The following is a 536498-nucleotide window of genomic DNA, read 5'->3' as shown; positions in this document are numbered from 1 at the left end:
TTCAAGTTATTTGTTGTGAGTGAAATTCAGTTTAGTACTAACCAGTAACCCCTTCAGCAGGCAAGCTCTGAGCCAGCTCCAGTTTCTCACTGATCTGCAGGTACTTAATAGCAGATGTTTGTGTGACAGAGGACAGAGAACCTCCTGAGACTGAAGCACCTGAGGAGTGAGTATCTTCCAGGCTTGCTTCCATGATGGGGCTGTAAATAAAGCCATCAAGTACTCAGACTAAGCAAAGATACAAGTTGTAGATAACATCAACCTGGGGATTGGAGAGGATACTGTGCATGCCCAGATTTAATTAACATGAAGAAATGCTTTCCCATCCCTAGCAGAAAGTCAGAAGTCATGTCAGAGCTTCATTTCAGGTTTGATGATTGATTATACCCAGAATCTTAGTCTAGAGATGATTTCATTAATCTTCTCTTCAACCAAATTTAACTGCTACAACAGAAGACATCCTGAATATTTATCACTACCTTTGCTACAAAATTTCAGTGCTTTCAAAGCAGTGAAGGGTTGAGTGGGAAATATTTCTTCCTAATTATAATCAGCAAGGTTTCCAAGGAACCTCCCAAGTAAAAAACACATTCAGCAGGGTATACATGTTTACATGCTAAGAGCCAGCAAATCAACTCAGCTCTAGATTAGGAAACTCGCATATACCAGATGACTTTTCTTCACAATGATAGAGCTTTTTCTTCTCTCCAGCATTTTTACTCTGTAGAAGAACTAAAGTACAAAAACGAAAATAATTTTCTATAGTCAAAATAAGTACAGGAGCCAATAGTATAAAAGGAACTGATGATTCCGCTCTTGATGCTGGATAATGAAGATAGAAAGCATTTATTAACCTCCCTGCGAGTTATTTGGTTAAAAAAACCTTGTATTAAAGTCCCACAGCACTAAAGCAAAAAGCCAAGTGGGCTTGCTATTACCTCTTCAATCTGCTCAAGGCAAAGTGGACCCACAGCTAAAGAAATGGCTCTCTCCACGATATTCTGGTCTTTTTAAAAAAATCCTTCCTTAGCAACACTAAAACCACAACATGAAAGGCATGCAGGAGAAGGGGCTGTAGGTCCTTTACTGTTATTTACCTGAGTTTCTTTACACTGAGAGCTTCAGTGTATGCCTCTTCACCCACTGGTGTCTCCTGATTCAGAGGTGCACCCTTGGATTCTGGACTATCTTCCTTCAGTTCACTCTGAGAGAAAGCAGGAGCTGGGACTCTCTGAGCTACCACCCCGTGAAAGGGCGTTGAGGCCAGGTGGGCAGCCCTGTTAAAGTCACACGTGTCCTCGGGGTTGGCACAAAGGGTCTTGTTCTTGTAGGAGCCGGTCACAATTGCTCCTCACTCAAACGTTCAATTCCATTCAGCTCATCCTGGGAAAAAACAAAAAGACAGTGAAAGCCTGCAGATTTTATGACAAATCTTTCTTTTATGTAAAAGCTGAACATTTCCCTTTCTTCCACTCCACCACCTTCCAACATGAATAGGACTTTCAGCCTTCAGGAACTCTACTTAGCACAGAATCCCAGAATGGCCCAGGTCAGAAGGGACCTTAAAGACCATCGACTTCCACCCATGGGCAGGGACACCTTCCACAAGTGCAGGTAGCTCCAAGCCCCATCCAACCGGGCCTGGAACACTTCCTGGGACAAGGCAGCCACAGCCACAATATGAGATTTCCAGTACAATCCCATCATCACCCACTTCAATTACTGCCATGCCAGGCAGCAGTTTAGAATCCTTGTTGTTCACATGTGATGCCAGTCCAGCCAAGCTGACTCAGTGTGACAGCAGCAGCACAGGCTGCCTTGGTGTCTCCTGGGCAGGAAATCTGCCATGGCTCAAGTGTTTCCTTACACAGGCTCCTGCTGCTGCTGCTGTGCTTTCCTTGGCACTCAGAGCATCCACAGGATTACGAACAGCGAGAGGCTGACGGCCACTTTTCTGACGGGCACGATCTGCTGAACAACTAAGAAAAAGTTACAATCAGTTACATATTTATTAGAGCAGCTGCCCATCTCCAACAAATTCCTCTCAAGAGTTTAAGTCTATTGATCCTTCCAATCAACCAATTTCTACTACAGAACTAGCAGTAAGCAATAGATACATCTCTCCAGAATGAAGCAAGTTTATAAAGCAGCTTAAATAGTTCGAGTTTGAGGATGAAGAACAGAAGACTATTTCCTCATCAGGGACTCTGACTAATCAAATAAAAAATACCAAGATAAACAAAACAAAACACACACCCCCACACACCCCTACAAGAAACAGTTATTTCAGCTGCTACAGCAAGGGTTTGATGCTTCTGTTTTCCTTCCCTCTGAAATCCAGGTCTTCAATAATTCTACCTTATATTGTGATTTGTCAGAGTAGAGGATTCATCAAATATAGAGAAAAATGGAACAGCAGCCGGTGGGGGAAGCAGATCTACACCTGTAAAGAAAAACCAAGAGGCTCTACCACATCCACAGTTCTTCCAAAATAGCATACCCAACACTACTTAAAATAGTGAATATGCAGTTCTAAAAGTACTGCTCCTAACAGAAGTTATAGAGCTGGCAAATAAAGAAACCCATTTAAAAAGTTTTGGTTTTGCCACATTAATGAACCACCCTTTACCACCATATTATGTGAGCTAACTTGCTGTGTTTAAACTATGCTTCAGAATTTGTACATTTTTCTGCAAGACTGTCTTATTCCTCTGTTTCGCCTTAGAGTTTAAAAATGTATTTCCACTGTGGGTTCCTGGGGATACATCAGGAGTCTGGATAACCACTGTCAACAACAAAAGTCAACTCTGATCAGAAGTAAAGTTCTTTAGGATTTGACCTTCCCAACAAAACTCACCAAAATCAACAATATACAATTTTGGGATGTATTCCCCTAGCCAAACCTCTGAGGAAAAAGGACTGAAGGTAGTTATCAATCTCATGATAGCATTAAACTCTTCTGAAATGTTACCGAGACTGCAAACATAAAGATGGAAGAAAACTTTCCAGCTACTGAAAGAAAAATGCTCTTCTTCTTGAAAGTCCTTTCAAATAGTGACAGTTCTCAGATGCTCCATGATTTGCTCAATAAGGTAAAAGGCACTACTAGCACACACACTGTCATGTTTCTAATCCACCTAAGCTTTGGGTTTTACTTTGCTGCCTTCTTGGTATTCATGGAACACTTCCCTTTAACCAGACCTTCTTGTTAATGGTAAAAAACTTGACTACTTACCCTCAGAACAAGATGGTTTATGTAGCTGAGTATCTTCGTAGACCTGGAACTCACTGTGAAAAAGATAAAATAAACAAGTTTGTATTCTATAGACCTTCAGAAAACCTAAGTAAACTCTGTAAAAAAGGCAAGCCAAGATGACAAATGCTTCTTGCAAGAAATTAAGATCCCTCAGACAAATAATCAAACAAATGGAGAAAGAGCACAGATCCTGGTTACAGGCTGATGCCAAGGCTATATTCCATTCTAGCTGAGAAAACAGGCTGCTAGTGATCCATGTTAGTAATTGTACCTTCATAGCCTAACAAGTGTTCTCCCTCCTGGCTCAAAAACCCCTCTATTACCTTTGTGACTGAGGCTGTTTCTGCCCACATTCTTTTGCACTGGAAAAAGTAAATCCTTGCATTCCCAAAGGTGTGGAAGCTGCCATTACCTCTGCTGCCTGCAGAAACAAAGCCACATTTCGGTTCTACAGTGGTAAAATCGCAAGCCAGGCAAAAAGGTTCAAAAACATGAAGATAATCCCATGTAGCCATTAAAACTCTGATAGAAAATGGCTGCCTTTAGCCAGTTTTATTTGTACTTAGCTTACCTGCATGAAGAAAGTAAAGTCCACTTTTATTGCATAGTGAAGTTAAAAGGCATCATGTACTCTTTGCAACCATATTTATACTTTCAAACGAGATTTTAGTTACCCTGCAACTATTAAGGACATATGCAAGCAGTTCAGTAGCTTACAAAGTCACAACTCTGTTTCATTATTTAAAGTACTTACTGTGAAGGCATTGTTTTGGAAACAGAGAAGGAAGAGATAGAGAATATAACTTACTAGTGAAGAATCCTTTCAAAAGAAGTTTAAAATGTGTTAGAATAATATCATAAATTCTTCCTTTTGGCTTTCTTGGGTACTTTTATTTAAAATTGCAGCTATTTGCAGTTAAATGAGGACAATACCTGTTCATGTGGTTGTTGCAGCTTGTTATCTTCTTTCTTCTTTAATTTCTTTTCCAGCTCCTCAATTTTCCTTTGTATTTCTTCCTTCTTCCGTTCTATGGCTTGTATTTCATCTAAGAAAAAAACACCTCTAAGGCCCAATGCCTATTTCACATAAAATTGGTGGCTGCAGCCTAAATTGTCAAGGGGCTGAAACTTCTGGTGGTCTTTCCCTGTCCCACAGCTCCCACAAAAGCTGTTGAATGTGTTACTGTCTCTGCACCTCGCAGCAGTTAAACAAATACTCCAGTAGAAATAGAGAAGCAGCTGCAATAACAGACAGAAGCAAATACAATTTTATGATTCCATCTGGAATGCCTTACTTGCTCCAGCCCACTTTGGAACATACCCTCATCTTTCTTTCTTGCTTTCTTCCTGTAGATTTCAGCTCGGATCTCTTCAAAAGAGAATTCATCCACTCCAGCATAAACTTTCTCTTTGCAGTACATCACCATCTCTTTCTTTGCCTGAGCATCCTGCTGCTGATGCTGCACTCGCTGCAGGGGGTCCTCCCGCTCCTCAGGTTTGCGAGTACTTAACACACGGTTTATGCTGGGCTCAATTTTGCAGGGAGTCCTGAAAAAGTAGGAATTTATTACTTGGGCTTTGTGAACTTCACTGTAGCACAGAAAAGGAGACATGGGAGACAACAGGACTAATTTCAGAACCTAGTTTTGGAGTAAAGACATTCTGTTCTGTGCTTAGAAAAAATACATGAGAAAATTGGAATGAGTAACACCAAAGTACTCAGAATTGTGTGATAACTAAAACAAAACAACAACAAACAACAAAAGACAAATCCAACGTAAAGTGTATATAAGGTACAGTCAAAACTAAATAAAATTCTTATGATGTCTGAACTGCCCAGCATCCTCAAGCAGGATCTGTTCAAATTAGTTCCACTGAACTGTGTGACCACAAGCACGACAAGTCCCTAAACTCTGGTTTGTAGGATGATTATCTGGGAGAAAAAGCGGCTCAAAAATGGACATTATTGGGCTAGATGAAACCTACATGCTAATATCAGGAGAGAAGAAGCAATGCCGGTACAAACACCAGCAGTCCAGCTGAATTCAGCTGGATAAACTCAAATCTGGCAGTGATCATGAGGCAAACAGGTGCTCCTAATATTTGGAGCTATAAAGCTTTATTGGAGGAGTGTGGGGATCAATAGCAAGATCCCAAAAGGGTCCTTCTGCCAAGAATCCTGGATGACAGCTGATGGCATGATTTGCATCACATTTAAACAATTTTAGCATAACACTTCCACATTTGGCAGTAACAATGGTATCATAAGAAAATGGATTCAAAGACAGAAAAATACCCCCAAAATCTACTTTTAAGATTACAACTACATAATCTAAACCTACAGTCCAAGTCTCTGCCTAAGTCCCTTAGAGATAACTTAGCCTGGTGCTCAGTTCTACCCACTCTGTCCCTCTCCCTGCTATGAAAAGCTGCTGCCTTGGCAAGTGACAAATCTCCATCCCAGAGAAATGGGCATGCCTAGAGATTTACCCTGTGATGTGGCATCACTGACTTTCAGGAGAAAGAAATAGTCTTACAGTTTACACAGGAATGCAGATTTTACACATTTGACAACTAAACCATGGCACAGCCATGGGCAGAGCCACTCTGCAGTCCACATGCAATCCCTGCTGCTCACCACCTCCCAGCATTCCTTGGTTCCATGCAGTTCCAACCTCTGGGAACTGTCTGTAATACCAAACAGTCTTTGCCACTCCTCTCTCAGAAGGAGCCTGTCTGTTCCCTGGCCATCATTAGCCACAGAAAGGTAGAGCAACCTTGCAAAAGAATGTGTTTTCCTCTGCTCTAACTAAACCCCCCCATCTGGTGCTGGGATTTATCAGCATTTCAGGGAGCACTGTACAAGCAGCACACTCACTCCTCCACGACCTAAGCAACACTGTTGGCATGGCAACTCTGATAGCTTATTTCAGAATAGAACTCCAGATATGCTGAGCACAGAGTTCCCAAGACAGAAAAAACCAGCCACAAATCTGCCTCTGTTCGCGCTCTTTCACAGCAAACAGCACCCTAAGACACAGAGCTTGTGCTTTTGTGTAAACACACTGAGCTAAACTATTAAACACATTAGCATATATGAATATCATATAGGCCCCCACATCATGAGCAGCACTGAACACTCCCCATGTCCTTATGCAACCCCTGCTGAAGCCTCTGTCTTCAAGCTGCAGCACTAATTGCTTCCAGGCCGACAGATTTTTAAATTCGTCCAGCTCGAGAGGCTTAAGTACTCAGCAAAACAAGTCCCACTTTTAGGAAGCAGCTTTGAGAATTCCAGATGCAATCCCCCCATCTCAAACTCAAGACTCACATCATTTGTGGCTGAGCTGACTCGTCCACATAGGGGGTGAAACTGGGCACTGGGTGGGGCACTTCCAAGCCAGAGCTCACAGCGCTGCGAGGACGCTGCGGAAGGAAAGGCAACATCAACAACACAGGGATTCATTTCAGTCTCCACATCCCTCTGCATTCTGCATCTCCCTTTGCCTCATCTTCTCCTCATTTGGACATTTTCTTACATAGAAAATTAACTTGGAGACTTTTCCAAAAATTAATTCCCTTCTGACACAGTCACAGCCCACCAGCTGAACATTGGCACCTAAAAGGCTCCTCCTGCACGTCCTCACCAGCCCCAGCTCCTCTTATTCTGAGGGAATGTTTATATACATTGAGGCAGATATATATATATATACACACACACATTATCCTGGTCAGTCTGGGCATTCCTTATTTTCCACAGATACCACAGTTGTCATTTTACAGCCAAGATTGTCCCAATTCTATGATAATATTCACTCCCTGTTCACCAACAACCTCCAGACCTGGAGTTTGGTTTTTTCTCAGTTTTCCCATCAGAGGCCATTGCAGCACCACAAAAATCCTTTAAGAGTTTCTGAGGTCCATTAGTAAAGAGAAGAGGTGGAATTTGGTCTGGCAACACACTACTCTTATCTGCCTATTTCATTTCCCTGAGTCTCTTCAGAACAAAAAAAATTACATGGTGGGAATACTTCACAAACTCACACCTCTTTTCCGTCATTTCCCAAACTGCTTCCTGAGGCATCTTGAAACCAGCAGTAAGAGAAATCCCTCCTTCCCTGGGCAGGTTTTAATACGTCAGAGCATTCACCAAAGGTTATTCTTGCACTGCCTTTCAATGGAGTGGAATTAAACATCCTTGCCTCTTCTGCCAGAAACAGGATATTTTATTTAATTAAATCTAAGAAATTTCATTAAGAGGGGAGCAAAGACTACTCTAACGGCAGACATTAAAAGAAATATGGAACCATTCGGAGACCAGAATGAATGTTTTAAGCAGCGCAAAGAGACTGGCAAAATAAATTTTATATTAATAATTCTTCCTCACTCTTCTCAGCTATATTAAATCTACGATTTACTGAACTTTTCCATTCATGTAACCAAACTGCTTTCTATCTGAGAAGAATGTTCCTGGAGTTCCCAAGAATTTTAGCCTGGTTGCATCCCTCCCTCATTTGAGTTTTTCTTACCAAGCTTCACTTATAACAATGTCCATATTGCAAAGATGAAAATACTTTTATTATCTAAATGCCTGAAGATTTTAGCTTTTATGTGTTCTTCATGTATTTGGAGTTCTGTAGACTGTTAAATGCTTCAGAGTAACTTCCAGTACTTTCCCACAGGGAACAGGCCCTTATTGACACATTCCTAAAATTTTGTTATCTCTTGCCTGGTACTTCTCCAAGGACATTTTATTTTGCAGTCTCTGCCATAATAAAGGCAGTTGAGGAGGGCGGAAGCCAGGGAGGAGATTACCTAACCAACTGCTTCTCTCATTGGAGAACATTTGCCGGATATTTCAATTGCCCAATCCTATCAATTGTAAGGACCAAATTCTGAGCAATGGGTTTTGCCATATTGTGGACCTGAAGGCTTTCAAGGAAAGCTTTGTTTTTACATTATCATTCTAACGTGGTCTGGAAAAGTTTGTGTTCCAGCATGTGACAAGCAGAACAGACCACTGGGGACACAAGCATCATAAAGTCACCCTAGGACATCCAGTCATTAGCCTTGTGACTTTCTAGTCTCCTTTTCTCAGCTACAAAGAACATGGCGACATTGGGGCTTATCCGAGCACCTATGAAACAAACCTGACCTCACAGGATTGATTCCCTTCACACAAGCTCTTCCATCACTTCTCTACAACAGCCTGAACACCTGTAGCACAGCTGTTCCTTTTGATGTCTAGTTTAAGCCATTGGAAGCTACTCTCTGTCATCCTATTGCCAGGATAAATATTCCATTGATACTGTACTTGAATTCTTTTGATCTGCGCTCTTCTCTTTTCCTCACAAGCACTTCAAAACAAGACTTGCAGAATGCTGCACAGGCCTTCTCTGCACAAGACAGCCAACAAGTCCTTCCTTCAGGTTCTTGTTTCCAAAATAATTCAACTCTTCCACTTCTATCTTACAGATTTCACTAATGCCTGGCTTCTCCCCTTCCCTCATGTTTTGCCTCTTACATTCCTTTTCTGCCCTCCAAACATTTCAGCAGGCCACCTCTACCAATTCTTCTGCTTAGCAAGAATTTCCTGTTCTTGAGTTTAAAATTCCACAGAGAGTTTTTCAACCTTGTTCAAGTAATATCGGCCTGCTAATCTTGAACAGAGTGCACATGGCCAGGGACTCTTTAGGAGAGCAACCATTCACAAGGGCATGCAGTGACAGGACAACAGGGAATGGCCTTAAGCCAAAGGAGAGTGGATTTGGATGAGATATTGGGAAGAAATTCTTCCCTGGGAGGATGCTGAGGCCCTGGCACAGGTTGCCTACAGGAGCTCTGGCTGATCCATCCTTGGGAGTGTCCAAGGCCAGGTTGTGTGGGGCTTGGAGCAACCTGGGCTAGTGGAAAGTGAAACCAGATATCTATAAGGTTCCCCCTAATCCAAACAATTTCACAATTCTATTATTAAATCTGTATTAACAATAGACATAAACCACAGGCAAGGGAGAAAGAGACAACCTCTGTTTCAGCAATCTGAAGTCATCAACTTCCACACACGTTCCTCTCTTTTCCCTGTCCATTTTGAGCCTCCTTACCCTGCCAGAGTTCCATGGTCCTGCGCTGAGTTCATTCTCCTTGGCCCTGGGCACTGGAGGTGCTGGCCATGACTGTGCTGTAAGTGTGGGAATCTCAGGTCCAGACACAGAATTTTCATCAAATACAGCAAAACTTGGAGCATTTGGAAGCTGTAGAGAAGCCTGTGGCTGGGAGCTTCTGTTTGGGTTCATGACTACAAGCAAGAAGATTGATGTCAATTAACCTTCAACTGCCACATTCAATTGCAAATCTCTCAATAAAGCGATTAAGCTCCTTCAATAACAGTTTTTTTAGCTCTTTAATGTACCTTTAACTGCATCTCCCACACGACTAATGGGGGCTCTCACTTTCTTCTTTCCTCTGCCTTTGAGATCTGCCAGGGAACTTCTCTGAGGCTCTGCAATTTCCAGCAATCCCATATTGTCTCCATCAGGACTTTCCTCAAGTGCCAGTAGTGTCTGCCGAGAAACACGGGCCTGAAACTGCCTAGAAAAAAAACATTGGAGAAGTCAGCATAACCTTCCCTCTCCCAGGAACCCAGGTGAGCACCTAAGCTCTTCCCTTACTTGTGATGAGCCTGGAGTTTGTCCAAAGGCTCAGCCTTGCGCTGGAGTCCTTCCTGGAATATCAGATCTGCTTTCCTGAAGCTGCCTCTGGCCTCGAGTGCCTCTGCCCAGGTGATGTAGAGTAGGGCCAGCGTGGTGCCAATCTCCTGGCTGTGCAGGTAACTGTACAGATCCAAGGGCTCATTGCAGCAATCGCCCTGCAATGACCCAAGAATGTCTGTAATCACACGGCACTGCAGGGGGTCCCAGTCAAAATCTGCATTTCAATGCCTCCAGCAAGACCCCCATGATTTCAATGCAAGTCTGACAGGAACAGTTCTAAGGCCAATACACAGAATTTTATCATTTCTTATTTGAATGTGAGATAATTCAATGATTGAATTGCACCATATTAGTATTGCTGAGAATTAACAGATATTTTAGCTTCAGATGAAATACAGCATATTCCTTGCTACTTTTGGAACTGGTAGATTACCTCAGTAAGCTAAAGCTGGGGAAAAAGCTGCTTTGTAAAAAAATGAACAACAAAATTACAGCAATGGAGAGACAGGACAGGACCAGAACACACTTGGTTTGCTTTAGAGTTTAAAAAGATGGGGATAGAATACAGCTAGAAGCTAAAATATCTGGTAGGACAGATATATTTTAGATGTTGTATCTTTAAATCACGCCTCTTTCTCCTTAAATAAATATTTGAACTCTATTCAAGGCAGCTTTTTCAAAACAAAAGCTTCTGGAGTTTGTAGCTGTCCAAAGTGAACAACCCTAAAAAATAGTCTGGAAATAAAAAGGAGAATTCAAGAGTAACATTTGCAGAAAAATACATCTAATATTGCACTCGTTGTACAACACTGTTTGATCCTTGTCACCAGAATCAACTTAGCTATGTGCAGACAACAGGAAAAGGTCCCGAGGAAAAGCAGCACCCAAGAGATGTTCCCAAAACACTCACAAACTTGAGCCAGAGATTAAGATAGCGAGGATCTTTGTAGTATCGCTGCTGCCCATGGAGGGTTTGCACTGCCCTTTCCAGAACTGCTGCCAGGTTGCCATCCTTGCCACCCCCAGGGAAGGCCTGCTCTGTCCACTTGATGTACCTAGAGACAGAATGTGTTCATAGCAAGTCAGTTCTTAATAAGCGTCTGTAAAATATAAGAAAAAAATAGGCATAACATTGAAACACAATATAATAATTAAAAACAATTATAAAACTTAGCTTTCAATTAGTTTCTTATTAAATTACAATGTGTTTCCCTTGCTTTTACAAGGATATGTGACCACTTAACCCTTTTTTCTGAAATAAAGAAAAACTTACCGCTCCCACACATCCAGAGGATCATCTCCAGAGTAAAATCGTATTTCTGCTTCAAACTCCCTAAAACATAACATTATTCATCCAATAAATACATTTGTATCACTCTAAGTTGATCTTGTATACTACAAATTAAGAGTTAATTATCAATTAAAAAGCACAGCCAAATCTCTCTAGTGTTTGCTGTTTAAATGCTCCATTGCAAAATGAAAAAGTTGAAGTCTGTACTACACAACACCTGCACTGAGTAGTTCTAAAATCCTAGAGCACGGTAATAGCACCGTCATCAATTACTAAACTTCTTTTATGCCTTTTTAACACCTATGAGATTGGTACAGTTAAAGAACATATAAATAAAATGAGGAGGGAGGAAGATAAGGGGAAAGGAGCTGTTATAACTTACTGCTTTTTAAGCTGCACAGCAGTGTGGCTGGAAGAGTCCTGCTGAGACAGTGCCTCTTGCAAGCTGGACATCACCCGTCCCTGCCTGAGAGGCTGCACATTCTCCTTGCTCAGCTCCCACTCGTGGCTGTCCTCCTGGGACATGACCACCTCTCCTCCAATCCTGAACAATTCTCCTTTTATCCTGCACTTAAAAAGAAATCGACACCTGTACAGCTGGGTACTGACCTGAAACTTGACAGCTTTCCTAAGCCCATTCACCCTGAATTTCTGAGCAGCCAAAACACACCGCTTAGACATCCAAATTTTAGGGCGTTTGTAGACTTGGGGGTTTAATGCCCCCCCCTGCGGGAAATATATGAAAAAAGCGCCCATCTTTACAGTGAAGAACCGCAAGCAGGCAATATTAGCAGCAAAAGCCACTAAGATTAAGCCATCTCCCTCCCCGGTGATTGCTCCTTTCCCTGCGCCGAGATCCCCCTCATTCTCCGCACAGGGTCTGCCGACGGCTGCGCCCCGGCCAGGGAGAGCCCCAGCCAGGCTTAGTCGGGACCCTCTGGTCCTTCACCAGTTCGACGAGCGGCTGCAGCAGGTGTGGGCACAGCCCAGCCTCGACCCCTGCCTGGGGTGGGCCGGGCAGAAAAATACGTCTCAGAGCGCCACAGCCGCGAGCGCCAAGTACCTCATACCCTAAAGCCGCTCACGGATCCCACGCAGACATAGCCCCTACGCACCTCACAGCCCCTCACGGACCCCCAGAGACACCCACAAGCCCACACACCTCACAGACCACAGCCCCTCACAGATCTCCCCGTGCCCCTCAGCCCCGCGAACCCCACAGCCCTCAGCTGAGCTCCCCTCACAAATCCCGCAGCCGCCAGTCCCGCGCACCTCAGTACTTAGAGCCCCTGAGCCCCACAGGAATGCCACAGATCCCCACAGCTCCTCAAACCCTATACATACCTCACGGCTCCTCAACTCCACAGGGATCCCACAGCCCCTCTCAGCCCCTCATGGACCCCCGAGCGCCCCTCAAGGACCCCACAGCTCCAAGCTCCTCACAGCACCGAAGGCCGCCTCATTCCCTTATAGACCCCACAACCATGAGCCCCGAGCACCTTGCAGCTCCTCACGGACTCCACAGCCCTCCCAGGTCCTCGAGGGCCGCTCACGGCCCACCGCCCTTCAGAAGCCCTCGGACTCCACAAGCCCTCAGACTCCACAAGCTCTCAGCCCACCCCAGCTCCACAGGCGCGCGCGCCCCTCACGGACCAAACAATTCTCAGCCCCGGCACTTCACAGCCCCTGAGGCCGCCTTGGTCCCTCAGGGACACCACAACCCTCAACCGCCGCGCGCGTCTCACCCCACACGGCCTCATCTGTCACGAACCCCAATGCACCTCCGGCCGCCTCACCCTCTAGCACCGCAGGCCGCCCCAAGTCCCGCGAATCCCTCCCAGCCGGACGCACCGCACACAACTCCCAGCGGCGCGGGCCGCCCGGACCGACACAGGACTCCACCAGCGCTAAAGCCGTAACGACGGCGCCGCCTCAGAATTCAAACCTCTCCCACTTCCCCATTGGCCGCGCCCCGCCCCGCCTGACTGGCGCCGTCTTGCGTCGCCCCGGGGCACCACGGGAATTGTAGTTCCCGCCGCACCCGCGGCACCGGCGGGAACTAATAAAAAAATTTATAAATACTGCGCTCGCAGCGGATCTAATCTGAAAGGCATACTCCTGTTCCTGCTCCCGTATGTTCCCGCCCTTTCCCTCTGCTAAACGCTGGCACTCACTGATTCTCCACATAATTTCTCTGTCTTAAATTCATCCTGTCATTTTTTCTGATGCACCCACCTCATGCAACTGGAGATGTATTCCCCTGTAGTGTCACAGAAAACATCACTTTTGGGGTATCCCTGAAAAATAAAGGGTTTGACAGTCCCAAGAGTGGCTCCCAGAAGGCTGTGTTAATAAGATGCTTACTCCCATCAATCATCTTCTCTCTACAAGTATAAAAGGAACCGGTGATTCTGCTTTTTATGCTTGAAAATGAGGACATAACACATTTATTAATTTCTCTGCAAGTTATTTGGTTAAAAAAACTTGTAATTAAGTCCCACCGCACTAATGCAAAAAGACAAGTGGGCTTGCTATTACCTCTTCAATCTGCTCAAGGCAAAGTGGACCCACAGCTAAAGAAATGGCTCTCTCCACGATATTCTGGTCTTTTTAAAAAAATCCTTCCTTAGCAACACTAAAACCACAACATGAAAGGCATGCAGGAGAAGGGGCTGCAGGTCCTTTATTGTTAATTGCCTGAGTTCCTTTACACTGAGAGCTTCAGTGTATGCCTCTTCACCCACTGGTGTCTCCTGATTCAGAGGTGCACCCTTGGATTCTGGACTATCTTCCTTCAGTTCACTCTGAGAGAAAGCAGGAGCTGGGACTCTCTGAGCTACCACCCCGTGAAAGGGCGTTGAGGCCAGGTGGGCAGCCCTGTTAAAGTCACACGTGTCCTCGGGGTTGGCACAAAGGGTCTTGTTCTTGTAGGAGCCGGTCACAATTGCATCCTCACTCAAACGTTCAATTCCATTCAGCTCATCCTGGGAAAAACAAAAAGACAGTGAAAGCCTGCAGATTTTATGACAAATCTTTCTTTTATGTAAAAGCTGAACATTTCTCTTCCCTTTCTTCCACTCCACCACCTTCCAACACGAATAGGACTTTCAGCCTTCAGCAATTCTACTTAGCACAGAATCCCAGAATGGCCCAGGTCAGAAGGGTCCTTAAAGACCATCGACTTCCACCCATGGGCAGGGACACCTTCCACAAGTGCAGGTAGCTCCAAGCCCCATCCAACCGGGCCTGGAACACTTCCTGGGACAAGGCAGCCACAGCCACAACATGAGACTTCCAGTACAATCCCATCATCACCCACTTCAATTACTGCCATGCCAGGCAGCAGTTTAGAATCCTTGTTGTTCACACGTGATGCCAGTCCAGCCAAGCTGACTCAGTGTGACAGCAGCAGCACAGGCTGCCTTGGTGTCTCCTGGGCAGGAAATCTGCCATGGCTCAAGTGTTTCCTTACACAGGCTCCTGCTGCTGCTGCTGTGCTTTCCTTGGCACTCAGAGCATCCATAGGATTACGAACAGCAAGAGGTTGATGGGCACTTTCTGGCTACGATCTGCTGAACAACTAAGCGGAAGTTACAGTCAGTTTTATATTTATTAGAGCAGCTGCCCATCTCCAACAAACTCCACTCAAGAGTTTAAGTCTATTGATCATTCCAATCAACCAATTTCTACTACAGAACTAGCAGTAAGCAATAGAACAGTAGTATACTACAGCTCTCCAGAATAAATGAGAGCAGCTTAAATTGTTCTAGGTTGAAGATGAAGAACAGAAGACTATTTCCTCATCAGGGACTCTGACTAATCAAATGAAAAATACCAATATAAACAAAACAAAACAAACCCCCCTCCCCATCCATGCAGCTAAGTTATTTCAGCTGCTACAGCAAGGGCTTGATGCTTCTGTTTTCCTTCCCTTTGAAATCCAGGTCTTCAATAATTCTACCTTATATTCTGATTTGTCAAAGTAGAGGATTCATCAAATATAAAGGAAAATGGAACAGGAGCCAGTGGGGGAAACAGATCTACACCTGTAAAGAAAAACTAAGAGGCTCTATCATATCTACAGTTCTTCCAAAACAGCATATCCAACATTACTTAAAATAATTAATACACAGTGTTAAAACTACTGTTCCTAGCAGGCGTCCATCGTATCATGAGGAAATGGATTCAAAGACAGGAAAACAAAATCTACTTTTAAGAGTTCAACTACATAATCTAAACCTACAGTTCAAGTCTCTGCCTAAGTCCCTTAGAGCTAACTTAGCCTGGTGCTCAGTTCTACCCACTCTGTCCCTCTCCCTGCTATGAAAAGCTGCTGCCTTGGCAAGTAACAAATCTTCATCCCAGAGAAATGGGCATGCCTAGAGATTTACCCTGTGATGTGGCATCACTGACTTTCAGGAGAAAGAAATAGTCTTACAGTTTACACAGGAATGCAGATTTTACACATTTGACAACTAAACCATGGCACAGCCATGGGCAGAGCCACTCTGCAGTCCACATGCAATCCCTGCTGCTCACCACCTCCCAGCATTCCTTGGTTCCATGCAGTTCCAACCTCTGGGAACTGTCTGTAATACCAAACAGTCTTTGCCACTCCTCTCTCAGAAGGAGCCTGTCTGTTCCCTGGCCATCATTAGCCACAGAAAGGTAGAGCAACCTTGCAAAAGAATGTGTTTTCCTCTGCTCTAACTAAACCCCCCCATCTGGTGCTGGGATTTATCAGCATTTCAGGGAGCACTGTATGAGGAGGACACTTGCTCCTCCACTGTGGGATCATATTTACAGGAAAATGGACATGTGTTTAATGAACCAGCCTAACCTTCTGGAACTAAAGAACAAGGGCATCTTTGTGGATAGAAAAGCTGATGTTGCAAGAAGAAAGAAGCAGCAGCAGCAAAGTTACTGACAAACATAGGGCTGTCCACCCAAGTAAAATGACGCTTACCAGCATCTAGCAATTAGATTAAGAAAAAGATGCGTGCCTGCCTGGTGGACAAAGTAGAACTACCAATCAAGAGATGCAAGGACAAAGCAGAGCTACCAATTAAACAATGTGTGACTGTGTAGACCAAGTTAAGAAGTAAATATAAACAACTTTTGGAAGCACAATAAACAGCTTTTTCTTGATTCACATTTTATCTGCAGAGTCCTTTCTCATCTCACTCCACAACCTGAGCAGCACTATTGGCACAGCAACTCCGACAGCTTATTTCAGAATAAAACTCCAGATATGCTGAGCACAGAGTTCCCTAGCCAGAAAAAAAACCAGCCACAAGTCTGCCTCCATTTGGGGCTGCTTCACAGCAAACAGCACCCTAAGACAGGTAGCTTGTATTTTTGTGTAAACACAAGGAGCTATGCTATTAAGCTAATCAGTAGATATAAATATGATATAGGCTCCCACATCATGAGCAGCACTGAACACTTCCCATATGCTTTTGCACCACAGCAGAGACGGACAAGACATTCCAAGGTTCAAGCAGGAATAGTGATCTTTATTGTTCACAGCTCATATTTATATGGTTTTCAAAAGCAGCACATTCAATCCCAATTGGCTGGTCACTTGTTGCCACCCAGCTCACTGGCCAATAGCTACCTCCATATGTGCTGGCCAAAGATTGGCCAGCATCCATTCCTTGCAGTTAAGTCCTTCAGCTTTTCATTGTTTTCTTCCTTAAAGAAGAAAAAGCCTTCCTTAAAGACTTCCTTTTCTCACAGGTACTGGCTGATCAAGTCAAGGTCAAGGTTACTTTGTGTCTGTGAGGCCTTCAGGCCAGCTGTTTGCCATCATAGTTCCCCCTTTTTGTATTTCAGCTACAAAGGTGATCTTTATCATCCTCTCAGAGCTCTTTGCAGACAGGAAAACAAACATGGCACAATGTACAAAATAATTATGGTAATACAAAAAACGATAAGCCCAGTTTGAATGAGGCTCTTCGCCCAGCCTGATAAACCTAACTCTTCCAGCCAGTGATCCATCCCAGAAACTCCTCCAAATAACACATGCCATCAAACTCTTCATAACTATGTCCATGAGCTAACAAAAGAAAATCAACAGCATGCTGCATGCTACCTACATCTATAGCCATAGCACTCAAAATTGAGGAAGTTTCATTTACTCTTTCGGCTACATAGCAAGCCAATCTATTTAATCCAGAAACTCTTGGGAGTAACATTTTGCTTTCCTGTTCCAATTCTGTCCCACATACCATGTTCCAGTGTGTAATTACAAAATATACATCCTTCTGCTGATAATGTCCCTAAAATGTCTGACTCTTGGGATTCAAGTGAAGCAACAGGTAAATTGTCATCCCAAACATCCCACAGTTCCCTAAGGGGATTTAGTATTACAATTGTTCTGGGAGAGCATCACATTTTGACAACATTTTGTGTTACTTGTATACTTTGTGTGCCATTCAAGGGTACCCCCACTAAGCAGGTGTGAAAAGGTTGTTCTGGTTGTGCCACAGACACACAAAATTGCATCTGACTCAATGCACGGAGCAACTGATACCCAAACACTGTTTCTGTTCCACAGCGTCAGCTGAGGGGCCCTCAGGGGGGCGCTGCTGGTTGGGATCCAGAGCAGAGCCTAGAGCAGGGCACTGGGCAGGTACCCATCGAATTCCTGCATCTGTAGGAACACAAGCACACCTGTGCATCAAGTGACAAGGTCCCACAGACCTTCCCACTTGTTGGTAATGAGGTCCCATACCCATACCTTAGGCTTGGGCAACTGGACGTCACTAGAGGACTGCAATGACAAAAAAATATTTAAAATAAGAGGGTTTTGGAAGTTTGGCAATATCATAAAGCAATTCAGTGTATACAGAGCTTTGGCCACCCTACTTTGTGGGGTTTCTCTAGACATTGTCCCTTTTTGTTTTTCAAGAATGCACTTCAAAGTGCCATGGGCAAGCTCAACAATGGCTTGGCCTGTAGGGCAATGAGGAATGCCAGTGAGATGTGACACGCCCCACAATTGCAAGAATTGATGAGTTTTCTCTGAGATACAGGCAGGGCCATTATCAATTTAATGGTGTGGCTAGCACTGCAGCAGAGCAGGGCCTGGCCCAGCCCTGCCAGGTCATGTGGGCCATGTGGTGAAGTGCAGCCTGGCCTCACCAGCATCCAGTTACCTTCTCAAAAGTTGGAAGCAAGACAGCTTTTCCTGGGTTTTGTTTCTTTTTAAATGTGATTACACAGGGACGTGTTCAGCTTCCTTAAGTGTTTTAACGCGGTGTCAATATTCAAAACTAGCCAGATGATTGGTTCTGATGGGCCCAGAGAAAGCTTTTAGCAGTCCTCACAGAGAATCACTTCCATAACTGATGGATTTTGTCTTTACCTAAAAACCAAGCTATGTTAAACCACAACATTCTCCACCCCTTGTCTCTGTGAATACACATTTAAAATCTATCAAAGCTACATTCAACATACAACTTCTACTTAGAACAATAAAAATTATTAAACTAAACAGAAGGAAAAAATTTCTTACACTAACCTCCATCCCTAAACATTTCACTATAACTACAATATAAATTTTCCACTATCATTCTATTTAAACTTATTGCTGAATACTTGCTTTGCCCTTTATTTCTCCTAATTATCTCACAGCTTTCACCAATTGTGTGTATTCTCCACCAAAAGATGCAGTGGTTTCAGTAACCAGGCAGAAACACCAATTAAGTGTAATGGTTTTGGTTTGCCAATCCAAGTTTTCTGGCCAATGCACCAATTAATGAAATGGGTCTAGCACTGGCCAAATGCCAGTGCACCCACTAGAATTATTTACTCATTTTCTGTTGTGAGATAAGGATTAGGAGGAGGGCAAAACAGGTTTTAACTAAAAAATAAGCTATGCTAAACCAGAACACTAGGGAAGTTAACTCAGGGTCACCTTCAAGAATATTAAACAAGGGTGATAAATGTGGGGTAGTTAACCTTAAATAGGGTCATACCCAGCTGATGATACCTAAAAGTTTTTGTGCATCATTTAATGTTTGGATCTTGGTTGAAAATTTAATTGTTTGTGGTTGTATTGTCTGATCTAACATTTTAACTCCTATATATTTCCATGGGGGTTGTTGTTGCACCTCTGCAGGTGCAATGTGCAACCGGAACTCTTGCAGTGCTGCATCAGTTTTGGCTGAATCTGTAAAAGGCCTTCTTTGCTGCATGATTGTCAGAGAGCACTGTAAATACAAATTTGGGATATCATCAAGATGTAAAGGAATGGTAAAGAAACAGTCTTTTAAATTGACAATCAAAATGTCCCAAGTAGCAGGTATCATAGCAGAGGATGGCATTCCAGGCTGTAAAGCACCCATACTTTCCATAACTGTATTAATTTTTCTTAAGTCATGGAATAACTTCGATTTGCCTGATTTCTTTTTAATCACAAACACGTGGATTTGTTGATGGCTCAATATGTCCTTGATTTAATTGCTCTTTAACCAACAATTAAAGAGTGTTCAGTTTTTCTTTTTCAAGGTGCCACTGATCGACCCACACAGGTCCTTCAGTGAGTCATTTCAAGGCTAATGTAGGATGCTTTATGCCCTTCAGCACAGTGGCCCCTGTTAAAAATCTGTTCCCAGCTAAACACCCCATGCTGACAGGACATCATCCCTTCCCCATAGGTGAGCAACACAGTTGTAACACAGGGATGGATCGTGCCTGTCTGTTCTTCTGGATTTTTAACTAACACAGGCTTACTACTCAAGTAACTTTGTGTAGTACCTCCAAGGCCAGCAACAACAGACTCTACAGCGATGGTGGGCCATGACTGAGGTCATGTGTTAGCAGATATGATCATAATATCTGCTCCAGTATCTATCATCCCACTGACCTTGATGTGGGATGCATTTGCCTGAGGCATTGTAAGAGTACAAACCACGTCTGGTCTTCGATCAGATATGACCTGAGTCCAGCACACTTCAGGTTCCCCTGTCAATGCAAAGTTTCAGTTTCCTCACAGCTTTGAGTCTGTTTAAGGAACACAAGACTTAAAAGGTACAAGTTGAACAATACAACTTTTAGCTAGAATGGGTACAGGAGGAGTAGGTGTTGATACCATAGCACAGATTTGTCCAGTATAGTCTGTATCTATAACTCCAGGGTGGACAAAAAAAAACCCCTGTAACATTGCTCTTGATCATCCTCATAATAATGTACTTAATCCTTCCCCAGTAGGCCCATGGACCTCAAGGGGGATTTTATATACCTTCAATGAGTCTGTAAGTTATAACGCCAGTGACAGAAACATCCATGTCAGCTGATCCTCTTGCTGTTCCTGTGAGCTGGTGGCATAGGCCTGCACTGCAAGACGGGAAGGTGCTCGTGTCTGCAAGCATTTCCCTTTGGCACTCTTGTTCCTGTTTCCCTGTCCACTAAGAGGCTGTCCGTTAGCGTGGAATTTAGACTTGCATTGCTTGGCAAAATGACCGGGTTTTCCGCATCGGTAACAGTTTCCCACTACAGGCACAGCTCTCCGTTTCTGGCACGTTCCCCATGAGTTGTACCTACGGGGACAATTTGCTTTCATGTGGCCTAGTTGCCCGCATCCATAGCATTCACACGACCTTAGAGCAGCTGCCAAGGAATCAGCTAACACAGTCATTTTATAAGATACAGTTTCAACTTTAGCACATGCATCAATCATTTCATCTAAGGATGGATTTGTTCTTGGTAATAGGTCTATAGCTTTCTTGCAGTCTTCATTTGCATTACTTCGTGCCAATTCCAGTATCAACAGATTTTTTACATCATCATATGCTATTTGCTTTTCAATTGCATCTTTTAATCGTTCTATAAATTGCACATAAGGCTCTTTGGGGCCCTGCTTAATTTTTATGTAACTCTGAGTTGGTGTTACCAATGCCATTTTTCCAACTTCCATCAGGGCCTGTATTCCTAAATCTCTTGCCTGTGCCAATATCCAAGGATTTAGGCGTGCTTGCAACTGAGGGTTATTTATGGGAGGCCATCCCAGAAGCTGAGAGACCCCTGCCCCAAAGCATGGATCTTGCTGCGGCACCGCTAAACTACGCAGTGCTTGCTTTTCCACGTATCGCTGCCAGGTGGACTCAAACATCGTGTATTCCATCGGGGTACAGAGCAACCTCGCTATCTGCTTGATATCAAAGGGTGTCATTTCACATTCACCTAGAAGCCGTAACATCCTTGTTACTACCGGAGACCCCAGTCCATGTTGGGTAGCTAGTTGACGTAACTGGGAGAGAATTTTAAAGATGACTTTTATATAGGACACAGTCCCATTGTTTTGTCCCTCTTGGTCATCCAAGGACCGCAGGAATGTAGGTACAGAAATTCGTTCAGCAACTTCATAATCTTCACTAGCAAGTGCCATTAATTTCATAAGTTGCCAAAAGCTAACCGGATTGTATGCTGAGATAGTAGCCCCAGTTGTCCCACTTACAAGCTCTTGGCCATCCAAGAACAGACGGGGATTTGGTTCAGAAAGTCGTTCAGCGAGTTCAAGATCCCCACTAGCAATGGCCTCTAATTTAACATATTGCCAAAATCTAACCCGGTCATATACTGAGATAGTAGCTGAGACTGGCTGCGTGGTAAAAACATCCTCCTGAGGGCCAGCAGGGGGGCAACAACTTGGGCCTCCCCTGTTAGGATCCTGCAAATCTACTAGTAGAGGGGGGTCCTTGGGCCTCTCAGGCTTTGGCTGTGGACATGATGGGGTGCAGTGTCCTGCCACTCCGTGTGCTGGCAGCTCCTGGCTGGAACTCTCAGCACCAAGTGCCGCTTGGCTCCTGGCTCCTATTTCCATGCCATGGTTGCGATTGGACCTATCAAGCACTGGAGGGGCTGTTGGCAGAAGTTTATCATCACTCCGGTCATCCGTAGGCAGAGGAGGAGAGAATGGCTTTGTGGTAACTGGGGATGCAGGACGTGGGGGTGCAGGTGCACACGGTGCGGGCGGAGTTGCAGGGATGGTAGGCGCGGATGACAGCTGCTTCCCTTCTAGTTTTTCGTCCGTCCTTTCCACTTGTGAACTCGATGTGGCACCTACTCCCCCAGGCGCCCCCTCCTGACTTCCACTATCACTGGGTGTCTTGGCAGGTGGAGCCTGTGGTGCTTCAGCTGCTGTTTTTGCATTTTGCTCAAGTTCCAGCAGTTTCAAGGTATCCAGCACCAGCCTCCAGGTAGTCATAATATTTTTAGCAGTCTCATCGCCTCGAGAGGCTGATTCAAAAATCAATTCACCAGCCTGTTCCCAGTTTTTAACAATAAATGCAGCTTCTATGGTGGCATCTACCCCATGGTTCCTACACCACTGCAATAACGTATGCAGAGCCTTTTTATCACATTTCATCCCTCGGCGGTCCAACATAAGGGTCCATACATCCACTATAGCTTTTTCTTCTGCTGACACTTTAGCTTTTCCCTTGGTTGATACTTGAGATCCCATCGTCCCCAGTGGCTCACTTCCTTAATTTTAAGTCTCGACCTTTGCAGCTCTGCACGCCGCTTACAGCTCTCAACGCTTCACTGTATGCTCCTTCACCCACTGGTGTCTCCTGATTCAGAGGTGCACCCTTGGATTCTGGACTATCTTCCTTCAGTTCACTCTGAGAGAAAGCAGGAGCTGGGACTCTCTGAGCTACCACCCCGTGAAAGGGCGTTGAGGCCAGGTGGGCAGCCCTGTTAAAGTCACACGTGTCCTCTGGGTTGGCACAAAGGGTCTTGTTCTTGTAGGAGCCGGTCACAATTGCATCCTCACTCAAACGTTCAATTCCATTCAGCTCATCCTGGGGAAAACCAGAAAAGACAGTGAAAGCCTGCAGATTTTATGACAAATCTTTCTTTTATGTAAAAGCTGAACATTTCTCTTCCCTTTCTTCCACTCCACCACCTTCCAACACGAATAGGACTTTCAGCCTTCAGCAATTCTACTTAGCACAGAATCCCAGAATGGCCCAGGTCAGAAGGGTCCTTAAAGACCATCGACTTCCACCCATGGGCAGGGACACCTTCCACAAGTGCAGGTAGCTCCAAGCCCCATCCAACCGGGCCTGGAACACTTCCTGGGACAAGGCAGCCACAGCCACAACATGAGACTTCCAGTACAATCCCATCATCACCCACTTCAATTACTGCCATGCCAGGCAGCAGTTTAGAATCCTTGTTGTTCACACGTGATGCCAGTCCAGCCAAGCTGACTCAGTGTGACAGCAGCAGCACAGGCTGCCTTGGTGTCTCCTGGGCAGGAAATCTGCCATGGCTCAAGTGTTTCCTTACACAGGCTCCTGCTGCTGCTGCTGTGCTTTCCTTGGCACTCAGAGCATCCACAGGATTACGAACAGCAAGAGGTTGATGGGCACTTTCTGGCTACGATCTGCTGAACAACTAAGAAAAAGTTACAATCAGTTACATATTTATTAGAGCAGCTGCCCATCTCCAACAAATTCCACTCAAGACTTTAAGTCTATTGATCCTTTCAATCAATCAATTTCTACTACAGAACTAGCAGTAAGCAATAGATACATCTCTCCAGAATGAAGCAAGTTTATAAAGCAGCTGAAATAGTTCTAGTTTGAGGATGAAGAACAGAAGATTATTTCCTCATCAGGGACTCTGACTAATTAAATAAAAATTACCACAAAGCACATCCCCCTCCCCATCCATGCAGCTAAGTTATTTCAGCTGCTACAGCAAGGGCTTGATGCTTCCGTTTTCCTTCCCTCTGAAATCCAGGTCTTCAATAATTCTACCTTATATTCTGATTTGTCAAAGTAGAGGATTCATCAAATATAAAGGAAAATGGAACAGGAGCCCGTTGGGGAAACAGATCTACACCTGTAAAGAAAAACTAAGAGGCTCTATCACATCCACAGTTCTGACAAAACAGCATATCCAACACTACTTAAAATAATTAATACCCAGTCTTAAAACTACTGTTCCTAGCAGGTGTCCATCGTATCATGAGGAAATGGATTCAAAGACAGGGAAAAAAAAAGTACTTGTAAGATTTCAACTACATAAACTAAACCTACAGTTCAAGTCTCTGCCTAAGTCCCTTAGAGCTAACTTAGCCTGGTGCTCAGTTCTACCCACTCTGTCCCTCTCCCTGCTATGAAAAGCTGCTGCCTTGGCAAGTAACAAATCTTCATCCCAGAGAAATGGGCATGCCTAGAGATTTACCCTGTGATGTGGCATCACTGACTTTCAGGAGAAAGAAATAGTCTTACAGTTTACACAGGAATGCAGATTTTACACATTTGACAACTAAACCATGGCACAGCCATGGGCAGAGCCACTCTGCAGTCCACATGCAATCCCTGCTGCTCACCACCTCCCAGCATTCCTTGGTTCCATGCAGTTCCAACCTCTGGGAACTGTCTGTAATACCAAACAGTCTTTGCCACTCCTCTCTCAGAAGGAGCCTGTCTGTTCCCTGGCCATCATTAGCCACAGAAAGGTAGAGCAACCTTGCAAAAGAATGTGTTTTCCTCTGCTCTAACTAAACCCCCCCATCTGGTGCTGGGATTTATCAGCATTTCAGGGAGCACTGTACAAGCAGCACACTCACTCCTCCACGACCTAAGCAACACTGTTGGCATGGCAACTCTGATAGCTTATTTCAGAATAGAACTCCAGATATGCTGAGCACAGAGTTCCCAAGACAGAAAAAAACCAGCCACAAATCTGCCTCTGTTCGCGGCTCTTTCACAGCAAACAGCACCCTAAGACACAGAGCTTGTGCTTTTGTGTAAACACACTGAGCTAAACTATTAAACTCATTAGCATATATGAATATCATATAGGCCCCCACATCATGAGCAGCACTGAACACTCCCCATGTCCTTATGCAACCCCTGCTGAAGCCTCTGTCTTCAAGCTGCAGCACTAATTGCTTCCAGGCCGACAGATTTTTAAATTCGTCCAGCTCGAGAGGCTTAAGTACTCAGCAAAACAAGTCCCACTTTTAGGAAGCAGCTTTGAGAATTCCAGATGCAATCCCCCCATCTCAAACTCAAGACTCACATCATTTGTGGCTGAGCTGACTCGTCCACATAGGGGGTGAAACTGGGCACTGGGTGGGGCACTTCCAAGCCAGAGCTCACAGCGCTGCGAGGACGCTGCGGAAGGAAAGGCAACATCAACAACACAGGGATTCATTTCAGTCTCCACATCCCTCTGCATTCTGCATCTCCCTTTGCCTCATCTTCTCCTCATTTGGACATTTTCTTACATAGAAAATTAAACTTGGAGACTTTTCCAAAAATGAATTCCCTTCTGACACAGTCACAGCCCACCAGCTGAACATTGGCACCTAAAAGGCTCCTCCTGCACGTCCTCACCAGCCCTCTTATTCTAAGGGAATGTTTATATATATTGAGGGAGATATATATATATCTACACACACATTATCCTGGTCAGTCTGGGCATTCCTTATTTTCCACAGATGCCACAGTTGTCATTTTACAGCCAAGATTGTCCCAATTCTATGATAATATTCACTCCCTGTTCACCAGCATCCTCCAGACTTGGAGTTTGGTTTTTTCTCAGTTTTCCCATCAGAGGCCATTGCAGCACCACAAAAATCCCTTAACAGTGTTATGAAAGAAGTTCTGTATGTCTAATTAATAAACAGCAAAATTTAATTTAGCAGCAATTTTAATTGAACTGCAATTTTATATAAATGAATACAATTGTTATAAATAATAAATTATAAAGGCAAATCAGTAGTCTATAAAAAAATTTTACTTTGCAACCAGGATTCGGTCTCCGAGAGCCATAATCAAAGAGGGAGCGTCGAGCCCGGGATCAGCACTGGGTGAACACAGATCTGAACTCGAGGGCTTTGGATCCCCTCTGTTCACCAATGCTGTCTGTGAAATACAAAGCTGTGTTTCATGTCAGGTACACAGGCAATGTGTTATTTGTGATTGCGATATGTGTGGAGACCGACAAGAGGACAGTTGCAAATTCTAATAATAACTGAGGAAAGTACATCAGAGAAGAAGGCCTTTGAACCTATCTTTTGTTTACAATTAACCTTGGTTGATTTAGGAGCAATGGAATTAAAGCGTTAAGGATGTTGCTTTTTGCTTGTAGTTAATCCTTAAAGAGTTCTGCAATAATAACCTTTTGAAGTATAATTTTAGAATATTGCTTGTATCCTTGAAACTATAGCTTTGGAATATATATAAAGGAAATATGCGTATCTCACGCCTTAATAAAGCAGAGAAAAACAGCTTGAGAAAGGAAAATGAACATCAACACAAGGATCAATAGTTTCGACCAAGGGAAGCTGGACATCACTATTATGAGATTTATAGTCTTTGCAATTAAAAGGTGGACCTACATCTGGGGAGCTGGACTTCACCAGATGGGATTCGTCTTTCTTCTTTCGGAAACCGGACCCCCACCATCTGGGGATACTCCTTTTGGGATACATCCTAAGAAAAACTAAATCACAATAGTGTATAGAATTGTGACATAAAAATTAGGACTAGGAACTGCTGATGAGTAAAAATTGGAATAGAAGCTGCTGAGAAAGTTTATGAGTACCCCTATAAATAACTGTAAACTCAACCATCGGTGTTGTGAAAAATGCATGTATTTTATGATTGGCTTTCCGCAAATATTAAAATGAATGTTATATCTGTTGTGTTAGAAAGTAATGCTGTATTAATTCTCTTTAGTACTGTGTTAAATATAGTTTTAGGTTATAAAAATTGTTAAAATAGAAACTATGCTATGTAAGATGCTTTGTTTAAAGGAAAGGACTTGCAGCAAGATAGCAGCCACAGGACGCCTAAATCTTTCAGAGAAAAAGAATTTATTGCCCTCTTATCAGAAGGAACTAACTTCTTCCCACCTCAAAGGCGCTGTTAGGATTCAGAGGAAGAAGCTGACGATGACCAGACAAAATCCTGTATTTGAATGGAATTTATGCATCATGTATGAAGTGTATGAATATGCAACAGGCTACTGTTTTTAAGGGTTAATCCTTTGTTAACGTGCGTCCTTTTTCGGGCTTGTGATACCCAGAAAAAGGTACCCGGACATCCGTAACTCTTTGTTTTTATTGTCTCATATTGTCCTAATTCAATTTGTCCAAATTGCTATTACTCTAATTGTGTTACTATTTTTTAACTCTTTTATTACTATTAAACTTCTAAAAATTTTAAAAACAAGTGATTGGCATTTTTCACAGGTGTGCAGTTGGAGGGAAAACTTCCCCCACTGTACCCAACGCTGTATTGCTCATACTTTACCATATTAATTAATAAATTGATTGCTGCTTGAATATTGGCCTAGTCAAGCTTCTTATTTATAACATGTCTCTGCCGGGCTAATTTTATATGGGATTTTTTTTGCCTGAGGCAGAGTTTCTCCTATTCCTCCTGCTTCACATATTCATGTAGTTTCATTTTCTCTGTGCTGGGCTGGACAAAACTGTTTCTGGGAAGTGATGAATGCTGATTGTCCTGGTATTGGGATGCACACCTTCGACTACTCTGACTATCTTGATTGTAGATACTTATCGGGTATTCATCGCTTGGGTGTCTCCGGACTGTCCTGGGAAAGGGCCCATCTCGGCACAGAGTCACGTCTTTTCATTTGCTAATTAGGTTTTTTTCTCTTGGCTGCAGTCTGTGATTTCACAATTTGTGAAGAAGCAATCTCTTTCTCTGGCTGCGGCTTGTGGTTTTAAATCTTTAAGAATTTTTCGTACAAGCACAACCTATTTAGTGTATATTTTACACAGGCACGGATTAATCCATAACATATATCACACAATCAAGTATATGAAATATAATCAAGAAAATAAAAAATGTGGCTGTGATTAATTAAGTATGATTAAGGTTTGAATAGAGCATAAGCAAAATTGACCGGGGTACAGGGAGGGCTTCTCACCCTGACCCCCGTACAAAAAGTAATCCAAACGACACCTCTATACTGTATGCTAATACATATTCATCAGTATTTTTCCATAAATCTCCTCCTATTTTCAATTCTTGAAATCTATGTCACTACACACATGCATAGCACATGCTCCACTTGTTGCTAGGGGGTCTCCTGGCTTTCAATGTCTTTTCAGATGCAGGCTCGCTATCTTCCTCGCTGTCCTCTGAATAACCTTTACAGGCTGCACATGCACACTAAGCTTTGGGTTATGTAAGTAAGTATTATGTTCCAAATAAGCCTTATTATTTCATAGATAAAACCACAACTTGGATTCCTCACCTGGAATCGTCCCAACTTTGCTCTGTTTTGGGATCTTGCTTATCTCAATATTACATCCTGTATCCTGTTTTTCACATGTAACAAAGAAGTCTCTTCACGCCAAGGCCGATTCTGTTTTGGGATCTTGCTTATCTCAATCCTACCTTATTACTTTATAACAATTATTTTCTAAAGTATTGATATAGTTACAATTTAGTTAGCACAAATCATATCCATTTATCACACACAGTTCTCATTTTACAGCCAAGATTGGCCCAGTTCTATAATATTCATTATCTTGTCCACCAACAGCCTCCAGACTTGGAGTTTGGTTTTTTCTCAATTTTTTCATCAGAGGCCATTGCAGCACCACAAAAATCCCTTAGCAGTTTCTGAGGTCTGACAGTGACTGAGAGAGGGGCTCTGCTTGGTGCAAGCAAGAACCCAATTTATTGTTTCTACAGCTCAATTTACGTACTCTTACAGCTTTAGGTAGAATTTTCCACTGCCAAAGTGATAACCACAAGATTTATGTTTCCTGGTAACACTGCTTAACCACAGACTTGCATGATTTGCTTTAAACAAAGCACAACATTATTTCTGGTTTCACATTTACATTTCTGTTTGCTGTTCCCAGGGCTTTGGGCCCACCAGGTGCAAGATGTCCACACCATTCTGTGTAATATTTTGTGCTCAGCTGTCCCCCCAGAGGTCCATTAGTAAAGAGAACAGGTGGAATTTAGTCTGGCAACACACTCCTCTCATCTGCCTATTAAATTCCCTGAGACTCTGCAGCACAAAATAAGTTATGTGGTGGGAATACTCACTCCTCTTTTTCCATCATTTTCCAAACTGCTTCCTGAGGCATCTTGAAACCAGCAGTAAGAGAAATCCCTCCTTCCCTGGGCAGGTTTTAATATGTCAGAGCATTCACCAAAGGTTATTCTTGCACTGCCTTCCAATTGAGTGGAATTAAACATCCTTGCCTCTTCTGCCAGAAACAGGATATTTTATTTAATTAAATCTAAGAAATTTCATTAAGAGGGGGGCAAAGACTACTCTAAGGGCAGACATTAAAAGAAATATGGAACCATTCGGAGACCAGAATGAATGTTTTAAACAGCACAAAGAGACAGGTAAAAGAAATTTATATTATAATTCCTCCTCACTCTTCTCAGCTATATTAAGCCTGTGATTTACTGAACTTTTCCATTATTTTAATGCTATAAATGGCTATGCAGTAGTTGGCTCTCGCTACTATTTATATGTTTTAATTATAGAATTGCAACTCCTTGCAAATAATTATTTCAAGTTTTAAACTGTTTTTAAGTATGGAAAAATTAGTAATAGCTTATGGGCAAGGCAAACGGAGAAGCAAGGCTTTCACAAGATGTAAGCGGGCTTGCAAAAGATTTATTTTAAGATATGCTTGCTGCTGCAAAACACACATTTAAAATAGCATAAGTAGAGAAACGAAAACCACAAAAGAAGCACCAAGCTTAAAGTGCCATCACGAGACCTTCAGAAGAACCCTGTAGAGTGCTGAAGTCTGAAATCACTGAATTGTGCAAATGCAACGGAAACCTGAAGTAAGAAGTGTGGTCAAGGAGCCCAAAACAGATCTACAACATAAACTGAGGAAGTAATGCAACTGCAACACTATAAACGACCCTGGGCTGAAGAAGGGGGTGTGTACAGGCGCCTGTGTGAAAAATGCATGTATTTTATGATTGGCTTTCCGCAAATATTACAATGAATATTATATCTGTTGTGTTAGAAAGTAATGCTGTATTAATTCTCTTTAGTACTGTGTTAAATATAGTTTAAGGTTATAAAATTGTTAAAATAGAAACTATGCTATGTAAGATGCTTTGTTTAAAAGAAAGGACTTGCAGCAAGATAGCAGCCACAGGACGCCTAAATCTTTCAGAGAAAAAGAATTTATTGCCCTCTTATCAGAAGAAACTAACTCCTTCCTGCCTCCAAGGCGCTGTTAGGATTCAGAGGAAGAAGTTGAGGATGACCAGACAGAATCCTGTGTTTGAATGGAATTTATGCATCATGTATGAAGTGTATGAATATGCAACAGGCTATTGTTTTTAAGGGTTAATCCTTTGTTAACGTGCGTCCTTTTTCGGGCTTGTGATACCCAGAAAAAGATACCCGGACGTCTGTAACTCTTTGTTTTTATTGTCTCATATTGTCCTAATTCAATTTGTCCAAATTGTTATTACTCTAATTGTGTTACTAATTTTTTTAACCATTTTATTACTATTAAATTTCTAAAAATTTTAAAAACAAGTGATTAGCGTTTTTCACACCTGTATCTTTTGCTTTATGTTTTATCCTTTCTAAATAATTTATTAAACTCTTAAAATTAAAGAGTGGGCTTAGTTTCTCACATTTAACCAAACTGCTTTCTATCTGAAAAGAATGTTCCTGGAGTTTCCAAGAATTTTAGCCTGGTTGCATCCCTCCCTCATTCGAGTTTTTCTTTCCAAGCTTCATTTATAACAATGTCCATATTGAGAAGATGAAAATACTTTTATTATCTCAATGCCTGAAGTTTTTAGCTTCTATATATTCTTCATGTGTGTGGAGTTCTGTAGACTGTTAAATGCCTCAGTGTAACTTCCAGGACTTCCCCAGCTTGCTTTCCCACAGAGAACAGGCCCTTATTGACACATTCCTAAAATTTTATCTCTTGCCTGGTACTTCTCCAAGGACATTTGATTTTGCACCACATAATCACTGGCATAATAAAGGCAGTTGAGGAGGGCAGAAGCCAGGGAGATTACCTAACCAACTGCTTCTCTCACTGGACAACACTGGCCAGATATTCCAATTGCCCGATCCTATCAATTGTAAGGACCGAATTCTGAGCAATGGGTTTTGCCATATTGTGGACCTGAAGGCTTTCAAGGAAAGCTTTGTTCTTACATTATCATTCTAACGTGGTCTGGAAAAGTTTGTGTTCCAGCACGTGAGCAACACAACAAACCACAGGGGACACAACTGTGATATATGTTATGGAATAATTCGTGCCTGTGTAAAATATACACTAAATAAGTTGTGCTTGTACGAAAATTCTTAAAGATTTAAAACCACCAGCCGCAGCCTGAGAGAGATTGCTTTACCAATTGTGAAATCACAGACTGCAGCCAAGAGAAAAAACCTAATTAGCAAACGAAAAGACGTGACTCTGTGCAGAGATGGGCCCTTTCCCAGGACAGTCCAGACACTCAAGATAGTCAGAGGTGTGCATCCCAATACCAGGTTCCCTTAAATGGACAATCAGCATTGATCATTTCCCAGAAACAGTTTTGTCCAGCCCAGCACAGAGAAAAGGAAACTACATGAATATGTGAAACTGACAAGAATAGAATAAACTCTGCCCCAGGCGGAAAAACCCGTGTATAAAACTAGCCCAGCAGAGAAAGCATTGGCGAACAGAGGAGATCTGAAGCCGTGGAGTTCAGATCTGTGTTCACCCAGTGCTGATCCCGGGCTCGACACTGACCCTTTGATTGAGGCTATCAGAGACCGAATCCTGGTCGTGAAATAAAATTTTTTATACATTATTGATTTGGCTTTATCATTTATTATTTAAAACACAAGCATCATAAAGTCACCCTAGGACATCCAGGCATCAGTCTCGTGACTTTCTAGTCTCCTTTTCTCAGCTGCAAAGAACATGGCAACACTGGGGTTTATCTGAGCACCTATGAAACAAACCTGACCTCACAGGATTGATTCCCTTCACACAAGCTCTTCCATCACTTCTCTACAACAGCCTGAACACCTGTAGCACAGCTGTTCCTTTTGATGTCTAGTTTAAGCCATTGGAAGCTACTCTCTGTCATCCTATTGCTAGGATAAATATTCCATTGATACTGTACTTGAATTCTTTTGATCTGCGCTCTTCTCTTTTCCTCACAAGCACTTCAAAACAAGACTTGCAGAATGCTGCACAGGCCTTCTCTGCACAAGACAGCCAACAAGTCCTTCCTTCAGGTTCTAGTTTCCAAAATAATTCAGCAGTTGGTTAGGTAATCTCCTCTTCCACTTCTATCTTACAGATTTCACTAATGCCTGGCTTCTCTCCCCTTCTCTTGCTCATGTTTTGCCTTTTACATTCCTTTTCTGCCCTCCAAACATTTCAGCAGGCCACCTCTGCCAATTCTTCTTCTTAGCAAGAATTTCCTGTTCTTGAGTTTAAAACTCCACAGTTTTCAACCTTATTCAAGTAATATCAGCCTGCTAATCTTGAACAGAGTGCACATGGCCAGGGACTCTTTAAGAGAGCAACCATTCACAAGGGCATGCAGTGACAGGACAACAGGGAATGACCTTAAGCCAAAGGAGGGTGGATTTGGATGAGATATTGGGAAGAAATTCTTCCCTGGGGGGATGCTGAGGCCCTGGCACAGCTTGCCTACAGGAGCTGTGGCTGATCCATCGTTGGGAACGCCCAAGGCCAGGTTGTGTGGGGCTTGGAGCAACCTGGGCTAGTGCAAGGTGAAACTAGGTATCTATAAGGTTCCCCCTAATCCAAACAATTTCACAATTCTATCATTAAATCTGTATTTGCAAGAGAGACAAACCACAGGCAAGGGGAAAAGGCGCAACCTCTGCTTCGAGGTTTAGAAGTCAACAGCTTACACACACCTTCCTCTCTTTTCCCCATCCATTTTCAGCCACCTTACCCTGCTGTATTTCTAAGGTCGTGCACCGATTTCTTTCTGCAGGCTGTCCCTGTCCGAGGAGCTGCACATTCTCCCTGGTCAGGAGAGAGTGGCTGTCCCCTGGGACATGACCACCTCTCCTTTAATCCTGCACTTAAAAAGGAATCGACACCTGTACAGCTGGGTACTGACCTGAAACCTGACAGAGAAAGCTTTCCTAAGCCCACTCACCCGGAATTCCTATACAGCCAAAACACACCGCTCAGATACCCAACTTCTGGAGGGGCTTGGGGGTTTAATGCCCCTCCTACGGGAAATATATGAAAAAAGCGCCCATCTTTACAGTGAAGAACCGCAAGCAGGCAATATTAGCAGCAAAAGCCACTAAGATTAAGCCATCTCCCTCCCCAGTGATTGCTCCTTTCCCTGCGCCGAGATTTCCCCCACTCTCCTCACAGGGGCTGCCGACGGCTGCGCCCCGGCCAGGGAGAGCCTCAGCCAGGCTTAGTCGGGACCCTCTGGTCCTTCACCAGTTCGACGAGCGGCTCCAGCAGGTGGGGGCACAGCCGAGCCTCGACCCCTGCCTGGGGCGGCGGGGCAGAGCGGCGGGGACTCGCCGCTGGCACCGACGGGAGGCGAGGCTGTTGGTCCCCCGCGACGCATCGCCCCGCGCCGGGACCGGGCACTCCGCGCTGGCCGGGCAGCCCCAGCGCCGGGCCGGGCAGAAAAATACGTCTCAGAGCGCCACAGACGCGAGCGCCAAGTACCTCATACCCTAAAGCCCGTCACGGATCCCACACAGACACAGCCCCTCCGCCCTACACACCTCACAGCCCCTCACGGACCCCCAGAGACTCCCACAGCCCCACACACCTCACAAACCACAGCCCCTCACAGATCTCCCTGTGCCCCTCAGCCCCGCGCGCCCCTCACGAGAACTCCGCAGCCCTCAGTCCCGCGCACGCTCAGCACTTAGAGCCCCTGAGCCCCACAGGAATGCCTCAGCCCCCCACAGCTCCTCAAACCCTAAACACACCTCACGGCCCCCCGAGGGCCTCTCAAGGGCACGGCAGCCATCAGTTCCGCGAACTTCACAGCCCCCCACAGACTCCACTGATACCCGAGGGCCCTTCACAGATTCCACAGCCCCTCAGCCCCCACCCCCCGACCCCACAGGCGCGCAACCCTCACGGATCCCACAGTCCTCAGCCCCGTGCATCTCACAGCCATTGAGACCGCCTCAGCCCTGCACACCTTTAACCCCACAGCACCTCAGCCCTCACGGACCCCACAGCTCCTCAGGCCGCCTTAGCCCAGAGCACCGCTGGCTCCGCCAACCCTTCCCGGACACCCCTCCCACCCAGCCGGACGTACCGCACACAGTTCCCGGCCGTGCGAACCCCCGAGCCGACACAGCACCTTCCGCCAGCAAAATAAAGTACCGCCGCGGCCTTAATATTCAAGCTTCTCCCGCCGCCCCATTGGCTGCGCCCCTCGCCCCGCCCCGCCTGATTGGGGACGCCGTCCTGCTTGCCCCAGAGCATCATGGGAAATGTAGTTTTCGCTTTACCAGCGCCAGCCGGCGAGGAAAAATAAGTAATTTTTAAATTAATGCGCTCACAGTTAGTCTCATCTGAAAGGCATACTCCTGTTCCTGCTCGCTTGTGTTCTCGCCCTTTCAATCTGCTAACCGCTGACACTTGCTGATTCTCCACGTTATTTCTCAGTCTTAAATTCATACCGTCATTTTTCCTGAAGTGCTCACTTCATGCAACTGGAAATGAGTTCTGCTTTGGTGTCACAAAAACCCCTCACTTTTTGGGTGAAAAATACATAGTTTGCCGTCCCCAGAAGTGTATGTGTTAATGTGATCCTCAGCCTCATCAATTACCTTCTCTCCAACAGCATTCCAAGAAACAACTCATTAGTCTGACAGGCTGCAGTAATACACAGGAGCCTGGAGTAACTGGAAGCGTCCAAGGCCAGGTTGGACGGGGCTTGGAGCAATCTGGGATAGTGGAAGGTGTCGCTGTTCATGGCAGGGGTGGAATGGAATGGGTTTTAACGTCCCTTTCTCCCCGGAACATTCCAGGATTTTATGAATATGTCATCACTGCTTCCAGTGCCAGAGCACGACCGGGGAGTGAGACAAGATTTTTCCTGCGCTCGTTGAAGGGGCTGAGGGAAGAGCTCAGGAGAAACAACGGGAGCAGAGGGCGAGCGCCGGAAGAGGCCACACGCTGACAGCCTGTCCTGCAGCACCCCCTCGTGTTCCCGCCGGGAACTGCAATGAGCCGGGACTGCGCGCTCGCCTCTCTTGAGTTGAGATCTTCATCAAATCCAACATCTGCAGGGTCTCAAGGCTACCGATGTCCTGTTCCCCTCTGCATTCAGGATCTGCAAACGCTGACGTGTGAGGCAGCTGCAAAAAGAAATTGTCATGGACTTGGACAGGTATATCCTGCCAGGAACATAGGTTAGCTGCCTGCTGTTATTGGAAATGTGATCAATAACAGAGATATTTGTCATAAAGAAAACTGCATGAGCAGAAAGCAGCGTTTTTTTCACAACTGCCCTTGACTCACAGACTCTGAAGGCCTTTGTGATGCTTGTGACTAATGATGCTTTTGTATGCAGAGAAGAGACGAACTGGGAGGTTGTTTCTGCATGACATGGGCAAGAAACTCATGAGAGACCTCGGACTGGGGACAGCGGGAGGGGCGGGGTGGTGCCGGAGGGGCTCGGTCGTTGTGAAAAATTCGTATTTTATGATTGGCTTTTGGCAAATATTAAAATGAATATTATATGTGTTGTGTTAGAAAGTTATGCTGTATTAATTCTCTTAAGTAGTGTGTTAGATATAGTTTTAGGTTATAACAAAATGTTAAGATAGAAACTATGCTATGTAGGATACTTTTTTCTAAAGAAAGGACTCGCACCGAGATAGCAGTCACAGGACACCTAAATCTTTCAGAGAAAGAGAATTTATTGCCCCATTATCAGGAGAAAGTAACTTCTTCCCGCCTCGCTCAATCGGGACGACGCCGTTAGGATTAAGAGAAAGAAGTTGATGATGACCAGACAGAATGTGTTTGAATGGAATGTATGCATCGTGTATGAGATGTATGAATATGCAACAGCCTATTGCTTTTAAGGTTTAATCCTCTGTTAACATGTGTCCCTTTTCGAGCTTATGCTGCCCAGAAAAAGGTACCCAGACATCCGTAACTCTTTGTCTCTATTGTCTCATACTTGTCCAAATTATTATTACTCTAGTTGTATTACTATTTTTATAACCATTTTATTACTATTAAACTTTTAAACATTTTAAAAACAAGTGATTGGCGTTTTTCACACTCGAGCTGCGCGGGGCTGCGATGGGAGTGCGTGTTTGCGTGTGTGTGACGGACAGGGACAAACACCGCCCCCAAGGGCCCGGAGGTGGCAGCATATCAAAGTCGGCCACGCCCAAGAGGGCGGCCCGGGCCGGAGGTGGCGGAACCACTCGGACCGGGCTGCTGCCAGCACACAAGATGGCGGGTCCGGGCAGAACTCACGTGATACCACACCTAAGATGGCGGCGCTAACCGGAAGTGACTTCTGCCAGAATTTAAGATGGCGGACTTCGGGCGGAACTCACATTACCACACCTAAGATGGCGGCTTAGGCGGATGGTGCCCTTTCCAATATGGCGGCGTCTGGCGCATGCGCTTTGAGTAGGGCGAAAACGGCGCCAAGAAGGGACCCCATGTGCAGAAAAACGTCCCGGTGGAGCCGGGGGTGTTGGTCAGAGGCGCCGCGGGAGAGCGGGAGGCGGCGGCGGCAGGCAGTGGCGGGGCAGCCTCTGTCCCGGTCGCTGAGGCGAGCGGCCCCCTAAGCGGGCTCTGAGGGGGCCCCCGCCGAACTCGAACCCCGAACCCCCGCCCGGCCCCGGTGAGTGGCGGGAGCGGCTGCTGCTTCAGGTCCTCGGGGAGATCCTTCATGGCCCCGGCCCGGGGAAGACATGAAACGGGAAAATGGTCGAGAAAATAACACAAACAGTCTCTTCTGGACATGGTGGTGTCGGTCACGGGCCCTGTGTCACCACAAGTCTGCAAAGCCCCTCTGAGGCAGACACCCCCCGAGGCCCCTGCTCTGGGCAGAGAAGGAGATTTTCCCCTGGCTGTTATTCTGGGTCAGTGGCAGTTTGTCCTGGTAATTGGTGGTGTGGAATGTCATTGCTGCAATATTCCTTCACACAGGGTGCCCCACAGCAGCACGTACAGCTCCTATGCTCAGGAGTGATAATTAAGGTCTTTTAGTCCTTGTTATTAATTCAAGTAAATAATTTCTGTGAGTTTTAGCAACATATCTGGTCTGCTGCCTTTAATCCTGACAGGGTTGTACAGAGGTTTGATCACACCTTTAATGCAGTTTTTCTCCCCCAAACCCTAGTTCAACTGACTAAGATCACACACAGACGATGCCCTCGAACTCCTGGGTTAATGTTAATTCTTGCCAAATTATGAGTATAAATTCCAGTGGATCTGTACCAAAAGATAGAAGCCCTGAAGTACAAACAGCTGTGCTGCAGGACCTGGTGGCTATGCTGTGCCCCTGCCAGGACCTGTTCAGGTGTTCCAGTGGACCATCGGGTCCAACTGCTACTTTTGTACAGCCTTGTCATGGTTTGCCCCTGTATTTGAAACACAGCTATCCAGGCCATAACACCCTTTCTGTTGATTGGCAGTCCCCAAACCTAAAAGGAAATGTGTGGTTTCAGACCTTTTGCTGAGTTTCTGAGACTGTCAGTAACAAACCATTATGAGAACCCAGTGAAACAGACAGAGATGGATTTATAAAACCCAGTGAAAGAGACAGAGATGGATTTATAAAACCCCGTGAAAGAGACAGAGATGGATTTATAAGTATAACTTAACTATTTTAATAACTCTTGTACAGTGCATGGTTATGTCATTGTCTCCTTCGCTCAGGTACATCAATGTACAGTACTTTATAGCAGTGTCTGCAGGCAGTACAAACAGAACAGATGCACAGCTCAGTCGCATGGAAATTTGTAAAAGTGACCTCTGCAGTAAGGTCTGCTGAGATATTTTGGGAAGTGCTCCTGTGGCTCCCAGCTTTACAGAGCTGTCGTGTACACTCCTGTTAAAATCTCAGATAACTGTAATTCCCTGTGATTTGCTTTCCTCTACACCCCAGGACTGGAAGGTGGGGTGTTTCCTAGCTCAACATTTGTTTTTATTTTCATTTTAGAAACTCTTTCACCTCATGTGCTTGCCATCCTGCTTCCCTTCACCCTCTTCCAGAGCCAGGGCTTCTCAGGAGGATTGTCCTCTTCATCCCTCCCTGACAAGGTGAGTGCCCTTCTCAGGTCCCAGCAGGGCTGTGACTAAACCCAGGATCCCCCCTGCCTGCACCCCAATTCTGCTGGTGCCAGCAGCGTCCTCTTTCAAATGAAGAAAACAGATTATCCATCGGAGACAGTCGGGAATAAAGCCAAAACTGAGGTGCTCTGGTGCTCTCAGATTGAGACACAAGTTCCCCAACGCTGTGTTAAAGCTTTTTCCATTAAGTGTGCAAGGACAGACACAAATTTGGGCAAAGACTGAGCAGTGCTGAGAGAGAAAAGCCAACTGTCCCTGGGCTGTGGGCAGCTCTGGAGCTGTGTTTGCTTCACTGCTTTGCAATCAGGTTGGTCTGTCAGTTAAACAGAGATAGAAATGCAGTGTGCCAAACTTGCTGTGGACAGGAACTATGCTGCTTGCTTGAGTTTTGAAATTGTGAGTAAATTTTTGGAAGCACAATCACTAATTCTGCCTCTAGGGAGAGAGATTTTCCTCACCCCCTATTTACAGATTGTTATATAGAAATGCACATAACTTTATGAAGGAAAACAGGAAGTCAAGAGCAACACCCTGTGCTAAATTAGATTTTTTTTTCCCTTGTGCCCATTTATTTGGAGCTAAACCTGCCTTTCCCAGTGTGCTTTGGGGTTTCAGCTATTTGGGAATCATTTCAGCTGACTTTCTACAGTGAAAAGGTGAAGATGGGGACGAGTGACCAACACCCTGGGAAGGGCTGTGGGTGTGCCTGGGACAGGAGCAAATGGTCAGGGCTTATCTTCTGATTTGAGGCCGAGTTTGGCAGCCCCACAACATTCCAGTGCAGGACCAGTGGCCCAGGGAAGGGCTGCACAGCTGCCCCGAGCCCAGGCCTGTGCATCAGCAGCAGTGGGCAGGTGGAGCTTACCTATGTCCACATTCAGATCCCTTTGTTGGTCACTCCTGCTCGTTTCTGGGCACTGAGAGCTCATTTCAGCTGCTCAGAGGCAGCACCAACTGGTCTGTGGATTTAGGGAAGCAGCCAGACTTTGGGAATGTGTGTTGCCATTCCAGCCTTGTCCAGTGAGGGGGCACAGGGGGCAGGAGGGGGACAGGGAGCTGTCACCAGGCCGTGCTCATGGGCTGCAGGGGACACCTGCACTGAGGAGGGAATGGAAATGGGGCTGCCTTAGGTTGCTCATCCCTGGAAGTGTCCAAGGCCAGGCTGGACAGGATTTGAACAACTTGGGCTTGGGAAAGGCTTCCCTGCCCATGATGGGGAGTGGAACAGGATGAGCTTTAATGTCCTTTCCTTAAAGCCAAAGCGCTGCAGGGTTGTTCCTGCAGCCTCATTCCTGTGGTGCAGGCTCCAGGCCCTGAGCTGTGTGCCAGGCCTGCTCTGCCAGCGAGGGCTGGGAGCAGGGACAGCCCTTGGAGAAAAGCTCTGGGGGTCTTTGTTTGAATCCAGCCCTTGTCGTACATCCAGCCCCGTGGGAATCCTGCTCCGATCGCATGCACGGAAAATTTCAGTATAAAATATATAGTTATAAAAAAAAATACTTCATGCAAAATTAAAACACCTTTCCCAGTGGGATGTGGTCTTATTGTGAACCCTTCCCAACAGTGTTTGAGGAATTGTCACTCTGATGGCAGCTGGAGCCCAAGGGGAGCTCTGCTGCCTCCGGCCTGGGCCGGGAATCATTGCTTTCATTCCCTTTTTTTCTGCACTACTTAGGGCTAAGAGCTGAAATAAAGCAGAGAGACTTTAATTAGCAGAATCAATCCTTTCCTGGCGGCGCTTCATGATTTCTTGGAGCTCTGACTCCCCTCTGCTTTTCTGGAATGGAAACAAAACAGGAAGTTTGGATTTGAACTTCAAGCTGTAGTTAAATTACAGTATTTAATGAATGCTGTGGGAGTAGGGCTAGTTTCAAAGGGATGGGTGGTATCAGTAAAAAATAAATTAATTAGTGGAAACAAGGGGATCTTATGGATTTGGGGGCTTTTAGCTTAAAAGACACTTCAGAATTTTTATGTATGTTTTATTGCTTGCTTGCATTTTTTTTCCCAATTGTGTTTCTTAAAATGCCTGTTTAGTGAGCTATCTGACACTGCTGGTACAGCCCCCCATTCCAGCAGGAATTATCCAGAAAAACACTCACCTCCAGCTGGTTTTTCTCCACTGTGATCTTGCTGTACACTCTGTTTCCCTCATCACCACACACCTTCTTCAGCTCCTCTCTGTTGAGGGAGAAGAGCTGAGCTCCGGTGAGGATGCCCAGGTGTTCCACGGTCCTGGGGAGACACAAAGTGGGAGATGATGGTTGTGCTGCATGTGGCCTCGTGCCAGAGGTGAGGAGTGGGAGATGGGAGGCTGGGAGCTGCTCTGGGGTCGTATCACAGGGCCCTGGGGCTGTGCCAGGCTGGCAGCTGTGATTCCAGTGGCATTTCAGGCCGTGGGTTTAGTTAGTTGATTATTTTTCTCCAAGAAAACGTTTCTAAGAAAGAAAGGGAGTGAGTTTGGGCTCTGAACATCCTGGTTATAGAGCCTGGATTTAATAGGGTTGAAATCTGATTTACAACACAGGCTCTGTAGGTAAATCCCAGTGACTTGTCCCAGGTGAGATGGTGCCAGCAGCCTCCCCAGCTCCTTCTCCAGGGAAGGACGAGCGTTTCATGTGGCAGTAGAGCAAATCTTACTCTTTGCTGAATGACTTGGCCTCCAGCCAGGCTTTGACTTCTTCAGTGCTGGATTCAAAGGTGAGGGGCACAAAAACTTGCTGAGGCTTTTCCACTTTGAAATTCCTGTGTGGAGGCTGAATTTTATTGTTTGTGATCTTCTTTAGCAGCTCGTCGTTCAGCTCATCCATTTGGTGAATAAGTTCTGCAGAAACAGGTAGGGAATGAAATCAAATCTTCAGTCAAAAATCCTGATTAAATGTGTTGGTGGGGAAATTGTAAGGAAAATGGGGGTGTAGCTCAGCAGTTTTATTTAAATTCAGCCCACAAAAGTGGTTCCCCTTTTCCTGAGCCCCTGTGTTGCCATTTATTTCCTTCCCATCACCCCTTGGCTGTTGCCCGATGTGGAAGGACAGATCTGTGAGGATCTACAATTGGAGAGTTGGGATTGAGACCTTTTCAGTCCTCTCTGCTACTTCTAGTCAGTGATTTGCTGATCCTAGAGCTCCAGGTTTTGCTCCACAGCAGAACAGAAGCGGCAGGAAGCACAAACTCTGAGTGAGGAACACACTCATGGTGAGATGAGCTTGAAGGTCCCTGTGATTCTGGGAAAACTCCAGTGACACTTCATCCAGTGTCACTTTCCCCATGAAACTCCTGAGGACTGTGGAGAATAACTCAGTGTTATGAACAGACTGATGTCCTTGTATTGAGGGGCTTTCCATCGTCCCAAAAGGGCTCCTGCTTCCAAGAGTGGACAGAGTGGGATAAGGGGTGAGGAGAGTGGGGCCCCTGGTCCCTCTCCAGCTCTGTGATCCCCACAACATGAGCAGGGTGAAGGAGGGATGTGGATCTCCTGTTTGGCTGGGAATTCTGTGGAACCACATAAAGGAACCAGCCAGGCAGGCACTGCGTGTGTGGCAGGATATGAACAAAAGGAAGGGAGAGAAAGGGATTGACTTGAGCTCTTCCTTAGGCACATTTAAATGTTTTGGAAGAGAAAGGAAACTCTCTCCTTGGGAGGAGGAGGAGGAGGAGGAAGGTCAAGCTGGAGGAAGGAGGAATGGGGTGATCACTTATTGCCCTGCTTGTCCCAGGCTGCCCGAGAGCCTGGGAGGTGTCACAAGCTCCAGGGCTGCTCTCTTGGCTCTTGTCCTACCTGCAATGGCCTCCAGACCTGGTGCTGTTCTATTTCTGATCACTGAAGGGTGCAGGGGAGCCCCTTGGGTAGGTCTGGTCCCCAGAGCACCCAAACCCAGGGGACCCCAGCGTGGGACACAGGGTGGGACACGCACGTACGTTCTTTGGCGTCCTGTGTAGAGTTGCGTGATAGCATCTCACTGCCCCACTTATCCCCGGCATAGCTGGCAGGCAGCTTGTGAGTTGGACTGGATGGGCCATAGCCCCTGGGGCTCAGGTCTCCTTTGTACCTCTGGTTAGACTGCTTAGAAAGGGAGGGACAAAAAAAAGTAAGACATTATTTTCTGCAATTTTTCATTTTCATTTAAGAGACAAACTGCTATGGTGTCCTTGTGCTGATGTGGGGCTGGTGAGACCTCAGGTGGAGCTGCATGGAAGAAGTTAATTTCTGGGAATGAAGAACCCAAAGCAAAGTCTGAAGTTTGCATGAGGGACTCCTAGACATGCCATAAACACGTTCCATCCCATTGGAAGGCAAAGCCTCACTGCTCCATAGCTGGGATGTGAAGCGTGACTATTGCCAAGGGCCTGGAGCAGACTGGGAAGTTTTTTGACATTTTGATTAAACTAGCAAGGATTTATCCAGAAGCCGGCTGGGCCCCCTTTGGCTTTGTCCAAACTCTGCAGTACCAAAATAGGGAAGCAATTCCATGCTTCCCTAGGGTGTTCAGAACACTCCAGCTCCACATTTCTGTAGTGCAAATTGCAGTATTCACTTAATTCTCACTTAAGTGGCATTTCCATCTGCCTCCACTGGAGTGATGTGTTCCTGCTGCTGAACTGAACTGGGTCAGGGAAGTGTCCATCTTTAATTTAATCCCCAGCAAAAAGCTTGACATGGAAAGATTTGGAAGACAGGATGCTGCTGCACAAATGGGAAGGATAGGCCTTATTTGGGAAGGTGATCATGGCAAAATGGGAGTTTTATCATAGGAGATTCAGGAATCACCTGACTTTGTCTACTTCTGAGGGTTCATCCTGACTTGTGCATAGTATCCCAAGAAATCCAGGGAGTCTAATGACAAGATTATTCCTAGAGGCAGATTGTGCCCTGCAGCTGGTACCAGCCAGGTACCACCTGACTACAGACCTGTTCAAGCTCTTCCAGTGTCACCACATCCAGGATATTGTATGGAACGTAACCAGCCTGCCCACTCCGGTTGAGCAACTTCCACCATTGCTTATTATCTTCCAACACCTGAGAGAGGGACAGAAATAAATCTGCCAGTGGGAACATGGGATTTCAGGCATACACAACCAGGATACAGTGGGGATGGACCACCCAGAAGGTGAAGTTGCCAGAAGGACATCACTGAGGCCAGGAGCTCTGATTAGATCTGCTGCTCTTAGATGTAATCCAGAATTGAAACTTTTCCTGGAAGGCATCAGAATTTATCATAAGGATGAAGAGCAGAGCACCTCTGGGTGCTGAAGAACTCATAGTTGCTATGTAATGTCCCTGTTTCTCCAGATCTTTTTTTCCAATGACTGAGCTTCTGTTGTCTTTTTGTGTTAAAATAAGTAAATTTTTTTAAATCTACGTTTTGCACAGAAACCTTTTCCCCAGGTCACAGATCAGTGTTAGCCCAAGTAATGTCCCACATTCTCCAACTGCAGGAAGAGAAAGGTTATGAAAAAGGTATTTTTCAGAGAAAACAGTTCCTCATGGAGGGGGAAGTGGTAATAAGGAGCACAGACCCAGCAGGGGATGAGCAGGGCAGGACAGGGAGTTGTTGTCCTCCCTCCTCACCGTGGTTAGGATGGGGCCGATGTCTTTGAGCTGAGGAGGTGACACAGCCCAGCACAGGCAGCCTGTGCCAGCTTTGGATTGGAGCAAAGCCCTGTGTCACTGCTCACACACCACCAGGGAAAAAGGAGTTGGTGCTGGCTGCTGTCCTGAGCTCTCTGCTGCCCCTGGGAAGGGGAGGGGACACACCTTTGCCAGGAGTGCTCACGTACCTCCAGGATCTCATCCTTCAGCACCGAGAGCTCGTTGGCGTTTCGCGCAGTGAAATCGTAGCGGATTTTGGCAAATCTCCTGGGCACAGCCACTCCCTGGGCCTCAAAATTCCTGCAGGAGAGAAAAACTGGGGTTTTAGTGGAGGCCCATCCAATTACAAGGCCAGAAAAATTGAAATTGGAGAAGAGAAATGATCCTTTCCCTGTTCCACACTGCATCTCTACCACCTGATGTTCCTACGAGGACCAGTGATAGGGTAAATGACAGAGAAACTTATTATTTTGCTGATATAATTTGATTTAAGGTCTTTTGCTGTGGATTTAAATTCTTGTAGTAAAGCTTATAAATCTTTTAGATTAGAACAGAAAATCATGGAAGAACAGTCTGGCTTGAGGGCTTTTTTTCCCCGACTAGAGCTAGTGACAGAAAAGTGGATGGTCAGCTGAAACCTTGACTCAAATCCCTGCAAAGTGATGTGTCAAGTCACAGCAGAGGATTCATGTGGAAGTCTGGAACAATTTGGTGACACTCAGAGATGTGACAGTTTTCAAGGTGTGAGCTCATGTAAACAAGGAAGTAGATGGAGCCTCTAAACTTTGAACTAAAAGTACTTTGATGAAGGTTTTGTACCAAGGAGTAACTGGTGATGGGAAATGAGCATTGAAGCTGTTGAAAGGTGGAAGAGCCATCTTTCCCTTGGGAAAAAGCCTGAGACAAAAGAGTGACCTGGTTGGTTCTGGGTTTGGAAGTGAACTTTCTGAGACTTCTGAAGAAAGGGGAGGGGTTTTTCTCTGTTTTCTAGAATTCTGTCTCATTAAGAAGAGTTACTTGTCTGAACCTGGCACCCTGTCAGTTCCCTGGGGGAGAGGTGGGCAAGACTGGAATATGTTCTTTTATTCAGCCTCTAATCAGTGGGTTTGCCTTTGGTTGTGTCTAAAGCCAAGGGGGAGCTGCTGTCTCCAATGAAACAAAGCTCCTTCTTCAGCTGAAATGTTTTCCAGCAGCGCTGGGAGCTTGGGCCGCTCTTCCCTGGCCCTGTGTTTCCAACAGGACAAGGTTTGTGTGCGCCCTTCCCTTAGGGCAGATTCCCCCTGTAGGCAGCTTCTGTCTGTGCAGCCTGTGTTGGCTTTGGGATGAATGGAGAGATCCTCAGGGGTGTCCAGAGGAGGCCAGGAAGGGCTAGGAAGTGCTCCAAGGGCTGGAGCATTACACAGACAGGCTGGGAGAGCTGGGAATGTTCAACCTGGAGAAGAGAAAGTTCCAGGGAACCCTTAGAGCCCTTTCCAGTGCCTAAAGGGGATCCAAGAGAGCTGGAGAGGGACTTTAGGAAGAGGCTGGAGTGACAGGACAAGGGGGAATGGCTTCCCACTGCCAGAGGGTGGGTTTAGACAGCATATTGGGAAGAAATTCTTCCCTGTGAATGTGGGGACACTCTGGCACAGGTTGCCCAGAAAAGATGGCTGCCCCATCCTAGGAAGTGTTCAGGGCCAGGCTGGACAGAGCCTGGAGCAACCTGGGATAGTGGAAGGTGTCCCTGGCCCAGGCAGGGGGTTGGAACTGGGTAATCTTTAAGGTTCTGTCCCACCCAATCCATTCTGTAATTCCATGATTCCAACATCTCTACACATGTGGAGAGCCAAAGCACAGTGCAGCATCTTTGGCACCTGATCCTGAAGGTCACTTTGGTGGGCTGTTGTTGCGAAACAAAACCTATGGATGGACTGATGAAGTCAGCCAATATTTTTGTCTCCTGTGGTGGAAAACACCTGGGATTCCTTTCCTTGCAGAGCTGCACGGGGTTAAACAGCAGACAATGCTCATAGGAATAATCCCTCAACTGATCTTTATCTTCTCTTGGTGGTTATTAATAGTAGCAGGGAGCTGTCTCCAGGATGCTCAAGCTTCCCAGTGTCACCATATGTGTCCATGTGTGTTCATGAGGTGCCAAGGTAGAGGCTGAAGCTCCAGGGGTGCAGATCCATTACCTATTTCCATGTGGAGTGACATTCTGTTTGAAGGCATCCCCAGGCTGTGTCTGCTCAGCTGTCTGGCCACGCTTGAGTGAGGAGTTCCGGTAAGGATATCCATTGGCTGAGGAGAGCTGGAAAGGCAGACATGGAGTCAGTGTTACCAGGAAAGGGGAAAGCTGATTGGAGAAAAGGAGAGGCCTAGTGGGAGATGAGTTGTGGCCTGGCAGCTTTTGGTCAAGATGTTCTTCAGGGAAGCCTGTGTCCCTGGAGCTCAGTGACATTGTAGGGTCCTGTTGTCTTGAGTCGGGAGAGGCTGATTATTGCTGCCCTTTTCCAGCCTCACAATTTGCTTTCCGTATTTAACACTCTGGTTGCTGGAGCGACCAGATCCAACTGAGTTTTGATCCAACTACTTGTTGTACACCACCACACCCCCCTCAGCTCCATCTCTCTGGAGAAAGGGGAGGGAGAGGGAAGAGAGGATCCCAAGGGACACAGGACTAACCTCCTCTTGCAAGTGTCCGATGTCTATTTCCCAGGGAGCTCCACGGAAGATTTCTGTGGGTGGTTCCCAGCCATTGCGGAATTTGGGGATGTAGGTGGGGATGTTCGCGTCTCGAGGCCACTCAGCTCTAGGATACAAAGTGGAAATATCAGATGACATTCACAGGAATGTGTCTTTGAGAGCATCCCCTCAAAGGAGAAGCAGGAGCATCAGGGCATCCAAGCATCCCCTCTGCCTAGGGAGCCTGTGGAGACGGCAGTTCTGTCCTCACCTGGATCTGGTCCATGTCTCCCCCAGGGAATCCCAGAGGTTTATCTCTTTGGGTGTCAGGTGTCCTCTCAGGAAATCGGTGGCATCTTTAGAAAGCAGTGGGCTGAGGACAGACCGGGCCAGCTCGGGGCCACCACAGCTATTGATGATCTGGGTCACACACAAACCACACAAAGAGGAGAGAACTTGCAGGAAACGGTCAAAATGTCAAACCAGGGACACACAAAGGAGCAGGAATCAAAGACAAAGCTGATCCTTGGATCAGCTCAGTCACCTCAAGAAACACCAGCCTAAGTCTTTGAAGGAGACTGGACAGTTCAGGGGAATATGAATTTTTTTTAGATTGGAGTCAAAGTAAGATTGATCTATAAATGAGCTGTTGCTACAGACAAGTGAAGTGTCACAAGCTGACACTTCAAAAAATGGAAAGTATCTTGCTATTCCTGTATCCTTTCTGGCTCCTTTTTCAAGTTGGGATTTCTGCTTCCAAGTATTTTCAGTGTAAATCCTGAGCTGTGTTTGCCTGAAGGTGACACCAGAAAGATTCCCAGTGGGAACCCCAGCTAACTGTCCCTTTTGCTCACAGTAATGCTTTATTGATTGGATGGAAAGATTAGCTGGGGTTCCTGTATTTACTTTAAGCTGCAAACCAGATCAGAGGCCAGGAACAACCAGCATCACTTCTGGAAGTTCCTGAGAAAGCTGTGGCCAGGAGTGAGCAGTTTTCTAACCCTTCTGCACAATCTGTCTGCTTGTAAGTGTGAAGTAAAAATAAAAAGGGAGTTCCCAGTGAGACCTGGGAATAAGATTTACCAGTTCCAGTGGCCCAAATAGGAAATGCACCAGCTCTGAAGCGCTGGGGTTCTGGATGTGCTTCCTCAGTTTGGCCTGGAAAGAGAAACACAGTTTAACCCTAACTTGAGTGTTCCTTCTCTTTTCTGTCACATGGGGGGAGTGTTGCTGGCTGATGAGAAGAGTAAGGGATGGAGGAATAGGAATCATTAATTTAAATTTTGTGTCCATTTCTAATTCCTGATGAATTTCTCTCTGTTAAATCAGTGCCTTGGAAGGTAATTTCAACAGACACACAAAACCTTGGCTTATTTTGAAAGTCCTAGGGAGGAAAGGCCAGGGTTATGGTTGCTTCTGCCTCTTGCAGGGTTGAGAATCCCACTAGTTCCATGAATGAAAACAAGATAGGGTGTTTTGAGGGTCCCTTTGCAATTGCTGACCGAGCTCTTGCCTGTGGCAGCTGGAGCTGCCCTAGCCACTGAAAGGCTCCAAATCCAGTTGTGTTTGAGGTGAACTGTGGCAGAATGGAGGAGCAAACACTTGGGATTAATTTCCTGTAAGAATGGGGTTTTGGTAGTAGCAGTCAGCAGAGCTGTGGTGAGAAACCTCTCCAGTTTGTGCTTCCATTCAAGATCCTTCTCCTGTCCTGGACTCCTGGCACTGCTGCCATGAGAGACAAGCTCCCTGCTCCTACTGAAATGCAAAGCATTTGAAATGCTGGAGATTAAACATTAATGTGGAGTGGGAAGTGAGAAACAACTGCTGGCAGCAGGGTGCCCCAGTGAATGGGCACTTCCCAGGGACTTAGCAGTCCTGTGGTGAGGAATGTGGCACAGATCCACCAGAGTCCCTGCTCTGCTCCACGCTCAACCCTGGGCTCTTGCCAGGAGATAAACTGTTCCTTCTGATCCTGAGCAGGCACAAATTATCCATATTTGCTTCTCAAGGAAAGGCTGGAGCTTGGTGTCCTGCAAAACCTGTCTCTGGGGTTTCGTTATTAATGACTGCCCAGGAAGGAGCTTGGATGATGTGTTTGCTGGACAAGTTTGGTCACAACTGATAGAATTCCTGCTGCCTTATTAGCTTCCTAGTCTCTTGTGTTTCACTGAGCAGAGCTGGTAGCAATGGGAACATCTTTATGCTCTTTCTTTCCATCCCCTTCACAATACAAAGGGTCTGGCAGGGGAGAGAGGGGTCAGGAATATTGGGGCAATGGGGGGCTTCAGTTACTGTCAAGCAGAGACTCCCCAGGCCTGGATCTGAAAAGATCTGGCTTCTGCAACCCTCTGGCTGCTCTGTCCCTTCCTGGACTTGATGCTTCTAGTTTTGGTTTAACAGGTTGTCCCAGAAAACCTGCACAAACCTGACACAATGTTTGTCCTGAGTTCTGAAGAACCTGGAATTCACACTGTTGTCCCTTGTCAGTGTTTTCCATTTAAATTTCACTCTAAACACTCACTGCTGGGATACACAGGGAAAAGCCCTGTCCCTGCTTGGGATGGAAACTCCTCTGTGTCTTACCAAGAGGTTAAAAGCCAGTTTGGTTTTCTGGAAGCAGTCGATGAACTCGGCCTCGCTCGGGGGTCTTGCTCGGAGGGTCAGCATTCCCTCTGCCAGGAGAAGGGGGCAGAGAAGGACATGTCAGTGAGAGCATCCCCTTTGGGAAGCTTCCATCTGCCTGCCATGCAAAAGGCACAGCAGAAATGGGTGTTGAGACCAGAACTACTGAAAATCAGGGGTTCAGGGAAAGGCAAGCTCCCTCTGTGTACCAGAGGCTCTGTGTGCTCTGCCAGAGAGAGCAGCACCTCCCAAACTTGTGTGCCTGGATCTGTGGCTGTTGCCATGGCATCGATCCAGCCTTGCTCAGCCAGGAGCTGAGGTGTCCCCCCCACCTTCATCCATGACACCCCTGTGCTCCCCATTTGTTGTGGCTGCTGCACTGCACCTGCTGGCCCTTTCTTCTTGTTCTTCTTCCCTTTCTTCCTTTGGTTGAGCTGCCGGAATGCCTCTGCAGCCTTCTGGAGCCGGGCAACAAACACTTCAATGTCATCCAGGGTGCAGTTCAGGATTTGCTGTAAGGACAGAAACCCAAGGGACCAACGTGAAAGTGAGCCTGGGCTGTGCACAGCTGGGAGCCTGAATCCCAGGGCCTGCTGCATTTCCTGGGAGAATGCACACAAGTGGGCAATCCAGGCATGAAATGCAGCTCAATGCTTCCCTTTGCAAGCACAGAGCTGCTGGGCCTGGTTGTGTGTTGTCCTTACCAAGGGGATAAGTGACCCCTCCTAATGGACAGCTGGAAAATACCCCAAGTGGGATGGGGAGGAGCAGAGCTGAAGAATCAGCAGAGCTGCCTCAGGTCGGAGGTCATTGTCACTGATGAGGTGATGGAGACTTGCTTTTGGCCACCTTATCTTTATGCACAGCAGGTATCAATTGGAAAAATGCCTAGATGATGCATTAAATGTCTGCTCCCTGCCTCTGCTCCCTCTCCCTTGCTCCCTGCCTCTGCTCCTGCCTATGGACTGTGCAGTGTCCCTGTCACCCACCGTTTCCTTCTCAATCTTCTGTGCTAACATGGCACGGGATTCCTCATGGTCATGAGAGCCAGAGCTTCGTCGGTCATAGTCTGCAAACCAGGGAGAGAAAAACAGATTTACTACCAGAGGTTGGAAATAGGCTCCATAAAAGCCAGGGGTCCATGGAATGGTAGCTCCGAGCTTGGGTGTTTGTTCTGGGTTGTGAGGGCACCTCAGGAATAATGTTTGTAACAGGTGCTAAATCCCAATCATCCTACAAAAAACCCAACCCCGAGGCACCTCCTGGCTTCCAGAAGCCACATGCCCAGTGTGGGGGGGATATTCCAGTGGGAGCAATCACTAGGTTGGCCCCTCATGCAAAGCAAACAGTGTCAGCTCAGGGCAGGGGCTTGGAAAGGGCCAGCACAGCAGGATCTGCCAAGTGGGAGAACTCAGGAGGCAGTTTTGGCAAAGGACCGTGACAAGTCCAGAGCATCTGTAAATGTGGGGATGAGGTGCCCCATCGGGACAGGTTTTGTAGGAAAAGCAGGAAGGTGTTTCATGGAGAAGGAATCTCAGCAAACAGGCATCACTCAAGACTTTCTCCTGTCATCTGCTCCCCTGCCAGGCTCTGTGCACTCAGAGCCAGAAATCTTGCCTAGAGGAATTCCCAGAACGGCTGATGTGAGGACCCTTGGAAGGGCACAGGTAAGAGTGGCTGCTTTTCATCAGAATAGAGATGTTTATTCATGGTCCAGCTGAGAGACAGAGATGTTCCTTTTATGATGCAGAACTGGGCGTGAAATAAGTTCTCCATTCAGCAGCCAGAGCAGTTGCTTGGCTTCAGAAGCCATCCCAGCAAATGAGTGTTTTGGATGTGTCATAGTATCCTATTACATGTTTTCCTTGAAACTAGAAATGAATGCTAAGATAAGGTGCTATGATAGACAGGGCTAAAAAATGCTTACAGTTTGTTCATCACTTTGATCTTTTGTAAGAGAAAGAGCTTGTTTCTGTTCCTAGGAACTTACTTCTGTTACTTCTTTCTCCAAAGGAAAATACCAGGTTTTTCCAAGCCAACTCAAATGGGCTGAAGTCAGGATGGTTTTGGAATCAGACTTTAGATGAGCACATAAGAGGGGTGAGTTTAGATCTGCATTTCCACTCTTGACTTTTACAAGAATTCATGAAAACAAGTTGATTTTCAAGGGTGAAATCTTGTCTCCTGTGAAGTCAGCAGAGCCAGGAATTTGCCTTTCTGACCAAATATTTTGTCTGTACATTTTAAGATCACCAATGCCTGGTTCAAATTTCATGTGATGGCTTATGAGGGGTTTTTGCTTTTTTGGCATTTCTGTATCCCCCAAATAAGGGTGTTGTTACAAGGAGTTTCTGGGAGCTTTTATGTGTGGAGCAGAAGATGCCCAGTGGGTACAATACTTATTTTCACCACAGAGCACTTCAGGAAAGTTGGCTGTCTGAGTTAATTAGTCTCCCATTCCCAGGACAGACTTCCTGAGTGCTCCCAGTACCTGGATCATGCTGGGAAGGAGGTGCCACTCTGTTCCTGTTCATCGCTGAGCCTCGCATGTCATGCTGGATCGGGATGGGAGCCGGTCCTTGAGGTGGGGGGAGGATGGATTGTCTCTGCTTGATCTTTTCCTGGTTTGCCCTGCAAAGAAAATGACACAGAACAAACCCAGCAGTGGTCACAGATCCCTTTTCCAAGACACTGGAGTGTGACTAAACCACTGGAAACAGAGGTTTATTGTTGTTGCTCCCAGCTGTATCCCACAGCACTTACTTGAGTGTCTGCGGCCGTATCTTCTTCCCGTGCTTGTGGTCTGCCAGGGCACTCTCTATGTCCTCATGAACCATCTCAGCCTTAAGGATAAAACAGGGATGTTTTTAAGGGCTTGGCTTTAGGAAGGATTGGAGGAAAGGGGAAAAGGCAGACAGCAAGAAGTGTGTTTTGTTCTGTTTCACAGCAAGCAGGAGGGCTCTGCTTACCTCCACCTCGTCACAGTTGAAGAAGTGGATGTCAGGTTTGTGCTGCTCAGAATCCTGACACACGAGGAGGAGGATGGAGGAATAGCGCATCTGATTGAGCACTGTCTGGCAGTGCTGCACTGTTGGCAGGGGAAAGTCCTCCAGCTCCTCCTGCAAGAGAAGGGGGAAGGTGTCAGGCAATGGGGAACTACTGAACTGAGAGGGAATGGTGCTGTGCAGGAACTCCTGGGATCCCTGGGCTGATCTTCCTTAATTTGTCATTGCTAAAACCATCCTGTTCCCATGCTGCAGGGCTGACTCTAATCCAGGAGAGAATTTTGGTAGTGATTCACCCTTGTTTGTGCTCCTTAGAACTTGCCCTCTCCCAGGCAGAATTGAAAGGGCACTCAGTGCACCCCACACTTCAGTCTGGGGTCAGTCCCACAGGGCTCCAGGGTACCTGTGTCTCACAGTCCAGCAGCCGGATGGACTTGTCATTCACTTGCAGCAGCATCTCCTGTGTCCAGATCTTCTCTTTGGAGTTGAGCAGGATGAGTTTCCGGATTGCATCATCCACTGTTGTGATGGACTCACTCTTGTCCATTATGAAAGTGGCCAAGTGCTGAAGTTGGGGAGAGAAAGGAGATAAAAACAGGTGGAAAATGTTTTTTGGGGTGTATAAATTGGTGATGAAAGCATCTCTAGAGACTTCAATTACTGTTTGTATTTTCTCAGAGCTCAGGCATGAAATTGTTGCTGCACAAAACAGTTTTGGTTGTTGGTACCAGCCTGGTCATGGCAGTGAAAGATTTGGGTTTCATAATGGGTTTTCATAACCAGTTTCACCACTTTTATATTACTCTCATCAATTCCAGCAGCTCTGATCCCTGTCCAGCAGGGCAAATGCTTCACACACATGAGTTACTCCCCAGGTCCCTGTGAACCTAGCCTGGAAGTAGAACTATGGCAGTCAAACTAATGCTTTGCTTGCCAAGCTACAAAAGCACTTGTGTTTTGCTTGTCTTGTGTAGCAAACCTGCCTGTGTGAGATTTGTGCCAGGCAAAGAGCTCACACAAGCCATGGGCAAGTGTTGGTCCTCTGTGCCAAGTGGGATCCATGCAATGTGTGGGGTCCCATGCTCTGGGAACAGCTACTCTGAAGAACTTCTATGCTGCAAAGCCTGCAGGAACTCCAAACCTGGCAGCTCACTCTACACCAGCCCTTTAAGCCCCCCTTAGGGTTGGAGTTACCTTCTTCCCAAAAATACCTAAATCAGCCCTCATAGTAGTGAAAATGGGTGTTGCTGACTGTAGGGAAGGATTTTTTGCTGCCTGCCTCTGTCCTGCCCTGTGCTTTTGCTTGGTTATCCTGGTACTCCTACCTCCCTTCACCTATCCTGTAAACCCAGCCCATGGTTTTCTCCCATCAGCCGGATTCCGTGCTGCTGTCCTCCCTTCCTTCCCCACCCTGTGTGAGCACTTGGGCCAGGAGCAGCTCAGCTACAGCACAGCCATCGAAGCTGCTTTCCCATACCTGCTCCAACTGCACCCTGAAGTGTGTGGGGATCCAAGCCTTGCACTTGGCACCTGTATGTGCAGAGTTTGTGAAATGAGGTAGCACTTGCAGCTTTGGTGGGCCCCTGGGACTCCGTGGGAAGGGAATGGTGGGCAGGGAGGCAGCTGGGGAAAGGAGAGGTGTGTCACATCCAAATGCTGTGTCCCCACCGGCAGTGGGTGAAGGCAACTCCGCATAGTCCAGGTGAGCAAGTGCTGCTCCCTGCGGATGGAAGAACTGGTTGTGTCTGCCAACAGAGGGCACTGCAAGGCAGGACAAGCTGGGACTCCGAGCAGCCAAGCTGTTTGCCCAGCTGTTGTCCCTGGGGCGCAGCCAGGCCGCATGTTCAGGTGATAGCAGAGAAGGGAAAAAAAAAAACAAAAACAACTCAGGAAGGAAAAAAAAACCTCAGGAAGGAACAAGGTTCTCTTTCACCTTGTTCTTTTGTTGCCCAGCTATGTTCTTGGTAAGAAGGGAAGGGGAATGTGCCTGACTGTCAAAAAGCAGCTGAAGTTTTCCCTGTCTGTACCAACTTTCTCCAGCAGTGAAAAGCAGGTTTTTGCATGGATAAGTTACAGGCCTGACCAAGGCATCTGTGCAGTCCAAGGGCCTGCAGCCCTTGGAGGCTTATAGGGCCAGATCTCACCTTTTTCTCTTGTGCCTAGAATATTGAAGGCCTATCCACCAGCACAACCCTCTCAACCTGGTTTCCTTGCTCAGGAGGGTACAGAACAGGCACTTCAGCAGCAGTGGCTAAGCTGGAGAGCCAGGAGCAGATTAACCCCTGGAGTAGGGAAATCACAAGGTGCTGCAGGTAGAGCTGCCTGGGGGGCCTGGGACAGCAGTGTGGCCACCCCAAAAATGGTCCTGCCAGGCATTCAGAGTTTGTGGGAAGGGCAGCAGTGAAATGCCTGCTTGTCTTTGATGCACACATCCTGGTTTCAAAGCAAGAGCTGGAAAAACAGGGGGTGTTTTAAAGCAAGTCCTAAACTGATGGGAAATTTGTAGTAACAGGATGAGTTTTGCCTGGCTTTTCTCCCCTTGATCCTGTATCTTCCTGCTTTCTCCCAGGGATCAGAAATAACCATTCTAGGGATCAAGTAGCTTCTTTCTGGTGCTGATGCACTCGTGAGCTGATTCAGTAACCCAGTGGGTTGTGTCCACAGTTGACATGTGCATCAGTGGGCCATGGAGGAGGATGACGAAGTTGTTGGGAAAGAATTCCTTTCTCCTTGTAAAAGTCCAAGTAAATGCAAAGTGGGAAGCAGATTAAGAGGCAGCAAAAGCTGATGCTGCTCCAGCATGTCCTACTGTGGGACTTGGAGAAGCTGTGGATGTTGGGCTCTGGCACAGACCAGATGGACCCGAGAGGGATGAGTGCACTTGGAGCACAGAGCCTTGGATGGTTGTGAGGAAGCACAGGCAAGAACTGTTGCTGCAGTTGGCTCCACACAAGGTGGATGCAGGGAAAGGCTTGGATTTAAAGCACTGGTAGACCTTGCAGAAAATCTTTAAACATGCTCTTGGGCATTAGGGCTGTATAGGGTTTGTGGTGACCCATTTGCTATTAGATGTTTTCCAAAGACTGGAGGAAGGAGCAGAGCCCAGGACAATCAATGCAAGGCCCATTCCTGTGTTCATCAAGCAAAGGTATGGGGTGAGGCACTGTCTAAATAGAACTCCTGGCAGGTGTGTGAGCTGAAAGCTGAGATTAGCAGTGCAATCACGAATGAAAAACATGCTGGGTGTATGTTACTGTAATTGTAAAATAGTGCATGGGAAGGTATTTGCCAAGTCAGTTTTATCTGTGCAGAGGTGACAAGCCCTTTTCTTTCAGAGCAGTGAGGGTATGGGTTTACTCAAGATGACAAGCATTTTTATCTCTTCTATTGTTTTATCCACCACCTTTACAAGCTTGATAAATTCCTTTGCTCTTTACTGTTCAGTCAGTTTTCATGGAGGGGAAGCTACTTGTCTGACTCAATCATTGAAATATTTTTCTGCTTTCCATTTTCTGTAAATATGAGTGGATTGAGAAGGAGAAGCTTGTTGCTGTCTTTGTTTTATCCCTTAAAACCCCTTTTCATCCAGACAGACGTTCAAATACAGCAACTTTTATTAGAATGGGCAATGACTCCACCGACCATTAAACTTTGATCTGATTACTTCAAAAGGTATAAAATGCCTCCTGTGAGGAAACCTCATTCTATCTCACTGCCTGCCACTGCAATCCTGTTTGCCTTGGTCAAAGTTCAGGGGAAAGACTGACAAACGGGTGGCTTATGGCATAATTAATAAAGAATTAATTTACATGTCACTGTTTAAAGTCCCTTCTCTGCATCCATGAGTGACTTCTGAGCCACTGAGTTGGTTTCTCCGATGGAAACCAGGACCTCTTTCCAAACAGGCACTTTACAAGTCTAAATGTAAGCTTTCAAAGGGCCCCATCTCCTAAATATGAACCTGAGGAAGTGTTCTTCTGTCTTGCCTTGCTCAGTTTTCACTGATGAATGGCCCCAGCTCCTCCATGGAGTCCTGCACCGCCACGCTGCGTTACAGGAATTGCCAAGCTCAGGATGGCCAGGCTGGCTTCTCTTTTTGGGTAGGTGTCTGTGGCAGTGGGAGATGGATTTGGCTTATTGCCTGTCTTGTGTGAAGGGGTTTATGTTACCTGAGAGGACACAGTAGCTGAGGAGAGCTGAAAACTGATAGTCCATGTGGTCTCTGTTGTTTGGAAAGCTGAGTTCCAGTAACCACCATGGGAACTCTGCTTTTAACCTGTCTGTGCTGATCGGAAGGGTTTAAAGCACAGGGTGACAGGACAGACAGCATTTCATGCTCTCCTTCAAACACAGAGGAGGGAGAAGACAACAGCTTCTCCGTTTCCTCTTTCCTTGTACAGAATTCCCCTTGTTTATTGAAATCTTCCCCCCCATTCTCCTTTACTCAGTGACTTGAGACTTTAATGATAAGGAGGTTCCCAACTCGCCCTTGGCCTCCTAAAGGTCCAGAACACATAGAACATGCTGCACTACAGGCACCCATCACTGACCTCAGCCTCTCAGCCCCCTAGCACATGTGTGTGCTCACCTGGACGTGGTACTGGGAAGTCTCGTGCATAATGATGTTGGAGTTGGAGTATTTTTTCCTTTGTTCTGTAAGAAAGAAGAAAAGAAGCATTGGTTGTTTTTCTTCGGATCTGAGAATTACAACTCAGTCTCTCTCACAGTTCCCGAGCTCCCAGCTCGGGCTCCGCGGGCGCTGCCAGCAGGGGTCTCTCGAGAACAAGGATTGCCTTTCCTTGAGCTTCGCCTTGGCGATTTCACCTTTCTCCTTGGCCAGCCAAGAGCTTTTAAATCGAGCTCCTCTTGGTGCACGGGGCTGAGCACAGTGCTGCCCACGGTTTAGGGAGGGTACTGAGCACCCGGAGATATCCCAGTGATAAGGATAATGCAAAGATGCCACTGCTCTTCTCTGGAACCTGGCAAGGGTGGGTAGAAGTTAATTCAAGCTGATTTCTAAAGCTTTTTAACACCTACCCTACCACTCTTTAGGCTATGCCATCACAAGAGTAGTTCACACTTGTAGCTCCGTGCCTGTGGCTGAAAACACAGCAGTGTTTTGCCTCTGTGCCTGACTGCTGACAGCCCTGGAGTGGTGGATGTTCCTCAGCAGAATTGATTTATTGATTAATTGGTGGGAATATTGGCAGAGGCATTAATGGAGACTGCAGGGCTCTGAGCCTGTGTCTCATACACCACCAGCAGCAGAGGTGGACTGAGGATGGTTCAGGGGAAAGACCTCAGACACCCAGCCCAGCTTCCTGCTCAGCCATTCCAGAGTGACCTTGAATAAACAAATTAATATTGCAGTGCAGCCCCTTCCCACCTCGGGCTGGCAGCAAAGGCTCAGTGGCACTTTCTGGTTGCTGGGGGCTTTAATTGCAGTCTGTCCTACTTGCAATGTGGGGCAAGGTCTGGGATAGGGCACAGGCAGCGCATCCCACAGGGATTTGGGGCTGATGTGAGGCACTTTTTTCCTCTCAGTAACCTCAATTTCCTCCCTGAGCATTTCTCATGTAAATAGATGACACTGATGGAAATGAGAACACCGCATTCATGTGGGATGGAGACAGATTTGGGTTTTAAGACATCCCATCCCCTCCTTTTCCAAAAGGAGTGGAAAAGGCTGAAGTGGGTGGTCTGGAAACAAAGGGAGTTTACATTCGGACAGGCAAATGTCTCCAGCCCTGAGAGGAAGGGTGAGGAGCTGTGTGGGGAACTGGTAGTCCCTGAGGGAGGGAAGGAATACCAGGGGGATGAGGTTTCCAGTGGGAGGTTAGCACAGGTCTGTGTTCCTGGTAGGAAAACAGCCCATGGAGCTGTAGCAGTGGTCAGGGCAGCAGCTGGTTGCCCTCAGACTCAGACTCTCTGGGATCCCTTCCAATGCCTTTTCCCCTTCCTCCAAGCTCAAAGAAACTGCGCGTGTCGCAGTCAGGGGGGATCTCAGTATGCACTGCTGAGAAAATCTTCAGAGAAGCCCTTGGAAGTTTTGGGGGCTGGCCAAAACCTCAGAACTCTGCATAGCCCAACTTCCCATCACCTGCATTCAGTGAGTGCAAGAGAGCAAAGGCCTCTTTAGCCCTTTGCAACCTTGTTCAGACAGCAGCAAGCCCTGGGACAGGGAGAAATGCAGATGTTTCCCCTCCCTCTGTTGATTTTTCCCTGGGGGAATTTCTGCATTACCTCCACAAGCCACAGAACTAGAACAAAGTGCCTCTATTTTGTCTCCCGATGTCATTCAAGTGATGTCCCAGAAGCTGCCCAGGGCAAGAAATGGGGTGTTTCTACATGTTCTTCTGAAATCCCTTCTGTCTCCTTGGCTTCTACCTGGCCCCCACACCCATGGAAACTTTTATTTTTGTGTTTCCTGCTGGCATCCACAAATAAGACCACGAGGTCTGGAACCAGCCAGAGTTTCTGGGGACAGCAGGGTGCCAGAACACTGAAATCTCCTTCTTTTCTAGCACTTAGTTTTGATTTAAACACAGGAAGAATTAAAGAACCAGGTTGCTGATCATGAAAGAGTCAGGTTTGGGCCACATCTATCCAAGGAGCGTGGGTGCTTTAAAGAAAATGAGTCTTTTTTGGTTTATTTACTCAAAACAACGTGGTGAAACACTGCAGGGTTTTCCAACATGCATCATTATTTATCTTTGATTAAATTTGGTTCTGGTTGGGCCGGGCTGATCCCAAAATGCTTTTAGGAAGAAGTTCTTCCCTGTGAGGGAGCTGAGGCCCTGGCACAGGTTGCCCAGAGAAACTGTGGCTGCCTGTTCCCTGGAAGTGTCCGTGGCCAGATTGGATCAGTCTTGGAGTGACCTGGGACAGTGGAAAGTGTCCCTGTCCATGGTAGGAGATGGAATGAGATGGGCTTTAAGGTCCCTTCCAACCCAAACCATTCTGGCATTCTGTGAATGATGCCTATAGCAAAATCTGTGGCTCTTTGACTCCTGGATCAAGGGGGATCCTTTGCCTTGCCCACGTGAACTCCCTTGCCAGCCATACCTCAGAAGGCAGGTCAGCTGTCCTGTGTGGCTGTCCCCTGCCCTTCTGCACAGCTTTGTCCCTGACCTGCTGAATTTTGTATGAGTGCATGCTGGCCTGTTAGCAGCAGCAGGAGGAGCTCATTTCCTCCTGCTTCATCTGACACCTCACACCGGGACACTTGGCATTTCTACAGTGTCCTGCAACAGGACCTGGGCACCTTCAGGTGTTATCTGACCCCTAACCTGGCCCCAGGATGTGGAGAATTTGCATAATCCCTTTGTGATAGATGAACATTGCAGAAATATAGTGATGATTTCCCCAAATTAGCTCAGACACCCATCTGCACTCCTGTTTGTCTCCTGCTATGACCTTCAGAGTCTGTGGCAGTGAAAGACTCTGGATATAACACAGGCAAAGGGCAGGGAGAGGCTCCAGGGCTGTGGCACCGGTACAGCAAACATCCAGAGGTGATAAAGCTGGCATGAACCCACAGTGACCGCTGTCCTTTTCCCCTTTTGTCTGCCAAGAGAGCCGAAGAGATGGGAAAACAATAGAGCTTTGTCCTGTCCTTTTTGTGTCTGGCAAGGAAAAAGCCCAACTTGTAGCATGGGTATCCTGGCAGGTGCTGGTGGGATCCCCTGTGGCCTGAGGAGCAGTTGTGCTGATCCCAGACACTGGCTGTATGAATGGGATGGGGAATCCAGAAAGCTTTGAATGCCCTGAGCTTGGATAACACATGGGACACACACAACCTCTGGTAAATTGTCTCATCTCTTGCCTCTCAGCGTCTGGCCCAGTGATCCCTAAGACAATCCTTTGAGGGGGAAAAACCCTATAAATGGTTCTTTAACAGAATTCACTTCAGTTCTCTACTAACCAGGAAGCTTTAAACTTGCCTCACGCCCAGAGGAGTGGGCAAAATGGCAACGAATATTATCTACCACTGGTATCTTACAGATAAACAGTGCTGTGGGAATGGTGTTTCCCACTGGCATCAGTGAGGAAATGGGCTGAGACCACTGCAGAGGTACAGGGTGGTACCTGAGGGCTCAAAATAGTGCTGGGCTGAAATCCCAGTAATGATACTAAAATCTTGGCTGGCAGGGAAAGAGTCCTGTTTGGCTTTATGTTAAGGAGTGGAAAGGATGAAAGAGAGTAATAAATCAGGAAAAAAAGCAGGATCGATGCACATCCTGGAGGGCTGGGGTTATCAGCTTGGTCCAGGAAGCCAAAGCGCATCTTTAGTGCCAAGTTCCCTCCCCATTTCCATGCAAAACCTTATTTAGCAGGGAGCTGGGATGTGGCTGTGAACGTTCAGTGAGCACAGGAGATCAACTAGTGGGATAAACTGCCCGTGGGCCCAGCTTACAGCTGGGATAATTGGTTAAGGTCTCTGGGAATGCTGAGCAGTGCCAAGGAGGGCAGGAGCAGGCTTGTCTTTCTCCATGCACAGCCTCTGCCAAGCCAGAGGGGCACAGCACCCCCAGTACAACCTGCCAGTGGCCTCTGCCTCCCCTCCAGGCACATCCTTCTCTGATTAATTAGTTTTACCACACAGGATCCTACCTGATCCTCCCTGTCCCTCCCCACATTTGTTTACAGCTGTTGCTGGGCAGAAGGCGCAGCTGAAGACAGGGGGATGTATGGACAAGTACGGAGCAGTCTCTGAGGAATGAGAGGCATTGGATTTGTTTTCCCTGCCAGTGCCATACCAAGGATCTCTCCTCCATTCCCTGAATCACACTGCTGACCTCCCCAGCCTCCACATCCATTACAGCAGCCTAAGGGAAGTCCTGGTGGTTACTTCTGGAGCTTGCCAGTTCATTATATAATCTTTACATTATCTATACATTATCTAGCAGTGCACACACTGTTTATAGGAACCTGCCAGCATAGCATGAGCTGCTCTGTGCCAAATGGCAGGTCAGGACCAGCCTGCTGAGGAGAAATGGGGCAGCAAATGCTCTGTGTGCTCGTGGCAGCCACAGAAACCTGCCAGGCTGGCTTACAGAGCAGCAGTATGGAATAACCTCCATTCCAGGATCCCAGCCTGGGGCCAGATGTGGCACTTGAACACAGCATCTGCCAGGTTCCTGCTTCCTGCTCCAGGTTACCCAGGGTTAGTCAAGGATCTGCTTTTGGGCCTTGCACTGACCTGCTGTGCCTGAGATACCTGACGGGGGAGAATCTGCAGGTCCTGCCTTGCTCCTTCCCTGCTCTCTATGGCCAGCACAGAGAGAGCTCCATTTTGGGATATCTTTGCAGTCTAGGGAGTATCGAGCTCCCTGGGTTTGCTGTTAGATCAGTGGTACTTGCTGAACTGCTGGAGCTGGTCTGTACTGGCGCCTGTGGCACTGGGAATGTCTCCCTGGTCAGCTCTCCCTCATGGCTGGTGTGTGCAGATGGATCTGGAAGCTCTTGGAGTGAATGAACAGCTCTCATTGAGGTGTGAATGGGCTGTGGCAGCAGGGAGCAGTGGCTCCGGGTTCCACACGGCTGAATTCCTGCTCGGCACGCTTCATATTTGCCACAGCTCAGCCCCAAGTGCTCACATTCCTGCTTTATTAGCTGAAGACACAACCCACTCTAGGAAAGCAAATAAAAACCTGGCACAGCTCCTGGGTTGTGCAAGGACTGAGTACATGGAGGAACAGTGTGTGTTTGTGTTCAGTGTGTCCAGCGGGCTGCTTGGAGCAGGATAATCAGGGCATTGAGAGCTATAGTTCACCAAGAGAGATATTCCCTTTTGCCTTTACAACCAGATAAATTATTTTTCACCAAAAGCCCAAAGTGGTGTTTTCTCAGTTTTCTGTAGCTGGTATTGACAATTTTTGAATGTCAGAACATACTAAGATTGGGGGAATCCTGATTTAATTAATTCGCTTTCTTTGAATCTTGAAAAAAATTCATAATGAAAAGTTCCTTCATTTTTTTGGTTGTTATTTTTATGAACTACAAAACCTTTAGTTCCCAAGCTACTTGGGCATATCCAAAACCCCATTTCCATTTAGGAAAGGTTCCTCTGTGTGAGCTCTAAGCAGTTACTCCGTGAAAGGTGAGAACTTGTGCTCAGCAGTTTCAAGGTGGCAAAGAAAAAGGGTCACTGGAGATGCTGAACAGCATCAGAGGTGGGAGATCCCTCTCCACAGCATCCCTGTCACTAACTGCCATCCCCAACTCCTGGCCAGCAGCACCTGGAGCAGTGTCTGCTCTTCCCAGTAGCTCCAGAGCTCCATGGCTGAACTAAGCCAATGTGTTCCCTGTCTCAGCCACCACTGGGGCTTGATCTGCAGGAACCAACAGGATTGTTGGCTTCCAGTTTTTCTTCCAGCCCTGTTTCCAGTTGGTGTATTAAGTGTCCAAGGCATTGAATGGAAGGGTCACCTACACACACAGTGTCAAAGGGGAGCAGGGTAATCTCAAGCTGGAATCTCAGGTGGGAAAGGGGATGTGAAGAAGGGAGCTGGAATGGCACCAAGGGAGCAGGGGGAAGGACAAGGGAGTTATTCAGGGCTGGCAGGAGGGGACAGGAGGAATTAATGACCTGGGCAAGAAGGCTGGATCTCTGCTGAGCCTCAGGCTTTTTCTCCAGTATGATGAAATCTTTAAAGACATGACAGTGAGTGGCACTGTTCTGAATCCCTGGGGATTTAGGTATGGACGTGGTCATCTTGATTCAGCAGTGTGGCTGAGCAGGCTTGGCAGGCCACTGCTTCTGCCATAGCTGTCTCTTGCAGACAATACCAGTGTGTGTTAAATCCTGCACAAATCCTCTCCTAAAGATTGTGGGGAAGGAATGATCCCTCCATGTTCCTGTCAATAACGATGTGACAGCCATGTGGCCTCCAGCTGGAATTGTGAACAAGCTCATGGTTTGGGCAGGGTATGGGGCAGCCAGCAGCAGGGAATTACAGTCTGGGCACTGTGCTCAGGGCTGGAGGGTCTCATCTCAGAGACCTCTCCATGTGGCTGGGGCTGGAGGCCCTGCTGGGATACAAGCAGATCTGTGAGACCCCCAGGAATTGGTTCATGACCATTAAAGGTAAGTTACTTCTTCTCCATTGGTGTGTTTTGCCTGGCCAGTGCCAAGCAGCTGCCTGTGGCTCAGGGATGTGATGCTGGCACCAGTGGAGCCTCTCTGCCCATGGCTCCCCAGGGAGATGATCCCTGTGCAGGGCCACACTGGGCAGGAAGTGGCTCCTCTCTTTGTGATAGTGCCTCGTGTCCTGTTACAGCACCGCAGCCTGGCTTGGGTTACGGGTGTGCAGTGTCAAGTGATTGGCATCAACACTGCGCTTCTCCAGCCTAACTCATTGCTCCCAAACCCCTTTTCCAGCCCTGTGCCCTAACAAGTCTGGTTCTTTCCCAGAAATGAGTGCATCAAGGATGGCTGGACAGGCTGGAACCAGCTGGCAGGGTCTCACAGACCCTGGAAGGAGGCTGAGCACCGCAGGGACAGACAGCAACCAAACAGAAATGAGCTGCTCCTCCCCACAGCCCTATGAGAAATCACTGCAATCATCAAACTGCCCTGAACTTCTCCTGCTACGCTGCCTAATCCATCAGGAGAGCCAGCCAGTGCTGTTTGACAGCTCTGGAAGCAGCTGAGGGGAACACCTACAGAAGCCCACTGGGAATCACCTCAGAAAGGGGTGGCAGCAGCTTTCCTGCTGTGGGAAATGCTGTGCAGAAAGAAATACTTCCTGCCAGTCCTTCCCATGGGTTCTGCTGGAGCTTGGTTTCCCCCCCCCAGGCTTTCATCTGGGCTCAGAACAGACGCCCGTAAGCAGAGAAGCAGCCTAATTTATTTATGGCGTGCATTAACATTTATTCAGCTGGTAGCTGTGTGGGGAGAGAGGTGGCAACCTGAGAGGGGCCAGCCATTCCCTGCTGCCAGCTGAGGTGGGACTGCTCCCTGCAGCCACAGACTCCTCCAGAATGTGGAGCTGAACGAATGTGGTGCTGTTTTACTAGGGGAGGAGGAAAGGATGAGTGTCCTGCTCCACAAGAGCCAGGAAACTCCACTGAGGATGGCAGAGCAGCTGGAAAGCATATCAAACTCTGCTAGGAACAGAGCCAGGGGAGAGTATCTTGGGGTTTTAAGTCAGTTTCTTTGTAGAATTCCCTTTGGTCATCTCTCCTCATCCCTCTGTGCTCCCCACAGTGAAGAATACACGGTGGTAGGCAACATATTTGGTGATCAAAGCAATTTCAGCAGGCCAAGTGTGATGCCAGAGCCTTCCCCACCCATCAACAGCTGTGTGATGAGGCTGTGTCCTGTGAGGACCTTCACACTATGCCCTGAAGGCCCCTCAGAGTGAACCTCCACCTTCACCATCCAGGTGCTTTCCTGTGCACAGCCTGAAGCTGCTGCTGTGTTCCAGCCTCACCACAACAATTTTAAATATCCCTCTTCAGGGTCTCTCCTGAGGTGGGTTTAATATTCCCAATAAATCCCTGTTGATACTGGGAACACCTTGGCCCTCAGGTAGCACTTTTGTACCCACAGTTGGCACCCCTGTCATGTTAAGCCAGTATTACTGTAGAAAAAGCATCTTTAGAAAGGTAAACCAAAGGCCTTGTTCACTTAGAAATAATATTTAGACACCTGTGTGCATTGGAGCCATCATAACCCAGAGAGCTTTAAATGAGTGGATGCCTGTGTGCTGGGAATTTGGGAGTCACTGCACTCACTTCTTGGAGGTCTGGCAGTGTACACAGGCTGAGGGTCCAGCATGATTGCATGGGAGGAAAATAGAAATATGAAAAGTCTTGTCAGCTCCAAGTGTCCCTCAGCAGTGGTGTAATCACATAATCAAGGCCAGCTCGGCTTGGTGTGATTTGTTTCATTATGAAACATAATTCTCCCTGGAATTTTAGTTCTTGTTTGCCCTCTACCCCCAAATGTGCCAGCTCACAGCAGAAATTAATGCTGGGGAGGGAGGATCCGAGTGGGAAAGGGACCAAGACATTTAAACATTGGTTTACACGTGCTGAGTGTCTTTTGCTGAATTAGAGGGTGGGTTTCAAGTGCTGCCAAGCAAAATCCCTCTGGATGTGCTCATGCCAGGGGCTGGGCTGGCCAAGAGGTACTAATTTGTGCAGGGAATCAGAGCTCAATCTGTATTTCAGTAGTGGCAGGGAAATAGCAGGCAGCTGCTTTACTCCTCCTGAGGATTTGGCCCGGGGACATACAGTCCTCATTTCAGGTTTGCTGGAATTTGGTCAGAGAGGTCCCAACCCTGGTGAATTTGTTTTTGAGGTGTGTTCATACAAAAAAATGTGGAAGATGAAATGCTGTGTTGAAAAGTGCTTATTTGAGAGCTATGTTTGTTTCTAAGGCACTCTGTCAGCCTTTCCCTGCACTGGTTTTTGTGGCACAGGATTGAGGGGTGCTCCCTGTGCCATGGCACCATTAGATCCCCCTCTGGAATTCTGGTGGCTGGAGCCCTGGATTGCCTGCACCCATGGGTGCCAGCCTGCAAATCTGCTTGGCTTTAATCCCATTGTGAACTCCCAGGTTCATTTTTACACATTTCTCTGTAGGGCTGTTTACCTGGAAACTGCAGCCCTCCTGCCCCTGACAGGATGTGCCAGTGTCAGTGCTCAGCCAAAGGAATGTGCACTGCCTTGGAGGCAGGAGGAGTTTGTCTATACTAGCAGCCCTGTGTGCACCCAAAATTCTCACATCTCATCCTCTTACTTCTTTATCATGTGTCCTTCCATCTCCAGAAGTGACAGACACAGTTCAAACCCCTGCTTGGCACCCACTCACCCTGCAGCATTCAGGCCACAAACAGCCAAATTTCTGGTCAGCCATTATCCTCATGTTTCATTTCTTGGGAGCTAATTGGCATTAACAATGGCTTTATTTAGCACTAAATACAGCCCCTGCCATCCCACTTCTCCCCAGGTGAGGTTGGTCTCTCTGGACACTGCTCCAGGCCACTCCACGTGGATAAACCTCCAGCCTTGGGCAAAGGGAGTCAGTTCTCAGGGACAAATAAACCACATTGGCAGTTCATAGCCGCCGAAGACAATCTCTGATCAAATAGAAAATATCCAAGGACAAGCACACACAGTCTGTTCCTTCACAATTAAACATCATCCAGGTAAATCCACAGCTCTCAGGTGGGAGAGCTGGCAGGCTTGGACGCCCCCAAAACTGCTTGTGTTACCCCAGACAACCCCCAGCTTCTTACCCAGGAAATAACTGGGGGAGGTGATTTCTCACACGATTTATGCTTGCTCTGCCCACCCCAGAGGCCACATTTTCACCTGGGGTACTTGGATCTGCTGAGATCAGGAATAACTGTTATTGATACCTAAATGTGGTGAACCCAAACAAGCTGCCTCTCAGACTGTGCACAAACACCCATCCTGTCCATTCCCTGCACTTCCAAAGAGCCAAAGGGCATGGAATTTTCATGGTTCACTAAGTAGTTAGAAGAGGATAATCATTAACCTGCTGAGGACAGTCTTTCTTTTGTGAGGCCCTTTATCAGGTGATCTTGCTAACAGACCTGGGAAGGATCCACTAAGGGAAGAACCGTTCTGTTCCCACAAAATCCCAACTGTCCCCAGCGTGGGAGGTGTCAGCACAGATGTGAGGTGTGTTTTTGTTGCCAGGTCAGGCCAGCCTGTTGTGTATGGAACTCTGGATTCATGTGGCTTTGATTGAGTTCCAGCCTAAAGCTCCCCAACATCCACATCCAGCTCTCCAGAGGTGCCTTTGCCATGGGAAACTTTGGATGTGTTTGCAGGCACGACTCACCATACAGGTCCTTTGCACTCAGCTTGGAGGCTCCCTCAGCTTTGCCCATGCTGCCACTGAAAAAGGAAGAAGGTGCAAATCAACCATCAGCTCCCAAATATTTTTAACATCAGTTTTCACACAGCAGCTCTGCAGTGCCCAGAGGGACCAGCCCTTCCCTTCCTTGCAAAGCATTTCCTTGTGGGCCGTGCCGGCGGCTCCTGTGCAACCCTACCCGTTATCCACACCACAGGCACATGTCACTGAACCCAGCGGTGGAAACAGGACACGGAGCAGCCCAGCCAGGCCTGTCCCCACTAGAGTTACCTTCACAGTGTCCCCTGGAAGGACAGCACTCCGGAGGGGCTGGGTTAAGGACAGCGGCTCCCAGTGTGCCGTAAGTGGGAGTTACAGGGAGACCCCCTGCATGTTATCCCTGAGTCCACCTGAACCTGAGGCAGTGGAAGAGCCAAGGTGATGATCCCTTCTCAATGGACATGCTGGAGATGAACCCCTTGAAGGCAGGTGCTTGGATATAGAACATATCCCATGTAAGGGAGGGTGGAATTGTGTGAAAACAGTTGAGTTTTGGGGTGTCAAGTCTCTAAGCACCACTGGCAGGGCCACCCCCCGTGCCTGGTCATGGGTAGGAATGAGCACCCAGGAGATAACAGAGTTTTCTCTGGCAGAGGAGGATCCAAGTGGGATCTGAGGTGCTGTGGCTGGGCTGTCCTGCACAGAGCAGTGAGTCCATGGGTGCCCAGGGGCTACTTTGTGCTCTTTGTGCACCATGTCCCCCTGAGGGCAGGCAGTGGATCAGGTGCTCATACCCGGTGCAGGAAGGAGGGAGAGAGCTGGTGGCTCTGGCTCCACTGGGAGGTTGCCATGGGCTGCTGGTGGAGAGGCTCCTGGTGTCCATCTGCTCTCTGCACCTAATGTGACATTATCAAACCCCAGTGCACAGGGCAGGTGATGTGTGAGGCAGTGCCAGGAGGGGTGAAACAAACACCAGGGACTTTGTGGATGAGTGGGACTGCTTGGAGTACCCCCGAACAGTAGGAAGGAGTGGTGCAGGGAGATCCTTACTTTGCTGAGCCGGGGTTGCTGTTGAGGGATCCCTTGTGACTCATGTTGCTTCACAGGCCAGGCAACTGCAGCAGAAGCACAAGAGACAGGGTCAGTGGTTATAGAACAGGCTCTCAGGTGATTTATCTGTGTGCATCCTGCCCTCCCTGCCTCCAAGCTGGGGTGTCCAAGCAGATGAAGCAGTCAGGTGAATATAAGGTTGTTACCTCCCTGTTCTCAGTCACCTCTCACTGCTCCGACCTAGGCTGAAGGTGACACATCCCAGGATGCTTTTTCAAAACCTATTTCCACCTCTCCCTCTTGCTCTTCCATTCCAGGCACACCCCAGCTTTGTGACATTCCAGCACATCTTTTTCCAGCAGCACTGTCCTGCCTAAGGTTAAACAGGGACTGAGGTGCCCTTTGCCTCCATGGTCTGTCCCAGATGCCTGTGCCCATGTGCTCATGGCTGTGTGTCCCAAGTCATTTTTCATGAGTGCCATTAGCTTTTGTTCTGTGGTAATTTTAAGCTCTACACCAGCTGTTAAAGTATCTTTACGAGGGGATTGACCACATAAAGAAAAATGGGATGACTGAATGCTGCTCCACTGGCAGCTCAGGGATGAAAGAAAATGTACTGCAGTGAGTGGTTAGTGAAAGGCAGACAGGATCAGCACAGATCATTTTCTTTCCAGTGAGAATTAGAATGTGGGAGAAGATGTGAGAGAGATCCAGGCACTGTTCTGACAGCAGAACTGCAAGGGAAGAGACAAATCTTGAAAACAAGATATAATAAGATCTCAGGGAATTATTTGTTTTGGTATCCAAGTTCTTCAACTCTGCTGCATGTGTGAGCTGAAGGGAAGCCAAGGCAATGTCCTAAAATATTTTTAAGTTTCTTTTGGAAAGTTCAGGGGCATGTCTGTGCCTGGGTCAGACCCTGCTTACCTCATGATAAGGTTGTCAGAATTCAAAGGTTTGGCTTTGAAATACTTGTTGCTGGCCTAAAGGAAAAAATTCCTCAGTGTCCTCAGTGGGATTTCCTGGAAAGGAACTGCTGAGTGTGCTTGGCATGTGCCAAGGGCTGCCATGACAGCCGTGGGCAGGCAGTGGAGCTTCCTCCAAGGGTTTGTCTTCACTGAATCTAGGCTAAAGTGTGTGTGTAATCCCCAGGGAATACTTTGGAGCCATCCCTGACACCTGGGATTTCCCCTCTGGAGGCTGACTATCTGCTGTAGGGCTAGTTGTATCATCAGCAGAGCTGCCCTAGATTCCTTACGTATCCACATGTATTCCTCATGTTGGAACACTTGCAGTATTTTGCTCTGTGTGTTTCACCCTGAGGTGAGGGCAGAGAGAGTTTTCTCACTGATCTTATCAGATCTGTCAGTGGGATGTCAGAGAGATGCATTTATGAGGATGCTGGTGGAGTACTTGGCTGTACACAGACTGCATGGAGAACCCCAGTATGTTTTGGACTCAGCCTTACAACTTTCAGCCTGTTTTCTGTCACAATAACACACTCAGCACGGAGACACTGCTAGAAAGGACCCTCAAGTGCATTTTAGTAGCTAGTATGTTAAACTCCCCCTTCTTTTGTGGTTGATGCTGAAATCTCTTTGCACACCTATAAGAGATATAAATTCATAATCACATTAGAATAGAAACTTGATGGTCTGCCAACCCCTCTGAGTGTAATAAAACCCATCCCTGTGCCCAAGCTTGGATACCTGTGAATTTTTCCTCTGTTAATAGCTGTCTGCTGGTTTCCTTTTACATTCCTCAAACTGTTCCTATCTCCTGGATCTCTTTGTGCATTAGCATAAGATACCTGGAAAAGAGAACTTGGGCTCTTAAAAACCCCCGCTCTGTTCTGTTTACTCTGCACCACCCATGCACTTGAGTCCCACATGTGATGATAGCTGGGGGTGTTTCTTCATATTAGTGTCATATTTCTGGCTCCCTTTTTCTTACTGGCCCAGGGCCATGTCCTAATGTACTGTTATCCAGGTTACTCCAGCAGGAATGTGTTACCAGGTTTGGCCCATGGAGCTCAGACCTGGCCCCAGCTGTGAAGCACCCAGAGGAACCAGGGATCCAGCTAAGGTCACCCTGGTTTTTATTTCTCCTTCCTATGCTGTGTCCAAAAAAATAAACCTCTGGGATCTGCTCTTTGAGGAGCCCAGCTGGGGCAACCCAGGGTGACTGCCAGAGGTGCAGACTCCATGGCAGTGGCAGAGGAGTCTGGCTTCATGGGTGAAGCAGGACCAGCCCTGAATTCTTCATCTCATGGTGATTAATAAAGTCCTGATGGGATCAGCTGGTGTTCCCAAATGATAAGCTAACCTGGAAGGCTTCCTCTCTTCCAGGGTGCCTGTGTCCCAAAGAGGCCATGAAACTGGAAGCAGTGCACACACCTGCCAAGTCAGCAGGTCCTTATCATGCTGGGCTCCCTTTTCTTTGTTTATTCCTGCTATTTTCCTATTTGCCCTTTGCTCAGCTCTCCCCACTGCATTCAGGCCGTGGCTGTGCTCAGCCTTGTGCTGGTCACAGCGAAGGCGTGGTGTGGTGCTGGCCAAGTGAAACCAGGATGGAGCCTCATGCCAAAGCTTTTAATTCAGCCTTAATTGCCGGATATTAATTGAATCTGAACTGGAAGACTGCAAGGGGGAAGGGCACATTCCTAAGGAGTTGGAGACTTTCTAATGAATCTGCTAAATCAAGAGGCAGCTGGGCTTGTGAAAGGTGAAGGAGGACTAAGAGCACTTCACCTGAAATGTGGACAGAACCAAGATGCAAGAGATGAAGCTGTGGGCTGGCCTTCTCTAGGTTCTCTCTCCCCTTGGGAGCTTCCTTAAGAGCTCCCACAGTCTGCAGCCTCAGCCAGATGTTGTCTTCTCCCTGGCCTGATTAGAGGGTTCTGGTCTCCCCCTTATCTCCCAGCAGGTGTGGCTGCTGCCTCCTCCTTCCCCAGCGGGAGCAGCGTAGGAAGGGAGGTGAGACACAAGTGTCACCATGCAGTGTGTGGCTGTGCAGGTATTAACTTTGACTCAGCCTAATCAAAGGCAATTTCAAGACCATCTCCCACCCTTTTGCTGGTGCAGGGCAGAGTCTCTGCTTGGGTCACCAAGCAAGGCAGCTGAGCCTCGCATATGAGCATGGTGTGGAATGAGGTACGGACTCCAGGAGCTAAGCCAGGCTCAAATTCAGTCTGCAGCCACTGGAGCAACTACAAGGAAGCTAAACTGCATGGCTAAAGCCTAGTACCTTGATCTAGCCCAGGTCAGGAGGTCCCAGAGGACTTAGGGAGGCCAGCACAAATCAGTGCTGAAGGCCATCAAGGTGGGTGAAGACCTGTAGTACTTTAAAGCACAGGAAACCCCACTCCCTGACTTTCCGGCCAGTCTTATCCTTAGAGGTCAAATATCCTCCCAAAGACTCATGGAGCCGTGACAGGAGCCTGGCATTGTCTGCGCCACATTTCTGTACTTTTATAGCAAATGGAAGCTGGCCATGCATTGTTTTGGCTTTCTCTGAGTCTCTTTGAAGAGGGAGCTGTGACATTGATCCCTCTTCTCCAAGGGTGGAGAAGCACTTTGTGAAGGGAAAAAGTAATATCTCTTTCTCCTCTCTGGGCTGATCTCTGCTATTGTTTTACTTTATTTTTATTAGGTATAGTTCTCCCTTATCTGCTGTGGTCAGACTTCTTATAGGGCATGGAAAGGACATGAAAAATTCTGGATTCTGGGTAAAGATTGGACAATGTGCAAATGTGAAATACTGGTGGGGTTTTTAGGGCTATTATTATTATTATCATCACTGTTAATAACAGCAGCATCTGGTGTTTGTGGGTTTTTCTCTTCATGGGTCTAAGACCTTTAAGACTGAGACTGGGTTTGTTGGTATCAGAGAATATTAGGATGTGATTGTAGTAGCAAGGATTTATGGTGGTCTGAACAGAACAGTTTTTGCTGGAACAGTAGAACAACATGGCAAAACCCTCAAAAACCTTAAACTAAGTGACCTAGGAGTAACAGCAAGTTTTTCCAAGCATATTCTAACCCTTGCCTGTGTTTCCATTAGTCATCCCACCGAAATCTGCCTGGGGCAGCAACAGGACTTCTGAATTCCCCATCAGCCATGCTGAGGGGAATCTCTGCAGCAAGAGGTAATGGGGCTTGGCCACTGGGGAGATCCCTGGGATGGAAATGCTCCCTGGGATCCTGCCTGGGGTGAGGGGTCCCTGCTGTCTGTGTGTGTATCCTGTGCCAGGGGGATGGGCCAGGCAGAACTGCTGGACTGGCAGCAGTCTTGGCAGTAACATAAAGCTCAGGAAGAAACATGAGCTGGCCACCACAGGATGTTATCTCTCAGACTTCTCAGGCCCACAAAAGCTGTCTGTTAGGGCTGCTGGGTGTTTTCCTACAGGAATGTCACGCTGGAGAAAGCTGTTTGATGGGCTGTGCAGTAAAGCTTGGGCTGCTTGGATTCACAGGAGAGCAAAGGAAGAAGCACAGGAACTGTGGTGTGTGCGTCCTGCACTGCTCCTGCTCCAGACTGCTCCCCCAGCCCCTGGGAGTATCCCACCAGTTGCCACAATCTCTCCCACCCTCTCTGATGGTATAGCAGGAGCTGGCAGGTAGGGAAGGCCACAATCCCACGTCAATCCACTAACAAAACAGCTTTTGGGCATTAGTGTGGCACTGGGATATGTGTGCTCAGGGCTCCTCATGAGACACCAAGAGTCCTAAATTCACACAAACTGGTTTAGATCTCTCAAAGTGGTTGTGAGAGAGACCCCAGGAGCTGTGGTTGACTTGAGAACTTCACATGGGTCTCTGGTCTGCTGGTCCAGCCTCTTGGAACCACCCTTCTCCTGCTTTTAGTTGCTTTTTTGAACCTGCCTGTAAGGATGGCTTCAGGGATCACCAGGAGAAACTCAGGGTATCTGCTAGGAACATGCACTCTTTAAAAAAATGATCTTTGGGTTAGTCAGAAAGCATCAGGAAATGCAAATCCAGAGCAGAGAGGCTGACAGCCAAACAGAGGAACAGGCTGTTGTTTCTCCTTGGAGAAGCAAGCCAAGATCATGTCCCATCCAAAATTTCCAAACCCTGTTTTTGCAAAATCAGGCCTTGGTTGTTTAGCAGGACCAAGTCAGAAGATCACTACTCTGTTTTAATGGTGGTGATTCCTGCTTTGGAAAGGGGAACACATCCAGATGACACTGCCTGGAGAGCCTGCTGGCTGCAGGAGTCCCTACTGTTATCTGTGTTGTTTGAGATGCCTTTACAGCACCCCAAGTTTGGGAAAGTGGCAAGTCTTCTGTTTTTTCCTTCTTCCACCCTTTCAAGTTACCTTTACTGTGATGGAGCCACTCAGGGTCATGGATCCCTTTGGAAAGACATAGGCCTATGGAAGGAGGGGGTGGAGCTCCGGTGTGTGTGTGGCACGTGCCACATTCCAACAGAGGCAGTCCCCAGGTACAACCTGCCAGGTGTCTGAAGGATACACTCCCTGCTCTGCACATCACATTGTTCACATTGTGGAGATTCTCCAGAAGACAAGCACCTGGATAAATATAATCCAGCCCAACAGGTCTGAGCAGAGAGGAAACAAGTGTTCTTCAGCCTCCACGGCAGAAGTGGCAGCTGCTCATTTGGACTGAGGCAGCTCAGACCTACAGCCACCCCTATATCAGCTTTGGTGGACCCTGACCCCCCCACCTTGAATCCCATCTGGATTTCCTGTTGGTCTCCAAGGGGCTGCAATGGAGCCTTGGGAGCTCAGGAACACAAACTGGCACTCAGAGCAAAAGTGCCAATATTTACATATTCCTGATGGGAGATTCAGCAACTGCCTACAGAGAGAATGTGTCCATGGTGATCCACAAGCAGACCTTAATTTAGGTCCCAGTTCAGAGTCCAGTGGCACTGCAGGCCATTGGTGCCCACAAGCTGGAGTGGGAAAGATCTGAACCAAGCAAATATTCCTGCCAGAAAGTAAAACCTTCCTCCCAGAGCTACAACCAAAAGCAAGTCTGGACAGCACCCTGCTCTATAAATACCCAGGGAAAATGCACAAATGGCCACAGTTTTCAAGATCTTGGGAAAAAACTGGAAGCTGGCTCCACTACCCCTCAGAAAGACTTGTTTGCAGAGTCCCAGTGCCGAGTCACAGCTCCTGGATTTACACCTTTCCTCTCTTTTGGAGAAATTCTGCAGGAGCTGGGTGGAAGGAAAACAGGGAGCAGGTTTGGGCTTGCTGTGTGTCTTGCCAGGGGTTCCAAGGTGAGCATTATCCATGCTTGGGCTGCAGTTTAGAAAGCTAGAGAGCCAGGCCCAGAAACAGCACATTAAATATTAATGGATGCCTTTGGAAAGATGGAGGAAGATGAATGAGCATTCCTTACATAAAACCTCATTAAATGGTTTAAATTAAAAGACCCCAGTTCAAAACTACCCAACTGGGAGAAAGTGTCATGTGAGTCACTTGTACTGCCCAGGAAGAAAAACCAGCATGACGCGTTCCCTTGGCTTCCTGGGAAGAGAGGAGTTTTGTGAGGAAATTTGTAGCTTTTTCCCCTCTATCCTGTTTTTGTTTTGTGCCCACACCTTCTGTGAGCTAATCCTGTCCCTAGCACCACCCAGCTCCTGGGAGGTGGGAGCCAAAGAGCTGTGGGAGGCTGGAACTGGCCGTGGGACTGTCTAGGCAGGATGCAAGGGAAAGGCTGGATGGCTCCAGAGCCGCCAGGACCTGTGGGTGTAGCATGCCTGGTATCCAAAAAGTTTGCTGAAGAAAGCACTGGTTGTTGTCATGCTGAAGGTTTCTCTGCTCTGCATCCTTATTCAACTCACAACTCCCAAAAATTATCCCCTTTTCCCAGCCTGGTGCTGTACTCTGGGCACTGGTTCACCAGCAGCAAGGGGTTTAAAGCTGTGATTTTCAGACGTGGGAAGGATTTCATACTTTTGATGAAAGGGAAGCTTTTTCTTTGCTCTGTCTAAAAATTGGGACTCAGAGATCAGGCCAGCAAAAATAGGGAGTGACTCTGCCTGTGTGTGTCATATTCCAGAGCAGGACGGATAACAGCCGAGCCCAGCCTGGAGGAGGGTATTAATCTGTGTTCAGGCAAAACACCAAAATCCTGAAACTGGCTGTGGGCTCGTGTTCCTGGCTGCAGGCACCAGCTCTCAGAGCTGTTCCTCATGTGCACCTCCTGCAGAGCTGGAATATTTCTCTGATGGCTTTTCCAAGCTCGAAGGCATCTGTGGAACAGCTGGGAGACTCAGTGAAAGGCTGGCACCAGTGGGGGTTGCAGACTGCCCAGCCCTGGAAGTGTCCAAGGCCAGGTTGGATGGGGCTTGGAGCAACCTGGTATAAAGGAAGGTGTCCCTGCCCATGGCAGGGGTGAAGCTGGGTGGGCTTTAAGGTCCCTTCCAACCCAAACCATCCCAGAATCTGTGAGGATGGGCTAAAGCTTGGATGGAGTTGTGAGGGTTCCTGTTGTGTCCCTACTGCTTCCCACAGTAATGATACAGCTCTGATGGACAGAAGCACAGTGGAGTGGTGTTTGTCATGGTGGGATCTCCAGGAACAAAGCTCAGGACTGTGACATCCATGCTGGAAGGTGGTGCTCTGTTTATTCAAAGCACAGACAACAAGACTGCTTCCAGAAGCTTCAAAGATGCCTGGTCCAACAGGGACCATGCTGATATCCCTTGGCTGGTCCTGGTTTGGCTGGTGGGGATCAATAATTTCTCACCAGGTGTGGGTGTATCAGGTTGACCTTGCTGTTTGAGCTAATCACTCAAGTGTCTTAATTTTCCATTATATGATTGCTGTAATGTGTAAGAACATGGTGCCCTCCTCACATCAATCCTGTGCAATCCTTAGAGCCAGCCTCAGCATTCCTGCCTCCTTACCCCTGACAGGACAGCTGTAAAGCCTAACAGATGCATTTGGCAGGCAGATTCATTTTCCACAGTAATTCCCAACCTTTAGCCCCAGGCAGAAGCATGATACACCAGACCATCCTTGCCTAGCTACTGCAGCCCAAACTGGGCTGGAAAGCACCAAGCAAAGCTGGGGGGTGTGGCTGGTTCCTCATCCCCTCAGGAGGAGCAAGAGGGAGTCTTGTTTGTCAGTGCACTCCCCATGCTGACTGGTTCATGAGCAAGACAGAGCAGCTGAGATCCAAGGGACCTTTCCACCACCTCCTCCTAAGGAAGGGCATTTTTGGTCACTCCCTGAAATGCTGATTCACTTCCCTGGCAGAAATTCAGGCATGTAGCAGGGCAGTTGGTGTGCCAAGAGCTTTTTCTCTGTTAAGAGAAAAGCTGTTATTAGGCTCAGAGCCACGTTGGGGCCAGGTTTAGCTTCAGTTTGTCTCCAGCAAAGTCAGCTCAAACTCTCTGGGGTTAGATGAAGATTGGTAAATCTGCAGAAGTAATTGGTCAATCTGAACTAAAAATCCTTTTCTGCCTATGTAGGAAGGTCACAGCATCCCATCTTTCCCCAAAGAAAGGGAGAGGGTTGCAGCCCATCTCCCTCTGCCTGTACTAGGGAGGAGCTATTCCACTCTGCTCCCGTTCCAAATCTTTGTCCATAGCAATAGGGGCTTGAGGCTTGGGAAGCATCAGTAATTTTCATTTCCTGCTCTAAAACTCATCCTGGGCTTTTTGTTGGGAGGGTGGGGCAGAAGAATTAAGGGAGGAGATTCATCTCTTAAAAATCTCATTTGATATTTAAGGCTTTTCCAGCCTTTTTAAGCTAATGATGACAACATTCACTGCTATCTCTTCCCATCCTATGTTGTGCTTCCTACTCATATCCTGCCTGGGTATTTTTGGCTATTTGTAACAATTCATTTGAGCTAAACTTGGCACATGGAAAATCGGCTCTGAGTGTCACTGCAGGAAAACATCCAGTTTAACCTGCTCAGTCGTGGCTCTTGGAGATGTGGTGGGGCTCAGGTCAGCTTTTGGTCTGAAAACATCACTTGAGCTTTTTTAGTAGTAGTCTAATGCAGTTTTTTCCTTCTGTAGTTGATAGTTTCATATATATTATCATGGTAGACAAAATTTTAAATGGAAAAATGGTGATTTATCCCTTCCCATTCACCTGTGAAAGGCAGAAATGGGAATTCATGCAACGGGACTTCTGTTGTCCATCACTGATTTGTTTTACATGCAAAATGCTGAGATTTTTGGATTTTCACAGAGTCCCTATAGGAACCATAACATTCATTGATGGTACAAAACACGTTCTGCTTCAAAATACTCAGACCCACCTGAAGGATGCCCTGCTCTGTTTCTGGGGTCAGAAGACAAGACGTACAGTCACAGGAAATTACTGGGTTGATTTCCAGTGTTTGGGCTTTCAGTGAAGCTGTGGATGAGACCACAGAAGGGTTTTTCAGCCTGAACATCCAGTTACCCAGTAACCAAAACAGTCCCAGGAGAGCTCATTCCAAAACCAAAATAAACCCCATTCCCTTTGCCCTTTGTTCTGTATAGAATAGAAGGATGTGTGAGGCTGAGTTTATCAAAATAATTCAAATGGCAGTTTCTAATCTTGCGGTGCAGAATTGTTTTAACAATCTTGCCACAAAAAAAAATTTAATCTCTTGCAAGGGCAAGGAGGAAAAAGCACAATTGGTCCATGCAGAGGCTGGGATGGGAGTTTGAGCTGGCCTAGAAGGAACCAGACTGACTCCAGGGCTGGGAAGGGGAGAGAAGAGTTTCCTGCAGTGCCTTAGAGAGGAGAGGCTTCCCTGGCCACTACTATGTGCCCACAGGGTCTTTGGCATGGAGATTTCCAGTTCCAAAGGCTAAAGCTGTGCAGGGCACATGAAGGACAGGGTTTCTGCTCTGGGAACCTCAACACTGGCAGGTTTGCCCAGGGAGGTTGTGCCATCTCATTCTTGGAGATTTTCAAGAACAGCAGGAGTGAACTGTGCAGCCTGTTCTGATTTCAGAGCTGACCCTGGTTGAGGTTGGACTGGAGGTCTCCTGAGATGCCTTCTGGCCTGGACAACCCTGTAATCCTCAGAAGAGGGGGTGAAAGATGCAAGAAATCCCTTTTATGCCAGGTGGGCAAGGTGTGTGTGGAAGGATCAGGGCAGCTGGCATGCAGTGCGGCCAACACAGGCCACGTGGATGCTCCTGCAGCCAAAGAGGAGCACCGTGGTGCTTACCATGACCTGGGGTTTAAAACCACTGAACTCTCCTTGCTGGCCTGTCACTGAGGTCTGATCCTTAAATGAGCCACAGGTTTATGCATCTCCTCTGGAGCAGAGAAAGGTTGGCAGAAGCAGAGTTGTGCCTAAACATGCACACTGGAGAACCTGGTATATTCTGGGAAGGTTGTTCTGAAGGGAGGGGCAGGTGTCCCTGAGAGCACAGGAATACCTGTGGTTTGGGAAGGACAAAGGGCTGTTCCTGGTGCTCCCCAGCCAGGGGCTCCTGAATCCTGTCCTGGGGGCCTACAGCTGAGCTCATGGATGCTCAGGGATGGCATGAGCTACCCAAGTGCTCCTTTAGCTTGAGTTGTCAGGAGGATTCCAAGAGAAGGAGCTATGTGTCCATCACCCATGTGGCACTGGAGCAGAGCATGGCTTCTGTGAGCAGCATCCTGGCAGCCACAGGCATCTGGCAAGGGCAGATCATGTTGGAAGCAGCTCTGGGAAAATACCAGGGACTGCTGAGGATGGTGGCAGCCCAGATCTCCCCCATAACCTTCTCCTGCTCCACATCATCCTTCTCACCTCTGACTGTTTTCTCACCAGCTGTTGGCAGGCAGGGAGAAGGGATCAGGGAGCAGGAGTGTCTCCAGGCTCGTGCCAGGTGTGGAGCAGATGTTCTGGGACCTGTCTGGTCTAGTTTGCACGTGGCTGTGGCAGGGCTTTGGCTGCTTGGCTGGTTTCAGGGCTCCCTTCCTGGGCTCTGACTAAACCTGTACAACATTTCCTTCCACTGAGCAGTCACTGAGGCCAGAGCTCCTCTCCTCCACTCTATCCTCCCCTTGGCTCAGAGGAGCCAGGAGCAGCTGCCTGAACATGGGGTGGTCTATTGCCTCTCCCATCACCTGCCCTCAGTTCTGCTTGGTGGCAGGTTGGAGGCACATACACTGCAGCACCTGGAGGAGAAGCCAGGAACAGGATGGAAACACAGGAAACCTCTCTGCATTTCCCACCCTCAGCAGTGTGAGCGACGAGCTCCTGGTACTCTTTTCCATCCCTGAATTTCTCCAACTGCATTTGCCCAAGCTCTGTAAACTCTGGACATCCTGAATGGCCTGTGGCAGGATGCTCCATGCTTGGCTCTGCACAGTGTTCTCAGCCACCTCCTTTTGTTCCTGCTGCACTCACCAGCTGCTGGTTTCATGGGATGCCCCCCAGCTCTGTCAGCAGGAAGCAGCTGGTGCCTCATTCCCTGTCTCCATGCCACAGGCTGTATCACAGATCTCAAGGAGAGCAGCATCTCAGTGTCCCTCTCCCAAGCTGAAGAGCACTGGAAGTTTCAGGGCTGAAGTCACAGATACAAGGGCTGCTCCTGGTTTGTTTTTAAGCTCAGAGCAGACACAGCAGCAGCAAAAGGTGCTTCCTTGTCAAGACATTGCTCGGGCAGCCGATGGCCCAACCACACCTTGGGTGTTACCTGCTCGTTCTGGCAGAAACCAGCAATGAGCACAGCTCTGGTACATTTGCTCTCAATTTATCCTGTTGAACCTGCTCCTGCCTCGCTCCATGCAGCAGCTTCTCTGACAGAGGCACAGCTTTTCTGGCTTTTTTAAAGCTTCTGAAACTTTATCAACCTATTTTCCAAGCAGTAGCAACTCACAGCAAACCTGACAGTTCTTGAAGTTATCCCTGAGAGTCTTTCATGCTACTTTTACACTCCTGCCCTGCACCTTCTGTTGCAAAACAAACAAGGGGGAAAAATCCAACCCAATATTTTCCTTGTGTTTTGACTCAGGTTTGAATGCCAGGTTGGAGTGTGCATGTACCTGGATGCTGGACTAGAGCCTTCCTTCACCAGTTGGGTTCCCTACTGTGGAAACTCTGCAGGGCAGCTGGAGATTCCTAAGTTACTCTCTTTAGGAATCATGGAAACATAGAATAAATAGATAGAATCACAGAATCAGCCCTTTGACTTCAGTGGGTCAGTGTCATTTCCATGGCTCAGCTGTACCACTCCCCTCCCACAGTTTGGCAGGGTTTCTGTTCTCCTGAACTGAAAAAGAAGTGAATCAGGAATGTACCTGCCTGCATGACCATCAGGAGATCAGGCAGAGATGCTGGTGTGCAGGTACCTGGTGGTGCAAGACTCCTTCCCCCACCAGCCTGAGGGCGTGGACTCTCCTCTCATGGGGAAGTGGATCATGCCTGTTAAAGTCCACGTAACTCCAACCAGAGGATTTCTTTGGGTGCAGTCTGGGGTACTCTCTCCATCTCAGAAATCCTGCCTGTGTCACATATCAGGGAATAGTGTGCAAAACCCTTTTGTGGTCTGTACCTGGACTGAGGAGCCACCCCTACTACCTAACCTTACCTCCATGCCTGCACAGGCTGCCTGGGTACATGTTATTGCTCTTCCTTTTTCAAGGACTTTTGAAAGTCCCATATCTCAGCCCAGAAGCCATGCTGAGAGCAGCAGGTACCAAAAACAGGACAAACTGCCTGGTTGTGTGAAAGTCAGAGTTACTGCTTAACCTGCGGGAATGGCCATAGACAAGGCCATTTGCTTCTGCCCCAGAGGAAGACATTAATATCTTCCCAGAGAAAAGAGGTTTTAATTAGCGCTCCCTTCTGCAAAGAGCCCAGCTCTCCTCCTCTGTCTCCTCAGCTGAACACAGCTATAATTAAGAGGCAGCAGTGTCAGGAATGAGAGTAGGCTCCAGCCTGTGATTTATTAAGGGATATCGTGGGTGCAAATTACCTTTCTCTCTTCTCCTCTCCCTGGTGTTTTTATAAAATGAATTTGCTGATAAAAGGATTGTCTCAGGCTCAGGCAAATGGACACCTCTGTGTTTATCTCAGCACAGACAGTGAAGTCACTGCTTTGCCTCCATAGAGTCGCCACTGAAAGCCTCAAACCTGATTTATCATGTCATAAATTGAATGGTTTGGGTTGGAAAAAAGTTCCATTTCCCTTTATGAGAAATGGACCATACCCTGTCCCTCCCTTCCACTAGGCCAGCTTGCTCCAAGCCCTGTCCAGCCTGGCCTTGAGCACTTCCAAGGATAGGGCAACCACAGCTTCTCTGGGCAACCTGTGCCAGGGCCTAAGCACTCTCACAGGGAAAAAATTCTTCCCAAAATTTAATATAAAGCCACCCTCCTTCAGCTTAAGGCCATTCCACCTTGTCCTGTCACTCCATGCCCTTGTGAAAAGGGCACAGAGGAGTTTGGAGTACTTGGAAGAGTTTGTATCCACAAGTCACAATTCTGGCTGGCAGCAGTGGTGGGACAAGGACTGACCCAAGAGAGTCCTGATGGTGGCAATGAGGCATGAGTGACAGACTAGGACAAGCCACTGGCATGTCCAGAGCAGTGAGGTGGGTCAGGTTTGGGATTCACCTTGTATTTGCTGGTGAGGGAATCTGGAGCAACCCTCAGCTCTAGTTCCAGCAGCCAACACTTGTAAGGCATTAAGAGATTCTCAGCTCCCAGATGATTCCCACTTCTGTCCATCCTGAGCGACAGGGAAGTTAGGTGTAAACAGTCTGGGGGAGGGTGGTGTTGACTCAGCCTGATCCCAATCACATCCCACCAGCAGCACTACTTCACTTTCTGAATCAGCTGTTGTGCCTGAACTTTGGTTTATTGCCATTTGGATGGGCTGCACTTTACCTTTGTAGGATATAGATCTGGACAAGTTGAGACTGATAAGACAGAGGAAGGGAAAAAAGAAAAAAGGAAGCAGGAAGGACTAAACTTAAATTCAAATCATGAAAGCTTTTGGGGCTCAGTGCCCAAACCAGAAACCAAAAATAAATAACCAAAAAGAATAACCAGAAAATTCTTTCTGTCCCACTCCAAGGCAGTGCCGAAAGACCTCAGACCACAAATGTGGAGTGTTCCTGTTCCACCAGCCATGGAAAGTTCTGCCTTCACCTGGGGCAAGGCTAGGTTGGAGGCCCATGAGCCATGAGGGCTCATTTGTGCCACACCTGCCCATCATGACAGCCAAGGCTGTTGCAAAATCCCATCCCGTCACCCTGAGGGTGCTCAGCTCCTCCATTACAGAGGTGAATAGGTGGGCTAATGCCTCAACAGGTGAAACCCCAAGTGTGGACTGAATGTGGGAATGTGACCCTGGCACCGGAGATGAGGATTTCTCACATGTGAGATGTGTTTGCCCATCTCAGCAGGACAAGGAGAACCTTTGTGGGAGATGCTGGTGAGAGGAGTTGATTTGGACCCTCCTCTGAAGGCAGGGATGCATGTAAGGGCACAGAGCATCCCAGGAAGGGTCGAGCTCTGTGCCAGACGGGCTGGAGCAGGCCAGCCTCTGCCACCAGCCTCTTTCCTTGTGAGGGTCCATGCATGCCACTGTGCCTGCAGGAACAGGCACCTCCAGGCCTCACTTGGTGCTTCCAACCAAATCAGGGCCCCAGCAGCTTGTCTGGGCACTTCAGTCCCTGTCCCAGGGCAGCTGAACAGGCAGAGCCTGTGACTCCCCACTTCTTCCCGGGGGTTGGAAGCTTTTGTTCTGTTCCTCGGCAGATCCTCAGTGGCACTGAGCACGTTGCAGAAACGCCCTTGGGAGCACTTGGGGAATGGGAACAAGGGCTGGGCTCTCCTGGGGAATTGCAGTTCAGGTGAATGGGAAACATCTCCAAACCGGTCCAGCTCAGCTACACACCCTTCCCTCCCTTCTTAATTGCAATTCTTCCTAATTTATCTGGATTACCAGGAAGTAAAATGCCAGGACTTTTTTGGTTACCCCCCTGGCATTGTGCATTTCAATTTTGGAGGCAGTACTGTCGCCAGCCCAGGAGAAAGGAAAACTCTCACTGCCTTGGGAAAAGACAAACCCTCACCTATGTGCAGCAGCAGCCATGTCCATGTGGGAGCAGCTCTCCCTGGATCCCCTTCCTTTCTCTCTTAACACCTAAATATTTTAGGGATGGGTAACAGTGTATTTTTCACTGACCCTGACATATTAAACCCACTGCAAGCAGACAGATATGCTGTTCACAGCCTCCCCACTCCATGAAAATCCTTCTGCTCTGCTGCATTCCTAACTATGGTCTTGTGGGCAGATGGAGATCCAGAGCTAAAATGTGCTCTCAGGCCTCCTGGACCTCCCTGGATCTCATCTCCTGCATCTCTCAGGTGTGGTACAGTGCCTGGCACCATTTCTGATGGTGCAAGGACTCTCCTACAATGCAGTCAGATGAGCAGGGAGGGTTTCCTTCCTTTCCACCCTTCCCCTCCCTTGCAGTGGGAAACATGAACACTTCCTGGGCAGGCAGATGGGTATGTTTCTGGGCACCTGTGGTGCCTTGGCTAAACACGTGGTTCAGGAATCCTTGCTGGCTGAGCCAAGTGCTGTTGGATCTGCTGCCACTCCATGGGAGCTGCCATGCCAGGCAGACACCGAGCTGCTGGTAAAGCTCTAGCAGAGTGCAGGAGGTCATCCCTGTCACTCCAGCAAGTTATAGCAGTGGAGTTTTACTTGGCACTTCTGCTTGGGGGTCACTAGGCTAGGCTGGAGAATTTTCCAAGGGTGATTGTTTTATTGCCAATGACACCAAACTCGCAGGCTAAAGGCCATGCATTCCTGTCCACCCTGGAGGGAAGGGCAGCGCTGCTGACTGCACTTGTGGAAAGGAGTCATGGGCCCTGATCAGCCCTGTTCAAGGACTAAAACACTGAGTCTTCTTCAAAACCACAAACCTGCCCTGGCCCAGCACTTCAGAGAGACCATGGCATGGAAGGGAGAAAGCCAAGAGTATGACAGAAAGTGCTCCAAAGCAGCAGTCCCGGATCCAGCCCTGTGGGAATAATACTCCAAGAGTCCCCCACGCACTCAGGACTTATTTCATATGGATGTTTCTCAAGCCCACACAAGCCAACGCATTTGTTCTCCCTGTTTCACTCCTTTCTTTTTTGCCACAAGGACTGAAACCTCCCGAGTCCTACAGTGCATTAGTGTCTCTTCTGAATCTTTCTTTTCCAGAATGATCCTGTGACCCTATGAAGAGCATTTTGTTTTCCAGCACATTCCAAGCCATCTCATCCAAGGGCAGATGCCAACAAACCTCTGGCAGGTTTGGCCCTGCAACCATGCCCCAGCAGGGTCTCCTCTCAGGATCCACAGCCTGGCTGAGTGACCAGAGCAGAGCAAGCAGGACAGGGTTCCTCCTGTGCAACCCTTCCCTGTCTCTTCATGCCCTTGGATGAATTCAGGCAGGCAGCCATGACAATTTGTCACAGCATGACAAAATGGTGGCTGCTGTGACATCGCCAAAGACAGCACCTGCTCTGCAGTGTCCTTCACAGAATCATCATGGTTGGAAGAGATCTTTGAGACCATCTAGTCCTACCCTTGACCCATCACACCATCCATGGGAGTTGGGCAGATGGAGACCCAGGAGCAACAACCTGCAGGGCTATTTCAGGCTCGAGGCTGGGCTTTGTCACTCTGACTGATGGGGAGTGGTTTGCAGTCAGCAAAGGCGGGCATTGAAGGCACATTCTGTCTGCCCCTGCGGTACCTGTCCTGTGGCTCAGAAGACATTTTCTGCTGGTGCTGAGCAGGATCCTGGCTGCCCTCCTCTCTCATGGTGTCTGTGCCCACCCTGCCATGGGGGGTGATGGCAGAGGGGCAGAAAGCCAAGGACTCAAAGCTTGTCTTGGCAAACTGCTCCATGGCCCCGCGCAAGCAGTGTGCGCACGTCACAGCCATTCTCCAGCGTCACTCGCAGCTGCTCCCTTCCCGGGACTTCACCAACGGCCAGTTCAACAATGCTGGTGCCGACTTTTCCTTGGGTGCCCAAAAACATCCCCTGTTCCTCTAAGCTCTATGATTACATGACAAAGCCACCCTGCCCTGATGAGTACAGCAGAGTAGATCCTGCACTAGACCAGGTGGAGAGCTAAGGCACAGTTGGGAGAACACGAGCTCCTTCCCAAGGCTTCAGCTGTGGAAACCAGCAGCAGGAACAATGCAGGCCTGACCACAGTGGATCTGACCTGTAGTGTTGTCCCAAACACCAGCTCAAGCCTTGGTTTTAAACATGGCCAACCAACGACCTTGCCTCTCACAGACACCTTCCCACAGTGGATCCCAAGTCCCTCTTCCCAGCCCTGTTTTAAAGGGTTCCTTGTTTCAGCACTGCTGCCTGCCCTTTCTGTCTGTGAAGGACTAATTTTCCTTCTTAATCAACTGAAAACTCACAGAGCAAAACAGAGCCAGGAATGCGTTGCTGCCTGTGGCATCTGTGAGCAAAACTGTGCGTGGATCCCTGCTGTATCAGCTGGGGGCTGAGCCTCTGTCTGTCACTTCTTTACTCAGCAAAAGGCCTTTTTTTGGGACACATGCCAGCCAAGTTCTGGCACTCCTGGATGAGCAACTACCAATGGATCTGATCCCTGCTTTTGGAGCAGCCCAGCAACACAAGTGTTAACTCCCCGTTGCTCTAATTACAGCAGGGCAATCACCGGATTTTACTACTGTGCTGTGTCACAGTTATTTCCAGTATTTGAAAATAATGTCAGTCACATCATTTGTCCCTGAGCCTTGTCCTCAGTGGAGTTTGCACCAGCATTTTCCAGGAAAATAAGAGAAAGGGGATGGGAGTGCTGTGACTCGTTAATGTAGATGAAATCTCATCAGGAGGCAGAGCTGTCAGGCGAGGGAACAGGGCAACTCCGAGCTTCCCTCAGTGCTGAAATCGGGTGGCAAATCCTGCCAGGATGAGAGATAGGGAGAACTGACCCACCAAGACCAGCAACTCTTTGAGGGGCCCAGCGGGGAACGGCCCGAAATTCTACACACTTCCCCAAAAGAGGAAACCCCGAGGTTTGCAAACAAACAGCTGCTCAAAACTACGTCTCCAGACTTCATTAGGAACAGAAAAAAATGCCTCGTTCTGTGCCAAATGGACATTTCGCTGCCAAGAAAGTGCCACCTACTGGATCTCACCCGGTGGGGAATCACCAGGACGGGGTAAAAAAACTCAGAAAACACAACGCTGGGAAAAGTACGTTTTTTCATATTTTTAAACTAAAACAACAGAAAACTACACTGATAGTTCTCCCAGCCACAACCCCTCTCCAGCCATTCTCCCTCCACAGCAGAATCAGACAGACTTTTGAAGTGGATAAAAGCTGGGGAGGGGGATGAAGTTTTAGGATTTGCAAAGAGAAACTCACCGGTGCTGAGAACCCGCTCTCGTCTCCCGCAGTTCGCTCAGCTCCCGTGAGTTCTCTCCCAGTTTCCGGTGCCTTCCTAGTTAAATCCTGCTGCCATTCTCCAGCAGTCAAGCTCCGTGTCCTGCCTGCACAGGCTGTGAGCCCGATGCCCCGAAGGCTGAAGGAGAGTGGGAGGCAGAGCCCACCCGGCACCCCGGCCCGGGGGTCCCCGTGCCGTGGCTCCCCGCTGCCCTTCCCTCCCGGTGCCGCTCGTCGCGGGTGTCTGAGAGCAGGTGACAGAGGTTCCTTGGCAGAGGAGAGAGGAGGGGAGGGATGTGGAGGCAGCGAGAGGTGGAGCTGGGACCCGGAGCAACAGGTTACTGTATAACCAGGAGCCGGTGGCTCCAGGAGCGGCGGGGGCTGCTGCAGCCTTCGCCCACTCCCCAGGCAAGGCGACCAAGAGCCCAAGAGGAGGGACGTGTTAAACTTCGGGTTTCTTGCTCCCGAGAACATTTTGTACCCAATGGGAAGGTTGAAGGTGGCGAGGGGAGGTGAAGGAGTGCTTGGAGCTCTGTTTTCCATCGCCGGTGAGGGAGGGGACGTGCTGCCCGACCGCCTCATGGGGGGAACAAGGCACCTTTTGTGCAGCCCGGGGCTCTCCTCAGCGCTGGCTCGCGGCTTGTTTTCCTCCAGCATCGCCCCTGCCTGCTCTCTGTCCCGACGTCTGCGGCAAGGAAAGGTGTTGGGAGACGGAGGGAAAAGGCAAAGCGTTCTTTCACATTCCCCAAAGCAGTCAGGGGTAAGGAGCAGAGTCCCCTTCGGGGTACCCCCTCTGTGGCAGTGCGCTCCTTGGGGTTATGTGGCCAAAAAACCCCTCGTTTTACCCCAGCTCTTCCATGAAAGACAGTAGGTTTAGATGGGATATTGGGAACAAATTCTTCCCTGTGGGGATGCTGAAGGCTCTGGCACAGAGAAGCTGTGGCTGCCCTATCCCTGGAATTGTTCAAAGCCAGGGCTTGGAACAACCTGGGATAGAGGAAGGTGTGCTTATCGGGGAAGTTACCAGCTGGGTCATACCGATGTATCCATGGCAGGGTGGGATCATTCTGGTTAGCCATTCCTCTCGCAAAACTGAGGCTTTTGAGAGTGTTTTTATGGAAGTGCAGGTGTCTGCAGGCTTCCCCACCATGCCCACGCTGTGTGTTGAACCCCTGCTATGTCCGTGTGAAGTAAGACCCCGTGTTGCTGGACCTGGGAGGAAATAGCTGTAACTGCGACACTATGGAAAGAAACAAGGAAAAGCTTCCCCCTCAGGACAGCGGTCTGGGAGAAGCCCAAACTCCTTAGCTTGACATTTGCTGAGTTCCCCGCTGCTGTGGGTTTCTTTGAGGGGCTTCTGCCCAGCGCAGGGCCTGGCCCGGGTCCAGGCTCCGCAGGCACGGAGGAGCCGCCCCGGGTGAGTTCCTGTGGGAGGAATGCGGCCGGGTGAGCCGGGCGGGCAAGGGGAGAGCAGCTCCCTCCCTGACAGTCGGCATTTCTGCAGCTCGGCTTTGACAGGACCACGACCTCTCCTGCTGGGGGAGAACACGAACCGATACTCGGTGTGACACTCCCACCCAGTGCCCCGTCATCCTCATCAGGATCCCCGGGGGTAGATTGGGAAAGCACGGCCAGCCCTAGGAAAGGCAGGATTTAGGGAATGCCTGCCGTACCAGGCAGGAGAAGGGATATCAGTCCAACACAACAGAAATGCAGTGGGAATGTCAGCTGTGCTGGAGCCTTGTGAGCCTCAGTAGCCAGAAGGTTTTGTGCAGGAGATCCTTGCTCCCTGAAATGCATCACTGGGGTATTTCAGCAGGACTGCTGGGCTGGGCTGACTTTCCTGGGATGCCAACAGGGAGTAGACAGGATGGTGTTTTAAGGCACTGCTTCCTATCCAGCTTCACATTCACAATGAGGACAGGGCTACTGTGAGCTGCTGTGCCCCACAGCAAATCTCTTAACTGCTCTGCAGAGGCAGCAACTTTTCCTCTGGGCAGGGAAGAAAACCACAGCAGAGCTTATTACACCTTCCCAGCTGTCCCACCTGACAGCTGGTGCCGGTGAGGGTGGGCCAGAGGCAACTGCAGAATCATGGAATGGTTTGGCAGGAGGGAATCACCCTGTGGTATGGTGGTGGTTCCTGGCATGGTTCCCAGGTGTGGAATCGACTGAGTGCATGTCCTTGGTCTCCCTCCTTCACTGGAGTGCCAGGCCACTCCAGAGGGACATCATAAAGTCATGGACCCATAACACCCCATCTCCCAGTATCTCCAATTTGGAAATCCCGGGAGGCTGACTTGCCTCTCGGGATCAGCCTTTTAATCAGGTTGGCGGCAGACACCCCTGTGATGGCTCGAGAACAAAGACTTGTCGAGTAAACACCACCCAAACCCAGCTCCTCAAAATATGCGTTCCTCTAAATTTTTAATGCTGTTTGCATCCAACTTGCTTGTCCTGTTTCAGAAGGGCTGGGCCTCGTCATTAAAAGCTCCAGTGATTGTATGTCTGGCAAATGTCATCAATGGCTTCACTATGTGTGCCCTGCTTCTCCAAGCAGTGGGAACAGTTTGGAAAGGAGCTCCTGGTTAGGGAAACTCTCTGAGGCTGATTCACTTTGGGTCTTTCTACCACCTCAGCATTGAGAGATGCCACCATGAAATCAGGGAGACCAACACAATGACAATTCCCATTGAAAGCTTGGAATTACTTGGGAGGAAGGAGTTGTCTGAAGCTTCCATGCTTCATTCTTCATCATAGAACACAGGACTGTCAACAGCAGCAGTACCCCTCAAAAGAGTTCATGGACAATTTTATCTGGAATTGGAAAACTGAAACCAGAGCTGTCCTGCCCTTGTGAGAATGCAAGTCCAGGTTGGTGCCAGTTGAGCCCAGCAGGCACTGACAGCCAGCCAGGGCTCTGAGCAGTTGCAACCATCAGGCCCTGCCCTGAAATGAGCAAAAAAATTAATGTTTGTTATCCTATGTGCATATTTACCCCATGCCTCACTATCACCAAGTACGGGCACTCTCTGCTGATCCTTGTTTTTCACCTGGGTGATGGGCAGGGACCAAAGGGTTCACCATGTTTTATAATTCATATTTTGTGTTTATTTTGTTTGTGGTGATCACTCAAGAAGGTGAAGCACAGGAGCTGTGACTCAACATTAACGTGTATGACCCTGTTTGCTGTATCACCTGCATTCAGGTAAAAATTCCGCTTTGCAATATTCCTTTTAGAACCTGTCAGTTGTTCTGTGGGCAGACCTTCGTGTAAGGCAGGTGCAAACACCAGGAAAAGTTTGTGCTTTTTTTTGTGCCCATCCAGGAAGAGTTTTGCTTGTGTGCTTTGATCGTTAATGGGGCAGGGACAGCTCGGTATGTTGGTCACTCCTTGGAACAAGCATGTGATGGCACATTCCATCATGCCAAGCAAATCTGGGAGGACAAATAGGTGGGGGCTCCATTCAGGCAGATTAAGCACAGAAACATTTGGTTGTTCCATTTCCTGGGTGCTCCTTAGCCCCAGTTTTGCTGCTGTGATGTTTCTGTGGGAGCAGCAAAGGGCTGGCTGTGCCCTGGCTTAGCAGGACCTGTCCAAGGGGATTTGTGCCAGTGAGTACTCTGACTGTGACTGTCAGGTGGTGTAATGTGGACAGAACTTGCTGTTACCTGGCCTGGGAGTAGAAAGGTTAGGGTTGGATGGGACTTTAAATCTTATCTCCTCCTATCCTCCTGCCAAGGGCAGGGACACCTTCCACTAGACCATATTGCTGCAAGTCCCATTCAACCTGGCCTTGGACACTTCCAGGGATCCAGGGGCAGCCACAGTTTCTCTGGGCAACCTGTGCCAGGGCCTCAGCACCCTCTGAGTCACAAATTTCTTGCTAGTATCTCATCAAAACCAATCCTCTTTTGGCTTGACACCACTCCCCCTTGTTCTGTCACTACATGTCCTTGTGAAGGTCCCTCTCTTTCTTGTAAGCCCCCTCTAGATACCGGAATCCTTAAGGTTGGAAAAGCCCTCTGTGATGATCAAGTCCAACCACTGAATGAGTGAGGGATGAAACTGGGCCCTTCCGCAGAACTTCTGTGTCTTTCATCCCTTTCTACCCCTACCAGAAAGCAAAGAGCAGCGTGGCTGAAGTTCCACAGGCCTGCACCCCACAATTTTCAGCCCCTGGTGATTGCAAATTAGCTCAGACCTTCCCAGGGCAGGAGAAGGGGCTACATACAGCAGCAGGATCAGGATCAGAAGAGGCTTCCACACACATCCAGGCTTGCCCAAGTCTTCCTTTGGATGACTTAGCTGGAGCCCAGGACCTGAACAAGATGCTCTGCATTTCAAACACTCCTTTGATCTAAACCATTATTTATTTGAATGAATAAATAAATACAAAAATAGGAAATTCTGAATAGAAAATAGGCTTCTTCAAAAGCCCAAGAACTCCCAAAGCTTTCCATTAACACATATTTTTGAGACAGTAAAAAACTGCACTCGAACCAGTCAGAAGTTAAGACAGACTTGAATATAGTAATTTTTGCAAAATAGAAGAAATAAGCACATTTAACACTGAATAGAAATAAAACTGCCAACATTCTGTTGGACTTTTAAACAGGACAGAAGGGAGAATGAATGGTGAATGGTTTTGTTCATTTTAAATCCATCCTAACCAAACATCCCCTCACGTAGTAAGAACTGGCTGCCAAATCTTGTGGCTTGGCTCTCCAGGTATGCACAAAACCCAGTTCCACTCTCCCCCGCTGAGATACATCAGGTTCTGCCCTACTAAAGTCAGGGAAATTACCACTGAGGTCTGGAAACACAAATGAGAGCAGCAGAGCAGCTGTGCCCTCAAACATGGATGTGTGCGTGGCAAGGCAAAAGTGAGCCCTGGCCTGATTCATTTCTGTGTCACTTGGGCTGCATGTTGCTCCTGTGCCATGAAAACTGCCACCATCCAGCAGCACTGCCTCCGGTCCTGTGTTGGGAATGGATATTTAGTACTGACCCCTGGTCACCAGTGGCAACTCGGGCTGGTTTGACAGTGCCAAGTTGCTCCTGCAATCTGCCATAAAGAACCAGGGCAGGTGAGTTTTCTTTGGAGGGGAAAAGGGCCTTTGTTTGTGTCTGGGGTCCTGTGGCCAGGAGTGGCCAGCTGGCTCCTGAAAGTCGGTGATTTTCAGGATGGTTCCCAGACCCAAGCTGGCACCAGTGGCAACTCGGGCTGCTTTCACAGTACCAAGGGACTCCTGCAATCTGCCATAAAGAACCAGGGCAGGTGAGTTTTCTTTGGAGGGGAAAAGGGCCTTTGTTTGTGTCAGGGGTCCCGTGGCCGGGAGTGGCCGGCTGGCTCCTGAAATGTGGTGATTTTCAGGATGGTTCCCAGACCCAAGCTGGCACCAGTGGCAACTCGGGCTGGTTTGACTGTGCCAACGGAGTCCTACAATCTGCCATCAGCAAAAGGGGCTGGTGACATTTGTTTCAGAGGGAAAGTGGCGCCCGTGGCCGTATAGCTGTTGGCTGCCCTGGGCCGGAGTGGTGCCTCCTAGGCCCAAGCTGGCCCAGTGCCAACTCGGGTGGTTTGATGTGCCAATGGAGTCACTGCAATCTGCCATCAGGAATCGGGGCTGGTGACTTTTCGTTCCCAGGGGAAGGACCGGTGTTTATATTTGCGGCCTGTGGCCCAGAGTGGCTAGCTGGCTCCTGAAACGAAAATACACACCCAGACAAGCTGGCACCAGTGCCAACTCGGGCTGGTTTGTTAGTGCCAACGGAGTCCTACAATCTGCCATCAGGAACCAGGGCTGGAGAGTTTTCTTTCCCAAAGGAAGGACCGGTGTTTATATTTGGGGCCTGTGGCCCGGAGTGGCAGGTTGGCACCTGAAAATCCGCGATACGCAGGATGCCTCCCAGACCCAAGCTGGCACCAGTGCCAACTCAGGCTGGTTTGATAGTGCCAAGGGAGTCCTACAATCTGCCATCAGGAACCTGGGGCTGGTGAGTTTTGTTTCAGACGGAAAGGGCTGGAGTTTGTGTTTGGGGCCTCAAGCCGGCTGGCTCCTGAAAATCCATGATACGCAGGATGCCTCCTAGACCCAAGCTGGCACCAGTGCCAACTCAGGCTGTTTTGATAGTGCCAACGGAGTCCTACAATCTGCCATCAGGAACCACGGCTGGTGACTTTGGTTTCCCAGGGAAAGGGCCGGAGATTATGTTTGGGGGCCTGTGGCCCGGAGTGGCCGGGTGGCTCCTGAAAATCCGCGATACGCAGGATGCCTCCCAGACCCAAGCTGGCACCAGTGCCAATTCAGGCTGGTTTGATAGTGCCAACGGAGTCCTACAATCTGCCATCAGGAACCAGGGCTGGTGACTTTTGTTTCAGAGGGAAACAGCTGCTGTTTATGTCTGGGGGCCTGTGGCCCGGAGTGGTGGGTTGGCTCCTGAAAATGCGCGATACGCAGGATGCCTCCCAGACCCAAGCTGGCACCAGTGCCAATTCAGGCTGGTTTGATAGTGCCAAGGGAGTCCTACAATCTGCCATCAGGAACCTGGGCTGGTGAGTTTTTTTTCAGAGGGAAAGGGCTGGAGTTGGTGTTTGGGGCCTCTAGCCAGCTGGCTCCTGAAAACTGGACCAGTGACGGGCGGAAGGATGCCTCCCAGAACCTTAGAGGGGGTTGTTTGGGGGCCATATGCGAGTGGCGGGGGGGGTTTGAAACCGGGGGCCCCCCCGCTGGCACCAGTGCCAACTCGGGCTGGTTTGATAGTGCCAACAGAGTCCTACAATCTGCCATTGGGAACTGGGGCTGGTGACTTTTTTTTCCCAGGGAATGGGGTTTACAGGGGTTTTTCTTTGGGCACCGGTCTTTACATTTGGGGCCTGTGGCCGGGGGGGGGGCGTTGGCTCCTGTAAATCCGCAATACGCAGGATGCCTCCCAGACCCAAGCTGGCACCAGTGCCAACTCGGGCTGCTTTGCTAGTGCCAACGGAGTCCTACAATCTGCCATCAGGAACCGGGGCTGGTGACTTTTCTTTCCCAGGGGAAGCATCGGTGTTTATATTTGGGACCTGTGGCCCGGAGTGGCAGGTTGGCTCCTCAAAATCCGCGATACGCAGGATGCCTCCCAGACCCAAGCTGGCACCAGTGCCAACTCGGGCTGGTTTGATAGTGCCAATGGAGTCCTACAATCTGCCATCAGGAACCAGGACTGGTTACTTTTCTTTCCCAGGGAAAGGGCCGGAGTTTATGTTTGGGGGCCTGTGGCCCAGAGTGGCTGGGTGGCTCCTGAAAATCCGCGATACGCAGGATGCCTCCCAGACCCAAGCTGGCACCAGTGCCAACTCGGGCTGGTTTGCTAGTGCCAACGGAGTCCTACAATCTGCCATCAGGAACTGGGGCTGATGACTTTTGTTTCAGAGGGAAAGGCCCGTTGTTTATGTTTGGGGGCCTGTGGCTCGGAGTGGCCTGGTGGCTCCTTAAAATCCGCAATACGCAGGATGCCTCCCAGACCCAAGCTGGCACCAGTGCCAACTCGGGCTGGTTTGCTAGTGCCAACGGAGTCCTACAATCTGCCATTGGGAACTGGGGCTGGTGACTTTTCTTTCCCAGGGGAAGCACCGGTCTTTACATTTGGGGCCTGTGGCCCGGAGTGGCCGGTTGGCTCCTGTAAATCCGCGATACGCAGGATGACTCTAAGACCCAAGCTGGCACCGGTGCAAATTCGGGCTGGTTTGATAGTGCCAAGGGAGTCCTACAATCTGCCATCAGGAACCAGGACTGGTGACATTTGTTTCCCAGGGGAAGCACAGGTGTTTATATTTGCGGCGTGTGGCCCAGAGTGGCCTGGTGGCTCCTTAAAATCCGCAATACGCAGGATGCCTCCCAGACCCAAGCTGGCACCAGTGCCAATTTGGGCTGGTTTGCCAGTGCCAACGGAGTCCTACAATCTGCCATCAGGAACCGGGGCTGGTGACTTTTCTTTCCCAGGGGAAGCACTGGTGTTTATATTTGCGGCCCGTGGCCCAGAGTGGTCGGTTTGCTCCTGTAAATCCGCGATAGGCAGGATGACTCTAAGACCCAAGCTCGCACCGGTGCAAACTCGGGCTGGTTTGATAGTGCCAACGGAGTCCTACAATCTGCCATCAGGAACCGGGGCTGGTGGGTTTTGTTTCAGACGGAAAGGGCTGGAGTTTGTGTTTGGGGCCTCTAGCCGGCTGGCTCGTGAACATCCGTGATACGCAGGATGCCTCCCAGACCCAAGCTGGCACCAGTGCCAACTCGGGCTGGTTTGATAGTGCCAACGGAGTCCTACAATCTGCCATCAGGAACCAGGACTGGTGACTTTTGTTTCACATGGAAAGGGCCGGTATATATGTTTGGGGGCCTGTGGCTTGGAGTGGCCGGGTGGCTCCTGAAAATCCGCGATACGCAGGATGCCTCCTAGACCCAAGCTGGCACCAGTGCCAACTCGGGCTGGTTTGCTAGTGCCAACGGAGTCCTACAATCTGCCATCAGGAACTGGGGCTGGTGACTTTTGTTTCCCAGTCCTGCAATCTGCCATAAAGAACCAGGGCAGGTGAGTTTTCTTTGGAGGGGAAAAGGGCCTTTGTTTGTGTCTGGGGTCCTGTGGCCGGGAGTGGCTGGCTGGCTCCTGAAATTCGGTGATTTTCAGGATGGTTCCCAGACCCAAGCTGGCACCAGTGGCAACTCGGGCTGGTTTGACTGTGCCAAGTTGCTCCTGCAATCTGCCATAAAGAACCAGTGATGGTGAGTTTTCTTTGGAGGGAATAGGGCCGATGTTTGTATCTGGGGTCCTGTGGCTGGGAGTGGCCGGCTGGCTCCTGAAATTCGGTGATTTTCAGGATGGTTCCCAGACTCAATGCCAGAGTGTTAAATGTTTTGCAATTCATCCCTTGCTTTTGCCCATAAATAAGCCAATGGTGGACAGCATCACACAGCTCCTGGGCAGGACATCTATGTCTCCAAAACTTCTCATTTAACCAGCAAGTAGCTTTACAGGGTTTTTCTATACAAGGAATTCAGCAGTGCAAATGAAGCCCCACTCTTTCAGAGAAGGAATGTGTGGCAGGTGTGTGGGAAGGGCCGGGCTCAGCTGACAAAGGCAGCGATGGCCGTGACCTTGAGCCCCGACTCGAGCCCGTAGGCTGCGAGCAGCACTGCGTTGAGGAGCACATCTGCCCACAGCACATAGCTCTGCCACAGCAGCAGGTACACACACAGCAGCACGCTGCCCACCGTGAGCCCCAGGCTCAGCCCCAGCGGCGCCTCTGCTTCAGTCAGGTTACCCTTGAAACCTGCAAGGAAACAGAAACCAAAAGTCCAGTTTGTTCTGACAACAGCTGAAGCTGTAACTCGAGAACATTCCTGCTCAAAAAAGGCCCCAGTTCTGACTTTGCTCTTACTGAGTCCTAAAAAAGCTCACAATACATTGAAATCAAACCTGAATCAAAGCTCTGCCAGCAATCAAACAACAAGCCCAACAAAAATGGACAATCCATTTCAAAACGGGAAAACTAACCAAAGTTAATCAAAATAAGTTCAGCCGGGGCACCTTTTCTTACCACAGAGAATCACTTCTGAAGCTGCATCCTTCTGAGCACTCAGCTCCAATCATCAAACTCCCCCTGAACCCCCCAGTCCCGCACTCAACACGGTGACCTCGGTGCACTCCTGGAGTCCAATCCGTTTTCAAGTCTTATTCCCTTCTAATCTATTCCTTTTCCAGATGACTGGCACCACCTCTCTTCCTTGCAGCTTATTTCCAAACTCAGCTCAGTAGATTTTGGTGTTTAACTACATTAGAGTTGAAACCCACCTCTTTATTCATGGATCAAGCTCCAAGCAAATACACAGAGAGATTTCAAGCAGCGGAATAAATCCAACTATAAAGCCACTCAGATTGATTCAAGGGCCCCACCCTGCATAAATGCCTTTGGAATATTAAGCAGATTTTAATAGTGATTTGGGTTTTTTAAAAATTGGACTTGAAGAAGTTTTAGCAAGCTCTGGACAAGGTCAGGAGGCCCTTCCCGCCCTTCTGTCTTAGTGAAAGGAAGGTGTTGGTGCTTGCAGGTGTCCTCAGGAGAGAAAGGAAAGGTGTAGGGGTCTCCAAATATCTGCTCAACTGACAGCCTCCATTTCCAAATGATTTGTGTTTGCAGATTACATTCCAGTTGCACTGATAACATAACCTACCCAAGTACAATCGAGGCACTTCCAGAATGGCCATAAGGAAAAGCACAGCAAGATCAGGAGCCAAAAATTCATCTGGATAACTGAAAACCTGACCTGGAGAATAAACCAGAGTAAATAAAGCAGGAAGACACAGCAGGACAAAGCCCAGCTGTGCATCAGCACAGCCTGCGCTGGGGACAATACCTGCAACTTACTTTTGTAAATAATCATTGCAAGAGTTGCCAAGAAGTAGAAGATGTAATAAACCATATTTACATAAAGCAGGATGTGTAAGGGAAGTGATGACAGCTGAGAACTGTTGTTAAGGATTTCTCATAGCAATGAGGTGGGATCTATTCCATAAAAACACCATTTCCCAGTAACCCCAAAATACACTAACACTCCCTCTTTATACTGAATGGTCCAGCTATGCCTGGCTGTGGGGAGGGTTCAGGAAGGAACTTGAGGCTGTGGACACCATGGCCTGGGATAAAAGCCTGCTGTTTCAGGCTTGGCTTTCGTTCACTTTTTAAGGAATTTTATTTGTACTGCAGTGGGGCATCCGTTAGCCTGAGGAAGCAGGGGGAATGCATGTGTACATTGCCCCAGACTACTTCTACACTTCTTAGTCAGCCTTAAGGAAGTTGGCAGAGTTGGCAAACTCCATCAAACTAGTGTTTGGAGAAGAGGTGGCTCTGTGCAGCAGCCAGGCCTTGCTGCTGCCCACAGCATGGAAATGTTCTGCTCCATACCTGTCTGAGCTCAGCTTTGAGATGCAAATTCCTAAGAAACAGCCTTAATTCACTCCCCTCTCTCCCCTAGCCTTTTTCAAATCCTACAAATATCTCCAAGCAGGGATTTCATCCCAGGCATCTTTTACAGGAACTGCCCATCCCGCTTCTAAACCCACCCACGTGCCATGGATGGATTCCAGTTCCCAGAGCAGCTCATTTTATTAACACAGAACCAGGTTTTGGGGTTTTTCTAGTTGAAGAAAGGTGGAGCAAAAAATTACTAGATAGGTTCTAAGCATGGAAATCTCAAGAGCCAAGGGTGTCTCCTCCTTGGAGGTTACTTGGATCTTGGCAGGAGTAAAGGTGGGGTAACTTACTGTAAGAGAGGAGGAAGTTACTACTGAGGGCTGCTTTTACTACCCCTTGTCAGCTGTCTGTAAGCTGTGATACAGGGGGTGTGTCCACCAGTCCATAAATGCCATTTTTAACCTCCTTTCTGAAGAAAATGGGTTAAATCATGACTGCAGGGGGGCTAAAGGGGTTTCTGCAGGAGCAGGAGCCCATCAGGAGCAAATCCCAGCTAAACCTGCACCAAACATCTTCCATTGGAAGTAACGTGGTCCCAGTTGTGCTTCCTGTGGATGACACTGACAGAAAATTCAGGAGCACAGACCCAGCACTGTGCAGTTACTGGACAGAAGACAGGAATCCACTTGAGGCAGTCTTCTCCAGGAGTCTTGCATGGAGGGAGCAGTGGTACAGAAAGGATACAATCTCTGACGTTCTTCCTTTCCATGGAGAAGGAGAAAATAAAGAGAAGAAAATATGTCTAAATCCAGAAACATTCTAACAATGGTATCTAAATTCTGGGAGGAATATCTTTTTTCATGTCCCAGGAACATTTATTTAGTGGACTTCAGGTTCTAAAAATAACCTTTTCAAGTAGATGAAGCCTCAAATAATTTGGGGAAAATCCCTACTGGGAAAAGCCACTTTCAGTGAGGAACTTTAGGCTCTTTCAAAGCCTGAAGGAGTGCACAGGCATTATCCAGAACTTGTTCATCCTGTCCTTTCCTAGCAGATGACACTTCATCCCCTCTAACTATGCAGGAAGGAGGTGAATATGGGATCCATTTGCTTGTAAATTGTGAGAAAGTTTTTGGAGAACACAGGGCTCCCGGGTTCCTCTAAATACCAACCCTCCAAATGTCATCCCTCCAAACCAGTTCCCTTCACAAAGTCATTCCACATCCAACCTCAGTGTGTTCTGAGAGCCCACAGAAATCAAACCAAGTATTCCAAATGATCCAACCATCACATTCCATTTTTTTCCTTATTATTATCTGCAAAAACCACATAAAATTCCCATGCAACATGATGGCACCAACCTACTAAAGCACTTCTTGAGTTCCTCATTAATATTCTTGGCCTCTCTCAGACACATGAGGAATTGCACAGTCGGGATTTCTACTCCAGGGAGAGTAAAACCTGTGAAAGGCCATTTCATCTGTCTCCTCAGGGAGAGCTCGTCCTTGTCACACCACCATCCTCATCCCTGGGTTCCTGAGCTCAATGTTCTCTTCACCTCAGAGTTTTACGCATTTAGGTCCAAATTAATTCCCCCTAACTCCAGGCAGCTAATTAAGGTGTCCAGTTTGGGAACACAGTGGGAACAGGCACATGATTTTAGGTGATTCATGTGTGCATGATCTGAAATGTCTCCTGGACGTGATCCTCTCCTCTCAGCTCTCTGTACAGGAACTGGAGGCTCCCAGCACTCATCTTGTCACTTGGGAGTGACAGGACAAGTGGGAATTGCTTTAATACTGGGAAGAAATCCTTCCCTGTGAGGGTGCTGAGCCCTGGCACGGGGTGCCCAGGGAAGCTGTGGCTGCCCCATCCCTGGCAGTGTCCAGGGCCAGGCTGGATGGGGCTTGGAGCAACCTGGGATAGTGGAAGGTGTCCCTGCCCATGGCAGGGGGTGGATGAGTTTTAAGGTCTCTTCCAACCCAAACCATTCCAGGATTCCATGATTCCATGTTCATTCAATATCCAGAACTGCAGCTACACCACTGATGCTGAATTGTACGATAGTCAAAGCCATGGAATTCCCACAGGGAACTGCGAGTGAATTCCCTCAGGGCAGTTCCCCAGCTTTATATGTGAACTCTTCTTTCCTTAATCCTTTCCCAGGAGAGGGCAGTGAGCCTGCTGCAGCTGTTCCAGGCCGGGATGGCAGCCACAGTTGCTGAGGATGTGCTGCCTCCCTCAGAGCGAGCGGGACATTTCACAGGGATAAACCCTGAACCCCCGGAGCACGCCAGAGCCAAGAGGGATCACTGAACTGCCTGAACAGATCATTTCAGTGCTTTACCCAACAAAGTCTTGGTTGTCTATCCAGGCTGGTGCTGATTTTAGAGGGAGTGACACTGAGAATGGGGATTTGAGGTGGAACATGGCCCATTTTCTAACAGAAAGGTTTAATTTTTAACATAAAACTTTATTAAAGGTAGCAGATGTAGTTAGCATCGCACAGAGCACCTCATTGCACAGTCTTGGGATTAGGATTTTTTTTTATTAATTCAGCACAAATTTTCTCAGCCGCCTTTATCTACTCCAGCCAAAAATTTACATTTTTGGGAATAAACTCTGACCTCGGTGAAAGACTTGGAAATTAATGATTCTGCCCACACTAAGGATGAAATTTTTCCCCTTTGAATCCCAGCAGTTCCTAAACTGAAGCAAAGATCTGGATTTTTACGAGGCGTCTCTCGGCCTCAGGAAAGCGTCTTTCCCGGGATCAAGGTGCTCCTCAGCCCGCACATGCGCCAAGCCCCGGCTCGCGGCGCCACCGGGATCTCCCCAGCGTGTCGAGATTGTCGCGATATGCCAACGGGGCTGGGCTCGACCTCGGCCCCGCCTCGCTCTAGTCGTGTCCCCCCGCGAGAGATCGCCTCTAGCTCGGTGGGAGACAGCCCCCCCGGTGCCCCGGAAAGGGCTGTCGTGTCGCTGTCGTGTTGCTATCGCGACACCGCTCACCTCGGCTCGGCACCGCCATCTTGATGCCCCCGCCCCGCCCGCCGGTCCTCCGCCGTCCCGGCAGCCCCCGCGCGGCCACTCGCCCCGCCCACCCGCCTTCGGGCGCGATCGGAGCGTTCGGCCCGGTTCGGTCGCTTTCGGGCGGATTCGGGCGCTGCCCGTTCGGGCGTCTCCGTTCGGGCCGGCGAGCGGAGCTCGGGCGCGATCGGAGAGGACTCGGCACACATCGGCCCTCCTCGCTACCGCCTTCGGCTGAGATCGGACACTGCTCGAGCGCGCTCGGGACTCTTCGCCTCGCCGGGCCGCACCGCTCGGGGACTCGGCCGCGTTCGGGCGGGCTCGGGTCTCACCCGATCCGTCAGGTACCGCTTCGGGCCGCGCCGCTCGGACTCGGCCGCGCCCCATTGGCCAGCCGGCAGGGAGCGCGCGCACCGCCCGCCTTCGCACGGGGCCCGAGCGGCTCGGGCTGGGGCTGCTTCGGGCCTCATCGGAACTCGGTCGAAAGGCCCCGAACACGCTCGTCAGCGGTCGGGCAGGCTCGGCGGCGCTCGGCTCGCCGGTCCCCCCTGCCCGCAGGACCCCCCTCAGGCGCGCCCGGGGGGGGAGGCGGAGCGGGCTCGGCCACCCCCGGCCCCGCGCATGGAGCACCGCGACGGCGACTCGGCCGCCGGACAGCTCGATTTGCCCGCGGGACCGAGGCAGCAGCGGGAGCCACCGCAGGCAGCCGTGGGGGAGGCGGAGCCCGAGGAGCAGGAGGAGGCGGTAACGGTGATGGCGGCAGACGCCGAGCACATCGAGATGGGAGCACCGCCAATGCCAAGCGCCGACGAGGCCGCCGCCGCCGCTGCCTTCGCAGGTCAGGGCGGGCAGCGCTCCCTCAGCCCGCCCGGGGCTCCCCCAACCCGGGCTCCGGCCCCCGCACAGCCCCCGGGGCTCAGCTGGGACAGCGAGCTCACTCAGGGAGCGCTCCCACCCCCTCGCCGAATCCCACACTCCGCCCCTTCACACGCAGTAAAGAGCGGGAGGCGCCCGCTGCGCCGGAGCCGCGGCCCCGTGTCTCCACAGCCAAGCGCCCCCAGTCCCACGGCAGGGTCGTGCAGCCGAGCTGCGGTGCCACAGAGGCCGGAGCTCTTCGCCTGCCCCAGCGGCTGTTGTTCTTTCACCCTCATGCCACGTGGGAACCCAGAGATTTGAGCCAGGCCAAGCGCTGAACACCACAGAAACGCTGGGCTGTGCGTTTGTCAGCTCTTAGCTGGGCGACGTGCACAGGTCATGGCACCATGGGAATTCATACATGACGGAGGCAGAGTCTGTTGTTCAATTTATCCTGATGTCTGCCGGTCACCCCTATTTAAATAAAAGCACCACAGCTCGGAGTATCCCTGGTACAGGTGCCGTACTTATTTTCCCCTTAGTTCATCACACGCTGATAGTGACTGCCTTGGTTTCATGAAGGTTAAAGCCTGTTGAACCCAAAGATTAATAGAAATCAGAAAGATTGTGTTCATAACAACTTACAGGTGCCATGAAAAATGAAATTAATTTAGAACAGGAAGGAAGAAGGAATTTTTCAGATGTTCATCAGGCTCTCTGCATGAAGTAGAAAATTAAATTAACCCTGTTTTACATTCCAGAAGTCACCACAGTGACAGTAGCCAACGTGGGGGCCTCTGCAGACAATGTTTTCACCACATCTGTGGCCAATGCAGCTTCAATTTCAGGACATGTGTTGGTAAGTCTGTGCTTTCATTTGAGGGCCTTGACAAAGTTTGTCAGTGTAAATGAAGAGCTGTAGTAAGGTGAAAGACTTGTTTTCATTGTAATATCCAGGCATTAAACTACAAACCCATGAGCTGGGGGACATACAGGGGTTTTATTCCTAACTTTTTTCCTTTTCCAACCCCACATATTCGTCTGGTAAGAGAACTGGTGACCTGGAACAGAAATCTTTGAATTTGCTTCAGGGACTCAAAAATTAACCTAATAACTGCCATACTGATTGGAGTTTTGGGGTGCCTGTGAAATATGTTTGTGTTGAAGTGTTTTAATCAATTTAAACTCTTTATTTCTTCTGCAGTCTGGGAGAACAGCCCTCCAAATTGGGGACAGCTTGAACCCTGAGAAGGCCACTCTGATAGTGGTGCACACGGATGGCAGCATCGTTGAAACCACTGGGATCAAGGGGCCTTCAACACCTCTCACACCAGGTATGGGTCACTCTCCCAGAGGGATGGCTTCTACTCCACTCATCTTTCTGGAATCTAAAAATATGTGCATAATTTTATAAGGATGCTTTTCCCTCTTTTAAAAATTATAAAGTTGTTCAGATTGGAAAAGACTTTTAAGATATCAAATCTTCACACAGTATTTTGTGTATTTCTTGGGAATGAAAGAATGCTTTTTTTTTCCCCTGTCAGAAATGTGTTTAATTTCCTCATTCTTTGCCCTAACCCTGGCAAAGAAGCTGCTTGAAAAATCTTACCCTGTAACCGGGCTTTCTACACCCATCCCACCCCAAGGGCACACATAATTTTAACATGGTTAATAAAAATCTGAGTCTTCCAGTTCTGCACGTGTTCTTTCCAAGGCTCCTGGAACACATTTTCATGTCCATTCAGGCTGATACTTTAGTGTCTCTGTCTCCGATGTTTTGTTCAGGGCTGCCTGGCAGTTTCCTTGCTGCCCACGAGATGGCGCAGCAAACCTTCAGTGCTCTAGAGCTTCCCACAGGATGGGCTCTGGGAAGGGGAATCTCCAGCCGGCTCCTTACACCATAGCTTACACGTGGTGTAAGGATCAGGTCACAATCTCAGTGTTTATTCCCTGTTAGAGCTTGTTTCCTCGGGTCCTCTTTGCTTAATTATCAGCCCTTCTCAGTTCATTCAGGCTGAGCTTTTTTGTGCTGCTTCATTGTGGGGGTGTTCCAGCTGCTGTAGAACATGGGATGAAACACCACTCTGCCTTTTGGTTGCTGACACCTTTCTTTTCTCTTTCCTGCAAGGACCGCAGTCTCCTCCTACTCCTTTGACAGCTGTCCAGGGGAAAAGCGGAACCAAGTACAACTGGGACCCGTCTGTGTACGAGAACGAGCTCCCGGTGCGGTGCCGGAATATCAGTGGCATTCTGTACAAGAACAGGCTGGGCTCAGGTAACTGCCACCGGGCTGAGGGGTGGCACAGCTCCTTCTCTTCCTTCTCTACTCTTCTTTTAATCAGGCTGATCATGACAGGAAAAAAAACCAAGAGAGTTTCCAAGACAGCCCAGTGCCTTTTGATTTTACTGTTCCCTTTTGTTTTGCTTTTTCTTCAGAGGCTTTTTAACTTTTTCCTAAACCTGCATATATCCAGGCTGCCATGCAGTGAGTCTCCTCAGTAATAGGCTGACTCCTTTAATGATTTTTTTGTCTCATGAGTAGACTTGTGTTTTTGCAAAACTCTGAAGAATCCCTGCTGGAATGCAAATAGTATTTTCTCTTCGTGGAGATCCTGAGCTCTTCCTCTTGTCTTTTATCCCTGTGGGGAAGCTGCAGCAGAAATTGCCAGCCAGCCTGGCTGCCCAGTGCAGTGCTTGCTTTGTGGATAGAAAGTTTTCTTCTAAACTCACCACAAACACAAAAAAGATCAGAAATTTCAGTGCACGTTGAGGAAATACTTAAATATGTGGTGTTTGTCCAATAAAGACTTTTCTTTCTTGTGGAGGAGTAATTTTTACAGCCTTTTGAGACCCAGAGTTGGAGCTCTGAACATGCCCAGTCATTGTCACAGCCATGATAATAAATGGATGTAGTTACCCAAGAGCAATGGGCATATCTAGTAGTTCTTACAGATTAACTGCTCTGTTGTCCAGCAATTTTCATATTTTCTTCTTTAGAGAAGTGGCAGAATTATCGTTAACCTGGACTAACAATGTATTTTGTTGCGTTACTTCAGGAGGCCGGGGCAGGTGCATTAAGCAAGGGGACAACTGGTACAGCCCCACGGAGTTCGAAGCCATGGCGGGGCGAGCCAGCAGCAAGGACTGGAAGAGGAGCATCCGCTACGCTGGGCGGCCCCTGCAGTGCCTTATCCACGTAAGGTTAAGTTTGCTCCCTCCTTTCTGCAGGAAGGGGCAGCTGGAGCCAGGTGCTGATGGCACCAGGAGCAGTGCTTGGTTTGGTTGAGGGGCAGTGATGTAGGGGAATTGGTTTTGATATGTCTCAAATAGCACACTGGGAAAGAGTTTCTGCAGGGTGAAGTCCAGCCTTGGGCTGTGCCACAGGAATTGAGTTCTCACCCATGATACCGTAATTCAGTAGCCTGATCTGCTTCAATGTATTTGCCTGCCACACGTTCTTCATTTTCACCATTCATTATTTGAGTCTCCTGGAGAACTTGGCATTGCCACTAGGCTGACAGCTGATTTCTGTTTGAGCAGAAATCAAGTCTCAGATTCATATATCCTGGCCTTTGGTGTGGAAAAGGTTTGGTTTTCCTTGTCTCTCCTCTGACCCTCTCATCCCATTGCACTGGTGTGGGGAACTGGCCTCTCTGTTACTGTACAGCATCCAGGAGGGAATGGGTACCACTCTGGGAGCCATCCACATTTTTTAGCAGGATCAAGGTGTGCTCTGGGTGATTTTTGTGACTCTCATGCTGAACTGGTGACCTCTGATTCCAGGATGGGATTTTAAATCCCCATGCTGCCTCATGTACTTGTGCCGCTTGCTGTGACGACATGACCCTGGTGAGTGGGAAGATTTACATCCATTAATTTACGAACTAATTATTTTTGTTGGACAAAATACCCAGTCAAGCTGCCACAGCCCTTGGGTGAGCAGGTCATGAATGTCCTGGAAATTGAGTGCCCTGACACATGAGTGTTCAGGGACAAGTGCTTTGTCCCTGCCCTGTGGGGAAAGGAGATAAGGAACTGCTGGCATTATTGCAGACCCTCAGTAAAACTAGATCATACTTAGTGCTTTTTTTCTTCTTTTTATAAATCATTTTCTAATTAATATATCTATGCAAAAACCTTTTGGGCATGTCAGTGCTATTCATGATTTTTTACTCGAATTTCACAATGTTTTGAGTTGGAAAAATATTTTTGTAAAGAACTAACATTATAATCTTATGATAGGTCAGTATTTTCATTTTAAAACTGCTTGGGGTTTTTGGCTAGTTGATTTGGGGTTTGATTTTTTGCTAGTTTGTTTCAAAAATGAGGTTTAAGTCCTGAAGCGGAAGACTTTAGCTTGACCTGGTGCTTTGTCTTTCTTTTCTGCTATGAACTGACTGATGTGCTTGTTTCCTAACCTAGAACTTCTTCCTCTCTTCTCCTCCCTCTTTGTCTCTTTCCTTCCACCACCTTGGCCAGCAGCTGATTATCTGCCTAGTTCTACTCCTTAAATAATAGTGAGAAGATGTTGAATTTGTGCCTCTTCAGCTGGAGGGAGCTGAGTTTAACTTTTCTTTCTTTTGTCAAAGTTCTTTTTGTTTGGAAAACCTTTAAGTGCTTTGGTCTGTTGTTGCAAACTACACATTATCTATGGGGATCCGTGCTGCTGTTCTGGAAAGATGAGAGCAAAACCAAAGAGAGGTGTCTCAGCTAATGTTTTGGTTTTTTTTCTTTTTTCTTTTCATTTTCTTTCTGGTGTTTTTCTACCCAGAGTGGCCCTATACGACTCTTTGTGCCATATAAAAGGCGGAAAAAAGAAAATGAAATACCGGCAACTCCAGTGAAGAAGAATTGTTCCAAAAACATCACTCTGCTTCCAGCCGCTGCTGCAACTACATGTAGGTTCTTTTCTCCTGGTAAAAATTGCTTGCTTTCTTTGGAGAGTTGCCCTGCTAGGTGTTTTATGTCTGTTAGTGGCTCCTTGGAACTGTCCAGCTGAGAAAAATGTCCTTTTTTTTTGGTCACATTCTTTTCATTGGATGATTTTATTGTCTTGTGTTACTTCCTGTTTTATAGGAAGTAGCGCGGTGTTGCCACATCTGAACACAAGTTGAATAGGAAAAAGCTCAGCTCTAGACTTCCAGGAGACTCAGATTTAAGCATTATGACATCCTTGTGCCTTGAACAGTAGGTTTCATATTTTGTGCTGAGAGAGGTATGGATTATGTCCTGTGCCTGGAATTGTTCAAGGCTAGGTTGGATGGGGCTTGGAGCAGCCTGGTTTAGTAGAAGGTGCCCCTGCCCATGGTAGGGCAGTGGAAGGAAATGACCTTAAGGTCCCTTCCAAGCCTAAGCATTTCAGGATTCTATGGTTATAGTCTAAGATTATATTGCCCCCTATACCCGCTCTCAGTGGGGGGAGAATTATGGGATCGTGGCCTGGATCCTTAGTGGATTTCAGGTTTATTTTTCACAAATAGCAACTGAGAAATTTCCTGTTGGAATTAGGTTTTGGGAGAGGGTGGTCCTTCTCTGCTCTGCTAGAAATCCCTATTCCATCTTCTGAGCTTCTTTGTGTCCCTTAGAAGCTGGAGTAAGACTTGTGCTATTCCTTGCAAAATAGCCTGGAAGCAGCTGGAATGAAACCCCCAGCCTGAAAGTCGTTAATGAAGGAGGCAGAAGGTGATGCTTTGATCTGCACATCCCTCTCCAACATTCAGCTTTGTCAGTTACTGGTTTGATTGGCAAATTATCTGTGTGAGAACAGGAATTAATTTGCAAGCTGATCCAGCTCACACATCCCCAGTCACATCCATATGTCCTCCTGCTCTCAGCACGCTGGCATCATCTGCAGGTAACAGTACAAAGTGAGTCAAGGAGGAAGCAACGGAAATCTAAAAAAAGAACAAAAAAGTAAGATTAGATCATCAGCAACAGTAGGAGGAGAAACACACAAGGATTCTTCAGAGTTGTTTTATGGCTTGGGTTTTTTTAGTCCCTAAATAAGTTTAATCTGTATTGGTTTGTTATGTGAGGTGCTGTGAGGCTGCTCGTTCTCTCATGCTGGCGCTGGAAAAGAGAACTTCTTGTTTTGGTGGCCAAATACTTCAGCCAGGAATTTAGTAGCTACAGTATTTTATAATTTAATTATTGTGTGCCACAGAATAAGACCATCAGCAATTAATGCTACCAGTTAAATAATCCTCTTTAAAATGGGTTTTAAACATTCAGAAGCCACTCAGGTATAATTATCCAGAAGGATTTTGTGCCTTGTTCCTTGCGTTGGCTGAACACGTTCTATCACTTTGTGTAGATAAACAGCTAAAATTACCCAGCTGTCAAGGAGTTAGCTGTAATCCACAAGTTGTTATGTTGATTTAAGTAACAACAACCACTCTTGCTAAAATTGTCATAAAGCAGCCAGAAATTGATGGGGTGTGTGGCCTCACTAAATCTTTATGGGAAGTGTTAATTTATGGTTCATAAAATAACTGAAAAGGTGATGATTTGGGAGGTATTAGGTTGTAAATTAATGTTTTGTGCCCCTAGAGCCTTGGAAGGACAGCAGAGCTTCAGAAACCCCTTGGGGCTTTTATTCCCATTTCCAACTGCACTGGTCACAGGTGTGATCCAAACTGGGTTATCCTAGGCTGATGATCTGTCAGTCCCCTGAGCTTGGGTGGTACAGCACAGGGATATCAACAAACAGCTGGACAGGCACATCCTCTGCACTGAGTGTTAATTATGAAAGTGCTTTAATGTTTCCAGTCACCGTGACTCCCTCTGGACAGATCACAACCTCCGGGGCGCTGACCTTCGACCGCGCGTCCACCGTGGAGGCCACGGCCATCATCTCAGAGAGCCCAGCACAGGGGGATGTTTTCACTGGAGCCACTGGTAAGAGCTCAGCTGTCTCCTAGACAGCCATGGGGAGGAGGAAAAGAGCTTTGGATGCCCACTGCTGTAGGAAGGAACATTTTGAATGCTACACAAAGGATTTATTTCTCAAGGGAGACTCTGCTTAAGGCACTGTCTTTCCTGTGAGATCATTTCAGCAGTTTGAAATCTTAGCAGTTGCACCAAAGGAGAAGCTTTGCCCAGGTGTGGCAGCTGCTAATGTTCACCTCTGCTGAATTCCTAGGATTTTTGTTCATCTCTGTAATTTTTTTTTTTTAATTCTCATTTAACCTAAAATACTATCAAAAAAACCCAAACTAGGTGAGGGTTGAAATGGAGTGAAAAATGCCAGGATAAGTCAAACAAAATATAAATGCATGGTAGACATTTCGGTTCTCTCAGTTTGAGTCATGCTTTGGGTTGTGAACTCTCCTGGGGGAATGATCTTGCTCCAAGAATGAGAGTTTGGAGCCCTGTGATGATCGTGGATATTTCAATATGTGAGATGGAGCCAAGGAACCTGTGGCTCTAAAGGTGAAAGCAGAGCATGGTGGAGCCAGGACCAGGATTCTTTGCTTGCTGACTGTGTGAGATCCCGCTGCTCTTTCACATTTTCAACCCTTGGGAATTACCACAGAGTGTAGGAACTTGTATAAAACATAAAAACATAGGGGCGAATGCAGCGTAAGGAACACCTGCCAGGTGTGTTAGTGATTCCAAGGCCCTTGTTCTCCTGCAGTTCAGGACACCAACGTCCAGCAGCCTTGCCGGGTGTCTCATCCAGAGCCTCACTATCCCAGTTACCAGGACAACTGCCAGATCTCGCCATTCCCTGAGGCTGCACTGCCAACGTCTCATCCCAAAATCGGTACGTTTGCTCTCCCTGCGCTTCAGTTTCCTCCCATCTTTCCCAACAAAGGTAAAGACTGGGGCAGAAAATTAAACTTTGCTCTGTTTTGCTTGTGAGTTTTACAGATACTAAGATTTGGACAAGCAGGTTTCCCCTTTGTGGGAAAATTTTCACTCTTTATTGAGAGCTTTGATTTATTGATTCTGCCAGAGGCAGCTGCTGTGATTCTGCATCATGAGTTGTCTTGCATTCCCTGACGTTCCTAAATTTTTGCTTCCAGACTTTTGTCCTCTTTGGGCACTGTGGCTGAACATTTATTTAGTGTTCAATCTGAGGAGAGCAAACCCAATTAAAATCATGCCACAGAAGCTTTTATAGACATCCTCACATGGCTTTACTCCAGTGATGCGTGCTGAGGGTACTTTTGACCAGGTTTAGTGTCAGTTTTCAATCCCCTCTGTATGACCCTTATTTATTTCTTTGGAGTGGCACAGGATGTTCCTGGTCTCCAAAGTCAGATCTTCTTGTGTTTAAGACTTAGTCAGATCTTGATGTTACTAATTAAACATTGATTGTTTATTCACCAGTGAATACTTTCTCTTGCCTGATGTACTTGTGCCAAAATGAGGAATTGGAAGTAATTCCTGTTTGATACGTTATCAAATGCCAGGCAAGGATAAATACTGTGCTGGAAATGGAGAGTGGGAAAGGCTCTTGTGCAAACAGACATTGATAAAAAAGACCGGTTTATCTGGTGCTCATATCTAAGTGCAAATAGTTCCACGCCACTCGTGTGCAAATTCATTAAAATTACTGTTTTAATTAAGGGTGTTTTGAGTTAAAAAGTCTGCACAAGCCTGAGGCTGGTGGTACCTTCTTTGTACCAGTAAAGAATTCAGTGAGGAATGTCGAGGTCAGTGTTGGTAGATGTGAATGTCTTGGATTGAATTTTATGGCAGATGGTGAGTATTTATTGCTAGAATTACATTTTGGAAAAGGAAAGCCAGATAACATTTCTTCCTGGAATGTTACCTAAGCCGAGTTTACGCTGTGTATAGTGGATTTCCTGGGTCTGGATTTAATTTTGTCATACTCTGATCTCCCAGTGTTCACACAAACCTAATGTGAAAAGTAGCTGGTTCAGTGACACAGTAACTGCTGGGTTATTAAAGGACTTCCCAACCCATGGTTTTGGGAAGTCCATATTTGGAATACACTCGCTTGGAGGTAATGGTGACTGTCTGGGGTTAAGTGCGGTGTCTGGCCAGGGTTATGTAAAGGTCAGATTTCAGGAAGCACAGAGAGTGTGATATGGATCAGTACTTGAGTTTTGTGGTTTGTACCCTGAGAATTGACATCTGGGCAGGATTGTCAGGATGTTTCTGTAAAGTATTGGGTCACTGAGTGACTTATTCTGACCTTACCTAGCCGTGGCTGAGGGAAATGTTCTTGGCAGTGGTGGAGGAGTTCCTGGGAATGCTGCTTTCACTGCATCATGGTGCTTCTCCACAGCAGTGCTGGGGGATGTTAAACTCTTCCCAGGGTCATCCAGGTCAAGAGGAAGTGTTCTTGTCCCATGGGTTTGGGAGTGCCCATGGGCCTGTTCTGCACAGACCTGCACTTGATGTTGCAGAAGGAACGATCTGTTTAACAAACACTTTCCTGGGCTGGAAATTCTGCAAACCACATTTTAAAAAGAAACCAAACACCACAGAAAAACCACAAAAACCAACACCCCACCACCACCACTTCATGGAAATGAAATACCCTAACTGTCTGTATATTTGCTTTTGTTCCTCATGTCCAGTGTTGACGTCTCTGCCTGCCCTGGCAGTGCCCCCCCCGACGCCCACCAAAGCCATGTCGCCGTCAGTGGTGAACGGGCTGGAGGTGACGGAGCAACGCAGCTGGCTCTACCTGGAGGAGATGGTCAATTCCCTGCTCAGCACAGCTCAGCAGCTGAAGACTCTGATTGAGCAGGCCAAGCAGGCCAGCTCCTCCTTCCGTGAGGCTGCTGTCACACAGGCCAAGATCCAGGCTGATGTGGAGAGGAAAGAGGTAACTGTACCACAGCGGCTCAGCCATGGGCACCTTTGGGGCTGAGTGGTGAGCAGAGTAGTTGCTGGCTGGAGCAATGATACTGGAAATTGTTTCTCCAAGCCTTGAAAGCAATGTTAGCAAGAGAAATCTTTCCAAGTTATTGTATCCTGGGGAAAGGAATAAAGTTCTCTGGGATCCCAGGAGCTGTGGGTAGCAGGCTGGTTGTACAGACTGTTTAGTGTCACGATCCTGAGCTCTCCCATCTGCTGTCCATAAAGTTATGGGATGTGGGCACTGAGTCCTGATCTGAGGAAGCTGGTGAGTGTTCAGCAGTGCAGTGGCTGCTGTCAGGTGAGCTGGGCTTTCAATAGGATATGTGGAACAGCTTAACACAGAGTTTATGGAGAGGCGTTCTGTCCCAAGGTAAAAGAGAGAGTCGGGGAGGATTCTTTTTGATAGATTTCTCAGATGAAAATAAAGCACAAATGCGGCAATATTATATCTGAATATAAAGAAGGGTAAGCGTCCTACTGAAGGGGGATAGAAAAGAGAGCAGAGAGGAGAAAAGAGAGACGGAGAAAGAAACAGAAGACAGGGACAGCGTTACCACAAGCACACCGGTGCTCTGTCAGCGCCAGCTCAGCAGGCGGAGCGTGCGTGTCGCAAGGCGCGGCGAGACCCCGCGGCTTTTTTGAGTGCTCGGGCGCAATTTTCACACGGCGGCAGCAGCAGCAGCAGCAGCAGCGTGTCCCTGGCGGCGGCAGCGAGCCGCCCTGCGCGGCTCCTGTGAGCACCTGGCGGCTGCGGGCTCTTGGTGGCTGCAGGCGGCAGCTGTGGGCTTGTCTGGGTGAAGGCGGTGACGCCGGGCTGGTGGCTACGGGCTGAGCGCTGTGGCGGGTCGATGGGGCGGGCAGCGCACAAACACCGCGGCGGCGGCGGCTGGGTGCAGGCGGCTGCAGCTGTGCCTGGGAAACGCGGTGGAGGCAGCTGCCTGCGGCGGCACCCGCTCCGTCGGGGGAGGCAGCAGAGCACAAGGTCGTCGCGGCAATGAGCTGGTTGGCAGAAGCAGGGCAAAGCAGGTAGGGACAGGGAAGCAGGACCACAGGGAGGAAAAGGTGAGGGGTCGGGGGGAAGAAGGGCCAAGGTGACCTTCCCAGCGAGCTCCTGATGCCTCCAAGAAACCCAAAGCAAAAGGTCTCATCATTTTGTCACAGTTAGCCACTTTGATATGCTAAGGCTCCTTCCACAGCCCGACTGTACAGACATTCTTCATGGGAATCCGAGCCTTTGCCCTACCGGGAGGTGGGGCGGGTTGCTGACAGCCTGATCATGGAGGTTTTTTCAGCCCTGATTGGCTGCCAGGCGAAGCTCTCAGAGGAACAAGGTTACCACTACATGTACAGACAGCCCTTACAGGAATTCTTCACCTCATGTGTAACATACGTCGACCCATAAAAACAAATCAGATTGATCCCTCTCGGGAAGATATGCAGTAAAGTTTAGAGGTGTTTTACTGAGAACCGTGCAAGCAAAGCTGACTCACACGAGTCCTGGTGGTAGGACTGGCAGGTTGCCTGGCCTCACAGGAACCCTGACTGGTTCCCATCTTCTCTCTGTTGTGGATTATCCACAAGGATTGCCCTCTTCTCCTCACTCTTCTTCTATGTAACTGCTGCATGGTAGGGATCTCAGATCCTTCTGACCACCAGCTCATGCATGCACCCAAGTATAGGTTCATCCTGAAGGTGCTCTCCCTTTCCCACAGATCCACAGCTGGTATGAACTAGGGAGAGAGAGGTGGGGGGCAGTGTTGGAACCATCAGTAGCTGCTGAACTCCCTTCCCAAACACCACTTTGCTGCTGGTGCCATCAGCATTGTGCTAACATCGGTTTTCCACTGAATCCATAGGCATGAGTGTGCAGCAACAGGCCTGGAAGAGAGGTGTGGGAAGATTTTGCTGGAAGCTGAGGACCCCTAGGACAGTCCTTGCAGCCTCTTTGATATTCTTTGCCATGTTGGCTCTGCTAAACTCCTATACGAAGCATCTTTGATGTGCAGGTGTGTGATATATTGGGAGTCTAATCCTTCCCTGCCTCCCTCCTGCAGAACAGGTGCTGGTGCTGCTGCCCAGGCTTGGGCTGGCTACTGCTGGAAAGCTGCACAGAGTGGGACACTGAAATATTGGAAGCTTTGGCGCAGTTGAGTGATAAACATCTGCTTTTGTTTAGCTTCACTCTGCTTGTTTTCCAGTCTATGTGCATCTTCCCTTCTGTTTATCCTCACAGTGGTTTCTGGAATGGTTATTCAGTCCCTTTTCCACACCCTCTGATCCAAAACCAGCTCTCTTTGATGTTCTTCTAGTTACTTCTTGTCCTGGGAATGGGAGTTAGAATCCCTCCTGTGTATGGATTAAAGCTGACTTGACATGAGAAGGATGAGCACATGATTTCCAGAGAAAACCCCTTTCCCAGGAACTACTGCATGCCCAGTTACACAACTTGTGTCTCACCATTCTCAGTGTGTAATGGGGATCTGCACACTTGTGCACTGTGGTGAAACCACAATACTCATGCTGATATTTTTTATCATCCAGACAATTCTAAGCTGTGTGGCTGCTGGAACCATCCAGGCAGTATCACAAGTACCACAAGTACCTATCTCTGAATTAATTCCTGCTTGTGAATTCCATATATGGATAAAACTCTGTGTTCCTGAATACAGGGAAGCAATTACACTAAAGGTCAAAGAATTGGCTCTCTGCTTTTGTGTTGGTCAGAGAGCCTTTCCCAATTTCCTAGTGGTTTGTAACTCAGTTTCCTTCCCTGAGTATGTGTGTGGTCCCATGGCTTTTTGGGCACTTAAGGTATATGAGAGGCAGACAGAGAGGCCTTCGTGCCCTTCAGGTAGGGGATTTTTTCTGGACCAGTTTAATACAAAGGAAATTGGTGCTTAATTAGCACTTAGTTCATTCCACTGATAGAACTTCCAAGGGTGAGCAAACAGGGGAAGCCTTTCCTGGTGGTGTCCTTGTGTCAGAGCTGCAGAGCGAGGCTGGGCCACAGATGGGATGATAACAGAGCTGCAGACTCGGCTCTTCCTGGAAAAGTGACTTAGTACAGAACAGTATTGTAGAGATCTGATAGAAACAGGCTGGTTCCCAACTGGATACACAAACTTAGGTGCCTCATTTTATGTTACACATCATTCACTATAGTGTGTTTTGGTATTATATTTATTGTTTATTGAGCTTTGGAGTCATTAAATAGCACAAATGAGCTGTCCTGCTCCCATAGAGCAGCAGTTAGGATGCCTTAGCTTTAAATAGCAGGAGCTGTGCTCTGTGTTGGGCAGTGTCAGTGGTGGTGGTGGGACTCACACAGCTCTGAAGTGTGTCTGATGTGAGGGGTTTGCACTCTGCCTCCCTCCTTGTACCATCTCAGCCCTGTGTTAGGGGCTGGGAACATCCTTATCCCTTTTGAAGGAACTGTTGCAAGTGCTGGAGATAAAGGCTTCACCAGCAGGGAAGTTTTTTAGCACATAATTCAGTATTTTGGCAGTTCTGACATGCACTCAGTTGCTTTCTTTGTACTTCTTAGTTTCTGTAAATTTGTTGAAGGGTCATGGTTTGTTGAGCAAATTTCAAGACTGAGGATCTCCTTCAAATTTTGTTTCCATCTTTCCCACAAGTCATTTTGATGTCCCTGGATAAGTCCTTGGCCTCACTGTGCCTCAGTTGAAAATAACACTTCCTTCCCAGAAAGCTCATGTGCAAGTTTGCAAAGTGTTAGGAGTCTCTGAGTAAGGTTACATTTGTGTTACTTAGAAGTCCTGGGGAATGATATCCCAAAAGAAAAGCAAAGCAGGAGCCCTCCAGCCCCCATGTTTATATGAACTTACAAAATGTGTCACGATATTGCAAAAAAATGGAAATATGGAGAGATTGATAAGGTTTTTCTGAATTGCAGCATTTTGTGTGGGATTAGTTAAATACAACTGCTCTGGCTGAATTTCATGTGGCTGTTAAGAAACAGTTCTGGAGTATCATTAGTAATTAGGTTGTGGTTGAGTATCTGATCCTCTGGTTAATATCTCCATGTTGGCTTTACTGCATTTTTTGCTAGGGGAAAGACATCTGGGAATTTAGGGTGAGTGGAGTAACAAAGGCTCAGTGTCTCTTGCAATAGATATTTGACATTTGCAGATCAGGCCCAAAATGAAGAGATTAAAGGCAGGACTGACATGTTGGTGTGCTTGGGCAATGTAATTTTTCTGAGTGTGCATTAATCCAATGTTTATATCAGATAAACTTTAGGATGGGGACATTACACATACTCACTAAATTCTGTGCCAGAGTTGCTGGGGGATAATAAAGAGATTCAGGAAATGCGTTAATTGTATTTTCTGTATAAGTTGAAGAGAATGAGTGTTGAAATCCCACAAATGTTTTAATTGGAATAGCCCTCTGTAAAGCAGAGATGCTTCTGGAGCCCTGCCCATTTGAAAGCAAGGTGGAAAATTAAATCAGCAAACAGCTGGGGCATCTGAATGCTTTTTAAGAAAGATTAGACCAATTCAGGGTTGGAGAGTATGAAATTAATCTAAAAAGGGTTGGACAGTTAAGAAATATGTCTCTGGTCAGCAAACAGTGCCTTGTGTACTCCAAACTAGTAGTGATACTCTTGGGAATTGGAGATTCTGCATTTTGTGGAGCTGTTTCTGTGAGATCTGAATGTGTCTGGCTTGTTCCTCTCTCTTATCACACCTTTTCCTTCTCCATGGTTTGTGCATGGCCGGAATTGCCTTGTCAAATAGGACAAAACCAAATCACACCCCTGGCAGGCCGCAGCAAGAGGCTTCTCTGCCTCCACCTCCATCTGCCCGGAGTTTTTTAATTTAATTTCTGTCACGGTAATATCAAGGTTTTGAAGGTTGTGGTTTCACAGGAGAATAAATACTGTGCTCTCAGGTCATACACTTGTAAATTAAGCCTTTAATCTCCTTATGTGTTGAGTCAACTCCTGGATGAACCTGCTTGGCCTGGAGGAAGGGATTCAGCTTTTTTGGACTTTTTAACTGTTCCAAATACATTTAAGCCAGGGTTAGCACATAATTAATTTGGGATTGGGTTTGGATGCCATTGGTTTGGGACTTCTGTCCCTCATTGCTGAGTGTGTTGCAGCTGTAACAGGTACAGCAGCAGCACCTGACTGGGCTTGAGTTGTTGTGAAGTGATTCTGCAGCCAGAGTGGGCTCTGATCACCTCCAGAGGACTGATGGAGTTACAGCTTGTTCTACAGCCCTCTCACTCTTCTGTTTCAAGAAGGAGTAATGATTATGGTTAGTGCTGCTCCTAAAGTCTAAGGTGTCTTAATTTTGTTCAGGTTTTTTTCCCCCTAATCCCTTTTGGTGGGCTATACCTTCCCTCCAGACTCCTTTGCCTCTTTGTGAATTAGGATCACTGGACTTGACCCAAAATTTGGCCCTGGAATGTGCCACTTGGCCCTGTTACCTTGGTGTTTTCCTCGTGTTTCCTGTGCTAATCTCCCAGTTCCCATGTGTGGGGGGTTGCAGTTAAACCCCCCAGTTTAAGGGCAAGTGTGTGGCTGGATGGGGCGGGGAAGCTGGGCTTGGAGGAAATGCTGTACTGAACTGGCAGTTTGTCACCTCAGGCCGTTTTCTCACAGGCTCCCTGCCCTGTCTCCACATCAGGTGACAGTGTCCCTCTCCTATAAGTGAGGAGTGAGGGGCCACCCTATCCTGTTGAAACTGCAGTGTGGGGCTGGGCAGACACAGTTCAGCATGGGGACCCTCCATCCCAGCACCCTTTCCAACCCCTCACGTCGTGCTCTGGCTGGGAAATGACATGTCTGCTGTGTTCTCCTTGCAGCAGTACCAGAGCCAGTTATTCCAACAAACAGAGGATGTGGATGGGAAGACAGAAATCATCATCAAGGTAGGCTGGGGATGTCTCATGTTGTGAAGAGCCTTTTGGTCTTTGTCTTATTCCATTTAAAGACTCAGAGGTTTTGTCATTGCTATGGAATCCTGTGCTCTGTGTCTGGCCTTCTGGCAAAGGAGCTGAGCCCTTCCTTCCCTCGGCCAGTGCTCCAAGCAGTGTCTCCCCTTTCCCAAGCATTCCAGTTTTCTATGCTCCTTTACCTGAACAGGTTCATCAGTCTCCCTCACCTCTGAGTGGTGGTGCTGCAGCTCTGGTGGGTGGCTGTCACAGAGCTGTGACAGGAAGAGAATTTGCTTCCTTTCTGTCCCATGAACTGGTTTTCATAATTCCACAGTTTCCTCTGGTATTTGGAATGGGAGTTAGTTCTGGACCCATGATTGAAGCCCTTAGAGCTGTGTTGCTCAGTTCTCTTTCATATCTACAGGTACAACCATGCCCCATGTATTTTCCACATTTTCCAGTTACAGCCCCAGTCAAGTGTCCCCTCAGGGCAGGTTTTGCAAGTCCCAAATCACAGCTTTAGACCATTTTTGGTGTCCCAAATCCACAGCTGCACATCAGGAGCACAAACACAGTTCAATGTCACCAGCTGTTCACTGCAGGTACATGGAAAGGTGTGAAAGAGGGTGTTAATCAGAGCACTGATTTTTGGGGTGGTTTTGCTGGAGGAACTGATGAGCCCACAATACTTTCACAGCCCAGCAACACTTCTTGTCACTGCTGCTGATGTGCTAATGATTTGTCAGGCATTTAATGAACTGGAAGTGGAATGCTCTGTGAAGTGCTTATTTTGGTGGCAGTTCAATGATGTTTCCACCTAAATATACAGGTTATGTTAATTGATGTCACCAAAATAAGATTAAAGCGATAGACACAAAAACATCACTTAAAAAGCAGGTGTGATTTTTCACCTGTGTATCCTATCTCGCCTTGCTTCTGGATTTAAATCCTGGGCTTCTGTTAGAGCCTTCTTAATTTGACTCCTGTTTCCATCTTGGTACACTCCTTATGTAGTCATGACTGGGAAAGGACCAAGGAATATATCCCATAGGAGCAGATCCCTTTTTCCTCTCTAAAACTAGGGGGAAATAGCTGAAGGGTCCCATCCGTATTCTTAGTCTGTTGTCCTTCCTCAGACCTTCTCTTAGACATACACAGGATTATAAACCCAACAAAACCACCAACGGAATCTGCCTTTAAACCTTTAAACTTGGGATCACCTCAGAGCTTGTGTGTCAACAGCCTGTGCACAGCCTGACATGTCTGGGTGGGATGCACCCGACTCCTGCAGTTACCTGACTGATGGATACCAGACCTATCTGGAGGGAGGTTTCCCTGGGGTGGTGGGGATGGATTTCCATGACCACTCAGTGTCCACACACAGTTTGGGAGGGCTTCCTGCCCAACAGAAAGAAAAACAGAGGTGCATTCCATTTTTCAAATGAAATTTCATTTCCTGCTAAAAGACCAAGGAGAGTGGATCTCTGAGGGTGTATCCAGAGGCTACTGGGCCTGTTTGTTGTGGGTTGTGTGCTGAGGCTATTTTGGGAAGTGGGAGCTTTCCCACTGCTCTGGCATTCCAGTCATCACAGCACTGCTGTTGCTCCTTGGTGATGCCCCTGGTTTGTCTCTGTGTGACTTGTCCCTCTCCATCCCTTCCCTCAGCAATCGTGCGTCAACTGCGGGCGGGAGGCCACCAACGAGTGCACAGGATGCCACAAAGTCAACTACTGCTCCACATTCTGCCAGCGGAAGGTATCAGCCTGCTTGGGACTTGGTATTCAGTTCCCCAGAGGGGACTGTGTGACCCTGGGGACAGCCAGGCTGCTTGGGCTGTCACCTGATAGGTGTCAGTATGGAGGGAGGAACGGACAGCAGAGCCAGGCAGTCAGAGCAGAGCCTTGCATGTGTTAAGCACTCCAAACCCATCCTGCCAGCAGGATCACCAACAAGGCTGTAGTCATGGGCAGGTCTGCAAGTCAGGACAGGGTTAAAAGAGTAGAGAAGGTCCCCAGGTTTGCGCACACCTTCCCAAAGGTGGCCCAAACAATCCAAGTAACACTAGAAATGAAGCATAGACACCTCACTGGGAGCTGTGGGGAGCTGGGAGCACTTTTACAACCCCTTCCTGCTGCTTCCTTCCTTCCCTGCTGCTTCTGCCATGGCACTGAGGACATAGTTCTCCTTTCCATTATTTGTGGTGCGGCAGGTGATACGGTGGGACAGACTCTACAGTTGTGAACTTGGGAGGTGGGAACAGTGGGAAGTACAGTGGAGGAAGCTGCTGTGTGTCATGTTTCATTCCAGTTCATTACAGTGATCTTTGGCCCTTGCTTGGAGAGAAGGATGGTTCAGTTTAGCCATTACAGCTCTGCTGGGTGGCCAGGTTCAGGCTGAGTCAAGCTGTCCTGAATTCAGTCAGTTCCAGAAGGAATCTGTTCCTGTCCTAGCTGAGCTAAGATCCAGCACAGCAATGTCCCTCAGAAGCACTCAGTGTTGAGAGCTGCCTTTCAGAAGAGGCTTTAAGTCAAGGTTCTGACTCAGTTTTAGTAAATTTTCCATCTGACTGGCACTGATTATCCTGGATTGTGATTTGTGTGGAGATGGCAGCATTCTGCTTAGTCCGATTCCGCCTCTTATATTGATCCAGTGCATGGCTCCTTTGTCCTCCATCATTGGTCTGGTTTGTGGAGAGAGAGTGCTTCTCACACAGAGAGGGCCCTTCTCCAAGGGCCTGTTCTGCTCACAGCCTTTCCCTCTGCTCTCCCCTGGCAGGACTGGAAGGACCACCAGCACATCTGTGGCCAGTCAGCCACGGTGACGGTGCAAGGGGACGAGGTGCACGTCCCGGACAATGTGATGGAGAAGGTCACCGTGTGAGGGCGCTACCTCCACAGCCGTTCCTGGACACGCAGGGCCGGCTGGATCGGCAACCAGCGGGAACGGTCTGTCCTGTGCCAACAGCACTCTTCTCACTAGCAGACTCATTTTTTATTGATTTTTTTGATACTGTGACAGCACTTGTCTATTCCCAATCCCCTTCCAAAGCTTTGGATAATACAGAGACTGTGAAAACCTCATCTGGAACCCTCCCCCTTCCATCCCAGCCCCAACTGGCTTTGGTAGGCTTTGCCTTTGCCTGACTGGTTCCTCCACCATGTGGATTACAGCAGTCTCCTCATCTCTCTTGAGATGGATCTGAAGCAGATGCTGCAAGGAGATCTGCCTGTGCTTCCTCCTACTGGGACTTCCCTACCTCTCATTAGAGAAGAGAAGCAAATCTTTGGTTTATTTAATTGCCTTGACAAAGTCGGTACAAGTTCTTAGTTTGGCACTGAAAAGATTTTTGGGTTTCCCATGTTCCCTCTGTGCTGGGCAAATCTGGAACACATTGGACTTCTCCACTTAAATATAGTTGAAAAATAACATGTTGTTAAATAAAATGTGCTGAAAGCACAAGTGTGCCCAGTGGTTCCCCTTCATTCCCCGGGCAGCACTTTGTGGTACAGGTAACTGCTCAGGTGAGTGCACTGACAGCTGCATGTGTGTCTGTACACCCTGTCTACCTGGGAGGGGTTTTCTCCACAGGGAAGCACAGCTTCATTCCACAGCGTGCCTGCAATGTCACTCATAGCATCCAGCTGGCCAGAATCAGATGGGATCAAGCCCAAGGTGAGCACAGGTGGATATGGGGCTGTCCTGTCTCTGTCCTGTAGGAGCTGCTAATTAGAGATGTGCTGATCATTAGGGAGTTACTTGCTTTGTTCACCGCAACAAAATAATTTTAATTATTAATCTGCTATTTTAATAGTCAATTAAATCCTTTATTTGTTAATTAAGTTAAACCTTTGTATGTGGTTGGAGGTTTCAGAGGAGTCTTGACAGGTGCACAAGCCTCTGGTTGTTTGGTTGGGTTTGTTCTTAGCTCCAGGCATAGCCCCCATTAGGGGTCACAACTGCCATGAAGGGTCACTGTTGTTTGCTCTGGTTGAGGGGTCACAGCTCCTGTGAGGGGTCATTTGTCCTGGCTCTTGTTTGCTCCAGTTTGGTGATGGTGGATGAGTATGGCTGTTCAGCTCCTGCTCCAGGCAGGGTCACCTGAACCACAGAGTGACCCAACCCAACATCACACACTGTCAAACAGAAAATTCTATCCTGACTTACAGGAAACTTAAAAAGAGAGGAAAATGCCATGGAAAAGACTCAAAGGTGAACTCCAGGGAAAAGACTAGAGGTTTCTGACAAATCTATTCCTTCCACTTTGCCTCTTAAGGGTCTGCTAGGTTGCATTCCATGTGTTCCAAGGCAGTAGGAGCTGGTTTTCCATCTCTCAGGGGCATCTCTCAGAAGTGCCCTTGGTGGTTTTGCCAGCGGCACCAGCTCCTGAGGGGCATCGGTCCTCATTCTCCCATGGAGGGAGGTGACAGGGCTCCCACAGTCGGTGGCAGGTGGTTAGTGTTACTTCCTGGCTGCTTCCTGGGAAAGTTATTCCTCTTAACACAGAGCTGAGCAGGCCCAGGGGGCAGCACTGCAGTGCCATAGAGGACGAGGAGCTGGTGGCCCCAGCGTGCAGCTCTTCCAGAAGGAACCATACTTCCCACGAAAGCCAAGCAGGAACTGAGGCAGGATGGGAACAGAAATTATATGTGATACTCCTGGGAAAGAAAGAACAGGCAACTCCTTCCATTCCCATACCAAAATGCTCACTCCTGCTTTCCAAAGTAATACTTGAGTGTTGGGAATGGTTTCTGCTCACACTTAAATGCTGATTGCCTGTTGTCTAGAACTTGGAGACAATTAGTTAATTGAGAAGACAGTCTTGATTGAGCCCACAACAACACAGCTCATTTACAGGGTTTCTTGCATCCTGCATTCAAATGCAGCAAAGACAGCTCTGAAACAGCACCTCTGGAGAGCCCACGATGCCCTGGTACCTGGGGCAGTTGTGCCCCAACCCATCATGTGCCAGCTCAGAAATGCACAATACAGTCGTGGGAATTGAGTCTGTTTGCTGGTGAGAAATTGAGCACTTGCTATTTTTAGTCAAAGGAACACTCTAGACATCCCCTTTCCGTTCTGCTTCCAAGCAAATTCCCTCATGGAAAGCAACAATCCTGTACAAAGTCATTACTTGGAAGACTGTAATTTTCTGCAATATTCTTTTTCTCCCCTCCGAGCCTCAGTGACGAGCATCACCTGTCCCACTGGCCACTGTGGCTGTCACTGCGTGCAGGTTCACCTAAAGGTATGAAGGATTTTTTCCTGAGGCTGGAAATGGTTCCTGGCAGGAATCATGTGGCTTCACAGGAAATTCTGGAGCACTAGCAATTACATTATGGTGCCTTTGTAAGACCCTTGTAAAACATGAGTGAAATCAGGTTTTGGGTTTAAAATTATCAAGGATAAGGGGAAAGCAGCTTGCATAGGTAGATTCACCCTCACCTGACATATGGACATCTGGAAATGAGCTTGGTACCCTTGTCTGGTATGTGGACATCTGGGAAATGAGCTTAACAGCCTTTTTTTCCCCCAGACTTGTGTCCATGTCACCTCACAGCCCTGTTTAATACCACCCCAAAAGCCAGAAGATTAGAAATTACAATTATTATCCCTGCTTACATCAAACAGCAACTGTTAAAGAAGAGGCTACACTTGGCAGTTCCACTGGGAAGAGGATTCAAGCTGCATCCACTGGCCCTCACCTGTAACACCTTACTACAAGGACCTGGGGAGCCCCTTCCTTCAGCTGCCAGCTCTCCTTATCCTCCCCTCATCCCCAACAAAGACAGCAGACCAGAGGCAGATCTTTAATGAACTATACAAAAAATGACCCAGTGGTTCCTCCTGCACAGAGGGCTCAGCAGAAGAGGTGCAAGACTTTGCGGAAGAAGTTCCTGAACTCGGCGTTGAACACGGTGTAAATGATGGGGTTGAGAGCACTGTTGACATAGCCCAGCCAAGTGACAGTGCTGGTGACTTGAGGGGGGATGGAGCAGGACTTGCAGAGTGCCCTGGTAATGTGCACCACAAAAAAAGGTGTCCAGCAGAAGAGGAAAGCACCTGCCAAGAGGACAATAAAGAGAGAAGGTGATGTGAATGTTCAAAAGGGTTTAATTTAACAAAGCCTGAGCCAAAAAAGACAGACACAGCTTGGGCACTCAGGGAAAAGGCAGCAGTTGTGCTGACATGTGGAGCTGTCCTTATGCCCAGACAAAAAACTGGGATGTTATTCCTGTCCTAAACATTGATGAAAAGTCTTAAGTTAGTCTTGCTTTGGCTTTGAATGTAAGATATTTGGAGTCACAGGTTTGCCTTGGAGGGAGGTTGTGTTATAGACACTGTATATGTTCTTTCCCAAGGGTGGTGAGTTTTGGCACTGCTCTGGATTCACCCAGGTCCTGCCAGTCTGAGTGCTGTGGTGTGACAAGGTGGCACATTTCCCAGCCTCCCCAGCCATCCCTGACAGCCACTTACCGACAACGACCGGCAGCACCCGCATGGCCTTGCGCTCCCGGCCGTTGATCTTGGCCCGCTTGTGCCCGTGCCCTGGGTGCAGGTACCTGAGGTGTGGGTAGGACACAGTCTGGATCCCACTGTTCATCCCATGCTCCCCAGGGAGGCAGGCACGGGCATAGGGGCTGCACTCCAGCAGCCCCAGCCGGGTCTGTTCTCTCTCCATCAAGGTTGGGGGGTGATACATCTTCCTGTTGGCTCCATAGATGCTACCTCTCAGCTTGGCCTTCCGGGCTTCTTCCCAGCGCTTGAGTCCTTGGAACATGCCACAGTACAGAACCAGCATGACAGGGCATGGGATGAAGAAGGAGCAGATGGAGGAATACACGATGTAGTTGTCATCCTCCAATTGGCACAAGCTGGGGTCCCGGTCTGGGACATTGTTGAGGCCAAATATGACTGGGGATGCCACAGCAAAGGCGAATATCCAGGTGGTGGATATAAGGATCAGCTGCCGCAGGTCGATCTGCCGCCGGTTGTAGTTGAGTGGGATTTGAACAGCGATGAACCTGCCAACACAGCCCCGGGTGAGTCAGTCCTGGTGTGGTGGTGGCACCGTGGTAATGTAACCAAGGGGCCCCAAACTCCTTGCCACTGTCCTTTCCCCCTTTACCAACAGCCGAGGCCTGGGCTACAACCAGAACAGCCAAGGGACAGCTCTGGATCATCACATAACAAGTTTCAGCTTGGCCACCACTGATGGGACACAAACCTGATGATGGAGGATGTTAGGGCAGAACAGCCTCCTTAGGGGAGGGCAGAATCCTCACTCCCTGGGACACTGGCAAGGGCCTATGTAAGCAGTGTGCTGCCCAGGCACAGCCAGAGCAGGAAGCCACTCACCGATCCACGCTGATAGCACACAGGTTGAAGATGGAGGCCGTGCACAGCATCACGTCCATGGTCATCAGGGCATCACACAGCACTGTGCTGAGGGACCACACTCCTCCCTGGAACTGAGAAGATCCCTGGGGTCAGTAGATGCTATGTCCTTTAAAATGACAGGAACACAGCCATGCCTCGGTGCTTCAGCCACTTATGTTTGCTCCAAACAAGCAGCCCAAAGCTGAATGCTCCTCCCATGGCACAATGCTCCCAGCGCAGCAGCAGCACATGGGAATCAGCTCCACACAGAGCCCACAGCCTGCTCAGGGCTTGTGGTTCTGGCCTGTCTGGAGAACTGAGGCCTCAGACCATCAGTACAGCCAAGTGAGTCATGCTGGGCAGAGAAATGGACACAGGACATTGCACTGCCTTGGGTGAGGTCATGTACCCCCAAACTCCTCAAACCCCCAGTTCAGGACCCCAAGATCTCCCCAACAAAGCAATATTGGCTGCACAGCATCCTGAGCTCAGTCCTCAAGCAAGCAGGAGACAGAGCACAAAGCTCCTCTTCCACTTCTGTGTCCCAGCCCCTGTGTGCAGATGATGTGAACAATTTCTCTGTATTACACAACTGTTCCATCCTGGCAGGCCAAACACAAGTCCAGCCTCTGGAGACCAGGTTCAGGCAGTGAGTAACACCCTCTGATTCTCTCCCCATGGTCACAGGCACCAGGGCAGAGCAGCAGGGACTGGTGTTGGTGCTCTGAACCACCTGAAAGTGTTGACTCTGCCATTCTTGGTGATTTTCAGCTTGGTCATGTCTCAGCCAGCCAGCACAAGCTCTGCACAGCCCATAGCACAGGACAGGCAGCAGGACAGACAGAAGGACAGCAATGGCTGATGCTCATACAACCAAAAACTACTTGCAACACTTTGTTCCAATCGAGTGCTTGTCTCAACCAGGTACAAACCCAGCTTGTTCTTTTAACATTAAAGCACTTTTTAGGTTGATACAGAAATAAGTCACCTTGATCCCATTCCTGTGCCATTATTCCCATGAGCTCCTTAAGCAGAGGCAGAGACCAACCTATCACCTGCACAGGTAAGCCAGATAGCTCAATAGGCTGTCACCACAAGGCAGCAGAGAATTTTTCCTCAGAGTTTGAGACTGTGAGGAAAATTCCTTTGAGTCCCTCTGCAGACAGGCTAAAAACCCAATAAAATGTACAAACAAGTATGATTTTAGCTTGAAAAAAAGTGTTCAGTAGCAATGGCCCCTTGTCATGTCTGATTCAAACACTTTATTTTGCTATTGCAAAATACCAAGCACTATCTGTACTTTCTATATGTTTTTATTAAAATATATATTATAGATATTACTATAGTATATATATTGCTGCAAGTAATATATTTAATTTTCTATGTATGTTTACCTACAGATAATGTGCATCACTGAATATATATAATTTATTATATATTTTTATCTATAGAAAATGTGCTGCATAAAAATTTATTTTTATATATATATATATATATATAAATCCCAGGGACCTTTTTCTCTATAGCAATAGTCAGCCAGTGCTCATAGAGTCTAATGTTGCTGCCCTTTAATGTTGCAGGTTTCAGGAAGCAGGTATGGATTTGTTCCTGTACTGGTGCTAAACAACAGGTTCTGGTTTCATTCATCCCAGCACAGAGTAGAGCCACGTGGGGAACACACTCCACAGAACGCCTGGAAGGTGCTGAACCCCCGGCCCTGCCAGCCACAGGGCAGGCAGCCCTGCAGGGATTAATATCAGCCAGTAATGATGTCAAGCACAGGATTATGATTAGAGGAGCTGTAAAGCCAAAGGAGTCTCTGAAGTAACTGTTTTGCTATTTTTGTACAGCATCTCCTTGAGATACCTCCGGGGAGCTCTGGAGTCAGACCTGAGTGCTTCAGTCAGTCTATTTTCTAGCACAATGCAGACACTCCAAACTGAATTTGGGACCTGAATCATCAAAAACCAAATTTCTGCCAAGCTCACTGGGATCTTGACAGGTTCAGTTCAGCTTATGAGAGAGAAAAATTTGATTTTGGGCTGCAGTTTTCCAAACCTATTTGTGATTTGGGGGAATGAATTGATTCTGAGAAGGACAAAGGCTCTTGGTCTGCAGCACCATTGGATCATGTGAGATTAAAGTTGGGCACATGAAAAATGCTAGTAAACCTTTCCCTTTCCCCACCAACCCCCAAGATTCGGCTTTGGAGGAGGTGCTAGGAGAGAACTTCCCATTCTGTGGTGTTTGTCACCTGCCCACCTTGGCAAAACGTGCCAAGGACCCCTCTGATGGGAGAGTAACTTTGGATAAGAGGCTTTGCTGGGCCATGTGATTAAGGAGTACCTAATTCCAGGAGGCTGCAGCAGATTAGCCCATCAAGGTACACAGTGTAAAGATTTAGGGATCACAAACAGCTCAAGCTTCCTTTAAGTGCTCCAGAGCAACTGAACCTCCAGCAGCTCTTTTGGTTCTCCACTTTTTAAGAATACAATGCAGAAGTTTTTATAGGATGCTGGATGGCAGGAGACAGATTCAGCTTCTCAAACACCCTTGCTGCCTTCCTAGTCAGCCCATTCTGGTATCCTTATTCCTAAGCACAGCTGGTTTGTAAGGAAAACTCTGCCTTCTAAACCAGCCTGATGCCAGAAGAGCTCCTGAGGGCAGGAGCCAGGACAAAGCCAAAGATTTTAGTTCTATTTCCTCTGATACCAGCCCTTGTCTCACTCCTGCCACAGGCAGGGAACAGCAGGAGCCTGAAAGGGAATTAGGAGATGCTCATCTGGACTTTGAACAAGTATCTGCCTCAGTGCAGCCATGGCTGCAAGACATGGCATGGAGCAAGAAGGCTGTGACACAAGCTGGAAGAGGAACAGTCCTTGCCAGTGGGCAAAGTCCAGCATCAGAGCCGAAGAATTGTCTCCATGTCCACCAGAAGCTGACTTGGGGCTTTTTGTCATGAGTTGTGACAACTGTCACAGTCCCCAGAATACACAACGCAGCCTGCAAGGGGAGAGGAAGAAGAGGGAGTGGGACATAAGACAGAGGTGCCTCATGTCTGCTCTGATGTTTCTTAAATCATTGAGGTCAAGGTTTTTCAGATATTATGAAAAAGCCTCATCATCCATCTGAGACATTATGGGGCCAAGAATTCCAGGACACCTCTCCCAATTACTGGTATCTGAAAAAAAACCCCTAAGCACTGGTTTGTAACTGCTGGCCTGTCTCACCTCCCTGATACTTTGTGTGGCTCAGACATCAGCCAAGACCAGAATAACATCTATTTCCACTAAAACTGTAGCATTCTAGGAAAGACTAATCCCAAATCCTGCTGCAAACAAGCTGATACGCATTCACAGAGAGCCAGGGGAAATTTGGAGAGGGTAGAGGTCTGGCCTTTTATTAGAAGAGCTCCATCACAGGCACACAGAAAAAACTGCAAAATAGATGTTTTGATACCAAGCCAGTGACACCCTGTACATTTTGGGCAGAACCCATCACCCTCAGCAAGGTAAGAAGATAGCTCATGAGGTTTTTACTGGCTGCTCCATCATCATGCCTGCTGGGAACACTCATCTTCACTGACCTGAGAAGGAGCCAGGTAAACATGCAAATCTGCTCAAACTGTTTCCTCTTTTCCGTAATCACTTACCCAGGTCTTAGTGGCAAAGATGTTTACATAACCAACACCCTCAGCTCCTGCCAGCAGCTTCCTGGCTCAGGCCTGTTCCACAGCTCTGCTGCTTGGCAGGGATTAGCAGAGAGCTGATCACAGGAGCAGCAGGTACAGGTTCAGGTACAGGTACAGGTGTGCTCCACAGCACAGTCCACGTGTGGAGCTTGTCCTGGTGCCTGCCATAATTGCTGGGATGCCTCCACTTGATGAGGACTGTATAAATTCCTGCAAGTACCCCAGGGTCTTTGGGACCCCTGCCATTGTCACAGTCTCTGGGAAGAGGAAGCTTGCCTCATAAGGCAAGCCTGTGGAGCCATGCAGCTCCCTCCCAAAGCCATCCAGAGCCAAGTGATATCCTGCAGTAACTCCATAGCTCTGCTTCCTCAGGTAACCCCTGTTTTGGTGCTACCAATGCTCCAGGGACTCTCTGGGATCTTCTCCCGGCCTCTCTTCACATGAAATCAGAACTCTGCTGTTCAGGAATAACAGTTAATGCCTAAGAGTGCTCCAGGTCATGTCCTTCCCCCTTGCTTCCCACCATCCCTGCCTTTCTGGTACTGGATTGATTGCTGGAAAGCACTTGACACACTCATCAGAAAGCCAAGGTTGGGAGAAGAGCAGTGCAACTTCCCCATGGAAGTTACCATTACCTCTCCCCATCACACTGCTAAGACCTCAGATTCCCAAGCAGGCAGGAAGGTAAGTGCATTCTGCCCACCAGGGCAGGCAGCTGTGTGGTAGTTACAACTGGAAACATTGGAACATGTCTTTGTTCCATATTTGGATGAGTCCAGTGGAAGGAGAGTGTGTGTCCATAATTGCTGCCAGTGTCTGAAATGAGCTTTCTTAACAACCAGAAATAAAAGCCAAGATCAAGGACTCTTGACTGTGCCCCAGCTTTGGTGAGCAGCAGCAAAGGATCACCCACATCCCACAGGAAGGAATCCCATCCCCAGTGGGGCTTGGAGGAGATCTTGTTTGTGAGGATGTCAGATGTCACCTCAAAAGTTCAATCCCTCCTGCTGTCTTCTAAAGCTCTGACTTGTAGGAATGTTTCCAGAACTGGAACACAAGATGCCACCTCGCAGGAAAACAGCACAAGGTGAGCAAATTTCTGCTGAATGAAAAAATGTTCCATTTATTGTTCTGTTCCTGCTAAAAAAGCAAAAACCCACTGCCTCAGCTGGTTTTTGAGTTTTCCAATAGGCCCTCAGAGTCCACCTTGCAGGAGTTGTACTAAAGTTTAAAACAACAAAACAAAAACCCCACACCAAGAAGGAAGATTGAGGTGAACATTCAGGACTGTCTAGGCCGTATTTTCAGTGCCTACCATGTTTGGTACAGAGTGCAAGCTGAAACCAAGCTAGTTTTAAAGAGCAATCACTACCCCCTGCGTCTTGCATCCCAACATCTAATTCTGAGTTTTGCCTCCAAGGAAGAAAAAAGAAAGAAAGAAAAGAAACCACAAAAATTCTGTCCTCTGGCATGGATTCAGTGGATCCTCTCCCTTTTCCTTATTTCAGAACAAAATGAACTGTAAATCCTGCACTGGTGTACAGGAGACAATTAAAATGAAAATGGGTACCTGCAGGCTCTGAGCCCATAGAGAAGCTTCCAGGCATGGAATGGGAACTGCTGCAACACTAGAGCTGGAGTTGTGCTATACACCAAAGTCCCATTGCCTGCCCGAGGCTCTCCCTCTCTCTCTGTCTCTCTGTACCTGTTCATCACTTCCCTCACCTGCTCCATGCATTCCCTCTGAGCGCTAGAAGCGCAAATCCTGGTGCCTGTGCTGTTTTGTGACTCTGAACGCCTGCCTGGCTGCAGGAGCTGCAGGGGATGGGAGGGAAAGACTTCTGTCATAGAGCACCTTCATTCCCCATGTTTAATATCCTGGGAGCAGAGACATGGAAGAATTCCCTCACAGAACTGATGTTTATCAACAGCCATGGAAGTGAATGTACCAAGTGTCACCACAAGCTGGACAGCATCAGTTTTTAAAGCTCATACAGGTATGAACACCTGTTACCTGAGAATCCAGAACTTGTGGAATGTCTGTGGTATTCAAGAAATACTCCTGCCCCAGTGGAAGCATTTTCAGAGGTACCCCAGAATACATTAACCTGTATTTTATATATTCCAGCAAAACTCCCACCTGCAGGCAAAAGCAAACCACTCTGGTGTTCATGACTGCCCATAGAGAGACCTGGGGACTGAAGGCATCGAGAGACAACAAAAAGAGGAAGGAAGAAAAGGGATCCCAATTAGCAAAAAGTATCTGAGAAGAATGATGAAGAATATGCCTTTCTAACCACAGCAAAAAAGAGGTAATGAGGGAAAAGCAAATCCATCAAAACCAAGAGCACAGTGGAAAAAGAGGGGTCCTAATGCTCCAGTTCTTCCTTGATTCTTCTCATGGGTCCCCAGATGAACCTTCTGCTCCACAATACCTGTCTCCAGAGAGGTCACAGTGTCCTGCAAAATCCTAGGACGAGGTAGAGACCATTCTAAGCTCTAATCTGCAGCCTGCCTTGCTTAGGGGAATACAGGCCTGCACAGTCAGGGCCTGCTGAGCCATGGGGTGCTCTGCATGACTTGTGAAAGAAGAGGGGAGATGCTATTCCACAGCTGGGAAGAAGATTCACACTACCAGCTACCACCAGCATGGGTAGAAAAACTTACTATTTGGCCCAGTGGATGCTTTCATCCTCTTGAGCAGGGAAGAGCCACTAGCTGGTACTAACAGATTCTAAAACATCCCTCTGCAAGCACAATGGTTTATTTGTCCCTGGCAGTAAATGTTACAGAGAGAATCACTCAGCCTCAGGAGTGCCCGTTGTTCTTTCCCTCAGCTGTCACAGTCTTGGGGGTGAACAGGTTTTGGGAGTGAACAGCAACTCTGCCCCATGTCCCTGAGCTGGCTCTCCACGACTGCCATCGCATGCTGGGTCAGGCCTGAGCCAAGCAACAACCTACCAACCAAAGCCACTTCTGTGCAGGGTGACCAAATCCCATCCAGCTCCCGGAAAAGACAGCTTCTCCTTCTCAGCCAACATGGAAAGTTGTTTCCTGGCTAAAGATGCTAAAGATCTCCCTTTATCACCAAGGCACACTTTATGCCAAACACAGCACAGCACTTGTCTCTTCCTATCTATTTCCTGACAGCAGCCTGGACAGCGTGCAAGCCGAGGGACAGCGTGCAAGCCGAGGGACAGCGTGCAAGCCGAGGGACAGCGTGCAAGCTGAGGGACAGCGTGCAAGCCAAGGGACAGCACCCCGGTGCGCCTCTGCTCGGGGCATCTCCACTCGGCGCGGTTCGGACGGGGATCCCAGGAACTCGCACGGAGCCGGCTCCGCTCCCCGCCGCCCGCGGTCCCGCAGCGCTGTGCGATGCCGTGACGCTCGCAGGTAAGAGCCGGGGGGTCTGACCGCCGCATCCCGGGGGGCAGGGCTGTCCCGGGTGGGGAGCACTCCCGGGCCGGCGGGGTGACGGTAGGGAGCAAACCCAGAGAGCTGCTTGGACTCTGGGTACTTGGTCTCTTGCCCCCGCGCTGCCTCGTAACCTGCTCACCCCAGCCCGCCGTCCCCCGGTGTCCCCGGGCTGTCTCACCTCGGAGTAGACGTAGAGGGGCAGGACGAGGAGGGCGAGCAGCAGATCGGCCACGGCGAGGCTGACGATGAAGTAGTTGGTGGTGGTCTTGAGCGCCCGCTCCGTGCAGACGCTCAGACAGACGAGCCCGTTGCCGCCGACGATGAGGAGGATGAGGAGGATGCCGAGCACCAGGGCGGCGATGCTGTGGCCGTGTACGGCGGGAGGGGGTCCGGCGGTGCCGTTGCCCATGGCCCCGCGGCGCTGCCCCCGCAGCCCCGCGCACGGAGCCGGGCCGGCCGCCGGGAGCTGCCCGCCGAGCCGCGGGAGGAGCCTCCTCCGCCGCCGCCCCGCCCGGCCCCGGTCCCGGCCTCGCGGGGACAACTGGGTCACCAAGCGGCTTAAGGGGTGGCGGGGGGGGGGCAGGCTCCCGGTGTCCCGGCTCCCGGTGTCCCGGTGTCCCGAGCGCTGCAGAGGTCTTGCTGTGCTCTCACATGGTCTTGCTGCGTTCTTCCATGGGGCTGTTCTCTTAAGCACTGTTAGAGGAAAGAATTGGAATTAGTACAGGTCAGGTGAATACTGGGAAATTTTATTCCGATGTGTGTGTAGAATCTGGTAATGTTTAGGAGTTTGTAATTAAACTGAGTGAAGATCCAGACAGTCCATAATGAAATTTAAAGATACTGCCAAGACAGGATGCTGAGGGCATCTTGGAGCGGAGAGTAGGGATTAAAAGTGCTCTTGATAAGTTGGCAAATGCAGGATGCACTTCAAAAGCAATTTTGCACCTTATCCATGCTTGGGCAGGAATAAACAACTGCAGAAATGTAGGATATAGGAAGAAACCAGATGGGCAGCAAGTGTGGGAGCAAAGATGGGGTGGCAGGTCATGAGCTGAACATGGGGGCTGGAGTGTTCTACTGCAGAAAATTAGAGAAAAATGCTGTTTGAGGGGTGCCTATGCACCTGCAAGATCAGGAGATATGGGGAGGTGTGACCTTCCATTTCTAGCCCAGATGACTTGGGAGATGTGGGAGCTGATACAGACTCTGTGGGCATCTCTGCAGCTGTGCCACCAAACCTCAGCCCAGATGTTAATGCCAGGTAAGCATTCAGGTCAGCCTGGTGTTTGTGGAAGGCAGTGGGAAGAGAAGGCATAGCAGTAAAGGGACACTTATACTGCATGGAAAGGAAAAATACATTATTGGAAGATTTTTATGAGACAAATTGCTTCTAAGATCTGTTAATAGGCTGCAGCTATCAGAGTTTCATCCAAACTATTGAGACTTGTGGAAGAAATCCTCTCTCCAAACTCTGCTCTTGCTGCCCCAAGTTCCCTTACACTTTTTTGGGAAGGGTCACAGTTACCCCCCAGCATGTGCATCATGGAAAGGCCACAGCCCTGGTGTCAGCCTTGGGACACAGATCCAAGCACTATCCTTCCCTTGGACTGGACTAACAGCAGCTGATCCACACAGTCTGTTTTGCCCAGCTGCTGTGGCTCTGCAATTTCATACATGAGTAGGAGAAAATTCTCTTGGTTTAAGCACTTGGACAACAGTCTGGTTGGCTAAATTCTGCCTCCAGACATGGGGCTTCCAGGTCTTTTCTAAAACCAGCAAGAATGCCATGTCTTTAGTAACTACAGAGTTGTACCACCCTTCTCTCCCATCCTAGTGAAGGCTGCCCATCCTCATGTTGATCCCAATACCCATGGATTTGTTTCTCCAGTCATCTCCCTCTTCTACTGTGCAAAGACAGGAGAGACAATTCCATCTGGCCTGAGTGGGATCACATCTAGATCTGTCTGTCACCAGCACTGGAGTAGGTATTCACATACACCTGTATCTCTACATTCCTTTTGGGAATGGTTTCTGTTGGACTCAGGTGGACACAAGCATGGTTGCACATCTGCCAGGTTTGAAGCTTGGTGATACCTCATCTGCTGGCAAGTTCAGACAAGGAAGATGGTTTCCATCATCTGGTCACAGCTTTTCCTACCTGCCTGTGTTCCCTAAAGCCTGACTCCTGACACAGCCCTCACTCAGTGAGGGGCTGGGACAGCAGAACCACTTTCACTAGAGCCCTTTTTATTCTGAGAAATTGACTCAAAGTACTAAAAGGAGGTCCTGAAATGTCATTAATGGAGGAGGCCCACAGTTTCATTAATGAAACTGTGTGGACAAAATACTCTCAATTTATTTATGTTTAAACCACCTCAGCAGCCAAGAGTGCAGGATGGAAATGTGACTGCTGTCCTCCTGCCTTCCCACAGGGATTAGTGGCATTCCTCTAATCCCCTTTAACAGTTAATTTACATTCATTATCTCAATTTTCCCTGTGGGTTAGTGCTGAATGACTGTTAATTCTCAGTGTGGAAGCTCATATTCCAGACTAACAGGGCCTAAATCTAAACTCCTAAAATTAATTTAATCCTAAAAAAAATGTGAAATAATGCTTTTGACTTCCAGAAGTGAGTAGCCATGCAAACCACTAAGTAGGGCAGTGCTTCCATGGCAAACAGGCTGCAGACATTAAACACAATTCCTTTCTTGGATAAGAGGAGCTGCTCTCCTAGCAGAGGAGAAGGAAAGCGTCTTACATCAGCATATCCAAAGAAGTCACATCGTGTCACTGCACAAAAAACAGATGACAAAGGACAGAGTAATGGGTCACCCTCATGGAAAGCAGGAGGAGTTATGTTGGAGTGTTGGACTGGGAATGCTTAGAGCACCTTTGGAGAGGGTCTGATGTGTTGGTCTTTTGGAAACAAGCCTTTTTTGTTTGGATGAACAGCCTGCAGTGTCCTCATTCCCCATCTCACTGGGACAGTAGCTGTGGAAGCACCACAGCTGCTCGTGGTGTCAGGAAGAGGGCAGCACCAGAAAAACACCCAAACCAACAAACCAGTGGGAGATCTGCCTTTTCAGATTGTTTTGGAGTGTTTGGAAAAGAAACTTCAGGAGATAAGTAGTGTGGTTTATGACTGTGGTGGAGCTGGTCCCTGACCAAAGGAAGCTGGTCCTCTGCCAAGGAGCCAGGAGGAGTCCTGCAGAGACTCCCCCAGGATAAATTAACGGAGGAGTTGATTCCCAGCCAGTTCAAAGGATCAGGAAGTTTACGAAGTGAGACATCTGTCAGTCTCCACAAGGAGATGGAACTTTTATCACCATAATTTTTCACATCTGAGGCACTACAAATTTAAATAGAAAAGGGGAACAATGTGGCTGCCAAAGTTTCAGGACAGATGTGCCAAAGTCAGCTGATGAATAGTGCCCTGATAGCATCAGCTCTCCTGGCTGCCTTCAGGTTCAGGACAAAGGGAGGAAAACAAAGAGCTTTCAAGGCAATCGTGTTCCTTTTGTTTGCTATGTTCAGCCTGGCAATTTTCTGTGAGACACTCATAGGCAACAAAGCCATCCTGCTTTCCAGTCTCCTGTAATGCATTTCTCAAAAAAGAGGCAGAGGCAGCATCCCCCCCTCTCAGGTGAGCTTTTGCAACAGAGGGAAGAAGATGGCTCAGCTCTCTGGGCTTTCCAGACTCCAAGAAGCTGCAGGGATTTATTTACGTGCTGAATGGATCTCTTGACATTTACCATTCTGGTAAGTTATGATAAACCCATGTAAGATGTAAAAACTAATGCCAGTGGTTAGCTGTGGGGGGTGAAACTATGGGGAAATGGCTACATTTTCCATCTCTGTTTGCTTGGAGTCAAAACTAGATGTTTTTGTAGATGCCTGGTTTCAGCTTAACCACATAATTGCTCTCACACAAGGGTGATTCGATAGATGCAAGGGCTTGTGCCACAGGACAGATCAAAATAATATAACTCAAGAGCTCCTACTGGGTTTAAAACATCCCTGAGCTTATTAGACCCACTTGTTGGGAAAAACCTCCTGGGCAGGGGGAGAAGTGGAAGACAACACAAGCAGGAAAAGCAGGGAAAGGCGTGACTGGGAGCAGCGAGCACCTGTAAGTGCATCTCCCTCCATGCTCATCCTGGCAAAGCCTGCTCCTATTTACTGGAAAGGGTGTCCCTTCAGGTCCCTGACAAAGAGAGGGATGAGCCAAAATGCAGCCCAGGCAGCTGTGTCAGGAGCTGCTGGGATGGCACACCTGGGACAGCTGGCCACAGTGCACATTCTAATTCTTCTGATTCAAACTAATTCCCCGAAGTGCTTTCTCCCCTTCCCAGACACACAAACAGCTGGAGGCTGAGATTACAGCGCTGATGCCAATTAGAGCCGTGATAAGGGCAGCCACAAGGGAGGTGGGAGCGTGCTCAGTGCTCCTGCACTGCAGATACAGGGAGCTTCCAGCTGGGCAGGAGGCAGCGCTGGGCCAGCAGGGCAAGGGTGGTCAGAGCAGCCTGGGGAGGAAGCCAACCAACCCTCTGGTCATGTCCCTGTGTTAAAGGATCAAAGCATCACTTTCTCTGCACAACCCAGGCAATGTGTGGATGAAATAATTTCTGCTGCACGTCCTGACCAGAATGAAGTAATGCCTTGATTGTCTAACACTGAAAATGTTGCTGGGGAGTTTTTTGGTTTTCCTGCAGTTTTGGTGATGCCTGCACTGGGATGTGTTGTTCCACCCTGGGAACATAACCAGAGGGCAGGTATTTTTTTTCCCACTTGGGTGGGAAAACCTGGGGAGAATTGGAAGGACTTCCATAGGCAGCAGGTGATTGATGGGGGTGACAGCTTGTCTTTAACAACTACTTTGGACTTCCTTAGTGACAGGGAGGCAGCCATGATGCACTCATAGGATTGGAAAACAGAGTTTCCTTCTTCCTGTAAAAAGAGCTGTGCCCTGAGCTTGGCTTTTCCTTTTCTGCATCACAGTGCCAGCCACAGTAAAACCAACCCTTCTTTCCCCCTACAGTACCCATTCCCAAAGCAGGCAGGAAGAATTTCATCTCAGGAAGAATTTCCTCATGAAAAAGGTGGTCAGGCAATGGAAGGGGCTGGGAGGTGGTGGGGTCCTCATCCCTGGAGGTGTCCAAGGAACAACTGGATGTGGCACTCAGTGCTCTGGGCTGGGTGACAAGGTGGGGGTCGGGCACAGGTTGGACGTGATGGTCTTGGAGGTCCTTTCCAGCTTCAATGATTCCATGATTCCTTTATTTGCTTGCAGGAGGGAAGTGCTTCATGGCAGCCCTTCCAGGTTCAAGGCTTGTCACAGGTGTTTTTCCTGCAGGATGGGCCTGGCTCATCCAGCATCCCTAGAGACGCATCCCAGGGGGCCCTCTGGCTTAGCACCTATCCCTGCTTCAGAGGGATCTTCTCTCTTGCAAAGCACCTCTTATCTCTTATCCTGAACTCAGGAGAGCCAAGTCCCCCTGCCAGCACCCAAGGTAACACTCCTGCACCAACAGGATACTTTTCCCCTTGTTCTTCCCAATTCTTAGCAAAATGTTTCAAGCATTTGGGGACTTTTTTCAATTTTTTTTTCACTATGAGTCAAACACCTAATATTTAATTTTTTTTCCTTCAGAGGAGCTGGGGTTTACTGCAGATTTCACCCAATGGTTTGGCAGGAAGCAGATACAGCTTTGACCAAAATGACTGAGATCTGCTCCAGCACAACCTAGAGGTCTTGACAAATGTTTTGCTGTCCTTGCCCCTGGATAATGCTGCCAGCCATGGATGTCACCAGCATGTCCAGCACCAGCATGTCCAGCACCTTCCCTCCTGACTTCAGACCAAGTAGGTACAACTCCAGGTATGTGATGTTTTGAACTTCTGTCCCTCACATTTGGTTTTTGTTTTAAACTGGTGCAAATCCAGAAAGGTGCCACATGTTTCAGTCAAACAAAGCAGGGGAGAGACACAGGCAGTCCAAGCCACCTCAGGAGCAAGTAGGTACAAAGAGAGACACGCATATCCTGGATCTACACACCTTCTTAGCTTAATTTGCCCCTTTGAGACTGGGGTAAGTGTTCTTCTGAGGTTCCATGACCACTGTGATTTTCCTTCTTCTTCCAAACCCACGTGGGCTGCTATATTTGCCTCTTCCTTCCATCCCACTCTTGACTCTTACAGCCAAAATCATGAAATCAGGTGGTAAAGATTAAAACCACTCCTGAAAGCATCCTGTGCAAGAAAGGAGCATTTAGAAGGCTAAATCCTTCAATCCCTTTATTCCAATTAGAGTCCTTTCTCTTACAGAGCAGAGAGTGATGCAAGGAATCACCTCCAATCTGCTCTCAGCTGGAGCAGCATCGCCGTCATCGCAGTGGCGTGGGCCAGGCTTACCTGCAAACACACAGAGCCAATCCCCACTGCCCACATGGCCTGACACAGACACAGGAAGGGGAAAAAAGGAATGGGGGAGGTAGAAGTTCTTGGACACCCTGTAAGCTGATTAAAGGGTATTTTACGTAGGAAGGATTTAGCCATGCAGTTCCTAGTACCATCTGACCTCAATAAACTCCCCTGCCATGGGCTGGTGCTGCTATTACATGGGGCACAGCCTGTGCTGGGCTCCCCAAAGGTCAGCTGCACCTGGACAGCTCCATCAGGACTTGGGACACCATTGCTAGACATGTGTGGGGCATAACATGGTCCTCCCACAGCCTTCTTGACCTGGCTTAACCCTTGTGCATTTTACCATCCCAAAGCCAGGGTGTAAAGCATGGCTGCAAGATTTTGGGATGTGTTTTGGCCAGTCAAGGCGTCTCTAGGAAGAAGAGAAGCTCCAGCAGATCCTGGGGTCTGGGTTCTGGACAGGCTGGCAAGGATTGGGCAAACTTTTTAAGGACTGCCCTGAATAAACAGCAACCCCAAAGGCTGGATGGGCTTTCCTTGTCCAAGGCAGAGGCAACTATGTTCACTTGACAATAGCAGCATTTTTCCAGCCTGTTCTTAATGCTCTCTAGAGGGGGCCTCTGAATGCATCCTCACTGCTTCACCAGGGAAAAATATTTTCTGATCTCCTGCATCAATTACTTTGAAGGGTGAATGGGAATTCCTCCCCTTCACAACTCAGAATGACCTCCCCCCACCAGAGCTCTGGGTGCTGATTTTGGAGAGTCTGCCTGCATCCTCCCTGTGCTATGGGCTAGGATAGCACTGTGATGAAATCCTCTCTTTTCTGAAATGCAGTTTCTTGTATTTACTTCCAACATCAAAAAAGGCCAGGCTCACATGTTCTTTCAAATATTGCCAGATTTGGGGCTAAAGCATTTAACATGGCTCTAAGATACTGCCTTTCACACTGCGGATTTGATGACCCCTCCCACTGTAAAGAGGAGGAAAAAGACCTTCCTCAGTTCCATTCTCAGCTCTGATGCCTTTGAGACAGAGCAGTGACCAGAGCCTGGGTGTTGCAGGGGGGTGGTCCCTGTGTTTCATAATCTTTGCTCTCTGTTGGCACGAGGGTGTCCCAGGCATCAGCGTCACTACTGGGAATAGCCCTGGCATCCATGGCAACTGGATTTACTTAATGCATCCCATCACAGGTCTCTCCATGCTGGGCATGTCAGTCGACGTCAAGCCTAAGCACAAGTGACTGCACAAAGATCCTGATGGCTTTATACCAGGCAGCGTCCCCAGGGCAGCTCAGGGATGGCCCCAAAGCTCACAGATCCCTTCTCCATCTTGTCCTGGGGCATTTCTCCCGGCTGTCTTCATAGAGTGTGTGTGCACAGCCTCAGCACTGCTCAGTGTCACCTGTTTGTGGCACTTTGTTAAAATTCCTGTGCCATGGACAGGTCAGTCAGGGCAGCTAGGGGCTGGGATCAGATCTTCCCACACCTGCAGGCGTGGCAGCAGTACAGCAGCAGGGATCAGGTGAGGCCATTCATTCCCTCTGTCGTTCTTACAGCCAGAAAATAGCTGAAAGGTTTTCTCTGCAGTGATGCTGCACATAGATAATGGGTTATAGATTTCATCTAAATGGGTGATTTAATCCTGCTTTGTGCCTGCTGGATGCAGGCAAGGGGAAATCTCCACTCTCCTGCTGGGACTTGGGAGTGTTCACACAAATGGAGAATCAAGGTGCAAATTCACAAAGCTCCTTTCAACTGATATTGTTAAGCAGGATTCTTTATTACTGCTATTTCCATAATGTCTCCTGATGAGAGTTTGATGTAAATTCTGGTTAAGTAGAATCAAATGTTGTTTCAGGACTGAGGAATTGGTTTGGGCTCTGGTTTATTCAGCTATAAATTTCAGCTTGAAAATGCTTTTGAGCTCTCTTCATGGCTCTGAATTTCCTCATCAAGGGCTTTCAGAGCTGCTCTGGAGCTAGAGCCCAAATTTGTCACCTACATTAAGTTGCGACAGTGCTGGGCATAGCCGCACCATTTTCTACCCCATCACCTTTTCACTCTGCCCCTGCTGCTGGAGGCAAACCGCATTTTTTGTTGCAAAATAGTTAATCAGGTTACTTATTTCATGTTCTTCCAGTCCCCAGAACCTTTTAGTGTCCTGTTGTACACCCTCTGCTGCCATCGTGGGGCCACTTTGTCATTCCAACCTCTTCTCTGTCCTCTCCTGGCAAACTGAGTTTCCCCAGAGCTTGGAGGCATTTCAGACCCACTGAGGTTGTTTGCAAAGGAAGGAAAATCACATTAGTAATTTTTACCTCCCTACATCTTGTTCAGCCTCTTTTATAAACCTGAAGGTGCCAGCACCACTGCAGGCAGAAGGCTGCAGCTGGAGAAAGCAGGTACAGAGAGGAGAGGAAAGTGGTTGGGAAATGCCTGGACCAGAGCAGGTCCCAGAGGAGGAAATGGGCTCCCTTGTCCTAGTGCTGACCGTGGCATGTCTCGATGCTCCAGGCCTGAAATGGGACCTGGAGTGTCCCTGCTGTTTTGCCCTGTCCCTGGTGCAGGGCTCTGGCTGCAGCCTGCACTCACAAGTCAGAGGTTCTGCTCATCAGGCCCTGGGGCATTCTTCCAAGGAAAAGATGATGGGGAAAATCCTGTCCTTCCCAGTCCTCTAGTCATGAGGACACCCTTTGCTTTTCCAAGGAAAAAGATAAGTAGATAAGAATTGTAATACAGCTCCCATTTCTCCAGTTGGAAGATTAAATTTTTATTATTATTATTATTCCTTATTCCTTCCAAGCTACTTTATACCATACAAAGAAGGAGAGAAAGGGTAATCTTATTTTCTTCCTCTATTTCTGAGTCACCTTTAGCTGCAGTATTTGAGACCAGCCAAACCCCAGCAATGGCAGGGAATATATTCAGGATGTTTTCCATACATGTATAAGTATGCTGGCTTTTTAGATGCTGTGACAGAATTTGTACTCGACAGATCTTTCTCAGTTGAAACCACAATTCAAAAGGTTGTTGTCCCCTCATGGAAAAGTGAGCCCTGATCCTACTGATCAGGTAATTCTTGCCCTAAAAATGACACATCATTCAGCCAAATCATTGGTGCACACAGGAACTCTCTGACAGATCCTGGCAATTTCAAACATAGCCCAAGCCAGGATGAAATTACAAGAAGAGAAGATTAAGCTCCTATCAAGAGGTAATTAAAGCCAGGAAATAATTATGACAATCATAATGAATCAATTGGTACAAGGATGTTTGCCCAACAAATGTCATTATAGGCAGAAGCAGGAATTATTATCCATCAGCAGAAATATTCCATCAAATTGCTGTGAATGACCTGATCAGGTAATTCAAGGGACATTCCAACTCCACTGCATTGTTTGCTGTTAATCATGATTGCTCATATCCATATCTTTACTCAAATAATTGCTTCTGATAAGGCTGCCGATTTATAGGGGTCCCCCAGAGGAGCAGGCAGTGGAGCATCAGCTGTGAGCCCAGAGCAACCCAGGTCGGTGAGTCCTGCTGGGGGTGAGTGTGCTGCACGGGCTGCCTTCCTCTCTTTCTCACTTTTGGGTGGATTTCAGACCTCTGTGATGCCTCACTGAGCCATTGCCATGAGGCCATCCATGTCCTGAGCAGTAGTGCTGGAATATGAGGGGTTCCCCTCCTCAGGGCTCCCAGCCTGGCTTGGGCTGTAGTTCTTCCAGCTAAAGGTCCCAACTGGCCAACGAGTTTGCAGTCATTTAAAACCAGCATAAATGAGGAGGAAATTAAAAGCTTGGAAGTGTCCTGCTAAGGTTAAACAGCCCTTCAGTGATGACACTGGAGATCTACCTGCTTCCTGTGGTCTGGGTAATTTTTAAAAATCATTATTGATAGGAAGGAGAAGTTCCCCAACAACCATCACTGCTCCTGGGAACTTCAGCAAGCAAATATGATCTACCCACAAGACACAAAATTACATCCAGAAAGAGAAAAGAGAAGTTGATCACCAGTTTAGCAGCTAGAAAGGTTTATGAAGAGAGGGGAAACTCTGGAGCCAGGGATGGTGTTTAAAATGGTCTCTTAAATATGGTGCTGCCAGAGAAATGCCAGCCCAGAGGAGGCCAAATGCTGAGATGATATCTTGGGGTCAAGGGATTGTATGACAGCTGTTGGGCAGATAGAAGGACAGGCTCAGGATTCAGGTGCCCCTTGCCCAAGGATGCTGAGGTTTTGGTGGCTGTTTTCAGCTCCTCCTGCATCCCAGGACTGTGGAGTCTGCCTTGTTTGGACTCCAGTAAGATGCTGATCTTTGAAATGTCCTTTTTGCTTTACTATTCCATCCCCTCAAAGCTGGATCAGGCAGGAAAACGCAACACTAAAGCTCAAAGTGTGTGTGAAATGAAGCTTATGGTTCCTTCATCCTCTCGTATGTTTGCTTTGCAGCCCCCATTAAATATTTGCCCTGTGGTTTACAGCGAATAAATTTCTATATAAATCCCTCACTCTTGTCCTTTCTCCCTGTGCCTCTTCTCATCTTGCAGCACCTGCAGAGCAGCAAACAGTCCCAGAAGGGGGGGGCTAGAAAGTATTCTGAATTCTTGGACATTCTCCTTGCATGTTCTTTGTGCTGTTTAGCTTCAGAATAAAGTAAAAACCAAGTGGGAGGATTTGATTAGGGGTTAGCAAGTGCCATCTTGAGAGACTGCAGGACAGCGATGAAGGTTTGTTTCTTTGCAGGAAGAAGGTAAAAAAGAGAGGAGTTTATTACAAATTACAGGTAGAGCTGCTGCGTGATCCTTGAGAAAGGGTGAGCACCTGGGAATAAAAGGGGAAACAATCTGGGAATAAAGGGGGGAAAACATGCCATGGCTTGTGATGAACAAAATGTACTTTTTTTTTATTTCAGTGAGAAAACAAAATAGGAGGGCCTGCTGTGACTGCAAACCTGTGTTACTTCATTTTACCTTCTTAAAAGGTCAGAGGATAGGTGGATATGGCCACACACATGAGCCCTTCCTCTATGTGTGAATGAATTTTATTTATCATATGTTTGGTTTTTTTTGTTTGGTGTTTTTTTTTGTGTGTGTGGTTTTTTTTTTTGTCTGAAAGCCCCTTGCAGATGTCTCCAGGTGTTTATCTCTGCTGGCAGGAATTCCTGCTTTATTTAGTTACAGTGGTGGTGCTTCCACAGCCCTGTCTCTGTGGGGAATGTGAACTGTACCAGACACACACCAAGGCCACTTGTCCTGCTGCTCACAAAACTTCATGCTTTATTTTAGGAGAGAACATGGTTTCTATGATGACAACTCTGTGGCAAGTAATTATTCCCATGATTGTCCTGTCCCACTTCTCAGCATCTCTGCCATCCTGGGAGAGGTAAGCATTTCTTGGGACTCTGCTTTCTTTTTCTCCATAGTTTTTGCTCAAAGAGACTGCTAGCTGAAAACTCAGTCTTTTAGCTGCCTTCTTGAACTTGCATCTTCTTGCTTGTGGATCTTCTTCTTCCCTAAACAGATTTAGTTAAATGAGTGCAAATACTGTAAATGTTTTTCTTGCTTAAGACTGGGAAAGTTAATTTTATTTAATTCAGAAGAAAATTTGTGACCCCAAAACACAACACAGTTACAAGGACAGCTTGAGTCTGTTTTTCTCCTGTGCACTTATACAGCCTGATAAAGGTGAGATTTTTTGTTTCCAACAGCCTGGTCCCATGAAAACATAACCAGAAATAGCCAATTACTTCTCCAGCCTCTTGTCCTATTATTTTGTGGTGAATCATCAATAACCCCACATTCCCACATCCTTGTGGCAAGGTAATTACATCAGCAAAAGCAAGGGCAGGTCATTTTCCTGTGTGATGTTTAACAAAGGTATTTTTAAAACTCCCTTTATTTCGCCTATTTTTGTGAAACTTTGCCAAAGTGGTAGGAATTCTTGCCTATGTGTGTTTGGGACTGTCTTGCCTTGAGGCAGCAGTGTTTAATGCTTGTTCTTGCCTGTTCTTGTGTGTTTTAAAACCATTTTAAACCCTTTGACCCCCCTTTTCCCTGTTCCCACATGCAGGACGGAGCGCCACGCAGACGGGCTCTTCCACAGCGAGCTCAGCAAGATGAATGGCAACGCCTACGTGCAGCAGTTGGTCAAGCACCTGGTGGGCCTCAAGGACAGGTGAGCACCAGCCACACCCACCCTCCTGGGCCAGGGAAGTCTCCAGCAGGATGTGGGATCCCTGCCCTGAGGGGCTGCCCATGGAGCTGAGCTGTCCAGCCGCAGAGGCAGCCCCTGGCTGCCCAAGATGAGGAGGGGAAGGGGAGGGGCACAAGGCCCTGTAGTGGTGGGAGGAGAGGCATTGCTGTGCCTCGTGGGGAGTCCCACATGGCTGGGAGGTGCAGCTGCTGTCCCATGTTGTCCCCACACAGGTCCCTGAGGCACTCGGATGGGCTGTTCACCAGTGAGTACAGCAAGATGAGAGGCAACGCCCAGGTTCAGAAATTCATCCAAAACCTCATGGGCCGCAAGCGCAGGTGAGAGGGAACCTCTGGTGTCCCAGCCCCCACCCAGGCTCTCACTGCCACCCTGGGCCAGCAGCCCCCACTGAGGCCATGTCTGTGAGCACAGCAGCAGACACAACACAAGCTGCAAGTGCTGCTCTGCAGTGGTGGTGGTTTGGTTACACAATTGGTGGTTTGGGGTTTTTAATTATTACTAATTTTCTTTATCTAAACCAGCTCTCCTGGCCCAGTCAACACAGACATGCAGGGGAGAGAGGGAGTAAACAAACCTGAGGAACTTTGCTTTCTCTGGTTGTACCAGAGCTTTCTGAACACCAGGTAGGTGGGAGGGATTGGTCGCCTCTGTGACTCTGAGCCCCACAATACTGAAGCCAAAAGAAGGCTTTTATGAACAGCCATAGAAAAGTCAGTTTTCAAAATAGTAAAACACAGGGAAGCAAAATAATATCTTTTCTTAATAATTTCCTAAGAGTTGTCATTCTGGATTGAAGCAATTATTCATCTCATTAGGAAATGTGATCTAATGGTTAAAATTGAAAGAAAGCCTTTGCTACCCTGTCTGAATTCAGCTGCTGATTGGAACACACACCTCAGGATGGATTGTCCCAGCACCTGCCCAACAACTCTCCCTTAGACATCTCACTCTTAAATCGCTGTAATTAGAAGGAATAAACGGGGCCTTAGTACCTCTTGTGCCACAATGGAGGAGAAACACCACTGTGCATTTGTAGAGTGCCTGGCAGCAAGCAGCCATGATCCCTCTATGGAGATCATGACCTGCTCTTTGGAGTCATCCTGGAATGTCACAAGGTGGCCTTGTCACACTTCTGCAGTTCATGCTCCCAGAAATAATAGATTTTTCTTTTTTCCATTTTTTTTTCCCCTGATTTTTCCCTTCCCACAGCCGCTCGGACAGAGATGCCAGAGAGGCTGCTGCCATTACCAGCCAGTACATTTGCCCCTTCTCTAAGCAGCTGGTTGCAGACACGAAGGAAGATACAGATGGTTCTGAATGAAGGTGAAGGGAAAGAAACAGCCAAGGAGACAGCTTTGCATGTGTATGGCCTTGAAGATAAACAGGGAAGCTCTTGCTTAGGAAAAATTCTTGAAATAGGCAAATAAATAAAAATAATCCTGTAAAGCAGTCAAAAACCAATGAAACCTCTGAGATTATCCAAAGTGAAATGTATGTGGGTGTGTACTGCTGTCAGTAGATGGAGCCTGCGTGAAGCACATCCCTTCCACTCTGCCTGCTGCTGATCCCAAATAAAAATGGTTAGCTATGCCTGTGCCTTGGCTGCTCTTTGGGAAACTGGAATAAGGATGGTTCCATTACAAGGTCTTGGATTATTAGGAATGCAGGGGTGGAGCATTTTGCCAGGATTCCCCATATGAAGCATGGTGGGACACATGGCTGGAACTGGGGAGTGCCTACAGTGCAGCTGTGCACAGAGGTCAGAATCAGGGCTCCATGTAGCAGGAACAAAGCCAGATGTTAGGTTTTATGGCAAAGAAATGTTCTGAGAGCTACACAACAGAGCTACTCACTGTAAATGTTATATCCTTTCCATTCTGCCCCTGGATTTGGTGGCCCAGTTTTGTCACAGCCATTAAAGGCAAAGCTCCATGGGGAATAATTTGTTCCCACCACCTAATGAGGTTCATGTACTGTCCCTCTGCCACACAGACAGATTTCCCCCCTTTGGTGGAACAGCCACACCAGCTTTCCTGTAAAACCAATGGATTTTGGAGAGCAGCTCTAAAATAAGGATCTTCAGCTGCAATCCTGTGCTGTGCTGTGCAGCCCTGCCCAGCCCATTCTGCTCCAGCAGTTTTCAGCATCTGTGATGGACCTGACACCTGCAAAAGGAGCTGTTCTGACTCAAATGCACACCTAAGCACCATTCCCTTACTGAGGAGCTGAACAAGCCTTGGCAGTTGTTCATTTTGGCCCATAGGAAGTCTCTGCTAGGAAAGATTCCTTTTGGAATACTTTTGGAAGGAGTGTTGACAGGCTGGATTTCAGTAAGCTGCTAGTAACCACCTGGCTGAGGCGCAGCATCTGAGAATTTCCTGAAATCAGAACGAAGTTTAAAAGATCAGTGAGAGCAGAGGTCCCCTGAAAACTTCAGGAAGCTGCTGAGATTCAAATAGTTGAAGATCTCCTGGTGTGGAATCTCCTGGAAGGAGATTCTGGGAAGCATCTCTACCAGGAGCAGCCACCAGTAAAAGGAGATATGTTTTCCCTACAAAGTTGCTGGGCATTCCCTGGACTGCCTGTGAGCCTTGTCACTGCTGGGATCCACTTGTTCACCTTGTGGGATACAGACCCCATCTCTGGCATATCAGAAACTAAATTTTCCCCCTTTCCTGTGGGAGAGACTGGAGCAAACAGGCAGTTTCCCAAGTACCAGCCCTTGTCCTTCATGCTCAGCTGGGCAAGGGCTTGGCTCCAAGTTCTGAACTGCTTCAAACATATCCTTGTTGCCACAGAGAGTTTAGGATAGGAAAGATCCAGAGAAAAAAAAAGCAGATAGGATTTATGTGTCATCGTGTTCCATGACTGGTAAATCCTTCAATAAGTCATCCAATGGGGCAAAGAGGCAAAGGTTGAACCACAGCAATCCACAGGCAGCTGGTGTTTCTTGGTGCCATAAAGTGGTGAACGCAAACAAGGGCACGGGGCAGAACAGGGAGATCAGCTGAGTTGGAAAAGGATTTTTCACCAACTGGCAGCTCACCATGGCTATTCCTCATTGGCTTCTCATGTCTGCACTCTTCCTGCTGTCCCTCTTGGCACAGATTTCAGCACAGGAACCAGGTAAGCTCTTTCACAAGGTCCATGTCTTTGAGGAATGTCTCCCATGGGAGGGGGTGGCCCTGTTACAGGTGGGAGGTTGCTACACTCCAAGACCCCTTTGTTCTACAGCTTGTGACCAGAGCTCTCACCCAGCTCCTTCACAATGTGAATCCTTGGGCAAGTTTGCATCTTATCTGTATTTTTTTCCAGGATGTTCTGTCAGTAACAACAACCCAAGTGTCCCTGAAAACAAGTGTCCTTATGTGGTGGCTACCATCCACGTGCAGCAAGATTTCAGCCTAACAATTGATCCCAGTTACCCCGATGGCCAATTCTTCACCATTGAGGGTGCCGAGCTGCAGCTGACAAAGTGTGTAGACTATGAGGTAAGCCTTTAGCTGGCAGGCTGTAAGGATGGGATAGATAATGCTGGGATGCAATGAGTTTCAGTCTGGAGTCTTGGGCTTCCAGGGATTCTTAACTAAGTTATTTCAGTTGTGTGAATTTGGGAGCCTACAAAAAAGATGGAGAGAGACCATTTAAAAGGGCCTAGAATGACAGGATAAAGGAGACTGGCTTCAAACTGCCAGAGGGCAGGGTTAGATGGAATACTGGGAAGAAATTCTTCCCTGTAAGGGTGCTGAGGACCTGGCACAGGTTTCCCAGATAAGCTGTGGCTGTTCCATCCCTGGGAGTGTCCGAGGCTGGTCTGGATGGGGCTTGGAGTAGCCTGGGATAGTGGAAGGTGTCCCTGCCCATGGCAGGGGGCTGGAATGGGATGAGCTTTAAGGTCCTTTCCAACCCAAATCATTCTGAGATTCTATCATCGTTTATGAAACAGAAAGGCAGTATAAAAGGTCATTATGTTCACTTAGGTGGCTGCTACATTATTTTAGCTCCCTGGAGTGCTCTGTATACAGCCACAGGCATCCTTAAGTTCCCTTTCAATATAAAACCCCACTTTTACTTGAGTGAAGAGCAACAACCTGAGTTAAAGCCCTGCAGGTGCCACTGTACTTGCTGCGTAGAATGTTTCTGATTTATTCAATTTTAAAAGAAATCTGTTTGAATTCACCTGAGGTGAGAGAGAATGGCAGATTAGCTCTGCCAACATCTTACAGGAATTGAAGGGAGAGCGCCTAGAAGATGGGGCTGCTTTGATGTCATCATAAACAAGATCCCAGCATTAAGGAAAGAAAGGAAAAGTTAGATAAAACCTTAAAATAAGATAAAGCCCAGCAGTGTTTCTGATTCAGCAAAGCACAAATTTGGCTCATTTGCTTTAGCCAGAGGTTGTACTCTTGGGCTGTTCCTACAGTGAGGGGGTTTGTTTTCCATGCAGGAAGACCCCGTGCTGCTGCTGTCCCTGACCTGCAAGGACCCTGCTGGCCAGGTGAGTGCTCTCCCATGGCTGAGCCCTGGGACAAGGCACTGCAGGCAGCACCTGCTTCCCTCTGCTCTTTCTAATCCTCACACTGGGATGGGCAGATGTCCTTCTCTTTGTGGACAGACACACTGTTCTCAGAGCCACAGAGAGCGCCAAGGCTCTGCCAGTGGGGAGGAGGTGGCAGCAAGCCCGCAATCCTGCCCAGGACGTGGGCTGGCTGCAAACCCCAGCCCCATCTGGTCTCCATCCTTACACCATCCCCTTGGTCACTCTGCAAAGCAGGATCAGCCCCAACAGTCTATTTTTGTCTTTGATTCTTTGATTTGCCCATTCTGCAGAGCGATTCCTTGCAAATCCTAGTCACCATTCTGAACGAGAACGATAACTCCCCTGTGTTTCCACAGCCAAACATCACCAGGCAAATCCCAGAGGTAAGGAGTTTTGGGAAGGGAAGAGGGCACTGCTCACTGAGTGCTGTGGGACTGAGGAAGGGTCAGCAGGGAGAGGACTTCAATCCATTTCACACAGACAATAACTACAACAATGTGTTTTCTCAGGATACAGAAGTGGACACAGTTATTGTAGCCCGTGAAGAAGTAACTGCTACTGATGCTGACCTGGACACCATCTACTATGAACTCACTACCACAGTGCAGGTGAGCAGCTCTGGGGACAAACAGTAGCTCTGAAGAAGCTGGATTCGGAAGAGCCCCAGCTTTGAGGAGAAGGTCACTGCATTTAGCTCACTCAGCTTTTACAAAACACAAACATTGATTTGGTTAACAGAACAGAGCCATCAATGCTGCAGGTATTGAATTCTCTTATGGCTCACACTTTTAATGCACTGTACAGATTAAACTTTCATCTAGAATGTTCAGAGCTGTAATGATTCAGGGAAGTCTTGTTGGCATGATCTGTAAACATATCAGGAGACCTTTGTACCTCAGGGAGCTCAGAATTGCACTGAGTCTGATGAGGAAAGCAGTCCTTGCCCTAGCTGCTAACAGCAGCACAGGAAATGCATTGTGCACACAGTTAAACCAATGCCAGCCTGGAGTGCAAGGGCTGGCTGTAAACTAAAATCAAAAGGAAATTCAAGAGAAAAACCAAATGTATATTTGCATTTTTGAAAAGTGTTGTGGAGAGAGCAGACAGTGCCTCTGTTACCTCTATATCCCCAGGGAATTTAAGTTTCTGTGAACAGAAACCACCAGGTTTTCAACTCTGGAATCAGACTTTGCATTCACATTGGTGGAAATCCAGAGGGATTTTGAAATTCAGAGGCATAAGATTAAAGGAGAACCAAAGCAAGTGCAGAAGGTTATAGAGTAAAATGCGGCGCATGATTCTTCAACTCATCTTTACAGTTTCTTTCAGTCCAGCTGTATTAGGCTAAGGCAGGTGATCCTGCCAGCTCTCAAAGGCTGAGCCATCTTTGACCTTTTTTGTGCACAGAAGTGAGATTGTTGGCTATTAGGGACCTATAATCAAGGATTGCTGGCAACTTGCTAAATATAGGAAATAAATGAGGTGATAGATTTAATCCAGAAGCTGCTGAGCAGGTGGGCAGTCAAAGCAGGTGTTCTGTGAGAGGAAATTCACAAGAACAAACCTTTCTGACAAGCCAGGCAACTCCAGTGTGCAGTGCCAAAAATTAAGTAGATCAGACATTCCTACAGTGCCCCTCATCCAGGTCCCCAGGATTAAAGGTCCAGTTAGGATGACAAAGATAGCAATGAGCAGGATTTGGAATGTGTCTGTAATTGAGTCTGCTATAGGATTTTTCCTTTTCCCTTGCCAGAACACAGACGGTTATTTTGCCATAAGAGGAGTTAATAACCCGGAAATTTATTTACAAACAGCATTGGACTATGACAAATTTAATTCAACAACGTTGCTCTTGTATGCGAGGGTAAGTGGTTTGGGAAGAACAGGATGCCTCATTTGCATGGTCCCTCTTATCTGAAGGATGAGTCTGGATGGGACATCTCTGGGATAACAGGAGGGAGGGTGGAGACTGGAGGGGGATGCCTTTGGAGCAGCCTTTCCCTCTCCATAATTCCAGTGACAGACCTGCAGTCAGCCCACTTTTGTCAGCAGAACAAGATAACCTACTGCTTTAGCTACTCTCACATGAATTTCTAATTAAACAGAATGGAGTGACAATGGCTAAAAGGCCCCAGTCCACTGCTTTTGGCAGATGGGCCCTTGTTTTGGCAGTGAAACTTGTGTCTCACGAGTGTGCTTTGCCTTGGGAGCAGGACAGGCCTGTGACCAGCCCTGAGCCCACCCACACGACCACTGCAACAATAACCATCGCCATCAAGCAGAGTGACACCCGGGCCCCCTGGTTCCTGCCCTGCACCCAGCTCCACAATGACACCAGTGTCTGCATCAGCAGCCCCTACTCCGGCAGGGTCAACATCTCCGAGATGTCGGTGAGCAGGAGGGCTCAGACAGTGCCCCTGGGCTGTTCCCAGTGGGAAGCACTGAACCATTTCCATGAACCTGTGCTGGTCTCCAGTATAATGCAGATGATTCAGCAGAACAGGGAGCCTTCATCATCCCCCACCCCAAGCAGCACTGCTTGTCTCTGCTCCTACAGCACATTACAGGAGAGGCAAGAGCTGGAATACCAGCTCAAGGCTGTCTCACCTCCGCCCTGTCACAGACACCTCCCAGCAATAAATCCCATTCTGTCCAGGCAGAGCCATGGGATCTGCTGTGGGCTGGGAGTTGCTGACCTGGTCCTTCAGTTGCTGACCTGGTCCTTGTGGTGTGTGATTGTTTGCCTTGCTGTTGCAGACAGACCCCCTCCTCCTGGAGCCAGGACCCATCTATGCTGTCGACCCTGACTACACCATCAGTGACAGGATCGTGTACAGGATTGTTGGAGGTGAGTGGATCTTGTCACCTTCCACAAGGAACATTGCTCATGTCTCCTGTGGTACCTGACAAGAGAGAGGGCCTGGGATTTGCCCCTCTGTTTCTGCCACAGAAATATAACTAGAGCCCCAGAACACTGTTGATTAAATAGAAGAAACAGACTGTACGGAGAGGAAGAAAAAAAAGAATTGCAGTCCCACAAATTGATCTCAATGAAGTCTGTTTCAAAAAGATTTTGGTTTTTTGTGACATGAGACATGTTTTATGTTTAAGCTTTTAGCTGTGATTTTGTCAATCTGGTCATGCTACTTTCATGCAGTCTTTGAGCTGTACCTAAAATTCCCACATTATCAGCCTAATTTCTATTCATGGCCCAGAATTAAGCTTTTATTTCCCAGCACATTGTCACTTTCTCATCTGCCCTGTTTTAGTCTTGATTCCAAAAGGATCAAGGCAAAGGCCATATTGGTCAAGTGAAGTTCCTCTCCCTTTACTTTTATGCCTCATGGCAGCACAGTTGTGAATATCCTCCTGATGCCAAATGTATTAAAGGACATTAAATTCCACTGGCATTTGGATGGAGTATGGCCTCCCTCCCCACAGTCAGTGACTCAGATCCTTGTCAACAGACAGCCCACAGTGTCTCAGGATGAGGAAGAGAACTAAAAATTCTGCTTATCTTAAAACATGCATCCAACATAGGTATTTTTATGATTCCCAGATGTAGGAATCTGATTTCTACCTGTTAATAAATACAAGGTTTGTGTCTAAACTCCCTTTGTAACCAGTAGAGAGAAATAAGCATTCCCAGAGCAGACTGGGAACTGGATGGAGATTTTCAGTCCTCAAATTGCACCAGAGTCTCTGGGCATTTATCATACTTTAGACTGACAGTCTGTGGGCCTAGCTACTGGAAATGCAAAGCTTTGTTGTTCTGCCTCATTTAATTGGGTTCGCACATATCTAATGTGCCCCTCTGCATGCCTGGCCATCACTCCCAGTCTTTGGAGCAGCCAGGCAGGCAAGGAAAACAGCATTTTAACTTGGGTAAATGGTATTTACCCAAGGAAAATTCCTTGAGGTTATTTTCACTAAGATGTGGAAGAATAAGTCTGTGAACTCCAGGTCACTTTATGAAGGAATCTGATGGTTGAATGGTCTTTGCATTTTCTCTAGGGAATACAAATGAAGTGTTCTCAGTGGATGCAGACACAGGGAATTTAACCATGAACAAAATAGTGACTTCCCCAGATTCCTTTCTGTTGCAAGTTATGGTAAGTAATGACATTACAGCCACCCACCCAGCACAGCTGGATTTCCAGGAAGCAGCAGCCTGGCTGTGACAGGAGTCAGTGTCCTCAAAAAATAACTCAGTTACTCCCTTTCTTTTGAAGGGCCTAGTGTTTGACCTGTGGGTTGGTCCTGCACCAACCCACAAGCAAAGCTCCTGCAGCAGTTGAGAGTTTCCCCTCAGGTGTGGGTGGTGACAGCAAAGGAAATTCACCCTGAGCACGTTCTGCTGAGTTGATGAAGGCTTCAGATTGAGCCTGTCCTTTCATGTCTCATCAGGGGCAGAAGTCTGGCATCTCTCTCTCTCTCCAGGCTACCCAGGTCAGCAATGTAAGGAAATACTCTGTAGCCACTGTAGAGATCAAGGTCATTACTAAAAGCAACTTTCCACCCTACTTCGAGAAGGGGGTCTACAATGGGACAGTGTTTGTTGGGCTGCCCCAGAGAAGCTTCGTCTACCAAGCTGGAGATCCTTCCACCCCCCTGGTGATAACAGCAATGGATCAGGATTTCCCTGATGTAAGAAACTGCTCTGTGTTCTGTCTCACTGCTTCAGGCTTAAAGCAGGATCAGGAAACACGAGGGAGGGGAGGAGTGGAGAGGCAAACACGTGTTGTCCTCTAGTGTTCCATGTTATATTCCCTTGGAAATTGCACAGATACCAGAACCACTTATGGTGTGATGTCATGGGGAGAAGCTGCTGTACTCCCCTCTTCCAAAGCCAGTCCCACACACATCACTTGCATAGGTGTGTTCTGCTTGGGCAAGTACTAAAATTGCCAACACAAACTGGATTAAGATTTGAGATTTTTACTTTTTTTAATGTTTTTGTGATATGTTCTTGACCTCTGAGCAATAGGGTGAATGCAGTTGAGTTCAGCCTTTCTCACCTGCTCAGCCTAGGTTTATTTGTTATTCTCCACACCTGCTCATGCCTCAGGTGTTTTGGACAGACCCTGCCAAGGGGTTTGTTGGGAAGATGCATGTGAAGCACAGTGTGGTTTGATCACCCACTCTCTCTCTGGCCTTTCAGAAAGTCAACCCCAACATCGAGTACTATCTCAAAAACAGCACTGATTTTATTGCAACCAGGGATGGGCTCATCCTGACCAACAAGGTGCTGGAGTCCCCAGGAACTGTGACCATCCAGGTAGGGCACCTTTCTTGCGTATTTTGCCAGGGGTGTGGAAAGGAGGAATCCAAATCCTCTTTTTGCTTGGGTCAAAGAAGCAGTCAATAACTTTAGACTTGTAAGAAGCTGGATGTTCCCTTTGCCCACATGGCTGCCTAAGGCTTGCCTGGCATTGTGCCATGTCCTGTGGGGCTGTCTGAACCAGTCTGGCCCCAGCATTGCTGGGCTTCACAGGCAGGCACAGAGAGGTGCCAGCACCTACTGCTCCTGCCCCAGAACCTGTGCTCTGCACTATGCTGGTGCTGAACACAAGAGCAGGGACGTGGTTCAGCTCATCCACTCCCCGGGCAGGGAATCTTCAGAGCTCTTGTTCTCCTGTGACCAGGCTGTCCTGCCACAGTGAACAGCTGTGGTGACAAAAGGGACAATGTACTTTCCCCTTAAAGGGCCCCCCACAGACCTTGAGAGTGAGCTGGAGATCTAGAAGTCCCTAAGCCATCTCTTTCCCATGTTCCCATAGGCTGTTGGAAAAGATGTGTTGAGCCTGCAGGAGGCAAGCACCATAATTGTGGTGGAGATCATCCTTGCCACAGGTAGGCTGGGGGGGGCGGTCTCTGTTTTTTACTCTGGGGGGTCTTTTTTATTTCTGTGGCAAATTGGCCATGATGGGTCACCTGCTGAGGTCTGTGGGCCAGGGCTGAGGCCAGCTTCAAGCCTACAGGAGGTTCTGTGGTGGGTTTAAGAGAGAAAACACCCAACAACATTCTCACAGCATAGTCACCGCAATGCCTTGAAAAGCCTCCTGAGACTTTAGTGGTGCTGTGTATTGGAGTGTCTTTTCTTGTTGTTCCAAGGCTAAAACTGGGATTGGTTCATGCTGGGAAATAACCCAGGATGTCTTTTCATGGCAAAGGAGACCTTGGTACATCATTGCTCCTTTTTAACCACACAGAGAAAACTGCAATGTTCTTGCCTGTCTGAGGCAGAGCAGAGGGCAGCTGGCACACCCCAAAGCCAGGCTTGCCCATGAGCCAAAGCTTTTCTACTCAGGTCAGGACAGGTCAGGATCTTTTACACCAGAATTTTATGGTCTTAGAGGAGGAACAGCCCATGAGTAATGAGACATGAGGCTTCATACATAACCCTCTGGCTACTGTTTAACCTTGTCAATGTGAAATCAGCTCACACTTCCATACTGCTGAGAAATGACTCTTACATTGGTCTTATAAATAAATTAGGATTGAAGTTCATCAAACTTCTTATGCTCTGAGTTAAGCTGAACCAATTGCAATGAATTTTTATCTCAGGATAGGCAGACAATGCCCAGACTCCACTGGATTCTTCACAATGATGTGTGAGTGAAGTTCTATCACTTCACCCTCTGATCACCACCATTGTGGAGTGGGAAAAACAAGTGGGTTCCTGGGTGTAAGTTTGGATTCCCTAAAGGCAGTGCCACTTCACAGCTAAAAACCACTGAATCCCCATTTAAGGGCACAGCCCAGCATAAAACTAATCCATGTGTGAGCTCACAGAGTTACAAATGCTCCAAGTATGCACCAACACTTCTGAGCAACTTTGAAATTTTGCCCTTGCTGCTTAAGCCACACCAAGCAATGGTGCTGTTGAATATACAGAATTGCACAGCTCTGAGACTCTCTGTGAGCTGCAGCTCCCCAGGAGACAGGATTAAGCAGCAAAAATTCCCTGAAGTCCTAAATCCTCGCTAAGGTGTTAATGATAAACTGAGGGCGGGATCAAATGCAGAGGGAATACTCCAATTCCATTATAATAAACAGGTCAGCAGGAGAACAAAACCTTGTTTCATTAATCATTAATGAGAGTCATTTACACTACAAAATCAAACTGGAAAATTTAAAGAATCCCACCACCACCACCACTAAGCAAAGCTGAGAATGGTACTGTCTTTCCACTCTGGGGTCAATCTCTACAAACTTGACCCTGACCAGTGGCTGGAAGCAGAAGCTGCTCCTGAGCAGACTGGGCAATATTGCTACAGCTACAAAAGGGCAAGAAAGGTTTTCTTGTCCTGGGGACCTTCTAATGCTTTTCCTATTTCCTATTCTGTTTTTTTGTTTCTTATTTTGATGTCCTCATCTGTATTGGAGAGGATGTTCCAGATGAAAGGAAGTTTTGCATTTTCACACACAGACGTACAATCAAACCTCATCTTTGCATTCTGGTGTAAAAGGGTGAAGTGGGAAAGTCAAAGAACTAAATAACTTTACTCCATGTAGCATCAGCTTGCCTGATGCAATCAGGTATTTATTAATTTAGTTAAATCACGAGGTAAAAGTCACTGTCCTGTAAATGGCTGCTATTTCCACTTCATGGGATTTATTGGAAATGACAATATTCTGTGTAATTAAGAAAGAAGCCTTCTGCTGTTAGGGCAGCAAAAAAAGATTTTCTGTGGTATCAGATATATGACTGTCATATTCTGAAGCACAGGATGCTTCCTTGCCTTTCAAAAATTGATTGGAGCTTCTCCCACAGTGAAGGGTTTTGTTGGAAAATGCTGCCTGCCAGTTTTAGGCTTTGTAACACTGGTTTGTTTTCCTTGCAGCTATAACCCCCTCTGACAAGATGTACTCTGCTCAGGACATGGCTATCTTAGGGGGCACATTAGCAGCACTGCTGTTAATTGCCTTGGTCTTGCTTGGAGTGCTGGTATGGAAATCCAGTAGATGGCACAGAAAATCTTTCAAATACCTGGTGAAGAAAAAGGTAAGTGCCTTGTTTGTACCTGAACTTCTAAGAGTTAGAAAGTGGGATCTGAGGAAGCTTTGAAGTATGGATGGGCTGCCCAAGTACCACACATTTGTGTGAAGGTGGTGAATCACTCCCAAGACAAAGTCTGCAGAGGTAGCACCACTTTGGTGGTGTTTGCTGCTGTTCCTTCTGCCCCTGAGGCTGGAGCTGTGTGGTGGATGATGAGCAGACATGGTAAAGAGAACACCACACCATGGAGAACAAAATCTAGGATAAAAGTGGCACACATCAGGGGCAGTCTCCAAAAAAGGCCTGTCTGAAATATAAACCACAGTTCATCCTCCATAGTCAAAGGAGAGGAGAGTCCCTTCATATCTGATCCCAAAGCCTGAGCTCAGACACTTGTCTGCCTCTGAGCTATTTAATTTTGGACCTCTCAGGTCCCTGGCAGGTTGGTCACTGCAAGTTTAGGGTGTAGTTTGTCTGACCAGCTGTTGGTCTGTGCCATAGGCTGGGCCTGCCAGGAGCCTAGACCTGAATGCAGAGCACATAGCTCAGGTAAGTAACAAAAGTCCTTCACTCTGAGTGAGGGAAATCCCCCTGCAGAATGGGCTGGGTACAAACCACCACATGTGTGATGCTGGTGCTCAGCCCTCCAGGAGAGCTTATGTGAGAAAACTCCAGAAATGGAGCCAATAAAAATGTCTCTTCCAGGGATCTGCAGCTTTCCCTGGCTTCAAATAGGTCTAACTGCAAACCAAGCTGAACTTTCTTGAGCAGGAGCTCAGTCACTGCAGTCACCCCTTCCCTCCTGCCCCCCATTTATTTTCCTGTCCCTACAGTCACAATGTGTCTCTCCTCCTGTAGCTTTCCAAGGAAATCTCTGGGGGTCACCAGAACAAATATTACCAGGAAGATGAACAGCCAGATGTGAGCACCAAGCAGCATGAGACATCAGAAAGCAGCAGTGTCCAGGCAGAGACTCCTGTGCCAGGGCAGCCAGCACTTGCCTCACACTTCTCCAGTGCAGAGGAAACAGAGAGTCTCCCAAAGGGTTCCATAGCTTCCACTGTCATCTTTGACCAGGAAGAGGAAGAGGAAGAAAAGGAAGAAGAGGCTGGACAGGAGAAAGAAGTGAAGTCAATCCTCAAAACAGACAGGCACATGGCAGATGATGGCTACAAAGCTGTGTGGTTTAAGACTGATGTGGACCCTGAGGCTGGAGAGAGGGTTGAAGTGATTGAGGACAACGCAGCAGATGATGATGATGATGACAGTGACCAAGATGTGCAGAAGAATGAGGAGGAGGAGGAGGAAGAAGGTTCTGACACAGATGGTCACCACCAAGGGCTGGGAGTGTCCTTTTCCTCAGAGAGCTCGTCACTCCCAGCAGCAAAGGTGACAGTCAGCATGTCTCACACAGGTGCAGGGACAGAGGACACTGAGATTTAAAGGAAATCGGGTACATACCCCCAAAAAATGGGACAATTTTAGCTTCTTCGCTGATGTGAAGCCCATCTTTCTGCTCAGGGGGAAAACTGGAATGCAGAAGGGTGAGGTTATCTGTCCTGCTTGTCTGAATGCAGCAAATAAGGCCAGAAGACATTACAGCTAATTTAACACTTTAGTGAGAGTTTGGAATATCACTTAGGATTTTCAGGGGAAGCGATTCATCTTTCCACCTTCCTGCCTGTTCCCCCTGGGTCTCTTGGCACAGCCTTTCCTAAACTGGCTGCAGGTTCAGCAGAGCTGCAGGTGACCTGGCCTGGCAGCAGCCAGCCCAGCTCACAGGAGCAGTCAAGTTGCACAGTCCAGTGTTGTTTGGCTCTTCCATTTGGGGTGGTGCAGCAGGGTGCCAGCAAGTCCCTCCGAGCCTGCAGGTGCTCCTGTGACTATGCAGGAGCTGACTTCAGGGCTTGGCTCTGCTCTGTTCTCCCAGCACAAACATCTGGAATGCGCCATCAGGCCCTTGTCCTGCCAGCTCAGGACATGCTGTTTCCTTTGTCACCGGTAAACACAGACTGATCACATGAAGGACTTTGTCATCAATTTTCTATGTCATAAAACCCACGAATTGTGCAGTACTTTACCTGTGTATCTGCTATCTGTCAGCCAAAGAGCTGCTGAGATATTAAGTGCCAAGTCAGCACTCTGTTTCCAGCTAGCAGAGGGAAGGAAATATTTGATGCTCTTGTCTAGGTTTGCATCTCCCATCAAACAATCTCTTCCCCAGCTGGCAGCCAAAAGCTGGGCTGGTTTCCACCAGCTGAGAGCATGGCTGTGTGCATTTGCATCTTCTGATCATCAGCACAAGATTTATGCTGCTCCTGGAGAAAGAAACAAAAGAGTGACTGCTGGGATCTGCGGGAACATCAGAGCACGTGTGATTCCCAGGGAGGCTTTTATCCTCTTGGGCCATACATGTCCCTGTCCCAGTGTTCCCATGCTCACTCCTGCTCTCCTGTCTCTGAGGAATGTTGCCCTTGCCTCCTGGGCTTCAAGAACTGTGTTTGTGCTACAGATCAAGCCCAGGACCTGGGAAGCTTTCCTACTTCCTGCAGCAAAGCTGTTTGCCCAGGAATTACAGTGTGGTAATGGAGGGTGGGGAGTGCAGCCAGTGTTTGCCATATGAAGAATCCCTCCAGCAGCTTTGGGATATCTCCAGGAAGCATTTTCCACAGGATTATGAGAACTCTCTGGCAGCTGCTCGCTGCTAACCCAACACCTCTGGCCACCAGCAAGGCTGAGGAGGAGCCTGCCCCCCGTGCTGATGGTGCTCGTGGGAGGGTTGCTGATGTGGGGAGAAGCTGGAGTGCTTCTCCCCTGCTCTGTTTCCTTGGTGGCTGTGCTGTGTGTGGTCCATTCCTGTCAGTGCTCTGCTGTCTGTCTGCATTCCCTCTGCTGCTGGGTACTGTGGATTTCTGCTGGCACACTGATTTATGAGGTCTCTACAACTGCAATCTGTGTTCAGCTCTTGGTGCTTTTTTTCCCCTCACCAGTGTGCTTCCCATGCTCTTGGAATGAGACTAGTCCCAGTCTTTGTTTTCTCCTGGCGTTCATCAGTGCATACAGCCACGGGATTTGGTGGTTTTCAGGGTTATGGGTGTTTAATTTCAAAGGAGATGATGTTTAGTAAATATTGTGTCTGTGGAAGTGGTGGTTGTTGTGAGGAGAAGCACAACACAATAATAAAACTTGGCAGCAGGCGGAGCTCAGCTGCTTCCAGCCACTGCCTGTTAAAGGCTCCAGATCCTGTCTTCTTGACTCCTGTCTTTTTGGAAAGAAATTAAGAAAACTGAGTAAGGAACAAGAAGAAAATTTAACCTTTTAAGTTCAAGTCCATGTGAGCTTGAACTCCATCTGTATGGGTTGGGAAGGGTGACAGAGTTTTTGCATCCTTGTATAGCAATCATGTTTATTTATAAACACCTGCATAAGAAAGAAAAATGTACTGACAGAAATGTTTTTAGAAAATTGGATCAGCTTAAGTGGTTTTTGATGGCAAATAAATATCTACATACCTTGAAGGTCTCATCCTTACACTCCAAAGATGTTCAAGTGCTTTTGGAAGTTTACAGGTAGATATAAGAAATCTCTTTCACCCCATCCCCAGTCAAGCTCTGTTTTTATTTCTGTACCAGCTTAGAATGATACTTTTTTAATACTTGTAATGCAGAGCTATAAAAAGCTGGTCAGCAAGTCTGCATGGAGGGAAAGAGCAATTTTGTGTGGCTGTGGTAAGTGTGGATTTGAGGTTTTACAGCTGGGAGTGGCACAGATGCCAAGGGAGAGGATCCTCATGGCTTGCCAGCTTTGAGCACCCTCTCCTGATGTAACACAGACCTGGCATGTGCCTGTTTCACCTTCATTTTAGCCTCTAGAAGGAAAAGAAGCCTCTCAGCTGCCAGGGGAAACTCTAAAACTGAATTGAAATCAGCAGGTGCAAGCAGGGAATTGGAAAAATCAAGTAAATACCGACATTTTACCTGCAGGAAGTAACAGAAACAGACTGAAAAATTCCCAGGTGTCTGAAAATTAATTTCTGCTCAAATTCTGTCTCCATTTAGAACTGAACAGCCTTACGGATTTCATCAAGTGCCATTGGCATAACCGACAGCAAATGCATCCTTTTGCTTTTTTTTGTTTCTGAGAGAAAAACACTTCTGGCACATGGCTTGCCAGAGTGGGGAGGACACTTGGTTTAGTTTTGAAGGGATGGAAGAGAACTGGAGACCCTTCTCTTTGTATGTAGGATAGCAGAATGATCTAGCATCTATAAACTTCCAAATGCCAAACAGTCAGAGATAAAAGACCTGTTTTAACTTGATTCCCCTTAAATATTGAGCGGCCTTAGCTCCAAAAGGGATTGCTTTTCCTTCAAAAAAGAAAGTAAATTAGATTTTATCCCAGTTTGTGCGATATATTTTTTCATGAGTTGGTTGCTGAGTCCTCATGGAAATAAAGCTGACATAAGCAGTAAATGGAATATTAAAGAAACAGGATCAACTCATTCAGGTTTTAAGCAAATTATGGCTTTTCCTTTTTATAAATACATATTTTCTCCAATCAATCAATAATAACAGCAGTTCACTATCAAATTCCAAGGAACAATTTTGAGCTATAACAACAACTGAGGCTGCAGAAATGACCCAGTAGTAGTACTGGGACAGAAATTGTATTCCTTTTTGCACAGAGAGGTTGCTGTAATGAAGGACAGAGATGGGAGTGTTGGGTTTCCCCTTGATTTGTGTAAGTTGAGATAAACACTTGTATGATAACCCTTATATGGAATAGCTGAAACATGTAAGATACCATATTATACTTGTGTTCTTCTTGGATTTATACATCTTTATGAAGGTGTCATGGGTTTTATACTACGATAAGTATCCTAACCGTTCAGCTGTGTAAGTAACAGATTTCTTAGGGAGATACAAGGCCATGTATCCATCCCTTCTAGGTCCCGCATGAGCTTCTCGCCCATGTGATGGAGAAACAGCCACCCATCAACACCATGGTGCCGGGGCTCAGGGGCGGTACCGGGCGGGGCCGGTCCCGGCTCAGGTGTGCGGGGCTCCAGTGGTGCTGCGCGGGGCGGGGCCGAGGTGATTTAATCCCTGGAAATCGCCTCCAGCGCCATTTGCTCACCCATAGGGCAGGGAGGCTGCGGCCGGGCTGGGCTCTCCCGGCTGGACCCGGGTGAGGCCCCCCCCATGTCCTGTACCCCTCTCCTTTTCCCCCCTCTTTCTCCTGCCATTATCCTCCTCCTTCGTTCCCCCCTTATCTCTGCTTTCCTACCCCTCCAGTTCCTTTCTCCCTCCCACCCTGCCCTTCCTCTCCCCCTTCGCCAGCCTTCTGCACCCTCTCTCCCTGATCCCCTGCACATCCCCGACCCTCCCTACCCCACTCTCCAACCCGACTCCCCTCTCTACCCCTCTTCTATCCATCATCCCGCTCCCTCACCCATCCCTACACCCCTTCCCTACCCCACCTCGTCCCCCCATCCTCCGTCTCTCTCCCTCCTTCCCCGCAGCCGGGGCTCGGGCACCGGAGAATAAAGCCCAGAGAGCCGGAGCCGGCGCCCCCGCCCTCTCTGGAGCCCCACACGGCCCTACCCGCTCATACCATGGACTCGTGGGGTGACTTGGAAGGGACGACGAAAACTCTCTGGACTCTGTTGTCCCATCTCACGGCAAAGACCACGGCCAAAACTGCCTCCTTAGCCTCATGGAATGGCAGTGGCTGTGTGGAGCTCTGGCAGGAGTGCCAGGAGACCAGGTAAGAACAGCAATGGGATTGTTTTGGCTGCTGCTGGATGTGGTTTTCTCTTTTCAAGATATTTCTCTGATTGATGTTTTCATAGTTGTTTTCTAGGTGTCATGTGAGGGTAATTCCAAAAGTTTGGAAGTAGTTGGGAAACACTGGGGCAAAAATGTGAACCTGATCCATATCTAGTAATTCCAAACTTCTCCCACAACACCATTCTGGGGGAAAGCTGGTTAAAGGATAAAGATACAGAGGAACAAGTGTTGTAAACCCCCCTCGCTCTCTGACTGAGCAAACCTTCCAGTAATCCTAGTACATCTCTCTGAGAGGTTCTGGGGTCATAAGGTCTTCCAGGAAAGCAAAACAAGCTCAAAGACGAGGGAATAGGCTTCCAGTTAATAATGATTTGATGGGTGTGGGAATGATTCTTGTATGTTTCACACTCCTCTTTTAACTCCTGGAATATTTTTAAAGTTATTCCTTTAACAAACTAAATTTGAGAGGAAATGGTGCAAAATAAATGCATGGAGAGATCATGGAATCCCCAATGGTTTGAGTGGCAAGGGACTTTAGGGATCATTTCAATCCATCCCCTGCTATTCCATCCACAGCCCAGGGTGCTCCAAGCCCCATCCAGCCTGGCCTTGGACACTTCCAGGGATGGAGCAGCCACGATCTCTCTGGGTTTACGGGCACAGGAGGGAATTTCCAGCAGGAGCTGAGGCGTTTCCTTTGCTCTGCCCAGCCCCAGCAGGGCTGTGGGAGGCAGAGGATGTGGGAGCAGGAGCTTTGCCCACTGCCCCGGGGGAGTCTCTGCTGTGCCAGCCCCGGCAGAGCAAACGTTTGTGGTTTCACATCCCGTTCCAAGGAGCTGCCAAGGCAGGAACGGGGATGGGCACGGAGCAGGGATGGTGCCAGGCACAGGGTGACATCCAGAGGGTGCCGCCAGCCCGTCCCTGCTGCCCAGGCTGGGATGAGCAGGCTGGTGACTGTCCCTGTGTTTGCTCTGCAGGGTGAGGAAGCCAACCCTGGCGAGGAGGAAGATGAGGAGGTGTGGGAGGATGGAGACAGCGGCCACCAAAGGCTGGGGAAGGCCCAGCTCCAGGTAGGAGATGCTGCCTTCCAAGGAGAGGGACTTGTCTGTCCCACTGGAATTTGGGGGTGAGGCCAATGGAACAAAGGGTTTGATTCCATTCTCTTACATGGGCCAGGCTGTGTTTGAAACAGCCCAAGGTAGCAGAGAGCTGGAGTCATTTCCTAGCAGGGAACTTGACTTGAAAGCTGCATTCCAAACTCTTGTCCACATTTATTTTATCTCCCACATGGAGTTGCCTAAAGAAGCAGAGGTGGGCTGTTCCTAACAAAAGAACATCCCAATTCATCTGTGGCAGAGGGCTTAAAATTAAAGTGTGAGTGGAGGTGCCTTTAGGACACTTCCAATCCCTTAGTATATGAATGCAATTTAAATGAAATATCCAGATCCTGACAAGCTTGTGTGAACTCCAAAGCCTCTGGAAGTGTTTTACAGCCAGGGAGGGAGACAAGAGTCTGGAGACTCTCCCCAAAATCTGGCTGCTGTTTGTTTGACCAGGCATAGGAATGACTGTGTATTCCCTGGGGCTGTCCTTATGGAGAAAGGTTTATTTATGTGCCTTGGGTTTATTCAGGGTATCTTCACAATGATGGAAACTGATTTCATTGAAATGCCAGAGGTGCCCAGTGCTTTCCCCAGCCAGAGCTCAGGCCAGCCCTGTGGGAAGGGGTTTAATGCCCATTTTCCCAATCCCTCCAGGCAGCAGCACTGGAGCACTTGAGCCAAACATGGCCAAGGTGCCCAGTGCTGGCAGGAGGCAAATCCAGGGATTGGACAGTGGGAGTTTGCACTGCTCCTGGAATCCCAGACCTGGAGCTGTGCTTCAGAGAGCCCAGGAGATGCTGCCTCACTCAAAACTCATTTAAAGCTCAGCATCCTCCCTGCTCCCTTGGCATTATTGCTGCTCCCTTAGCTGCTCTTCCTTATTATTGTTGTTATTATTATTGTTGTTGTTGTTGATGTCATTGGTACTATTGTTACAATTATTACTATTACAGTAAATTCCCACTCCATGTCTTCCACAGCCCTTTGCTTCCCAGAGGTGGTGCTTTAGGGAAGCCCCTCCAGCCTGGGAAGGTGCTTTTGGCTCCAGACACGTTCCCAGTGCCCAGGAGCAGCAGGACCTGTCCTGTTCCCAGCAGGTGAGGCAGAGGTGCCTTTCCTTCCTTCCCTGCTGCACTTTGGCTTTTTGAGGGGTCTCTGGGGCTCTGAGGGAGAAGTTCTTTGTCACTCCAGGGCAGAATTAGCCCTGGTCCCACTAAAAGCAGGAGAAATCATTTTATCCTTGTTTTTGGATACACATTTTGTGTTTTCTCTCTGCTGCTGACACCATGTGGTGAAGCAGCAGCTCCCAACCTTGTCAGGGCTGCTCCCTGGAATAGTTTTTATTTGTAGAACCAACCATGAATTCCCTGCTGGAATCCAGTCACAGCCCCCAGATCAATGTGCAGTTTAAGGTCTTACACCCTGACCAGGACAATTTCCTGTCTCTAGACATGGAAAATGGGGGAAAACTCAGACTGGAGTGGAGGCAGGATGCAGAATGGGGGAGTGAGGCAGCGTGCTCAGCCCAGGCTGGGGCTGGCACAGGGGCTGTTCTCTGTTGGATGACACCTGTGTGGAACAGATCCTTCTCTTCCTTTGTCCAAAGTCCAATGGCAAAGGACTGAATAACTCACAAGTGGGGCCTGGAATGAAAATGGTTCTGTTAAAATTAGGCAAAGAATGCAATAAGAAAAAACGGGCATCTTTTTAATGTATGAAAAAAGTAGGGAATAAAATGTTGACAAGGGGCACTTTTATTTGGTGTCACCTTTCATTTTTTAGGGATAGAACCCCATCGTGAGCAATCAGAACAGAAGTGGGGAAGCCAGGAGCCTTTGGCTTCCAGAGTGGACCTAATTTCCATTTTCTCCTCTCTTTCAGGACAGGAAGAACCACTTAACTCATCCCATCTTTGCCCAGAGCTTTGGTGTTTGAGCAGCCAAACCCAACGGGCTCCAGCCTGCACTGGAGGGTCCCTGGTCCTGCCCGTGGTGGGGGTGAGTCCCCAGCTGTCCCCAGAGTGTCACAAACCCAGAGGGATCTGCCCTGGTCCAAGGCTGTCCCTGCCCTGGTCCCTGCGGTCCCCAACGCCTGAGACCCAGAGAGAGCCCTGTCCAAAGGGGCCTTTGTCACCTTTGTCACCTTGTCAGGAGTGTGGTGGCAGCCCCAGGAGCAGCTGGGAGCTGGGGCAGTGTCTGGGACTGGTCCAGGGCAGGGCAGTGCTGACCCTGGGGGGGATGGCCCCCCACGCTGAGCCCAGGCAGGATCAGGGTCACAGATGCTGCATTTTGTGCACCCCGAGAGTTTCTGTCCCCCCGGGGATTTCCTGCCGGATGTGGCAGCGCAGGGAGCAGAACTGAACCTGCAGCTCCCGTGGCCATTGCTGGCCTTTGTCTCTCTGCTGTGCCATCAGACCGTGGCAATTTGCTGCTGTCACTGCCACTGCCACCCCCCTGGGGGCCGTGTCCTCCTGGCAGCCCTTCCCAGCCCCAACAGGAGCTCCAGTGGGGCCTCTGTGCCTGTTGGGAGCGTTTGCTGGGAATGTGCCTCACCCCCGGGAGGATCCTTTTGTTCCAGAGCAGACAGACTCCAGAGCTTCTGGGCTTCTCAGCTTCAGGGCTGGATTGCAGAAGTGCCTGGAAGGAAGAACAACAACGAGGTTTGTGCAAGTGGTGCTTTCAGACCCCACCTGACAGTCTGTGCTTTGTGTTGGAGGTTGTTGTGCATTGGCACTGCAGGGAATGTGTCCCCTTCCCAGTTCAGCCCAGCAGATCCCAAAGGCTCTTACAGGAATATTTATCCTTTACTTCCCTGTGTGATAATTTAATCTCCACCTGCTGTGAGCCATTCCTTGAGTTCTCCTGGAGAAAACCTCGCAGCAGAGGAGTTTGCAAAGAGCCCAGAGCTGTGTTTGGAGCAGAGAGAGCTGAGAGCTGTGTCTGCCTGTGCTGCCCCAGCCTGGCAACATCCACATGGAACAGCCTGGGCAGATGGGATTAGATGGAGCAAAATCCCTTCATGCCAGAGGTTTTCTCCTGTGCAGATCAGGCATGGGGCAGGCAGTGAACTTTGGAAATCAGCTGATGTCCCCAGAAAGCATCACTCCCATCAGCATGAATGACAGGACCTGTGCCCACTGCTCAGGAGTCACCCAGCCAAAATCAAGGGCAAAGGGTGGTTTGGGTCTGAGAACTAAAAATAACTTTGAAAGAGAAGGAATAACCTTTTTCTTCTTTCTTTTAGATGCTGGAATTGCCTCTGTGGATGTGCACTGAGCTCTCACTGCAGGGAACTGCCAGGCCTCAATGGTGGTGAGTTCATATTCTTCTCACTGGGAATGGGAAAGAATTATTAATTAGTAATTGCAGAAAAGTTTTCTGAAACCTTTCCCCTTTGCTGGTAGATCTTCTCTTTCTGCCTTGGAATTTACAGAATTCCCTGCTGTCCTTTGCCCTGCCTGAATTCCTTGCAGCTCCTAATAGGGAAAACCTGGGGTAACTCAGAGGGGACAGAGGTGACATTTTTAGCTGAAAACCTGGGGCAGTTGAGGGGACACAAGAACTGTTTGTGTAGGAAAATGTGAGGGGATGTCAAGGGGAGCAAGGTGGCATTTTTGAGGGAAAATCTGAGGTGATGTTTAGGGGAGAGAATGCAAATCTTTGGCCTAGAAAAGAGCTAATCAGTATTGTACAGGAAGGAAAATTTTGGGGGTAAAATTCAATGCAATCTGTAGGGGACAGAATGAATATGTTGGAGTAAAAATTAGGTACTCAGTAGTAGACAAGGAAAATTTTGGAGGCAAAACTTGACAAAATATTAAGAGTAGAGAATGAGCACACTGAGAGGAAAATGAGGTGATGAGTACTGAGCATGTAGGGAAAATTTGGGGGCTAAATCTGAGATAATCTCTAGGGGAGAGCATGAACATACTGAGGTAATGTGAGGGAATGAGTTGTGGGCAGATGGGGAAATTTTGAGGGGCAAAAAGAATATTAAATAATCTGTAGGGCAGAGAATGAACATTTTGAGGTAAAAATGAGATTATCAGTAGTAGACAGATGGAGAATTTGGGGTGTAAATCTTGAGAGAAGCTACATAATAGAAAATGACTATATTGAAGGAAAAATGAGGGAATCAGTAGTAGATGGAAATTTTAGGGGGTAAAACTTGAAATAATCTTAAGGTTGAGAATTACTATTTTCAGGTGAAAATGAGGTAAAAAGTTATGTACAGGTAAGGAAATTTTTGGAAGTAAAACTGGAGTAATCTCAAGGGAGAGAGTGAACACTGACATAAACTGAGGCAGTCACAGGGGGTAAGCAAGGAAATTTTGGGGGTAAAACTTGGCAAGATCTGTAGGGCAGAGAATGAACATCTTGATGTAGAAATGATCACTAGTCAACATTAGGCAGAATTTCAGGGGCAAACCCTGAGGTAATTATGTAGGAATAATAAGTGGTTTTGGGAAAGAATCTGGCATAATTTGCAGGGGACAGAATGAACATTTTGGGGATAAGAGACAACCTGTGTGGGTTTGGTTTTAAAATCTAGTTGGTAAATAGGGGCAAAATGAACATTCTGAAATAAAATCTGAGTTAATCTGTAGAGGGAACAATGGATATTTTGAGGTGAAAAGGAGGTAATCAGTACTGGGCAGGGAGGGAAAATTGGGGGCTAAAATGTCAGATTGTCTCTAGGAGAGAGCAGGAGCATTCTGAGGTAAACTGAGGGAATTGCTGTGGACAGGTGGGTAAATATGGGGGGTAAAACTTGAGGGAATCTCCATGGTAGAAAATTAATATTTTGAGGTAAAAATGAGGTACTCAGTGGTGGAGAGGCAGGGAAAATTTCAGGGGTAAAATCTGAGGTGATCTGTAGCAGAGAGGATGTGCTTGATGGGGTAAACTGAGGTAATCAGTTATGGACAGGTAGGGAAATTACTGGGAGGGAAACTGAAAGCATCTGTAGGGTAAAGAATGAAAATATTGGGGTGGAAATGGGGTAATAGGGAGTGGACAGGTAGGGAAGATTTTTAGGGTAAGTCTTGTGGTAATCTCCAGAGTAGAGAAAGAATTCTTTCTTGTAAAAATAAAAATTGGCTGCTGAAATTTCCCAGCCCAGGGCTTTGGCTGGCAGGGCAGCACAAAGATTGTTCCCTGTGTGGTACCCAGATTTGGGGTTCAGTATCAGCTTTGCTCGTTTAGAGGAATTATACCTATAGCCCCCCATTCCTGGCTGAATTCCTGCTGGAATAACCTCACAGTGCCTCCTGCAGCATGGATATTTCCACACAGATCTGCCTATTTAAGACCACTATGCCAGGAACCAGCAGAGGCTCCAAGGAAGCTCAGTGGGATCAGGACAAGGACAGGTTGATATTCCATAGGATTTGCTATTTATTACCCTCATCCCCCAGCCAAATGTTTCCCCAAAAGTTTTTCTATCTGCCTACTACCTATAACCTCATTTTTACCTCAAAATGTTCATTCTACCCGTGTTCCCGGGGGCACTTGACGGAGTTCCCTGGAATTCCGTGGACTCCAGTCCTGGGCTCGGGCTCCAGCCGATGTTTTGCAGCAGCCGAGGGCGGGGCCGGACGCGCTCCCGGACGCTGCCTGCACGGGCAGGGCACTGAGGCGCAGCTCCTCCCCTGCAGGCACCAAGACAAGAGGGGCTGGTTCCCTCCCTGGCGCTCAGCCTCCTCTCGCCCCGCGTTCCCGGCCAGCTGGGACACACGGAGGGAGCACCGAGGAACATTCCTGGCAGGGAGCAGGAGTCCCCGAGGGCTCCGTGCAGCTCCGGGCCTGAGAAGCAGCGCCGGGCTCAGCCCCACCGTGATTTTGGGCTGTGAGCACTCACCTGCAGGAAACGCCCCTCTGCAGGCGGGACCAGCCCTGACACCCTGCAGAAGAACCTCGGCCTAGGACCAAGGGAACCCTCAGGACTTGCTCATTTCTCCCTGGAAAGGGACATGGCATCGGCACCTCTACAGCTATTTATGAAATGCTGGAAAGGACAAGAAATCAGGATTACTGGAAGAGTTTTGTGCTGTTACATAGCAGTTCACCTGTGTTGTTCCACGGTCAGGTGCTGGCTATGGAGCTCTGCCCTATGGACATTCCAGGGGCTGCTGTGTAAAGCAGCATTGGCACAGGAATTCCCCTGCTGGCATTTAGCATTCCCATCCCAGGCAGGACATTGCCATTACCTGAGATTGGCTTGGTTGGAGCAAGGTGTCAAAAATGCCCAGGTTGTGGGTTCAATCCCCAGCTGAGCCCTTCACATAAGGGTTCAACCTGGTGCTCCTGGTGTGTCCCGTCCCACTCAGGATATCTGATGACCTGGAAATTAAGAATAAACAGTTTTCACTGGCTTTTTGAGCCCTGAGTTTTTTTTGCGTTGGAGAGTGCGAGCCACAAAGAAAGTTCAGGGGAGGAGGGAGAGCATCAGGTCTCACCTGGCAGGTGTTGGATGAGCGGCCTGAGCAGAACCGAGCCCGGGCAGGGCCCCGTCCCGCACCGGGCACAGTCGGAGCAGGAGCAGCAGCGCCGGGCTCGGCCCCACTGCCCGGCTCGGAGCGGCTCCTCCAGCCCGCGGCGATGCAGCCCCGCTCATTCCGCGGGGACGCGGCGGGCGAGAGCCCCGGGGGTGCGGGCACGGGGTCCGGGCCCCGCTCTGCGCACGGTGGCCTTGGGGGCACCGGGGCTGAGGGGGCTCCGCATCCCCGCGGGGGCCGGGCCGGGAGCGCGCCCCGGGGGCCGCCGCGCTCGCAGCACCGCTCCGTGTCCGCCAGGGGGCGCCGCGCTCGCGGCACCGCTCCGTGTCCGCCAGGGGGCGCCCCGCGGGGCGGCGGCGCTGAGGGAGCGGCGGGGCCTGAGGGGTCCCGGCCGCTTCCAGCCGCGATCCAGCGCCTGCTCCGGGAATGCGCCGCTCTCCTGCCGGGCCCGGCACCGGCACAGCCCCAGTTCCCTGCGGGCGCAGCGGGGCCTGCCCGGAGCCGCAGCGGAACCGCAGCCACACAGCAGCCGCGGTCCAAGCGGGAGCGGCAGCGCCGGGCTCGGTCCGCGCCCGTCCCGGAGCGGCTCTTCCTGCCCGCGGCGATCCCAGTCCCGGTCCGAGCCCCAATCCCTCCTCGGTTCTGTGGCTCCGCAGCCCACCCGGCGAGGGAGAAGCGGCTCAGCCCGGGACCCCCAGCAGACACCGGCAGGACCCGGACCCGAATCCCCGGGCCCGGGTCCTGTTCCCGGCCCCACCTCAGCGCCTCGAGCCCCGCGCAGCACCGGGAGCAGCCCCCGGTCCGGGGCTCCGCACGGCGCTCCAGCGACGGCCCCGCCGCATCCCGGGATGAGCATCCACCTCACAAAACGGAGCGGGCGCGGATCCGCCGGGATTTATGGGCGCGGGCGGGGCGGGGCCGGCGCAGGTGTGAGGGGCGGGGCCGGCGCAGGTGTGAGGGGCGGGGCCGGCGCAGGTGCGCGGGGCCCCAGCGCGGCTGCGCGGGGCGGGGCCGAGAGGATTTAAACCCCGGGAATCGCGGCGGGCGCCATTTGCCCCCTCGACGCTCGGAGGGGGAGGTTGCGTCCGCGCGGGCTCTGTATTTCTTTATTCATTTCTTTTATTTTACGTTTATTTTTACCTCTTTTTCTCAATACCTCTCCTCTCTCCCTCCCTTCCTCCCCTCCCCCACCCCCCCCCCCCTCCCCCCCCCCCCCCCTCCCTCCCCCTAGCCCTCCCCTCCCTCCCCCCCAAACCGCTCCTTCCCGGGCCGGTCCCCCCCACCCTTCCTATCCCCCTGCACACCCCAACCCTACCCTGCCCCTCCTTCCTCCACACTTCCTTCCCTGCCCAGCCCGGCTCCCGCCTCCTCGCTCATCCTCCTTGCCTTCCCCCCAATTCCTCCTTCCCCTCCTTCCTTTACCCATCCTCCCCCTCCCCCTGTTTTCCTTCTTCACCTTGACCCCCCCACCTGTGCTCCATCCTCGTCCTCCATCCTCCGCCCGTCCTGCCCCCGCCACCCCACCTGCCCCTGTCCCCCTCCCTGCTCCCCTGCACACCCCGACTCCCCCGCCTGCTCTCCATCCTTGACCCACCCCGACCACCCCCTCTGTCCTCCCGTTCCCCTCCTCTGTCCCCCTGTTCCCCTCCTCTGTCCCCTGTTCCCGTCCTCTGTCCCCCTCTCCCTCTGTCCCCCGCAGCCGCGGGGCTCGGGGCGCCGCAGAATAAAGCCCAGAGGGCCGGAGCCGGCGCCCCCCGCTGTCCCTGGAGCCCCACACGGGGCCGGACCCGCTCGGCGGGACCCCCCATTGCAGTGCAATGCACCGCCCGACACCGCCGGGGTTCCGGCTGTCCCTACATCACACTGGGGGTCCCCGGGGTTGGGGGGGTTGGGGGGCGGGGGGTCAGGGAGGGCCCCCCCCTCAGGAGGGGTCCCGGGGGGTTGGGGTTGGGGGTAGGCCCCCTCCGGAGGAGGGGTCCCCTGGGAGGGGCGGGGCGGGCCCTCCCGGAGGGGGGTCCGGGGGAAACGGGGGGGGGGGGGAATTCCCCCTCCAGGCCCGCCCCCTCCCCCGGACCGCCTCCTCCGGACCGGGGCCCGGGGGGCGGGGGGGGTGGGGGGGGGAAGCGGAGGGGGTCACGTCGCTCTGCAGTGTGAGCACACGTAGAGATCCGCGGACAGACAAACGGCCCCTCCCTTGTCCCCCTCCACCCCCCCTCCCTCCCTTCCCCGGGCCCCGGTCCGGAGGAGGGGGTCCCGGGAGGGGCCGGGCCGAGCCCCGTTCGGGAGGAGGTCCGGGGGAGGCCGGGGCCTGAGGGGGGATTCCCCCTCCGCCCCCCTCCCCGGACCCCCCTCCGGAGGGCCCGCCCCGCCCCCTCCCAGGGACCCCTCCTCCGGAGGGGCCCTACCCCCCCCCCCCCCAACCCCCCCCCCGGGACCCCCTCCTGAGGAGGGGGCCCTCCCTGACCCCCCGCCCCGGGGACCCCCAGTGTGATGTAGGGACAGCCGGAACCCCGGCGGTGTCGGGCGGTGCATTGCACTGCAATGGGGGGTCCCGCCGAGCGGGTCCGGCCCCGTGTGGGGGCTCCAGGGACAGCGGGGGCGCCGGCTCCGGCCCTCTGGGCTTTATTCTGCGGCGCCCCGAGCCCCGCGGCTGCGGGGGACAGAGGGAGAGGGGGACAGAGGACGGGAACAGGGGACAGAGGAGGGGAACAGGGGGACAGAGGATGGGAATAGGGGACAGAGGAAGGGAACAGGGGGACAGAGGATGGGAACAGGGGGACAGAGGACGGGAATAGGGGGACAGAGGAAGGGAACAGGGGGACAGAGGATGGGAACAGGGGGACAGAGGACGGGAATAGGGGGACAGAGGACGGGAATAGGGAGAGATGAGGTGGGGAAGGGAGAGGGGTTCGGGAGAAGGGGGGGGAAGGGAAAGGCCGGGTGGGGGAAGAGATGATGGACAGAGGAGAGGTACAGGGGGAAGAGAGGGGGGTCGGGCTGAGGAGAGGGTAAGGAGAGGGGTGAAAGGAACGAGGAGCCGGGGACGTGCAGGGGAACAGCGAGAGAGAGGCAGGGGAGGCTGGGGAGCGGGGACAGGGCAGGAGGGACTGGGAGAGGGGGAATGGGGGGAAGGAAAAAGAAACTGGAGAGGTAGAAAAGAGGAGATAAGGGGGGGAAAGAAAGAGGAGGATAAGGGCAGGAGAAAGAGGGGGAAGAAAGAGAGGAATCGCCGCCGGGAGAGCCCAGCCTGGCCGCAACCTCACCGAGCTCCGGGTGAGAAAATGGCGGCGGCGGCAACTTCCGGGCATTAAATCACCTTGGCCCCGCCCCGCGCAGCCGCACTGGGGCCCCGCACACCTGAGCCGGGCCCGCCCCGCGCACCTGAACCGGGCCCGGCCCCGCCCGGTACCGCCCGGGACCGCCCCTGAGCCGGGGACCGCCCCTGAGCCCGGGACCGCCCCTGAGCCCGGGACCGCCCTTGAGCCCGGTACCGCCCCTGAGCCCGGGACCGCCCCTGAGCCCGGGACCGCCCCTGAGCCCGGGACCGCCCCTGAGCCGGGGACCGCCCCTGAGCCCCGGGGCCCCGCCCTGCCCGGGATGGCGGCGGGACCGTCGCTGCCGGCCCCTCTCACCTGGGCCGGGCCGGGGCTGCGAGCGGCACCGGGACCGGGGCCGCGGCTCCGGGTCCTGCCGGTGTCTCTGGGGGTCCGGGCGGTGCCGCCTCTCCCCGCCGGGCGGGCTGCGGGTCCCGGCCCCGCAGCACTGAGGGGCTTGGGGCCGGCACCGGCCCCGGCAGGAGCCGCTCCGGGACGGGCGCTGCGGCCGGGCCCGGGCAGCCCCCGGGGTGCCGCGCTCAGCCCGACGCGCCGGGCCGGGCTCCGCTCGGGGCCCCGAACCCCTCCCGGCTGCCCGCGCTGAGCCCCGAACGCGGCCCCGGGGCTCCGCCGCCAGCCCCGCCCGCGGCGCTCGGCCGCTGCCCCGGAGCTCCGCTGCGGCCGCGGGAGCCCGGCCCGGGGCCGTGCCCGAGGCGCGGCTGCAGCCCCGAGACACGGACTGGCCCTGGCCGAAAGAGCCCGCCTGGAGCACCAAAACGCGGCGTTTGCCCTTTCACTCAGGCACCCCACAATGCAGCACTTAAATCTCTCTTGGTGACGCCCAAACACTGAGTGACCCCGGTTTCAAGACCTCCCAAACACAGGCCATGGTCTCTGCTTCACGCCTCTAAAATGCAGAACTTGGTCTCTCTGAGATCCCAAACGCTGTCTGAGGCACCTTGGTTTCAAGCCCCCCAAACCAGTCCTTAGTGTCTCTTTCTGTACCAGCAGCAGCTCCCTCACCCCCAGTGGGATGGGGAAGAGACCAGAGACAAAAATCCAGCTCAGAGCACTTTAATAATGGAAACCAGTCAAATACAATCATTTAATATTAATGACAACACATAATAACAGTGATAGCAACAAGAGCAGTGATAACAATGACAATAAAAAGGAGAGAAGCCATTCCACACCCCCCTTTAACATTATAAATCCAAAAGTTATTCAGAGCACCACAAACTCCCAGTGTGGGGGATTTCCACATTCCTGTTATTTTCTCTGTGGTCCACCCTGGGGATTCGAGGCACTTACTGCTCCTCTGGGCAAGGGAAGGGTTCCTGTGCTATTCCCAAAAACAGAACCCCTGGAATTAGTGCCCTGGGAGCCCAGAGCAGTCTTTCCAGTCACTGGGGGTCACCCAGAGGGTCTTTACCAGCATAAAATGAAAATGACATCCTGGTCCAGTGCATTTCCAGCAGGACTGGACACTCCTGGCCACGGTGACCAGTGCATGAAAATTGGACCAGTGACAATCCAAAGAGGATTTTAAGTTGGAGACTTGAAATCAGAAACTCCAATTTTTTCAGCACCTCTTGCTTAAATGTTTCCCTGCTGGAAGAGCTCAATTAGTATTTTTGCTGACCAGATTGCCAAAGCGAGGGAAAAACAATCAGCATTCCCTGAATGCCTCCATCACTTCCACCACCATCTGCAGCCAGTGGCCGATGGGCAGGAGCTCAAGGGGTGGTATTAATCCCATTATTCCCAAGGTTTGAATGATTCTGGCATTATCCCATGTCCCTGAGTGTGCCAGAAAGCCCAGAGCTCCAGGAGCTGCAGCCAGCTGCAGGCAGGTGTTCTTCCTTCTCAGCTTTTCGGGAGTGTGGGTGCAGGTCCCCCTCCCTGTCTGGCTCTGGGAGTTGTCCCTGCCACAGACCCCAGAGTGATCTTGGGCCCTGCTGGAGCCAATTCATGTCACAGCCCATATCCTACAGGAAAACACGAAAGTGCCCAGCTGGCCCCAGTTCCAGTCAGGAATGTCTCATACAACACTGCGGGGTGTTCCTCCAGCTCTGGAAGGGAAGCTGGGATGAGCCCAATGCCCAGGCTCTCTGTGGAACAGCACTTCAGTTTTTAGGTCAAGGGCTTTTCCTGGTGCCCTGAGGCACAGGATGATCCATAGATTTGTCCCTCCCTTATTTCTCACACACTCACAGACTGAGGTCCTGCTCTTTTTGCCCTCCCTCAGGGGCTGCAATTGCCAGTGGGATTTTCCCACTTTTCAGCAGACCAGGGATCATTCTCCAGTGTCTCCAGGAAATTTCCAGAGCTGACCCATTCCCAGGTACAGAGGTCAAGTACAGAGGTCAGGAAGAACAAAGGTTTTAGCACTTACCATATTTAATTTTCCTTTCCCACAACAACTTGCTCTGGCTCTTTCCATCTCAGAAGGTTCCTTGTCTTTGTTTCAGCCTCAGAGGATTCTGTGAGGAGATTTCACACCCACAAATCAAGATCCCAGACCCACAGGGTTGCCCATGAAGGCAGAGCAGTGCTGGCTGCTCCAGTGAATTTCCTCCATGTGCACAACTTAAAAACCATTACACCACTTCACAGTTACCTGGCAACGAAAAACTGATTTTCCATGTCCAGAGGCAGGAGACTGTGAGACCTTAAAGTGCACATTGATCTGGGGGCTGTGACTGGATTCCAGCCGGGATGGAGCCTCCTGTGTGTGCAAACCCAGCGTGGGACTGGGAAGGTTTTCACTGGGGGAAGCTCTTCCTTTCTTCCTTGGCAGCTTTTCTCTGGAATATTAAACAAAGAGGGAGGCCTTGTCCTTAATCCAATTACCACAGGGCAGCAAATTACTGTTTCTTGTTTACCAGCTACGAACAAAACTGGGAGCAGCCCTGACAAGGTTGGGAGCTGCTGCTTCACCACACAGTGTCAGCAACAGAGAGAAAACACAAAATGTGTATCCAAAAACAAGGATAAAATGATTTCTCCTGCTTTTAGTGGGACCAGGGCTAATTCTGCCCTGGAGTGACAAAGAACTTCTCCCTCAGAGCCCCAGAGACCCCTCAAAAAGCCAAAGTGCAGCAGGGAAGGAAGGAAAGGCACCTCTGCCTCACCTGCTGGGAACAGGACAGGTCCTGCTGCTCCTGGGCACTGGGAACGTGTCTGGAGCCAAAAGCACCTTCCCAGGCTGGAGGGGCTTCCCTAAAGCACCACCTCTGGTTCACATCCTGCTGGTTTCCCCTCCCTTGGGAAAGGAAGAACTTCATCCAGAGCCTGGAGAAGGAGGAAACAAGGAGGCCCAGGCCATGGACTGTTCAGATGAGCCACGGGGGACACAGAAGCTGTGCAGGGATTTCTGCCCCAGGGGTCACATTCCTTCAAACCCAGTGCAAACTCACTAAAATGACTTTTCCACAAATACCTCCTAAGGCACATGAGAACCTGAGTAAGAGAATGGAATCAAAGCCTTTGTTCCATTGGCCTCACACCCCAAATTCCAGTGGGACAAACAAGTCCCTCTCCTTGGAAGGCAGCATCTCCTACCTGGAGCTGGGCCTTCCCCAGCCTTTGGTGGCCGCTGTCTCCATCCTCCCACACCTCCTCATCTTCCTCCTCGCCAGGGTTGGCTTCCTCACCCTGCAGAGCAAACACAGGGACAGTCACCAGCCTGCTCATCCCAGCCTGGGCAGCAGGGACGGGCTGGCGGCACCCTCTGGATGTCACCCTGTGCCTGGCACCATCCCTGCTCCGTGCCCATCCCCGTTCCTGCCTTGGCAGCTCCTTGGAACGGGATGTGAAACCACAAACGTTTGCTCTGCCGGGGCTGGCACAGCAGAGACTCCCCCGGGGCAGTGGGCAAAGCTCCTGCTCCCACATCCTCTGCCTCCCACAGCCCTGCTGGGGCTGGGCAGAGCAAAGGAAACGCCTCAGCTCCTGCTGGAAATTCCCTCCTGTGCCCGTAAACCCAGAGAGATCGTGGCTGCTCCATCCCTGGAAGTGTCCAAGGCCAGGCTGGATGGGGCTTGGAGCACCCTGGGCTGTGGATGGAATAGCAGGGGATGGATTGAAATGATCCCTAAAGTCCCTTGCCACTCAAACCATTGGGGATTCCATGATCTCTCCGTGCATTTATTTTGCACCATTTCCTCTCAAATTTAGTTTGTTAAAGGAATAACTTTAAAAATATTCCAGGAGTTAAAAGAGGAGTGTGAAACATACAAGAATCATTCCCACACCCACCAAATCATTATTAACTGGAAGCCTATTCCCTTGTCTCTGTGCTTGTTTTGCTTTCCTGGAAGACCTTATGACCCCAGAACCTCTCAGAGAGATGTACTGGGATTACTGGAAGGTTTGCTCAGTCAGAGAGCAAGGGGGGTTTACAACACTTGTTCCTCTGTATCTTTATCCTTTAACCAGCTTTCCCTCCGCCGGCACACCGAGCCGTCCCCGGCAACTCGGATCTATTCGTCGGCACACCGACTCTCCCCATTTCCCCCGGTCACTGCGGCCCGCCCCCGTTCCCCGCTCACCTCCGAGCCCGCCGCAGCCGCTCCCGGTGACCCCGGCCCGGCCCCGCCGCTCCCCGGGCTCCGCCATTGCCGCTCCCGGCTCCGCGCCTGCGCTCCCGGCACAGCAACCGCGGTTCCTGCCGGGAGCGCCCCGGCCGAGGGCCCCGCGGCCTCGCACGGCCAGTCCCCGTCGTTGTCCCAGCCCAGGTCCATGTCCCGGTCCCGGCCCGGCTCCATGTCCCTGTCCCTGTCCCGGTCCCGGCGCCGGCGGAGCCGCAGGAAGCGCACGGCGCGCTCGGAGCTGCAGTACCGACTGTGTCCACAAGACGGCAGCACTGAGGGTGTCGCGGCCTCCGCGCATGCGCCGCGGTTTTAGGGGTCCCAATAAATCCCAATTTCAGTGAATCCCAGATCCCGGATTTGGGGTGCTCCACCGGGAGCAGGGAGAAAGAGCTCTGCGTACACAGAGCTGTTTCTAGGTCCTTCATACAGATAATCTTCTCTACGTTTTTCAAGCCCTTTATTGTTTCATTTATATACCTAAAACATTGTATTTTTATTTTCAAGCCCTGTGGATCCATATTCAGAATTCCTTACAGTCTGAAATCCCATCTATAACACAGCAGATTTATCTTGCAATAAATAGCGTTATATATATATGTATATATTTTTTAATGAGACTCTTTACATTTTCTACTGTTTTACACATAAATGAATTTTCAGGCATTTTGGGGCTATAACCTCCTTTTTGGGGGGGCTCCCACCTGTTTCCCCTTCATTCCCCACTCACCAGCTCCCCCACCACAGACATTGGGGTGCCCCAAATGACACCATCACCTCACAGACTCACACACTTCTCTTTTTCCTCACCACCAGAGAAGGCACAAAAAGAGTCCAAGTTCCCTGGCCAGCAGCTCAGTGCTTCCATAAGAAGCACGTGGACATACCTCGAAAAAAGAGGGAAAATTTGAGGGCAGGGCAGCCCCCCAAAGTGTTGGAGTCCCCCCAGCTCCAGTCCCACAGGCTGGCAGCTGCCCCATGGCACAGGAAGTGTGCCCAGGGGTGGTGTCTCATCATCCCCCTCAGGCCCCACCACTCCAGGCAGAGGACTCCTCAGTTCCAGGAGATGTCTGATCCCTTCCCTAGGCCTTCCCAGACACGGCTGGGCCGTGATGGAATCCGTGCTCCCAGAGCCACCCGGCAGCTCCAGCCCTTGCATTGCTCCTGCACATCTGCCCCAGCCAGGGGAGCTGAAATAAAGCCTGGAAATTTAAAGAGTAAACTGGAAGCACAGCCCCAAACCTCACTCACTTGTTGGTAAAAAGGTGTCTCTGTTTACACATACCCAGGAAAACCAGTCCCTCTGGGGAAGTCTTGGATTTCCTTTTGCATCAATTGAGTGGCACAGCTGCCAGCTGATGCCATTAAACTCCATCCCCAAAACCCCTGGTCACCCTCAGCTGTGGGGATTTTGGTGTCATACTGCTAGGAGGGACCTCCCGTTACAATACAATAAATCTTCTTCTGTGTTGAATATTCTAATTCTCACTAACCAGTCTAGTGCAATATACAAATCCTATAGCGTTTACATCCAGCCTATAAGAATCATTACGTTGCCATACTGTGTTACATTTTAAACCCTAAAAACTCCTCTTTGGGCCCCTTCTGCCAAGCTAGCAGGGTCTGCTCTGACCCTTGGACCTGCCTGCAGGCAGAGGGTATTGTTTCATCAAAAGGGGATTACCTTCAGCCGGCCACACCATTGTTTTCCAGTTGTTCAGTAACTAAGGTACCTCAAAGCTTGCTTTCCTTTCAATCTCACAGTTTCTATATTCTCAAAATCTTTTGCCAGGCAATCATATTTATACGGCTTTCCTGTTTCATCTTCCCCAACACATCCCCAGTGCTGTATCTGTTATCCCTTCACCCCCCACTCCTGGCATTATCCTGCCCAAAAAACACAGGCACCTACGGTCCCTATGCCTCCATCACAGCTGTCACTTCAGCCTCCTCCCAGGCAGAAGTGTCCTGCAAAGAGGAACTCAGGAGCAAAACCAGGGGAAGTGAATCTGTCTGTATGGAAAGAGTCACCGTTTTCACAGCAGAAACTTCCTTTACTCTTTATTCCCCAAAACTTGCAGCACCTGCCCCGTGCTGCTGAATCCGAAGCCCAGCCAGGCAGCAGCTGGGCAGAGCTGGATCAGTGCCCTCAGCACCTGTGGCTCAGCATTCCCGAGCAGGAGGTGCTGTCCCTGGCTGGTGACACTGCAGACCCTGGGGGAAGGACGGGAGTGGGGCAGAGGAGGCTGCAGAGAGTCCCTGGTGGGGCAGAGGGAGGGACAGACACCCTCCTGCTCCCACCCCCTGGTCTCAGTTTCCCCTCTGTCATTTCTCACATGCCTCAGTTCTCACTTCTCCTTTCCCTTTTGTCAATTCCCTCAGCCAGCTCATTTTCCCTGCTCCGGTCCCTCCGCTCCGACTGGTGAGTGCCCAGCACCGGCTCGGCCATGGCCTGGGGGCTCGGGGGGGCCTCGCTCACCTGGGCACTGCTGGCGTGGATGACAGGGGCTGAGCAGCCCCAGGAACTCTCGTCCTCTTCGGGGTTTGGGGTGTGCAGAAAGACCTTGAATCTCTCACGTCTGGAAGTTCTGCCGGGGGGGGGCTGGGATAACCTCAGGAATTTGGATATGGGCAGAGTCATCAACCTGGGCTACTCACAGTGCAAGACCACAGAAGATGGATCTTACCTCATCCCAGACGAGATCTTCACCATCCCCCGCAAGCAGAGCAACCTGGACATCAACTCTGAGATCATCGAGTCCTGGAAGGATTACCAGAGCATCACCTCTGCCTCCATCAACCTGGAGCTGTCCCTCTTCTCCTCCATCAACGGCAAATTCTCCAGCGACTTCCACCGCACCAAGACCCACCAGGTGAGAGACAAGGCTGTCACCACCCGGGTGCAAGTCAGGAACCTGGTTTATACAGCCAAGATCGACCCCGAGGCAGCCCTGGACAAGGCCTTCAAGAAGCAGCTGCTGACCATCGCCAGCCACCTGGAGAACAACCAGACCCAGATGGCCGATTTCCTGGCCGAGGTGCTGGTGCTCAACTACGGCACCCACACCATCACCTCCGTGGATGCAGGAGCCACGCTGGTGCAGGAGGACCAGATCAAAGCGACCTTCCTGAAGGACAGCTGGGCCACCCGGAGCGCTGTCACCGCCTCAGCCGGCGTGGCCTTCCACAGCATCATCAATGCGGGAACCAAGGAATCCCTGGATGTCAGCTCAGGCTTCACCAAGCAGTACCTGGACAATCGCACCAACTCCAGGGTGGAGAGCATTGGTGGGGCCCCCTTTTACCCGGGCATCACTCTGAAGACGTGGCAGGAGAGGATTCAAAACCAGCTGGTGGCCCTGGACCGCTCGGGGCTGCCCCTGTACTACTTCATCAGACCGAGCGCGCTGCTGGAGCTGCCGGTGCCCACGGTGCGGAGGCTGGCCCGGCGCGTGGAGCTCGCCATCCGCCGCTACTACACCTTCAACACCACCCCGGGCTGCACCGACCCCTCCTCGCCCAACTTCAACTTCCACGCCAACACTGATGACGGCTCCTGCAAGGGCACCATGGCCAACTTCACCTTCGGGGGAGTCTTCCAGGAGTGCGTGGGCCTGGGCGGTCCCGACACCGGCGCGCTGTGCCGGGCGCTGGAGCAGAGGAACCCCCTCACCGGGGCCTTCTCCTGCCCCACTGCCTACACCCCGGTGCTGCTGGGTGTGCAGGAGCGGGAGGAGGGTCACAGCCACCTGGAGTGCCACAACAAGTGCACCCTGGGCATCTTCTGCCACCGTGAGTGCCAGGACGTCTTCTGGCTCTCCCGGGTGCAGTTCAGAGCCTACTGGTGCGCCGCGAGTGGGCCGGTGGCTCCGAACTCGGGGTACCTCTTTGGGGGGCTGTTCAGCACCCACGGCGCCAACCCCATCACCAGAGCCCCGTCCTGCCCCTCGGGGTTCTTCCCACTGAAGCTCTTCGGCGAGCTCAGAGTATGCGTGAGCCAGGATTACGAGGCGGGGGCCAAGTACGCGGTGCCCTTCGGGGGCTTCTTCAGCTGCCAGGCCGGGAACCCCCTGGCCGGGCAGCAGCGGGGCACGGCTGAGGACGCCCATGCCAAGGGCTGTCCCCCGGGCTTCAGCCAGCACCTGGCCCTCATCAGCGACAGCTGCCAGGTGCAGTTCTGCGTCCAGGCCGGGCTCCTCACCGGGGGCTCGCTGCCGCCTGCCCGCCTGCCCCCCTTCACCCGGCCCCCCGCCAACCTGCCGGCCGTGGACACGCTGCTGGTGCGGGACGGGGACAGCACCTGGGTGAGGGACGGCCAGAGCCACGTGTGGCGGCTGGCACGGCCCGAGGAGGTGCAGCGCGCGGCCGAAATGGTTGGGGGCCGGGGGCTGTCAGGGGCACAGGTGGCCGGAGTCACCGTGGCCGTGCTGGCCGGGCTGGCCACCGGCCTGGGGACGGCCTGGTACGGCCACCGGCGCTACAGGGCCAGGGGGTACCGTGAGCTGGGCACAGGGAACAGCCCGGCCCCTGCCAGCCCCGAGCACAGCACGGTGCTGAGTGTGGGCGAGGGGTACCAGCAGGAGATGGAGGGGACGGTGCCCTGAGTGCCCCCTCCCCTTGTGGCCCAAATCCCCAAACCCACGGGAAAAGGAGGGAGCGGAGGGGCCCCGGGGAGGGCTGTCTCCCAAATCCTGCATGCTGCAAGCTGCAACCCCTATCTCCATGTATATCTATCGGGATAGATATACACACGCATGCAGAGAGGCACGGAGCAGTTTTATTTCAGCCAGCAACTCATCGTGTAGTCAACAGAGCATTAAAAAAAGGAAAAAAAGTCACGTTGTGGAAAGACTTACTCACAGTAAGAGCCATCGGGCTGGCACCGCGGAGGTGGGGGACCCTCCCCCCTCTCACCCAGAGGGTTTTGCATAGCTCCAGACAGGTATTGTCTGCACTGGGGAAAACCCAGGGCGTGCAGTGGAGGAGAAATCACACGGCTGAGAGCCACCCAAACAGGGGCGTGTGCTTGGGGAAAGAGGGTTTCTCCCTTGAGGTAGAAGATAACAACCCACGCTGAGGGCGGCTGGGCACAGATAGGTGCAAAGGGAAATCAGGGGGACTCGGGGTGCCTGGCCCTGCCCACAGCGCCCCTGGCTCGCCTGGCCACACAGATGACTGACAGAAGACAACGGAGAGGCCAGGCCGTGCAGGGACCGCCAGAGTCCCCTGCCATCCGCTTTATTGACCCCCAGCCCCTCCACGGGGTGGCCGCGGGGGTGACGGACCCTCCAGGCCACGGAGAGGAAAAACAGCAACGACAACAGAACGATGCACAGCAGGATGGGCCCCCCTCCCACCAGCAAAGAGGGCCAGGGAACCCCCAGCACCCGGCACAGGTGGCTCTGAGAGGCCCCATGAACCCCTGGTTTGGGATGGAAGGGACCCCACAGACTGTCATTCCTAACCCCTGCCCTGGGCAGGGACACCTTCCACCTGGGCTCTCCAAGGCCCAGTCACCTCAGGAGGCTGACAGGGACCCCCAGAGCCTTGGAACACACTTCCCCCACCCCCATCACCCACACTCTCCTACCCACACCACCCTCCTGGCCCAGCCCATGCCAACCCCTCACCAAGCACCTTCCCCTGCAGCCCTCCCCACGGCCTCTCTGGGGGCAGGAACGGGGACACTTCTTACCCCACCTGCACCTGGCCCCATGGGGACCCACAAGTGACAGCCCTCCCGTGGGGCAGAGCCCTGTCGGGGTGGGGGGCCCCACAGCCCCTGTCCCAACCCCAAGCACCACTGTGCCCAGCCCCAGCTCGGCTGCAGCACCACGTTCTCCCAGGCTGCCTCCCCAGATGCCCCCTATATGTACATATATACGACAAAACCCCAAAACACGAGGTATATAGAAATTCCAACGTGGGGACACCCCCATACGAACAGTTCAAGGAACCCACTGCAGGGGGGTGGGATGTCACTGTCCCCCCACACACACTTCCTACCACCCACCAGCCCCTCCCTGGCATGCAGAGGGACACGGGGACCCTGCAGGGCACAGCTCACACACAGCCAAGAGGAGCAGGGGGCAGGGCTGGGGGGAGCTGAGGCAGCCCAGGCCCCCCAACCTCCACAGACACAGGAGACCAGTGGGGAGGTGCCGGACAGAACGAACGGACAAACAAACGTCAGAGGGACGAGGCAGAGCAAGGGGGACTCCTGTGGCCCCAGCTCCCACCCCAAGCCAGGTCCCAGCCCCAGGTGGGTGGCAGGGGTGTTGGGTCAGGCTGGGACTGGCACAGATGAGGAGAGAGGGGAGCCTGGCACCCCTCAAGCCCTCAGCACAGTGACAGCGAGGACAGAACACCATCCAGAGGGGTGGCCAAGCCAGCCTGAAGCCCCACAGCTGTGTATGGGGATGTTCCTGCCCTGCAGGAGTGAAGGGGATGGCCAAAAGGACCTTCTCCCACATTCCCAGCCAGCCTGGGGCACTGCGTGGCTGCCACTGGGAGCAGGGGGCTCCAGGTGTGCCCTGAGAAGCCCCCAGGCAGGTATCTCCAGCAGCTTTATCCTGGTGGGTGCCGGCACAGGCAACCCTTTCCTTGCCTCCTCGCCACGGTCTCAGTCCTTCTCCTGTGCCAGGCTCTCCTCGGTGATGCCCTGGGCTGCCAGCTCAGCCAGGACATTGTCCAGGTAGTTGATGTCGGGGTAGCCGTGGCCAGTGAGGTTGGAGCCGAACTCTGTCTTGTGGTGGATCTCGTTCCAGATCACCGTGTCCGACTCGCCCGTGGTGCTGGAGGTCCCGATGGCAAAGATCAGGCGCCGGTCCCAGGCCACCAGCAGCAACTTCAGTACCTGTGGAGGCCAGGAATGGGGCAGGCAGCAAAGCAGGCAGGGCCATGTGGGCAGCCCACAGGCAAGGCCTCGTGGAGCATCCCAGTACAGCCTCCTGCCCCAGCCAGAACAGAGGGACCAGGCTGCTGAGCCTGCAGGGGAAGGTCACAGGGCTCCTGCAGAGCCTGCTGGATGGGCTGTGGGCAACACCTCCACCCACATTCCCCTGCTTAAGCCATGTTTGCTTGTCCCACCCGGGCACGCCTCACCTTCCTGCCCTTCTCGCTGTCTGGCAGGTAGCAGTGCCGGGGGAAGCCACGGGCCGTGAAGCTCTTCCCAGGGTTTGGATGCTCTGGTCCCTGTGATGTGGAGGGGAAAAAAAAACCCTTCTGGAGCTCAAAAGCAATCTCTGGGCACAGGGCAACTCCCCAAGCCTTGGTGGGCACTGATGGCCACCATCCCCCTGCCACCAAGCAGACAGGGACAGCACTTTCATGCAGATACACCCCAGACTTCCCACAACATCCTTATGGACAAGCAGCTCCTCAGCCAAGGCACGAGCTGCAGTGGGACCTGGGGGTGATACAGCTGTGACAAGGGCCGCCAGCCCCCCCAGGTGTCCCCCCAGACCCACCTGCACCCCCGGGGGGATGTTGTAGATGATGCGGATGGTTTTGCAGTCGGCGTGGCCGGGCAGCGCGTGGGGGATGATGTGATATTCCATCTTCCCGGGAGGCTGCGTCCCTGTCTTCACCCCATAGATGGTTTTGCAGGTGGGACACTGCAGACTCCCATCCTGAGAGTGGGAAAAAAGGGGACATGGTGAAACCAGTATCTCCAACACTGAGCCACGCCAGGCACGGAGTCCCTGAGCAGCACTGAACGTTGTTTTAATCGGGAAAAACATAATTTCAAAAACTCTCAGGAACCTGGGATAGAGCTGGGAGAATGCACTATCCAACTTCAACCAAAAACCTGAGGTCTGCCTTTCTCTGCCTCATCAGTTTTCCAGTCCTCATTGCTTTCCCTAGCTCTGAATTGGTGCTTTGTTTTGCTTTGTTTTTTCAAAGAGGGAAATATAAAAATATTGAAAATCTCCAAACAATGCATTTTCCAGGGAATGTCAAGCACGAGGGGTATTTGCAAAAACCCTCCCATGGTTGGAGAAGCACTGCCTGGCACCAAATTCCAGGTAGCTCTGCTCAAACATGCAGGGATCAAAGTCCACCCTGGCAAGGAAAACAAGCACAAAAATCTGGGCATAGTGGGGGAAACACACCCACACAACCCTGAGTTCTGATTTAGCAGTCCCCAAGTGCTTGCTGCTGATAAAAATTAAACTCTGAGTCAGGGTGGGAGCTCAGGAGTCCTCCAGGGCAGCCAGGCTGGAGCTCTGTCCCAGGGAGAGCTCGTGGAGCTCAGCAGAGGTGGCTGAGATGGGGGCCCCCGGGGCCGCAGGCTCTCACCTTGTTGCCGTTGTTGTACATGGCCACCAGGCAGTGGAGGTGGAAGACGTGGCTGCACTTGACCAGCTTCCCCACGAGGTCAGGCTTGATGGCTGGCTGGGGCCCCTTGTAGCCAGAGGGGGCAGAGAGGCGCTCCATGCAGATGGTGCAGTCCTGTGCCAGAGGGCGGACAGGATCAGAGGGACGGGCGCTGATGGCTGCCCTGCTCTCACCCTGGGACCGGCACCCAGCCCTGGGCTGGGCTGTCACCCTGCAGGGGCCGTGCACGCAGCACACAGCCGCTCTCTGGGGACAGGGCAGAGCCATACAGGGTGGCACTGCGTGTGTCCCCAGCCCCCCATCCCAAGGCAAAGCCCCTGGCACAGCCCTGCTGCTCGCACCTCATCTGGCGGATGCCGCACCTTCTGCAGGTATTTCTTCAGCACCTCCTCCGGGGTTTTACCTGTGGGAGAGCGAGGGTCAAAGGATGGGAGAAACCCACTGCCAGGGGCAGCAGAAGGGGTGGGGGGCACAGGGGAAGCAGGAAGGGCGGGAGGGACATCTCTCTTACCCTTCTTGGCCTGTTTCTTAGTGGTCTTGCGGCAGGAGTGGGAGATGCCGGGGATGGACTGGATCTCGCTCTTGCTGACGGGCGGGGGGTGCAGCACCAGCTTGGGGGGCCGGGTCAGGCACACGGGCAGCCCGGCTGCACTCATGAGGATCCCTGTGATCCCTGCACGAGGAGGGAACAAATGGCACTGAGGAAAACACCCTGAAACCCAGATGCACCCCAAAACCTGCCCCACTGGAGCTGTTTGTCCTTCCACCCTGGAAGACGCAGCACCTGCTGTGGCCCCATCCTCACCTGCCAGTGCTGGGTTGACGGGGCTGGAGCCAGTGAGGTTCTTCACAGGGACGGTGGGGACCCTGAGGGGAGCCAGCACAGACCACGTCAGGACAGGCAGGAGGCACCCACATCCCCACGGGGCCCAGGGGCCACACAACAGTTGCCTGAGCAACTGCACAGGCCCTGGCTGGAAAAAGAGAATCCCCCCCGATGGGGCAACGTGCCCCTCCCTGCCCCACCACCGCCTTTTCTCTGGCGCTTTAGAAACCCTGACTGCATCTCCATTCATGGCCCCTTTTTGTCACAGCTCCCCGGGCCAGTCTGTTGTTTCTTTTCCTCTTTTCTCCTACAGCCACGTCACTGCCACAGCTCTTTCACCCCTCCCCTTGGGGCTCTCTTCCATGGGAAAGTTTCCCGGCAGGTCAGGAGCAGAGGGAAGGGGGAGAATGGAGAGGGAGAGGAAAGGGGCCAGGCTGTGACAGAAGGCTGACGGCAGAGCCAGACAAAGGGGAGAAACAGACCCCATTAAATGTCCACCCCATCACAAAAAAATGTCTTTGGAGGGTGGGGGTCTGGAGGGACCCCTTCTCATGGGGCCTGAATGGCTTTTCTTTGGGCCTTTCGCAGTCCCCCACCCAACCCCTGACTCCAAGAGAAAGAGCAGCCTCAGCCTCTTCATTGAGATGCAGGAGCCACCCCACCCCTGCTCTGGTCCCCAGGCACCTGTGGGGAAGGCGAGGGGCCCAGCAGAACCCACTACCCTCCACGGGAGGCTGGGCACCACCGAGGGTCTCCTGCCACGCTCAGGGGTGACAGACCCCTGCAGTGAGGGCTGCAGCCCCTGCAGTGCCCTGAGGAGGGGGAAAAGTCTGTGCCGTCCCTTTCTCCAGCCCGGCACCCCGCGGGACTCACCCGGAGGCAATGAGCACGCGGGACTGGGCGATGGCCAGGCGCTGCAGGTGGCTGCGGTTCAGGGTGCCGAGGCTGGCCCGGGAGCCTTTGCCGCTGCCCGTGCCAGGAGGGCTGCCGGAGGCGCCGGCCGAGCTCAGGGCGGGCGTGCTGGCCGCCTCGCCGCGGCCCCTGCGCCGCCAGCGGCTTCAGCGAAGCCACGCACCGCAGCCACGCTGTCCGGTTCTGGGCCCCGCCGCGGGCACTGGGGGCTTGGGGCAGCCGGGCGCTTTGCGGGGCGGCCTTGCGGGGCTGCAGCGTGGAGGTGCCGGGGCCGGGCGGGCGGCGGCTTTGACGCTCATGACCAGCAGGCACTGGGGACACGTGCAGGCGTGGCACCGGCGGGCCGCCGCCGCCCCGGGGCTGGCCGGCCACGACTGCGACTTGGGCAGCGTGCCCGACACCAGCGGGTAGACCATGTCGAGGCGGCGGCGGACGCGGCGCTTGCGCTGGGTCTGCCGGTTGATCTGGCCCATGGTGGCGAAGTCGATGACGTAGCAGAAGCCGATGGCGCTCAGGTCCACCCAGGGGTGCTGCTTCTCGTAGGCGCGCTGGATGGTGATGCCAACGTCCATGTCGTAGGGCGTCCACGTGCCGCTGTCATTCTCCCACTCCCAGACGACGCCCTTGCCCGGCGCCGAGGACGGGTCGTAGTAGCTGCGCCGGACGGGCCGGATGGTGCCTGAGGGAGGGCGACAGATGCCATCAGACCCTGGTGCCAGCACCCACCCATGGGCAGGCAGTGAAACCACCCCGACTTGCCCTGCCGGTGCCATTCCACACAGGGACAGCACGGCTTTCCGGCTCTGCTCCTGTCCCCGCCCTGCCAGGGGACCCATGTGCCTCAGTTTCCCCAGAGGGCAGGGAGCTCCTACACCCCACAGCCTGGGGGTGCCTCCCCAGTGCAACTCGGCTGAAGGGAAGGGCAGATTTCACTCCCAGTGGCCCACAGGCCAAGCATGGAGCCACTCAGCCCTGATGGGGAAACACAGAACCACAAGCTTGGCTGCCCCAGCCTGCTCCCAGGGACCTCCCGCGGGAGCCTGATGAAATCAGGCATTAGGGCACCCGAGTCCTGCAGTGCCTGCCTCCCTCCCAGCTCTGGGCTGGAACAGGTGAATAAAAGATTTGAGGGGCAGCTCCGAGCCCCAAGCAGTGACACACAGGTCCTCATGCACGTAGGGGAGCGGGGCCCGTGCCAGCCCCACCATCTGCAGCTGCCAAACCGGCCCCAGTGAAAACCCCAACTGTGGCAACTGATTTTCCTCACAGGGAAAATCCCTGTGAGGCCAAGCTAAGGAGTTTGTACGGGGCCCTGTGCCCAACTCCCGCTGCCCCATCAGCAAACACTAGGAGTGGGATGAGAGCACAAAGCCCCAAGGCTTTGTGCCTTGCATGCTTATTTTGGCTAGGTGTTTCCTTTCCCACCACTCCCAACCAACTAGGATGCATTCGAAGCACGGACACAAATTTTGGGAACTCCTACAATGAGGAGAAAGGCTTCCTCTTTGGGATGTCTCACAGCAGGGCAGGGCTGGGTGTGCATGGTACTGGGGTCGCATCCTGAGCGTGTCACTAATGCCCAGAGGTGTCTGGTAACAGGTGGGACAAGCACCACTGCCTCCAGGTCCTTCTGCAGATCCCCATGGCTCAGCCCAGCGTGAGGAACAAGAAAGCACTCAAAGAGAAGCAATAACAAGTCTGCTGCTTCGGCTTTTCACCACGTGTCCTGCAAAGCCTCCAAGAATTTCAGTCCCTTCTCACCCCCACCTCCCCGCGGAGAACAGCCGCCACCGCAGGTCCCGCAGGGACACGAGTGGGATAAGAAGGAAAAGGTGTTTATCAGCACCCTGCCAAAGGGGCATGGGGTGCAGCTACACCCCAGCCAAGCCAAGCCACCCGCCCTGTCCTGCCAAGGGGCACCCGGGGCAGAAAAGCCGAGGGGAGCGGGGCAGTGATTTATCCTAATCTGGCGGCGGCATGAGGCATCTGGCGGTCCCCAGGCAGCAGTGTGGGAATGCTGTGTGTTCCCCCAGCCCCTCGCCGCCAGCCGGCCTCCCATTCAACAGGGGAAGAAAGGGAACAATAGCTATTCAGGGCCTGCCAGGGTCGCGACCCCCCCAAATCAGAGCTGTTTAATGACCCAAAATACCAACATCCCCAGCAACCCAGGGAGAGACAGAACAATCTCCCTTTCAGTCCTCCACCCTGGGTAACAATAGCCCTCAGAAGCTGGCCCCCAGCCACCCTGCTCGCAGAGGTCCCTTGTCCCCACACCCACGGGCAGGGGAGGGTCGCCGCCAGCCCCCAGGGCTGCTGGGGAAAGAGGGACAAAGGAGGGTGTCTGCCGCTCTGCTGCACCCCAGGGACAAAGCACACTGGCCATCACGGGGGTGTTGGAGATCACAACCCCCCATGCTAATGCCCTGCCGTGGGTGCTTGTGCCCCACATCCCAGACAACCCCAGGAGGTGGGGGACAGCGAGCCCCATCACGCTGGGGACCCATCCACCTGCCCGTGCCCTCCCCGAGCATCCCTGCACCTGCTTGTGTCCCTGCCCTGGGGCTGCCATCCCCCCGGGATGCAGGATCTGTCACCCAAGTGCCATTCAGCTCTAGGTCGATGGCGGCTCAGATCTGGCACAGAGGGAGCCGGGCACGGCCCTGGAAGGGTGTGCAGGAGACGAGCTCTCCTGAAGGGAGAAGGATGGGGTGGGTGCAACAGGGCCCTGCAGCAGCGAGGAGGGCGGGCAGCACGACCCCGGGGGGGACCAGGGATGCACGGGCAGGATGGGCAGCGAGGGCAGGGCGAGGACCTGCGGATCAGGTGGGAGGACAGGGGCGAGCTGGCATCGCGGTGGGATCGGGCACGGCGGGGCCCGGCAGTGCCGCTCGGTGCAGCCCCGCACGGCCCCGGAGCGGGGGGCACCGGGACCCCCCCCGCCCGCCCGCCCGGCCGTACCGCCGCGCGGGGGCCGCTGCGGGCGGGAGCGCCGAGCGCGGCCGGGCCGCGGGGCCGACTCACCGGTGTCCTGGCGGAACTGGTGCATGGACTGCAGGTCGATGATGTAGGGCGCCAGGCGGCTGTCGGCCTGGCCCAGCACCACGCTGCCGCCCGCCCGCGGCCCGGCGCGGGCCACCGCCTCGATGTGGTGGCTGACGGCCGGGCTGTAGGGCCGCCAGCGCCCGTGCTCGTTCAGCCATTCCCACACCACCACGGCCGAGGCCAGCAGCATGGCTCCGCCGCCCCCGGCCGCGGCCCCGGCTGGCTGCGCCGCTGCCGCCCGCCCCGGCGGCTCTCGCATGCTCGGCGCGGCGCAGGGCTCTGCCCGCCCCCGCCCGGGGCCGGAGCCGCGCACGGCCGGGCCGCCCCTCGCTCGCCCCTGCGCGCACCCGCGGCGCCGCTCCCGGCCCGCTCCGCCCGGCCCCGCCCGCACCGAGCGCCCCGGGCCGGGGGCGGCACCGCGCCACGTCAGCGCGCCCCGCCCCGGTGGCACCGAGCGACCCGCGGCGGGCGAGGGACCCGTCCCGCCACTGTGCCGGTACCCCCATCCCGCACCCTGGCACCTCCCGCTGTCCCCGTATCCCTGTCCTGCATGCCCGGTCCCCACTGTCCCCGTATCCCTGTCCTGCATGCCCGGTCTCCACTGTCCCCGTATCCCTGTCCTGCATCCCGGGTCCCCAATGTCCCCGTATCCCTGTCCTGCATGCCCGGTCCCCACTGCCCCCGTATCCCTGTTCTGCATCCCGTGTCTCCACTGTCCCCGTACCCGCACCCTGCTCCCCTGGGAACCCTCCCAATGCCGCTGTACCCCCACTCTGCAGCCCCCCCGTACTCCTAACCAGGTGTGCAGCCTGGGGGGCCCCTGGTGTGCACCCATCCTTGTGGGGACCCCCCAGTCGCTGCCTGCCAGCAGTGACTCGGGGTGCTGGCGGGTCACAGGGAAACTGCTCCATGTGCTGTGTCATAGAAATGTGGTCCAAGAGCTTCTTCAGGAAGTGGCCCCCTGAGCTGCTCTTGCCTGTGACCCATGACACACAAAAATTGTTTCAAAGCCCAAAATTGCCTCATGTCTGAGGGACACGTGGGCTGTAACCCCAGCTCCTGCACCCCAGCTCTCCCAGCTGCCTGGCTGCCCCTGCTGTGACGTGCACACTCCTGTGCAACTCTCAGACCAGAGCAGCCAGTGCTGGCCCTTCTCCGGAGGCCAGAAAAACATTCCTGAGCTTGTTCTTCCACGGAGCCCCATAAGCAGCTTCCCGGGACAGCCCTGAATGACAGGATATTGGTGACAGACTGGTCTCACCTCCTTTTGTGCTCCTGTGCTCAGACACACCTAACACTGATTTCCTTGTATATGAAACACCTGGACTTTCCTGATTCGGGAGAAATGTACAAATTGCCCCTGTGCCCCAGGTTTGGCAGCGCAGGAAATCCCCCAGTCCACGGTCCACCTCAGCTTGGAGGCAGCTCATCCCCAGGCAGGTGGTGAAGCTCCTCTCTGGACAAACCTGTTTCCCAGGCACTGCCCATGCTGCTCAGTGCCTGCCAGTGGCGCTCGTGGTGAGAAACCATAAGACAAGATCCAAAAGAAAGGGAAAAACGAAGGGAATGAAAAGGGGGAACAGGTGGGGACTGACTGCGGTGATGCCAGCTGGCGGGCGCTGTGGTGAGAGAGGATGAGGTGAACCACAAAAGTTCTCCTTTTTCCAGCTCACACTTGGATATACACATGGGGCTACGCTCGAGGCACATTTTCCTGCAAGAAGGGAGGTCTCCTGGCCCTTCCCAGGAAAGCAGCACAGCCACAGAGAGCCACTCCTCTGGCTTTTCACCTGTTCCTTTGAGGCAGACAAGTGCAGCCAAGGCTAGGACGGGGGAAACCCGGGGAAATCCTTTCCACTGACTCAGACAGGAGGAAAAGGCTTTCCTGCTATTAAGAAAGGAAAGTGTTGGTGAATATCCACCCACCTCAGCTCCAGCTCAGGATCAAGAAGTCAGAAGCCAGCACTGCAACACTGGTGTGGGACTGTGGGTAAAGCAGTGGGACCAGCACAGTGGAATCCCACCGGCCTCTGGGCAAGGAGCAAATCCATTCTCACCCAGCACCAAGGCCTGAGGTCAGGGAGCAGCCTCAGCCAGCTCAAAACCTTTTCAACCCCACAAAGTATGCCCAGCCACACGTTAAGCCCTAAAAACATTTATTATTTTGAAATTAAACACGTCCATGGGTTGCTTTTGGCGGCCCCATCCCTGCTGCAATTCGGGAGTGCACCCCTCCCTCCCTCCCCCCACTCCCAGTTCCCTGTTCCCACCAGCACTACAAATCCCTTCTCTCTTCCCAAAGCACAAAGCTGGATGGTTTTGGTGGGTCCTCAGTTTGCAGGGGGCCATTGCAGGGGTCCTCAGCAGCATTAACCACGTGGGTACAACTGTCCTCCCCTCAAACTCCTAATTTCTGATTGCAAAATGAATAGCTTCGTTTGCCTTCAGCCACTTGGATCAACTTCACTTCAATCCATGGCAGAGCAAATCCAAGGGCCTCCTGGCACCACGGGAGCTCAGCTGTCGGGCGCCCTTGTCCTCGCCAAATCACTTCACTGGTGATTCCCTCAGGGCTGCAGCTGAAAAACAGCATTAAACCCCAGCCAGCTCAGACGTCACCGCCTCTGCACGGCATGGCAGGGGCTGGCTGGCAGGGAAAGGCCCAGAGCTGGAGCCTCTCGCTCAGCCAAAGTGTGGAGGTTTGGATTAACGGATTGCTTTCTCCCACTGTTTCTGGGTTGGGTGGCCATTCCTGAGCGTGGGGGCTGCTTCACAAATGCAGGTGCACCCAGCTGGCGAGGTAACAGGGAAGGATAAGGAAGGTTGCAAAAGCCCAGGGAAATCCCTGGGGCAACACCATTCTCCACCTTGGGTCTCCATCGCTGCTTTCAGCCTGGAGAGCAAGTGCAGCCCCGAGCTGAGCTCTCTGCCAGCAGCTGAGGTGGGAGGATTGGGTTGCAGCCTTGGCTGGCTCCCTGGGATCTGAAGGTCACCTCGTACCTGGCCTGTGCTGCCGGAGAAAAGAGGTCTGTTCCCACCTGGTCAGGTGGTGAGGTTCAAGGACACACTGCAGATGTCCCTGGCCACCCCCGGGAAGGTGAGGAGGGTGTGAGCACCCGGCCACTGCTGAGCTGGAGGGCGCAAGGGGAGAAGAGCAAGGTAGCTTCAAGCACACAGCAGCAGGCAAGAAAAATACTTGTCAGAAAAGAGACTTGCTTTGACTAATCCTGAAAAAAATAATGGCCATAAATTGTTATTCCCCAGTGCAGGGAAGCATAAAGATTGAAATAATCCAGTCTGAGCTGCAGGCAGCTGGGGGCAGGCAGTGAGTGGCAATGAAGAAGTTGCAGGTTCTTCCTCTCAGGCACCACTGATAAAAAACCAGACCCCATGAAACCACCCTTGCCGCAACCCTGCAGCCCTGTGGGGTCGGTGGGGTGGGCAGGATGGCACTGGGGGCTCAGCCTGGGGCTGCTCTTTGTCTCCCAGAGGCCCCATGCCCGTGCAGACGCTGCTGGTGCTGGGGCAGGCGCTGTGCCCGGTGCTGTGCCAACCTGCCACCACAAAGCTGCTTTGTGCAGGGCCGGCCGGGCACGTCCCCAGCCTCCTCCCTGCTCTGTGGCCTCGGTCTCCCCCCATGCTGCCTGTCCTCTCACAGGCCAGGGAAGAAGGCAGGGCCACACCATCTCCTCCTCATCCTCCCACCATCTCCTTCATCCCCCCCATGACTTCCCAGTGGGTTACATCCCCCCAAACCTCTCATTCCACTGGGATGGACCCTTCCCTGGAGTAGGAACTGGGCAGCCCAGCCTCCCTGGTGAGCTGCCCCACCTCCCCCAAGAAGTACATCACCCTGGTAGATTGCCCAGCCCTTTTATTCACACAGCAGCCATCACATCCAGTCGGCAGGAGAACCGTGGCCCAGGAAGCTGTGAAACATCCCAGCACTCCACAGGATGAACGATGTGGTTGAGGCTCTTAGATTCTCCCACGCCATTCCCAGTCCCAAAATAAGCCCTGCAGGCACTAACCCCATTGCAGAGGGGCTTCTGAATCACAGCTAAAAGATCACCTTTCAGTTAAAAGATCCTCTCCGTAATCATGTCCAAGCAATTAAGAATTCCCCCTCCTGATTGCTTCCCCCCCTCCCCAAAAAGCCCCCAAGCAGTTAGAGCAGAAATTCAATGAGCAGCCAACCAAGCTGGGCAGAAGGAGAATCCACGTGCAGGAGGCCAAGCCTTGTGCCTTGCAGCTGGGGGGGCAGGTCCCAAGATTCCTTTCACCGAGTGATGCTTTTCTGTCCTTTGGCTCCTGCCCTGCATCCACAAGAGCCCCAAGGCAGAATCTGCCTGCCATAGGCAGTGCCTCATGCCTCTAGGCCCTGAGGCGAGCAGCAAAGCTGCTTCCTGAGGGTAATTCAACTGCCCAGCAGGAAGAGCCCAAGGACCCCTGAGGATCCCTCCAGGGTATACTGCAGCCTGTGCCTCAGTTTCCCCACGGGGAGCAGCATTAAAAGCATGGGGATTAACGGCACAGTCCCTCCCCTCCACGTCCCCTCCTTCGCTCTCAGCTGCCCTCTGAGAGGGTGGGCAAGGAGCCCCAGGGGCACCCAAGACCCCCCACCCTGTGCTCGCCTTCAGGGGCTCTCAGCCAGGCTGGGGGCTGCGCCAGTGGCCAGGCTGGGCTTGGCGAGCTGCCGCAGGTCCCGCACGGACCTCACGGCCCACTGGGCCAGCTCCCGCAGCACGCCCAGGCCCCGCAGCTTCTGCTCAAAGAGGCTGAGGCGCGGCGGGGGTGGCGGCCCGTCCTCCTCCTCCTCATCCCCCTCCTCGCCCGGGATCCCGCGGCTCTCCAGCCGCAGCAGCTCCTCGAGGTGGTAGGCAAAGGCCGAGACCTGGAGCAGGACAGCCGCCAGTGCTCGGCCCAGGCCCGCGTCGGCCTCGCCCAGCTGCTCCCGCTGCTCCTCCAGCATCTGGGCCAGCAGGGCACGGAAGGCCCGGTAGGCCGCCAGGTTCTCCAGCAGCCGCTGCGTGCCCGTCTGCTCGTCCCAGCGCTCCACCGCCGCCAGCGGCACCCCCTCCACTGCCGCCACACTGGCTGAGGCGTCCAAGCCCTGCTGCTCCACCTGCAGGGTGAGACCCGCCGGGGATCAGCAAGGCAGGACAGACGTGGGGGGATCCCCAGCCCCGAGCCCTGCAGGTGTTGGGGCAGTGCGAGCTGCCCGAGTCTCACCCAGGTGTGAGCAGGCCCGGATCCAGCAAGACTCCGTGCCCCATCCCTGCCGTGGGTCTGTCCTCGCACCCCAGCACAGATCCCAGATCCCAGCAGTGCTCCCAGCCCCGCGGCAGCCAGAAGGAGCAGGGCAAACTCACGTAGGCGTCCAGGAGGTCGACGACATCCGCGCGCATCTTGCCGGCCAGGCGGATGCCGCGGCTGCAGAGGTCGCGGCGCCGGAGGGCAGCGGAGGGGCTCTCTGCGGCCGCCATGGTCCAGGCAGCTGTCACGGCCACCAGGCTCCGGGCGCAGCAGCAGCCGCCTGGCCTGGCGAGGACAATCCCTTGCTGAGCTGGTGCATTCCAGCCTGGAGCTCCGCTCACACGTCCGCTGGCCTGGTTCTCCCCCTCTTCCGTGCCTGGGGCCTGGCACCACACTGCAAATTCCCGCCTCTGGGATCAACAGCGACAGATTATTTCCCTAATTCCCCCACGCATCGCTACTCCAAGTGCCTTGCCCAGAACTGTCTGGTGCAGCAGCAACAGGCTCCCAGCCCCGGCTGACCCACTCCTCCCTCCCAGCCACACAGGGAGATTAGCAGCACACTAAGCCCTCGGCTCATTCCAGAGTGCGGGAAACCACTGCCGGGAAGAGGTGAGCAAAGCCCGGACATTGCTCAACACCTCAGCCCGGCAGCCGGCTGGAGCCTGAGCAGGGCCAAGCAATGCTTGAGGGCAGCAGCCCAGGCTGGAGGTCCCACAGCAGCCCCAAGCCAAACTGCAACCCAAACCCTGGCAGAAGGATCTGTGCCAGATGCTTCTAACCGCCCCCCTCCCCAGAGGGGTCCTGCCCTAAAGAGGGGCTGCAGATAAGGAAAGATATCCCAACCACCCCAGAACAACACCAGCCACCCCACAGGTGAGCTGCACACACCAAGACAAAAACAGCCCTTCAGGTTGGGTTGGTTTTTCCTCAGTATGTTTATTTTGGTTATGCATTACCCAGATCAAGAGTGAGAAAAACCCCAGGAGTTGAAAAGCAGCTTCCCATGAATACCACAGTGTGCCTGGCTGGGGGTCCCAGGGCAGGGGGGTCCCCATATGCCCAGCAGCCTCCTTGCCACCCTGTCACTACTGCAGAAGCTGCTCAGCTTGGGGAGCCCCTGGCCACAGCAGCCCCCAGCCCCAGCCCAGTGGCCCAGGGCCCCTCAAGTGCTGCCCGTGCCAAAGGGCCTCGTGCCCCCTCCAATCCCTCCCCGGGAGGAGAAAAAAAATAAATACAGGGGAAAAAAATACAAAAAAGTTTATTGCAAACTACTACAATAATTTATTGAAGCAAACTGCATGCGAGTGAAGGAGAGACATCGAGGGGAGGAGGAGCTGCAGGAGGGCTGTGTCAGTTTTAGGGCTTCAGAGGGGCATGGGAGGGGAGCTACACATCTCTCCTGCATCAGGGGAGAGCAGGCTGTGGTTAGAGGACAGACAGGCACCTGGCCACGGCCAGAAAAAGAAAAGGGAGAGCTACAAGAGGTGTCATGGAAGGACAAGGCAGGGAGCGGCAGGGATCAGAGGTGTCCAGGCCGGGAAGCAAAGGAAATGTTTGATTTTGCATCCCAGAAGTGCAGCCAGGGGCAAACCCTGCTCCACTGGGGCGGATGTGGGACGAGGCAGCCTCCCCCAGCCTGGTGCCAAGTGCTGGGTCACCAGAGGTGAGCAAGCCCTTGGCCCAAAGGCCTTTTAGTGCCATCCCTCGACCAACAACCCCCCAAGCTCTCCTTTTAGTGTTCTGTGCAAGGCTCTGCCCACCCTGCACCTCCCACAGGCACAGGGGCCAGCAGAGACACAGCTCCAGCAGCACCATGTCAGAAGGACAAAGCCAACCTGCCCCGAGGGCCACCAAGTGTCCCCAGAGTGCTGCCCCTCTCTAGCCTGCAAGGGGAGGGGACCAGCTGCCACCCAGAAAGTTTCCTGCTGGAAACCACAGTAAAGCGATCCAAGCAATACACTGGATCATCTCAACTGAAGGAACTGATTTAGTTTAACACCATTCTACCACGGACCTGCCACCAGGTGTGCTGGGCTCTCACGTGAGCCAGGCCACAGCATGACCACGGGATGCCCACACCCGGGCACGGGACACCCGACTGCTCAGCCTCGACCCGCCCCTACGCCAGGAAGTGCTTCGACTTGCTCTGACAAAGGTATCAGTGTAAAGGGAGGAGGAAGGGAGCGAGGGGGGCAAACCAGGACAAACAGCCTGAGAAAAGCCAGCATGTCTGGGCCACAGCTGGATTTCCAGGCATCACAGGGGACAGAGTGGGTGTTCAGAGTCAGTTTCCTGTTAATCCAATTAAATTCCACATTTTATTGCGGTTTTCCAGACCCCCAGGTACCCGATTTCAACAAGCTGCTGTGTGCTACAGACCAACTCAGCTGATCTTGTGCTCAGACAAGATACTTCAGCTCTGCTCCCAACCCCAGAAACCCAACCAAAAAACAGGCAAATAAACAAAAAACAGGTTATTCTTCACCTCTTCCAAAACCGCTACGAATTCAAGGCCACTGAATCTCCACACAAAGTTTCAGAGAAGAGCAAAAAAAAAATCCAAGTCTCCATAGCAGACACATCTTATCCTATGTAAACTTTTCCAAGGGCTCAAAGCTGCCCTAACTACACCAGCAGGCAACACCCGACCCGCCACGTTTCAGGGAAAGCTGGGGTGTCTGTGCAGAAAAGAGAAGCTTTCAGAACACGGCTACACAACCCCCCCTCAAAATGAGGGCAGGGAGAAAAGCTGACAGCCCCATAGTCCCACATCAATCTATTGCCTTGGATAAACAAGCCTGAGAAAACCATATCCAGTCCCTGCTAACTGTGTCTTTGTCTAGACCTGGAAAAGGAGAGGCAGAGTTGGATGAGGAGCACCACATCCCCCAGCAGCAAGTAGCTCACGGCTGTCCCAAGAGTCAAAAGTCACAAGAACAAGTTCCTGGCTAACAACGTCCTTCCCCGAAAGGCTGGAGGCAAAACAGGCATTTAATGCAAGGAGCTCACCCGGAGCTGGGAGGGAGGGAGAGACAGCCCATCACTCACCTCATCCTCCTGCTAACACGTTGCTGCAGAGACTCCCACTGCACACAGGCTCTTCTCCAGGGGCTCTCCCTCTACTCTGCAAAAGCTGCAAGACACATCTGACTCCAGAGTGCTGCCTTCACCTCAGCTCTCCCAGCTGCTGGCATAATGGCACTGGAGCTCCCTGCACTGGAGCCTACTGGGAAACAGCCTGAACCCCTTCCACCCCCGCCCCTAAGAACAGAACTAAAAAATACCGACCCTTTTTTAAACAATAAATAAGGAATCTTGTTACCACAACACAAAAACGAAGCATGTTCAAAGTGCAAATTACTGTCGTCAAACTGGGATGCTCCTCCTTGCCTCTCCCACGCAGGGCTCCTGTAGCCCCCGGGCCTCTCCAAGCAAACATGATCTACGAGCCAGGGCGTTCCCTCCCTCCACTTCCTGCCAGGGCTGGAGCAGGGGAGCGTGGTGGGAGCGGGATGTGCACTGCTGCTTCACAGCTCACCCTGCCGAGGGGCTAAAGTGCCAAACTCCCAGCCCCGGCCAGGAAGGAGGAGACTGCAAGGACCAGAGTGCAGTGGTGCATAGAAGTCGGGACCAGGGGCAGAGGGAGTCCTAAGGAACTCCTCCAGAGCACGTCCAACGCTTTTTAGTTTGCCAGTGGGGCCATGCCAAGGAGCCAGAAAGGCAACAACTGCTTTGGGGTAGAGCGAGGGGTTTCAGCAGTGCCCCCTCCCTTGGAGAAATCCGCCGCTCAATCCAACTTGCTCAGGCAATGGCAGCACGTGCCCCTTTCCACAAAGGGGCCGTGGGAGAGAGAGAAGTGGTTGGGAGAAAGAGGATGTGCTGTGATCCGCGCTGGAGGGGAGCAGACCCTTCAGTTATTTACTAGTATTGTAAGTTTTGTTTAACTTTCCTCTCTTTCGTAAGTGCCTCCTCCTTTTTTTTTTTTCCTTTTCCTTTTAAATACAGAGTCCCAACTGTCCCAGCACCCAGGTGCTCCCCTGCCACTAGGGTCCAGTGGAGTCAGAATCTTCAATGAGCACCTCCGTGCTGGCTCCCAGCATCTCTGTGTTCATGACCAGCCCCTCTGGGTTCGCACTGCTGCCGCTGCCCACGAAGAGCTTGCCGTCAGCCACCAGGCTCACTCGCTCTGCCCCGCCACAGTAGGGCTTTGGCATCCCCTCTGGGCTCAGCAGCAGGCAATCTGCTGGGGGAGCACTGCCCAGGGGGTCGGGGAGCAGCGGGAGGCCCTGGCCATCTGTGGGCGGCACAATGGCCTCGGGATTAGTGCCCAGGATATCGGTGCTGGTGATCAGGGCACCCGCGTTGGCAGCCAGTGCTTCAGCAATGAGCACTTCGGGGTGACTCTTGGCTTTGTGGGCCACCACGCTGTCCTTCTTCTCGAATTTCTTGCCACAAATATTGCAGGAGAACTGGTAGAAGGAGTCTGCATCATGCTTCTTCATGTGCCAGTTGAGGGAAGCCTTCTGCCGGCAGGTGAATCCGCAGATCTCACACCTAGGGGGGGACAATGAGGAGGTCACAACAAAGGGACACCCACACACGCTCATAAGGACAATAGTAGTGAGGTGGCAGCTCAGGAGAACAGCACGGGCTCGCTAATGTCACCGCAGCTCCAGCTCTGATTTTATTTACTGAAGGCTTACATTCCCCAGATCCCGAGGAGCAGGTGACACAAGTGTGTGTACAAAGAGAGCTGGGACACCAGGAGCAGGCTCCAGCCTGACTTCAGAGCTGCTCTGAAATGGGTGTTTCAGGGGTCCCTCAGAGCAGGAGGGCGAGGCACAGGCAGAGGTACTCACTGCAAGGGCTTCTCGCCCGTGTGGATCATCCGGTGCACTGCCAAGTTGTGGGAGCTCTTGAAGGCCCGGGCGCAGTACTCGCAGATGTAATCCCTTTGATCTGAAAGACAACACCAGTTGCAGCACTGCTCTCCCACAGACCTGCCCCCTTTCCCAACTCTCAGGCAGTGCAGGTAAAGCTGCCCAGGAAGGAGCAGAGCTATAAGTTCTGGGAGGAGGAGGTGTCCCACAACACACCACAGCTGTTGATCTGGAGAGGCGAGGCACGATTAAAACTCTCCTAAGAGCTAATTATCCACTCCGACCAAAACTGAAAGACTGGCAAATTGGGATAAATCAGACTTTATCTGTTGAGGCTTATTCCTCTACAGAGCTCCTGAGTGATGCCTGCCAGAAGGAGAATTAAAACCTCTGTAGTCTATTTCTTTCATTTGCTTAAAAGATGGTAATCCAGAAGACAGTAATACCCTGCTGCTGCTGCTGCAAATCTATGCCACCTGACTTGGCTTCACTCTCTGCAGAAGTCCCAGAGGTTTTTCCATTCTCCTTCTATCTGTTCACTGACCTGAAGAGGACTTTGCATCTATTTCCCACCCCCCTGTACCTGTGTGATGTTTGGCATGCCGCAGGAGCTGCTTCTGGAGCCGGAACAGCCGACCGCAGGAAGGATGAGGACACACATATTTTTTCTTCAGTAAGTGCTGATATTTTATGTGATGCTGGAAAGAAAGAGTGGAAGTTTGCAGACTGTTCATGGCTGAGTGAACAGCTGAGGTTCACTCAAGTTTAGATCCCCACTGGAAAATGAAACACACACGGACATCCAGCAACCTGACAGACACTCACACACACGGCTACAACTGGCCACAATGAAGCCTTGCAAAATGACAGCATCAGGAAGGGGTGTGAGTGCCAGTGGAGGCTTAGCTGTCTGTTCCAAGCACCCCTTCCCTGCCCTCCCACGTGCCACAGAGGAAGTGAACAGCCCACCCACCTGCAGGTACCGCGGGTGAGCCAGGACCGTGCCGCAGCCTTCCATCTCACAGCGGACATACTGGATCGGGGGCTTCTTCCTGGGAAATCAGCAAGGAGAGGGGCAGAGTGCTTGGCTGCTTCTATGGTCAGGTGATTCTATAGATAAAGATTCTATATATATTCTATTTAGAATCACAATTCTCTGTGTCTGTGAGGAGCTAATGTGTCTCATGCTACAAATAACAAATGCAAGCACAGCAAAGCACTATTGCTCCAAAACCGCCGCCTGGGCTGTGACACAGTTGCTGTTCAAGAGCCAACTCTTCTCCTGCCACTACTTGAGGGCTCTCCCTAGAGCTGGGAAAACCTCAGGAGACCCAGAATTCTCAAAGCAATTCCTTATTGCTGGGTCATGCCACAGGAGGGATCAACTGAGAAGTGGGCAGGGGGCTGGTTCACTTGGAAGAAACTAAACCAACACCTACAGGGGAAGGAGAAGAGGGAAGACAAGGCACGCTGCTGGTTTTGGTTTTTATTCCCTTTAAGGCAGAGAGATGGCTTTGGGACAATCCTTGTCTGCATGTAGGACACAAGGGAAGCAAGTTTGCAAAACACAACTGGGTTGAGAGGATCACTTACCTTCTCTTGGGCAGCCTTGGGCTCTTGTCATCCTTTCTCCTCCTTCCCCTCCTGTAACAGGGATACAGAAACAGAACTGAGAGCAGCTTCTTTACATTAGCAGGGGGCAGAGACTTTGAAGTGTATGCTGTATTACCTCATTAACTGCATGGTCTAGAAAAAAAACTGAGTGCAAGTTGGAGACAGATTCAAAAGATGGAGAATTCCAGAGAAATAAATAGTTCACATGGTTTGCTCTCTCAATACTTCGCATTTCCTACTGCACTTTTCATAAACATGTAATTTTCCCAACACAGTCTACAACCAACAGTGCACCGTATTTCCTCTGCTCTGCTGGGGAACATTCCACACCATGGGAAAACATCCATCTGCCTGATCAGGAAGAACGGGATTAATGATCCAGCAGCTATTTTACAGGGCTCTGAATTAGCCACAGCAGCTTCTGTACCTGTCAAGACAAAAATCTAGGCTCTGTCTGAGCAGACCTGTGCTCACATGTAAACTGCAGCCTCCCAAGGCACAGCTCTGCCCAGCTCTGCCTGCCTGATCCCATTGCTGCAGAGACACTTGGAGCAGACTGATGGAAGTATTTTCCAGACTCTACTGAGACATCTGTATTGATGGCAAGCCAGGAACATGCTGAACACACACTCAGCATTCAAGCCAAGCCCTCAGAAGAGCCACAGGTTTTATTACGCACAGAAAGTAGTGTCTGATTCAAACAACAAAACCTCAAGCCTCAGAAAGCAGTCTCCAACAGACAAAAATGTTCTCAAAATATCAGCCTCCTCACTCCTCTCCACTGTGAATCAGCAGCAGCTCAGGAACAGCAAGAGAAATTACACCACCCGTGTGCAGCAGGTCAGCAGAGGGAGCCCGGGCTGTTCCAACCACTCAGAGAGGAGCTGAGGTACAAAACCAGCTCCTTTTTCTTTTTTTCCCCTCACATTATCCCAAAGAATGGCTTTGACACAGTCACATAAACCCATCTCCCTGTGTTGCCAGGAGGAATGCTTCAGCCATGAGCTCCAGGGACAGCACACAGCAGAAGGTGTCAGCCACTGGTGACTGACTGGGTGGAAAAGTTTGTTGTTTTACTTCTCAAAAGCAAGGGGAAAACAGCTGATTTTCCTGACCTCTGGTGAAGTCCTAACTGTACAAAAAGGACACTTAACACACACACAAGGTATTCCAGTGACAAGACAACCCTGTGTCTGCCCCCAGCGCACAGCAGGAATGCTGCTCTCTCCCCACTGGCTTTCGGGATCCACTTGAGGCATCACAAGGAACCGATTCCAGGGACACCCTGAAGTATTTCCCACTGTGTGGTCACACCCAGGGAGGCTGACTAACCACAGGATGATGAAAAACCCCTCCACTTGAGCTAAACTCTGATGTTTTTGTGGCTGAAGACAGGCAAGATGTGAGGGCACAGGATAAACAGTGCTGCCCCATCAGCTGTCAGGCCCAGAGGTGGAGGGGGGGATGGGGGGAGCCAACAACAATTAAACACTGTTGTACACCAGCAAGAATGCAAAACACACAGCACACACTGGCATGTGTAACTGCAGAGTTTACTTACTTCCTTGGTGGTTCTTCATCCTCCTGAAACTCATTCTCTTCTTTCACTTCCACTTTAATCTCTTTCTGCTTTTCTTTTTCCTCCTTCCCCTTGCTAGCTTTTCTCCTTTGCTTTGGTGCTTCCCTACAAAGACACAAATACAACACATTACTCCAGTACTCTTCCCACTGCCTGCTTTTTACAAAGATTTAAACAAAAACTGGGCCCAAGCTCAGGTCTGTTCTTCAAGTCCCACTTTCAAGCAGAAGTAAGAACCAGGCTTAGGGAAGCACCCAGCAAGGCTCTAAAGGCTTCAGTCCCTGAGAGAAGAACAGTTCTGGCCAATGCAGGCAATGTTTAGAACCATTACAGCAGATCAACTAGCACAGGTGCTTTGGGGCATTTAAGCTAATTCAGAAAACATGCCCATATTTTTTTGGTGTAAACCCCCAGTAAGTACATAATCCAATATACTTCTCTAGGTGGGGCTTGTAGGTCTCATCTCTGGGATCATCTTTGAAGGGAACTTCTTCCTCACTGATGAGCATCTCCTCATCATCATCGCTGTTGGGAGAAAAGGAGAAGAGAGGACTTTGGCAGCAACAGCTTGGCCACTAATGCAAGAATAATATCTGTGTACCATTCCCCAGCATGGGAAGGACACTATTACACTGCACTTCCTCATCCAGCTTGACTGGGGAAAGGTAACAGCTTGCACTGACCAAGGAGCACAGTGACAACCAGAACAGGCCAGGCAGTCCTGCGTCCTCTCCTGAACCCACCCACCCACAGCAACAAAGCTACCAGCTGGAATGCCCAGATCAAATCTTACTACCCATTTCTCCACAGTATCTCCTGACATCTGTGCACACTGGAACTGCAACAGCAAGGGGCCAAAGGAGACAGAGCTACTGTCAGTCCCATGGATCATTTGGTACTAACATTTATTTTCAAGCGACTCAGGCCCCCTTGAGACATCGACTAGGAAGAAACACCACAAAATAACATGTCCTACCTGACTCCATCTGGAGACTGATGCTCATCTGTGACCACTGAAAGGAAAAGTCACCATTAGGTTTCAAAGTGTGTTCGCTGCAGTGAGCTCATTTGTCTCACGGCACCTCCGTCGACATTCAGAGCCGGGAGTGCTGGTGGCAGAAGGCACCCGTGACAAGCAGCACCACGCCAGCACAGCCACACGCCCAGAGTGACACCCACAGCCCTGACTGTCCCCAGGCCTTCCCTGGCACGTACCGTACTCCAGCTGGTCGGCGTTGGGCTCTGACTTGCAGATGAGCTGCAGGGAGGCAGCCTTGGCTCTGGAGGCGCGGGAGTTGTCGGGGTCGCGCTGGCGGGCGGCCGCCGCTGTCCGGCTGCTGCGCCAGCTCCGGCTGGGCCGCGCCGTGCCCACGGGAGAGCCATGGCCGAGCGTGCCAGACACTTCCTCCTCCTCCTTCTCTTCTTTGGGAGCTAAAACAGCCATTGCAGTGTGTTTCATCAGAGCACAAAACGCCTAAATCCCCTCATTAAATCACACCTTAAATCACAGCAGCCCCTGCTGATGCCTACAAAGGCTGATCTGGAACAGAGACTAGACAGAGCTAAATGGACAAAACCTTGGGCAGCAAGAGCCTGACCGAGGCTACACCCAGGATGAATCCAAGAATGGTTCCTGGTCATGAGTTTTTACACTTTTCTAAGTTTTTGTTCATCTACATATTGGGTTCAATTGTCCAGTTACGGCTCCAGGTCATGAAGTCTCACCCCCCTGGCTTGCCCCCTTCTCTTCACTGTTGTTTACGCTTTCTGGGTAATGGCTGTCCTTGATTCTTGAGCTGGGAAGGGATTGTTTTGTCAAAGTACCCTGTGAAGAGAACTTACTCACACCTAATATGAAGTTTCAGAGTTACACACCAGGTAGCAGAGAATCTGAAAAATACAAAAGCTAAAACACAAGGTGTCACTGCCTGCTATGGGAACCTGCTCAGCCCTCTATGCTGAGCCAGGACACTCCCCAGGCCCTCACCTCAGCAGACCTTCCCTTAAAACTCTCCTCACATTCCCTCTAAGGAAAGACACAAATATTTAAAAGCAGCTTGTATTTCCCTCGCATAAAGGCTTCTAAGACAATGATTTGCTGGCTCTAAGCACAACAAGAGACACTCATAAAGCTCAGCAAGTGCTTTATGAAAGGCCAGCTTCAAAGCTGGGCCATGTGAAAAGTCATGTTTAGAGAATCCACCAAACATACACTTCATTGGAATTGTACACCTGGCAATATCCCTGAGGGATCTGAGCTGGATGTTTCTGGTGCTGTGCTAGAGCAAAAACCATCACAAATGCTGTTAGCCTGAGGCTTCCACACTTATTTACAGCTTGTACAGGTGGTTTCCTTTTGCCTCATGGCTGGTCTCCAAACATGCTTTGGCAAGATAACAGAACTGGCTGAAATGTCTTGTGAGCAAGTTAATCTCTTAAAAACTAAAATTCCTGAGTACAGTTCATTTGATCTCACTTTTTGGCACTTGCTGTGACACTGGGCCTTCATGAACTCAACGCCCTTTGAAATGTTACAGCTGGTCACAGAATGGTTTGGGTTGGAAGAGACCTTAAATCTCAGCTCATTCCAACCCCTGCCATGGGCATCAACACCTTCCCCTAGCTCAGGTTGCTCCAAGCCCTGTCCAACCTGACCTTGGATACTGCCAGGGATGAGGAATCCACAACCTCTCTGATTCCTCCCAGCCCGCAATCTCCAGTTTTGCATCAAGTCTTCTGAACCAAATGATCCTTTTTCTCTTAGCATGTAGTTTGCTTTGCATTACTCACTGTCTGATCCTTGATTAACAGGGTGGAATAAGCAACATTTGGCTGGAAAAGCCTGACTGGAATCCCGGATGTGAGGCATCACACTGTGTTGTAAACCATCAAGCTGCTGTCTTGCACGTATAAACCTCACCATCAGAGCATGAACTGCACCCTCCTGGCTTTCCTTCGCAGATCTCAAGGTGACTGCTGCATGTTCTCAGTCCTCATGGTGAACATCTCATTTTTGAATGCTAAACCAAACCCAAAGACACTTGAAACCATTCTCTATAAATTCCCCCCTCAACCACTACTGTGTTGCCAGGGATAGCACACACTGCTGCTCTGGAAGAGCTGTATTCCCTTGGAAGATCAGGCATTCAGCTGATAATAATTATCATTTTAAAAACCAGGCTTGCAGAGCTGAAGCAGTCCTGCCTCAGAACACACCTGGACAGAGCACACCCCTCACCCAGCAGCTCTGCTTCCCTCCTCTCAAGTGAAGGTCTTGGATAAGCCTTTTCCCAGGATTTCTCCTTTTACTTCCTCTGCTTCAGCTGTCTAACAGATTGAGGGCATTTTTACATGCTGAGAATACCCAGGTACCTCCCAAACCCCATCCTCAGGAGATGTATAGAGTATCAACCTTGCTACAGAGCTCACAGTGATACAGAGCTAGAAGCTGAAAAACTTTCTAACTCCAGACCCTCCCAACATGGTCCCTGGTCCCTATCCAAGGGTCAGGGCAGCACCAGGAAACTTCTGTCTGTCAAGTGTTCAGCTGCAGGAACAGCTGGAATCAGCCATCACCAAAGCCCTTGCCCGAAATATGGGAAGTCCTAGATTTGGAATACATTTTTGTCTCTTTTTTCTTCATCAAAAATACATTAAAAATTGTGAGCGAATGCCAGTCCCTGGGAGAAAGGACAAGAAAAGGAAACCTGGAAGGACACTCACAGTGGAGTTGCGGCTTTGTTTAGACAACCAAAAGACAAGACTCTGGGCACTGCTCTGTCACAGACATTTCCTTTATGAAAAATCCTCTCTCAGAATTTTTCCTGCTGAAGCTGGGAAGTTCAGCAACAAGATGCAAACAATAGGTTGTCTGCTGCTGTGGAATGCAACAGGTGGATCTGTGATTGGTCTGGTGTGGATGTTTTGGTACAGTGACCAGTCACAGCAGAGCTAGCTCTCGGAGTTTGTCAAGGCCAGCTTGTGTGTTATCATTCTTGACTTTTCTTACTTAGCTTAGCAGCTTCTGGAAACTCTCTTTTCCTTTTCTTTTTTAGTATAGTATAGTATATATATATATCATAACATAATAAATCAAGCCTTCTGTGATGGAGTCAAGGATCTCGTCTCTTCCTTCACCCCAAAAACCCTTGTGGAAACCACCACACTGCTCTGCTTTTCAACAGAGCTAAACTTTGATTTATAAGGCATTTGGAAGCTTCTTACTGACCCTGCAGACAAATTCAGAAAATACATGTGTGCAATTAGGTGAAAAAAAAAAATAAACTATTAATTGCTAAGTTAAAAAGCTGCTATAAAAATAAATGCACCACAACATAAGCACACCTCTGAGATTTAAGGAAGCAACCACACAGTGGGTAAGGCACCAAACATCTGCTTTCATAATGGCATGGACAAAAATGAAACTCCAGAAAAATATCCAAATGCAAAGCTCCATCCAAAGGGCTCTTCCCCACCAGAGCACTGTGGAACTGTACAGATGGGATACAGGAAAACCCTTGGAGGGTTTGGGCAGTCTGAGCTATTTAAATTCAGTGCATTTTTATAAGGTTTGGTTTTAAGTAATGACATTACTTTCTCCAAACACTGACAAAGCCTTAAGGGAAAGCAATGCTCCCAAAAGGAGCATGAAGCAATAAGAATGAAACTCTTAGGTATAATGTGAGTCCTCTCTGCACAAACCCATTCACCATTTCTTGAGTCTCAAAGTTTTCCATCTTTTTTAAAATTTGCCACACCTGTTTTCTTAGCAAAACCCCTGGATTTGAGAACGGCTTTCCAGGGAGGTGACTCTACTGACTAAAATGAAAATTATTCCCACAAGGATACAGAGCACTGTGGGAAGGCAGACGTGAATTCTGCTACACAGCGACTGCAGCTACACAAATTCGTTTGTAAGCTGAGATTAAACGTTCTACTTATGCATCCAATATTCCTGCAGGCACACGTTGGGAAATCCTGCAACTGCATGACTAAGCAGGCAACAGGGAATAGCCAGGGAGCACAGGCTGACACTGCAGCTGCCCCGTGGTGACAGTCACACTCGGGCTGTGACACAACACAGCACACACACCTTGGGCTCTCATCTCCCTCCAAACTCCCTGTCAGACCTGCACAGCCAGCACTGCCCAGGGGATGCAGGAAAAGCCTGATCCCATGGCTCTGTACCATGGCTGTCCCAGGGAATATTCCCAACCGGATTTAGCAGTTGACAGTAAAGGCTAATACTGCAATGAAAAAAATCAATTCTGTATCAGGGAACACAAGCACAGAATTCCAAACCTTCACCAGAACCACTCAGCACCTTATCCCAGCTCCATGCAGGGGGAAAGGACAAATGGGATTGTGCCTTCCATGCTCACAGGGGGCTCCTGGCTACCAAAAACCCTGTTGTGCAAAGAAAGCTGCTGCTTGCTTACACTGGTCTGGCTCCTTCAAACATCTCTGCTGAAGCCCAACAGGAGGAGGAGGGAGAAGCCCCTCATGCTCCTGCACAACCTGTCCAAGGAAGGAAGGAGGAGGAAGACATTCCTCAGCCTGTTTCCAGGTCCTCTCCAAGCAGCACAAGGTGCACAAGGGCTCCATCCAGCGTGCAGCCAAGACACAGGAGTGCAGCTTCCTCACTTCTGTGCTCCTGTAGACTAAAAAACAAACAACCCCCACCCCCCACGGCACAGATTTCCTCTGGCCCAGAAGTCAGCACTTCCCTGTGCCAATTTCCACGCAACTATCCCTACCATCGTTTTGGCTGCAAATCTAATTGGGAAAAAAAGAGCCCCAGAAGTTTAACAAACAGTTTTTCCACTCTCACACTGAAGCACAGCTGAAACTCTCAGAGGCCAAGTTAAAGGCTAAAATGCTTTGAGTGCAGAGAGTCCCCAAACCCAGGAATTTCAGTCTGACAACTTTCACTTCCTGGGGTAAAAATGGGAATATTCTGCCCGTTTTCTACCACTGCCAATAAATATTTCTCCTTAAACCAAAACCCAAGAGTCTTAACTCTATACACATACGAAGCTAAACTTTTTTACACATTTCAGCAACTGTGCTTTGACATAAAAGCCTGAAGCTCTGACATTATGCTGCCCATCCTGTACACAGTGAGGGGTAAATACACACAAGCAAGATCTGGACTCAACACACAGTGGTTAATTCTGCTTCAGTCTGTAAAAACACACCTTGCCAGCTGCGATGGATTTCCACACCCAAATGGAATAAAGACTTGCAGGAGGAAAGCTAAAGAGTCACCAAAACATGGGAATAACAGCAGCCTCCGAGACAGAGCTGCTGGCAAACAAACCCAGGCAGCTCCAGCAGAAAGGGGAATTCATTGGCACAGGTGTGCGACCTCCTTTCCTCAGGGCTTCATTCTGCCACAATTCTCTGGTGCCAGATCAAAAACAACTCTACACAAAGCCCTCTACTTGGACCTGTTTCAGAAGTCACCACCACGTAAGGAGCAAAGCCCTCTAACTATTTTTTCTGGTTTTGGGGCTTTTTTTTTTAAACAAGAAATTATTAAATAGGTGCACAAAGTTCACAGTGTGCACTGGAACACAAAAGTTCTGCTCCAGGCTGCATATGCCCACAGCTGGGGCTTTTGTGTTCAGACCCTACTCACGCCCCCAGTTCTAAATAATTTTCTCTTTCACCCCTGAAGACATCAACCTAAAAACTCCATAATCCACTAAAGCTAGAAAAGAACAAGTGTGAATATCTGGACACTCTGATTTCCACACAACTTTCCCAGGTCTCTTGAGGATCAACTCCTATATTCCTGAGCACAGAACAGAAGTGAACCCAGGATTTGCCAGTTACTTGGGACTGCTGTGCAACAGGAGCTGTCAAACCATGGAGCAGCCCAGCCTCACGCTCCAACAGCCATGGAAAGCCTGAGTGCTTTTTGGGACAGTGAGATTTTGCAGGCTGGGGACGCGCCAAGAGCAGCAGCAGCAGCTTATCACAGTTCCACAGTCTTGAGAGAGACTCAGAAAGAAACTGCACATCACCCAGCACGGAAACATTCTTCGAAAGGAAGATCCAAAAAGAGAATTGGGCTAACCCATGGGAGAACCCAGACTTTCTAGATGGAACACAACACCAGGAGCGAATAATTCAACTCTTACCTTTACCAGCGACTTTATCCGTGGACCTGAAAAAAACACAAAAGCAAGTGTAAGAGCCAGACTCGATGGGATGGGCAGCAACAAGGAACTGAATGACGCAGAGATGAGCCCCAATTCCCCAAAGTCGCGGTGCCTCTCTATCGGATCATTGTTTTCAACCCCCCATGCCAAGGTGGATTGTTTCAGCCGCAGGAAGCTGAGGGGAACTACAGGAATATCCAGCAGCAAAGGCCCAGTCATGCCCAGGACAGTGAGGAGCAATCCCGGGGGATTCTGTGCTTAGAACAGGGGAGAGCAGCTGCACTTCCGAAGGCTCCGGTGTCCCGCTCAGGACCGAAGGTGCAGCGAATGCAGCCTCTCCTACCGGGAAGGTGGATCCCACCGCCTCCCTCACCCGGACCTTCGGCAGACGGGGCCAGACCGCGCTGGCGCCGCGGGGCACCGGGACAGCGGCCGCTGCCCGAGGGCGCTGCGCAGCCGGCGATTCCCGGGACACGGCCCTTCCTGGGAAGGGACCGGCGGGGCCGGCCCAGCCCGGCCGGAACAAAGGGGGGGCGGCGCGGGGCACCCCCCGACCGGAGGCGGCCCTGGGGCCTGGGCCCGTTCGCGCGGGTCGGGCAGAGGCCGCATTCCCCCCCCCGCGGCCGCGACCCCCGGAAAGCGCGGGCGGAGCCGGGGCTGCAGGGACTCACCCGGCCCGGGGGGCCTTCCTGGCCGCGGGCGGCGTCTCGGCGGCAGGCTGCTCGGCGGCGGGCCGCGCCCCGGGGCTGCTCCGCCGGCGTCGGGGATACTCGGCCTTACGGCGGCGGGAGGCGGCGGCGGCGGCTGCAGCTCCCCCGCGGCCGAAGCGGCGCGGCCGCGCTCCCGGCCGCCCCTCAGCACCCGGCTGCCACCGGACTCCTCCCCTGATCGTCGGCGGGCGGCGGCGGCGGACGGCGGCGGCCCGAAGCCGGCGGTCGGTCTGCGGCGGGCGGCGGTCCCGGGGCGGGCGGCGGCTCAGCGGCGGCGCCCCCGGCTGCTCGGTGCCCGCCGGCATCGGGGCGGCGGCGGCGGCGGCGGGGCCGGGACGGCCGCGCTCCACCCTCGGCCGGGCACGCCCGCCCCCGCCGCCCACGGCCAATCAGCGCCCGCCGCCGGCCTTCACGCGCGGCCCCTGCGCCCCGCCCCCTGCCCGCGACCACCAATCCGCGGACGGGACTCGGGGACGGCCCTGCCCCCAGGCCCGAGTGCCCCCGCCCGCCGCGCTCACGCCTTTCCCCGCCGCTGCGCGCGCCGCCTAGCCAATGGGCGGCCCGGCCACGGCGGGGCCCGCCCCCACGGGCGAGCGGCCAATCAGCGCGCTGCTCCGCGCGCGCCCCGGACTCGCACCGCCTCTCGCGCAGGCGCTGCCACGGCCGCTGCGCTCGCGCTCCCGCTCCCCCCGGCCGGCCCCGCTCGGCGCCCACTCGAGCGCGGCCCCCGCGGCCGCCGCCCCGCAGGCCCCTCCGCCCGGACCGCCCGTCCGCCGCGCGGCCGCCGCCCAGGCCCCGGCTCCGCAGGGCTCCCTACCGCCGCCGCTGCCTGCGCCCCTCCGCCTGCCCCCGGGCCCCTTTGCCCCTCGGGCGAGGCCTGGCAGGGGAAGCCGTTCGCCGCCCCGCCTCACGCGGCTGCTCCGTGCCGCGGGGCTGCGGCGCCGCCCGTAGTACCGGCGGGGCCTGGCGGCCGGGCCGCTTTTTGCTACCGCTTCTCCTTTAAGAAAAAAAAAAAACGCCCCGTCGGGCGGCGGGTGAAAGTCGGTGACAAAATGGTGGCCGGCGCAAGGGGGGCGGGGCACACAGCTCCGGCCCCGCCTGCTTCCGTCCCGCGGCCGCGCATGCGCGGGGCCTGCCGGGAGTTGTAGTGTCGTTCCACCGGAGCTGAGGCAGCGCCAGTTCCCCGTTCCTGGCTGTGCGAACGGCGCCTGGGCAGGAACCCCGGGAGCGGCTGTGCGGGGGCAAGGCTCGAGTCCCTCCCCAAAACAGCCTCAGCAGCGCCTGACTGTCCGACAGGAACTGCACTAACACATTGAACCCATACCAAAACCCCAAAACTTCGCCCCCGCAGACGCTGAAGACGCCACCCGGGAGCGGGTTTTGTCACGGTCGCCACTCTGTCACCTTCCCTGCTGTCCGCAGCCGCCTCGGTGGCTTTTGGACCTGGGCTGATCCTGCAGCAGGATGTGACACCAGGCCAGGACCTCGGGGAGCAGGACTGGGGTGTGCTCTGGAGCCAAGGGTTTGGCTGATCTTACCCAGCGCTTTATGACAGGAGAACAAAGAGTAACACTTCCCCAGAACAAGGTGCTCCTCATCCTCCCTCGGGAGACAAAAAGCAAAAATCACCGGGGTTCAAAGAGCCCGCAGCGCTGAGCTGGAAAATCCTGTTTGCTGAACTGGTTCCCAGCAGTGAGAGGGCTCCGAGAGCCTGCTGCTCCCTTCGGCTTCTGCATTTCAAATCCTTTCTGCTTCTGCATTTCAAGTCCTGAGCTCTGCCATGCTCCTAGAAAACAAAAGTGTGTCCAACAGTTCCTGAGAGTGTGCTGATAAACCCCCTCACTGTGGAGAGACACGTTCCCCTGACACAGACACTGGGAAGGAGGAGAATATCCTTGCATTAAAAAAAAACCTCAGGATCCTTGCACAGGGATTCCTCCTGTCCCTGCCATTGTCATGACTGATTTCCCCTCTGCAGGCAAGGCTGGGGGTCACTTAATTCTTGTTGGAACAGGGGAGCAGAGCTCAGGGCAGGGCACAGCTCAGCCTTTGGCCTCTGGGCTCTGTAAGGACAAGTTTTAAGATATTCCAGCTCCAGCTGCTCACATGCACTCGGGCTCACACATCACTAAATCACCGAGAAAGCTAAAAATAGCCCAAAACCTTCCGCAGGCAGGAAGGGTCTGTGGAGTGCAGAAAGGGAACCCCTGACACCAGGATCCATGGCCAGGCAGCCCGAGCAGTGACAGCAGCAGTGCCTCCTCTGGGCTTTGGGGGGCTCTCAGCATTCCTGGCCCGGACACAGCCCGGACACTGCGGGTTGGTGGCCCCGGGGCCTTTTCCTGAGGCGGGGCTGGGCTGGATGGCCCTGCTGTGAGCAGGCGACAAAATGGAGTCAGGAATGAAGTGACCCTGAGGCGGCAGCTGAGGGGCTCAGCTCCAGCCTGTCCCACCCGTGAGGGCTCAGCAGTGCCCAGGAGCGCGGCCAAGGCAGGGCCAGCCTGACCCCTGTGGGTGCTGGATGGAGGCTGTGGCTCTCAGCCTTTGCTCCAGAGGTTTTTCTGGCTGGGCTAAAGAGGAGCCAAGCCAGGACCTGGTGACGCTTTCTTAGGGCTGGTGGCCAAGGTGACAGAGATGTTGTTGGTCACCCACCAGGTGCTGTCCAAACACCAAACAAAACCCAAAGCACACACCAAGCCATGTGCACCCGCCTCTGGCATTAACATCCCCCAGTCCCTTGGAGCTGTTTCCACATCTGCTGCCTGCTCCCAACAGTGCCAGGAGATTTCTCTGCCAAAAAGGGATTTGCTGTTACCTGGGAATCGATGACGAGGCTCCAGAAGCGTCCCCCAAAGGCAGGTTCTGCTGGAAGGTGACAGTACTGCTCCGTCATGCTGCCACAAATCCATTCCCACCCAGCACAGGGATGCCATCCCTTGTCACACGTGGCCAGTGGCTTCTGGACAGTGCCTGGGTCAGCAAGACATCCACGTCCTGGCTTCTGGAGCTCCTTGGGCAGCTCCTTGGCCAGTTTCTCCCCACCTGGGCTGTTTGTGGCTCTCTGTGCCCCAGCTGTGCCCGTCACACGTGGCGTGTGCAGCCCACAGAGGAAGCCCTGGGTGACAAACCCCGGCGCAGGGGGCGGAGGAGGCAAGACCGGAACAGAGCCGGCGCAGCCTCCGCTGCCATCTCAGCACCTCGGGGGGCTGCCCCTGCCCTGGGACCCCACGCCAAGGCAGGATGGAGGATTTGGGTAAGTTGGGCCTCTCCAGAGCCGATCCTGCAGCCAGGCCTGGCTTGGGGTCACATTTTTGGCAGTTCTGGGGAGGCTCTTCCTTCCTGTACCTCAGGGCCGGGAGGGGATGACGCTGAGGGGCAGCCTTGGAGCCCTGCTCCCTCCTGTGCCTCCCCCATCTCAAGAGAATCATGGGGCTGGTGGTTGAGCGAGCACTTGGCCAAAAATGGAGCCAGCTTGAGAGCAGGAAATGGGCTGAGGCAGCGCCACAACGCTGGCTGCACCCAGCGGTAGCTGGGAGCCATCCCTGGCCTGGGGTGGGGAGCTGGGCTCAGGGGAGCAGCCACACTGCTGGGGGCATCCCCTGTTCCCAGCGTCAGGGACAGCCAAGGCAGAGGGGTGAAAGAGGAAAGGGAAATTGCTCGGCCCACCTTGGGGGAAGTGGTGCTCTGGACACGCAGGATGGGCTCAGGGTGAGCTTTTCCCTGCCAGCGCTCATGCTGGATCAAGCTGAGGACTGGCAGAGGTTTCTTTGCTGGCCAGGAATGCTGTGGGGAGGCAGGACCCTTTGCCTCACTCTTTGGGAAGGTGGGCACACCCTGCACTGGGATGGGGGCCACGGGGAGGGTGCTCAGGGCCCCTTGGGGCACTGGCAGCTGGCCAGCAGGACCTGCTGTGACACTCCTTTTGCTCCTGAGATTTTGGGAGTGGTAGAAGACCACAGGGTAGGCAACTGGTGGCTGTGGGGCCTGACCTGGGTGGCTCTGTGCAGATGCTTTGCTGGAAGAACTGGAGCAGAGCTCCTGCCTGGCCTCCAAGGACCGTGCACTGCAGGGACCAAGCTCCTGCCAGGATGCCCAGCACAGTACCCCAAAGGTAATGCCTGGGCACAGAGACCCCTCCACTCATGATGGGGCAGTGGAGCTGGGCAGGGGAAGCTGCCAGGGGAGCACCCTGAGGGCTCTGCCACAAGGGCTTGTCCTTTCAGGTGCCACTGCCACCTCGAGCTCAGCCTCCGGGAGAAGGTTTGGATTCAGTGTACAGGTAAAAATGGCCATGGGAGGGCAAAGCCATCTGGGGCTGTCTGTTCCTTGCAGAGTTCTGCCATCCAGGGTCACCTGGGACAGACTGTATCCTGCATACCTGCAGTGTTCCCTGTGGTGGCCTGTGGGAAAGGGCTGTGTTGGCAGGGGTGGAGGGTCCTGACTTTGGGGTGGACACACAACATCTCCCCTCTCTGCCATGTCCAGCACCCCTGCGCCAGTCCCAAAGCCGCTGCTCCCCTCACCCCCACACACGGAGGCCGCCCGGCAGCTGGATGAGCTCCGGGCTGACCTGGGCCACACGCAGAGCAAGGTGAGCCTTGGCCCTGGGGCACCAGGCTGGGGGGTTTGGCCCTCACCCAGACCTCACATCCTCCTTCCCAACAGCTGGCAGCTGCAGGGCAGGGAGCTGGGGTGCCCACGGAGTCCTCGCTGGACAACATGCTGGACAGCCTCACGCGGGACCTGCAGGAGCTAGGAATCATGGCTGCGCCCGCCGGCGTCTGCGCCTCCTGCCGCAAGCCCATCGCTGGCAAGGTGAGCTCTCACTGCCAGCCTGGCACCCCTGGGCATCCCCCCCCAGAGCTGCCCTCACAGCCACCGTGCCTCCTCCTTGCAGGCACTCACAGCCCTGGGCAAAACCTGGCATCCCGAGCACTTCACCTGTGCCCGCTGCGGCCAGGAGCTGGACAAGGGGCCCTTCTTCGAGCAGGGCGGGCAGGCGTTCTGCGAGGAGGATTATCACCAGGCCTTCTCCCCGCGCTGCGCCTACTGCGCCAGCCCCATCCGCGAGGTGAGTGAGTGACCCACCCCTGGCCTCCCCTGCCACCACCAGCCCCCTCACCTTGGCTTTTCCTGCAGAAAGTCGTCATGGCCCTGGAGCAGACCTGGCACCCCGAGCATTTCTTCTGTGCCCACTGCGGGAAGGTGTTTGGAGATGAGGGTATGTCCCAAGGAATAGGTGTGGGGGTCCTGCCCACACCCCAGGTATCCCCTGCTCTTGCACATATCACCCCATCCAACAGCTCTCCAGGTCTCTCCCTTGCCTCCTATCCTGGGTACCACCGTGTCCATGTCCCACTGTCCCCAGTGTAAGCCATCCCCAGGTGGTGCCCATCCCAATCCCCTCCCCGCAGGGTTCCTGGAGCGCAATGGGAAGCCGTACTGTCACCAGGACTTCCTGGCCCTGTTCGCCCCCAAATGCCAGGGCTGTGAGCGCCCTGTCATTGACAACTACCTGTCAGCCCTGCAGGGTGTCTGGCACGCCGAGTGCTTCGTGTGCACGGTGAGTGGGATGGCGGGGATGCACCTACTGGGGGTGCTCCCAGGGCCACGCCAGCCTTCCCCTCTCCTTCCCTCAGGAGTGCCTGACTGGCTTCACCGGCGGGTCCTTCTTCGAGCTGGAGGGGAGGCCCTACTGCGAGCTGCACTTCCACCAGCGGCAGGGCAGCATCTGCCACGGCTGCGGCCGCCCCGTCACCGGGCGCTGCATCACGGCTGCGGGGCGCAGGTACCACCCCGAGCACTTCGTCTGCTCCTACTGCCTGGGCCGGCTGCACAAGGGCACCTTCCGCGAGCGCGACGACAAGATGTACTGCCAGCCCTGCCACGACAAGCTCTTTGTGTGAGCCCCAGGTGCCCAGCACACAGCCTCCCTGCCTGGATGGCCCCAGCATCGTCCCCAGCATCAACGTGCCTGGCACTGTCCCTGCAGACCCAAACACACATCCCACCCATCAACATGCCTGGTGCTGGTCCCGCTCAGCCAACTGTCCCCAGCTTGGCTGCTGCCAAGCCAGGCATCATTCCTTGCCCCTCTTCCTGCCAAGACATGCCTGGCATTGCTCCTTGGATCTGAAGCAATAAAACACCTGGTACTGCCTTCTCTCTGCTTACTGGTGGCTCTGGGGACAAGGGTGCAAGGCAAGGTGGGAGGGCTGGGAAATACCACATGGTTTGGCACAAAGTGACACCTCTGGGAGCCACGGAGATCAGCACCACTCCTGGGAAAAGCAGCTGGGTCCAGCAGCAAAGCCAGAAACACCAAAGGGGCAGGCACACATCACACTTTAAAAACTTTATTTATATAAAAAAATCATTTTGTTTTAAAAGCGTTACAAGAGTGTGCACAGGAATCAGACAAGGAACGGCTTGGTGCTTCCCCCTCCCCGCCTCCTTGGCCCCCCTCCCCACCAGGGCCAAGGAGGAGAGAAGGGGGATGCTGGTTTTTTGGTTCATTTGGAATTAAAAATTAAAAAAGGAATTAGTGTTTTACATATTTAAAGGAAAAGAGAAGAGTTAGATCCCAGAACAAAACCCAACTGAGCTGAGGTGAGGCTGGAAGCAGGGCAGGCCCAGCTAGAGTTGGGGGAAGTGGGGCAGGAGCAAGGCACCAGCTCTGCCCCTGCCACCTCCCCGTGCCCCGAGAGCCCACCCTGGGGGGAGCCCCGGGCTGGGAGGGCTCCTGCTCCAGTTTGCAGCCTCCTACAGAGGCTTCCAGTTGCACAGGGAGCCCCAGGGCTCCCTAAAAGACCACAGCACATGGATGTGCCCCAGCACCACAGCCAGAGGAGGAGGGGAAGGAGCACATCCCAACTCCCGTGGCAGCCCAGGCCAGGATGCAGATGAGCACCCCGCACCCTCTCAGCGAGGGCAGAGGGTTTGGGCTCCCCCCAAAAGAGGCTCCCAGCCCCACTGCAGACAGGTAAGGCTCCCAGTGGGGAAGGGAAGAGCTCAGCCCTGCTGGAAGGCCAGGAAACTCCCCTTTCCCAGGGAAGCAGCTGGACAGTACGATTCAAAGAGCTATTTCACAGTGGCAAAAGAAAGGCACGTGTCAAGATAAAGTCAGCGGGGCAGCGCCGCGGGATCCCGGCTCCAGGTGCCTGGCACAGTGCGCCCCGAGCTGCCTGCTCTCCCCAAAACCCTGCCGCATCTCCTCCCTCCGCGGGGACCCTGGCCCATGCCCCAGCACTGACCTCCTTCCTCACAGAAGGATCCTCCTCACACAGGCACTGGGTGGGAGCCAGGGCCCCATCCAGACCCCTCTGCAGGATCCAGAGCTGGATCTCCCTTCCCATGCCCCCAAAGCCTCATCTAGAGCAAAGCAAGAGACGTTATTGCTGGTTTTCCTTCCCCTGGCCCCTGTGCCTCCAGCCCCTGGACTCTGGTCCTGCAGCCCTCAGGGAGGAGGGATGCTCCTGCTGTCCCCATGGCGCGGTTGAAGAGTGATCCCACACGAAAAAATATATCCTATAGGCAACAAAACCAAACCAAGAACAAGGCGGCGGCAAGTGAGGTCCCAGTCCCTGTCCCAGCAAGACACCTCGGAGCAGGGGGAAGGCATGGGAGAGAAGGCAGCTCCTGGTCAAGGCAGAGATCCGAGTCCTTGTGCAGCATCCACGCCGGCTGATCCGGCAGAGTCAGGCAGGAAGGTTTTACTCTCAGGAGGAAGGAGGTGGTGGAGGACGGGAGGAGGAGTTCTCAGTGGTGGTGTCTCAGAACAGGGAGGTGCAGCGGCCCGGAGGAGACCGAGAGGCCCGGGCTGCCCTGGGGACCCGGCCCAGGCGTTTGGCTGGATGGTTGGCACAGAGAGTCCAGCAAAATTCCAACAATAAGACAAGGTAAAAGTCGGTCCATTCCACCATGAAGAGTTATATATTTATATATATAATATATTATCAACCCAAATGGAACAGAGGCAGGGAGGCCAGCTAGATCTTCTGCTGTGGAGGAGAGAGAGAGGGACAAGTGTTAAGGCTGGAGTAGGAGTGAGGGCGGAGGCAGGATCACAGCACCAGTGATTGCAGCAGCAGTGATTGGAGCAGGATTTGGCTGGCCAAGCACCCCTAAGAGCACAGCAGGATCTGTCACCACTGTCAGACTGGGCAGGATACCATGGGACATACCGACACGGGGGAGGGCACAGCAGCATCTTCCTCCTCCTCCTCCTCTACCTCAGGCTGCGACTCCTGCCCCTCCTCCTGCTGCAGACACATGCGGTTAGTAGGGGCCATGGCATAGGGGGGTGTTAGTTGTGGGAGCCCAGCTCTCCTCTCCTCTGGCAGACAGGACAGTGATGTGGCATTTCCTGCACCCATCCATCCCACTGTTCCCGAGTTAAAGAGAGCTGCTCACCATCAACGGCGCTGCCTTCACCGGATCCATCTCCCCGAGGTCACCGGATCGGTCCAGCGTCCTGCTGTGGTCCCTCTCGTTGAGTGTGGAATAGTTGTCTGGAGCAGGAGAGGGGACAGTCAGTCAGTCGTGTCACCTCCATGGGAGGCTGCACCACCCCCACAGGAGATATGCACTCTGCCCTGCTCCCCCCATACTGAGAGGGAGTCCCTCTCGTACCTGGTCCCATGTTGCTCATCTGGATCTCTTCCCGGGAGGATTTCTTGTCTACAAGCACAGGAGAGCACATCAGGAACAGTTCCTGCAGTCAGGAGCCGCAGAGGAACTGCTCCCTGCCCCACCTGGGGGAGCCCAGGCCCAGCCCCAAGAAGCCATCTAAGGCCCAAACTGAGGGCCAGAAAAGCCACCCAAGGCCCATACTAATGGCCCTGTGTGAGCAGCTGAGGCTGCCAGGGAAGCCAAAGCTGAAGTGCAAGGGAGAGGACAAACACCAGCTGTCCCAAGTACCCACAAGGCAGAGGGATGATGGCAGGCACAGGTGCTGAAGGCAAGCACATACCTGTTTTTTGGTTCCTGTCAATGAGAGGCAAGGTGCTGTCATCAAAGGAGTTGCCTCCCTGGGTCCGAGAGGCATTGCTCAGGTTCACCTACAGCAACAGACAGTGACCACTCAGATCCTGGGCCCAGAGGTTCCTTCCTCATCAGCACATTCCAGCCCTCCAGCACCAGCACAAACCCAGGAACTCTGCCACAGCCCTTGAGTAGGGGGGCCAAAGTAAGCAGAAGGTACTGAAGCCCCCACTGCACCCCCATCAGAGTCGGGGGGCCTGCCTGGACTGGGGCAGTGCCTGGCCCTCCAGCAGCAAGGGCAATCCCTGCTTTTGGGAAGGAAACTGAGCCTGGGAGCGTCCACAGCAGCACTCGGAATGACAAAATTCCTGCCTCATGCTCATGTGGGATACAGGGCATGACACTTTACAGAGTGTTCCTAGCAGAGACTTCCTGCGGGCCAGTGGCTGAAAAACAGCACAGGGACACCTCCATGGGTGCCCAGTGCCACCAGCAAGGTGAAGAGCCACAGGCCAGTACTGCCAAGCTCCAGGAACACCCTTCTCCTAGCTGCAGGATCCATCTACCACCCTGGCCACCACAGGGCATCCCCACACCTGGAAATCTGACTTCTTCCAGCCTTCCTTCTCAAGGGGCTTCCGCAGCTCCTTATAGCCCCAGACTGTCTGCAAGACGAGGGCAGCTGCCCGGACTTCTCTCTCAGAGCGGTTCCTAGAAAGAGGCGAAGGAAGAGATGTTTGGAAACCCAGAGAAAGTGAAGCCCCTCTCCACCGCTGGCATCATCCTTTGAGCAGAGCTTACCCAGATTTGTTGATCAGCACAAGCTTCTCAATCCCCTGTGTTTCCCGGAGCTTTTTGGCCGCCTCGAGGTTGTCCACGATCACCTCATTGATGGTGTTGAGGATTGACACCACTGTGTCCTCAGAGAGGTTTTTGGCAGGGGTCTGCTGGCCTCCAGGCAGGTTCTTCACTAGGTCGGGAATGGCATGTTTGCCTGGGAAGGATAAAGAGCTGGGCGTGAGCAAGCAGGGAACAGGTCTGAAGGGAAAACCACTGACAGGTGACCTGTTTTGCTGTTCCCTCTCTGCGGAGCTCAGCAGACAGAAGCTGGGCTGATGCTGTGCCCACACACTCCCCCAGGAGCCAAGAGGAGAAGTAGGAAGCTCCTGCCCAGCCTGCACGGATATAGGGAGCATGCCATCCTCACCGATGAGCTCCTTGTTGCGCAGGTCCACAGCCAGGTTGCGCAGGGCCCCGGACGCCGCTTTCACCACGCGTTCGCTGTCGTGGGTCAGGAGGTCGGCGATGCCAGAGAGCCCCTTCTCCTGGCGCAGGGCTGAGCGGATGTACCGGCCGTACTGCGGGGAGGCACAGGGCCACCGTGTCACCCGGGGCTGGGGACACTGCTGCCAGCCCCACAGTGGCGTTCCCAGCTGCCCTTCCCTGTCACACGCCCAGCTCTGCGGGCACTCACCGTCCAGCTGCCAGCGCACAGGTTCTGGATGGCTCCTGCTGAAGCCTCCAGGATGGCTGGAGTCTTGCTTTCCTTCAGGAGGGAGATGTATATCCGCACCACTTCTGGCTGGAAGAGGAGCTCGTAGCCTGCCAGGAGGACATGGGTAGGGAGGCTTTATCCAAAGGGCTTTGCTAGTGTCTGCCTAATCCAAAGGGGCACTGCTGGGCAGATGAAGCTGGAAGCTTCTACCCAGGCTCCCAGGAGGTGGGATCCTTGGCACAGAGAGGGCCAGGCTGCCCCAGCATACTAGAAACCTCAGCCACTGCTTGGTATGTGGCTGTGATTCACATGCAGTGAGACACTTGTCCCCAGAGGCTTCTGGGATTGACCCTTCCTCATCCTCATGGTTGAGGAACAATTTAAGATAGAGATTTTAGCTTTAACTCATGCCTGTTCTTCATGCCCAGGAGTGAAGAGCAGGCAAGAGGGCAACTGTGCTGGCAAGTCTGAGACCACCACAGAGGGCTGTGTCACTGTGCTGTCCCTCAGCCCCTGGGGCAGTATTTTCCTCTGAAGCCTGTCCTGAGGCAGCACTGACCTCATCCATGCACAAGATTCTCACAAGTACTGGCACAGCTCATGTTTTAACAGGGCCTTGGGCATGCCTGCTTCAAACCCAACTTCTGCCCACTGGAGAGGCTCACTTCAATGGGAAACAGCTCCTCTCACTCGACTCCCAGGCTGCTGTAGCAAAAGCTGCCCTGACACCCAGGTCCTGCATAATCACTCAAGGAGCATACCTTTGGCTGGAGTTGTTCTTTTGGGAAAATCCACTGTGTCGGCACCAGGGTCTTCTGGAAGCTTTTTACCTTTGAAGGGCAAGTGGAGAGGTGTGAGACTCCTCCCCACCTGCCTTGGCCCAACAGCTCTTTGCCACTTGCAGGAACAAGCCCAGAGGCGAGCTGAAGCCAAGCGACCAGCGTGTGGCAGGAGGGGACATTGGGGGCTTTAGCCACACTGCAGGCAGAATGTGCCCAGCTAGGGAGGGGGGCAAAGAGAGCTGGAGAAAGCACCCAATTAAACCATGGAAAAAGTAAAACCAAGAGCGCACTCACCTCTGGAGAACCACTCGTCTATTGGTGAGGCGGAGAGAAGGACAGGAGAGAGGGGAGGCAGGAGGAGAGAGGTGCCAACAGCGTCATGGAGCAGATCATTTGGCAAGAAAGCAAAGGGAAGGGGAAGGGGCAACACAGGAGAAAAGGGAAGGCGTGGAATTAGTGGACATGTACCCATCACCATCCCGCCACCACAGACACCCACCACAGCTTGTGTCAAATGCTTTGGGCAAGCCAAGCAACAGCTCCCAGAGCCAGGGAAGCAGGGATCGCTGCGCCTCCAGAGAAAGCTGCCCTTCAGGCTTCACACGAGATACCCGAATAGGAGCACAGAGACCCCAGACCACCCTCAACACTCGTCTCTGCTCCCCTCCCTCCCTTCCCTGCTGCTGGCACACGAACCTTTGCCCTTCTTGGCCCCGAAGCAGCTGGCATTGTGGGGCCCGGCATTGTTGGCAGGGACAAGGGGCGTCTCCTGGTAGCGCTCGGCGTGGGGGATCTCACGGTGGACTTGGTAGGACAGGTTCCTCAGCAGGCACACACAGTTCTCCACCAGCTGGGGAGAGAACCAGAGTGTCAGTCTCAGAGACAGGGAGAAGCACTCCAGGTCTGTGAGCAAGGGCCTGGCCCAGCCTTCAGCTTAAAGCTCAAGGAAAATTCAAGCCAAGACCTTATCCAGGCTGATCAGGAAGCCCTGAGTCAGGTGACAGTGGTGTGGGGACGAGTGACACAATCAGGCCCCTGTTGGAGGGCCAACATTCCAACCCAAACTGCAGGCTGAGTGCCAGACACCTCCTTGTCCAAGAGTGCCAGGTGCACCCCACACAGGCTCTCCCTTTCCCAACATCATTCCCGCTGTGGTACCTTGCTGTCTGAGTCCTTCTGTCCTATCTCAGACTGCACGATGTAGATCAGGGCGTCCACCAACCCGTCACATTCCCGCAGCTTCCGACGGGCCTCGCTCCGCTCCGAGCTCACATTCCTGGCAGGCAGAAGAGAACCCTCATGAGAGCGACAGCTGAGGGCAGGCAAGGGACAGCCCACACCCCAATCAGCTCAAGAAAGAAAACAGCTCCTGTAGCTCCCCTCACTGAGGGTACACGCCCCTAAACTCAAGGCCTGCACCACCAGCAGCTGTCTTATGACAGCAGCTGCTCCACAGTCCTCTGCAAGTGCCAGGAACAGCCCAGAAGGAGCGTGGCAACCCAAACCCAGGCCAGTGCTCTGCCAGACCCATACCTAAGGCAGCCAGCAGTGTTGGTGAGCACCGACTCCCACTCTATATGGCGGGGTTTGGAATCCTCGTTGGGCTCCCGCTCCCAGCCGGAGCGGGGAATGACCACCTCATCGGTCAGGGCATGTAGTGCGTGATCCACAATGGCCATCTTGATGGAGTCGTGCGAGGACAGGTTCCACAGCGTCCCTGCAAGGCCAAAAGTGGAAGGTGAGCACTTGGCCCCTGACCACAGACCCCACCCCAGGGGCCAGCCTGTCCTGCCCTCCCTGGAGCCACTACCTGTGATGACCTCGGTGAGGTCCATGTCGTGGGCCTTGCGCAGCAGGCGCACCAGCGCGGGCACCCCGTCGCAGTTCTTGATGGCGATCTTGTTATCCTGGTCCTTGCCGTAGGAGATGTTCTTGAGAGCTCCACAGGCGCCGTAGTGCACCTCCTTCTTGGGGTGATCCAGCAGCCCCACGAGCACGGGGATGCCCTTCAGCCGCCGCACCTCCGTCTTCACCTTGTCGTTGCGGTAGCACAGGTGCTGCAGGTAGGCGGCCGCGTTGGACTTGACGGCGTCCAGCCGGAAGCTCAGCATGGCGATGACCTCCGGCAGCTCCGGCTGGCGCCAGTTCCCCGGGGCCGGGCCCCCTTTCCGCAGGCTGTCCAGGCTGGCCAGGCTGCCCCGCTCGTGCTGCGCCAGCGGGGCCCAGTAGTACCGGTCGGGGGCCACTTCATCCACCAGCATGTCTTCGTAACTCCTAGGAGAGAGGGCAGAGGGCGTCTGAGCACAATCCTGGAGCTGGGGGAGGCAGTGCCCCTTCCAGCTCACCAGAAGAGATGAAGCTGGATCTTGGTCTCTGACCCCTGCAAAAGCAGAAGCCAGCACTGGGGCACAGACAAGAGCCAGCCCCACAGGCAAGGTGTGCTGCTGCCTTGGGGACAGGCCGAGTTGGGCACCAAGAGCCACACAGGCTCCAGGTATCAACCTCGTGGCTCCCAGGGCAGGCCAGGGGAAGAGCCATGGTCCCCGACCCTGCCCTGCCCAGGAACAGCTCACCCACTGACTGACAGCACTGGGAATGAGCCCAAACAAGCACCTAGAAGTTTAAAGTGTAACTACTGGCCTGCATGCCAAAGTAACATTTCCCACCCCCAGAACATACACCTCCCAAATCCCAGATTCTCCCATTTTTGCAGTCACTGGCACTATAATCCTTCCCCCACCCAGGCAGAGGAATCCAGTAGATTTCCAGCAGAAAGGGATGGGAGGGGACAGCTCAGTCATCCCTGCTGTGAGAGCACAGAGCACATTCAAGCAAGACCTAAGGAGAGGCTTGTACCTCCACTCCAGCTCACACCTGCCCCAGGGGCTGCTCATCCACCTCCAGAGCTCCTGGATCAGGCACAGGCAGCTCCTGCCCCTGAGTATCCTGACGAGGATGGTGGCAAGGTCCTGCTGCTGCCATCACTTTCCTTCCGACAGCCTCTGGTACAGGACTTGCCCAAGCCACCAGCTTTAGAGTCACTTCCACGGTCACGCAACCCCGGGCACTGTGGCACAGCCGTGGTGGGGCAGCAGGCTGCCAGGCTGGCTTCCAGCAGGTCCCAGTGGGACATGACCCATGCCTGGCTGCTCAGAGGTGCTGAGGAGCAGCAGCACGAGGCTGGAGCGAGACACAGCCACTGACACTTCCCAACACGGCTGGCAGCTGATCCCACTCCTGTGCCAAGACTCCTGCTCACGAAAAGGAGCTTCCAGCCCACCGTGGTGCTGGATCTCACCCTGCAATTGTGGAGGATCCCACCTCCTGCAGTGCAGGATCCCCCTCCAGGCAAGATGGGGCTGTCAGGGGAGGGGAAGGACCCCCTTCCCTCCTTCCCTGCAGAGAGGGAGCTCTGACAGAGCCCCAGAGCAGGGGCTGGAGCTCTCTGCAGTCGGTGGCAGCCAGCACGCACAGCGTCCCGCGGCTCGAGGCGCTCCCTGGGCTCCGCGTGCCTGGCGAGCTGCCTCCCCAGAGGAAGTCGTTAACAGCCAGGCTCCTGCTCAAGACAAACATCTCTGAGGCGGGGGGGACGCTGCTCTCCCTGTTCCCATTCCTGTGAGCTGGGTAGCCAGTGTGGACAGTAACTGAGAAGGTGGGGGACAAGCCAAGTTCAACAGCACATGGATTCCAGAGATTGCTGTGATCTTTATCACTCTGCCCGGGGAGAGGGAGAGCTGGCTTAGGGGCCCACCAACCCATCTTTCATACCCTGAGCCATTCCTGCAACTCCAACAGAGCTGACCTGCTCCCTCTACGTGATCCACATACCCCAGTCTCAACCTGGCTACAGTTCCTGCACTTGACTCCTGTAACCCCATTCCTCCAGGACATGGAGGAGCAGGAGCACAGACACCTTCCTGTGCAGCAGAGAGGACTCATGGTCTCAAAAGCCACCCAGGGCACAGCCCAGGGAAAGTACACAAGCCAGAGTCTCTGTCTGGACAAGCAGCCAGGGGTTGGACGCACTTGTGTAACCCCTTCTGCCCAAGATCCTCCCTGATGGCCATGTGCTCAAAACTGCCAACACTGGCTTGTCCTGGGCTGCCCAAGGAGGAAGAAGCCTGGAGCAGCCCTGCCTGCCCTCCCTCCAGCCGGCACAAGCTGCACAAAGCGAGGAGGCCGAGCAAATCCATCTGGATGAGCAACTGCCCCAACTGGTTCACCACAGCCCAGAAGCACTTGTGCTGGCACCAGCCACAAGGACAGACAAGGCTGCTCCTTCAGTCTCTCCAGCAGCTACCATGGATTTATAGCATGCACCTGGATCAGGCAGATCTCCACAGGGGCTGGCAAGAGCCTCCTTTCCCCCAGGTCTCTCCCTGTTGCCTCTGGTTTATGTCCCAGTATCTTAGGTCATCTGTGCTAAGCCTGACCTGTCTGCCTGGGCCCACTTTGGGGTACTCAGGAGGTGCTGGCACAGTTCCTTCTCCATCTCCAGGACTCTGTCTCAGCCCCTTGCTCCATGCTACCTCACCATCCCCCAGCACCTGCCCAAAGCCCTGCTGACAGCCCAGCCAGAAGCAAAGCAGGAAGCAGCGCTTGTGCAGGGACAGCCGGCACAAGAGACCAATGGGCAGGAGTCATGGCCTCAGGCAGGTGACATCCTGAATGCCTGGCAGGGCAGGAAGGACCACCAGGACCCTGCTCTGGCCTCTGAAGGCAGCATAGCCCAGCAACGTGGAGGAGCAGCCATCACCACAGACACACAAGGGGGAGAAGCTGCTGCTGCTGCCAAACAGGTTGAGCAGCTTCTCCCGCCCTGCCCTGCAGCAGGGTCGGGCTGTGCAGGAACTGAGCCCTGCTCACCCCAGCCTGGGCTAAGCTCCCCTTCCAGGGGCTGCTCTTGGCTCAAGGAGAGTAGAGTCACGGGGCTGCAGCTGCTCCCGACACACAACCCACACAGGCACCACTCCCAGAGGCATGTGCCACACTAGGGCACACACAGCCCTTGTGGCACAGAGGGAAGGGCCTGGAGCTACATCCAGCTGCCCACTGGAACTCCTGGCTGCAGGACGACCGGCTCAATTAGCACCCAGGTCTAACCACCAATTAAGCGGACAATTAGAAGCGGATGCAAGTTTTCTCCTGTACGAGCTGCATCTGACTCAGCTCACAATGCTGTGTCCATGGTCCTCCTTCCTCCAAGGATGGTAAAGTTCAAGGGACCCCAGAACACCCCAGAGACTCCTGCCACATACCTGAGCCTCCGCCGAGCATCAGACGGGGTGCCCGCCCTCCTGGCCGTGCCATAGTCAGACATGAGCCCGTAGTCCACATCTTCGAAGCCCACGCTGCGCTGGTCATCCTCCAGGCCGTAGGGCTCGGGGTGGAAATGGTTGAGGTCCATGTTGCTGCCCCCAACACGCACCTGGGGCTGGGGGCCGTAGATGTCCTGGCGGCTGGGGGCCCGGTAGGTGTCTATGGAGGGGCGGTAGCGCTCGTCGATGCGGGTGACGCGGGACAGGCTGCCGTAGCTGTGGTCGCTGCCCGGGTACCCGTCCTCGTAGGGGCGGCCGTAGCCATCGGGGTAGTGGTAGTTGCGAGGGAGGGTGGCCGTGCCCGCCTGGCCCAGGTAGCTGCCGGGGCCCCCGTTGCCGTTCTTGCGGAAGTTCCTGTCCATGGTCTGGACGTAGTTGCTGGTGACAGGGGACGTTTCCAAAGGCAGCCCGTCAGGCCCCACGGGCACCTGCTGCACCGTCCGGGTGGTCACAGTCTTCACCACTTTCTTCACCTGGAAGGGTGACACACGTGCAGGGCATGCTCATCAGGAAACCCACCATGTCCCTGCATTCCCGGATTCCCCTTCCAGCCCAGCATTTTACTTCAGGTACATTGCACACCCTGTTTCAGCTCATGGCAGAGCACCCAGCCACCAGGGTCCCTCACCATGCCCTGTCCCTCCATGGTGTCCCCAGGCCCATACCGTGGTCTCTGTACGCCGAGTTGTCCCATCATCTGATGTCTCCACAGACACAACCGACATGGCCCCTTCCGGGTCCTCCTCCATGGTGTACGTCTCCTCCACGATCTGGCCCGGGTCCTGCATCCTGGGGATTGTGCTGTACAAGAGGTGGCTGTGGTCCTGCGGGGAGAAAGCGACAGGCAGTCAGGCCCTGTCATCAATCTGGGCCTTCCTGGAGTCAGCTGGATGAGAGATCTTTCTTCACAGGGAGCCCTGATACCTTTTGGAAGAAGGTACCTTTAAGCCAGGGTGGCCACACGAGGAGCCCAAATCACCCTCTCCCAGTTGGAATGGGGACACTGGGGCACTGTCCTGCACCTTCCCATAGCAAGCATGCTGCCCACAGCCAGAGGGCTGAGCTCCCCCTACCTGTGGCCCGTTGAGCTTCAGATCTGAATATTTCTGCCTTTCCAGGTCAGCATCGCCCAGGAAACGTCCGTTCTGAAACACAGCAGGGCAGCAGGCCCGTTACTACACTGATCTCCTACACCCATCCTCACTTCCCTGCAGGGCCTGAGCAGCCCATCTCATGCATCTGACAGAGACACACACCATGCACCCCACGGGAGCCCCAGAAGAGGAACACCCCCCTCAGGGGTCTGTGCCACATGCAGCAAATCTCCTCTAGGTCAGCCTGGGCAAGAGTCAGAAGCCTGACAAACCAGCTCTCCCACACACTCCTGATGGAATGGCCATGACCCTTCCCTGCTCCCTGGCAGGGCCCTGGACACCTTCCACATCTCCTGACACAGGAGTCACCAGTGACCCCAGAGGCCCCCCCAGGCCTGAGAGAACCACGTGGTGAGCAATCACAGGGTGGTGCTGTTTGACACCTGAACTCTTCTTCTGTCCACCCTGTCCTGCCCCACAGATCCCTCCTGGCACCACCACCTTCCACAGCCAGAAAGGCACCTGGTTCCTGCACACCACCATGCACCAGCCCTCCAAACACCCCTCTCCAAGACTGAGCCTGAGAAAGTGAGGAGACGCCTCAAGCCAAGGCAGATGAAACCACATTTCCAGCCCTGTAGAGAAGATCTCTCCCAGCCCTGGTTTGGCCATGTGGGGACAGAGAGAGTCCAGGGATTTGCCCTTTGTCACACACAGAGGGAGACGCACATCCCAGCCTCAGCATTCACCTGCCCTCCAAGCAGCCGAGAGGGATGGGGAGCAGAGATGCCCTGGAACTGAACACAGCCAACCTCTGACCTTCCCAAAACCAGAGCAGAGCCGTCCTGGCAGCAAGACCCTCCAGACCGGCACCTCCTCTCCTGAAGCCTCTGTCTGCCAAGGGAGGTCTGCACACCCCCAGACCAACTCCAGTACACACCAGTGCCACAAGAACAGCCAGGCCCTCCTCCACCTCCCGTATCCAAGGAGGGCTCCAGGAGGGGAGGCAGCTCCGGGGGCTCCAGGAGCCTGTGCACGCCCCTGTGCCAAGGGGGTGTTTTACCTGGTGCCGCCGGGTGAGCGTGCCGTTGGCCAAGCCCGGGCCGGCGTCCTGTGGGGAGACCCGGACTCGCTCCAGCTGGGCCGAGACATGGCGCCGTTCCTCCTCCAGGGCCCGGGTCAGCTTCTCGAACTGTGCCTCCTGCTCCTTGACAGAGGCAAGGATGCTGGCGGTCGACTCCACTTCCGAGTCGTCCATGGGTGACGGGTGCCCAGGGTGGGCAGGGCGGGGGGCACGGGGAGGCACAAGCAGAGGCGGCTTGGTGTCAAGGTGAGGGTGGGAAAAATGAGCCAGAAGGGCAGGAGCCCCTCTCTTCACTGCACATGATTTTGGGGGAGGAAAGGAGGAGAGAAGAGCGGTCAGAAGAGACTGATTTCATTAAGACAGATTTTCAGAACAGGAAAAAAAAAATCTTACGGCATTAACACCCACTCCCACCCATCACCAGAGAGCTGGCAAGAGGGTCCTGGAGCAGGACTCAGATGCAAACTGGCCCAGCATTAAAGCTTGGAAAAGTGGCACTGTGGGAACAGAAGGTCCCCCAGCACAGCAAACAGCTGAGGCTGAGCCAGGTTTAGAAAAGCTGCTGTGGGCTGAGGGAACACCTCATGGGCAAGGAAATGCTGCGGGCAGACAGTGCAGGAGGGGAGGGCATGTCCCTGGGGTGGGGCAGGGGACACTCCTGAAGAATGAGAAGTGACCCACATCCTACTGCTTCCTCCAGGGAAGGGCAGAGGGAGAGGGCCATGCTACTTATCTGCTCCCTCCTCCCTAGTACAGTAAGAGATGGGGAGACAGCCCTGGCTCCATAGCTCCTTCCTAGCCAGGAAAGAGGATGGAATGAATCCTTTAGGAGGATCACAGGAGCTCCTTTGACTGCTGCCAAAACTCACCACCCTCCAGGTATCCACCAGGGTTCTCCCTCCAAGGATCCTCAGCCCACACACCTGGGGATGGGCTTTGGCCTGGACCCCTCCAACACCCCCGCCCAAAGGAGAACAGCAAGTGAGGCATAATCAACATTTTGGTACAGAAAAGCAATATTCTTCCATACAGACCTGTCAGAGGAGGAAGCTCAGGTTTGATTGGCAAAGGCACGGGACAGCCAGGTCTAGACGCAGAGAGTCATGGGAGAAACAGCCCAGCCACCACAGTGAGGAAGCAGGAGGGAAGAGAGCTGCAGGGACAGCGGGAGCAGGTCAAAATCACACACAAGAAGCCCTAGACAGGAGGTAGGGCAGGCACGGAACTGGGAAACAGGCGCTTCTCTCCCACCCCCTCCCCTCTGAGGGATGGGTCTGGAAGGGACGGTGGGGTGGCAAACGCAGCACTGCTCCCACAACAGTCCCCCAAGCTCCACGGAGACTCCAGCAGCCCTCACTGTTCCCACCGACGGGAGAAACGGCAGAGGCGGAGAGGAGTGGCCAGGGCTGAGCCTCCACCCCTCCCGCACAGCCCGGCCGAGTCCCTGCAAGCCCGAGAGGTTTTCCCAAAGCTGTGCAGTCATGGCAGGCATGTGGGGACTCGCTCGAGCCGGGCAGGCAGCACAGAGGCTGCTTTCCCACGGTCTCCAACAGCGGCTCTGGCCACTCCCCTCCCCGGTGCCACCACCCCTGAGGGCCGATAAGGACGACCCGGCGCTGAGAGCTCGCACAGGCAGCATCCCTGTTCCCACCACCTCCTGCAGCCCCTCCAGACCCATCCTGCAGCACATGCTGGCGCACAGCAGCTCAGTGAAGTCTTCTGATCTGTCAAACCCCTCCCCAGTCCTCCTGTGGCTCGGCTCCCCAAAGCCTCCCTCGGGTACAGGCGCGTGTCAGCCACGGTGGCACTGCCACAATGGAGCCCAGACATGCAGGGTGGATGTTTTCCAAGTGCTTTGGAGGGCGCCCACACCACGCTCCACCATCTGGTCACTGCCACTCTGTCATCTGCCTTCATCAATACAAAAATCCAGTTGCTCTACTTGTGCCCACGTGGTGCCCAGCAGGAGAAGGAGCGGTGGCACACCCGGCACACCCACCCCAGGGAGAACGCAGCCCACCACCCTCCAGAGCCCGAGCAAGCTTTTGGAGGCTCCCCAACATTACTCCTGGCTCATGCACGCAGCTTTCCACCCCTCCCAACAGGTACTCCCTGAGGTTTTTCCAACAGATCAGCTCCACAAGCCTTGTATGGAAATGCAGGGACAGCTCTGACCCTTGCTGTTCCCCTGCCCTGTGGATTTCCAGGATTCTCCAAAGGAGAGGGTTGGTGCCTCCCAGAACAGTGCTGATACCTCCCAACTCTCATCCATAAGTAACACTGCCTATCTCTGGTGGGCTACCACCCACTTTAAGCAAGGGCACAGATCCTCAGCCTTTGCAGGACCCTTTGATGGAAAAGGGAGAAGATCCTTGCCACATCCCAGTGTTGTCCAGCAGGACACAGAGCAGTCCTACCACCTCAGACACCCTATGCAACTGCAGCACCCAAAATCCCAGCCAGCAGTCCCCCTGGCTTGCTGGGATTTGTTTCCAGAGTGGTATTTCAGCCAACCCTTTAAAAGAGGGGAACTGTGGAGAAGCAATCCCCCACAACATGGCCTTGTCAAAACAGCTGTGCTCCCTGCCCAGCCCTCAACTGTCCCAATGCAGAAGAGGCAGATTCTTAGGGCACAGGAGGGCAGAGGCACCCTGAGTGCAAGGACAGACTTGGCTGGTCTGGCCTCATGAAGAGGATCATGCCTGCAGCAAGTGCAGACCAGCAGGGGTTGGATTTGTGGGAAACATGGACCGGAGATACGGGAGCCCCAGAAGATCCCCTTGGTCCCACATGGCCACCAGGCAGGGCCCAGAGAGCCGACAGCGACACCCCAGCCCTAAATCCCAACCTCTGCACATTCCCTGGGAAGGGGGCTGGGAAACATGGACACTAACAATGAAACTTGCAGGGCTGTTAGGGCCCCAGATAAGGGGCCAGAGCAGCTGTGAGGCTGTTTCCTTCCCGTCCCTTCCACAGGGAGTAAACACAACAGCAAGGGAAGGAACAGCACAGGTCCCGCACCCTCCAGCTCCAGTGGATGCTCAAGGAGGGGCCACCTGAGGGTCTCCCAGCAGGGCCAGGCCATGTTAAACTGAGAGACTCAGTGCCAGGGGGCTGCACTGCCTACACAGCTGTTGTTCCTGCCCTGAGCACTGGACACAGCCCCATGATGGGCAAGAAGTGCCAGCAGAACGGGGTCTCTCCAAGTTTTTCTCCACCACCAGGACAGACCAGATCCCTCTACTCTCGTTCCAGGCATTGTCTTCATCGATCTGGGATTAAAGACATAATTACAGAGAGGCAGTGCCAGGTCCAGAGAGGTCAGCAAGAGCTGCCTCCTCAGACACAGCCAGCACCATCCCAGCTGGAGCACGGCCATTCCCTGTGTTTGGCACACAAACCCCAAACTTGGCCCTACACCCCCACCTGTGAGGAACCTGCCCCACATTCAGGGATAGGGCCCCTTGACACGTCCCAGTGCTGTCCCAGGCACTCAGTGGCCATCTCTGGAATGAGACAGGGAGGGCAGGAAGGGGAGAGCCTCAGCTATGCATCCTGCTCCCTCCAGCCAGTGAGCTACTCGTGACAGTGCAAAGCCAAGTACACAGGAACCCGCAAGGGTGAAATTCCAGGGATCGCTTTGCGCCCATTCCCCTCCTCCTCCCCCCCAGCCTCTGAAGATCCAACTACAGAGCATTCTTCAGAGCCAGAGCCTGACCGGCTCTGAGGATGGCTCATGAAAGCCTTTTCATCATGAGAGAGGCACTTGCTGACACACCCGTTACTTAAAAACCCCAGCAAGCCAAAAATATTTCAGCTGGCTCAGTTCAGGGCAAACCAAAAAGCCTAAGGACAAAGCACACCCTGAGCAGCTTCACCCCAGGGGCAGAATCCTCTCTGTCCCCCCATCAAACAATGCAGCAACCCAGGAAGTTTCACACCTAAATCCCTCTAGTCTTATCTCCCAACTTCCTGGCACCAACCCCACCCTGTGCTGTGCCCACAGGTCCCAAAGCCAGAGTGGGTCCACTGGAGAGATGTCACAGAGCCTGTGGAGCAGAGCTCCCTTGCTGGCCAGGAAGCAGCTGCCAGCCCACCTGTGTGCATGGAACTTCCCCACCACAATTCTCCCATCTGGATAAAGGCTCGGATACAGTCAGACAGGCACCCCAAACCCTGAGCCCCCCACAGCTCTTCTGCTGCAGCCAGCTGTGACAGAGCAGGTTCTTCCAAAACCTCTCACCTCAACTTCTCCAGCAGAAGTGCCTTACCACAGAATAAATCCTTTGCCTGGAAAAATAAATTTCCAGGGCCAAACCACAGACATACCACCTAGAGTTCACCTGCACCCTCCTCTGCCAGAGGATGGAGTCCAGGCCTTGAAGGCTCCCAACCAGGAGTGTTTTTCTGGAGTCTGCCACAGAAAGATTAACCCCAGGGCCCAGACCGAGCCAGCAGATGGGGAATTGTACTCCACAGGCCAGGAAAAATGGACAAGATCTGGCAGATAAGACTCAGACTGGAAGCTTGACAGGCAGCACCACTGCAGCACAGGGGATCTCTGGTACAGTCCTCTACGTGGATCCTTCCAACAGCCTGCTCCAGCCCTGCCCCATGCCCTGAGTCCCTGGAGAGCTGTCACCCAAAGGTCTTGGGATCCCTGGGGCTATGGCTGCTGCCTCAGCACAGAGCACTTTGGGCAAAGTCCAACCCAAGCACCTACAAAGTCAGAATGTCCTCTGCCACATCATCCCCGCCCCAGCACGCTGCTAAGGGACACACCAGGTGCTCACTGCCATCATCCTGCTGCCACCAGGGAGGGGGAACAGAGCTGCATCAGCTCTGCCTGCCACATCCCAGCCCTTCACACAGCTTCACTGGTTGTTTGTGACCCCCAGACACCTGTCCAGCACATGGCAATGTTTGTCACCATGGCCGGACACCCTTGGCAGCCCCCCACACCACGAAGCATGAGGAAAGCCCTTCTCCAGCTCCAGAGTCAGGATGGACACAGCCCCTCATCCAGGCTGGCTGAGCCTCTGAGGGGCTCCTGGGCCAGACCCACCTGCCAGGCTGACAAACAAGGATGCTCTTCCTGAGGAATTTTGCAACACAGTCCCCAACTCCACTCCAATAACTGGCCTTACTCTCTCAGCCTGAGGAGAGCCAGCTGGCTGCCCACTCTCTGAAAGCTCTCAGCACCAGATCCCATCCGAGAGAGAAAGCAGAAGCAACAAATTCTCCTGGTTCCAGCTGCCTATCATGATGCACTTAGGAAAAACAGAAACTCCATCAATAATTCAAGCCTGCAATTGTCCGAGCGCTTGCAGTGCACTTGCTCTGCACAGGCTCACAGCCCTGCTAATTCACTACAGGCTTCTGGTCAGTCTCAATTACCTAAAAAATAAATGAGCCAGCATCCTTGGCATCTTTCCCCATGCCAAGCACAGGGTCTAGGCTCACGCATCAACCCTCAGACCTCAGCCTGGCTGAAGCAGCAGGGCATGGGAGGAGAGACCACAGACCCAGGCTCACCTGCTCCTATGTCTAGCTCATGTGAACATGGCTGTGAACAGCCATGGCCCTCAGGCCACAGGGGGAAGCAGGACAGTTGATGGTGGGCAGTAGATCCCATATCCCTGTGCAGGTGAAGGAGAGTTTTGGCTGTTTCTCTCCCAAACCCAGAGGCAGGAAGGTGCCCACAGCCATCACCTCAAAGCAGCCCACCCTTGAGGGACCCCTGCCCAGGCTGACACATCTTGGCTGCCAGGTTGAGTGAGGCCCCTTGCTCCCACTCTCCAGGCTACCCTGGCCCTGCCAGAGCCTACATCAGGGGAGAGGTTTCCCCACCTCCTGCCCTGGGCTCCAGCTGCCTCCCTGACCCCCAAGAGGGCTCTTCCCCCTGGCAGGTCACAGAGCACAGTGGACTTCGGGCAGGCTGGCAGGTGGCCAGCAAAGGGCAGCTCTTCAGCAGGTTGGACACCGCCTTGGGCGCCGGCCTGCTCCTGCTCCGGCCCAGCTACACCTTCCCCAGGGGAGCCGTGCCCCAGGTGCTGGTCATGGCAGGAGCCCGGCGGGTGAACACCCAGGAGTGGCGCCGCGGGCAGGGACAGGCACGGAGCCGTTCCTCCTCCACCCTTCACACCCAACTGGTTGGACTGGCAGCGGGATTGCCACCTGGCCTACCTCACCTGCCGCCCCCAGTGCCAGGGATGATGGCCACGTAGCCGGGATGGGTTGGGAAAGCCTCCCTTAGGAGAGGGGAGTCACCTGGAGACACAAGCCGGGCGCAGATCGCACCTTATAAGGGAGCGGGCCGGCAGCCAGGGAGCAGGATGAGGAGGGAGCGATAAGGACAGGGTGGGGCTGGAGGGGAGGAAGCAGGAGCGTGGGTCGTTCTCTGAGCCAGGGCAGGGGGCTGAGAACGGAGATATCCATCGGGTCAGCAGGACGGGTCTGGACACAGCCGATGGTTGTGAAACACGGGCAATCCCCTGGGGAAGGGCTCTGTCCCTGGCTGTGCTGAGGTCACCTGACCGGTGCCACCCCAGCAGGGCGCAGAGTGAGGCAGCCGAGCACGGAGCAGTGCAGGGTCGGCTGTGGAGAGCGGGATTGTTCTGCTGGAATGCCAGCAATCCTGCGGCGGGGCAGCTGTCCCTCCCAGGCACGCCGGGGGCCACTCACCCCCCTGTGAGCACAGCCCAGGACACAGCATGCCAGGAGCTCCTTCCCTCCAGGAGAGCCGGGAAGCTGCTGAACCTCTGCACCGGCTGGATGGAGCACCATGGCGAGAGGAAGGGAGATGAGCTTCCCTCGGCATTTGCAGGGAGGAGAGGGGTGCAGGAGGGCAGCCAAGCCGCTGGGCTCCAGGCAGACTCTCTCTACCCGCAGCCCCCAAGCGGGATGGCCACAGGGCTGGAGCCTTCCTGCCAGCAACATCCTGCTGCATCCCACTGCCCACGGACACCCCAGCAGCCCTGCTGCCACGGGACACTGCTGCGAGGGTCCCCACCCTGGGGACAGTAGCAAGCAGGGTCCCTGCCACCTCTCCGCACCAGCCCCACGGCTCACACCCCCAGGCCCAGGAGATTCACATGTCGGGAGCCCGGCAGCAGCACAAAGGCGGCTCTCTCCTCGCTGTGGGAATTCGCAGCTGAGCGCTCGGCAGGGACAAAGGGATTTCACAGGCACATCCCCAGCCGGCGGCCGGCCTCCCTCCCCCCGGCGTCCCCGCTTCCTGTCACAGTAGCACCAGACCTCGGGGGCGCAGCAGCAAACAAACACCCAGCGCCGGATTCTGGGAATGGGGCCAGAGCATTCCCGGGGCAGGCCACGCTCCGGCAAGCCAGCGGGCTCCTGCTTCACCCTGCGGCTCCCGGGCAGGGGGAAGCAGCAGCCCCTGGCTCTGCCGAGGCGAGCAGGTGAGCTGGGGGGGACTGCAGGACAGTCCTCTGCTCCACTCAAGGAACAGCGACCACCTTGACGAGGGACAGGAGCTGTCCCCACGGCCACAAGGCTCAGTGGACACTGGCACTGAGCTGAAGGTCAACGCGGCCCCCCAGGCTCCAGCCATGCCCATGTCTCTGCCCTTCACCCGTCCCCCCACCCTCTGCTGGGCTCAACTTTCCCATTCAGCTGCCTCTCTCCCGCAGGGAAAACAAACACACCAGAGATAAGGGCCATATTGGCAGAGGCCAGGGAGCAAAGTCCCCTCAGTGAGACACGAAGCTGCCTGTCCAAGTCCAGGCCACGGCAGATGGGGGAAACTGCTCTCTCCAGCTCCCCATCCCAGGGACACATGAACTACTCCAGAGCTCACAAGTGCTGCTGGCTGTGCCCAAGCAGAGAGGCTACAGTCTGGTGGCCAGCATTCCCAGCAGGATTAGGGGCAGACTCCCTTCATCAGGCCATGGGCACAAGCACCCGCGGCTACCTGTGCCAGCCCAGCACCCAGACACATGGATCTGGGACCTTTCTTGGGCATACAGTCCTTCCCACAGCCCTCTTCCCAAGGAAGTCACTTGAGATCATTTCCTGTCCCGCACCTGCAGCCCCAGGAACCGGTCCTGGCTTCCAGGCCCTGCTCCAACCAGTGGACAAAGGAGCAGGGCTTGGGAGGACAGGGGAATCTCACTGGCATCAGCACAGGACCTGCACCACTGGGAGCACTCAGCACTATCTGCCTTTCCAGCAAGTCACTAAAGAACCGTGACCAGAACTGGGGAGAAGGGTAGGGGACAGGGCCCCCCAGTCTTCCCAGCAACCCCACCTGGGGTCTCCCCACCCAAAGGGTACCCGGGCATCCCTTAGCAGACAGGGCACCCTTCCCTCTCACAGAGGAGACACCCTCCCCTGCCCACACTGAGCAAACAGGTGAAGTAGCATTTGGTGAGGGAGTGGCCAGGAGGGAATTGCCGAGATTAAGACGAGCCTGCCGAAGGGAGCGGCCCAGGAGTGGGACCCCCTGCCCCCCCGGCCCCAGGCAGCCCGGACTCCCCGAGCAGGTAGGGCGGCCACGGGCTGAGTCAGAGCACGAACCACGCGGGGCTGGGCTGAACGCCCCGGCTCGGCATGACCTCATCAGGTACCCAGCTCCTGCTGGAGATGGCTCCGAGGGCCCTGCCAAGTGCTCTAATGAATGGGTGAAGGAAAGCCACTGGAGAAGCATCAGGCAGGAGCCAGGGAGTGAATCACGGCTGGAGGTGGGGACAGGGGGTGCTGCAGCAAGGTGACAGCGAGTCCCCCAGAGTGCTCCAAGGCCCCACAAGGTGCACACGCAGGCTAGCAGGAGCCAGCACTCACACACAGCAACAAGGGACAAACAGGACAGCAGGACTCCATGCTACCCAGCCCCCTGCCCAAACTGTTTGCACCCCCAGCTCTCATTGAGAAGCACCTTCCCAGGCTCCTGTGCGAGCCAAAGGGAAGGAAACCTGCGCTTCCTGGTCAGACGGGAGATGACATCGTGGCTTCCCTTTCCTGCAAGTTTCTAAACACGACGTCCTGCCAAGGGCCACTCCCCACTGCCCCTGGCCTGCGCGCAGACGATCTGGAACCAGGCTGGGAATGCCAGGCATGGGCACCACCACCAGCCCAGCCTCAGCCAGCTGGGCCAGCCAGGAGGCCAGCATGGCTCAACCAGGAGACCAGAGGCCTGGCCTTCCAGCTTGCTGGAGGCAGTCTGCCTCCAGGGAACACATCTGAGGGTTCCTCACCCATAGCGCTATCACATTCCTGTCGAGGGCTGGGAGCATCCTATGATGAGAGGGTGGAAGATGTTTTCCAACCCCTCGAGGCTCTGGCTGTGCCCGCCATGCCCCAGAGATGGGTTGGTTACCTGCAGAGCTATGGCAGCACCAATACCACAACCCCAGCACAACACGTGGCCCCTAAGCCAGCCTGCCTCACACACCTCATCTCCTTGTCTGCACAACTCCCTCAGAGCTCCCTGACACTGTGGGGCTGCCAAGATCCTGAAGGCAGGACAGGGCACCCCAGGAAGCCAAGCATGAGTCCCCTCAGAGCTCTCATTGCTGCCAGAGCTTTGCTCTGCAGGCCCATCCACCTGCCCTTCACAGGGTGGCTCCTCTTGCTGCCAAAAGGAGAATGGAGAAGGGAAGTGAGTGGTTTTCCACTGCAGCCAGCTGCTGGGGACAGACCCTGAGCAGAGATCAGGGGAGAGCAGGTGGCTCTGCCACACCAGTGTGCTCCGGAGGTAAAAGCAGGCAAAAAAGAGAAGAGAGAGTAAGGATGGCACAAAGCCAGCCTGGAGAAGCAGGCCCCCCACATCAGAGAGGATTTCTCCCAGAAACACCCTGGGCTCTCTACCTCCTCCCCCTCAGACCCCAGCGAGCAGGAGGGGGACAACATCTCTCCCCCTGGAGCAAGCCAGCCTGCCCGCAGCCAAGCCAAGCATGGCAAGCAGCAGCCCTGCATGCAGCAACACGCTCACAGGAATGTGTTACTCCACTGGGCAAGGGGCCTGCCAGCAGCATGCAAACACCCCTGGTGACCCACCCTTCCAGGTCGGAAAAACTCGTCTTTGCAGTTCCACACACTCCCTCCCACCCACAGCAGATACCCACACGCAGCCCAGCAGCACTGCCTCCCCTTCCCAGACCGGGCCGGGAGACCGGGAAGCAGCTGAGAGAGCCAGGGGTTCTTCTCGGAATGGACCAGCCCCAGCACCACACGAGATGGGGCTGAGAGGAAAAGGGATTGTCTGGGGACAGCCAGACGCCTTCCTCCTTCGGCATGGGCGGGAACCAGTTCCCCATATTCATCCAGTCCAAGGCCATCCAACTCGCACATGGGGCCACCTTGCTCCCTCCCGCAGGTAAGCACTCTCCTGTGCAGGAGGTGCTTTCACAGCTGCAAAAGCTGTGTGAGACCAGGGAGGAAGAGAGAGCTGCCCTCCCATTGCCCACCCTGGCTGCTTTCTCCCCATGCCTGGTGCCCACAGCCCAACCCTCGGGCACCCAGCAGTGGCAGGTACAGCTCAGGTGTGCCCAGGAGGGCCAGTGAACTTTGAGCAGCATTTGCTGTGACCAGGGCCAACGCCCAGACAAACAGGAGCAGTCAGGGCCACGATGGAGGTACAGGAACAGCTCCTGCCCTCACACCCAGGAGCCCAGCACGCTGCTGTCACCAACCCCAGCCCATCCAGGGGCATCTCATACAAGCCCTGGAGCTGCAGATGTTTCCAGAGCACCACCACCCTGGCCAGGCTAGAAGAGTTCTTCCCAGGGCTTGGCCCTTACCCCAATTTGCCTGAACCCTTCTCTGTTTGTGCTGGAAAGCTTGGCACACCTGGACAAGCACCCCACCAAGACTGGTACCACAGCAGAAATTCCCCATCCCATCAGCACGAATATCTGGGCACAGACCTGCTCAAATCAAACACGGGGTAAGCCTGGCTCAGGCCCTCAGGCCTGCACTGGCACAAGCATTCCGGCAGTGGGTAAGAGCTCTGCAGTGCAAAGTCACCATGGACCTGCAGCATGAGGTTAGGGACACTGGCACAAGTTCCTGGGCACCCACCACTCCTATGAGCACCCCCTGGCAGGGAAGCACATCTCCCTGAATGCAGCGGGAGCTGGCATGAAGGGCTGGGCAGCAGGGACCAGCTGTTCCCACCTCAGTCCAAGGTCCATACTTGGACCCATGGCAGACGTCCCACTGCCAACCTCCGAGCAGCAGCTGCTCCGGGCTGGGAAGAGCAGACGAAAGCAAAGGTGACTGGCACCCTGGTTAAGGGTTGGCCCATCCTGGCACCACGCCTGGCAGATTGTGCTCCTTAGTCACTGGCTTGCCCCCACACCCAGCAGAGCCAACTCATCTCACCCCTCCTTGCACAGGCTACCACAAGGAAGCAATATTTCTCACAGGGAAAAGTTGCTTCCTCCACAGGCAAAGGGAAACAGGAGGATCACACTGCACCCACTGCCACCCCAAAGCCCCCCAACAGGCTGAAGGCACACAGGAACACAACAAAGCACATTAATCCAGAGGTCAGGCCCCGCAGGCAGCAGTCACCGGACAGGGCAGAGAGACAGGCACTCCTGTGCCAAACCAACACCAGCAGCCTTCCTGGAGGGAAGGAAGGCGGATTAGCAACAAGCACAAGACAGGCAGGAGCTGGACAGACTCATCAGCCTGCTGCTGGGGGTTTCCAGCACAAGAACTGGCTCTAAGAAACCATTTCCTCCCCCAGACAGCCTCCTCAGATGATATAAAGCAAAGAGAAGGTTGTGGCCACCTCGGAGAACTCGAGGACTTTGGTCGAGAGCCCGTAAATCCAACTCCTTTCTGACAGCCTAGCACTGAGGCACATTCCTGAACTCCGTGCCAGAGGACAACCTCCTCTGCTGGCCAAGCCCTGTGTCACACACAGAGGAGTGCCTGAATTGCCCAGGTTCAGGTTTTGTTATCACATCCACGCAACACCTGTCGTCTTCTATTGATCCAAACCAGCTCTGGGTTCCGCTTCTCCCTGTCAGCGAGGCAGGGACAGGACACAGCCACGGTGCTGCAGAGACACGAGCGTTCAGAGCCAGGAGAGCTCTGTACTTCCCTGGAGACAGCATCACCACAGTCTTGGGAAAGGGCTCTGTCCTTGCCAGCAGTAAATGAGAGACAGTTTTGAGGGGTTGTTGGGAAGGGAAACCAAGAGCTTTACCCAGCACTTTCCCCCTAAGGCCACAGACACTGGTAAGCTATTTTGAGAAGCCAACAGCCTTCCAGGCATGATCCAAGCCACACTATTATTTTCTGGGTGTCCTAAAGCCACCTCCACTGCAGATACAATGGGCCAAGGTCTTATCTCCGTGCCAGAGGCTGGAGGAGGGAAGAGATGAGAGGCAATCCAGGGACAGACGCCGGCTCCGCGGTCTGGGCTGGACCATTCATCTGACTCCCAGCCCATCTTTAGGGAAGGGATGGCCTCAAGGGCTCCTCAACCACAACGATCAGGCCCTGACCTCTGCATCGGAAGGGAGGAGGCTCACCCCTCCGCGGCAGCCCAGGCAAGCCCAGCATGCTCCACTGAGCGAGCGCTTTCATCCTCCCACCGCTTCCAGGAAGGTTCCGCACGAGATTCCAGCAATGCTGCACACGGCAAAGGACAGTCATCTGCACACTCAAGAGTCCAGCCAAACTAAGCCAAGTGGAAGAGCAGATCCTTAAAAACTGCCTTTATGCTGTTGACATTGCATGAGCAAACATCAGCAGGTAAAGGAACCTGCCTCAAGAAAGCCCTGGGAGCAGGATGGAGCAGACAAGGTAACCCTGGAGAAGACGACTAATAATTTTCCTGCCTAGGCTCTTGCCACTGACCTGGCGGACACGGCCCCGCTCCATTGGCAGGAGCCCCAGCAGAGGCTGGAGCCTGGGAGTCACCAGCCAGCCACTGACCCCACCTTCCCACAGCCAGGAGAGAGGGCACGGAAGTTGAAACTTCAAACAGAAGCTGTGAGCACGGCTTACAGGAGCCCAGCACGCCTGCAAAGCTGAGGACAAGCTCAATTCTCCACACCAAAGACCTGGACAGTCAAGTCCAGAAGCATCTGTGCAGCGCAGGGAGGGCATCAGTGAAACTACAGGTAGCTGCAGTTCAATACCATCATAAGGCTCCATACACACAGATGCTTCTCTCTGCCTCACCGGGAGCTGGGCAAAAGCCTGGGTGCCACAGCCCTAGGAGAGGCTGTCCTGTGACCCAGTTCCTGCTGGTCACAGGACAGCCCAGGCCCCCCAGATAATGCCCTGTGAGCCCCACTGTCACTGGCTCCCTGGAAGGGCAAGGGCACCGAGCCCTTGGAGAGAGAGGGAGGCACTCCAGGAGGTCCACCCCTCTCTCCAACAATCAGAGGAAGCTTTGTTGTCCAGGCTCCCTCACCCAAAGCCCAGGGCCATAACGGAGGTGCCCCACCTCTCTTCTGCCAGCCCGCGGGTGGCTCGCAGATGCCAGCAGCCCTCATGACTGAGAGGCACCCAAACTTTCTCAGCCCAAGCTAAGTCTCCTCTCTGCAATGCTCCGAGGAGGCACAGGAATGCCCACCGTGCAGGGCAAAGCGATGCCGGGGACGGTCACCGGAGAAGGCACGACGAAGAGCGCTGGGAAGGGGGAAGCAGCCGGGCTGTCGCTAAATGACAGTGTGGCCAAAGGAGACTCAGAACGAACCGGCGGCTGAGCAGACCCCCGAGGCCGGCTCCGGCACCGTCCTACCTCCTCGGGAAGCGTGTCGGTGTCGCTTGTGAGCAGGGGCGGACGGGCCTGTCGGGCTGTTTTGAAGCTCAGAGCGATTCCATTAGGAGGAGCCGCAGCCCCACCCGCACACTTGACCCCCCCGGGCACACCGGCCCCTTCCCCGGCAGAACAAAGGCGCAGGCGAACGACACACCGGGCGAGGAGCCGCTGCGCATACCGGCAGAGCCGAACCGGGCGGCCGGACGCACAGTCGGAGAACCGGACCGTGCCCCGTCCGAGACCCTGCGGAGGGACCCAGCCCCGATCCCCGCCCGAGGGCGGCGGGGCCCGCCGGTGCCGGCCGCGGGAAGCTGGCACACGGGCCGCCTTTGTTCCGGGCAGGGCGAGCGGCGGCGGCCCCGGGCGGGGAGCGGGGCGGCCGCCCGGCCCAGCCGCCTTTGTGTCGCTCCCCGCGGGCTCCCGGGCGCCGCCACGCGCCCCGCCAGGGCCGGGCCCCGCCGCCCCACCGGTCCCGCGGGCGCGGCCGCGCCTGGCACGGGTTCCTGGGCAGGACGGGACTCCCGGGGCCCGGTACCGACCGGCCCCGGCAGGAGAGCGCGGCCGAGTCCCGATCCGGCCCCGCCGGGTGAGGACCGGCCCGTCCCGCCCCGCCGCCGCCGCGGGGGCGTGCGGCGCCCGGCAGGCGCCGGCCCGCACCGGCTCTGCTCCCTCCCTTCTGCCCCCTGAGCGGCGGCACGGACGCCGCGATCGGGACTCACCGTGGCCGGGCTCCTCGGCGGACGGGCGAGGGGGCGGTCCCGCCCCGCGGCGGCGGCACGGCCGCCCGGCCCGCTCCGCTCCGCGGGTCCCGCCGCGGCGGCGAGGCGAGAGGCGAGGCGGGCGCCCGGTGCGGCGGCGACGCGGGTCAGGCCGGGTCCCGCCGGGCGGCGCGGGGCGGTGTGTGCGGAGCGCGGGGTCGGTCAGGTCCCGCCGTGCGCCCGCGCCGCTCCCGCACCTAAAATGGAAGTTGGTCCGGCGGGCGGGGCGGGGCGGGAGCGGGACCGCCCCCGGCGTCAGCAGCGCGACAAGGACGGGCGGGACCGGGGCGGGACTGGGGCTGATGTCCCGGTGGGGTCTGCCCCGGGGACGGTGTGTTCTCCGCGTGCTCCAACCCAATGGAATGTGCCCCAGCGGTGCATGTGCTCCAAACCGGGGTCTACCCTCAGATGGGCTCCACCTCAGGGCCATGGCTCCTGGGAACAGACCAGCTCCTCCTCAAGGTCCGGTCTGCCCCGGAGCAGATCAGCTCCTCCTCAAGGTCCGGATCTGCCACAGCATGGTGCGGCAAGGGGCTCTCTGGGACACCCCCGGAGTAGAGCCTCCTCTAGCCGGTCCCTCTGGAGCGGCGGGAAAACAGGTTACCGTGTCCAGCGTGGAACTTCCCCAGGAGCAAGATTCCGTGGCAGGATGGGCTGCACTACGTCCCCAGAAGGTTACCCGGTCCCCTCTGGCTCTAGGGAGGAGGTGCTGGTGGGACCCCAGCCACAGCTCATCCTCAGTGGTGGAAGGGTTCCCCTTCCCTGGAAGGCAAGGAAGTAACGCCGGCCCAGCCCCATCGCGTGTTCCGGGCTGCTCACCTGGGAGAAGTCCAGGTCCCCCGAAGGTTTTCTGCCTCGTCCGTGGTCAGGCACCGGGGAGAACCCTGCCTGCTCCTGCCTGCCAAACTCTTAGTGAGATAATGATAGAGGAAAGGAGCTGGGCACGGTTTTGGGTGGGACAGGTGATTCCTGGGGTAAATATGCACTGGGAGGCAGGGAGGATGTGATAACAGCCTGAGGATGGAGGTGTGAAGGATGTGATCCCGAGCTCAGTGGGGATTGGTAAAGGTGGTACAGAAAAGTGTAATGAGGTGAAATGGGATTTGATGCATACAAAGGGCACATCGAGGGAGATGATCTGGGCGTGGGACCCCCAAACCCTCCCTGCTCTTTGGTTTGTAAAATAGACCATCCAGCCAGCTGGCAGCAGAGGGAGAGCTGATCCACATCTCCCAGGGAGGAGAGGGTATCTCCATTCCACAGCAGGCGAGTGAGACCTTCTCTCTGCATCCCGTCATCCTCCTCATCACCCAAAACAAGCAAGCTGGGCCCCCTCTCAGCCTTGTGTCTCGCCTGAGAACAGCTCCCAGATTAGAAAAAATCCCCATCTGCCCTCTCTTCTTCTTGGCCCACACAAAGAGGAAGGTGGGTGCATCCCCTGAGTCTCAGGGACAAGGAGAGAGAAGAGGTGCTCTCAAAATTCCTTCTGGGAGGAAGAGTCCTTGCTCACCTGACACCTCCCAAGGGACAGCTCTCCCTAAGGAAAAAAGCATCAGAAACACCTTGCTCCTCCATCCCAGCACCAATGACACATCCTTTGAGGCCTCTGCCTGGGCAGTTGGGGCAGCAGGGTCTCAGAGGTTCATGCATGGTCCCAGCACAGTCTCCCTCTGCCCTTTTCAAGGACTCAAGGTGCTCTAACAAACATGGCTCTGACACTGGGCGAGTGCCTCCTGTCCCCAGGATGGAGCTGCACAGGATTTATCCAGGCACTGGCCCTGCCCCAGCCCTGCCCTGACAGCTGGAACACCCGGCAGCGCATGCTCACTTTGGAAGGCACTTTTGGACCCTGATCCTGCAGCTTCAGCTCACTCTGCAGCAGATCACACTCTTGTTTCACTGTAACTCCTGGGGCAGAGGAGCCTGTCCCACTGCGTTCTGGGAAGAAGAGAGATGTGTTCCTAGCATGGGAAAGTTTCCCCTCTTTTACCGTAATTGCTTGTAATAACATCTTGCACATCCCCTTTCATGCTACAACTGATGCCTTTCCCAGATGAGACGCCCAGAAGTGCAGCTGCCACCGGAACAAAGCAAGACAATTTGTTTACAAGGCAGGCCCGTGCTCCCGGCGGCGAGGGCAGCAGGAAGGGGAGGCTGCCGTCTCCAGGTCCACACAGGCAGCTCAGGGGGATGGCCTGCATTGTTCCAGGTCAGGATAACAAGGCCCTTCCGCAGCCCCTTTCCTATGGGAATCCCGACAGGTCGCTGTCCCTCCCCACAGGAGGGGAAGTGCGGCACCAGGGGGGTGAAGCGACTCACGAAGGGGGAGAAGGAGGGAAGTGGGGCCTGAAGGAGCTTTCCAGCTCCAACTGCAAGATGCCAGGCCACAAAGCAAGCCCAGAGCCCACCCTGACACCTTCCCGGTGCACCTCCATGTGCTTGGTGTTGTCCCTGCTTCCCACCAGCCTCCCACTTTGTTGGGCTCTCCCATGCCCACAGACCATCCTGCTTTCAGCCTGGCTGCACCCTGTTGTGCCCTCAGACTGTCAAATTCCTGGTACATCTTTTGCCCAAATGTACACGTGACTGAAGAAATCTCCCTCCCTCCCAGCCCCACAAGGATCTATTGCCACGTACCGTCTCTCCTTTCTTCCTCCTTTCCCAGCCTCAGATTTTGCCTTCATCCATCCCTTTTGCCACTGTGCAGGGTCCAAGGTCTCCCTGGAGAGCAGGGACTCAGAGGCAGGTCCTGCCCTGCAACGCAGGCAAAGGCAACATAGCTGAAAATGATCCTGGCTATGAGACTTGAGATGGGAATTTCCCTTCACTGACAGAAACTGGCTCAGAAACTGCTGATTTGAGGGCTTGGGAGACACTGGAAAGACGAGATTTGTCCTGTGAGGAGGCCCCTCCTCCTATCAATAGCAGAGGGAGCTTGAACAGCCAGCACAGTTTAGGCCTTGCCTTCCCCTCTGCAGTGAATCCCACCAGGAGATAAGCCCTGCTGGACATTCCCAACCCTCTGAGTCACCCAGGGTTGTGCCCAGCCACGAGCCAATGGCCAAGGACACCAGCTGTGCTGCAGGTCTGCAGCCTCTGAGCACCTGAAGGTGGACAGAAGGATTCAGGGGCTGACACATTTTGCAGTGAAAACTGCAATCCCATACTTTTTTCCACGAAAATCTGTTAGCAGAAATGGAGTTTAGAGAGAGGGATCAAAGGCTGCTGGTGATTTTTCCACTCTACGTTATTTGGCTTTGGATACTAGTAAAAATGACACTCATAAAAGGCCTCTTTTGTGTACCTACAATGGGAGTGGTTTCTCGGTTGCCAGTTCGAGTATCAGTGAATTTTAAGGGCAGACAAGGCCACTAGTGGAGGGGGGAGCAGTGCTGCAGCTGTTGGGGTACAGAGGAGTGGGGGCTTTGCCTGACAGGGTTTAGTGCTGAAACATTAAAGCCCCAGCACCCCAGCCCTGCTCGCTGGAATGTCGCTGCCCCCTGTCCCACTGTGGTCCCACTCACTGTCACTGCATGGCATCTGGATCCAGGCACTCCCAGTGAGGTTAGGCTTTCCAGGCGACAGCTTCGACCATTGTAATTCCAGTGGATTGCAAGGAGTGGGGGAGGAAACATCTCTATTTTCCTTCTATTTTTATGAGCATATGATAGCACTTTGATATGAAATTACTTGTTTTGCTGCATCCCTTGGTATTCTGGGCTGGGCTCCAAGCCACCCGGGGGCAGTGACAGACTGCCAGTGACCTCAAAGGCCGCTGGCCCAGGCCTGGCACCAGCCACTTTCTTCCTTGGTTTGTGTCCATTTTGCAAAAACAGAGAAGGAAAACCACCCTCACATGTCCAACCAGATGAAAATCCCTCTGCAAGACCACATTTAAAGACTTTGTAGATTTAAACTCTATGGCGACATTCAGGCTCCTGTCCTTCTGCAGCTCCTGAAACTTCCACCCACTTGGGTTGTTTGTAGGAACAGCCACTGTCTCCAGGCAATGGGGATGGATTATAATCTTTGTTCGTGTATGTGGAGTGACTGACGCAGATGTTTGTACAATGGGTGCTTTATAAAGTGACAAAATACTTTCGAACTAAGTGGGCAGCATTGCTTGCTTGAAGGATTGGCTTCCAAAGTACCATCAATCCTCCCCTTCAGGAGCTTAGGGCACGAAAACACCGTTCCTCACAGGAGAGGGCACAGTGGAGCCTGAAAATCCAAACCAGGGTGCATCGCAGGGCTCTGAGCCCTCGAACCCAGAGCTGCTCCAGACAGCAGGTGCTACACAGCACCCTCCCTATTATCGACCTCGTGTTCTTCAGTGCCACCACTGCAGCGACCACAAGCAGCCCTGGCCTGGCTGTCGTGTCCGTGGCCCGATGAAGATGAGGGAGGGATGAGGGGCACCCAGGCTGCCCTCAGCGCAGCCGCCATCACACGGCAAAACCCGAGCGGTGCCTCCAGCGCCTGGGCAGAGCAGGGGCACCGTGGATGCGGGAGGGCTGCGGGAAGGGGTTGGTCACAGCAGGCGGGTCTGCTCCGAGCAGCGCTGCCGGTGCCCCCCGCACCGCCCCCACACCGTTCCCGCCGCGCCGCCATTGGCTGCCGGGCCGCGGCTGCCGGCGGGCGGGACAATGGGTGGGCCGAGGCCGGCGTGCCACGTGAGGCCGCGGGCGCGAAGCGAGGGCGCGCAGGGCCCCGATCCCGGTCACCGCCCCCGCGCCGCGCCGCGAGCTCGGGACTCACCCTCGGGGCGACTCGGCGGCGGCCCGCGCCCCCTCGGCAGGTACGCGGCGGGCCCGGGCTGGGCGTCGGGGCCGGGCCGGGGGCGCCTCAGGCTGCGGCGGCCTCACGGCGCCCGCTGTGGCGCCCCTGGCGGACGCGCGGAGGCCGGGGCGGCGGGGCCGGGGCGGACACCGGGACAGCGCGGGGACAGCGCCGGCTGTCCCGCGGCGCTGCCGGGCCGGGCATGGGCACACGGGGCTCTGCAGACATCGGCCCCGCCACATCCCAGCCTCAAACCGTTGTGACAGCCCGAAGAGGGCAGGCATGCGCTGGTCCCCCCGTCCCCAGCACGACGTTGTGTGTCCCTGCAGGACGGCCATGGGTTCTCCCACACCTACCCCGCAGCTGCTGTACCGCAGCACCCGCCTGCTGCGCACCGCCTTCCAGCACCTCCACCAGCAGCAGCAGCGAGCCGACGTCTTCTGCGATGTGGTCCTGTGGGCTGAAGGTGAGCGGGCTGCACCGCCGAGGGAGGGGCCAGCGCGACTGCGGAGCCGCGGGCAGAGTCTCTGCAACCCCCCAGGAAACACTGGCGTGAGCAGGAAGGGCTGCAGGGCAGTAACAGCCACTGTTTCTTTGCAGGCGAGGCAGTGGTGGCCCACTGCAGTGTTCTCTCCGTCTGCAGCCCCTTCTTCATGGAGCAGCTGGGCCGGGAGCTGCCTCCCCAGGGTTGCAGGGTGGTGCTGGAGCTGGCGGGGCTGAAGATCGGGGTGCTGCGCAAGCTGGTGCGCTTCTTCTACACTGCCGAGCTGGAGGTCACACAGGAGGAGGTGCACGAGGTGCTGGCGGCCGCCCGCCGCCTCCGTGTTACCGAGCTCGAGTCACTGCAGCTCTGGGGAGGACGCCTGGTGAGACTGGGACCCCAGCGGCAGCTCGACCGCTCCTGCCTGCATTCCACTCAGGAAGTCTCCCCCGTAGTGGCACCTGACACAGCTGAGCCTGGCAGTGCCAGCTCTGCGGTGTCCCCCCAGAGGCAACCACAGTCTCTGGAGCGCTCACAGCCCAGCCCCATCGGGCGGATGAGGCTGCGGAAGGTGGAGCACTGGGGGTGCTGGGAGGTGGTGCGGGAGGTGCAGCCCCCCCCTGTGCCTGCACCAGTGCTGGTAGGGGATGTGGGGGGGACAGAAGCACAGCCACCCCAGGATGAGGGTGCACGGGAGCAGGTGAGTGAGTGCTCCCCACCCCAGCAGCCCCCCAGTGCAAACGGGATGCAGCAGCGTGGGGACTCCCCTGTGTCCCCACAGGGCTGCCAGCAGGCAGCACCCCCAGGGACCCCGGGAAGTGACAGCAAGGAGGAGGAGGAGGTGGATGTGGGGACAGGGGAGCTGTTCCTGCCCCCTGGCACAGTCTGCCTCTGGCCCAGTCCCTCATCTGAGTCAGAAGAGGAGGTGGATGTTGTCACCTAGGGGGGGCTAGCTCCACCTCTCCCCCCACCAGTGCCCTCCCCCACCTTGGGCTGCATGTTCTTGAAATAAAGGGTTGGAGCTGTTCTTTGGAGTACTGAACTTTATTGGAGACTGGGGGGACAACAGGGTATGGAGGGAGCCAGGGGTGTGGCAGTGGCAGAGCTACAGCATCAGGGACGGGACTGGGGCTGGCAGGTGCCCCCCACTTGGTCTCGCCTCTTCATGGATGCTCATGCCACCTGCACCGGTCCTGGCTCGGCTGTGGAGAGAGGGAAGTCGGTCCCTGTTGGTCCCATCCCAGCCATCCAGTCCCATCCCCGCTCACGTGGCCAACGTCTCTATGCAAAGTTGTTCTTCAGGGCTTCCACCACGGTCTCCGGCTGGGGAAACTTCAGCTTGCGGGGGGGCCCCTTCCCGATACCGCTCCACAGCTCCACGGCTGCAGAGATAAGGGGGATTATGGGATCAGGGGGGCCGGGGAGCCCCCGCCGCCCCCAGCCCAGCACTTACTGCTGCCGTCCTCCTTCACCAGGGACACCTCGAAGCTGTTCCTGCGCGGCGGCCGGGGGTTGATGTCCACGGGCAGCTGGGCCATGGCCCCGCGCAGGGCCGCGCTCACCGCCGCCGCGTTCCGCCCGAACACGCGTCAGCTCTTGCTGTGGGGACACGGCGGTCAGGACCCGGGGGGCACCCCAGGGCCCCGCACCACCCTCGGCATCGCGGCTGCTCACCAGTGCTCGATGACCACACGGGGGCCGGTATCCCCGGGGCTGCTCTCGTCCTGGGCCTGGGCCCGCGCCCGCTTCTGCGGGGCTCCCGCCTTCTCCGGTGCCTCGGCCGCTGCCGGCTGCTGGGCTCCGCGCTTCTTCCCGCGGGGAGCCATCCTGGGAGAGTCGAGGCGTTGGAGCCTACGCCGGAGCAGGGCTCCAGGAACGCCGCTCCGGGGTGGGAAGGGATCTCGGGTACCCCGCTGTGAGGGGAGTGAAAGCTGGGTCCCTGTAGGGACACTGCTGCGGGAGAGGGCCAGGGAGGGCCAGTCCCCGGCGATGCGCCACTGGGGGCAATGGGGGACCCGCCGGGATCCTGCTGGGGAGGGCGGGAAGCGGCTCCGCAGGGATGGCGGCGCGGTGTGCGGCTGGGGAGAGGAGGGAAGCGGAGCCTCGGGGAAGGGGGAGGGGACAGACGCGGGGCCCCGGGGAAGGGGGGGAATAGACGGGGGGCTGGAGCGGCCGCGCCGCCTCCTACCTGCCGCTGGCCACGCGCCGGGAGCGCGCGCCGCCGGGAGAGGCGGGCCCGGAAGAGGCGGGGCCGGGAAGAGCCCCCCGAGCGCGCCGGTGGGCTCCGGTTCCGCCCGCACCGCCGCAGCCAATCAGAGCGCGCGGGCTCCGCAGGGGCCCCGCCCCCATAGGCGGCCCGGGACCGGGGACACGGACACGGGACACAGGCACGGCACGGACCGTTTATTGTCAGCGATGGATGAGAGCGAGCGTTAACCGAGGCGGGCCCCCTCCTACCGCCCTGCCCGCACGGGGCCGGGGGGCACCGCTGCGTTCCCGGGGCTCAGCCGGGACAAGTCCCCTCGGAGAGCGGCTCCGGGCAGGGCTGGGCAGGCCCGCGGGGCCGCGGCCACCAGGCTGATGGTGACATAGTGATGGGCGACAGTACAGGGCAGCTTCTACTTGTCCTTCTTGGTCTCCTGAGGCGCAGCCGCCGGGGCGGCTGGGGGCTCCTCAGGCCCCTCCTCCCGCGGCTTCTGCTGCTTCTTGGCCTTCTGGTAGAGCTCGTTGAGGTTGAACTCTCGGATCACATTCTCCTGTGGCCAAGAGGTATCATCAGCACCACTGGGACCTCGTGCTCCCCCTTCTTCCCAGGCACAGGCTGGGCAGGGGAGCAGAGGGCTGGAGGGTCCCACGCACCTCAGAGAAGGTCCAGGACACAGCCCGGCCCTTCTTGTCGATCTGCGGCCGACGCATGATCTCTGTCCCGCCCTGGAAGAGGATGAGGGTGGGCAGCTGCTTGGTGAGAGGCGAGGTGCTGACCTTGTACCTGTGTGAGGACAAGCCAGCAGTGACCCTTGGGCAGCCTGAGGGGGCTGGAGGGTCACAGGGACCGCCCCAGAGCGAGCCCTGCTTGCCCAGGCTGCGTTCCCCACACCTGGTGCTGACGTCCGTGTACCGGCCAACATCCACCTTCCCAAACTGGAGTCCTGAGCAGTTGTACCTGGGCAGGATGGGGACACATGGCTGTGAGGGATGCAGGGGACCACAGGCCCTGTTATCCACTAAGATTCCAGTGGGTGCCACTCACTTGAGAGAGAGGTCGGCGAAAATGGGGGCAAAGGACTGGCACTCACTGGACCAGTTGGCAAAGAACTCAACGATCCACGTCACCCGCTTGTCCCTCTCCAGCTCCTCCTGCCACAGGGTTTATGGGCTTAGAGGGAGGTGGGCAGAGCCCCCAAAAAGCCCCTGGGATAGGGGAGATACTCACATCGATAGTCTTGTCACTGAAGTACTTGATGTATTCAGGGCCCATATAAAGGGGTGGCTTGCAGGTCATCAGGAACACTGGAATGACAGCAGTCATTCCTGAGCCCCCCACTGCCAGGAGGGCCAGGCTGGGCCTGGGACAGAGCTCCTCCAGCCCAGAGCAGCAGGGGGAGCCAGGATAAGGCAAGAACACATGCAGGCTCACCTATGCAGAGCGTGAGGTAGAGCAGCCCCATGCGGATGTCGAGGCGGAAGAACAGGATGGCGTTGGCCACTTTGCTGAACATGAAGATATTCCCGATGTGCTGCTCCACGGTGACTGCGATGTGGAGACAGGAATAAGGGATGGGGCCAGATGCCCCCAGAAGGCTGGGGGTAACTTCAGTGAGGGCTGGATCTGGTCCTCCAGACACCACCCCACTCAGCTCCTTGGAGGAGACCCATAAGCAGCCCCAGCCCCCCAGGTCCCCCTGACTCACTGGAGCGCCGGTTCTTCATCATGACAATGGCGCTGAGGAACATGAGGATCTCCACCTCCCTCTGGCACAGAGAAGGGACACCATGAGCTGGAAGTGTCCAGGACACCTTGGAGCCATGCCTGGCCTGGCCTGGCACAGGGACCTATGGCCATGCCAGGCCCCACTGGCCCCAAGGCCCTGCCAGAGCCCAGAGCCCCCATCCCTCCCGGGGGAGAACAGCGAGCAGACGGGCTGCCCTGCGGCAATGGGCTCGACCAGCGCCTGGGGGCTCTCGGCTGTACGGGAACACCGCAGAGTAACGCCAGGGGCTACCGGGCATCTCCTCCCTCAGCCTCGCCGGGGTGCTGTGAGAGCAGGAGGGGAGCCAAGCCAGGGCCGAGGGTGTGGGGACAGGCCCGGGGACAGCTCAGGGATGCGGGGACAGGCCCGGGGACAGGCCGCGCCGCCTCACCCAGTCAAAGTCACACGGGTTACCATCCTCCCGCTGCGAGGGCAGGCCACGGCAGAGCGGCGGGACCTTGCGCACGAGCAGAAAAGCGGCGGCGAGCAGCGCGGAGAGCGGGTAGTAGGGCTGGGCGAGCCATCGGCAGAGCCCGGGCAGCCCCCACAGCAGCGCCAGCAGCGGCGCCACCACCGCCATCTTCCCTCCGCCCCGCTCACTGTCGGGGGCGGGGCCTCCCCGCGCCGGCCAATGGCGACCGGCGAGGCGGCCGCTCCCGTGCGGTGCGGGCCAATGAGAGGAGAGAGAGAAGCGGCCAATCAGAAGGCTGGGACGAGTCTCCCATAGCAACGGGAGGCAGGACGGTGTAGGGGCGGTGCTCGGCCAATGGCGGGGCGGGGCGGCCCCGCGCGGGGCACGCTGGGAATATGGAGAACTTCTCGGCGCTGTTCGGCGCGGCGGAGCCGCCGCCCGCCGCCGCCGCCGCGCTCGGATTCGGGCCCGCCAAGGCTCCGGGCGCCGGGGCCGCACCGCCGCCCACTGCCTCAGCCGCCGCGCCGCCACCGGGCGAGGACGCGGCCCGCAAGGCCGCCGCCGGCCCCTTCTACCTGCTGCGGGAGCTACCAGGTGCGGGCGGGCCGCGGGGTGGGGCGGGTGCCGCGCTCGGCCAATCAGCGCGGCGAGTCGCGGCCGCGGGGGGAACTGACAGCGCCAGGAGCCAATGAGGCTGCGGGGGCGGGGTCACGCAACGCGCTGTCCGGTGGGGAAGTGGGCGGCGGGGGGGGTCCCCGGGGCCGGGATCCCGGTGCTCGGGGGGTGCAGGGGGTCCCGGAGCCCAGGCTCGGCCGGGGAGAGGGGCCTGGGGTGTCGTCGGGGCGTTTTCTCCTCCCCAACTCTTCCCGTGGCCGCACAGGCACTACGGAGCTGACGGGCAGCACGAACCTGATCACACACTATAACCTGGAGCACGCGTACAACAAGTTCTGCGGGAAGAAGGTGAAGGAGAAGCTCAGCAACTTCCTCCCCGACCTGCCCGGCATGATCGACCTGCCCGGCTCCCACGACAGCAGCAGCCTGCGCTCGCTCATCGAGAAGCCACCCATCTGTGGCAGCTCCTTCACCCCGCTCACTGGGGCCATGCTGACCGGCTTCCGCCTGCACGCCGGCCCGGTGAGCCCCGGGGCCTGGAGCCGGGGGGGTGGGAGGCACCCGGCATGGCCTGACCAGCCCCTTTTCTCCACAGCTGCCTGAGCAGTGCCGGCTGATGCACATCCAGCCGCCTAAGAAGAAGAACAAGCATAAGCACAAACAGAGCCGCACGCAGGACCCCGTCCCCCCAGGTAAGGCTGCCACAGCCGCCCCCCTGCTCCCCTTCAGCCCCGGCAGGGCACTGGCTCATCCGGGACTTCTGCTTCTCCAGAAACCCCCTCGGACTCCGACCACAAGAAGAAAAAGAAGAAAAAAGAGGAGGATCCAGAGCGGAAGAGGAAGAAGAAAGAGAAGAAGAAAAAGAAGGTGAGTGGCAAGGCTGGGGTGCGGTGTCCAGCCCATGGACCTCCGAGGGGCTCTGTGAGTGGCCATTCCCAAGGGGCTGCTGGCCAGCAGCTCTCACAGGCTCTGTCTGTCCTTCCTCCGCAGAACCGGCACAGCCCGGAGCACCCAGGGGTGGGCAGCTCCCAGGCCAGCAGCAGCTTACGGTGAGGCCACGCCGGTGACGCCCTGGGGATCCCCCAGCCCATGGGAACAGCCCCGGCTGACCCCAGGGACACTGGGGCTGGCCTGTCCCCCCTGGCTAAGAGGACACCCCTGCAGGCCCCCAGGACCAGGGGCGCGGACTCTGTGGGTGCTGACCTCGGGCTTTTGTACCTGAAGAACCTGGAGCATCAAAGCCTCTTTTTTAGTCACCTTTTAAAGTCTGCTCTGAGGAGGGGCTGGTGGCCGTGGCTGCTGCGACCCTCGGCTGTCATGGTGGAGCCCGAACCAAAGTGTCCCTGGAGCGTGCAGGGTGCCCTCCTTTGGATCCCAAACCTCACCAGCACCCACGACACCTCCCCTGGAGCCTCTTTTCCCATGCCTGGAAGATCCTTACCTTCTATGGGAGCAGAGTTTGCCTCAAGTTGGAGCCTCCCCAAAAGTGAGCCAGGCTCAGCTCTTACCAGACCCCCTTCTCTCTCTCCCTCGGGATGGGAGGGAAGGCCGAGACCCCGAGGATCAGGAGCCCTGGAGGGGCTGCTCCATCCCTGGACACCAAACAAAGCACACGCACGGCCCCAGGGTGGCTCATTAAATATCCTTTTATTCCTTGTTTTTAAAATGGCTGATAATAATAAAAAACCCTGGCGTGGCTGTGCGGGGCCACAGGAGCTATTGCCGTAGAGAAAGAGTCCGGTAGTGCCGGCAGGGCTTTGGGGACAGGGAGCACGGGGCTCCTTGGCTGCGTTTTTTTGGCATGTGATGAGAAAATATTGCTTTCCGGGGATGCACCTGCCTCTCCCCCGAGCGAGCGGAAATAAAAACACCCCTGCGACAGCGAGAAACCTCCTCGGAATCATTAACAGAAATAAAAAAAGGCAACAAAACCAACAACCCCCCCCCGACCACAGCCCCCGGGGAAAGAGAACAAAGAGCAAAAACTGCGGGTGGGGGGACACTGGGGCCTTTGTGCCAGCCCGGGCTGGGGGTGTGGGGGTGCTGCCACCACCCTGCCTCCGTCCTGGGCCCCCCAAGGGGGCTGGAGGCTGCAGACACCACGGATCAGGGAGGGGAGTGTCCGAGGATGGGTACCTGGCACCCCCTGGCCCCCTTCAGGGAGGGAACAGTGACACCCATCACCTACCACAGCTCCTTCCATGGATGCAGGAGGCAGCCCCACGTCCCTCCTTTGGGGACAGAGACAAGGTTGGGGGGGCCCAGGCCCTGAGCAGGGTAGTTTCTTCCTCTCTCTGGGTAGGATATATAATTTCTGCTTCTTTTTTTTTTTAATATTTATATTTATATATATAGATATTTATATATACACACACCTGGTAACTCGGAAAGAGAAAAAAAATAGAATCCGTAACAATAATAATAAAAAAAAGTATTCTGGTTTAAAAACAATCCGTTCCTACCACGCCAGGCGAGCGGGTGATTGCACAAGGCCCACAAGTGGCTGGCGCAGCCGAGGCGGTGCCGGGGCTGCGGCCCCCCCTTCCCGAGCCCTCCCCAAGCCCCCCGCGGGTGTGTGCGGCCCCCGTGGCCCGGGGGGCAGCGGGAGGAGCAGGGGGGACCCGCCCGGCTCTCCCGGGAGTCCACAAGCGTCTGGGCACGGCGGGTCCCTGGGGCCGCCGGGGAGGAGGGGACGGGGCGGCGGCTCTGCCCCTCATACCGAGATCTCGTAGGTGGTGCCCCCCACACCCGAGACCTTCTTGACGCCTCCGCGGGTGGGGCTGCTGAGGGGCACCGGCCCCGAGCCCGGTGGGGCCGAGCCCAGGCTCTTGGGCTGCCCGTTGGACTTGCTGTAGGCTGTTCTCATCTGCACCTCGTCCCTGCGGGAAGGAAGCACGGACATGGGGTCAGGAGAGGGAACAGGTTGGTGGCACCCAGCGTTGCCACAGCCCTGCCCCCCCCAGGGACCACCAGCACCCGCTCCAGATTCCGAGGGGCCCATGGGGTGACCGAGGAGGTGTGGGGGGCACCAGCTCTGTTCTGGGAAGAGCAGGAAGATTTCTCTTGCTCTTCCCAACATCTCTCCCCAGGGAGGGGTGTTCTGCAGCCCCAGGGGCTTGCAGGGACACAGGGCGAGGGTCCCCCCACAGGCCACAGACGGCCCTGTGCCATCACAGTACTCACTTTGGTGCCAGTAAGGGCTGCAAGGCCACCTCCTCTGTCTCGGGGCCGCCGGCCTGAGAGGCTGTTTTTTGGCTGCTGTAAGACACGGATTTGCCCAGGTGGGGGGCGGCGGGCTGGTCGGGGGAGCCCAGGGAGCGCACCCGCAGCGCCGGGGGGGGCTCGGGCTTGCCGAAGCGGGGCAGGGCCGGGCGGGTGAGCGGGTTCTTGCCCAGGGGCGAGCGCTTCGAATCGTCCGAGGAGGAGCTGGTGCGGGGGGCGTTGCTGGAGCCCGGCGTCGACTGGATGCCCGAGTCCGCCAGCCCCGCGTCCTCCTCCCGGCCCGGAGCCGGCGGCTGCTGCAGCAGCTTCTCCCGCTCCTGGATGGAGGCCACGATGTGGCGGGAGAGATTGTCATAGCGCACGGGCGAGGGCTCGCGGGGCACCGCGTGCTTGGGGGAGGCGGCGCTGGCGAAGCGGCCGTGCAGGTCGGTCTCTCGCTGCTGGGCGATGCGCGCCGACAGGAAGGGCGAGGTGTAACCCACGGGCGGCTCGGGCTCCGGGCCCGCCTGCACCGACTCGAAGTCGGGGCTGTCGGAGGGCGTGAGCAGGCTGTCGTAGGAGAGGCTGCCGTTGCGTGTCTGGTTCACCAGGCTCTTGTAGGAGGTGGAGGTGGTGCCCTCCGAGCGGATGGACTGCAGGTGGCCCGTCTCAAAGCCCGTGCCCTGGGCTGACTTGAGGCTGGAGGAGCGGGAGCCACTGGAGAGAGGGTCAAAGTGGAAGCTCTTGCCAAAGGTGGGCGAGCGGAAGCTCTCGGGTTCCAGGCTCGGCTCCGAGCGGTAGCTGGGCTTGTGGCCGCTGTCACAGATGGAGTTGGGCTCCTTCAGGCTGTTCACTCGGCTCAGCTGAGGGGCAGAGGGGCAGCAGTTACCCACAGAATGACCTTGGGTCCCCTGTGGAGCTCCCAATGCAGGCCCTAAACCCTTCCCACACCAGGAATGGGGTGGCATCCCCATGGGGCTGGTCCCCCACGCTGGGCTCAGCCTTACCTTGGCGCTGGTGGAGTGGGGCAGGGCCGCCGAGCTGCTGCTGCTGCTGTAACCGGGCCGGTACTTGTACATGGTGGGAGTCGGGGGGCTGTCCTTGCCTAGCAAGCTGCTGTCTGCACCAGGAGAGAGGGGCACGCTCAGGGCGGCTGCGGGCAGGGAACGCGCCGAGCCCACCCTCCCTGCCTCAGAACCGACTCCGAGCCTGGGGCGGACAGACCAGGGACAGGGATGGGCTGCAGGGGAGGTGCACCGGGGTGGGAGAGACAGACCAGGAGGAAGGGATGTCCCCACAGCCATGTGTGTGGGGCTGGCACTTCTGTGTCCCTGTGGCAGCCCCGGCTGGGTGACACCCTGGGGGTGCACGGCACGGGGGTGTCAGGGAGCTCCATGGGAAGCACACACACCACAGCCCTCAGCAGGCAGCAGACCCCAGGCAGGGCCGGGAGAGCTGTGGGGTCTCCAGCTGCTGCAGAAAGCAGCTGCCACAGGCTCTGCCCATCGCATCCCACCTCTGGCCAGGCCCACACGGAGCCGGCCACAGACGCTCTGTGCCGCTGAGCCAGGCCCGCCACCACTTCGCCTCCTCCATCCTGGCAGCGCGGCGGCTGCAAGGCACAGCTCCTGGTGGCTCCAGACAGCGCCATGCTGGCTCGGCCTCCGGCAGGGCAGAGCTGACTGTGAGCATCCCCCGCAGGCTTCTCCAAGTGCAAGGGGCCACATACACCAGCCCAGGAATGCCGGTGTGCTCCAGGTCTGCCCTACGGCCCTGGCTCCTGGCCTGCCTGGTGCAGCCCTGGGCTCCCCTCCCAGCGGCTGCCAGGGCCCTGGTGCCCTCCTTACCCTCAGTGGTGGCCAGGGTTAAGTGTGTCCTCAGGCCCGTGTAGCGGCTGAGGTCGGGCTTAGGTGGGGGTGGCGGCTCGGCGTCAGCAGACTGGCTCTCCGTCACCTCCAGGCTCCCCTTGGACTGCAGAGACAAAGCGCAGGCAGGGTCAGGAGGGGCCAAGGCCTCAGCCCCCCCGGGCTGGCAGGGCACGGACAGCGGCGCTGGGGGCTCCCGCTGCCTCCCGGGCATCCGACAGAACAGGGGGCAGTGCGTGCCCCGGGTGGGTGCTGGAAGTGCCAAGGAGGGGGAACCTGCAGAGGGTGGGGAAGGATGGGAGCAGTAAGGGCAATGGAGGGGGCAAAGCCTCATGTGGTCACTGCCACATGGGAGGGGGACAGTTTCCATCCCACGGGGACATAGAACAAGACGACACAGATTGGGACAGGGAACGTGACCAGGCTCTCTTGGTTCTCTACTCACGGATGCAGGCTTGCACCCCTGGGATCCGTGGAGGGCCCCAGCGCAGGCAGCGCTAGTCCCCACCTTCCTCACCTTCGTCCTTTTCAGCTCTGTCTGGATACCATTGTCCATGATCTTGACAGTGATCTGACCGTCCGACACCTCGGGCCGCAGGAACGGGGGTCTCACCAGCACCGTCTGCTCGGCCTTCGGGCGCCCGAGGTACCTGGGGATGGGGGGAGGAAGGTCATGGCCTGAAGCCTGGGATGGTGCAGTTTTCCCAGGGATGGAGAAGCCAGGCTCACCTGGGCGCCGGGGAGCTGCAGAGGACCCGGCTGACGTTCTTACAGCAACCGTTGGTGAAGGGGTTGACGCCGCCGCGGAACTTGCCCGTCACCTGTGGGACAAAGGAGTGTCACAGCCAGCCACACCAGCTCCCTCAGGACACCCCCTCAGGACCAGGACAGAGATACTGCGAGATCCAGGTCCTAGTGCCTGTTTCAGTGCTCAGATACCCTTGAGGGGGTCGGGTCTCCTCAATTTCACCTCCTGGGCCCCAGAAGTGCCTGCCTGGCTCCATCCTCTGACTGCACCTCCATGGATGCAACTGCTTCTCAGTCACCCCATGCTCTACTTCCCCAGCTCAGGGGCCTCCCCCAGCTTTAATCCAACCCCATCCACATCCATCCTCTCCTGAGAAATCCCAAAATGTGTCTGTAGGTGGCCTGGCCAGGCTGGCAGTCCCCCCACAGTCCCTCGGACGTACCTGTTCGTTGGTAGTGCGGCCCCTGGCCACAAGCACCACGTGGAAGCCTGTCAGGCCAGCGACGGGAATGAAGAAGAGCCCAGCCACGCACATCACCACCATCCTGCCACAGCCAGCTAAGGAGCAGCCACTGCCCCGCTCGGCACCGCGCTGCCCCCAGACCCCAGCACGCCCTGCCCACCCGCACTGCCCAGGAGGATACGTGACGGCCATGCGGACGCCGGAGAGCTCCTCCACCTGGTACAGGACGTAGAGCAGCCCGAAGCCGAAGACGCCCATGATGTGCGTGGTGAGCGACAGCAGGAAGAGGAAGAAGTAGCGGTAGTTGCGCCGCCCGATGCAGTTGTTGACCCAGGGGCAGTGGTGGTCGAACTCCTGCCGGGGATGGGGCTCGGTGAGGGGGTGCTGGGGGGGCTCCCTGCCCCGTGGGGGGCTGGTGGAGGCCCCGCAGCTCCTCACCTCCACGCAGTTGTCGCAGACGCTGCAGTGGGAGCAGCGCGGCGGGCGGTAGAAGCGGCAGGTCGCGCACCACTTCATGCGCACCTGGATGCCCTTGATCTCCACCGTCTTGTACAGCGGGGCCCGGAAATCGTCCTCTTTGTCCTCGTCCTCCTCAGCTGATGGGGACACCCCGGCATGGCATCAGGGCCCAGGCAGCCCCTGTCTGCCCGAGCCGAAGGCTGCCCACATCACCTTCCTGTCACCTGGCACAGGGACAGCCAGGGACCCCCAAACACAGGCTGGGGGGGCTCTGCCAGGCCCTGTCCCAGAATCCTGACACTGCCTGAGTCCCAGGGACCCAACATGGGATGCTGAACCCATCCCTGTAGTGCTTGTCACTGCCTGATCCCACTGGGCAGGGCGAGGAAGGCTCCTTGACAGCCTTTTGGGACCCAGAAATCCCCTTTACCTCTGAGGAAGGATGCAAGGAGGCAGCTCCTCCTGGCCAGAGCCAAACTCACCTCGTGGGAATATGCCTGGGTCCATGAAGGTGGCCATGCTGAAGTTGGCCAGCACGAAGAGGAAGACGACGGCATTGTAGGCAGGGATGATGGGGGACACGTAGATACTGAGCCCTGGGCACCTGCGGGCACAGCAGCCGTGAGACCCTCGGACCCTCACTTGTGTCACTCCTGCCACCTCCCAGCAGTGCATCCCACACCCACACTGCAGCCACTTCTACAGCACAGCCTGGGGAGCACCTGGGGGCCACAGCGGGACGTGCTCCAGGCATCCTTCAGGGAGCAAAATTCCCCTTTGGGACCCCACTGGAGGGTCCCACAGAGCAGTGGTGCTGGCAACAGGAAAAACCAGGCCAATGGCATGGGGGGCACCCAGGGGACCTGCCAGAAAGAAGGATGTCATCCTCCCTGTGCCCCACCAGCTGCTCAGGGGCACAGGGGACCCTGTGAGGGGACACAAAACCAGCACCAGCTCTGGTGCCTCCAGAGCCACTCATGCTCCTCACATCCCAGGGACAGCTCCAGCAGGACAGGGGGACCCCAGCCAGCACCCAGCTCCTTCAAAAACGCTGTGGGAGCACAGTGAGGGAATCACCCTGCTCCCTCCTGTCCCAGCAGGAGGGCTCAGGACAGCGGGCTTCCCCCTTGCAGGCGCCAGCGTAATTCCCTAATCTGCTTTGCTGCTGGGATTAAATCCCACAGATCTAGGGCAGCATCTGTCCCTCTCTTCCCCCCACTGGGCTAAGTGCCGATGGATTTAGGTGGCCGGAGCAGCGTGGGGCTGGGCGGGCAGGGTGACATATGGTGCCAGCGCTGTAATCCCCCATGGGCTGGGGTGAAGGGGCAGGCGCTGGCCCTGTCCCCTCCTCCACCACCACCCACAGAGACGGGTCCCATCGCTGGGCGAGGCAGCCCTGTCCTTGTCACAGCAGCTCCGAGAGCCATGCCAAGGCTCCAGCTGGTGCAGGGCTCTGTCCCAGTTCAGGGCCCTGAGGAGGGCAGGGGGGCACTCCCGGGTGAGGAGCAGCAGCTGTGCCAGGGGCAGGGCAGGAGAAGCGGGCACACCCTTCCAGCACACACCTGGCAGCACAGAGGGTGAGGTGTGCAGGGTGCTCCCAGCACCAGGCACCGCTCTGTGCCCCAGGGAGGGTGGGAATCATCAGTGGGACCTGCTCTCACAGGCCAAGGCTGAGGCTGTCCCCATCCAGGCACAGGGACGAGAGAGCAGGAGGGCAGACTTTTGGTTGCAGGACATCCCTGGCAAGGAGGACAGCATGGCCAAGCCACCCAGAACACTCCTCTTCTTCCTCCTCCTCCTCCTCTCTGGCCCCCCAGGCCCCACACACCACACCAAGCTACTCCTGCAGACCACCTTCCCCAAAGCCTCTTCCCCCTCGTTCCTGAGGAGCTGCCCTGCTGGGCACCCAGGGTGCTGGCTCCCTGCTCCCTATCGGGCTGGCATCTCCCGGGATGGCATTTCTTGGCATGGCATTTTGGCATCTCCTGGCCCAGTCCCCCGAGCTCTGCCCCGGGCTGGGGAGCGGCTCCTGGAGTGGCACCGGCCATGCCGGCCCTGCTGCCTGCACTGGAAGCCAGCCAGGCGGATTCTCGCAGCTGGAGAGGAGGAGCCCTCTGTAATCTGTGCCCCAAAACCCTCAGAGAGCAGTGCTGGAGGTGCAGGACCTAAGTGACAGTGCCAGGCCACAACCCGAGCAAGGGACAAATCACAGAGTCATGGAATCAAAGAATTGTCCAGGTTGGAAAAATCCTCCAAGATCACTGATTCCAACTGCTTCCCCAGCACTGTCAGGGCGACCACTGAACCGTGTCCCCAAGTGCCACAGCCACATGTTTTTTGGTGACTCCACCACTGCCCTGGGCAGTGCTAGAGTCACCAAACAACCCTTTCCATGAGGAAATTTTCCTTAACATCCAAACTAAACCTCTCCTGGCACCACCTGAGGCCGCTTCCTCTTGTCCCATCACTTGTTCCTTGGGAGAAGAGCCCAACCTCACCACACCCTCCTATCAGGGGGCTGTAGAGAGTGAGGACACACCAGAAGCAAGGATCCCATGTCCCTGAGCTGAACTCCTACTCCACTTGAGAGAAGTCTCCCTGGCTCTGCTCTCTGCTGCATAGAGAGGGCCAGGGGGCTCAGAGGAGCCCTAAAAGTAGGAAATGCCCTTCCAGAAACCCTGTGGAAGAAGCTCATCTTTCCAGGAAGGGAAATCCCAGCCCAAACCTTTGCTTGAAAGAGATGGAGGGGAGCCAGGAAGACCCATGCCCGGGCAGTCATCCCACACAGGGAACAGCCAACAGCCAGGCTGAGCCAAGCACACGGCCTGGATCCTGAGACAGAGCCCAGGGAGGCAGGGAAGGATCCAGCTGCCTCGGAAAGCTCTGAGGCACACAGAGAGGGAAGGACCAGGGGAAGGGAACACCTCTGTGCTGTCCCAGCAGCCAGCCCTTCCTGGAGGGACACACAGCTCCCAGGGCAGGACAGTGCCCAGCAGGTCCCTGGGCTCAGACACTCTGACAAGACCCCCTGGGTGGGATTCGTGGGCCAGGCCAAGCAGAACACCCTCCCTAGGGAACACCAGGACCTGCTGCCTTCCTGGCCCCCTCACACGCAGGGACCCTGTGCTGCGGGAATCCCCACAGAGCCAGACCACCTGGTGGCACCACACTGGTGACCCCAAAGCCAGGGAGTCCCCTCATGGGACCACCCCCACCCACTGGAGGGGTCAGGGGCCTCCGCAGGGAGCAAAGGTGCTGCCCATCCCTAGGGAACCTCCTTATCAGGAGAGTGATGTGTTCCTGCCTTTTGCTCTCCTGCACAGAGAGTGCAGGGCTGCAGGCCCTGCCTCAAGCCTGGGGCACACGGGGCAGGAGCAGCAGGAGCAGGAGGGAGGCTCCTCCCCATCACCAGCCACGCAGGTCCCGCAGCACCCATCGGGCTTCCCCTCAGGATCGGGATGCAACACGCTCATGGCCAGAGGAGCTGTTGGGACTTGTCCCTGGCAGCACATGAGAGGACTCGGGGAACCTCGGGCACCATGAGTCACAGCGGGATGAGACGGGCTTCTTGCTACCAGTCACACCCGGAGAAGCCTGTCCCTCCCTGCTGGCATCCCTTCCCCAGCCCCTCAGCCCCTGCACTCTCCCAGGCACAGCCTGCCCTCCCTGCCTGTTCCCTGGGGGGGCTCTGACCCACCAGCTCTCCAAAGGCCTCGGCACAAACGCAATCCCTGCTCACCCTGACCCTCACACAAGTTTGGATCTGACTGGGAGCGGGCATGGCACTGTGTCCCAGTGGCACTGCCAGCCCCAGGGAGGGGACAGGGAACCCGAGAGCCAACTGCACCAGGAGCTGGGACCAGCCAGTGGGGAGGCGCAGGAATGGACAAATGGACCCCAAGGGGGAATTTCCATCCTAAATCAGCACCTGTCTGAGAGCCCAGCAAGCCTGGGACCCCCACTCATCCCAGGGGGAGGCAGGAACATCCCCTCTCCTGCTGCCCCTCCCTCCAGGGCAACCGGCCTCATTTCCACGGCCACGTGCTCAGCAGCAGCAGCAGCAGCTCCTAATTAAATTAATCAATTAAAGAGAGTTCTTGGCCCAGAGACACAAATCCTGGATGGACCAAAAGGCATCCAGTGGATAGGCTGGAAGCAACACAACTGGAGCCTTGAGAGCCGTGCCAACCCCTGGCTGCTCCCTGTTTTGGGGATGTCTCCCAGAGCCCGCCCTCACAGCTTCCACTGCACTTCCCAAAGGACCAGCCTTAGGTTGGATGCTGACAGGGGGAAGGGGGTCAGGCAGGGAAGGGGCACAGTGGCCCCCAGGACCATGCAGGAGGCACACCTCGAGCCCCATGTCCCTGCCAACCTGCTCCAGCACCAGGCAGACCCCGTCCCAAAGGATCCACCCCGCAGGGAGCGTGTGAACGCCGTGCCCGGGCTTTAATGGGATGTTCTGCAGTCGGATAAACAACATCGCTGACCTGCAATTACAGCGACCTGCCCAGGAGCTCCTGCCCCGGCCAAACCTGCTCCACGGCGCCGGCGCTGCCTCTCACCGCCCGCTGATAAGCGGCTGCTCCCGGCACTGCTGGCACCCGTGGCTGGGATGGGCTCGGGGTCCAGCTGTCCGGCAGCCACTGTGCCAAAACAGAGCCAGCCTGTCCCCTAAGGTCACACACGGGGTGGCACACGCAGCTCGGAGGGCACCGCCCGTCCCCTCTGCTTCTCCTTCATCCCCCTGGCACAGGAGCAAGACTCAGCGACTTCCACAGGCATCTGGCAGCCTGGAGCAGCCAAACCCCGAGCCTGGGAGCCTGGTGACCGCTCGGTGTCCCAGCAGAGGACAGCCACACGCTGCTGAGTGACACTGCCAGCTGCACCAGGCGCTGGACGGGGCGAACCAACCCCGCTCCCCTCTTTGGTTGTCGAGTTCCCCCCTCCCTGCCCAGTTGTCAAGTCCCCCCGTCTCCAAAGCCACAGTGACCTTCCCACCACCAACGGCTCCTTCCCAGAGAGTGGCAGCAGCCATGGCACCTGTCCCTTTGGCCTCCTGCAGCTCCAGCTGATTCCCGTGGCCCCAGCAGGAAAAGCCCAGGGAGTGGGAGAGGCTCCCTGAAGCAGAGGGTGCAGGTCCTTCCCACACCCTGCCAGGACCCCAAACATATCCCTGCTGAGACCCCAGGGATGCCCTGCAGGATCTGGCAGCCATTCCAGCTGCCATGCTCTGGCTTTCCTGCCTGGCACACTGTGCCGTGGTGCCAGCCCAGCTGAGCCACCCTCTGCCGGGCTCCCTCAGCACCTCGAGGTTCTGCTGCCCCGCCTGTCACCCCCCTGAGCACGTCAGCGAGGCACGTGTCACCGGGCAGGGAAGAGCAGCAGCTCAGGGATGTCACCACGCCTCTCTAGCACCCAGCACCATCTCCCAGCCCCGTGGGCCCCCCCAGGCCCCAGTGACCTGCTGGCCATTTCCCTGGGGCCCCCTCCAAGGACATGGGACCCTCATTGCCCCAAGGCAGGGGACAGAACACAGCGAGTGATCCGCACAGGGGTCAGAGTTCTCCTCCCTGAACTTTCCTCTGTGGCTCACAAATCGATTATGAAACTAAAAATAACACGTGTCCTGCCCCAGCCCACCAATCCACTTCGCCTGGCTCCAAAGGAGAAAGTGATCCATGCGTTTTCCACCCACAGGTCACAAACCAGTTCCCAACCCAGCTGATCTGGAGCTGAGTGGTGCCTCACCAGGACCGCCAGCACGCAGGGAAAAATGGAGTGAAATGGCTCCCGCTGCAGCGGCAGCACCCAGAGCACAATATCCCCCTTCCCTCTGGGAGGAAACCCCAGCTCCTGTCCCCTGTCCTTGCCGGCCCTCCCCGCTCTGGCCCAGCAGCCGGGACTCACGTGAAGGCGAAGAAGAGGGTGGTGGCTCCCACTAGGAAGATGGCAGCAGCGGAGACCGGGACGTACTTGCTGGGTTTGAATCTCTTTCCGGAGGCTGCTGGCATGTTGGAGCTGTGGTGGGGGGTCCGCCCCGCAGCATAGCCCAGGCCCCAGGGGACTCAGAGCAGGATGAGAAGGGGAGGGGGACAGGGGCTGACCCCTACCCTGCCCCCACGCCTGCTCCTGGGGCGAGCTCCGACCGGGGCGGACAGTCCGGAGAAGGGTCTGGAGCAGGAGGCCCAGGAGAGGAGCCCACTCTAAGCTCTGCCCCGTGAGAGCTCCCGGGTGCAGGGAAGGAGGGTTAAAAACATTAAAAATTCACAACAGAGAAGGGGATTTGGGTTTAGGACAACCGTTGGAGTGGGAATGCTGAGAGCCCTTCCAAGCCTCAGTCCAGGCAGCAGCCCACAGGGAGCAGGACTCCCACAGGCAGGCTCTGAAGGGAGGGAATTCCCCAGGCTCGGGCAGGGTGCTTCCCACCCAGCCAGCACCCTGAGAAGAGCACAGGATCAGCAAAGTGCTTGCAAAAAAGCCACTCCGGGAGCCTCAGGGCAGCCACTTCTCCTTTTTAATCCGCCTCTGCTCTGCCGCAGCCCCCGGTGCTGCACGGGAGGAGGGGGTGGTCTCCAAGCAATCCCAGCTTCCTCACGGAGCTGCCGTGCCTCCTCCTCCTCCCCTTGCTGGAGGGGTCACGGAAACACTCTCCCTGATTTCACCGGGATCTGGGGCTGGCTGGCGGTGGCTGTTTAATTTTATTTATTTCTCTCTTGTCTGTTAAAGCCGAGGAACAGCTGGTGCAAGGTTGAGCTGTAAATCCTTTTTTTCGAGGGGGGCGGAGGTCTGGCGGATTGTGGGTTTTCCTACTTGCTCCTTTCTCCTGACCCCCCAGGCCCTTCCATGGGCTCAGTATCCACTCGGCGGTTGAGGAGCGACAGGAATTTCATTAAATCTTCTCTGCAGCAACCATTTCCCAGCAGGTGAACAGGAAGGGGGTGTTCAGGGAGCACCTTTACAACCCCAGCAGACACCAAAGGGTGGAAGGGGTGCTGAGCAGCTCTGTCTCACCCATGGCCCAGGCAGTGCGGGGAGAAACCTCAGTTTGTTCCAAACAGCTCCATTTTTCCCTTCCCCTTCTTTTGTTAAAATCCTTCTTCATTCATCCGTCCATCAGTCTTTTAAAAAAAACTACATAAAACCATTAAAACTCGAGGTCTGGTGTGCCACAGCTCGCCTGGAAAAAACAGCGACAGAAATTAGCATGGGAGAGAAGGGATGGAGCCGGCTGTCATTAGCCACAGCAGCCTGGCCACGGCGTCTCCCGTCCCAGCCCAGGGGCATTGGCTGCTGCAGGAACTCCAAGCCACCCCCTCTACCCCTGAGAAACCCACCCGAGCCCTGGAAGGACTGGAGGGACACCGTGAATTCCTTCCTGCAGCTCCGGCTCAAATCCCAGCACCAGCGAGTGCTGGCTCCCTGAGGGGCAGGGGCTGAGCAGCGACTCCAGGATTTAACATAAGGGTGGAGACCACAGGAGGAAAAAACACCCAGGAATCTCACCCCCTTCCCTGGAGGGCAGGAGACAGGAGAGGCCCATGGAAAACACCAATCCCATGATCATAAGTGGCCTTTGCAGCTCTGGATTTATCAGGAACTGCAGCGCCAGGACAAGGAAGAGTGGATTTGAAATTACAGAGCTCAGGGCTGGATGGGACATTGGGAAGAAATTCTTCCCTGTGAAGGTGGTGAGGCCCTGGCACAGGTTACCCAGAGGAACTGTGGATGCCACATTCCTGGAAGCGTCCAAGGCCAGGCTGGATGGGGCTTGGAGCAGCCTGGGATAGTGGACGGCGTCGCTGCCCACAGCCCTGACCTGCCCCAAGCAGCCACCAGCCCATCATCCATCATATCCCACCAGTTCCTGCTGCCACAGCCACCACTCCTCACCTTGTCACCGTCTGCCACCCGCCCTCCCCTTGCTGCCGCCGTGGCACTGCAGGTCCAAGCACAGCCTACAGCTCACTCTTTTCTCCCTTCCAGCTTTCTCTGCCTCCCCAGTTTCTCCTTCGGGGTGGGCAGGGAACTCTCTAGCGCTGACTAAACGCGAGTGAAGGTTGGGAGAGCTGCGGCGCCCAATTAAAGGCAGCTTTAATGACAAGGATGTGTTACCACCGAGTGGGCTCAGCCCCAGCTCACGGCCACTCCGCCTGACTCACCCAGGAACAGCTCCTGCCACTCGGCCTCTGCAGGACCAAAGCTCAACTTCCCACCCCAAGGTTTCCCTGCCCTTGGGAGGGAGAGGAAATGTGGGGCTGAGGCTCTGCCCGGTAGGGAATGTGCAGGTTTCACCTGGCAGCAGCTCCTGAGTAGAGCAAACTGAACAGTAACACCAGGGAAAGCTGTTTTCCATAGCAGGGACAGAGTTCCCCGGAGAGCAGCAGTTTCCCAGCCCCGCTCTGCCTGTTCAGGGAAGAGCCCAACACCCCACAGAGCCGAGCCCAACAGCAATTCCAGGGATGGGCTATCGGAAGTGCAGGCCTGACATCACGGCTGATTGCTTTAGCAGGAGCAATCTGCTCCCTGAGCACCCGGCCCTTTGAACGCTCCGCCATGGAGGCACGGCCACACCTCGGCCTCAAACAGACGCTGCCAGGCAGAAGGAGCTGTTCCCTGATAATTCCTCCTCCGGAGATCCCCACCCTGCCTTCGCAGGGTGCTGTGGGCATGCGCCTCATGGCCCTGCTCTGCCCCAGCCCTCCCAGCCAGAGATCCAGGAGCTCCAGCCCTTCCACACGGTGATCCCTGCGGAGCTGTGCGTGCCAGAGCCAGCTCCCCATGGAATCAGGTACCTATGGGTCAGGCCCATGAGCAGGGGGAGAGCACCAGTGCTGCCATTAGTGACATCCCAGTGAGAATGCATCCCTGCTCCAGCTGCCCGTGCCTAGAATAACTCCACAACTCATCAAACAGGAGCTCATCCCAGCTCCCAGAGCTCCCCAGAATGCCTTCCTGATCCCCCTGGCATGCTGAGACCCCACAGGACTCCCCAGCCCCAGCCCTGCTGCAGAGGCCCAGAGAAAAAGCTGTCAAAATGCGGGATCTCTGCTCTGCAGTCCTTAAGGGGTCCAGGAGAAACACAAGTTAAATCCACCCCAGATTCCCACAGACTACACAAATTCAGGCCCCAATTCTCCAAAACACACATATTCCTTCCCAGCCCTACAACCTGCCCAGCTCTGGTCAACCAACTGTTCCTTTCCCTCCACCTCTGCCCCAAATCCTCTGTCTCACTGGCCACTTTGTCCCTATCCACCAAGGCTACTCACAGACTTCCCTGCTCCAAAGAGCCCCCAACTCATCTTGCTTACCTGTGGCCTACATGGGCTCTGCTCTTGCTTCCCATTCCTTTCCCTCTGCCAATTCCAGCCCAGCAACTCCTCCTCTCCCGCTGCTCCTCCAGACCTGCCCTGCTCCTTCCTCCCCCAGCGCCTGTGTCACTGCTCACTCCCCCTTCCCTCTCCCTCAGAAATTCCACCTGGTTTTCCCATCCCAGCACCTCCTTTTTGGAGCACTTTCCCAGTTCTGCTCTGCTCAGCCACCTCTGGAGCAGTCATCTCCACTCTCCAGGATTTCCCTCCACTCATACAGGGGAGCTGCTCCTGTTTCCTTCACCTCCATTTCTGGGGATTTCTTTTAATTCCAAATTCCCTCCCTCGGGATTATGTGCAAGCACGGCTGCTGCCACCTTCCATTTCTCTGAGCCTGCATCTCCTTTTCTCGCTTCAAGGCCCTGTAAAGCCTCACTGATTTCCTCCCTTTACTCCCCTCCCAGCCCTGTGCTCCTCCTTCCCTGCTTCCCACCCCACTCTGCTCATCTGCTCCAGCCCCTCTTCAGCCTTCCCACAGGTAGCCAGGCGCTCCATGCCTTGTCCCTTCTGGAGCAGGAGGTGCTCCCACCTCTACTGGGATGGGGACACACGTGTCCCCAGCTCCCAACATTCCCTCCTCCCTCACTCCAGCTCCTCACTCTGCTCCTGCCCGGGAAGGAGGAAATGCACCTTGGAATCAACCACATGGCCCCTGCCACCCCCGGGATCCATGGCACAGGCAGGACAGACAGAGCTCCCTCCCGGTCACCGGCTCCCAAACCGCCCAAACCCACAGCTCCCGGCGGACCTGCCCCGATCCAGCAGAGTTCCCATGGCACAGGGCAAACACACAAACAATTCCTTCCACGTGAGGCAACTCCCAGACAGGGCAGATCCCGGCTGCAGGGAGACAGATGGGATGTGCTTCACCTATTCCCACTTTGTTTGGATCAGCTGCAGCCCAGAGGTCCACAGAGCCATTCCAGAGCTCACTGCCTGGCACTATGAGTGAGGGGCATCCATGGAACAAGGAACTCCTTCCTCCCTCTGCAGCTCCCTCTGCTCACCCTGTCCTTGCACAGCCAGCTAACAATTCACACTCCAAAATCCATCAGAGAAAGTGCAAATTTTCCCAAACCTGGCACTGTGGCTGGAGCAATGCCAGTGTGAGATCCCCACTGGTCACTGCGCTGTGTCCAAACCGGAGCACCTGCCCCAACAGGGCAGTCTGGGGACACCTCCCTGCTCCTAATTCCAAAGGAGGATGCACAGCAATGGATGTTTGGCCACCCCTCGGCTCCAGGTGCACCCTGCACACCTGCCTTTCTCCCAGGTGGATGTACAGAAGGATCAACACAGAACATGGACAAATACTCCACTGCAGACAGCCAGAAGGCTGGAATCACTCCATGCTTATCTCCTGGCCAGGGCTTACACTGCTCCCATCCTCCTTCCGCAGCCCATCCCGCTGCTTTACACGGGATTAGCCCCATTTTATGGCCAAAGCAGGAGGAACAATGCCTCGTCCATTGAGGCCGGGTCCCAACGGGCCCCACAGCGAGCAAGGACAGCGCCAGCCTCTTGTCACTGTGTTAGGAGACACCGGGCACAGCGACAGGTGGGAATGTCCCCAGACAGGCCCCTCACAGGGGAGTTCAAGGTCTCCCCTTGGACCCACCCCATCACCACCCTCTCCATTCCCAGATGGGGCTCCTGGTCTCGGAACCAGCGGGAATAAACGCCTGCTAAAGCAGCACCCGGGCCCGGCAGAGGGACGGTGGTGACTGGATAAAGCTCAGAAAAAGGCTCCAAGATAACTCTGGCTTTGATCGAGACAAGGCTCTGGTTGTACTTTACACGCCCAAACATCCCGAGCAGCCCCCAGTGCAGGGAATCCCTGAAGCCCAAATCCAGCTCTGTGCCGGGGCGGGAGCCGGCAGATCCGGGGGAACCACTTCCCAGAGCCACGGGGAGCACAGGGGCAGCCGATCCCCTCCCGAATCGGCGCGGTGAGCGGGCTGGAACCCCCGGGCACAGCTCAGGTGTTCGGGAATCCCGGAATTCTCTCTGAGGAGAGGCCAGGCTGGAGCCGTTCCAGTGCCCCGCACCGGGAGCAGGGACGGTGCCGTGAGGCGAGGCCGTGCTGTAAACACGGGTCCCCCTTGGGCCGCGGCACCGAGGCCGCGCTCCGGTGCCCCCCAACAGCGCGGTGGCGGCGTTCCTGGGGGCACCGGGGACAGGCCGGGTGCGGGACAGTCCCCCGGCCGTTCCCTGCGGCCGCTCCCGGGCCCCGGGCGGTTTCCAGGCGGGGAACGAGCCCCGCTCCGGAGCGCTCACCCCGCGCCGTGAGCAGGGGCGGCCCCAGCCCGCGGGGCACCGCTCGCCGCCGGCCCCGCACCGCCGCTCCCGCAGCCCCCGGCCCGGCTCCCCGCGGCACAGGAGAAGGTCCCGGTGGCGGCGGGGCTGCGGGCACGACAGCCGGGGCAGGAGCAAGCGGCGCTCCCGTGCAGAGGCACAGCGACCATCGGGCAGGCGGCCGTGCGGAACGGCAGAGCGGGGCCGCGGCCAGAGGGGCGGGCCGGGCAGGGGTCGGTGCCCGCTGGGGCGCCGGGCAGGAGGGTCCGCGGCGCGGTGAGGGGGCACCGGGGCACAGCCCGAGCCGCGCGCGGGGGGAGCCGCGGGGGCAGCGGCGGGGCGGGGGCGGTCGCGGCCGGGCCCCGGCGAAAAGCGCGAGGGAGCGGCGGGCCGGGGAGGCGGCGGCGCTGCCGGAACGGCGGGGTCCCGGCGGGGTCGCGCGGCCCACGTGACTCACCGGCAGGAGGCCGCGCGCGGCGGCGGCTCCGGGCACGGACGGCGGCGGCTGCGGCGGGCGGGACGTCACGCGCGCGTGCGCACCGCGCCCCCCGCGCGCCTCCATTGGCCGCCTCCCGCCGGCCCGCCCCGGCAGCCGCGGCGCGCATGCGCAACGCCGCGGAGCGGGCGTGCGCGCTCACGGCGCGATGGGCGGAGCCACGGCCGGAGCCTCGGCGCGTGCGTGGGACGTACCACGCCGGGGGTCGGAGGGGGCGGCGGAGGGCGGCCGGGACCGGGCGCCTCGCACTCCGGGCGCGGGGGGAGCCCGGGGCCGGCAATGCCCGCTCCTCTCGGGGACCCATCCACCCTCAGCAAACGCTCACCAGCGGCAAAGGCTTCCAGATTTAATAGCAAATCGTACAAAAAATATAAAACCGAAGGGCGGGTGCTGCACCAGGGTCACACCGCGCTGGGGGGACAAGGAGGGGGCACAGGGAGGAGGAAGGCACATCCCGCCCCTCCTCTACTTGAGGTCCATGAAGCGAATGTCCATGATGAGCAGGAAGTTCTTGGGGAGGGGGCGTGGGGCCGGGGACAGCACGGTGAAGACCTGGCGCTCCAGGTCCACGCCCGTGACCACGATGAAGCCGGCCACGCTGGTCTCGGAGATGTTGTCGTCGGGGCTGTCGGCGGTGCTGACGCTCAGCAGGTGGTGCACCATGTCCCGCCCCGGCGTCACCGGAACCAGCTTCAGCTGGTTGTCCTCCTGAGACATTCCCAGCGGCAGGCACGAGTCCGGGATGGTGGGCGCGCCCACCTTGTAGATCTTGACGTCGGAGAACTTGACGTCGAAGGCGTGGGGGTAGAAGCAGCCGCGGAAGCCGTAGAAGTACTCGCGGATGCGCTCGTCCCGGCACTCCCGGCGGAAGTCCTTGGAGCGCTCCACCACGCCGCCGGACTTGGGCAGCAGCACGGTGCGCACAAAGTGGGGCAGGTCCCGCTTGAGCTCGTTGTAGAGGCGCTCCTGGTCCAGCACCACCACCACGTCCACCTCGAAGGCGGAGGCGGCGTGCACCAGCGCCTGGTAGCCCGAGCTCTTGACCCAGCCACAGGTGTTGATGACGCAGCCGCTCACCGACGCCCGCCGGTTCACCTCGCAGCGCTGATTGAAGACGTCGGCCAGGCACGACGTGATCTGCGGGAGGAGGGGTCACACCCAGGCACCCGTGTCCCCATGCTGTCCCCAGTGCCGTCCCCAGCTCCTGCAGAACCCTCAAGGCCTCCATTCTGGGCGGCCACCCGAAATTGTGCAATTGTAGAATGGTCTGGCTTGGAATAGATGTTAAAGCCCATCCAGCTCCCTATGGCAGGGACACCTTCCACCAGCCCAGGTTCCACCAAGCCCCATCCAGCCTGGCCTGGGACATTTCCAGGGATGGGGCAGCCACAGCCTCTCCAGGCAACCCTGAAGGGCCTCACCGTCCTCACACTAAAAGAATTTCTTCCCAATATCCAGCCTAAACTTCTCCTCTCACTGTGAACCCATTCCACCCCACCCTATCGCCCCAGATCCTGACAAGAATCCCTCTCCAGCTTCTCTGTAGGCCCTCAGGATGGAAAAGGTGCTCTGAGGTCAGGGCACCAACCTTCCTCCTCCAGCTGAACTGCCCCACCTCTCCCAGCCCGTCTCCATAGGGGAGGTGCTCCAGCTCCCTTCATCAACTTCGCATCCTCCTATCTCATCCCATAGCTGGGATGGGTGACTGGCTGTTTTTAAAACACATTCTGCTGTCCCCAAACAACACCCCGGGCATTCAGACACCCCGCAGGGAAAGCCCGGGGAACTCCGGGGCCAGACCCGAGCCGGGCCGAGCCCGCCGTGCTCACCTTGTTGTAGAGCTTGATGTTGGTGCCGGGCGTGGTGGAGCCGAAGTGGTAGACGAGGGGGGCCTGCAGGGAGAAGCCCTCCTCCACGTCGGCCGGGCGCTCGATGTACAGCGCGCCCATGGTGCCGGGGATGGACACCGAGCCCTGCCCCACGTCCAGCTCCACGAAGGTGGGCCGGCGGCCCAGGCGCACGGCGTAGTTGAGCAGCAGGCGGCACACGGTGGTCTTGCCCACGTCGGTGGGCCCCACCACCATGACGCGGGGGCCGCGCTCGTCCTCCCGCTCGGCCTGGCGCCGCATCTGCTCCAGCGCCGTGTGCGTGTTCAGGTACAGCAGCATCGGCGTGTCCCGCGACACGTAGGCCACCTCGGTGCGGCCGCTGAGCTGCACGGTGCAGCCGTGCCACGTGAACACGGCCACTTTGGCGCCCGCGTCGAACGTGAACTTCTTGTTGCGGGTGAGCTCGGTGCCGAACACTTCGGCCATGCCGGTCAGCAGCTCCAGCTGCACCGTCTGCCCCGCCTCCACCTCGAACCGCAGCTCCGTCTCCCGCTCCAGCTCGAACTTGGCCACCTGCTTCTTCTCCTCACCGCCGTCGTCCGCCATGACGGCGACGCGGGGGTCCCGGGCCCGGTGTCCCCCGGCCGCCGCGGGCGCGACAGAAGTGACGCCAGAGCGGCGCGCCGGGAGCGCGGGTGGCCCGGGTCACGTGGGACGCCGGAGTCACGTGGGGAGGGGCGCGTGTCCTGACCGGTTCCTACGGCTCGTTTGCATCTCATTTGCATATCTCCCGCAGCCCCTCCTTGGGTTTGCGTCTCATGGCAGGGGGGCTCCCCCTCTCCCCCCCGCCCCGATCCCTCGGGATGAGTCCCGGGATCGTTTGCATGACGTTCGCACCACATTTACACGCAGTCCCGCCCGCCCCGCCTGATTTACATCTGACAAGGGGGACATGAGGGGACATGAGGAGGGGACAGGGGCACACGGAGGGACGCTGGGGACAGGGCAGAACCCGGGGACACGGGGGGACAGGGACACACGGAGGGACACCGAAAACAAGGCGGGACACGGGGGGACCCGGGGGCAGAAGGGACGGGATATCCACGGGGCCGTGGGGGGCCCTGAGGGAGCGGGAGGTGTCCCGGGGGTCGCAGCGCATCCCCGGCGGCCAGGCTGACGTCGGAGGGCCGCGCGGTGACGTCACGGCGGCGGTGGCGGGCGGTGACGTCACGGCCGCGGGATGAGTCACGGTGCCGTGATGCGGCTCCCGGGCACGCAGGGCCCCCCCGCGCCCGCCCCGGGGACAGCGGCGACAGCAGCGGCAGCGGCGGGGACAGCGGCGGGCGGTGAGCGGCCCCGGCACCCGGGAAGCCACGGAACCCGGTACCCCCCATCGTGTCCCCCCCGAGACCCCCACGGCCCCACCGAGCCCCCGTCGTGTCCCGCAGCGCTCCTGACATTGCCCCCCCCCCAAGGCGACATCCCTGTCCTCCTTCACCGCCGCCGCCAACATCCCCCCCGGCACCCTCCCGCCTCCCGGGGACCCCCGGCATCCCCCCGGGGACCCCCAACCTGCCCCTTGGGACCCCCCTCATCATCACCCCCGTGAGGAACCCCACCATCTCCCGTCGGGACTCCCACCATCCTTCCCCCGGGTCCCCATTCCCCCCGCTCGGTACCCGCAGTTCTCCCCATCAGGACCTCCATCACCTCCCCGGGGTGCCCCCCTCCTCAGGGACTCCCCCACGCTTCGAGAAGAGACCCCAGACCCAGCTTGGGACACCCCCCCCTCAGTTCCGGTGCCCCCCGGCTGTCCCGGTGTCCCCGCTGTCCCGGTGTCACTCCTGCCATGAGCCGCCCGCTCTCAGCCGGCTCCGCTCGCGGAGCGCCCACGCCTGGGAGGCCGAGGAGGTCCCCGCTCACCGCCCCCCTTTTCCGCAGGCCGCCCCCCTTTTCCGCCTCCTTCTGCCGGGGGGCCCCGGCGGAGCCCCCCGAGCCCGGCCGGGCGGGACGGCGGCTCTGGGCGCGCTGCTGCGCTGCTTTCCCTGCGAGCGGCTGTGCGGGGGCTGCGCGGTGCCCCCCGGGGCGCTGCCTCCGGCCATGCCGCCCCCCCGGGCCCGGCCCGCCGCCGCCTGCCGCCCGCCGCCCGCCTGCCGCCGCGCACCTTCCGCAGTTACCTGCCGCGCTCGCACCGCACCTACAGCTGCGTGCACTGCCGGGCGCACCTGGCCCGCCACGAGGAGCTCATCTCCAAGGTGCCACCGCCACCCCCGGGCCGGGCGGGCACCGTCCCTCGTCTGCTGCGACAGCGGGAATCCCCCTCGCCGCGTCCCCGGGGTGTCCTAGGACAGCGGGTGTCCCCTCGCCGTGTCCCCACCCCCCCCCGCCCCCGCCACGGCGCGGTGTGCTGGCGGTGGCAGGTGACCCGTATGGCTCCCACGGAGGTGGCCGTGTCCCCCTCAGTGTCCCCGAGCCGGCAGGTGTCCCTCCGCGGTGTCCCCAGGCCGGTGGCAGTGCGTCGGGATGGGAGCAGGACATGGAGGGAGGGGTGCCGGGGACGTGGGGGCCGCACCGGTGACACTGGCCGTGTCCCCACAGTCCTTCCAGGGCAGCCACGGCCGTGCCTACCTGTTCAACTCCGTGTGAGTACCGGGGCGCCGGGGCAGGCAGCGGGGAGGGGGAGCCCGGGGCTGCCGAGCCGGTGGGAGCCCCGCTGTGCTCGGTGCAGGGTGAACGTGGGCTGCGGGCCGGCCGAGCAGCGCCTGCTGCTGACGGGGCTGCACTCGGTGGCCGACATCTTCTGCCAGAGCTGCAAGACCACCCTGGGCTGGAAATACGTGAGTGGCCCCCACCTGCTGCGGGCACTGCCCGGGGGCCACAACCCCTGTCTGGGCACCCCAATCCTTTCCACGGGTATCCTCGGGCACCCCAACCCCTGCCCTGAGCACCCCAATCCCTGCCCTGGCATCCCAACCCTCTCCATGGGTATCCCCGGGCACCCCAAACCCTGCCCTGGGCACCCCCAACCCTGCTCTGGGCATCCCAACCCTTTCCATGGGCATCCCTGGGCACCCCAACCCGTTTCTGGGCACCCCAACCCTTTCCATGGGCATCCCTGGGAACCCCAACCCCTGCCCTGGGCACCCCAATCTCTGCCCTGGACACCCTAACCTTTTCCATGGTTACCCCCGGGCACCCCAATCCCTGCCCTGGGCACCCCAACCCTTTCCATGGGTATCCCTGGGCACCCCAACCCCTGCCCTGGGCACCCCAACCCTTTCCATGGGTATCCCCGGGCACCCCAATCCCTGCTCTGTGCACCCACGGGCGCCCCAATCCTTCGCTGAGGACACCGCCAAGGGCTGAGGAAGGCAGCGCCCCTGGGGACACGGGGGGTGACACTGCGTGTGTCCCCCCCCACCAGGAGCAGGCGTTCGAGAGCAGCCAGAAGTACAAGGAGGGGAAGTTCATCATCGAGATGTCGCACATGGTGAAGGAGAACGGCTGGGACTGAGGCGGGGCCACGGCTGGGACTGGGGGGCACCGGGGGGCGCGCTGGGTGAGCCCCTCCTTGGCACCTTCGCTGTGCCCCCCGGTGTCCCCCGGGTGGCACCAGCCGCGGGGGTGGCCGGGCTTTTCTAGGGCAATAAAGGCTTTTTTTTTTAGGAAGGTTCTCATTGTCACCTGCCCCCCCCGCGCTGCCACCACCCTGGCTCAGCCTGGCACACAGCCTGGCACTGAGCGGGGTCCCTGGTGGCCCCGGGCTGCCCCTTCCCCTCCTCACACGCAGGAGGCAAGAGGTGGTTGGTGCATTTATTGGGACCCCCAGCTGGCAGGGAAACTGAGGCACGGGAGGGTCAGGGACCCCCCCCCCCACCGTGCCCTGGGGAATGTGGAGGGAGAGGAGAGGAGAGGAGAGGAGAGGAGAGGAGAGGAGAGGAGAGGAGAGGAGAGGAGAGGAGAGGAGAGGAGAGGAGAGGAGAGGAGAGGAGAGGAGAGGAGAGGAGAGGAGAGGAGAGGAGAGGAGGAGAGGAGAGGAGAGGAGAGGAGAGGAGAGGAGAGGAGAGACAAGGGATGCAGAGAGAAGGACAGAGGGAGGAAGGGATGAAGGAAGGGAGGGAGGAGGGACAAGGGAAGGAAGGATGGGAGGAGAGAGAGGAAAGAGGTAAAGGAGAGAGGGAAGGAGGGAAGCAGGGAGAGGAGGAGGCAGGGACAGAGGGAGGAGGGAGGGAAGGATGCCGGGATGGGAGGAGGGAGGACAGGGACAGGAGGAGCAGAGTCAGGGCTGGGGGTCGCTGAGACGGCCCATGAAGACGGGGAAGTCGCCGGTGTTGTGCCAGAGGACGAAGAGGAAGGGGCGCAGGGCCTCCAGCACCAGGGCCGAGCGCGCCACCGAGGTGGCCATGGCCGCCGCCGCCTCCACGCCGGCCTCGTCCAGCGCCAGCACCGCCCGGTGCCGCGCCGCGTCCACCGCGGCCGGGCCCCGCGCCAGCCCACACAGCTCCGCATCCAGGAACAGCCCGAAATCTGCGGCACCGGCCTCAGCGCCACTCCCGCGGAACACGGGGGCAGCGGGGGCCGAGGGGACACCGAGGGGACCCGGGGGCACGGAGGGTCCGGAGAAAACCGGAGGGACGGGGACATGGAGACGCGGGGACACGAGGGACAGTGGGACAGAGGAGACACGGGGACACAGCGGGGACACTGGGGGGCGCCAGGGGACGCTCAGGGAGGGATATGGGGAACACCGGGGAGATGGGGGATGTTCGGGCCGCTGGGGATAATTTGGGGATACTGGGATGTAAGGGGACATTAGGGGCGCTGGGGGGAGCGGGGCACATCTGGGGCACTGGGGACATGGGGGACACCAGGGACACGGCGGTGTGGGGGGGATACCGGGGATACCGGTGACATTGCGGCCTTTGGGGACCCTGGGGAAAGTGACCCCCAGGGCAGGGGAGGGGCCCGTGGGGAGGAAGGTGACCGCACCGGGAGCGCTGTGACCCCGCGGCCCGGCCAGCCCCTGTGGTGCCACCAGAGGTGTCCTTACCCATGTCGTGGACCAGAGGCACCACGTCTAGGGCGAGGTCGAGGCGCAGGCGGGGCAGGGACAGCGCGGTGGCCCGGGGCGGGGTGCGGGCCGCCCGCCGCAGCAGCGCCAGGAAGGTGGCGGGGTCCAGCGCCCGCTCCAGGCTCTCCAGAGGCTCCAGGGGCTCCCGCGGCATCAGCACCACGAGGCTCAGCCCCCCGTGCAGCTCCAGCCGCCCCACCTGTGGGGCAGACCCCCCCTAAGAGCGTCTGGGGGACCACACGGACCGGCACCCCCACGGTGCCAGCAGAGAGGTGCCAGCCTGGCGTCCCTCAAAGTCCCGAGGGAGCGAGATCACAGCCTGTGCCCCTTTCAGCGCCAGGGCAGTGACATCAGCCTGGCATCCTCCCCGAGTGCCGCAGGAGTTATATCACAGCCTGGCACTCCTCCTTAGTGCCACAGGAGTGACAACATGCCATTATCCCCCCAGCAGTGACCCCCAGCACCTGGCGGGGCTACCTGGACCCGCAGGCGGGAGTCGGTGAAGGAGGCCACCGGGTACTTGGCGCTGGTCATGGTGGGCACCTTGCGGGGGCGCTGCCCGGGCCGCAGGAAGGGCAGCAGCACCGTCTTCTTGCGGTCCAGCGGCGTGCGCCAGGCGGCTGCGGGGACACGGCACCGCGGCTGGGGCACCGGAGGGACCGCACGGGGCGACCCCAGCCCCGCGCCCCGTGACCCGAGCGCAGGGGATGCCCGGGGGGATGCCCGGGAGGATACCAGGGAGGATGCCCGGGGGGATGTCCCGGAGGATGCCCGAGGGATGCCCGAGGGGATGCCCGGGGGATGTCCCGGGGGATGCCCAGGGGATGGCGGGTGGCGGGGCCGTACCGCGCAGGTGGACGGCGCTGAGCAGCAGCAGGCTGGGCTCCGGGGGCAGCGCGGAAAGCAGCGAGGGCAGCAGCCCCTTGCTGGCCTCCCGCACCCAGGCGTTGATGCGCTGCAGGTCCAGGCTCTCGTTGCCGCTCAGGGCGTACGGGCGGGCGCCGTAGAAGCGCAGGGAGTCGTTGAGGAAGCGGGGCCGGAGCTGCAGCTCTGTGCGGCGGCACGGTCCCGCTGTCAGCCCGGGTGCCCGGCGGGCAGCGGCGCCCCACCGACTCCCGGTGCCCGCCTCACCTGGGTGGTGGAAGATCTGGGCGGCCGAGAAGAGGCCTGGCGTGCTGGCCAGCTGCTGCAGGGCGCCGTGCACGCAGTGCAGCCCCTGCGGGTACGCCAGGAGGGCGGCCAGACGCTCCTGCGTTTCTCCGCGGGCGCCTGCGGGCACAGGGGAAGCTCGGCTCGGTGCCGCGGCTGGGACAGCGGTGACACGGCGGTGCCGGTGCCCGCGGGCAGCCCCTCACCCAGCAGCAGGTGCGAGAGCCCCATGGCGACGTTGATGGGGGAGAAGAGCAGGTTGGCGTCGGGCCCGGCCTCCTCTGCCATGCGCTGGTAGAAGCGGAGGGCAAAGGTGCCCAGAGCCTCGGCCACGGCAGCCCGCTGCTCCCCCGTGGGCTCCCCGCAGCTGTCGCTCGGCTCCTCGTCCCCAGGGCACGGCCGGGCGCTGGTGCCGGCCGTGGGCACTGCCGTGGTGCCATTGGCTGCGGCGTCCAGCTCCTCCAGTGCCCCCTCCGGCGCTGCGGGGCTGGGGCTGGGGACATCTGTGACACCCCAGCCATTGGCTGCGGTGTCCAGCTCCTCCAGTGCCCCCTCCGGCACTGTCACATCTGTGACACCCGAGCCCGGCAGCCCCTCGGGGTGAGCGCTGGGGGTGGGCATGTCCTGCGAGGGAGCCGGGGTACGAGCAGGGGGCACAGGGGGCACAGGCGGTGTCGGGGGCTCCCTGAGCAGCGGCATCCAGCTGGGAGTGGCCTCCAGAGCGAGCACCTGGGCACAGGGATTTGTGTGAGGGGGGCATGGGGCACCAGGGTGGGGGACTCGGATGAGGAGGTATGGAGGGGTGTCGGGCACAGGGAGCCCGTCTCCCTGAGCCACACTTACCGGGGTGACAGTGACCGTGGCTGTGGCCACTAGCCACGCCAGAGGCAGCCAGAGTGTCTTGATGGCCATGCTGGCGGGAGGGCACAGGTCAAGGACAGGACAGACGCCCAGCATCCCCCACCCCGGCACCCTGTACCCCACTCCCTGCACCACCCGTACCCCCGCCCCGTGCAGCCCCACCCGGGGTGCCCCCGCTCTGTCCCCCCCGTTGGACCGGCCGTGGGAGGTGGGAGGCGGCAGCGCCCCGGGCCCACCTGGGTGCCCGGCGGGTCTGTCCCTGCGTGTCCAGCGGCGCCGGGAGATCTGGCCGGCTCCGACCCTGCCTGGTTAAAAATTAAGGAGGTTCCCGTAAATCAGCCGGGACACGGCCGGTAATGCGGGGGCGGGCAGGGGCGTGCGGAGGCAGCCGGGATGCGGCCCCGCGTCCCGTTTGGCTCCCGTCAGCCGCCCGTCTGCGCGGGGTTCCGGCTGTCTGTCACCCCTGGGAGCCCCGCGGGGACGGGGGTCGCCGGCCGCCCCCCGCCCATCAGTCCCCACCCACCCGTGCCGGGGGCGCGGCCGCAGAACCTCGTCCCGCCCGCCCGGAGGCGTGACCCCACGGAGCCCATCCCCGTGGCACCGGGCACCGATCACCATGGCCGGGCGCATCGCCCAGGTGGGCACCGGGGGCACCGGAACGGGAGCAGGACTCCGGTGCCGCTGCGGTACCGGCGCGGGGGTCCTGGTGTCCGTACCGGAGCGGGGGCCGGGGGCAGCCGAGCTCGCGGTGCGCGGGTCCCGGTACCGGGGTGCGAAAGGGGGTTCTAGTGCCAGTGCGGGGATACCGGTACCGGGGTGCGGGAGAGGCGATGCTGGGGGATGTCAGCGCCCGGTGAGGGGGTCCCGGTACCGGGGAGAGGCAGTGCTGGGGGTGTCAGTGCCGGAGCGGGGGTCCCGGTGGCGGGGTGCGAGGGAAGCCGTGCTGAGGGGTGTCAGCGCCCGGTGAGGGGGTCTCGGTACCGGAGAGAGGCAGTGCTGCGGGTGTCAGTGCCGGGGCGGGGGTCCCGGTGCCAGGGAGAGGCAGTGCTGCGGGTGTCAGTGCCCGGTGAGGGGGTCCCGGTACCGGGGAGAGGCAGCGCTGCGGGTGTCAGTGCCGGGGCTGGGGTCCCGGTGGCGGGGTGCGAGGGAAGCAGTACCGGGCTGGAGGGTCTCCGGTGCGGGGGTGACAAACACCCCTGCACGTTTCAGTTTCGTTTCCCCGGCGGGGCGGCCCCGCCCAGGGGTGTGTCCAGAATTCCGGCCCCGTCCATAAAAGTGTGCCCGGTAAATAAACCCTGCCTATTCAGGCGGGGTCTGCAGGCGGCCCCGCCTAGAGGGGGGTGTCCCGAGAGGAGGATTACCCTATGGAGGGGTCTCTGGGGCCACACCTCCGCCCACACCTGCCCCACCCCTTCCCGCAGGAGCTGGAGGAGGCGCGGCGCTGGGAGGGGGCCCGCGACGTGCGGCCGCTGGACGGGAACGTGCGGCGCTGGGGGGGACTCCTGCTGCCCGTGCGTGGGGAGAGGGCACGGGGGGACGGGGGGTGCGGGGAGTCCTGGGGAGCGAGGTCGTGGGAGTCCCCTGCGCGTGGGGGACACGCGGGCTTGAGGAGGGATGTGCCCCTGGGGACATGGGAGGGAGCGGGGTGACCCTTGGGACGGGGCTGTCTCACTGAGTGAGGGACCCCCTTGGGACGGGGCTGTCTCACTGAGTGAGGATCCCCCTTGGGACGGGGCTGTCTCACTGAGTGAGGCCCCCCCGCAGGACAGAACTGGGGAGGGCCCCTCTGAGGACGCTGCGGGTCCTGGGCTGGGGACACTGGGTAGAGATTCCCCTCCTGAGGGGCTCGGGCTGGCACTGGGTATAAGGGCTGGACAGGTGCCCCCCCAGCGATGGATGCTGCGACAGAGGGGGCTGATGTGCCCCCACATCCCGGCAGAACAACCCGCCATACAACACGGGCGCTTTCCGCTTCGAGCTGACCTTCTCCCCCAACCACCCGCTGGAGCCGCCCTGCGCCACCCTCCGCACGCCCATCTACCATCCCAGCGTGGACCTCGAGGGCCGCGTCTGCCAGCCCCTCACCAGCCACGGGCACTGGGAGCCCGCCACCCGCGCCATCCAAGGTGGGCACGGCGGGGACAGGGGCACAGCGCAGGGGGTGGGCGCCCCTCTGACCCCCCCCGTGCCCCTGCAGTGCTCCAGGACCTGCTGCTGCAGCTGGACAGCCCGGACCCCCGGCGGCTGCTGCGGCCCGACGTGGCCCGGGAGCTGCAGGAGCGCCCCGAGGAGTTCCGGCGCCGGGCGGGGGAGCACACCCGGCTCCACGCCGAGCCGCGCCCCGACCCCCGCACATAAGGCAATAAATTCTCTCCATCACCTGCTCCGCCTCCGTGGTGCCTCACTGGGGAGGTTGGGGGGCTCCGGGAGTCGCTGCCCCCCACGTGCCAGCCCTGGGGGATGTCACCCTCCTGGTGGCTGTGCCCCAACCTGGTGACAGTGCCCAGACACTCGCTTGGTGCCAGCGTTCCTCCCTCGAGAGACGAGGCAACCACCGCCTGGAACCACGGCCTTTACTGCTGGGGGACAGAGCAGGGGACCAGGAGGGGGATGGCACAGCTGGGGGGCTGAGGGGCACCCTCCCCCTCAGCGCTTCTTGGTCTTGACGAGCCCCTTGGCCACCAGGCAGCGGTACAGCTCCTGCACGTACGTGTACACGCACTTGGCGTCGGGCACCGGCAGCCGCACCATGTCCTCCACCTCCAGCAGCGGGGCACAGCCGGCCCGCTCCCTGCGGGAAGGGACACGGCGGTCACCGGCGCCGCCCGGGGGTGCCCGGGGGTGGCCGGCGGCACCGAGGGGCCGGCGCTGCGCTCACGCACTCGGCGGTGGCGAAGGCCAGGGCGAAGTTGTCCCGGCGGGCGTTGGGCTCCAGCGCGGCGAAGTCGAAGGCGTCGGGGAAGAAGCTGTGCAGGAGGGCGCAGAAGGCCAGGCCGCTGCCCCAGCTCCCCGAGAAGTTCTGCACGTCCACGTTCTGCGCAGACAGGGGGGTCAGGCCACCCCCGGCCCCCCGCGGACCCTCCCGCTGATCCCCGGCTGCACTCACCGGGTACCCGCGGGTGCGGGCGCGGCACCACTCCAGCAGCATCGTCTTGACCGTGGCGGCGCCCCCTGAGCGCCGCAGGTGCGGGGCTGGGCCCTTGGCAGCCCTGGGGGGACCTGGGTTGTGGGATCCCCCAGCCCACCATCCCTCATAGGGACCCCAGCCCCTCCGTGACCCCACTGCCCCTTGGCTCTGGGCCCCCAAGGCCCCACTGCCCCCCCCACTGCCCTATGGACCCCCCATTCCTCCCTGTACCCCTCACTGCCCCATGCCCCCGATACCCTCTCCCAAATCATCCCTCATTGCCCCACGTCCCCCCTGTACCGCCACTGCCCCACAGAGCCCCAGTTCCCCAGTGACCCCATTGGCCTGTGCCCCCCAACACCCCCCTGTCCCATGCCCCCGCCACGCCCCCCAATTTCCCCTGTACCTCCCATTGCCTCACGGCCTTCCAACACCCCCACTGCTCCATGGGCCATCCATCCCACTGTCCCTGGCTGTCCTGTAGCCCCCCCAAAACCCCGGATCCCCGATTCCCTCAATGCCCCTCCTGCCCCCCACGAGGCCAGGCCCCCTCACCCTCCGAACTTCTCCAGGATGGCGCTGCGCCCCTGTGCCCGGATCCCCGCTCGTGGCCGTCCCCCGGCCCCCTCCAGCCTCAGCCTGTGTCCCGCCGAGCCGGGGGCTGCCTTGTCCCGCGTCCCCCCCGCTGGAGCAGCCCTGCAGGCACACACGGGTGGGACAGCCATGAGCAGGGCGCTATGGGGTGCCATCCCTGCCGTGGGGTTTTGGGGTGCCACCCGTGGGGACACACCTCGTGCTGCCCCCCGTGTCCTCGGTGGTGCCAGCTGCAAGGAGAGAGGAGGAGTCAGAGGGCTGGAAGAGGGCACCCACACCCGCCTGAGCACCCCTGGGGCTCCAGGTCCTTTCCTTGGGGAGGATGGACACTGTGGGGCAGCAGTGACCCCAGGACACTCGGGTGCCATTGCCCAAATGCCTCTTACCTGTGGGGGACACTGGGGATGCTGGGGACATAGGGGACGCAGGGGATGTGGGAGATGTAGGGGACATGGGGGACGTAGGGGACATAGGGGACGTAGGGGACGTGGGGGATGTGGGGCTGGTGGCCCCCTCTGGGGACGAGCATGGAGGGAACTCAGGCCATAGCTCGTCGTCCTCGTCCTGAAGCCAAGTGGGTTCCTGTAAGTGACAGGCAGGGTGGCACTGCCAGCACGGTCAGTGTCACTCACACAATGTCCCTGGCACTGTCATGCTGGCCCTGGCACTCTCACCCTGCCCCAGTAAAGCCACCCCTGTCCCCATCCGTACCGCAGCTGCCCTCCCCACCGCCTGCTGCCCTGGCTGTGCTGCCACCTCCCTTCCAACCCCTCCTCACCTGTCGGCGCTGGGAGCTGCCCGCTGCTGCCGGCGCCGCTTTTCCCTCGGTACCCTCCTCGGTACCCCCTCCGGTGCCCCCGGCTGTCCCTGCCCCGGCATCGGCACCACCACCCCCGGCATCGCCCCCGGCACCCCGGGCCGCTTCTGCCCCGCCATCCCCGGCAGCCTCACCCCCCGCGCACCCCTCTGAGCCCCCCGTATCCTTCCCTTCACCCCCTGTGTTCTTCCCTTCACCCCCCGTATCCTTCCCTTCACCCCCCGTGTTCTTCCCTTCACTCCCCGTGTCCCCCCCATCGCTCCCCGCTTCCCGAGCCTCCTCCCCACCCCCGGGAGTCGTCGCCTCCCCGCTGCCCTCCCCCGGCCCCGCGGCGGGGTCAGAGGAGGTGTCTGGGGTGGGGGTGTCCCGGGTGGGGGTGCCGGGGGTGGGGGTGCTCGCGGTGGGGGTGTCCGAGGTGGGGGTGCCGGGGGTCGGGGTGTCCGAGGCGGGGGTGTCCGAGGTGGGATTTGTCGAATTGGGGGTTTCCGAAGTGGGGGTGTCCGAGGTGGGGGTGTCAGAGGCGAGAGTCTCCAAAGTGGGGGTGTCCGAGGAGGGGGTTTCAGCGTCTCCCAGAGCCTCCATGTTGCTGCGGTCACTGCTGCAGGGGCACAGAGCTGTCACTGGGGTGGCCCCCGATGACGCCGTGAGCTTGCCCGCGCCCCCAGAGCCCCCCAGCCCGGCTAACCCCCCTCCTGTCCTTGTCCCTGTCCCCATGCCCTCCCCCAGCCCCGCCACTCCTACGCTGGGCACCCCAGTTGCCCCACTCCGGCCACCCCATGCCCCATCTCGATACCCCAACAGCAGAGCCCGGTCCCTTCACGTCTTCCTGCAGCCCTCCAAGCCCCAAACCAACACTCCCATTGCCCTCATGCCCGATCTCAGCCCCCCTGTGCCCCCTCCTGCCCCCACGTCCCCTCCCGAGCACCCAGATCCCATCCCGGCCCCGCCATGTCCCTCTCCCGGCCCCACATGTCTTCTCCCTGCCCTCCCGTTCCCACTGCCGGCCCCCTATAATCCCTTCCCGGTCTCCTTTGCTGCCCTCCGGTGCTCCTCCCCGGTGCCCCCGGCCCGCACCCTCCCGGCCGCTGCCGTAGCCCCGGTGCTCCCGGAGCCCCCCGGAGCCCCCCGGAGCCCTCGGCCCGTACCCTCCGGCTGCTGCCGCTCCGCCGCCCCTGCTGCGCCCCGGCCCCCCCGCCCGGCGCTATTTTTACCCGGCGGGGGCAGGTGCCGCCTTCACTCACCGCCCACCCGCGGGGCACGCGTGGGGCCGGGCCGGACACCGGGCACGGCTGCGGAGGGGGAACGCGCCCACAGCCCCACCCGGACAGCGGCGACACCGCACGGGGCGGGACCGAACCGTGCCGTGCGACCCGAGGGGCACAGGGGACACGGACACCCTGGGCAGGCAGGGACAGGGAGACTTGGGGGTCACAGGCACGCGGGGGTGTTCGGGGGACACAGCGGGGACACGGGGGACACAACGGGGACACAACGGGGACCCGGGCACACGGGGACGCGGGGGGAACAGACTCCCGGGGGGCAATGGGGGACACAGACACATGGGGACACAGGGCACACGGGGACAGCCCGGGCAGGACGGCGGGACACAGGAGGACCCGGGCAGACCAGGGATAGGGGACACACAGGGAGTGACCCGAAGCCCCCCGGCCATGCCCGCGCGAGGTCCCGGCGGTGGCCACGCCCTCTCCGGCCTGGACACGCCCCCTTGCCGTGACCCCGCCCCCTGCGGGGCAAAGGCCGGGCCGAGCGCGCGCTCCGCCGCTCCCCTCCCGCCGCTCGGCCGCCGCCGCCACGCCCCTTCCTCACAACCAATCAGCGACCGAGGCGCACCCCTGGTCCCTCCTTCTCCTGCACGCCATTGGTGGCGCCGGTGGTGGGGCGGGGCCGCTGCGCGGGTGGGCGGAAGCGCGGCGCCCACGTGGTTCCTGCAGGAGCCGCCGCCGGGTCCCGAACCGAGCGGGACCGTGCGGGTCCAACGGGGCGGATCCGAGCGGGGTCGGGCCCAGAGGGACTGTGGTCGGGACCGGGACCGAGCGGGGCCGGTGCTGGCCGCCATGGATCCGCTGCGGGCTCAGCAGCTGGCGGCCGAGCTAGAGGTTGAGATGATGGCCGACATGTACAACCGGTGAGGCCCGCCGGGAGAGAGCACTGGCGGCGTTGGGATACCGGGAGGTGTCCGTGGCTTGGGAGGCACTAGCGGGTGTCAGAGGCAGTGGGGGACCCTGGGGTTGCAGAGGAGTGCGGGGGGTCCTGGGAGACAGCCGGGAAATGGGGAGGGGAACCGGAGATGCCTGAGGATGAGGGATGTGGGGGGTCCGAGGGCTGCCCGGGTGGCGATGACGGGGGATGCTGGGCTTGTTGGGGTGCAGAGGCCGGGGTCCCGCTCGGTGATGATGCGGGTGCAGGAGGTGTTGGGGTGCAAGGGCTGGGGGTGCCGAGGTGCGGGGCTGGGTCGCGGGGTGGTGATGGCGGGGTACAGGAGATGTTGGGGCGCGGGGCTGGGTCCCGGGGGTGGCGATGGCGGGCTACAGGGTGTGCTGGGCTGCGGGGCCGGGTCCCGGCCGGCGCGGGGCTCAGGCGCGGTGCGGTCCGTGCAGGATGACCCAGGCGTGCCACCGCAAGTGCGTCCCGCCGTTCTACAAGGAGTCGGAGCTGTCCAAAGGGGAATGCGTGTGCCTGGACCGCTGCGTGGCCAAGTACCTGGAGGTGCACGAGCGGATGGGCAAGAAGCTGACGGAGCTGTCGCTGCAGGACGAGGAGCTGCTCAAGCGAATGCAGCAGGGCAGTGGCACCGCCTGAGCCCCCACCCATCACCCCAATAAACCTGGGCGTCTGCTGTGCTCCCCTCGCCCCCAAACCCACCCTGTGGCCGTGTGTTGGGGTACGTGGTGCCCGTGGTTGCTGCTGGGAGCCCCCCTTGTCCCCAGCTGCCACGTGCTGTGTCCTTGTGGGGGGCACCCCTGGGTGCCCCCCCGGCTGGGCCCAGCCCGTGTAATCCCCCGGATTAGGCAGAGCTGGGCTGAGCCCCTTGTAATCCCCAGTGGGGTGGGACAGGGCTCAGCCCCTCCCTGTCTGCCTGTGCTGGGGGTCACCAGAGGGGACAGCCCGGGGGGCCCTGCACGGGGACACAGCCCCCGAGGGGCAGGGCACAGGGACACCCTCGCAGGGACACCCCCAGAACACCCAGCCCTGTTTGAGAATGCACAGATGGGACCACGTGGGGACAACCCAGGGACACCTCTGCCTGGGCAAAGGCCACGTGGGGACAGCCAGAGACCACGAGGGAGGGGGCATGGGGACACCCATGTGGGGACAGTCTGCACACACACAGACACTCCACACACCTGGAGGGGACAAGGGAGCCGGGGGACACGGATACCCAGCGAGTTGCACCCACTGAAGGACACCCCGCGCTGTGTGAGGGACACTGGCCGAGGGGCAGCCCTGGGTGTGTGTGACACACCCAGAGGGACCGCAGGCAGGGGGCGGGCGCTGTCCCTGTGCCCGCAGCCAGGCAGCCTGTGTGTGCTCCATCCGTGTGCTCCATCCGTGTGCTGCCTGCTGGAAGTGGGTCAGGCCGTGCAGGGCGCGGGGGTGGCGCTGCGCCCCGCGGCTCCCGTGGCACCCGCCAGCTCTCTGCCCGGGCTGCGGGCTGTCGCCGTCACGGCAGCACCTGCGTGTCACCGGCCCCGCGGTGGCGCCGGGTGTGCGGCCCGTGTCGGGGGGTGTGTGTCCCTCAGGGGGTGTCCATCCGTCCGTCCGTCCCCCCTGCAGCGCCCTGCACGCCTCGCTGCCCTGCCACCCGCGGCTCCCATCAATATTTCAGGAGCGGCAGGCGGTGACCTGGATCGACAGTGGCCCACCCACAGCAGCCAGGCCCCGCTCTCCCAAAATAAGACCATTTTTAATAAATAATTTCCCACCTTTTGGTTCCTGTTGGGGGGTTTTCCCGCTCAGGATGGGAGGGGACCCCCTTCTGCATCCTGCGCCCCCCCCCTCCGCCGGCTGTTCCCCACAGTTCTTGAGGCCTCCCCTGGGGAGAAGGGGGGCACGGGCGCCCCGAGGAGCCGGGACCCCCGTGGGCGCCGAGGGGGGCTCAGAGTCGGGGCAGGATCAGAGCCAGGAGGGGCAGGAGGGCGGGGGGCCGTCGGGGCGCGGCGGCGGCCATGGGGGCGCAGGGGTCGTGGGGGCAGCTGGCGTCCTCGGGGGGCCCGCGGGAGTCACGGACGGGGGCGGCCGGGGCTGGGGTCCCCGCAGGTCGTGGGGGCAGCCCGTCGCGGTAGAAGGCGGAGGGCGGCGCGGCCGGGAGGGTGCCGGGCGACCCAGCGCGCCCCGGGGTGCCCATCACCGCCACTCCGTTGCTGCCGTTGCCATCTTCCATCTCGTCGTCGTCGCCGTCGTCGCCCCGGGCAGGCGCCGGTCGTGGGGCGCAGGTGGCGCAGGTCGGTGCCGCGGCGGTGCGGGGGCTGGCGCGACGGCACCGGCGAAGCTGGAGACGCTGCGGCGGGCGGAACCAGGCCCAGAGCGGGCGCGCACGGCAGTCGCAGGCCCAGGGGTTGGCATTGAGGCGCAGGAACTGCAGCGAGGGCAGCGCAGCCAGCGGGTCCCCGGGCAGGGCCACCAGGCTGTTGTTGAACAGGTAGAGGATGGTGAGGCGCGCCAGCCCCCCGAAGGCGCGGCGGTGGATGGCTGCCAGCCGGTTGGCGTGCAGCAGCAGGCGGTCCAGGCTCGAGAGCCCCCGGAAGACGCCCTCCGACAGCGCCCGCAGCCGGTTGCCGTGCAGGAAGAGGTGGCTCAGGTTGGCCAGGTCGGCAAACAGATCGTCCTGCGAGGAATGGGAGAGGGGTGGGCGTGGGGTGGGGGCCCACTGTGCTGCTCTGTGGCCCTGCCTGGTGGGCATCAGCTGGAGAGACAATGGTGTGGGCCCCACAGAGCCCTGCCATGGGGCCCAGTCCTGCCAGCATCGCCTGTCGCCCTCTCCTGTGTCCCTGCTCCGTGAGCATCGTGCGAGACCTTGTCCCATGTCCCTGCCATGCTGGGGTGACCCATGGTCCTGCCCCACGGCCATCACCCTGCTCCCTCAGCATCTCCTGTCCCTGCCCTGCATTCTGGCCGTGTCAGCACCACCCTTGTCCCACATCCCGTCTCCACGGCTTGTCACCATCACCCAGTCCCCCCACTGTGCCCTGGAGGCATCGCCCAGCCCCCCTGCTCACCCACCTGGAGGTAGAGCAGCCCGTTCTCCTGCAGGTAGAGGTACTGGAGGCTGCGGAGGCCGCGGAAGATGCCGCTGGGCAGGTTGGCCAGCCGGCACCGGTACAGGTGCAGGGCCTGGAGGCGGTGGAGGCCGTGGAAGGTGTCGGGGGCCAGGACGCGGAGGTGCGGGTTGTCACCCAGGTCGAGCTCCTCCAGGGCGGGCAGGTGGCGGAAGGTGCCCGGCTGGATGGAGGAGATGTTGTTGGAGTAGAGCCAGAGGGTGACGGTGCTGGGCCCGAAGGTGCCCGCCCGCAGCGCCCCGATGACGTTGTTCTGCAGGAAGAGGCGGCGGGCGCCGGGCGGGAGCCCCGCGGGCACCGAGGAGAAGTTGTTGGCCTGGCAGCTGACGGTGGGCGGCGAGACGTAGCAGGTGCAGAGCGCGGGGCAGGCGGGAGCCCCGCCGGGCACCCACACCAGCGCCGCCAGCAGCAGCAGGGCCGCCGGGCGCCCGCCTGAGGGCACAGCGGGCGTCAGCGCGGGGCACCCGCGTCCCCGACCCCCGCGCCGCCCGCCCCCCCGCAGCCCCCGGCCGCCGCAGCCCGCAGAGCTGTGCCCTCCCCGGGCCGTGCCCACCCGCCTGGCCGCGGCCCTCCAGGAACGTGCCGGGGGCCATGGACAGCTCTGGGAGCCCCCCGGGGCCGTGCCCACCCCGTCAAGCCGTGGTTCCTTAGGAGAGTCCCAAGGTCCTGTACATTCCATAGGGTTGGGCACCCCAAGGAGGCCCCCAGGACTGAACCCACCCTTAGGGCCGAGGTTGCCCAGGAGAACCCCAAGGTCATGACAACCCCATAGGGCTGGGCACTCCTAGAAGCCCTCCAAAGCCATGCCAGCTCCACAGGGCCACGGTTCCCCAGGAGAATGCCAAGGTCATCACCACCCCGTAGGGAGTGATCACACACCCCCTCCCCAAGGGAGGGGACTGAGCCCACCCACAGGAGCATGGCCCCCAGGAGGCCCCTGAGGGCCATGTCTCCTCCCCAGGGACCCCCCAAGGCCATGCCCACCCACACAGCCATGGTCCCCTAGGAGATCCCTAGGACACAGGCCCCTAGGAGAATCCCAAGGTCACGACACCCCATAGCACTGAGCGCCCCTTGCAGCCCCCAGACCCACATCAGCCCCTAGGACTGTGGTCCCCAGAGACCCCCCCAGGGCTGTGCTGCTGCACAGCACCAAGGCCGGGCACCCCAAAAAGCGGCTGTGCACCTGCGACCTTCTGGGGCTGCTCCTGCCACTGGGGCCACGCTCCTCAGGGACCCCCAAAACTCCCTGACCCTCCCTGCCGTGCCCACACTCCCGCGGGACCGTGCCCGCCCCACGGTCCACCAGAACCCCTCACAGGGTCACAGACCCCTGGGACCCCCCTCACCCCACTCTGGGGGGTCTGCGCCCCCTCCCCAAACGGGGCGGTGCCACGTGCGCGCGTGCCGCGGCCACGTGTGGGGCGGGGCACGCGTGGGCGCGGGCTGACGACACGCGCCGCCGCTCCGGGTGTTCAGCATCCCCCCTTCTCCCCCCCCCACCCGTGTCCATCCCCCCCTCAGGCTGCAACCCGAGAGCTTCATCCATAATTCAGCCCGGCGGCCTGGATCCACGCCCGGGGATGCGTGGATGCGCCCAGTCGCCGCTGCCGGGGGAGGGGAGAGGAAGGAGGGGGGCGGTTGGACCCTCCGGTGCACCGGAGGTCACACCGGAGATGCACCGAGGGGTCCCACCGCCCCCTTCCCTCCCTTCCCCTCTGCCGGTGCTCCGCGAGTTGGGGGGGTACCCACCCCCCAGCCACCCACGGAGGCGTCCGGCGCATCTGCTCAGCGCCGCCCCCCTTCCCCGGCGCCCCGTGCCGGCGTGCGCCCCCCACCCGCGTCCCATCTGTCACTCCCCCACGCCGCGGGCTGACTCAGTTGGGAGCTGAAGTCACCGGTTCTCAGCTTCCCCCCCCCGGGTGCCACCCCCCCCCACCCCGGTAGTTGCGGGTACCCCACAGACCCGCGGCACCCACCCGCGGCGTGACCCGGGCGCTCCCGGCTCCCCGCGGTGCCACTCGGGGAACTGCGGGGCGTCTCCACGCCGCGCTGGGGCTCCAGGGGTGGCACCACGTACCCCCCGAGTCGCGAGGCACACCCCGCTGGGCATCGTGGGGTACCCACACTCCGGGCTGGGGCTCTCGGGGTGGCACCGGGTACCCCGTGGATCGTGGAGCACCAGAAGCCGGGCTGTGCACGCCGGTGCTGCACAGGGCGTGCCGGGGTTCGTGGGGCTGCCCTGGGGGGCCCGGGATGGCAGCGAGTACCCACGTGTCATGGGGCACTGCCACGCCGGGCTGGGGGTCTCAGGGTGGCACCGGCCACGCCGCGGGTCGTGAGACAGCCACACCTCGGGCTGGGCTGGCAGCAGGCGCCTCGTGGGTCGGGGGGCACCCTCGCGCCGGGGGTCGCGGGGGGACTCAACCTGGGGTGCCCCGGGACTGCGCCCCCGCTCCGGGCCGCGCGTTCCGGGGCGGCCGCGGGGTCCCCGCGCACCGGGGGCTCCCCACTCACCCCGGGGCGCCCGCACCCCGAGCGCCGCGGGGCGCCCCGAGCCGGGACCGAGGTCTCCGGGTGGCACCCCAGGGTCCGCCCGACACCCGCGGGACCCCGCCCGACCCCGCGCCTACCTGGGGCAGGTCCCGAGCCGTGGGGGCCGCATGGCGGGGCGGCCGCTCAGGCGCTGCCCACCCGCGGGGTCATGGCCGGTGCCGGGGGGCTGCTCGCCCCCTTCGCCCCCGCCGCGCCGCCGGGAGCAGCAGCCGCCGCCGCCCCGGGGCATGGCACGGGTGGGCTCGGGCTCGGGCACGGGTGGGCTCGGCGCGGCGCTGCCCGCGGCTCCGTGGGGCTGAGCCCTCCCCGCGCCGCGCCTTATCCCGGGGCGGCCGCTCCGCCCCCCGCGCCGGCCCCGCCGTTTAACCCTTCCCGGGCTGGCCCGCCCCAGGCGGGACAGGGTGGGCACAGGGACTCCCGGCGGGGACAGCGGCGACAGGGGGGACAGGGGGGGACAGCGGGGGACGCGCTGCGGGCGCCCACGGGGGCCACGCCCTGCGGGACTCAGGAGGGGGACCCCCAACGGGGACACAGCGTGTGATGGGCTCCCCCCACGGGGAAAGGGCGCGGGGCTCGCGTGGGCAGCTGTGACCGCGGGACACGGAGGGTGGTCTCCGTCCGTCCGTCCGTCTGTCCGTCCGTCCGTCCCTCCCTCTGTCCCACGATCCCCGCACCGGCGCCGGGCTTTGGTGCCCCCGTGGACGGCGGGACCCCGCGGGGGCTGTCCCCGGGGTGGGCGCGGCGGGACCGGGAGCCCCGCACCCCGCGAGCCGCCGGGAGGGCGCGGGGGGCGGCGGTCCGCACCCACGCGGGACCGCGGCGCTGTTCGCGGTGCCGGACCGGCGCTGTCCGTGGTGCCGCCGCGGCGCCGCCCGGCCCGGGGCAGAGCGGGTGGCGGCGGTGCGGGACGCGCGGGCCTCGCGGCGGTGCCGCGCGTGGGGGACACGCGTGGCCGCGCGGGCTGCGGCGGCACCGGCACCGGCTGGCACCGGCGCGTGTTTGCGGCGCCGTCTCCGGCGAGCGAAATGCCACAAGCTGGTGCGGCGGCAGCCGTGGGAGGGGGCGTGGGCGGCGCGGGGCTGACTCAGGGGCCGCCATCCGCTCCCCCCGCCCGTGCCCCCAGCCCGGTGCCGAGCCCCCGGCCGGACAGCGCCGGTCGGGAACGGGGAGGGGGAGCCCGCCGGGGGGGCTGCTCTGGGTGCTGGGGCCCACCCACTGGGGAGCTGGGACAGGGTGGGTAGGGAGGCGACGGACGGACGGATGGACGGACGGTGGAGGATGGATGGAAGGAGGGGACAGATGGGTGGACAGAGAGGTGGAGGATGGATTGATGGACAGGTGGACATAAGGAGAGGAGGACAGATAGACAGACATGCACGGAGAACATCTGGAGATGGGGTGGACGAATGGAGAGATGGGTGAAGGATGGGGAGGACAGACAGATGGACAGGTGGAGGGAAGGGCAGGTAATGGGCAGGTGGAGAGAAGGGCAGGAAGGGCAGCTGGATGGTTGTGGCACAGATGGATGGGGATGGATAGAGTTGTGATTAGAGGGGGACAGATGAACAGGTGACAGACAGACCGATGATGGACAGATGGATGGGTGACAGACAGATGGATGGGTGATGGACAGATGGACGGGTGATGAACAGACAGAAGGGCAGCTGGCAGAGCAGATGAGAGGCTGCAGCAGTGGGGACAGGTGGGGACAAACCGGGTGGCTGCAAGCACGGGTGGATGGACAGAGGGACAGAGGAGAGGATGTGGAGGGGACGGTGACAGGAGGGACAGCAGTGTCCTGGGCGGGGCGAAGGCAGCGGGTGGGGGACCAGGGACAGCCAGGGGACACAGCACAACACAGCGGGGTGGCATGGGAATGGCTCTGGGATGGCACAGCGCCAGGGGCCCAGGGATAGCCCAAGGGTAGTCCTGGGGTGTCCAGGAATGGCCTGAGGGGTGACCCAAGCATCCCTGAGAAGTGGCCCAAGAGTGACCAGAAGGGCGATCCAAGGGTGGCCCGAGGGTGGCGCCGCCGGGAGCGCACCTTGGGAGCGGCAGGTGAGCTGTCACACCTGGACGCGCCGAGGGGCGTGCGGGCGGCGCCGGGGAACGGCTCCGTGCCGGGACGGCCCCTCCTGGGCGGACCCACGGGTGACCGGGCCTCCACCGAGGCCACCTCCCGCGCCCCCCCGAACAACCGGGGGCGGGGGCGGGGCCCGGCCAGGCCCGGCAGCTCCGCCCGCCGTGAGGGGGGCGCGGGAGGGGCCGCGGCATCGGGGGCACCGAGAGCGCCGGGAGCACCGGGAGCGCCGGGGCGGGGAGAGCCCGGTCCCCTCCCCGCCGGGCCGGGCGGGAGGCGGGTGAGCGGCGCGGGGATGCGGCGGGAGGAGCCGCGGGGCGCGGAGGGGCCCGGATGGACACGGAGCGGCGGCGGGAGGGGGTTGTGACCGGGATGGGAGGATGCGGAAGGACCGAGGGCCCTGGCCCCGTGGCCTGCGGGGCTGGGCTCGGCGTGGGCGCGGTGCTGGTGTCCGGGGTGTCCGGGGTGTCCGGGGTGTCCGGGGTGTCCGGGGCAGTGCCGGGGTACGCGTGGCGGAGCCGCGTCGGCCCCGGGGCCGTGGGGGAGGCTCGGGGGGCCGGCACGGCGGAGCCCCACGGCTGCCCACCCCCGGGACACGCGTGTGTCCCCGCCACACGTGTGCGGGCCAAGTCCCCGCGGCCGGGGCTGCCCCTGCTCCGGGGGCCGCGGGCAGTGCCCGCCCCAGGACACCGCATCCCGCAGGGGCAGCGGGCGGGGAGGGGCGCCCAGCCCTAGGGCAGCCCCCAGGGGTTCTGTGACACCCCCCTGCCCCTTCTCGGCCCGGGGGGAGCTGGGGGGACTCGGCAGGGACAGAGGGGACAGAGTCACTGATGCTGAGCGGAGCCGGAGCCTCCCGCTCCCTCTGGAGGGCTCACCAGCCCGGGGGGCTCTCACCAGTATGGGGGTCACTGCTGTGGGACACAGCCGTGTGGCTGGCAGGGACAGCCCAGTCCGGCCCAGGGGCTGGCACCCACATGAGTGGCTCGGGGTGCCCCAGGCAGTGACCCCCACGTGTCAGGGAGCCCCGGTGCCCCCCAGCTGCTGTCGCAGCCCCTGCCGGTGCTATTTTTAACCGCCTCCGTGGCTAAGAACAGTACAGGTCCCCCCGGGCCGGCCCCCCTTCCCCGGCTCTGTGCAGGTTAATCTTTAGCTGCTGGTCGCTGTAATGAGGCTCATTACCCTCATTATCGCGGGACAGCGACAGGCCCTGGGCAGTGACACGGGGACAGCGGCTCGGTGCAGCACAGCCAGGCTCTGTGTATGGCTGAGGGGGGACACGCAGGACAGTGAGCGGGGGGTGACGTGGCTTTGGTGCCCTGGGCACCCGGCTGTGGGTCACAGGGGAGTCCCAGCTGCTTTGTGGGGTGACCTGTTGTTAGCTCCAGCACGGTGACAGCCCCCAGTGCAGTGCAGTGCTTGGGGCAGCAGCGTCCCCAGGAGACGTGTCACAGTCCCCAGCAGAGTGAGGGGATTCCTGGGGACATGACAGGATCCCCCAGGGAGTGGCAGGGTCCCAGAGGTGTGACAGTGTCCCTGAGGGCTGTGCCAGTGTCCCCAAGGGAGGGCTCCAGGGGCTGTGCTGGGGCCCTGGGGGTGTGTCACTGTCCCCTGCAGCGTGCCCGTGTCCCTGTGCCAGCATCTCCAGGGATTGTCCCAGATTCCCAAGCACTGTGCCAGGCCCTGGGGGGGAGGGTGTGTTGGTGTCCCTGAGGGGGTGCCAATGTCCCCAGGGGCTGTGACAGCATCACCAGGAGGAGTGCCAGTTTCCCAAGGGCCGTGCCAGGTCCCCAGCAGGGTGCTGGTGTCCCTGGGGTGAGCTGTGTTGTTGTGGTGTCCCCAGTGCTCACACCAGGGTGCCAGGCAGCGTGCCAGCGTCCCCAGGGTTGTGCCAGGCCCTGGGCAAGGCTGGCTCGGGGCAAGAGGGACAGCACAGGGGGCTCCTGGCACAGTGAGGGGCCCAAGCCCCCACTGGGGGGCCCGAGGGGCTGTCAGGGAGCCTGAGGCACTATCGGGGACCGGCAGCCCGGGGGACCCGAGTGCGCTCCTGGGAGATGAGGGGGGAGTCGCTGGGGGTGTGGAGGTGTGTCCCAGCCACACTGCCAGGGTCAGACTGCAGGGCAGCGGTGAAGGTGACAGTGACAGCAGGAGGGCCTGGCCTCGTGCAGGGGGGTGAGGGGTGCAGGACGGCAGTCAGCAGGCACGGTGCAGGTGTGCATGCCTGCAAAGCTGTGTGTGTGCCTGCAAACAGCTCTGTGTGTGCTTGCAAATGTGTGTGTGTGCCCATAAATCTGTGTGTGCCCCTGTAAACCTGTGTGTGTGTCTGTGGACAGCTGTGTGTGTGCCCATAAATCTGTGTGTGTGTGTCTGTCAATGGCCGTGTGCCACATGTCACCAGCTGTCCCCACATGTGCGAGCCCTGGCTGCTGCCGGGCCCTGCCCTGCACCCTGGCACATGGGGGGACACTGGTGCCAGCCGCTGTGGCCAGGGACAAGGGGCAGAGCCGGGGCCATGGTGCCCTTTGCCCAGGTACCCCTGCGCACCCAGGTGTCCCTGTACCCCTGGTGGGTGCCAGCACGGTGTGATGCCTGCCCTTTGTGACCCACAGGCTTGGTGCAGACGCCCCAGGCTGGTGCCAGGCCCGTGGCCGCCTGGGCAGGGGCCATGGCGGGGGGCGCGGGGCTGGCCAAGCGCCTGGGGACGCTCCTGTCGGGGCTGCTGGAGTGCGGCGCCTTCTGCGGCATCATCTTCGGCTGGGCCTCCCTTGTCTTCGTCCTCAAGGACCTGGGCTACTTCGAGGGGCTGTGCCAGCCCTCCGCCACCCCCGGCCCCAACCTCACCCTGGGGTCTGGTATGGACCCGGCCCCGTGTCCCCATGGTCCCCTGACTCGTGACCCTGCTGTCCCAATGCCCCGAGCTGTCCCATGTCCCCACTGTGCCTGTGTCTTTGCTGTCTGCGGTGTCCTGATGCCCTGCTGTGTCCCTGCTGTCCCCAAGCCTGTGTGCCTGCTGTCCCCCAGTCCATGTCTCCAGTACCATCATGTCCGTGGTGTCCCCACATGCCCAGTGTCCCCTGCATCTCCACTGACCCGTGTCCCTGGGTGCCTGCGTCCCCACACCCGTGGTATTCCCGGTGTCCCCATGCCCATGTCTCCGTGTCCCCATGCCCCACTTGTGGCCGTTCCCAGACTGCAGTGGGCAGGATGAGCAGTTCTCCCTGGTCTTCACCATCGGCTCCTTCATGAACAACTTCATGACCTTCCCCATGGGCGTCGTCTTCGACCGCTTCGGCACCACGGCCGCGCGCCTCATCGCCATGTGAGCCCTGCACCAGGGGACACGGGGGACACGGCTGAGGCTGCTGAGAATGGGCGTCATTCCGGTGGCCTGGCTCCCAAAGGGCTGGGGGAGGGCAATCACCTGTGATTCCTGTCCCCACGTGTCACTGCTGTCCCCTTTAGCTCCCTCTACACTGGCGGGACCCTGCTCGTCGCCTTCTCCACCCCAGGTAAGACCCTGTGGCCAGGGTGTCCCCAGCCCTGGGGGGATCTCTTTGGTAACCCCTGTCCCCACTGACCCCTGTGTCCCCAGAGCTGGCGGTGCTGCTCTTCCCGGCCATGTCCATGCTGTCGGTGGGTGGCATCCTCCTCATCCTCACCAACATGCAGGTGGGTTCCCCCTGCACCCTGACACTCACGTGGTGGCCACCTGCCCAACACCCACCCTGCGTGGCACGGGAGGGCTCTGATGGCACACAGGGGTCTCTTGGTGCCAGGTGGGGAACCTGTTTGGGAACTACCGCTCCATCATCATCACCCTCTACAACGGGGCCTTCGACTCCTCCTCCGCCATCTTCCTCATCGTCAAGGTGGGTACAAGGGACGTGGCAGTGGTGGCAGGGAAGGACAGAGCTGGGAACAGCTGGGTCACATCTACGGACATATTGGGGACACAGTCTGGGACACACTGAGTCACATATGGGGACGCACCTGAGGCCTGAGCAGGTGGCCGCTGGCAGTGTGTCTCTGTCCCTGACTCCGTCCTTGTCCCCAGCTGCTGTACGAGCAGGGGCTGTCCCTGCGGGCCATGTTCCTCTTCCTGGCAGCCTGCAGTGCCTGGCACCTCCTGCGCACCCTCTTCCTGATGCCGCGCAGCCGCATCCCCTACCCGCTGCCCCCCGACTACGACTACGGGTATGGGGGCTGCCTGTGCCCTGGGGAGACGGGGGCTGGGTGCCACCCTGCGGGCAGCGGGTCCTGTCCCCTGGGCAGGTGGACGCGGGGTGACACAGGCGCTGCCGCAGGCTGCAGTGCTGGGGCCGTTCCCGCTCCTACCGAGCGCACAAGGACAAGCAAACGCCGGGAGAGGCCGGACACGAGGAGACACCCCTGGAGCCCCCCATAGCTCGAGGTGCCAGAGTGGGAATCTGCTCGGTGGGGTGGGGCTTATCTTTGGGGAGGGGCTTGTTTGGGTGGGCGTGGCTGTGGGCGGTGCTATGTAAATAAGGGTTGTGACCAGGGGGCGTGACTGTGCATGGCCTGGTTGAGGGCATCATGCATATGCAAATAGATGGGTGTGGCCGTCTGGTGGATGGGCGTGGCTGTTGATGGGCGCGGCTGGAGGACGGCAAGGATATGCAAATGAGGGAGTGCTGGGTTGGCAGCGTGTGGGCGTGGTCAGAGGGTGGGCACGGTGACATATCTGAATGGGCAGGGTCATACCGGTGGCTGTGAGGCCCCAGTGGGTGGCAGGGACAGGGTGTGGGTGTGACCTGGCGGGGGTGTGTGTCTGCATGTGCCCCGCCCTGACACCTGCACAGGTGGGGACGCCCCCGGGACGCCGTTCCGGGCCTGCGCCTGCTCGTGGCTCTTCGCCTGGCACGTGGCCTGGCTCTCGGTGATGCAGCTGCGCCATTACCTGTTCATCGGCACCCTCAACCCGCAGCTGGAGCACCTGGCGCACGGGGACCACGCCCTGGGTACGGCATGGCAGCGGGGGGACACGGCGGGGACCCCCGGGGCTGGCCCTGCCCGCCTGACGCTGTCCCCCCGCAGTGAGCACGTACACCAACGCCTTTGCCTTCACCCAGCTCTGCGGGGTGCTCTGTGCCCCCTGGAACGGCCTCATCCTCGACCGGCACAAGCGGGGAAAGGGCCCCCGCCCCGAGGGTAACTGAGCCCCCAGCCCCATGCCCCGCGGGTAATTCACCCCCACGGCCCTTCACCCCAAGCAGAACCACTCCTTGACCCACGCTATGGGGGTAACACCCCTCCCAGTCCTGTGCTCCCTGTCCTCTGTGTCCTCATTGCTGCCGCCACCACCGTGCCCGAGCCCGCGGCACCAGCAGGAGGGACATGGGGGGATGCCGTGTCCCCATGCCGTGACCCCCATGCCCACAGGGACCCTGGCCGCGCTGGCAGACCTGCGGTCGGCGGTGCTGTCGCTGGTGGTGACGGTGGCGCTGTGCCTGCTGTTCTCCGTGTTGGCCGCCGTGCCTGTCCTGCCCGCCCAGTTCGGCACCTTCGTGCTGCAGGTCATCAGCCGCTCCTTCCTGTACGGCGGCAACGCCGCCTTCCTGGCCATCGCGTGAGTGACTGGGGACAGCCTCGGGGGGCGCAGGGCTCAGCGTGGCAGGGCACGGTGGCACTGTCGTTGTGGGTGTGGCAGGGCACAGCCAGGGCGGCATGGTCAGCATTGGGTGGCAGGGGACGGCGGTGGCACTGGAGGGTGGCAGGTGACACAGTGGAGGTGTCAGGGCTAAGGAGGGTGCCAGGGTGGGGGTGCCAGGAGGTGCCCGTTGGTGACGTGGGTGCCTGGCAGGTTTCCCCCGCAGCACTTCGGGAAGCTCTACGGGCTGGCCATGGCACTGTCAGCGCTGGTGGCCCTGCTGCAGTACCCCTGTGTCGCCCTGGTGCAGGGGCCGCTCCAGGGGGACCCCTTCTATGTGAGTGTGCCCCCTGAGTGAGGACTGGGGGGCAGCTCCATGGGGAAATGGAGGTCCTGCCCTGGGAGGGAAGGGGGCTTGCCACATGGGGAAATGGGGGTCTCATCCCTTGGGACAATGGGGATCCTGGTCCTGCCCATGGGAAAATGGGGGTCCTGCCACATGGGGAAAATGGGGATGCTGCCCTGGGAGGGATGGAGTCCTTCCCCCAGGAATGATGGGGTCTTATGCCATGAGAAATGGGGGTCCTGCTCCTGGGGAAATGGAGGTGCTGCCACAAAGGTCCTGGCCTAATACAGGGGATGGGGGCACACCCCCCCGACCCCTGCCCTGACACTCTTCCCCTCGGCAGATGAACTTGGGGCTCATCACCATGGTGCTGGTGGCCTTTGTCAGCCCTGTGGTGGTGGCCCGTGAGTGCCAGCGGCGAGCCAAGGAGCTGGGCATGGCTGGCACCCCCCTGGCAGCCCCCCCCAGCACTGAGATCCACGCCGAGACCCCACACTGAGCCCCACACCCAGAACACCATTTTTGTACCAGCCTGGGGGTGCTGCGCCAGTGGGGTGGGGATAATAAACATTGCTGCCCCCTCTGCTTGCTGTGCTGCCCCCTCGACCCCAAGCCCCATCCCCAGGCCCCTGGTGCACACAGACACAGCTCAGGACTCCTCTGCTTTACTGGGAAAGGAACTGGGCTGCCATGGCAGTGCCAGGGGCTCAGTACTGGCAGATGAAGGGGCGCAGCTGGAAGCAGAAGCGGCTTCGCCAGAGCCCATCTGGGGACAAGGACAGTGTCAGGGCCATGGCTGGTTCCCAGGGCCCCTCAGTACCCTGCACCCACTTCCAGTGCCCCCTATATCCCCCCTTGCCTCCCCCAGTGCCTGGCAACCCCTCCCAGTGCCTTCGGTGCTCCCCTCAGCTCACCCAGTGCCCTGTAGCCCCCTCCCCACAGCGCCCTCCCAATGTTCCTCCAGTGCCCCAGCAGCCTGTGCTCCCGTCCCCACAGCGCCCTCCCAATGTTCCTCCAGTGCCCCAGCAGCCTGTGCTCCCGTCCCCACAGCGCCCTCCCAATGTTCCTCCAGTGCCCCAGCAGCCTGTGCTCCCCTCCCCACAGCACCCCCAATGCCTCCGTGCCCCGGTGCCTGGCCTCCACCCCAGCTCCCCAAGCCTGGACACGGTGGCTGGGTGACGTCGTGACGCAAGGGTGGTGCAGGTAAAGGGGAGGGGTGGGGGCGCCCAGTTCGCGTAGTTCCAGGCGCTGGAGTCCTCCCAGGAGGACTTCCACTGCCCTGCCTGCTGTGCCAACACCTCAGTCCCCAGGAAGAGCCCCCCACCACCCCCACCCAGCCCCTCGACCCCAAAAACCAGCCCCAGCAACCAATAACCAGCCCCTCATGCCCCAAAACCCAGCCTCCAGCCCCAGGCTCGTCCCACACAAAGCAGCCCCAGCCCCTCACCCCCCAAAGCAGCCCCCAGCTGGTCTCCTCGCCAATCCCCAGCACCCCTTTGGCAGCCCCCTGTCCCCAGAGTGCCCTCACCCTGCGGCTGGTGACAGCTCCAATCCAGGGTGAGATGACCATGTGGTAGGTTCGTGCCAGTTTCTGCAGCTCCTGGTTGCGGGCAGCGCTGTGCACGGAGGCCAGCTGGCCCCGGTACACGTCCTGGCAGTAGCACTGTGGGACGGGCACGGGCTGGCACCAGGCACTCACCTGGGCCCGGGCACGGCCTGGTGCACCCCCTGCGCCCCCTGTCCCCTCACCTGGGCGCCCGAGTAGGTGCGCAGCCTCGTCACCACGGCGTAGCGCAGCTCGGTGGTGTCACCAGCGGGGACCCCCTGGGGCTGGCGGGGGGCTGCAGGCACAGCAGGGGGAGGGTTGGTACGGGGGGTCCCTGTGCCACCCACCGCCAGCCCCAGGCGTGTGGCACCGGCGGTGCGGGCATGGCACTGGGGTGGCAGGGACTGAGGGTGTCCCCAGGGTGTCCCTGGGAGGGTGAAGGGGTGTGGGGGACACTCACCATGGTGGCTGGCAGGGACAGTGCCCAGCAGGGCGAGAGCGAGCAGCAGGCATGGCCACATGGCAGCGGGACACGCAGGGACACTGGGGACACCACCAGCACCCTCTGGAGATGCCACAGCCCTGTCACCCTGTCACCCCCCACCATGGTCCAGAGCCCCTCTGCCACCCTTGGTGACAATCTGTTCTCTCTGTTGCCCTTCTGCCATCCCCCATGTCCCCACTGTCCTACTGCCACCCCCAGTTCCACCTTGTGTCCCTCACCCCATCCTGCCCCTCTGTGCCCCATATCCCCACTGTCCCTCCACCATCCCCTGTGCCACTCCCATGTACTCCTGGCATCCCTGACACCCCTGTGTCCCCCAACACCCTTGTCCCAGCCTCAGGGATGCCCACCCCTGGTCCCCACCCCAGCAGCCAGGGGCTGAGCCCACTCCCATGTCCTCCTCCATGTCCCTGTCCCCATCCCTGCTGCTCACCTGCGGTCTGGGGGGCTCTGCCCGTTGTCCCCCTTATATGGGGGACAAAGCCACATGTCACCACCACAACCTTGCACCACCCAGCCTGGCCCTGGGGACACCATGGGGACATTGGGGTGACACTGCGGGGGGAGGGAGTCCTTGGCCCCCAGGGAGGGGGGGCTGCAGGTTTGGGGGTGCCCAAGGCAGAGGGTGGGTGCTGGGGGGGCAGAGGTGGGGGCTGCTCCAGTTTGAGGGGTGCAAGGCAGGCGTTTGGGGTGGAGCATGGACTGGGGTGGGGGTGCTGGGGGTGCAGAGGGGATGTTGGGGTGCTGATACCATCTCCCGCCAGCCATGCTTGCCCAAGGGCCATTTCCTTTCCAACGGCCGTGGCCCCCTGGGTCTGGCCTGGCCGTTTGCCCACAGAGCCCCTTAAGCCCCCCCATAATCTCCCATTCCCCTGACCAGCCCCTGGCCTGCAGCTGAGCACCCACTGCCCCCCCGAGGACTCTGCACCCCAATCCTTATTGCCATGCCCTGTGCACCCCTGCACCCCAACCCCTCCAGCCCCTGCACCCCAACCTCCCTGAGCCCCTGTACTGTCAACCTGCACCCCAAACTCCCACAGCCCCCTCCCCACACCCTGCACCCCAAACCCCACAGCCCCTCCCCTCTGGACCAAGCACAGCCCAGGCTGTGGCACTGGCTGGGCAGGGCACTGGCAGAGCCCTCCTGGGGTGTCCCCCACCATGTCCCCAACAGTTGGTGGTTGGGGATGTCACAAGGCTGTGGTTGGGGGAACGTGTCCCTGTCACCAATATAAGGGTGGCAGTGGGCATAGCCCCCCAAGACCCAGGTGAGGAGTGCAGACAGGGACACGGGGGTGGGCTCAGCCTAGAGCTGCCAGGGCTGGGGGTTCCTGAGTCTGCCACTGGGGGGTCTGGGGTGCCAGAGGTGGAGGGGGCATGGTGGGGGACAGAATGGCACAGGATGGCCAGGGGAGGGAGTGATCCAAGGGTGGGAAGTGAGGAACTGGGCACATGGTGGGCACAGGAGGGCTGGGGTCTGTGGGGGTGGCAGAGGGAACGGGGCATTGGGTGGCACCGGGGATGGCGGAGGGACAGTGGGGATATGGGGTGTTTCTGAGGGGACATGGGGAGGACATGGTGATGCTGGGGGTGGCATGGGGGTGCCCCCAGGGTGGTTGAGAGTGATGGCGCTCTGGGATCCCCAAGGGTGCTAGTGGTGTCTCCAGTGTCCCTGTGCCATGCGGCCCTGCCTGCTGATTGCCCTGGCCCTGCTGGGCACAGTTCCCGTCAGCCGCTCCGGTGAGTGCCCCCCACAGCCCCACCTGCCCCCAGGGACATCCTGGGGACATCCCTGATCCCAGGGTGACCCAGCCCGTGTCCCCAGCTCTTGCCAGCCCTGCGGTGGAGGATGAGGAGGATGTGACAGAGCTGGAGATGCCTGAGGAGTTCAGCAGGTGCTGGGGGGGCAGTGACAAGCAGGTACCTGGTGTCCCCAGCACGCCGGGCACCGCCACCTGCCGCTACGTCATCATCCCCCGCTGCCGGAGCTTCTGCCATGCCCAGGTGGGATGGGGTGGGGTGGGTTGGGAGGGGGCTCGGGGTGGGGGCACCGGTGCCCCTCGTGACAGCCATGTCCCTGCAGCGCATCTGTGCCCGGCGCTTCCGCGGGCGCCTGGCCTCGATCCACGATTCCCACACCAACACCTTCCTGCTGCTCCTGGCGCGCCGGTGCACCAATGCTGGCCTGGTCTGGATTGGTGCCGTCAGCCAGCCTGCAGTAAGGACCCCGCCATGTGCCCCCCACCCTGGCCTCGGGGCACCCTGTCTCCTCCCAGTGTCCCCAGTGCCCACCCCGGGTGCCCCAGCCCCATGCCACGACTCCCAGTGCACAACCTGGGATCCCCGATCCCATTCCCAGTGCTCTCAGTGCCCACCAAGAGAGCCACAACTCCACCCTAGCGCCCACCTGGGGGCTCCAGCCTTGTCCCAGTATCACTAATGCCCACCCTGGATGTCCCATTCCCACCCCACTGTCCCCCAGTGCTGGGGGTCCCCATACCCTTTCTCCCCTGGCAGGTCCCATTCCCAAACTGCCACTGGACCGACCGGAGCCCCTGGAATTACAGCCGGTGGGTGCAGGGGCACCCCCTGCCCGGCCGCCGCTTCTGCACTGCCCTCTGCACCAACAGTCAGTGGGGGCTCCGGGGGGGGGGTCAGGGGGGCGCTGGGGTATCCCCTGCCCATGATGGGGGGAGGGTGCTGAGGGGCTCAGGGTGGGGAGATGACACTGGGGGCTGGTATAAGGTACCTGGGGGGCTATCCCTGGGGCTGGAGGGGGTCCCTGGGGGTGGGGGTGCTGGTGGGCAGGCCATGGGCTGATCTCCCCTCTTCTCTCCCCAGATGGGCTCTGGAGGAGCGTGCGCTGCAAGAGGCGGCTGCCCTTCATCTGCGAGATATGAGGGGCTCAGCCCCCCTGGGTCCTCCCCTACTGCTGTTCCCCTACAGGGGGCCGCACCCCCTCCCTCAGAGTACAATAAAGTCTTGGTGTCAGCACCCACTTCATGTTTGGGCAGGGCCAGGCTGGGTGCAGCCAGCGTGGGCACAAAGGGGCTTTGGAGGTGTCCCTTCCTTCCTGCACAGCTCCTGTGTGGGACATGGCAGTAGCAGGGTCCCCTCTTCAAGGATCTCTGTGATCCCTGCCCACCACCCAGGAGAAGAGTCAGGACTCTCTGAACTGACCAGCGAGGTTTTATTGTCTGTGGCAGTGGCACCACGAGCTGGACCCGTTGCCCTGTGTCCGGGGCCATACACGAGCAGGGCGGAGGGGAAGGGGGGCTTGTGCCCACCCCCAGGCCCTTGGGGACCAAGGGGATGGGGTACAATGGGGGGGTAGGGAGGAGGTGCTGGGAAGACAGGGACCCTGCAAGCTCGTACAAAGTGCATAGGTGTGTGTGTGTGTGTGTGTCCCCATGGGAGGGGACAGCCCTGGTCCAGGGACAGTGGGCTTCAGCGTCGGAGTGAGCCTGGAAGTGACACACAGGGAAGGAGTAAGGACCCTGCAGGGCCCCCCGGGGATGACCCAGCCCGAGGGGGACCCAGCCAGAGCAGAGAGGAAGGAGGGGGCTACCCCCAGCAGTGCAGACATGGGGAAGCCTGAGCTGGGGGCTGTCCCCAGCACTGCATGAAATCCCACACTCACCCTGCTCAAGGCTTCTTCCTTTTCAGCTTCAGGGCCTGCAGCCAGTGGGGGGGAGAGGCCTCGGATCTGGGGTATTGGCAGAGTTTCAGCATGAGCCCCCCAAAACTAGTCCTGGGACCCAGACTGACCCCTCGGCCCCCCCTTTTGCCTCCATGAGGAGGATCCTGGCCCCACACTCACCCTGAGGATTTCTCTGGCTTGGGGGGCAGGGCTGGGGGTTTCCCACTCATACCAGGGATCTTGCAGGACTTGGAGCGCTGCACATGGGGATCTTTAGGAGGGGTCCCCTTGCTGTCCCCTGATGATGTCCCCTCCTCGGCCGAGCGGTTGCGACCCCTCAGCTTGGCCTGGGGGCAGAGAGAGAGGTCAGGGAGAAACACAGTGCTCTGTCCCCCAAATCCCCCCGCCACCTTCTCCCTGCCTTTAGCCAGGCCCCAGCCCCACCCTCCTTAATCTCCCTGTGTTCCACCCTCCCTCCCACCCTGCAGCCACAAGTCAGAGGGACTCACCTTGATGGCAGAGGCACTGAGGCCAGGAAAGAGTGGCACTTTAACCCCCCTGCCTGAGGACGAGCCACGCATCCGCCGGCTCCGGGGCTCCTCCGCTGCCTCCTCGTCGGAGGACGCTGCCGGGGCTGGCCGGGGCTCTGTGGGGACACAGGGACAGTGTCACCACGACACTGTGCCAGGACAGACACCCTGCTCCCACCCCCATCCCCACAGGGCTCACCTGTGGAGTCCCGGAAGATCCAGCTCTCCCCCTCGGTGGTGGTGGGGCGCAGGGACGGTGCCCGGTGCTGGCGCTTGCGGCCCAGGCTGGCCTTGCAGCGGAACACGCTGCTGTCCAGGAGCTCCGTGTCCTGCTGAGCCCAGGGGACAGGTAACAGCTGGCACAGGAGCCCAGGGACCCCCACCCCAGCCAGCACACCCACAGCCCCCACAGCAGTGCTGGGGGCCCTCAATCCATGGCTGTCCCTGGGGGCAGCAGGGTCTGAGTGCCCCATCCACAGACACATGCTGTGTCCCAGGCCATACAGGGTGACTGGAATGTCCCCACTTCCACTCACCTCCAGAAGAGGAAATTCCTGCTCTAAGGACCCCTCGGGCTGGGGGGTAGTCAGCGAGAGCCGCTGCTCCCCCCAGCTCAAGGAGCTCTCCCCGTCTGGGTGGTCCGAGGGCTGTTCCTTACTTCCTGCGTCCATTGGGATCCCACTGGCAGCCTCTGGCAGCAGAGGGGGGACTGTGGGACTCTGTGGGCCAGCGGCTGGTTCAGAGGGATGCCTCTCCTCCTCAGAGTGGCTGGGTGACTCACTGCGGGGGGGCTCCACAGCCGGGCAATCAGCTGCAATGTCACCCATCGAAGGGCTGGGGGCCGACCTGCTTGGGGGACAAAATCTCAGAGTTGCTCCAGCCCCAGGTAACACAAGCCCTGCCCCAAACCCCTCCGTCTGCTGCAGGGGAAGCTGCTCCCTCCCTGCCACTGCCGGTGCCCTCCTTACCCATGCTCTGCGCCGGTGTCCCCTCCCATGCTCTGCTCCCCCGCACCAAGGTCCCGGCTGCGGGCGGCACAGCGGGCGCTGAAGGCACTCGCCCACTCCTGGCGCCTGGCCTCAGCATCCTGGTGCTCCACACTCCAGCTGTCCAGGTCCTGGCTCCAGCGGGCATCACCCATGTCCAGAGAGAGATCCCTGTGCAAGCCTGCCCGGGGCTGTGGCAGGACCCTGGACATGGAGCCATCCAAGGCTCCGGCACTGCAGGGATCTGGCACCCGCTCTGTCCCAATGACACCAAACTGGCTCTGGCACTCAGCTGCTCCAAGCTCCTCAGCCCAGTCCCTGCTGCCAGAGCTGTGATGCTCCTGCTGGTGGGCACTGCGCCAGGTGGGCCCCAGGGCTGGGGGCTCGGGGCGGTGGGAGCTGGGCACGTCCTGCTCACCAACCCTGACCAGCCTGGTCTGTCCGATGCCCTCACCGGGCCAGCTCAGCCGGGCTGGGACCTGCTCCTGCTCTTCCTCCATGGGGGTCACAGAGCTGTGCTGCCCATCCCGGGCTGCTCCACTGGGGCTCAACTCTCTGTCCTGTGCCTCCACATCCCTGGTGCTGGATCTGTCATCCCAGATACTTCTGCTGGGGCTGAACTCCCCATTCTGGGTCTCTGTGTTTCCAGTGCTGTGTCTGCAATCCCCAGCTGCTCTGCTGGATGTGAACTCACTGTCCTGGGTCTCCATGTTCCTGGTGCTGGATCTGTCATCCCAGGCTGGCCTGCTGGGACTGAACTCATCCTGAGTTTCCAGGTCCCTGGTACTGCATTCACCGGCTTCAGCCAGCCTGCTGGGGCTGAACTCCCTGTCCTGGCTCTCCATCTCCTTGGTGCTGGATCTGTCATCCCAGGCTGGCCTCCTGGGGCTGAACTCCTGGTCCTGGCTCTCCATGTCTGCGCTGGATCTTCATCCCAGCGCTTGGCTGAACGCTGGTCCTGGCTCTCCATGCTGCTGGATCTGTCATCCCAGGCTGGCCTGCTGGGGCTGAACTCCTGGTCCTGGCTCTCCATGTCCCTGCTGCTGGATCTGTCATCCCAGGCTGGCCTGCTGGGGCTGAACTCCCTGTCCTGGCTCTCCGTGTCCCTGCAGCTGGATCTGTCATCCCAGGCTGGCCTGCTGGGGCTGAACTCCCTGTCCTGGCTCTCCATGTCCTTGCTGCTGGATCTGTCATCCCAGGCTGCTCGGCTGGGGCTGAACTCCTGGTCCTGGCTCTCCATGTCCCTGCTGCTGGATCTGTCATCCCAGGCTGGCCTGCTGGGGCTGAACTCCTGGTCCTGGCTCTCCATGTCCCTGCTGCTGGATCTGTCATCCCAGGCTGGCCTGCTGGGGCTGAACTCCTGGTCCTGGCTCTCCATCTCCTTGGTGCTGGATCTGTCATCCCAGGCTGGCCTGCTGGGGCTGAACTCCTGGTCCTGGCTTTCCGTTTCCCTGTATTCACCAGTCCAGGCTGGTCTACTGGGGCTAAACTCTCTGTCCTGGCTTTCCATGTCCCTGATTTCACCAGTCCAGGCCGGCCGGCTGGGGCTGAACTCCCTGTCCTGGCTCTCCATGTCCCTGGTGTTATACCTCCTGTCGCAGGCTGGCCGGCTGGGGCTGAGCTCCTTATCTGGGCTGTCCCCAGTGCTGGATCTGCCAGCCCAGCCCAGTGTTAAATTCTCATCCTTGCTCCCAGCATCCTGGCTGCTGTATTTACTGGCCCAGTCTGGGGTGAGTTCCCTGTCCTTCATCTCTGTGTCCCTGTCGCTGTACCTGCCTGCCCAGGTGGGCTGCCCGGAGCGCGGCTCCTTGTCCAGCTGCCGGTCGTGTCCCGTGCCGAGGCCACTGCCCCAGCTGGCCCGTCTGGAGCCAAGCTCCTCCGTGCTGCCATAGCCCTGGCCCCACTCAGCTGTGCTGGCACTGAAGTCTGGATCCCGTGGGCAGCTCTTCCCAGTGCCAAGGGACTGGGACCAGTCGCTGCAGCCCAGTTTCGTGTCCCCCATCAGCTCTGCTGCTCTGTAGTCACCGCTCCAGCTCTCCCGGGCAGTGCTGTCCTTGTCACTGTGGTTGCTATCCCAGCTGGATTTGGTCCCGAATTCCTGGTCCTGCTTGGTCTCAGCAGGCCAGTCTCTCTCCCTGGACGCACCTGGGTGGCTCCAGTCAAAGGTGCTGTCCTGGCGAGGGTGGCCAATGCCAAACTCACTGCACAGGTCCTTCCGTGACCAGCCCAGCAGGTTCTGGTGGAATAAAGGGGAGAGGAGTTAGAGGGGGGAAAGAGGTTAGAAAGGGGAGAGGAGTTTGAGGGGAGTGCAGCCCTGGCTCCCACAGCAGCAGAGCTGGGGCGGAGGAGAACACCTCGGGGACACAGCATAGCGGGGCTCATCCCAGGGAGGGGGCAGACTCCCCCACCTGCCCCTCAGCACACAGTCCGGCTCAGCATCCACCGACCCCCCACCCGTCCTGTCCCATCCCACTGCTCCATGGAGGGCAGGGAGGAGGAGCCCAGCCCACACCGACCCCACAGAGCCCCCCACACCCCTCACCTCCGGAGAGCCATGGACCCCAGGTGACTCCAACAGCTCTGTCAGCCAGCCCGGGTCAGTGTGGGGGTCAGGCTCCTGCGAGGGTTTTTCAGCCTGGCCTGGGCCCCCGGGACACTGCAGGCTCTTGGGGCCATCACCTGCCCAGGCTGAGTCAGCTGGAGCAGCTGGATCTGGGGGGGCTGGATCCAGGGGGGCAGTTGTGGTAAGGCTGGGCTGGGTGGGGGACTCAGGCTCAGCTGGCTGCTGGCCAGGCTCTGTCACACGAAGTGGGGAGTGGCACATGGGAGCATCCTGCTCCGCCTCTCTTTCCTCCTCCTCTGCTGAGCCCTCAGCCTCTCGCTGTGCCACAGGACCCCCTGGGCATGGAGCCCCCTCTGCCTGCTGGCTGCCAGGTCCTTCAGCCCTGCTGTCCTTTGGAGGGCCGGGGGCCGCAGCCTCCCCATCCGACTCCCCCTCTTCGGAGAGCCCCGAGTCAGGTGTCTCCCGGATGGGGGAGCGGGGAGGGAAGGCTGGCAAGCGTGCCCCCCGCGACGGGAATGTCCACTCAAAGGACTGGGAAAGGCTCCAGCTGGACTCGCTGCCCAGGGAGGGCTCTGACAGGAGGTCTCCAGCCCGGGGCAGGGCACTCAGCGAGCCCCCCAGCTCCCCCAGGCCCTGCCCCGTGGGCGGGGGCCGCAGCACCCCCTCTGAGGAGCGCCGGAGCCCCACATCCCGGGAAGGGGGGTTGAAATCAGGACCCTCATGGAACCGTGGGGACATTGTGGAGTCATCAGGTCCCTCTGGGGAGCCTGGGGGACAAGAGGCTTTGGCAAGGGGTGGGCTGGGGGGCCCAGGTACTCGGCAGCAGCCTCGGGAGAGCCGGGAGGGCAGGTGACTCGTGGGGGCAGTTCAGGAGTGCCAGGGGGGCTGGCAGTGCCAGGGGATCCCTCCCCTGGAGTGTGTGGGGAGCCAGGGGAACGGGAGACGCTGAGCTGGGGTTTGGTGGCTGAGGGAGCGCCCGGGGCCTGGATGGAGGTGACAGGGACCTCGACTGGAGGCCGAGTGGGGGATTCGGGGGAGCCAGGGGGCAGTGTGGGGGAGTCAGGGGCCAGGAGCTCAGGGGGGGCATCAGGGGAGCCAGGGGCTGGGGCAGAGGGCTCAGCAGGCTGGAAAGGAGCTCCTGGGGCTGGGGCTGGGCAGGTGGGAGGCCTTGGGGAGCCTGGAGGTCCGAGGGCACCCAGCTGTAGAGTGGAAAGCTGTGGAAAAAAGCCAGCAGGGGGTCATGTCACTCAAGAGGCACCTCCAAACATCATCCATCCAAAAGCCAGGCCCCCAAACCTCTGGAGGGTCCCTCCCTCCAGCCTTGCTCCCCCTCCCTGCACCCGGGGCAGGAAGTGCCCATGCTGCGTGCCAGAACCAGGCTGCTCCTGCGTGACTCAGCCAGGGCGGCTCCCGGCGCCCCAGCCGTGCTCCCTGCCCGGCCCCCTGTAGCCCCCAGAGTGCCTGGACAGATGGAGACAAGAAATGAAGCAGGAAGAAGTCAGAATCCCCAGCACAGCCCCCTGCCCTGCCTGTGGCTGGCATCCCCCTGCCCAGCACTGCTGGGATTTGCCCCCTTGCTGCGGTGACCTGGCACCGCTGCCCAGGCTGCCACCCGCAGTGTCACCGTGGCCCGGTGTCCCGGTCACCGCCCTGAGCGAGCACGGCACAGGGAAAGGGGCTGGCGGGGTGCCCGTGGGGCCTGCCCTGCCACATACCTGCCGGGTCACCGAACCCCAGCTGGTGACTCACGGCTGCTCCCTGCCCACGCCTGGCACTGGTGCTGGCACACACCACCCCCACAGCCCTGGGCCCCACACCAGGCTTTCGGCACAGGGGGCCCTGACCCCCCAGGAAGGGACAGCCAGCACCCCAAGGAGAAAGGAGAGACACGCACCCCGCAGAGAGGGAGCCCCGGAGGAGACAGGAGAGCCCCGAAGGAGAGAGCCCAGGAGCGGAGCCGCCATGGCGCCGGAGGGCGAGGCCAGCACTCACGTCAGGAGGGGATGGCGGCCTCCGGCGTCCACAGGGGTCCCCGGCACAGCTCGGCCCGGCTGGGGGGGAGCTGCTGTGGAGAGAGAAGGGGAAGGGGGGGTAAATCCCACTGTGTGCCTCAGTGCTATTCTCCCACCACCCTCCATGGATGCAGGGTACAAGGGGTCGGGGCCCTGCCACAGCTGTACAGTCTCCGGCTTGGGCTGCGAGTGGAAGGAGGCAAAGTGGCCCCAGCTCCCCTTCCGGAAAGTTTTCTGTCCTTTGGGAGCGAGTTTCTCACACTGTGGCTCAGAGGAGCCCCCGCCCAGCTCTCCCTGAGGTGCCCGGCTCTCGGGATCATGGCCAAGCCCTGGCCCTAGCCCAGGACATCCGGCAGCTGGGAGTCCTGTCGATCTGACTGCTCCCTGTGCCCTGGCATGGCCCAGCAGGGAAAAAATAGCAAGGCTGGAAATTCAGGAGCATTTCCTAGGGGAGCGACCCCCTGTCTGTTACTCCCAGCCCAGGGGCTGGCTCGGAGCCCGCCCACAGGCAGCTTCTGGCCCGAGACAGCCCATTCTGTGGTTGGCACCAGCCGCCCCGGCCTTCCCACGGAGGCAGCTCGAGGCACTGCGGCTCGGGAGGAACTCGGGCCCTGTGCCGGCAACCAGACCTCAGCTCCGTTACATTCCCAAGCCTGGGATGGCTCGGAGCGATATCCCCTGCTCCCACTGCCACTCCTCCCGGCGTCAGTCCCTGTGCCCTCACCTCATCTCAGCCACAGGGTGTCCATCATCCCCCATTCCCAGCTCGCCTGCCGCAGGTCGGGGCATCTGGGGGGCTTCATCGGCAGGGTCTCCGTCTGCCTCCCCGCTGGGACGCTTCCGGAAGGCAACAAAGGTCTTGGAGCCGAAGCGGGAGGAGGGGTCGGTGCAGAAGGGTGAGAGCCAGGCTCGGTCTGGGCTGCCCGGGCCCTCCCTGCTGTCCATCTTGGCCAGGATCTCCTCCACGGTGGTGCCCGGGAACCGCTCCGGCCTGGCGGCCACCGGCACCGGCGTCACTTTGAAGGGCGCCGGGCCCTTGCGCGAGGGGGTTGGCGGGGCCGGCGGCACCTCCTCCTCGGTGCCTGTGACCGAGGGCGACGAGGGCCCCTTCCCGTTGGGGGTCTCAGGTGTTCTGACAGTGAAGGAGGGGCGCCGGAGGGGCCCCCCCGCGCCTGCCGCGCTGTAGGGCTGGGGCCCGGCCAGGCGGTTCATCTTCTCGGCCGAGGGCAGCTCGGGCCGGGGGTGCCGCGGGCCCGCCGTGGGGGGCGGCACCGAGGGCTTGGCGGGCACGGCCGGCTTGGGCAGCACGCGGGGCTTGGGCCGCACCGGTGGCTTGGGGCGTGCGCTGCCTGCAGAGAGCAAGGGAGGGGGACGGGGTCAGTGGAGTGGTGCGGCCCCCCAAACCGGGAACAGCCCTCGGGGGGCTGCCCCAGCAACGTGCCGCCCCGGTGTCCCCCAGCCCGGGGTACTGACCTTTATCGGGGCTGCCGGCCAGCCCGGCCCCCGCGGTGCCGGCAGGGGAGGCGCAGGGCACGGCGGGGGGCAGGGGCTGCGGCTGGGAGGCCATGGTGACGCAGGGAAGTGGGGGGCTCAGCACGGGGTCAGCCCCTGGGGAGAGAGGGAGAATGGTTTTGGGGAGCGCCCCGAGCCCGGGGGAACCCAACCACCCTGTGGGGCCCCGTGCCAAGCCCTGTCCAGCTGTGCCAAACGGTGATCACACCGTGGTGCCACCCTTAGTACATTGGCCCCGGCTCACCTGAGCCAGCCTGGCCCCAGCAGCAGAGCCAGACACGGTCCTAACCCCCCCCCGTAACCACAGGGACCCCACACGACAGCCCCGAACGCCGCGGGGCCGCTCCTTCACCTGTGTGACCCTGCGCTAACCTGTCCCAGCACACACGTGTCACTCTCACCGACCTTCGGCAAACCCCAGCGCCGAGCTGGCCCCCAGTTTGCCCCAGTCTCCATCTCAGCTCCCTGCCCAGGTCACTCCCGGCCCCCCCGAGCCCCCGGCAGCCCAGGAGGCACCGCCCGGTCCCCCGAGACCCTCGGCCAACCCCTCTCAGGGGCCGCGGGTGCCCCACTCACCTTCCCCACAGCAGCCTCATGTCGGGGGCGGGCCGGGGACACACGTGGGGGGCGCACAGCGGGCGGGGAGGAGGGGTTACTGTCCCCACGGGTCTCACGCTGCCGCCACCGCCTCTCCCGTGACTCACCGGGGCTGCGGGGACAGGAAAAACCCGCTCGGTGCCTCCTCCCGGCCCTGCCCTCTCTCCCCTGCCCTCCCCCCGCCGCCCTCCTCTCTCCGCCTCGCTCCCTCCTGCCCCGCTGGGGTCCACCCTCCCCAAGACCCCCCCCTCCTCTCGCCTTCCACGGGGGAACTTCCGCCACAGCCCACATCTGGCAACCATCCGGCCCGTTTCCCAGCCCGGGATGGCGGCGGGGCCCCGGGATGCGGGTCCGGCCCCCCGGGGTCCTCCGCCAGCGCGGCCTAGCCTCGTTGCCACGGCAACGAAGCCTCCGATCGAGTGGCTGAGTAGGCCGCAACCGCGGCCTAGCGCCGTCCCCATGACAACGAAGCCCCCCACTCAATTCCGGGGTCCCGGGCCCATGTTGCCCGCCGGGGACGAAGCCGTGTGGTCCCCGGCGGGCGCCACGGGCCCGGGGGGGAATGCCGGTTACCCGTAGCCCCATGCCAGCGGAGAGACCCCCACTCACCCTCCACCGCCGCTGTCATGCATATTCATGAGCGGATCGGCCACGCCTCCGGCGGCGGAGCGGGGCGGGGCCGAGCGGCGCCGCGTGGCGGGCGGACCATAGAGAGGGGCGGCGGGAGAGTCCTCCGAAATGGGGGTGGGGGACACGCCGGACACCTCCAGCACTGTCCCACTCACCCTCGGGGGCCCAAATAGCCGAGCAGGACGCCCTGGACCCCCCCCCCCGATTACAAATTATCCCATTCCCGGGGTCCTCCAGCCGCGGGGCGGTAATGTGTATTCAGGCGGAGGTTGCTGTGACAATAGAGCCCCCCACCATTCGGGCATCCAGGGTCCCTTGTGCCCACCGGGGACACGCGGCTGGCTCCTGCCCCGGGGGACTCCTGCTTCCCCGTAGCCCCATCCCAGCGGTGCCGGTAAAGGCAGTGGAAGGAGGGGGGAACAGGCAGCCATGGGGTCCCCCCGGGGCTGGTTCCAGACCGGGAATCGGCTGCAATCAACACCGGAGGGGAAACAGGCCTTAATCGGATCAACCCCCTCACGAGGGAGGTAGAAAAACCCCCAAATGGCATCAGGATCGAGCGAGGGGCTGTAATTAGGAGCCCTGATGGCTGAGCAGGGGCTGGGGGCCGCTAATGGAGGGTGGGGAGAGAGTGAAGTCAGCCCTGGAAGCGGTTCAAGGAGGGGAATGAGCTCCCGGATGGCTGCAGGAAGGAAGGAGGTAAGGGGGAGCCAACCCCACACCCACACAAACACCATCAGTGGGTTTTTTTTTATTCAACCCGAGTTGCCATGTGAACAGACCCAAAATACAAAAAAACAACACCAAAAAAAACCAACGAGGGAAGGAAAGGAGAGAAAGCCAAGTGTTTTAGAAAAAATAAATTCATGGAATACAACGGTGAGGGACTGAGGAGGCACCTCCTGCCACCACGGGGTGCTGGGGGGACAGGGGAACCTGGCCCTGCTCCCGGGTGGGAACCATCCAGAGCCCGGGACCCTGGTCCCTGCCGCGGGGCTGGCCTGCCCAGTCCTCTCCTCTGGGATCCAGCCTGGAGCCAGCTGGGATGGCGCTAATCCGAGCCCGAGGCAGAGTCCTCTGAGCTGGGGGGCGGGCTGGCAGCTCCCTCCTCCTCCGAGTCCTGCAGGCGGGGGGGACAGAGAGGTCAGCAGGGGACAGTGAAGGCAGGGCAGTATCCCCCACTACAGCGGGGACAGGGTGATGGTGGTGACTTGGGGACACACCAAGGGATGTACCCAAGGACATGAAGTACCACAAGGACCCAGCCTCTCCAGCAGAAACCAGCAGGATGTTCCCCAAGGAAGAGGGGGCTGGGGCCCTCCCAGGCAGTTGCTCCCTAGGGAAAAGGGACCAGGACCTCCCCCAGTTGTGACCCCACCTCCTTCTTGCTCTCTGCAGAGGAGCTCTCGTCGCTGGACACAAATTCCTTGCTCTTGAAGCTGTCACTCATGCCCTTAGCCGGGGACTTGGAGGATGAGGACTTGGAGGTGGTGCCTTTCTTGTCCCCTTTCCCCTTCACCTGCTTCTCCTGCTTCTTCTTCTTCTTCTTCGACCTCTCCCTGTGTGGGGTTGGGTGAGCAGAGGGGAGAGGAGCCACATTACCCAGCTGGCCCTGGGAACAGCTGGATTTTGGGGGGCCAAGCCCTGCCAGCCCCTTGGCAACACTCACCCCCTGTGGCTGTCGGCCTTGCTGCCCACACTGTATTCCTTCATGGCCTTCTCATAATCCCGCCTGGCATCTTCCGCCTTCCGATCCCACTCCTGCAGTCAGAGCCCAGGGTCAGCGAGGCCCCCCATCCTCCTACACCATCCACCTGCACCCCACCCTGCTCCCACTTCTCATCACCCAGCTCACCAGCCCAAGGATGTCCCCACCCCTTCCCAACTCCCCATCTGTGCAACTCCTGGCTCCCAGGAGCAAGGAAGGGCCTTCCATAGCCAGCCTCCCCTCCTGTACCAGGCCCAGCTCTACCCTCACCTCCTTCTTCTCCTTGGACATGGCCTTCCAGAGCTCCCCAGCCTTCTTGGACAGATCGGTGATGCTGATGCCAGGGTGGTCCGACTTGATCTTCTCGCGGCTGGCATTCAGCCAGAGCATGTAGGCCGACATCGGGCGCTTGGGAGCATTGGGGTCCTTCCCCTTCTTGCTCTGTGAGGTGGAGAACACCCGTGGAAGCCCAATGCACCCCTCACCCAACACCTCGGGACCAGGCTCTGCTTGCCTCTGCACCCCCCAGCAATCCAGCTGGGGAGTGGGGCTGAAGGGTCACAGCTGGGGGTCAGGCTGCTGGAGAACAGCCCGTCAAGAACCAGGATAGGCTGGGCATGGCAACAATGTGCCCTTGGGAGAGGCTCACCCTGGACCCAGCTGGAGGCAGCAACACCAGGCCAGACACCAGCTCTGGCCAGGGCACTGGTGAATGCTGCAGAGGCTGAGGTCAGGCAGCTCAGGTGGGGCTGTGACTGGCCTGACCCTGCTCCAGGAGCTGGTCCTGCTCCCACAGCAGCCTCACCTCGGGCTGTTTCTTGCGGGGCTTGCGGTCCTTGACGATCTTGGCCTTCTTGGCCGGTTTCTTGTCATCCCGGTCGCTGTCGCCGTCGCCGCTGGAGGAACTGGCCGAGGCGTTGCTGTCGAACCTGTGTGGGGGCACCAGCTTCAGAGCTGCCCCCAGACACCAGAGCCCTGAGGCTGCCCGGGCTGGAGCTGCCCTGCTCCCGTTAACAGCCCTTGGGGGAGTGGCCATCTACGAACACGGCTCATTGTGTTCTGCTTCCTGGACATTCGGAGCTCTCCTGGCGCCAGGGCTCAGCTTCACAACTCTCACCCATCCTCACCCCAGCCTGGAGCTTTAACCTGCCTCCCAACTGTTCTCTTTCCCAAAAAGTGCAGCCAAGTCTTCCCCTGCAGCCCTTCCAGAACTTTCTCATACTGCCTGATGTCATTACAATGAAGTGAGCCCAGAACTGCCCCAGCTGCCCAATACTCCCAAATCCAGGGCTGTACATTCCCAAATCCAGGCGATCCCAGTCATGCTGTGAGCATCACTCAGCACTCACACAGCCCTAGAACAGCACCTTCCTATGGGGCTTTTGGATAACGCCCTGCCTGGCCTCTACTCACTCTTCAGCCACGTCATCATCCTCTTCTCCAGGGTTGAAGGATGAATCTGGAGGAGAAAGTGAGGGCTCAGTGTTACAGATCATCATGGGGAGCAGGAGCTGAAGCACCATGGCAGTCCCTCACAGCCCCAGGCCTCACCTGTCTCCTCCCCAGAGCCATCACTGCTGTCATTGGCATTCTCCTCCCGGATTTTGCCCTCCTCTTTCATCCTCTCCAAGTAGGCATCGTGCTGGTCCTCGTCAGAGTCAGCATATTCATCATAGCTCTGCTTCATTCCCTGCAGAGAGGCGGGATGATTGCTGCTCCCTGTGCTCCCCTCTGGAGCACAGCCCTGGGTGAGCACAGCCCTGGGCATGCACAGGCCAGGGCACAGACACAGCTATGTCCCCTCCTTCCCCCCTCAGGGCCCCGGAGAGAGAGGGGCAGAGCAGTTATGAGGGTTAGGGGGGCCCCTGCACACCACACTAGGGTTACTGGGTTAGTCAGAGACCACCACAGCCATGCACAGGAAACCTGCACCAGGAGGAGGAGGAGGAGAAAGAGGAAGGGATATCGCACGGACCTTTTTCCTCTACAAGGGCAAGGAGAGAAAAGAGAGGTGAAAAAAGGCGGGAAAAGCAGCTGGATTCTGGGAGAGGGCAGCACCAGTGGGCACAAGCCCAGCCCTGTGTGCTGATACCTCCTTCAGGCCCCGGTTCTTGATGTTCAGCTTCTTGGCATTGACGAAGTCGAAGAGCTTCCCGTACTCCTCCCTGTGGGAGAGGGCACGGTCGGGCCGGGGGTGCCAGGCAGCCCTGGTGGGCACAGCCAGGCTGGCCCCACAGCCCACACCCACCTCTCGATGCTGCTGAAGGTGTACTGGGTGCCCTGCTTGGTCTCAATCTCGAAGTCGAAGGAGCGGGTGGTGGTGGTGCCGCGGGCGAAGTTGACGAAGGAGATCTCGTCGAAGCGGATGTGCACGGGGGGCTTGTGCACGTAGATGAAGCCCCTCTCCAGCGGGTACAGCAGCCCTGAGCTGGCCTTGTAGGAGCAGGTGATGCACTGGGCTCCAGAGTGTCTGCAGGACAAACAGTGCTATCCATGGGGACAAAGATCCTCCCCATGCCCAGCCCTGGCAGACAGGCCCTGCTCCCCAGCATGAATCACACAGAGAGCCCCTTCCTCCTGGCCATGGGAATGAGGTGGAAAGAGAGGGACTGGCCAGGCAGCTGCTCACCCCTGGAAGTTTCCAGGCACAGTGATTTTGCGGTTCACCAGTGCCTTCATCACCCGGCTGACCATCTCATAGAGGGAGCCTGACATGTTCTTGGTGAGCCGCCCCTCAAAGCGCTTCTCCACCTCCTCCCTGGTGGAGGGAAGGAGGGCAGAGGTGAGAACAGGGTCTGGGGTGTAAGGAGCTCCCTCAGGAACCAGGGAGGGCAGCATGGCATCGGGGAGCTCACTCATTCATGTTGAGGGTCAGGGAGATGTCCTCATCCTTAGAGAAGAGCAGGATCAGGAAGTGGTAGCGGGTCTGGCCTTGCTTTATTGGGGGGTCCAGGCTGATCTGGAAAGAGAAGAGGAGGTGAAGACACAAAACCCCTCCAGAGCGCCCCCAATGCCCTTCCAGGGGAGGGCTGAGCCATTCCCACTCACCACAAAGAACATCTGGCGCTGGTCCTTGTGCGGGAGCAGGAAGAGGCGCAGCACGGTGGTGTAGGGGATCTTGTAGTCGAAGGTCTTGCCGTGCAGGTGCAGGAAGGTGGGGTAGATGCGGATGTCGTAGCGCCCACGTGGCGTCAGGCACTGCAGCTCCCGGAAGATGCAGATGGCATCTCCGGTGGCCTGGATCACGTCCGCCTTGGACAGCACGTTCTGGGCGAAGGCCTGCCGGGGGAGCGGTCACAAAGGGTCCCTCGCCGCCAGCCCCCGCCCTCCTGCCGGCCCCACGCACCTCCACGGGGTCCACGCCGTCCTCCTGGGTGGGGGGCACGTAGAACCGGACCTCCATGAGGGAGACCTCGGCGTCGTCGTTCTGGTGGAACTCCAGCGTCACCTCGTTCTTGCCCGTGGTGCACTGGGACACGTTGCTGAGTGGGATCTCGAACACCGGCTGCTCTCCGATGTCGAAGGACAGCAGCTGCCCTGTGGGGACGTCACAGCCAGCTCAGAGCTGCGCCCCACAAATCCCATCTCCAGCCACAGTCTCAATCCTCTCCCAAAGTCCAGCAGTGCCTCTGCTCTCATCACTGCATTCCCACCCTCCAAAATGTCCAGGCTTTTTCCCTTCTGGCTGCATCCCTGGAAGACACTAATCAGAAACACACAAAAAGGAACTATCTGATCCCACGTGTCCATGAGCTGGAGGCACATCCACCAGCTCCCCTGGCTCCCTGATGAATGGCACACATGTGCAGATTCCACATCAAGCACGCCCACTGGGATTCAGGCCCTCCTGCTCTCCTGAGATGACAAATGTCCTCACTGTCCCTGAGGACATCCCTAGAAAGCAGCTGCTCCTAAGGGAATGGCTGTGGCAGCAGAACAGCCGCACTGGTGGGAGCATCTCACTCCAAGGCCTCAGGCTAACACTGGCACTCACCTCCAAACCTCACTGTGCCCCAGTTCCAGCCCTTCACACACAGATCCTTCTCTGCGAGCTCCAGGCAATAGTGGGCCTTGAAGAAATCTGAGAGCTTGTCAAACTCCTGGTTGGGCAAGAGGGAGGCAACACCATCAGGAACCAGCAGTGCCCAGGTGACACACATCCCCTGGGCATGGAGATGCAGGGAGCAGAGCTACTCTGGGGCTGGCAGGGAGCACAGCCGGATCTGGGACAGGGCCAAGGCAGCAGGAGCAGGGAACAGGGACTCACCGACTCCCGGAAGCCGTCATACTTGTAGACGTGGCCGTTCTTGGTGAGCAGCTTGAGGCCGTGCCCCAGCGCCACGCGTCGCCACACGCCCTCGGCCAGCTCTGAGGCCTGGATGTTGTCCACCTTCCCCGTCTTGCTGTTCTTGAAGATGACGCCCTGTCGGCTCAGCCGCAGCCGCCCATCATTCTGTGGGACAGCTGGGCATGAGGGGACTCGGCCCCATGGAGGAACCACGGCCCCGCTGGGTGGTCCAGGCACCCACAGCACCAACCCCCCTCAAACCAGCCACAGCTTCATCCTCCTCACTGCACAGCATTCGCTCTGCCCATCCACACCCCAACGCTGGGAGTGCCCCTGGGGCCATCCTCACGTCCCCTCACTCACCATGGAGCCCTTCACCTCCTGGTAGATCTCGTTGAACTCCAGCGTGTCGGCCATGGCGGCTGCGGGGTGTGGGAGGGGACGGGGACGAACTCAGAGGGGTTCAGCAGCCCCCCCAGCCCGGCATGCCCGGCGCAGCGGCACAGGAGTCACTCACGGCAGCTGTGGGAGGACAGCGGGTGAGCCGGGCTGGTGACAGGCTCCTGGCCCTCCCCAGCGCCCGCAAAACCAAACTTCACCCTCCCAGGCTGCCCCCGCACCAGCCCCGGACGCTGCCTCTGGCGGTGGCACCTGACTCACTGACGGGGGAGATCCCCGGCCCACCTCGCCCCTTCCCCAGCTGTGCTCTGGCCCCAGGGCCGCCCCTTCCTGCAGCCCTCGGCCACCGCTGTGTCATCGCACCTCTCGACTCCCCCCACCCCTGCCCTTCCTGTCCCTGCTGCGGCCTCTCCGCACCCCCAACCACCCAGCGCACCCCCAAATTCCTTCCGAGCCCGAGCTCCCAAGAGCCCCGCGGGCCTCCCCCCAACCCCAGGCCTGCCCACCCGCCCCGAGCCCACTACCATCTCAGACCCGTTCTCCCATCCCAGCCCGGCCTGCCCTTACTCCGGGCCCCCCACCGCGAGACCTAGACCCCCTCTATCCCCCGGTAAGGCCACCGGCCCCCCCGCACCGCTGCCGCCGCTGCCGCTTTTCCCGCCTGCGCAGCGCGAACCGCGCGGAGCCACCGCCGCCGGAAGTCGCTCGGACTTCCGCCACGGCGCCGGTTCGCGCTGGCGCCCCCTGGCCTTTGGGCGGGCCCGTGCAGCGCTCTCCGCCGCACCGGGGGCGGGTCCGCAGCGCGCCGGAAGCCCCGCCCACTGGGTCGGGGGCAGGGCCAGCGCGGCCGGGACTCTGCCCCCCACCCGCCGCTCTGCCCCGCCCAGAACCACAGAGAAAAGGGGGAGAGACCCCATTGGCCAGCACGGGGCGAGCCCCGTGACGTCACCTCATGTGGGGACAACCACCCCCCCAAACCCGGGGCGCCCCAAAGTGTTGGAACGGGACAATGGGGCGGCCCAGAGCGGGGCATCCCCGAAACCGCATGCACGGGGCTCCCCCACCCTGCTCCCCTGCAGGGGTGTCCCCCCCAAACCAGGCATCCCCAGTCTGAGGCGCAGCCCCCACGTGCATCCCAAGGTGGGGCTCCCCGGTGCTCGAATGGGTCCCCCCTTTGGGGGTCCCCCCCACAGGGACCCGGGGAAGGACCCCGCCCGCACCCCTCCATCTCCCCAGGAATGAGGGGCGATCCCTCCCGTCCCCCCGGGCCGTGCCCCCGCCCCCGGCCCCCGCCCTGCCCCCGCCTCCGCCCGCCCGCCCGCACCGCCCTCGCTGCCCGCACCCCTGCGGGTGCTGCCCACACCCTCCGGTACCCGCACGCTGCCCGTGCCCCTGCCGGTACTCCTGCCTGCACCGGCGCCCGCCCTGCCCTGCCCTGCCCTGCGCGCATCCCCGCTCACGGCCCGCACCCCTGCCCTGCCCTGCCCTTCCCGCATCCCCCTCGGTTCCCGCAGCCCTGCCTGCAGCCCTGCCTTGCCCTGCCCGCAGCCCCGTCTCCGGCCGCCCCCGCGCTGCCCATGTCCCTCCCGTGCTCCCGCACCCGCTGGGTGAGCGACTTCTTCTCCTACGAGACCACCAAGTCGGTGGTGGTGAAGAGCTGGGTGGTGGGCGTCGTCAACCGCTGCGTCCAGCTCCTCATCCTCTCCTACTTCGTCGGGTGAGCCCCCCTGGCAGCCGCCGGGACAACCCCCGGGCACCTCCGGGACAGCCCGTCCCGGGACATCCCCCGGGACACACCCCCGAGCCCTTCCCGGCACCGCGACAGCGCGGTGACAGCCCCTTACTGCTGCAGGTGACACCCGGGGGTGACGGCGTGTGGCATGGGGTCACAGCGAGGGGACACCGGGAGGCGGCGCGGGGTGAGGGGGTGGCCAGGCCGGGAGCAGAGGAGGGACGGGAGAGCGGGTGACAGTGTGTCAGTGCCGGGAATTCAGGTGTGCCGGAGCAGGTGACACCATGGGGACAGCCAGGAGAGTGTGCCGGTTGACAAGGCAGGACAGAGGATGTCGGTACGGGTGACACAAGGGGGACAGCCAGAGAGCGTGCCGGTGCGGGTGACAGGAGGGTGGCAGCGCAGGTGACATGATGGGGACAGCAAGGTGTCGTTACGGGTGACACAAAGGGGACAGCCAGGAGAGCATCTCGGGTGGATGACGGGAAGGGGACAACGTGGGTGACACCGAGGGGCAGAGAAGCCGCTCGGCCCCAGGGGATGACAGAAGGGAATGACCCGCGTTGGGGTCCCTGTCCCCGAGTGCTCCCGGGGGTGACAGCAGCCACCGGCGGGGGGATGACAAACGGCTGTCGGGGACCGGCAGCCGCTGGCGCTGACAGCTCCGGGGGCCGGGGGGTTACGGGCAAGTCCGGGGGGTGCCGGTGGTGTCCGGGGGTGGCTGTCCCCAGCGTCACCCGCGGTGCTGTCCCAGCTGGGTGTTCCTCCATGAGAAAGCGTACCAGGTGCGGGACACCGCCATCGAGTCCTCCGTGGTCACCAAGGTGAAGGGCGTGGGGCGCTACGCGGGGCAGGTGATGGACACGGCCGACTACGTCACGCCCCCCCAGGTGAGGACTGGGGACCGGAGGGGTCGCTGAGGGGCGCGGGGCCATCCCCGCCTCAGTTCCGGACGGGGTCGTGTGACAGCGACGTCCCGCAGGGCACCTCGGTGTTCGTGGTGGTCACCAAGCAGATCCGGACCGAGGAGCAGACGCAGGGCGTGTGCCCGGAGGTGCGGGGGGGCAGGGGGCGCTCGGGGGGACCCCTCGATGAGCCCCCCGTCCGCTGACCCCCGCCCCGCAGAGCGAAGCCGCGTTCCACTGCTCGGCGGACCGGGACTGCCGGGAGCTGAGCCCGGGCACGAGCAACGGTGAGGGACCCGCTGGGAACGGAGCTCAGGGACCGAGGCACCGCGGGGAGCCGCCACGGGCGGGAGTGAGGGACCCTCGGTGGGCTCGGGGGAGTGTGGGGGGGCCCGGGGCTGTGATGAGGGAGCTGGAGGTCTGGGGGAGCCGGGGTTTCAGGGTCCCAGGGGTGCCAAAGGGGGCCCGGGGATCCCTGGGGTGCTGACGGGGGTCTGGGGTCTCAGGGGTGCTCCCGAGGGTACTGACAGGGGTACACGGATCCCTGGGGTGTTGACAGAGATCTGGGGTCTCAGGGGTGCTCCCAGGGGTACTGGCAGTGGTCCGGGGGTCCCAGGGGTACTGACGGGGGTCTGGGGTCTCAGATAAGCCCCCGAGGGTACTGGCAGGAGTAGAGGGGTCCCAGGGGTGCTGGCAGAGTTCAGGGGCCAAGGTGCCAGGGGTGCTGACAGGATTGGGGGTCCCAGGGCTGCTGACAGGGCGCTGCGTCCCCTACAACGCGACCCTGCGCACCTGCGAGATCCAGGGCTGGTGCCCGCCCGAGGTGGACACCGTTGATGTGTAAGTGGGGCTGGGGGGACGCAGGGAGGAGCAGGGGACATGCCTCCTGCCATGGCCTCAGTGTCACCCCCCTTCCTCCAGCCCCGTCATGCTGGAAGCTGAGAACTTCACCCTCCTCATCAAGAACAGCATCCGCTTCCCGCTCTTTGGCTTTGAGAAGTGAGTGACACAAGCCACGGGGGGACACGGGGGGACATGAGGACAGGGCGTGGGGTAACACAGGGACATGGGGACAGGCGACATGGGGACAAAGGCACAAGATGGTGGGGAGATACTGGGATGGGTGTCCATGAACCCCAGACTGCTGCCTGACGGCACATCCCTCTGTGACCCCCGTGTCCCCCTGTGTCCCCAGGACCAACCTGCCACCCCCTGGCAGTGGGGTGGAGCTGGGCCGGTGCCGCTTCCACCCACAGCTGCAGCCCCTGTGCCCCATCCTGCGCCTGGGGGACGTGGCACGTCTGGCTGGGCAGGACTTCCCTGCGCTGGCTGCCACCGTGAGCGGGGACACAGGGGACACGGGAGGCACGGGGGGACAATGGCGTGGGTGTGGGGACAGGGGTACAAGTGCGTGGGATGGAAGGGCATAGGGACATGGGATTTGGGGACACAAATATGGGATGTGGAACATGGGGACATGGGACATGGGATGGGGGGATATAGGGTGGTGGGATGTGGACATGGAAGATGCATGGGCTTGCATAACATGGGGACATGGGATGCAGGGATAAGGATGTTGGGAACAGGACATGGGGATACAGGAACACGGGACAGAGTGATGATGTCGGGCTTGACACAGGGACATGGATGGGGTTTGGGATGTGGACATGGGGACATGAGGTGTACAGACATGGAGATTCGAGACACGGGGTGCAGGGGGATGTGGATCTTGGGGAGATGAGAATGTGGGATGTGGGTTCATAGGACATGGAGCACAGGGCCGTGGGATGCAGGACTGTGAAACTGTGGGGCCTTGGCGCCATGGGGCCAGGGTCCGTGGTGCTGATGCAGGGCTGGGGCAGGGGGGGGTGCTGGGGATCAAGATCGGGTGGGTGTGCGACCTGGACCGGGCCTGGGAGCGCTGCCTGCCCCGCTACTCCTTCACCCGCCTGGACAGCCTGGCCCGGACCCCTGCCCCCGGATACAACTTCAGGTATGGCCAGGACACACATGGCGCAGGGCTGTGCGCTGCCTGGCACGGCTCCTGTCCCCATGTCCCCGTATCACCGCAGGCATGCCAGGTACTACCGCTGGCCCGACGGCTCCGAGCGCCGCACCCTCATCAAGGCCTTTGGGATCCGCTTCGATGTCCTGGTGTATGGCAATGTATGTGTGGGGCCGGGGACTCGTGGGGTCACGGGGGCCTGGGGACTCTGGCCAACAAGGGCTCTGCTCCCCCAGGCTGGGAAGTTCGGCATCGTCCCCACCCTCATCAACACGGTGGCTGCTTTCACCTCCATCGGTGTGGTGAGTTTGGGACATCCTCAGCCCCGGAGTGGTGACACCTCCCAGGCCACAAGGGGGAAATCCCATGGCCACGGGGCGTGGGGGCACAGCACAGCCGCAGGGTGACAGCGGCCTGGCTCTGTGGGGGTACAGGGGTGCTCCACAGCGCGGGGCCCCCCACCCCAACGCTGCCGCCCCCAGGGCACGGTGCTGTGCGACATCATCCTGCTCAACTTCCTCAAGGGCGCTGAGCACTACAAGGCCCGCAAGTTCGAGGAGGTCAGACATGGGGCCGGGGTGCCCTGGGGATGGGGACACCTCTGAGGGCTCGATCGGCCCCCCCCGGCTGCAGTGACTCAGCCAGAGCCCATCCCCTGTCCCACAGGTGTCAGAGGCCAGCGTGCCCGCCACCCCCTCAGCGTGTCCCCCCGGGGCGCTGGGGACCTGCTCCCGGGACAAGCAATCCACCGACTCGGGCACCTTCTCCCTCGGCCTCTAGCCCCGGGGGTCATGGGGCAGTCCCCGCCTGTCCGCCATGTGTGGGGCAGCCCACGGTCTAGCGAGGGGCTTGCCGGAACCCCCGTCGGGCTCCTATTGCCCGCCCAGTCCCCTGTGAGCCCCATCAGCATCTGACTGTCCCCAGTGCCCACCCCGGGTACATCCCAGTGTCCCCAGTGTCCATACGAGGTGCCCCAGCCCTGTCCCTTGCCCCCAGAGTGCCCCTCCCGCAGCACGTCCCTGTCCTTGCCACCCCATGCCCCCCAATAAACCCGTGGCTCGCAGCACCCACCCGTGTCCAGCCTTGGGGGATCGCGGGGCGGTTTTTGGGGGGCTGACGGGCAGGGTTGGAGTGCAGGAGCAGAGGGAAGAGGCTCAGGGTGCTGTCCCTGGGACGGGGGACACCGCGGGGGGAGCTGCCAACAGGAGGAGCGCCTGTGGAAGGGAAGGGGGCACAGAGGGACAGGAGCTGTGCCCTAGGGCTGTCACTGCCCCGGTCGGATGTGAGTAACTCTGTGGGTTCAGAGGAAGCTCCCGAATCCCTCCTCGAGCAGGGCCCAGCTCTGCCCATCCTGCTCGGGATGGGGTGAGGGGGATGAGCTCTGGCTCCTCATCCCGCCCCGTGGGGGCTCCCACCCCAATTCCAGAGAGCCAGGGTCGAGGGACGCTGTGAGCCTGGCTTGTTCCCAATGGAGCCGCTGGTGCCAAGTCCTGGGGTTCATTCCTGGGAATGCCAAACGAGGGTCCCGGAGCCCCTCGCTGGTGCCCAGGGCAGCCCCCGCCCCGCAGGGAGAGCGGCTCCTGCCCTCCCCCCGCTGCAGATAGCGGGGCTCCTTATCAGCCCCACGGATTCCTTATCAGCCCAGCCCTGGCCACCCACCACCACAAACCCAGCCTGGGGGGGCTCTGTCCCCGGCGCCGAGACCAAGGGACCCTCTGGGTGGCACCGAGGGCGAGGCACCCCAGCTTCCAGGACAGCGAAGGGGTCAGCGGGACGCTCAACCCGCAGTTTTTGGAAAGGAAAGAGACTGGAAACGGATTCGTGAGCGGCGGCTGGAAATGGATACTTGCGCCGTGTTCCAATTAGGACACAGATAGCTGGGTGTGTTACTAATAGTCATTAATAGAACTGCTCATTAGCGGTCCTGCTCATTAACGGGGCTCCGGCCAGGGCGGGAGCGGCCCGGGGAGCCTCGCTGCGATCCCGGAGGGCTCATTAGCAGCGCCGGTGTTTCCCCGTTAATGATGCTAATTAGAGGAAAGGCTCGAGCCGCGTCTGTGCTGGGGACTGCGGGGTTCCGGCCCTTCTTCATTCCAGCTTGGGATGTGAGCCGGAACTGGGCACCCTCGCTGTTCTGCCATCAGTCTCAGCAGTTCCTGGCTTTCATACCTCTCTCCCCACATGCCAGCTGTCCCGGCACTGAGATACGGGATCGCTCCTTATCTCCAGCCTGGTTTGCTCTCCCGGCTGACGCTGCAGCTCTGGGTGTCTGGTTTGGTGCCCCCACCCCCGGGGTCCCCGAATTTGCACCCCCATTTACTGAGCCCTTTCCCCCCTACATCACTCTGTCTCATTTTGGAGGCTCCTGTGAGCTCTCCCCCGGCCCTATTTCAGCCACTGAATTCCCCCCACAGCCCCTCCTTCACACCTCTTTGCTGGTAGAAGGGCTCCACTGAGCCGGTGGGGGGTCCCGGGGGCTCTGTGTCCCCCCACCAACCTCCATCCCTGCACTGGGGTGTTAAACCTGCCCCTTCCCACAGCCCATCCCGTGCTTAATCCCCCCCTACAGCCCCAGCCCAGCCCCCTCTGCGTGTCCCGGGGGATTTGGGGCTCTTCAGACCTCACTCTGCAAAGTCCCGCTCGGCTTCTTCGTTTATTTTCCCCAGAGCTGGAACTGTGAGAATTCAGTCCCAGCGGGACAATCTCAGACCGCCTCGGGGGGCTTCCCTCCTCCCCCCAGTGTTTATTTGTGGGGTGGGGGGAAGTTTGTTCCCTCTCGGCTCCGCGTTGCTGCTCCATCAGCGACCCGCGGAGCTGGGACACACCGAGAGCTCCGGTGGCAGCCGGTCCTGCGGCAGCTGCTGCCCTAAAATGGTCATTTTACAGCGTGGGGGGTCCCAGAACCCCCCTCCCCGCCCAGGATTTTTGGTAAATGTATAAATCTCCTCGGCACGTTGTGCTCAAAGTGGGGCCCCGGCGCTGGGGCCCCCCCCGGAGCCACCGCTGTGTGCAAAGCTGGCAGCAAAACGGGGAATCCCGAGTGCCAAATGCAAAATGCCTGATGCAAAATGCCAAATGCCAAATGCACACCCTCCCCCCGCAGTGCCACTCCCTCCAATGTGACACCAACCCCCAGAGCGACCCCCCGGCCGCCAGGTGCCCGATGTGACACTGCCCGTGCGAAATGCAGCCCCGATGTGCGACACCCCGGCGCTGAATGCGGCACCCCGAGGCGAAACCCCAAATGCTGGCCGGAGCCCCCCCGGTCCCGAGCTCCCCAGAGCCGGATCCCAGCCCCGAACGCCGCCGTGGTGGGCGACCAAACCCCGCGGGCGGGGCGAGGCCGGGGTTATCTCGGGGGTCGGCGCGTTGACACGCGGGTGAGAGCTCGGTAAAACCCCCCGGGCAGGAGCCAGATGGAGGTGGGGGGAGCTGTGAAGTTTCCCACGGGGGCTCCCCCCGGCCCTGCCTCCTGCCCTGTCCTGCCCGTCCCCTCCAGGAGGAGGGCGGGGAGGAGGAGGAAGGGGAGGTAACGCGGTGGGACTCGCTCCGGGGCCGCAGGAGCGGGTGAGCCCGGGATGAGCTGAGCGGAGCGGAGCCCAGCGCCGCGATGGAGGAAACGACGGACGCCTACACCTACGGCTTCGATAACGATACGGACTGCGAGTACGCCGAGTGGGGCCCCTCGCTGGCCCTGCTGCCCACCATCTACCTGCTGGTCTTCCTGCTGGGCACCACCGGCAACGGGCTCGTCCTCTGGACCATCTTCAAGGGCGGCCGCGACCGCCGGCGCTCGGCCGACACCTTCATCGCCAACCTGGCCGTGGCCGACCTCACCTTCGTGGTCACCCTGCCCCTGTGGGCCGCCTACGCCTGGCTGGGCTACCACTGGCCCTTCGGCACGGCCGCCTGCAAGGTCAGCAGCTACCTGGTGTTCGTCAACATGTACGCCAGCGTCTTCTGCCTCACCGGCCTCAGCTTCGACCGCTACCTGGCCATCGTGCGGCCGCTGGCCACGGCCAAGCTGCGCTCGCGGGTCAGCGGGCTGGTGGCCACGGTGGCGCTGTGGCTGCTGGCCGCCCTGCTGGCCCTGCCCGCCCTGGTGCTGCGGCGGGCGGCCGCGATCGGCGGGGACACCAAGATCTTCTGCTACATGGACTACGGGGACCTGGCGGCGCAGGGGACGGAGGGCGCCTGGGAGGTGGGGCTGGGGCTCTCCTCCACCGCCCTGGGCTTCGTGGCCCCGTTCGCCGTGATGCTGACCTGCTACTTCTTCATCGCCCGCACCGTGGCCACTCACTTCCGCCGGGAGCGGGCCGAGGGGCCCCGCAAGCGCAAGCGCCTGCTCACCATCATCACGGTGCTGGTGGCCGCCTTCGGGGGCTGCTGGCTGCCCTTCCACCTGGTCAAGACCCTCTACGTGCTGATGGACCTGGAGGTGCTGCCCTGGTCCTGCGCCCTCCACACCTTCCTCAACAACCTGCATCCCTACTGCACGGGCATCGCCTACATCAACAGCTGCCTCAACCCCTTCCTCTACGCCTTCTTCGACCCCCGCTTCCGCCACGCCTGTGCCGCCCTGCTCTGCTGCCGGACCCCCGGTCCCGGCCCCGAGCGCTCCGCCAGCTACTCCTCGGGGCACAGCCACCCGCCCGGCGGCAAGGGGGGCCCCGGCCCGGGGGGCAAGCTGGACCCCGCCACCCAGGAGACGCTCTTCCGCTCCTGAGCGCCTCCCCGACCGCCCCCGGCGCCCCCCGAGCTGGTCTACTCGGGGGGAACACCCCCCTCCGCCTCGCCCCAAAGCCTGGCTTGCTTTGGGGATGCCCCGCTGGAAAGTCCTGCTCGCGGGAAGGGGAAACTGAGGCACAGCCGGGGAGGAGCCCCTGGGGGGCTCAGGAGGGGGCGGCTCTCCCGGCACCCCCAAGGCTTTGTGTTTTGTGACAAATAAATGAATTTTTGGTTAATAAAAAGGAGCAGGGTGTGCGCATTTCCCTCGGGGGGCTGGGGGGATGTGGTGGAAGGGAGGATGGAGGGGTGGGGGTGTGGAGGATGGAGGGTGTCTGTGAGCGAGGGCGCAGTGTGTGTGTGTGGGGTGTGTGCAGTACGGGGCGTCTCTGCCTGGGATGGATTCTCTTGGTCTCTTCTTCAGCAACACTTTGGGAAACGCAGGAAAACCTCCATCCCAACCCTTCGGGGCATTGCAGCACCGGGGTGGGGGTGTATGACCCCGTGGGGTGGGCACCTGCCTGCCCCAGCCCCCCAGCCGTGATTGTATCAGGCGGCAGCCTGAAATCCCAAATCCCATTTTGGGGCTTTTTTCCTTATCTGAGGCCGGGACAAGCCGCGGGTGACTCACGCGGGTATGCAAACGGGACCTGGTGCTGTGAAACATCCTAACCTGAGGGATGGGACATGGGACCACCCCCGGGTGCAGATGGGGACCCTCAGGGTATGAAGAGGGACACAGGACCCTCTGGGCATTGATGGGAGGTTTGGGCACTGGACAGGACCCTGGCTCACCCCAACCAAGATTTGGATAAGCCAGCAAATGGCTCCTGTCCCATTTCCCCCCTCCCAGCCCCCGCCATTTCCTGAGGCTCTGCTCGAAATAAATCTTCCCCCTATTTGCTATTTACATCCTTCATTTATCGGTGATGAACTATGCTATCTCCTCAGCCTTTGTTCTCTCTTGGAAAGGATGCGGCATCATTACTGGGTTCCTTGGGATGCTTCCCGTCAGGGGAGCTGCCTCCGCCTTCCTGCCGGCCCCCACCGTGTTTGGGGGCCACCGCCTGGGGTCTCCCCGTGTGGGGACAGTCCTTTGTCCAGAGAGAGGGAACAGAGGGGGTGGCCTGGGGCTGGGGACTGCACAACCTCCCAGCTGGAGGGGTGGGAGCCTCCCTGAGGGTTTTGGGGACTTTCCAGATGGATCTGGTTTGGTCTAAGGGTTGTGGGGGCTTGAGGGGCGGGAATGTTGCATCCAGGGACATGTCCCAAAGTGTGTTTACATTCCAGTGCCATCCGGGCTCCCTCAGCCTGGAGAGACCCCTGGATATCTCTCATCCATCTGTCGATCCAGCTGTACATCCATCAGTCCAACAATCCCCTCCTCCATCCATCCATCCATCCATCCATCCATCCATCCATCCATCCATCCATCCATCCATCCATCCATCCATCCATCCATCCATCCATCCATCCATCCATCCATCCGTGGGTTAATGGCTTTGGGGTTACAGGGGCGTGTCTGGCTTGATGGTTGGACTTCATCATAAAGGTCTTCCAACCTTTGTGATTCTACTATTTTTCCCTTGTCTCCCTCCCTTTGCCCATCCCTCCATCCCACCCTCCTCCTCTCCCTCCATCCCTCCACGACCCCCAGACACCCCAGCCCTGTGGGGGTGTCGGCTTTGCTGCCTCCCCCCGTCTGGCTCAGCCGCCAGGCGCGGAAATGGCCGCAGGCACCCGGCCAGCGGAGACGGAGCTGCCGACTTTCTATCCGCGTCTTGGAGATTTCCCTTTCCCTTCCAGGAGGGAAATGTTTGGTTGAGGAGTCCCTGGGGAGAAATGCAGGGACACTCCAGAAAATAACAAGGCCGGAGCTGGGGGTGAGGGGCAGCAAGGCCGGACCACCCGTCGGAAGAAGATAAGGAAGGTGTTGCCTTCCTGAGAGTGCCTGGGGAAGATGAGGAGGGAAGATAGAGGGGGACAGCAGGCACGGGGGGATGGGGAGCATCCTTGGAAAGGATGGCTGGGGAGTGGAGGGTGGTGTGATCCTCGGGGAGCCCTCAAACCCCGCAATGCGATGCCTTGGGGACGCTGCAGGGCCGGGGACCACGGCCAGTGTTCCCCAAACTGTGGTTGTGGGAATGTGACGCTGGGAAAACACATTATTCTGCACACGGAGTAAAAGTGGGCTCCGGGGAAGATGGATGCACCAGGGATAGGAATTGGGGCAAGGATGGGGACAGGTCCCCGCCCCAACTGCAGCTCTCCCCCCCCCCGCTTTTCCAAGCTGCCAAACGGGATGTTCACCCCCCCCGACCTCCCCCCGCCTCGCATCCCGCCCGGGGGTGCCGAAATAATCTGGTGGTGCTAAGGATGTCCCCGGGCGCCCCCTTTGAAGTGACCTCCGTGTTTACAGCCCGGCTCGGGCTCCTTCACACCTCCCGCCCCAAAGCAAACGGGGGGGGGTGGGTGGGGGGCTGCAGCTCCCGTTCGTGCCGGGAAAACTCGGATTTGCCAAAGCCGCGGGAAAGCTTTGGCACCATACCCAGGGCTCTGAAACTTTTGTCACTGTGCGGTGGGAGCGGTGGCTGCCGGCGGTGGCATTTCGGGAGGGCCCGCAATGTGAGGGGACCGCCGAAGGTCTGGTGGGCCCCGTGTGACCCTGCAGGACTGAGGAGGGGACAGAGAGGGAGGACAGAGAGAGGAAAAGGGGTGGAAAAGATGGGGGGTCAGTTTTGGTGGGTGGGGGAGCTTTGGGATGGGAGGTGGGATTGTATTATGTGGATGGATGGATGGATGGATGGATGGATGGATGGATGGATGGATGGATGGATGGATGGATGGATGGATCGGAGGAAGGGAACGATGGGTGCATGGAAAGAGGGATGGCAGGGGTATGCCAGGGTTCGGGGGTGCCCCGGGCTGGGCGCAGGCAGCCACTGCCGGCCGCTGCCCCCACCGCTCCCCCGGCGCGGCCGGACACGGCACAGCTGCTGCCCGACCTCTGGGCTCCGGCCAGGCGGGACGGGGCCCGCGTCCCCCCGCCCGCCCCGAGGGGGTCCCGGGGAGGGGGGGACGCGGAGGTGACCCAGCGGCCACAGCTGGGCCCCGCCGGGGCCGGGAGATGCTGCCGGAGGAATAACAGGAAGCGCTGGAGGGAAGAGCGCGGCTGATGCCTTCTGCAGGCTGCGGGACGCTGCCTGTGCCCGCTGAACGCACCCGGGTGTCTGCCGCACACATGTCCCTGTCACACACACACAGTGTCCCCCCACACGCACCTCCCTGTCACACACACACAGTGTCCCCTCACACGCACGTCCCTGTCACACACCCGTGTCCCCCCGCCACGCGTGTGTCCCGGCCCCGGCTGCGCTGACACTCTTTATTGTCGAGGTTTGGCGCTGAAAAAGTGCCCCGTGGTACAAAACCCGCGGTTACAAAACGTACAAAGAGCAGGGTCGGGGGGGAAGAGAGGAAAAGGAAAGGAAAAGAAAGGAAAAAGGGAAAGAAAAGGGGAAAAAGAAAAGAAAAAAAAAAGAAAAAGAAGAAAAGAAAAGAAAAGAAAAGAAAAGAAAAGAAAAGAAAAGAAAAGAAAAGAAAAGAAAAGAAAAGAAAAGAAAAGAAAAGAAAAGAAAAGAAAAGAAAAGAAAAGAAAAGAAAAGAGAAAAGATCTAAGAAGACAAGGGGAGAAAGGAAAGGAAGGGAAGGGAAAGGAAAGGAAAGGAAAGGAAAGGAAAGGAAAGGAAAGGAAAGGAAAGGAAAGGAAAGGAAAGGAAAGGAAAGGAAAGGAAAGGAAAGGAAAGGAAAGGAAAGGAAAGGAAAGGAAAGGAAAGGGATAGAGAAACAACAAAATCAAAAGACAAGGAGAAACAAAAGAGAAGGAAAATGAAACATAAATATAAATACAAAAAGAAAAGGATGAGGTGAGGCAGAGGAAGGAGCTGGTGGGATGCAGGTGGATGCTCCATGCCCATGTGGTTGGTCCTGGGGTGCAGGAGTTGTGGGAGGTGCAGGGGGTGTGGAGCAGGGGTGTTCTTGGACTCACTGAAAGGAAAATAATAAAACCCCAGACAAAATAGAGAAGGCAGAGGCCAAGTTCCCTTTCCTGGGGGCAGTGCTGGGGCTGGGGTGCAACAGGAGCCCTTTTGGGGTGGGCTGGGGTTAAACCAAACCCCCCTCCCCATGCACTCAGCCTCCATGGGGGACACGGGAAGGGACAAAGCAGCCCCCAGGTGACCCCAGCCCCGCTCCCCACTGATGTGCTCCCACAGTGACAGGGTGACACAGACACCAGGGACAGGTGACACAGGCACTGGGGACATGGCTGTCCCGGCTAGACAGAGGGTCGTTGGCTTTCTGCTTTTTTTTTTTTTGCCCTTTTTTAGAGCTCCTTCCACCTCCCAAACCTCCCCCAGGGTGGGCAGTGCTGGTGCCCGGGTTGGCCCCGAAGAGGAGGCAGATGTCATCTGTGGGAGATGCAGTCCCTGGAAGGTGCCATCCTTGGGAGATCCCATCCCCTGGAGATGTCAGAGCCCATCCCACTGCCAGGCTTGGTGGTCCCAGGGCTGTTCCAGCACATCCTGATGTCACCAGCAAGGTGCAGGCATGCCCTGGAATGGTGGTGACGAGCTGGGTGTCAGCAACGCTTCCTGCCCCCCTGGATTTTTGGGGAGGTTGGAGAGTGTGCAGGATTTGGGGGGCTCCAGCGGTGCTGCTTTGGGGCTGAAACCAAGGATTTCCTCCATGACCCCAGGAGAGTGGCCGTGGTTCCCAAGAAACACACACTTTGTCCTCTGTCTCTCCCAGGCAGAGGTGGGGGGGTCCCCAGGGGATTCCCAAATCGCTGCCTCAACCAGTCCTGGGCAGTGGGAACAGCACAGGAGGGGGTCCAAGCTCATGGTGATGGGGGGTGCAAAAACTCCCCACTTTGGGGCAAAAGGAAGCAGGGCTGTCCCCTGGTGTCCCCAGCGTCTCGAGGGCCACCCCGGCATGGGGGGCCGCAGGAGGGGACGCGGACAAGGCACAGTCTGGTGTCCCCGCGGGGGCGGCCGGGCCGGGGGGTGGCCGGGGCGGGGGTCAATCGGCGGTGGTGGCAGTGGCGGTCCCTAAACGTCCTCGTCCTCGCTGGCCTTGCTCCAGCGGTGGCAGCAGTTGGCCGTGATGCCCAGCAGGAAGTTGGTGGCCACCGAGGCAATGGAGACGACGAAGCCGACGAAGGCGATGAAGAGATAGTCGTCGAGGGTCAGTGTCAGGTGGCAGGCCTGGAAGCTCTCCTCCGTCAGCGACAGCAGCGGGGCCCCCGCCACCTCAGGGGGAGCCCAGCACTCCGCCTGCTGCGAATCTGCGGGATGGAAGGATGGAGATGGCGTCAGCCCGGCCGCCGGCCTCTGGGCAGTACGGGGCGCGGGGGTCCCGGCGGCACCTACCCGAGGAGCAGCGCTGGATGCGGCCCCGCAGCCACTTGAGGAGCGGCTCCATGGCGCAGCCACAGAGCCAGGGGTTGCCCCCCAGGCGCAGCCCCACGAGGCCGGGCAGCCCCTCCAGGGCGTCGAGGCTGAGGGCGGCCAGGCCGCCGTAGCTGAGGTCCAGCTCCCGCAGCTGGGCCAGGCCGCGGAAGGCCTGCGGGTGGACGCGGCGCAGCCCCGGGTTGTGGCTGAGGTCGAGGCGCAGCAGCGCGCTGGCCTCGCGGAACATGTCGGCGGGCACCAGGCTGAAGTTGTTGTAGCTCAGGTCCAGGTGCGCCAGGCGCCGGGCGCCGCGGAACAGCCCGGCCGGCAGCGCCGCCAGCGAAGTTGTTGCGCAGGTCGAGGGCGCGCAGCTGCCCGTAGCAGCCCAGGTAGCCCGGCGGGATGCTGGCGATGCGGTTGTGGGCCAGGCTCAGGTTGCCGGTGTCCAGCGGCAGCTCGGGGCACGGAGAAGAGCCGCTGCCCGCTGCAGTCCACCGCCTGCCCGCGGCAGCTGCACAGCACCGGCAGCCAGCGCCCGCCGCCGCCGCCAGCGCCGGCCGCCGCCGCCAGCAGCCAGGGGCCCAGCAGCATGGCTCGTGGCCGCGGCCCTCACGGGGCGCCGGGGGCCATCCCGCCCCGCCACGCCGAGGGCTGCCGGCGGCCGCCGCTGGGCCGGGCTGGCGGCGGTCACGGCGACGTTCCCGGCATCCCGGCGGCATCCGGGGTAACCGCCAACCCCTCCGGGGCACCGGCGGGGCCGGCGTCGGGCCGTCACCAGCCGCCTGCGAGGAAGAGCAGAGGGGGGAAGCCGTGCCGGCCGCACGCCCCGCCGGGGGGGCCGCCGCTGCTGCAGCCCGGCGTGGCCTCTGGGCCACCCACAGCCTCCCCGTGCCCCCCGGGCCAGGATCGCTCCTCCAAGCATCCCCCCGGGGTTCCAGGCAGAAAAGGCCCCCCCAGTCCTGCTGACCTTGTCCAGCCCATCTTGGCTGGTGGTGGGCAGAGCAGAGGTGCTGCTCCACGGCACCCCGCCAGCCCCCCGCCACCACGAGCTGAGCCCGGCGCCAGGGACACCCTCCCCGCCTCTCTCCCGGGGGAAGATCCCCATTCCCAATACCCACCGGGGTCCCCCTAGGCCTGCCCTCGCCCCCCACCACCTGACCGTGTCTGCTCCATCCTCCCTCGCCAACACCCCCAGCTCCATCCTCTCCCACCGGCCCACCTTACCCCGGTCACTCCCATCCCCACAGCGCCCCGAGCCCTCCGGTGAGGCCGGGCTGCCCCGGGGTACTCACTGGCCAGGGAGGGAGCAGGGCCTGGCTCTCTGCGGTGATGTGGGGGTCCGGAGTGGCGATGTGGGGGGCTCCAGACGGTGATGGCGGGGTCCCCGGTGGCCGGCCACACCCCGGAGGCCGCCAAGTCGGGAGCTGGGCTTCGGCAGCGGTGGCCAAGGCTACTGCGAGCCCAGCGATGGGAGCAGGTCTTTCCCCACCTCCTTCCTCCCCTCCTCCTCCTCGTCCTCCCTTGTCTCTCTCTTTCTCTGTCTCTTTTTTTTTTTTTTCCTCTTTTTTTCCTTAGGGCCAGATACTGACGTGTCGGTGTCTCTTAGCAACTGCCTCCACATCTCTGAGCAACAGGAGAGCGGGATGCGGAGCCGCCGAGCCGGGGAGACAGCGGCGGGCGGAGGTGCCCCCGCCTCAGGGACCCCCTGCCCAGGCCGGGAGACCCGCACCCGCCCGGCCCAGGCACCCGGCAGGGATGGAGCAGGAAGAGGGCTCCATCCTGCTCCCCTGCCCCGATCCCCAGCCCTCCCACTCTCTCCCAGCCCCGGGAAGCATCCTCGTGGGATGGGGTGAATCAGGGGTTCCCAGGCACTGAAAACAGAAACAGATGACGTGGCGGCAGAGGGGAGAAACGAGGCAGCAGGGATCTAAGGGGAGCTCTAGGATCCAAAGGGACTGCTGGGATTCAAGGGGCACTGTCACCCTCCTGTGCTCCTGCTGTGCTCACAGCCCTGGAAAATGCCTCAGGTTGACGTGGATTATTTTGCTTCATGCAAGCTGAAACATTCCCTTTCCCTTCTCCGTTTGGAGGGACACAGTGGGGTCAGCCACCTGCCCCCTCCCACCTGAGAAGGGCCCTTTGGGATCACAGGGATGCCCACGGTTTGCTCCTGGAATGGTGCAACACCATGGCTCCAGCATTTCTAGGAAGGAGGCACTTCCACATCCAGCCCGCCCACGTCTGGGGGATCCCTGCTCGATTCTCTCCTGCTGATTTCATGGAGCTGCTCCTTTTTCCAGCTGGCACTGGAGCTCGATGCCGGTGCTGGGGGGCCTTTTGCTCCCCACATCCCATGGGATGGATCCTCCCTGGTGCGGAGCTGGCAGACAGACGGCACAGCCGCCTCTCCTGGGGTGGCATTAACCAGCACTGCTCCCAGCTCCCTGCAAGCTCCTGGAGCGCGAGGCCCGGGCTCCCAGCGGGCTCCAGGAGCCGAGCAGAGCCAGCGGCAGCACAGACACCTCATTAGCGCTCAGCCCGGAGCCTGGCAGCGCATCCCTGCCAGCAGCTGTTGGCGCCGAGGGTTTTTTCCACTCCCCCACTGTTCCGGGCTCCACTGGCACCAAAGAAACTGGGAAATGGTCCTGACTGGTGCTGGGCTGCAGCAGAGCTCATGTCCTCCTCACCCAATCCCCTGTGGAGGTGGCCATGGGGACATGGTGCTTGTGGGGCATTGTCCCTGAGGAAGCCAGGGGACAAATGCTGTCCTCTGGGGTGGGAAGCAGCCTGGATGTCCTCTCCCCCTTACCCATGGACTCCCTGCCTAATCCCATCCAAAAAGCATTCCTGGGACAAAAGTCCCCTTGGGCGAGCACTGGCTCTGGGACCGAGCACTCCAAGCACTTCCAGTCCCTTTCTGTGGACGAGTGGCAGGACAGCTCTACCTTAGAGCCAGAGCCTTTTCTGTTTCAATCCATCTCTGCTCCCGTCAATCCATGTGCATTCAGGCTTGGGAAAGGAAGAAGGAAGGAGTGGGATGGGTGCAGCGCTGCTGCTGAGGGTGGCGAGGGTCAAAGCTGCCACACTGACAGCTCCCTGGGAAACCATCCCCCCTTCCTCACCCTTCCCAAATCAACCCAGCTCCTGCTCAAGACAGGCTGTCCCACTGATCCTGCCACAACAGGATCCAGAGCTGAGCCTGAGCTTCCTTTTCCCATTAGGAAAAAAAAAAAGGTGAGGAGGCATTAGCCACTGCTTAAATTGTCCAGAGAGATTTTTTTCCAACAGCAGGAAGAAGATGAGTGCACAGGAATTGTTGAAGAAAAAGGAATTGCAGAAAATTAAGACAGTATAGACAAATACATAAATACACTAAATATATAAAAAAGGGTTACAAAAACATTATCCTCTCAGCGATTTAAAAACCTGATCTTCCTTAAAGCAATTTCCAAGCTTCCTTGTGCAAGGGAATATCCTAAGTGAATAGGAAATGAGGCAGACTAGGAAATGGCTCTGGTTGCAGATTAGCAACTGTGATTTCTGCAAGGCAAAAGCAACAGTCACCAAGGTACGGGGAAGGAGACACACCCATTGACTGCTGGGCTTGAATAAACAACTTTATTTCTGTACAAAAGAAGAATACAAAGTTAAAATTGTCAATACAGGGCAAGTAGAACACAGAGCCTGGAAACCACCTTGGTTCAGCTCTGGAAGGAGCAGGAGGGGCCGGGCGGGGAGTGCCACACAGCCGAGCTGGTGCGCTTGAAGTAGCGGGGTTTGCTCTTGTAGAAGATGTCCTCCAGCTTGGGGCTGGGGATGGCCCCGAACAGCGCGTCCAGGTCCACCGGGTGGTAGTACTGGTGCACGATGGCCTGCTGGAGCTGCGCCCCTGCGGGAACAAGGGGAACAGCGCACGGCTGCAGGCCCGCGGGAGCGGCACTCCCCGTCCCCTCTGAGAGCCACCGGCCGGGCAGGAGGGGTGGGACACGTCCCACTGCCACCACACCCCGCTTCTCCTCAGGAGCTGGGGCTGTGCCCCCTCTCAGAGGGCTCTGGTTTCACCTCAGCCCATGAGAGCTCACAGGAAGCGGTGCTGATCCCCTCAGCACACAGAGCTGGGAGCTGCCAGAGGGGCACACACTCCTGGACCGCACTCTGGGATGGCTCCAAGCAAGGCTGGAAAGCTCCAGGGCAGGAGGGAAAGGAAGCTAGCCCAGAGCTGGCACCTACCATCAGCCCAGGCAGGGATGGGCTTCCGAGGGTTGCTCTCATCATCTGTGGAGTCGTCGCTGTTCAGATCCAGCCCGTAGCTGTTCTCATTGGCCGGGGGCGATGCCGGTTCCTGAGCACCCTCCAGGGACCCGAGGCAGGATGTGGAGAGGGATTTCTGAAACCACAGAAAGCAGTGACGAGCAAGGGGAGCAGCACTTCCACGGCTGGGATGGCCACCAGAGCCCCAAAGTGCTCAAATCCTGAACCAACACAAAACCATCACTGGGCTCCGTGCCTTGACACCTGCTCCTAACACTCTCTCCCTTCCTGCTTTCTGTGGAAAAACCTGGGAAAGGCACACTGTGCATGTCCCAGCACTCAACTTTCCACCTAAACCCTTCGGTTTTCTCTCGCCGGAGCTCTGACACAGCCGGCACGGAGCCCACAGCAGATTCCCGGCAGAGACAGCGTTGCATCCCAGCTCCGAGCAGCCTCTCCTGCCGCTCTGCCCATGGAAGAAGGCTCCGCATCTGCCGCTGGCACAAGCCGGGCTGCCCAGGGCCGCTCCCACCGGGACGTCGCCTCAGGCCCTGCTGCCCTCCCGTGGCCGCTTCCAGCATCTTTTCCGCCTCCAGCCACTTGTTTTTCCAGCTGCTCCTCCGTGCCATGGCTGTGCCGCGGGGGACAGTAGCCACAGCAGGCGGGAGCCACCCGAGGGTTGTGCCGGGGCCAGGGCTCACCTTGACGGTCTTGTTCGGCCACGTCCCAGGGGCTGCTGGTGGAATGGGTTTTTTCTCCTCTCTCGGCTGCTGCTGACCGTCAGCCTCCTGTAAGACAAGGGAATGAAGTCATTCCTCACGCACACAGAACAAGCTCTGACACAGAGCTGTGTTCTCGGCAGCAGCTCTGGCAACATACACCCCTCAGTGCCTCTGTGGCTTCTTCTGCAGAAATAACCCCAAATCCAAGACTGCCAGATAAAGCCAAACCTGTCTCTGCTCAGGTCCAGCCTGGCTCTTTGGAGCCCACACTCACCCTCTCTGCTTGGAGCCAGACGTTAAGAGCTGGGAAAAAGGATTCTGGTGGCTCATATCTTTTCTCCAGCCCAGGCCAGAGAGGCAGCTTTTTGGAACTTTCTTTCCCCTAGTAAAGAGGAAAAAATTAACTGCTGATTTTTCTTTTTGACCCAAACCATTTCTCCAAGAGTTTCCCTTCCTGTGCAGCTCATCCATTTTCTCCTGCCTGGAAAAGCTTTGCCAGACTCATTCTGGTCCTCCTGCTGGCAGCACAGGAAGGATTCAGACCTTAAATTAAATTTATACAGCACAAAAGAGTCCAAGTGCCAGGGACTGAGGGAAGGTGCAGCAGGAGCCCACACAGGAGGAAGAATTGATCCTGAAGAGGAAGAACCATTTGGGGCATTGATTTTTCACTAATGAAGCAATGAATTTAAGAGTAGAGAGTGAAAGCAAATGTTAATGTGATATTTCAAGACCAACAACCCTGACTTAAAGCTCCGGTGTTCTTTGTGTGAGTGCAAATGAAGTGACACAGAGCCATGTGGCACCCGAGGTTTGGGGGTCACATCCTTTGGGCACAATGAAGAAATGTGGCAGTAAAACATTAATAAATCTCTAATTTCCACTAGAGATTTCCTAAAATCTCTAATGGTGAGCCTTCTCACCATTGGTTTCAGGATCAGTGAGTGTTCTTTGAAGTGTTCTTCCAAGTGCCATTTCATGACTGTCCCCATACCATGATAGGGCTGAGGGCTCACCTGTGAGCCAGGGAAGCCCCAGCCCATGGCTTGTTCCTGCACAGCACCTCAGTACAATAACTATCATTAGTTTTATTGTATTTGATCCTCTAAACAACATCCCAGCAACGCAGCACTTGCAAAACACCTAATGCTGAGCCCAGTCTGTGTGCTGTGTGTAGAGAAGCTGCCCCCAGAACACTCCAACCCCACCTTGGTGGCCTTGCCAGCCAATGCTGCTGGCTCCTGCTGTGCTTGGGGGCGCTTCTCCTTCCCTCGCTGTTTGGGATGCCTGGGGGAAAAGAAAGGACTTAGAGAGGGAAGCACGCCTAGCTGTCCCTCACCCTCTCACAGCCTCCTCCCCCAACCTCCAGGCAGCCCCAGAGCCCAGGTGCAACATCACATTTACATCCACTGCTTCCCCACAGCTGTGGCCAATTCCCTTCTCCAGGACAGGCACCAGCTCGCACCTCTCCTTTGCTTGTCCCAGCTGTTTCTGCTCCAGAAGGTTCTTCAGTTCCAAAACTGTTTTCCCTCTTTCCTTCACTTCATCCTCTCTTCTTTTCTGCAGCGGTTCTTGCTGCTCATTTTCCTCCTGAAGAAACAAGGGGAAAACCCTGCAAGGCTCCAGCAGTTGGAATGTTTCTCCCTTGTGCCCCAACCCAACATCAGGTGCCTGGACAGAAATCTGGCAGCCCAGACCAGACCCCAAAATCTCTGCAGAAGCAGGCAGTGACCTGTCCCTATCCCACCAGCCACACCAATACAGCAGGTCCCTGCTGTCCCTGTCCTTTCCCATGCGCAGGAGGGTCCTGAGTTGCTCTTACCCCTCTCAGGGCTTTCTGCTTCTGTGCCTCTGCTTCCCCGTGTTTCTTGGACCCTTTCCTCTTGCTCCGCTCCTCTGCCACCTTCTCTTCCCTCACCTGTGAGGTGTGCAACTGGGAAAGCCAAACCTGTCAGCTCCAGTGCTCCAAGGACACACTTCACAGCCTTGGAGGGAGGTCTGCAGCTTGGGATATCCCAGATCCTAAGGAGACTGAGGGCCCAGCAGTGAGTGCGCATTTGTCCACTCAGGGTTTGGGAAGGGCTGAAAGGAACATGACTCCTTGTTTTCCAAAGCTGACCTTTCCAAAGGTCCCTTCAGTCCAGCCCAAAATGAGCAGCCAGGCTTCACCCAGAGGCTGCTCAGGCTCTGGGCCCTCAGGCACAGCTCCCTCAGCCCTTCAAAGCCATTACACAGCAGCAGCACTGCCAGCAGGCCAGCCTGCCCCCCCAAAAAGGGCCAGGTCAGGCTCTGAAACCCAAACCTGACCCAAATGCACCCCCCTACTGAGTCACACGCTCCAGTCCAAGCATGTGGGCCAGGTGAGGCTGTCACCTGCAGGGCTGTGCCGCATTCCCTGAACGCAGAGCGGCATGAACAGGGCCTGTCCCAACAGGAATGTGCAGAGGGATGGAGAACAAAAGCCTCCCCTTGTCAGAAGGAATTCTGGTATGCATGGAGCTTGTCAGGGCCTTACTCACACCTCCTGGTCTCATAGCTCTCACAGAGGCCCAAAGCCCACTCAGCCTTCTCACCTTCTCATCACTCTGCAGGATCTTCTGCTCCATCCGCTTTTTCTTCTTTTCCTCCATCTGTTCCGCACGCTCTCGTGCCTGCAGGGCCTTCCTCAGGCGCTCTTCCCTCTTCCTGGGCAGCGTGGGCAAGAGGGGCCCATCAGCCCTGCCTGCTCCCAAAGCACTCATTCCAAGGGGGAAGGACAAGACAAGCCTGTGCTGACCAAGGAAAGAGCAGGGGAAAGGAGCCCAACTCACTGCTTCATTTCTGCCTGACGCTGTCTCTTCTCCTCCTCCACTTTCTTCTTCCTCTGTTCCTCAGCCTCCTGCTTCTTCCGGAGGTTCTCCAGTCTCTGCCTCTCCTTCTCCTGAGGGGAGAAGAGCTCAGACTGTACCAGGTGCTGGGGGCTGTGTCTCCCCTCAGGCAGCCTGGTACATGCAGTCACTGTTGGAGTCATTCACCTGGACACTGGGATGGGGAGACAACACATATTTGGCAACAGGGATTATCCAATGCAAGCAGAGGTACAGAAGGAACAACCTCAGTCATTCAGCTGCAGAGAATATCTTTAGAAAAGAACAGCACACCCCTGCTGTAGGTGAACACCTGTCCCAGGAGCCAGGAAAATGGTGGAGAGGCAGCACAGTGCAGCCTGGCTCAGAGGCCAGAAGCTCCCAGCTGTCCCCAGTCCCAGCAGAACACACCTACACAAAGATCCTGTCACCTCACCACTGGTGTGGCCAGAGGGCTGCTGGACATCGGCGTGAGGGGAGAGTGTGGTCAGCGTGTCAGCCCCATGGATAAGGTGCCATACTTACAACAAAGTCTCCCTGCAGAGAAAGGGCATAAAAACACAATTAAAAGTCTGGAAGTAACACCAGAACTCCCCTTCCCAACACATGCAGCCCATTCTCCTCCCACCCCTCAGACATGACGCACCTTCAGGTGGGACCGAGTGGGAGTCTTGCGCTTGATGAAGTCCTTGATGCCACCCCCCTGTCCCTGCAGGAAGTTCTTCAGTGGCCTGACAGCCTGAGGGGAGAGAGGGAGGGAGCTCAGGGCCTGCCTGGGACAGGGGGCACAGGGCTGTGGCACCACTCACCTTGCTGGCTGGAGAGGGGGATGCTGGAGCCTGGTTTGCCGAGGTCTTGTGCTTCTCATCCAAAGGGGAAAGGACCCGGCCCCCCATCTGCTGCCCGTGCCACAGGACACCCAGGGCTTGCTTGCAGCCTTTCATCCTGGTGGCACCAGCAGGAGGGAAGTGAAGTGGCTGGCACACTCCCCACAGGGATTCACTGGCCATTACATCTTTCTCCCAAAACCTCCCCAGCAACACATAGTGAGGAGACACATCAGGTATTCCAGGAGTCAGGTCAGGTATTCCAGACACTCACACAGACCAAAATGACCAGGTCAGTCACTTGCACCTCAGGAGCCCTTGAAGTCACCTCCCAGCTCTGAGCTAACTGTGCTAGGGCACCTCTGCTGGTTTGCGCAGGACCTCAGGTGCTCCTCCCATGCCAGACCCAAACAAGGCTCCAAAAGCCACAAGGGACTTCCAAGACACAGGATCTGGCCAAAGGAAATTTCAGAGCTACCGGAATTTGGGAGAGAAAGGCAGGGAAAGAAGCCCCCCCCCACCCCTTTTCAGCACAAATGACTTAAAATGCTAAACCTGAGTCCTTCCAGACCCCAGGCTCATCCCTGCTCCTTGCAGTGTCTCCTACCACATGCGGGAGGAACTCTCCAGGGGCTTAGCACACTGGGGCTGTTCCTGCCTCTTCTGGGGCTCACTCCTGGGATTTACATGGCTTCCTGTGGAGAAACCTACAGTCAGTACCACATGTGAGGCATCCAGCTCCCTCCAGGGACTGTTTCCTCCATTCCAGCCCCAGCAGCTTATCACATCCTCCAGTTTACAGAGAACAAAATCCCCCACCCCAACTCCTCCTTCTTACTCAGAGGCATGGAAAATAATCAGGACCTCTAAATCTTCACATAATGCGATCCCAGAGGGAAAGGACATGACACTGTGGAAGACTCCAGCTCCAGGAGCTCCTTCCCAAATGCCTCCACTCACCCCTTGCACAGACTGAAGCTGGACAGGGCAGTGTTGGTCTCACAGCTTGGACACATTTACATGTCCTTGCCCACCTAACTGATGTCTCACCTCTTCAGGAGGTCCAAACTTTACCTGGAAAACTTCCTTGGCTGGTCAGAAGTAGCTCCGTTTCAACACAAACCCCTTATTTCCCAGGAATGCTCCCACTGATCCCGAGGTCTGTGTATTCTCAGGGTTTCATGCAAGGAAAGCAAGACCACCCAGAAGTTACCTGCAGCATTCCCTGCCTGCTGCTCCAGAGGGGACAGGTGCTGTGCAGGAGGGCTGGCAGCTCGGGGACTTGTGCTTGGAACAAGGACATCTCCAGGAGCCTGCAGGGAAAGAGGACAAACATTCCCTTAGCACAGCTGCTCCAAAGAACAAGGCTAGCAGGGACCTGCTGCCCTGGAAAAGCCAGCTGCTAGCTCAGCTGGGGTCTGCTTCCCTTCCAGTGAGGGCTGTGCTGGCTCATTTTGGGACATCAGCCACACCCCTGCATCCAGTGACAATCTCAGCAAAGGTGCTCACTCAGCAAGAAGGCATCCACATAGTCTGAGGTTGTTCCTTGGAACTCACCTTCTCCCTCGGGGAATTTGGCTCCAGCTCAGGCCTGTGAAGGAAAAGCTATTTTAATAATTTAAATTCTCTCTGAAGGCGAGTTATAGGTGATGGAAGCAGTGTACGGGACTCGGAGGAAGGTGCAGGTTCCTAAGCACATCCAGAGCCTGTTCCAGCCAGGCACATCAAGGCTGGGCTGTAAATTCCTCTCAGAGACTGTCCCACTGTGCTGCTGAACACCCCATAAACACCTTGGGCCCCAGGAGCAGGAAAGGAGGGAACTCCGACAGCCTTGGGCTGTCCCTTCTCAGAGCAGACCTGACTGGCCACCAGCATTCCAGGGCTAGTAGCAGCCAGGAATTCCAGGAACCCCAGGACACACCACCAGCCACCCCCAGTGAAGGACTTAATCTCACTGTGCCTGAACAGCACAACCTGAAATCTCACCCAGCCCCGGGTGACAACATCTGAGCAGTCCCTGACAAAGTCTGACAGAAAAGCCACCCAGAGTGTGCCCACAGGGAATGCTGGGATCCCTTCCCACCTGCCTTACATGGCAGCCTCACCTTGTGCCACCGGTCACATCTTCTTCCACAAAAGCCTCCAAGGAGCTCTGACCTGCAGAGGAAAGCACAAGTGGAGCTGGGACTTCACTCCCAGGCTCCCAACAGCCACAGGGTGCACATGGAAGAGCTCAGGATTCCTCCCAGGAACATGGATTGCTCTGCTTTCCCCACCAGCACCACACCTCCCTCGAGTGCCACTGAATCTGGAGTGGGCTGGGGAGGCAGAGCACTGAGGCAGCAGCTCTGCTGCCTGCAGCCTGCTCCAGCTGCCTGTGTCACAGCCAGCATTCCCAGGCCATTGGCTGCAGCTCCTGCCTCCCTGCACGCTCTGGTGCAGGGATCCAGGGGGTTTGGGCTGATTCCTGGCTCATTCCACCCCCCCATCACACCCCTTCGCTCCAAGTGTTAGAACAAATGCCTGGATACAGCGTGACTCAAGGCTGACAAAGCTGAATTCCAGAGGCCTCCATGCTCCACCACAGCCCGTTTGCCTGCAGCAGCAATGGTTTTGGAAAGTCCAAAGAGCCAAACCCTGTCAGGAGCAGCAGGAAGAGCTGATACAAGGGATTTGGAGCTACTGGGAATAGCCTGGGCTCCATGACCCCTGTTCCTCTGGTGACACAGCTAGTTTGAGTCTCTTCTATCCTTGCCCAAAAAGCATTTGAGCTCCTTTGCCCACTGCAGCCTAACTTCAGGGCTGCACTTTCAGCCTTATTGATTTTTTGGAGAGTTGGCAGATACCATAAATTAAAGCCCTTCCCCAGGGAATGCAGCAGTCTCTCCCAGTCCAAAGGCACACATGGCTGGAACCAGCCTGGCCACGCTCTTCCACAATTGTGCTTTTTGCCCATTCCCAACCTGTGTACCCCAACTCCCCCTGCTGCAGCAACACCCTGGTTTGAAGCTGCACTCCAGGAGCTCACAAGGACAGGAGACTTGGGGGGAGCTGGAGGCAGGGCCGAGCCTCTCCACACCGCTCCATTCCCACATGGAAGCAGCACAGGGACTCACAGCTCACTCTGCTGGAGGCCGAGGAGGATTCTCGAGCTGCTGCCTTCCTGGCCCTGCTGACGGATCTCCGGATCATGTTCTCCCTCCTGCTGGCCAGGGAGCACTTTTCTGCCAGGGAAGCCCTGTGGCTCTTGCGGGGGGCGCCCAGCCCGCTCCGGCGGCGCGTCCTGGATTTCTGTGCCGCACTTTTACTGGGGGAGTCCTGGAAGAGCAGTGCCTCGAGGCCCTGAGGACATCCATCTCCTTGGAGTGCAGCAGGATCACCATTCTGAGCAGCCTTGGGAGTGGAGGTACTGGCTCTCCTGGGGTCCTGCTCCCCATCCCTTCCTGGCTGTTCAGCCGGGATCCCAGGGATGCCAGGGATGTCCTGGAGCTCGGCTGCGGCCTCCACCTCAGGCAGCTGCTCCCCCAAAACTGCTAGAGGGGCAGCATCACCCCCACCAGCAGCCTGGGGACACTCCTGGCAATCCAAATCTGCCATGGGAACACGTGATTCCTCAGTCTGCTTCCCGGGCAGAGCTGGGAGCTGGGGTGTGATGCCAGCCTGAGATCCCGGAGCACAGCTGGGCACAGACACATCCTGCCCCTCACAGCCAGGGCTCTGGGGCTGCTCCTGGCTCAGGCACTGCTGGGAGTTCAGGCTGGGAGACTGCAGCTTGACACCACTCCTCCTTCTGGATAACCTTAAGGGAAAAGAATTTTGAAGGAAACTATGAAGGAGTCATCCACTGCCAAACAAACACAGTGGGAGGGAAAAGCAAATGGGGTAAAAGTGAAGCTGCAGCTGCTTCTCCACTCCACCATTCCCTCTCACAGCCCTTCCTATCCCTGGGGAGAGGCACATGGATACAGCCCCGATGGGAGCTCACACACAAGGCCTGTGCCACACAGTCAGTCAGGTGTGGAGAAGTGGCAGTGGGAAAGGTGCACCCAGCCCTACATCAAGAGCTGGGTTTAAACCCTGCCCTGGGAGCAGCACATGGCAGGGAACAGCCCCTACAGAGGGACACACAGTGTGTCACCTTCCTGCTGACATCAGCAGCTCTTCCCAAACCAAGTTTAAAGGAGGGAAAACACCAACAGGAGTTAGCTAGGCTGCCCCCCCTGGAGAAGGCATGACCTGAGCACCCAGAGCAGGGCCTGGAGCTCTCCCTACTCTGATCTGCAGTGCTGCTTTTCCTGCTCTCCCTTGCACACACACAAACCTCCCACGCTCCCGCTATTCCTGCTGCTCTCCCCACCCTCCATGTCTGCTTCCTGACAGTCTCCCACCTCTAACTCTTCCTCCTGTGGGCTTCTCACCACAGTCAGCACGATTTTAGTGCCCTAAAACACCAATGGATCAGGTTTGGGCAGCTTTAAAAGTGGCGTGGGCTCTAAGCAAATCACTTGGAATTTCCATTTCAGCCCCTCCATAAACCCTTGGAGTCTCCCTGCCTGCCAACTCAAGACACAGTGCTGGCAACACATCCCTTTCCCAAGTTTTCCAGGCACTGACGCAGAGGCTTAGGGAGTGAAGACCAGGAGCAGCAACCTGAGCCCAAAAGACGAACCCAGTGAGACAAAACACAAATGTTAACAGACAAGAAAATAGAGTGTTTATTATTCTTCAACTATGACCAGAAAAAAAATAGTGAAGGAAAGTGGCCAACTTTATCCCAAACTCTCACCAGAATCAAACAGTGAGCAATCCCAATGTGCCCCTTTGATAACTCAGGGAACGCAGGCACTGTTTTATTTCATCCAAACACCATGAGGCGGAGCCGGAGCAAGCTGACCCACCTACCTCCTCCTGCTCAGCTCCTTGTTTTCCTCCCTCATCCAGGAGGACTGCCTTTTCCTGAGCTTCCTCCTCTGCGATGGCGTTTTGGGCAAGAGCATGGGCTCATCCCTGAAGCTGCTGTAAGGCAGAAGAAGCAGAGCACAGATGGCTTCCCCCACTGCCCGCATCAAACCCCTCACACCCAGCTGGTGTGGCACAGCGAGGTCCCCTCAGGGTGGCCCTTACCTCTTGAGCATCCTCATGCCCTGATCCTCCACCTCCCGCAGCCAGGCCAGGTGCTTGTGCTGGGCGTCGGAGAGGAAGCGGGACAGTCTCTGCCCGCACACTTCCAGCAGCTGCTGGGGACCCTCTGCCATCGCCTCGCCTGGAACACAGAGAGAGAGGACAAGGCTGGGGGGGGGGAAGGGGGGGGGCAGCCTCGACATCCCTCAATGTGGGAAAGAGAGACGCAGGCACCGGGGGAGTATGAACACAGACCGGGATTTAGGCGTTGGGGGACCCCTCCCAAGCTCCCCAGACCCTCCAGAGCTGCCCCGCCTGCCGCCGCCTCGTCCACTCGCCACACCCTCACAGCGTGGCCCAGCCCTTCGCGCCCCTAGGTTATACTCGGTCTCCGCCAATCACAGCGCACACCTCTCAATTGCCGCAGTTTTATTGGTTGATTTGCCCGTCCGTCACGGTCAGCTATTAAAGGAAGCCGCCTGTGGCCCCGCCTCTTCAAGCCCCGCCTCCTGAGCCGAGTCCTCCAGAAGCATAGAGACGGGCTAGCAGAGCGGCGCCGAGTGCGAGCCCTTGTCTTGGCAGCCAATGGGAAGGAGGGGCCGTGGGGGGGCGGCGGGCGGTGATTGGCTGTGGCGGGGGGCGGGGCCGTGTTTGAACGGCGTGCGGCGCGCGCGCGGCCGTTGGCGCTGAAGCGATGGCGGCGAAGGAGGCCGCGGCGGCGATGAGGTATGCGGCGCTCGCGGCGCAGACGATGGAGCTGCCCTCAGAGGGCGACCGGCGTCTGGCCCAGTTCCTGCGGCAGGTGGACGAGACCGATATGGTGTGGCTGGATGAGATCTACGAGGAGGCGGTCAAGATGTTTGTCAGGTACCTGCATACCCCGCTAGGCCCCGGCCCCTACCGGCCGCCCTTCGCGCTGATCCCGCTTTGATCTCCTCTTCCTCTCTAGCAACTACAGCGAGGAGCTCGAGCTGATGCCCAAGACGCCGTCGCAGAAGAAACGGCAGCGGAGGAAGCGGCTGTCGGTCTTACAGGAAGAGCAGGAGCCCGGCAGGAAGCGGTGAGGGGCGGCGGGAGCGGGGATGGGGGAGCCCCTGTGGAAAGGGGGAGCGCAGAGGGTGTCCTCGGGGCCTGGAGAAGGGAGGGAGCCCGTACGAGGCTGAACAGAACTGCTGCCAAGGGTTCAGGGAAACAATACCCTCCACAGAGCATGTCCTGGCGATGCCCTGCTTTGTTCAGAGGGAGCTCCCCTTCCTTCGTCCCGCTGGTGTTAAAGGTCTGGTCAGACCCTGTGCTTGGGGCACTGTTGGCCGAAAAACATTGGATTTTGATTCTCACGAGAAGTGCTTTTATTGTTGCTTGGTTCTATGTCCCCGTGTCTCTGTCTATTATCTTTCTGCTTAAAGCCATTTCATCCTTTGATTGTTGTCTGCGTTAGCTGCTTTGTGCAGCTCTGTGTCTCCTGGGCCCAGCGCAGGTGTTTTGGCTCCACACCTGTGTGTGCCCGGAAGGACTCGTGCTGTTCCCATCTCACCCACTGTTCCTGTGATCAGCCTCTCCAGGAGGAGGAGGAACGGCAGCAGCAGACCTTCTGTTCGATCTTCTCAGCGGCTCAAGAACAAAGAAAACCTGGAACTCAGCAGGGCCGAGGCCAAGGAAGACTCTCCACCACTGCGTGTGACACGGTCCCGGGCTGCAGCCTCTGCCATAAGCTCCAAGGTGGTTCCTGAGACCCCTACTGCCCTGCAGGCAGCAGGGAAGGATCCTTGGGTGGAAGCTGACCACATTGGTACTGCAGTGCCTCTCCAGAGGAGCGGGACAAAGCTGGCAAAGCTGCTCCCCACGAACTCAGGGAACTGCTCTCCCGAGGAACACAGTGCTCCCAAATCGCCTCTGATGCCCACAGCCCCTGAGCTGGTGGTGCCCTGTACTCCCGAGCCACAGCCAGCCAGGGCAGCCAATGTCACCGTCATCCTGAGCCCAGGGGCTGGACCGGAAGGAGGGGGATGGCTTCCCACGGGAACACAGCCAGGCTCAGGAGCCCTCCCAGCCCCTGAGGAGCAGCCCAGGGACTCCGACCGGCTCCAGGCCCAGCCGCCGCTCCGTGCGCCGGAGCCTGATGGGGAAACCCTCCCTGAGCCGCAGAACCTCCCTGGCAGAGAAATACTCCTTGGCCAGCAAGAGGGAGAGCATGATCCGGGCATCCACCGCCAGGGCAGCGGGCAAGAAGAGGGCGACTCAGAAGAGATCCATGTCCTCCAGCTCTGTGGATGGTGAGTTTGGGCGTCATGGAGGGGATTCTGCTTCCTGGGTCTTCAGTGTGGGGGTGGCAGCTGATCTTCCAGGGCTGCAATTCCTCATGGAAGTCCTCCCTGGCTTTCTGGAACCCCCCATGAGCATAGAAACCCAGGTAACTGACTTCAGCCTTGTAAATCACCTGGGAGATCAGCCTCAGTGTCTCTGTTTCAATGTAGCTTTAACCATTGCTGATTTGCTGTGAGAAGTTGTTAATCTTGGAATCCCAGGATGGTTTGGGTTGGAAGGACCTTAAAGATTACCCAGGTCACTCCAAGCTGCATCTAACCTGGCCTTGAATGCTTCCAGAGATGGAGCAGCCACAGCTCCTCTGGTCTGCTGGTCTTCCCATTTCTGTGGGAACAGCTGGCCAAGCTGAGAAGGATTTGGGGAGCCAAAAGGGGTAATGGATTCTCCTAAAGTCCTTCCTGTTTCCTACAAGGTGAAATTCCCACCAGTTCCCTTCTCCTTAGCAGGATCTGGCTGCTGGTTCTAGAGTTTGCTTGAGAAGGGAATTTTGAGGCTGGACTTTGTAGACTAAAAGTCTCCCACAATTTTACAGTTGGTGGCAGAGGCAGGTTTAGGCTAGGACAGTCTCATCTAAACTGCTGGAATTATTAAACAAACAAGCTGGAGAGAGACTCTGCATCAGGAACTGGAGTGACAGGACAAGGGGAAATGGGTTCAAACTGAAAAAGGGGAAATTTAGATGGGATATATGGAAAGAATTCCTCCATTTGATGGAGGCGAGGTCCTGGCATGTGTTGATGGAGAAGCTGTGGCTGCCCCATCCCTGGAAGTGTCCAAGGCCAGGTTGGACAGGGCTTGGAGCAACTTGGGCTAGTGCAAGGTGTTTCTGTTCAAGGCAGGGGGTGGGACTGGATGAGCTTTAAGGTCCTTTCCCACCCCAACCAGTCTGTGGTTATTCATGGCAGGTTCTGGCTGTGACAGAGCTCCTGAGCTCAGTGCAGCAGAGCCAGCTGAAATGCTGGCTTGGGAAGTAGCATTCCCACTGTAAATAAGGCTGGCTCTAACTGCTGTTGATGTCCAGTCAGGTCCCTGCAGATAAGCCCAAGCCCATTAATGCCAGCTCGTGGAATATCACCCTGAACTCATCCATAATTGAAAACTGCTTTCCTGCACTGGAACTGCTGGCCATGTTCCTGCAGTGCCACCTGGGTGTGCTCCCGTGCCCCACCCTGCCCCAGGGCAGGACAAACCCTTCTGCAGTGTCTGGAGCTCCTTGTCTCTCCAGATCCTTGGCTGCAGCCCAGCCTTACAGCTCAGGTGTGTTTTTTCCTCTCCCACAGCCTCCAGCTCCATAAGTGTGCCAGAGGATGAGGAAACTGTTGTCAAAACTGGGTGAGAATGCTCTCAGTTATTTATTTAATTATTTATCCTCACTACCCTGCTTGCAGGACTTTCTCACTGCCATTCTTGGTGTAAAATCCAAGTGGCTTCCCAGCTTCCTCAGTTTTGCTAAGCACAGCCCCTTTCATCTTTCTTTTTTTTCCTAGGCCTCCTCCTGGACCCTCCACCCCCTCCAAGCTGGTAAGACTTGGACAGGGATTAAAAGCATTTGTGCCTGTGTGGATCTGGGAGAAAAATGTGCAGAATTACACCTTACTGGGAAATGTGGGAGTTCTGGCTGGGGGTTGTCAGACTTTGTAACCTGTCCCCATGGCAGAGAGTGAGGAAGGCACAGAACATCTGGCTTAGAGGTGCACGAGCCCATCCAAGCCTCTGTGGTTCTGGTACTCAGACTAGGGAAAGTCTTAATCACAACATTTCAGAACCAGCAAAACCAAAACCAGCAATGTTTTCTTTGGGAAATGAGCGCATGTGACCCATGGCTTTGGGTACAGGTGCTCTGTCAGAAGGGTGTTACAAGCTCAGATGTTTGCAAGATTCTCTGACTTTACTCTTTCCTAAATCTGTTGAAATTGTTGCACACCACCCTGAGCCTGACCTCAGGATTGAGTCCTGCTTGGCTCTTCTTTTTTAACCTCTTGCTAGAGATCATTGTGTGAAGATTCAGTCCCCAATCTTTACGGATAAAAAAACTTACAGTTCAGGGAATTTGGTTCAGCTGGTGTCATGGTTTGCACACTGTATTTTTTAAGCTTCTTTTGACCTTTTGGTTAATCCTGCAGGTAGTTCAACACTTTTTAGTTTGGACACACATGTAAACTTTTTAGTATTATTAGGGTCAAAACCTTTTTCTCCACAATCCTCACTAAGGAAGTAATCCTGGGATCATGTCAGTGTTTTGTCCAGAATAAATTTCAATGAGCAGAGCCTGAATTAATGGAGCAGAGCAGTGACCTGAAGCGCTTGTGAAAACAAGGAGAGCTGTTATGGGTGTGCAGAAACTCAAAGTCAGTTTTTCTAGGCCCTGCAGAAGCAATTGGGGAGGATGAATTCTCCATCAATCCCTTTTCTTCTCTTCCCAGTGCAGCACTGTGAAGTGCTGACCAGGAGGTAATGCTGGTGCTGCTAGGAGAGAGCAATTCCAGAACCACAACCCATTATCCCAGCAGAGCCTAAGTGCAGAGGCAGAGCAGCGATGGGTATCCCATAACAAACAGATAAATCATGGAAGTGAGCCATTTGCCTGCTGTCTCCAGGCTCCCCGCTCGTCCCTGCTCAGGGATATGGGCATGCTGGCTCTGGCCAGAGCTCCAGCAGCACAGCTTGGAAGGCTCCTGGCCTTAATAGTTGATGAGCTGGTTGAGTTTAAGCAGCGCAGATGCTCGTGTTAATGTCCCTGCCTCTCCTGGTGATGCAGCATCCAGGGCTTTGCCAGGAGCTGGTTTGGCATTCCCTGGTAATGCCACTGTCCGTACCCGTGTCAGAGCCACCCCACAATCTGAACCAGGAACAGTTTCCATGTGTGATTGTTCTGAAACCCCTTTGCTTTTCCCACAGGAATCCCAAAACCCTCGGATGTCCCTTCGCTCCCACACAGTCAGCAAACACGGGCAGCCCCAGGAGCAGCATAGCAGTGGTAATTCCAGAGGGTTTGGGGGCAGCACTTTGGGAAGTTATCATTTTGGGAGGCTGACTGGGAAGCTGGAAAGATTGACTGGTTAATTTGAGAGCTCAGTTTGAAAGATTAATTAATGTTTGATGAGCAGGGATTTGTTTCAGGCAATTAGCAGTGAGAAAACTCTGTGCTGGAGTTATTTCCATCCTGGCAAGCACATGGAGATGGTTGTAATGAGGCTGGAGGGTTGTGGGAGGCCCAGTTGAGCTCTGTTGCTGAAGCTGTGCAGAACCCAGACAGCTTTAGGCAGCTCTGCTTTGTCTGGAGTTTCCAGGTGGGAACGGTGCCATGTGGGCCAGGTCCTGCTGTGCCCACTCCTGCAGGTGGTTTTGCTGTTCAGTGAGCTGCTACATCCCTTCTCTGCTGTCAAACCTGTGCTGGGGGGATTTTTCCTGCTAGAACTCACCGTGTAACTGTTCTCTTTCAGAAAACAACTTAAATAAGAATGGGGGGACCCTGGAGCCACCCCAGAGTGCCAGGTATGTCCTAGTTGGAAGTGTCTCAGGCAGGCTGTGGCCCTGTTCCAGACAGGTTCAGTGCTGGGATGTTGTTCACTGGCCTTCAGTATTTGTGAAACTTCTGCAAATAAGTTTTTCCTGCCTCCATGATTGTATGATTTCATTTTTATTTTCTATTGCATTAGGATTTTATTTATTGGCTAACTGTGCGTGCACGATCTTAGAATTACAGACTGATTTGGATTGGAAGGGACATTAAAGCCCATCCAGTGCCACCCTCTGCCCTAGGCAGGGACACCTTCAACTATCCCAGGTTGCTCCGAGCCCCAACCAATCTGGCCTTGGACACTTTGAGGCATGGGGCAGCCACAGCTTCCCTGGGCACCCTGTGCCAGGGCTTGCCCACACTGGAATCTCTCTCAAGGCCGGGATAGTTCATGGCCCTTTCCAGCTCTGACTTGGAGGCATGAGGAGGATTTGCCTGGTGTGTCTCACAGCCTGTGCTGTCTCACAGGAGGAAGCCAAGCTACAAGAGAGCCGTGGACGAGCGCTACGACCACCTGCAGGCAGAGGAGGGAGGGCTGTCGCCTCTCAGGAAGAAGACCCCATCCCCAGTCCTCCCAGCCAGCAGGGTGAGATCCTTGTAACCCTGGAATGCCTCACCAAGACCCTTTTTTACCCAGCTTCACTCACACTTTGGTGTTCCTCCCCCAGGTGGTGCGTCCATTCAAAACGTTCCTGCACACTGTGCAGAAGAACCAGCTCCTCATGACACCGAGCTCTGTGGGGAGGAATGGAGTCATAAAATCCTTCATCAGGTACAACACCCCTCTCCAGGCTGATGCCAAGGTAAGAGGAGGCTCTGCTCTAAGCCAGTACATGGTGGTTTCATTAAGTGCCTAACTTAAAGCACAGCTATGAGAGGAGCTTTGCAACCCATTTGAAACTGAGTGATTTGAAGGGCTCTGTTTACACGTAAATAAATAAAATTGTGGTTAGTCAGCTTAGTGAAGAATTCCAGTTTGAACTCCAAGCTTTATTCCTGCATCATTCTCCTGAGCTATTGGCAAGTAACAGTCAGAGATGAAAACTGTGAAACGGAAGTTGAGTGGATTGTGAATGTTGAATTGTATTGATAACTGAAGCCAGGTCTCCTTTTCTAAGGTCTGGCCTGATCCCAGGTCTCCTTTCTAGGAGTGAGATTGAGCAAATGCCTCTTATATTCAAACTTTGGAGGTTTTCCAAACCCTTGAGGCAGGAGAAAACATCAGGCTGTCCTGGATGTGGGGCCAGTCAGACAACTGCTGATGTCCAGATTGAGCAGGCATCAACATCACTGATGGATCCTGTTGGGACCAGCAGCACACCTTGGCTGGTCCAGACAGACAGGTGCTCCTGCACTACCCCAGGGAGCTTTCCAAGGCCCTGGTTTTCCAAGCCAGGATCAGTTTGGGAGGGAGGGATTTGAGAGCTGGTTCTAGACAGGGGTGCAGCTTCCTGGATTCACTCAGAGCCATGCTGGAAGCCGTGTGCCAAGCAGGAATTGCTCATACTTCTGATACCCAACAACTCACCTGCAAAGTAGGCAGCTCTGGGGCTGGTTTCCCCTTGCAGGAGAGCTGAGAGGGAGAAAGAGGGGGGCAAGATGCAGGAATTGGTATTCCTGCATCTAGCAGAGCTTCCTAGAGCTCTGCTCAGAGGCTGGCTGTGCTCCAGCAGGTCAGGGGAGGTCACTGGGAAGCAGTGAAAGATTCCAGCTTCAATCTCGCTGCGCCCCTGCTGATGTTAGTGTCAGTGCTACAAAGGAGTTAATAGGATGAGAAAAAAGTCTTGTGGCTAGAGAGTGCTTCCTCTGCTGCTGTCAGTTTGTGGAATGATTTAGGTTTCATTCCAGTGCAGGCAGCTCCCCCTCGGGAGATTTTCCATGTGGGAGCTAAACATAACTAAATAGCAGCAGAGCAATAAGATATAATTGTTAGTTTTATATTAACCAGTTTGGATGCTGACAACACCAAGCACTTACAGCATGGAGCCCAGTGTAAGGATTCCCATGGATAAAGCCCATGCAGATCTGTGGGTTTGTGCTGAGACCAGGCCTGCTTTGGCACGGAGTGGGTTGATGTCAGTCCATTCGCTGTGGTTGTAATGGTGGCTGGATCTCGCTCGCCTGGCTGACAGTGTGCCTGGGCTGGGTCAGGAGAAAGAGGAGAAAGCCCCTGGTTCTGGCTGGCACACGGGTCTGGCTGCATGCCAGAGCAGGCTGGGAGCTCTGGGAGTGCTCGTGGTTCACCCCCAGAGCGAGCCTGGTGGGAGGTGCAGGCGCCAGCAGGAGCTCAAGGTGTTTCCTGGAGCACCATCTGTCCCCGCGCTCGCCGCAGGGAGCGGGAGCCGTGCCAGCCATTAGCGCTGCTTGGTGGCTCCTTTGTACCAAAAGAAAGCACGGGGCTGCCTGCCTGCAGTCCCTGAGGATGCTGCCTGGGCTTCCAGAGCTGTGTGTGCTCCTGTTTCAACACTTCAGCTTCTCCTTTTGCTCCCTGAGATTCACACCAGTGTTTTCCTTGCCTGTGTCCATTCGTGACCAGGTCACAGGCTGCCTGAGCTCTGCTCCAGGGCTGTCACCATCCTGTATTCCTGCCTTCAGCTCCTGGCTATCACCTCTGGGCCCTTGCCCAAAGCAGCTGAGGTGGGATAGAGCTCTGGCCAGTGGGTACAATGGTATTCAATTCCCCTCAGGAGAAGGAGAGGCAGAAGCTGGAGACTCTGCGGAAGAAGCAAGAAGCTGAGCAGCTGAGAAGGCAAAAGGTGGAGGAGGAGAGGAAACGGCGACTCGGAGAGGCAAAGCTGTGAGTAGATGTGGTCACACTGCTCTTGGCCACCTGTAGGTTCCTGAGTCCAGGTGTTTCATCTTGCGGGAACTGTGCAAGCAGCAGAAACTCTTATGGACACAGGCAGTGTTTGTCCTTGGGGTATCCCTGGAATGCTGATACAAAGCATTGACTGTCCTTGCTGCCCACTGGTGCAGCTTTTTGTTTTGAGCCCCCACTTTCTGACAGAGCTTAAACATGGCTGGTGCTTAAATGAATGTGGAATTTGGGCCATTGAATTTCCTGCTGTGTCTCTTTGGGCTTGTGCTGAGCTGGGGGGAGCTCACCTTCCCGGGCTGTGTCCTCAGGAAGCGCGAGGAACGCCTGCGCAAGGTGCTGCAAGCCCGGGAGCGGGCGGAGGAGATGGAGAAGGAGAGGAAGAGGAGGATCGAGCAGAAGATTGCGCTGTTTGATGAGAAGACTGAGAAGGTAAAGCCCCTGCAGAGCTTATTTGGGACAATCAGTAGCCACTGAGGCAGTTGGCACCACAGAAATGTGCTCTCTGGAAAGGGGCACAGAGGCTGAACCAAAGAGTAGTTGAATAAAGAACTTTCTAGAGCCTTGATAATCCTAGGGACAGCCTTTCTTTGGCTACAGCAAATGGCAGCTGAACTCCTGTTTTTCTATAATCAGGAATCTAAATGGGCTTTATTAATGCTCTGGTAGATGGGAGAAAGACTTGCAGTAGATAAAGATGGCCTAATGGCCCCAAGGTTTTATTTGCTGCTTTTCCCAGCTGACTAATAGCTAGCTGGACAGGGGAAAGCAAGCATCCTTCCTCCAGAGCCTTCCTCAGATCCCAGACTTCCAGGCAATTTGTGCAGGGGCCTAGTGGTCATTTGTCTGCTTTCATTATCCCCAGCTGCCTGTCTGGTTGCATGGCTCTGAGCTTATATTCTAATGGTCAGCTCTTCCTGGGAAGATGCAAAACAAGGTCATTGCCCTAAATATGACCTTTTTAAAACAGAGCACAGGCCCCCTCACAGGTTGCTGAGGGAAAAGGAGGGAGGGTTTGCCCTGTGAGAGGTCCTGCTGTGCTGTCCTACCTGAGACTGGGTCTGTGTGTGCTCCAGGTGAGGGAAGAAAGGCTGGCAGAGGAGAAGATCAAGAAGAGAGTGGCTGCCAGGAAAATGGAGGAAGCTGAGGCCCGGCGCAGACAAGAGGAGGAGGCCAGGAGACAAAGAGCTCTGCAGCAGGTGTGTGTGTGTGTGTCTGTGTGCCTGTTCTGTCCCACAGGCAGAGCTGGACAGGGCATCCATCTGCCTTGGGCACTGGGAATTTACCCCCAAGATGTTTCCCTGCCATGTAGTGATGGGGATTTGGGTCAAGTGAGAGGTTCCTGGTGCTTCCCTGGAGCCTGCGCCTGTCAGGTGAGTGACTCCTGCCTGTGCTTCCAGGAGGAGGAGGAACGGCGGCGCAGGGAGCTGATGCAGAGGAAGAGGGAAGAGGAGCAGGAGCGTGCCCGGAGGATCGCTGAGCAGAGGCAGGCGGAACAGGAGCGGGAGAGACAGCTGGCTGCAGAGAGAGAACTGGAGAGGAAAAGGGAGCAGGAGCGGATCCAGGCAGAAAAGTAAGGCAAAATCCCCATTTATGTACCAAATTCTGGGATGGGATTGAAACACAGCCAGAGCAGAGGGCAGGAGTGGAAGGCTGGAGCAGCAGGGAGCTGCAGTGACCTGGCAGCACAGCTCTGGGCTGTTGCTGGTGCTGAGCTGCCAAGGAGGAACTCTGGGCTCAGGGATGTCAGGGCTGTGGTGGGGAGTGCCTGAAGAACTGTGAGTGAGGGAGGGCCCTGGTGTGGCTCTGGGAGTGAGGGCCTGTGCTGTGCTTCCCAGGCTCCGGGAGCAGCAGGAGAGGGCCGCCCGCCTGCAGAAGGAAGAAGCGGCTGCTAAGGAGCGGCTCCGGATGGAGATGGAGAAGAAGGAGGTGAGTGATTGATTTCTGGGAAGGGATAGAGCCACACAGTCCAGCCTTGGCAGCTGTTGCTGTTGGAGCAGCTCAGCTGGGATGCTGTGGGGAGCCCTGAAGACCCTTCTGGGGCACTTCTGAGCAGGAAGTCAGACCTGTGTGGCACGGTTACAGTACCATGGGGAGACTTGGCCTCTAAAAATACTGTTTACTAGTCTAGAAGGAGGCCAAGATCAGTAACACAGACTTCTGCAGGTGGTCACCTGGTTTCTGGCTTTCATAGCCCCAAGATAAAGTCAGCAGCAAGTTTTCCAAGGTGGGAACCCTGGCTTTGTCAGGGAAAGGCAGCTGATGCTCTGGCATGGGCGTCAGTGTGTTTGTGTCCTTCTGAGGAAGCTGCACCGTGTCCCAAGTGCTCCTCAGCAGCATGAGGAACAGCTAGAATGAGGTGCTTGAATATTTTGCCTGTCACAAAGATGAGTGGCTGGGTTGGCAGTGTAGTCCCCAAGGGTAATCCTGTGGGTGTCACCTGGCAGAGGGAGCAGAAGATGCTGGCTGAGAAGAGGCAGGAGGAAGAGCAGAAGAAACTGTCAGAGGAGCAAAAGGCCAAAGACAATGCCCGGGCACCACTCCAGGAGAACAAGGAGGTAACTGGGGATGGGTCCTTAGGGGTGACAGCAGAGTTCAGTCCCAACACTGACCCACTCTTGCCTCGGGCAGTTCCACCCTCTGCTTTTATCTGCCTTTCCAATAACACAGGAATTCTTTAAATCCTGGTTATCTAGGGTTGACTGTGCATATTTCAATGACAGAGGGAAGGGAAGTAGGAGGGATTGGACAGGATTCCTGGCTTTGGATAAGACAGCAAGTGTTGGAGCTGTCTTAAATGCCTCTTAAATACTGGAAGGACCTCAGGGGCAGAAAGTGCTGAAAGTTTTATTTCAGGTCAAATTTGGAAATAGCCACAAGGTGGCAGCAGAGCCATGTGCAATGGTGGTGGTTTGGCTCTGGAGAATCCTGCGGGTGTATGTTCATGTCCTGAACATTGACAACAAACAGGAGGCTCTTGTCTCCTTGCAGTGCTCAGGGTCTTAAAGTGCAGGCCCAGTGGGTGGGAGTTTATGTCACTGGACACAAAGCCATCAAGCAGGTCTCTGGTGGGGAAGGACAACTGTGTCCAACTCTCCAGAGACTCATTTATTGAATGCAAATAGAATTTCTGCTGAAAATTTCCAGTTGAAAAAACCTGAAATTTGCAGTTGAAGGTTTTCTCCTGCCCTTACACTTTGTGCCCATGCAGCTCCCATTAGCGTGAGCTCGATTTGGCTGAGCTGATGGGCAGGTTCTCTGTACAGCAATTAGCAGTTTTATATCATTAATCAAGCCCAGAAGTTGGGTTGCAGAGTGTTTAGAGCATGTGACTCTGCTCCAGCGACATAAAACCTCCAGCTAACCTTGGCTTGGCTGGAGTGGAGCTCTGTTCTATTAGACCCACTAGCTTCATCTACTGCTGTGTGCTCGTGCCACAGATGGCAAATTAATCAGCCTAATTAAACAGGAGAAGGCCATGCACAGCCACCATTGGGTCACAGCTTTGGAACTTGGGTCAAGCTCTCAGGTCCAAACTTGAGACCTGCCAGACTCAGGGTTTGCTCTGAGGTGACAGAGCAGGAGGTGGGGGGAACAAGCTGGTTCTGCTGTAGCTTGGAGCCTGATGATGCTGCTGCACCCAACACCTGTGGAATGTATTTCCCTTCTAGAACTCCCCTGCCTGCAACTCATACGAGATGACTCCTCAGAGCAGAAAAGAATTCAAGGTGCCTTTGACAAGTTCCAATGACTATGGGATGGACCTGAACAGCGACGACTCGACAGATGACGAGAGCCAGCCACGCAAGCCTGTCCCTGCCTGGGCCACTGGTATGTGTATGGGGGGGGTGTGGGGGGTCCTGTGTGTCCAGGACCCCCAGCAGACTGTGGGAGCTGCTGTGGGGTTTTGCCCAGCTCCTCCTGCCTGGAGGAGCATGAAATGAGTCCTGCTGTGTCCAAGACTGGACAGGGGCTTGGAGCAACCTGGTCTAGTGGAAAGTGTCCCTGCCCATGGCAGGGTGTTGAAAATTAGATGAGTTTTAAAATCCCTTCCAACTCAAACCATTCTATGATTCTGTGTGGAATCAGGGGCTCCTCCACTACTTGGGGATCTTGTCACAACGTGATGGGGGACAAATACACTGCTAAGCTGCCTTGGGGTGGTGAGAGATGAGCTGAGTGGGGACACGCCGCATACAACAGCCTACACAGCAATCCCAGTGAACAAAATTAACACAAGCCTCATCTGTTCCTGCAGGGAATCTGCTCAGCCAGGCTGTGATCCGGCAGTACTACAACCCCCCTGACCTGGACGCGCTGTTTGGGGCCATCTCCAGCCCCAAGCTGGAGGACATCTTCTACAAGAACAAACCCCGCTACTTCAAGCGCACGAGCTCGGCCGTGTGGCACTCCCCGCCCTCCGTGGTGGCCAAGCCAGCCCTGGGGCTGCCCTGTGGCCTCAAGAAGCCCTGAGGTGAGCGCAGGTGTGCAGCAGGTGTGCCTTCCTGTGTCCAGGTGAGGAAGGAGTCACTCTTCACTTTAATATTTAGGTTCTAGCATTGAATAAATGGCAGCTTTTCCTGGGTTCCTGCGCCTTGGTTTGCGGGGCTGGTTTCTGTCAGGCCAAGCCACAAGGTGCTGCCCCAGGAAGTGCCTCTCTCGTACCCTTAGCTTGGAGCTGGCATGGACTCAGACCTTCAGCGCGGGAGGGGTGTCACCTGAAGCTATGGGATTCTCCCCCTCTCTGTCACACAGGCCTGGCAGGCCCTGCCATTCCTCAGTTGTACGTCTGTGCTGCTCTCGAGGTCAGTGACAGCCAGGGACCACTGCACCAGGGCACAGTCTGGCCTGCTTCACTGCTCTTCTCAGGAAGGTGTTCCCAGGTGTGCTCTTCATCTCCTGCAATCCCAAAGGGATTTGTTGCTCTGTCCCCACCTGTGTGGTGGTGTCCATCAGCTGGGCATGGCTGACGTTGGCACAGCTGGGGCAGGAACACCATGAGGGTCTCAGTGATGTTCTGCCAGCTGTGGAGAGAGGTGACCAAGGTGTGACCATGTCCCCAAGGACCTGCAAGTGTGTGAGCCAGCTCTAGGCCTTAATAGGAGAAACTCTGCAAGGGTTTTGGCAGATTTTTTTTGTTTCTCAGTGAAATTCCATCTGTGAGGCCTGATGGGATTTGAGAGGATGTTTTTATACTTAATCCCTCTTGTTCACCCTTGGCTGTGGCTCAGCATCAGCTCGTTGTCTCGGCCTGTGCAGCACTTCCTGTTCAATGAGCCACTGCTAACTGGACTCTGGCCAACCCAATTTCATTGAACCAAAAATTCCAGCTCAGCCTTCCCATTCCAGGAGTCCGTGGTGGTTCAGTCATTCCTTCTGCACCCAGCCCAGCCCTGTAAAAACCCAGTAGATACTGTGCTTTGTGTGAGGGGACATGATCCTCTCTGTGTGTTTGTAGCCAACGCACTGTTTGCCAGCAGATCTTCTTCAAAAGAAAAAGAATATTAAATTTTGTTTTTAAATTAAATTTTAAAAGTTTTGTATTTTAATACACTGGTGTCTGTATGCTGGGGCTGCTCTGTATGTGCAGATCTGTATCTGTGGAGTGTCTGTGCTGCTAGGGTTGCTCTGTAGATCCAGGTCTGGTTATTGCTGTCTGTACCCATGGAGTGCCTGTGTTTCCATTGGCTGCCCTGTGTATCCAGGTCTGTATCCGTGCGACCGCGATTTCTTGTACAAAAGCTTCTGAGTTGGCCAAACACTGTTGGATAAAGTGAGTTTAATCATCTCTGGGCTCCTCTCAGCTTTTTGTTACAGAAATTGAGGGTTTGGAGTCTGTCTCTTTTGTGCTGATTCCTTGAGGCAAGAATGTCCTATCTGGGGAGAACTTCTGATCTCCTATGGAAGATCTTAGTCCCTATGGGTTCCCCAGCACTTTGTAGCATCCATGGAGGCTGCTGATTTTTGGAGGCTGATTTTTAAAGTTTGGGGCCCTCGTGGCTGTGGGTCCATTGGGGACATTGCTCAGTGCCCAGCCCCTGTCTCTGTGCTGTCAGCCCAGCTGCAGGTGGGACCCCACTGTGTGCAGGGCCAGCTCCCACCCTCCAGGCACAAACAGGGACACAATTCAACTCACACATAATTTATTAGTGACAAAGGGGCTGTCTCCAGGCACGAGGGGATGTCACCAGGGTGAGGGGATGACACTGTGTCACTGGGCTGGGGAAGCAGTGGGGAAGGGGGGGTTTGAACAACATGGTGTGACAAGGACATCCTTGTGAGGACACTCATGTTGGGAAGGACACACAGAGTGCCCTCATGTATGTGCAGGGACTCAGAGGGCCCAGGTGTGTCCCCAGAGGTGTAACAGGCCCCGGGTGTGGCACGGCCCTGTCCCTGATCCTACCCGCGCTCGCAGATGAGCTCGACGACGCTGTGCTCCATGGGGACGGGGTCGAGGCAGCGGTGGGCGGCGCTGGCGGCCACCTCGTCCAGCAGCCCCTGCACCACGCGCTCGTCAGAGGCGAAGCGCCACAGGTAGAGCTGCAGGTAGTGCCCGTCCACCTGCACCTGCTGCAGCCCGAAGCGCCCCAGCGTGCGCAGCCGCACGCACTCCAGCAGCGTCTTCAGGCTGATCTTGATGATCCCTGTCAGCACCGACACCTGTGGCAGGGGACAGCAGGCATACATGGCACGTGGGCGCAGGGATGGTGTCCATGTGGCATGTTGGACCCTTGTCCTGGCTGCCACTCCCCAGGGAACTCCTGAGCATGGGGACGTGTGGCACATGGACACCCTTGGCCTGGTCGCTGCACTGATCCCACAGTGATCCCTTTCCTCCCCCCAGAGTCCTAGGGCAGGGGACACTGGGGACACCCTTGTCCTAGACATCAGCTCCCAGCAATTCCCTGAGCCCTGACACCAGGGACATGTGCCCAGTGGGAAGGTGGGCACTTTGGGACCTCTGGGGATGTTTAGGGACATGGCGGTGTCCCCATGATCTCACCTTGTTGAACTCAACAGGGCTGAAGATGTCAATGCGCTCAGAGAACAGCTTCTGGATGTTGCTGAGCAGGTGGGTGTCCATGGGGGCACTGAGGACATGGACACAGGGACAGTCAGGGACTTGACAGAGCCAGGGATGTGGGGACAGGGACACAGGGACTGTTAGGGGCCACGGAGAGGGTCAGAGGATGCAGGGATACTTTTGGGAACAGAAAGGCAGGGGAATGTGAGGATGGTCCCAGGACATGGAGGGACAAGGCAACTGAGGGATACAAGGATGATGGGGATCACCAGGGGATTCTGGGACAGTTGTAAGGAACATGGGGATTGTTGGGACAAACAGGGATTGTGATTAGGACAGTCTGGGGATATGGGAACAGCTAAGGGCTGTCAAGAATGCCTGGGACAGTCTGGGATCATGAAGAGGGTGACAGGGGAGATGCAGTGGATACTCAAGGAGTGATAGGGAGCCCGGGGGTGCCAGGGTGACCCAGGGGTGGCGGGGCTGACCTGGGGGTGTAGCTGGGGGCATAGCGGCCGGGTGCCCGCGAGCTGCTGTAGACAGAGAAGGCGCGCCGGCTGGAATCGCTGCTCTGCGCCCGCCTCACCCCCTCCTCGAAGAGCTGCCCCACCTGTGGGTGGCACCACACCCTCAGCACCCACAACCCCCTCCTGGGACCCCCCCCAAACCACCCAGCATCCTTCCAGGTCTTTGTGAGCCTCCCACATCCTTCCAGAATCCCCAAAGTGCCACACAAGGACCTTGGGCAACCCCCTCAGCCGGGGTGTCGGCCGACCTGCACGTCGATGGCGGTGATGTCCTCCACCACGCGCTTCATGACGGCGCGCACATTGCGCGGCTCGACGGTGCCCAGCCAGTCGCGCGTCTCGACGCTCTTGCGCAGCATCTGCGCCACGGCCGCGCCCTGCACCTGCACGTAGTGATCCAGCAGCCGCTGCGCCGCCGCCCGCGCCTCCGCACACAGCGCCGGCCCCGGCGTCACCGCCGGCCCCGAGTCCTGGGGACACACACAGAGGCAGCATTAGCCCCACGCCTCCTCTGCTGCACTGCCACCGCTGGCAACAGGAGGAGCATGGGGACACATGGAGATGCCTGCCCTCCCTGTGAGTCTACATTTGATGTGCTGGGAGCACACTGGGGACAGGTGGGACATTCTGCCTGAAGCAGCATCACTGCTGCTCTTACAGGTCCTTGGGGCTTCAGGAGCTCTTGAGGCCATGCAGAACCCCCCTGAAAATCCCTCCCAGACATGCAGGATGCCCTTAGGGCCATTTAGACGCTCACCTGGGGTGGGAACTGCTCATCAGTGAGGGTGAGGATGTAGCTGATGGTGGAGTTCTCGTAGTCCAGGCAGAGACGGGCAAGGAGCAGCAGCAGGGCCGGGGGGGCAGCAGGAGCTCCCCGCTCAGCCGGGCCATCAGCAAAGCCACGGGCGGTGCGGCACAGCCAGCGCACGAAGGCCACCACCAGTCCCTCACGCACTGCTGTCACACAGAACTCCCCCTGTGCCACAAATGGGGGGCAGGTCACACCCCAAAACTGGCCTGTACAGGCTTCAAACCGTCCTGTATGACCTCCAACCTACCCTGTGCCACAGATTGCTCCAGTGACCCCTAAAATACCCCTAGCCCCCTCAGCCTGTCCCCGCAAAGTGCCCCACCCCGTGTCACTCACCTTGAAGTAGGGCAGGCTGGCGAAGGCGACATCCCTGGCGGTGAAGAGCTGCACATAGGCCAGCACAGCCTTGAGCTGACCCAGCACGGAGGCGGCCAGCGTGGCCAGCAGGTCGGGCAGGCCGGGCCCCTCTTTGCCAGGGGGCCGAGGGGCAGCCAGCGCCTGGCGCACGTCACCCAGGCAGCCCAGGAAGAAGGTCTGCAGGGCGCGCAGGTAGCGGTCGACGCGCTCACGGGCGGCCCGGGCCACCAGCGCCGGCGGCGCATCGGCGCCGTGGGCAGCAGCTCCAGCAGCGCAGCGCAGCCGGCGGTGGAAGCGGTCGAGCGCCCGCACCAGCAGGGACGTGTCGCCCAGGCCGCGCTCCAGCGCCAGCCGCCGCTCCAGCAGCGCAAAAGTAGCGGGTGGCCAGCGCGGCGGCGAAGGGCTCCAGGCGCCCTGTGTCCCCGCCGAAGAGCGCCGCGGTACGAAACCGGCCAGCTGGCACAGCGTGCCCACGAAGGCCGAGCTGCCGCGGTCCACGAAGTCCAGGATGTCGGAGGCGGGCGGCGGCGGCGTGGTGGCCGTGCCCGAGGGGTCGGCCGTGGGCAGCTCGGCCTCCAGAGCCGCCAGCTCGGCCTCGAGGCGTGCACCTGCCTGGCTCAGGAACTCCTCGCTCAGCTCCTCGGCCGGCTCCTCCAGCTGCAGCAGCATCTCCACACACTCTGTGAGTTCCTTGGGGTCCAGCGTCTCCTCCCTGGTGGCCGGGAGGGTTAACAGCGGCATGGCAGAAAACAGGGAATAAGCAACAGGAGTCATCAGCAGGCTCTGGAGTGAGCAACCCCAAACCTGCATTTCCCAGCGCTGCCATCAGCAGGCTCTGGGTGAACGCACCGGAGGCGCGTGCGGAGGCGCTGGGCCAGCTCGGCCATGATGGCGTGGCTCTCGTCCTCGATGGCGCGGAAGGAGGGCAGGTGCCGGTAGTGGCGCAGCACGGCGCGGGCGCGGGCGTGGCAGCGCAGGGCCCGTGCCGGCTCCGTTCCCCGCCCAGCGCCGCAGCCGCCCGGCACCTCCACCAGCGCCTGCAGCTTCCGCAGCAGCGCCTGCACCCCTGCAGGGACACGGCGTCAGCGGTGGGGACACAGCGGGAGCGGGATGAGGCACAGCGGCGGGACCATCTGCTGGATCTCTACCCCACGGATCTGCCCCTCTGCCCCACACGATTCACCCCAATAAATGTGCCCCCCGCACGGCCCCGCTCCGTACCGGCCAGCTGGGCGCCGCGGCGGTGCCGGTCCTGCAGCGCGGCGCTGACGCGGGCGCTCGAGGCGCTGATGGCCGCCATGTTGGCTGCCAGGTCGTCCATCTCCGCCTCCATGTGCCGGAAATCCACCTTCATCTTCCGGATGGTGTCTGGGGGACACGAGCCAAGTGCCAGGTCCCTCGGCTGCCCGGGACCCCCCAGCCCGCCCAGGATTAACACAGAACAGCCATAACCCCCTAGAGAAGGCGGGTTACTGCACTGGCTGTCAGTGGCCCCCAGAGTGAACCACCACAAGCCCCAGGGCAGCTTCCCAGCGCTGCCAGAGGGAACACCCCCAAATCCCCTTTTCCCATCACTGCCATCAGTCGGCTCCAGAGTGAACCCTCCCAAATCCCCTTTTCCCATCACTGCCATCAGTAGGCTCCAGAGTGAACCCTCCCAAACTCCCATTTCCCATTGCTGCCATCAGTAGGCTCCAGATTGAGCACCCCCAAATCCCCATTTCCCATCACTGCCATCAGTAGGCTCCAGAGGGAACATCCCCAAATCCCCATTTCCCATTGCTGCCATCAAGCAGGCTCCAGAGCGAACAGCTCACCAGTGGCAGAGATGAACTTGTTGTAGTTCTCGTAGAGCAGGGTCTGCATGTCGCTGTCCAGGGCGCGGATCTCCCGGCTCAGTGTGGCCTCGCGGGCCAGGAGCTGCCCCAGGGGACACTCGCTGCGCACCTGAGGGGACAACAGACACACATCTGCCCCTGCTTCCCTCCACTGCCCCCTCTGGAGCCCCCCAGTTGAGATCAAATGCCCACCATAGTACATCTGAGACCCTCAGCTGCCCTGCAGGATCCCTGACTGTCCCCCCTGGATTCCTCCTAGGATATGGAAGTGTTCCCCAGGAGCCTCCCCTGCCCTGCAGGGCTGCCCCCCGCGCAGTGCTAACTGCCCCAATCCAGCTGCTGCCGAGCACCTCAGCACCAATCCCGCACGGAATCAGTGTCCCCAGGGAAGCATATCCATACGGTGCTCGAACAGGCCCTTTATGGGATCCCCTCATGATCCTGGGGCCCCGAAGGTTCTGGGGGCCCTGGCGTTCTCCCCCGCCAAGGTCGGGGCCACCCATCGAGATCTGTCGTGACGTGGTCCCGCGGGGACCTCCCGAGGCCCCTGGGAGCCCTCGCCAAGGTGGCGGTGCCCGCGGGAGGGGTCTCCGTGCCCACCTTGGTCATGAACACCTCCGGGTCGAAGTGGGGCCCGTTGATGTCGGTGGGGTCCGGGGGCGCCTCAGCCGCCTCGGCAGTGGACGGGCCATAGTAGCGCTGGAGCGGCCCGTGGGGACGCCGCCACCCGCCGCCCCCGGTGCTCCCGCCGGTGGCCTCGGGGCTGCCTGCGGCCCCGCTCCCGGCCCCGCTCCCCGCTGTCGCCGCCGCCATCGCGCCGCCGCTTCCGCCCCAGCAGCCACTTCCGGCCTGTCCCTTACGCTACTTCCGATGCGACACCCGGTTGCCATGGCGACGGGGCAGCGGGGCCGGACATGGCGGGGCCACGTTACCGGGGCCTGGGGCGGCTGCCGTGAAGACGCAGACGGGTGGAGACACCGACCCCCGAAGGATGAGAGGCCGCTGGCGCCCCCAACCCGGGGCCTGTGGCTCTCACCGTCCCTTTTCACCACTGTCCACCTGTCCGCAGGCCTCCCCAGTGTCCCTGTGAGTCCCCGCGAGTCCCCCACCCCACCCGAGGGTCCCACTGCAGCCCCAGGGTGGCTCCAAGTGACGCTGGAATTGGGCTGTGAGGCCACAGGTACAACCAGGTGACTGACATTGCACCTTGCACAAGGAACAAACATCTGGGCTAAAAGGTCTAAAATCGGCTTTATTTACAGCAGAAAAGGCAAAAGAAACCCCGCCAGAGTGAGGGCCGGGCTGCTCCAGGATCCTTTCATCGGGAGTCACCTACTCCAGGAATCACAGGACATCGATTCTTCCCAAAGGAAAGAGCCCAGAGCTGCCACGTTGCACCAGGAAAGCAGGAAGAGCCAGAGGAAGTTCCTGCTGCCTCCTTGCTCCTTGCCTTTCCTGCACGTTTTTTCCCAAACATGGAAAAGAGCACACCTAATCCAGCCAGGGTGTGTTTTGTGAGCAGTTTAGTACGTGGGACAACATTCCCTTCATAGCTGCGGACCCCAGTCAGGCCAAGGGCAAAGGAATTCCCAGTGGGAACAGGGAGAAAGCAAAGGAACACCCAGCCATCCATCCAGGAAGAGGGTTTGCTGGAGAGTCTAAATCAGAGGAGGAGGAATGGCTGAGCCCTGGCTGTTACAGGAAGAGAGAAGGAAATAAGCAAGGCAGGGGTTCCTTTTGTACCTTCTAAATGCATAAACAAATCAGCAAATCCCTCCTTGATTTCCCCCCCACTCCTGACAGCACTGAGAGGGGAATTCCACTTCACCTCAACCTCTTGTTTTATTGGCACTACATGTCCACAAAGTGCTCTAAAACCAGGGTGGCACAGTAACCACAATTAACTGGACCTTCTGCCACCGGATTTCTTTACCCTGATTTAGTAACCAAATTTGCACATGTGTGGGAAGGTTCTGGAAGGTTCCACACAAGTGCAAATCCCTGTGGTTATGGACTGTGGCCCTCCCTTCCCACAGGGTCCAGCCCAGTTTGCCCACAAGGATGATGAAGAAAACCAAGCCAGGATTTAATGAAAGTCCTGCTCCCCTGCATCTCTTCCCTGCCACAATCTGAGAGTATCCAGGCCCAGATCCAATGCCAATTCCACCCGAAAGCAGCACAGCACAGGTTTCATTTCAGCCCAGGGAAATGGAGAGTGGCCACACGGAATGTCAGTCACACACTGGTACTCCCAAATCCCGTAAGTCAGCATCCTAAATTCTACAGCTCGCAGAGCTCAGCTGGCTTATGGAGTATCCACAAGTCCCTGGATTTGTTAGTTCCTGGGTTTCATGGAAGGAAGTGATGTGGAAGTGGCCCTTAGGAACAGCCCACGGGATGTGGACAAGGCAGGAGGTCACAGGCAAGCCATGACCCCAAAATCCCGTTAGACACGAAGATCCCTTTGGAGCCAAACTTGTTTTGGAAGAGCTGTCTGGGCCCAGCTGGAGCAACGAGGGAGGAAAATCACTGGGAAGGTGGAGGTGTGGCTGGAGGCTCCTCTGGAAAACGTGTGGGCAGGTCTGTGGACGGTGGGGTGTGGCCTGTGGCACGTCCCAGGCCGGGCTCAGGTCCCTGCCTGGGACACCAGGTAGTAGAGGATGAAGAAGATGAGGACGAGGGCCACGGACACGGCCAGGAGCAGCCGGCGGTTGTCGCGGCCGGAGCGCGCCATGCCCGAGAAGCGCTTCACGCTGCCCGTCAGCAGCCCTGTCACGCTCAGGAAATCCGAGTCCTGGATGGCAGGAAAGGACACCTTGGAGGCCTTGTAGAATCACAGAATTTCCCGAGTTTCCCAAGGGAACATCCCGAGTCCCAAGGGATTCAAAGGGACGAGCCAGTCCAGCTCCAAGCCCTGCACGGGACACCCCAACATTCCCGGTGCTGATTTAGGGTTTCTCCCTTAAGGACTTTTGCTGTCCCACCTCTCATCCCAATTCCCTGATTTGCACAGAAAGCCCTGTGTCCTGTCTCCCAGGTCCTTACCATGCCATCCAGGTAGCGGTTCTGTTCCTCAGCATCCTTGTCAATATCCAGAGCCAGCTGCAGGGCAAGGCAGGAAATGGGCATTAATGAGCTTTTAATGTCCAGAGAACCTCTAAAATCTGAAATGCAAAGTATTTAAACAAGGTGCTGCATTCCCAGCTCCAACAGACACACAGGGGCTTGTCTGGTGCAGGAACAAGGAAAATAGAATTTCCCTGTCAGGCAGGTGAAGTTTTCCAGCTCTGAAAATAAAGCCTGGCTGTCCAAATCTGCCAGCTAGAGAGAGGAGCTTAAACCCTGGGACACAATGGCAGGAATTCAGCCTGCCCTTTTACACAGTGAGTCATCAACTTATTTCATGGTTTGTACTAAACTTTTAATAATAATTTAGAAATTAAAGCTGCAAATCAAAGTGTTTGATGTTAATAGGAGCAAACTGTAGGGGGACAGAATATAAGAAAATAAAGATAGTGTAGAAAGTAATCTTAGCCCTAAGGAGTTGCAGCTGGGCCAATTATCAAAGATTAGGAACAGGCCTGACTTTAACAGGCCACAGGTGTAAGCAATGAGAAGAAGAGTGCTATAAAAGAGTGGGGTGGCTGGGTGAGAAGGGAACTGGTATTGGTTGGTTGCTTTGTGAAGAAGAAAGGGTCAGGGCTCAGAGGAGCTGCCCACGAGAAACACCAAGAGGGTATGAAACTTTTGTGATAAGGAGACAACAGTATGGAACCCCTGCAATAAGATGGCAACAGTGAGTCGTTGCCTTCTTTCATGGCTTGTACTAAACTTTTAATAATAATTTACAGCTTCAAGCTTAAATCCAAGTGTTTGATGTTAGTAGGAGCAAGCCAGCTTTAAGAACAGCCACACAGAGACACAGATATTTTCCAAAATTAATCTACCTGCCTTATTTTCATTAATATTTCCCCAAGGAGGTGAGCTTAGCAACTCCTCTGTGTTCAGGTCTGACTGGGCTTGGAGCAACCTGGTCTAGTGGAAGGTGCCCCTGCCTGTGGGAAGGGGTGGGACTATATGAGCCTTAAGGTCCCTTCCAACCCAGACCTTTCCATGGTTCTGTGATCCTTTGCAGGACTCCCAGGTGATCAGAGCCTGTCCTTCAGCTCAACACCTGCTGTGACCTCGGCACTCACCGACTTCAGCCTGGTGACCTTGCTGGCCAGGCTGTCGGCCATCCGCTTGTTCTCCATGTCCAGCAGGTCCTCCATGGCGCTCGGACTCTGCCCTGGGGAGAAGAATGAGGAGCCCACATCATCCCTGCCCTGCCACAGCATGGCTCTGTTCCTGTCACAGCCCCCCCTCCTCGCATGGTTGGCGCCGTGGAACCCTCTGAAAATGTGACCAAAACACCACAGACTTCCCCCAAACATGCCAGGGCGAGAACCCAGACTTGCACCCTGGATTGCCACCATGGCCCAGCAGCAGCTGCGGGGGTTCTATGGCCAGTGATACCCAGGGGTGAGATTTGGGTGAAACCCGGCAAATCCGGGGCCCTTTGGCCCTCGGCCGTGTTGGGGTCTCTCGGCATTGCCCCCATTGTGGGGCAGGGGGGGTCCGGGGGGGATTAGGAATTCGGGGGCAGTTATGGGCTATGGGGGCTCAAAAGGGCACTTAGGGGTTCAAGGGGACAATTAAGGGTTGGGGGGGGGGGCAATTAGGGGTTGGGGGAGCAGCCCAGGACCCCAAAAGGGGCCCAGTAGGCAATTAGGGCGTACGGGGTGGGGCTATTCCCGGGCTACAGGGGAGAAATCGGGACACTGCAAGAGGCCCCGTGGGGTTCTGTGGGATCGGGAGTTCCTCGTCCCTGTGACCCGCTCCAGCCCCTTCTGCCCCCCCAAACCTGTCCCTGTCGCTGTCCCTCGTCCCCTCACCTCGGCCCCGCTCCGCCATGGCTGCCCCGGCTCGTCCCGCCCCGCCGGGCGGAGCCGCCACGAAATGTCCGCCCGCTCTTCCTCCTTCTCCTCCTCCTCCTTCCCCCCGGCACCGGGACCCTCGGGCCGCTCGCCCGGGCCGGGGCGGAAGGGCTGGAACTGCCCCCCGAGCGATCCCGGGCCGCAGGTACGGCCAGCGCCCTGCCGGGCACAGGGGAGGGACAGGGGGCTGGGGGGAGAACAGCGGCTTGGCGACAAAATACGGAGGGAGAATTGGGGACAAAAATGGGGCTTTGGGGACAAGAATAGGGGGCTAGGGACGAAAATAAGTTTTGGGGAAATAATTAGGAGGTTTGGAGGGGAGGAAATAGAGGTTTGGCGGTAAAATAGGGGCTTGGGATAAAAATAGAGGTTTGGGGGAAAAACGGGCTTGAGATGAAAATAGGTGTTGGGGGGAATGTAGGGGTTTAGGGACATAAACAGGGTTATGGAGACAAAAAAGGGGGGTTTGGGGTTTACCCAGATGGTGGGGGAAGGAGGTGTCAGTGTGAGGAAGCAGTAGGAGTATGGAAATGGGGATGTGCCCTATGGTCCATTGGTTCATGTCATCCCCCAAAAGCAGAGGTGGATCCCCTGCATCCCAGCCCCTGTGCATGGGGATGCTGTGTCCCTGCCCCGGGCCAACCCAGCCTCCTGTATCCGCAGCTTTCTGCCTTCCAAAATGCAGGATCTGCCTCTTTTGGTCGCTCGAAAAGCCTCTCTAGGGCTGCGTGGGCAGGAGGGGACAGCCCGTGTGATTCCCAAGCCCCGGGCGCCCTGGGCCTGGGATCCCGGTTTGTTGAGCTTGGTGTGACCAGCTCAGCCCATCCTCATGGCAACACGGAAGCCGAACACATGTCCGAGCCCAAATCTGCTGGATTTCCCCCCACTGCGAGCCACGTCCCAGCACCGTGGGCTCCGTGAGCCGCTAACCCGGTGCCGTGTCCAAAATAATCCCGCGGAGCTGCGCATCTGCTCGCCGGCAGTGTCGGCAGGGACAGCCTCTCCCGGCGGCTCCGGACGCGCCTTTTGGCCGCGCCTGCAGGGACCGGCCATCATCCAAGCCGCCACCAAACCCTCCCCGATCTGCTTCCCACCACCGGCCAAGGTAGCTCTGCCTGCAGCCGGAGGATGCTCTCCCGCCCGGCTGCCTCGCCGCTCCATCCCTTGTCACTCCACGGGAATGTTTCTGGCTTTATTTGTTATTTTCCCCCCGTGCGGCAGCAGAATTCAGGGCAGGCGGGGAGGAGGAGGAGGCAGGGAGCTATTTCAGGGAGCTGCTGTTATCTGCTCCACGTTAATCCCCAGCTGGTGGGGGGAAGGTTTTCCCTGAGTGCTTTCCCGGGAGGGCATATATTAAACATTGAAAAGCAAAGCGAGGAAGAAGAGGATTAGCAGGAGAGAGAGGAAGCTGGTTGCTGGCTTTGCTCGGGTTATCCATCTGCTCCACTTTTATGGATGCAGCAGTGTGAGAAATATCACTTGGGATTTTTTTTGTGTTGCGTTTTTTCCCTCCTCACTCTCTCCACCCCCTTTCTCTCTTCCCTCTCAGAGGTCTGTGTGCTGAGCTGCTTTTCCATCACCCTGGAAATCCCCTCGTTCCCCTTTCTCCGGGCTGTGCCGTAGCTGAGCTGTTGGGATAATGGAGCTCCAGGCTGTGGTATCCACGCTGGAAAGTGGGGAGCAGGACACGGTTCTCAAGGTGCTCCAGGTCTACAACCAAGAGGTGAGTGAGCATCAATGCTTCCCTCAGCTCAGGGACTCCTGAAAAAATTATTATCCAGATCCCAAGAAAGCCTGGCCAGGAAATAAGAGTCAGGGTGAGGACTGAGTTAGGAGGAGCTTTTTTGTTAAGGCAGTTTTGGAGGCGCTGAGAGAGCCCAGGGAGGAGCTGCAGGTGAAAGGATGTTGGGATTTGCAAGTCAAAAGATGGTTGCAGGTGACTGCTGGGATCTCGTATGGGCATGGCTCTGAAAGCAGTAAATAATGAATGTAGAACATCAAACCCCAATGATCTGGAAGCAGAGAGGGGAGCATTTCTAGCCTTAAAGCAGGAAAAGATTATCCATGGTGATAAATCTCTGCTTGGAGAGAGGAGACTGAGGGGAGACCTCAGCCTTTTACAGCTTCCTCCTGAGTGGAGGAGCAGCTCCAATCTCTGCTCTCTGACCAGTGACAGGACCCAAGGGAACAGCTGGAGAGGTTTAGGTTGCGTATTAGGAAAAGGTTCTTTCCCCCAGAGGGTGGTTGGGCACTGAGCAGGCTCCCCAGGGAGTGGGCACAGCCCCAAAGCTGCCAGAGCTCCAGGAGTGTTTGGACAACGCTCTCAGGCATAGGGTGGGATTGTTGTGGTGTCTGCACAGGGCCAGGAGCTGGACTGAATGGATTGTGTGGGTTCCTTCCAGCTCAGGATATTCTATGGCTCTCTGAAATCTTGTTTGAAACAGGCTCTGGTTGTCAGGGAAATTTCCTTTGGAGGTTTCCCCTGAGAGGGGCTGGCCCTGTGGATCACTCTGACTCACTCTGCACCAGGCTGGAGTAGGTGGAAGCCAGGAGGGAAAACCTGAGGAATATTTTGCAAGAGTGTGTGAGAGAGAGAGAGAGAGCGCGTGTGGAACTATTCCTGACAGTCAGATTTGGAATGGGGAGAGATATTGGCCAAGAAGGAGCAGGTGTCTGTTAAGGACAGCACTGAGGATTAACAGCACCAGCAGCAGGTGCGCACCAGCATCCTCGGGCTGCAAACAGTGTCTGTGTGCCCCCAAACCATATTTCCTGTTGGATTCCCCCAGCTGGGTCCTTCCTGGGGTATCAAGCCTAGGGAACTGCAAGCACAGGGTTTGCTGGCCCGTCTGGAGGAAATGGAGCAGTCAAAGAGGATTATGAAACTGCAGATAAACCTGGCATGGCCTGGCATTGCTTGTGCTGCAAGGCTGATGGTTCTGTATGCTTTTCCTGCGGATTTGTTTTAATTCACTGTTGTGCGTGCAGTTTTTGCTTGCTGGGAATATACTACAGCTAAAGCAAAACCCCAGGTCTGGCCAAAATATCCGCAAATGGGATTACAGCCTGAAAAGAGGATGTGCTGAGGGAAGAACAAGCAGCCTGCTTGTGGAACACAGCGGTGCCAGCCCTGAGCCATCAGCTCCTAGCAGTGTGGCTGGATCAGCTCACACACAGCCTGGCCAGAGGACACCTGTCCTGCCCGCACACCTGGGGCTGCTCCAGGCACTGTGTCCATCGCTGCTTCCAGGCTGGACAGAACCCTGGGCTCTTGATGACTGCACACACATAATCAGTGTTTTATGTATTTTCAATGTTTTTGTTCTCCAAGCTGGCATCAAATGCTCTCTTGGTCTGAACAAGGATTGCCTCAATGACTGGGAGGTGCTGCTTTTCCCCAGGCACCTGTGGTCTCTGGTTCCATGGGAGCAGGTTTGGTCAGGAAGGAGACTGGCAGTGAAGGACAAACAAAACAGCAAGAGAAACACAATGAATGTAGATCAGGAATGTTTGTTAGCACAGGGACAGGATGGAGTGCGGAGGTCAAGTCCTTTGTGTTTAAAGAACAGCCTGGGTAACCAGAAGGATCCATTCCCATGTACCAAGGAGACAGGACTTCTTTGGGTTAGGAAAAGGAATAATAAATATCAAGGGGAGGACGTGTAGGCACAGCTCAGTGGTATCAGTGAGCAGGGGAATTACCGGCTCTTATAGGATATTGGGATTGGGATGAGTACCCACTGTGCTGCTGCAGTATTTAAACTAAATCCATCTGTCAGCTGGCCTGTGGCACTGCACTGGTGCTGTGCATCCAGGGGTGGTGCCCATGATGTGGGGGGGACTGTCAGGAGATGGTGTGTTTGCTGTTGCCGCATGTTTTGGACCTGCTGCTTTCCAGCTGAATGACTCTGCTCTGGTCCCATGGAGCTTTAACCTATTCCTCTTTCTGACTGATTTTGTTTTTCCCACAGAAATCTCAGTGCTTCATCTTCGAGGATGAGGAGCGGGAAGAAAGGAAGGTAAGCACAGGCTGCTTGCTTTCCTCCTCTGGTCAGTGTGTAAATCTGCTGCTCTGTGCTCATGTCCAGCTGGGCTTGGCAAGCAGCTCCCACAGGAGAAGAACTGAGAGTTTTCCATTAACTTGGTTAGGGAATTGTGTGCTTGTAGTGTCTGGCTCTGTTTTTTCCATCAGTGGAAAAAACAGTTTATCCAAACCAAACATAGTTGGTGGTTTTGGATAAAGGTGTGTATCCTTCTGACCCTAGCAATGGTTCCATGGTTCATTTAGTCCCAGCCATGGATATGATCTCTGGTGCCTCTGGACAGGGATCACAGCAATGCTGGCTCTCGGGGAGGGTGAGGGGCTCCCCTGGGAGCCAGCAGTGGGATTTACCAGGAGCTGTGTATTAGCAAATCCTTTGAGCTGGTGTAATCTGGCACTTGGAGGGAAGGACACTCTGCCTGCTCATTCCTGCTCCTGCAGCACTTTGTGACAGGGCAGGCCTCAGCCTGGCTGTTCTGCCATAAAAAATGACTGTTTTCCCTGGGTTGTTTTCCAGCTGGCTCAGTTCTCTGGTCAGTTCACTGGTGGATGGTGCCAATGCCTGTTAGCACAGCAAGTGCAGGCCAGGTGGCCTGGGTGGAGAGCAGGACCTCCTTTGGCTGTGCCAGGTCCAGCTGCTGCCACATGGAGAGTTCCAGGCACAGCCCGAAATGTGTGACTGCATCTGATGAGATCTGAGCTCTTTTGCCTTGCACTGACCCGCTGTGTGAGCTGGGACAGTCACACGGTGGCTTCAGGCACAGTGTCCCATTTGTGGGGTGTCTGCCATGAAATATGAGATGAACATCATCACTAGTTCCTGGTGCTTGGGTGTTCAGGTTGTTCAGCTTCAGGCACATACCCTGAGATCCCTTTCCCCTGAGCCAGCCTGAGGCTTTGGTTGCTGGGACTGTATCTGAAACTTTGTCTCCCTGTGAGGAAGGAGAAGAGGAACAGCTGTACTTCGTAACTTCCCCAGGATGTGAGTGTGGGGCACACCATGAGCCTCACATTAAGGACTGAAGTTCAGTTTTTCTTCATTCCTTCCCTCAGCAGTTTCATTTCACCAGGGGAGAGTCAGGTGGGATATCAGGAGGAATTTCTTCATGGAAAGGGTGGTCAGGCTTCGGAAGAGGCTGCCCAGGGAGGTGATGTAGCCATCATCCACCTCTGGAGGTATTCAGGGTATGACTGTTCCATGCTCTGGTCTGATTGTGAAGGTACTGATTGATCACAGGTTGGACTTGATGGTCTTGGAGGTCTTTTCCAACCTGGATGATTCTCTGATTATTTTGAAGTGTAAGCAATGGGTCTGTTAAGCCAGTTACAAACCTCATTTTTTGGGTTCTTTAACTCTTGTAACACCACAGAAAGACCCATGCTCTGAGCTGTGTTGTGTTTGAGGCCTGGTGGGCTCCCCCAGCAGTGTGTGTGGGTTACTGGTGTGATGTGAAGTGCTGCCACACGTGGTTCAGCCTGAGCTGCCTGTGTCTGTGAGGCCTTACCTGTGCTCTCGTGCTGCTCCATGACTCACTGTTCCCCATGAGCTTTGCAGCTCCTGTGAATTGTGTTAGTGGGGCTCTGCCAGTCTGTACCCATGGAAGATCTGGGCCAGTAGGTCTCCAGACAGCACTGAAATTAAGGAGATACTGCTTATTTGAATCTCCTGAGGTCTCTTCACCTCTTTTCCCAAGGCATCAGGTGCTCTCCTCATGTCCCTTGTGTCCCATGTCCCTCCCTTGTGCAGTGGGCAGGTTGGCCCTGTCAGCCTGAACCATCCTCACCAGGGCAGAGCTACAACAGTGCCCTGTTTGTGCTCTCCCTTTACACCCAACACCCTCTGCAAGACATTTTTTCCTGGTTGTTCTTGCCCAGACTGGTCAGGATCAATGCTAGAGCCAGGCACTTCCTGAGTGCACACCTGAGCAGGCCCAGGGGACACTGCTGTTGTTCACAGCAGAGCATGCCAGTGCTGTAGGGAGCCCTGGGAAGAGTCAGTATCCAAGGCATTGCTTGTTTCCAACTGCACAGAAAATGGCCCAGCTGCTGATCAAGTTCTTGGAAAGGGAGCTGCAGCCATCCTGCCAGGTCACCTGCCTGGAGAGCATCCGCATCCTGTCCCGGGACAAGCACTGCCTCGACCCCTTCACCACCAAGGAGGGCCTGAAGACCCTCTCCAGGCACGCCGGCATCGATTACTCCGAGGAGCTCATCCGGGAGGTGCCAGACTTGGATGTAATCCTGGAATCCCTGAAATGCCTGTGCAACATCGTGTTCAGCAGCGCCATGGCGCAGGAGCTGACGGCGGAGGGGCGGCTGGTGGTGGGGCTGGCACGGCGCATCAAGCTCTACAATGAGCGGAGTCTTCCTCACGACATCAAGTTCTTTGACCTGCGCCTGCTGTTCCTGCTGACGGCCCTCAGGGTGGACATCCGGCAGCAGCTCGCCCAGGAGCTCCGGGGAATCAGCCTCATGACAGACACCCTGGAGCTGACCCTCGGGGTCAAGTGGTTGGACCCCTACGAGGTCGCCACCGAGGAGGGACTGCTCCCACCTTTGCCTCGGCAGGAGACAGAGCGAGCCATGGAGATCCTCAAAGTGCTCTTCAATATCACCTTTGATTCCAGCAAGAGGGAGGTGGATGAGGTGAGCTCCTTGGGCCTGTGACATTCATGTGTCTCTGAGCTCTGGCTTTGCAGGTTTTCTCCTCCCTTGCATTTTCTCATGTCCCAGACTGGTCCTTGTGCACCCTCAGGGTGGTGAGGGACTTGGGTGTCCTTAGGGCACTGCCTCTGTCCAGTGCAGTACTATCCCTTACTTTGCCGGTGCTTTTAGCATTCCCAAATGGAGAATTGAGAGTCTGCTTTCTCTGGAATGCCCTGCAGTCCACAGTCAGGCTGTGGGAGGGGGGAATGGGCTGCAGGCTTTGGGATGTGTGGGATGCCCTTTGCTGACCAAGGTGTTCCTCTCTCCATGCTGGGGCCAGGAAGATGCTGCTTTGTACAGGCACTTGGGTGCCCTCCTGCGCCACTGCCTCATGATCTCTGCCGACGGTGAGGACCGCACCGAGGAGTTCCACAGGTCTGTGTCGGGAGGAGCTTCACCTGGAGCTTCCCCAGCTCCCTCAGGCACATCCTGCCTCTCCCTGGGTGATTGGGAGGGACCCTACTGACCAGCAGCTTTTGGGTTTAGCCTGGGGATCCCTCGCACTGCTGGAACTCAGAAACAGCCTTTCCTGCCCTGGGAATGCCACGTGCGAGTGCCATGGCCTCCTGACCCTGAGATCTTGTTCTGTGTTCTGTGTCAGGCTGTCCTAATGGTGACATCCACCTCAGTGGGCAACTGGCCAGAGAAGAAGTGTGCTGCTTTAAAATGTCCATGACGTGGCCTTAATTAGTCTTAAGCCATGCTGAGAAATTGGCTGTGTCATGTTCCCAAGCATTATTGGTGCAGGGGTTTCAGCTTGGAGCAGGTGACACTACCCTGTCCCCAAGAATACATAGCTGGGGGGATCCCAAGCAGAGCTGGTGTGGAACATCAGGATTAGGAGTGACACAGGAGACTCCAGAGACAGACCTTGGACCACCCAGATTGGTCCTGCTTGGCTCTGTGTCAAGATCTGTGGGTTCTCAGATGTCATTAAGTATCTTTGGACTCTCAGCATATAGTTACCAAAAAGCATCTTAAATTGTCCCCTTTCAGTGGTGTGAGGAGCTTGAGATACTCCAGGAAAGCTTGGATCGCAGTGTCCTCACACTCCTGCAAGTTAATGATGGGCCTTCATTTCTGCAGAGCTGAAGAACTTCTGTGAGCAAAGCTCCATCACTGTGTGTTCACTTCTCTTCTCTCACACGTGCAGCCACACAGTCAACCTGCTGGGCAACCTGCCCCTGAAGTGTCTGGATGTGCTACTGACTCCCAAAGTGCGGCCGGGCTCGCTGGAGTACATGGGTGTCAACATGGATGCGGTCAGCATCCTCCTGGACTTCCTGGAGCGGCGCCTGGACAGGGTGAGTGGTGGGGCTGCTTCTGCCCACGGGTCCAGGGCACCTTTGCCTCAGCCTGGAAGAGCCTGGTGGGAGCAGCATGCTTGGTTTGAAGTTAGCCCTTTGTAGGAGGGACAGCTTTTGGCAGAGCTGTGGTTGGTGGGACTAAACCAACATCCCTGAACTGGGAAGGTGACTGCCATTGCTTTGGGGGCTGCGGGCAGTGAGATTGGTAGAACAGTGGATGGTTAGCTGATAATTAACTGGGTGACTGACAAATCAGCCCTGTTTCACTCAGCAGTGATCCAGCGGGCAGTTCTGGAAACCTGAGTTCATGTTATTTTTAAGCTGAGTACAGTTTTCAGCCTCTGGAGTTGTTCCAAAGGGCCTCCAGATTTTACCACTGCACTTCTCTGCCCTGGATGCCCTGCCCAAATATTTCTGGCACTGCCTGTGCCACAGCAAGTGGTGTGGAGAGGAAGAGGGCACTGAATGCCTGTGGCAGAGATTGGGAAGCTCCGTGTCCATCCATCTCCCTGATGGTCTGTGCTCGTGTTCTCCAGCATGAGCCAGACAAGCTAAGCTCAGCATGACTGACGTGCTGCTCCTTCTGGGGATGTTCCTGCAGGGCCACAAGCTGAAGGAGAGCTTGACCCCTGTGCTGAACCTGCTGACGGAGAGTGCCCGAGTCCACCGGCAGACCAGGAAGTTCCTGAAGGCCAGGGTATGCTGTGCTCAGCCCCACGCTCAGGGGAGCTGCCCTGAGGGGAGGCCAGCAGAGCCCTGCTTGTGGCCACCCCCCAGACACCTCTGCTGTGGCTTTGGTAGCCACAGTGACCTGTCACCCTCGCTGTGGCCCTGCAGGTGCTGCCACCGCTGCGGGACGTGCGGAACCGGCCGGAGGTGGGGAATTCCCTGTGCGGAACAAGCTGGTGAGGCTCATGACACACATTGACACCGACGTCAAGCACTGCGCTGCTGAGTTCCTCTTCGTGCTCTGCAAGGAGAGCGGTGAGTCCTGGGGGCTTCCACAGGGAGATGCTGAGATGGGGACCCTCTGCAGGGCTGCTGCCTTCCCTTGGGATAGCCCCACTGAGTGGGGAAAAGGGGAGAGCTCCAGGAGCTCTGTGGGAAGAAGGTGGTGTCCCTCAGGCCAGTGGTGAGGGACAGGCTGTGCTGGAGGACACCCCAGCACCCTGCACAAAGCCTGGCCCACGTTCAGCTCCCACACACGGGCCTTGCTCCCTGTCAGCACCTCCATGGCCGGGAGACATGGCAAAACCATGCTGCTGGGGCTGGTGGGAACACAGGAGTGGGGGAGCACAGGGTGATCTCTGTCCCTTCTCTCGGCAGTGTCCCGGTTTGTGAAGTACACGGGCTACGGGAACGCCGCGGGGCTGCTGGCGGCACGGGGCCTCATGGCCGGCGGCCGGGAAGAGGGGGAGTACTCGGAGGATGAAGACACGGACACAGAGGAGTACAAAGAGGCAAAGCCCAAGTAAAGAGATGCACTCTTCCTCTAGAGATCCCCTTCTCCTATACCTTCCTTCCTCTCCTGCTGTTTCCCTCTTCATCCCTCTTCATGCACCTGGTGCCATCACCCTGTTCTGCTCTTCCATGTGCAGCATGGGTGGAAGTGCACATTGTTCCTATCCCTCTCCAGGGCTCAATGTTGCTACACCCAGCTGGTTCTTGGTTCCTCTCTTTCTCTTCCCTTTCTTTCCCTTCCCTCTCTTTCTCTCCTTTTCCTCTGCAGTGGGTAGTATCTTGAGGGTGGGGGATCCAGGCCTGTGCCCACCCATGCATCCCCCACACACTGTTCAGTGTCCCTGCAGGTCAGGTTTGTTGGGATTTCCTCCATTAGCTTTTGTCTCCTGCCTTGAGAAGGGAGGAAATGTCACCTGCCCTCATGTCCCTCATTTCCAGTGGCACTGTGGCATTGGCAGGAGGGGATGTTAGAGAATAGGGAGGTGTTTGTAAGGATGTAGGTTAGAATCCCCAGTAGCACTGAGATGGCACTTGGGGCTCAGGGCACGAGCAGCGGTGACAGCCAGTCCTGCTATGCCATTCCTCTGCTCAATGAGGCTTAGAAGGATTCCAAACAGCCCTTTGTCACCTGCTGTCCCCTCCTGAACCCTGGCCTCACTGCTCTCTGTGCAGCATCAACCCTGTGACGGGACGTGTGGAGGAGAAGCTGCCCAACCCCATGGAAGGGATGACGGAGGAGCAGAAGGAGCATGAAGCCATGAAATTGGTCAACATGTTTGACAAGTTGTCCAGGTACTGGGACATGTCTGTGTCAGGGGATACATCTGTCACAAACCTTCCTTTGGCTGTGTTCCCAAGGCCTGGAGGGATCGAGGAGGAGGAGTGGCAGAGGATATGTGGGGAAATTCTTCCCTCAGCATGGCTCCATGACATGCAAGGGAAGCGCTGCCAGCTTCTCCAGCTTTGGTGTGATGGGACACTGTGGAATTCCTTGCTGTGCCTGCACTGTTCCCAAGCACCTGCTGCTCTCTAGGTTTGTCCAGGTGCTTGGGAAGGGACAGCAGCCTCTGTCCTGGCAATGCAGCTCAGGGGGAAGCAGCATTTTGGGGACAGGCAGCAGAGACAGATGGCAGCCAGTGCCACCAGCCTCTTTCCCTGTTGGAGTGCTTTCTCCAGTTATCTCTGACCCACAGGAGCCCAGCTGAGTTCAGGCTTTCAAGAGTAAAGGAGGGAAGTCCGTCCTATGTTGGAGGGAAAGGAGCATGGACACCAATGTTAGTTTTCCTCTGGGAATCCTGAACCACACAGAACAGGAGTCTAGAAAGGAGCCTACTCCAGGGAATAGGATTGTGCTTCCAGGCCATTGTTTTGCCATGCTGGAAGTTTTAGGGCTGGCACTGTCCTCATTTCCCAGAAGGGGTCTTTAGTGGTGTTCCATTTCCACAAGCCCCACCTTGCTGCTGAATTCCTGGTTTGTTCCCATGCTGTGCTGCAGCTCTGCCTTACCTCTCCCCTCTCGTCCTGGCTGCAGGGAGAAGGTGATCCAGCCCATGGGCATCACTCCGAGCGGCAACCTGGCGCCCATGGAGAACGCCATCCGCAACATCGCTGACGAGCGCTCGTCCTCCGACTCGGACCTGGGGCTGGACTGAGGCAGCTCCAGCCGCTCTCCCTCGGAACTGGTGCTGCACCCAGGGGCTGGCACTGCGCCAGGACTCTCCCTGTGGGATCTGGGTCCAGCCTGGACCCCTCACAGCCCACCACATGGAACACCTGCCTCCTTCCCAGCTCCATAGCCACCTCTCCTTCCAGAGGTCTCCGTGACCTGGCTCCACCTCGGTCTCTCCTGTCAGCAGCCTTGAGGATTTCACACTCCAAATTGCTTCCAGGACTCTCCAGTAGGATTTTTGGTTTTTAAATATGTGCTGTTTGGGAAGAAGGGTCAGGGGGAGGCTCTTCCTGCCACTTCATCAGGGTTCAGTGATCCACAGAGCCTCCTGTGGCTGTGTGTATGCCCAGGTTGAGAGTGGGGGCTGCTCCCCAGGAATGCCATGGGAAGGGGGGCTGCCAGAGAGGGGTGTGGGCCTCCGGTGGGAGTGGGATCTGCAGGGCATGGTGCAGGTGGCTGTATCCATGTCTGTGCACACCCAGAATGTGTGGGTGAGCAGAGCAGAGCTGGTGAGGCCGTGGAAGCTTCCAGCATTGCACTGGCTGCAGGAGAGAGCATGTGGGCAGCTGCTGGGAATGCTCCAATGTCCCTTCCCTGGCACTGGGCACTGTCCCTGTCACCACCCAGCTGGGTTTGGGCATTTGCCTCTCCTCATCTCCTGCTTTCCAGACAAAAGGCCAATACCTGTGCTCTGTCCTTGGCTCATCCTTGCTGTGCCCAGGTTGCTGTGTCCCCCAGGGGCTGCTGTTGGGCCTGGTGTAGATTTCTCTTTATTTTTATTCCTGTTTTCTTTGGAAAGAAAATCTTCTCATTTGTCTCATGTATCCAAGTTCCCAAACGTCCTGTCACGAGTAGGAATGCACAAGTGATGCTAGAATAAAGCCAACCTGACATGTGGGAGTGTGGCAGTGATTCCTCCCAGCAAGGAAATCCCTGTGGCAGAACATCCCAGATGTTCTGCCCATGTGTCCTGAGGAGCTGGGGATGTTCCTGAGCATGGTCTAGCAGGTGAAGAGCTGGAAGGGTGCTTTGCTTGGTTTTCCAGTTTCCACTGCTGAGGCCCCTCAAGTGCTGTGTCTCAGCTCTGGGCCCCTCATGGCAAGGAGGATATTGAGGGGCTGATGTCCAAGGGAGGGAACAGAGCTGGGGAAGGGTCTGCAGCACAAGGAGCTGAGGGGGCTCAGTCTGGAGAAAAGGAGGCTTGGGGGGACCTTCTGCCTCTCCACAACTCCCTGCCAGGAGAGTGCAGCTCCCAGGGAGCAAAGGATGAGACAAGAGGAAACAGCCCTGAGCTCTGTCAGGGGTGGTTCAGGTTAAACATCAGTAAGAATTTCCTCATGGGAAGGGCTGTCAGGCATTGGAAAGGGTTGCCCAGGGAGGTGGTGGAGTCCCTATCCCTGGAGGTGTCCAGGGAAGGCCTGGACATGGCATTCAGTTCTCTGGGCTGGTGACAAGGTAGGGATCAGTCACAGGTTGGACTCGATGATTTTGGAGGTCTTTCCCAACCTGGATAATTCTGTTTCTGTTTAGTTCGTGACTGACCCCCAAGTGCCATTCCAGGCTGCTGGGCTGGGGACAGCATTGCTGTGTCACAGTGTGAGCTTTTAGGCCAATTGCATCTTTTTTTTTTTTAATTAGCAAACCCCCCTCCCCAGCCCTTCTGCGTGCAGGCACAGACCCCGATCCCTTCCCAGCTGTTGAAGCTTTCCCAAGCTTTATGTGCAAAAGGAAAAGGGGGGTTTGGTGTTTTTAATGCAGCTGCTTCTGATATTGTTTCAATTTTCCAGAGTGCTTAAATCCCTAAGAACAGCTGTCAAGCCTGGCCTGGAATGCCCTGGAGCAGGGGCTGAGCTTGGCACTGGGTGTTTTGGGAGGAGGTGTTCATAGAATCATGGAACTCAATTTTGGAGGCAGCAGGGCATGGTTAAAGACTAAGTCCCCACCATTTCCACCGTGGATGTGCCACAAGGCTCTGCATTGTGTAGTGGCAGGTGTGGGACAGAGCAGGATGTGGCTGCAGCCCTGTGACACTGCCACCCCCCAGGATGGCATCTACAGCAGGGAAAGGCACTTGTGTGAGAGGGAAAAAGATACCAAAAAGCAGGTGAAAGAAACCGTGGTGGGGACAGATGTGACTTTACAGAAAACCCCTCAGGTGCCATCCAGAAATGAATTGTCTCTTTATTATTAAATAATTAACACTCCAGTGATTCAAAAATTCCCCAGCAGCTTGGTCTGGAATGGCAATGGGGGGCAGCCCCCCTGCCCCTGGCTTGTCCCCTGATTAGCAGAGATTTTATGGAAGACTAAACACAGCCTGCAGCAGCTGAGGATCACAGCCAAGGGAACAGTGGCTGGGGAGGAGCTGTGACAGGAACTGGATGCTCAGCCCAGTGGGAGCTGGAAAACACTCTCCAGGCTGTCCTGGCCTGACCTTCACAGCATTCCAGCTCCTTGCTCCATGGAACCAGTGCCTCTGAGGGGCTCTGGCATGGATGGCTCGGAAGGAGGGAGATCCAAACAGCCAACTACAGCCACAGAGCTCATCGGATGTGCTGGCACGAGCCCCCAGGCCCTTGGACACTTGCTGGTGACACTCATGGCTGGAGATCCTCAAGTGATGTGCTGAGGGGTGACAGGAGCACCCTCCTACTTGTCCTTGGCATCCAGCTGGAAACAGAGACCACAGTGCTTGCCAGGGAGCATCCAACATTCCAGCCTCAGCACCATCCCCACAGAATCCTGGAATCACAGGATGGTTTGGCCTGGAAAGGGACCTTAAAGCTCATCCAGTCCCACTGCTGGCCATGGACAGGGACACTTTCCACTAGTCCATGTTGCTCCAAGCAACTGGTTTTCCTCCATCACTGTTGCATCAGCATTATCCCTCAGGGATTCAGAGCAGTGCAAGCATCAAGCCAAGGGTTGGCTGGTCCCCACAATGTTGGTACTAAAAAATGAAAAACCTGGCAAAAAGGCTAAGAATTCCTACTCATTCCTGCTGCATCATCTGAGGGAAGTAAGAACAACCTGCATGTTACAATTGGAATCTTGAAGCCAGATTTTATGCAGTCACGTTTGGACAATGTATGCCTAAAAAATACCAGCTGTGTTTGATGTCAAATGTGGAAAAAACCTCCCAGTGGTCTAAAGGAATGTAGTAATTAACATTAGCACTGAGCTCCAAGTAATTACAAACTTGTTCCCCTGCAATTTCTCACTCCTGAAGATCCCAGAAGGTTACAGATGTGAGAATGGTGGGGAAAAAAATCAATCATCACTGCCAAGTGGAGCAGGAGCAGCCAGCAGTATTGTTTGGGTCTCAGCACAATGGAGCCTCCTTTCCCTTTCTCCTACAGCTTATTGCTCTAGAGGAACCTCTGGAAGTGGAAACACAGCCATGAAGGGACTACAGAGTGGAGAGTTTCCAGCCAGGAACATCCCAGCTCCCTGTGGAACATCCCAGTTCTGGGTTGAGGCTCTGCTGCCTCACAGCCCAGCACTGCTGACCAAGGGCATTTCCTGTCTGGTTACTCCCACCCCCTGGAATCTGCACCTCCAGCTACAGGGTTTGTCTGAGAACAAATCACACACCAGGTGATGTAACTGGAAGCTTCTCAGTCCCTGAGAGGGTCACTGCTTTCAGCCCAAATCCTGTCCTTTTCCATGTTCCTAACTCATCTGGGACTGGCAGATCCATGTCTTCTCACAGACACGTTCAGCCCACAGGGCTCTGCCCTGGCACGCTGGTTGTGGAACAGCACTCAGGTTTGGGTTGGAATGGAGCTTCTTTTGCACTTTTCTGTGCAATGTGACCCCAGCAAGCACAAACCCACTCCGTGCATAACTCCAGAACAGGGAACAGAGGGGCTGAGGGGGGAGCTGGGGGTCTGAGCCTCTTCCCACCTTCTCTTTCTCCTTCTGGATCAGCGTTTGCATCTCCTCATTCCAGCCCAGCAGCTCCACCAGCCTCTCGACACCGCCAACCACGTCCCCGAGCTGGGCCACGTCGTTGTGGCGCTGCTGCCACGCGAAGGGCCCCACCAGCTCCCGGTTGATGAGCACCCGTGGCACGGAGCTGCGCACGGCCCCGGCCAGGCTGGCAAAGGGCTCCACCTGAGGGGGGACCCAGGGACAGTCACCCTGCCAGGGGCACCTGCTCCCAGCACTCTTGCTCAGCCACCCTGGCTCTGAACAGGTCACAGTGTCACCAGTTAGCTGGTGGCCTTTCCTCAGCTCTCCAGGTGCCCATCTGGTTTCCAGAGGGTCTCTCAGAGTACCTCCACCCTATTTCTTATCCTCCACCTCAAATTTCACCTCCCTAACCCATTTTCTCACCTTCTCTAAGCCCTGCCTCCCATGTGAGTTTTTCCCAGGGGTTTCCCTTATTGCCAGACCTCCAGGGATGTCCCGATGACGAAGAGCAGGTCTGCCATGGGGAAGTCTGCGAGGTGCAGGAGGAAGCGCTGTGGGAGCTGCTCGCCGAAGAACACGATGTCAGGCTTGACAACTCCGGTGCAGACAGGGCAGCGAGGGATCCTGTCCCCCATGACATCTCCCTGAAAGGAGAGACCCCAAAACTGCCTGTCACAGGGAGCCTGACCCCTTGAAAGGGGAGGCCCCAAACCTGCCTGTTGCAGGGGTTCAGAACCACCACCTGTCCTCAGAGCAACACCCAACCCCAAACCTGGTCCCCTCCACAAACCTCTTGTCCCCGAGGGCAAAAGAACAGGTTTGGATCTGCCATTGCTGTAATAATTAATGCCTCCTTGTGTTAATTGTGTTGATGCCCAGCTGGGCTCACTCACCCTGAAGTCCTCGCCGGGGAAGTTCCTCTGACACACCGTACAGGTAGCAGTGGCAAAGGTGCCATGGGCTTCCACCAGCCTGTCAGGAGGGATCCCAGCCACTGGAATACAGCGTGTGGGAAAGGACTGAGCCAGAGCCTCCCTGTGTGCATCTCCCCAGTCCTGCTTCTCCCCTCAGCTCCTGGTGCTGCTGCTGGAGCTGGGAAGAGGGAGCTCACCTCTCTCCAGCCCGTCGATGTTCTGGGTGTAGAGGCGCAGGAGCAGCCCCTTGTCGTGCAGCAGCCGGAGGAAATAGTGGGCGGAATTGGGGCGGTAGTTTCCAGGATAGAGCTCCTTGGCCAGGGTGAAGAAGGGCTTGGGGTTGACGAAGAAATAGCCCAGCTCAAAGATGGCCTCGGGGTAGGGGATGTCGTACTGCTCCAGGTTGCTGTACAGGCCGCTCCCAGGGGACCTGCGGGGACAGGGGGGCAGCTGAGAGGGGCTGCAGTGGGACCTGGGTGGGAGACAGAATCCCAGGATCAATGAGGTTGGGAGAGACCTCCAAGAGCATCAAACTGTCCAGCCTGCGATGCATCATCACCTTGTCAACAAGAGCGTGAGTGCCATGTCCACATGAGTGCCACGTCTGGTTGTTCTTCTGACACCTCCAGGGATGGTGACTCCAGCACCTCCTTGGGCAGCCCCATCCAATGTTTAATCACCCTTTCCATGGACAAGACCTCAGCCCTCCAAGGACACAGAGGCCTCACCTGAAGTCTGGGATGCCGCTGGGCGTGCTGATCCCGGCGCCGGCCATCACCACCACGCGCCGACATTCCTTCTTCCGGAGCAGCTCGGCCACGTCCTTCAAGGTGAGCTTCTCCTTCCCCTTGTCACCTCCCCACCTGCCCAAAATGGCTCTGGCAGCTGCGCTCACACAGAAGGGTCTGGAGCCTTGGATCCTGCTCAGCACAGGGGGAAGCACAGCACTGAGAGAACTGACAGTGACTTTGGCTCGGGGGAGAAAATCACCCCAAAATTCCACAGAAAGCTCTTCTCTTGGCAGGATTGTGCTTGGACTTCACTAGGAGAAAGCTTGGCTGTTAGACCCAAACCCTGGAGCAGACACCTCCCTCAGCAAGTCCTTGTGTGGATCTAAAATACCAAGTCACCAGTATTCCTGTGAGGTTTTTTTTTTGGACAGGGATGGACACAAAGCTGGACCCACAGGGAATCACCAGTCTCAGTGTTGATTTACACTCCTCTGGGATTTAGGAGACCCTGCTGTGTCCTGAGATCAACAAGTTTCTCTCAGGGTGATGTGTCACCCTGCCCAGGCGAGCACAGACACTGGTATGTCCCTGTTCCCCCCTTGGGCTCCGTGTGTCCTTGTCCAAAGGAATCACAGCCCTGTGCCCAGCTGGGCTGGGAACAGCCATAATCATCTGGGAACAGTTATTAGCAGTTCAGGAACAGTCATTAGCAGCAGGGAACAGCTTCTCCCAGAAAATTAGTGCTGCTGGAGCAGTGCATTGTGCACAGTCCAGAGCAGGCATGGGGAGAGCCAGGAGAGCTTGGCAAGAGCAAGGCCAGAGCTGGAAGTGTTTCCAGGCCCCAGAGTGGTCAGCTCTGCCTTCCTTGGGATGTGACAGTTCCTTTGCAGGGACATGACATTGCTTTCCCAGGGATGTGACACTGCACTGCCTTAGCCTGCTGTCACAGGGACGCGGCTCTGCCTTCCAAGGGATGTAACACTGCCTTCCCTGGCATGTGTGACACTGACTTCCTAGGGAGGTGCCCTGCACTGCCTTTCCCTGCTGCCACAGGGATGTGGCTCTGCTTTCCCAGGGACGTGACACCGCACTGCCCTTCCCTGCTGTCACAAGGATACGGCTCTGCCCTGTCAGACCGGGTTCCCGGGGAGCTGAACTCACATTCTTGGAAATCCACTGAGCTTTCCCTGGCGGCAGATCCCTGCTCTCCGGGCTCCCAGACCAGCCCTGGCTCCCACAGTGATGTCCCTATGTAGACGAGGACGGGACACCCTCCATCAAGGGAGCACATCCCATCCCAGCACCGATTCCCGTGCTCCCGTTCCCGCAGGGAAGCTCCAGCCCCCAGCCGGGCATTCCCCACCTACCTCCCGGCTCCGCCGCCGGCCGGCCCCTTCCCGTGCCCGCCGCACCGGGCGGCCCGTGCCGCGCTGCCGCCATGGCAGGGCCCATGGCGCTCCCACAGGCTCCTCCAGGCTGCAAGAGAGCAGAGCGGTTCTGGGGGCCGCCCGGGGCTCCCGGGGCTCCCCCCGGCCCCGGCGCTCACCGGCCGCCAGCAGCGCCCGCGCCCCGCGCTCCATCGCCGCTACCGCACTGCCGCGAGCGCGCGCGCCGCGCTCCCGCCGCTCACCCCGCCCGGGCTGGTTCCGGCGGGGCGGGCGCGGGGAGAGGCGGCGGGGGAAGGCCCGGGGCTCGGCGGCGCGGCGGCGTTGCCGTGGCGACCGCGGGGCGCGGCGGGAGCGGCGCGGGGTGAGTGCGCGGCGGCGGCGGGCGCGGGGCGTTACGGTACCCGGCGGGCCCCGCGCGGCCGGAAGTGAGTGCGCACGGCGGGGACGGCGCGGCCTCCTCGCTCCGCTCCCGTCCGGCCCCGACCCGGCCCCGGCTCCGTCCGGGCCCCGCCGCCGCCGCCATGAAGGACGTGCCGGGTTTCCTGCAGCAGAGCCAGAGCGCGGGGCCGGGCCAGGCCGCCGTGTGGCACCGCCTCGAGGAGCTCTACAACAAGAAGTGAGCGGGGACGGGGTGCGGGGGGATCGCCCGTCCCGGCTCCCGCTGCCCTCCTCCCTTCGGCTGAGGGGCCCGCCTGGGCCCGCGTCCCTTCAGCCGCCCGGGAGGTGACTCCGGCGGGGTTTGCTCCTGCCGGGGGGTCACAGCGCCCGGTTCCCCCCGGTCCGCGCCCTCGTCAGTCCCGGCTCGGCACGGCCCGGCATGTGGCGCGGTTCGGCGGCGCTGGGCTCACGGGGCTGTTCTGTGTCCCCAGGCTGTGGCACCAGCTCACTCTGCAGGTGCTGGACTTCGTGCAGGACCCCTGCTTCGCCCAGGGAGATGGGCTCATCAAGGTGAGCGGACTTTTCCTGGCTTTTTGTACCAGAAGAAACTCAGCCTGCGGCTTCTTTCTTTCCTAATTCTTTTGCAGAGTTACTGGGTGGGTTCGGCTCCTGGGGTATTTGCGCTGGTGACTGTGTGGAAATTTTACTAAAGTTAAATGTCTCGGGTTCAGAAGCTTCAAAGTGATTCTTTACCTCACTCACCTAAAATTTTTATTTTTGGGAGTTGCAGGGAGATTTTTTTTTTTGTTCCATATTTTTGTAAGAGATTTGTAAGTGCGGGATGGGTGCTCACTGGAAGAAGCCTATGGGGATAGGATTCGATAAAATAAACAGTTCAGGGTTCTGAGCAGTGCTGGAATTTCTGTATGGGATGCCCGATTTTCTGGAAAAATCATAGGATTGAGGGATTTGAATGGTGTGAGTTGGAAGAGATCTCAAGGGTCAACATGTTCCACCCTCACTGGAAGGGACACCTTCCACTAGCCCAGCTGGCTCAGAGCCCTGTCCAGCACTTCCAGGAATGTTCAAATGAGCTGGAATAGAGGGGAAATAATGGTGAGGAGCTTTGGAATTGGGGTGTCCTTTGCCCTGAGTGTCCCTGTCCTTGCCCCTGCAGCTCTACGAGAACTTCATCAGTGAGTTTGAGCACAGGTGAGTTATTGGGGGCCACCTGGGGGGCTTGGGGGCCACTTGGGGGGCTTGGGGGCGCCGTGCTGACTCTGAGCTGCTCCCTGCAGGGTGAACCCCCTGTCCCTGGTGGAGATTATCCTGCACGTGGTCCGGCAGATGACAGGTGCGTGTCCTCCCCTCTTCCCTGTCCTGTTGTGACCTCTGGAAGGTGGTCAGGGATGGGTCAGTCTTGGATGGGAAGTTGTTGTGCTTCTGCTGTGTTGGGGAGGGAAAGCGCTGGCTTAGAAAGCTCAAGTTGTTGTTGATTTCTGGAGTAGGAAGTTCACAGCTTCCCTAGAGAGGGGGATGGTGGGGAAAAGCCCAGCTTACCTGGCAGCAGCTGCTGCAGGCTGAGGGTACACCATGGAAAACCCATATTCCAGCCATCAGGAATCCTGTCAAAGGTGGCTAGGTAGGTTAGGTGAGGTTTAGCTCCATGAGAGCTGCTCATTTAAATCTGTTTTTCCCTCTACTCCAGATCCCAATGTGGCCCTGACTTTTCTGGAGAAGACCCGGGAAAAGGTATGGTGGAAGTTGCTCTTGCTGAGTTTCTCCTCAGCCCAGGAGTCACTGGTGTGTGTGTCACCTGTGCTGGAGAGCAGCACCTTTCCACGGGGATTTGAATGCAGGAACATGGTCACAAGTGACATTTATCCAGCCCCTGGAGCAGAGCACACCTGGCTGCAGGTGACACTCTGAACAGGTCCCTGTGTCCCTGCAGGTGAAGAGCAGCGACGAGGCCGTGATCCTGTGCAAAACAGCCATCGGGGCCCTCAAGCTCAACATCGGGGACCTGCAGGTCACCAAGGTGAGGGGTGGCCTGGGATATGGGGACTTTTGGGGTGCTGTGACATTCCTTGGTTATCCCAGCTCCCGGCCCTGAGGGACTTTTGAGCTCACCAGAACATGGGAGCTGCTCACGGTGACCTGTGGTGGTGTTGCCTGAGCGAAGCACCTGGGGTTTGTCATCCTTGGCTGGTTTTAAAACCATCTTTTAAACCCAAAATGGTGCTTTTCAGGCAGGGCTGTGGTTTGTGTTTGCAGGGGTCCTAGGACAAGGGAAGAGACGAGAATCTTGACTTCGTGTTTCAGAAGGCTGATTTATTATTTTATTATATATATTATATTAAAAGAAAATGAAATACTAGAACTATACTAAAAGAATAGAAGAAAGGATTTCGTCAGAAGGCTTGAAAGGAATAGAAAAGAATAAATAACAAAAGCTCATGACTTTGAGAGGGTCTGAGCCAGCTGACTGTGATTGGCCATTAATTAGAAACAGCCAACATGGACCAATCAAAGATGCACCTGTTGCATTCCACAGCAGCAGATAATTATTGTTTTTCTTTTCCTCTGAGGCTTTTCAGCTTCTCAGGAGAAAAATCCTGGCAAAGGGATTTTTCAGAAAATATCATAGCAACACGAGGCAGCTTTGGTTCTCTTAGAGCAAGTGCTGAGGGATGCGTTTGCGTTGGAAAGGATCTTGAAGATCACCCAGTCATGGGCAGGGACACCTTCCACTATCCCAGGTTGCTCCACCCTGGCATTGGACACTTCCAGGGGTTGATCAGCCACAGCTTCTCTGGGCACCATGTGCCAGGACCCCACAGGAAAGGGTGCGGGAGCCATGGTGGCTTTGCCTGGGATGTCACCAGGGATCCCTTGGGAAGGCTGCCATCCTCAGAGCTGTAAGAGGCAGGTCTTGTCCTTCCCAGGAGACCATTGAGGAGGTGGAGGAGATGCTGAACACCCTCCCTGGGGTGACATCCGTGCACAGCCGCTTCTACGACCTCTCCAGCAAGTACTACCAGACCGTGGGCAACCACGCCGCCTACTACAAGGATGCACTGCGTTTCCTGGGCTGCATCGAGGTCAAGGACCTGCCAGGTAACCCCTCCCCAGGGGAAATCTCACCTTCCGTGCTCTGCCTCATCCCCCCAGCCCAAATAAGTGCCCTGGCTGAGGTTTTCCCTCTGTGTCGTTTTGGCTGTGCTGTGGTGGATCCGAGGTGTGGCTGGACTGAGGAGTGACCCCGAGGAGCTGCTCCTGGGTTGCACTGGGGGAAAAGGGGGAATCCTCCTGCCAGAAGGACAAGTTTGTTCCAATTCCCAAAAATCTTCACTCTAGATTCAAAAAGCTTCTTTTCTGCTGTGGTTGCTACAGTCTCCTGAATTTCAGATGGTGTGGAGGAAGATGAAGGCTGGGAATAGTTTAATGTAGGTGAGGGAGGGCTGAATGGAGCTTTACGTGGTGCTTTATCCAAATAATTTTTGGCTTTTTTTCCCATCCCAATTATTTTTGGTTAGGGTATTTTTTTTAACAGTAGTGGTTTTGGTTTAGGTAGTTTTTCATCCAAACTATTTTTGTTTTGTTTTTTTTCCCCAGTATCAGAGCAGCAGGAGAGAGCCTTCACCCTGGGGCTGGCCGGGCTGCTGGGAGAAGGCGTCTACAACTTTGGGGAGCTGGTGAGTGCTGCCACATCCCTTCATCCCTGGAGCCCCAGGAGCTGGGGTTCCCCTGCTGACAGCCTCTTGCTTGTCCCTGCAGCTGATGCACCCTGTGCTGGAGTCCCTGCGCAGCACAGACCGGCAGTGGCTCATTGACACCCTCTTCGCCTTCAACAGCGGCAACGTGGAGACCTTCCAGGCCCTCAAATCAGCCTGGGGGCAGCAGGTGAGGGCTCTGGGGCTGCTCAAGGCCCAGGCTTGGGAGTTCCACCTGACACTGGGAGTCTGTGGGCTTTTTCTTAACCAGCTTTGCCTCATTCCTAGCTCTGGAGCACTGGTACAGTTCTGGTTGGAGCCTAGGAGTGGTTATTCCATCTTGATACACATAGTTAGTTTTCTTTTGGCTTCCCTCTGGAGTTCTTGCCATGGAAAACTGTGGTTTTCCCTCCTGTTCTGGGAAGTGTGGGGGTAAACAGTGGTGTTGGATGTTACCTGCACTGGCTACAGCAGGAATCACTGCATAGCAGTGGATTTGTGAGTTCACTGGCACTTGGATTGTTTTCTGGAACCATTCCTGGCTTCCTGGTGGATGGGCTGTGGTGGCCTCCTTCCCCTTAAATGAACCCTCCCAGGGATTTATTCCTGTGTGTAAAGGTGTTCTGCCCCAGGATGGGGAGAAAATGTAATCCTGACCTGATGTGGTGCCTTTTCTCCCCTCACAGCCTGACCTGGCTGCCAACGAAGCTCTCCTGCTGCAGAAGATCCAGCTGTTGTGTCTCATGGAGGTGAGTTGGGATGTGCTCAGTGTGTCTGGTCACCCACCTGCAGGAACTCCTGCATACAGGAAGTTCAGTGTGGATTTTGCCTGTAGGTGGAGCCACAAGCAGGTACTATGAGGGAAAACACCTCGTGCTGGGCTATTTGTCCCTAACTCCAGGGGGGCTCTTGCATGGAATGCCAGGACAAGGGGGAATGGCTTCTCTGACAGAAGGTTAGGTGGGATATTGGGAAGAAATTCTTCCCTGTGAGGGTGCTGAGGCCCTGGCGCAGGTGCCCAGAGAAGCTGTGGCTGCCCCATCCCTGGCAGTGTCCAAGGCCAGATTGGACAGGGTTTGGAGCAACCTGGGATAGTGGAAGATGCTCATTCTGTGGTATGGAGGAGGGGGAGAGCAATCCTTCAGGGAATGGTGTCTGCAGTATGTTCCAGGATACAAAAAGACTTTTAGAACAGAGTTCAACATTTTTGTTTCCCAAGGACTGATGGATAGCCTGAAACAGTCCCTTCCTGACTGGAAGGCTCTCTTGTCACCATGCCAGTGTAAAACATTCTTGCTTATTTTGATTAAACATGAGAAATGCAGTTGCCAGTGTAGAGTGAGACTGGGCAGGGCAGTTTGGGGGAGGCTCTGTGAGGTGTGGGAATCCCTAAAACCCTGTGGGGGTTGGTTTTTTTTATTTTCTTTTCTGGATCCAGATGACTTTCACCCGCCCGGCCAACCACCGCCAGCTCACCTTCGAGGAGATTGCCAAGAGTGCCAAAGTCACCGTCAACGAGGTGAGTTTGGAGTTAGACACCCTTGGTAATGTCCAGGTTCTGGAGCTCTGAGAGTGCCTGGATAGACCAGAACCACAGAGAATCCCAGAATCATTTAGGCTGGAAAAAAGCTCTGAGATCATCAAGTCCAACCTGTGCCCAAAGCACTGAGTGCCACATCCAGTTATTCCTTGGACACCTCCAGGGGACTTCAACGCATCCCTGGGCAGCCCCTTCCAGTGCCTGACAGCCCTTCCCATGGAGAATTCTTCCTGATGTTCAACCTGAACCTCCCCTGGTGCAGCTTGAGGCCATTTTCTCGTGTCCTGTCACTTGCTCCCTGGGAGAACAGACCAACTCAAATCCAACACCCAACTGCTTGGGAACAGTTGGGCTCTTTTGGCTTTTTCCAATTGCCTTGTTCTTCTTTGGATTTCAGAGAAAAGAAAATAACTGGAGTTTTTTGGGGGGAAAAATAACTAAATAACCCCTAAAATCCAGTTTTAGAGGCAAGTTTTAGGGAGAAGAACTCCTCTTTGCTGAGGTTCTGTCACCTGAAAGGGGACAGCTGTGAGATCTGCTGCCCTGGATTCTGAGGGGATCTCATGTGAAGAGGCCAAGTTTTATTCATCTCAGGGGGAAATGGGGTGATCTGGGTCATTTCCTAGGATTGTCTGTGTTGCCAGGTGGAGCTGCTGGTGATGAAGGCGCTCTCAGTGGGGCTGGTGAAGGGCAGCATTGATGAAGTGGACAAGAGGGTGCACATGACATGGGTGCAGCCACGGGTGCTGGACCTGCAGCAGGTAATGGCCACCAGCTCCAGCTGGGCTGGGTGAGGTGACCTGGAGTGAGTCATGGCTTGGGAATGAGCCTCCTTGGGGATTTGGCTTTGCCCCTGGGGTGTTTCACCCAGAAACCTTCCAGGAGATGGGACAGGACAGAGCTGGCACCTCCCTTGTGAAAGCCACACAAACACCATGGAACACAGAAGCTATGGCTGTGTTTTCCAGAAGAATCCAGGCCTCATTCCTAAATGCATGAAACAACTTCTGGGAGTTTCAGGGATGTAGGAGGCACATTCCTCTTGGCAGGAGAAAAGTCCAGGATACAATGGAGCTGTTGAGCTTCTCAGGTTCATCCTTGTAACACTTAAGGAGACTGTGCAGGGTGTCTTTACCTTCAAACCCAAAAATGAGTGCCTGGAATTCCAGCTGCAGACAATTCCTTTGGTGCATTTCAGTATAACCCTTGTTCATTTGCTGGTATCCCAGAATCCCATGAGAGTTTGGGTTGGGAGGGACCTTAAAACTCATCCATGGGCCAGGTTGTTCCAAGCCCCATCCAGCCTGGCCTGGACCACTTCCAGGGATGGGGCATCTCCCTTTCTCAGTGTGTGGGGCTCTGAGGGATGGTTTGAGCTCTCAGGTGTGAGAAGGAGCCTGTGGGCATTCCCAGGAGCTGAGGCACTCTGTCCCTGTGGCCTTGCCTTGCAGATCAAGGGGATGAAGGATCGCCTGGAGTTCTGGTGCACAGACGTGCGGAGCATGGAGATGCTGGTGGAGCACCAAGCCCACGACATCCTGACATAGAGGAGAGAGAGATTCCTGCTGCTCCTGAGGCCAGCAGCACTCAGAGCACTGACTGTACTGAATCCTTGGAGGGGTGGGTGGGCAGAGCAGGAGCAGCCTGGGATGTGGTGAGCAGGAGGACGTGGCCTTTTGCTTTGTGACCCTTTGGTGCTCGAGCCAAGCTCTCCCTCTGCTGGCAGGAGTGGCTCTGGGGGCATGGATCACTCCTGATCCCTCCTGCCTCCAGCTGCTGCAGGAGGGTGGGATCCTAGTGCAGGATCCAAGGGGTCTTGGCCTTAGGGGACACACAGCCTGTCCCGCTGCCCTATCCTCCTGCCCCTGCAGCAGCCTGAGGCAGCATTCCCCAAATCTTCTTCCCCAAATCCTCTTCCTCCCTGGCCCTGCTTCCCTCCGCCCCTCCTCATCTGCAGCAGAGGGAGTGTTTGCTCCATCCAAGAGTTTTCCCGGGATTCCTGGTTAGTGGGTGTGTCCATACACGAGAGGGGGTGGGTGTCTTTCACCAACGCTTTGTGCTCAGGTGAGCTGCAGCGGCATTGCCGGAATAAACGTCTCTGCCTTCCCTTTTTGGGAATTCTGTGTCATCTCCATCCCTGGCAGCTGAGCTGCTGCTGATTCCTTTAAAAACCTGTTTCCATGGTCAGGCCTTGCCACTCCTGGGATTCAGGAGCTTTCCTCACCAGTTTGGTTCTCTGGTGCCATTAGCAGATGGCACTGCTGGAATTTTTGTGCTTTTCCTGCCTTGACTGAGAGTGTTAATCCAGCAAGAGAAAGAAGGGAAGCATGGTGCAGAGATGCCTCACACAAGGGAGACAAACTTTGGAAAACAGGACAAAATGGAATTGCTGGAGTCTGTACCTGCTCACCCTCCTCCTGCTGCTCTCCAGGCCCTTCTGGCTGAAATTCCCTCCTGGATGGGGTTGTTCAGTGCCCAGTGCCTGCCTCTTCCCTGCCCAGCCACTTGGTTTGACTTGCCCAATTCCTGCTGCATCCTGTCTTCCAAGGCTTACTCCTGGTGCCACTTTTACTGATTTCAGGAGAGCATGTGGAAGAAGTAGGTGTTCCAATCAGGAAAATATTCCCTTTTTTTCATAGCTGAGGACAGGAAAAGGCTTAAAGGAGCACAGTCTCCCTCCCAGTGCTGTGTCAGATCTCATCCTCATTCCCAGGGCTATCACTACACTTTAGGGAATAAAGGAAACTGCAGTGGAATCATTGAATTGTAGGGCTGCTGTTGCTTGAGATCAGCATCCAGAACCTGGAATGTCACTGTGGGAAGCAGTACCAGCTTCTCCCAGGAGCATTCCAACAACTCCCATGCTGTGGCTGCACTCTCCTGGCTGTGAAGCTCTGAGCAGCTCCTGGGAATGAGGGTCAGATCTGTGGAACTGTGGCAGCTCCAGAGGCTTTTCCAAGACACCTGGAAGTACCCCTTGCTGCCCAAACCTTCCACGTGCTGGCTGCTTCCCTGGCACAGGTAATTTGGGATGTGGTGGGTGGAGAGGCCCTTCCTGCAGGGCAGGGAGTGGGCAGGCATGCAGCCCCCAACCCATGGCACCCTTTTAATGTCACTTCCAGCCTTTGGGTGTTTTCCTGCCAGGAATTTACCTTGGAATGGCTTCCTTGCTTGTGCTGGGAGAGGTGACTGGGTGCACACAGTGCTGCAGGTGTTAGAGGCTCCAGAGGGAATGTGCCTTCCCATTGGGACCTGCTGTCAGCCCTTGAGGGAGTGCTGCCATCAGGGCAGTGGGCGCAGCTCTGGTTCCTTCCCTACAGGATGGAGCAAACCCAGTGAGCCCTTGTTGGATGCAAAGGTGGATTTTAATGAGCAGGTTCAGGGGATTCCATCCCGGCGAGGCTCTGTCCCGAGGCCTCTTCCCTTGGGATGCTCTCAGCAGGGATCAGGCTGCTCCTGCCACTCCTCACTCGGGCCTGCTCCTGTAGTTGTAGATGTTGCTCAGGACCCAGGCTGTGGGCAGCAGGAAGGACGAGAACATCAGGCTGAGGGCCACAGCTTGTTCCTGAGGGGGACAAGGAGCAGGAATCAGTGACACGGCTGTGCCACGGCCATGGGGAACAGGGCTCCCGGGATGGCTGCCCTGCTGCCATCCAACACCATGCCCAGCTTGCTTCCCTGTGCTCTTCCCAGCCCTTGGCACCTGCCCTGGGGCTCGGGAGGGAGCTGTGGGGAGCAGAGCTGTTCCCACTGGTAGTGGATGGAGCTGGTGCACTCCAGGTTTGTTCCTCTGGGACACTGGAGCAGTGCATGACCTTGAGGCTGTGGCTGGGGCCTGCAGTGTTTCTGACTTTCAGGTGACTTTGGGATGGGAATTGCTGCTAGCAGCAGCCCCTCATTTCCCCAGTGCAGCCAGGACAGCATTAACCTCCCACACTGGCACCTTCCTTTGATTTATTTGCCTGGAAAAAGCCTCTCCAGGCTCCTGCAGCTCCTTTCTTGAAGACCTTGGAAAGGCAGCAGAGGGAAAACCCAAAATAAAGGGGTGGAGGAGGAATCAGGCAGGATTTTGGTGGAAAGCTCCTTTTTCCCAGCTTGTTTCACCTGGCCTTGGAGGGTCTGGTTTGGGGGGGACTGTCAGAGGGACCTTGGGCTCTGCGGTGACAGCAGTTCCTGTCCCATGGGGACTGTCCCAGGATAGGGGGGCAGGGTCTGGATCTGGCCCTGAGGGACCACCAGTGTCACTGCTGCCCTTTGCCCTGGGCTGCAGGGGCCCCCCAAACCTCAAAGGTTAAAAAGGGGCTGAAAGGACAAAACCAAACCAGAAGCAGGAGCTGGGGGGAGCAGGGCATGGACACCGTGGGGGTGTGGGCTGGAACCTGAGGGCTCATTCCTTCTTTTCCTCCCCCTCCCCTTTTGCTTCCACCCCCTCCCAAAACAATTTGGCCCTGACCCAGAGGGTTTGGGCCCCTCCATGTGGGCTGTTGCCACGTTTTCAGCCCCCCAGAATACTCACACCATGAGAGAGCGGGTGCTCGGGGGGGTGGGAGCGGAGCTGTGCCCGGGGGACCTGGCTGATCCGGAGTGCAGCTGCCAGGAGCTGGGAGCCCCTCTGGAAACCCCTCATGGCGCTCTCAGGGTGATCCTGCTGCTCCTCCTCGCTCTGCAGCTGCCCAGCTTGTCACTGTCACTGCTGCCACCACCCCCCTGCCACTCCTTGGCACAGCTCCAGGGCCACAGGGAGGGACAGCCTGGCACAGCCAGGTTTGCCCAAGTTGCTCTCTGCCTAATTTTTCTACCCTTAATTGGTTTTGGATTTTTTTCTTCTTAGCACTGCCCAGGACTCTGAGACCAAAAACTGTCCCCAGCCAGCACAGGGGGACACTGAGATGCTCTGCTGGAGAGCAGAGACTTCCTCTTGGAGGGGCCTTTTCCCTTAGAGCAAAACTCTTCCTTTGGAGCAGAACTCTCTCCTTGGACCTCCTTTTGTGGGTTTTTATAAACTTTGTAAGGCTCAAAGCACCATTCAGTGAGAAAGGGCTCACTGGAAAGGGCTATTTCCAAATTCCTGTGATAAAGGGAAGGAAGTGGGGTGCGTGCCACTGGGATCAGCTGGGGAAGGAACTGCTTGTCCCTGTGTGCTGGTGGCTGCTGGAGGGGGATTCCAGTGCCCCAGAACCCCTATGGATGCCCAGGGGATGGATATTCCTGCCCTTGCCATGGACTCAGCCTGTGCTGGAATCAGCAGCTGGTTGTGAGGCACAAACCAAAGGGGAAATGGATCCTGCTGGGGCCCAGCTGGGGTTAGACCCTGGAATAGCAAAGGAGTAGAGCTGGGAGCAAGTGTTGCTGCTCTGGCTTGGGATGCCCCAGGGCATCCCTGGGGCATTGGCAGCTGCACGACTGACCCAGCCAGGCTCCAGGGGGCTTTGCCATGGATTTACAGTGCAGAACAGATGTGTTATGCCAATCCTGTAAGTGCTGGATCCCGGGGAGCACCGGAGGCTGCAGCTCGCCCTGGATCCCTGACCCACCAGGACGGGACCAGCTGGAAGGGGCTGGGAAAAACATGCGCCAAAGTCCAGGTGGAATTTTTGTCCTCCCTGGAAACAGGCGAGGGGAAGGGTCAGAGTGTGGCTGGGGGCACGGGAGGTCAGTGGGGTGTGCTGCTAACCCGGCGCTCTGCCAGCGGCTTTGGGATCACAACTCATCTGACTCGGTTTTCCTCTTTCAGTTCCTCCTTCCCAGGCACAGGGCAGCCCCAGGAGTGCTGTGCTCCCTCCGCGGGCACTCAGCTCAGCTGGACAAACACCTGCGTGTCCAGGATCATTTTTCCAACTATTTCTTTTTAAGGAGACGAGGGGAAAAAAGCTATTTCCTTCCTTCTTTCTCGGTTGGGCAACTTCCGTCCTTCGCTGGAGCAGCCTCTCTCCGCCTGCACAGGCTCAGCCCGGCCTCGGGACAGAAGGCAAGACCCACCTCCTCCCTCCCGCACCCTGGGGCTTGGGCTGGGTCGGGATTTTTCACTTTCCCGAAGGCAGGATTTTCCTCCCAGCTCAGCCTCGGTGAGGAAACCGAGCTGAGCTTGGGCGTTCCTGCATCCGGCTGCTGTCAGGAAGGGATCTGGGGGCTGGGCACCCTCCTTGCCCCTGTGTCACCCCGGCTGGATTGCCAGCTCCGCTCAGAGTCTCTCCGAGCCTCATTCCGTCATTCCTGTGTTTTTCCTGTGCCCGGCATTGCCAGGAGCCAGCTGCAGCTGCCTTTTGTCAGGGGCTGCTTGTGCATGTCTGTATCTGTACATGTCTTTAGTCTGTAATGATATATATGTTTGTACATGACACATAAATATAGTTTTATGTGTAAATCAGTGAGATAGAAACGTCCTGCCCCAGGACGGTGAGCTGGAGATGCGGGAGTGAGGGGGAACAGAGGGGCTGCAGTGAGATGACAGAGGGGGAAGTATCAGGAACTTTTCAAAGTGTCACGGAACAGCTTTGGGAGGAAGAGGAGGCCAGTTGGGGAAGGTGGCTGTGTGTGTTGGGAGAAACTGGTGCAACCCCATCCCAGCAGCAGAAGAGGAAGAGGGAGGAGGCTGACAAGTGATGAAGCCCGTGAGCTTCATCCTTCATCCGTCAGGATTGGGACAGCTGGAGATGGGGTGAGGGAGCGGAGGGGATGCACCCCGGGGCAGGGAGGAAGCTGGGATGGGGGAAAACCACTGGAGGTGACCAGAGGGGACACTAAAAGGGGCAGAGACCGCTGGTGGCAGGCGCAGGGGTGACAGGGAGCCGACTTTGTCCCCTCAGCTCTCATCCCATCCCTGCGGCTCCGCAGGTGGGCTATGGCCGATGGCGAGGGCGACCCCGGCGTGTTCACGGCCACGGCCCTGCCCGGGGACCCGCGGCTGCTGCCCACGGTGACCAACGCCTTCCTGGGCACCCGCGTGTTCCGCGACATCCTGCACGCCGCCGGCGTGTACAGCGGCGCCGCGGGGGACACGCACCGCGCCGATGTCCCCAGCCCGCTGGGGCTGCGCATGGCAGCGCCCGGAGCCCGCAGCCCCGCCCAGAGCTTCACCCTCAACACCTGGACAGGTGAGCAGGGAGCCGCACCTCCCCCGGGGCTCTGCCGGGCTCGGTTCTCTCTGCTTCTGCTGCCTCTTGTGCTCAGTCGCATCTTCCATCTCCTTGTTCTCTGTTCGCCTCGGGGTGCTGCTCCTCTGCAACAAGCAGATAATCCCCCTTTTGTGTGGGAATAAGTGATTTTCAGGCTCTAGCTCTATCCCTGCTGGGGCCAGGCTCGGCACACACTCTTTAATCATGTTTGATGGCACAGACCATCCCTCAGCAGCTTGCCCAGGCTCGCTGTCACTGGTGTTGTCCAGTCCACAACTGGATCTGATCCCGGGAAAAGCAATTCCTTGGCCAGTAGGAACCAGTAGATAGGGCAGGATGCAAGTGTTTCCAAAGGCTGGTGGCTCTGGCTGTGCTTGCAGGGACCTTCAGCCACACGATTCAGACCCCTGGCTACAGGGCCACCCACCAGCTGTACGCCCACCACTCCCTGGTGCACCTGATGGCCTCCAGTGTCACCATCCAGCGCTTGGATGGCTCCACACATCCCATCACCATCCAGCTCCAGAGCCTGTTCGTGCCACAGAGCCAGGACCTGCACCTGAGGCCAGGCCCAGACTTCCAAGGAGCACAGTGAGTGTGGGGAATGAGGGTCCCTGCCCTGAGTTCACCTTTTGTGGACTGTGGCACAGTGCCCTGCTCTCCCCTGGGAATAAACTGCAGATGTAAGGCTGGAGTGGGGCTGGAATAGTGAGGGCTGTGGGGCTGGACTGGTGAGGGGTGTGGGGTTGGAATGGTGAGGCTGGAATGGTGAGGGACATGGGGCTGGAATGGTGAAGGGTGTGGAGGCTTCTCACACCTGCTTGATCCTGGCAGGTGTATAAAAAAACCACTGAAATGAAGCACAGAAACATTTGTATTACTTGCAACTCCAGAATTATCCCTCGCTCTGATGTGTGAGGGCGGTGAAGGTGAGGGAGGCTAGATGTGGTTCCAAAGAAGGAAAACAGGAGATTTGTAGGAGGTGACCTCTACAACAGGATTCCTGGGACCAGGGACCGTTTGTGACAGTTTCCCACTGCCAGAGGGTAGGGTTAGATGGGGTATTGGGAAGAAGCACCTTCCTCAATTGCTTCCTGTCTCCCACAGCTACATCTACGGGCAGACGCTGGTTCCGGAGGTGGAGGGGGGCCCCCGTCCCACTGTCCACATGCTGTGGACCCCCATCCCGCAGTGGCTGACGCTGGGCGGGGAGGAGCGGGAGCGCTGCTGGCAGTTCCTGACGGCGGTGGCCGGGAGCGAGGAGGAGGCGAAGCGCAGCTACAGCGCGGGGCTGTCCCTGGCGGCCGCGGGCTCCCTGCACCGCTCCCACGTCCGCGCCTGGGCCGCGCTGCGCCGGGGCTGCTCCGTGGAGCTGGACGGGCCCCTGGCCCTGCGCCAGGCGCTCCACGGCTGCCTGTACTACCTGCTGAGCGCCCTCCCGCCCCGGGACAGCCCCGGAGTCCCCTTCCACGGCATCAGCCCCGGCGGCTTGTCCAACGGCACCCGCGGTGAGGACTACTGGGGACACGTCTTCTGGGACCAGGTGAGGCGGCCGTGCTGACCTGAGGGCTTGGCAGGCGAGCGGGATGGAGCAGACTCCATCCTTCCATGGGGATGGAGCAGGCTGTCCTTCAGTAGGGATGGACAAGACTCCATCCTCATCAGGACGAGGGTGTACTTGAAGGGCGGAGCTGGCGGGAGCATTTGGATGCTTCCCCGCAGCCAATCCCGCCGCGCGGCCCCGCAGGACACCTGGATGTTCCCGAATATCCTGCTGCTGCATCCCGGGGCGGCCCGCGCCATCCTGCAGTACCGCATCCGCACGCTGGAGGGCGCCAGGCGCAACGCGCGGGACCAGGGCTACGAGGTGCGACAGGGACACCGGGCGGGGGTGGCACCTGCCCCCGTGCCCAGGGGACACCGGGCGGGGGTGGCACCAGTTCCCGTCCCCAGGGGACACCGGGCGGGGGTGGCACCAGTTCCCGTCCCCAGGGCAGTCCCAGGCTGGGGTGGCACCAGTCCCTATCCCCAGGGCAGTCCCGGGCTGTTTCAGCGGGTGCAGCACAGGGCGATGTGCTCATGGATGCCTTCTCTGGCAGGGCGCGAAGTTCCCGTGGGAGAGCGCAGCCACTGGCCGGGAGGTGTGTCCTGAGGAGATCTACGGAGCCCAGGAAATCCACATCACCGGGGATGTCGTGATGGCCTTCGAGCAGTATTACTGCACCACGCAGGTAAAGGGACGGTGCTCTACCTGATGGCCCGGTGGCAGGACATCTGGACACTGTCACTGTCCCTTCCCTGAGGAATTCTTCTCTCTCTGCTCCGCAGGCTCCCTCCTGCAGCCCTGCCTGCTCTGTCCTTGCTCCTGTGGGTATCTCAGCATCCTGTTGGCTCAAACCAGGCCAGTCTTTCCTCCTGATCCCTCCATCTCCTCAGAGCTCCTCTCCATCCTCCTGCTGACTTTGGGTCTGGTGGAGTCTCCCTCATGCCCCTGTCTTTCCCTCAGGACCTGAAGCTGTTCCGGGAGGACGGGGGCTGGGAGCTGGTGGAAGCCGTGGCTCGGTACTGGTGCAGCAGGATGGTGTGGAGTGAGGAGGAGCAGCTCTACCACATCAGAGGTACCTCTGCCATGGGAATGGGGTGGAAAGCAGAGGCTTGGAGCCACCTGGTCTAAAATCAGTTTAAAGGACTAAGGACAATTTATTGTTTAAATAAACATCAGTATCAGAGGCCGTGAGATTTTGAGACGGCAAGAAGTCAGCCATAGCTCAAGATAGTCAAAAGTTCTTTGTTACAAGGCAATGTATAACTTTACAAGACAATGTATAACTTTACAAGACAATGTATAACTTTCTAATCCAATGGACTGTCGCTACAGAGTATGTTTTGCTTTTCTAACCTGTTACCTTTGCTTACTGTTACTGCAGTGTGGATACTTTTAACCAACAGGCTGTTATTTTATGTACACACACACCCCCCCCTATTGTAACATCTAAACTCTTAGCTTATTCTATACAGTTACAATCCTACCTCATAAACCCTTCACCATCTTAGCAATAGTTTCTCACTTACTTAAGGCTTATTCTTACTTATAACTGTAGAAGCATAAGTTTATGATTTTTCTACTTAATGTCTGCATACTTTATTTTTACATCAATCCAAGCTCCTTCCAAGGCTGCAAATTAAACTTTCCTGCATCTGCGGAAGTTTCTATCTTTCCATTTCCCACAGAGCACCGTGCATGTTCTCCACTGGGCATCCCACTGGGACTGTGTGGGATCCTGCCAGCAGGATCCAGATGGGCAGCAGGGTCCCCTTCCCCAGCTGTGTCCCCGAGGAGGGGCCCAGAGCAGCCCTGGGTGTGCTGGGGTGCTGAGTGTCCCCTGCTGTCCCCGCAGGTGTCATGCCCCCAGACGAGTACCACAGCCAGGTGGATAACTCTGCTTACACCAACGCCGTGGCCCGGCGCAGGTAATGTTTGGAATCTCACCTGGGAGCCTGGCCTGGCTCCCTGCTCTCTGCAGTCACAGGAAGGGTGGGGGCTCCCCTGGCTCCTCCGACCTGTTCAGTGCCCACGTGGGGCTGGGAGGGATCTCCATCCACAGCAGGGCTGCTCCCTTGGCATTCCATGGGGTGTCTGTGCTGTTGGCCAGCTGGAGACACCCACAGCCAGGGAAAGGATCTCCCAGCTCCATGATGGAACCCCTGGCTCAATCTCTGCCCCTTGTTCTTCCACAGCAGCTTTCACTTGCAGCTCCCTCTGTCCTCTCTCTCCTCTCACCAGCCCCCATCCCTGACATAAAACCTTGTTCCTCCTTCTTTCCAGCTTAAATTTTGCTGCTGACTTGGCTCGGGACCTGCTGCTCCCAGTGCCAGAGGAGTGGGAGGACCGTGCCAGGAAAATCAAAGTGCCCTTTGATGAGGAGAGGAAATATCACCCTGAGTACGATGGCTACAGCCCAGGTGAGCAGGGAGGCAGTGGCAGCAGCCCATGGAGGTGGCTCAGCCCATGGATCACATTTTCAATCCTGGAAGGATCAGAATTCCATTGGGAATGGCAGAAGAAGGGTCCCTGCTGTTGCTGCAGTGCAACAAGTTGGGCTAGGGGAGGTTTTCCTTCCTCACTGGATTGTTTCTTATTAGTGGGCTCAAAAACTTGGGAAATTTGGGAACTGTCTGAGCAGCCCTGTCCCCAGGTGAGCCGGTGAAACAGGCAGATGTAGTCCTGCTGGGGTTCCCACTGATGCATCCCATGAGTGCCGAGGTGCGGAGGAATGACCTGGAGATGTATGAGCCCGTCACCGACCCGGCTGGGCCAGCCATGACCTGGGTGAGGAGAGGGCAGAGCCCAGCCTGGGACTCGCCCCTGGGAGTGGGGGCTCCATCCAAGGCACAGTGCAGAGCTGGGATGTGCCCTGGAACGGCTCACTCTGGATGGAGGGGTCGGGAGGTGGTGCTGCGCCACCGCGCTGTCACCGTTCCCCCTCCGGCAGAGCATGTTTGCCGTGGGCTGGCTGGAGCTGAAGGAGCTGCAGAGAGCCTGGAGCCAGCTGGAAAAGTGCTTCAGCAACATCACAGAGCCTTTCAAGGTGAGTGGAGGGGCTGCAGATCCCTCCTGCTCCCAGGCAGGTGGCACTGGGATTGAAATCTACAGAACTGCCTGGAGCATCCCAAATCAACTCCTGCATCATCTCTGTCTCCTGCTGGTCAGGTCTGGGTGGAGAACTCGGATGGGTCGGGAGCTGTGAACTTCCTGACAGGGATGGGTGGATTCCTGCAGGTCGTCCTCTTCGGCTTCACGGGGTTCAGGTGAGACCTGTTGTGTCACTTTTAACTCCCAAGCAACCACTTGTCCCTTAAAATGTCCCTGTTTGGCTGGAGCAAGGTTGGGAACAGGTAAGAGGCTCGTGACAGGTCACATTTGGGAAGCAAAATGCCATTCCCTAAGCCTGTTCTCTTGTCTTGGTTTGGAAAGATAGGTGCCTGCCAAGAAAGGCAGGAGCCTCCCCTGAAATGGAAAATGTAAACACCCTCCCCCCTCCAAATTGCTATAAATTTTAAATTAAGGGACTCTCAGGCAAAAAATATAGGAGCAGGAAAACAGTTCTTTAATAGGGAAGAAAATAAAAATATAAAACAACAAATGCAGTAAACTAAAACAACACTGACAAAGTGGGAATACAACCTGACACCCTGTGGGTCAGGGTGTTGGTAGCAGTCCCATTGGAATTGTGGCTGCAGCCCTCCTGGACTGTCAGGTGTGGTTCTGCTGGAACTGGGATCCTGTAGAAAAGGATGTAGTCTCCCTCTGAAGATCCAGTGGAAGAAGAGGCAGATGTTCCTCTGGGAAAATCCAATGGGGAAGCCGTACTGGGGTTCCAGAATCTCCAGATTATATCTCCAGTGGGAGTGCTTGGCTCTCCCCTCTGGGCAGAGCATCTCCCAATGGGATGCTGTAGTTCTTATCAGCCATGCAGTGGCACTCAATAGCTGTTATCAGCAGATGTCTCCTCGGAGTGGTTATGGAAGAGATAAGGAAAACTGCCCACTGAACAGAAGACAACTGCCATACAGATGGTAAATAGAATACAATTTGCTCGATAATCCAGGACATCTCTGCTTCAGCAGCAGCATCCTCCTGTCTCCTTTGGATGTGATGAGGAAACATCTCCTGCAGCCTCCCTGGGGCCTCCCTGCTCACACGGGGAGCCTCCCTGGAGCAAAGTGCTGAGCAGGCATCGCCCCAGCTTTAAATATCCTGGGAAAACATGGAGCTGTTCATGTAATTTCAGAGTCATGGTGGTTTCCAGAGCTGCTGTCTCTTCAGCCTATTCCTGGTTTAATTGGAGCTGGATTGAGCCTTTTGATTCCCAGTGAAAACTCCCAGCCCTAACTATGTGTTTTCACTCCATGTGTGTGGCCAGAGCTGCTGGGAAACCCGCCCCATGCCTTGGCAGAGCTGGGTGTGAGCTGCCCTATTCCCAGCTGGAAAAGCCACCCATTCCCCATTCCCTGGTGGAGCTGGGTGTGAGCTGCCCTATTCCCAGCTGTAAATCTGGCCTTTGGCCAAGCTGGGAGGTCTCCAGGTGCCCAGAGTGTGCTGGGTCAGGGCCCTTGTGGCACAGGCTCAAGCCACAGCTTTGTGGCTCTGGCCAAATTCCAGAGGTGGTGGTGACATTGTGCAACCACAGTCCTGCCTTTTCCTCCATAGGACGTGGATCCTGTGCAGTGCTGGGGCTCCCCAGACCCCCAAATCTCCCCTGAGCCCCCTCCAGCCCCTGAAGCCCTCTCAGCCTTCTGGAGCTGCTGGTGGGGAGCTCTGGTGTGCCAGGACTTGGGCCGGGGACAAGAGGGGCCGTTGTTTTTCCTCACCCAAAGCCAACGCCCACACAGGCAGCTTGGCCTTGGCTCAGGGCTGGAGAGAGAGTTGGGATGTTTGTTCCATTGTTTCTGGGGATGGAGCACTGCTGGGATACAGAGCAGACAGGGTCAACTGATGAGGCAATTAAAAGATGGTTTATTTATTGCAAAATCAGTCTCACGGAAGGCTGAGACCTACATTCAGTGCCATCGCATCGGAAGCCGTTTTAATTTTAGTTACAATGTCTTTTATATATTTCTTATCATATATTTCTTACCGTATCTTATATATTCCTTAATCAGCTACTTCTACAAAGCTCTCTAGGATGTTCATAACCCAGTCATTAATTTGCTATCATTGCTACAAATGACAGCAAATTGCTGGAAATCATTGCTACATTTTGCAGGATTCTGATGCAATGTGCTTCTTTTTATCCAACCATACAACTCCCCAGACACTTATTGCTGCATCTTCTACTTTTTGCCAGCTCTTTAACAAATTCTACTGCTAGACTTTAAAATTTTCTCCTATCTCACTTAACATATTTATTCACTTCCATGAGGCATATTTCTGCTTGCTTAAAACATATTTCCGCTGGAGCTACAAATCTTAATTCTTTGTGTCTGTTTCACTTTTCTAAACCTTCAAGCCTCTTCTCCAAGGCCTTGGGTCAAGCACTGCATCCCTCTCTGTCTCTGAGCCTTGGGAGCTCTCTGTGCCTGTGTTTCCTGCTGAGCTCCCAGCCCTCCATCCCGTGGGAATGGGAGCTGAGCTGGGTGTGTGAGGGTTCCCTGCCCTGAGAGCAGGAGCAGGGCATTCCCCAAGCTCTGCCAGCGCAGCTGCTGCTGGAGCCAAGCTCTGAGATGGAACTGGGCTGAGTTTTTCAAATATGAAATCTGGAAAGCCCAGGCCCCAGCTGTGGAACTGGGCTGGGACAGGAATGCCTTGGGAATCACAGCCCCAGCAGCTCCTCCCCAGGTGCTCCCTCAGCGTGCCTGGGATCCTTGGATGCCCTGAGGAGCCTCCCAGACCCCTCTGGTGTGCGTGAGGTGGTGATGCCTGGAGAGGTGGCTGCTCCCTGACCCCAAGCTGGGCTCCTCTGTGGTTCCTGCTGTTCCCTCCCTGACTGCTCCTGCCTTTCCAGGATCAAGAGGTCCAGCCTCCTCTTCGATCCCGCCTTTCCCGAGGGTATCACCAAGCTGAAACTCTCCAGCATCTCCTACTTGGGCAACAGGCTGGAGGTGACCATCACCAGGGAGGAGATGAGGATGGAAGTGGCTGAGGCCTCGAGGGAGCCTCCAGCCTCTCCCCTGGAAGCTGTGCTGGAGTCAGGACATCGCTTTCCCCTGAGGGAGGGTACGGCAGCCCTGCCTGCATCTGCTCCCTGAAAATTTGGGGAGAAACTATTCCCGTACCTCACACAGAGCTTTTCTGTTGCAGGGCAGAGTGTGTCCTTCCCCACAGCGCCTGGATGGATCCAGAGGTTACCCAGCAGGACCCCCTGAACCCTGCCTGATCCGGGTGCTGCCCTCTGGAGCAGCGGATCCGGGATGTTCGTGCAGGGGGAAGGTAACAGTGGGTGGAAAGGGAGGAGCCCTTTGCCCCCCCAGGACTGTGTGTGCCCCCTGTCCTTGTGGCCCCAGGGGTCAGGGGCTGGAGCTGTCACCACGGCTGAGCCCCCCACGTCCCTCCACACATCTCTTACTCAGCACAGGAGAGGAAACCAAGCCTGAAAATGACCCTTTCAAACGTGTTTGCTGAACGCCCAGGAGCTGTTTATGCTCTCAACGTGTTGGTGTTTGTAAAGGAAGCCCATTCCTGACTCCAGGATCCTGACTCCAGCTCCTCCAGCATGTCCTGCCCTGCTCCTCGCCTTCCCCATGTGCTGCTCCGTGGGCTCAAAGGGCTGTGGAGGCTCAGCCGGTGCTGTTTCGCCAGATGAACGATGTTTTGGCACTAAGTATTACTCCAAAATATGCAGCAGAAAGCCTTTTAACCCCGTGTGGGCAGCACACAGCTCCACTCCTGTTATTTGGTGTGTAACATCCCTCGCATATTTTTAAACCCTTATCTACATTATTCCCACTCTTTTCAAGCACTTCTGGAGTTAAATCCTTCCTCACTTGGCATCTGAAGGGCTGCAGGAAGCCTGGACACCAGAGATCTGTTGTATTATCCTGTCAGATGGTGGCAAGAGCAGCCTGAGCAGCCTCGGGGTGAGCACAGAGCTGCTGTAGGTTTGCTCTGGGACACGGTTTTTGGTGTCCCACGAATCCCAAGGAATTCCCGTGCCTGCACAGGGTGGGCTCGGTGCTCCCAGCCCCTGGCTCTGGGCTGCACAGCCTCCTCCCCTCCCCACCCTCCCTGTCCCGGTCCTGGCTGGGATCCAGGGAATGCCGGGGGCGTTCCCTGCCCCGAGGGGTCTGTCCTGGCCAAGCCAACCCCAGGAATCTCGGCCCGGTTTATAAAAAGCCCGCGGCTGCTCCGTGCCCCGAGGCATCTGGGAATGCTTAGGGCTGGAGCAGGGACTTTCCCGCTGCCCTGTAATTACTCGGGTCCTGCTCCAGCCTCATCAGAGCCGCCAGCCCCTAATTAGCGGCAGCTCTCGGCACGACAAAGGGACCGTGCTGTCCCCAGCCCTGCGCACTGCGCCGGGACTGGGCTTTGGATGGGGCTGGGATGCAGCCCCGCTCTGAGCCAGGGCTAGTTGGCACTCAAGGGGGTTCAACCTCAAAAAAGGGGCCCTTTATCCCAAAATGAGCCGTCTCCAGCCCAGGCACAGAGAGCAGGGAGCATTGGAAGTGCTTCCCAACTCCCCCCTGTCCTGGCTAGGGATGTCAGTGTTGCTGCAATGAGTTTGCAGGTCTCAGCTCCATTTGGGGTGGGGAGGGGACACCCCGTTTGCTTCACCCTGCCCCCACGAGGCCCAGGAGCATCTCTGCTCCCTCCCCTCCTCACTCCTGGGGCCAAAGGTGGCCCTAAAGGCTGTGGTGTCTCCTGGCTGCCAGGAGCCCCATCAGAGCCAAAAATCCCAATTTATGTTTTCCCTTTAGCACCCCCCTGCCCCTTCCCACAGGCAGAAACTCGCACTGTGTGAAGCGTTTAATGATTTAAATAGCAACCACGGAAACTGGGGCTCCACACGGGATAACGGGAGGTAAAAAATCCCACAGGATAACCAAAAATAACGGGGCTTGGGGAGTGGGGTGGCAGGCAGGGGTGTGGTGGCTTTTTGGAGGTGCCACCAGTGATGCAGAGGAGGTGCCACCAGCCCTCGCCCTGGGTCACTGGTCCTCGTCGTCGCTGCCGCTGAACTGGTAGGTGAAGAAGCCCACGGACTCCTGGGCCAGCTTGGAGAGGTGGATGACCCCGGTGACAATGAGGGCCCCGAGCAGCAGGGGCAGCACCACGCTGCCTGCCGTGGCCAGGGCGTTGTAGCACCGCGCCTTGGAGCTGAAGTGCCGAGCAGCTTCCACGTCCCCGGACACTTTCCTGTCCCGAGCCTGCAGCAGCCGAGGAGAGATCCTTCCCTCAGCCCCTTCCAAAGCCCTTTCCCAAAGCCCCTTCCCTCAGCCCTTTCCCAAAGCCCCTTCCCACGGCCCCTTCCCTCAGCCCCTTTGGAGAGATCCTTCCCACAGCCCTTCCTACAGCCCCTTCCCAAAGCCCCTTCCTGCTCCAGGGCTTTGTTCCCCTTGCAACCCACAATCCATCCATCCATGCATCCATCCATGCATCCATCCATCCATCCATCCATCCATCCATCCATCCATCCATCCATCCATCCATCCATCCATCCATCCATCCATCCATCCATCCCAGGCTCCCCTCCAGCCCTGCATTCTTTCCCACTTGTCTTTTCCTTCCTGCTTCATCCAGAGCCTCTCTGGCTCCAGCCTCTGCCTGTCCCCATTTTTCTGTCCCAGTCTAGCCCAGCTGGAGATGAGATTTTCCCTCCCACTTCCTCTGGAGCCTCTCTGACCCCAGTCCCTGCTTGTTCCCATTTTTCCACAGCTGGAGCTGCTCCTGCCAGGGGGGTGGTGGTGAAATCACGGCCCCCATGGCATGTTTTAGGACCAAGCAGCTGCTCCTCGGGTGCTGGGCAGGGGGCTGTGGTTACCCGCGGCTGTCCCACAGCCTCTGGAGTCAGTGGCAGGAAAAGCAGGGAGGATTCACCAGCGGCAGGTGCCGCCGCCTGTGGAGAGCTGGGATCTGCCCTCCCCAGCCCCTCCGGGACGTTTCCCAAGCGCTCGCTGCCTCCTTGGGCATCCCTCCCATCCCTCCCGGAGCCCCCGAGCGCTCCGGTGCTGCCGGGGCCGTACCTTGACGGCGAAGGCGAGCGCCACGAAGCCCAGGCAGCAGAAGTTCATGTAGAGGGTGTTGAAGATGGCCCAGACCAGGTGGTCTCGGGGCGCGGGGGCGGCGGGGGGCGACCCCCGCTTGGGGGGCGGCCGTTCCTCCCGCGGGTCCATGATGGGCACGGAGAGAGAGCTCCGGCGGCCCGCGCCCCTTTTATATCCCTGCTCCGCTAAATATAAACCTGGGAAATTACAGCCCTCAGGGATGCGGTTGTCCCACAGGCCGGGCCGGGATGGCGAGCCCAGCCTTCCTCCCGGGATGAGGAGCACGGGCGGCTCCGGCCCCGCAGGAGGGGCTCGGCGAGGCGGAGCCCGGGAGCTGCGCGGCGCTGGCTGGCACGGGTACCTCCAACCCCACCCTCCAGGTGAGCTGGGCACGGCTGACCCCCCTCGGCAGCACTTTTGGGCTCTGGGATGCGTGGAATGGGAAGTTCGTGTGCAAAGGTGGAAGAGCCGCACCCACGGGGCTGCAGGGTGGGGGGCGTGGGCAGCCAGGACACGCGGAGGGGCTTTAATTTCCTTTTCCTGCCATCTCCAAAGTGGAAAACACGTTTACTGTCTTGTGAAAATTTAAAGAGTTTAATAAAGGATAGTAGGAGATAAGGAATGTAGAGTAAAGATTACGGCTGGGTGTGCCTTGGTGCTCAGTGAAGAGCGCACTGTTATCTTTGGAGACACTTAAACACTTTTTTCTACTATCAGCCTGTTGTATATTTATAGACTCGGATGTATAGTAAACTTTTTTCTTGAACTAGTTTGCATATTTTAAGAATTGCTTACTATGACTCTTTTTTGGTTTTACTTTTTTAGAGTATGTGTATTTTTTGGTTGTGGCTTTAGGGTTTTTTATTATTATTTTTAGTTTTGGTTTGGCCCACAGTGTCTCTAGATGGTGAGGGGTGATAGTTGGTATATCTGTAAGCAGGTGTCTTTTTTATTTGTTTATTGGATGTTATCTCATTTAAGCAGGCATTTTAACAGAAGCATGCTTATCTTAGCTGTTTTACTGCTATGTCCAAGCTTAATTAACAACAGAAATAAAAACTATATCTTTATAGCAAAGTTACTTTAACACTACACATATAAAATCTATTTTAACATTTGCGAAAAGCCAATATTACAATATGTATCTATAACATCCCAGATGTCGGGAAGAAACTTCCCTGGGATTTGGGCTGGAAGCGCCCTGCTCCGCGGCAGGATGGAGGCAGGGAGAGGAGCAGGAGGGGGACGCCACAAAGATGCCCGAGGACTCTCTGCGATGTCCCGCGGTGAAGGAGGTGACAGCGAGGGGACGAACTCCATTGGTGGCAGCGGTGACCGACAGGTGTGTCACAGATGCCAGGAAGAGCGTGAGCAGAGCCAAGGGGGGGAGTGGGGGGCTGTCCCCTGTCCCCCACGCCCCAGCCTGGCCGCCCCGTCCCCTCCCCTCCCGCGGCCGTGCGGGGACAGCGAGGGCACCGCGGTCACTCCCTGCGCCCCCGCGCCCCGAGCGGGCACATTTCGGAGGCAGGAGGAGCGGGGGAGCACCCCGCGGGTGGGGCCGGGCGCTGGTCAGGTGTCCCTGAATCTGGCCATGATGGTGGCGGCGATGACGATGAAGATCACCCAGACCACGGCGACCACCACGGAGCACACGATGTTCGCCACCCTGGCGCGGTGGCTGTGGCGCCGCGCACCCTCCAGGTCCCCCGACAGCTTACAGTCACGGGCCTGGGGGCAAACGGGTGGCTCGGGGTGTGTGGGGCACCGACTGGGGGGCCAAACCCCCCGGGGTGGCCGCGAGGTTGTGCTGCGACCCCGGGGACGTGTGTGTCACCCGGGGCACGGGGCGAGGCCAGCGGGCGCTGCCCCGCCGTGCCGGCACTCGGGGGGGACACGGCTTTGGGGGTCCCGGGGTGGGCACACGGCTTTGGGGGTCCCGGGGTGGGCACACGGCTTTGGGGGTCCCCGGGAGGGCACACGGCTTTGGGGGTCCCGGGGGGGGCTGGCATCGGGGATGGGAGACCAGAGTGGGGGTTTGGGATGGGAGAGGGGATCTGGGGATCCGGGATGGGAGAGGCGTTTGGAGGGAGGTGGGCAGGGGGAGAGGAGCGGGGGGTGTCAGGGAGGGCTGGGGGATCCCCGGGTGAGGGGAAGGTCCGGGTCGGGCTGGGTCGGGGGTCCGGAGCAGGGGAGGGAGCCGGGACACGTCGGGGGTCCCGCGCCGGGCTCGGTCGGGGGAGGGAAGGCCTGGGAGGGGCTGGCTGGGGGTCAGTCTGGGTGGGGGTCCCGGGGCCGATCAGGGCTTGATCCGCGGCGCCTGGCGGGGGTCCCCGGCCCCTCCCTCACCTTGACGGAGTAGACGAGCGCGGGGAAGCCGCAGCAGCCCAGCGCGCACCACAGCAGCACATTGAACACCGACCAGAGCACGTAGTCCCGGGGCTGCGGCTCGGAGCAGGGGCCGGGGGCGGCCGCCCCCCACCCGGAGGACTGCAGTGGGATGGACACGTCCGCCTGCCTGGGCTCCATGACAGGGAATGAACGCCTGGAACGGGAACGGAGCTCGCTCAGGGCGGGGGACCGGCCCCGCACCGCCCCGCAGAGGGAGGGGGGGCACGGCCCTCTGGGACCCCCAGCCCACGCAGTCTGGGGGTGCAGGGCAGCTCTGGGGACCCTGGGGGGCTGAAAGGGAGAACCCTGAGGGCTCCGAAGGGACTGGAGGGGAGGGTTGGGGAGGTTTGAAATGATACAAATTTTAATTTTTTAAATGTAACATTAATCAGGAGTTTGTTCGCCTGTGCCAAGGAGGAGGGGAAATCAAGTTTTTCTTCGAAAGATTCTGTTCATCGGGAGAGGGCCGATGATCTGAACATGCACAGATTGGGAGTTGCCATAAGAGCATTAGAGAACATTAGCGAATATTAGCGACCATTAGCGACCATTAACCAACATCACCTCCCTGTCTGGGAAATGAATCCTCGAGAGAACCGAAAAATGAGGTTTGAAGGTGAAGGTATCAAGAACTGATGGGAGATCTAATACTAAGAATTGTAATTCTTAAGTGTAATTCTTAAGTGTCATTTAAGACTGCTGAACGGGAATTTCTTTGGCTTTTTGTCTATACAGACATGGGAAACACCAGGTAAGGAACTCGGTGTGGATGGGAATGTTTTCCATGACACGTCCTGGCCAGGACAAAGTAATGCTTCATTCTCTGTCACTACACACATCGTGCTGGAGGGTTTTTACTCTCCTCCCGAGTTTCAGCAGCAGGTGGGCTGCGGGGAGCTGTCCATGGCAGCCTGGAGCGGTCACGGGAAGGAGGCTTTGCTGGTGACAATTTTGGGGTGTGAAAGGGTCAACTTTTTCCAGCTCGGCCTGTGTGGGGCTGCCCTTTAGATTTGTGCCGGAAACTGCTGATAAAAACAGGGAGAAGGAGGAAATGGGGATCTTGGAGTAATGGCCTTTGTTGGCCTGAGTTCCCATTGGCTGTGCTGGTTTTGGGCAGGCCAAGCCTGGGGCCGGGCAGGCAGCAGATTCCTTTTGCAGCAAGGAGCCCGTGTTTTCCGGGAAAAAAGCAGAGCAGAAAATGATTCACCGGAGGCTCCGTGCCAGGGATCCTGCAACAAATATCCACTGTGTTTGTGAGTGGGATTTCTGACATCTTACGAGTGGTGTCTTGGCAGGAGCCCCATGTTCGTGGGGAGAGGGAAAATCGCGCTTTTGTTCCCCTCCTTGTGGGGCCCCAGCCCCCAGGAGCGGGCCCTGCCGGGGGCGAGGAGTGCAGAGGGGAAGGGGGAGCCAGGCCAGCTGCAGAGCTGAGCCTCTGCCACAGGGGCTGGGGCCAGGGCTTCCCACGTCCCCTCCGGGGTCACTCCTCCGGGCAGTGACACGTGTGGCAGCCCCGAGGCGCGAGGATCCCGCCCTGCCAGCCTGTGACAGGGGGCCCTGGTGCTCGGTGTGGCTCCCTCTGGGCACAGTTCCCTCCCCTGCGGGATGAGGAGGGAATCTGGAGCACCAAGGCGAGGGAGCTGCCGGGCTGGGGTGAGTTGATAGTGAAGGTGAAGGATGAGCGTGCCAGCCGGGCGAGACACGGAATTCATCCCCTGCTTCCTGCTGCGGGCAGATGGGCAGCTGTGCCCAGGCAAACCGGGCTCCAGGCAAGTGGCATGGGGGCTGTGAGCATCCCACAGCAGGATCCCAGCTCCCCTGGCTGCAGGGGGAGATGGGCAACCCAGCCCCGGCAGGGTGATTGGGGATGGAGCAGCAGAACCCACTGGCCCTTTCCCTCTGGGAGCCTCTCCAGCCCTGCTCTATCGCATTCCAGCTCATCCTACTCAAGCCCTTTGCACATCCTGTCCCCCCAAAGCCACCTTGCTGCCTGAGGGCTGGTGAGGATGGGGTGCTCCTGGTGGCACCCAGCAGGGATCAGGTTCCACCCTCACCCTCGCTGTGAGCCTTCCAAGAGCTTGCCTCCCCTTGCAGATGCAGCATCCCGGTTCAGGGTGCCTGGGGTGTCCCCTGAGCAGTGTTTCTGTGGTGGGGGACACTTCCCACCTCCCTCGGGTGTCACTGACACATTTTATGAAACTCCTTTTGCTAGGATTTTTCTCCTGAGAAGCCTCAGAAAAGAAATGTAAACAATAATGATCTGCTGCTGTGAAATGTGGCAGGTGCACCTTGGATTGGTCTCACGTTTATTGTTTCTACTTGATGACCTATCAGGTCCAGCTGTGTTGTGTCTCTGGTCAGTCACAAGATTTTGTTGTCATTCCTTTCCTTGCTAACCTTCTGATGTCTCCTTTCTCTTTCTTTAGTATAGCTTTAGTATATCATCTTTAAAAAATATAATATATATCATAAAATAATAAATCACCCTTCTGAAACACAGAGGCAAGATTCTCATCTCTCCCCTGGTCCTGGGGACCCCCAAACACCACCTCTCCCGGGCACACCCCACGGGCTGACCCTGTTTCTCATCCTGCCAAGCTGCTGCAGAACAAACCCCAAACCATATCCTCAATGATACGAAACCAAGACACGGCAAAAGTGAAAGAAACTTTTATTTCAGGGGAGCAGGGTTTCTCTGAACCAGGTGCTTCTCCTCAGAATTGTTTTGAGGCAGCTGGGGCTCCAAGCAGGTTGTGGCAGGGTTGGGGTGCACATCTGCTCTCTGAGGAGCCATGTCCAGCCAGGGCAGCTTCCACAAAAGCTCCGAGTGGGGAGGGACAGGACAGGAGAGCAGCAGGCTCCGGGTGAGGCACGTGGATTGTCGTGGATTGTCGTGGATTGTGGCTGCAGCCCCGGGGAGGGAAGCACAGCCCGCGGCAAGGAGGGCAGGCACTTAAGCGGGGCTGTACCGGTACCCCCCGTACTAGTGGGGCCTGAAGGCCCCGGCTAAGACCAGGGAGACGAAGACAATGACGAGGACGACGATGACCATGTTGATCACCAGGGCCGTGATGTTCAGGTACTTGGCCGTGGAGCCGTAGCTCAGGGCCCCGCTGTAGTCACCGAGCACTTTGCGGTCCCTGGACTGGGGGCAGGCAGAGGCAGAGTCAGGGGCAGTGGGGTGGGGGCGTCCCGGGAGGCTCAGAGCTGTGAGAGAGGTCCTGGAAACTCCAGACCGGGCTGAACCCTCCCCAAAACACCGGGGGTACCCTGACGTGCCCACTGCCCTCCCTGCCCCAAAGCCCTGCAGAACTCGCAGCCGGGACTCTGTGGGGTCAGTCCCCATAAAGAGGCGACTCTGTGGGGTCCCTGGGGCACCCTCTGGTCTGGGGTTTGTGGGGTCCGTGGGTCACCCGGCACCGGGAGCTCAGTGGGGTCCACGCGGCATCCCGGGCTGGGGGTGCGGTTGGTGTCCCTGAGGTCCGGGACTCGGTGGGTGTCCCCGGGGCCGCCCCCACCCGCGGTGTCCCCCCGAGCTCCCCACCTTGACGGAGAAGACGAACGCCAGGAGGCCGAGGCAGCAGAAGTTGCCGTACAGGGTGGTGAACAGGGACCACACCAGGTGGTCCCGCGGCGGCGGCGGCGGCTGCGGCTGCTGCGTCTCCTCCACCGTCACCGTGGTGCTCCGAACCATCTCCTCCATGCTGACCTCGGTCGGCAGCACCTCGTAGGGCGGAAGCGGCTTCTGCATGTCTCGGGCTCGGGGACAGCTGTGGTGGCACCTGGGCACGCGTGGTGTTCCGGGAGGTGGAGGCGCCGCGGGGCGGGTGCAGCGCCGGCTGTTTCGTTTCCTCGAGATTTCGGATGGAGCGGGAATAGACCGCCCCTCCGGACACCCCTGTAAGGGCACAGGAGACTCCTCCTCGGCGCCGGGGAAACCCCGGGCCCCTTTTCCTCGTTGCTGGCTTAATCTCTCTCTTTGCTCATTTCCCCGCTTCTTTTGTTGCCCCTTTATTGCCAGTTTCCTTCCTTGTCTCCACCTTTATCTGTTCTTTGCCCACTTTTTGCTTCACCGTTTTCTTTCCCTTTTCTTTCTTTGTCACTTTTTTGCCCCCATCCTACCTTCATCCTTTATTCCATTCTTCCCCCCTTCTTTTTTTTTTTTGGCCACCTGTGTTGTCCCTTTCTTCCCTTTTCCCGCTTTGTCCCTTCTTTGCCTGCTTCTTTCCTTACCTTGTTCTTTCCTCACCCTTTCTTTTTTCCCCTCACTTTTCTCCCTTTCTTTGCCCCCTTCATTTCCCCTTTTCTCCCTTGGCTCCTTCATTATCCCCTTTTTCTTTCCCCTCCTTTCCCATTCTTTCTCTGTCCCTAATCCCTGTGAAATCCCCAAATCCTGCTGGAGCCCCAAGCCCACCTCCATGTCCCACAAACACAGGGTCGAAGCCAGGGGGTGCCACATTTTGGGGATGCCATTTGGGATCCCTGGAAAGCTCGGGCTGCTGCAGAGGGCTGCACAGCCTTACAGGAATCCCCCTCTCGGGCTTCGCGGTGTGCTTGGACTGTGTTAATGCATCGGAATCCGCAGGATACGCCGTCCTGGAATCTTTTCCTGGCAACTTCAGGAGTGTTTCTGATTAAACAAACCAAACGAGCACGGCCCCGCCCTGGAAATTGGGATTTGGTTTCTGGGAATCGCATTGGTGCCCTCTAGTTTCCCCAGCCGTGAGTGTGTTTCTTCCTTTAATGACTGATTTCTCCCGTGGTTTCACCCCTAGCCTGAGCCGCAGCAGGGAGGGGACGCTGCCTCAACCTGTGGGATGGCGGAGGAGGGAAAAAGTCCCGTTATTTTCCAGCCCTGAGCTGCGGAGGGAAGAACCAGCCCACACGTCGGTGCATCGAGTTGTGGCCGGGATGAGCAGAGGCGGCCGAGGGGGGCACGGAGCCGTGACCCCGGGGGCTCTGCATCCAGCCGGGGGTTCCTGGGGATCCAGCCCCCGTGGGACTCGCAGCGAGTGGGAGTCGGGGGCGTCGTAGCCCCTCATGGGACCCCCGCACCCAGCGACGGGATGCTCCCAGGGATGCCCGCACTCATCTTCCCGGGACGATCCCGGGATCCCGCCCCTGATCACCGGGATCCCCGCACTGATCTTCCCGGGACGATCCCGGGATCCCTGCCCTGATCCCGGAGATCCCGGTGCCTGCGGGTAGCGCCCCCCTGCGGACCGGCCCGGGCGCTGCAGCCCCCGCCGGCCGGGAACGTACCATCCTCGCCGGGGGGGGAGGGCCGGGGGGCGACCCCGCCAAGGCCCGGGTCACTAATCGCGCCGAGCCCTCCGTCCCCTCGGCACGGATACCCCGTTCGGTTCCGCCTCGCCGCCGCCCTGCTCTCCCGCCGCGCAGGGCCGAGGACGGCTCGGTTTCCCCCCGCGCCCCTCATGGCCGCGCCCGCGGCGCCCCGCGGGGCCGCCGGACCGTTGGCGTGGAGACGCGCGGCGCCTCCGCAGGCCCCACCCTCGCAGCGCGCCCATTGGCGGAGAGCCCGCGGCGGGTGCGCTGCGATTGGCCGGCGGGGCCGTCGCTCCTGGTTGGGGGCGTGGCCGCGCGCGGCGCCCGCTCATTCATTCCCCCGCGGGCGCGGCGCGGGGGGGCGATGCACCGGCGGGCCCGGGGCCGCCGAGCCCCGCACCGAGCCCCGGCCCCACGAGCCGCAGCCGCCCCGCGGCCGGCCCGGAGCGCGCGGGCTGGACGGGCGGGGGGCCCCATGGGCCGGGGTTAGCCCGGCGGCGGCGGTGGCGGCGGGGGCGATGCGGGCGGCAGGATGCCGCGGCTCCCGGTGAAGAAGCTCCGGAAGCAGCTGAAGCTGCTGCTACTGCTGGCGCTGCTCACCTCGGCCGCCTGGTTCACCTACCTGCACATCAGCCTGGTGCGCCAGGGCCGCGCCCTGCGCCTCCCCTTCGCTTACAGCAAAGGTAACGGGGGCGGGGGGGTCCCCGGCAGCCCTCGGAGCGGGGCCTCGGGGGGTTTTGGGGGTCCCCGAGGTATGGTGGGTCTCCCCCGCCACTCCGGGGTACCGGAGCACCGGGGGTTTGGGGGTCCCCAGGGAGCGCCGCGGCTCTCCCCCGCCCTGTGCTCTCAGAGCACCTGGGGTTCGGGGGTCCCCGAGGGGTTCGGGGGTCCCCCTGCCACGCTGGGGACCCGGAGCACCCCCCCTTTGCAGCGCTGCGTTTCTGTCCCGCATCACCCGCGTGGGTTTGGGGCGAGCGGGACCCCTCCGTGGGCTCCGCGCCCCGGCGTTGGACCTTCGGGAGGGGGGGACACCCAGGAGGGTCCCCAAACCGGCCGGGACATTCATTGTCCCCCCGCGAGCCGCTCCGTCCTCATTTTTCCACCCGCTGCCTTGGCTGAGATGACAAAGAGGCCATTTATAGGCGCTCGCCCTGCTGGAAGGGACAATCTCTTCTTTCCCATCCCTTCGCAACGTTCCCATCCTTTCCCAACCCTCCCCATCCCATCCCAGCACTTTCTCAGCCTGTACTTCTCTACTGTAAAAAAACCAAAATTCCATTTTTCTCCCTCCCTCCCCCCCTCCCTCCCTCCCCCGGGTAGCGGCCGGGATGGATTCCGGGATGGATTCCGGGATGCTCCGGAGGGACAGGTGCCCCGAGGCTCGGTTCGTGTCCAGCCGCTCCCGGTTTTCCCGGCTCAGATGTCCCTGGGCAGCCCGGGGAGGCACAAAAGCCACTCGCGATATTTGCCGGCTGAAACTTGAGCCGTGGCGTTCTCGCTGGGACCGACCTCGCCTAAAAAAATTTGTCCTAAAAAATGCCAAGGGGCCGGGATGTGGCGCCTGCGGAGGGAGGGAAAACCTTTCCCGAGGGAGTCCCAGCCATCCCGGGGGTTGGCAAAGCCTCCCGGCTGCAAAACCCAAAGTTTCCGAGCGGAGCGGCAGCATGAGCCTGCAAAATTTTGGGCCTCACGGTGAAATCGGGATAATGGGAATGAGCGAGGCAGGAAATGAGGCTGGGAGGGAGGGAGGGGGGGCACCGGGGGCTGCCGGCTCCCGGCGGGATCCTCCGTGCCGGGAACGCCGCAGGGTCTGCCCGCTGCTCCCGGGGGGGTTTTCCCTGTGTTCCTGGGGTTTTTTCCCTGGGTTCCCACCACCATCCCGAGATGCTTCCCCCTGGCCCCGCCGCTGTTCGGGACGGCCATGTCTGGGTGGCCTCTGGCCAGACCCTGGCTTGGGATCGCTGTCCCCATCCCTGGGAATACCATGGATGGGGGTCCCCGCGGGTGTTGGGGGGCGAGCCGTGGTTTTGCTGGCGGCAGGATGCACAGGGATGTTCCCAGGTGCCCATCCCTGCTGTCCCTGCGTGCCCTGCATCCCAGCCGGCTCTTGGGATGCTCCAGAGGTTTTGCTGTGGAAAGGAGGGGAATTTGCAACGGCTGCAAAGTGGGAATGAGGGGAGCTGGGCTTTGGTGGAGAACGGGGTCTCTGGGAGGTGGGGAGAGAGATGGGAAAGTACCTTGGGTGGGGAAGTGTTGCCCCTTGCCGTGGGGAACACAGGCACCTTCCCTGGCTGAGGTGGGGGATTCTCCAGGGAAAGCTGGACACAGCTGGGATGCTCCTTGCACTGGGATTTTCCAGTGAGCTCCTAAAACCCGGGTGAAGGTGTGGGAAAGGCAGAGTTTAGGTCCCACTTGGCCTTTTTGGACGTGAGGTGGTGGAAAGGGCTTGGATGGAGGTTGGGAAAGGGTTTGGCCATGCACAGATGGACCCTCATCCTGCTGCTGCCAAACTGGGAGAGGCAGGGAGTGTTTTAGGTGGAAAAATATGGAATGGAGTGAAAAAAACCCCAAAACAAACAAAAAAATCCCAAATAGGTCATAGGAAATAAACCATATTAAGGAAAAAACTTGTTGCAAGGATCTGAGGGAAGAGCATCCCCCCAAGAGTCCATGCACCAAAAGGAGTTTGGAGATGAGTTTTGCATTTGGCCACCATGAGCCAGGACCTGTCTGTCTGTGCCAGGGGTGCTGCCTGGTTAATTAACAGGGAAAAAGGTTAATTACTCATTAAGCAGGGTGTCAGTGAGCAGCTGGAGGCTGCAGGTGCAGGGCATGAGGATTTCAGGCAGTTTTGGGGGGTGTAAAGTGGGGGAGACCCAGCCGGGTGGGGATGGGAGGATCATCCCAGTGGGATTATCCCAGGGCTCCCATGTCCCAGCCATTGGTGACACCTGGAGCATCCAGGGGCTGGGCTGGTCCCTGATAAAACACCCTCCCCTTTTCCTCATCTTCTCCAAGTAGATAATTACCCTTCGCTGGCTAATTGAGCACAGGATTCCTCAGTGGAAATAATGAGGCCATTTCCAGCTCTCCCGGCTGGAAACCCACCGAGGCAATGGGGTGGAAATGGGGATGTGCCAGGTGGGGAAAGGATGGAAAAGGAAAAAAGAACTGTGAGAAAAAGGTAATAAAGCCCTAAAGTGGCTGGCAGTGGAGGTGTGGGGCTTGGGGTTTGCTGGGATTTAGCCTGGAGTGAGGTTTTGGGGGATTGGGGGAGCACGGGATGGGTGCTCAGCGGGGCTAAAGCCAGTTCAGGGATGGAGTGGGGCTCTCTCTGCCTGCTGGGCATGGCATGGCCTGGGTCACCCCTCTGCCATGGTCCAGAGGGCTCCCAAACCCCCTGATCCCGAGGCAGCGGTGGGATGGATGCTCTGTGTCCTGTCCTTGGCTCTTCTCCCCCCAGGGGCCTGTCTGTGGGGAGAGCAGCAGGGAGAAGGTTTGGGGTAATGTGTCCCTCTGGGATCCATCTCTGCAGATCCTTTGATTTTAATTGGGAGCCTGGAATGCTGCTGTGGGGCTCATCCTTTTTGTCAGGGATGCCAGGAGCAGGTAGGGGAGGGGATGAGAGAGCCCTTTGAAGATGAAGGGCAGTGGGATTTGGAACTGGGCTGGGAGCTGCTCCTTCTTCTGCTGGCATCACCCCACTCTCCTATCCCTGCTGGGAAAGGCTGCTTTGGGTGTCACTGGGGTCCTTTTTCCACATGGGAATCCCTTTCTGGACAGCCCAAGGCTCCATTCCCTGCTCCTCTAGGGTGCCCAATAGGAAAACTTTGGCACCCGCCTGTTTTGGGTTTTTCAAAATCAAAAATGTGGCTCTTCAGAGGCATGAGTGACACCCCAGGGTGGCACCTGTCCCCAGCCTGGCTGTGATTGGCCCCCTTGGCACCGGGAGGGTCCCCAAAACCATCCCTTGGATCCAGGGGAGGTGAGGGATGGCTTTTCCCAAGCACCAGGAGCTCTTTGTGTTGGTGTTTGGGATCTGCCCTGGATCTCCCCTCCATCCCTTCCCTGTGCCTGCAGCTGGGGCTCTCCAGAGCTGCTCCTTGGGAAGGGCTGAGCAGCCCCCTGGGGTGTCAGGGACCTTGGCACTGGCAGGACACGGGGATTCTGGCTGGGTGAGGAGCCAGGTGGGGGCTGGCTGCTGGAAGAGGCTGGGAACCTGGAACTGGGATAGTGACCCCACAGGCAGTGTGGAGCTCAGAGGCTGGAATGTTTCTGGGGTGAAATGCACCCTAAAATTCCCAGCATTTCACCGTGACCTTCTCCAGAGGCTGCATCCCAGGAAGCCAAATCTTTGTGCTGGGGGCTGTGAGTTGAGCATCATCCCTGTTGGGAGGGAGCAGGCTCTTGTGGGAGCGGCTCCAGCTCTCCCTGGGGCTGGAGCAGGTGGGGCTGAGGGGCGCTGGATGCACAGTCAGGGAGTCTGGGAGCTGTCCAATCCCGGGAAGGATTTGAGATGCTGATGATGAGCGTGGAAGTGTCGGAGCTGCCTCTCCTGGTGGGTGTTTGTCAGCTGGAGTGGTCTCAGGGCCCCTCCATCAGCAGCCAGAGCGATTCCGCATCGATTTCCATGGCTCCAGCTGAGAGCGCTGCCACGGAGTGGGAAAACAGCAGCACAGGAATGGGGGAGGCAGCAGAAATCCCCCTGCCTGCTCCAGTTCCCTCAGCAAGGCAGTGACAGGTGCCAGCAGTGTCCGAGGGAGGCAGGGCAGGGGTGTCCAGGGTGGTCACAAACCCCATTCCCCTCATCCCCATTGGTGTCACCGGCTGTCACCCAGCCCGCGCCACCACCCTCTGTCCTGGGATTTCTGTCCGGTGTTTCTGTGGCACTGACAGGGGGATTTGTGGTTTTGATTCCCTTCTGGCTAATTGTAATTGCTTAACACCTCGTTAGGAGGCTCCTGCAGGGATGCTCCTGCTCCCAGGGGGAAATTTTGGGACTGCAACCTCTGGGTTTAAGGAAGGCACTGCCACCACCTCTGCTGCCACCACCTCTGCTGCAGCTGTGTCGGGGTTTAGATGTCACCTCCCCCCCTCCACGTCGCAGGGCTTGGAAAAGGGCCAGGAGAAACCCCGGCCTGGAAGAAAGGAGCTGTGTTTGGAACAGGGGAGGAGGAGGAGGGAGGTGGGATGTGAAAGGCTCTCTGTGCTTCCCAGCGGAGTTACAGGGCCGGGATAACGGGATGCGCTTCTCCCATGGGAGGCATCGCTCCGTGCCCTGCCTGGGTCCCTGGTATCCGTGGCCTCCTCCCCAGGATGAGGATCCTGGCTCCCTGTCTGGAGGCTGCTGTGACTCAGAGCTGCTTTGTGCCATGGTTTGTGCTTCCTGCTCCCTCCTCGCTGCTCCCAAAGCATCAGCGTCGCTCCAGGGAAAAGCTTCTAGTGCTTCCCTCCCTTCCCTGAGCATCCCCAGCCCACAGGTCCCTGCTTGTCCTCAGAGCTTCCCCCGTCCCTGTCCTGCCCTCTCTGGTCCTTGAGAGAGGCTGGCCGAGGGAATGGACACAGCAGTGCTGCTCTGCATCCTGCTGGGATGCTGGGAGGAGCTGGAATCCTTCTTCCTCTTCTTCTCCTGCCTCTGAGCTGCTCCTCCTGCAGGGCTGTGGTTGGGACCAAGGGAACTCGGGATTTTTGGGAGCAGTGATGCTCATTGGCACCAGGCACTGCCCATCCCCACCCCTTATCCCTGTGGCACCGGTTCCCAGGTGCCCAGAGCCTGACCAGAAGCCACTTTCCAATATTAAAATTGCCAGGGAAGCCCAGAAGCCTTTTCTGGGATGTCGGTGGTGCTTTTGCTCCTCCCTGGATGTGGGAGCCCCTCAGAAGGGATGGGGAGCAAGCAGGGGGCTCGTGGCTCTGGGACCTGAGAGCTCCAAGGATGAGCCTGCCCAGCTTGGATTAACTCCTGGTTTTTACCCACTTTAAATCAAATAATCTCCCACCAGTTCACACTCCTGACATGGAGGAGAGCGAAGCAGGATGGCCACATCCAGCCATCCCTGTGGATGCAGCCAGGGAGGGTTCTAGCTCAGGTTGCCATCCAGGGAATTCTGTCCGTGGCAAATCCCACAGGATCCCACGGGAGGGCAGGTTTATCTCCTCCAAGGCTGGGAGAGACTCCCTGAGCGGGTACCACAGAGCCACTCCCAGCCCTGGGCAGGTCCCCTGGGAGCGCTGAGCTCCTCCTGGCCATGATGGATGCTCGGATCAGAATGCTGGGAATGTGGGAATGCCGCTCCCATCACCCTCCTGCCCAGGGAAGAGGGATGGATGGCTGCGGGAATGAGGCTGGGCGAGGGGAGGGAGCAGCCTGGGGAGCTGCCAGGAGCCAGCTGGGGCTGCCAGGGGCTGAAGAATGGCTGGGAGCAGAAGAAGGGGCTTTAGAGCTTAATTTCCTGTCCCTGCCGTGGGGATGGGATTTGTGCTGCCATCTCCAAGGAGACGCCGGCAGTGCGGCTGCTGGAATACCAATGGTGTGGGAGGCGTGGGGTGGGGGGCTCTGGGCACCCCCAGCCCCTCCCTGGCCCCGGCAGTCGCTGAGGCTGCTCAATTCTGGGCAGTGGGAGCCCCCAGGACTGGCTGGGGGTGGGAAGGAGGGTGGGGAGGGACAGGGACATCTTTCCATACCCTTGGGAGTGGGTCCATGACCCCTTTCCTGCAATTCCCATGGTGGGGGTCACTGCTCAGCACTCCTGGGGCTCCCCCTTGGGGCTGGTTTTTGGGGAGCCACAGGTGTTTGTGGAGGTGGTTCTTGGACACCCACCTCTCCAAGCATTGCCTTGAGCTTCCCTTGATTCTGGATTCACCTGTGCATCCCCCTGGGTTTTGGGGTGGCACAAAAAGAGGATGTCCCCCCGCAAAGTAACATTTTCCAGGTCTGCACTGTTGTTTTGGGGGGAAGTGGGGGTAGTTTAAAATTCCCTGCCCAAGGAAAAGGAGCTGCAGAGTGGAGTCAAAATTTGGGGATAATGAGCTCAGCACATTAACGAAGCTGATGGGTCTGGGAGCAAGGTTTTGATGTGTGATTTTGAAGAGGGATGGGGTTTGACAGGATGATATTTGGGAGGGTTGGGGCTGGTGTGCTCTTGGCAGAGCTGCGGGATGCTTTGAGAGAGCTGGGATTTGGAAGGGCAGGAAGCAGGGATGCATCCCTGAGGATGGAAGGGGAGCAAGACCCCAGCAGCTCATCCCAGTACCTCTTATGTAAAGGGCTGGGAGCTGTGTGGGATGTAATGAAACCTGCTGCTGATGAGCTGCTGCAAAGCTGCTTAGTGCAAACGGAATGAGGGGAATTGCAGCCAGGGCCCCCTGTCCCTGACCCCCAGTGCCAGCACCTCCCTTTCCTGGTGCAGGGACAGGGGTGTCCTCAGGAGAGGTGCAGGGTGGGGGGCTGTGGTGTGACCCCCCTCTGCTCCCTGGCAGATGGAGAGAGGCCAGGGGAGGTGACGGATGCCGGGAAGCGGCTGGCGGCCCCGGCGCGGCGCAGGAAGGCCGAGGATTCCAGCGAGAGCCGCGAGGAAGATCCCATGGTAACGGGGCAGGAGGGGCCTGGGGAGGTCACTGAGGGCAGAGCTCATTCAGCTGAGGGGATCCAAGGGTTTGGGGGTGCATCAGAGCCTCTGGTTCTGCCCAGCAGCCCTCACAGTGGATAAACCCTCTAATATCCCGTTGAAATGGGGTGGGATATCCCCTCCATATCCCACAGTGCTCCATGTGTGTCACAGCTTCCCTGGGCAGGGCCCAGCTTCATCTGCTCTGCAGTTCCTGCTTTTCTGGGCAAAGCCACCTGCTCTTGTGTGTTCTGCTCTGTCCTGGACTGGAGAGCCACTACAGCCCAGGTGGAGCCTCCAAGCAGGAGGCACTTGGAATTGTAGCCATGGGACACCCTGCTGTGCCCTGTCCAGCAGGTCAGCAAGGCCCTGCTGTCCCTGTCCAACCTGTTGTCACCAGGAGGCCTCCTAGCAGGGCAGCCAGGTGGGATGGAGGAAGGGGGAAGGCACAGGGTATTCCCTGCCCTATCCCAACTCCTCAGAAATAAGGGACAGATGGACAACGGGGGAACCTCAGGTGCCCAGAGGAGGCACAGGCTGGTGCTGGGTGAGGACAGAGGGCACAGCAGGAATTGCATCCTGGCTTTTCCTGGGAGGAGGGAGAATCCTTCCAGTGAGCCTGGCACAAAACCCTCCCTCCTCGTGAGGTCTTGCAAGGGCACTGCTCCCTCCTCCGGGGCTCTAATGAGTTTGTTTAGGCAGTTTGCTAATTATTTCCCTGGCACTGTGCATCCAAATGGGCTGTGCTGTGGTGACAGTGCCGTGCCTGCCCTGGGGGGTGGAGGAAGAGGGGGATGATGCTCTGGGGAAGCTGAGGAAGAGGGGAATGCTCTGGAGGGGCTCTTCCTTGTCACCCATCAGTGAGCTGGAGGCAGGTAAATGCTCACTTAATCTCTAAATTACGAGATACAAGCAATGGGATTAACGTAATCCCCTTTAAAGGAAGAGGGGGAGTGGAGAGGCATCCTGCTACCTCTGTGCTTTTAGAAAAAGAGCCCAAAATTCCAGCAGCCCCCAAGACTGGCCAAAGGTTTTGGATGAACAGAAAACTCACTGTTTTGGAGCAGTTTTGGCAGAGGAAGGGAAACAAGTTTAGCTGGAACATTTTGAAACAGCTGCCTGGGACACCTTGCCAATATTTTTGTGCCGCCTCCTGCTTTCCTTTGCCCTGAGCCGTGAAATCTTTTGCCTTGGTTAGGCAAAGCTCAAAATGAGGTGTTTAGATCGTGGAATCCTGGAATGGTTTTGGTTGGAAGGGACCTTAAAGCCCATCCAGTTCCAGCCCCTGCCGTGGGCAAGGACACCTTCTGCTAGCCCAGGTTGCTCCGAGCCCTGTCCAACCTGGCCTTGAGCTTTTCCAGGGATGGGACAGCCACAGCTTCTCTGGGCAGCCAGGGGTGCACAGAGACATCCCACAAGCACAGGAGGTGCTGGCCCTGATCCCCCATCCCTCTGTCCCTCTGTGCCTCCGCAGAGCGACGGGCAGGACGTGGATGCCTGGTTTTCCAGAGGCCAGCAGCGTTCCAGCCGAGCCAGCGCCCGCCCCAAGCTCAACCTGACCAAGCAGGCTTTGCCCTGGAATGAGCAGGTGGGTGGGGGCAGCGGCCTGGGAGGGCATGGAGGAGGAGGAGGAGCCCCACTCAGCCCCCTCTCCTGTCCCACAGTACAAAGGGAAGGCAAACCTGCACGTCTTTGAGGACTGGTGTGGCGGGGCCGTGAGGCACCTGAGGAAGAACCTCCACTTCCCGCTCTTCCCGCACGTGAGTCCCGGGACAGGTGCTCAGGGGTTGGTGGGAGGGTCCACACATCCCTCCCTGGTTGCCCACTGCTCCTCCTCAGGGCCTTGGCTTGCAGGGTTTGGCTTGGGGAGGTGATTCCCAGCTGGAGGTGATGGGGCCTCCTCTGTGGGTGTGGGAGGTTGGGGTGCCATGGAAGAGGTGATCCCATGGAGGAGGTGATCCATGCCTGTCTCCTTGGCAGACCCGCACCACGGTGAAGAAGCTGGCTGTGTCTCCCAAGTGGAAGAACTATGGGCTGAGGATTTTTGGCTACATCCATCCCTTCAAGGATGGTGAGTGACGGAGCGTGGCCTTTTCTCCCACGCAGTGATGTGGAGACGCTGTGCCCTTCCCCTTCCTGGCTACAGGAGCACAGAAAGGCTCTTGGAGATGGTCCCCAAATCCTGGCTCCTGGGCAGGAGGGTCCTTCTGGAGCAAAGCCCCTTTTTCCTGTGGCTTTGAAGGGAGGCAAAGCCCTGATCCCATCCAGGATAGAGCCATGACGTGAGATCTGGGGTGGCCCTATCCGTGTTCCCCATCTCACCACGAGGCAGTAGGATCAATCCCACACCACCAGGGTCCCCGTGTCCCTTGTGGTGACCCTCTCTGTGGCTCTCTGCAGGGGATTTCCAGTTTTCTGTGGCATCAGATGACAACTCAGAGTTCTGGCTCAGCTCCGACGACAGTCCCTCCAATTCCCGACTGGCCGCGTTTGTGGGCAAGGTATGGCACCACCTCTGCCTTGCCCTGCTCCAGGGGGAGGGATCTGTGTGTGCCTGTGCTGGGGGCAGCTCTCCTGCCTCTCTGCTCCTTTGGGAATGCCAGGCTGTTTCAGCCTGCTCCCATCCCTGGCCAGGCCTGGCTTGGCTTCCAAAGGAGCCCCCTGGTCCCTTCTTGGTTGGAGCTGCCAAAGACCAGGAGATTTAATATTTATTCCTGGATTTCCTTGGGGTTAATTCCTATAATGGGAAGCTGCCTGGTGTGTTGTCCTGCTGCTCTCATGCTCCTCCTTCCTTCCCAGCTGGGCACCGAGTGGACGGCGCCAGGAGAGTTCACCAAGTTCAGCTCGCAGGTGTCCAAGCCCCTGCGGTGAGTGTGTCCGTGTGTCCGTGGGGATGGAGTCTGGGACGTGCAGGTGCTGCCTCTGACCTCCCTGGGCCGTGGTCCTTTCCCAAAAGGCATGTGGGGCTGGGCTGGACCCCAGACCCGTGGTTTGAAGGGGCAGGTGATGAGATGAGGACAGGAGTGTCACAATGTCCCCCCAATCCCACAAAAGCCCTCAGCAGTGGGATGGGGAGCAGACACCCTCCCCAGCTCCCTGTCTCCTTGCCTCAGGAAGGTTTTATCCACCCATGGGCAGGAAGGGAGGCTTTCCCAGGCTGGCCCTGGGCTCTGACAGCTGTGTCACCTCCCCTGCAGCCTCATGTCCTCCCGACGTTACTACTTCGAGCTGCTGCACAAGCAGGACGACCGGGGCTCGGACCACGTGGAGGTTGGGGTGAGTAAATGCCCACCCTCCATGGCAGGCTCCTTCAGGACCAGAGAGCCAGTGCCAGGGCTTTTCCCATGTGTGTCCCCAAGGGCTTCATCCTGGAGCAAAGCCAGGTTTCCCCCTCCCACGGCTGCCAGTGGGGACAAGTCAGTGTCACTGTTTGCCTGGTCATTCCAGCACTGGGATGCATGGAGTGCTGTTCTCCTTTCCTGCTGGTGGTCCTGCCATGGACTCCCATGGGCAAGAGGAGCCCAGACAGGCAGGTCCCACCTTGCTGGCTGCATCCTAGCAGTGGGAGAGAGGTGGCCCAGACGGTGGAGCCATTCCCTGTTTTCTTCTTTTTCCCCCTTGGAATTACCATGGGTTTCAAATCTGAACTTGCCTGCCTTGGCAGCACAGCCCTGGCAAAGCCTGGAGCGTGTGTCAGGGGCTCAGGCTGGCTAAGGGCAAGATGTTGGCTCGTTAGCAAAGGTTTCCTTTCTCCCAAGAACTCATTAATCACTGGCATCAAGCTGGTGCCAGCAAAGCATCAGGGAGGCCAGCTACACCCCTTCCTCGCTGGCTGCCTCCCTCCCTCCCTCCTCCCTATCCCCTCTATCCCGATAAGATCTGCGTTTCTTTGGGCAAAAACAAATAGTGGGGAAAGCAAATAGATGGGGGAGATGTTTCTGAGATGGGATGTTTTTGCTGGAGGGAGGGAGTGAAGCCTTTCAGCCGTGCAGAAAAAGCTCTCAGCTGTGCAGAGAGAGACAACAACAGCATCCACAACAAAAGCAGGACCCTGATGTGTCTCGCCCCGGGGGCATTGAAGGGCTTGTCCCGACAAGGGCTCCAGACTGGCTTTTAAAATGCTGGAGTTAAATCAGGGCAGGCAGCCCTGGAGACCCTCTTAAATCAAAGCAAACTTCTTTCTAAAGCACTGGAGTGAGGAAAGGAGCCCTTTGGTCACAGGACTTGTGGCAGTCCCGGAGGGAACCAGCATGAGCCTGTTTCCTACCCACAGGAGCCTTTCCCTCTCCAGCCCTGCAGGGATCCCTGCTAATCCCAAACCCTGTGGGAAATGGGGCAGGATCAGCGCTCTCTCTTGCTCCTCTTCTGCAGGGAAGTTTCTGGGAGCTGTGCACAGGGGGGACCCATCCTGGGGTGCTGGGGTTGGGCAGCTGCATCCTGACCCCTGCCACCCCCTGCTCATTCCCCATCTCCTTTTATTTCTTTCCAGTGGCGAGTTTTCCTCCCCAGCCTGAAGTTTGAGGTGATTGACTCCTCCTACATCTCCCTGTACACAGGTAAGGGCCAGGTGCCTCCTGCAGCCACAGCCAGCAGGCTCTCCAGGGGCTGCACGTGCTGGGAGAGATGGGAAGGAAAGCAGAACCTGGGAAATTTGGTCTGGGGGGACATCTCTGTGTCTGAATCCCCCCATAGGATTTCTGCCTGGTGTAAGGAGGCCTGCAGGGGCTGCAGTGGGTAGGATGGATGCTGGGAGCAAGATGAGATGCTGCTAAAAATGGGATGTGCAGTCAACAGAGCATGGAAGCCCAGCTCTGCTGGTGCTCCAGCCTCCTCCTGCCTGCCAAGACCCCTCTGGCTCCAGGGCCTGGCCCTGAGTTACGAGGAGTTGTCGTGGAAGTGGGGATGGATGGCAGAAGGTTTAATTAAATCTATAGATCTTCTGCTTCCTGCCCCTGCCCTGGCAGCAGGGAAGGCCGTGATGGATGGGCCCTGCCCCGGGGCTCCGCACGCAGCGGGAGCAGCCATCACTCCTGCTCTGGGAGGCGTCCATAAGGAGGAGGGGGCAGGCAGCATCCCTGGGGACAAGAGGGATGAGGGGTGCCATTGGTGCTGATGCAGGTGTCCCTGAGATGGATGATGTGCAGATAAATCCCTGTCCCTCAGCACCGGCTCTTCCTGCTTCTCCTTCCTGCTTCCCAGCTCCCTCAGACCCAGCAGCACCCTGAGGCAAAGCCATGTCAGCCCTGGGGAGCCCTTCCCTGCTGGCGGCTGCCAGCAGCAGGCAGAGCTCTTCTTTTCCTCCCTTGTCCTCCCTTGTCCTCCCTTGTCCTCCCTTGTCCTCCCTTGTCCTCCCTTTTCCATCCTTCCCCCTCCTTCTGGACTTTTCCATTGGCTTCAGCCCCACCCCAGCCAACTCCAGGGACACATTTGGGAAGCCTTTCCCTGCCACAAGAAGAAGAATTTGGGGCTTGGGAAGGGGGATCCTGCTTCCCTTTGGGTGTGCTCCAGGATCAGCCTGGAGCAGGGTGACCTCCTGTGGGAGCCTGGGGGCTGGTTGGTGGCCAAGGGTGACATGCCACCCTCATGCCTGGGTAGGAGGCAAACCAGCTCATGTTGCAAGTACCTGCAGGAAGGACATCCAGTGTTTAACCCCTGTGTGTCCTTGGGAGTTACAGCCCTGAGCATCCCCTCCTTTTTGAGGCTGTGGTAAACAGAGCAGGAGGCCTGGCTGGGATCAGCTGTGCCCTCGTGCTGTGCTCATTAGTGGATGCAATAATCATTAGGCTGATTAGTCACAGGGTCTCTGAGATGGCTGGGAGGGCAACATTGCCTTCCCTGGGAACAGGAGGGGTTGGGAAAAGCCCCCTTGGAGGGTGTGCCCGGGGGCTCAGCCTGGCCCTGTCCCACAGATGAGTCGTCCCTGAAGATGAACCACGTGGAGCACATCCCTCAGACCTTGGCCAGCCACAGTGGGAGCCACCTCTGGGAGGCCCAGCAGGACGAGCACGGGGCTGACATGCTCAAGGCCGACCCCAGGGACACCTTCTTCCTCAGTGAGTGCCCGAGGATGCATCCATGCTGATCCCTGGTGGGGTTTGGGGGAGGAAAAAGGCCGCTGTGGGCACCTGGGTCATCCCTGCCAGCCTCTGCCCATCTCTTGAGCGGGGGCTTCTCTGCTGAGGTGTGTGGGAACACGTTGGGATGCTCTGGGCTTTTCCACAGCCCCTGCCATCGAGGCGTCCCGCGTGGAGAACGTGCTGGTGCCCTGTGCCTACAGCCCCACCTACGTGGTGAAGGATTTCCCCATCGCCCGCTACCAGGGCCTGCAGTTCGTGAGTGTCTCCCTGGGGACAGGGCCACGCTCCCACGGGGCATGGCAGAGCCCAGGGCAGGGATGTTCCCAGCTGGGTGAAATCCAGCAGGAAGCATCCCTTGCTGGAGAGTCAGGCTGAGCTTGCATGGCTCAGCCTGAGAGGGTTGGGGTTAAATTCCCTGTGTTTGAGGTGCTGGGGGTCACTTTGGTGGTGGCCTTGAGTCCCCAACTCCTCGGGGTGACATGGCACCATTTACCCCCCAGGTCTACCTCTCGTTCGTGTATCCCAACGACTTCACACGCCTCACTCACATGGAGACAGAGAACAAGTGCTTCTACAGGGAGTCCCCCCTCTACCTGGAAAAGTAGGCACTGGGGCTGGGATTTTGGGGTGCTGTGCAGAGGGGGCTGATGTCAGCAGTGCTGACATGATGCATCCTCAGCCACGTGTCCCTGTCCCCCATGGGAGGGCCACCCCAGGCTGGCTCTTTCCCCATCTCCCAGGCGTGCAGCAGCTTGAGTGCTGGCAGCGCTCCTGGATTTGGGAACCTCCTCGCTCCTCCCTTCGCCCAGGCCCTCACCCTCCCTCTCCATCCCCAGGTTTGGGTTCTACAAGTACATGAAGATGGATGAGGAGGAGGAGGATCTGCGGCAGCGAGCGTTTCTCTTCCTTGGCCCTGACAGTGAGTCACAGTGAGGCACGGCTGGGCACGGGGCCGAGCTCCTGGCATCCCCGCTGCTGGCAGCTCATCCCCTCCGAGCTGTGGCTCATTGAAGTGACTCCAGCCGTGCCAGAGGCTGCAGGAGAGCTGGGCTGTGCAGAGCAGCATCCCTCAGAGCACCCCTCTGACCATCCTGCTCGGCATGACAACAGGGTGGTGTGGGGTGTGGGAAGCAGGACACTGGACTGGGATTTCCTCTCCCTCCAGCATCTCTTGGGTTGGCCTCAGCAGTGGGCAGCAGGAACCAGACCCAGTGTGGAGTCTGGGGATGTCCATGGAGCCTGGGGGTGCTCCTGGGTAGCCAGAGGCTGTTCAGAGCCTGCCTTGATCAATTTTCAGCTTGGTAAAGCTCTGGCAGGTCGGGTTTGCTCCTGGATGGAGTGGGATTGGTGCCGAGATTAGAGGTGGGGATAAATGGCAGCAACTGGAGCTGCCAGCCCTGTGTGGGTGTCCCTGTGTGGGCATCCCCTGGTGCCCCAGCTCTGCTCCCTCACCTCAGCCACTCACAGGCTCCTCTCCTGCTGGGATCAGGCTCTGCCTCAGGGCATTGATCTCTGGTATTGATCTCTGCCTTCACTCCCTAGATTTCCTGGAGGATGAGGAGGAGGAAGAGGAAGGAGTGGATAGCCCTGAGCCCACAGACTCCCCTCCTGAGGCCAAGGAGCGGAGCTTTGGGCCGGCATCCAGAGCCAAAGGGAAGGATCCCACGCCGGTCACCGGGGCTTACGGAGATGACCTGGACTATTACAGCTTCCGCCGGCAGCGGGGCTGGGCACAGGCCAGGCCGGGCACCCCCGGGCAGCTGGGGGGCACGTGGGGCACCCCCGGGCAGCTGGGGGGGACGTGGGGCACCCCCAGCCCCCCGGCTGCCCTCCAGGGGGATCCCGTGCCAGAGCGGGGCCCGCGCCGGGCGCTCCGCTGGCTGCCCCAGGACGAGGAGGATGAGCTGGGGCTGCCGGCGGCGTCTCCAAAGCACCTGGGCCTCCAGCCCCACCTCTCCGTGCCCATCTTTGGTGGCAAAGCCAAAACGCCGGGTCCCAGCAGGCCAGCAGCTCCCAGCGAGGACAAGAAGCCCCGGAAAAGCCAGGAGAAGGTCTACGTGACCCGGCTGCAGCCCAGGAAGCGCAAAGCCCCGGCCCAGGAGCCGGCCTTCCGCGGCATTTTCCTGTATCCAAAGCTCGTGAGGAGAGTCCACCTCCGCTCCAGGACCCCGCAGAAGCATCCAATCGCCCCCAGCAAGCTCCGGGCCCTTCCCGGCCGCCAGAGCCCCTGGCTCCTGAGCAACATCTCCAGGGAGAGGGACCCTGCCAGGCGGAGGAGCGGCAGGAGGTGGGAGCGGCCGCCCAAGCAGCGGGTGCTGCCCGGCCTCTTGGCCCTTCAGGGGACCGAGGGGCTCTTCAGCCACGAGGACACCACCCCTGCTCCGGGCAGGACAGCAGCCACTGCCGGCTACAACTCATCTGAGGCCACCCGCTCCGAGGGGACGAGGGTGACATCCTTTCTGAAGGTGTCAGAGACCACGGCGTCGCAGCAGCAGGAGGGAAAGGGCCAGGAGGAGGAGGAGGATGAGGAGGAAGAGGTGTCGGACTATTCCTACGAGGCGGGGGAGCTGCAGCAGGGCTGGCTGGAGGACTCCATCAACTGGCAGCGGACGTTCAGCGTCAGCTCCGTGGACTTCGAGCTGCTGCGCTCCGACTGGAACGACCTGCGCTGCAATGTGTCGGGAAACCTGCAGCTGGCCGAGAGCGAGGTGGTGGACGTGGTGGCCCAGTACATGGAGAGGCTCAACGAGAAGAACGGGGGGTACGGAGGGAGTGGGAATTTGGGGGGTGGGTCCTGGATCGCGGGGAGCAGAGCTCAGGATGGCAGCAATTTCAAGGCTTCTCTTTTCCCGGCAGCATCTACACCCTCCTGAGGATCATCAACGTGGAGAAGCGGCGGGACACGGCGCGGGGGAACCGGTACCTGCTGGAGCTGGAGCTGGCGGAGCGGGGCCAGCGCACGGTGCGGCTCTCCGAGTACGTCTACGTCCTCCTGCACCAGGGCAAGCAGGACGACAGCGCTGAGGCCAACCCCGACGGGCTGGCCCTGGGGCCCACCGAGCCCCAGCCCAGTGCCTGGAGCATCCTCTATGGAAAATCTGTGCTGTGCCAGCCGCTGCGGCTCAGCTGGAGGCAGGACGTCATGGTGCATTTCGTGGTGCCGGGTAGGTGACAGCGGGGCGCGGCTCTCCGGGGTCTGTGCTGCTCCCTCAGCAGCCTCCAGCGGGATGAGGGTGTCACCTCTCCTCAGAAGGGGTTGGTTGGGCCGGGGGGAGGTGCTGAGGGTCCCCCCTGTGAGCCTGAGGGACTCCTGTGTCTCCGGCAGTGAAGAACCAGGCCCGCTGGGTGCAGCAGTTCATCTCGGACATGGCCGGCCTCTACGGGGCCACAGGGGATGCGAACTTCAACGTCATCCTGGTGGACTTTGACAGCGAGGACATGGATGTGGAGAAGGCCCTGCGGGACGCCCGGCTGCCCCGGTAACTCCCAGCTGCAGCCTCGGGGTCTGGGGGGCTCCCTGTGGTGGGACAGGTGCTCACACAGCCTGCTGCTCCTTCCCCACCTGCACAGCCCCTGCCTCGCTGCCCCTTCCCTCCTCCTCATTTTTGGGGGTTTAAACTACTTTTCCACGTGGAATTGGGGGTGCAGAAACTTGAATCTACGGGGGGAACCTCAGGTTGAGCTGTAGCACCTGGGCCTTCCTGGGAATGCATCTTTCCCCATGCTGGTGCTTCCTGTCCCTCCTGGCTGTCCCTGTCTGTCCCCAGTGCTACCTGCCCTGTCCTCTCTCCCCAGGTTCCAGTACCTGCGGCGCACGGGGAATTTCGAGCGCTCTGCCGGGCTCCAGGCCGGTGTGGACATGGTGGAGGTGAGTGGGGACAGGGACCAGCTCTGCCTGTGGCTCCTCTCCCGGGGCTCTTCCTCTCTGATTCCCCTGACCTGTGTGTGTGCCCTCCCAGGACGAGCACAGCATCGTGTTCCTGTGCGACCTGCACATCCACTTCCCTGCTAACATCCTGGACAGCATCCGGAAGCACTGCGTGGAGGGGAAGCTGGCCTACGCCCCCATCGTCATGAGGCTGAGCTGTGGCAGCTCCCCCCGGGAGCCCAATGGTGAGCAGGGACCCCTTTCCAGCTGGGAGCACCCCAAAACCAGGCCAAGACCTGGTGCACCCCTGCAGGAGCTGGCACGGATGGGGATGGGTGGGAAGAGGGATTGGGATGGGGAATCCCTGTGGCTCCCAGGTGGTGGGGAGAGCACACAGGGGATGAGATGGGCATTTGGGGGTGCCCCCACCCCTCACCTCATTGCTCCCCCCCTCCAGGCTACTGGGAGGTGAACGGCTTCGGCCTCTTTGGCATCTACAAGTCGGACTTTGACCGTGTGGGAGGGATGAACACGGAGGAGTTCCGGGACCGCTGGGGCGGGGAGGACTGGGAGCTCCTGGACAGGTGAGCCTGGCGGTCCTGCAGCCCCTAAACCCCTGGGAACAGGGTCATCCACATGGATTTGGGCACATCCATCAAGCTGGCTGGCGCCTGGATAATGGGGTGGTGAAGGGGAAAACTTCCCTTTGGGAAGGCCACGTCCATCTGTCCATCCATCCAGAGCTTCATCCCTCTGTCCATCAATTTCTTGAACCCCATCCCTTCTTTCCTCCATGCCCTGAGCTCTGTCCCTTTATCGCTCTGTCCCTTGAGCCGCATCCCTCTTTCCTCCATCTGCAGGGAGCCCTCTCCCTCCATCCCTGATCCTTGTCCGTCCATCCATCCATCCATCCTGAGCCCTGTCCCTCCCTCCCTCCCTCCCTCCCTGCCTCCCTCCCCTGAGCCCTGTCCATCCATCCATGAACCCTGTCCCTCTATCCATCCATTCCTGAGCCCTGTTTGTCCATCCATCCATCCATCCATCCATCCATCCATCCATCCATCCATCCATCCATCCATCCATCCATCCATCCATCCATCCATCCCTCCCCTGAGCCCTGTCCATCCAACCCTGAGCCCTGTCCCTCTATCCATCCATCCTGTCCCTTCATCTCTGAGCCCTGTCCCTCTATACATCCATCCCTGACCCTGTCCATCCATCCATGAGCCCTGCCCCTCCATCCATCCATCCATCCATCCATCCATCCATCCATCCATCCATCCATCCATCCATCCATCCATCCATCCATCCATCCATCCATCCATCCATCCCTGAGCCCTGTCCCTCCATCCCTCCATCCCTGAGCTCCATCCCTCCATCCGCAGGGTGCTCCAGAGCGGGCTGGAGGTGGAGCGCTTGCGCCTCAGGAACTTTTACCACTACTACCACTCCAAGCGCGGCATGTGGAACACCCGCAGCAAGAAGCTCTCCAAGGAGTAGTGCCCGAGCCCAGCCTGCAGCCCCTGACCCCTGGCACCTGCCTGTCCCCTGCCACCACAGCCACCGTGCCACCACTGGGGGCACCTGCGCCCACTGTGGCTTTCCTGGGGAGGGGGAGCGGGGAGGGCCAGGGTGGTGGCGGTGGTTTTGTCCTTAAGGGTCTAATTTAGTCAGCAATGAATTCATTAACTCCTTAGTGCCGGTGGGTCCCGGGGGCTTTGCTGGGTCCTGGAGGGCTGTGCCAGGCTGGGGACACTGGAGGTGGAATTGTGACATCCAGGGTCCCTTTGCAGCTCCTTTCCTGTGTTGCGCCTCCCTAAAATACCCAGTACCTCGTCCCTGTGTCAGGCTGGGGAGCTGAGCTTTGGGGAGGGGCTAAGAACCCACTGGGGCTGCCCAAACCCTCCTGTTCCCCTTCCAGGACCCACGGAGGGAGGGGGGGTCTGGCACTGGGGACACTCCGTGGGTGGGGGGCAGAGCCCTGAGGCTGGCACTGCCCGTGCCAGGGGGGGCTGGGCTGGGGGGGACAGGCAGAGCCTGGAGCAGGTACGGGCAGATGACATTTCCAAGCTAATTTCTGTGAAATTATGAGGTAGGAAGCTGTTTTCAGGAAGTTTTTGTCTGTTTGGTTTGGTCTTTTTTTTATTCTTAAAAAATTAAAATCAATGTCTTGGCTGAGATTTCCCTCTGCTCCATCACCTCCACACCCGGACAGGGATGCAGGGCATGGGAGCCAGGTTGGCCTTTGTCCCTTGGTCCCCTCTCTGGGGTGGGAGTGGGCAGCAGCATTCTGTGCTGTTTCCATGCAAGGAGGAGGAGGCTGCACCCTGTTTGATGCCCAGCCACACGCCCGGGCTTGCTGAGCCTCCGCCCCACACCTGGGCTCCACCCAGCTCCAGGGAGGGCTGCCCCGCTTCCCTGTGCTCCTGCATGTCCTGGCACACTCGTCCCTGCCCAGCCCTGTGCTGCTGCTTCCCGTGGTGGGTGTCTCGAGGGTTCTGTCGTGTCCCATCTGCCATGGGCTCCTGCTCCTCAGCCAGGTTCCCTGTCTCTCAAATCCACTGGGCTCCTCCCTGAAATAGTCTTGGAGTTTCCCCCCAGGTGTTTCATGCTCACTCCAGGCATCCTGAGTTTGAGGTGAGGGCGGAAAAGGGGGGCTCAGCCACCCGTGTGCCATCAGCAAACAGCCACACCTGGGGGCTTTTTGTCCCAAATTTGGTAGCTGTGGCCCCAGGCTCTGTTGGGAAGGGATGGTCCTGGCAGGCAGGAGTTGTTTCTCCCCTGTCCTTGCCCTGCTCCCTGTTTTTTTGCAGCACTTTGGGAAGGCTTTGTTGTGGGTGAGGGCTGTGCCTGCTGCGCTGGGAGCTGCTCTGTGGCTGGGCAGAGCGGGTGGCCCCACGGCCCCCGGGCCACCAGTCCCATCCCAAAACCAGCCTGGCCTTAGGCACAGCTTTTCCAGCAGCTTCCCAGCCCGGAGAGCTCCAAAAGCCACCACCATCAGAGCAGGCACCAGCCCCAGCTAATCCAGAGCTGCTGCTGGTGCTGGGAGGGGCTGATGCCAGCAGTGCCATCCCCACTGGTGCTGGGGACAGTTTGGGGCCAGCTGAGGGTGTCTGCTTGGAACAGGGCCAGCAGCACAGCGCCAGAGGGTTTGTTTCTCCGGTGGTGGCTGAGCTGTGGTCACGGTTGACACAGGGATCATGGGGATGGCAGGAGCCACAGGGAGCCTCTCCCGGGCCAGGTGTTGGAGCCCCAGGTGACAGCGGGGTGCGGGCAGGTCCCCACTCGGGAGGATCAGCCCTGGCCCTCCCTTCCCCGCGGGGACACTGCGGAGGTGTCGGGGCTTGTCAGGGCGGTGGAGGCAAACTCCAGCCTGGAATTCCCTCACTGAGGGGCTGCCCCAGCCATGGGCCTGAGAGGGGAGGCCGGGGAGGCTGGGGGGAGCACAGGGACCTCCTGACACCCCCGGGCTGAGAACGGGTCACATGTGACACCATTGGCCATGTGGAGGGTCCTGGCACCTCTGCCCTTTCACCGGGCTTTGCCGGGGGGCTCCCTCCTGGCATTCCCTGGTGGATGTGGGGTGTGGTGGGGGGCCTGGGTTAGTGGTGGTAGGAGCTAAGTGGTGACCCCCCAAACTGGTTTGGCCCGTTTCAAACACTCCCTCTCAGCTTATCTGGCTTCAAAGGGCTCCTGCTCCATCCCACGCACACAAACACGCTCCCTGCGAACCAGGGGGAGCCCCCTGCATCCCAAACAATGTCTGTGCCCCCCAAACTCTGCCTCTCCTCCATCTTCTCCTTTTGACACCCCAAACCCTCCCTGTTACACCCATGGGTGCCCCGAGCTGGCTCTTCAGGGGGATGTGGTGGGAAGGACACATTGGATCACGGCCATGGTGGCGGTGGGGATCCCTGGGGACTCTTTGCAGCATCACAAAAGTGTCCGAGACGTGGCTCCGCTGTGGGGGCTGCCCCCCCCGGATCCCGGGCCGTGCTGAGGATTTTTTGGAGCCCCGGTGAGCCCCGAGATGGCAGCTTCGGCGGGGAGGCGAGCGGCTTCCATGCAAAACCCCGGCGAGGAGACTGGTTGGGCGAGGTGCGGGGCGGGCCCGCACGCCCCACGCCCGCCGCAGACGCCGGCGCCCACCCGCGCCCCGCAGCACCCAGGGGTGCACCTGCCCGCCCGAGGATGCTGCAGGACAGCTGCCCTCCGGGGCCACCCAGCCAGGTACGTGCCGGCCACTCCCGCGGCCATCGTCGCCACTGTCCCCACCGTCCCCACCGCGGCTCCCTGGGGAGAGCCGGTGTCACTCGCGCTGCCACGCACCCTGTTCCCTTCCACTGGCCGGGGTGGTGCCGGGGCTCCAACATGTGGGTCTGGTGGCTGCTCCCAGCTCCAGCCAGGAGGCTTTTCCCTCTCTCACTGTGCCTCGGTGTCCCCAGCGTGGCTCCTGGGCACGTGTGCGCGGTGTCCGGGCTGCGCGCTGCCACCGCGGCCGCTCCCGCCCCGACACCGACGGCCCCGCGGGCACGGCCAGCCCGGGGCACCCCGGCGTGGGGACACGGGCACTCGGTGCTGCTCGGGGGGCGGGAGAGGACGCGGCGCTCCCGGGAGCCGGGACTCCCCGGGAATATGGCTCTGTCACCCCGCGGGGCAGTGACAGAGATGGCTCCAGGCTGGGGGTGGTCAGCGGCTGCTTTAGGGACCCTGGATTGGGTTAATTTCACTCTGTGTCACTCCAGCTGCCGTCGGGTCCCCTCGGGAATCCCTCAATTTTGCTTCAAACGTTTTTATTGTGCTGATTTGCTGTTTCTAAGCCCCCAGGGTGTATCCCCCTCCTATCCGACCTTCCCCAATTAACGAACTGCTTGATGAGGCAAGCGCTGCCCATTCCAGCTCCAAGCATTCCTTGAATCCCCCCAGACCCCCAAATTTCCATTTGTCAGCTGCAGGGCAGCGTTATGCTGGGGGAACGCAGGTCTGGGAGGGAGGCAGAACTGGGGGAAGGTGGGGGTGCCAGTGGGCTCAGGGTTGTCCCCGGTGCCCCTCTGTCCCCCGGAGCTGCTGGGATGGCCCCGATCCCCCGGGATCCTGGCACGGGGACGGCGGGCAAGTGTCGGCTTGCAGAGGGAGCGATCCACCCCCTCCGCCCGCTGCGGGGGGAACCCGTGATTCATCCGGGCTCCGAGGGCTGGGAGCGCCCGCCGAGCCCTGCCAAACTCGGTGCGCCCGTGGGGTGGTGGCGCGGTGGGACAAGAGGGGGGGGCTCGGGGGCTTTCCTGGGTGCTGCACCCCAAAAGGCCCAGGCGTGGCCCCTGGGCAAAAGGGGGCTCCCACAAACCCCAGAGTTGGGGCGGTGGATTGCCCCCACGTTGGTCCTTCCCACATCGGGATGGTGCCACCAAGGCGGATTTGGGGGGGGACACCGGGGGACTGTCACCCCAAACTGCTGTCCCGCAGCTCTCGCTACCCCGCCCCTGCCGCGGCTCCTGCTGACGGCGGCACATTCCTCGGGGACAGCCGCCCTTTTCACCCCCGACCGAAGCGCACACGGTGTCACCGCCGGGTGTTGTAAACCCGGCCCAGCCCGCAGCGCCGCTGTCGCTGCCGGAGCGGTGACGCCAAGCGCTGAGCCAGGGCTGGCCGCAGAGCCAGGCCACGCTCACCCCGAAACACCCGGCCGGTGCCACCGAGCCACCGTGACCGCGAGCAGGGGCTGGGAATGGCCGGAGCTCGGTCGGGAATGAGCCACTCCGGGGCTGCGGGACAGCGGGGGGGTTTGGGGAGCTGACCCCGAGCACGGCGGGCCGGGGGGACGGGATGTCCCCGGTGTGGCTGCCATGGGGCGGCTCGGCAGGTGGGGCGAGGCTAATTAGTACCTGTGGTGGTGGCAGCGGGGCCTGAGTCACCGCGTTCGTCACCGCGGGCCCGCGGCGCTCTGCCGCCCCTTTTTTATTGTTGTTGTTCTTTCATTCCCCGGCTGATTTGAAAAGCAAAGTAGGGAGGGCCCAGCCAGGAATTACTGCAGGGAGCCCCCACTGCAGGCTGAAGCCCTGTGACAGATGGGGGTCCAGAGTGCTCCTGGAAAGTGCCTTGAGCGATCTGGGGGTCTCCCTGTGGAGGTGGCCTGGGGCTTTGTGGTCAGGGCTGGTTGAGGGGTCTCCCTGGTGGTCTGGGACACTCCTGGGAGCCCATGTGGGGGTCTGGAACTCACTGGAGCGACAATCTGGGGGGTCCAGAGCTGGACAGAGAGGTCATATGGGGGTGCAGAGCACTCTCCTCAGAGGTTTAGTGGGGGTCTTGAGCTCATTGGAGGGGCATTGTAGGGGTCAAGGGCTCAGTGGCAGGGCCCTGTGAGTCTCTGGAAGTCAGCAGGAAGGTTCTCCAAGGGTCTGGGGCTCTCCTAGGAGAGCACATGAGTCTACAGGGCTCACTGGAGAAACAATGTGGGTCTCCAGGGTTCAATGGCAGAGATCAATGGGGAGGCCTTGTGGGGGCCCAGGGCTCTTCTGGGGGTTTCCTGAGGGTCTTGGGCTCGTTGATGGGACAGTGTGAGGGTCTGGGGCTCACTGGTGTGGCTGCCCAGGGGTCAGGGGGTGACTGTCTGAGGGGATCCTGGCTTTTCCCAAAGTAAGACCCCCAGACCCCTGGACCACGCACCCCCCCTCTCCATCCCCGAGGCCGCCCCTGGGCACCTCCACCTGTGGCGGTGACGATGGTGATGCTGTCAACGGTGACAGTGGCCCCGGTGGGGCCCCCTCCTTTTCCCGGCGAGGCGTGGCGGCGGGGCGGGACGGACGGGCCGGGACGAAGCCTCCCTACGGCTGGGGAACGCCGGAACGCCGCCACTGCCGCCGCTCACCTGCGCAGGGCGGCCGGGCTGGCCGCGGCCCCTCGGCACCATGCAGGAGACTAACGCAGCCTTCCTGCTGTCGGCCCTGCAGCCCGAGGCCGGCGTCTGCTCGCTGGCCTTGCCCTCGGACCGGCAGCTGGACGAGCGTGGCCGGGAGGCGGCCGAGGCCCAGCGGCTGCGCAGCGCCCGTGTCCAGGAGCAGGTCCGCATCCGCATGATGCTGCGGGGGCAAGCGCCCGCCCGCCCCGAGGACCTCGCCGACGGCACCAGAGGTGGGAGACCCCCCCCGGGAGCCCCTGGGAACACGCGGTGGGAAGGGGGGTGGGAGCCCCTCGGTCGGAACTGGGCTCTGGGGGCCCCCTGGCTGCGGGTTGGGGGTTGCCCCCCACCCTGACCGCGTCTCCCGAACACCCCTGAGCATCCTCAGCGCTGGGACCGGGGGTAGCTCAGCCCCAGCGCGGGCTCGTTTTACCCCACTCGGGCTCCTGCCTCAGTTCCCCCAGCTGTCCTTGGAGGGCTTTGCGCAGCTGGGGTCCCACGCCCCGCTTTGGGCTGGCACGGGGGAGGATTTTCCCGCCCTGGCAGAGCCCCCCCAGCCTTGAGCGGCGGCGCTGGCCGGGCTCCAGCTCCTCCATTTAACGTCTGCGCCGGCGGCCTCCGCCCTGCCGCCCCGCCCGGCACCGTCGGCATCTCCCGAGCCCCGACCCCCGCGCTGGGGACCCCAGTGCTGGGGACAGACCCCTCTGACACCCCGAGGGCTGCCCCAAGCGTGAGTCACGCTCCTGGCACCGCCAGCACCGGCGGCGTCCCTGTCCCGTCCCTGTCATGTCCCGCCGGCGGCCCTGGGGCGGTGGCAGGGCAGATGGGCAGCGTGAGGTGCCGTGGGGGGCTCTGGGCTTCCAGGTGCCGTTCCCAGCGCGGGGGAGCCGGGACTGGTTCTGGGGGATGCCTGGGCTGCTGATCCAGCCATGGCAGGGGGGACCGGGCTGTGCCGCGGCGTCCCCGCCAAGGTGGCAATTAGTGCCCTCGCCGTCGGGGCACAGGCAGGGCGGGGAGGCCACCTCTGCTCCCCGTGGCCAGCGGGCAGGCGAAGGCGGCCTCCTCCCACCCCTGTCCCCCAAGCTCTGTTTGCGGTGCCACGGTTCCCGCAGCAGGTCTCTCTGGGATGAGCTGGGGCGATCTTTGATCTCCCGATCCCTTCCTGCCCTGCCCGTGCTTACTCTGCCTCCTCTGTGGCTGTCCTGCAGGCGGTCAGTACAGCTCGACCCTGCGCTCCTCCTTCAGCTCCCGCTCCCAGAGCAATGGCGTGGACCCCAAGGCCTCGGTACGTACCCACCGGGGCTCTGTCCCCTGCCTGCCGCCTCAGCTGCGCTGAGGAGAGCTCCCCACTCCCCTGGGGGAGGGATGGACTCCCAACCTTCCATTTTTTCCCTGCTGCAGCTGTACCAGCCGCTGGCCAAGAAGGATTTCGGCACGCTGCGGGGCAGCGGCTGGTCCTCGCGCGTTCGGCCGTGGACCTGACCCCGCACAAGCGCATGGCCACCATCAGCAACGGGGGCCTGCCCAAGGGCCGCGTGTACGTGCCCGGCTACGCGGCCTCGCAGGCGGCCGCCACCTCGCCGCGGCCCAGCTCCTTCCACGAGCGCAACTTCCGCTGCCGCCAGAACCTGGACACGCTGTCGCTGCGCTCCCTGCGCCTGGCCGACGGGCCCGACGACCGCTACAGCGTCCTGTCGGAGCAGCTGGATGCGCCGGGGCACCGGCAGCTCTACAAGAGCCAGGCCGGTGGCGGCCCCGGCCGCTCCTTTCGCTTCGAGCGGCAGCTGAGCGGCGGTACGGCTGCCAAGGCCACCTGCGACTGGCTGGACGGGCGCCGAGGGCCCGCCGAGCCGCACCATCCGCGCGCCCGCCATGCGCACGCTGCAGCGCTTCCAGAGCAACAACCGCTCCCGCCTGAGTGCCGGCTCCTTCGGCACCATGCCCGCGGGAGGCGGCGGCGCCTTCCTGGGGCTGGGGGAGCACAGCTCCCGCGCCCCCTCCGTGCGCAGCCTGGCCGAGTCCGGCCACCACCTCGGGGAGCCGCGCGCCATGGAGATGTACAACGGGCACAGCACGCTGCTTGGGCACCACGCCGGCGGGTGAGGGCCGGGAAATGCTCCAGGGTGTCCTGGTCCTTGTCCCCACTGTGGGAGTGTGTCTCACCCTGCTGGAGGAGGGCGGACCCCTCCAGCTCCCACTGGACACAAGGGATGTTTGGGAAGAGGGGTAGGATGGCGGGCGCAGCTTGGACCTACCGCACAGGCTGACCTCCAAGTGTGTCCTGCCCCTGATCCTGGTTCCCCCATGGACACATCCTGAGACATGGCAGGAGGATGATGCTCATCCCACTGGGAATGGAGTCCCGTGCCAAGAGCACAGTTGGGAAGGAGATGGGTTGGTGGGGCTCCTTGGACGTGGGGGACACAGTGGGGTGCAGAGGGGGAGGATCCTGTGGGATGCTCTGCTGGGACTCACCTGGCTGTGGTTCCAGGTTTGACGACATCGACCTGCCCTCGGCAGTGAAGTACCTGATCGCCAGTGACCCCAACCTGCAGGTGCTGGGCGCTGCCTACCTGCAGCACAAGTGCTACAGCGACAGCAGCGCCAAGAAGCAGGTGAGCCCCGGAAGGGTGGGAGCAGGGGGTTTCCTAGAGGGAGCCGGGGTTTTCCAATGGAAGCAGGGGGTTTTCCTGGAGGAAGCAGGGGGTTTCCCAGCCCCTCTGACACCGCAGGCAGGTGCAGGGGCCGGAGGGAGCCCTGGGAGCGCAGCATGTCTGACCGCCTGGGCTGTCTCCCAGGCCCGCAGCCTGCAGGCCATGCCCAAGCTGGTGAAGCTGTTCAACAGCCCGAACCAGGAGGTGCAGCGCCACGCCACCGGCGCCATGCGCAACCTCATCTACGACAACGCCGAGAACAAGCTGGCGCTGGTGGAGGAGAACGGCATCTACGAGCTGATGCGCACCCTGCGGGAGCCCGACGACGAGCTCCGCAAGAACGTCACAGGTTGGGGACAATGGTGGGGTGGGTGGGGGTCCTCCCCCCCCGGGGGTGGCTTCTATTCCTCTCATGTGAATGGAGCTCCATGGGGATGATCCCTTTGCTTGGTTGTCACCACCTCCCTGGGGAGGGGAGTTGGGGTGGATGTGTTTTCCAGCCGTTCCAGTACTGAGGGTCCCCCTCTGTGCAGGGATCCTGTGGAATCTGTCCTCCAGTGACAACCTGAAGGATCGCCTGGCCCGGGATACACTGGAGCAGCTCACAGACCTGGTCCTGGTCCCTCTCTCTGGGCTGGGGGCCTCGGGTGTCATCCAGCAGAACCCCTCAGAGGCAGAGATCTTTTATAACTCCACGGGCTTCCTCAGGTATCTCCTCCAGCTCGTCCCACTGGGAGCAAAGTTTTGGAGGGAGGAAGAGACAGGAACATTGTCTGCAGGGCTTTCTTTTGGGCTCTGGAAGGGGTGGCTGTGGGGAATCCCCTTCTCTCCATGACAGAACCCTGTTCCCATGCAGGAACCTGAGCTCTGCCAGCCAGCAGACCCGGCAGAAGATGCGCGAGTGCCATGGGCTGGTGGACTCCATGATCCACTATGTGAACAGCTCCCTGGAGGTGGGGAAGTCGGAGGACAAGGTGAGGCCCCGAGCCGGTCCTAGAGGAGCTGAGGTGCTGCTCCCCAACCCCATTGTGCAAAGGCACATCTTGGTGTGATGCTGGGAGAACCAGCCCAGCTCCATGGAGTCCACCAGCTGGGCTCACTGGGCACACCCAGCATCATGACTCTGCTGTAGAGCCCCTGTGCCAGCTGGACACACCCTGCAGGTGGCCCAGGGATGACTCCCTCGTGTCCCCTGTGCCCTCCAGAGCGTGGAGAATGCTGTCTGTGTCCTGCGCAACCTCTCCTACCGCTTGTACGATGAGATGCCCCCATCCTCGCTCCAGCGCCTCGAAGGCCACCGCAGGAACGCTGGTGGCACAGTGACAGGGGAGCTGGTGGGCTGCTTCAGCCCCCAGAGCAAGAAAGCCCGGGAGGTCAGTGGGGGCACATCCTGGCCGTGTCACCGGGGTGGGGCTGGCACTGGGAAGCGCTGGCAACAGAGGTGATGCCAGGGTGGAGGTGGACGCCGGCCTTAGCTGGTGGGTGGGACACACGGGTGAGCTCAGCGGAGGGTGAATCAGGTGTTTGGGTTGAATCAGGTGCTGAACCCCTGCTTTTCCATGCCATGGGGCATGATGTAGCCAGGGTGACCTGCCAGCTGCCTGCCCAGCAGTTCAGGCCAGGCAGGTTTGGAAAAGGCAGCACTGGCAGTGAGGGACACTGAGGAGGGGACGTCCCCGGAGTCTAACAATGCCCCTGTCCCTCAGCACTACCTGAACGCGGACATCGTCACCTTCACGGAGGTTTCCAAGGACCCCAAGGGCATGGAATGGCTCTGGAACCCGCAGATTGTGGGCATCTACAACCGGCTGCTGCAGCGCTGCGAGCTCAACAAGCACACAACAGAGGCGGCCTCGGGTGCCCTGCAGAACATCACGGCCGGGGACCGCAGGGTGAGGCCCGGGAACAGCGGGGTCCCACAGCCTGCCCACCACAGCCCTGTGGGAGGGGGGCACCTGCGCAGGGTTCACCCTGACCTGCTCCCAGCGAGTGGGAGGAGGAGGAGCAGGAGGCTGGCGGGGTCTCCAAGGGAGTGCTTGCCTTGCAGTGGGCGGGTGTGCTGAGCCGGCTGGCGCTGGAGCAGGAGCGCATCCTGAATCCCGTGCTGGACCGTGTCCGCACTGCCGACCACCACCAGCTGCGCTCCCTCACCGGCCTCATCCGCAACCTGTCCCGCCATGCCCGCAACAAGGACGAGATGTGTGAGTGCTGGGGGATGCTTCCCAACCTTTTCCTTTGCCTCCTGTTATCTCCAGCCACATCCCAACCCCACCTTGCCTGCTGCATCCCTGCATGCAGCTGAGCTGGCGGGCTGCTCCATCCCCTGTTCCCAGACGTGGCTCTGTCCCCTCTGGCTCTGGCCACTAGCCCTGATGTTCCCTTTGCCCACAGCCACCAAGGTGGTCAGCCACCTGATCGAGAAGCTGCCAGGGAGTGTTGGGGACAAGGCCCCGCCTGCCGATGTCATCGTGAACATCATCGCGGTGCTCAACAACCTGGTGGTGGAGAGCCCCATGGCCGCCCGCGACATCGTCTACTTCGACGGCCTCAGGAAGCTCTTCTTCATCAAGAAGCGACGGGACAGGTGGGAGCTGCGTGTCCCAACTCACACCTGGCCTCCTGTCCTGCTCTCCTCTCCTTCCCTGTTCCAGCACAGTGGAAGAGGGTCACAAGTTTCCCTTCCCAAGCCTTGGTGTTGGGAGTCCCCAGACTAGCTCAGAGTGGCCTCGTGGCCACCTGCCATTCCTTTGTCACCCCCTAAGGACACTCCACCGTCACCATAGCTGCCTTTTCCCATCAGGGAACCTCTCCCTGCCCCTGCCTGTTATTGTGGGATCCAGCCATTCACTTCCTGCCTCTCCCCACCCTCACTAAGCCCCTAATCCCTCCAGACCCCTCTGGGGTGGTCTCCTTGAGCTGTCCCATGCTCAGTGCTACCCAAAAACTCATGGCATGCTGTCCCTTTCCCAGCTCGGACAACGAGAAGTCCTCCCGAGCCGCTGCCAGCCTCCTGGGAAACATGTGGCAGTACACCAAGCTCCACCGGGACTTCAAGATGGTACGTACCCATTCCAGAGCCTCCTGCAGCCAGTGGGGGGATCCCTAGGGAATCAAGGCCAGGGGATTCATCCTGCAGAGCCACACCACCCAAATGCTTCCCAGGATATGGTGGGGCCCGCTTTTCCCCAGGTGTGGGGCCATCCCAGAGCGTTGTCCCTGTGGTCTGGGTGGGGTGGGGACGGTGTGGCCCATCAGTGCCGGGGCACAGGGGCTCCCTGTGCCTGATGGGGCTGTCTCCTTGCAGAAGGGGTACCGGAAGGAGGACTTCCTCAGCCTGTGAGGACACCCTGGGAGCTGGAATGCCTTGCTGGGATGCTCCGTGCTGCCAGCCACACTGCGGGGAGGCTGCTCGCTGCCAGACCCCCACTCTGTAGCCTAATCCCTACACCCCATGCGCCTCCCCCCTCTGCTGGGTCCCCTTCCCTGGCTGGGGGACACTTGTCCTCCTTCCTGCCCAGCCTTAAACCCAGCAGCTGCTTTTGGCTCTGCTGTGGGGCCCCACTGGGACCCCAGTTAGTGGGGGGCTGCCCCATGGCACCCTTTGGGGGCCCTCCCCATGCTCAGGCAGTTGTCTGCAAAAGTTGGTTTGTCCTGGCTTGACAGGGGGCAGGAGCTGTAGGGAGCTGGGAAGGCTCCTGTAGAGCAGTTCTGGGGCAAGGGAGCTTCTGGGGGTGCTTCATCCCAGCTCCTTGAGCTGTGGGGCTGGGGATATTCATACCCTGTGCCAGTGTGGGATGTGCTGCAGGTTACACTTTTGTTCTGCCCTGGCTGGGTGGGGATGGAGCTTTGCATGGCTTAGGGGCTTGGAGGGCTCTGAGGTGGCTTCCCACAGTTTATGGGGTGGCACAGTGGCTGCAGGGAGCTGGGAAGTGACGCTGTGACAGAGCTGCATTCCCCCTTTGCTGTGGAGGGTGGGCAGGGGGTTGTGTCTGATGGGGCTCTGTGCCCTCACTGCAGGAAGCCTGGGGGAGCTTCAGGGCCCCATCTGTCACCCTGTGGGGACTGTCCCAGTGTGGCAGAGTGGCTCCTCACCAGCTGCTGCCAGGGCTGGGCACAGCAGGATCCGGGCGGGGCTGTCCGGGTCGTGTTTGCTGAACAGTGTCACCCCGTGGGTGGGGAGATGTCCCCAGTGTCCCCGTGCTGGGTGCAGACGGGCCCAGAGCTCTCTGTGCCACAGTGGTGGCCAGGAGGGGACACACAGCTGGGCTGGGGGTGGCTTTGGGCTGCCGGTGGATTAGGGGCTGGGGGAGCCCCCATGCTTGGGGGGCACAGGGCACCCTGGGGGGATGATGTAGAGTAGGTAGAGGGGTGGGAGGATGGGGGGAGTGGGCGGAGGGGCTGGAGCAGCCCCCACGCTGAGCGGCACCTGCACGGTCCAGGCTCAGAGCACGGGGTGTTTGGCTCTGCAGCTCTCTGTGTACAACCCCCCTGCCCTGTATACCCCTGAAATAAAGGCCTTGAGTGATGCCCACCTGCACCTGTGTTTGGATGGCACCTGGGAGAGGGGGGACAGTGTCCCGGTGACAGCAGTGCCATGGGGACACCAGCACAGGGTGAGGCCCTGTGCCTGGCATGGCTCCAAGTTAGTGTGACAGGGACACTGGTTGCCTGTGGTGGGGAACGCCCCTCTCTCCGTGTCACCTGTGTCCCCATCATGGACAGACGCAGCGGGTGCAGCAGCCTTTTATTGTCACGGGGGTTTCCATATGGGACAAAGGTGCTGCCACCACTCCCGTCGGGCACTCCCTGGGGCTGGGGCACCTTGTTCCTTGGAGAGCATCACCCATCCCAGCACTGTCCATCATGCAGGAAGAACATACCTGCCACCCACAGCAAGGGACACGGCCCAGCCACCTGGGTGGCGCCCAGGGGTGGCACTGAGGTATTATGGGCAGGGTGCTCCTGGTGATGGTTTTCCAGTTCTCCACTCTGGAGCCAGCTCCTGCTTTCCCAGCACAACCATGGCTCTGATCCTATCATTACTCCGGGCTCCTCAGCCCTGACCTGGTCCGTGTGTCCCCACAGGGCTGGGGGACACCTGTGGTCCTGCTCAGATGTCATCCTCTGTCACCAGGCAGTAGAAGTCCGTGCGGGCGCCGTAGTTGCGCGATCCCAGATCTGAGACGTCGAGCTCGGAGCGCTGCCCATCCCGCAGCTGTGCCTCGCTCCATCCCGCTGGAGGCTGGAGCCCCGGGAGCGCCGGGCCCAGCGAGGCGCGGGGGCCGGGGGCTGCCGAAGACGCGCCCTCGGAGGCCTGGCAGGAGCAGGGAGATGGGTTTAGCTGGAGGGGGAAGGGGCTGGACCCACCCCACTGCCACAGGGGTGACGTCCAGCGCACATCTGTCCCCTCGGGAGGAGCAGCGGGGACACGGACCTGTGCCGAGGTCCCCGTCCGGGTCCAGGTCTCCCACGCTGTCCAGGTAGCTGCTGTGCAGGATCAGCATGGGGTCCTTGTCCTCCTGCAGTTGCGTCTGCGGGTCCCCCACGCTCCTTCCCCCCGGGAAGGACACCTTGCGCGGCAGGGCCAGGCACAGCTCCTTCCAGAAGTCCGACGATGGGGTCTGCAGGGGCCGGAGGGGATGAGCTGGGCCGGGACCACCGGAGCACGGCCCCGCGGGGTTCCACGGGCTCGGCTCGCTCTCCCCGGCGCTGGGAGCTCGGCCAAGGTGAAGGCTGCGGCTGTGCTCCGGCGTGGCACCGTGCCCACGCCCCGGCGGAGAAACCGGCCCGACCTGCCGGAACGCTCCCAGGGCTCCGGCTGCCAGCCTGGCCCCGAAATGGCCAGAGCGGCCCTGGGCCAAAGCTCCGCTCGGGGAGCTGAGGCTGGGGAGGCCCTGGAGTGTCATGGGGTCCTGAGCATGCAGGTTTGGGGGGTGAGCTCCCAGATCTGAGGCTCTTCTGGTTGGGTTTTTAAATGTCCTCCAAAAGGTGAGTGCCTCAACCTGCTCTTTAGCTCTGGAGCTTGGGGCACAGCCCCAGAGGGCAGCAGGGAGGCTGACCCGAAATGGGGAGCTGGGAGTGGAAGGGGGTGCTGGTGGGATGGGTCCTGCGCTGCTCTCACCATGGGGCAGCCCCAAAGGGCAGCAGGTAGGCTGGCACTGTGGGGTGCTGGGGAGGGAAAGGGGGCTCTGGGGGATCAGGATCCTGCTCAGCACTCACCATGGAGCCAGCTCTCCACACCAGCAGGGTCACTGCACTTCGGTGCTGCTTCAGCAGGGTGATGGCGGGGTGGGTGATCTCCCGGTACTGGCTCTCGAAGACAATGAAGATGGGTTTCCTGGAAAGCTCCAGCAGCCTCCAGAGCCCTTCCCTGCAAGATAAGTGGATGACAGGAGGGTGAGGGACCTGGCAGCCCCTCTCCCCTCCTGTGGGAGCTGCTGTGCTCCTACCTGAAGCTGCTGTTGCACCACTCCTGCTCCAGGTACGCTACGGAGAGCACCACGATGAGGCGCCGGCACCGGCTGACATTCATGATGAGGTCAGCTGATGGCTCTGTGGGCAAAAAGGGTGTCAAGCCCCCAGGTGCCTGTGCCACCCCCTGCCCAGCCCTGCCTGGTGCCTACCTGAGTTGGGCAGGATGTTCTGCTGGTCCAGGAAGAGCTTGTAGCCGTGGCGGTTTTCCAGCTGCGGCTTCACGATGAAGTGGATGAACTTCCGGTCATCGGGGGCATTGGCGTGGGAGACGTAGGCATCGTACAGCTTCCCATCTGGGGAGATCCACCGAGCAGGGATAACGTGGGAAGGGCTGTGTGAGCCCTCCCAGACCGCGGGAGGCTGCTCCCAGTGGGAACACCTCTGGCTCACCGTTGATCTCCAGCTCTCCGTAGCGGTCCCGGTACCAGAGGAGCGCGTTCAGGCGGCATCGGACATAGAGCACAGCCAGGAGCACCAGGAGCAGCAGGACCAGGAGGGCTGCCAGCACCGCTGGCACGTGCCCCACCGCCTCTGCCAGGACAGGAAAGGCATGGTGAGCAGCACACCTGGGCTTGGTGCAGGTTTGCCCCCAATGTGGGAGAAGCAGCAGGGCCCCTATCACTCTCCTCAATCCCCCCGTGCCCCTGGGCTCTCCGTGGGATGCCCTCTCCCTGTCACCAGCAGGTCCCTACCTGCTCGCCGCAGGGTGAAAGTGGCCGTGGCATTGCTGATCCAGCAAGCAAACACCCCAAAATCAGCATCCTGGGTGAGGTTGAGCTGCAGGACACTGGCCAGGAGCTGCTCCGAGGAGTTTTGGCCGGACCTGACAGGACATGGGGGATGCTGTGGGTCGGGCTGTGTGGTGACAGCCCCCAAAAGCAGATGGATGGATGTCCCCAGGGCAGGCTCCTTACCAGACAGTGTCCTGGCTGCTGCCACTGCCCAGCCACTGCCCGTCCTTGCTCCAGGTGGGAATGGGCTGGCAGTGCTCGGTGCCCGCCCAGCGCACGGTGCAGTTCAGCTCGACCTGGCTCCCCAGCACCAGCTCCAGCGTCTCATTGGCAGCCGGCACCAGGATTTCTGGGGGCACGCTGCAAAGGTCTGGGGGCACAGAGGGGAGGGGGTTTGCATGGGAAAGCTGATCCAGCTCCCCCCAGGGCACACGACTGCCGCAGCTATCCCGGAAAAACAAGCTCTGCCTTGGGGGTCTGGCAGCGAGTGGCGTTCGTGGCTGTTCAGCAACATGCTGAGCCGGTTTGGGGGGCTGGGAAGGACCCTTGGCACCCTAAGAGGTGACACCAGAGCAGGACCCCCAGCTGAGACTGGGGGAGAAGTGGGGTTTCACCTACCTGCCATGGCGTGCTCAGATGACAGGCACGGGCGCTGCCAGCATCTCCTGCGGCGTCTCCCGGGGGGGACAAAGTCCACCTGCCTCTGCCACAGGGCGGGCTGGGCCTGGGACACACCAGGAGCAGCTCCTGAGTGCTGGCACAGGGAGGGCCCAGCCACCCCCATCGGGTGGGGGTGATCCCGACTGGGGGTGGCGGGTGCTGCTCTGCGGTGAGGCCAAAGCCACGTCCCACCCACAGCCTGGTGGCCGCTGTGTCACCTGCCCTCCCCGCACTGACTCCCAGCCTGGCTTTCCCAACCGTGAATTTATGTGTGGGAGGTGATTAATGACCAGCTGGGGCTTGCAGGGTTTAAAAAATTGTGGCTTCAGCCCAAATCCAAAACCAAGGTGGGGAAATGAGCTCAGCAGTGGGAAACCCCAGCTTTGGGGGTCTCAGTGGTACCTCCTTCACCTGCCAACCCCCTGCCTGGGCTGCAGAGCTGCCTCCAGCCTGACATGCCCTTGAACCTGCTAATTACCAGCAGTCTGGTTTGTTTATGGAAACACAGCTCCCGACTGGAGAGCTCCCCGGTGTGTTGGGAGCCTCCGTGCGTTGCTACCCCATGGCTGTGCCCAGGGATTGGGATTGGCACAGCTGCACAGCATTCCAGGCAAGCAGGGAGCACAGGGATGGCACACAGGGCCCCCCCCCAGCTGGTATCACTGCGATGGCCCCATGGGAAGAGGCGGAACTGGGAGCAGAGCCTGGCAAGGCTGGGCTCTGTCCCCACACACCTGATGTGGGTGATGCTGGGGCTGAGGTGGGAGTGTCAAGGATGTCACAGTGCCTGTGTTTCCATGGTGAACACCCGGCCTAACTCTGGGATTCAGGAGGGGTGAAAGCCTCTCCCAGGGCTCCTCTTTGCTGTGGAGCTTCAGCACTCCTGGCTGCACCCTGATTTTGGGTGGGAGCAGGGCTGGTCCCCCCGTGTTTGTTGGTGTGGAATGGGAAGGGGAGGTCTGTGCTCTGGCTTGGAGCAGGGATGCAGGCACAGTGCTTCCCTCTGGAGCAGCCTAGTGCCAGGCGTGGGTGAAACCAGGGATCAAGGTACGCCAGAGACGCCCAGTACGTGTTCAGCTTGACCAGCTGGAAGTGATTTATACCTAAAAGATTAACTGAGTTTCTCCATGGCCAGGGAGGGAAGAGGATGGGATGGAGACGAGCCAGCCCACCTGGATTTCACATTGGGAACGGGTGGGAGACGCTCATGAGGGTGGCATGGGGCTGTCTCTGCCTGGTGTGATGCTCCAGCTCTGCTCCTGGATAGGTCACTCCTAAGTGATTTCCTCTGATGGTCGGAATAAGGAAGGTCCAACAAACTGCAGCCTGGCCAGGGGTGTGGGGAGGCCCCAGAACCCCGGAGCCCTTTGCTCCAGGGAAGGAGAGTGTTGGATGGCAGGGAGTGGGTGCTGGGGCTGCGAGGGCCAGGGAGGGAGGAGCACCGGCTAACGGGCAGCAGCAGCAGCTCCCCTTTCCCACATCCTGGCATGGGGACACCCCGGATTTGAGGCAGAGGAGCGTGTGGACGCTGTGGGGTGGAGAATGATGGCTGGGCACGGCATTCCCTGGAGCACGGCCGTGGGGAAAGCGAGCAGAGCAGGGGAGCACCCTGGCCAGGGAGCTGTGGAGGGGGTGTGCCGAGGCAGGGAGCGGGATGGAGAGCGAAGGAGAGCCAGAACGGGAATGCACAGGGAATGGGGTGAAGGTGAAACCGTGCTGACCTCATCTGGGGCCGCTTCAGCATGGAAAGAAAAGCAGGACAGAGCTGCATTTACCTTTGGAGCTCCCCAGCCGCAGGCTTCCTGCTCGTCGCCTCCCGCTTGAGCCGACCCGACCGGCCAGATCAGTGCTTGGAATTTCTCTCTCTTTTTTTTTTTTTTTCCCTTTCTGTTTTAATAGTTTATCTATTTCTCCTCCTCCCAGTTCAGCCCCTGCCCTCGGCCGGCGCTGCCGCTGCCCCAATCCCCGGGCGCCAGGCCCGTGGGAAGGGCTGGCTGTCCCTCCCTCCCACTGCTCCACCTCCACCTGAACCTGCGGGGAGAGAATCCAACAACTCCGGCTTCGGGGAGGGGGAGAAGAGAAGAGAAAAGAGGAGGGGGACAGCAACACACCCAGCAGGTGCCACAAGGCTTGGGGACCAAGGAGGAGCCTCCAGTTTTCCAGGCTGGAAGAGCCCACAGAGGTGTCAGGGCGAGGAGAAACCTGCCACGAGCTGTGGGGGCTCCTGTTTGTTTCCTTCTCCTCCCTTTCCTTCTCTCCGTGCCTTTAGAGCCTTTTTGCCAGATGAAGCTGGTGCTGGAGGTGGTTGCTCCAGCTGGCACTGGCCGTGGGGAGCCAGATCCGGCCGTGGCCACTGTGGACAGCAGATATTCCCTGTGCTAATTAGCATGGAGGTGATTAGAGCCTCGGCACGCCCCAGGCATGGATCATGGATGTGCTCACAGCAGCACCAGCAGCCCCTGGACAAACACCAGCCTGAGCCAGAAAAGCATCAACCAGTCCGTGATTTGACACCAAGAAGAGAAGAGGGCCATGGGACCAGTGTATGTATTTTCATATATACATAATTATATTTAATAATACATAAATATACGTAGATGTATATTGAATAACTATGTATATATAAATAAACAGGTACAGGTCACAGATAGGACTCTGGGCCTGTTCCCGTGGAGAAACACCCTGACTCAGACTCCTCACTGTTTAGGATATAAGCTACCAGTGCTGTTGGCTTGTTGTGGGAGGGAAAGGGACAGATCCCTGCTGGCATCTCTGGGAGAATGCCCTGCTCCTGGTCCCCGCAGCCACTGGCTGTGTGTGTTTGGGGCAGCAGGTATTGGAGCAGCCTTTTTTTGAGGGCTGCCCACATCTCATGGACACTGTGATGCCTCAGCTGGAAAATCCTGTGTAAATCTGTTGAATTTGTGGGATGGTGAAGGGTGGCAGGGGTGTGGGGAGGCTTGGGAGCAAACCAAGAGCTGATAAGATCTTTCTTGTCCATCAGGGTTATCCCTGTGGTAGGTAAGTTATATGGAGGAGCAGATCCAGTTTTGGTCACAATGGTGCAAAACCAGGACAAGCCTGAGGGCTCAGCAAGCTCCTTTCTCTTCCCTGTGGGCTTGTTTGTGGTTTTCCTCGCTCTTGGGAGTGAAGTTTTGAGGCTGAGTTAACCCTGGTTAAGTCCTGCCTGGGTTGTGTCACCTCCAGGGCACAGCCCCCTGGCCTGACACCTCGGGAAGTGTCCGTGGCGGGACCCTCATGGGACAGGGGCAGTGCCAGGGTCGTGTCCAGCCAGGCTGGGGCCACTACCGGTGGGAAAGGAGGGGGCTGCCCCCCAGTTCTGCTTCTGGGGTCCCCTGTGAGAGCCCCCTGAGCTGTGGCACCTGTCCAGTCCTGGGGTGTCACCCTGCTCCTGCTGCAGACAAACTCGTTCTGTCTGGAGTAGGGGGGGCAGCCAGTAGTGATGTCTCTAAAGGAAAAGGTGGGATAACCCTATCATTTGGGATTTGCTGTGTTTTCCCCATTTCCCCAGATATTTCCATTATCGTGGCATGTTTACCAGGCTGTGTTCTCACTGTGCATGGCCAAACCCTGGTGTCCCACCAGCCAGCTCCCACACAACCCTCAGAGTGGGCACTGCAGCTGCCACCTGCTGTGATTTTGTCCCCACTAAGACAAGGAAAGGATTTGGGGGGATGATTTGGGGTGGCAGAGGAGGAAGACAGGAGCAATACCAGGCAGTTGTCCACGATGGTGCTGTATTTATTTACCGATGGCTGGTGGCTGCTGAGCCAGGAACAGCTCTCAGGACCCGGCTGAGCCCGGAGCTAAAGGCGAGATAACAGCGGCACTTTCCCGGTGACCGTGGAGCCCCGTCCATGGAGACAGCAGGGCGGAGCTGCAGCCGTGTGGGAGCCGTGACACACGGGGAGGAGTTCGGGGAAACAGGGACCCAAGTGCCCCGGTGGTGCGAGAATGAGGAGGTCACGGAAGGCAGTGGAAAAAGAGGCCAAAGTGCAACAAAAGGGCTGGAGAGGGAGCCTGGAACGAGGTAAGCGGTGTTTCCTGTGCTTAAGGAAGTGAGTGACGAGGGCCCAGGTGATGTCCTGCGGCACAGCAATCCTGGTGCTGCCCCTGGGCTTGTCCCCAGCGCCATGGCTCTGTCCCAGCCACTCCCCGTGCCGGGGAGGCACATCCCGGCTCTGCCGCAGCATCCTCCTTCCCAAGTCAGAGAGCAGCCTGCTCCTGGGAAGCCGCTGTCTAGTCACCACTTCCCAGCTCAGTCCCAGGTGGGACATGTGGCACCGTGTCCTGAGGTTCATCCGGCACTGCTGGCACTGCCAGGCTGGGAAAGGGGCTCGAGTCCGTGTTCTCCTGCTCCTTGGTGAGCGGTGGCTACACCTCGGTGGAGTATTCTGCCGTGCTGGGGAGAGAGGAGAGAGGCTGTCGGGAAGGGAACTGTCTGAGCTGGGAGGTGTGGGAAAACACTCCCAGTAGGAATGGGGCCTCTTCCCCAAAATAGATGGAGAAAGAATGACAGGCTGTTGGTGGGGAGCCCCTGTTTGTGGGAAATCCCACAGTCAGTAGGAAGGCAGAGATGGAAAGCTGTGACAGTGTGGTGTTGGGTTGGTTTTGCACAGCCTGGTTTTGGGTAGTGTGGGGGCACAGAGGTGACTTCTGTGAGAAGCTGCTGGAAGCTTCCCTGTCTGGCAGAGCCAATCCCTGATGGCTCTGAAGATGGACCTGCTGCTGGCCAAGGCTGGGCCACTTAGAGATGGAGATGTTGATAAAGTATTTAAGAAGAAAATCAAAACAAAGAAAGGGCGCAGGGTTTTTTTGCATGCCAGAGAAGAGGAGGAGGTGAGAACATGTGAGGGAAACATGCAGGCACCAAGGTCAGTGCAGAAGGAAGGGGAAGAGCTGCTCCAGGCGCTGGAGCTGAGATTCCTCTGCAGACTGTGGTGAGACCATGGTGAAGCAGCTGTGTCCCTGCAGCCCATGGGGATCCTCAAGGGATGCAGAGATCCACCCGCAGCCCGTGGAGGAGATGCCCAGGCTGGAGCAGGTGGATGCCTGGAGGAGGCTGTGATCCAGGGGAGACCTGGTGGAGAGAGGGGGCCCTGCTTCCAAGCTGGAGCAGCCTGTCCTTAAAGGACTGAGCCTATGGAAGAGTGACCCACACCGCAGCAGCTTTGGGGGGACTGTGTGCCCGTGGGGACGGACTCACATTGCAGCAGTTTTGGGAGGATTCCTGTTCGTGAGATTGGAGCCGTGGTGGAGAGGGTTGCAGAGAACTCTCTCCTGTGGGAAGGGACCCCACGGTGTAGCAGGGGAAGGACTCATCTCCCTGAGCAGTGGAAGAAAACCTCAGGTGATGAACTGACCAAAACCCCCATGCCCTGTCCCCTGCACTGTCGGTGGGAAGGAGGGAAGGGTTGGGGGAAGCAAAGGTGTTTTTAAGGGCTTATTTTACTTCTCATTATCCTCCTCTGATTTTATTAGTTATAAATTCACTGTGTATTTCTAAGTTGAGCCTGTTTTGCCCCTGGAGTGTTTTCTTCTGGTCCTTAACTCATTAACCCTGTGCTAATATTTTCTCTCCTCTGCCCAGCTGTGGCAGGGGAGGGTGAGTGAGTGGCCTTTGTGGGTGCCTGGAGTTTGGCCAGTGTCAAACCATGACAGGTTGCCTTAGTTTGAAAGATGTTAGTGGGGGTGTGTATTCTATTTGCCATCTGTTAGAGGTGGGGCAGTTATCTTCTGTTAATTGGGCACTTTTCTTTATCTCTTCCACAACCAATCCCCCCTCTGGGAAATATCTTCTGTTAATGGGCCGTTGAAACTCACTGCATGATTGATAAAATTACATCATCCCCACTGGGAGATGCTCTGCCCAGGGGGAGGAGCCAAGCATTCCCACCTGGATATAATCAGAGATTTAGAAAACCACAGCCCCCCTTTTCCCCACTGGATTCCCAGAGAAGCAGCTTTCTTCTCCGCTGCATTCCCAGAGGAAGACCAACGTCCATCTACACCACCACTGGACCTTCAGAGGAAAACTCCACCATTCTACAGGAACCACAGCTGGCACTGCAGCAGGGCTGTGGCCTCCATTTAATGGGACTGCTACCAGCACCCTGACCCACAGGGTGTCAGGTCGTATTCTGACCCTGTGAGAGCTTTGTTTTCTTTTTTGTACTATGACATTTGTATTTTTAGTTTTCCTAGTAAAGAACTGTTACTCCTGTTCCCATATCTTTGCCTCAGAGGCCGTTAATTTCAAAATTATAATAATTTGGAGGGAGGGGGTTGACATTTTCTATTTCAAGGGAGGCTCCTGCCTTCCTTAGCAAACATTTTTTTTTCCAAGCAGAGATGCAGGTGTTTCCTGAACCCCACTATCTGCTCCCATTGGGATTATGGGCGGCAGCTGGGACAGGGTGGCCATGGGGAGGGGTCAGGCTGAGCCCTTCCCAGAGCAGTATGGGACAGCAGCACTGGGACCACTACAATGGTTCTGTTTCCTGCAGAAATACTTAATCCTTTCTCTTTAAACAAAGTTTAGATAGAAAAATTAGACCAAGTCCTTCCCTGGTCAAAATTGCTTCTTGTTTTAACTTGGGGCTTTTCTTTTTCTGAAGGAAGAAGGGCTCCAGAGCAGAGAGATCCTGAAACCTGGCAACCCCTGGCACCTTCCAGGGCATTACCCACCTCAGTTCATCACGGAGATTGTTGTGTTTTTCCGTCAGAATTTTATTCTTGACCCTCTGGGGGACATCGGGGATGTACCAGGCTGCGATCAGCTTCACGCACAGAGCCACGTGCTGTGGGAAGCAAAGGCAGTCAGGGGGTCCCAGCCCAGGCACGAGGCACAGATCCACCCCCTTTCCCAGCCCTCTCCTGCCTCCCTGGGTGCTCACCTCGAAGAGGATGAGGAAGGCGAGCCGGGCTGCGAAGATGTGCCAGAACTGGACGGTGTAGGTGTAGTCGTCAGCATTGCGGTAATCCCGGTACCTGCAGCACAGCTCCGTCAGTGCCAGCCCAGGCCCTTCCATTCTGGCCTGGGTGTCACAGTGAGGGACAGGGGGTGGCAGGGGGCTGCTCTTACCTGCACTCCTTGATCCGCTCCCCTTTAAATTCTGGCAGCACCTTGGTGTGGGGCTCAAAGTCCTGGATGTGGAACACGGAGAGGCTGTTGTTGATGTAGCCGGTGGAGCAGCTGCGGGGAAGGAGTGGGTTGAGCACAGATTGTACCTCCTGTTCTGGGGAAGCAGAACTCACCTGGGGCTCTCACTGGCCACTTTCACAAAGCCTGGTGGAAGTGGAGGGCTCAGAGGTTTCTGTCCAGTTTGAGTGAACTGGGTCAGTCAGCCAAGGCTTGGAGAAACAGGGAGAGGGCAGGAGAGAGCATGTGCCTGCATCCTGGGAATCCTGTAGCTCTCCAGTGTTACACACTGCCCTTTCCAGTCAGTTTACCCACCACAGGGATGATGTGATGAGGCCATGTGGGAATGTTCCCCTGCTCCCCCTTTCATCCCCCACCTTGCTCTGGGGGACAGCTGAGCTGTCTTGTGCTCCTGCAGTGGTGGCACTGAGGCAGGAGGGGACACGGCTGTGGGGACAGGACTGTGGGGATGCTGTGGTCAGGAACTGTTTCAGAACTGAACTCACTCCATGCTGGTGTGGTTCTCCCTCGTGCAGGGGCTGTACATGTACTTGTAGACCTGCACGGGGATGAAGTCGGAGGTGATGGCGATCACCAGCCCATTCCCGATGACAGCCAGGATGCCAATGGCCTCCAGGACTTGTAGCCAGATCCCTGTGGGAGAGGAGCAGCCAGTGAGGTCCCTCTGCCAGCTCACTGCCACCATTCCAGCTCAGGGACAGCTTCAGCATGGCCGGGTCAAGGAAGGAGCCTCCAAGCTGTGCTTCAGCCTCTGGCAGAGTCTAAGCAGCTTGTCCTTCTCCTACTCATGGCTCTCCCTGTGCTGTCCCATGGCCGTGGGGGGCTCAGGCTGGTGCTGGCAGGACCCCTCTCACCGATGTCCTTGGCCTTTCTGGGCACCATGCGCCGGCGCAGCCGCATCATCTTGATGGCATCCATGTGGATCTCGATGACGTTGTTGACGAGGGCCAGCAGCGGGGCCAGGGGAAAGGCTGCCGCGAAGATGGTGGTGAAGCTGTACTGGATCACTGTGGAGGGCAAACACAGGTGCTGGTGTGGAGCCACCACAGAGGGGATGTCCCCTTCTGCTTGGGTTTGTCCTGCTTTGTGGCTTGGGTCAGAGGGGTTTGCAGGGGTGGAAGGGGAGATAGCCATATCAGAGGGTGGGATCTGTGGGGAAAGTTAAGCCAGCCAGGCACAGGCACACCCCTAGGGTTACAGCCATGGCCCTGAAGGGGGAGGATGTCTGAGGCAGGGCCAAAGGCTAGCATAGTTTCTTGTTCTCTCCTTTGGGAATGATCTTGGTGTCCCAGGCTCTCAGAGCGGGGCTGGGTGTGGAACTGTGGCTCCTTGATTGTGTATGGACTCCCTGGCATCCATCACTCCCCAGCCAAGGATCTGCCCCACATACCCATCTCCAGGTACTCGTTGAACAAGCTGAAGACGTTGACCTCGTTGAGTTCATAGTTATTCAGCCACTGCCTTTTGCAGGGGTCCTCTGCCTCCTCCTCCTCTCCTAACATCAGACTTCTCCTCTGGGGGTGCTTTTTCTTCTTCCGTAGCTGGTGGGATATCAAGCTGCAGTGGGAGAGAGGGATTTGTGTGGCTGCCTGCAGAGGACAGCAGGGCTGGGCTGCTGCCAGCACATCCCTGGAGGAAGGGGAAAAGGAAGAAGACCAGCGTTCCTCTCCATGGAAAGTGCCATTGTGGGGAGCTTACGGGATGAGATACTCCATGATGTTGCTGATGGTCTGCTTGAGCACCATGATGACAGCCATCTGGATGAAGAGGTCGGTGATGCAGCCGCTAGGGTGGCACTGGAGGGGACAACAAGACAGGGGTAGTGCCCTGCAAGCAGGGGGGGTGGGCCCGAGGCACCCTTTGGAAGGTGCTATGGGAGAAAGCTGAGCTTCCCAGAGGCTCCCTGGGCAGTAGGGAAAGGAAGAGGAGGGGTTTTTTGTGGGGTCAGTGGGTGCCTCACCTCCTCCAGCCTCCAGTGGCCAGCGATGCGCACGTAGTGCCCTGGGTGGCCATTGACCCTGAGCAAGGAAGCAACAGTGACACCCATGGGGTCATGGCCCTCCTGAGTCCCAGATGGGGTCCCTGTGCCTGGTGGGGAGGGCGGAGGGGCTGGGCTGTCCGTACACCCTGGGGAGAGTAAGGAACAGCCATCCCAAACCCTGGCTGCCCGGTGTTCTCCACTCACCGTCCCAGGAAGAAGGCGATGTAGATGAGCGAGGAGAAGTGTGTGAAGAACTGAAAGAGGAAGATCTTCACGGTGAAGCTGTTCTCCTGCTGAGAGAAGGTCCGTGGTTTCTCTAGGAAAGGGAACAATGCCCAGGGGCTTGGTCAGAGCAGTGGGACCTTGCCCTGCTCCCCCATGGGTGCCACCACATCTCTGAAGGTCCAAAGGGCATCTGTCACTCATGAAGTCTTCCCTGCCCTCCACCTGAGCCCTCTGAGGGAGGTAAGTCAAGCCGAGCAGGGGGGTCCCTCAGAGCCATGAGCTGAGGGAGAAAGGGCCTTAGAGCTGAGAGGAATTTCATGTTGTGACGTCTCCTGGAGCTGGGGTGGCTTCCTGCTCATGCCAGGTCTCAGCCTTGTAGGGCAACTGTCCCTGCAAAGCTGGCTGGGGGCAGCATGTGGGCACAGGTGAGTGTGTGCTGGGGGGCTGCGTGCTCCCCTGTCTGGAGCTGCCTGGGAACTGCCTTGTGCTGGTGGAGGGAGGGAAGGGGCTGGGAGGCTGGCTTGGGCGCTGCAGGTGGGACACACCCCATTTCCCTTACCCAGGTTGCAGAGGAAGAGGGCCACGTTCCAGTTGACCTGCAGGACAGAGGGATACGATGAGCGGGGGGGAAGATGGCCATGGGGAAATGCTGCCAGGCAGGCCGTGTTTCTCCCCACCTTGGTCATGATGACGATGGTGAGGTAGTGCAGCACGGCCCCCGTCATCACGGCAGCGATGTCGGCGTGCTTGCTCAGCAGGCTCGTGTTGCTCTGCGTGAACACCGCCACGGCCATTGCCCGGTAGATGACGAGTGCGTGGGCAATGCCAATCAGCACCATGATCTGTGGGGAGGGACGGGAGGGCTCAGGAGCCACCCAGGGCAGTGCTCCATCGCCCCGATGGTGCCCTCAGGAGGGCCCTGGAGGAGGCCTCAAAGGCAAACCAGGGCCTTCGGTGCAGGCTGACAAGTTCGTGTAGTGATGGGACAGGGAGTAACGGGTACCAACTGAAGGAGGGGAAATTTAGGCTGGATGTTAGGGAGACATTCTTCCCTGTGAGGGTGGGGAGATACTGGAACAGGCTCCCCAGGGATGTTGTGAATGCCCCAATGCTGGCAGTGTTCAAGGACTTGAACAATCTGGAGTAGTGGGAGGTGTTCCTGCCCATGGCATGGGGCTTGGGACTAGATAAGGTCCCTTCCAAGCCTTAACATTCTGTGATTCCAGGATTCTATGTCTCCACCTGAGCCAGTCTCCACTGACCCACAGCAGGGACAAGTGCATTGGGATTTGCCTCTTCCTGCTCTCCATGTCACTGCCTTGATCCTCGCTGCAAGAGCAGAGCCTTCAGCCCCTGTTCCCAAAGGTGCATGGCCCCTGCTGTCAGCACAGTGAGGTGTGAGCATGAGGAAGCCCCAGGATCTTTGTGATAGGCATGGAAGTGTCCCAAAAACCTGATCTGTGCCTTTGCTCCTTTGTCCATGTGCCCTTAAACCAAACGTTCCCGTTGTCAGCTGGCACGTACCATCAGCAGGGCCAAGATGAGGACGATGGTACTGCGCAGGTAGGAGTGCTGGTACAGCCGGGGTTCATGCTGGGAGTTATTGATCAGCTGCAGAGCCAGCTCCTCCTTCAAAAAATAAAAAAAATTAAAGTTAAAAATGGGAAAGAAAGGACCCAGCAGTGCTTTGTGCCCCTTGTGTCAGGGGACATACGGGATCAGCAGTGCTGGAGCAGGACAAGGGTGAGCGCCCAACCCACAATCAGGCCAAGCCAGATTGAGTTCTGTCTGGGACTCCTCCGATGTGTCTTTTATAGATCCAGGCGACTCCTGCCCTGAAAGGGGGAGCACTGAGCAGGAAAGATGATGTCCTCACCTCTTCCTCATCCCACCCGTACAGTTCCCAGCTGGTGACCACATTGGCTCTCTCCCTCTTCCACAGCTCCAGGAATACAGTGGCTGGATTGGGAAGGAGAAAGTGCAGTGACACTTAGGAATGGCTCTGAATGCCACCCCTCTGTGTCCCAGAGAGTCACATCACATCCAACCTGATGGCAAACCAGCCTGGTCTGCCCTTGGCCCATGGACAGGCAGTCCCCTCTGTGCCTTGGTGACCTGGAAGGGCCCTGGACAGGCAGCAGTGAGGGAACAGGGATGGTGCAGGTGAGCGTTCACTGGCCTGGTCTAGTGTGTCCAGAGGGAATTTGGGATAAGTCACTTTTCAGGTGGAATAGGTGTCCTGCACTTCTCCCTGGCAAGGCTACACCTCTCCAATTCCAACCACCCTTATGTTAAAAGGATGGACATTTGTATCCAGCCCATGGACACACTCAGGACTGTGCCATGGCTTTTCAGGTGGGACACCCAGCCCACTCCCGAGGTGGCTGGTCAGGGAACGGGCTGTGGAAAAGCCAGATGGGTTTGTAACTAAGGCAGTGATGGGATCCCATCATCCCACAGCAAATATGAGGTCGTGGCCGTTTATAGGCAGCTGCTGGACAATTGCTGGGTGCCTTTGGGGAGGCTATGCTGAGCAGAAGTTTCAGGTAGGACAGGCTTCAGGTAAGGAATATTTGGGGAGCTGGAGGATATCACCAGGGTGGTTTTGTCTCTTGCTGTGTCTGGAAGTGGAGGAGATATAAACCCCTCCCAAAGGTGAAGCTGAGTTGGTGTTCCTTTTTCTAACTTCTACTCCCTCTCCCAACCACGTGTGCTGGGCACCCAGGCATGGACACCTACCCCAGATGGCCATGAACATGGCAAACACCACCGTGGCCTCATTATCAATCATGTGAGTGACCTGCAAGAGAGGAAGGAAGAGTGTGATGGGGCATTGAGGTGCAGGGGCTGTGGTACCTTGGGGTCTTGGCATGCTCATCTCCCCCGAGACAGGTAAAGGTGCTACAGGAGGGCAAAACGATCTGGGGTGGGGCTTCTTTTTAGTGATGTGGGAACAGCATGAGCTGGGAGTGTTTCCCCATCCTTTACCTTCACCCTGCCCTGCAAAGGGGGTTCCCTACCTTGGCATAGGTGCAGGTGTCAGAGAGGAGCCAGAACGAGCAGTTCTGGTCGCAGAGCGGGCACATGATGGTGTTGTTGGCATCGCAGATCTCCTTGCTGGAAGAAAGGAGAAGAGAAGCCAAGGGGGACAAGGGTGCCTCAGAGCCACCTGCAGAGCTGGATGGGATGTGCATTTGGCATTCCCAAGGGCCTTACCTCACCTGGCTGGAGCTGAAAACAGTAGCCCCAGCTGCCACGGTTGCCAGCCCAGCCAAGGCAGCAAAAATCAGCAGGTAGGTGTACCAGCCCAGCCAGGCAAAGTACAAGGCCACCTTCTCTCCAAAATAGCACCTAGGAGAAAAGGTGAGGTGGGAGTTGCAGCCAGAAAGGAGATCAGATTTTGGGAGTCACTAGAAAATGCCCATGGTGGCAATATCTCAGTTTTCATGGTGGGGAGAGCAGGTTGGAGTCATGGATAAGAAATTACCTACTGAGGGCCTTGGAGCCCTGTATCCTGTGCCAGCTGTCAGAGGTGCACCTCTATTGTAAGATCTCCCCTCTCTACCTGAGCCCTCTGGCAGGTTTATAAAGTAACATTCTTTTTGCCCTCCCTCCCCTGCCCACAGAGTTAGTTTTCAGAAACAAGAGCTGTGTTCTTTCCTGGGATTTCATGTGGTTGTAGGAGCCCCATGTTGCCTTTACTGCCCCGAGTTCAGCCTCGGGCTGGCTGTGCAGCACTGATGCTCCATTCCCACCTCTTCTGCCTTCTGAATGTGGCTGGAAACCAAACAGGTTCATTACAGTCCTCAGAGACGAGGGGGTTGTTTGATGCTGCAGGATTAGCAGATGGAGCCACAGGGATAACCCTCAGGCTAAGAGCTTTGGAAGCTGCAGAGGCAGCCCAGTGCTTCTGAGAAGAGCCAGGTTCAAACTAATGGTTTTTAAGACAATGCAGGAACCTGGCAAAGGGCATTGAGCTCTCTGGGTTTCAAGTGGGACCTCCTGGTTAGAAAGATCTGCCTCTTGTGCCTGTGTTACCTGATCTGCTCAATTGGCTGTTCCTTAAATAGAACTCTCCAGCGAGCCCACTTCTTCTTTAGTATTTCCCTTATCTCTTCTTTCTGGAGAGCAGAGAAGTTGGTTGGATGCAGGAACATCAGGGCAGCCTTAGTGCCCTGCCCAGCTGCTGGGAAGCTGCCAGGAGCTTTGCTGTGCCCTTCACCCAGTGAGCTCTTGGTGCAGCCCCAGTCACCCACACCCTGCTCCTCCATCTCTCCTGGATTTCCCACCCAGGCACTGTGTGCCCAGCCTCACCTTGTGCAGGGGAAAGGCTGCCTCAAACACCTTCTTCTTCATCAGGTCATGCAGCTTCTCTGGGAGCAGGGCAGAAGGGACAGGGTTAAGCTTAGGGTTTTGGGGAGACAGAACAGAGGAACTGCTGGTTCCTGCAGTCCAAATCTCCCAGCCTCTGAATGCAGCAGCAAATTGACTTGTCTGAGCTCCCCCTTTTCTGCTCTCCCCAGGATGGCAAGGCAGCTGGGATGCCAGTGCCCAGGATTCTTGGGCAGGATTCTTCCTGCAGATCCAGGCTGAGCATCACCCCTGTGATCCCCGTTCCCTTACCTAAGTCGGACGTCACAGTGTTCTGGAGGATGAAGTGCACGACCCGAATCCTGAACAAGGAGAAACTCTGCTTAAAGGCTGCTCTGGGATACAGACTTGTGTTGTGTGGTTCAGGAAAACAGGGCAGAGAAGTGAGAAGGTGTGCACTAAAATCCAGGGAAGCAAGGGAAGGAGAAATGTGGGCAGTGAGAAGCCATTAGGTTTGCACGTGGGAGGCAAAGGAAGGTTCTGTGGAAAATGAAAAGTCTGGGACAGCTGTGAACTGAGCTGGAAAATGGATGCTGGTGTGGAGAACAGTGACTGCAGGAGGCTGGAAATGAGCTCAGCACCCACCTGGTGGTCACTGGGACGTCCTGGTAGGCACTGGAGTTTTGCTGCCTGCTGTTGGGGTTTGTAAGGAGACACTGGTATTTCCAGAAGATGTGCGGCGGGGCACGGACTCCATAAAAGAGCTTTGTGTCCTCAATTTTCTGGTGAGGGGAAGAGAAGGGCTGTTAAAACAGAGCCAGAGAGGCAGGGAAGAGCCAGAGCTGTAAGGGCTGGGGGCTGTGTGAGTCCTGGGGCTGGGGTCTTTCTCTGCTGGTTGAGCAAGTGGGTCATTTTCCAGCTCTGATGTAGTGAACAGCTCAATGGTTCAGGCCTCTCCCATTTCCTGGGATGTAGGAGCCCAAGTCAGGCCAAGTATCTCCTGCCTTTTCCTCCCAGAGCCTCTCACCTTGATGGTGAAGCCTTTCTTGCTCAACTCATCCAGGAACTTCTTCCTCTTGATCTCCTTTTCACTGCCCATTTCATGGATGTCACTCACCAGGACAAAATCCCATTTATCTTCATTCTGCCCACAAAACCAGCAGGGAGTTATTAGGGATGGAAAACTGAGAGCTCTCCTTCCCAGCTCCAGCCTTTAGAGGTTTGGACCCCCATTGTGGCTGTGTGGAGGGGAGCTGGGAATGAGCAGGGGAAATGTGGATTTGTCCCCTCTCTGAGCTGGGCTGCAGATGCAGAAGGAGCAGAGCTTACCGGGGAGGCAAAGGAGTCTGTGTCCTCAGCAGGGGATTCCCTGCAGGGAGTCAGCAGAATTTCATCCTGGTGAAAAGAAAACCAGTGAAGGGAAGGCTTCAGCAGGCTCCCTGGGAGATCCTGTGTTTTCCTCTTCCAGCAGCCTCCAAGAGATGCCCAGGGAAGAAGGCAAGAGCAGTTTGTGTGAAACATTCTCCCACATGCTCCTGATCACCAGTTTGGGGTCTGGCCAAGCCAGCCAGGGATTTGTGTTTAGGAATGCTGCAGGCACTGCTGCCCTGGGAGGGTGTGCAGCCTCCCCTAGAACTCAGCATGCCCAACTGTGCCCTGGGGCTGTGAGGGATCTGGACCAGGAGAAAAAACCTCTCTCAGCTCTTTCACCTGATGCCCTGATATTTGCACTGGGAAATGTTTACCTTTCACCCTCTCTCTTCATGCTACAGTGGATTTTACAGACTTTAATCAGCCTTTTCCATTTGTCAGTTGTTCCTGTCAGATAGGTCACAGGTTTTTGGGTTTTTTTGGGGAGGGTGGGGAAGGTAGTTTTAAATTCCGGTAAAGGGAGAGTGGAGCACAGACACTTGGAGGCTGGCACAACTCTACAGGAAAGCAGGTGAAAAAATTCCTTGGAAAACCTGTTGGATACCTCAGGCTGCAGCCAAGGGACAGAGAGGGGAGGATGAGCTGCAGATCATAAAATCATAGAGTATCCTAAGTTGGAAGGGACTCACAAGGATAATTGAATCCAGCTCCTGGCCCTGCACAGGACCACCCCAAGCATCCGTGTGCCTAGGAGTGTTGTCCAAGCACTGCTTGAGCTCTGGCTTTTGCCTGTTCTCCTCCTGTGTGTCAGTGGCTCTGGAGAGAGCAGCTGTGCAGCTCCCACCTTCCTGGGTACAGGTAATTACACTCAGACACCCAAGGGTGCAGATGTGGGGGAGCACAAAGCAAACATCATGGAGTGGTTTGTGTTGGAATGGACCTTCACACCATCCAGTCCCCCCAGGGACACCTTCAACTAGGCCAGGTTGCTCCAGCCTGGCCTTGGACACTTCCAGGGATGGGGCAGCCGCAGCTTCCCTGTGCCAGGGCTTCAGCAACCCCACAGGGAAGAATTTATTCCCAGTATCCCATCTAAGCCTGCTCTCCTTCAGCTTGAGCCATCAGCTGCCCCTGTGGGGGTTTTTCCACCCTTTGGTGTGATCTGTGGTGTGTCCCCACAGTTACGCCGCTGTTCCCGAGGGAAGGTGATGCAGCACCGCAGCAGGAAGGGGAATGGGAGTTCCAAGGATGGGAATACTGTCACTTGGTGTCACCAGAGACACTGTGACCTAAAAGAGCAGCCAGCCAGACGAGTTCCTCCAGCTGTAATCTTGGCAGCAGAGCTATGGTGGTGCAACTTTCACTGGAGAATGAGGCCATGGGGGCAGAGAGGCCGGGATGAGGAAAGGGCTGAGATATTCTGCCAGATGCTCGCTCACATGGATCAGCCAGAGCACAGGAGCTGTGAGGAGACTGACTGACAACAATGAGAAGTGGGAAGGCTTGAGAAGAGGGATGCTGTCCCCCAGAGGTGCTGTTGTAACCAGAGACAGAACTTCTCTTGGATAAAAGGTACCCCAGATCACAGCAAGAGGCACCAGGATTCTGGTGCTGTCATCTGCTCTAGCCAGGTGTGGGGGGCAGGATGGGTACAGCAGTTCCCTGTATCCCAGTCTGAGCCTCTCTCTGGGCACAGGAGAGGGGGTGGGAGCCTCTCAGGGATCTGCCCACTGCCAGTGCTCTGATGCTGGCATGGATCTGGCCTGGCACACTCTCCAGTGTTGTGTTGGCTCATTCCTGCCTGGCTGGTTTCTCTCAGCCCCCATGTGCACCAGCCTCATCCTGCAGCAATTCCCTGCCAGTACCACCCGTGATCTTGCAGATAGATGTGGAGGGGAAGCATCCTTTGGGTATGGGAACATTTTGGGGTGTTCCTAATGCCACCTTGGCACACTTCTCCTGCTGCTGCTGTCCTCAGTAAAGCTTAAGATGAGGTGAAGGGACCTGCTGGCATCACACCTTCTGTTCCCAGGTGGCTCCCAACTCCAACACCTGTAGGGATGGTCCTGCTTGGGCATCTGAGCATCCTAGCCAGCCCATCCACTTCCTTGGGAGGAGGCTGGGAGGGTTACCAAGGTGGGCTCACAAACGGGATGTTGGATTCATCCCAGTGGCTGCTGGGGCTCAGGCTGCCATGCAGGTGCCCAGCTTGCTTTTGGGGCCATATGGGGTGTGTATGGAATCCCAGAATCCCAGAGTGGCTTGGGTGAGAGGGACCTTAAAGCCTGTCCAGTTTCACCTTCTGCCATGAGCACGGATACCTTCTACTGGCCCAGGTTGCTCCAAGCCTTTCCAGCCTGGCCTTGGACACTTCTGGGGATGGGAGAGCCACAGCTTCTCTGGGAAATCTATTCCGGGGCTCCACCACCCTCCCAGGGAAGGATTTCTTCCCAATATCCCATCTAATCCTGCCCTCTGGCAGTTTGAAGCTATCTCCCTTGTCCTGCTGCTGCAGTCCCTGATGGGAAGGCAGGGATAGCCTCAGAGGGCAGGGACTTAGGATCACTGCTACTCTCACAAGTAATTGTTTTTTCCTGGGAATTAGGGATGCTGTCTGACAGTGGTGCTGTGCTCTGGCCTCGCAGGGCAGTGGGATCAGGTGCAGGGAAGGCCACCTGGGCTCTGCAGTGGTTGTATGAACCCTGGGCTCTATCCCTGCTCTTGGGAAGGACAGTTTCAGTTTCACTCCTTCCTGCCCTGTGGAACAGGATGTGGAGGTGCCGCTGTGCAAAGGTGTAAAAGTGACTGGCACAATGGGAAGCAGGAATATCCATACTGAAAAGGGTTTCTATGCCTCCAAGGTGTACCACTGGTCCTTGTCCCTGGCCAGGTTACCCACTGCCCTGAGAATTCCTTCTGGGAATGGCCACAGGCACCCTTGGGCTGTGTGCACAGTCACCAGTGTGAGTAACTCGGGACAAGGACCTGGATAGGATCTGGCATCCTTGTTTTCCTTTCCAGTCGTGGATTGGTGTGGGGTTGGGTGGTTCCCTCACCCACACTGAGATGATCAAATTGGTTTTATCTCCAGGATGTTTCTTACTCAGCTTCCCTTGGAGCACTTCCACCTTAGCCCATGGCTTGCTGAGAAGTGGGACAGCCTTTGCTTGCACAGACAGAGCTGTACCTTTACTACCTGCCCTGAATTTGGAGAGTTTGCCTGGCTTTCCCCAGGGAAAAAACCCACATCTTTTCTTCCAAATTAGAGAAGAAAAAGATCACAGCTCCCCCTCTGCCCTTGCTGTATTCTAGGTGCTGCTGGAACGCCTGGGGCTGTCACCTCTGCTCATTCCTAGGTTTACATAAGCTCTATCCATACCATCCTTCCCTGATCCGTGCTCTGGGACCAACATGGGGGGCCAGTGTGACCCCACTGCACCTTGGGATGGTGCATGGGACCAGCAGCACACTCTGCTTTCCCTGTCACACACCTGTGGCAGGAATTTTGTACCTTAAAGGCTGAAAGCAGGTGAGTGGTAGAGATTAGAGGTTAGTGTGTCCTGTGTTTCCAAGCCACAGATGCTCAGAGCTGCTGAAAAGCAGAATCCTGGGAATATCAGGGCAGTTTCTGTTCCTACCTGCATGGTGAAGTGGAGAGCCTTCCTCGGTGCCCCTCTGTCCCCTCGGGGCAGATCCCTGAGGAGAGGGCTGGCGTGCAGGATGGGCTGGAGGCTCCTGGCCTCTCTCAGGCTGTGGTTTCCTTCCCCAGCTCCTTGGCCCGAGGTCTCAGAGGTCTCATGTGCACCGAGTGGTGCTGTGACTTCCGTGTGGCACTCGTGCCTGCCTTGGGAGGGAGCTGCCTGTGCCTAGCAGTGGGCAGATATCGGGAAGAGGTGAGGGAGCTGCCCTTCACCCTTGCCCAGAGGAGTGGCAAGCCCAGAACCGCCCCACACAGGTAACAGTGCCGAGCTCCTCCTGCCAGCTCCAGGGCGCTGCTGCTTTCCCCTCTGCCCCTCGTGGTGCCAGCGCTGTGTGTGGCACCCTGTGACATCCCCCAGAGGTGCCATAAACTGGCCAAAAGGAGATACTAACAGGAGCTCTGGAAAGCTCTAGAAATCTCCTCTTGACACCTCACTGGTTGGTAAAACAGCTGTGGGAGTCGGGTGCTGTTTTCTTCCCATGTGTAATGGTGCTGTCAGCCTGACCTTGAACACTTCCATGGTTCTCTGGGCACCCTGTGCCAGGGCCTCAGCACCCTCACTGGAAAGAATTTCTTCCCAATATCCCATCTAACCCTGCCCTCTGGCAGTGGGAAGCCATTCCCTTTATCCTGTCACTCCAGGTCCTTGTCCAGCCCTCTCCAGCTTCCTTGCTGGCTTCCTTCAGGTACTGGAAGGGGCAATCAGGTTACCCTGAAGCCTTCTCTAGGCTGAGCAATCCCAATCCTCTCAGCCTTTCCTCATGGCCGAGCTGCTCCATCCCTCTGATCAACTTGGTGTCCCTCCCCTGGACTCTCCCCAACAGGTCCATGTCCTTCCTGTGCTGGGACCCTGGAGCTGGCTGCAGAAGTTCAGGTAGGGTCTCACCTGAGCAGATCAGGGGGAAAGAATCAACTCCCATCTGGACCTACGGCTTGGAACAGAGAATAACTCTTATTATAAAAAGTGAGTGAAAAGGTTGTGTGTAAGCCAGATCTTGCCTGTTTTCTCGAGGGGTGGGGAGGTTGTTGCTTTCATTTACAAATAAGAAGAGCATTTCCTGGGAATAACAGGAGGGTCAATAACTGCTCTGGATTCCCTTGTGCCCTCCAAAAGCATTCCTGTGGGCTGCTATAAAATAAACCAAGTGCTGGGGGTGGTAATCCAGCTGTGTTCTGCTAGGAAAGGCAGCCAGCGTTTCCAGAGTGGCGCTCCCAGTTAAGCCACCATCACCCTGTGGCTTTGCCAAGTGCCTTGAACAGGTGCCAAACCAGACCTGGGGATTATTGGGGGGGATAAAACAGTTATCTTCCCAATATCCTGCTGTGTGTGAAACCAAGGTGTGGGCAGACCTTTAGCCTTCCAGGGGTGATCCATGAGCTGGGAGCAGAGAACAGGCTGTATCTCTGGGAGAGTGTGTGTGTTTACCCAGAGAGAGTGAAGCCCTGTCAGGCAGTGCTTTCCAGCAGGGCAAAGGCCTTTGCAATGGGAGCGCTGCTGTGCTCCAGGGAAATGGGGTTATCTGTGGGAGGAACAGCTGTGGCACTCCTCCCGTGCTCCTGCTTCTCCTCCCTGAGTAGGGCTCAGCTCTCTGGACAGCCCAGGAGATCATGCACCCAGCGGCAGTTCCCAAAGCCCACGGATGTCACAGCCAGTGGGGAAGGTGAGTCTGTGCCTGCAGGTCAGCTCTGGCTGAGGTGTATCCAGCCCCTGCAGGATCTTTCCTGGCACTCAGAGGAGACCATGCTGCTGCTGCTCCTGTTTAGGAGGAATTTGGTTTTGCCTGGGTGGGATTTAGCTGCATTTACAGCAAGGCAGGTGAGGAAGTTGATGCTGTTCCTCCTCCAGTGCTTCTCTCCCCTCCTGCATTTGCTGCTCTCGGGTGACTGGGGCTGAATACGGCAGCAGGAAAAGCTGAAACTGGGGATGGAGCCATGTGAACCCCGTGGGAGCAGAGGAAATTATTTAGGATGTGATCAGCTCTGTGGCTGCTGTGTTGGTCACACACCTGAACCCACTGGACTCCAGCTGCTTTGGGCAGCAATTTTACCTGCACTGAGCACTGACAGGGAAGCTCCAGGAGTGCTCCCTGAGCTGTTGGTCCTGGCTGGATGTGGAGATGGTAATTCCCACCTGAGAGGAGACTGCTGAAGGGTTTTGTGTGTGAAACCACTGCGGCTGGATAGAGGCTGCCTGTCCACCCTCTGCCTGGCAGCAATGCTTTTGGACAGGGCGGCACTGAATCAGGATGGTGCTAAAATGGCAGCAGATATCTGTGTTCTCTCAAAGCTGGGGGTGTTTTCACCCAAATCCTCATCTGTTTGGATCCGTGGGTATCTCTGGAGCTACAGTCAATGTTAGAGCAGAGGATGTGGCTTGGGGTGAAACCCTGCTTGTAATTAAAGTACTGTGTGCTCATTCCAAGCAGGGAAGGCTTAGATTGGGTATTAGGAAAAGGTGCTTTCCCCCAGAGGGTGGTCGGGCATTGAGCAGGCTCCCCAGGGAATGGTCACGGCCCCAAGGCTGCTGGAGCTCCAGGAGCGTTTGGCAATGTTCTCAGGCACATAATGGGATTGTTGTGGTGTCCGGGCAGGAGCTGGACTGGCCGAACCTTATGGATCCCTGCCAACTCGGGATATTCTGCGATCTCTTGGAACGAGGTGAGTGCCCTCCAGTTCTCAAGAATCATAGTGGGATGTGCAGGAGAGTGCTTTAGGCCGGAGGGGGGATTGTGCCGCAGACAGAGATGTCCTTTATCAGAGATGTCCTTTACCTGTCCCAGCGCTGTGTTCAGCTGGCGCTTGCCCGCTCCTCGCCCGGCCCGCTCCTGCCCTCCTGTGGCCGGATCCGTAATTCCACAGAATCCCAGAATCCTGGAGTGCTTGGGATTGGAAGGGACATGCAAGCCTGTCCAGTGCCACCCCCTGCCATGGGCAGGGACACCTTCACTATCCCAGGCTGCTCCAAGCCTTGTCCAGCCTGACCTTGGACACTTCCAGGGATCCAGGGGCAGCCACAGCTTCCCTGGGAAACCTCTGCCAGGGCCTCAGCACCGTCCAAGGAAGGATTTCTTCCAAATGTCCCATCTAACCCTGCCCCCTTTCAACATTCCACAGAACCATGGAAGAGCTGTGAGTGGGAAGGGACCTTTAAAGCTTGTCTTCATTATTTGCCATCCTGTAAATGTTTCCACTAATTTCCTTCCCTGTTTCATTTCTCTGCTCCCACAGGACTTTGCCTTCCCTCCACACAGTATTCCTGGAGCTTGCTGCCATGCCAAGATCTTTCTAGAAAGCCGGAGCTCCCTGCCTGCCGTCCGGGATCAGCGTGGCACATTCCGGATGAGGAGCCTGACCAAGGTAATTTGGGAAGGGCTGAGGGATTTTAGAATTCTTCAGATCCAAGGGCACAGTGGCACCCTGCGAGCACCCCCAGCCCTGGCCAGACCCTCCGGGTGGGAACAAAAACTTTGGCCAAGCAAAACACATTTTATTTCGCCAGCAAAACGCACACATTTAACAGATACTGAACATTTCATCGCACAAAGACGCGGGAATCGGGACAGCCACGGCATCAGGGATGGGGTACCCAACTCGGGGTGTTCGAGAGCCGCACGGCAGCCTGGCAAAGGACACTTTTATCCCGGCGTTTTGTTGAGGGTTCTGCGCGGAACGCAGACATTTTGTTTAATTACCGCTCTCCGGCTCCCTGAGGGGCCCGGGCTCCCTACATGAGGGGCGGCGGCTCCGCCTCAGAGCGCCGCCTGGCGGTCGCGTGGTGGGGTCGGGAGGCCGCGCTGTTGCCACGGCAACGGGGGGGCGGGGGGGAACGACGCCCGGCCCGGCCCGGCCCGGCCCCGCCCTCCCCGGGCCCCGCCAAGCCGCGCACGCGCCGGCGCGGGGTCGTGCGCACGCCGCGTCACGCCTCCCGCCGCGCGGCCCCGCCCGCCCCGCCCCTCCGGCCGCGGCCCCGGCCCCGGCCCCGGCCCGCGTCCCCGGGGCGTCCCCCGGGCGTCCCCCGCCACCCCCGGTGCCCCGTGCCCCCCGCCGCCATGAGGCGCGGCGAGCGGCGGGCGCACGGCGGGAACGTGGGCAAGGCCGCGCTGGAGGAGCAGCAGCCGCCGCCGCCGCCCCCCGCGCAGCCCAACGGCGGCGCCCCCGGGGCCGAGCGGGACGGCGCCGGGCTCCGCCGCAGCACCGAGTCCGAGGTGTACGACGACGGCACCAACACGTTCTTCTGGTGAGAGACGCCGAGCATGGCCCGGGGGGGCCGTGGGGAATGGGGTATGGGGGGGTTGGGGAATGGGATGTGGGGGTCCCTAAGGAATGGGATATGGAAGGAGCCCCAAAGAATGGGATGTGGGGGTCCCTAAGGAATGGGATGTGGAGGGGCTGGGGAATGGGATGTGGGGGTCCCTAAGGAATGGGATATAGAGGGGCTGGAATGTGGGGGTCCCTAAGGGGTTGGATATGGGAGTCCCTAAGGAATGGGATGTGGAGGGACTGGGGAATGGGATATGGAGGGGGCCCCAAGGAATGGGATACCCGAGTTATCTGCTCCCCGTTATCTGCTGTTTACGTGCCTCTGCTGTCGCTGATACCGGCGCTGGAATCAGCTGCAAGTGGTTCCCTGGTGTGGCCCTACCGCTAATTGTTTCCTGGCAATTTAACGGGAATTCAGGGCTGGCTTTTGGCAGTGGCTCCTCTTCTCCCGGTCCTGGTCCCCGCTTTTCCGGGAGCAAGACCTTTAGGGCTGAGCCCGACAGCTTGTCCTGCCTGGTGGGTGCTTTGGAGGTGTTTTCCAGCACTTTGAGAGCCCTCTGTTTTCAGGCGAGCATTCCTGCCTGATTCCAGTTATCAGCATGGTTTATATGGACTCCACCTCCTTCTCTCCTGTCCCTTAATCTTGGAACAGGCTTTTTTCCTCTTTTCCTCCCAGTGATCCTGGCAGAAAGCTGAGGTTGTTGTGCTCCACTCCTGCTGGGCAGGCGTTGTGCATTTTTGTGTGTCTCAGTCCATAAAACGGGTGCAGAAACTCACGGCTGCTGGTGTTGGGCCAGCGGAGAAAATCAGCTTTTTGTTAAATTCAGTCCTTGCAGAAGAGGTGTGTTCATACCTGGAAAAGTGCTCCTAAATCCCAGCCTCGCTGGGGTTGTTCCATAAATCCCCTCAGCAGCATGCATGTGTGTCGGCAGAGGTGTTTTTCCATGTGTTAAACACGCGTTCCCTTTCTGTGGAGAAAACCCAGCCGGCACTGAAGGTTTGGAATCTGAGCCGAGGGCGATGGGATTTGGCTGGAGCCTGGCATGGACGAGTGGGAGGGGAGGGCACTTGTCTCTCACCCTGCCAATCTGGGCAGCAGCGGAGCCGAGGGTGTTGATCCCGATGAAGGAGGTGACATTCCTGCCAGTGCAAGCTGCAGAGGGACACTGGGATGCTGCTGGCTCCCTGCGGGGACACTGTGGTCTCGGGGACAAAAGGACCTTTCCCGGCGGGCACACCACCTGTAGGCTGAGCAAATCGCGGGATCCCAGTGCCAACCTTTAAATGGAAAATGGGTAAAGCTGTCCTTTCCTTACTCCCTCGTTCAGGTGGCTCCTGCCAGCTGTTTTGTGAAGCCTTGAAATACCTGGTTTTGCTGTAGAATCTCGCCTCGTTGCAGCTTTTGGTGGCTGTCACCCCAGGGTAAACGCTGTAGTGCAGTTAGTGTGGCCATGTGGGATTGCTCCTTTGGAAACCTGGATGTGTGCCTTGTTCTCTCAGGAGCTTCCCTGTGTCAGGGGCTCCTTTTCAGGAGGGCAGCATGGACAGGGGTGTTGCTTAACTTCCCTATTTATCCAATTTTCTTTTCCCTAGTGCTGGCAACCGGGAGTTTTTCCTTGTGTTACTTTTGCCCTGTATGTGTTAGAGTATCCTTTGGCAGTGACTCAGTTCCTACCGTGTCCAAGAATAAAGATGATCCAGGGGAATGATTTTCTTCCTGTGATCCTCGGGACTCCTCTCATGCTGTGGAGGTGGCCACAGGAAAGGGAGATTTTTAAGAGTGGCTGCCCTCTGAGTTTAGGAAAACATGGAATGCACCTTCTCTTTGGAGTTCAGGAATTAGGGATAAGGTTACTCTTGTGGCTCGCTCCTTTTGGGAAAATGAGATGATTTGGGATCTGTGGACACAGAAATCATTCCAGGAGTAGTTTAATTTGCAGAGGTGATTTTCCTGATGTAAATGTGGTCCTTGGGAAAGGTGGGACTTCCTAACTGGCTTCCTGCTCTTTAAAATCTGTTTGGAACTTTGGAAAACCACTTCTGTGCTAATATTTCTGGTCTTATTCCATATAAATGACTTGGAACTGGAAAATACTCCCTTGTGGGAACCTGCTCAGTCAACGTAACCTGGCAGCTCCTTTTGCCATTAGGAAATGCCAAGGGAAGGGAACAGGAGGAAGCTTTCTGAGGCAGATCCATGGTTTCTGTATCACTTATCCCTGAACTGATTTCCTAGTGGGGAGCTGGGAATGCCAAGTTTTCCTGGCGAGTCACTGGAACATGTTCCCTGTTGTTTCCAGCACCTTGGATTGTTCTTGTCTGTGTGCCTTCAGCAGGAGCTTTTACACAAAGCCCTGCTTGTTCTGGGGACATTTAGTAGGATACTGTGTGTGATGTTCTCCTAAAATTTCTGCAGGTATTTCATAGCTTGTCTTTAGCCAAACAAGATTTTCCAGGAAAATGTCCATCCAGTCTTGATTTGAGGGTGTAGGGAGGTGCCAGATGCACTTTTGCCACCACATTGTGACTCAGTGGGTTAATTGCTTTTTCAAAGCCTTACTTTAATTTGGATTTCATTAGCTTTAATGTCACCTTTTGATTAGTAATGTGTTTTATCTCTCACACTAATAATCTCACGTTGCCAGCAAATTGATATGATATTAATTCCCGAGGTCATGGCGTGGCAGCAGAGATCTGTGGAGCTCAGGATGTTAAAATTAATAAGAAAATAACTAAAAAAGAGGGAGTGGCAGTGGCTCTAGAGGCTAATGGCAGTGTTTGTCGGAATTATTTCCACCTTCTTGTGCAAAAAGCGTGGAATTTGCAGCTAAGGAAGAGGCAGTCCCTGCTGGCATGTTCCTCTCAGTGTGCTCAGTGTTGTGACTCTTCCCAGATGGCCTGGGAAGTGAGGATATGTGTGGGCAAACCAGCTGGTGTTGGAGAGAAGGGATTGCTACTCAACCCAAAACATTCCTTACCCATTCCTTGTGGAGATTGCTCTTATCTCTGAAATACCAGGGATTTGCTAAGGGCGGTCTGCAGGAAGAGGTGGGGATTTATCCAGAAGAGAGATTAGGGAGATGGAATATCCACAGGTTGGCAGGAGCTGCTCTCTGTGCCCTTTCCTGAGGGGTGCCCATGGCACTTCCAAGGCAGCATTCCTGGAGTTTGCTGAGAGCTGAACTTGGGATTTTTCCCTGCTTTCATGGCACCACTCCGAGCCACGCTGCCCGCTCAGGATTCACTGCACTGGAGAAAAGGAGCATTGCTCCAGAGCCCTGGGTCACCCTGCCATGCTTTTCCAGCCGGTGGGAATGCCCTGGGCAGGGAGCAGGGACATCCAGGCCTTGTGCAATCCCACTAAGCCACGTTTGCCAGCTGGTCATGGATGAGAGGGCCTGTGCCTTGGGAATTGCGCTATGGGAATGGCATTGCCCTTTCCTCAAAGGAAGGGCTGCATAGTTCTGCCAAGTAAGCTGGAAATGCAGAAGGAATATCTTTGTGGAGAGGGCCTGTCAGAGTTCAATGTCCCATCTGGATATCAGGTCTCTGTATTCCTTTTTTTCTTTTTTAATAAATGCATTCCCAAAGTTTTAAGGAGAGTAGGGAAAAATGTGTTCAAAGAATGTTCCCTGTAATTCCCTGTCACTTGTCTCAGTGGAACTTCCCTAAACTGTCTTCAAGATTCACATTTCCATAGGTTTAAGTAAAAAAAATGTTTAATAATCAAAATAGGGCATTTGTGGAACCTGCAAGCTCTGTGAAACTGATGGAAACTTTGGGAACTCGGTCTTTCCTCCTCAGTGGAAGGAAAACCCCAGATTTGCTGAAGCTTTGCTGTTGACCTGTGGTTCTGGGTCTCTGGAGGTCTGTGCTCCTGGGCTTCTTTGGGGAGATGGCAAGGAAAAGGCAGGTTGCTATTTTGGAGTGTCACAAGTCTGTACGGAAATTTAATCGGCCTCGGGTGACTTCAGGGATGTGCCGAAGATCTGCGACTGCTCTAAGAATAGGGGCTGTTTTATGGACTCTGAGGGTTTAAACAGATTTTAAAACATAACACAGAGCTTAAAACCAGCAAGCATATTTGTATGGTTGGGTTTGACTTGAAGGTGTCCAAACCATCTGTCTATCCCCAACAGTTTGCCTGTTAGTTACAATTTTTATTTCAAATAAAAATTTAGTTTTAAATTAGTATTAATTTTTGTTGTGTTTTCTTTTGTCTTGTTCTTGACACAACCCTCTGCTGCTTTTGGAGGAAAGGGTTTGTTTTACTATTTGCCATATTTTCTTAGAATTTCCAGGTGATATGTTGGTTTATGGAGGGTACAGAGCTTTGACATCTATTCAAAAATCTCTTTCAAGAATGGTTTAATGAATTTGCCATTATTTGGAATAAAGAATTAAGTAATGAAAAAGTCACTGACAGATTTTTGGGTCTGATGACAGATCCTTTCACCAGCAGCTGCAATTAATGCAACTTTTTTAACCCAAGGGGCAAACTGGACTGGCTCTCCTTTGGAATTTTGTTCCACTTAAGAGGACTGACCAAAATATTAATAAATAAATTCTTTGCATTGTGTTCCAGTGATTGTTATTGTGTTTAATGGAGTTGTTGCATCACTGGTGACGAGCCATGGATAACAAGGGTGTGGTCCCTGCTTAAGCTGATTTTAATTTGTGGGAGATTGAATGAGGCCATGGGCTGCCTGCTCCTGGGTGATACTCTCTCCTTTTCACCCAAGGATCTGCCAGAATCTCCCAAAAAATGACATGTTTAAACAATTCCCTTACATCATTTTTGTCATAGACTTCAGTTGGAAAAATAAAAGAGCTTGTAGTCATTGTCTTGACAGACCTGCAGGGTCTCAGTGTGTGACAGGAGAATGATCTAGCATGAAAAAGAGAAGTTGGGATCAAACTTAATCCTATTAACTAGGAAAAAACCCCACTTTTTTGTGATCTGCAGTGTGGGAGAGCTTCACTTGCTCTCACTTGGTGTTTGAATTAGCAGGGCAAGGGTTTGTGTGAAAACAAATCTGATTTATTTCGTCTCAATCTCCCAGGGCTTGAGTGGGGAAAGAGCCAAATGTGTGGTGCCGAAAGGCAGAAAAATAAGCCACTTAATATACCAGCTTTTTAGCAGTTTGGAATTTGTTGTGAGCTCTCTCCCTGGCCTTAGATTTTTGTTCTCAGGTACATCAGGCGCTGTTTTGCGAAGTTTTTGATGTGAAGCCTCCCAGATCTGGTTGCAGTTTGTACCCCCTTTGCTTCGGGTGTGTTGCCCAAGCTCCTGTGTGTAATTCTAAGGGGAAGATTCCCAGCTTAGCTCTTTTCAGCCTCCCAGGCTCCAGGCCAGGAGGACATAAGCCTTTCCATGTAATTCCTGCCTTGCTTACCTTGCTGGGTTGTTCTTAGCTCGCCTTCCCCTGGTGTGTTATTTTAAAGTGTGTGTGGAGATGAAAACAATCCCCTTGTGCCGTTAAATTCATCCTGATCTCTCAGGCAAGCCCTTCCTTCAGGAGAGCTGCTCCCTTTTCTGGAATTGTATTTTATTTTTAAGCTCCTGAGCTGTGAGAAGACATGGTGTACATCCATATTTCCTGGCTTGTTTTCCTCTCTGAAGTGGATTTGTGTGATGCTGTGCTCCCTCTCATTGCTGTGTCACTGCTCTCAGCTCTCTGCCAGGGCTGCCAACTTGCTCTTCCCAGAAGTCAAGCCCATCTCCAGAGTCTTTCATCCCTGCTTCTGGAATTCACGCTGTGCTGGAAGCACCTTTACCTTGGAAACCTGCTAGGAGGGAATCTGGCAGCATCTGGAGATGAATGCTCAGCTACAAGGGAAGTGATGGGAGAGCAGCCTCTTGTTTCTCCTTAAACAGGGCAGCTGGTTGGGCTTCAGGCTGGTGGCTGTGGCACCAAAAATAAATGGGAAATGCATGGGGCTCCCCAACACCAACCCTTCACTGTGCTACAAGATCCTCACAGGGAGGAACACAACTGAGTCACCCTTGTGCTGCTGGTAGAGGTGTTCTCATGGTGTTTGTCCAAGGGAGGAGCTGTTATAACTGATTTTTTGGCAATTTATGGGATCTGAATGCATTGAAAAAGCAGCTGACTTGGTGTGGGTGCTCAGGTGGTGAAACAGCAGGGTGGGATTCCAGATTTGTTTTCGTAGCCTCTTCAAAAATAACCAACAATGTAACTGTTATATATAATACATAATATCTATAACTCTACAACAATATGTCTAACTGTGTAACAATATAACAACACAATGTTAAGTTTCAAAACCAGACAGCAAAACAAGGCCTGAGATACCAAAAATAGCCTGGAGTTCATGGAACCTGTCTGGTGCTGGCTGCAGAATCCATTCATTCCATCCACAGGTAATGGGTGTGCAGGAGCAGGGTGTGATTGGAGCGTGGGCTCCGTGCTGCTGTCCTGCCTCCTGGGAGAGGCAGCTCCTGGGAGAGGCTGGGTTCAGTGCTCCAGCTCCTGCAGGATCCAGGGCAGGCCCCACGTGAGCTCTGATGGCTGAATCACCTGTCCTGGCACCTGGGAAGATGCAGCTGCCGAGTAGGAGCTTGCAGCTCCCAAGCTTTTCCCTGGGTTTTGGCACACTGATTCCTTGCTGATCCTGGAAGTACTCGTGGGTCCTGGTGGTTTTCTGCTGGAGCTGGTGGTCTGTGTCCTCAGGACCACGAGGAAGGAGAGCCTTCAATGCCAAACTCTGTTCTGGCAGGGGCAGAAGAGGATTGTGTCTGCTTATGAGGTATTGCCTGTGTGGGATTGCAGGGATGCTGTGGGGAACGTGGGGTTTGCAGTAGAATGGAATTTTTGTTCGCTAGCAGGCTTTCTTGGACTTTCAGAGCACTTTTAGGAGGGTTACTGTGGGGTTGTTTCAAGGGAAATCAGTAGATGGTTTGGAAATTCCAAGGTTTATTGTGCACCATGTAATCTGAATATACAAACCTTGGAATGACTTGGAGATGGGATGCGAGCTGCTGTTACAAAAGAATATATAAAGAAAATGGAAATAGTGCCAAATATGTCACATACAGACACTTCTTTTACAAGTTTTCTCCTTCCTTCAGCTTCCTCTTTATAGGTGGGGTTTTTTATTAGTTTGTGTTAAGGGATGTTATTCTCTGAACCAAAACACTTGGCGTGTCCTTTGGCCTTACTTGAACAGAGTTGCCAGCTGGGGCCAGAGGAGTTTTCCAATGAAAACAGTAAATGGCTCCTCATTAGGAAGGGAATTTTCAACTTGAAGTAAGAAAAGATGCAGACCTTGTAAGAATATTCTCTGTGTGGTGATCAGTGGGTGCAGGGTGTGGGTGTCACCTTGGCTGGGTGTGCTCTGCTCACTCTCCTTCCATAGAATCACAGAATCCTGGAATGGTTTGGGCTGGAAGGGACCTTAAATTTGATCCAGTCCCAAGGGCGGGGACACCTTCCACTGGCCCAGGTTGCTCCAAGCCAAGTCCAACCTGGCCTTGGACACTTCCAGGGATAGGGCAGCCACAGCTTCTCTAGGCAACCTGTGCCAGAAGAATTTCTCCCTGAGTGCTTCACCAAAATCCATATAAACCTCTGGGCTCCCATGGACGAGGATGTTTTACTGCTATGGAACAGCCACCCAGCTTTGCTGTCATGGTTGTTCCCACAGAAACCCCTTGTGCTAAGTGCACTGAAACTGTAGGAATATCCCTGGAAATCTGACATCTTGAGGTGGCATCAACAGCAACTGTTCTCCTGTTCTCCTTTAGAATTTTTTTTCTTTTTTTAAAATTTTTAATGACTAGTTTTTCTTGTGTAATTCCCATGTCTGGAGTGAATTCCCTTTGGTTGCTCTCAAGGGCTTGTTCCCTCAGCTACAATTTTGATTAGTAGGCTGTGAAATAGAGCAGCACTGTCAGGTGTGGACCTGCCAAACCTGGGGAGACACCTGGAGCTGTTTAAATTTGGGTGTTTGCACTGGGTGCTGGTTTTTTCCAAGCTGCTGCTGATCACATGCAGTGCCACTGTAAGTTCTGCTCTCTGTGCTCTGCAGTACAGAAAACCTCAACATTCCTGCCAGGTGGTTTTGGCCTCCTGGGGCTGCACTGGCAGGGTGAGATGTGAGTTCTCCTGCTGTGTAATGTCATGTTTCTCTGTTCTGAATTTCAGGAGAGCTCATACCCTGACAGTCCTGTTCATCCTCACGTGTGCACTGGGCTACGTTACCCTGCTGGAAGAGACTCCCCAGGACACAGCCTACAACACAAAGAGGTGAATATCTCAGGAATATCTGAATATTCCCAGGTGTGTTCTGGAAAAGGGACCTCCAGTGACCCCTGTGCTCCCTTGTGGAAGTGCCTGTTCCCTTAGGAAGTTACAAAACCAGTCATAAGTCTGTAAGCTCCTCTGATGCTGATCATTGAATTCAATTTCTAATCAGTTTAGTGTCACTGTCAGACCTGTGGCTGCTCTGTGGTGTGATTTAAAGCAAAACACAAAAAGCTTGCCTAAAGCCTTCTGGCTGGGTTTCTTTGGCAAGGGTTCTGTTGCTGTTTCTTAAAATAGCCTTTTCTTAAAAATAACCTTTCCTTAAAATAACCATAATTTGAAAATGCTGGGGGCTGTGACTAAATTTTTCTGGCTCAAGTGCTCTTTGTAAAATTCTCTTCAAGATTTCAATACAAATCTTTGTTTGTTGTTGAAAATTGCTGTGAGAATGTGTAGCCCGCAGGGAAGCTCTGGGGAAATAAGAATGAATCTTACATGTGTGGTCAATTCCTACTGTAATTTAAACTGATCCAATGTGGTTGAATTTCTCCCCTTTTAAAATACAACTGGGAAGAAAAAGGAGGTAGGAAAGTGGTGTTTTAAAAAGCTAAATATGTTTTAAAGATATGGTGCAAAGCATCATTGCTGGAAGCAAGAAAATAGTTTTCTACCAGTCTGGTTTCTTAAATATAATGAAAATTTTCCCCTTGCTATTGAAAGGTTTTTTTCCCTTCTTTTTGTACATTTCTGAAGTGACTCAGGATATAGCATCCATTGTCCTGGAGATGCAGGAATTGTGGTATTTCCTGAGATAATCTTGGCTGTTGTTCTGGCGGTTACACAATGCCTGGGGGTAATGGAACTCCCACTGTGCCCCACTGAGAGCTGGGATTTCACACGTGGGGGTGACATGGGACAAGCTGGAAGGTGTCTGGAGCTGGGAAAGGTTCTGGAAGGTTGCTGTGTGAACAAATGCCATTTTGTTCCCAGGCATAATGAGGGAGGCCAGGCTGGAGGGGTGGTGTGGCCTGGAATGGCCACTCAGAATGGGGAAGGGGAAGAGCTGAAAGAGAAGTGATGATGCATCCTTAGGGAGTAATACAGAGCTAAGGTGACTCAGTGGAATATCTTATTATTGAGCTTAGAGCCTCGGCTGCCTTAATCAAAACAAACCCAGGGAAGATTAGTCAGCAGGTGGATCTTTCCCTCAGGAAACACGAGTTGTTGTGTGCTTATCCAATGCCCAGTTGTTAAAATCAATTTACAGCATCATGCCGAGAAAGGGGCAGCAAATGGGCTTTGCTCACTGCTGCAGCTCTGCAAGGTCTTGGCACAAAAATCCTTGAAAAGGAGCATCCTGAGGCTTGGACATGATCTTCCAAATATTCCATGTTTCACGTATCTCTGGACAAAATGGGGTATTTCAGAGCAGGGTGAGATGGGCACAGTGTGCATCAGTGTATCCATAGCCCAAATTATCCCAGATTTTTTTGCATCCATAATTGAAAATCCCTTGTCCTGCCCCCAGAGCTTTGTCAGTCCTGGTGTGGAGCTGTGTTGTGCTGCAGTTCCAAGCCCCAGCCAGCACGAGGCTGTCCCTGTGTGCCGGTGTTCCTTGGGAACACTTGGTGCCTAATGACCAGGGGGGGTTTGTCACCAGGGAGCAGAGTCTGGAGCTGTCACAGGCTTTTATTTCCACCTCCTGCACACTGACAGTGGAGCAGTGTCTGAAATGCACACTCCCAAAGGCTCCAGCCTCTTTTGTTTCCATGCCCTGCCTGAGGTGTCCTTGTGAGCTGCACTAGGTGCTCAGAGCAGTAAACTGGGGGGTGAACTTCCCAAATTTGCTGCCTCTGTGTTTCCCAGACTGTAGCAGTGGGATGGTCCCACCTTGTCCCCTATAAAATCAGGATTTTGTCACCCTGTAAAATGCTCCATGCAGTCACTGGCAGGAGCAGGGTGAGAGGTGGATTTGTGGAATCACTCAGGAGAAGTGATGGACAGACCCGAGTGAGAGCAGGAACCTCTGAGCTCCCAGGGTGTGGTGTCCGTGGCTGATGTTGGTGTTTGCATCTGTCACAGGACTTCTGTCCTGAAACAATTAAAGGAGGATTGTTTGGGTTTATTTTTTTTAAAGATAAGGTTACAGGAGCTTTTTATATGTAAATATAGTAAGAGTTCATTGGGATCACTCATGTGGTCAGACTGCCCCCGGTGTGAGAACAGTGGAACTTTGTTAGGCAAGGAGAGGTTGTGCTGTGAACCTGTCTGATTGTGAGAGCTTTATTCCCACTGTTCTTCCAGCCATGGGATAGCTCATCCTGACTGACAGCTGTGACATTCTCCTCTGTTCAGCCTGGACTCAGCTCCAGCTCTGAGTGTAGCCAGATAAACACTGAGCACCTCCTCTGCATACCACAGAAGAAATTCGCAGCTCCCAAATATTTGGAATGCTGAGCAGAGTGTTTTGGGGGGGAAAAAAGTGTTTTGTTTTTTTTTTTTTTCTCCATAAAAAACACATTCAGGTTTAAAACCACCGGTGTGCTTCAGGGCTGTGAATTTCCAGCTGGGAATGTCTCTCCTGAGATGATTTTTTTACACAGCTCCTGGCAATCCCTGCTTTCCATGGGGACAGATCCAAGGATGTGTAGGTCAGGGAAATGGAGGCAGCAGGAGGCCAGAGCTCTCTTCCAGGGCTTGTGGTGCCCCGAGGGGGTTGTACCAGCTGTGCCAGCATGGATCCAGCCCGGGAGGGAACAGGGAGTGGGAGCTGCCTCCTTGAATCCCAGGACAAAGGGCCATGCACAGCTCCTCATTGTCCTGTGTGTCTGAATCGACTCTCAGCACAAACAAGAGTTTGTTTGTGCTGATGGAGCTGCTGCCAGCCTCTCCCTTTTTTTTTTTTTTTAATTTTGTTAAGTGCTAAAATGATTTTTTGTGGGCACATTTTGCTGTCTTGTGCCTTTCCTGATTTGCTGCTCAGGAAAATCCATTGGCTGTGTCCAGCCAGGTGAGGAGAGGAGAGCCCCTGTCAGGTGCTGGAGCATTCCTGCCTCAGGCCAGGCTGCTGCTGAGGCATTGGAAGGTAAATTAATGAGGATAAGAGGGGAAAAAAAAAGTTGAGCTGGTGTGGTTATTTATGCAAATTTGTGATTTGCTTCCAAACTTCCTGTGGTGAACTTGAAGTAAGTGAATGTATCTGGATCCCCAGCATATTTCAGCACAGCAGCTCTTGGGCCAAGAGTGGGGTTTAGAGGAAGGAGCAGAGCTGAGCTCCTCTGGTGATTTGGATGCAGGATTTGAATTCCAGCTTTGGAATTGAAAATTGGAATTCCAGCTTTGGAATTGGAATTCCAGCTTTGGAATTGGAACTCTCCCAAGGCCAGAGCAGCGGTCTGGACCCCTCAGTTCATGGCTGAGCTTGTCACACCACACAGGACTGGAGCTTCCAGATGCAGCCAGGGCCTCAAAATGCAGAATATTCTCATTATTGGAGGTCAGCTGAAAGGGTTTTTGCCCTTCAGATCTTTGGAAATCCCCATGGAACTGTCTATTCACAGATCCATTCAGTCACCTAATTCTGGTGTGCTTCCCAGTGTTTAAAGCAAGCAAAATTACTGAGTTACATCTGCTAACTAAACCCCATTTTTATTTTCAGGAAGCACAAACATTTATACTCAGAGGTGAATGTTATAAAATAGTTTCTGTAAATCCTCTAGTCTTCTATTTTGAAAGGTTTTTTGACATGTTTAAAGCACAAACAGTCTCCTGTTGCTTCTGGTTTGTAACAATTTCTCTCTGGCAGCAAAATTACTGGGTATTTTGTGTGATTTCTACAGACTGAGCCATTTTATTTGCAGTCAGGGGTTGCATCATTTTCTGCAAATGTGGAATGAGCTCTTTGCCAGTTGTCCATCCTTTCAGCCAGCTCTTAAGCAGGTGAAATGAGACAGCAAGCAGGATCCAGTGGGAGTTTAGGTGCAGTAAAAAGAGCACTTTTGGATTGCTTTATGCCATTTAATCCATTAAAACTAAAGGAACATGCCCAGGGTCATAGGTCTTTGGGCTTCTGGTCTGATAATTTATTTTTATTTAAAATCTCTGTTATGTTCCTTAGGCTCTGTGTTATGGTTCCAGCTCTTGAAATAGCAGCAGTGCTGGTGTGGTCTGGAAAGCTCCTGCTTGTCTTTAATTGGTTAGGAAGCTGTTTTGGAGTGGTGACAAGTCTGACAGCTCCTTTTTAAATTCCATAGAAATGTGGTGGAGCAGTGAGAGCTGTGTCACTGCTAAATCCTGTGTCTTTGTGAGCCACTGGGAATAAAAGCTGCTCCCAGACACAGGGAAGTGTTTGACTTGCTGTGATCCTCAGCCTTTTTTTGGCTGGTTTTTTTTTTCTGGATGGTGCCTGGATCTATTTAAGAGGGACACATTCAGCAGTTAAAGAACAAGGGCCAGACATTTCTTTCATCAGAGAACATAATTTGCAGTCTCAGGAGGAGGATGAGGCAATAACCCAGAGTGTTCTGTTTTTTCTTGCAGAGGAATCGTCGCCAGTATTTTGGTTTTCTTGTGTTTTGGGGTGACACAAGCTAAAGATGGACCATTCTCAAGACCTCACCCAGGTAATTCACCTTGCTGGGCTCACTCAAATCCTCCTGAGCAGCTGCCTGCTCTGTGAGGGAGGTAAATGTTTGTGTTGCCTGGAGAGCAGGTAAGTTGTAATTTCAGTAATCACAGGTTCCTCAGCACTGCACACTGATCATGGAGGTTCCTCCATAACCACCCTGCTGGGCTTCCATGGAGCCTGCAGATCTGTGTGGATCTCCCTGCTTTGGCTTCCTGTTGTAGCTAAAAAGCTCTCTTGAGAACTGCCAGGTTCTTAAACCTGAAATTCCCCTGTTTATCCTCATTTTTTTTCTCCTCTCTGTGCTGGGACTGCACTTGTGACCTTGCATCTGATGCAGGAGCACTTCCTGAGCTCCATGTCCATTTTCCATGGGAGATTAGAGGCCCTTGATTATGATTTTAAAGATTTCTTGTTAGACTGGAAGTCTTGAAAGCACAACACAAACCTCTTCCAGGTAATGGAATAGCAGGTGAAACATGAAAATATTTAAATGGCTTTGATCTCTTGCCTATTTTTAGATGTGAATCGTTGAAAGAGGAAGAATTAAGGGAATTCATATAGGCTTAAATAATATTCCTGAAAGCACTGGGCTCTCCTACTGCCAAATAAAGCTGGGTTTTGTGCCAGAAATTTAAACCAGCAGCCACCCCACAACCCTCAGCCAAAGCAGGTGTGGTTCCAGAGCAGTGCCCTCAGCACACCTCTGCAGACCTGGGGCTTTATTAAATTTGCCTTTCTTATTAAATAGCAGGTTTTAGTCTTTCCTTCTGTTCCAGTTAATTGTGGTTCCTTCTGTAAAGTCAGGTGCTCCTTTTGAGGACACCAGTGACACTTGGGTGCACCCAGGTTTTGAGGGTTTGTCTGGGCTGGTTTTATTCCCTAGAGCAAAGCAGGGAAGTTTGGCTTTTAGTCTTGCCCCAAATATAACATTTCCCCATAACATTCTGGCTTTGTTTTGAGCTTTCTGCTTTCAAATGTCCTCTCCAGAGCTGCAGGGTTATTTTGGGGATTTCTGTGATAATGTGATGCTTCCCAAATTCCTGATTCCAGAGCGTGGAGCTGTGTTAAGAGCTCCTCTGTCACTCCAGTCCCTTGGGATCATCTTCTCTGCTGTCCCTGCCTTCCCTGCTGCTCCTGCTCTGTGTCATTAACCTACTTTTCATTAAGGCCATTAAGGAAACTGATCCCAGCCACTACCTTAGTGGCACCTGTCCAGACTGGTGGCTTTATTTCTTTTTTTGGTTGCCTTCTCAGCATTCCCAGCTTTAGCCAGGGGCTCATCCAGCTTTGCCATTTCCCTGTTGATTCCACACAGGCCCCTGTTTTCTGCAGTTTAATAATTTGCTGCATAGACAGACACCAGTTGCCTCCCTGTAATTCAGAAATGTAGGAGTGTCATGGAAATAAGTAGGTATGACTCTTCAGACAAGGCTTTACCAACTTGCCCTGCTTTTATCCCATTTTCCACTGGCTGTGGTTCTATCCAAACCTTCACTGCTTTAGCCCCAGGGGAGCAGTACAGTGCAAGGGACAGGTGTTAAACTCTGCTTGAGGATCCATTTGTTTATTGGTGGGTGAACAGCCAAATTTGGGGAGCATTTCGTGGTAGAACTAATCCTGGATAGAGCCAGCATCAGTAGCCTGTCTCCTTAGGATTTGCAGATAAGAGATATTCTTCCTTCTCCCTGCGAGCTCCTCTTCTGGAGCTGCTGCTGTAGGAGCCCAGGGATGCTTTATTGCCTGCCAAGATAACACATCCATGCTGTCATTCCAAAGAAATTTTCCATGACACTTATTAATGCCCTGAGAAGCAGCTTTTAATATTCCCAACCTCTGCCAGGAGTTATTTTGACTTAATACAGGCTGTGTGACAGGATGAGCTGGTCAGGGAGTCAGTTGTGAGGGTCTGGAGTAACCTGTGGGATTGAGGGCTGGGACAGTGGGAATGTGCAAGCAGGGACCAGGCAAGGGCAGCACTGGTGGCACTGGAAGGAGCAGCTCCAGGGCAAGTGTTTTCCTTGGGCAAACAACTTAAATTTTTGTATTTTTTACTCATTTAGCCCCTCAGGCAAAGTGGGCCAGGCTCTGAGCAGAAATAGGGAAAGGCTGGTTGGATTCAGCTTGCTGGGATGTTCATGCCCTGTTCCCAAATCCCTGCAAGGCAGCAGTTTAATGTTTGATCCCAGGAATCACTGGGTTATCAGGTGTGTCAATGATTAGTGGAGACGTCCTCACTCAGGAGGAAAGCCCTGATTGGAGGGAGGCAAAATGGGAAGTGAATTAAAGGAAAACAAGCATTGGAGACATGCCAGAAATAACCTTACAGCTAAAGCTGAGCCTGAGCCAGCAGGAGAGAGAACAGTGTTTGTACAGCCTTGGAAACATTTGGGGTGCAGGTACTGGGTGTGTTCAGAACCTCTGGGGGACCCCTGTGAGCTGGGGAGAAACCACAGCCCTAAATCAGAGCCAGATCTCCATTTTTAATTTTCTTTTTTTGCTGAGCCTGCTCAGCAGCTGCCACAGCTCTGTGTACAGAGGGGAATAAAAGCTCAGACAAGGATTTAGATTTCTCTGCTTTCTGTGCCTACATCACTTTCAGGACCAATCTGTCACTTTGCTGTCTGTGAGCAGTGTAAAATCTCTGGTGCAAGGTTTATGGGTTAGAAAAAAAGGCATTTTTTGGTATCTGGCAGTGACATTTAAAGGTGGGAGAAGTGTGGTGGTGAAAAGCTAATTTTCCCTGCTGGCTTGAATGTGGTGACAGTTTGGGAAGAGGCTCCTCTCTTCCAAATAATCCTGTGACCAATGGAGGATTTTTTTTGCTGTTTGTTTCTTCCTAAGATGCATTTTGGAAAGACAAGTGAGTGAAAGCTGTCACAGAGCTCTGAACTGCTGTTCTGCAGGCCACACCTGCCTTTTTTATTTTCCTTTTTTCTTTTTTATTTCCCAGAAGTGTAAAATAGGTGATTTTGATGACATTAATTTAGCAGGATTGCTGCAAGAAGGTTTCACCTTCCATATTGTGATCTCTTTTAATGATGGTGTCAGAGGCTGCTTTTAAAAATGTGTGGAGTTTGTTGGTATTTTTGGTTTCATTTTTTAATTTTTGTTTCTTTCTTGTTTTGTTTTTGTTTTTTATTTTTATTTTTTTAAATAATTTATTTCCTACTTGAGGCTGAGCTGGATAAAGACACATTTTGGGAGAAAACATCTCCTGAGGAGCTCCATGGGGAGTTGATTTGGGGTTCTGAGCTGATAACTCTGTTTGTAAGCCTCTGTTTGTTTCATTCCTGTGTAATTTATGCCTGGCCCTGCTTTGAACATCAAAGTGCCTACATTGCCTTGGAATTAACAGAGAGAAATTCCCAAGGCAGGCCTGAGGGTCTTGGTTTCCTGGCAAACCCTGCTGGGATTCCTCTGCATCTCCCCCGTGGACCTGAGGAAGGGGAGCTCCATTCCAGGAAACACATGAAGGCAGCTCTCATCCTGAGAGTGCTGTGTGGCATTTTTGGAATTTCAGTGTGCACCCAGAATGTTGTGAGTTTTCCTGAATTCCCTTGTGTGGAATTTTTGGATCTGGGTAGGGAGAACTGCTGGAGCTGTGTGTGTGCCCACCCTGGCTCTGCAGGAGCAGGGCAGGAGACAGAAATATTGAGGGAGTCCAGAGCCCAGAGGTGTCTGGATGGATCAGGGGCATGGATGAGCCCATGGGGCACAAAACCCCCATCCAGGATGGGCTGTGACCCCAGGGCTGAGCCTGGCAGGAGAGCTGGGAGTGTGCAGACACTGGAATTTGGGCACCCTTTGGGTTCAGGCGTCGCTGGGTGTGTGCACATCTGTAATCACACATCTGGGGAGGGCTCCCAGCAGCAGCTGAGCTTTGCACGGCATTTCTTATGGACAGGCCTTGCTGAACCTTTGGTCTGCTTGTTTTTGATGTCATTGCAAGTAAAAGTGGAGTTATCTTTGGGGTTTTGAAATGCTTTCTGCCCCTGGAGACACAACCGTGTCCCCAGGCCAGAGCTGGGCTGCTGAACACGACTCCAGCCTGCCTGGGATGTGTCTGGTGCAGCCCAGGTCACCTGAGACCAGGGAGAAAGCTCAGGAAGGATCAGGTTCTCCTCCAAGGACTGCTGGCAAGCACTGCAGGTGGCACATTGCTTTCCTTCCCCTTCCTAACTGCTGAGTTTGTTGGGTTGGAGTGTTCTGGACCTGGATCCCTTCTCCCAGATCCAGGCCAGTGCCTGAGCAGTTCCAGCAAACTTACCCAGCAGCCTGTGTGGGAGTTGGAGCTCCTTTCTGCTTGTATCCCTGAGGGAGGATGGGGAGCACTGTGCTTGGGAGCTGGGAGTTGTAATTCCATGGTGGGAGCCTCTCTTGAGATGGAATTGGTTTCCTGAGAAGCTGTGGCTGCCCCATCCCTGGAAGTGTTCCAGGCCAGATTGGGTGTGGAGCAGCCTGGGCCAGTGGAACGTGTCCCTGCCCATGGCAGGGGTGGAATGAGATGGGCTTTCAGTCCCTCCCAACACAAAGCATTCCAGGACTGAAATTAGTGAATAATTAACTTATGGCTTGCTCCAAAGCTGCTGCTGACATCCCCTGTGTCTCTCTGCAGCTTACTGGAGGTTTTGGCTGTGTGTCAGCGTGGTCTATGAGCTCTTCCTCATCTTCATCCTCTTCCAGGTAAGTGGCTGACACCTCCAGCTCCTAAATGCCACTTCCATGTGGGAATCAATTCCTTTGTGGTGGTTTTTTTTTCCTGCTGACTACAGGAGATGCTGGTTTTTGTGAGATGGAATCATTAGGCTGTTTAATGAGACTATGAGGCTGAGGGAAATGATAATATAAAAATATTTCACCTGCTCTGACCTCCAGTCACCCTCAGCCTGGGGTAGACACTGTTGAAGTGGTTTTAGATGAGCTGGTGAGGGAGTTCATGTTCAGCAGCTGGTGCTTCACAGTCCAGTCTCTGTCCTGCTGGGCCATGTGTGACTCAGGGGGAATTCACCTGGTTTCACCTTTGGAAATATCTTTTACCTGGAGTGACAGGTTCTTGGTAGGTGTGGGGGTTTTGCAATAAACCAAAACTTCACACCCAGCTTTGTGTGGTGGCAGGAGCTGAGGAGAGGAGGCTTTTCATAGAAAGATGTGCCCTTGGTGCTTCCAAATTAAACATTTTGCCATATCCTGTCCTTTAGTAAACTGAGAACTTCCCCCTGATTTGTACAATTCTCAGAAGTTAAATATTTTGAGTCAATATACTCATCAGGCAGCTCTAAAAATCATTTTGTGTGAAAGAAGGGTGGGGAATGCTTTTTTAATTTAAAGTTTTGCTTCTAGAGGCCATGTGAGCTTAAGAAAGTGGGACTGGCCACCCTGTTTTTTTTCCAGCCATCCTTCAGCATGATATTCCTGAGTAGCTGCAGTCAGACTGAGTGATTTTTATTGGTGTGGTTCTGAATTCCAACAGAAAAGCCTGGGATGGCTTTTCTTCCCTGTGGCAGTGTGTGGTGTCAGCAGAGATTTAGTGGTTAAGGAACTCCCTCATGTTGCTCAGCTCTCTACTAAAAATACATCATTGCCTTACCCAGGTTTAAATAAGGTTAAATTCTGCTGAGTTTGCAGGTGGCTGAACTTCCTGACAGCAAATCCAAGCTTGCTCGTGGCTGAAACTTGTCCCAGAGTTCAGCAGTTTATTCTGTAATTTTATTATTACTCAATTAATTTTGGCTTTGTCCAGCTTTGCTGCCTGTCACAGATGTTGCAGGGTCGAGCCTTGACCACAACACTGAGTGATTCCATTGGGAAATAAATGCTCAGCAAGTGTGTGGCTGATTTAGTGACAGATGAGTTCACATTTTGGTCATTTTGATAATTTCTCTTTGCTGTTTGCATGGGACCTTACTGGAAATGGGTGTTGGGAAGGATGAGCTGTGTGAAGCTTCTGGGAGAGACGGGGAGCACAGAGGAGTGGCTTGGGGTAAAGCATTAAAATCGCTGATTTTTCATCTTTAAGGTCATTCTGTAGCCTTTTATTCCCTTAATATTTAGGATTAAAGGCTCCAAGTTAGGTGTGTGCCTGGCTGTATTTCAACAATTCTTCCTCAAGGAATTTGAAAAAGGGGTAATTCTTAATTCTTAATGGTGTGTGAGTCCTTCAGGGGTCCTGGTTTGTGTTCCCTGCAGACGGTGCAGGACGGGAGGCAGTTCATGAAGTACATCGACCCCCACCTGGGGGTTCCTCTGCCTGAGAGAGACTACGGGGGCAACTGCCTCATTTATGACCCTGGCAATGGAACTGATCCCTTCCACAACATCTGGGTAAGGAGCAAACTCACTCATGAGGCTGGTTTTGGGTAAAAAGCTGCTTCGTTGGGCTCTTCAGAGTGCAGTTGTGGGTCTGGCTGAGTGCTTAATTAGAGCACAGCCTGTGAGTGACTCTCCAGCCTCTTCATTTCTCTTCTCTTGACCTTTCCTGTCCATCACATGGGGGTGTGTCTCTCTGGATCCCAATTACCTGATTGCCCAGGGTTCAACAGCTCTTCTTTCTCAGCTCCTTGGTGTCAGATTTTCCCCTCAGAGTTTGGATTTCTTGGTGTGCTTGAGGAGTCTTCTCAGTCACCCTGGGGCACAGAGCCCTAAAGCTGCACCACACAATCCCAGAATGGTTTGGGTTGGAAAGATGATGTAACCCCCTCCCCTGCCATGGGCAAGGACACCTTCCACTAGTGCAGGACTTTTCTGAGTCCTAAAAGCCATCAGGTTTCTCACTGGCAGAAATTCCAGGGTAAAGGAATGATGGTTAATTACAGCTCCCTGATTGCATGGAGTGAGGAGCACCCAAATCCTTTGGGTCTACCCTGTAAATCTTCAGTGCATCAAAAACTGGAATCTGATAAAAGTAGAGGGAAAGGCTCTGTGTCCAGGGGTTGGCAGGCTGGTAAGATTTAAGAAGCTCTGCTAAATTCCTTCCTGATGAAGGAGTGCAAGTATTCACGTGTGGGAAAAATAGACGTTTATTGCTGCATTTTTCGTGGAAGAAAAAAAAAATAAAAAGGCTCTGACCTTCACTCTCTTTTTGATTTTCAGGACAAGCTGGATGGATTTGTTCCTGCTCACTTTTTTGGGTGGTACCTGAAGGTAACAATGACTCATTTCAGCTTAGGAACTTTGTTTCTTTGTTCCCAAAGCCTCACTGCTGCTGCTTTTGTGATGCCAGGCCTTCGTCACTTAAACCAGGCTGTTTGTAATACATGAAAATACATATCAATATGTCAAAAGCCTTTTTCTGCCTTTTCTTTCCTGTCTCCTGCCCATGTTAGACCACCTCATTTCTTTCCAGAGCCTTGTTACATCAACAGGCTCTTTCCTTCTCCACAGGGATTCATCCTGGGGTCAGATCAGTAAAAAACTTAATTGCTGTAGCCACAGAAATGCTGGAATGACCTTTGGAAGTGGAGTGTGGGGCTGGCAGTGACAGTGATATTCCCAAAGGCAAATATTGTTGCTGCTGCTTTCCCAGTGGCATCAGATCAGGATTTTAAACCATTAAATGGGCAATGGTTTAATTCTTGTTACTTTTTAGTTGGTATCAAGCAACTGCAGAAGGAATTCCAGCTGTGCCTGTCTCTGGCAGAACATTCAACAATGTTTTGCTCATTACTTTGGTCTAAATATTACCTTTTTTAACCCAAGCAGGCTGACTGACTCAGGAGATTTTGCCCCCTGCAGACCTTGTTTGGGTTTGCTGTTCAAATAACAAACTGACAGAGCTTGGCTGTTCTAAAACAAGCTGGAACTGTTGGTTTGTGTTTTCATTTAACAGTGCAGATGTGTTCTGTGAGTGGTTCACCTCAAAACCAGAGGTGAATTTGCTGGGCATGGGGAAACCTGGACTTCAGCTTGTTCTGTTAATGAACTGGATTCTCAATTTGGAAAACTTGGATTCTTTCTTTTCCAAGAGAATTGCAGGAGAAGCTGGGCTGCCCAGCTGGAAGGAGACTGACTGCTGGATTTTCTCAGAGCCATAGCATATTTTTTCTCTTAAATCTGTTAAATATTAACCTATTTCTCTATTAAAAGCTGGAGGTTGAGTGTGTTGTCTCAATAAACAGAGATGGGCTAGTGTTTGGATTTTTTCCCCCAAATCTCAAAGCACCAGGGTGGCAATATTGAGAATGAATGGGCCTCATTCATCAGAAATTATTGTGGCTTTGGAGTCGTTTAGAGCCCATAAAAGGCTCTGAAAAGCCTTTTCTGAGCACTGTAAGAAGCTGCTGCCTGTGGTGGTTGAACACCCAGTAATTCCATGCATTTAACTCATTTCCCTCCTGCTGAATCCCATTTTACCAGAATTTATCATAATCTGTATTCCTGTGCTGGTTTTGGCCGGCGTGGAGGTGATTTTCTTTGGTATCATTACTGTTTCTTGTGCAGGTAATGGTGATAAGTTGAGAGGCCTATGAGCATTTGGACCATCATATCACAAAAATAAAATTGTCCTGAGTTTCCTGATCCTTTTCTGGATGCTGGAGACAATTGTAGATGTTTTTAGCAGCTGTTTGAAAGGCTTTTTTCTCCCTTCAGACTCTGATGATTCGGGACTGGTGGATGTGCATGATCATCAGTGTCATGTTTGAGTTCCTGGAGTACAGCCTGGAGCACCAGCTCCCAAACTTCAGTGAATGCTGGTGGGATCACGTATGTACTGCAGGGATCAGGGTTTGTTTGGGAATACAGATTTTACTGGGAGGGCTAGGAAGTGAGGAGAGCTGAGTTGTATCACATGTGTGACTGCTCCCTGTTGGGTTTGTGACCTGCTTGTCACTGTTTCTGTCATTTTGTGTCCTACAAACACTTGGACATGGTTAAATATTTGTTTGGGTTCATTTCACACCACAGGGAGGATCTAAAGCTGTACCTGAACGTTTTCAAATATTTGCTGATAAAGCAAATATAAGCAATAAAGCAATAAAGTCTGAAGTCCAGAGAAAGGCAAAATTTGGTGTGAGCTTAAAGGGATACTGTGGCGGTGTTTGCAGGGGTCTTAGGATGAGGGAAGAGATGAGGATCTGATTCTATGTTTCAGAAGGCTTGATTTAGTATTTTATTATATATATTGTACTAAAACGATACTAAAAAAATAGAAGAAAGGATTTAATCAGAAGGCTAGCTAAGAATAGAAAAAGAATGATAACAAAGGCTTGTGACTGACTGAGACAATCCGGACAGCTGACTGTGATTGGCCATTAATTAGAAACAACCACATGAGACCAATCACAGATCCACCTGTTGCATTCCACAGCAGCAGATAATCATTGTTTACATTTTGTTTCTGAGGCTTCTCAGCTTCTCAGGAGAAAAAATCCTAAGGAAAGGATTTTTCAGAAAATATCATGGCTACAGGACACCCTTTTAAAGTTGTGTTTTATTTTCCTGTGAGGTGTAAGTTGGTGCCAGAGTGATCAGAATTCCCTGCAGTCAGGGCACACAGCTCTGGGGCTGTGCTTGGATGGATTTTGGGGAAGACCCAAACTTGGAGTGATTTGCTCCATGATTGTATTTTCAAAAGTCAGTGAATTATTAGACACATCAAGCCAAGCTTTTTAACCTTCAGAAAACCTGTGGGATTAACACTGTCCCGTTCCTTGGAATGCAGGGGTGTGCCTGTAGTGATTCCCTTTGCCAAGCTCTAGTGTTCCTTCCCCAGCATCATTCCTGTGTTTCTCCTTCCAGTGGATAATGGATGTGATCTTATGTAACGGGTTAGGAATTTACTGTGGGATGAAGACCCTGTCCTGGCTTTCCTTGAAAACCTACAAGTGGCAAGGGCTCTGGAACATTCCAACCTACAAGTAAGTTGGGGAGGAGGGAACTCCACAGGCACAGCACAAAGGCTGAGCCCCTGTTCAAGAGCTTGGTTGTTCTGTTTGGGTTAATATGGATTAAAGAATTCCCAGGTGACTCCAGGATCCAGTGACTTACTGCTGCAGGGAGGTTTGTTGGAGAGTTTTATTCACCTTGTGAATGAGATTTTGGAAATCCACCTGTGTGTCCCAAACATTGCCTGATGGCTGGGAGTGAGGGCATCCTGTGGAAATGAGCTTATTTGATGAAATGGTTTAAGGAGGTGCAGGAATCCAAGTTGGCATCATATTCCCATTCACAGCAAGGATCTGTTTGGTCTTTTTGCATTCCCTAGTAACCAGAACTTCACAGGAACTGGGACACTGGGAATTAAAATTTAATAAATCCCTTGTAGTTGTGTACCAGTAATGACCCATCGTGCTCTGTAGTGTCTTTGCTGAGCAGAGCAGAACTGCTTACAACAGTGGGTGTAGTATATTAAAGCTTAAATTGATAATTAAAATAACAAGCTCAGAGCTAATCTCATTAAGTTGTGATTTTAATGGAGTAAAGGGAGGCATTTTGCATATCTGAACTGGTGTCTCAAATGGGAACACTGGCAGATGCCTCTTGCCTGCTTTCCCTTCAGGCTGCAGTGGTTATTTTGCTTTTTTCCAGAGGCAAGATGAAGAGGATTGTGTTCCAGTTCACCCCCTACAGCTGGGTGAAGTTCGAGTGGAAGCCAGCCTCCAGCCTGCGCAGGTGGCTCGCCGTCTGTGGCATCATCTTCGTGGTGAGGACACCTCTCTGGCCCTCCTGTCCCCTGCTTCCAGGTCCTGTCACTCAGGCTGCAGCTCTGGGGATGCTCCTGAAGCTGAGGCCAGCAGGGCTCCCTTCCCAATCCTGCAGAACAGGGGGCTGTGTCTGTGTCTCTGGGGCAGGTGACAGATGCACTGCAGAAAGGGTTGTCCTTGCTTGCTGCCCACTGTTCTGGCAGTGGGAGCAGTATGAACTGGGATCTTTGGGTTCTCTGCAAGTTGCTGCTCCCCAAAGCACTGACTGTGGGTGAAAGTAGCTCAAATCTCTCAGTTTTATGCAGCTACAGGTCACTTTATAGCTGGAAGGGGCTGTATCCAAGGCCTCTGGCTCCTCTGAGCTCACTCCTAAAGCACAGATCTGCCTAAATTGTTCAATTCTCCTAGAATTTTTTTTTTTTTACATTTCTCTGCACACACAGCACCTGAGTGGGTGGAATTGTTTTATGCTGGGAATGCAGCATCTGAAATTCATACCAGTGCCTGTGAAACTGAACTTGTCACCCACATGACTGACAGGCATTTAAACTGCCCAGTTTACTCCTCCTTTTTCCCATTTCTGCCCCTTTGCCAGCCAGGGGACTTTGGCCTTTGTGCCATCCATGGGGTGTCGCTTGGCTCTGCTTTGAGCAACTCAAACTTATCTCAGCCCAGCAGCTGTGAAATTTAACTAAATCCATCTCCAGACACTGGTGGTGATCCAGGGGCACTGGGCATGAACCAGGCTCAGTGGCACAGGACAGAACTCTGTGTTTTGCCAGAACAAACTCCCAGCACCCAATTCCTGCTGCAGGACACATTGGCCAAGCTCACGTGGCACACCAGGCCTGCTCTGTGGGAGGACTAAAAGAGTATAAATAAAATAGATGTTTCCCCAAAAAGGTTGCTGGTTGCACCCTGAAGAAATGGGGGTTTAGGTGCTGCTGCAACAGAGATCCCAGTGAATTTGTACTGAGCTGTGGGATTATGTTTCTTTTAGCACATCCCCGGTTCAGCTGACAGGTTCTAAGCAGCTTCAGGTTCTGGCTCACTCCTTGGGTTTCAGCAAGGCTTAATGCCCTTTGTTATCACTTCTTTTGAAGTGACAATCTGGTGTCTCTCTGCTCCCTTAAGCACATTGCCAGGGCAGCTGCTGGAGAGAACATTTTGCTCTTAATTTATAATCAACTTTCCCAAGTTGGCTTTGAGGGTGAGTTTACATAACTGAGAAAAAGCAACCCAGCCCAGCCCCCCAGGATGTGCAGCTCGTGCCTTTTGTTATGGTGGGGCTCCCTCAGCTGGATTTTGAAGGGCAGGGAAAGGAAAAGCTGTGCTTTTGGGATTTGCCCTCAGTGTTTGTGCAGGTACTTTGGGCTCTTTGTTTGAAGTTCAAAACCTTGCTTGAAATTTGAGGGTACTGCTTGTCCAGCTTTTTGTTGTGATTGTTTAGTGCCTCTTCCAAAGTAGAGGAAGTGTTTAAAAACCCAGTTTTGGGTGGATGCTGATGGTTCACTTGGTGATAGTGAGCAGGGCTGAGAAATGCACAGGGGGAGCCATTCAGGGAGAGAGGGGCATTCCAGGCTCCATCCAGTGGTATTTTCCAAATGTAATTCCAATGTCCCCCCCTCCCAGTTTTTATTGGCAGAGCTGAATACATTTTACCTGAAGTTTGTGCTGTGGATGCCCCCTGAACACTACCTGGTGCTGCTACGCCTGGTGTTTTTTGTCAACGTGGGAGGAGTGGCCATGAGGGAGATCTACGACTTCATGGACGACCCGTAAGCCCCACCTCTCTGTACTTCCCATGTCGAGCTCCACGTGCTTTGTTTTGAACTTGCTCCAGCTTGCTGGCATCCATCTCGGGCACCAGTTCAGTTCAGCTTGTCAGGGACAAAAAGGCCTAATCCCAAAGCATCCGCTCCGTGTTCCTTTGTTTCCGAGGTACCGCTCTCACTCCCCCTGGTCAGAGAGCAGCTGTTGTTAAGGGCATTGTGTGTGCACTGTGTTAACCTCAGTGTCTGGTACATGATCTCTCTGTGGAGAAGGGAATGTGGAAATGAGCTGGAGTGCCCCTGGCTCGTGGGCAGAGTGCTGCACTCCGATTCCAGACCGAGAGCCAGGAACTGCAGTCCTTGGATGTGCCCTCTAGGGACATCAGGGCCTAGACTAAAAAAATGTGATTCTTAAAAGCACTTCTTTCCTTGAACTTTCTTCCCCCTGGCCCTCTGGAGCTCTCCTGGCATCCTCTTGCAGGTCAGAGGCCCTGGGTAGCAGGATGTGCTGCAGGTGAGGCACCACACACAGCAGTGCATGTACTCGAGACCGTTCCCACCTCAGCATCATATTTGTCCTCGCTGCTTTTGTTTCTGCAGACCATGTGAGAGCTGAGAAAGCTTTGTTCTCAAAATCACCTTTTCTTTTAATGTCACAACTTGCCTGAGCCCACATCCTCAGCCTAAGGCACCGCCTGGCTTCCAGGGGTGTTCATTGTCTGTCGCTGACCAACGCAACAAAGTGTCTGTGTTCAGAATTTAGGGTTTCCAACATGGTCTGAAGATCAGTTTCCCTTGCAAGGCTTTGACTCCTAGAAGTGGGAAGAAGGGCCAGCCCACATTGCTTAGTCGGAATTCAGGACATTGCGCAGGGGCAGGATGCCCTGCCCTTGGTGTTGGACCTACTGGTTTGGGACGTGCCTCCAACTCACAGGTAAGAACAGTCTCTGCCTCGCTGCTGAGCTCCTCTCCTTAGCACCATTCATCTTGTGTTGGGGTTGGAAAAGCTCCTTTGCCCTCTGTCCAACCACGTGGCATAACACTGGAATTTGGGAGAGCCATCCCTGGCCAGTGCCTTATCCCTGGCTCTGGTTGTTGTTCTTTCCATGAGCTGGAGCAGCTCATCCTGAGCTGGGCATCCCTGTCCCGGCCACCATCTCCTGCTGGGGGAGGTGGCTGCCCCCACATCCTGGGGTTCCTGGCTGTGCTTGATGCCCCCCAGAGCTGACATTAGGCTGCTCCTGCAGAAGGGCAGAGCTGAGCTCTTACCTGACACCTTCTCTGCTGAGGATTTTGTAATCCCTTCCTACATTCCAGGCCATCCAGGCAGAGAGGATCTGCCCCCATTTACCAGCTTCACTTGCACATCAGTTCAAGCCAAGGATCCTTCAGGTTTCTTCCCATGGTGTTGTAGGGGAAGAGCAGGGAAAGAATGATTTGTTCCATGGTTGTATTTACAAAAATCAGTGCATTATTCCTGCTGGGAAGAGCAGGCTGTACCAGAGGCTCCTGGCTTGCATCACATGGGAAACCTTGCTGACCTTTTCCTTTTGGAAACTCTTAATGCTCAAAGATTGGAATATTTCGTTGCCCTTTCTTGACAAAAACGTGGCTCACTGCCTTGTCTGGTGGTGCTGGGATTGTCTGGGGTGAACTGAGGAGGTCTCTCCAGCCAGCCCTGCAATGCTGGGTCTAGAAAGCAGTGAAATTCCAACATGAAGAATTCTTCTTCCCATTCAGCATTCTGAGTATCTGCAGGCAGCTGTGGGGCTTTGCTTGCAGGACCTTGGGCTGAGCATGGCGACAATGTAGTGCCTGGAATTGTGACAGTCCCAGAAGAGGGGTGAAGCTTTCGCCAGCCCTCACACACCACTCGCTGCCTCCGAGTTCCCGAGGACTGGATGTGTGAAATGTTCCTGACCAGGAGTGTCTTGATGCATTTGTAGCATTTGACCTAGTCACACATTCCTGATGGAGTCTTCCTCTCACCTCCAAGGAGGCTGCATCAAGGCCACGAGTTTTTATCTCCTTCTTCACAAGAAAAATCTTTCACATCTTTCCTGAATATTAGGGCAGGAAACCAGCTCTCTTCCTCGGCAGCCTTAGGGGCTGCCCAGCTCTTGTGTTGGGGTTATCTTTGATTCTGTTGTGAGGGAAGGGGTGGCAGAGGAGGAAGCAGCCCAGCAGAGCAGAAAGCTGCCCTCATCATCCCAGCAACTGGAATTCCCTGTGAGAGATCTGCTGCTTCTCTTTTCATCTCTCTGCCTGTGGGTTAGGGCTGGCCTCTGCCCATTTAATCTGTCACCACCTGGAGCAGTTTCTGCAGCCCTTTCATCTGAGCTGATCCAGGCAGGAAACCTTTTAAGAAGGAATGCCCTCATCCCCTCTGCATCAGCACTCACCTACATTTGATTTATTCCATACTTTTTCCCAATGTATTTGGATGGTTTGTTGTAGCTTGAATTACACTTTGGTGTCACATACAGCTCTGAGCCTTGTGTGTGCTCCTGTTTAGAACCATACCCTGAACATCAGCTGGTCTCAGGCTGGTCAGAGAATTGTTTCATGTGGGTTTGCCTGAGAATGGGGACACTTCCTGCATTGTGTGGTGATGAAGTTTTAACTTTTCTCACTTTTAGAGCCTCTGAGAGGAAACTGAAGTAACACCAACGTGAAAGTGTCATCCTGCAGAGCCTTAGTGCATGTGTGATCTGAACTAGACTTGTAGGACTGTGCCAAGCTGAATGAAATCACTGCCCCAGCTGTCTTTTTGTGCAGATTTCTCCACATGCCCAGTTTTACAGCAATGAGATGTTCTTGTCTGTGTTTCTCCTGCAGGAAGTTCCACAAGAAGCTGGGCCAGCAGGCCTGGCTGGTTGCTGCTATTACTGCCACGGAGTTCCTGATTGTGGTCAAGTACGACCCCTACACGCTCACCCTCTCCCTGCCCTTCTACATCACCCAGTGCTGGATCCTGGGGATTATCCTGGTGCTCACCTGGACAGCCTGGCGCTTCTTCATCCGGTGAGTGGGGCTGCATTTGGGGCTGGCCAGGGGTTTGGGAGGATTTGTTCAACCCCCATCCTCAGATGTGCTCCCTGGGAGTGCCTGGGGAGAGAGCACGGCTCTCCTGGGTGGGTGCAGGTTCTGAAATAAACAGGGAGCTCCCTAGGCCTGATCCTGGCAGCTTCCTGTCTGGATCATGGAAAGCAGCTGCACAGGGCCTAAGGAATTAGCAGCCTTCCAGTTTTGGAAGCTGGAGAGGAACTCTGCATATCAGGGGCTGGAAGGATGGGACATGGGGGGAATGGCTCTGCACATATCAGGGACTGGAGGGACAGGACAAGGGGGAATGGCTCTGCACTGACAGAGAGCAGGGTTAGGTGTGGTGTGGGGAAAGATGAGGGTGCTGAGGCCCTGCACAGGCTGCCCAGAGAAGCTGTGGCTGCCCCTGGATCCCTGGACGTGTCCAAGGCCGGGTTGGATGGGGCAGCCTGGGATAGTGGAAGGTTGCCCATGGCAGGGGGTGGAATGGGATGGGCTTTAGGATCCCTTTCAACCCACATCATTCCACAGTTGTTTGAAGTGCAATGCTGTGTGGAGGGGGCAGCAGTGGCTGCTCCTGCAGGATTGGCTGTTGTGCTCTGGAAGAGGTGGGAAGAGCCAGGACACCAGCCAGAAACACAAAGTGCCAGTGAATCAGTGCCATCAGCAATGGTAGCAATGCCCAGCCAGAGGCTCCAGTGAGTTGTTATCCCCAGAAGCAGAGAGGCTCCCTTGGTGTTGCTCCTGCAGGCTGGAGCTGTGTGCTGTGTGTGTTGCAGGGACATCACCCTGCGGTACAAGGAGATCCGGCGGCAGAAGCAGGAGCACAAGCAGGAGCACAGGCACGAGAAGGACAAATGCCTGAGCAACGGGGATGGACACTCAGCCTTGCTGGATGAGCCCAACGGGAGCAAGCTGCGGGAGAGGAAACTCTGAGCACGGGCACGGGGCTGACAGGAACTCGTGGTGCCCTGGTGCACAGTCCCAACCTTATCCTACCCAACTCCTCATTGTCCTTGTTAGCATTCCAGCGTGTGGGAATCCTCACGGGGAGGATGGCACTGGCACAGCCCCCCTCTCTCCTCGTGTCACCAGGGCAGGGCCAGAGGAGCTGTGTGTGGAGGGAGGTCAGTGCTGACCCTGCACACGGGGCAGGGCCTTCGCCCGGTGCTGTGTGCCTGCCTCGGATCCAGGTGCGGAGGTGGGGCTTGGAGCACAGCACACAGGGATCTGCTGCTCCTTTCCCAGGGAACCCAGAGCTCCGTGGGGCCTTTGGGCATTAGGAACACTTGTTTTGGAGTGTACAGAGACCAGGCACGGGAAATGAATTCTGTTCTTCCTGCTGGAACTCCCTGGAGCTGCGGAGGAGGATTGGGTGACCGCGGGTACACGGGGACGTGTGGCCAAGCTGCGTTCCTTGCACAGGATGTACCACACTGCACTGCTGTTCCAGCCCCTCCACGGGGCATCCCCTCTGACTTCCAACGCCCTGGAGTGGCCTGCAGCACATGGGTGGTGTGTCCCAGCTCTGGGGAGACTGACAACTTCTCCTTAGGTCTTATTTTTAATTTCTCTTTTAGTCTCGGTCATCTCTTAAATGTAAGGGAAGGTGAAGTGAGAAAGGTCGACCTGCCTTTGCTCTGCGGAGTAAAATGTGTCACAAGCAGAAACCAGGAGTGTCCCATCAGTCTGGAGTCTTTGCTTTGTCCTCAGCTGGGTTTGTGTCCTCACTGCAGGGGATTTGCTCTGGGGTCTGACAGGAGCACATCAGGCTGTGCCACCCTTTGTCACTGCCCTGTTCCTTCCAGGATAGCTCCAGAGCGAGGGGTTTCTGGGAAGGCTGATCCCTGCAGTGTCACACCCCGCATCCCTGTCCCCCTGGCACCAACAGGCCCAGTCCAAGCACATCCCTGGCACAGCAAAGCCAGGGAGCATCCCGAGCCAGGCAGTGTTTCTGCTGGTGACTCAGCATCCTGGGAGGGGGATTGGAAGCCTGGGCTGCTTTGTTTCCCCAGGTCATTATTCCAAAATGTGAGAGCTCCACTGATCCACACAGATTCTGTCCCCTCTGCTCCGAGCCCTCGCGTTGCTGTCCCGGGCATTGACGTCACCCTGACACTGCCTAATCCAACCTGGCTGCTTTTCAGGGAAGTGTTTATCCAGAAGAAAATGACACAAACACCGCAGTACAATTCCAAGAGTGCAACCCCAAGCTTCTTGCAGAGCTGCTGCCCAGCACACGTCTGGGTTTTTAATCTGGTTTTGTCTCGCACGGGAATGACAGCCAACATCTGCATTTCTCCCAGCTTTAGTGTCTCAAATGCTTTCCACCTGTAAAAAGTGGGAAGTTGGGAATCCCCAGCTGGGGAGGTGGCCAGGTGACACAGGGGGACTTGTCACTGCAACCCCCTCCCACCAAAGGGCCACTTACCTGCACTGGCAACACCTGGTGAGGAACATCCAGAAAGATCCGGGAGCTCTGACCTCATACATGAACCACTGACTCATCTGTCTGCATCCAGGGGATGCCAGGGACAGTGTGGATCCTGTCCATGCAGTTCTGAGTGCTAGTTTGTCCTTTGGGGGTCCTCTCTTGTCACCTCACACACAGAACCAGAGGGCTGAGGGAGCTTGGGCTGTGTCCCCTGCAGCACACGGGATGGGTGGATGGGTGCTGGGCCTGAGGTAAGGAATGTGTCCAGGTTTTCAGGGAAAAAGGTGGGCTCTGCTCATTGCAAACTCACCTGGATTTAGGAATCCTTTTGTGATCATCTGGGAGCAGTGCTCAAAGCAGCCTCATAGGGAGGAGGTGGAAGGAGACCAAGATTCCTCATGGGAGTAATGTTTGGTGTGGCCTAAAATGGGACCCTCCCTGTGGGAGGGCAGAGGTGCCAGCTCCTGCTTCCACACTCAGGAGTGTCCAGCTCACCTGGAGCAGGTCTCCACCTGTGGTCACACCAATTTCATGGAGAGCTTGGCCAAAGGTAAGTGTTGGCTTTAAAAAGGAGGGGTTTTTAATAGGTGAGTTGGTGTCTGTGTGAGGCTGGGTGAATCCAGGTGCCCAGCTTGGAAATTTCCAAACCTCAGCCTGATCCAATCCCATCTGGAACAGCTCTGGGCGTCACTTTTGCCCAGAGTCTGGAGTGGTGAGCCCTGAGGTGCTGTGCAGGAGGGTGCTGGGACCCGAGCTGTCCTGTAGAGGGACATCCTGCCACATCCCTGGGGATGCAGAGGAGCTCTGGGAAGTGGGGAAGGACCATGGCCTGCTCTTTTCCAGCTGTGCCCAAAGGAGGAGCCAGGAAGCCTGATGGAAAGGAGCCTTGGCTGCTCTCCCACCCAGGCAGTGTTTTTGGTACAGTCAAAACTTGCTGTGTTTTCTCCCTGGAAATGAACTTCTACCAGGAAATCACGGGAGCATCTCCCAGTGCTGCTCTCCCTGGATCTCTGCAGAGCAGGGAGCCTGCAGCCAGCACTGAGCTGGCCCCGTGGCTGGATGTGGGTGTTCCTGGGAATTACAGGGCCTCTGGAATGTCACGCTGCTCTGTGGTCCCTGACCCCACCTTTTCTTAGGTCGTGTGGGCGTTTTTTCCCCACAAAATCACAATTATTCCATTTTCTCCAAGGAAAAGATTTCTCCTGCTGTCTGAAATTGCTCCTGGCTGCCCTGGAAGTCGCCTGGCATTAAGGTGAGGTGGCTGAAGCCATGGATATGAGGGAAAGGGAAGATCCCACAGGAGGGTGTGAAGGCACATTCTTTACAGTGGTGGTGGTGTGGTGGGCATGGAGCCACACTCTCCAAGGGGCTTTTGGGACCAGATCCCAAAAGGTTCCACTTTCTGCTGCAGAGGGAGAGGGATCTGATGGTTTTTTTTAGGAAGATCCAAAGCCAAGTCCTTGCTGGACAGCCCCAGGTGTCCCCATGGCAGAGGGACACAGAGCTGGAGCTGTTTAGGATGAGGGAGAACCCAAGGATTCAGATTTGGGGTGGAGATCCAGAGGCCCCAAGGGGCTCTGCAGCCCTTGAGGGACAAGGGGAGGGGACATGGGACCCCCATGGAGAGAAACACTCATCAGGGTCTATAGGGAGGAGCAGCTGGAGATGCTGAGATGCAGTGGGACGGACATGGGAGTCCCTGGGAAGGGGGATTTGGGGATTTAGGGAAGCCTGGTATGGCCAAGCACAGAGCAGAGGGTCTCTGGTGAGAGATGGGGGATCTGGCATTGTCCCTCCTCACTCCTGGCTGGGATTTGGGGTGCGTTTGCAGTGGTTGGGATAAATTTTGTAGGTTTTTGGGTTTTTTGGGGTTTTTTTGGCAACTTCCTCAGGAAAGCTGGGAGCCTGGCAGGGAAACCAGAGTGAGCGCCCCCCGGGTGGCCAGGCTCTGCCGGGGGTTCGGGCTGGGCTGAGCCCAGCCCCGGGGAGGGTCTGGCGAGCGCAGAGACCGCCCAGCTCATGGCACGGATGAGCGAGCGGCGGCTCCGCCCCGGGCTGGGCTGGGCGAGGGAGCGGAGCCGCTCCCGGTCCCGCACCGCCGGGAGCATCCCGGCTCCGGGGGGACAGCCCGATCCATCCCGGATCATCCCGATCCATCCCCGATCCCGGGCTGGCCTCTGGACCCACGGGGGACCGGGGAGCATCCCGGGGCTGGGGAGAGCCGAGCATCCCGGGGCTGAGCTGGGGACCCCCGGGCGGCGCGGGGGGCTCTGCCCGGTGCCCAGCGCCGGCCGGGCGGGCCCCGGGGGTCGCAGGGTCCCCCCTGGCCCGAGGGAGCGGACCCAGCTCGGCGGATGCCGGGGCCGCCCCGCAGATCCCTGAGGATTTGTACCTGTGCAGGTAAAGCGCGGGGGGCCCGGTTTGGGTGGGATGTGTCCCCTGGGGAGGGCTGTGAGTGACAGCAGAGCCCAAATCCTGTTTTGGCAAGTTTGGGGTGCGTCTGTGTTGGTGCCAGGAGCAAACTCCATCCGTGCCGCTTGTGTGCCCTGCGGCTGGAGGCCGGGCAGGGCCGGAGAGGGGGGAAGGCGCTGGGCGGGCAGAGCAGCGCTGCGGGACCGGCAGCGCCGAGCTGGGCTCAGCGCACCGGCCTCGGGGGCCTGGGGCAGGACAGGCAGGGAGATCGCTGGGAGCCGGGCTGGGATGTTTGGGGACTGCAGCGTGCTCGGGGGTCACAGGCAGGCTGGCCCAGGTGCTTTGGGAGCAGCAGTTGGGGTTTCTGTGCCTGTGGCCTTGGCAGCAGCGAGGTGACAACCCCGTGAAGGCTGGGGGACCCCCTTTTCTGGGGGGACAGGCGGCTTTGGTGCTGTTTTTCTCTCCCTCGTGGAGCTGTTCTGTTGTCCCTCCAAGCAGGAAAAGGGACCTGAGCTCTGCAGCAGCTCCCAAGGAAAATGAAGCTGTCCTGGCATTGGGGTGTTGGGATGGACGGAGAGGGCTCTGCACCCCAAATCTGGGGCTCTGCACCCCAAATCAGGGCTCTGCAGCCTGATCTTGAGATCTTGGGGTGAAAGCCCCATCAATCTCTGCGCTGCCAGCAGCAGGAGTGCAGTGCCTCTTCCCTTCCCAGTGCCTCAGGCTTGATTTCCCAGGGATTTGAGCAGCAGGTCAGGGGGGTGTCAGAGCAACTCGGTGCAACGCTCCAGGGAAGAGCTCAGTTAACAAAAAAAAAAAAAAGCCATAAATCCTTCCCTGAGCACCTCCACCCCCGTTTCCTCGCTCGGGAGAGATTGATGCTGTTTTCCTAATAGGAAAATACCTCTGGGTTTCATCCCAGTGCTGAGCACTGCAGTCTCTTTCCAGGTGATGCCTTGGAAATCTGCTTAACTTGCTGCTTAGAGCTTATTAGAGAGGGAGGTTTTCGGGAAAGAAGCTCTGAAAGGAAAGAAAAATTAGGAATTTCCTCTAATTTCCAGAAGAAATTGGGAAGAGATGGAGGAGGTTTAAAGGGGATGTTTGTCCTCCTGCAGGGAAAGTCAGTCTTGAAAACTTTGCTGTTCTCATATTAAAATAATTGGGAAGCAAGGTGAGGATCAGAGCACCTTGCTTGGGCACAGGGGCTTTTCAGGGCATGAAAAGAGGCAGTTTAGGGTAAATCTCCATCACGTTGCTCTGTTAAAAGGTCAATTTTCAGCACTAAACAGCAAAGAGGGCCTTGAGCTGAGCTCAGCCTGTGACATGAGCTCAGCACGTTCCCAGCCAGGGCAGGACTGGTTTATCCATTGCACAGTGAGGTTTGTGCCAGAGGGAGGAGGTGGGCAGGCCCTGGGCACCTCCCAGCCCCTTCCCAGCATTTCTGTTGCTTTGGGTCACAGCCAGGGGTCCCCTTCCTCCTGTTATCCCAGGGATGGGCCCTGTGCCCCTGCAGAGGGGGCCAGGCCAGCACAGCTGATATTCCATGCCATGAAATTCCCACTTTCACCTGTTAAATTCCAAGCTTGGATGGTTTTGGGGGGAGTTGGTCACCCCCACCCAGTGCCTGAGGCTGTGAACACCCAAGGGGTGAAAGGTGGGGCCCAAATGTTGCAGAATCTGTCTGAGGCCAGGCCAGCTCCCTGAGTGGGCTTTGGGAATTCTGGAGAAGGACTGGGGGGCTCTGAGGGAGGTGTGGGGGGTTTAGGTGCATGCTGAAGTTGTGTCCCTGTGGGGTTCTGTGGGATCCCACCAGCTCTCCATGGTCTGTGATTCCCCAGCATGGATGCCAGGGAACAGGGGGTGCTGCTCAGTGCCAGCAAATCGCTGGATTTGCTTGTTGGGTGTTTTTGGGGATCCCAACCCCCCCTTTTCATAGCAGGAGTAGCTGGCATGGATAAGTCCCCCTCAGCATCCCTGGTGCCTGTGCTGGGATCTGCCTGGGAGAGCAGCTTCCTTTTGACTTGGCTGGGGAAAACCCTTTTTGTGGGGGAAGGCAACCGAGCTTTCCCACTGCAGGAGCTGATTCCTGGGGAACAACAGCCCCTAATCCCCTCAGTGACCCCAAAATGGGGGAGTGGGGCTGCTCCCCTCGGCTGGGCCCAGGGCAAAGCCTCGGGAGAGGCTGGGAGACTGCAGGAGGCAGAGGAAGGTTTCAGCTGGAAAAGCAGCAAAGGGCTTTGAGGGCTCCTGGAGGGGGGATCCCGCACACAGAGAGCTTGGGAATGTCGCCTGTTCCGAGGCTCCCGTGGTAAATCGAGCGGCTCTGCCCCTTCCCGAGGGTTCCCGTCCCTCCTGCAGCTCCTGCCGGTGCCTGAGAGGCTCCAGCGCCTGCGAGAGGAGCCAGGGCCGGGAGCGATGGAGGGGGAGAAGTGATGGAGCGTCCCTGCTGGAAAATCACCAGGCATTGGATTTTCGAGTTCTCCCCCTTCACCCTAACGCTGTGTCTCGCGCATTCCAGGCCGTCCCCTCGCAGGGAGCGTTTGCCATGGACACCGGGCATGTGAGCAGATCCCGCTTCAGTGGTGAGTCCTCCCCAGGGAGCCTGGAAGGGTTTGGGGCAGAGCTGCTGGCGCTCACACCGAGGTTGTTTTGGGGCTGGTCCTCGCTGCTTTCCATGGGGAGAACCCTCTGCTCCACGTGCCCGCTGGGTTTTGTTTCCTAAAGCAAGGTAAAACCCTTAAAACCTCCAAGTTTTCCAACCTGAGCGCTCAGCCCTCAGAAACGGGCAGAGATGAGGGGGAAGCAGGTTCCAGTCAGTCCAGCTGGGATTTGCACCTGGAGTTCCTCAGAGGTAGGAGCCAGTAAAAGATTATTCTGCTATTTTTATTTTCATTCCCAATTTTGCCCCTCCACCATAGCAGGAGCCTGGGAGCTCTGGCACGGGAAACCTCCAACTGCTTCCCACAGCGTCCTTGGCCGGGATGCAGGGATAGAGCAGAGCCCTTTAGGGCTTTGGATGAAGCAGGACGCGGGTCCCATCCCAATGTTTAACCTCGGAGCTCCTGTTTGCTTTGGCTGGGAATGCTCGGCTCCTTCTGCTGTTCCTGCCGGAGGAGGGCTGGGGGGAGCAGCAGGTTGTCCCTGCGCTCGGATGCGATGTGGGAGTTCAGCCTGGCTTCGGGCTTTTTCCGGCTCCGAAGGAGGGAGCGGGAGCGCTGCGGCGCGGTGCTGCTGCCGGGGCACTCCGCGCAGCGCTCCGGGATGAGGATTCCTCCTCCCGTTTCGCCCTGTCTCTCCCGTTTCCCGCTCTCTCCCCCGCGTCGCACGGGGCGCTCGGTGCCGGTTCGGCGCGGCGGCGATGGAGGCTGGTGCAATGCAGCAGGAACCGCTCGCAGCCCAGCCCGCCGCTCCCTCCCCGCGGTGCTTTGCCTGTTTCCAGCAGCTTTTCCGTTTGGTTTTTCCCTTCTCCCGGCTTTTCCTGGGCCGAGGGCGATGCAGATGTGCGCTGGGCACATCTGTCAGTGGGACACAGTGCAAAGGGACCCCCGGCACCTGGGGAGTGACGCGGCCACTCGCTGGGATGCGGGGACACAGGAGAACTTCATCTCCCGGGAAAGCCGAGCCAGGGCTGGCATTTCAGGCTGGCAGAGCCTCTGCCCGACCCGTCTGCAGCCACCCGGGTGGGAGCTGCGGTTCATCCGCTCCTGGGCCCGGAGCTTGGAGCCGGGTTGCCGGCGTGGGAGCAGCCGAGGCTGAGGCTCCTTGCCGGGGTTGTGACCAGCCGCTGTCCCCCTGTGCCCCGCAGTGGCCTCCAGCCCCCCGCGCTGGGAGATCGGGCTCTACGCCGCCGGAGCCTTGGCGCTGCTGGGAATCGCAGCCATCAACCTGTGGAAGCTGTGGCGCTCCGGGAGCTACCCGGCCCCTTCCCCGTTCCCCAACTATGACTACCGGTACCTGGAGCAGAAGTACGGAGCGGCGTGCCCGGACATCAGGAACAAGGTAAGGGGGGAAGCTGCCTCTGTCTCCTTCCCTTTGCGGGATGCTGGAGGGGTGGGAATATCTCCTGGATCCCCTCGCGGGGTGGAACAGCCACAGGCAGCAGCCTGGTGCTGCTGGAGCTTTAGGGGGGGATGGCTGGAGCCGGGAGCTGCGGGAAGCTCCGGGCTTGCTGCCGCGGCAGCTTGAGGCCAGGCAGGGGCCGGGATGCGTCCAAGGAGGCGCCGGAGAAGCCCAGCTGTCCGGCTGGGCACGGAGGGATGGGATTGGGATGGGATAGGAGAAGCCCAGCTGTCCGGCTGGGCACGGAGGGATGGGATTGGGATGGGATAGGAGAAGCCCAGCTGTCCGGCTGGGCACGGAGGGATGGGATTGGGATGGGATAGGAGAAGCCCAGCTGTCCGACTCAGCACGGAGGGATGGGATTGGGATGGGATAGAAGAAGCCCAGCTGTCCGACTCGGCACGGAGGGATGGGATGGGATGGATTGGGCAGCGCCTGCTCTCTTTTCCCTGGCAGCGAGGGCTGGCCCCGGGCTTGCAGCGGGCGCCGGGCCGGAGCTCTTCGTCCCGCAAGAGCAGCCTGAGGGCAGAGGACACCTTGGAGAGCATCCAGGAGCTGGGCAGCCTGGAGCTGATGGGCAGAGACCTGGGCCTGGCCCACTACGGCCCCCTGCGGAAATCCATCTCGGCTGACTCCCTCAACTCCATCTCGTCCATCGGGAACAACTTCGGGCAGGATTTCACCGTGGGGCAGGTGGAGGTGTGCATGGAGTACGACGGGCGGGCGGCCGCCCTGCACGTCACGCTGCTGCAGGGCAAGGACCTGCTGGAGAAGGAGGACGCGCGCTTCGAGTCATGCTTCATGCGGATCAGCCTCCTGCCGGCCGAGCAGATCGTCGGCATCTCCCGGGTGAGCCCCTCCTTCCCCGCCAGAGCCCTCCCTGTGCACTCCTGGGTCACCCTGGGGGTTTGGGTGGCAGCGTCCCCTGGCCTCATTCCCCAGGGAAATGGTGGGGGTTGGGAGCAGGGAGCTGCAGGCATGCCAGGATCAGGAATGGTTGGCACAGGATTGGGGATATCAGCTCCCCAACGCAGTCATAGGGTTTGGGTGTATGGAATTCCAGGCTGGATGTGGTTGACATGGGATTTTGGGGTGGGTCTCAGCTCCCCACAGCAGTGATGGGATTTGGGAGCAGAGAGCTCTGGGTTGGCACAGGATTTTGAGGGATGTCCCAGGTGGGTTTGCATATTAGAAATCTGGCAGAGGCAGGAGTGTCTTCCCCCTTGGCTGGGATTTGGGCTGGCTTTGTCATCTCCAAGCGTGGCTGGTGGCAGGTTTTCCTGCTTGGCTGTCCCTGCTGGGGAAGGGACGCTGTGGCATGTGGTGGAAGGGGCCTGGGGGGCAGTGGCAGTTTGGGCAGGTGCTGCAAGTGTCTTGCCATGGCCCCACAGTCCCCTGAGTCCCCACAGTCTCTCTCCTTCCCACAGCAGCCCCAGTGCTTTTCCCTCCCCACTAAGGACGCGGCAGTGGAAATCCATGTGGCAGCACTGACAGCCACAACCAGGGTTGGCTCTGGTGCAAAACCTCCCTTTTTAAGTGCCTCAAAAGCTGCTTTTGGAAAGCAGGAGCCTCAGTTTTCTTCTAGCAGCTCCTCTATTGCAGAGTCAGTTTGATTTAATCAGGATATTCCAGCAAGGAGTGGGAATTTGGTCCCCATTAAGGCACCTCTCCACTGGGGTGGAGGTGCCATTCCATCCCCACAAACCGGCAGCTGCCTCCAAAATATTTCCACAGTGCCCTTTTAGACCATTTTCCCATCCAAATCTCTGGCTCTTTATTTATGCTCTGGAGATATTTATTATTTAGTGTCATTATTTATAATTCACCAGCACAATTTACCTCCGCAGCTGCCCCAAGGCCATGGATAAAGGCCCAGCTGCTTTTTTTCCCCAGTGCTTCTGGAGGGTTTTTAAATAGCAGCTCCTGTTTGGTTGTACTTGATCCAGAGCTCCCAAAATACAGCGTGGGCTGCAGACAGACAGTCTGTAAAATCTGTAGGGCTTTAAAATCTGCTCTTCACACAGAGGAACTTCATTCCCCAGGAGCTCTGGAGGTTGGTGGTATCCAGTGGGAGAGCATGGACTAAGAAGGCAGGAATGGCAGGTGCTGCCTTTGTGTCCTTCATCCCAGGGATGGAGCAGGGTTAGGAGCAGACTGAGGCAGGAGAGAGTCCTTGGAGGAGATGACTGGAGAGTCCTTGGAGGAGAATCTCCTGGGGGGCTTTTGGGGTGATAGAGCCCCACAGAGAGGTCCCTACTCCACCCAGATTTGGGTGGCTTTGGGGAGCTGGTGGTTCAACTTTGCTCCAATGCTATCCAAGGCTGCAGCTTTCCATCCCATGGGACAAACCCCTGGTTTGCCTGTGACATCTTGGGTGCTGGAACAGGGCTGGAGTAGGGGGAAAAAATCCATCCCTAAATCCATGACTTCAGTGCATTTCCCCTCAGCCAGTTCTTTGGGATCAGCACCAGCAGGATGAGCCATGGGAGCTGCTGCTGCCTCTGCTCCCAGGGAATGACCTGACACAGGGACAATGTCAGCCAAACAGCTCCATTCCCACTGGACACATTCAGGAGTTGGTTCTGCTTGGGGAAGGGCTGGGGGTTACACCTTGTAGCCATAAATCCCATTGCCTGATACAGCCAAGCTGGATGTGCATCTGCACTCCCAGGGGCTTCGGATCTATCTGAGAGCACTTGGCCAATGCTGATTCTCTAATTAAAATAATTAACAGTCGCTGGGGCAGGTCACAGGCCTGATTGTCACCCCAATGGCCGAGCAGTTGCTGCGGTCAGGTCGGGAATAAACCATCCCGGTTGGATGGGGCATGCCCTGGGGACGCGCTCCATGCAACCCCCACGAGATGGGGCAGAGCAGGGCTGCAGCCCCCAGCCCCAGGCGTGCCAGGGCTACCTCCCCTTCCCACGGCAGATCCAGAGGAGCTCCTACTCCGTGGCCTTCGACGAGCGCTTCTCGGTGCCGCTGGACCCGGCGGCGCTGGAGGAGAACAGCCTGCGCTTCTCCGTCTTCGGCGTGGACGAGGACGAGCGCAGCGTCAGCACCGGCGTGGCCGAGCTCAAGCTCTCCGACCTGGAGCTGGCCACGCGTCCCTTCAATGCCTGGCTCTACCTGCAGGACACCAACAAGGTGAGCCAGCAGCGTACCCCAGCCGGGGTCTGGGACGTGCTTGTGTCCTGACTGTGGTGTCCCTCAGGCGGTGGACACGGTGGGGGAGATCCTGCTCTCCCTGAGCTACCTGCCCACGGCCGAGCGGCTCACGGTGGTGGTGGTCAAAGCCAAGAACCTGGTGTGGAGCAATGGGAAGGTGACTGCAGGTGAGGGGGGCTCCAAGGTGGGCTTTGTCCTGATTTATCCCGTTTGCTGCACGGGAGTGGCTCCCTGTGAGGACAGACCTGCCAGGAAGGTCCCCCTGCTTTCTCCACATGACTGGGGACACGTGGGACTGATCCCTCTCCTGCCCCCTGAGCAGATCCCTTCGTCAAGGTGTACCTGCTGCAGGATGGGAGGAAGATCAGCAAGAAGAAGACAGCGGTGAAGAGAGGAGACACCAACCCCGTGTTCAACGAGGCCATGATCTTCTCCGTGCCTGCCATCGTGCTCCAGGTCTGGCCCAGCATGAGGGGGCTGGGGAGGGGGGCACATCCCAGTGCTCCTCAGGCTCCCCAAACCCACTACTGGGGAGCTCCTGGGGGTGTGGGTTTCTGGGGGCTGATTTTGGGGGTTGTGGGTTTGTGTGAGTCTGGTTTGGGGTGGATGTGGGGGGGCTGTTTGAGGGATGTGGGTGTATGGGGGCTGTTGTGGGGTATAGGGATGTGTGGGGGCTGTTGTGGGGTATAGGGATGTGTGGGGGCTGTCTGGAGAGGTGTGGATGTGTGGAAATGGCTGCTGGAGGGGGGGTATGTGTGGGGTGGGACTCTTGGGGAGGACATGGATGTGTGGGTTGGGATATAGCGGGGTGCACAGGGATGGTTTGGTATGTGGACGGGGCAAAGATGGGTTTAGGGGATGTGGGATAAAAAGAGGGCCATGTGTAAGTGTGGGGGGTATATGAGGGTGGATATTTAGGGATTTGGGGTCCTTCAAGAACAGGAGTGGGTTTGAACAGCAAAGATGGGTTTAGGGGATGTGGGATAAAAAGAGGGGGGATGTGTAAGTGTGGGGAGGATATGAGGGTGGGTATTTAGGGATTTTGGTGGGCTTCAGGAACAGGGAGTGGGTTTGAACAGGGTGGGGGCAGAGAGGGCCGTGCGTACGTGGGCCATGGCAGGCTGGGTGGTGATGCACGGATGTGCTGGCCTGGTGGATGCATGTCCCCGTGCAGAGGGCATAGGGACAGGGTCTGGCCAGGTGTGTGTGTGTGGTGACAGCCCCGTGCCCGCCAGGAGCTGTCCCTGCGCGTGACGGTGGCCGAGAGCGGCGAGGACGGGCGTGGTGACAACACGGGCCACGTGCTGATTGGGCCGTCGGCCAGCGGCATGGGCACCACGCACTGGAACCAGATGCTGGCCACGCTCCGCAAGCCCGTCTCCATGTGGCACCCGCTCCGCAGGAATTAGGATCCCCAGATCCTGGGGACAGCAGGCCCGGAGCAGGGACTTGGTGGCACCCACAAGGCCGAGCTGCTGAGGGGCCCAAAACAGCCGGAGCACGGAGAGAGCGGCTCCGTGGGCACGTTCCGGGTCACCCCTGGATGCGCCGGGCCAGAGCTGCCAGGAAGGAGCCAAATGGACCAAAACCAGCAGGAACCTCCCCAAACTGTGGCTCCCAAGTGTTCTGTGTGCTCCCAACGGCCTCAAAATCCACGGAATCCTCAAACGGGGACTCTGAGCGAGGGAGAGGGGGGGGATTCCTTTGGAAGGTGGTTCTTGGGTGGGATTCCTTTGGGAGGTGGTTTTCAGGTGGGAATCATGAGGGGGTGACAAAAGCCCAGCCTGGCGTGGGTGGCGATCCTGAGGGGATCTTTTGTAGTGACTTTGGTGCGCCGTGCCAGGGTTGGAATGTTTCCAGTGAGAATGGAAAAAGGGAGCAATAACAGCAGAAAATCAATTGTTACATACGGCTTCTCCTCCTGTCTGTTCCTCCACACAGTAAATCCCTACCCATCTCCACTGGCTGCACAGGCAGGGATTGGTTTCCAACCTCTTGGTTTCCAACCTCTTGGGTTTGAGGTCAGATCCACGCTGGGAATCATCCCCTAAAGATCCAGTAGGATCACGGACAACTTTTCCCATCCCAGCCATTCTTCCAACCCAAACTCACCCTCCGAGTGCTCAGGACAGCACTCCAGATTCCTGCTATTTAAACACCTCTCAGCTGGGGATTGTTTTTTCCAGCCTCTAATCCTGGTCTTGGGCTGTGACTTATCGGATAACTCATTTTATCCAAGATTTGGGCCTAGAGAGGAACATCTTTGCCTTGTGATCCAAGGCAGGTGGGAAAGGTCCCTAATTTTATAATTTTTAAGCCCACCTCCTGTTTCAGAAGGAAGCCTGTGTGGATCCTGTCTGCTGCTGGGCTCTGGCCCAAGCCAGGTTTGGTATTTTTGGGGAGCTAATTCCCACTCTGGTTTGTGGAGGGTGATGGGGCCCTTCATGGCACAGGCTGGAGAGCAGAGGATGTACTGGGGCCACATCCCTCCTTGCCTAGAGCCTTGGCTTTTCCTGCCTGCAGGATGCTGGTGGGAAGCCAGGCTGGGAAATCTGGGGGTGTCTGGGACCCTGTGCCATGGAATTGGCACCACGGGATGAGCATGGGCTGGGATGTGGCTGCTTGGATGATCTGAGCAGGGAAAAAGCTGTGAAAGAGCCATTTATCTGTTTTTCCCTGATTAAAAAGTAACTCCAAGGTGAGTTATCCCCTGAGCTGGTGGCACTTTTCCCTTCCCATCTGCGCTGCCTGACCTTCCCTTTGGGACACGGCTGTGATATCCCTGTTCCACCATCCCCCTCTGCTCTGGCTCCTCCCCCTGCCCATCTCCATTCACTGGTGCCCAGATTCCCTTCTCCCACACTTCCCCACCTCCCTGTCCCACCTGCTGCCAGGGGAGCCAGTGCCATCCCTCCACGGGTGATGGACAGCACTGAGGCACAAGCCAAGCTTGGAGGGGTTTGAAGGATGAGGTTTTCTGAAGGAAGTTTTTGTGGGAAGTTGTTCACAGCCAGTACTCACAGCCCATGAGGTCTGGGGAGAAATTTGCTTATTAGCTATCCCAGCCAAGTATTTGGGAAGAGATGGACACAGAAATGCTTGGCTGTCTGGCAGCTCCTGCCAACTGCTGGGCTTTACTTGGGATGAGGTGAGTGACTTCCATAGGTGCTGGAATCTTTGATGTTTAGCCCCAAAAGGATGGGGAATGTGTGGGTTTAGGCATTTTTATAGTGCTCCTCTCCAGCCATTCCTATTTGGAGGCACCTTTGCACCTCCTCCTTCATCCTGGGACAAAAAATGCTGCTGCAGCTATTTTGGGGATGGATGGATGGATGGATGGACTCTGTGTGAAGGACTAGGAAAGGGTCCAGGATGGACACAAGGCTCCCTCTCACCTGAAAAGCTCACATGGCTGTACCTGCTGTCACTATGGGTTTTCCCAGTGGGAATCAGCCTCCAAGGAGCTCTGTGGGAAGGGCAGGACAGGTCTGGGAAGGGACAGGCAGCAGTGAGGAGCGAGAGACCTCCCAGTGGCACAGGAAGGCTCTCCCAAGGAAATGGTTCCATGTGCTGGAGCAGCTCCTCGTGGTGCCAGCACAGTTTGGGCTCGAGGCCCAAATCCATCCCTATTCCCATCACTGGAGCAGGGCTGAGCTCCCTCCTGAGCCCCTGGCCCAGGTGGGGAGGGAATGGCTGCAGTGTGGACAGGCTGGCTCCCTCCAGCTCTGAGCAAAGCCAGAGGATTGCTGGGCTGGGACACAGCCATTTCCTCAGCCATCCTCCCAGGAGCACAGGGTCACCCAGGGTTTTCCATGCCTCCCACGTTCCTGCTCCCAGGCATCCATCATGTGCTGCCGCAGGGACCGATGTGACAGTGACAGCTTTGGGTGTTTAATGCCCGTTTTACCAGCATGCTCTGGCCCCTGAGCGCATCCATCACCGTGTCCATACGGATAACCAGGACAATGCAGCAGCTCTCTCTCCCCTGCCTCGGCCCTGCACCTTGGGAAGGCTCCCAGCTCCAGGTTTCCCTCCCTGAATGGAGCCCCCTATTCCACCCAGGCCCAGCACAGCAGCTTTGCTCCACGGGGAGGGCTGAGCTGTGGCTTTGAGGTTAAAAAAGCAGGATTCAGGTCCTTCATTTCTCCTTGTCTTTCTTTTTGCCCTTCCTCTGGCTCGTCAGCTCGCTGAGCTTCTGGTCCAGGCGGCGCTGGAGGTGGGCTCGCCTGGCGGGATCCAGGGATTTGTCCTTGGAGCCGCTGCCGGGGTACAGGATCCCCTCCCGGCTGATCCGCTGCCGGGCCTGCACCTTGGCCTTGTCCCCACAGCCGTGCACCTGCGGAGAGAGCAGGCACTGGGGCATGGATCACCCACCTGGGAGCCAGGGGCTGCTGCTCCTCAAGCCTGGAATTCCTTTTGGACCTGCTTTGCATCCCATCATTTACAGCCATTATTATTGTTATGTTCTATATTATTATATTATTGTGCTGTTATATGGCTTTATATACTTACATATTTTCATAATTTTGGTTCAGTATTTTATTATCATTGTTTACTATTGTTTTTATTTTATTTATACATTTATATTGTTTTATTTAATTTTATTTTAATTATCGTTGTACTACTATTGTTTATTATTATCATTGTTTACTATTTATTATCATTGTTTACTATTTATTTCATTTCTATGTATTTTAATTTTATTTTTATTTAGTTTCATTTTATATTTAATTCTATATTTTTATAGATTTATTCTTTATTTTTATAGATTTATACTTATTGTTTAAAATTAATAATTAATGTTTATTATTCTGTGTTTTATTAAATCATCTTTTATAGCTCCTCTCACACAGAATGAAATATAAAGATCCAGGTCCTGGGCTCTGAACAGCAGGTAAATCATCCTTTGGGATGGTTCAAGTGGCTCCTTCCACCTCCTTTCCAGCGAACTGGGAAAGGAGTTTTGGGCAATGGGAGACCTTTTTTAGCCATGAATCTGCTGCTTTACTGAGCCAAGTCCAACACTGGAATTACCTCTCACAGGTGAGATCCTAAAATCTGATCCCTTCTCTTGGCCCATCCCAAAGTCATTTACGTTTCCATGGAGTGAGGTCCCAGCCTGTTCCCTCAGAGCTGTCAGCCCTTCCCAGGGCTGACATGGATTTGAATCCCTACAATTGTTGGAGCCTTGTCACAATTCAGCAGAGAGAGGCCATTCTGCAGGGAATAAATCTCCATCCCCCTGGATGTGAGTGACCATAAATACAACTATTCCTTGCCATGGAAACAGATAGCTCTTGACAGAAGGAAAACCTTGCCAAGGATTTATAGGGCTGCTGAGCTCCTGGGAGTTCCACAGGGTGAGGAACAAGGACACAGAGAATTCTGAATTGCTGGCCAGGCAGCACTGCATCGTGCCTGTCCTGTCCTCAGGATGCAGAGACAATCTGCAAAGGGCTGGGATCATCCTCAGAATGCAGAGGGAACGTGCAAAGAGCTGGGAATTGAGTCCAGGCTCGCTTCAGCCTGAAACTTGTGCTTCTCCATTTCTGCTCTCTGCCTCACTTTATCCACATGGCCTCAGAGTGCAAGTGCCAGAAAATGGTAAAGAAGGGCACAAAATGAGAGGAAGACACAAAATCCCTCAGGAAGAGGTGAGCAGAGCCCAGGTGTCAGCACCTGCCACCCCTGTGTACCTGAGCTCAGCACAGGCTCTGACAGGGAGGGCTCTGCTCAAACTCCCTGCAAGGAAACCCTTCCCAGGGAGCTCCACAGGGAAAATTCCCAGGCTAAGCCCATCCTGCCCCTCCTTACCTCGGGGATGTGGTGGCTGAGGCAGAAGAGCCGCTGGCAGTGGTGGCAGAGCTGGCCCAGGGTGGTGACAGAGGCCTTGCAGCGGGGGAAAGCACAGGTCCTGTCAGCTTCCATGGCAGCGGAGATCAGAGCGTCGAAATCCTCTCCGGCCGCACTCCCGATCACCGGCTTTCCTGGGAAAGGTGAGCACACACCTGGATTGGGGCCTGGGAACAAACCCACCCTCCTGCAGCCCCAGGGCAGCCTCTGCCTTTACATCCTTCAGTGTGGGCAGGTACTCCCCTCAGCGCCTCTCCCCACTCTTGGGAGCCTCTCATGGTATTCCTGAGATTCTCTCCTGGGAAAGGGTCTTCCTCTGACTTAAGGAATGTGCCTTCATGTATCTAAACCCCCTCTACCTGGATGCTGCAGCCAGTTCCCACCTCCCTGCAGCATTCCAAGAGCCACATGCTCCATGCCCACATCCCAAACTCTGGAGCAAATCCACTGGGATTAAGACCCATTCAAGGAAGAGCATTAATTGTGCTGGCTACAAAAAGTTTCACCCACCTTTGGCTTCACTTTTGTCCTTTTTTCTTCTGTCACTCCTGGGCTCCTGCACCTTCCTGGCCGCCTCCTCCCGCCTGGCTTTCTCCCTCTGGACTCTCTCCAGGTGCAGGGATTTCAGATCCACTTTCCCCGAGCTCTTGCTGCTTTCCTTTGGCTCCGCAGGGTCAGGGGTGTTCCCGTGGGGATGCTGGGGTTCGGGAAGGGGCTCGGAGGGCAGTGGGGGCTTGGGAAGGGGCTTGGGGGGCAGTGGGGGCTCAGGAAGGGGGGGCTCAGAGGGCAGAGGGGGCTGCTTGGGGACTCTCTTGCGGACACTGATGTACCTGTCCCGGCCCTCCCCAGAGCTCAGGTGCTGCAGCCCGTACTCCTCTGCCAGCACGTGGACCAGCATCCGCTCGTGGGAATTCAGGGATGTTGGGAAATCCAGCTGTGCCTCGCTGCTCGCCAGGAAGGCCTCCAGCATGGCCCTGAACCTGTCCCCACCCTCCTTTGACCCTGAGCTTTCCCTCCCAGCTGTGGCAGCGCTCGGGGAGCTCCGTGCTCCTGGTTTCTGGCTCCCTGCTCCAGCCGCCGCCGCCTTGAGCTTCCCAGCCAGAGCCGGCCGTGCTTTGGGGCCCGGTGCTTTGGGGCCCTGCTGGCGCTGGGCCTGGCCCTCCCCGGGGTAGTTTTGGGGCACGAGGTCATCCAGGTACTCGAAGGCAGAGCGCACGAGGCCGTGCTGGGTCAGGTGGTCCAGCAGGCGCCGCAGGAAGGGGTGGCTGCCCACGGTGTGGCTGTCACACACCACGGCCACCTGGCGCCGCGCCCGTGTCACCGCCACGTTGATGCGCCGCTCCTCGGCCAGGAAGCCCACCTCACCTGGGACAACAGGAGGGAAGGGATGCCAGAGGGGACAGGGACCCTGCCAGGTAGGGGGACAGGCAGAAGGGGACCCTATGCCCTCCAAGTAGGGGTTTGGTCCAAAGGATCCAAGGATTTATTGGCTGGAGGGTGAGAGTTGGCTTTTATGAGGCTCTGCTCACAGCTGTTCCTCTTCCTACCTGTGTTGCACAGGCTCCCTGCAGGTTCCCTGCTTCCTGGGCCAGGGAAGAGGATGGAAGGCACGTGGAAAGGGGAAATATCTCCCTGCCTGGCCCACGACACAAGCTCAGCTCGGAGCTGGGAGCAAACACAAGATGGAGCAGCGTGGAAAAGGGTCACCTTGCAACAGAGGATGGAATGCAGGTAAAGAGCTCCCCCCTGTCCTACAGAGCTCCCCCCTGCTCCCAGATTCCCTGGGGTCTGTAGGAACAGCCATTTGGGAGGCTTTGCTCTGCTCACAGACAGCACGAGAGCCGGCAGTGCCGGGATGACTCAGGCAGGATCAGGCAGCGAGAGCGGAGCGTGGGTGGCTGCGAGCTCCCAGCTCCAGGGAACAGCAAGCAGGCCAGGCAGGGAGAGATTAATGCCTCTGCCAGAGCAGTGCCCAGCCTGGCTCTGCCTCAGCAGCCTCTTCTGTGCTGCCTTTCAGGGACAGGGGACAGGCTGAGGGGGAGTCCCTCTCCCTGCTCTGCAGCTTGGGGAACAATTCCCAGTTTCTCTGATGAGGTTTAACCCAGCTGCAGGGGCAAATCCACCTCTTTTGAATCCTGGAATGGTTTGGGTTGGGAAGGACCTTAAGGTCTGTCCAGTTCCACCCTCTGCCAGGGATATCTTCCATTATCCCAGTCTCCAAGCCCTGTCCAACCTGGCCTTGAACATTTCCAGGGATGGGACAGCCACAGCTTCTCTGGGCACCCTGTGCCAGGGCCTCAGCACCCTCACAGGGAAAAATTTCCTCTTAAATGAAAGTTCCCTGCTGAATCAGGAATGGCTGCAGAGGGACAGGTCAAGGAGAAGCCTCCCTGTGTCCCAAAAAAAGCAATTCCTGCCCCACACCTGAGCTTTGGCCTCTCCTTGTGCAGGAGAAGGGGCTATGGGACACTCACCCTCCCAGGGCCACCAGCTCCCACCAGCACAGGGGTGAGTCACTCCTGGATCAGGACTATTCTTAGTGCTGTCCCCACCTCCTTTCTCCCCACAAGGCTGCTTGTCCTTCTCTAGGCTTGGAAAAAGAGGCACCTCCTCCTTCCATGCATATTTCCCCCCTTTTTTTCCCCTTCCAGCCCTCAGCATTTGACCTCCAGCAGCACAGGTAGGGCCACAGGACTGTGGGTTTGGAAAGGGAATTGATCCCAGCATGGAACAGAAGTGACCACAGAGCCATCCTGCTGAGCCAGCTCCATCAAACCCTTCAGCTCCCTACACAGGAGTCTTGTGCCCCCGGGGCAGCAGCTTTTTTCCAGCTATTAACTTCCACTGCAGCTGCTGATAGCAAAGAACTTGATTTTCTGCTCTAGATTTTGCTCCCAAAAGCAGCATTTTCCATGCACGGCTTGGGATGCCAGCTCCTGCTCATTTTGTGCAGGGAGCTCACCCAAAATGGGCTCAAAACCCAAGAAATTCCCCCCCAACTCCCCTAAATATGGGGCTAATGGCATGTGACATTCTTAGGGCCCTGGTTTAAATAATTACTGAGGCCTCAGGGGTCAGGGAACCTTCAAACTGAGCAGTCCTGGACCTGCTGTAGCACAGGAGCCTCCTGTGCAACCCTGACAGCACATATATTCATTAATTAAACAAAAAAGCCTGAAAAGGGAGGGTTTGCCAGTAAATCCATCCAGAGCCAAGTGTTAGAGCATTGCAATTAAACCACAGCACTTGGCTACATGACTTCCTCCCCATTCCCAGGGGAGCAATGCTCCAGCAGCCAGGTCTTACCTTTCTTGTTGGATCTGACAAAGGACAGGATCACTGCCTCCTTCTCCCTGCCCTGGAAACCATCCACTGATTTGATTTCCAGCTCGGGGTGGCTGTGGCAAAGGTGCTGTCTGAGCATGTCCACCTGAGAAACAGGCCAAGGGTAGCTTTTAAAGGAAATACATGGGTGAAAAGGATTAAAATAGCAAAGTTTTGGGGGAATCCCTCCCTCCCAAACCCACAAGGATGAGCATCTCCTGAGGCTGTGAGTGGAACACCTCACTAACAGCTCTTCCCTCCACGGCCCCAAGCTGCTCAAAGGAGCAGGAGTTGGTCCCAAATGCTGGTTAAATTTGGCTCTGCAGCTCTCTGGGGTCTTGTGGTGCTCTGTGTGCAGGGACAGGGGGGATGCCAGGACAGGGACAGCTCACCTGGAGGTTGTAGGGGGCCACCACAGCGATGTCCTTGGCCTTCACACCAGCATCCACCAAGGCCTGGACGTGCATCCCCACCAGCTGGACCTCCCCTGGGACAGGAACAGAGTGTGACAGGGGACAGAGGCCAGAGCAATGTGCCCACCTCCCCCAAAACAGCAGGAAAGGCTGCCATGAAATGGTTATCCAAAATGGTGCCTGGTTCAGAGGGATCTGAGGGGGAAAATTAAATCCTGTATGAATTATTTCATGGTTCATTGGCTGGGCTTCTGCTTTGCAGCAAAACACAGCAATAAACATCAAGACTCTGCAGTGAGCTGTGCCAAAAGGCTGCCTCCCAAATTTGGGGAGATGTGCCTCTAATCCTCTGCTCCAAATCCCTGAGTTCTCTCAGACCAGGCTTTTTGGCTCTCCATTAGGGAACAAGAGCCTGTTGTGTTCAGCAGGGCTCTGAGAATGGTGCATGGAAAAATGAGGCACTCAAATGATGGTGGGGGTCAAACAGAAAGTAAAAGCTATTTAAACTGGTAAAAACTGCCCTTGTGTTTTCCAGCCTGACTTTGCCCTCAAGCTCTGTAATAAAATCCACTTTTTCAGGTGAAAAGCAGCAGAACTTGGTGTCCTAGGAAAATCCATGCAGAAGAACCAGACAGGATTTCATGGAACGAGCAGAGGACTGGGAGGCAATTCTGAGCCTTATCCATGGCCTTCCCCAAACAGGCCTGTGCTCTGCCTGCTGCTATTTGCCCTTCCTTGGTGTAAAGCACCTCCACAGGGATTCTCCATCCTGTCCCAGCCCTCAGCATGGAGAAATGTCCTTGCAAGGGGACATGGCAGCAGGAGAGGCCACCCACAAGCTGGACACTGTCACCAGAGCTCCAACACAGCTCAGGGTCCCTGGAGGTTGAGGATTTATGGAGGGAAGATCTCTCAGCTAAGCAAAGCTCTCTGGAACCCCACCTTCCTCAGGGAGACATCTCTGGGATGTGGTCAAACCTGTGGTGGGCTGAGCACCTCAGTCCATCCATTCTGGTACCTGGATTCCCCTTGGACTGTTCATCCTCCACTTCCAGCTCAAACAGGCCACAGCCAGCGGTGTCGATGAGCAACAAAGGAATGCTGGTCTCTTCTGTGTCAGAGACACCCGGCAGGTCCCTGCACAAGGTATGTGGGAAAGGGCCAGTTACCAGCGCTGCTGTTACAGCAATAGCCA

General features: G+C 56.0%; 51 protein-coding genes across 76 annotated transcripts in view; 20 read left to right on the top strand and 31 right to left on the bottom strand.

Annotated features, from left to right (window-relative positions):
• Window positions 1–13203, bottom strand: part of BUB1B (BUB1 mitotic checkpoint serine/threonine kinase B) — a 24819-nt gene extending 11616 nt beyond the window's left edge. Inside the window, 17 exon segments of the mRNA XM_030950260.1 lie at window positions 43–200; window positions 1098–1350; window positions 1353–1383; window positions 1868–1979; window positions 2359–2443; window positions 3236–3288; window positions 3580–3677; window positions 4190–4302; window positions 4578–4804; window positions 6588–6682; window positions 9358–9551; window positions 9666–9844; window positions 9925–10121; window positions 10877–11021; window positions 11240–11299; window positions 11640–11822; window positions 13054–13203. Coding sequence (XP_030806120.1) covers window positions 43–200; window positions 1098–1350; window positions 1353–1383; window positions 1868–1979; window positions 2359–2443; window positions 3236–3288; window positions 3580–3677; window positions 4190–4302; window positions 4578–4804; window positions 6588–6682; window positions 9358–9551; window positions 9666–9844; window positions 9925–10121; window positions 10877–11021; window positions 11240–11299; window positions 11640–11782 — 2143 coding nt within the window. The 5' untranslated portion in view covers window positions 11783–11822; window positions 13054–13203.
• A 644-nt stretch (window positions 13204–13847) lies between these two features.
• LOC115904523 lies at window positions 13848–34654 on the bottom strand. Of its 11 annotated transcripts, none has more exons than XR_004060784.1 (4): window positions 34555–34654; window positions 25304–25398; window positions 18418–23067; window positions 13848–14241 (listed from the first exon to the last, which is right to left on the bottom strand). XR_004060784.1 is itself a non-coding variant. In XM_030949989.1 (4 exons), the coding sequence occupies exon 4, from the start codon at window positions 22725–22727 to the stop codon at window positions 20523–20525; it is 2205 nt and encodes a 734-aa protein (XP_030805849.1). In that variant the 5' UTR covers window positions 22728–23067; window positions 23558–23665; window positions 25304–25398; window positions 34555–34654; the 3' UTR covers window positions 16763–20522. The 11 variants fall into 11 exon arrangements, 10 of the variants coding, with proteins under 10 accessions (XP_030805849.1, XP_030805850.1, XP_030805851.1 ...); XM_030949989.1 differs by lacking the exon at window positions 13848–14241 and adding an exon at window positions 23558–23665 and having other exon boundaries at window positions 16763–23067; XM_030949990.1 differs by lacking the exons at window positions 13848–14241; window positions 34555–34654 and adding exons at window positions 23558–23665; window positions 34452–34529 and having other exon boundaries at window positions 16763–23067.
• Window positions 34655–38080: 3426 nt separating this feature from the next.
• On the bottom strand, window positions 38081–87140 carry EPS8L2 (EPS8 like 2). Of its 3 annotated transcripts, XM_030950365.1 has the most exons (22): window positions 86699–87140; window positions 77603–77700; window positions 68332–68396; window positions 67267–67322; window positions 57034–57098; window positions 52849–53010; window positions 52410–52559; window positions 52204–52283; window positions 51932–52071; window positions 50430–50509; window positions 49826–49952; window positions 49402–49490; window positions 47902–47976; window positions 47090–47238; window positions 46819–46945; window positions 46329–46444; window positions 44343–44454; window positions 43474–43581; window positions 42483–42627; window positions 41205–41388; window positions 40667–40799; window positions 38081–40341 (listed from the first exon to the last, which is right to left on the bottom strand). In XM_030950365.1, the coding sequence occupies exons 3-22, from the start codon at window positions 68373–68375 to the stop codon at window positions 40270–40272; spliced, it is 2214 nt and encodes a 737-aa protein (XP_030806225.1). In that variant the 5' UTR covers window positions 68376–68396; window positions 77603–77700; window positions 86699–87140; the 3' UTR covers window positions 38081–40269. The 3 variants fall into 3 exon arrangements, with proteins under 3 accessions (XP_030806225.1, XP_030806224.1, XP_030806226.1); XM_030950364.1 differs by lacking the exon at window positions 77603–77700; XM_030950366.1 differs by lacking the exon at window positions 77603–77700 and having other exon boundaries at window positions 42483–42624.
• An 8601-nt stretch (window positions 87141–95741) lies between these two features.
• On the bottom strand, window positions 95742–100705 carry TMEM80 (transmembrane protein 80). The gene is made up of 5 exons (XM_030950367.1): window positions 100687–100705; window positions 98419–98435; window positions 97129–97222; window positions 96935–97027; window positions 95742–96033 (listed from the first exon to the last, which is right to left on the bottom strand). Exons 1-5 carry the CDS (start codon window positions 100703–100705, stop codon window positions 95828–95830), a joined length of 429 nt encoding a protein of 142 aa, XP_030806227.1. The 3' UTR covers window positions 95742–95827.
• A 70-nt stretch (window positions 100706–100775) lies between these two features.
• DEAF1 (DEAF1 transcription factor) lies at window positions 100776–121072 on the top strand. 3 transcript variants are annotated; one of them, XM_030950411.1, is made up of 13 exons: window positions 100776–101542; window positions 102321–102418; window positions 102764–102893; window positions 103688–103834; window positions 104616–104755; window positions 105343–105408; window positions 106331–106457; window positions 108328–108456; window positions 109196–109324; window positions 111114–111364; window positions 117235–117300; window positions 118972–119061; window positions 120082–121072. In XM_030950411.1, the coding sequence occupies exons 1-13, from the start codon at window positions 101326–101328 to the stop codon at window positions 120184–120186; spliced, it is 1695 nt and encodes a 564-aa protein (XP_030806271.1). In that variant the 5' UTR covers window positions 100776–101325; the 3' UTR covers window positions 120187–121072. The 3 variants fall into 3 exon arrangements, 2 of the variants coding, with proteins under 2 accessions (XP_030806271.1, XP_030806272.1); XR_004060803.1 differs by lacking the exons at window positions 118972–119061; window positions 120082–121072 and adding an exon at window positions 113256–113545 and having other exon boundaries at window positions 117235–117287; XM_030950412.1 differs by lacking the exons at window positions 117235–117300; window positions 118972–119061; window positions 120082–121072 and adding an exon at window positions 113256–114313.
• Window positions 121073–123100: 2028 nt separating this feature from the next.
• DRD4 (dopamine receptor D4) lies at window positions 123101–132277 on the bottom strand. Its single transcript, XM_030949687.1, has 4 exons — window positions 131970–132277; window positions 124663–124775; window positions 123781–124328; window positions 123101–123366 (listed from the first exon to the last, which is right to left on the bottom strand). The coding sequence occupies exons 1-4, from the start codon at window positions 132198–132200 to the stop codon at window positions 123164–123166; spliced, it is 1095 nt and encodes a 364-aa protein (XP_030805547.1). The 5' UTR covers window positions 132201–132277; the 3' UTR covers window positions 123101–123163.
• Window positions 132278–143028: 10751 nt separating this feature from the next.
• Window positions 143029–145776, top strand: LOC115904627 (glucagon family neuropeptides-like). The gene is made up of 7 exons (XM_030950150.1): window positions 143029–143033; window positions 143133–143201; window positions 143506–143602; window positions 144290–144394; window positions 144646–144750; window positions 144955–145056; window positions 145643–145776. Exons 3-7 carry the CDS (start codon window positions 143514–143516, stop codon window positions 145752–145754), a joined length of 513 nt encoding a protein of 170 aa, XP_030806010.1. The 5' UTR covers window positions 143029–143033; window positions 143133–143201; window positions 143506–143513; the 3' UTR covers window positions 145755–145776.
• A 1652-nt stretch (window positions 145777–147428) lies between these two features.
• On the top strand, window positions 147429–158418 carry CDHR5 (cadherin related family member 5). The gene is made up of 14 exons (XM_030950206.1): window positions 147429–147559; window positions 147749–147924; window positions 148881–148931; window positions 149264–149356; window positions 149483–149581; window positions 150727–150837; window positions 151187–151363; window positions 151731–151821; window positions 152988–153085; window positions 153414–153620; window positions 154135–154251; window positions 154754–154826; window positions 156821–156981; window positions 157834–158418. The coding sequence occupies exons 1-14, from the start codon at window positions 147481–147483 to the stop codon at window positions 158416–158418; spliced, it is 2118 nt and encodes a 705-aa protein (XP_030806066.1). The 5' UTR covers window positions 147429–147480.
• A 16326-nt stretch (window positions 158419–174744) lies between these two features.
• Window positions 174745–180718, bottom strand: LOC115904002 (pre-mRNA-splicing factor CWC25-like). The gene is made up of 6 exons (XM_030949010.1): window positions 180622–180718; window positions 180426–180483; window positions 178231–178522; window positions 177242–177334; window positions 176298–176484; window positions 174745–176160 (listed from the first exon to the last, which is right to left on the bottom strand). The coding sequence occupies exons 1-5, from the start codon at window positions 180716–180718 to the stop codon at window positions 176443–176445; spliced, it is 582 nt and encodes a 193-aa protein (XP_030804870.1). The 3' UTR covers window positions 174745–176160; window positions 176298–176442.
• MPEG1 (macrophage expressed 1) lies at window positions 180655–183079 on the top strand. The gene has a single exon (XM_030949918.1). The coding sequence runs from the start codon at window positions 180717–180719 to the stop codon at window positions 182871–182873; it is 2157 nt and encodes a 718-aa protein (XP_030805778.1). The 5' UTR covers window positions 180655–180716; the 3' UTR covers window positions 182874–183079.
• A 391-nt stretch (window positions 183080–183470) lies between these two features.
• Window positions 183471–191649, bottom strand: DTX4 (deltex E3 ubiquitin ligase 4). Its single transcript, XM_030949919.1, is given in 9 exon segments — window positions 183471–185125; window positions 185374–185463; window positions 185739–185900; window positions 186571–186723; window positions 186951–187012; window positions 187121–187282; window positions 187415–187476; window positions 188309–189026; window positions 191369–191649. Coding segments are annotated over 9 exon segments (1923 nt in total). The 5' UTR covers window position 191649; the 3' UTR covers window positions 183471–184891.
• A 4244-nt stretch (window positions 191650–195893) lies between these two features.
• Window positions 195894–200114, bottom strand: CNTF (ciliary neurotrophic factor). The gene is made up of 3 exons (XM_030949537.1): window positions 199971–200114; window positions 196762–197055; window positions 195894–196514 (listed from the first exon to the last, which is right to left on the bottom strand). The coding sequence occupies exons 1-3, from the start codon at window positions 200085–200087 to the stop codon at window positions 196026–196028; spliced, it is 900 nt and encodes a 299-aa protein (XP_030805397.1). The 5' UTR covers window positions 200088–200114; the 3' UTR covers window positions 195894–196025.
• On the bottom strand, window positions 197891–212902 carry ZFP91 (ZFP91 zinc finger protein). Its single transcript, XM_030949009.1, has 11 exons — window positions 212559–212902; window positions 211867–211892; window positions 205937–206152; window positions 205698–205734; window positions 205157–205246; window positions 204704–204826; window positions 203122–203172; window positions 202502–202580; window positions 202112–202226; window positions 201508–201607; window positions 197891–201202 (listed from the first exon to the last, which is right to left on the bottom strand). Exons 1-11 carry the CDS (start codon window positions 212900–212902, stop codon window positions 200692–200694), a joined length of 1692 nt encoding a protein of 563 aa, XP_030804869.1. The 3' UTR covers window positions 197891–200691.
• Window positions 212903–215837: 2935 nt separating this feature from the next.
• Window positions 215838–218503, top strand: LPXN (leupaxin). Its single transcript, XM_030949880.1, has 9 exons — window positions 215838–215850; window positions 216605–216708; window positions 216821–216876; window positions 217083–217188; window positions 217263–217412; window positions 217495–217668; window positions 217737–217818; window positions 218012–218160; window positions 218237–218503. Exons 1-9 carry the CDS (start codon window positions 215838–215840, stop codon window positions 218501–218503), a joined length of 1101 nt encoding a protein of 366 aa, XP_030805740.1.
• Window positions 218504–218937: 434 nt separating this feature from the next.
• On the bottom strand, window positions 218938–245940 carry CTNND1 (catenin delta 1). 5 transcript variants are annotated; one of them, XM_030948905.1, is made up of 20 exons: window positions 245819–245940; window positions 232387–232505; window positions 231332–231645; window positions 230248–230319; window positions 229840–229998; window positions 229115–229647; window positions 225667–226130; window positions 225390–225573; window positions 225015–225132; window positions 224553–224706; window positions 224151–224168; window positions 223836–223904; window positions 223054–223181; window positions 222787–222937; window positions 222381–222573; window positions 222176–222290; window positions 221569–221656; window positions 221229–221276; window positions 221010–221107; window positions 218938–220597 (listed from the first exon to the last, which is right to left on the bottom strand). In XM_030948905.1, exons 3-20 carry the CDS (start codon window positions 231524–231526, stop codon window positions 220586–220588), a joined length of 2799 nt encoding a protein of 932 aa, XP_030804765.1. In that variant the 5' UTR covers window positions 231527–231645; window positions 232387–232505; window positions 245819–245940; the 3' UTR covers window positions 218938–220585. The 5 variants fall into 5 exon arrangements, with proteins under 5 accessions (XP_030804765.1, XP_030804766.1, XP_030804767.1 ...); XM_030948906.1 differs by having other exon boundaries at window positions 218938–220594; XM_030948911.1 differs by lacking the exon at window positions 218938–220597 and adding an exon at window positions 220633–220858.
• A 6211-nt stretch (window positions 245941–252151) lies between these two features.
• Window positions 252152–253406, bottom strand: SELENOH (selenoprotein H). The gene is made up of 4 exons (XM_030949719.1): window positions 253306–253406; window positions 252792–252944; window positions 252571–252716; window positions 252152–252499 (listed from the first exon to the last, which is right to left on the bottom strand). The coding sequence occupies exons 2-4, from the start codon at window positions 252941–252943 to the stop codon at window positions 252399–252401; spliced, it is 399 nt and encodes a 132-aa protein (XP_030805579.1). The 5' UTR covers window position 252944; window positions 253306–253406; the 3' UTR covers window positions 252152–252398.
• Window positions 253407–253489: 83 nt separating this feature from the next.
• TMX2 (thioredoxin related transmembrane protein 2) lies at window positions 253490–255683 on the bottom strand. Of its 2 annotated transcripts, XM_030949475.1 has the most exons (8): window positions 255480–255674; window positions 255029–255089; window positions 254755–254868; window positions 254551–254627; window positions 254368–254474; window positions 254215–254280; window positions 253977–254106; window positions 253490–253873 (listed from the first exon to the last, which is right to left on the bottom strand). In XM_030949475.1, the coding sequence occupies exons 1-8, from the start codon at window positions 255666–255668 to the stop codon at window positions 253736–253738; spliced, it is 882 nt and encodes a 293-aa protein (XP_030805335.1). In that variant the 5' UTR covers window positions 255669–255674; the 3' UTR covers window positions 253490–253735. The 2 variants fall into 2 exon arrangements, with proteins under 2 accessions (XP_030805335.1, XP_030805334.1); XM_030949474.1 differs by having other exon boundaries at window positions 253491–253873; window positions 253977–254280; window positions 255480–255683.
• Window positions 255684–255858: 175 nt separating this feature from the next.
• Window positions 255859–258007, top strand: MED19 (mediator complex subunit 19). The gene is made up of 5 exons (XM_030949875.1): window positions 255859–256094; window positions 256381–256637; window positions 256711–256807; window positions 256888–256982; window positions 257106–258007. Exons 1-5 carry the CDS (start codon window positions 255896–255898, stop codon window positions 257166–257168), a joined length of 711 nt encoding a protein of 236 aa, XP_030805735.1. The 5' UTR covers window positions 255859–255895; the 3' UTR covers window positions 257169–258007.
• Window positions 257579–275034, bottom strand: ZDHHC5 (zinc finger DHHC-type containing 5). Its single transcript, XM_030949874.1, has 12 exons — window positions 274975–275034; window positions 268759–270028; window positions 263334–263455; window positions 262831–262988; window positions 262574–262746; window positions 262372–262474; window positions 261911–262002; window positions 261699–261831; window positions 261164–261287; window positions 260324–260436; window positions 259299–260179; window positions 257579–258994 (listed from the first exon to the last, which is right to left on the bottom strand). The coding sequence occupies exons 2-12, from the start codon at window positions 268860–268862 to the stop codon at window positions 258829–258831; spliced, it is 2169 nt and encodes a 722-aa protein (XP_030805734.1). The 5' UTR covers window positions 268863–270028; window positions 274975–275034; the 3' UTR covers window positions 257579–258828.
• A 318-nt stretch (window positions 275035–275352) lies between these two features.
• Window positions 275353–277546, bottom strand: CLP1 (cleavage and polyadenylation factor I subunit 1). Its single transcript, XM_030949512.1, has 2 exons — window positions 276843–277546; window positions 275353–276150 (listed from the first exon to the last, which is right to left on the bottom strand). The coding sequence occupies exons 1-2, from the start codon at window positions 277446–277448 to the stop codon at window positions 275479–275481; spliced, it is 1278 nt and encodes a 425-aa protein (XP_030805372.1). The 5' UTR covers window positions 277449–277546; the 3' UTR covers window positions 275353–275478.
• On the top strand, window positions 277447–280395 carry YPEL4 (yippee like 4). Its single transcript, XM_030949007.1, has 5 exons — window positions 277447–277546; window positions 278784–279097; window positions 279441–279484; window positions 279571–279679; window positions 280267–280395. The coding sequence occupies exons 1-5, from the start codon at window positions 277447–277449 to the stop codon at window positions 280354–280356; spliced, it is 657 nt and encodes a 218-aa protein (XP_030804867.1). The 3' UTR covers window positions 280357–280395.
• A 709-nt stretch (window positions 280396–281104) lies between these two features.
• SERPING1 (serpin family G member 1) lies at window positions 281105–283975 on the bottom strand. The gene is made up of 7 exons (XM_030949915.1): window positions 283906–283975; window positions 283269–283791; window positions 283045–283182; window positions 282760–282963; window positions 282391–282533; window positions 281893–282112; window positions 281105–281369 (listed from the first exon to the last, which is right to left on the bottom strand). Exons 1-7 carry the CDS (start codon window positions 283972–283974, stop codon window positions 281122–281124), a joined length of 1545 nt encoding a protein of 514 aa, XP_030805775.1. The 5' UTR covers window position 283975; the 3' UTR covers window positions 281105–281121.
• A 519-nt stretch (window positions 283976–284494) lies between these two features.
• UBE2L6 (ubiquitin conjugating enzyme E2 L6) lies at window positions 284495–286300 on the top strand. 2 transcript variants are annotated; one of them, XM_030949914.1, is made up of 4 exons: window positions 284495–284560; window positions 285345–285434; window positions 285863–286049; window positions 286121–286300. In XM_030949914.1, the coding sequence occupies exons 1-4, from the start codon at window positions 284540–284542 to the stop codon at window positions 286279–286281; spliced, it is 459 nt and encodes a 152-aa protein (XP_030805774.1). In that variant the 5' UTR covers window positions 284495–284539; the 3' UTR covers window positions 286282–286300. The 2 variants fall into 2 exon arrangements, with proteins under 2 accessions (XP_030805774.1, XP_030805773.1); XM_030949913.1 differs by lacking the exon at window positions 284495–284560 and having other exon boundaries at window positions 285237–285434.
• A 185-nt stretch (window positions 286301–286485) lies between these two features.
• On the bottom strand, window positions 286486–288718 carry SMTNL1 (smoothelin like 1). The gene is made up of 8 exons (XM_030949003.1): window positions 288680–288718; window positions 288423–288590; window positions 288031–288226; window positions 287841–287874; window positions 287606–287746; window positions 287030–287132; window positions 286806–286957; window positions 286486–286714 (listed from the first exon to the last, which is right to left on the bottom strand). The coding sequence occupies exons 1-8, from the start codon at window positions 288716–288718 to the stop codon at window positions 286570–286572; spliced, it is 978 nt and encodes a 325-aa protein (XP_030804863.1). The 3' UTR covers window positions 286486–286569.
• Window positions 288719–290374: 1656 nt separating this feature from the next.
• Window positions 290375–291343, top strand: TIMM10 (translocase of inner mitochondrial membrane 10). The gene is made up of 2 exons (XM_030949456.1): window positions 290375–290607; window positions 291080–291343. Exons 1-2 carry the CDS (start codon window positions 290537–290539, stop codon window positions 291279–291281), a joined length of 273 nt encoding a protein of 90 aa, XP_030805316.1. The 5' UTR covers window positions 290375–290536; the 3' UTR covers window positions 291282–291343.
• Window positions 291344–292578: 1235 nt separating this feature from the next.
• RTN4RL2 (reticulon 4 receptor like 2) lies at window positions 292579–297412 on the bottom strand. Its single transcript, XM_030948999.1, is given in 5 exon segments — window positions 292579–292888; window positions 292890–292987; window positions 292990–293307; window positions 293703–294190; window positions 296989–297412. Coding segments are annotated over 5 exon segments (1638 nt in total).
• A 1171-nt stretch (window positions 297413–298583) lies between these two features.
• SLC43A3 (solute carrier family 43 member 3) lies at window positions 298584–304925 on the top strand. The gene is made up of 13 exons (XM_030949738.1): window positions 298584–298674; window positions 301001–301243; window positions 301581–301710; window positions 301854–301900; window positions 301984–302060; window positions 302168–302260; window positions 302446–302585; window positions 302696–302802; window positions 303212–303370; window positions 303447–303560; window positions 303792–303978; window positions 304213–304336; window positions 304689–304925. The coding sequence occupies exons 2-13, from the start codon at window positions 301057–301059 to the stop codon at window positions 304842–304844; spliced, it is 1521 nt and encodes a 506-aa protein (XP_030805598.1). The 5' UTR covers window positions 298584–298674; window positions 301001–301056; the 3' UTR covers window positions 304845–304925.
• A 127-nt stretch (window positions 304926–305052) lies between these two features.
• On the bottom strand, window positions 305053–306941 carry PRG2 (proteoglycan 2, pro eosinophil major basic protein). The gene is made up of 6 exons (XM_030948998.1): window positions 306830–306941; window positions 306352–306456; window positions 306095–306225; window positions 305874–306008; window positions 305526–305628; window positions 305053–305111 (listed from the first exon to the last, which is right to left on the bottom strand). The coding sequence occupies exons 1-6, from the start codon at window positions 306939–306941 to the stop codon at window positions 305053–305055; spliced, it is 645 nt and encodes a 214-aa protein (XP_030804858.1).
• Window positions 306942–309550: 2609 nt separating this feature from the next.
• TNKS1BP1 (tankyrase 1 binding protein 1) lies at window positions 309551–317730 on the bottom strand. The gene is given in 13 exon segments (XM_030950110.1): window positions 309551–309860; window positions 310037–310102; window positions 310217–310383; window positions 310546–310682; window positions 310766–310895; window positions 311103–311415; window positions 311535–312380; window positions 312506–313788; window positions 314095–314927; window positions 314930–315329; window positions 316108–316180; window positions 316852–317476; window positions 317601–317730. Coding segments are annotated over 12 exon segments (4962 nt in total). The 5' UTR covers window positions 317695–317730; the 3' UTR covers window positions 309551–309860; window positions 310037–310041.
• Window positions 317731–319714: 1984 nt separating this feature from the next.
• On the bottom strand, window positions 319715–326001 carry SSRP1 (structure specific recognition protein 1). Its single transcript, XM_030950302.1, has 17 exons — window positions 325896–326001; window positions 325226–325384; window positions 324842–325027; window positions 324569–324674; window positions 323921–324111; window positions 323623–323853; window positions 323430–323533; window positions 323204–323332; window positions 322823–323044; window positions 322667–322739; window positions 322126–322264; window positions 321988–322033; window positions 321380–321503; window positions 320845–321015; window positions 320536–320627; window positions 320245–320425; window positions 319715–319986 (listed from the first exon to the last, which is right to left on the bottom strand). The coding sequence occupies exons 2-17, from the start codon at window positions 325277–325279 to the stop codon at window positions 319918–319920; spliced, it is 2118 nt and encodes a 705-aa protein (XP_030806162.1). The 5' UTR covers window positions 325280–325384; window positions 325896–326001; the 3' UTR covers window positions 319715–319917.
• Window positions 326002–326271: 270 nt separating this feature from the next.
• On the top strand, window positions 326272–330939 carry P2RX3 (purinergic receptor P2X 3). Its single transcript, XM_030949713.1, has 13 exons — window positions 326272–326401; window positions 326810–326978; window positions 327748–327883; window positions 327976–328047; window positions 328119–328185; window positions 328645–328738; window positions 328820–328897; window positions 329094–329235; window positions 329761–329891; window positions 329971–330064; window positions 330140–330205; window positions 330386–330463; window positions 330570–330939. Exons 2-13 carry the CDS (start codon window positions 326839–326841, stop codon window positions 330681–330683), a joined length of 1212 nt encoding a protein of 403 aa, XP_030805573.1. The 5' UTR covers window positions 326272–326401; window positions 326810–326838; the 3' UTR covers window positions 330684–330939.
• Window positions 330940–333428: 2489 nt separating this feature from the next.
• Window positions 333429–334839, top strand: APLNR (apelin receptor). Its single transcript, XM_030949669.1, has one exon. It carries the CDS (start codon window positions 333514–333516, stop codon window positions 334627–334629), a length of 1116 nt encoding a protein of 371 aa, XP_030805529.1. The 5' UTR covers window positions 333429–333513; the 3' UTR covers window positions 334630–334839.
• A 3675-nt stretch (window positions 334840–338514) lies between these two features.
• On the bottom strand, window positions 338515–340708 carry LRRC55 (leucine rich repeat containing 55). Its single transcript, XM_030949891.1, is given in 4 exon segments — window positions 338515–339972; window positions 340058–340421; window positions 340423–340537; window positions 340539–340708. Coding segments are annotated over 4 exon segments (885 nt in total). The 3' UTR covers window positions 338515–339736.
• Window positions 340709–343779: 3071 nt separating this feature from the next.
• On the bottom strand, window positions 343780–354145 carry LOC115904501 (inner centromere protein-like). The gene is made up of 20 exons (XM_030949930.1): window positions 354101–354145; window positions 353849–353987; window positions 353627–353740; window positions 351841–352523; window positions 350830–350881; window positions 350282–350315; window positions 349938–350037; window positions 349332–349419; window positions 348707–348842; window positions 348544–348636; window positions 348423–348434; window positions 347862–347971; window positions 347625–347736; window positions 346874–346969; window positions 346517–346641; window positions 346260–346338; window positions 345326–345433; window positions 345031–345117; window positions 344309–344465; window positions 343780–343967 (listed from the first exon to the last, which is right to left on the bottom strand). The coding sequence occupies exons 2-20, from the start codon at window positions 353977–353979 to the stop codon at window positions 343780–343782; spliced, it is 2505 nt and encodes an 834-aa protein (XP_030805790.1). The 5' UTR covers window positions 353980–353987; window positions 354101–354145.
• A 340-nt stretch (window positions 354146–354485) lies between these two features.
• Window positions 354486–368293, top strand: LOC115904628 (inner centromere protein-like). The gene is given in 19 exon segments (XM_030950151.1): window positions 354486–354712; window positions 354795–354905; window positions 355399–355827; window positions 355829–356118; window positions 357451–357502; window positions 357658–357691; window positions 359069–359147; window positions 359614–359665; window positions 360159–360276; window positions 360359–360493; window positions 362378–362487; window positions 362817–362937; window positions 363582–363704; window positions 363906–364078; window positions 364344–364434; window positions 364953–365063; window positions 366177–366336; window positions 366764–366979; window positions 367261–368293. Coding segments are annotated over 18 exon segments (2577 nt in total). The 5' UTR covers window positions 354486–354539; the 3' UTR covers window position 366979; window positions 367261–368293.
• Window positions 368294–368638: 345 nt separating this feature from the next.
• Window positions 368639–373878, bottom strand: VPS51 (VPS51 subunit of GARP complex). The gene is given in 12 exon segments (XM_030949411.1): window positions 368639–369168; window positions 369512–369599; window positions 370021–370142; window positions 370308–370529; window positions 370817–371035; window positions 371207–371599; window positions 371601–371672; window positions 371675–371939; window positions 372077–372293; window positions 372449–372595; window positions 373045–373174; window positions 373666–373878. Coding segments are annotated over 12 exon segments (2349 nt in total). The 3' UTR covers window positions 368639–368907.
• A 419-nt stretch (window positions 373879–374297) lies between these two features.
• BET1L (Bet1 golgi vesicular membrane trafficking protein like) lies at window positions 374298–378094 on the bottom strand. The gene is made up of 4 exons (XM_030950074.1): window positions 378000–378094; window positions 377262–377353; window positions 376111–376167; window positions 374298–375859 (listed from the first exon to the last, which is right to left on the bottom strand). Exons 1-4 carry the CDS (start codon window positions 378016–378018, stop codon window positions 375692–375694), a joined length of 336 nt encoding a protein of 111 aa, XP_030805934.1. The 5' UTR covers window positions 378019–378094; the 3' UTR covers window positions 374298–375691.
• Window positions 378060–389222, top strand: RIC8A (RIC8 guanine nucleotide exchange factor A). Its single transcript, XM_030950073.1, is given in 12 exon segments — window positions 378060–378186; window positions 379591–379764; window positions 382013–382060; window positions 384115–384729; window positions 385070–385164; window positions 385943–386093; window positions 386698–386793; window positions 386934–386987; window positions 386990–387080; window positions 387423–387567; window positions 388230–388349; window positions 389089–389222. Coding segments are annotated over 11 exon segments (1620 nt in total). The 5' UTR covers window positions 378060–378186; window positions 379591–379680; the 3' UTR covers window positions 389210–389222.
• A 2165-nt stretch (window positions 389223–391387) lies between these two features.
• SIRT3 (sirtuin 3) lies at window positions 391388–396365 on the bottom strand. Of its 3 annotated transcripts, none has more exons than XM_030949484.1 (7): window positions 395948–396339; window positions 394784–394975; window positions 394253–394485; window positions 394035–394135; window positions 393624–393785; window positions 393133–393342; window positions 391388–391896 (listed from the first exon to the last, which is right to left on the bottom strand). In XM_030949484.1, coding segments are annotated over exons 1-7 (921 nt in total). In that variant the 5' UTR covers window positions 395950–396339; the 3' UTR covers window positions 391388–391875. The 3 variants fall into 3 exon arrangements, with proteins under 3 accessions (XP_030805344.1, XP_030805343.1, XP_030805342.1); XM_030949483.1 differs by lacking the exon at window positions 391388–391896 and having other exon boundaries at window positions 392006–393342; window positions 394253–394527; window positions 396154–396262; window positions 396333–396365; XM_030949482.1 differs by lacking the exon at window positions 391388–391896 and having other exon boundaries at window positions 392006–393342.
• Window positions 396366–396598: 233 nt separating this feature from the next.
• PSMD13 (proteasome 26S subunit, non-ATPase 13) lies at window positions 396599–403923 on the top strand. The gene is made up of 13 exons (XM_030949295.1): window positions 396599–396790; window positions 397044–397122; window positions 397730–397764; window positions 397851–397906; window positions 398261–398304; window positions 398504–398590; window positions 399498–399669; window positions 400168–400247; window positions 400330–400455; window positions 400952–401014; window positions 401704–401784; window positions 402450–402566; window positions 403257–403923. Exons 1-13 carry the CDS (start codon window positions 396696–396698, stop codon window positions 403350–403352), a joined length of 1131 nt encoding a protein of 376 aa, XP_030805155.1. The 5' UTR covers window positions 396599–396695; the 3' UTR covers window positions 403353–403923.
• A 3625-nt stretch (window positions 403924–407548) lies between these two features.
• Window positions 407549–417490, top strand: PGGHG (protein-glucosylgalactosylhydroxylysine glucosidase). Of its 4 annotated transcripts, none has more exons than XR_004060773.1 (15): window positions 407549–407773; window positions 408612–408899; window positions 409301–409511; window positions 410028–410463; window positions 410668–410787; window positions 411020–411151; window positions 411427–411538; window positions 412319–412391; window positions 412747–412883; window positions 413117–413250; window positions 413414–413509; window positions 413632–413729; window positions 416426–416637; window positions 416722–416850; window positions 416996–417490. XR_004060773.1 is itself a non-coding variant. In XM_030949498.1 (14 exons), the coding sequence occupies exons 2-14, from the start codon at window positions 408647–408649 to the stop codon at window positions 416784–416786; spliced, it is 2079 nt and encodes a 692-aa protein (XP_030805358.1). In that variant the 5' UTR covers window positions 407549–407773; window positions 408640–408646; the 3' UTR covers window positions 416787–417490. The 4 variants fall into 4 exon arrangements, 2 of the variants coding, with proteins under 2 accessions (XP_030805358.1, XP_030805357.1); XR_004060772.1 differs by having other exon boundaries at window positions 416991–417490; XM_030949498.1 differs by having other exon boundaries at window positions 408640–408899; window positions 416722–417490.
• Window positions 417491–418384: 894 nt separating this feature from the next.
• Window positions 418385–419757, bottom strand: LOC115904153 (interferon-induced transmembrane protein 5-like). Its single transcript, XM_030949332.1, has 2 exons — window positions 419601–419757; window positions 418385–418784 (listed from the first exon to the last, which is right to left on the bottom strand). The coding sequence occupies exons 1-2, from the start codon at window positions 419748–419750 to the stop codon at window positions 418566–418568; spliced, it is 369 nt and encodes a 122-aa protein (XP_030805192.1). The 5' UTR covers window positions 419751–419757; the 3' UTR covers window positions 418385–418565.
• An 859-nt stretch (window positions 419758–420616) lies between these two features.
• LOC115904155 (dispanin subfamily A member 2b-like) lies at window positions 420617–422275 on the bottom strand. The gene is made up of 2 exons (XM_030949335.1): window positions 421968–422275; window positions 420617–421349 (listed from the first exon to the last, which is right to left on the bottom strand). Exons 1-2 carry the CDS (start codon window positions 422145–422147, stop codon window positions 421191–421193), a joined length of 339 nt encoding a protein of 112 aa, XP_030805195.1. The 5' UTR covers window positions 422148–422275; the 3' UTR covers window positions 420617–421190.
• Window positions 422276–424692: 2417 nt separating this feature from the next.
• On the bottom strand, window positions 424693–426212 carry LOC115904154 (interferon-induced transmembrane protein 1-like). The gene is made up of 2 exons (XM_030949333.1): window positions 425554–426212; window positions 424693–425154 (listed from the first exon to the last, which is right to left on the bottom strand). Exons 1-2 carry the CDS (start codon window positions 425758–425760, stop codon window positions 424993–424995), a joined length of 369 nt encoding a protein of 122 aa, XP_030805193.1. The 5' UTR covers window positions 425761–426212; the 3' UTR covers window positions 424693–424992.
• Window positions 426213–427643: 1431 nt separating this feature from the next.
• Window positions 427644–447025, top strand: B4GALNT4 (beta-1,4-N-acetyl-galactosaminyltransferase 4). Its single transcript, XM_030950005.1, has 20 exons — window positions 427644–427978; window positions 434775–434881; window positions 436377–436490; window positions 436567–436662; window positions 436883–436973; window positions 437303–437403; window positions 437702–437769; window positions 438100–438178; window positions 439392–439458; window positions 440812–440955; window positions 441125–441234; window positions 441480–441580; window positions 441816–441898; window positions 442522–443740; window positions 443836–444143; window positions 444305–444458; window positions 444775–444847; window positions 444939–445092; window positions 445305–445431; window positions 446233–447025. Exons 1-20 carry the CDS (start codon window positions 427828–427830, stop codon window positions 446345–446347), a joined length of 3462 nt encoding a protein of 1153 aa, XP_030805865.1. The 5' UTR covers window positions 427644–427827; the 3' UTR covers window positions 446348–447025.
• A 1975-nt stretch (window positions 447026–449000) lies between these two features.
• On the top strand, window positions 449001–458674 carry PKP3 (plakophilin 3). Its single transcript, XM_030949471.1, is given in 16 exon segments — window positions 449001–449077; window positions 451795–451975; window positions 452951–453027; window positions 453144–453203; window positions 453206–453571; window positions 453573–453841; window positions 454234–454357; window positions 454541–454745; window positions 454930–455104; window positions 455253–455370; window positions 455602–455769; window positions 456103–456288; window positions 456444–456597; window positions 456788–456980; window positions 457367–457454; window positions 457701–458674. Coding segments are annotated over 16 exon segments (2439 nt in total). The 5' UTR covers window positions 449001–449038; the 3' UTR covers window positions 457737–458674.
• A 482-nt stretch (window positions 458675–459156) lies between these two features.
• On the bottom strand, window positions 459157–464116 carry SIGIRR (single Ig and TIR domain containing). The gene is given in 11 exon segments (XM_030950002.1): window positions 459157–459620; window positions 459622–459710; window positions 459831–460017; window positions 460616–460766; window positions 460846–460948; window positions 461020–461163; window positions 461261–461401; window positions 461563–461693; window positions 461785–461971; window positions 462220–462325; window positions 464037–464116. Coding segments are annotated over 10 exon segments (1254 nt in total). The 5' UTR covers window positions 462227–462325; window positions 464037–464116; the 3' UTR covers window positions 459157–459506.
• A 2540-nt stretch (window positions 464117–466656) lies between these two features.
• ANO9 (anoctamin 9) lies at window positions 466657–480976 on the bottom strand. Its single transcript, XM_030948996.1, has 24 exons — window positions 480971–480976; window positions 477291–477356; window positions 476989–477105; window positions 476607–476743; window positions 476274–476323; window positions 475965–476023; window positions 475689–475771; window positions 474867–475001; window positions 474671–474767; window positions 474390–474450; window positions 473527–473609; window positions 473175–473279; window positions 472328–472492; window positions 472210–472246; window positions 471630–471741; window positions 471405–471462; window positions 471143–471240; window positions 470835–471001; window positions 470299–470451; window positions 469930–470077; window positions 469367–469477; window positions 469179–469272; window positions 468970–469082; window positions 466657–466684 (listed from the first exon to the last, which is right to left on the bottom strand). The coding sequence occupies exons 1-24, from the start codon at window positions 480974–480976 to the stop codon at window positions 466657–466659; spliced, it is 2283 nt and encodes a 760-aa protein (XP_030804856.1).
• A 3978-nt stretch (window positions 480977–484954) lies between these two features.
• PTDSS2 (phosphatidylserine synthase 2) lies at window positions 484955–515319 on the top strand. The gene is made up of 12 exons (XM_030950104.1): window positions 484955–485269; window positions 493461–493562; window positions 498099–498181; window positions 502802–502869; window positions 504373–504507; window positions 505276–505326; window positions 506773–506886; window positions 507922–508040; window positions 508711–508825; window positions 510459–510604; window positions 513437–513622; window positions 514423–515319. The coding sequence occupies exons 1-12, from the start codon at window positions 485082–485084 to the stop codon at window positions 514577–514579; spliced, it is 1464 nt and encodes a 487-aa protein (XP_030805964.1). The 5' UTR covers window positions 484955–485081; the 3' UTR covers window positions 514580–515319.
• A 5562-nt stretch (window positions 515320–520881) lies between these two features.
• Window positions 520882–527439, top strand: SYT12 (synaptotagmin 12). The gene is made up of 7 exons (XM_030949853.1): window positions 520882–521068; window positions 522292–522485; window positions 523002–523394; window positions 525477–525692; window positions 525760–525880; window positions 526036–526169; window positions 526949–527439. The coding sequence occupies exons 1-7, from the start codon at window positions 521032–521034 to the stop codon at window positions 527120–527122; spliced, it is 1269 nt and encodes a 422-aa protein (XP_030805713.1). The 5' UTR covers window positions 520882–521031; the 3' UTR covers window positions 527123–527439.
• Window positions 527440–529851: 2412 nt separating this feature from the next.
• The window catches only part of LOC115903992 (DNA-binding protein SMUBP-2-like), a 19153-nt gene continuing 12506 nt past the window's right edge, over window positions 529852–536498 (bottom strand). The window contains exons 5-10 of the mRNA XM_030948995.1: window positions 536322–536440; window positions 535283–535377; window positions 534873–534996; window positions 532077–532931; window positions 531528–531700; window positions 529852–530049 (exon numbers count right to left, since the gene is read on the bottom strand). Coding sequence (XP_030804855.1) covers window positions 529852–530049; window positions 531528–531700; window positions 532077–532931; window positions 534873–534996; window positions 535283–535377; window positions 536322–536440 — 1564 coding nt within the window. The remainder of the gene's footprint in view (window positions 530050–531527; window positions 531701–532076; window positions 532932–534872; window positions 534997–535282; window positions 535378–536321; window positions 536441–536498) is intronic.

This window comes from Camarhynchus parvulus, chromosome 5 (genome assembly GCF_901933205.1).
Source record: "Camarhynchus parvulus chromosome 5, STF_HiC, whole genome shotgun sequence".
Taxonomy (NCBI): Eukaryota; Metazoa; Chordata; class Aves; order Passeriformes; family Thraupidae; genus Camarhynchus; species Camarhynchus parvulus.
The sequence above is the reverse complement of the archived record's forward strand: the minus strand, read 5'-3'. Positions and strand labels throughout refer to the sequence as shown.

Excerpts from the sequence above, each read along its gene's own strand:
- ZFP91 (XM_030949009.1), bottom strand. The coding sequence starts at position 212,902 with ATGCCGGCGGGCACCGAGCAGCCGGGGGCGCCGCCGCTGAGCCGCCGC. Across the intron at positions 202,227-202,501 it reads CTCACCCGCGGTACCTGCAG|CATCACATAAAATATCAGCA; the intron begins GTGGGTGGGCTG and ends CTTTCTTTCCAG. Across the intron at positions 201,203-201,507 it reads ACGGGCGAGAAGCCCTTGCA|GTGTGAGATCTGCGGATTCA; the intron begins GTGAGTACCTCT and ends GTCCCCCCCTAG.
- CLP1 (XM_030949512.1), bottom strand. The coding sequence starts at position 277,448 with ATGGCGGACGACGGCGGTGAGGAGAAGAAGCAGGTGGCCAAGTTCGAG. Across the intron at positions 276,151-276,842 it reads ACATCAAGCTCTACAACAAG|ATCACGTCGTGCCTGGCCGA; the intron begins GTGAGCACGGCG and ends CTCCTCCCGCAG.
- TMEM80 (XM_030950367.1), bottom strand. Across the intron at positions 97,028-97,128 it reads TGCAATGATTATTTACAAAA|GTCAGGTTTTCAGTTATCCA; the intron begins GTAAGTTGCAGG and ends TTTATTCTCCAG. Across the intron at positions 96,034-96,934 it reads AGTGCCTCGATTGTACTTGG|GTTTCAAGGGTAACCTGACT; the intron begins GTAGGTTATGTT and ends GTTTCCTTGCAG.
- CTNND1 (XM_030948911.1), bottom strand. The coding sequence starts at position 231,526 with ATGGACGACTCGGAAGTGGAGTCGACCGCCAGCATCCTTGCCTCTGTC. Across the intron at positions 222,291-222,380 it reads GTGCTGATCAACAAATCTGG|GAACCGCTCTGAGAGAGAAG; the intron begins GTAAGCTCTGCT and ends GCCTCTTTCTAG. Across the intron at positions 221,657-222,175 it reads GGAAGAAGTCAGATTTCCAG|GTGAACCTGAGCAATGCCTC; the intron begins GTGTGGGGATGC and ends CTGTTGCTGTAG.
- SYT12 (XM_030949853.1), top strand. The coding sequence starts at position 521,032 with ATGGACACCGGGCATGTGAGCAGATCCCGCTTCAGTG. Across the intron at positions 523,395-525,476 it reads AGATCGTCGGCATCTCCCGG|ATCCAGAGGAGCTCCTACTC; the intron begins GTGAGCCCCTCC and ends TTCCCACGGCAG. Across the intron at positions 525,881-526,035 it reads CAATGGGAAGGTGACTGCAG|ATCCCTTCGTCAAGGTGTAC; the intron begins GTGAGGGGGGCT and ends CCCCCTGAGCAG.
- SERPING1 (XM_030949915.1), bottom strand. The coding sequence starts at position 283,974 with ATGGCCATCAAGACACTCTGGCTGCCTCTGGCGTGGCTAGTGGCCACA. Across the intron at positions 283,183-283,268 it reads GCTCTCGCACCTGCTGCTGG|GCGCCCGCGGAGAAACGCAG; the intron begins GTGAGGGGCTGC and ends CTGTGCCCGCAG. Across the intron at positions 282,113-282,390 it reads ACTCCCGCCTGCGGGTCCAG|GTGGGGCGGCTGGAGCTGCA; the intron begins GTAGCCCCGCCA and ends TCTGCCCCACAG.
- PSMD13 (XM_030949295.1), top strand. The coding sequence starts at position 396,696 with ATGAAGGACGTGCCGGGTTTCCTGCAGCAGAGCCAGAGCGCGGGGCCG. Across the intron at positions 400,248-400,329 it reads TCTACAACTTTGGGGAGCTG|CTGATGCACCCTGTGCTGGA; the intron begins GTGAGTGCTGCC and ends TTGTCCCTGCAG. Across the intron at positions 402,567-403,256 it reads GGGTGCTGGACCTGCAGCAG|ATCAAGGGGATGAAGGATCG; the intron begins GTAATGGCCACC and ends CTTGCCTTGCAG.
- ZDHHC5 (XM_030949874.1), bottom strand. The coding sequence starts at position 268,862 with ATGCCAGCAGCCTCCGGAAAGAGATTCAAACCCAGCAAGTACGTCCCG. Across the intron at positions 262,747-262,830 it reads TCTGCGACAACTGCGTGGAG|GAGTTCGACCACCACTGCCC; the intron begins GTGAGGAGCTGC and ends CATCCCCGGCAG. Across the intron at positions 262,475-262,573 it reads GGCGTCCGCATGGCCGTCAC|GATGGTGGTGATGTGCGTGG; the intron begins GTATCCTCCTGG and ends TGGCTGTGGCAG.
- LOC115904155 (XM_030949335.1), bottom strand. The coding sequence starts at position 422,147 with ATGGAGCCCAGGCAGGCGGACGTGTCCATCCCACTGCAGTCCTCCGGG. Across the intron at positions 421,350-421,967 it reads CGCTCGTCTACTCCGTCAAG|GCCCGTGACTGTAAGCTGTC; the intron begins GTGAGGGAGGGG and ends GTTTGCCCCCAG.
- MED19 (XM_030949875.1), top strand. The coding sequence starts at position 255,896 with ATGGAGAACTTCTCGGCGCTGTTCGGCGCGGCGGAGCCGCCGCCCGCC. Across the intron at positions 256,095-256,380 it reads CCTGCTGCGGGAGCTACCAG|GCACTACGGAGCTGACGGGC; the intron begins GTGCGGGCGGGC and ends GTGGCCGCACAG. Across the intron at positions 256,808-256,887 it reads GCAGGACCCCGTCCCCCCAG|AAACCCCCTCGGACTCCGAC; the intron begins GTAAGGCTGCCA and ends CTGCTTCTCCAG.
- TMX2 (XM_030949474.1), bottom strand. The coding sequence starts at position 255,668 with ATGGCGGTGGTGGCGCCGCTGCTGGCGCTGCTGTGGGGGCTGCCCGGG. Across the intron at positions 254,475-254,550 it reads TCAGTGACAAGACTATCGAT|GAGGAGCTGGAGAGGGACAA; the intron begins GTGAGTATCTCC and ends ACCCTGTGGCAG. Across the intron at positions 254,281-254,367 it reads TTCGCCGACCTCTCTCTCAA|GTACAACTGCTCAGGACTCC; the intron begins GTGAGTGGCACC and ends CATCCTGCCCAG.
- BET1L (XM_030950074.1), bottom strand. Across the intron at positions 376,168-377,261 it reads AGGTCACCAGGCTGAAGTCG|CTGGCTCTGGATATTGACAA; the intron begins GTGAGTGCCGAG and ends CTTGCCCTGCAG. Across the intron at positions 375,860-376,110 it reads ACCGCTACCTGGATGGCATG|GACTCGGATTTCCTGAGCGT; the intron begins GTAAGGACCTGG and ends CCTGCCATCCAG.
- LOC115904002 (XM_030949010.1), bottom strand. The coding sequence starts at position 180,718 with ATGGCCGAGCCGGTGCTGGGCACTCACCAGTCGGAGCGGAGGGACCGG. Across the intron at positions 180,484-180,621 it reads TGACAAAAGGGAAAGGAGAA|GGTCTGCAGTGTCACCAGCC; the intron begins GTGAGAACTGAG and ends TCCTTCCCCCAG. Across the intron at positions 176,485-177,241 it reads TGGGGAAGGCCCAGCTCCAG|AGAAAAGCTGCCAAGGAAGA; the intron begins GTAGGAGATGCT and ends TTAATATTCCAG.
- CDHR5 (XM_030950206.1), top strand. The coding sequence starts at position 147,481 with ATGGCTATTCCTCATTGGCTTCTCATGTCTGCACTCTTCCTGCTGTCC. Across the intron at positions 149,357-149,482 it reads TCACCAGGCAAATCCCAGAG|GATACAGAAGTGGACACAGT; the intron begins GTAAGGAGTTTT and ends GTGTTTTCTCAG. Across the intron at positions 154,252-154,753 it reads CAGGAACTGTGACCATCCAG|GCTGTTGGAAAAGATGTGTT; the intron begins GTAGGGCACCTT and ends ATGTTCCCATAG.
- DRD4 (XM_030949687.1), bottom strand. The coding sequence starts at position 132,200 with ATGGGCAACGGCACCGCCGGACCCCCTCCCGCCGTACACGGCCACAGC. Across the intron at positions 124,776-131,969 it reads CCCTCTACGTCTACTCCGAG|TTCCAGGGAGGAGTGTGGTC; the intron begins GTGAGACAGCCC and ends GGATCTTCTCAG. Across the intron at positions 124,329-124,662 it reads TGTGCTATCAGCGTGGATCG|GTTCATCGCTGTTCAAATCC; the intron begins GTGAGTGGCTTC and ends CTGTGTTGGCAG.
- YPEL4 (XM_030949007.1), top strand. The coding sequence starts at position 277,447 with ATGACGGCGACGCGGGGGTCCCGGGCCCGGTGTCCCCCGGCCGCCGCG. Across the intron at positions 279,098-279,440 it reads ACGAGGAGCTCATCTCCAAG|TCCTTCCAGGGCAGCCACGG; the intron begins GTGCCACCGCCA and ends GTGTCCCCACAG. Across the intron at positions 279,485-279,570 it reads GCCTACCTGTTCAACTCCGT|GGTGAACGTGGGCTGCGGGC; the intron begins GTGAGTACCGGG and ends TGCTCGGTGCAG.
- UBE2L6 (XM_030949913.1), top strand. The coding sequence starts at position 285,288 with ATGGAGGGGTCTCTGGGGCCACACCTCCGCCCACACCTGCCCCACCCC. Across the intron at positions 285,435-285,862 it reads GGGGGGGACTCCTGCTGCCC|AACAACCCGCCATACAACAC; the intron begins GTGCGTGGGGAG and ends ACATCCCGGCAG. Across the intron at positions 286,050-286,120 it reads CGCCACCCGCGCCATCCAAG|TGCTCCAGGACCTGCTGCTG; the intron begins GTGGGCACGGCG and ends GTGCCCCTGCAG.
- B4GALNT4 (XM_030950005.1), top strand. The coding sequence starts at position 427,828 with ATGCCGCGGCTCCCGGTGAAGAAGCTCCGGAAGCAGCTGAAGCTGCTG. Across the intron at positions 434,882-436,376 it reads GCCGCGAGGAAGATCCCATG|AGCGACGGGCAGGACGTGGA; the intron begins GTAACGGGGCAG and ends GTGCCTCCGCAG. Across the intron at positions 440,956-441,124 it reads CAGGGACACCTTCTTCCTCA|CCCCTGCCATCGAGGCGTCC; the intron begins GTGAGTGCCCGA and ends GCTTTTCCACAG.
- EPS8L2 (XM_030950365.1), bottom strand. The coding sequence starts at position 68,375 with ATGAGTCACAAGGGATCCCTCAACAGCAACCCCGGCTCAGCAAA. Across the intron at positions 53,011-57,033 it reads CTTCCCAGTACCACGTCCAG|CACTTGGCCACTTTCATAAT; the intron begins GTGAGCACACAC and ends CCCCAACTTCAG. Across the intron at positions 47,239-47,901 it reads TATTTGGGCCACTGGAACTG|ATCATCAATAGCTGTGGTGG; the intron begins GTAAATCTTATT and ends TGTGTGACCCAG.
- LOC115904153 (XM_030949332.1), bottom strand. The coding sequence starts at position 419,750 with ATGGACCCGCGGGAGGAACGGCCGCCCCCCAAGCGGGGGTCGCCCCCC. Across the intron at positions 418,785-419,600 it reads CGCTCGCCTTCGCCGTCAAG|GCTCGGGACAGGAAAGTGTC; the intron begins GTACGGCCCCGG and ends CGGCTGCTGCAG.
- LOC115904627 (XM_030950150.1), top strand. The coding sequence starts at position 143,514 with ATGGTTTCTATGATGACAACTCTGTGGCAAGTAATTATTCCCATGATT. Across the intron at positions 143,603-144,289 it reads TCTCTGCCATCCTGGGAGAG|GACGGAGCGCCACGCAGACG; the intron begins GTAAGCATTTCT and ends TCCCACATGCAG. Across the intron at positions 144,395-144,645 it reads CTGGTGGGCCTCAAGGACAG|GTCCCTGAGGCACTCGGATG; the intron begins GTGAGCACCAGC and ends GTCCCCACACAG.
- SMTNL1 (XM_030949003.1), bottom strand. The coding sequence starts at position 288,718 with ATGGGGGGGACACGGGGAGTGAAGGGAAGAACACGGGGG. Across the intron at positions 287,875-288,030 it reads ATCCCCAGTGTCCCCCACAG|CTGGCACCACCGAGGACACG; the intron begins GTAAGAGGCATT and ends CTCTCCTTGCAG. Across the intron at positions 287,133-287,605 it reads ATCCTGGAGAAGTTCGGAGG|GGCTGCCAAGGGCCCAGCCC; the intron begins GTGAGGGGGCCT and ends AGGTCCCCCCAG.
- APLNR (XM_030949669.1), top strand. The coding sequence starts at position 333,514 with ATGGAGGAAACGACGGACGCCTACACCTACGGCTTCGATAACGATACG.
- CNTF (XM_030949537.1), bottom strand. The coding sequence starts at position 200,087 with ATGTTTGCTTGGAGAGGCCCGGGGGCTACAGGAGCCCTGCGTGGGAGA. Across the intron at positions 197,056-199,970 it reads TGCTTCGTTTTTGTGTTGTG|AGGCGGGAATTTGCAGTGTG; the intron begins GTAACAAGATTC and ends TGTTGATCCCAG. Across the intron at positions 196,515-196,761 it reads TCGACCTCCTGGACGCCTAC|GTGGAGCAGCAGGGCTTGGA; the intron begins GTGAGTTTGCCC and ends CTCACCCTGCAG.
- PTDSS2 (XM_030950104.1), top strand. The coding sequence starts at position 485,082 with ATGAGGCGCGGCGAGCGGCGGGCGCACGGCGGGAACGTGGGCAAGGCC. Across the intron at positions 502,870-504,372 it reads TCATCTTCATCCTCTTCCAG|ACGGTGCAGGACGGGAGGCA; the intron begins GTAAGTGGCTGA and ends TGTTCCCTGCAG. Across the intron at positions 506,887-507,921 it reads GTGAATGCTGGTGGGATCAC|TGGATAATGGATGTGATCTT; the intron begins GTATGTACTGCA and ends TTCTCCTTCCAG.
- LOC115904501 (XM_030949930.1), bottom strand. The coding sequence starts at position 353,979 with ATGGCAGAGGGTCCCCAGCAGCTGCTGGAAGTGTGCGGGCAGAGACTG. Across the intron at positions 353,741-353,848 it reads GGCATGAGGATGCTCAAGAG|CAGCTTCAGGGATGAGCCCA; the intron begins GTAAGGGCCACC and ends TCTGCCTTACAG. Across the intron at positions 350,882-351,840 it reads GGCCTCCAGCAGAGTGAGCT|GTCAGAGCTCCTTGGAGGCT; the intron begins GTGAGTCCCTGT and ends TTTCCTCTGCAG.
- TIMM10 (XM_030949456.1), top strand. The coding sequence starts at position 290,537 with ATGGATCCGCTGCGGGCTCAGCAGCTGGCGGCCGAGCTAGAGGTTGAG. Across the intron at positions 290,608-291,079 it reads ATGGCCGACATGTACAACCG|GATGACCCAGGCGTGCCACC; the intron begins GTGAGGCCCGCC and ends CGGTCCGTGCAG.
- LOC115904154 (XM_030949333.1), bottom strand. The coding sequence starts at position 425,760 with ATGCAGAAGCCGCTTCCGCCCTACGAGGTGCTGCCGACCGAGGTCAGC. Across the intron at positions 425,155-425,553 it reads CGTTCGTCTTCTCCGTCAAG|TCCAGGGACCGCAAAGTGCT; the intron begins GTGGGGAGCTCG and ends GCCTGCCCCCAG.
- SLC43A3 (XM_030949738.1), top strand. The coding sequence starts at position 301,057 with ATGGCGGGGGGCGCGGGGCTGGCCAAGCGCCTGGGGACGCTCCTGTCG. Across the intron at positions 301,901-301,983 it reads CGTCGCCTTCTCCACCCCAG|AGCTGGCGGTGCTGCTCTTC; the intron begins GTAAGACCCTGT and ends CTGTGTCCCCAG. Across the intron at positions 303,371-303,446 it reads GCACGGGGACCACGCCCTGG|TGAGCACGTACACCAACGCC; the intron begins GTACGGCATGGC and ends GTCCCCCCGCAG.
- SSRP1 (XM_030950302.1), bottom strand. The coding sequence starts at position 325,279 with ATGGCCGACACGCTGGAGTTCAACGAGATCTACCAGGAGGTGAAGGGC. Across the intron at positions 323,534-323,622 it reads AGCGCCAGATGTTCTTTGTG|ATCAGCCTGGACCCCCCAAT; the intron begins GTGAGTGGGAAT and ends TTCTCTTTCCAG. Across the intron at positions 322,034-322,125 it reads TGGCTCTGGGGAGGAGACAG|ATTCATCCTTCAACCCTGGA; the intron begins GTGAGGCCTGGG and ends TTTCTCCTCCAG.
- PRG2 (XM_030948998.1), bottom strand. The coding sequence starts at position 306,941 with ATGTCCCCATGGTGTCCCCAGGGCCAGGCTGGGTGGTGCAAGGTTGTG. Across the intron at positions 306,009-306,094 it reads GCACCTACTCGGGCGCCCAG|TGCTACTGCCAGGACGTGTA; the intron begins GTGAGGGGACAG and ends CCCGTCCCACAG. Across the intron at positions 305,629-305,873 it reads GAGCTGTCACCAGCCGCAGG|GCAGGGCAGTGGAAGTCCTC; the intron begins GTGAGGGCACTC and ends TTGGCACAGCAG.
- SIRT3 (XM_030949482.1), bottom strand. Across the intron at positions 394,136-394,252 it reads CATCGACGGGCTGGAGAGAG|TGGCTGGGATCCCTCCTGAC; the intron begins GTGAGCTCCCTC and ends GCTGTATTCCAG. Across the intron at positions 393,343-393,623 it reads TCATCGGGACATCCCTGGAG|GTGGAGCCCTTTGCCAGCCT; the intron begins GTCTGGCAATAA and ends GTCCCCCCTCAG.
- LOC115904523 (XM_030949989.1), bottom strand. The coding sequence starts at position 22,727 with ATGGGATCTCAAGTATCAACCAAGGGAAAAGCTAAAGTGTCAGCAGAA.
- PGGHG (XM_030949498.1), top strand. The coding sequence starts at position 408,647 with ATGGCCGATGGCGAGGGCGACCCCGGCGTGTTCACGGCCACGGCCCTG. Across the intron at positions 412,884-413,116 it reads GTACGATGGCTACAGCCCAG|GTGAGCCGGTGAAACAGGCA; the intron begins GTGAGCAGGGAG and ends CCCTGTCCCCAG. Across the intron at positions 413,510-413,631 it reads ACATCACAGAGCCTTTCAAG|GTCTGGGTGGAGAACTCGGA; the intron begins GTGAGTGGAGGG and ends CCTGCTGGTCAG.
- P2RX3 (XM_030949713.1), top strand. The coding sequence starts at position 326,839 with ATGTCCCTCCCGTGCTCCCGCACCCGCTGGGTGAGCGACTTCTTCTCC. Across the intron at positions 328,739-328,819 it reads GAGGTGGACACCGTTGATGT|CCCCGTCATGCTGGAAGCTG; the intron begins GTAAGTGGGGCT and ends CCCTTCCTCCAG. Across the intron at positions 329,236-329,760 it reads TCCCTGCGCTGGCTGCCACC|GGGGGGGTGCTGGGGATCAA; the intron begins GTGAGCGGGGAC and ends GGGCTGGGGCAG.
- DEAF1 (XM_030950411.1), top strand. The coding sequence starts at position 101,326 with ATGGAGCACCGCGACGGCGACTCGGCCGCCGGACAGCTCGATTTGCCC. Across the intron at positions 105,409-106,330 it reads GCTGTGACGACATGACCCTG|AGTGGCCCTATACGACTCTT; the intron begins GTGAGTGGGAAG and ends TTTTCTACCCAG. Across the intron at positions 111,365-117,234 it reads CTGATGTGGAGAGGAAAGAG|CAGTACCAGAGCCAGTTATT; the intron begins GTAACTGTACCA and ends TTCTCCTTGCAG.
- MPEG1 (XM_030949918.1), top strand. The coding sequence starts at position 180,717 with ATGGCCTGGGGGCTCGGGGGGGCCTCGCTCACCTGGGCACTGCTGGCG.
- ANO9 (XM_030948996.1), bottom strand. Across the intron at positions 471,742-472,209 it reads CCTCTTCCTCTGCAACCTGG|AGAAACCACGGACCTTCTCT; the intron begins GTAAGGGAAATG and ends TCCCTTTCCTAG. Across the intron at positions 471,002-471,142 it reads ATCATGGAGTATCTCATCCC|CTTGATATCCCACCAGCTAC; the intron begins GTAAGCTCCCCA and ends CTCCCACTGCAG.
- LPXN (XM_030949880.1), top strand. Across the intron at positions 216,877-217,082 it reads GGTTTGGATTCAGTGTACAG|CACCCCTGCGCCAGTCCCAA; the intron begins GTAAAAATGGCC and ends TGCCATGTCCAG. Across the intron at positions 218,161-218,236 it reads CCGAGTGCTTCGTGTGCACG|GAGTGCCTGACTGGCTTCAC; the intron begins GTGAGTGGGATG and ends TCCTTCCCTCAG.